The sequence below is a fragment of the Erinaceus europaeus genome, chromosome 16, assembly GCF_950295315.1.
Source record: "Erinaceus europaeus chromosome 16, mEriEur2.1, whole genome shotgun sequence".
Taxonomy (NCBI): Eukaryota; Metazoa; Chordata; class Mammalia; order Eulipotyphla; family Erinaceidae; genus Erinaceus; species Erinaceus europaeus.
Window position 1 is genome coordinate 16,770,941 of NC_080177.1, and position 515,329 is coordinate 17,286,269.

At 41.3% G+C, this 515,329-nt stretch overlaps 2 protein-coding genes, 1 long non-coding RNA gene and 2 pseudogenes across 5 annotated transcripts; 3 read left to right on the forward strand and 2 right to left on the reverse strand.

The window, feature by feature from the left end:
- The first annotated feature begins 28,332 nt into the window (after positions 1-28,332).
- LOC132533528 (uncharacterized) lies at positions 28,333-29,205 on the forward strand (annotated as a pseudogene).
- Positions 29,182-42,830, forward strand: DUT (deoxyuridine triphosphatase). Of its 2 annotated transcripts, XM_007517319.3 has the most exons (6): positions 29,182-29,370; positions 33,967-34,058; positions 35,720-35,764; positions 41,915-41,989; positions 42,139-42,209; positions 42,564-42,830. In XM_007517319.3, the coding sequence occupies exons 1-6, from the start codon at positions 29,216-29,218 to the stop codon at positions 42,618-42,620; spliced, it is 495 nt and encodes a 164-aa protein (XP_007517381.3). In that variant the 5' UTR covers positions 29,182-29,215; the 3' UTR covers positions 42,621-42,830. The 2 variants fall into 2 exon arrangements, with proteins under 2 accessions (XP_007517381.3, XP_060030598.1); XM_060174615.1 differs by lacking the exon at positions 35,720-35,764.
- On the forward strand, positions 35,865-36,007 carry LOC132533649 (small nucleolar RNA SNORA48; annotated as a pseudogene).
- Positions 42,831-127,394: 84,564 nt separating the features above from the next.
- Positions 127,395-128,467, reverse strand: LOC132533327 (uncharacterized). Its single transcript, XR_009545205.1, has 3 exons — positions 128,367-128,467; positions 127,758-127,829; positions 127,395-127,628 (listed from the first exon to the last, which is right to left on the reverse strand). It is a non-coding gene; the product is annotated as an uncharacterized LOC132533327 (long non-coding RNA).
- Positions 128,468-148,239: 19,772 nt separating this feature from the next.
- On the reverse strand, positions 148,240-427,194 carry FBN1 (fibrillin 1). 2 transcript variants are annotated; one of them, XM_060174616.1, is made up of 66 exons: positions 426,952-427,194; positions 426,048-426,376; positions 382,052-382,134; positions 378,979-379,077; positions 372,728-372,823; positions 368,885-368,980; positions 289,856-290,053; positions 285,494-285,619; positions 277,140-277,265; positions 269,076-269,234; positions 265,875-266,051; positions 264,798-264,938; positions 262,977-263,096; positions 260,336-260,461; positions 258,599-258,721; positions 255,899-256,021; positions 254,136-254,288; positions 247,704-247,757; positions 245,419-245,544; positions 244,272-244,397; positions 243,562-243,681; positions 242,968-243,105; positions 241,350-241,400; positions 239,619-239,744; positions 236,902-237,129; positions 235,046-235,171; positions 234,799-234,927; positions 233,869-233,994; positions 233,644-233,769; positions 231,588-231,710; positions 229,779-229,904; positions 228,010-228,135; positions 220,219-220,341; positions 219,946-220,068; positions 218,888-219,013; positions 216,656-216,778; positions 214,485-214,607; positions 213,976-214,140; positions 211,656-211,724; positions 211,435-211,560; positions 209,877-209,999; positions 209,070-209,228; positions 207,034-207,105; positions 203,748-203,873; positions 200,572-200,694; positions 194,185-194,310; positions 192,044-192,160; positions 190,865-190,993; positions 189,964-190,083; positions 188,411-188,536; positions 181,140-181,289; positions 180,689-180,754; positions 179,244-179,360; positions 175,542-175,661; positions 173,337-173,459; positions 170,348-170,479; positions 169,863-169,988; positions 169,079-169,285; positions 167,505-167,630; positions 167,153-167,275; positions 165,716-165,832; positions 165,170-165,298; positions 163,717-163,836; positions 156,476-156,707; positions 151,585-151,771; positions 148,240-149,561 (listed from the first exon to the last, which is right to left on the reverse strand). In XM_060174616.1, the coding sequence occupies exons 2-66, from the start codon at positions 426,209-426,211 to the stop codon at positions 149,172-149,174; spliced, it is 8,625 nt and encodes a 2,874-aa protein (XP_060030599.1). In that variant the 5' UTR covers positions 426,212-426,376; positions 426,952-427,194; the 3' UTR covers positions 148,240-149,171. The 2 variants fall into 2 exon arrangements, with proteins under 2 accessions (XP_060030599.1, XP_016041139.1); XM_016185653.2 differs by having other exon boundaries at positions 151,597-151,771; positions 426,952-427,192.
- Between the last annotated feature and the right edge of the window lie 88,135 nt (positions 427,195-515,329).

Below are 515,329 nucleotides of genomic sequence, written 5' to 3' on the forward strand. Positions count from 1 at the left end.
GTGAAGAAGCAACTACAGAAGTCAGACCTTCCACCTTCTGCACCCCATAAAGAATCACTGCTCTTGGCAGTCTCTACTCTTCCTGCAAATGCTGATGTAACCCAGATATGTAATTCTGGACAGGGTCTCCATAAGTCTCAGATTTGTATACTCAATCATTCATTCTCATGGTGTTTCTTCATGTCCTGCAAACACTCTTCAGGCTGGTGATGAGATTTCTGTTAAAACAATGACAAACTTCAAAACACAGCTAAAGCAAATTCATCCGAATTTTCTCACTTGCTTGTTACATCCCATCATGTAAGATATACCTCAAATTGACCAAAGAGACATAAAAATAGGAAAGGTCCATGTTGTTGCAAGGAGACTAAGGAAGGATGTCATCCACATAATAACATTTTTTAGAACTCATCAAAGCAGACATAGTTTGCAAGGAAAAGAGGATGGGGAATGGGGTCGGCATGAAAGGCCAGTGTGGGTCCAGCACTCCTAAGAAAAACATTGACACATCACAGAAAACAATTGCAAGAGACGCTGGAGGAAGTCCATTAATGCACTTCACAATTTGCAGGTGGAGGTAAGAAGCTGAAGAAGTGGAGTAGGTTCCTTTTTGCTGATACTGAGTGTTTTTAGAAATGACTCCTGTGGGGCTGGGGGGGGGGGGATTGATGCACCTGGTTAAGCACACATAGTGCTAAGTGCAAGAATCCAGTGAGCTGCTGCTCCCCACCCGCAGAGGGGAATGCTTCACAAGCAGTGAAGCAGGTCTGCAAGTGCCATTCTCTCTCCTTCTCAGTTTCTCTATATTCTATAAAAATAAAAATAAAAAAGTCTGCCAGGAGCAGTGGATTTGCAATGCAGGCACCAAGCCCCAGTGATAATCTTGGAGGCAAAAAAAAAAAAAACAGAAGAAGAGAGAAAGAGGGGGAGGGGGAGAGAAAAACAAAGAGGGGAGGGGGAGTGAGAAGGAAGGGGAGGGATGGGGAAGGGAAGGGGAGGAAGGGGAAAGGAAGGAGAAGGAGGAGAAAGGAAGGGGAGGGAGGAGAAAGGAGGGGGAGGGAGGAGAAAAAAGGGGAGGAGGAAAAGAAATGGGGCAGGGTGGGAGTGCACTGGTTAAGCACAAATAGGGAGAAGCGCAGGGACCCATGCAAGAATCTGGGTTTGAGCCCCTGGCTCCCAGTCTGCTGGAGGAGGGAGGGGGTCCACTGGGGGGGTTGCTCCACAAGCATTGAAGCAGGTCTGAGGGTGGGTGTCTATCCTTCTCTCTCCCTCTCTGTCTTCCCATCCCCTCTCAATTTTTCTCTGTCCTATCATTTAAGAAAGAAAGAAAAAAAGGAAAGAAGGAAGAGAGAAAAAGAGAGAAAGGAGAGAAAAATAAATGAAAAGACTTCTAGGGTGTTTACCAGGAAGCAGACATCATCATCATCAGTGTTATAGTGGGACATTTAGATATGGCCAAGAAAAGCACATGAATATTCAGATTCCTCATATAGCACAACACTGAATTGCTGGAGTTATTCATAATACTGAGTGGTGAACAGATAAGTCACTAAGTGAGGACTAGCCATACACACTATTTATTATTGGCACCAATAATTTGGCAAAGCGTCAGTTTGAGTGTAATTTTTTAAAATAGTCCAATTGCTTCTCCTAACAGAATCTAAAACACTGTGTGTCAATGTTGTATGCTTTACATTGGGTAGTTCTCCCCCGCCAAGAGAATGGCATCAGTCCTGTTAATTTCATGGGCCTGCTTGGCCCCGCCCTGAAGGAACCCCGCGAGAGTTCCAGAGTTGGAGAGTTCCTGAGTTCCAGAGTAAGAGAGGGTTCCTGAGTTCGAGAATAAGAGAGAGTGCTTGCGCCGCCGCAAAGAGACAGCGGAGTTCTGTTTGGTGATTAGTTTGTCTTAGTTTATGAATCGTTGTTCCTGAATAAAGAAATACAGCTTCCCTGCCCAGCCGTTGTCTCCACGTCTCTGTTACCCACCCGTGAAGCTAGCCCGCCCAGCAAGAGCCGTCCGAAATTTAACAACATGTCAATTTCAGTATATAAAAACCATAAAAATAGGGGGGGAAATCAACCAAAAGAGAAAAGTCAGAAAAAAAAACTCACTAGAAAAAAAAGAGAAATCATTTAATTCAGCACAATTGTACAATAAATGATCAAGCATACAAGAAATGAATTATAAATATAAGTGCTTTTTATTATTCTAAATGAAGAATCAAACATAATAAAAAGTAAATAAAGCCAAACTCAATTGTATTAACTATTCTAAATTTAATATCAAGAAGACGAACAACAAAGGAACAAACTACAGTATATAGAAACATTTAAATAAAAAATAGTGTGGGCAATATTAATTTCCAAGTTTAGAACTAAAAGAATTAGAAAAGACTGGAGAGTATCATTTTCATGTTTATAAAAATATATGTATGTGTAGGCATAACATAGCTATAATAATAATGGCACTTTATGTAAACAAATCAACCAGTACTGCTATAAACAATATGAGAATTGTTGGAAACAAAGGAAGGAATCACAGAAAGTCAATTTTCTTAGGAAACAATTCACCTATATCACTACCTCTGACAGACCAGATATAAGAAAATTCCAACCATATTTTTAAAAAATGAATTTAACAGGAACAATAGTGCTTACCCACAGAGAATACACCGTCATTTAAAATTCTACAGAAAGCTTATAAAATATTATGTATTAGATAACTCAATGAATTTCAAAGTGTAGAAATACTGCATATTACATTTTCATTGCAATACAATAAGAGTAACATTATTTTAAATAATGACATCAGAAAACCTTACAGGGGAAATTCTTTTGTATAACTCAGATAAATAACACAATTTTAGACTACTTAGGAAAAATGACATTGAGATATATCTACAACAAAACATAGTTTATGCTGATAATGCAGGACTTAAAGGTAGATTTCTGTCTGTAATATCAATTTATTAACAAATGTGACAGAAGAACCTCAATATTCTGTTCAAGAAGTTAAGAAAGGGTGCCAAGTGACCAAAGGACAGCATGAGGAAGGAATTAAGAAAGGAATGAAAAAGTTCAAGAGTGAGGTCAGTCTTCCCAGTTAATAGTGGAGGAGTCACCAACCCACCACCTAGTCTTCTAAAGAACTCATAGCCACAGACATAATGTGAGGATTATTTAAAGAATCTGCTTTAGGGACTGGACGGTAGTGCACATAGTACAAAGTGCAAAGATCCACACAAAAATCCTAGTTCAAGCCTCCGGCTCCCCACCTGCAGGGCGGAAGCTTCACAAGAGGTGAAGCAGGTCTGCAGGTGTCTATCTTTCTCTCATTCTCTCTGTCTTCCCCTCTTCTCTCAATTTCTCTCTGTCCTATCCAATAAAAAATGGAAAAAAATGGGTCCCAGGAGCAGTGGATTCTTAGTGCCAGCACCAAGCCCCAGCAATATTCCTGGAGAGAGAGAGAGAGAGGTTCCCTTTTGGTGTATTGCTCCAAAGTAAAAGACTCTGAGATGGGGAAGAGGGTTCAGGTCCTGGAACATGATGGCAGAGGAGGACCAAGAGGGGACTAAACTGTTATGTGGAAAACTAAGAAATATTACACACGTATAAACTACTGTATTTTTACAGTTGACTATAAACCATTAATCCCCTAAGAAAGAAAAGGAAAGAAAGAAAGGAAGGAAGGAAGGAAGGAAGGAAGGAAGGAAGGAAAGAAGGAAGAAAGAAAGAAAGAAAGAAAGAAAGAAAGAAAGAAAGAAAGAAAGAAAGAAAGAAAGGGGGAATCTGCCTTAGATGAGCTCACCAATATGTCCTGGAACATCACCTCTCTAGAGCCCTAACCCACTAGGGAGAGATAGAAACCGGCTGGGGGTGGTGGGCAGGCTGTGGTATGCCTGGTTGAGCACACATGTTACATGGCACAAGGGCCCGGGTTCGAGTCCCCAGTCCCCACCTGTAGGGGGGAAGCTTCACAAGTGGTGAAGAAGGGCTGCAGGTGTCTCTCTGTCTCTCTCCCTCTCTATCTCCCCCTTCCTTCTCGATTTCTGGCTGATTCTATCCAATAAGTAAAGGTAATTTAAAAAAGAAAAGAAAAGAAAAGAAAAGAAAAGAAAAGAAGAGAAAAGAAAAGAAAAGAAACCTGCTGGGGGTCTGGCCAACATCCATGTCCAGAAGGGAAGCAATTACAGAAACCGGAACTCCTTCCTTCTGCACTACATAAAGGATTTTGGTCTGTAATCCCAGAGGAGGGAAATGATAAAAGACAACCAAAGGGCTCTGAACCCTGATTCCTCTGAGATCAGAAGCATCTGTCACTGGAAATTTTGTTTGTTTGGTTTTTTTAATAAATTCTTTTTTAAATATTTATTTATTCCCTTGTGTTGCCCTTATTGTTTTATTGTTGTAGTTATTATTGTTGTTGTTATTGATGTTGTTGTTGTTGGATAGGACAAAGTGAAATGGAGAGAGGAAGGGAAGACCAAGAGGGGGAGAGAAAGACAGACACCTGCAGACCTGCTTCACCATTTGTGAAGCGACTCCCCTACAGGTGGAGAGCCCAGGGCTGGAACTGGGATCCTTACGCAGGTCCTTGCATTTTGCGCCACGTGCGCTTAACCCGCTGCACTACTGCCCAACTCCTTGGAAATCTTATGTTTATGTCATCACTGAAAGGAGAAGCAAATCTGGAAAACATCAGAGGAAGCCAGGTTCTGTTCTGCTTGTCTGAGAGATAAAAGGAAAGGAAGTGAAAGCAGGACCATAGTAGAGAATAACATTGCATGGGGGGAGGGGGGAGATAGGAAAAAAAAGACAGTCAACCCATATTAGTGACCTGGGGAGAACTACTGCAGTTTCCTCTGAAGAGGGGTGAGGACACAGAACTTTGGGGGTGGGAATGGTATGGAATTATACATCTATTACCTTAAAATTTTTTAAATCACTAATAAAAGTTGAAAAAGAAAGAATTTGCCTTTAAAGGTTGCCACAAGGAAACAAGGTCTTGTGAATTAATAGCTGAGAACAGTGTCTGCCTGAGCACCATATGGTAAATACTTACATAAGTGTTAAACATTATGTTTACAAAAAAAGACAAAAACAGAACTGCTAATACATTCAAGTGCTAGTGCTGAAAAAGAAATAAAACAGAATGTCAAAGGGTAAAATAGAAATATATAAACCAAAATAACAAGAGCCTATGGGAAGACTGTGGGGATGCATGTCCATAGAAACCCCAGGGTAGGGGAGTCGGGCATTTGCACAGCAGGTTAAGCACACATGGTACAAAGCGCAAAGACCAGCGTAAGGATCCCGGTTCAAGCCCCCGGCTCCCCACCTGCAGGGGAGTTGCTTCACAAGTGGTGAAGCAGGTTGCAGGTGTCTTTCTTTCTCTCCCCCTCTTTGTCTTCCCCTCCTCTCTTGATTTCTCTCTGTCCTACCCAACAACGACAATAACTACAACAATAAAACAACAAGGGCAACAAAAGGGAATAAATAAATATTTTTTTTTAAATTTTAAAAAAAAAGAAAGAAAGAAACTCCAGGCTGGGTAAGTGGTGCATCTGGTAAAGTGCACAAGAACTTAGGTTCAAGCCCCTAGTTCCCACATACAGAGGGAGTGGTGGAGAAGCTTCATAAGTGATGGAGCAGCCTAGGGCCTCTCCCCATCATGCACCTGTCGGGCAGCCCCCCTGCTCCATGCTGATTTGCTGATAGTATGGTCTATTTACATAATCATTATTTTGCCTGAGACAAGACAATGGGGTATTGGTTAATCCCACTGGTTAGAACCTTCGCAACAGCTGCTATGGAAGCTTTCTACCTTCGTGCTCTTTTCTCCACTCCCTCTCCTAACCATTTCCTTTTCCCACTTGCCACTTCCGGTTAAAGATATATATATATATATTAAGGCGTTGTCTCTGATCAATAAAGGCATTGCATTGCGTTCCCACTCTGCCATGAGTTCCTGGTTCCTTTCCCATGTCACTGAGTAAGCAGCAGCCCAGGTTGGCTCCGGTCGAGTTCTCTCCAACCCAGAGAGCACGTGCCCAGGAAGAAACACCTGCAACGCTAGCCTGGCATACACCAGGATCTGAAAGCCATCCCCAGTCCCCCCAGAGACTACTACTTCGGTGCAGTACACCAAACCCAGTCCAAGTTCTGCTTTGCGTTTCCCCTTTCTGTTCTTATTTCTCAGCTTCTGTCCATGTGTGAGATCATCCCATATTCATCCTTCTCTTTCTGGCTTATCTCCCTTATCATGATTCCTTCAAGCTCCATCCAAGATGAGGTGACAGAGATTTCATATTTTTTTTTACTGTATAAAATAATCGTCACTCTGGGAGTTGGGTGGTAGTGCAGCGGGTTAAGCGCAGGTGGCGCAAAGTGCAAGGAGTGTAAGGATTCTGGTTTGAGCCCTTGGCTTCCCACCTGTAGGGGAGTTGATTCACAAGCGGTGAAGTAGGTCTGCAGGTGTCTATCTTTCTCTCACCCTCTCTGTCTTCCCCTCCCCCATTTCTCTCTGTCCTATCCAACAACAACGACATCAATAACAACAATAAAACAACAAGGGCAACAAAAGGGAATAAATAAATATTTTAAAAAATCATCACTTTAAACAATATTTTAAAATTCAATCATTAAGTAAACTGCAAGCCTACCAGGCTTTCTTTGTTTATTTTTTATTTTACTAAAACAGCCTGCTTCTATTTTATTTTTGGCTTCTAGGGTTATCACTGGGGCTTGGTGCCTGTACCACGAATCCACTGCTCCTAGAGGTTATTTTTTTCCCTTTTGTTAGCCTTGTTGTTTATCGTTGTTGTGATTGTTATTGTTGTCATTGCTGTCGTTGTTGTTGCATAGGACAGAAGAGAAATGGAGAGAGGAGGGGAAGACAGAGAGGGAGAGAGAAAGATAGACACCTGCAGACCTGCTTCACTGCTTGTGAAGCATCCCCCTTGCAGGTGGGGAGCAGGGACTCGAACTGGGATCTTTAAGCCAATCCTTGCTCTTTGCATCATGTACACTTAATCCACTGCACTACTGCTTGACACCCCTGTATTTTATTTTTTATTGTCACCAAAATTATCCCTGAGAGTCAGTGATAGCACCACAAATTCATAGCTCCCAGGGGCTTTTTTTTCTTTTTATTTATTTTTTTCTATTTGATTTTGCTAGAAGAGAAATTTCTAAGGAAGGGGGATATAGAGAGGGAGAAAGATAGATTCCTGCAGACCTGCTTCAATATAATAAAGTATCCCCCTGCAGGTAGGGAGCAGAGGCTTGAACCCAGCTCCTTGCAGATGATAGTGTGTATGCTCAACTGAGTGCACCACTGCCCGACCACTTGTTTCATTTCATTTCATTTCATTTCATTTCATTTCATTTCATTTCATTTCATTTCATTGAGACACAGAGAAATCAGTAGGGTAGAGGTAGGTAGATATGGAGAGAGACACATACGTGCCTGCATCGTTGCTTCACTGCTCATAAAACTTCCTCCCTGCAGGTAGGGGTGGGGCCGTGAACTCTGGTCCTTATACATCTGCGCTCTGCCATATGTGTCACATGTCCAGGCCCTCTAATTATTAACTCATTTTGAAATAGATAAAATAAACCTTTATAAGTTGTAATTGTATGCTCACAAGCATATTTTATCATTGAATTCTATTGTACTTATTCAAGATAGAGAGCTAAAATACTAGTTTTTTAAAAGTCTGTTCCATGGGCCTGGGTGGTGGCACACCTGCTTGAGCACACATGTTACAGTGCACAAAGACCCAGGTTCAAGCCCCTGGTCCCTACCTGCAAGGGGAAAGCTTTATGACTGGTGAAGCATGGCTGCAGGTGTCTCTCTGTCTCTCTCCCTTCCTATCACCTCCTCTCACAATTTCTGGCAGTTTTTATCCAATAAATAAATAAAGATAAAAAGAAAGTTTATTCCAGTTCCCACCCATTGTGATTCCTACCCATGAGACCCTTGTTTGGGAAAAGAGAGAGTATTGTTTTTAATTTACTCCCTCAGTCCTTGCTGAAATTAAGGGTTGGACTACTATAATCTTCATAGGTTATGGGATTTTATTTCCTGAGCTGAATAAAGCACAGAGTTGACATTATCCACAATAGGAGGGGTAATTATAATAATGTGATTAAGTTTATGTGAAGTCATGCATTGCAAGTGCAGTGTGCTCTTCTGCCCTTTTAAACGCAAAATCCAAAGAGGATGTTGATTAATTTTCTATTGCTGAATAACAAATTATCAGAAACGGCTCAGTTTAAATCAGTACCCACTTATCACCTCACAGTCTCTGCATGTCTGCAGCACAGACAGGCTTTCCTGGACTCTCAGTGAGGGTTTCCCACCACAGCCAGGTGGGTGTCATTGGCGGACTGTGGGCTCATCTGAGACAAGAGACCTCTGCCACATGGTTACAGGTCAAATTAATTCCCTTTCAGCTGGCAGCTTGCTTCTTTAAGGCCAATATGAGAAAACATCTTGTCCATAGCCTCTCTTTTACAGGGATTTTTGTTTGGTTATGGCTTTGGTTTTAGTTGTACTTTTGTTTGCTTGTTTGTTTGTTTTGATCAGACCACCACTGTGGTCTGGCATATGTGGTGCGAGGGATTAAACCTGGGACCTCTAGCACACAAATCCCACATGCTACCACTGTGCTGTCTCCCTAGCCTTAGGCTCTTTTAACAGGTGATTCTAGCAACCAGGGAAATTGCTCAGTAGGTAAAACACAGCACTTTTGTGCCTAGGGTTCTGGGTTCAATTCCTGCCACTGCTCACGCTTGACAAGAACATACCCCGGTCTCTTTTTATTTCATAAGGTACATAAACAGGTCTTTAAAAATATATGGGCTAACAGGCTGGGGAAATAGCATAATAATTATGCAAAAGAATTTCATGACTAAGTCTTTGAGGTCTGAGGTTCAACCCCCAGCACCACCATAAGCCGGAACTGAGCAGTGCTCTGGTTCTCTCCTTATACCATTTTCTACATATCTCTCATTAAAATATGTAAATATATAATACAATTTTGCATAAAACCATAAAAATATGCCATGACTTTTCCAAACAACCATATAGATATGCATGCTAGCAAAATAGCTTACTTGAATAATGCAGTGTTTTGTTGTATGTTCAATCTAGGTTCAAACCTGGCCCTTACTGCATTGAAGGAAGCTGTAGTGCTATAGTGTCTTTCACTCTCTACCTCTCTCCTCTGTTTCTACCTAAAAAAAAAAAAAACAAATAAACAAATGTATATATATATACATATTAAAAGATTCACCTGATTAAATCAACCATGACTGACTACATCAGTCTCCCTTTTGATTAACGTCTACTCATTCGGGACTTCAGCTATCTAATCAAAATGGCTCCACCTTAATCAAACCTACAGTGCAATCTAGTCATTGGAATGTCATCCCATTATACTCACAGGTCCCGTCCAGATTCAAGGGGAGGCAGACACATGGGCCATGACTGCAAGGACCTATAAGGCTATATGAAAAACAGCCAGTGGAGAATCTAAATAAATGCCCACTAACAATGCACACTAAATCACACCATTTATTTTTCAAGAAATCTGAAACCATAAAAGTAAGTTGAGGCTGGAAAAGGCCTCAGAGATCTCCTCCTAAGAAAGTAGGGTTCTTAGTTTCAGTTCTGGTGACTAGGTTTCTCAGCCTGTTTGTCAGAATGTTAAAGGAACAGTAAAGAGCAGTAAATATCATCAGAGGTAACAAGGTGATATCAAAAACAGTTTTAAAAGGAAGTATGGGACAGGGATTATTTGCATAATGGTTATGCAAAGAGACTCATGCCAGAGGCTCCACAGTCCCAGGTTCAATCCCCATGCACCACCAGAAGTCAGAGCTGAGAAGTGCTCTGGACAAATAAAATAAAATAAAATAAAATAAAATAAAATAAAATAAAATAAAATAAAAGTGATGGGGGTCTGGCAGTGGCACACCTGGTTGAGCACACACATCATCATGGGCAAGGGCCAGGGTCCACGCCCTCAGTCCCCACGTGCAGGAGGGAAACCTCATAACAGGTGAAACAATGCTGCAAGTGTCTCTCTCTTTATCTCTCCCTCTCTATCTCCCCTCGTAGACACATTTTATAGGGAAGTGGGAGGCTTTGCCAATGTGTCACAATTGTACTATAAGCCATTAATCCTCCCCCTGCCCACAGTATGAGGAAAGAAATAGCAAAGAGAGAGAGAGGGAGGGAGCACTTTGGTTTCAGAAAGATACAATAATATTCCTTTTCTAATAAAATGGCTATAAACAGCAACAAAGGAAACTCAAGATTGAAAAATCACAGCAATCTGAGGTCTCCAATGTAACAAGATTGTACAAACTTCTACGGAGTCTGTGGACATGTTCACTTTGTTAGAGGAATGCCCAGTGTCAGAGAGGTGCAGCTTTGTTCTGTGTCATCTGGTTAAGAGACCAACAGCGTGCCCAGCTCCCCCCCGGGAAAGTTCTCCTTCATATGGGTGACATCAGGAGATGGCTAGGCTTCAGTTATCTGGAAAATTAATTTACGTGGGAAGACTCTTCGGTGAAGCTGAATGTGGGGCTGTGTAAGACTTTCAAAATGTGTGTGTTCTGGTTGGGGAGCGCATGTGAAGGGCTCAGAGGTGGAGAGTGAGATCCAAGTTAGGCATGTTATTGCTTCAGGGGAGGGGACATGCAATGACAGCTGGGGCAAGGGGGATTAGGTTTCTTTTGTCTGGAAGACCTCTCCACAGCAACGGGCTGCTTGGGTCCAAAGCGAATCAGCTGAATTTAGAGAAGGACCTCGGTCACTGCCAAGCTCTGTTCCCAAAACTGGTGGCTCCCCCCAAGCTTCTAGGTTCAGTTCATCTCTTTTTGGAAGTACAAGGAGTGAGAAAAAGAGATAGTAAGCACGCTGGCTTTTCTGTTTTCATTTCCAAAGAAAGTGTGTACTTGAACTTTCTGACTTTCCTGTCGCATATAAGGAAAGGGAAAAGTTTAGAGGCCTGCACTGAGGTTACTGAAAGCGACGAACTCTGGTTTCTTCGCAGAGCAGTGTTCTATAGTTTTTTTTTTTATTTTCACAAGCACATTTACAGAATAAATTCTATTTTCCAGTGTCCAAAATGGAGCACTTGACCTTCCTTCCCAGAGCAGCCCTTTTAGCATTCTCCCAAATTTTGGTAACCACCAAGTCAGTGGCTGCCATAAGTTTTGGAATCATCACAGACTTCTCTCCCTTATCTCTCATCTGCCAATCCTACTGGCTTCAGAGTGTATGCAGAATCTAAATCACTTCTCACCACCTCCATGTGACTTCTCTAGTTCAAGCTAACACCCACTTCTGTATGTCTCTAGGCCTGTGAGACCTCCAAGAGGGAGATTCCTGACTCTTCTGTTCATGTCACTATTTTTACCCTCATTTACTTCACCTCTAATAAAGTAATTTTTAGACACTTTGTCACAAGTTTATAGCCTACTGCTGTTGTTTCCTCTGATAATTCAACAAAAATGACCCAGGCTAGAAGACATAAAAATGCACTGTCTTATGGGGGAGTCGGGCGATAGCACAGCGGATTAAGCACACGTGGTGCAAAGTGCATGGAGCATAAGGTTCTCAGTTTGAGCCCCCGGCTCCCCACCTGCAGGGAGGTCACTTCACAGTAGGTGAAGCAGGTCTGCAGGTGTCTATCTTTCTCTCCCCCTCTCTGTCTTCTCCTCCTCTCTCCATTTCTTTCTGTCCTAACCAACAACGACAACAATAAAAAAGGGCAACAAAAGGGAATAAGTATAAAAAATAATTAAAGATTAAAAGAAAAAAGAGAAAGTACCTGATAGAATGACATTTGGACAGTGACAGGTTTAAGCACCCCCTTCAGAGTGTGTTCTGATCATTATCTGTGTAATGCATAACCACCTGTTATTGTGCCCGGACATTTTTTTACTCCTGATGCATGTTTTACTTAAAACAACATCTTCAATCTTCCTGGTTCCTTTTTGATGTAGTGCATAATTTTACAAAGAAATACTCCTGGAAGCTTGGGATGGGGGGGGCATACTTGACACTGTCCCAGCTCAGAATGTCCTGTGTGTGTCCCACCTGGCCTCTTCTCATCAACTGTATGGTGAGTGACTGAGGTTATTCTCTCTTTGCCCTGAGAGGCCTCAAATTTCAGGGCCCTGGCAACTGGCTGAGATTTTCTACATATAAAGTCACAATAATAAATTGGCAGAGCTGGGAAGATAGCTCAGCCCACTAGAGCACCAATTTATAGCCTGAGGCCCCAGAGGCGACAGCTTCAATCCCAAGCACCACCTAATGTCAGAGATGAGCAGTGCTCTGCTCTTCTCTCACACATATTGAAAAAAAAAAAAAAGATATCTGCTCAACAAATTGTTTGGCTTCGTATGTTAACTCTCTTTTCAATCACCAGGTTCCAGATGCCACCAGGATGCTGGCCAGGCTTCCCTGGACTGAAGACCCCACCATTGTGTCCTGGAGCTCAGCTTCCCCAGAGACACACTTTACTAGGGAAAGAGAGAGACAGGCTGGGAGTATGGACCGACCAGTCAACGCCCATATTCAGCGGGGAAGCAATTACAGAAGCCAGACCTTCTACCTTCTGCAACCCTCAATGACCCTGGGTCCATGCTCCCAGAGGGCTAGAGAATGGGAAAGCTATCATGGGAGGGGGTGGGTTATGGAGATTGGGTGGTGGGAATTGTGTGGAGTTGTACCCCTCCTACCTTATGGTTTTGTTCATTAATCCTTTCTTAAATAAAAAATTTAAAAAAAAAAGATATCTACCTAGGAGAGAAGCAAATGGAGACTTGGTTACAGAGAGAAGAAATGAAGATCATGTGAATGAAGCAGAGCAAGAGAGGAGGTGCTATACCCTGTTTTTGAAGACAGAAGGAGTGGGGGTGGGGCATAGCCAAGGGATTCCGTTCTAAATATGGAGGAAAATCAAGAAAACAAATTCACCCCTAAGAGCCTCCAGCAGCTGTATGGTCCTGCCAATACCTTGACTTTAGCCACGTAAGACTCTTTTTGGGAGTTGAGCGATAGCACAGCGGATAAGCGCAGGTAGTATAAAGCATAAGGACCGACATAAGGATCCTGGTTTGAGTCCCCGGCTCCCCACCTGTAGGGGGTTCATTTCACAAGCGGTGAAGCAGGTCTGCAGGTATCTATCTTTCTCTCCCCTCTCTGTCTTCCCCGCCTCTCTCCATTTCTCTCTGTCCTATCCAACAACAGCGACATCAATCATAAGGGCAACAAAAGGGAATAAATAAATAATAAATAAATATTAAAATATATGTAATTAAAAAAAAGAGAAAGCACAAAGGATTGAATGAATCATTAATTTTTTTTTAAAAAAAAAAGACTCTTTTTAGACATATGACCTCCAGAGTTATAAGACAATAATTTGTTTTCTCTTTTGGCAACATCAAGGTCTAATGCATATGCTATCCCACTGCTTTGAATGGACTTTTCTTTTTTCTTTTTTCATTTTTATTTCTGCAATAGAGAACTACTACAGCACTGTTTCACCATCTGTGGAACTTCCCCTCCAGTAACTTGGTGCCTATATTTGGTATAGAGGGACTCCAACAGGGGTCTTTCACATGTATAAGGCATGTGATCTACATAGGCAGCTCTGTCTGCCCCCCCCCAACCCTCATGGCCTTTTTAAAATAAAATTTCATTGTTTTAAGCCACTTATTAACTGTGATAATTTGTCACCACGACACACAGTGTTAAAGGGACAACCAAGTGTCAGCAAAGAAAAAAAAGCCTGTATCTCCATCATCCTTGGGCATATCTGCGTTAAAAAGTCAGGATACAGCTGACCTGGTCCTGCGGAAAGGCTGCACCAGAAGATTCTACACTCTCTGCAAGGAGATGTGACAGAAAAACATAAACAACCTAAGTGCAGGCCCCCTATTAACTTTCAAAAACACACAAAGAACAGTCCGTCCACAATGCCTGACCCCCCAGTCCCCAGAAGAACAGGTTCATAGGTGTTAACTGAAAACGGACAGACTTAGAATTTTAAGTGACTCGAGTAAAGAAACAAACTGAGGGCACTAGCCTAGGAACCACCTTCACAGAACTCTAAAAATCTGCTCCAGAGCCCTAGATCCCGACACAGAGAGTGTAGAACTGTACATACATGAGAGAGGTTACAAATCAGTATCTAAGGAATTCTGCAGAGTAGTTAACAGCAGGCAGGGATGTCCCCAGACTCCCTGTTATCTATACATTGAGGCAAGTAAGCAGTGTCATTTTGGTTTTCTTGTCCTAATCTGCACCTTTAGCTCATTCTTCCAGGAATCATGATCTGACAGGGGTGTGTGTGTGTGTGTGTGTGTGTGTGTGTGTGTGTGTGTGTGTGTGTGTGTGTGTGTGTGTGTGTTGAATGTGACTTGGGTGGGAGGGGTATGAAGACAGCTCACCTTGGAACTGCTTTGTTTCATGAAAGAAAAAAAAAAAAGTAAGATTCCAAAATTTGTCCTCTTCACTATCCAGGCCATCTGTGCCCCAACTCTTGGTTTGTATGCATGCTGTATTCGATTACTTTGGATTTGATAGTTACATCATTGAAGATGAATTTATTAATATGTCTCTTTGTACTTTATCTCTGTGTCGAGGAGTAGATAGAAAACAGAGAAGCTGGGGCTGGGTGGTGGCACACCTAGTTGACCACACGTTATGATGTTCAAGGACCTGGATTCAAACTCCCATCCCCACCTGTAGGGAGAAAACTTTGTGAGTGGTGAGACCTTGACCTCATTCTCCCTGATGATTCCAACCTTCTGGAATTTTCCACTGTCCATTGTCCAGACTTCAAAGCTAGCTTCAATATAAAGAGCTCAATGGTGAGATCTGGAGCAAAGAATGGTATAAAGAGGGTCTGGAGGAAAAGAGAAAATACTCCGTAGAAATAGTCAAGTTAGTCCAATTTACTAAGTAAGCTCCAAGTGTAGAGACTTGAATTTTCTACACAATTTCTAGAATACTCAATATCCCCTAGTCCAGGCTTACTGGCATAAAAGTACAGGCCATTAACCTTTTTTTTTTTTTGCCTCCAGGGTTATTCCTAGGGCTCGGTGCTTGCACCATGAATCCACTGCTTCTGGAGGCCATTTTTTTCCCTTTTGTTGCCCTTATTGTTGTAGCCTTGTTGTGGTTATAATTGTTGTTGTTGATGCTGTTCATTGTTGGATAGAACAGAGAGAAATGGGGAGAGTAGGGGAAGACAGAGATGAGGAGAGAAAGGCAGATACCTGCAGACCTGCTTCACTGCCTGTGAAGTGACTCCCCTGCAGGTGGGGAGCTGGGGGCCCGAACCAAGATCCTTAGACATGTCCTTGCGCTTTGCGTCATGTGCACTTAACCTGCTGCACTACCGCCCGACCCCCCATTAACTTTTTTCTATAATTTTTCTCTGAGCACTTACAACTGCTCTTTTGTCTCAAAGGCAATCAGAAAAGAAAAAAAAAGACATGGTTAGTATTAAAATACTTAGGAAGATTAATAGTCCTGGTGAAAATCCTCTTTCAGGAAAACTATAAACTCTGAGAAGATGTCGCCCTATAAAGGTGGATCATATGTATCTAGACTGGAGAGAACTGAGTCAAGCACCCTTGTGAATAAAGGTCTCAGAACAGCAGAATACTGGGTGGGTCACAGTTGAGCAAAACCACAGCAAGGTTCAGTCACCCATTTTCCTGCATGACTACCCACATTGAACCACTGTTTCAGTTTCTTCCTTCCTTCTTTTTTTTTCTTCCTGTTATTACTCTGGCATGTAATTCAATTTGCATTGCACATTTTCTTGCAGAAATCTGGAGTCTGAAATTTGGAGTCTGATGAATATAAACATCATAGACTTGGCCCGACTTTATTCTAATCCGCCTTTCTGTTTCCTAATTCAGGATTAACGTCCTGGGACACACAAAGGCAAAGATTTAACAGCAGGAGCAAGAGAGGGCACAGTGAGGGTAATGGCCAGGTTTGTTTACACAGACATAAATGAAAAGCATCACCTTTTTGTTCCTGTCTTTTTTTTTTTAATTTGGAGAAAATGTGTGCTATCAACAGAAAAAAAAAATTCTACAACCATTATCTAATGTCATGGAGGAAATCAGGTGTAGTAAAAGAGATTAGGAAATACAGAGATCAGCACTAATTCAGTATCTTCTTTTTTTTAAGAGTTTGCTGTTGTTTTATTTTACGAAATCTTACAACATTTAATTAATATTGAATGCATTTTTAATTAAAAACTAATCCAGAGAAGAAAGCAAAAATTGCATCCACTTCTTAGCACAGAATCATATTTAAGATTTTACGTGATGGGAGTTGGGCGGTAGCGCAGCGGGTTAAGCACAAGTAGCGCAAAGCGCAAGGACCAGCATAAGGATCCCAGTTCGAGCCCCTGGCTCCCCACCTGCAGGGGAGTCGCTTCACAGGCAGTGAAGCAGGTCTGCAGGTGTCTGTCTTTCTCTCCCCATCTCTGTCTTCCGCTCCTCTCTCCATTTCTCTCTGTTCTATCCAACAACGACAATATCAACAACAACAACAATAATAACTACAACAACAATGAAAAACAAGGACAACAAAAGGGAAAAATAAATAAATAAAATAAAAAGATTTTGCGTGACTCCATTTTTTTTTCCCTTTTCATTATTGGTGATTCTTCTTCTTCTTTCTCTAACTTAACTGAGCACATTTAAAGGACATTTTAACTTTTCATAATTAGCTCCCTATGTTCAGTTCTCCTCCAGGACACCCAAAAGAGACACACATGGTATATCTTTCTCTAAATGATCCTTAATTATCAATACATTCATTTTTAATTGATTTAACAATAACTGACAAGATTGTGGCGTAAGAATGGTACAATTCCATACAATTTAATTCCCACCACCAGAGTTCCATATTCCCTCCCCTCCATTAGAAGTTCCCTTCCTGTTTGTTTCTCTGGGAGTATGGACCAGAGTATCTCCTTTTTATTAATTTATTTTTTATTATCTTTGTTGGATAGAGACAGCCAGAAATCAAAAGGGAGGGGGGAGACAGAGAGAGAAAGAAAAAGAGAGAGAGAAGAGAAAGACACCTGCAGCACTACTTCACCTGCAGATGGGGACGTGGGTCTCTGTGCATGGTAACATGTCCACTTTATCAGGTGCGCTACCACCCGGCCCCTTGAGAGAGTTGATTCCCATATCTAAAGGCATCTTCAAAGTCACTGTGCTTTGTGACTATCAAGCTGTTCCTCTTAAAGGTAGCAGGACCCACAGAACTTCAGATGTTTTAGAAGGACTAGAAAGAGAGGTCAGGACTAATACTCAATATCTTCTACCTATTTCACTGTATTTCTATACAAAACTGGTTTTATGTAGCAGCAACTCAGCTAAATGGGACAGTCTACTGAATGCTTAAAAGTCAGTTCTAGAGGAAGAAGTTTATTGGTTATGCAAAAGACTTTCAAGCTTGAGTCTCTGTTGCCCCAGGTTCGGTCTCCAGCAGCACCATAAAACAGAGCTGAGCTATAGAAGACAGTAACAGCACTCAGGAACCTGTAAGTATGTTTTATAAAGTAAAGGGAACATTGCAAAGGGGATTAAGATAGCATTTTTTTAAAGGTCCAAAAGGATGAGAGAGGACCTAGTGGGGGTTGTATTGTTATATGGAAAACTGAGAAATGTTACGCATGTACCAACTATTGTATTTACTATAGAATGTAAAACATAAATTCCCCAATAAAGAAATTTTTAAAAAAAGATAGCTTTTTTTTCTTTTCAATAGAAAGGAAACACTGACAAAACCACAGGATAAGAGGGGTACAACTCCACACAATTCCCACCACCAGAACTCTGTATCCTATCCCCTCCCATGATAGCTTTCTTATTCTTTAACTCTCTGGGAGTATGGACCTAAGATCATTGTGGGATGCAGAAGGTGGAAGGTCTGGCTTCTATAATTGCTTCCCCGCTGAACATGGGCATTGACTGGTCGATCCATACTCCCAGCCTGCCTCTCTCTTTCCTTAGTGGGGTGGGGTTCTGGGGAATCAGAGTTCCTGGGCACATTGGTGGGGTTGTCTGTCCAGGGAAGTCTGGTTGGCATCATGCTAGCATCTGGAACCTGGTGGCTGAAAAGAGAGTTAACATACAAAGCCAAACCAAATGTTGACTAATCATGAACCTAAAGGCTGGAATAGTGCAGATGAAGAGTTGGGAGGGGGACTCCATTTTGTAGATAGCTAGTAGGCATATTTTAGTTACATTCCAAAGGGCCTGTGGCTATACTAGTTTTTTCGTTTGGTTGGTTGGTTGGGTTTTTTTTTTTTTTCTTTTTTTTCCCCTAATCCTAAAATCTGATATGCAAGTGGATCCAAGTTATTGTCTGGGGAGATGATGGATGATGTCATAGCTGGAAAAAGGACCAAGAATCTGGATCAGGGAAAAGAGTAGCTCCCAAATATGGGAAATGTGTTTAAATATTGTTGGCTGTAAACCCCATCTATTGATGTGATTTGGGGCCCCTATTCAGCTTAGGAGCCTATGTGACCTCTGCATCCCTGTAGATCCAAGCTCACATTCTGTGGTCGTGAGTAGGAACATTCCAAGCTACCCCAATATCAGGACCCATCTTCCTCAAGTGTAGCATAGAGTATGTTGCCCATCCTCCCTTTGGAGGATGGAACATTCTCTACCATTGTTGATCCAAGTTGAGGGCAAGGTCCTATGGGGGCCCACAAAGGGGTCTATTTTGTTGTTCCTGATAGAGATGACCAGTAACAATGAAGAGAGGGATTCAGCCTCATTACTCAGGTGAAACCTTTCTTTTCATAGGATTCTCTAATTCCAGTCCAGGTTGTTCACGCCCTAACAGAGTCCCAAAACCTAGATATAGATCAGGTCCCGTGATAGAGAGCATATGTTCATATGTATCCATAAATTAGGGCAAAATATATACCTGAAAGCAAAAGTACACAATAGTCTACAGTGAGTCAGTATAAAGTTCATAATGAAATAGTGTATACTTAGACCTAGATACCCTCCTCACCTACTTCCTATTATACTTCCCTCACTCACTCCAAAGCTAACCTTACCAAGGCAAGGACTGCAAAAGCTGAATAAGGCCAAGAGACTGGTATACTTTAACGATGACTCTTTAGTCACTATCAGGCCACCCCATCACCTGGGGCCCTAGTTGGGGAGTCTTGAGATTCCCAAACAGACATGATGGACCTAGACCTCGAATAAGATAGCTAATTTTGAGATGGGGAGATTATCCTGGATTGTTTGGGTGGGTCCAATCCTCAAGTACAGTTCTTAAATACAAAGGACCTTTTCCAACTGTGATCAGAGAGCCAGTTGATCAGCAGTGTAAGGACTCAAACCACTACTGCTGGATTTGAAGATGGAAGCCAGAGGTTGGTTACAGAGCAGAGTGAGCGGACTGAGGTCCTTGAGTCTGGAAAAGGAAAGGAAATAGATTTGCTTTTGGAATGTAGAGAAAAGATAACAGCTTCACCAACTCAATTATAGCCCAGTGAGAGTGTTGTTAAACTTCTGATCTGAACATCACATGATAATACACTTTTGGTGGTTAAACTACCAAAGTAATTTGCTGAGGTCCTTTGTTACAGCAGCAATACAATGGAAAACTTGACATCCTCTTCATCACCTCCAGCTGCGATCTGCAGAAAAGACAATCTCCAATTTCTCCTGCTTCTTTAGAATCTCAATCATTTAAGGAAACTCTTCCACTAGGTTCCTAGCAAATAACACTCTATGGATTTGACACCTTATTCAAGGGTGTACATGTAACAGCTTTTCCAAACGAAGCCTCTCTGTCTCTTCTATACCTGCCAAGAGGGGAGACAAAAGCTTTCTAGCCTATATTTTTCTTTTAATTATCATCGGGGTTTTGCTGAGGTTCAGCACTGCACTGTGAATCCACTGCTCCCGGAGGAACCACACACACACACACACACACACACACAGTTTGGATTTTCCCCTCCTATTTTATTGGATAGGACAGAGATAAACTGAGAGGAAAGGGGAAGCTAGAGAAGGAGAAAGATAGACAGACACCTGAAGACCTGCTTCACTGCTAATGAAGCATACCCTCTGTAGGTAGGGAAAGGGGTGGAGCTTGAACCTGCTCCTTGTACACAGTAATGTGTATGCTTAACCGGGTGTGCTACCCGGTGGCTACCCAGCCCCCTCACCTCTTAGTCATACTGATAGAATAAGTTGTATTTTCATTTGTGCTACCTAGTACTTCAAACTAGGTTTAATGAATCTCTCCCCTATGGAAAGATTTTGAATTTGTGTTATTGTATCCAAGCGCTGATCCACCATCCATGGAGTCCACTCTCTCCCTCTCTTACTCTCTTTGTCCTTCTCATGTGGTGTCAGGGGTCAAATTGGGTACCTGAAGCATGCAAGGCAGGTGCTCTACACTGAGTCCCCTCTCTAACCTTTAAAACAAGGTTTAGGGGCCAGTGGTGGCTCACCTGGTTGAGTGCATGTTACAAAGTGTAAAGACCCGGGTTCGAGCCCCCGGGGCCCCACTTGCAGGGGGAAAACTTTTCAAGTGGTGAAGCAGGCCTGCAGGTGTCTCCCTGTCCCTCTCCCTATCACCCCATCCCTCTCAATTTCTGGCTGTCTATATCCAGTAAACAAATAAATATTTAAAAAATAAATAAAATGTTTAAAGAATATGCTTCAGGGTAAGGGTAGATAGTATAATTGTGATGAAAACTCTCATGCCTGAGGCTCCAAGGTCCCAGGTTCAATCCCCCACACCACCATAAGCCAGAAATGATCAGTGCTCTGGTAAAAAAAAAAAAATGTATATATATCAGGAACAAAGTCAGGTCTGCTGTATGGCACAGCCCCAGGGGCTAATTGCAAATCAAAAAGTCCTGGACTAAATTTAAGTTATTTTTCCTTACATTGATAATTTGAAAACTTATTGGCTATTGAAAATACACAATATTACCTGAGGACAATGACAGAGGCAAGTCAGGCCTGCTGACTAGGGCTAATTGCAAAGCAAGGAGTCCTAAGACTAAACTGAAGCTATTTTTCCTTACATTGATCATTAAAAGACCTATTGGCTATAATTGGATATACACAAATAAAACCTGGGGATAATAAAAAGAGATCCCTGGGGGAAGTACACTGTGACAATTATGGCAGTGAGTGTGACAAGACCAAAAATGGCTTAAGAGCAGAAGCTGCTGTACCCATTGAAAAGCTTTCAGAAAAGGAGCTACTTAACACCACTACAGCTTCTCAATTAGCTGGACTCAGACCAAAAGCCAGAATTACGAGTGGCTTATAGTATGAGTGACAGACTGTGGTCTTCACCTAATTATATAAAGAGGCCCTATTGCTTATCCTCACCCACAAACCCCCTGATTCCACTTACAGGCATCCATGATGAATATAGAGGATGTGTAGTTAAATAGTTGATGTTAGGATATATGGGTAGAAGTTAGTAAACTTTCATATAGCTACAAGTTAGTGAACTTTCACATATGCAAAGGTTAACCAGAAGAGAACCCCCATGGTGTGTGCTTACTTTACAACAGATTTCTTTAGGTGGACAACTTACTATATTACCAAAAACTTGGTTTATGATCTAGTTAGACCCATCCAAGAATGGGTTAAGAAGTAAAGCTATTAGATTTAGTTCCAGGGACAAGTGTTTATTCATACAGAAGGTCAGAAAAGGGAGATGGTCAAAACACAAATGGTCTTTTTAAGGGAACTTTCAAGGGAAATTTTAGACTATCCCAGACCCAGGAAACTTTCAAGGGTAGATTTGGGCTACCCCAGACCCAAGAAACTTTCAAGGGGAGATCAGAATGCCCCAGACCTAGGGAATTGTCTAAGGAAAACATACCTATAATAATAATAATTTCGATATTAACCAAAACAATCATACATGATGTCATCTGTAACCTTGATGTTAATGAAAACAATCTTACATGATGTCAACTATATCTGGGCAAAAAGTGTTGTAAAAATAAAGGTCTGCAGAGAGACGGCAGAGGTGCTTCTCTCCTGCACCTAAAGCAGCTGATGCGTCACTTCATTCATCTCGCCAAATCCCCCTTTCCTTCAGGGACTCTTAATTACTTTCACTGGGGCTGGCTCCCAGCATATATATATATATATATATACACAGTGGCTGGTCAGTAGCGCATTAGGTTAAGAGTACATAGTACAAAGCCCAAAGACTGGTGCAAGGATACTGGTTCGAGACCCCAGCTCCCCACCTGCAGAGGGGTCGCTTCCAAAATGGTGAAGCAGGTCTGCAGGTGTCTGTCTTTCTCTCCCACTCTCTGTCTTCCCCTCCTCTCTTGATTTCTCTCTGTCCTGTCTAACAACAGCAGCAGCAACAACAATGGAAAAAAGATGGCTGAGCTATTTTGTTGACCTTCATCTATTCTTTTATTTTTATATATTTATTATTGGCTATAGACAGAAAAATTGAGAGGAGTGAGGGAAAGAGATAGGGAGACACATGTAGCTCTACTTCACCATTCATGAAACTTTCCTCCTGCAGGTGGGGACCAGGGGCTTGAAGCTGGGTCCTCGCACACTGTAGTGTGTGTGCTTAACCAGATGCACCATGGCCTGGCCCTCTCATCTATTCTTTTAGTCCCCTCAAAGTAACATTCATGTAAGCCAGAACAATTTACTCATTTTGTGTGTGTGTATTTAGGTTCATTTTGATATCCATGTCCTAGATTGTTGAAGAAGTTTTTCTGATCCCAGACTTCCTGATACCTGTATTAGAAATCTTACTGATTGGGGCCAATGCGCAAGGACCCAGGTTCGAGCGCCTGGTCCCCACCTGCATGGGGAAAGTTTCATAAGTAGTGAAGCAGTGCTGTAGGTGTCTCTCTGTCTCTCTCCCTCTCTATCACCCTCTTCCCTCTCAATTTCTGACTGTCTTTATGCAATAGATAAAGATTTTTTTTAAAAAAGAAATCTTACTGATTGTTACTTTTGCATCCATGATTGCAAAATATATATTCTCTGTCTGCCAGGTATATTCCTTTGCCTAATAATACCGTGAGGCCTGTTTTCCAGGCTCTGTTCCCTACAAGAGCCCTGCTCTACGGTGAAGTCTGAATATGTCAGAGATTTTTCTTGGCCTACAGGCTAGGGGTGCTATTGCCACATGTGACTCACCCATAACTCTGATGTCTGGCTCCTGCCCTGAGGGTCTACAGATTGTGCATGAGATAACTGAAATAAACTCAGTATCTTATGGCATCAAAAGAAAGTACCTGACATAATGACATTTGGACAGTGACAGTTTCAAGCACCTTTACTCTGATGTTTCCTCCACTTAGGGCGTACTGATCTTTCCCTGTGTGATGTATAGCCACCTGTTACGGTACCTTGACATGTTTTACCTAAACAACATCTTTAATCTTCCTGGTTCCTTTTTGATGTAGTGCATAATTTTACAAAGAAATACTCCTGGAAGTTTAGGATGGACAGACATACGTCTGACACTCTCCCAGCTCGGAATGTCTTGCGAGTGTGTGTCCCACTTGCCCTCTTTGGATCAACTGTGTGGAGACTGGAGACTGGTTGTAGATATTCTTTCTCCACTACGAGGCTCATCCAATCTCAGGGCTCAGGCAGCTGGCTAAGGCTCCCGACTAGATAAAAGAGATTCTGAAACTTGGTCTTCTCCAACCATAGGCAAAGCCTTTCCATGATCCCTAAACCTTTATCTACAAAGGAAGCAAGTTGATAACCCCAGTATCTCCCATCCAGAAAGAGTCTGCCTTCTCTAAGTTCCTAGTATACAGGATCCTGAGCACTGTGCAGCACAGTGGGAACTGTGGCACTGGAGAGCACACTAAGCAACATGTAATCATAGAGTTAGGTTTAGAGAACATTACTGCACATCCCAGGGACATGTCTCTCTCCTGTCCATGTACCACTTCCATGTACCCCTCACCCCCAACCTCAGCTTCTCTGAGAGTCAGTCTGTTTTAAATTCTTCTCTACATCTAGCTTCTTCCCAGAACCTATAGCTGAATCTCAGGCCACTTATCATTTCACTGACTACGGAGGGAATCTAGAATTTCCATTAATGCAAAGTCATCCTCTTAAGAAAGTGTCATATTCAGAGAGCACAGTCCCATTTTCTGCTCTATCCCCTTCATGATCTAAGATGTTGTTAACTTGGAGGTAACATCCTTTAGTGAAGGTTTAGGACAACACAAAGGGATTTTAATGCAAGTTAAAAATTAAAATTAAAACTAAAATTAAAATTTAAAAACTAGACATTAAATTGAGCTGCCAATAATGTTCAAGGAGGAGTGTAAAAAAAAAAATTAGGGAGTCAGGCAGTAGCACAGTGGGTTATGCCCACGTGGCACAAAGCACAGGGATGGGTGTGAGGATCCCGGTTCGAGCCCCTGGCTCCCCACCTGCAGAGGAGTCGCTTCACAAGAGGTAAAGCAGGTGTGTATCTTTCTCTCCTCACCCTGAACTTCTGTGTGTAACTCTGTCAATATCCTATAGAATTATAATTCCACTTCAGGGACTATATAGGTATAATTCATGAAGGAAATCATACTAACTCCAAAAGAGTACATTTTATTTATTTATTTATTTATTTATTTATTTATTTTGACCAGACCAATGCTCAGCTCTAGCTTATAATGGCGCTGGGGATTGCACCTGGAATTTTAGAACCTCAGATATGAAATTTATTTGCATAATAATGCTACTGTTTCCCTAACCCTAATGTCTTGATTACATTCCATGTGACCTTTCACAAATCATTTTCATGAAGTTTGTCTAGAAATAAAAGGGATAAAAAGTCTTGAAGTGGGAGTTGGGCGGTAGCACAGGTGGTGCAAAGTGCAAGGACCAGAGTAAGGATCCCGGTTCGAGCCCCAGGCTCCCTACCTGCAGGGGAGTCGCTTCACAGGCGGTGAAGCAGGTCTGCAGGTGTCTATCTTTCTCTCCCCTTCTCTGTCTTCCCCTCTTCTCTCCATTTCTCTCTGTCCTATCCAACAACAACGACACCAATAACAACAACAAGGACAACAAAAGGGAATGAATAAATATTAAAAAAAAAAGTCTTGAAATACCCTACTTGATTACCTCTTTCTTCCTTTCTTCCTTCTTACTCTCTCTCTCTTTTTTACCAAACCACTGATAGGCTCTGGCTTATGGTGGTGTGAGGGATTGAACCTGGGGACTTTGGTGCCTCAGGCATAAAAGTCTTTTTGCATAATACAATATATTCTATAGTGCAAAAATATATATTTTCTGTGCACACGCTAACAAAAGAAATAACTAAATCCTTTCTTGTGCTAGGTGTTACAATAAGCCAAATAAATAATTTTTACAACGCTTAAGTAAGTGTTTCAGATTCATAAGCGTTTATGATACTTATCAGTGTGAGAGATAGAAAGTATATAGAAGAGATGTTTACACAGTAATAGTGCATGGCTATTGAAAGATAAAGAGAGTGTTGTAAGAGATAGCAAAGCAGTTTATTACTGCTTAGTAGGAAGTTTCGTGAATGAAGTTTTTTGTTTGTTTAGATTTGAGCAGAAAGCCAGTACAATCACTACATTTTAGAATATATAGGAATCAAAGAATTCTCTCATGTGTCCTTCCTTAAAACATAACTAGAGAGTCTGGCTCTGCATTAAAAACAAAAACAAACAAACAAAAACTATAGGGGCCAGAAAGAGTTTTAAGTTAAGGAGTTTTATCTTTCAGTTGTGTGTGTGTTCAAGAACTCTTACTACTGTAACTTATATGTTCCCAAGTTACCTGCATTTATTTAAAAGATAATTACCAGATGGCTTAAGTCCTATGTGCAATATAAATAACTGAAACACATAGACTTACAAGACGAAGTAAAATACAAAACCAGTAGCCAATCTATAGCTACAATTTTGTAAAAGCTGTGATGGTTATGTTGGGGGGAAAGAGAGCGGACAGTGGGCACACAGATCTATGGTGGTGGGTAAGGTATAGAATTCTCCCTCTATTATATACCATTATTAAATCACCAAGAAAAAAAAAAACAGTAAAGTCCCAGGACTGAAGACCAGACTAGTAGGACTAATGAGTGGAAAAATGAGAAGACAGAAGAGTGGGGATGGGGTAGAAAGTTGTATGGAACTGAATTGATGTGTTGGTTTTTCCTTTAGTGTGTGATTGTTTGAGGGAGAAGGTCAATTGGAACATCTGAAAAAAAAACAAACAAACAAGCAATAGTCAAGTCAAAAAACACCACCACCACCAATAAAGGCAAATAAAAAAAAAAAAGAGGTAACTATTAACTTTGAATTAAAGTAATGGAAAATAATCATATCACATCACTGTACATAGACAAAAAATAAAGCTACTGGTTGAATATGATGTAAATGGGATAAGGATAAAAGATTTTGTACCTCAACTACCCTAATCTAAAGGTATAATGTATAACTTAGAATCAGGGAGGTAGTCAGGGAGGTAAATTCCACTGTGAAGCTTCCCCCTCCCACGGTGCTCTCATGTGGTGGCTTCGACTTCAAGATGGGTGGATAAGGAGGGTGAATAGAGCACTCTTGTTATTTTACTCTGAAACCAGTAACTAGTCAGAAATTAATAGTGATGCTAACCTTTGGCTAACACTTTGAACTCACACTATCCTGTATCAAATAGAATTCCACATAATATGAGAATAAAGATGCTTTCTTTTGTTATTATTATTCCAGTAATGCAACTGTTAAATATAATTATTAACCAGTAAGTCACTGTGTTCCACACCTTAAGCCTAAAGTGCAAACCCTCCAGATTAAGGAGAATAGTTCTAATTTCTTCGCAATGTAGTACTGTCCATTTGATATCTTGCATAAGAGTAGCAATAGTAATAATCAAAATAACACTAATTGGTGACTATATAAACACACACACACACACACACACATATATATATGGAGAGGGAAAGAAGAGGGGAGAGGGGAGGAAAGAGAAAGGGGAGGGAAATTACTCTGGCCTATGTGATACAGCCACCAAAATTCTGACTTCAAGCTTTTTTATTTTCCCTTTTGTTGCCCTTTTTTATTGTTGTAGTTATTATTGTTGTTATTTATATCGTCTTGTTAAGACAGGATAGAGAAATGGAAGGAGGAGGGGAAGACAGAAGGGGGAGAGAAAGATAAGACACCTACAAACCTGTTTCACCATCCGACTCCCTAGACTTCATACTTCTAAGTCCAATGCTCTAGCCTCTGCACCACCTCATGAACCACTGACTAGATTTAAACTACTAGTAATAATCACGTTATACAGATGTTTAAAAAGATGGCTAAGATGACAAGACTTGTAAATGTTATTATCATATACATTTTTAATATGCACAATAAATTATGTATGTATGTGTGTGCTTAACTTGGAAACTCATACAATTATTAGAGGGTGGAGGTAAACAGCATAATGGTTATGCAAAAGACTTGTGCCTGGGGCTAGATGCTGGCACACCTGGTTGAGCACAGGTTGGAAGGCACAAGAACCTGGGTTCCAGCCCCCAGTCCCCATTTGCAGGGGGAAAACTTTACAAGTGGTCAAAGCAGTGCTGGGGGTGTCTCTCCCTCTCTCTCTCTATATATATATATAAATATTCTCCCTTCCCTCTCAATTTCTGGCTGTCTCTATCAAATAAAAACAATAAAAATGTTTTTAAAGACTCGTGCCTGGGGGTCGGCGTTAGCTCAGCGGATTAAGCGCAGGTGGCCTAAGGATCCCACCTGCAAGGCGATCGCTTCACAAGCGGTGAAGCAGATCTGCAGGTGTCTTTCTCTCCCCCTCTGTCTTCTCCTCCTCTCTCCATTTCTCTCTGTCCTATCCAACAGCGACATCAATAACAACAACAATAATAATAACTAAAACAAGGGCAACAAAAGGGGGAGGCAAAAATTGTTTAAAAGATACAAAAAAAAAAAAAAAAGACTCGTGCGTGAGGCTCCTTAGTCCCAAATTCAATCCCTGCACCACCATAAACCAGTGCTCTGGTTAAAAAAGAGAGAAATACAATTGTTACACTGCAAAAAAAAAAAAAAAAGTGAGAAGTGCATACAATCTCCAAAAGCTGTATCTCTCCCGCAAGCAAGAATAGGTTCTTTGTGAGCTCTGCGTAGCGGGTTCCGACCCCGCAGCCTACGCAGCGCCGCGTGGGGGAGGCTCCGGGCTGCGTGACGCGGGTTCCGTTACTCCCGGCGGGGCCCTGGAGACAGGTGTCGCGGAGTCATGGCCGCGGGCGCCGCCGCCATAGGTAAATAAGCCGCAAAAAGCGCGGAAAACAGGGGACAGAGAAAAAAGCCGAAGGTCGACGGCAGAGGGGAGGCATCCGGAGCTCAGAGAGCGAGGCGCCGCCTCCTCCCCGCGCCCGCCCCGCTCCGAGGCCGCGCGACTGCTTCCGAGGTCAGCGCGCCGGGCCGCGCGTCTCCGGAGCGGACCCACCCCGGGCCCATGGCGGCCCTGTGCGCTCGCTGCCCCCGCCTGCCGCCCCCGCTCCGCTCGCCGTTTGGAGACGCGGTGTGCGCCGGGCTCAGGAGCGTTGCAGCGAGCCCGGCCCGGCAAGGCCCAGCCATCGGCCCTTTCCCGCGGGGCGCCGGGCTGCTCCTGGCCACCCGGCCGCATTGCAGCGCCCGCCGCCCCGGCGCCGGGAACGCGCAGCCCCGGGCTGCAAAGACGCGGGCAGGAGGCGGTAGGCGGGCGGAAGCGCCCCCTTGGGGCCTCGGGGGGCGTGGAGGGCTGCGGGGGCGAGACCATTGGGTCCCCGGATGGGGGGGACACAACTGCTTTTCGGTTGAGTGGGGACTCCCCAAAATGCACCCCCTGCACAAACACACACACGCTGCTCCGAGTCGGGGAATTGGAGCAGCCTCCGTGATTCACATCGCACAGCTGCTTTTCGGCCAGGATATTCCCCGTATCCTACCCTCCCCAGGATACCTGCCTTTCCCCCCGCCCCGGGCAGAGTTGGGCTCGACCGGCCCCTGGCGGGCTGCGTGGGGCGGGGAGGGCGCGAAACCGGGCGAATTTGGAAATTCGGCGCCAAAAGGCTGCGTCTGGCGGCGGTACTTACCCTGCGATTCGGTTGTTCCTTTTCTCTTCGCCCGGCTCTGCCATGCCCTGCTCGGAAGACAACCTCGCCACCTCTCCCAGCAAGCGCGCCCGGGCTGCGGAAGAGGGTCCCTCGCGGCTCCGCTTTGTCCGCCTCTCGGAGCACGCGACCGCCCCCACCAAGGGCTCCGCGCGCGCGGCCGGCTTCGACCTGTACAGGTGAGTGCGCGCCCCCGGGTACGGGGCCTGGACAGGTGAGTGCGCGCCCCCGGAACCCGGCCGGGGTCCCCCCCTTCCCAGCAGAGGCGACCAACCCCCCACGTGCAGAGCTTGCACCGTCTCTGCGGCTCATTTCTGCTCCTCTCCTGAGTCAAAGGCTCGGGTCATTCATTTTGCTGGTTACAGAAGCAAACCCTTTTAGCATGTACGAAGGTAGAGTAATCGTACCTTTTTTTAACTTATATTACACTTATTTATTGGCTAGAGACAGCCAGAAATCGAGAGGGTATGGGGAGAGAGACACCTGCAGCGCTGCTTCATCACTCGCAAAGCTTTCCTCCTGCAAGGTGGGGACCCGGGGCTCGAACCTGGGTCCTTGCTCATTGTTAACATGTGCGCTCAAGCAGGTGCGCCCCTCCCTCACCGCCCCCCTTTTTTTCTTACTCCCGCCTAGCTTTTTTGTGTTCCGTTTTTTGTTTGTTTTTAAAAACCAGATCACTGCTGAGCTCTGGCTTATGGTGGTACAGGGGATTGAACCTGGGACTTTGGAGCTTCAGGCTTGAGAGTCAGTTTGCATAACCATTATGCTATCTCCCCCGTCCTATGTTCCTTTTAGGCATGTCCATCAGTGAGGATTTGGGCAGAGTGTGGAACAGTCCATACAAGTCTATGAATGGCCTCCTAGGAGTTGTTCTGCATTATTAATTGCACCCTTTCTAGGTAGAAATTAGCCTTGAACCTGGTTCATTTAGAAGAAAAGCTTCCGGCTGGAGAGACAGCATAATGATTATGCAAAGACTTGCATGTTGAAGGCTCTGAGTTCGACCCCAGTACCACCATCAGGCAGAGTTTATCAGTGCTCTGGTGTTTGTGCCTCTTCATCTGTCTGTCTGTCTCCCTCTCTTTATAAGTAAATCTTTATTATTGGATAGAGAGCAAGAAATTGAGAGGGGATAGGGAGATAGACGCCTGTAGACCCGCTTCTCCTTATGAGTGGGGGGAAAAGGGAACTTGAACTTGGGTTCTTGTACTGTAACATGTGCGATCAACCAAGTGTGCCACCGCCTGGCCCCTGTCTTCTCATATCTCTGCCTTTCTTCCGTTAAAAATGAATACATTTGGGAGTCAGGCAGTATCGCAGCGGGTTAAGCGCAGGTAAACACAGCATAAGGATCCCGGTTTGAGCCCCAGCTCCCCACATGCAGGGGAGTCGCTTCACAAGCAGTGAAGCAGGTCAGCAGGTGCCTCTTTCTCTCCCCTCTCTGTCTTCCCCATATTTCCCCATTTCTCTGTCCTATCCAACAACAATGACATCAGTAACAATAAAACAAAGGCAACAAAGGGGAATAAATAAATTTTTAAATGAATACATTTAATTTTTAAAAGCCTCAGTGGACACCTTGCTGAGATGGGAGATAGCTAGGAGAGCTAGAAGCTGCTTCTGTCTTAAGGGCATGGTGACACTGCTTGTTCTCCAGAAAGATCCGAATGGGAAAAACAGGATGTTTGTACACTGCCACGCTTCTGCTGCTCAGCACTGTCTTATTTGAGTTTCACCAAGTCATCCCGATGAGAGCTACTACAAGTAAGAAGTTTGTGGGGGAACTGAGTTGCCTTAGGACTTTGAAATAAGAGGTGTTTTTTTTTTTAACCTCAAACTCAATAAAGATTTTTTTCTCCCTTGACTACTTTGCTCAGTTCTTAGAACAGGTGTAACGGATATTGGGAGGAAGGGGCATCCATTATGCAATGAAAACCTTGGGGTTGATTTTTTTTTTCCTCCAGGGTTATTGCTGGGCTCGGTGCCTGCACCATGAATCCACCGCTCCTGGAGGCCATTTTTCCCCCTTTTTGTTGCCCTAGTTGTTGTAGCCTCGTTGCGGTTATTATTGCCATCGTTGACGTTGCTTTGTTGTTGGTTAGGACAGAGAGAAATGGAGAGAGGAGGGGAAGACAGAGAGAGAGGGGAGAGAAAGACAGACACCCGCAGACCTGCTGCACCGCCCGTGAAGCGACTGCCCTGCAGGTGGGGAGCCGGGGGCTCGAACCGGGATCCTTACGCCGGTCCCTGCGCTTTGCGCCACTGCGCCACTGCCCGACCCCCCCTTGGGGTTGATTTTAAAAGCTATCAGGTAATGCTACTGGTCTAAATCGTCAGCACTTAAGCATAGGAGGAGGAGAAAAAGGAATGTGAGTAATAGTGATGTAGAAAAGGGAAAGTGAAGTATGGACAGTGATAGCAGAAAGAATATGTATGGATATATATATATATATATATATATATATATATATAACATTTATTCTGCTTTCAAAGGTGAGGTACATCGATGTAGTACAGTACTGCTCCGTTATCCCTGCAGGTCAGCTGGCTGCTCTCAGGTGGACCTGGGGCTTTTGAACTCAGCCTCGCATAGTTGAGACAGGTATTTTACCTCTGAGCAGCTGCGCCAGTCTTAAAGTCTCCAAAGCCACTAGCAGCCCTGCTCACTGTAAAATACATGTTGGGTGGTGGCTTGCCGCATCCCCGACAGTAGCATCATTTGCCGGGTGTGCCTCACACTGAATCATTCCTTCAGTGGCATCCATCCCCATGGCCTGTTCCCAGTGATCATCTCTCCCTCAAGTTCAAGACTTGGTTAACTTGGTAAACTGCCAAAATCAGAACAGAGGCAGCTCAAATCTACTTCTGTTCACCCCACCTTTTTCATATTCGATTCCCATGTTTCGCAGTCACCTAGAAGGTTGTTAAGAGTAAAAGAAGTTCAGTAGAGCAGTTAGCACTGTGCCGACACATAGTAAGAGTTGACATTGCCTTGACTGCTAGTCATCTTTTCTTCCTGGCTCTTTGTCGTCCTCTTTTCACATCACCTTAAGGAAGCATACTTTTTATTTTATTTTATTTATTTATTCCCTTTTGTTGCCCTTGTTGTTTTATTGTTGTAGTTATTATTGTTGTTGTCGTTGTTGGATAGGACAGAGAGAAATGGAGAGAGGAAGGGAAGACAGAGAGGAGGAGAGAAAGATAGACACCTGCAGACCTGCTTCACCGCCTGTGAAGCGACTCCCCTGCAGGTGGGGAGCCAGGGTTCGAACTGGGATCCTTATGCTGGTCCTTGTGCTTTGCGCCACCTGTGCTTAACCCGCTGCGCTACAGCCGACTCCCGGAAGCATACATTTTAAAAGCCTGCCTTTTGGGGACCAGGTGATAGGCGCACACATTACACTGTGCAGGGACACAGGTTCAAGTTCCCAGTCCCTTCTTGCAAGTGGTGGAATATTACTATAGGTGTGTATCTTTCTCCTTCTCTTATCTCCCTCTCAGTTGCCTTTCTGCCCCCTCCTGCAAGTCTATGCCTCCGTTGCTCAACATCTTTTTTTAATTATTTAATTTATTTATTCCCTTTTGTTGCTGTGGTTGTTTTATTGTAGTTATCATTGTTATTGATGTCACTGTTGTTGGATAGGACAGAGAGAAATGGAGAGAGGAGGGGAAGACAGAGAGGGAGAGACAGACACCTGCAGACCTACTTCATCACTTGTGAAGCGATTCCCCTGCAGGTGGGGAGCTGAGGTCTTGAACCGGGATCTTTAACGTAAGTCCTTCCACTTTGTACTTTGAGCCACATGCGCTTAACCCGCTGCGCTACCGCCCAACTACCCTGCTCAATATTTTCAACAGGTTTGAACACCTCTGTTTATTTCACACACACACACACGAATTGTCAAGAACTTTTTTGTTAATTTCCTTATTGGGGAATTAATGTTTACATTCAACAGTAAATACAATAGTTTGTAAATGCATAACATTTTTTCAGTTTTCCATGTAACACTACAACCCCCACTAGGACCTCTGTCATCCTTCTTGGACCTGTATTCTCCCCACCAACTCCACCCAGAGTCTTTTTACTTTGGTGTGATATGCCAATTCCAGTGCAGGTTCTACTTGTGTTTTCTCTTCTGATCTTATTTTTCAACTTCTGCCTGAGAGTGAGATCATCCCATATTCATCCTTCTGTTTCTGACTTACTTCACTTAAGAACTATTTTTAAAGCTCTCACCATTTTCACTTTTTCTTAGCTGAATTAGAAATGTAGTGTACCAACTCTTAGCAGAATGAAAGGTTGTGGGGCTGGGGGGCAGCTTGCTGGGTAGAGTGCACGTTACCATTTGAGGGGGCCCGGGTTCAAGTTCCAAGTCCTGACCTGAGAGGGAATCTCCGTGACTGGTGGAGCAGTGCTGTTGGTGGCTCTCCTTTCTCTCTGTCTCTTATCGAAAAGAAAAAGAGAAAATGGCTACCTGTGGAGCCACACAAAACAGGCACTGAAACACCATCATTAACATTAGTGGTAAAAGAAAAGGAATGTAAGATTGCCAGGCTTGTTTTATGAAACATTTCTTTGATCAGAGCTCTACTCTGGCTGTTATTAGTGGTACCTGGGACCTCTCACACAGAGGTCTTATATATTAATGCTGCAAGCTGCCTCCCCACCCCATGAAACATTATTTAAAGTAGTTCAATCTACTTGGTCACAAGGGAAGAAAACATAAACGTAGCTCTGTTAATGAATGCTGGCTATTTTCTTTCCATCTCTCTAGTGCATATGACTATACAGTGCCACCAATGGAGAAAGCCCTGGTGAAAACCGACATTCAGATAGCTCTTCCCTCTGGCTGTTATGGAAGAGTAGGTAAGTGATGCAAGACAGTTTTTCCTTTATGAAACGTTCCTTCGTCTTAGTTTCACCTGGTGTGTAAAAAAAAAAAAAGAAAGAAAGAAAGGAAAGGAATGCTGCTAGCTTGTACCCTAAGATAAAGAAGCACCACCTGGTAGCATGAACAATTATTTGAAACTTTTACTGTCTGCCTTTGTCTCTGCTTTTTTCCATTTTCTAATTACTTAAGCCATAGGAGGCTCACACTGGACCTGGAAGTTGTGCTCAGTATAGAGGGAAAGAGTGTGTGTGTGTGTGTGTGTGTGAGAGAGAGAGAGAGAGAGCTTTTTTTTTTTTAATAGTTATTTTTCCTTTTGCTACCTTTGTTTTTTATTGTAGTTATTATTGCTGCTACTATTGTCATCATTGTTGGATAGGACAGAGAGAAATGGAGAGAAGAGGGGAGAGAAAGATAGACACCTGCAGACCTGCTTCACTACCTGTGAAGCGACTCCCCTGCAGGTGGGGAGCTGGGGGCTCGAACCAGGATCCTTACGAGGGTCCTTGCGCCGGTCCTTTCACTTCGCTCCATGTACGCTTAACCCACTGCGCTACCACCTGACTCCTAGAGAACTATTTATTGATTGAAAACTAAAAAGACCAGAGCACTGCTCAGCTCTGGCTTATTTACTTATTTAATGTGCTAGGGGTTGAACCTGGGGAGTCCAGGCTTCAGGCATGAAAATCTGCTGCACAACAGTTGTGCTATCTTACCAGCTATAGATGATTTTCTCTTTCTCTCTCATATTATAATGACATCAAGGCTGAGAGAGACACCAGAGCGCTCTCATCTCTGGCTTATGGTGGTGCTAGGATTGAACCTGGGGCCTCAAGCATACTACCACTCTGCTCTAGCAAGTTGAGCTATTTCCTGGCCCCAGTCCTAGGTGGTTTTGTTTTTTTTTTTTTTTTTTTTATTTTTATTGGCTAGAGACAGCCAGAAATTGAGAGGAATGGGGTGATAGGGAGAGAGACAGAGAGATAGCTGCAGCCCTGCTTCAACACTCATGAAGCTTTCCCTCTGCAGGTGGGGACTGGAGGCTTGAACCTGGGTTCTTAGGTCCTGTAAGCTGTGTGCTCAACCAGGTGCACCCCCACTACCCAGCACCCCCAGGTGGGTTTTTAACTGGAGCTGTCTTCTTTCTCCAGTGTTACTGGCAGAGCCTCCTGCTTGGCTCCATTTGCTTGTGGTGACTCTGGGATGACGACCATGAGAACGGGTTGTGCTTGTTACCTACATTAGGAGATAAACAGACTTAGATAATGGCACTTGGCAGTTTACACGTTGGGAATGAAGCTGAGCACCCCTGCGCATCCCAGGATAAGTCAGTGCTCTTACTCAGTTCCCTCCTGGGTGCCCGCCCCTGCTGTGTTAAGTTTCAGGGACACTTCTTTCCTCTTCCACTTCTGAATGGGCTAAGACAGGACTAAAGTCTGACTAGGAGTAGGAGTCCTGGCTTCTCAGTTCTCTGCCACAGTGGGTCTCTTTCCTGCTCCTCTTCCCTGACTGTCTTGATCCTTCTTTCACCTTCCTTTCTGTCTTACAACATGCTCAGGTGTCCTCTTTTTTTTTTTTTTTTTTTTTTTCCTTTTTTCTTTTAAGGCTCTTCCTCAATCCTGTTTTGTTTGTTTTTTAGCTCCACGTTCTGGCTTGGCTGCAAAACACTTCATAGATGTAGGAGGTAATACCTTTTTAAATATTTCTAAGTATTTATCATTGTATGAGGGGTGAGGGTAGTAATCAAATGGCAAGTGCATTTTGGCTCTAGGAAAAGGAGTTGAAACCCCTGGCCATGGGCAGAGAGACACCTCACTGGTGGTGTTACTCTTATATCAGCCAGGGGCAGAGCAGATACAGGCCTTTGTTCATCCTAGCTTGATGCCTGAAATGGTGGCCAGAGCTGGTTCATGCTTGAGGTACATAAAGTTAAGGAAAGCCCGAGTTTTATTGTGTCTTACCGCTTTAGAGATAATTGTATATCGTCCCATGTACAGTGTGGTTCTGTCTAATCTTGAAGTGATCACTACATGAAATACACCCTATTTTCCTAATAAACTGTGTAGTTGGTAGGATTTTTGCCTTGCTCTGGGGATGATCTGCAGTTAATCCAAAAAGCACTTTTTGAAACTTTATTGTAAAGGAAGGAAAACCGTTTCTGTTACTATTTAAACAAGTGCTTTTTGTGTAAATTTTTTTATAATCAGTTATGGAAGCGCAAAGGGTTTTAGAAAATGCATGCTATCCTGTAGGGAAGAGCTTTCCTACCTTTATGAGTGGACTGTTGACGTTTGGCAGGAGAGAAAGCCTGGCATTCTCCTTTCAGAGTGTCACGCCCCACAAGTCCTGATGGCTCCTACTCCCTTGTCACTACACAGCCTACTCTCCGAATGAGTGCTTCTTTTTATATTTACTTATTTATTTTCCCCTTTTTGTTGCCCTTGTTTTGTTGTTGTTGTAGTTATTATTGTCATTGATGTCATTGTTAGATAGGACAGAGAGAAATGGAGAGAAGAGGGGGGAGAGAAAGATACCTGCAGGTCTGCTTCACCGCCTGTGAAGTGACTCCCCTGCAGGTGGGGAGCCCGGGGCTCAAACCGGAATCCTTAAGCTGGTCCTTGTGCTTTGCACCACGTGCACTTAACCCGCTGCGCTACCGCCCGACTCCCATGAGGGCTTCTTCATGAAACCCTTTTATAAGGGAGCCCCAGTCTCTTCTACTAGCCAGCCTGCCTTGCTGCCTCCCTGCCTGCCTGAAGTTCCCCAGCTTCAGATATCTTCATTTCTAGAGGTACAGACCCCCTTTACAGGGTCTCTATACCTTGACTATTGTCCCTACCAAAAATGAACAAGTTCTCTTCTGATAGGACATGTTAGCCCTGGCATAAGTGGGCTTACTAGATTTCTTATAACCTGCCTTTTTTTGGGGGGGTGTAAAAGTTACCTTTAAAAAGTACGTATCTTAATTTGATGGGACAGAGAGCAGATGGGGAAAAGATACCTGCAGCACCCCTTCTGTAGGTGGGGCCCAGGAGCTTGAACCTGGGTCCTTATGCATGGTAGCGTGTGTGTTCAACCAGGTGTGCCACTACCTGGGCCCAGAAGGTACCTTAATTGACAGGTTAGGAAAGTGGATCAGAGACTGAGTTCTAGTTGACAGTTAAAAACTGGAACCACACACACAACTGGAATCCATGTGGTCTCAGTTCTGGGATAACCTCATTGATTCTTTCTGCCAAGTTCATCTCTACCTGCACTGTGGGGTTAAACGGGTGAGGCCTGCCCCCCCCCCAGGCTGGCTCCCCTTTGAACTCCCCATGACTCCCCATGTTGTCGCTAGGTGGTGGTGTGGGTCTACACAAGAGTCCAGAAGCAGTTTTTAGGAACCAAAGAGATGCAAAAATTGACAACTCACTTAGGTCTGAGGTCGAGAAGTATGTGGACTCAGTTGTACTTGACTTTTTTAGATTGTTTACAAGGCTGCGTATATGGATACGTTGTAACTATGAGAATATGAAAGAGTGAGTGTATTTGAAGTCGGCTACAGAGCTAGAAAAGGAGCATGGACTTTTGTAACAGCTGAATTTGGGTCTCAGTTTTGTCAGTAACTTGTAATAAATATTAACTTTTCTGAGCCTGTACTTCGTCTTCCATAACTGCAAATCAGGTCATGCACCTCCGTAGGGGACAGTGAGTGATAACTGCTTGGTACCTACTGGGCCGTATAAATTTTCATTCCTGTCTCTTAGGGATTTCACAGATTTCTCTTTATGTGGAAACTTTTTTTCTGTTTCAACTTTGTTGCTCATTTGTGCTCTTAAAACAATCCTCTGAAACAAAACTCATGCAAAAGAAATGGAAAGTTAATTTGCCAGGTGGTTGGTATGGTGTTATTCATAAAAATCACATTGTGGTGTGTTCTTGGATGCCGAATATCTTAAAAATGTCTCTTAAGCACAAGTTTATCATAGTTGGCCACGGTTTTTATTTTAGAAAAGAGATGTTAGCAATCCCTGTCTGTAAATAGGGTCAAAGGGAAAAGTTGAGTTTGCAGGATTCTGTTCAGAATTCACATCTGGTAGGTCGGGGTAGTTTTCAGTAGAGGTTTCCAGCAAATGGCATGCCAAAGTCTTGACACAGTTAAAGCTTTGCCTGAAGTCAGTTAATCACTCTGCCAGTTCCAATGCATGAGTTTTCCAGTGATAACTTCAAAATACTTTCTGCTTTCTCATGAAGAGAAATATCCCTTACGTAGAAAAAGACTAAGTCTTGGGATCTTATTATACATCAAATCAGCTTTTGAGTAATGAATGATTTTGGAGCTATCAAATGTACTGTTAGCATTTGTGCTTAAATACAGTATGAATTAAGGACTGTTTTCCCCTGCTGTGTGTTTTAACTGACTTCAGTGGTTTTCATTAAAAGGCTTTTCACATTGCTGTAACACAAACATAAATTCTTGGTAGATTATTTCATTGTGCAGAATTCGAGACATCCAGTATGATAGCTCTATTATAATACCTCCTGTATTATATACTTGCTATACAGATAGCAAGATGAGTGAGTTTTTGTATGGTAGAAGCTAGCATAAAATACTTGGCAAATCATATTCAAAAGGGTTAAGTACTCAAACAGATAAGAACAAAATAGATAATAAAATAAGGAAACGTGCAAATATTCAATAAATGTGGTACAAACTCAACCTTATTAATCACCAGCAAAATGCCAAGAAAAACCATGAGATACCATTTTTCACTTGTCACATTGGTCAGAATTTTAAAAGCTTGCTACCATCTGATAGCAGCAAAGACTTTGATTTCTTCCTTTCTGTTTTGGATAGAGACATTGAGAGGGTTGGGAGAGAGAAGGAAAGCGATAGACACCTGCAGTCCTGCTTCACCATTCGTGAAGTTTTCCCCTTGCAGGTGGGGACTAAACCTGGGTCCTTGCGCACTGTAATGTGTGTGATTAACCAGGTGTGCCTGGTGACCTCTGGCAAGGACTTTGAAATAGATGTTCTTAAGCGTCACTAATAGAACTTTGAATTTCTACACCTTTGCAACGTTGCCTGTAAATCCCCTTTAAAATCTCAAATGTATACAACCCTTTCATCTAGGAAACTGCTTTTTAGCATCTATCTGACAATCAGAATCAGTAACAATAAATAATATCCAGACATGTAAACAGTGGCTCCAATAAAACAAAAATATGAATTCAGCCTGAATGTTGAGAGTAGCTGTAATAAAGAAACAGTGGCACTGTATTTCCATATCCTCAAACATCCATATATATATATATATTAGATTGCTAGGAAAAAAGAACTCAAAAGATACAGTATATCACTTCAGCATTGGCTACCCACAGGGCAGTAAGCAGCACATTGCTAGCTTTTACTTTACAGCTTCCATGCTGTTTAGGCCATTTGAAATTTCTCTTAGAATACAGAGACGGGGCACAGGCTGTAGCGCTGCGGGTTAAGTGCAGGTGGCAAAAAACTTAAGGACCGGGCAAGGATCCCAGTTCGAGCCCCAAGCTCCCCACCTGCAGGGTGAGGGGGTTGCTTCACAAGCGGTGAAGCAGGTCTGCAGGTGTCTCTCTTTCTCTCCCCCTCCTCTCTCCATTTCTCTCTGTCCTATCCAACAGCATCATCAGTATCAACAATGATGACAACAACAAGGGCAACAAAATGGGGAAAATGGCCTGCAGAACACTGGATTCGTAGTGCGGTATGGAGCCCCAGCAATAACCCTGGAGGAAAAAAAAAAAAGAAACAAAGATCTCAAATAAAAAAATGGCCAAAAAAGTTTAAAAGAAAACAGAGTTGAGAAGTCAGCCCACATTCCCCTTGTCTTCTTGGTTGGTGATCCTTAGCCCATATATCACAGTGTCCACCATGGAGATCACAGAACTTCCTCTGGCCGCTTATTTCAGCATGAAGTCGTGCATTCTACTGAGGGTGTTCTTCATTAAACCAGAGTTGTTCCTACAGTTAACGCGTTCTCCATATAGATATTAAAGCAGTTGGCTCCATCTTTGTATCCCATCAATAAATGCTAAGAACTAAATGAATGAGCACGTGGCCCAACACCAGACTTTGTTTTTTTGCCTCCACGGTTACCACTGGGGCACAGTGCCTGCACTACGAAACCACTGCTCCTAGCGACCATCTTTTTTTCCATTGTTGTTTTGTTGCTTTTACTTGTTTTTGGATCGGACAGACAAATTGAGAGGGGGAGAGAAAGATAGACACCTGCAGACCTGCTTCACTGCTTTCAAAACGACCCCCCCTGCAGGTGGGGCGCCCGGGGGGGGGGGGAGGCTTGAACCAGGATCCTTGCAGCAGTCCTTGTGCTTTGTGCTATGTGCATTTAACCTAGTGCACTACTGTCTGGCCCCCAGCTTTAGTCTTCTTGGTCAGTTTTGTTCTCTAACTAGAAAAGAAGACTTATTTCTCTCTCTAGGCATTCTGGGAACTACCTCTACTGCCTTTCAGACACATCTATACCCACTCTTCTCACCACCAAGCAATCTTTAATTCAAACTCTGTAAAATGTTATTTCAGAAACCTTTTTATACATGCTTAAATTCAGTTTCACTTGTCCTTGGTAAGCCATCCATAAAACACGAGGCTTTATTTTAACTTCTGAAATCCACTGGGGAAAAAATCTAAAACGTTGGTTTTTTTCCTGAGTATTTTCCCTCATTGGTGGAACTTTGTAAGTTTGCTTTTTTTTTTTCCCCCTGCATGAGAAAAGTGAATACTTGGCTTTGTTTTAAAAAAAAAGAAATCGTTTTTAGTTCATTAGTACCCATTGAGTTAAATTCTTGATTCTTTCTACTTCTGTGATAACTTTTTTTTTTCCCAAAAGGATTATTTCATCTGTTCTTATTGAGACAAACACACACATACACACACTCACATAAGAGAGATAGACACCGCACTGGCACGCATGATAGCAGGGAGTAAACCTGGAGCCTTGTATATATATGTAAGTCCAATATCTTGTCAACCGCAGGAGATGGGTTTTTAATATGGAACAGCATTGAATTAGGTCCACATGAGTCCAGTTCACCATTTTATAAACTTAGAGTAGAGAACTAACATGTATAAAAGAAGACAGACTGTGTGTGGAAGAGTGGAAGATAGTTGCTAATATAGTAGGAGGGAACTGCAAATTTCCCAAAATTCATTGTAATAGTTGCAGGGTTCTCCTCTGAAAACCCCTGGATGGTGAGTTATATCTCGATATCTTAAAAGGAAGCAAGAAAGCTTACTGCACGTGTGTGTTATCTGTGCTTGTGTTTATGGAGCATTTTAGATTCTTGGCCCAAAGATAAACGCTAACAAGTAGCTCACTGGGCCAAGGCAGGGCTCTGCCTCAAGTTTCTGTCTGTAGAGATTTGCTGGCCTTTTAGTAATCTGAAATAGAGGCTAATTTTACACAGTTCCAAAGGAGAGTGTTATTAAGCCTGTGTACTAATATCTTGTTAGAACTCACACTCTTAAAGGATAGTGGTTTGAATTCAAAGAGGAAGAATATACAGTGAAATATCCTCCATTTTTACGATAAATCGGGAATGTTGCTGTTTCACAATGTCAGCACAGGCTTTTTTTTTTTTTGTCAGCACAGGCTTATTGCAGGCCAACAGACTGACTAAATGAAATTAAATTGAAAGGAAAAAGAGGTGGGTGAGGGGGAATGCCCACTGGGGGACAGTGGATTCATGGTGCTGATACAGAGCCCCAGCGATAACCCTGATAACAATCTTGAAATATACCACTAAAGTTTGAGTATCATAAACTGAATTAATACTACTATCTTTTTTTTTCTAGCTGGTGTCATAGATGAAGATTATAGAGGAAATGTTGGTGTTGTACTATTTAATTTTGGCAAGGAAAAGTTTGAAGGTAGGTTAAGTATATACACTGACATAATGTGTTTTTTGAATATATTCTGAATATACATATACACTATCTCCTCTAATTCTCATTGAATAAGGCAAGGTGCTGAGACTTTATCAAGAAAGTATTAGTAATTTTTTATTACTATTTTGTAGTGAAAAAGGGTGATCGAATTGCACAACTCATTTGTGAACGGATTTTTTACCCAGAAATAGAAGAAGTTCAAGTAAGTATCAAAAGCTAAGTAGAAAATGGTGTAACATCTTAAATGAAGAAAACAAATTCACTTGAGCATCTACTCTTTACAACTTAGCACATAGAACTAACCCTCTAGTTTAAAAAAAAAAAAAACTAATTTCAAAAATTTTTGAAAGATTTTTCACAGCTATTATGACATAAATTGGGATAATAATTCATTAAAATGTATTAAAATTCTAATATTTTCACAACTGTGATATTTGAGCATTTTTTTTAATTCATAGAGTTGCTGTAAATTTAGTGTTCTGTCTATAGTATCCATTTTGACAACTAAAAGCAGAAATTAACAGTTTGACTCACTGCTACCTTCATGCCTTTTTAGGTTTTAGAAGACACTAAAAGGGGCTCAGGAGGTTTCGGTTCCACTGGGAAGAATTAAAGTTTACACCATGGATAGAATATGAGCACATGATTTCATTTGGTAGAGCATAGAATTTGCATGCTTGAAAGCTCTCTTTGGATAGTGCTCTGGCATTTCTTTTCCCTCATTCTCTTCTTATATCTTATGTGAAATAAATATTTTTTTAAGAAAAAAAGGAAAGTAATATGTACTTTTATATTTAAAAAATAAAGTTTTTGCTTAAAATGTTTTGGTGTTTTGTCAGCTTTACTGTCTTTGGCTTCTAAAGATAACTTGCTTCTCTTGCGAACATTCACAAGTTCTTCTTCTTCTAGCGTTTGCCCTTCTTCCGTAGCCAGTCAACAGCGTCAGGTTGAAAGCTGTCAGGAGCTGCTTGTTGCTGGCTTTGAAAGTGACTGGGATCCATGTGGATTCAGTCGGCTAGGAAGGATCGTCAGTTTCCCCAATGAATGGGTACTCACGGGATGCACCACGAGAAGGTCGATCCAATGCATTGACACATGTGGTTGTTATTGACATCTGTGATAGATGACCTAATACAAAATAGTACCTTCTAAACATCACATATTACTTACAGATCAAAAAACAAACTCTATTCCTCTTTTTCACAAATGTGAACACCCCTCAGTGACTTACTTTAATAGCTATGTAAATCATAGGTCATGTTTTGTTATGCTCTCATTTTACTGGAAGATAAATGATTTACAATACATTTGTTGGCACATGGGAACAATTTCTCATCTTTGATAGGGATCTACAAACCATTCTCACCCCCAGCTTAGGTCCATTACTACCATCATGCATCAGGATCCCAAAGCCTCCCTCTTCCCAGAATCCTTTCCTTTGGTGCTGCAGTACACCAAACCCAGTCACAACTTTACTTTGTATTTTCCCTTTCTGTCTTTGTTGCTTAAGTCCACCTCCAAGTGAGATCACCCAATATTCATTCTCATTTCATTATGTCTCACTTAAACATGATTTCTTCAAGCTCCGTTGAAGATGAGGTGAAGAAGGTATTGGATCTTAACTGAGTAGTATTCCATTGTGTATATATACCACAACTTTCCAGCCACTCATCTGTTGTTGGACACCTAGGTTGAGTCCAAGTTTGTGCTATGACAAATGGTGCTGCTATGAACACAGGCATACAAAGATCTCTTTGGAAGGGTGTGTTTGTTTCCTTAGGATACATCCCCAGGAGAAGAATTGCCAGATAGGTTCTTTTCTAGCCTCCTGAGAGTCCTCCAGACTGCTCTCCACAGGGGTTGGACCAATTTGTATTCCCACCAACAGTGTAAACGTGCCCACAACCTTTCTAACATTTTTATTACTGTTCGGTAATGTATGGCAGGCAGTCCTCACAGTATAGTGGCCTCTCCTTGTCTTTATTTGCATTTGTCTGTTGGTTCTTTGGATCTCATCTTTGGTGAACATTGTCCATATCCACACTCTATTTCTGAATGGGGGTCTTTTCATTTGTTTCTGAGTTTGGTAAACTATATATTCTGTTTATTAGCCTTTTGTCCAATATAGGGCACCTAAAGATCTCCCATTCTTTTTTTTTAATATTTATTTTCCCTTTTGTTGCCCTTGTTTTTTTATTGTTGTAATTATTATTGTTATCAATGTTGTTGCTGGATAGGACAGAGAAATGGAGAGAGGAGGGGAAGACAGGGAGAGAAAGATAGACACCTACAGACCTGCTTCACCGGCTGTGAAGTGACTCCTCTACAGATTGGGAGCCGGGGACTTGAACCGGGATTTTTCCGCAGGTCCTTGTGCTTTGCATCATGTGTGCTTAACCCGCTGCACTACTGCCTGACTCAAGATCTCCCTTTCTGTAAGGAGGATGTGGCTCCTTTTGCCATTCAAAGCTTTTTAGTATGTTGTCTTATATATATACACCATGCCCTTAATTTAATAATCTGAGTTCAAGACCAGACTTGTGCACCCAATAGAATGCACATGTTATAATAACCCTTCTTGGTTCAAGTCCCTGAACCCCACATGTAGCAAGGAAGCTTCAGGAGTGGTGAAACAGTGCTACAAGTATTTCTTCCTCTTCCTACCTCACCCTTTTCTCTGTCTCTTTCCAAAGTAAAGACAAAAATGTTTAAAGCTCTGTCCATTTAAAAAATAAATTCAATATAGTAGATAGTACTTCTTAACCGAGGAGACATTTTATTTTAACCTCATTTGGAAGATGCCAGGTTGGCTGGAGAGAAGTATGTTTGTAAAAGAAAATGTAGCTTGAGGAATCTCAGCTGCTTTCTCTGAATTTAATTCCATCATGTAAAATGTACTGGTTGTGTTTATATAGCTTCTCTCACTGAAGTAGCAATAATAGGCTTTGTTCAAGAAAATGGGCAATTTACTGGGGATGAAACAAATGTAATGAAGTATGCCTGAGCCGATACATAGGTTTTTCCATCCCAAATCCCTGAGAGTAGCTATAATCTAATCAGCCTGTCATTGCAGGGAGGGGTTGGTTCTGTGCATTAGCTCCACTCGCCTCTGTTAACACACACCTAGGTGGGTTTTCCTTTGTTTTCCAGGCCCCTTTGCACTCTGGCTTTTGGGTGTCTAGTCTTGGCAGTCAGCAAGCTAGTGTGAGGCTGGGGAGACTTCAGAGTAGCTGGCAGTTCTCTTGGCTTCCCATTTTCTATTTAATAGCAATTTTTTTTCCAGCTTTGGATCCCAATTCACTGTTGAGTCATAAAGTCAACCCTGTGGGTTGTGATTAGCATTAAGAATTAAGAGGAGGGAGTGAATTAAGAGCAGGTGGCGCATAATGCAAGGATCGGTGTAAGGATCCCAATCCTGGTTCGAGCCTCCGGCTTCCCACCTGCAGGGGAGTCGCCTCACAAGCAGTGAAACAGTTCTGCGAGTGTCTATCTTTCTCTCCCCCTCTCTGTCTTCCCCTCCTCTATTTCTCTCTGTCTTATCCAACAACGACGACATCTTCCCCTTCTCTATTCTCTGTCCTATCCAACAACAACAATGGCATCAAATAACAATAATAGCTATAACAATAAAACAACAAGGGCAACGAAAAGGAATAAAAAATATTTCATTAAGAGAATTAGAGGAATATGAAAATGGATATTGTGAAGGCTGGATTAGATATGTATGTTCTGGGTCATAGTATAAATAATTTATGTAGTCACTAACCTATCCTTTTTTAAAGTTTATTTTATTATCTTTATTTGGATAGACAAAGCCAGAAATTGATAGGGGAGGGAAGATAGGGAGAGAGAGACATCAGCAGCACTGCTTCACCACTTGTGAAGCTGCTCCTGCAGGTGAAAACTGGGGCCTTGAACCCTGCTCCTTAGGCATTGTAATGTTCATTCAACCATTTGCACCAGCACCCAGCCCTATAAACTCCTTTACTTTCTTTTTCTTTTTTTTAATATTTATTTATTCCCTTTTGTTGCCCTTGTTTTATTGTAGTTATTATTCTTGTTGTTACTGATGTTGTTGTTGGACAGGACAGAGAGAAATGGAGAGAGGAGGGCAAGACCGGGGGAGAGAAAGACAGACACCTGCAGACCTGCTTCACCGCCTGTGAAGCAACTCCAATGCAGGTGGCGAGCCGGGGATTCGAACCAGGATCCTTACGCTGGTCCTTGCGCTTCACGCCTCCTGTGCTTAACCTGCTGCTCTACCGCCCAATTCCCTAAACTGTCCTTTTCTATTAAATTAACCAGAATAGATTCTGGTGACTGAACCCTAAGCAATATATATACTAACAAGTGAGTAAGAACAAATAGTGTGGAATGACTATGAGCTAGAATGTTACACTATTCAGTTACCACTTAAAGTCTGATGTGTTCACATTTAGAAACTGCTCACCTGCTTTTCATGCTGTACCTGTAAAAGTAGATCAAACAACTGAACAATGAAAACTAGACTCAAAAATGTCTAGTCACATTTTCAAGGGATGGTTACTACTAATATTTAGGTCATTGTCTTCAAAGCCCATGCTTGTTTAGAAAACAACTACCTTCTGTCTTTTAAGTGGTAGTGAGTAATTTAGGCTGGAGGAGATGGTTAATGAAAGCTCTATAGTTCATGCCTGCAGTGTTTCCGTCTGGGGACCACACTGCATGGAGGATGCACAGTTCTAAAGCTACTCTGATACTTGAAGGCTTAGAACCATATCCACTGGGGAACAGTTGAATGGCCTGGGGATTTTGTTTGGAGAGGAAATGATGTGTGTGTTAGGAAATAGAAGAGATTCCTTTGATATGGTAGATGTTCTTGGGTTTTAAAAACTTACTAAGGAAGTTAGGCTTGTTTTGTGACTCAGGCCTAAAAAGTAGGGTCAGTGGATTTAATCTACAAAAACTGGAGGCATAAGGACAGACTTGGAATTTACCTAACATGGCAAATAGAATGAAAAACTGACAATGCCATAGGGAAACACAACAGTTTATTGAGTTTGGGATTATTAGAGGCTGATTTTTTTTTTACTAATTTTTATTAGTGATTTAATAATGATTAATAAGACTGTAAGATAACAGGGTTGTAATTATACCACACAGTTCCCACCACCGGAATTCTGTGTCCCATCCCCTCTGTTGGAAATTTCCTTATTCTTTATCCCTCTGTAAGTATAGACCAAAATTTTTTGGGGGTGCAGAAGGTGGGGGGGAGTTGGCTTCTATAATTCCTTCTCTGATGGACCTACATGTTTGTTGGCAGGTCAATCCATACCCCTAGCCTGTTTTTTTTTTTTTATTTTTACTTATAAAACAGAAATACTGACAAGACTATAGGATAAGAGGGGTATATTTCCACACAACACCCACCCCCACAGCTCCATATCCATTCTCCTCCCCTGATAGCTTTCCTATTCTTTATCCCTCTGAGAGTATGAACCGAGGATCATTATGGGGTTGCAGAAGGTGGAAGGTCTGGCTTCTGTAATTGCTTCTCTGCTGAACATGGACGTGGACAATTCGATCCATATTCCCAGCCTGTCTCTCTTTCCCTAGTGGGGCAGGTATCTGGGGAGGTGAGGTTCCAAGGCACATGATGGGGTCCTTTGCCCAGGGAAGTCAGGTTGGCATCATGATAGCATCTGGAACCTGGTGACTGAAAAAGAGTTAAGATATAAAGCAGAACAAATTGTTGATTAATTATGAACCTAAAGGCAAGAATATTGGAGGTAAAGATTTGGGATCTCCATTTTGGAAAAAGCTAGTAGGTCTATTTTAGATATATTTCAAGGGGTGCATGACTTTACTAGTTTTTGCCTGTGCCTGACATCTAATATTCAGTGACCTAAGCTATTGTCTGGGGAGATGGTGTCATAGTTGGAAAAAGGACCAGAAAGCTGCATCAGGGGAGGGAGTAGCTCCCAAATATGGGGAAAGTACATGAATATTGTTAACTATAAACCCCATCGATTTGATCTGGGGCCCATATGCAGCACAGAGCCTGTGTAGCCTATGCATCCCTGTAGGTCTGTGGTCACGAGTAGGAACACTCCAGGCTGCACTAACTTCAGGATCCATCATCCTCGGGTAGTAGGTAGAGTATGTTATCCAACCTCCCTTCAGAGAATGGAACATTCCTTACCACTGTTGATCCACATTGAGGGCCAGGTCCTATAGGGGCCCACAAAAGGGTCCATTATGTCAGTCTTTCCCTAGTGGAGTAGAACTCTGGAGAGGTGAGACTTTGGGACACACTGTCAGGTCTGTGGAGGCTGATTTCTATGTTCCTACTAAATTTGGATGTTTTTATAGTGTTGTGAAATACGACATTTAGAAAAATGTGTTGTCTGGACCGTACAACCAGTGGTCTGTCTGGACTGGCATTTAGGTGAAAGTCTGTGCTGGCAAGTTCTGGTTCCTCTGCTCATTACAGCTTCACTTTTTTTTTTTTTTTTTGCCTCCAGGGTTATTGCTAGGGCTTGGTCCCTGCACTACGAATCCACTCTTCCTGGAGGCTTTTTTCCCCCTTTTGTTGCCCTTGTTGATTATTGTTGTTATTAGTATAGTTACTGCTGTCATTGTTGTTGGATAGGACAGAGAGAAATCGAGAGAGGAGGGGAAGACAGAGAGGGGGAGAGAAAGATAGACACCTGCAGACCTGCTTCGCCACCTGTGAAGTAACTCCTCTGCAGGTGGGGAGCCGGGGGCTCGAACTGGGATCCTTATGCTGGTACTTGCGCTTTGTGCCATGTGCGCTTAAACCAATCGCTACCTCCCAGCCCCTTACAGCTTAGCTTTTATCCCTAGATGCAGCTGGCAGCTAGGGAAACCAGCAAGTGCTCCTTTATATTTTTAAATATTTTATTTTACTTTATTGAAAAAATACAGAGAGACAAGAACAGTGCTCAGCTCTGGCTTCTGGTGGTTCTGGGGATTGATCCTGGAACCTAGGAACCTCATGCATCAAAGCTTTTTTTTTTTTTAAATCAATTTATTTATTTAAGAAAGGAGACATTAACAAAATCATAGGATTGGGGGGGTACAACTCCACACAATTCCCACCACCCAATCTCCATATCCCATCCCCTCCCCAATAGCTTTCCCATTCTCTATCCCTCTGGGAGCATGGACCCAGGGTCATTGAGGGTTGCAGAAGGTGGGAGGTCTGGCTTCTGTAATTGCTTCCCTGCTGAACATGGGCGTTGACTGGTCGGTCCATACTCCCAGTCTGCCTCTCTCTTTCCCTAGAAGGATGAGTCTCTGGGAAAGCTGAGCTCCAGGACACATTGGTGGGGTCTTCAGTCCAGGGAAGCCTGGCCGGCATCCTGGTGGCATCTGGAACCTGGTGGCTGAAAAGAGAGTTAACATATAAAGCCAAACAAATTGTTGAGCAATCATGGACCCAAAGGTTGGAATAGTGGAGATAAAGTGTTGGGGGGTACTCACTGCAAACTCTAGTGTACTTCTGCTTTCAGGTATATATTTGCCCTAGTTTATGGATACTTGTGAACATATGCTCTATCTCCTGGAACCTGGTCTATATCTAGGTTTTGGGGCTTTGTTAGGAAGTGAACCACCTGGGATGGAATTAGGGAATACTATGAAAAGAAAGGTCTCACCTGAGTGATGAAGCTGAAGGGTTGTCATTCCACACCTGAAGTCTCTGGACACAGACTGAAGTGAAGCATGCTGGGGTGGCACTCGTTGCGGTGATTAGGTTGCAATCAGGGGATGCAAATTATTTGATAAGAATTGGGAGAAGCATACGGGGAAGTGGGCCCTACCCTAGGGTCCCAGAACTGGGGAAGTTTAGGCTCTATAGTGGAAATGTGAGATTCCTGCTGTCTTAGGGTTCGAGAAGACAATGGATAATTACTGTTATCATCACATTATTTGGTAATTGGGTTAGCTTTGAAAAGCCCCTTTGTTAGACATACAATCCATTTTTCCCATTTTCCAATTTTTCTCATATTAAATAGTGATTTATATTACTACAATTTAATAGGTGTGTACATAAACACCATTCCCATCACCAAAAGATTGTGTCCCATCCCACCTACCCCACCCACCCACCCCCACCCCCGCCGGCCCAGGAAGCCACATGGTCACCCTCCTGCTCACCACAGGGTTTTTACTTTGATGCCCTACTTTCAATTTAGTCAGATCCTGCCTTTAGTTTCCCTTTCTGATCTTTCTCAACTTCTGTTGATGAGTGGGATCATCCCATACTCATCTTTATCTTTCTGACTTAGCTCACTTAACATATTCCTTCTAGCTCTGTCCAAGATGGGTCAGAGAAGTTGAGTTCATTGTTCTTAGTAGCTGCATAGTATTCCATTGTGTATATATACCACAGCTTTCTCAGCCACTCATCTGTTGTTGGACACCTGGGTTGCTTCCAGGTTTTAGCTATTATGAATTGTGCTGCTATGAACATAGGAGTACACACATCTTTTTTGGTGGGTGTTATGGAGTCCTTGGGGTATAACCCCAGGAGAGGAATTACTGGGTCATATGGAAGGTCCATGTCTAGCCTTGTGAGAGTTCTCCAGGCAGCTCACCACAGAGGCTGGACCAATTTACATTCCCACCAGCAGTGCAAAAGGCTTTGTCCCCACAGCCTCTCCATCATTTGTTGCTGCTGTCCTTTTTGATGTATGCCATTCTCACAGGGGTGAGGTGGTATCTCAATATTATCTTAATTTGCATTTCTCTGACAATCAGCAACCTGGAGCAATTTTACATATGTTTGTTAGCCTTTTGGATCTCCTCTGGAGTGAATGTTCTGTTCATATCCTCTGCCCATTTATGGATGGGATCATTTGCTTTTTTGGTGTTAAGTTTGCTGAACTCTTTGTATATTCTGGTGATTAGTCTCTTGTCTGATGTATGGCATGTGAAGATCTTCTCCCATTCTGTGAGGGGTCTCTTTGTTTGTGTAATAGTTTCTTTGGCTGTGCAGAAGCTTTTCAATTTGATGTAGTCCCATTGGTTTGTTTCTGTTTTAGTCTTCCTTGCAACTGGGTTTGATTCATCAAAGATGTCCTTGAGGTGTAGGTGGGAAAGTGTTTTACCAATGTTTTCCTCTAATTATTTGATTGTTTCTGGTCTAACATCTTTAATCCATTTGGAGTTGATTTTTGTTTCTGGTGAGATAAAGTGGTTCAGTTTCATTCTTCTGCATGTTACAACCCAGTAACCCAGTTTTCCCAGCACCATTTACTGAAGAGAGTCTCCTTCTTCCATTTAATACTTTGGGCCCCCTTATCAACGATTAGATGTCCATAGGTGTGGAGATTTTTTGTCTTTTGCATAACCATTATTGCTGTTTCCCCAGCCTGAGCATCCTTTTATTTATTTATTTTAAAGAATTTATTTCTTTATTCATGAGAAAAATAGGCAAAGAGAGAAAGAACCAGACATCACTCTGGTATACGTACTGCCAGGGATTGAACTCAGGACCTCATGGTTGAGAATCCAGTGCTTTATCCACTGCACAACCTCCTGGGCCACCTGAATGTCCCTTTATAAAGACAAGTTTCCTCCCCACTGGAAAGGAAAACAAAACTCTCTTCACTGGTACCCAAACAGAAGCATTATTTTCACATATACAGCTACTCTGTATGGTTTTTCCAACTAACCGAAAGTTGAATAGCAATAACCATGCTTTAACACCTTAGTAACTGCCTGGAATAAACTGGAGAGCTTTCTTCTATAGTTCTTTCTTGCTGTGCTGTGTACACCAGAAGAGACCATCATGGAGATCAGACCCCACAAACTACCCTGTGGCTTCCTTGGTTAAATTACCAAAGAGTCACTCCACACAGGGAGCCACATACTAGTTAGTCCTGAGACAGCTGGCCTAGGTATCAAGGCCAAAGATTTGGGCTCCAGAGTCTTTTCTGGCCGGTGCTTTCTGCCATATGACCATCTCTATTGCACCTGGCTGGAGATATCACATAGTTATTCACTTTCCAGCACGGTGATGAATAACTATAGGGTTGACACATGCAGGCACCTAGAGTTTTGTATAAAACGTATGCTTGGTGGTCCTCCTGGGAGGTGGTGCAGTGGATAAAGCATTGTACTCTCAAGCATGAGGTCCTGAGTTCAATCCCCAGCAGCACATGTACCAGAGTGATGTCTGGTTCTCTCTCTCTCTCTCCCTATCTTCCTCATAAATTAATAAATAAATAAAATATTTTTTTTTAAAAGTGTGTGCCTATGGTTAAGGGGGCTTGTACATACTGGCATAATGGTATGAATATCGAGTCCAAGTTTACATAGCATTCTGAGCAAATGTTCTTTGACTACTGCCAAAGCATCTTGATCCAATTTCTGATTTGCCCTTTTTCTCTTGTATTTTCAAGGCTGGTAGTGGCTCCTGATAGGAGATCTTCTATTGTTTCTACCTGCCTCTGCTCCCCCAAATTCCTCTCTGGATCGCTCACCTCTACTGCATGTCATTAAGATAATGATGACAGACTGTTGGCCACAGGACAGGGAAGGTTGGAAATCACTGAGCAGATTGGGTGATATTATTAGTAATTTGCTATAGAGTATCTCTGCACACTGAGAAAGCTTGACATGTAAAACCCATGCTACTAAGAGGCATGTAATTTATCTTATAAAATATAATAGGGTGATCTTTAATTAGGCATTTAAAACTACTTAATCTTCTGTTCATTAATGTAAACTATGCTGCTTTGTACAATTAGCTTGGTCCTTCTGTTATTAAAGGGTCCAACTTGGACTATTGTACCCACAGGGAAGTTGAAGTCAGAGTAACACCAACACAGCGGAGGGGGTGGAGAGTTGTGACAGGAAGTCTTTTTAATGTTTTTTTTTTAATTTTAAAAAATATTTTATTTATTTATTTTTCCCTTTTGTTGCCCTTTTTTATTGTTGTTGTAGTTATTGTTGTTGTCATTGTTGTTGGATAGGACAGAGAGAAATAAAGAGAGGAGGGGAAGACAGAGAGGGGGAGAGTGTTGATATGCTTCTAAATTCTGCTTCTAAGACCCCTTCTGTTACATTGCTTGAGGCTGTGGTCTATTGACATAATCATTGTTTTCATTGGTTTAATCCCCACTGGTTCGGTGCTATTTTCCTTCTCCCCACCCCCTATCCTAAGTACTTCCTCTTCCTGACACTTCTGCCTCAGGAGACATAAAAGACAGGGCTTTATAATGAGGAAAGATTAGATTAGATTGTTGAACTACATCACTGCTCGTCAATAAAGATTGAACTGCGTTCCAGCTCAGCCATGAGTCCCTGGTCGTCTGTCTCCCGCCCGCGAAGCTAGACCAGCAAATGGCGCCCTGAAGAGGGACTGGCAGGAGAGAAAGATAAACACCTGCAGACCTGCTTTACCACTTGTGAAATGACTCCCCTATAGATGGGGAGCCCGGGGCTCGAACTGGGATCCTTACACTGGTCCTTGTGCTTTGCCACATGTGCTTAACCTGCTTGACTACCATCTTTTTTAATTTTTTTGTATATTATCTTTATTCATTGGACAGAGACAGCAAGAAACCGAGAGGAAGGGGGATATAGTGAGGGAGAGAAACAGAGAGACACCTGGAGCCCTGCTTTCCCCTTGCAGGTAGGGACAGGGGGCTTGAACTTGTGTATTCAACCAGGTGTACCACCACTGGGAACTGACAGGGGGGTTATTTAGTATTGGTTACACCAAGAACAGGAGAGTAACGCCTTTAAAACCCTTACTGGGGTGTTTTATAGGCTAGGAAATGAGGCAGGTCTTAAAGGAGAAAGAAAGAAGAACTTACTTCATTTTTCATAACCAGATTTGAAGTGAGCTGTAGCTACCAATAGAAAGAGTATCGTAGTACCAAGCTATACATGTAGCTGAGAAAAACTCTAGAGTAGCATCAGCATCCTAAGACATGGAGGAGAGGGGAGAAATTTTCCAAAGTGAAAACAAGATACCGGGGGTCCAATGGTAATGCAGCGGGTTAAGCGCAGGTGGTACAAAGCGCAAGGACTGGCATAAGGATCCCAGTTCAAGCCCCCGGTTCCCCACCCACAGGGGAGTCGCTTCACAGGCGGTGAAGCAGGTCTGCAAGTGTCTATCTTTCTCTCCCCCTGTCTTTCCCTCCTCTCTCCATTTCTCTCTGTCCTATCTAATGATGACAACAACAATAATAACTACAACAACTATAAAACAATAAGGGCAACAAAAGGGAAAATAAATAATAAAAAATTAAAAAGAAAAGAAAACAAGATACCATTAACTGAAAAGGCACATCTTTGTTTAGAAACGGGTTGTGCACATGGTATTTTGACTCTTACTAAAAAGAGAAGGAGAACCTTTCCTAGCTGCTGCTCACTTCAAATGAGAAAATGGGAACTCAAATTTTTAATGAATTTTTTTTTATTAATTCATGGCACCAGGCAGTGGCACAGCTGGTTGAGTGCACGTGTTCCAATGCACAAGGACTGGGGTTCAAGCCTCCAGCCCCCACCTGCAGGCAGAATGTTTTATAAGTAGTGAAGCAGGTCTGCAGGTATCTCTTGTTCTTTCTTTCTCTGTCTCTCTTGATGTCTCTCTGTCTCTACCCAATGATTAGTAAATCGAATTAAAAGATTTATTAATGAGAGAGAACCACAGCATCACTCTGACACGTGTGAGGCTGGGGATCAGATTCAGGACATAGTTTAAAGTCCAATACTTTATCCACTGAGCCCCACCATCCAGGAAACTTAGTGAAGAAATATCAACAAGAAGTATATTAATAATAATAATAATAATAATAATAATAATAATAATAATAGCAAGTTGAGAGCGCAGTGGGTTAAGCACAGGTGGTGGTGAAGCAAGTCTGCAGTTGTCTATCTTGCTGTCCCCCTCTCTGTCTTCCCCTCCTCTCCACATTTCTTTTTGTCCTATCCAGCAATGACAACTTAAATATCAACAACAATCACTACAACAATAAAACAACAAGGGCAGCAAAAGGGAATAAATAAATACTAAAAAATTTTTTAAAAAGAAAGTAAAAAAAATCAAGTTAAAAATGCTATCATGGCCGGGTAGTGTCACACCTTGTGGAGCACGTGTTACCATGTGCAAGGGCCCAGGTTTAAGTCCTCAGTTCCCACCTATAGGAGGGAAACTTCAGGAGCAGTGAAGCAGTGCTGCAAGTGTCTCTCCTTCTCTCTCCCTATCTCCGCCTTCCCTATCAGTTTCTCTCTTTTTCTATATAATAAGTAAGTATTAAAAATAAATTATCATCTTAACATGGTTAACTTAGGAGAAGTTTAAAGAGCCAAAAGATCAAAAGAAAATATTTATAAAAGTAAGATGAAAGAAAAGAATGAAGAGGTTGTTGTGAATTTGATCTTTATTTTATTTTTAATTTATCTTTCATTTTTATTAGTGATTTAATATTGATTTACAGAATTATAAAATAAAGGGGTATAACTCCATACTGTTCCCACCACCAGAGTTCTGTGTCCCCATCTCGCTCCAGCAGATATTAGAATAGTTCTCCCCAGGTCACAGATATGGGTTGATAATCTGTCTGTTTATCTATCTATCTATCTATCTACATCTGTACCTATCTATCTCTAGCTATCTATATTATTATTAATATTGTTGTTGTTTTGGCTTCCAGTGTTATCACTGGGGCTCAGTGCTGGCACCACAAATACACTGCTCCTGGCAACCATTTTTTCTTTTTTTTTTTTCCTCTCTCCATTTTTTTTTTCAATAGGACAGAGAGAAAAATCAAGAAGGGAGGGGTCAATAGAGAAGGAGAGAGAAAGAGAGACACCTGCAGAGGACCAGGCAGTAGCACAAAGGGTTAAACGCACATGGCGTGAAGCACAAGGACCAGCGTAAGGATCCTGGTTCGAGCCCCTGGCTCCCCACCTGTAGGGGGGTCGCTTCACAAGCGGTGAAGCAGGCCTGTCGGTGTCTCTCTTTCTCTCTTCCCCTCTCTGTCTTCCCCTCCTCTCTCGATTTCTCTCTATCCTATCCAACAACAATGACATCAATAACAATAATAATAACCACAACAATGGTAAAACAAGGACAACAAAGGGAAAATAAATGAATAAATAAATATGTTAAAAAGAGAGAGAGAGAAGCCTGCAGACCTGCTTCACCACTTGTGTAGTGTCCCTGCTGCAGATGGGGAGTGGGGGCACGAATTAAGGACTTTGCACATAGGACTATGTGTGCTTAACTAGGTTCCTCACTGCCAGGATATGTATATATGTGGGACTATGTGATAGCTTGGTAGAGCATAGGGGAGCTCTCCCATCCTTGGATGGAGGTCTTGATAGACACCCCACTTGTTAGTCTCTCTCGTCATAGAGGTGAGCCAAGAGGGAAAATGTCTCCCAGACTAAGCTTGCCTTGTTAGTCTCTCAAGCCCACAGAGACCTCACTGCCCCTCTCCATTAACTGCAGGCCACATGGCCGCCTACTTTAAGATTCATTTACTCAAAGTTCACCTAATCTTCTGATCGCAGAGGAGGACACACCATATCACACACTCCTAGCAGTGCCTTTTGATGTCCTCAATTTGCATCAAACCTTGCTTATCTTCTCTCTGTCTTGCCTTAACTGGTTCAACCCCTATTCTCCTCTCAAAAGCCTCTGGGTAATTAAATGCCTGCCTCGGGAGACTAATTATCTTGACCTTTATGTATCTGCATCAATTCTTGTCATACCAGCCCCCTACCATAGGGGCAAGCTGACCTTTAAGAAACCTGTAATTTCTGACATATTTGAATAATGTTCTTTGTTTGGTTTTCTATTTAAAACTCTTGCCCACCTGCTAATAAACGAGATTTGAGATTTGAGAGCACATCATTTCTCCCCGGTGTCTATACTTCGTGTTGTCCCTTGAGCGAGCGAGAGACAGCCGGTCGGTTGCCTTCCTGCTGGTGTCACCCCGCGTGAACGCCAACATATCTATACATCCCATTTTTTTAAAAGATAGATTAAAGCATTTTTATTTTTATAAAGATTTTATTTATTTATTAATGAGAAAGATAGGAGGAGAGAGAAAAAACCAGACATCACTCTGGTACATGCACAGTCAAGGATCGAATTCAGGACCTCATGCTTGACAGTCCAACGCCTTATCCACTGCGCCATCTCCTGGGCCACTTTTTTGCCCATTTTCATTAACTTTGATGGTTCACCTTTACTCCCGTTCTAAGTCACACCTATGCCTACTATTGCTGAGTGCCCTTCCTTTTTTCTTTTTCTCACTCAGATCAACAAAACCGCCTGACTCCCTGGCATTTTCCAGATTCACTTCCCTTTCAGTGATGGCAGAAAATAAAACAAAGATTCCTGGTGACAAAGGTTTCAGATCCCAGTAGAATTGGGGTTCAAGGCCCTCTAATCATCATCAGCTATTATTTCCCACGTGTAATAGAAGTTTTCTGATCCCAGACATCCTGATAGTTTTTATTAGAAATCCTACTGTTACTTTTGCTTCTGTACTTGAAAAATAGACGTGTTTTGTCTGCAAGGTCCATTCCTTTGAATATTGACACTATGAGGCTTGTCTTAATACAAAAATCCTACTCTAGGCTGAAGTCTGGATATGTCAGAGATTTTGCTTGGCCCACAGGCTAAAAGAGAAGGGTGGATTGCCACATGCCTCTCATCCATAACTCCGATGTCTAGCTCCTGCCCTAAGGGTCTGGAGACTGTGTACATGGGGTAACTGGAATAAACCCAATATCTTATGGCATCAAAAAGACTGTAACTGACATAATGACATGTGGACAGTGACCGTTTCAAGCACCCTTACCCTGATATCCCCACCCCCAGATTGTGTTCTGATCTTTATGTGCTGTATAAGCACCTGTTACTTGTGTCTTAACATTTACTCCTAAGTATATATTTTACTTATCTTTAATCTTCCTTGTTCCATTTTGTTGTAATGTTTAATTTTTATGAATAAATACTCCTAGGAGATTGGGATGGACAAGCACACACTTGACACTGTCCCAGTTTAGGATGTGTTATGTATCCCACCTGGCCTCTTCTGGTTAACTGTATGGCAGCTGGCTTATTCTCTCCCCACCCTGGGGAGCAACTAATCTCAAGGCCCTGGCATCTGGCTTAGGTCCTCTGCATCTGTGCCTTTTCATCCCCACCTCTGGGAGTTTGGACTAAAAATTTTTTTTAGGGTATAGAAGATGGGAGTTCTGGCATCTGTTACTGCTTCTCTGTTGGACATGGACTTTGGCAGGTCAATTGATACCCACATCCTGTTTTTATTTTTCCCTAGTGGGGTAGAGCTCTGGAGAGGTGAGGTTCCAGGACACACTGGCGAGGCCATCTGCCTAGGAAGTCAGGATGGAATCATAGTAGCATCTGGAATTTGGCAATGGAAAGAAAGTAAGATATAAAGCAGAACAAAATGTTTAATAAACGAGAACTAAGGGGGGTCAGGCAGTAGTGCAGGTAGCACATGGGTTAAGCACACATGGTGCCAAGTTCAAGGACCTGAGTAAGGTTTGAGCTCCCAGCTCTCTACCTGCGGGGGTGGGGGGTGTCACTTCACAAGTGGTGAAGCAGGTCTGCAGGTGTCTCTCTTTCTCTCCTCCTCTCTGTCTCCCTGCCAGGATAGCCTGAGGGTACTTCTTCCCGAGCTAGTGCTCTCTGGGCTGGAGAGAACTCAACTGGAGCCGATCTAGGCTGCTGCGTGGGAGAGGGATCAGGAACTCGTGCAGCACCAACTTCGCAGGAGATGCACTCTGGAACTCTCGGAGCCGGAAAGCAATTTCCAAGTGTCTTTAATCAGAAGAGCAGCTGTTTTTATACTCTCCAAGTAGGGTGGAAACAGGATGTGATATAGAGAGGGTGGAGAGAAAAGTGACTGGTGAAAATCAGAGTGTGACAAAGAAGGGATCAGTGTGTGACAAGGAGGGGGTGGAGCAGGAGAGAATCCTATCATAGAACCACCAATGCCCTGGAGTGCTTTATGTAAAAGTGATTTATGTAAATAGACCAAAGATTTGGATCAGTAAAATCCCTATATAGGCATATGGTTAAGCAGAAGCCAGGGGGAGATGGCAACTACCCAACATCTCCCCCTTTCTTTTTAACTTTTTGCCATAGTATCAGGAGTGCGGGGCACTTTGTGAGGCAGGGAGACTGATAAGAGGCACACCTTTTTTGGGGTTCTACTGTCCCTCCTTGCTCAACCTCTCCGTGGAGAGAGAGACTAACAGGATTGACACACCCCTCAGGCTCAAGCCCTTCCAAGCTCAACCATATCCTCACAATTCCCCAACATCTTCCTCTTACTTAATGGCCATATATAACTGGGTCAATGTCTGTAAAAGGCTTCATCTCTGTCAGGGGAATAGCAGTGTAGGGGTGAACGGAAACCTGTTGGGAAGAAAGCAGAATGATAGTGTGTAAGTGTCTTCAAAAATCACTAGCACAAGACAGGGAGGGATAAGTAAGAGTAGCAAGAGAGAGAGTGAGCCTGATGGGTGGAGGAGTGGGGGCCTGATAAGACGAGGGGCTAGAGGGGTGATCTGGCATTGCAAAATCCCGAGTCAGCTGGCGGTAAGTTCTATGAACTGCTACAGTCATTCTTCAAGAAGTCCAGCAGTATAAAAGGAGTGTCCAGCAAGTTCTATAGAAGCATCAGTCCAATGTCAACGGCCAGGAAATAAATGCCACACGTCTATCTTGATGGAGGAGGACGGCCACCGGAACTTTTCTTCTCTGTAGAGAGTGACCTGGAACCGCCAAAACATGATGGGCGAAACAGAAGCAGGAAGAGCAGACACCGATGGTTGAGAGAAAGGCAGTAGGAAAGTCTTGTCCTTTGGAGTCTGTGAATCAGGTTCTCCAGATCGTGTCAGGTCACATCATGGGTTTCGGGGGATGGCTGTAATTGTGGGTGATGTCAGAGGTCAGGGGTCCAAGATGGATTTCTGGGGATTCTATATGAGCAGATGCTTCTTTATGCGAAGGCTTGTCATAGCTGTAGTCAATTACTTATGAAAAAACTTTGTAACAAATTAGAAGTTTACTACAATTGATAACTCAATGATTATAACTGGTTTAGGTATCTTTATAATTTTGTGTAAAGGTCATCTTACGTGACCTCATGTAGCAGTCTTTATATAGCAAAGTTTTCATACCAAATTTAAGTTACATATATTGATTCTTAACTATTTTTACATTGGGTTTTTAAACAAACTCAGGTTACTAGAGTTAACACATTTTAGTGACAATTTTTTTTTTTTGGTACATTTACAATATCAGATTGATGCCAAATTTGTTGTGGATTAATTTCCACAAGATAGCTTACAGGACATTTTTGGGGGCCCTCCAAAAATGTCCTGTATAGAGAATTTGTATTTTAACTTAGGAGATGATGAATTGTCACATTGAATATTTAGAGTTTTACCTTAAACACTCAGTTACTTAAATGAATTGATTTTACCTCTTCTCGTAAAAATGTAACTTCGAAGTTACAATTTAACTGTCAAGTTAATGTTTACCAAACTTGAAACATGCATATTAAACATATAGTTTATAACACACAGGAGGAGAAAAACTTGTAAATAAGATATATCATTTCAAATGTGAATTTAGAACTACTGTCATAGTTGAACCATCTTTACTCACACAGTTTAAGACTAAACATTTCATATTGATATCAAGACTTAAAAAAGAAATCAAAAGGGGGAATGAACAATTTTTGGACTGTTTCTGGACGTCTCCAGAAACCATGGCTGCGTCCAGCCGTTTGATATAAAGTCAGTTAACTTTCAGAGTACTCTGAGCACAATGGGTCATACAAAAATTTTGGTCACTCAACTCACTCAATTTTTTTTTTCACTCACTCACTCACAAAACACAACTGGCCAGTCATAGCATAAGACATTCATTCGGGGGGGGGGGGAGAGTTCTGTGAATCAGATTTTTTTTTTTTGATTCTGCCATGCTGTATTATGGATCCTGGGGTGCATCCTGTAGCCAGTCTTCTTGCAGCCAGTCTTCTTGCAGTGTTTCTTGTTCTTCAGGGATATCAGCGCCATCATGTGGGTATTGCCGGACATGGCGGGCAGGAACCCAAACAGGCTTGGAGTAATTTTGTGGAAAAATACATGCGAAACCCCTCCCCATAGTCAACAGGGGGTCAGGTCCTTTCCAAATTTTATCAAGTGGGTCTTTCCATTTGACTTTAATAGCTGGGAGGGTGGGTGGTGTTTGCCAATGAAGAATTATAGGAGGTTGGTCTGAGTTTTTGTAAATATTAAAGAGATTTAATGTAGTTAAGGCTTTTGCCAGCTGGATATTAGGGGGGTACATTTCCCCTTTTTCTTTATTTAATTGAGCCTTAAGAGTTTGATGGGCCCTCTCAACAATGCCTTGTCCCTGTGGATTATACGGAATGCCTGTAGTATGAGTAATGTTCCAGAGGGAACAAAAATCTTTAAATTGTTTGCTGGTAAAAGCAGGTCCATTATCCGTTTTAAGTTGAAGAGGTAAGCCCATTACAACAAAACAGGAGAGCGTATGGCTTATAAGCTTTTTTGAGTTTTCTCCAGTTTGAGGTGTAGCCCACATAAACTTAGAGAAGGTATCAATTGAGACGAACACATATTTTTGTTTGCCAAAGTTAGGTATGTGGGTAACATCAATTTGCCAAAGAGCGTTGGCTTTTAAACCTCGAGGATTAACCCCTAGAGTCTGAATAGCAGGTGTTTTTATTAGACCTGCACAGGAGGAACATGTAGCAAGAATACGTTTTAACTGTGGCAGAGGAATATCAGGAAATCGAGCTCGAAGACCTTTAAGATTAACATGGGTTAGGGAATGAAAGTCAGCAGGATTAGAGACAGAGGCTAGGAGAATTCCTGTGGAGGCAAGGCGGTCAGCTGCAGCATTCCCTTCGGACAGGGGACCAGGAAGAGGGCTGTGGGAACGTAGGTGCTGAACATACAGTGGATGGGTTCGAGAACAGAGCATAGAGGCAATTTGAATTAAAAGAGGAGAAAGTGGGTTGTCATCAATTCTTACATAAGATCGAGCAAGCCATGGAAGTAAGTTAACAGTATACACACTGTCAGAAAAAAGGTTGAAGGATTCTGGTACAGCTTTTAATGCAAGGAAAACAGCATAAAGTTCTTTGTACTGAGGGGAATTATCAGGAAGTTCAGTAAAGAGAGGTTTGGGGTATTGCTGGTCTGGATAATATATAAGGGCAGCAGCTCCCTTTTTTCCACCATCAGTGAACACTGTAGGAGCAGAGGGGATGGGATCTCGAGAGAAAAGTTTAGGTACTAGTAGAGGCAACAGAGGTAAAGAAGCTATCAAATTATTAGAGGGAAAATGATTATCTAATTGTCCTGGAAAACCCATTAAACTTATGGCAAAACGAGAATGGTGGCGTATGAGCCATTCTGTATCAGTGAGAGAAAAGGGAAGAATGATTGAATCTGGTTCCCTTCCTAAGACCTGAACCGATCTGTTTCTTCCTTGGAGAACCATAAATGCTAAGGCATCAATCTCGGTAAGGAGTCTTGGAGCTCCACCTACTGGCGTATGAAGCCATTCGAGAACGCCATGTTTCTGCCACAATGCCCCCACTACCGTGGGGGTGGAGTTAAAGATTAGAAGATTTACTGGAGAGGAGGGGGAGAATCGAACGAGGTGCATGTCCTGGAGAGCCTGGTTAACTTTTTCCAGAGCCAAGGATGCTTCGGGGGTTAACATACGCTTTGAGGAGGGCTGTTTGTTTCCTTTTAACAGATCGAACAGTGGTTGCAGGCAGCTCGTAGGCAGATAAAGATACTGCCTAAGCCAATTCAAATTTCCAAGAAAACTTTGTAAAGAAGCAAGAGTGAGATTAGAAGGAAAAGTAACACAAGGTTTTAAAGGACGAATCTGCGTTAGGGAAATCTCTGAGCCTAAGAAAGATATTGGAGGGATTAGCTGTATCTTCTCAGGAGCTACATTAAGTCCACTTCTCTTTAAGGCAGGGATTAGAAAATCACGTAGGGCGGAGAGATCTGTATCTAATTCTCCCCATATTAACACGTCATCCATATAATGAAAAACCTTAAGGCCCTTATGAATATATGGAAAAAGGGCAGATTTAACAACCTCTTGACAAATAGTAGGACTATTAGCCATGCCCTGGGGCAGTACCACCCATTCAAATCTATCGGCAGGGCTGGCATTATTAATAGAAGGAACAGAGAAAGCAAAACGTTTACAATCTTGTGGGTGTAAGGGAATAGAGAAAAAACAATCCTGTATATCAATAGCTATGATTGGAATTCCTGTGGGAATTGCGGAAGCAAGAGGCAAACCCCTTTGGGGGGAGCCCCAAACCTGCATGGTTTTATTAACTGCACGAAGATCTTGGAGGAGGCGCCATTTTCCTGAGCGCTTTTTAATTACAAAGACTGGAGTATTCCATGGGCTCCGAGAATGACGAATGTGTCCCAAAGATAACTGCTCTTGGACGAGTTTTTTTAAAATTTCTAGCTTCTCCCTAGGCAAAGGCCACTGTTCCACCCAGACAGGCTCATTAGAAAGCCAATCTAAGTGGGGAGTTGTTACGAACAGTGGCAGTTAGTATTGGGGGTGCTGGTTGGGTCTAGCAGTCTCACAGGAGTGAGTGTGGTGTCCTGCAGAGGTGTCTGAGGATATCACTACATCTAAAGATTCCAGCAAGTCTCTTCCCAATAAATTGGTGCTTATATCAGCTATTAAAGGCTGAAAGCGTCCGGTAGTCCCTTCTGGATCTTCCCACACAAGGGAATCTCGTGTGCGGAATGCCTGAGTCAATCCTCCAACACCATGTAAGTGTGGTCCTGGGAGGAGTTCCCAACTCTGGGGAACCTCTGCTTGTCTTAATATTGTCTTATCTGCTCCCGTGTCAATCAAACACTTAAAAGGAATATTACCAATCTTTACTGTCATAGTTGGGTGACCCCTTTCTAAAACAGGGGTGGTCCATAAAATCTCAGGCTCTGAATTCGAGCTGTTCTCTTGCTCCAGCCGGTTATTTCTATGCTGGAAGTTCCCACATACCACGGGTTCCTCCTTCTGCTCACCCTCTGTTATTGTTACTTGGCGTGATGGGTATAGCGACGGATTGGGTCCCAAGCTGGGCTTCTGTTTGTGGAAGAAGGGCACAGCACCAAGCGGGCGACCTGCTTCCTTCCCTCTTGGGGGCGGGGCTAAGGGAAGCCCCATACCTCGTTTAAATCCCTGTTTACATTTGGCAGAGGCGTGCCGTTCCTATGGAACCTTGACCAACAATCTCTCCTCCAGTGAAATCCTTTCTGGCATCTGGGACAAGGCATTCGTGGTCTCTGATTCCCTGTCTGGAGGCGGGGTTGCCCTGATTGGAGGTGGGGTCGCCCTGACTGGAGGTGGGGTCGCCCTGACTGGAGGCGGGGTCGCGGTCTATTTTCTGGACATTGGTTACGCCAATGCCCTTGGCGACCGCACTGAAAGCAAGCTCCTTTTTGCTTATGTAAGGTAGCTGCATAGACCTGTAACATAGGTCCTTGAAAAGAGCTTGATCTGAGATCCTGTGTAGCTAGAATCCAAGTATCTGGGTGTTCGTTTTTAAGAGTGATACAGGCCTGTCGAAAATGCGGAAGCATTCCATCCCAGACTATGGATCGCAGAAGGAGAAAACGAGCGTCAGGATTATAAATCTTCCTTTCCAAACTCGACTGGACCCTGGCAATGAATTTAGCGAGGGATTCATCAGGTTCTTGTTGCAGGGAGAGAATGGGGGCTGAGGCTGCTCCCATGGGTGGTGTTAATCGCTCCCATGCTTTTAATGCACACAGGCGTACTTGATCAAAATACCCCGCTGGAAACTTGGCTTCCGCCTGTTGAATCCCTGTTTCTAATTGGCCTGTTCCAAACAATGCATCAAAATTACCCTCTGGCTGATTTTGAATATTTTTCCGCGATTGTTGTAAACATTCGTTTCGAAAGAATGCCTCCCATTGCAGGAAGAGGGGGCCTGGGAGCGTAGCACGAGTCACATCTCTCCAATCTTGAGGGGTATTAAGGTTCTGAAGCAGGCCTTGTAAAATGGACCTGGTCCATGGGGCATGAACACCGTCATCTTTGATAGCCTGGCGTAGTTCCTTCAGGTCTGTGGCGGAATATGGATACCAGGCCTGAGGTTTTTGTCTATTGGGGGCAACATTGACCGGAAATGTGTGGACTTGCTCTGATAAGTGTGTAGCGGTAGGAGGAGTCATCGAAGTGGAAGCTTCTGGACAAGTGGCCGAAGAAGTGGTTTTGGAGGCTACAGGAGAATTCGGACATGTGTCTATCAAAACAGGGTGGGGTGAAGAAGCAGCCGTGGAGGCAGCAGGAGGTTCCGGACACGTTTCTGCCAAAATGGGGGTGGCCGAAGAAGTGGCTGTGGAGTCCAAAGGAGAATTCGGACACGTGTCTGCCAAAATAGGGGCCTCAGGGCAAGATGCCAAAATAGGGGCCTCAGGGCAAGATGCAGAGGAATTAGGGTGGGTCAAGATCACGACAGGCCTTTGCTTCTTCTTGTTTTTAAGGTGCTGGTTAAGTTCTATGATTACTTCCTTTATCTCTTTGACCTCAGCCTCTAGGTCCTTAAGCCTTTTGAGAGGTTGACCTATATATCCCTTAAAAGCTGCTATGATGATCAACAGGATATAAGGTGAAGCCCCGAGAAAAATGTCCCAGATATATAAAAATTGTATACTGGAAAAAGAATGCAGGATTTGGAAAAGATTTTCCATGGTGGAAAGATCTCCGGAAAACAATAAAAAAGAAAAAAAAATCACAGTGCGTTAACACAATATTGCAGATACCCAAAAGGTGTGTACTTATCTAAGATGTCTTCTTGTAAATCTGCTGCTTACGGGTTCCTGTTCCGGGCGCCAGATGCCGGGATAGCCTGAGGGTACTTCTTCCCGAGCTAGTGCTCTCTGGGCTGGAGAGAACTCAACTGGAGCCGATCTAGGCTGCTGCGTGGGAGAGGGATCAGGAACTCGTGCAGCACCAACTTCGCAGGAGATGCACTCTGGAACTCTCGGAGCCGGAAAGCAATTTCCAAGTGTCTTTAATCAGAAGAGCAGCTGTTTTTATACTCTCCAAGTAGGGTGGAAACAGGATGTGATATAGAGAGGGTGGAGAGAAAAGTGACTGGTGAAAATCAGAGTGTGACAAAGAAGGGATCAGTGTGTGACAAGGAGGGGGTGGAGCAGGAGAGAATCCTATCATAGAACCACCAATGCCCTGGAGTGCTTTATGTAAGTGATTTATGTAAATAGACCAAAGATTTGGATCGGTAAAATCCCTATATAGGCATATGGTTAAGCAGAAGCCAGGGGGAGATGGCAACTACCCAACATCTCCCCTCCTCTCTCTATTTCCTCTCTTTTCTGTCCAACAACAACAGCAATAACAACAATAACAAGGGCAACAAAAATGGAAAAAATGGCCTTAAGAGCAGTGGATTCGTAGTGTAGGCACCAAGCCCCAGCAGATTCCTGGAGGAAAAACAAAACAAAACAAACAACACATACACAAACCCCAAAAAACAAGAACCAGAGAGTACAAATAGAGGAAATAAGAATAAGGACCTTAGGGTGGAAAGAAGCTAGGATGGCTATTTTATATATGTTCCTAAGGGCCCATGATTTTAGTAATCTTTACTTAGTCTTGATAGTTAACATGGTGGTGGACTAGAAAAATTGTCTGGGAAGATGGTGTCAGGGTTTAGAATAGAATTTGAATGCCAGATTAGGACAGAGAACAGCTCCTACACTTGAAAAAAATATATAAATACAATGAACTGTTTACCACATTGATCTGACACAAGGACCCCTATATATATTTTCATATTTAGCACTGGAGCTGAATTAAAAAATAAAATGAAAATGTTATCCTCTTATTAGCCACTTAACATGGTTAACTCCGGAGAATTTTAGAGATCCAAGAGATCAAAAGATGAAAGTGAGGTGAGAAGGCGAAAAAATGAAGTTATCATGAGTCTATTTGATGTTTATTTTATTCTAATTTTTATGAGCTACTAAAGTCTTGCTTGGCTCTAATATAGACCAACTGAGTGTTGATCCTGCATGCATGAACGGTCCTCTATTTATTCAGCCTTGTTGTTGATTCTTCTCTCTCCCTCTCCCTCTCCCTCTCCCTTTCTCTTTCCTCTCTCTCTCAGTTTCCACCAGGGTTGTAGCTGGGGCTTGTTGCCCACACTATGAATATACTACTCCTGGTGACAGAATCTTTTTTTTCTTTATTCGATAGGATAAGGAGAAACTGGAGCAGGAGATGAAAGAAAGAGAGAAACTTCGCCACTTATGAAGCTCCCCCTCCTTCCCCCCACCAAAGGGGCTTGGTCCTGTATCCTTATCTTATGCAGAGTAACGATGCTTTCAAACTGGCAAGCCACTGACCAGCTCCAGTGATAACTTTTTAAAAATGGATTTTGAATGTTTGTAATAAAATCTCTGGAGGGACTTATGTAAAAGTAATGCTTGTGTCTGGCTTTGGGATTAATTCTTGGCAGTTTTTCCCATTTGTATATCTGTGTTCTAACAATTAAAAAGAATGAAAGCTAGGCTACATGGTTAAGAAAAATTTCTAAGGCTTTATGATGTTGACTGTACTTAATATTTTGGTGCTATCTTTAATATTGAAAATATGTGGGAAGTGGGGACTACAAATTACAAGTTTTAAAGAAAAAAAACACATAAGTTGCTATGATTAAAAAGAAGAAGAAGAAAAGGAAACCGCTTTGAGAGTTTTAGACACAGCCTTAAATTTTGCTCAATAAAATACTGGCTTGTCAGAAAAGTTATGATGTACTTTTCTATGTTTTTTTTTCCATGCAAAAACATGTCATGGATTTTCCAACAACCCAAATAACTAAAATATCTCCAATTTCTTACCATAAAATAAGAATGTATGAGATAATTTCCAGGACGTCTTCCTCTGATGTTTTTTCTGCAATTTCAAGATGAGATGGCATGGCTGTGGCAAACTACTGCCACCTGGTGGTAGTTATCTAAACTGTAGAGGCTATATTTAAGGTAAAATCACCGCCTGTCACTTGTTCATGTTATACATACCTAATACCTCTGTATTGGGCAGGTGTTAACATCATCATTTAAGTTGAGTGAAGTATATGAGACATAAGTTGTTATATGGTAGCCACATGACCTTGACAACATCACTTACGCTGGAGTGTCTTCTCATCTGAAAGATGATATCAAGTCAACATTAGAACATCTGCCCATGGCAGACTATTTGGTCAGTTAACAGTAACAATTATCCTCAGTTATCATACAGTAGGGGGAGATATACACAGCAATCTGTGCAACAAATGACTTGCCTTGAAAAGATAATAAAAGGTGGATGGGGGTAGTTAGCATAATGGTTATGCAAAAGAATCTCAGGTTCAGTCCCCCACACCACCATATACCAGAGCTCTGGAAAAAAAAAATCCTACATAAGATAATAAAAGGAGCCAGTCAGTGGCACCCCCAGTTGAACGAACATTCATATCACCATGCTCTGGGACCCAGGTTCAAGTCTCGGCTCTCCATCTTCAGGGAAGAAACTTCACAAGTGGTGAAGCAGTACTGCAGGTATCTCTCTTTTTAGCTTTTTTTTTTTTTTTTTTAATAAGACAGAGAAATACAGACAGACAGAGATCAGAGTGCTACTCAGCTCTGGGTTATGGTGGTGCTAGGAACTGAACTCGGGGCTTCAGAGCCTCAGGCATGAGATTCTTTTGCATAACCATTATGCTATCTTCCCAGTCCTCTCTTTCTTTATCTCCCCCTTCCTCTCAATTTCTCTCTGTCTGGAGTACAAACAAACAGGCAGGAAATTGTTAGAACTTTTTAAAAAGCTAAGTTGCAGGTCTGCTTTCGAAGGCCCAAAATACCAGGAAGCAGTGGCAAGCTAGGCGAGTCTGGACCTTGAGAGCTTGTTTGGAGGTTCTAGCAGGGAAGCACAACTACTCTATACTCTCTGCCGAAGACCGGTGGGTCTCTATTCAAGGAAGGTCATCCATCCTCTTTGATCGAGCTTGTAGCTTCGGGAGGGACGCACGTGGAGAGGTGAGGGAGGAAGGGGACACCCGCCTAGTTAGCCAGACCAGCAGAATCAATCCTGGCAATGAATGGGGTGGCAGATGTCACAGCCTGATGGTCCTCACATCCAGACTTTGGACCACAAAGTAGCAGCATCACACCTGAACTTTGGGAGAGCTGGTGTTAATCTAGTGTCTGTGACAAGTATGTTAAGATCATCTCCAGAACTGCCAGAGTATAAAGAAAGATGAAAGAAAGATGGGTGAAAACTGAGTAGCAGCAAAACTGGGAATGTGAGTGAATCTTTTTTTTCTTTTTTAAATTTTTTAAGTATTTATTTATCTTGGATGGAGAGAGAGAGAAATTAAGAGGAAGGGGGTGAGAGACACCTGCAGTGCTGTTTCACTGGTGTGAAGCTTTCCTTTACAGATGGGGATGAGGGGCTTGAACCTGGGTCCTTCCATATGATGTGTAATGCATGCACTCAACCAGGTGTGCCACTGCCCAGCCCCTGAGGAATCTTTCATTTAAAACAAACAAAGTACTTATTCTCTTTTGTTGCTCTTGTTGTTTTATTATTGTAGTTATTATTGTTGTCATCATTGTTGGATAGGACAGAGAGAAATGGAGAAAGGAGGGGAAGACAAAGAAGGGGAGAAAAAGACAGACACCTGCAGAACTGCTTCAATGCTTGTGAAGTGACTCCCCTGCAGGTGGGAAGCCTGGGCTTGAACTGGGATCCTGACCCCGGTCCTTGCACTTTGTGCCACCTGTGCTTAACCTGCTGCACTACAGCCTGACTCCCCTGAGGAGTCTTTCTAAGATGATTTAAGACACTATCCAGATAATAAATGAATTCCCCCCCTAGTGGCTGGAGACACCCTTCAACGGGTAGAGATTAGTGTTCCTGAGGCTCCCCCTCCTCTTTCTACATCTTTTTGTCACTTGGGTTACCACTTGGGTTACCTCTGGAGCTCACTGCCAGCACAACTCCACTAATCCCAAAGGTTTTTCTTTTCTTTCTTTCTTTCTCTTCTTTTTTTCTCTTTTTTTCTTTTTGATAGAGGGTGAGAAATGGGGGAGAAGAGACAGAAAAGGAAAGACATTATAACACCACATATGAACTTTCTCCTTTACAGCTGCTCCCATGTAGTGACCTGGGCTTGAACCCAGGTCCTTGTGAATGGAATCATGTGTGCTTAGCTGGGCTTAGCTGCCTGTCACTCATACATAGCTCCTGATTCTGTCTCAACAAGCACTACAGTACTGCTATCTTCTCTCTCTTGAGATCTCTCTCTCTGGTGCACGGAAAAACTGTTAACCATGAAATAAATAATCCCCCCCCTTTGTTACCCTTGTTGTAGCCTTATTGTGGTTATTATTGTTGTTGGTGTTGTTCATTGTTGGATAGGAAAGAGAGAAATGGAGAGAAGAGGGGAAGACAGAGAGGGGGAGAGAAAGACAGACACCTGCAGACCTGCTTCACTGCCTGTGAAACGACCCCCCTGCAAGTGGGGAGCCGGGGGCCCCAACCGGCATCCTCATGCCGGTTCTAGAGCCCTGCGCCATGTGAGCTTAACCCACTGCGCTACCGCCCGACCCCCAAAATAAACACTTTTTAAAAAGTCCTTTAGAAAGTACACTGCAGCCTTGGAGGTGAAACTATGGCTAAAGCATTGAACTTAAGGGAGTTGGGTGGTAGCACAGTGGGTTAAGCACACGTGGCGCAAAGCGCAAGGACTGGTCTAAGGATCCCAGTTTGAGCCCCTGGCTCCCCACCTGCAGGGAAGTTGCTTCACAGGCAGTGAAGCACGTCTGCAGGTGTCTATCTCTCTCCCTCTCTCTGTCTTTCCCTCCTCTCTCCATTTCTCTCTGTCCTATCCAACAATGACGACATCAACAACAATAATAACTATAAAAACAACAAGGACAACAAAAGGGAATAAATAAAGTAAAATATTTTTTAAAAAGAGAACTTAAAAGCATGCGGTTTTGAGTTCAATACCTAATGTTACATATGGTACAATGACGCTTTTGTTCTCTCTCTCTTTCTCTCTCTCTCCCTCCCTGTCTGCCTGTCTCTCCTCTCATGTGAAACGGCCTCATATAAAATAAATAAAATAAACCTATAAAAATAAATGAACTGCCATCACTGGCACAGGGAGGCTAAAATGCACTTAGAGTTAGAAAAACAACCAAAGTTGGGAGTCAGGCGGTAGCACAGCAGGTTAAGTGCACGTGGCGTAAAGCACCAAGGACCAGCATATGGACCCCAGTTTGAGCCCGGGCTCCCCACCAAGTGGGTCCTTCTCAAGCGGTGCAGCACATCTCCAGGTGTCTTTCTCTCCCCCTCTGTGTCTTCCCCTCCTCTCTCCATATCTCAATGTCCTATCCAACAACGCCGACATCAATAACAACAATAATAACTACAATAGAACCAGGGCAACAAAAGGGAATACATAAAAAAATAGTTTAAAAAATAAATTTAAAAAAATCTAAACAAAAAAAAATATCACTTAGAAAAGAAAAACTACCAAGGCGGAGAGTAGACAGCATAGTAGTTATGCAAACAGACTCTCATGCCTGAGACTCCAACATCCCAGGTTCAATCCCCCGCACCACCATAAACCAGAACCGAACAGTGTTCTGGTAAAATAATAATAATAAATAAAATAATTAAAAAAAAAAAACAAAGCACAGTAGCTGCAGCTCCAGACTCTGAGGACAGTGTTAACCACTCAGGAGCATTTTAATGAGCATTAAACCAAACAGGCCTGGCCTTCTCACCACCCCACATTGCTCAGTGCATAAGAAAGAAACAAACTTTCTCTATTATTATTTTCTTTCTTTTTTTTTAAAGATCTTTTTTAAAAATATATATTTATTTTATTTATTTATTCCCTTTTGTTGCCCTTGTTGTTTTATTGTTGTAGTTACTATTGTTGTTGTCGTTGTTGGATAGGACAGAGAGAAATGGAGAGAGGAGGGGAAGACAGAGAGGAGGAGAGAAAGATAGACACCTGCAGACCTGCTTCACCGCCTGTGAAGCGACTCCCCTGCAGGTGGGGAGCCGGGGTTCGAACCGGGATCCTTATGCCGATCCTTGTGCTTTTCGCCACCTGCGCGTAACCCGCTGCGCTACAGCCCGACTCCCTCTATTATTATTTTCTAATGTGCCAGAGTCTGGAGGGGAAGTAGTATAACAAAGTACACGTCTGTGGGTCCATTCTCTTTGAGTGTTAGAAAGGGCATTAGGTGGAAAGGAACATCACAGCCTGAGTGTGACCTACTTTGAACCCGTTAAATTTACAGTGGCTTAGCTTTCAGTTGACATGAAATATATATATATATATATATGTTTTCCTGGCATCTTAGAGAAGCAGGCAATTTCAGAGGTGATGTTTTGACAAATAGTAGCATAGATCAGGATAAATGGCAGCAAGTTCTCATAAAATAGACTTGGACTAGAGCGAAAGCAAATAGTGATACAATTCCCTGCAGTTATGTGATTGGAATGGAGACGTTATATGGTTGGGAATGATAGGGGGACTTATATTAGAAAAAGACTAATGCTGTTTGGGGGTACTGTCAGCTGGAGAGTGTAAGATAAGTCCATGATATGTTTGAGTAATATGGTTCAGCAAAAAAAAAGGGGGGGAAGGGAGCCTGTTGACTGAGACTGTGTTCTATTATCATAAAAGAGATGAAATACTTTCTCACAGTCAGAAAAATCAATATGCAGCCCAAGAAGGGAAGCTGTTTGATGATAAGGTAATAAAAACTTCAAAGAATGACTTTTAAAAAAATGTTGCCTAATTCACTTCAGCCTAAACTGATCCCCATCCCCTTCTCACGCTGTCCGCCAGCCCTTTCCCTGGAATATGTGACCCAGTCTCCTTGGAGTCATTACCGACTTTCCTTGGAGTGGAAACTGTGTCAGACTCTAGGCATGAGTGGGAGGGAAATTGGGGCTGGCAGAAAGAGAGAGAGAGGAAGTGTTTTTTCACTTGAGAATCCGGAGTAAGTGCCGACATGGTTTCACATGGATCTGAGGACACCGGTATATTCAACCAATGTGGTGACATATTCCTTTACTGAGTCACTGGGTCTCTGAGTCCCTCTCCCTCTCCCTCTCTCTCTCTCTCTCTCTCTCTCTTTCGTCTTTTGCAAGTGATCCCAAAAGTCCCAGCTTCTTCCCTCTCCAGCCCCAACCCCGTGAATCTTTTTCCTTTCTTCCATCTGGGGAATGTTGATTACTTCACCCCCCCCCCACCCTCCTCCTACCCCCCTCCACACACATATTACATCCTGAACCCCCATTCACATGTATTCTGGATGGAAAAAAAAACCCTTTTCCTTGCATAACTTCACTTCCTCACTTCATAAGCACATCTTTTGCAGGGTTTGAACACTAACCTCAGTTGACTTCAGAGTGGCACTAAGCAGAGCCTGTGTTTCCTAGGCCAAAGTAGACAAAGTACAGTTCAAGGCTTAGTTCATGCCAGTTGATGCTGCGTGAGATAGGACAGGAGTTGGTTCCCTTCACCGAGTTTGAGAGCCAGCCTCTTCCCCTCTCCTGGAGTTCACAAGGGAACTTGCAGTACACTTGTACTAGGGCTGGGGCCGGGGCAGTGCCTCGCTTACGGAAATATAGCTGAGTAGCAGAGAAAAAGAGTTTTGATTTTAAATATAGTTTTATTCACACAAGACAATGTCTACATCGGACACCTTTTGTTTTGGAGTGGGGGAGATAAAAGATGACCCATTTGCCACATTTAACCTGTGCTTTCTCCCTAAGGCTTATTTGTGGGCATAGATACCATCTTTCAAACTGTTTTGTTCTGATCTAATTCCATGCTAACTTTTGTTTGGAGCAATTTATGTGCCTAAACTGGAATGCAGACAGTAGGAGGTAGAGGGAGAAACTTTCACAATGCTAAATACAGATTTTCTCCATGATCCCAAAGTAGAGCCTGAATAATCGAGGAAGCAACTGCCATTCATTTCAAGGGAAGATGATTTTTAGTGTTTCAGACCTCTATGTGCCTACCAAAACAGAGCAAACAGCTCAGAGAACCTCAGACAGCACTAACAGGTAGTAAAAGCAGCAACTATATACTACACCCACCACCTTCTAAAGCAGTTCTTGGAAAAGAAAGAGAGAAAGAAAGAAAGAGAGAAAGGAAGGAAGGAAGGAAGGAAGGAAGGGAGGGAGGAAGGAAGGGAGGAAGGAAGGAAACAGTTGCCAGTAGAGCAGGGCTTTATCTCTGTATTTACGACATCTAGAAGGTCTGCTGCAAAGGAAGCATTGAGCTAACCTTTCCGCTCTAGTCATAAAAATGAAAATCTTTTTTCATCTCCATTCTTTCGGGAATAAAGCTACTAATGTATCAATACACAGAGGCTTCCTGGAAACCTTTGAAAACTGGGGACTGGCTCTATCTTCCAGCTGCTGGGCTAGTTGTGTGAACAGTTAATAGTTGTGCTTAAACAGGGCGTTTGGTTAAGCTGGGGAGAATTCTTCCCAGGGTCCGAACTGGCTTTTTAGCTTTCTTAAAAATTTAGTTCATCCAGGGGGAGTCGGGCAGTGGGCAAAAGGTTAAGTGCACATAATACTAAGCACAAGGACCTGCTCATACAGAAGCCTGATCAAGAGGAAAAGTAGAGATAAGGAAATAGGGTTCCAACATGTGGTAGGAGGCTCATCAGAGGGACTGGTGCCAGAGCAGACTCCTGCATCTGGGACTCCAGAGACATTTGTCCTTTTAAACTTCAATCCTGCATATGTCAATCAGACACACAAACAGAACACACAAAAGCCCAGTTTACTCCATCTTCTGAACATACAGGGGACATTTTAATAATTTTTGTTGACCCCTCTGTGCTATGGCCTTCCCATCACACAGACTTCAACAGATCAACACGCTGCTTTAATGTCCATGGTGCTTCGGGTAGGGTGAGGTGGAGTGTGGGATTAGGGACAAACACGGTTGCATTTTTGCATTTGGGCCACAAATAAGACAGTAGGATGGAGCTTGATGCAGAACTTCAGTTAAGAATGGGTGGTGCTCTTAATAATTCTGGTTGCTTTTTTTTTAATTAATTTTTTTTTTACATTTATTTATTTTCCCTTTTGTTGCCCTTTTTTTTTTTTTTTAATTCTTGTGGTTACTATTGTTGTTATCGATTGCTGGGCTAGCTTTGCTGGAGAGAGAGAGACAAGGAACTTGTGGCAGTGTGGTAACACAATTCTTTATTGATGCGGATGCCCCAAGTCGGGTGTGAACAAAGCCGGTTTAGGCCACGTAGAGCTAACAAAATGGCCACCTCCTGCTATGCACGGCAGCCCTTCTCCAGGTCGGGATGCGGAAGAGAAAGAGAGGAAGAAAACAGAACAGCAGTGGGCTTTATAGGGTAAAAACCGGAAGTGGCAAGTCGGAAACGGAAATGGCTAGGAAAGGGGGTAGAGAGAGGCAAAAGGCATGCTGGGAAGGTGGAAGCATCCTTAGCAACTGTTGCGATGGTTTTAACTGAATTAGTAATACTCTAAGGGGATAATGTGGTGGGGATCTTTCAGGCAAAACAATGATTATGTAAATAGACCATAGTGTCAGCAATGGAGCATGAAGCAGAGCAGGGGGTTCTGGTTTTAAGGCCCTACAATTGATTTCGTCATTTTTAGATAGGACAGAGAGAAATGGAGAGAGGAGGGGAAGACAGAGAGGGGGAGAGAAAAAGAGAGACACCTGCAAACCTGCTCCACTGCTTGTGAAGCAATTTCCCTGCAGGTGGGGAGCCAGGGGCTTGAACCAGGATCCTTACTCCAGTTCTTGTGCTTGGTGCCACGTGAGCGTAACCTGCTGCACATTGACCGACTCCCTCTTAGTGGCTTTTTATTAAAATACAGAGTATCTCTAAAAGACTCTAAGGCTTGTGGACAGCCAGACAGCTGGCATTTAGGTTATAGTTGCACATTCCAAATTTCCTTTCCTTGAAAGGAAATAAAATCCTAAGTGTAAGCACCATATTTCAGTTTCATAGTCAATACGTTTCCTCTCTTGTCTCTTTCACAAATGCTGTCTTTAGACATCAGGGCAAAGCATTTATTCTCCACAAAGCCTTTCAGACACATGAAATCACTGGAGTGGCATTTTGTAAGCATTCTCAGGTCACAACTAAGTTTTCAACTGTTCTCAGTGTAGCCCAAGTTAAATCACTGTTCTTTAAGAGCTTGTGGCAAAACCAGCCAAGACTTATTCAAGGATGCGGAAAGTAGATTTAAACATGTGCTCCTTTCCCCCAAGTTTTCTCAAGGAAAAAATAGGGACCATAGTAGGGCTAAATAATAGATTTGACAAATCAGTATTGCTCTTTGAATTCATAGTCAGGCAGGAATTTCAGACTTGAACGGACATCCCTTAAGAACTAGCTACACAACTGATACATTGCCCAAATAAGTCTAACATTGCATAGATAGTAACTTTTTTTTTTTTTGAGTTATTTCCAGAATGCTCCATTTTGAGATGGCTATTCATGTGCTAATGACAAGAGAAAGGTTGCCTTTGAGAAAAGAAAATGGAAATGTTCCTTCCTGATAAAGGGTCTTTCAACCTTAGGAAGAGACAGTATCTTCACCTAGGAAACAAAAATTATTACCCATGTTAAAAACTATGTTGAGAATATTGCTGTATACAGGCCTTAGAAAATAATATCCAGGCATCCACTAGATGTCACTTGAGGTCTGCTTTCTTCCCTCTTTCTCATCTTTCTTTCTCTCTCTCATCTGTCTTTCTTTCTTTCTTTCTTTCTCTCTCTTTTGTATCAGATTTCTTTCTTTCCCTCCCAAAAGTTTATCTACAGTTGTGAATCAAGGATTCCCAGTGAGTCCAAACTGGCAGCAAACAAGATGCAGCAATCTCTGAGTGAAAGCAGGCAAAAGTCATTAAAGGAGAACAATGATTCTAACTTTCAATCAGGTTTGGGTGGCTGTAGGGTTTGCATAATCCCCCCTGGCATGTGTGAGAATGAAGAGAAGCCAGCAGCTTTGCCCTCCTGCTGTGTTGAAACAAAACATGGAAAATCGTAATGAACAGCTAGATTTTTCCTGTCTTCCATTTTCCTTTTTCTTCTTCCTCTCTCCTCCACTTATAAGCAAATACTGCTTAAAGAAGAAATGATTTTGCAGCATTTTTCAGACCCATTTTTCCTTCCTTCACATTTCTGCCCACATATTAAATCTATTTTAACTCCACTGTCACAGAGAAAAACATGAGAGGAAGGTAAATGGGGGAGATGCCTGAAAATTTCGCCAGGGCTCTCAGGGATTATCCACTTCCTGTACTTGCCAAACAAACAAACAAACAAAAAACTTAATCATCAGTTCCAGTGGGGACCATGCATCCTGGGGTTTTGCTTTGTGCAACAGCTATTTGTTTATTTATTTTTTAAAAAAACTGTCATTGTAGTTTGGCTTCAGGATGGTTAAATAAGTTTCAGTATTAAGTAAACTTCTCTGACCCTCCCTATTTCCTGTCTTGTCAAACCTTTCCTTGTAAGAATAACAGTGTTCTTTTATTTGGTAGTGTGCAGCATGATGTTTTTGGCTGGCTTAACATTTTTGACTTGCAAAAATGTGTGACCTCAAGTGTGAGCAAAGTGAATGCCTGCTTTAGTACCTCACAGGGTCCTGATCTTAAGAAGGTCCCTGTATAGACATGCTAGAATTAGGAGATAAGGCATCAGTCTGAACATCATAAGAAATAGGAATCCATTTCTTGCTAAGCTATGAAATCAGGAAACCAGTGGCTACTTGGTGACCATTTTGCTGCTGCTACACTTACAGAATCTCTCGATGTGACCTAGCTGTTTGTTCAAAGACTGTACTTTGGATTTACCGTGCTCTGTCTCAATAATTCTGAATTTTAAAAATACATTTTCAAGCCATCATGCAACCTGCGCCTGAAAACGGTACTGCAATTTCAGGTAAGGAAATAGAAGAAATAACTTCCTTGTCTCACCTTTATGTGTCCAGATTAAAATGGCTACCAAAGGGAGTCTATCACATAAGAAGCACCAGAATCAAAGTGTTTGATAAAAGTGGCTACTTGAGGGAGTCGGGCGGTAGCGCAGCGGGTTAAGCACACGTGGCACAAAGCCCAAGGACCAGCTTAAGGATCCTGGCTCGAGCCCCCAGCTCCCTAACTGCAGGGGAGTCGCTTTCACAGGCGGTGAAACAGGTCTGCAGGTGTCTTTCTCTCTCCCCCTCTGTCTTCCCCTCCTCTCTCCATTTCTCTCTGTCCTAACAATGACGACATCAACAGGTCAGCAGGAGTCTTTCTCTGACCCCTCTGTCTTCCCCTCCTATTTCCATTTCTCTCTATCCTATCTAACTACTACTACTAGCGTTTGCCCATCCTATCTAACAATGACGACAATAATAACTACAACAACAATAAAAAACAAGGGCAACAAAAGGGAAAATAAATAAATATATATTAAAAAGTTTTTTTACAAAGTGGCTACTTGATAGCACTTTCTCTGTTGTTTGTGCCTATCGCTTGTTTTTCGTAATATAGACACTACGAGAACAAAAATCATGCTGGATATATTTTGCTTTTAAAAATTGACAATAGCTACATATTTCAAGAAAAATATTGAAAACTAAATGGAGGGGGTTCGGGCAGTAGTGCAGCGAGTTAAGTGCACATGGCATGAAGCACAAGGACCAGCAAAAGGATCCTGGTTTGAGGCCCCGGCTCCCCACCTGCAGGGGAATCACTTCACGGGTGGTAAAGCAGGTCTTCCCCCCCCTCTCTGCCCTATCCAACAACAACAGCAATGGTAACAAAACAGTAACGACAACAACAAGGGCAACAAAATGGGAAAAATGGCCTCCAGGAGCAGCAGATTCCTAGTGCAGTCACTGAGCCCTAGCAGTAACCCTGGAGAAAAAAAAAAAAAAACCTAAATGGAGCAAGGAGAGGATAGATGAGGTGACTTGAAGACATCAGAGAACAAATTTTTAGAACCATACGGCAGCAACTTTGATAATTTTCTGAAGGTCTCAGCTAACAAAAAATATCCTAGATACCGGAAGTGGATGGAATTTGACTAAAAAAAAAAACCGGACTAGCATCTACCAATACTCTGTTTTTAACTTTAGCCAAGAAATATTGTTCTAATAAAGAGTCTGTGATAGACAGTAACAAAGAAAAAAATAGAAGACTGAAAAGGCATCATCTGGATTACTTTGTCTCGTAAGGTCTGAAACTCTCAGCTATAAAGTCAATTTAAGTTAGTCTTAAACTTTTCCTCTATTGTTCCTTGTCACTAGGTATTTCTTCTTTTCAGAGCTGCATTTGAAGAGATTTGAGTAGTATTATACAGCATTTATACCACACACATATGCTTTCCCATCCATGGTCCAAAAGCATTATTTTATTCTGCCTTCCTTTTATACAAATAAAAATAAAGTGCAGTAATACTATCAATAGAATTATCTTTACTTTTTAATGTTAGGCTGCAACAACACCAGTAATATCATAATACAGTGGAAAGTATTTTAAAAATTGAGTTTTAACTATTATTATTTTTTAAATCATTGGGCCAGTATGATGGCTCACTTAGATCGTGTGTGTGTGTGTGTGTGTGTGTGTGTGCATTGTCATGCGGTGTGACCCAGGTTTGAACCCAGCCCCAACTGCACTGGAGGAAACTTAGATGTTGTGATATTTTCCTGTCTCTCCATCCCTTTCTCTTTCTCTCTCTCTCTCTCTGTAAAAAAATATTGACTTATTGGGGCCAGGCAGTAGCATAGCAGGTTAATGGCACATGGCACAAAGCACAAGGACCGGCATAAGGATCCCAGTTTGAGCCCCCAGCTCTCTACCTGCAGGGGGGTTGCTTCACAGGAGGTGAATCAGGTCTGCAGGTGTCTTTCTGTCCCCCTCTCTGTCTTCCCCTCTTCTCTTGATTTCTCTCTGTCCTATCCAACAATAGCAGCAATGCAACAATAACAACAACAACAAAGCCAACAAAATGGGGAAAATGGCCTCTAGGAGCAGTGGATTCATAGTGTAGGCACTGAACCCCAGCGATAATCCTGGAGACAAAAAAAAAATGTTGACTTATAGCAGTGATGCTCCAGTGACAACAACAAAAATTCAAAGCATGTTTTCACTTTATCTTTCTTATGTTTTGATGGAACAGAGAGAGAAATTTAGAGGGGAGTGGAAGAGATAGATAGAGAGAGAGAGAGAGTTACTTTCAGCCTTGCTTTATCACTTGTGAAGCTTCTCTCCTGCAGGTGGGGATTGGGAGCTTGAACCCATTATCCATGGTAATGTGTATGCTCAACCAAGTGCACCAGCAGTTGGCCCCCTAAAGCATGGTTTAAGGAAACATGTTTCCAATTAAAAAAAAAAGTAGATGGCACAAAGTGCAAGGACCAGCGTAAGGATCCCGGTTCGAGCCCCCTGCCCACCTACCTCCAGGGGGAGTCGCTTCACAGGCGGTGAAGCTGGTCTTCAGGTGTCTGTCTTTCTCTCCCCCTCTGTCTTCCCCTCCTCTCTCCATTTCTGTCTGTCCTATCCAACAACGACAATATCAACAACAGCAATAATAACTACAACAATAATGAAAAACAAGGGCAACGAAAGGGAGAATAAATAAATAGGTATTGAAAAAAAGAAAAAAAAAACACCCAGAAGTTATTCACAGTTTCAGCTATGCTATGGGGATGAACTCTGAATTCTCTAGGTTTAGCCTTTAGATTATCAGTAACTAGTTGTGGACTTGGGCAAGTTAATTATCCCGCTAAATTGTTAACCCCTGGGGAAAATTCAATGCTTATATTACTTTCTCTTAATAAATCTGTGTTTAAAAACATTTCTTTTTGCAAAGTTTTCACTGACAGAAGCCTAAAACTTAGTCTCTGGTAAGATTTACTACCATAAACATGTCCCTACATACTTTGTATCATCTATAGTATCAATATTTGTCTTATGAGAACATTGTAAAGAATTGGGTGTGGGCCAGGCAGTGGTGCACCAGGTTAAGCACACATAGTACTAAGCACAAGGACCTGCACAAGGATCCAGGTTCAAGTCCCTAACTCCCCACCAGCAGGGAAGGATGCTTCAAAAGTGGTGAAGCAGTTCTGCAGGTGTCTATCTCTCTCCCTCTCTATCTTCTCCTCCCCTCTCAATATCTCTCTGTCTTATCTAATAAAATGGAAAAAAATGGCCACCAGGAGCAGTGGACATGTAGTGCTTCCACTGAGCCCAATGAGAACACTTGAAGTAAAAAAAAAAAAAAAAAAAAAAGAATTGAGTGTTTGGGGTTAAATTTTCTGAAGGTGAATCTTGATTTGCGAGTAACTCTACTTCTTTAGACAAAGAACCAATTAACTCATTTATTATACTTTTTTATGTTTGTGATAGAAGATCTAAAAATTGCTCTCTAAAATAGTTAATACTGACCTATATTTTACAAAACTGGTTATTAGATATTTTTCTTTTTAGGAAAACTGCAGGGGAGTCGGGCTGTAGCGCAGCGGGTTAAGCGCAGGTGGCGCAAAGCACAAGGACCGGTATAAGGATCCCGGTTCGAACCCCGGCTCCCCACCTGCAGGGGAGTCGCTTCACAGGCGGTGAAGCAGGTCTGCAGGTGTCTATCTTTCTCTCCCCCTCTCTGTCTTCCCCTCCTCTCTCCATTTCTCTCTGTCCTATCCAACAACGACAACAACAATAATAACTACAACAATAAAACAACAAGGGCAACAAAAGGGAATAAATAAATTAAATAAATATTTAAAAAAATTTAAATAAAAAGAAAATACAATAAAAAAAAAAGAAAACTGCAATAAGGTGTAGGATAAAGTAAAACATATTCAGTTGCCATTTGTCCTCTCCTTTACAAAAGTTAGCCTATCAGATTAGGACATGGTTCATCCAGCAGAGCATATGAGGGCTTGTGTTTGAGCCCCTGCACCATATCTGCACCATGAACAGGCCTAGAGGAAGCTCTACAAAAGAGGGTGTAGTGCAGTGTCCTCTCTTTCTCTCTCTTCTCTCTTCTTTTACTATCTGAAATAAAAAGCAATGAAAAGGCTGATAAGGAGCGGTGGAAATGTGCGTGTGAGAGACCCCAGTCACACGCACGCACACACGAACCCCTATAATATCCCCAGTCTTCTATTACATAATAAACTCAATTGACAAGTCGGGTGGTAGCGCAGTGGGGTAAGTGCACGTGGCACGAAGCACAAGGACCAGTGTAAGAAACCCGGTTTGAGCCCCAGGCTCCCCACCTGCAGGGAAGTCGCTTCATAGGCGGTGAAGCAGGTCTGCAGGTGTCTTATCTTTCTCTCCCCCTCTCTGTCTTCCTCTCCTCTCTCCATTTCTCTCTGTTCTATCCAGCAACAACAATAGCTATGACAGTAACAATAGCAGTAACAATAACTACAACAAGGGCAACGAAATGGGAAAAATAGCCTCCAGGAGCTGGTAGTGCAGGTACTGAGCCCAGTGATAACCCTGGAGGGAAAATAAATAAATAAACAAACAAACAAATAAAAATATATCTTAAGAAAAATAAGCTCGATTTATACTCACAGAATATGTCTTCATCACTTCTATATGTCCTTTTTTTTTTTTTTTGCCTCCAGGGTTATCGCTGGGATTTGGTACCTGCACTATGAATCCACTGCTCCTGGTGGCCATTTTTTTGGATAGGACAGAGAGAAATTGAAAAGGGAGGGGAGATCGAGAAGGAGAGAGAAAGACTTGCTTTACTGCTTATGAAGTGTCCTCCCTGAAGGTAAGAAGCCAGGGGCTTGAACCCCAATCCTTGCTCTGGTCCTTGATTTTAGGACTATGTGTGTGTGACCAGCTGTGCCGCCATCATCTGTCCTCTTCATATTTACAATTGCTTAGCAGTCTTAATTCAAGGAATTTAAGGGCATATGATTAACAAAAGCACTCTGAGTAAGAATGGAGTGATTTAAGTACTGTGACTCTGTGCTAATAGTTCAGCTTCAGCAAGAGTAACCACCAGATGTTCAGCGGTTGTACTCACAGCACAATGGCCAAAACAATGCGAAGAGAATAAAAACGAGAACATTCTGATGTCTTCACATAATCACTCAGTCTCTTTTGCACACATACACACAGCACAATTGTGTGTGTGCATTCTTTCACACTTGTTGGAATTATAAAAGCTTTCTTCTGTTTTCTTTCACTGCATGATCTTTTCCATCATCCATTGATTTGAGTTTGTTTTCAGGATCAGCATTAGTGATGGGGTTTGTTCTCTCCTTGGGGGGGGGGTTGTTATTCCTGTGTGTGTGGGGGGGGTGCCCTTCGAGAGATTCACGAGTGCTGGTAGCTCGTCGAAAGAGCAAAGCTGGCGTGATTTTCCATGCATTCGCACAAATTTACATCATCAGTGCCTTGTGTTTGTAGCTAAGAGCAGACTTCCCACTGCATATGAATGCAATGTGAAAAAAATGGAGAAATCATTTCAGTGTGGAGCTTAAGGCTTTATTCTCCGCATACTTACCTCTCATGCATAAGACAAACAGGATCTGTCTTAATCCACATGACCTCTACACAAGATGGGAACTACTCTCTCTCTCTCTTTTAATATAAATCACTCAATCTGAGAATCCAGCCATACATCTGACCTTTAGAACATAATCTTTTGTCTGTACTGCAATTTGGTATTCCATGGTTCCCCCCCACCCCACAGGCGTGAGTTAATTAGGGACTTTTGTAGGATTTCACTATTATTCTATTATCACCAGATACAGCCATAAGGCCTAAGGCTTTTGTTTCACCTTAGTAACCATGATGCTCATGCTAGTTACGAGAGCCAGGCCTTTCCCCACAAACTGTCTATCATGGAAAAGTTGCCTTTTGTCCCCAACTGTAGGGAGGAAGCTTCACAAGTCATGGAACAGTGCTGCAATCACCTCTCACTTATTATCAAGAGGAAAGGTGGCGGGGGGCGGGGGAGGATGACCTCTTGGAGCAGTGCAGGCACCAAGCCCCAGAGACAACCCTGCTGGCACAAAAAAAAAAAAGAAAGGAAAAGTAGGACCTTTAACATAACCCAGTTGGAGGGCCAGGGGGTGGACCAACCAGTAAAGCACACAAGTTACCATGTGTGGGGACCTGGGCTTGGACCCCCAGACCCCGCCTACAGGAGAAAGATTCACAAACCATGGAGCAGTGCTGCAGATCTCTCTCTCTCTTTACCTTTCCCATTCTATATCTCCCTGTCTCTATCATAGTTAAAGAAAAAAAATAGGAAAAAATAGCCACTGGAAGCAGTGGCCAAGGAGCAGGGATAACCCTCGTGGTAATACAAAAACAAACACAAAATTCATCACTTGGATAGTGGGCAGCTTTGCTTGACATGTATACAACCCAGGTTTGAACCTGGCCCCATCACACTGAAAGAAGCTTTGGTGCTGTGATCTCTTTCATTCTTTCCCTCTGTCTCTATTACATAAACAAGTAAAAGAAACAGCAGCGTAGCAGCAGCGTGTAGCCTACATGACAGTCTTAAGAGGATTTACTTGTAGTCGACAACACATTTGAGTTTCCTTCCTTGTTAAGTGCTTGGAGGACATTACAGTTGCTGCTTCTCCATATCTACACTTCCTCTCCCTGTGGTTCACGTAGTATCTCTATGCCGTAGGGAGGTTGAGTCCACCCCCTACTTCTATGGAGTCCATACCCTGGCTAACAACTGGTGCAAGTCTGTCTGGTCCAAGCAAGTATTGAATGAGATCTTTGCTGGGACTTGTCCTTAAAAATGATCATTCTTTCCAGGTGGACTTGAACAAAGGAGGTCAGATTGCCCCAGGAGAAAGTAGTCAACATCTTAAAAACAAGAGATGTGATAGCTCTAGGAAGGAAGATGGTGCCAGGGCAGATGACGGGATGCTTGGTGACAATCTTGGTGAAGCTTTTTTGGGTAAAATTCTACATCTGGAGATTTTTAATGAGTCAGTACATTTCCCTATTTATTGTTCAAAACCTTAGTTTCAGTGTTTTTTGTTTGTTTTAAAACTTTTTTATTGTCTTTTATTTAATTATTGGCTAGACAGTCAGAAATTGACAGAAATTGAGAGGGAAAGTGGTGAGAGAGAGAGAGAGAGAGAGAGGGGGGGGGGGGGGGGGGACCTGCAAGAGTGCTTCACCAGTTGCAAAGCTTCCACTCAGGTGGGGACAAGGGGTTCAAACTCTGGTCCTTGTGCATTGTAACATGTGGGCCCACCCCCCCATCCTTCTTTACCATTAGAATTTCTAGTTAATATAGTTGAGAAGATGCTTACAATCTTTATTTGGAATTAAAATGTGGCCTGCCTGAAATGAGTTACTTTATTTTATCAAAATGTCTTGACTTTCTTGAGGTTTTTTTTTAATTGCTCCCACTTGGTGCCAGACTAATTTATGTAAGTCACTTTAGAAGTTAATGATGCCAGGGCTGGGAGGTGGCCCCACCCAGTAAAACACACACTTTACAAAGCACAAAGACCCAGGTTTGAGCTCCTGACATCACATGGGAGCGCCCTCAGAAAGGAAGCTTCATGGGCGGTGGAGTGGTGCCACAGTTTGTCTCTTCTCTTTCTTTTTCCCTCCCTAAAATAAAATAAAATCAGAAGAAAATGAGCCTCAGTAGCATAACCCTTGTTGGCAAAAAGCAAAAGCCAAGATATAATGAACACATGACAGAATGTACTAAGGTTAAGTGCCCTGTTTAGTGGATTTTTAAAAAAAAAACTTTTTAAATATTTATTTATTTATTTTCCCTTTTATTGCCCTTGCTATTTTTTATTGCTGTTGTATGTTTAGTGAATTTTTGTATAGATATACATTCAATATCGAGATAGTGACTTAACTTGAGATAATGAATTATTGAGATCTGGAAATATCTCCATCCAGACTGAGATAGTAAATTATCTCCAGCCTTCACCAGGATTCCCTGTGCCCCACCCAGTAGATACCCTCCACCATCACACCATGAGGTAATGGATCACCCCCAGATAATCTTTCCTGTTCTTGAACTCCACTCGAGACTCCTAGGTGTGCTTGAAGAGGACATGGAAACTCTGTGCCTTTTCCCATATCTTGCTCTCTGTGTCTCTTCCATCTGACTGCTGAAATGTGTCCTTTGTGAGAAATTGGTGAGCTAGAGAATAAAACAGAAGCAAAAAAGGATAACTAGCATGTACTCCTTTTTTTCTAAAGCACTTATTTATTTATGGGTGCTTGATCATCTCTGTCTTCAGCATATACTCTCTCATATCTTTCTTTTTAAATTTTTTAATCTTTATTGCATAGAAATAGTTATAAATTGAGAGGGAAGGGGGAGATACAGAGGGCGAGAGACAGAGAGACACCTGCAGCCCTACTTTACCACTTATGAAGCTTCATCACAACAATTGGAGACCAGGGGCTTGAACCCAGGTCCTTATGTACTGTAACATGTAGGCTCAACCAGCTGTGCTAACACCCGGCTCCACTATCTGACTTTCTTTTGCTCTTCACTATGTTTGGTGGGGTCATTTTTTTTTTTTTTTTTTTTGTGGACCATCCTTTGGGATCTGTAATAGGATTATAGAATAATTTTATAATATCTCATTTGATTACTAGTATTTGGCATTCTCTGTTTCTGTGTATGTTTAAGAGAGACTAAGCACTGTTCTGTCATTTTATATAGTGTCAGTGATTAAACCCAAGAGTTCACTCATGCCAGGCATGCCATCCATCTACTGAGTCACTTTTCTGGCTCCTATTCCTTCACTCCTTGCTGTGGTACCTGTATGGCTGCAAACTACTTGGATGTTCTCAGTGACTGCTATGAACAGTTTGTGTCTGTCCTTTGTTGCTTACATGTTCATTTCTTTTAGATAGATCGACTAGGAGTGGCATTGCTGGGTCAGATTAGCCACTAGTCTTCTGAAAAATGTAGTGAGGGTATGTTGAATAGGTTAGGTATTGGATTAGGCTAGACTCTGCTACAGTGACAAATTCTGCATCCCAATGGTTTGATACATACTTTCTTTAGGCTCACACAAGTTGACTGGAGGTCAAGTGTTTCTTTGAGGCAACTGGTCTCTCTGTGGTGACTCAGCCAGCCAAACCGCTTCAACCTGGAGGCTCCACCATCTCAACTGGGGCCTTTTTAGAAAGCATGGACATCTCTCCCCAGTGGTGATGTCATGTTATTTCTGCCTCCAGCCACTCAATGAGAACACGAGGCAGTACCCTATTTGGAGAGCTTAGAGAAGAGCAATCGACTTCGTACTAGGAAGGAAAAGAGAAAGAAATGTCTGCGAGTATAGCTAACGTCAACTTCACACACCGGATAATATACCTTCATTCTTCTGTCATTTTGAGTAGGTATTCAAGTCTTACAAGAACTTTTTTATTTTCCTTGTTTTTTGTTTTGTTTGTTTTTTTATTTATGATTTTTAAAAATTTGATAGGACAGAGAAAAATTGAGATGAAAGGGGAGATAGGGAGAGAGACAGAGAGACACATACAGCACTGCTTCATCGTTTGAGAGGCTTTCCCCCTTAAGGAGAAGGGCTTGAACCAGGGTTCTTACACCCCGTAACATGTGAGCTCACTTAGTTCGTTACCACCCAGCCCCTTCTTTCTTAATTCTCATCTATTATTTTTTGAAAGCTTTTTCCTCCTCAACTTTATCTTCCAATTAAAAATTTTTTTTTCTAGTTTTACATTTATAATTCTCAAGTTATTTTAATTCATCTTTCATTGATCCTGCTGTTTGATTGATGCAGCAACTGCTTTTTTCTTCCCACATAATTTATTTACTTTGATACTCATTTGATTTACTTACTGATGAGAGAGAGAACCAGAACCGCTTTGGCACTTGTGGATCTAGAGCTTGAACTTGGGACTTTGCACATGCAGACTTGTGTCCACTGAACCACTTCCTCAGCCATTTTGCCTACACTTTACTAATTATTATTTCTCATTGACGTCTCATTGCATTTTAACATTACACTGGTTTCATGGGTTCATCATTGAAGATCAACCTATGGTGGTTATGGTATTAAAGAACTGTGAAATTATACCCCTAAAACATGCAATTTTGGGAAGCAGAGTTGCCTCAATAAAAACTTTTAAAAAGAATATCATGTGTGTCTCTTTTATTCTCCCTTCCACCTCCAACCCTCTGGCCTTCCCTTTCCCCTTCTGGTAACCACCAATTGTGTTCTTAGAGTTCAAAAGTTTATTACTGTTTTATTTAGTTCATTTGTTTGTCTGTTTTTCCCATAAGCAAAATATGACTGAAATGAGAGTATATACCTTTTTGAATTCCCTCACTGTATTTTCAGTAGGTTGGAGAGAAAGATTATATTAATGAATATTTTTTAATTTTCCATGTTTAATTTGACTCATAACTGCCTTATTTATTTATTTATTTAGTGGATAGAGACAGATAAATCAAGAGGAAAGGGCAAGATGGAGAGACACCTGTGGCACTGTATCACCTTTCTTGAAGTATTCCTTCTGCAGATGGGGGCCTGGGGTTGAATCTGGGTCCTTGCTCATAGAAGCATGCCCAGCTACCACCTGGTTCCACATAGTCTCATTCTTTCTCTTTTTCTTTCTCTCTTTTATTTCTCTCTTTCTTTCTGTCTCTTTCTGTCTTTCTCTCTCTCCCTTCCTTTTAATTTTTTTCCCTTTTGTTGCCCTTGTTGTTTATCATTGTTGTCATTATTGTTGTCATTGATGTCATTGTTGTTGGATAGGACAGAGAGAAATCGAGGACAGGAAGACAGAGAAAAGGAGAGAAAGATAAGACACCTGCAGACCTGCTTCACTGCCTGCAAAGCGACCCCCCTGCAGGTGTGGATCCCCGGGCTTGAACTGGGATCCTTATTCCAGCCCTTGCCCTTCGCACCATGTGTGCTTAACCCGCAGCGCTACCGCCTGGATTCCCCCCCCCCTTTTATTTTTACCAGAGTACTCAGCTCTGGCTTATGATGGTTCAGGCTATTGAAACTGGAACTTTGGAGCCTCAGGCATGAGAGTCCCTTTGCATAACCATTATGCTATCTACCCCCACCCAAATGCTATTTATTCCTGCCCCATAATTGCTTTCTGAAGCTAAATTATAATTATGTTCCTTCCCCTTCTAAAATCTGTTCATCAAGGGGGCTGGGCAGTTGTGCACCCAGCTAAACATACATCTGTGTGAAGGACCCATGCAAGAACCTGAGTTTGAACCCTCTGATTCCCACTTGCAGCAGGGACACTTCAAAAACCATGAAACAGATCTGCAGGTGTCTCTTTCTCTTTCTTCACCTTCCCTCTCAATTTCTCTCTGTACTATTGAATAAAATAGAAAAAAAATTTTAAAAAGCTCCTGGGAGCAGTGGATTTGTAGTGCTGGCACCAAGCCCCAATAATAATCCTGGTGGCAAAAAAAAAACAAAAACCCAAACAAACAACAACAACAACAACAAAAGATGGAGTAGATAGCATAATGGTTATACAGTTCAATCCCCCTGCACTACCATGAACCAGAGCTGGGTAGTGCTCTAGTAAAAAAAAAAAAAAAAAAGGCTGTTGATCAAAACAGCAATATATATTAATCTTTTTTCATCTCTTTTATATAGTTCTTTTTTTTATTATTTTCCTTTCATTTTCTAAACTCCTTAATGCTTTCAGAGATTCATTTACTTTTCTATTTATGAGTGAGAAGGAGAAAAAGAGCCAGAGTATCACTCTGGCACATGTGACAGGGCTCAAAATCAGGATCTCATGCTTGAGAACACAAAAGCCCACCTGCTGGGTGGGTGAGAATACAGGACTCTGGTGGTGGGTGTGGTGTGGGACTGTATACTGTAACCTTACCAACCTGTAACTAACTATTAGTCACAAATTTAAAAAAAGAAAAGAAAAGAAAAGAAAAGAAAAGAAAAACCCATCCAGTGTCTGAAACATTCATTCTCACTTCCCTATACATCAGTGTCTTTCTGCCTCTTGGGATCTACTTTTCTTCTTGTAAAAGCTACTCTTTTCACAATCCTGCAATACGTATGTGACCAATGAATGTTCAAGAGATTGCAAGGGACCTCTTGGGGGTTGTAAAATAAGGACACCTTTCGGGGTGTCTCCCTCCTTCTCCGACAGGGTGTACTACAGGGGAAAGGTAACGGGCTGGTTCTTTCTCGCTCACGACAGGGGTGACACGAAGTAAAAGACACCAGGGGACTCTTAGCGTGAATCTAGAATCTGAGTCCTTAGAGTCCCAGAATCCTAGAGTCCGTTTATTAGCAACGTGGACATGAGTTAAATAGAAAAGCAATGAAGTTAATTATTGTTGAAATATGACAGAAGTTACAGGTTTCTTAACAGTCAGCATGCCCCTAAGGTAGGGGGTTGGTATGACAGGAATTGATGAGATACAAGACAGTTATTTTCCATAACACAAGCAACTTAATTATCCAAAGGTATTTGAGAGAAGCATAGGGGTTAAACCCGTAGGGTGAGACAGAGAGAAGATGAATATCAAAAGGCCATATAGTTTGGCATTTCTCTTGTCTGGGGTCTGAGGTGTGTGATGAAGTGTATGATAAGGTGTGTTCTTCTGTGATCAGAAGGTGACTTTGAATGAGTGAATCTGCAGCCATGTGGCCTGCAGTTAATGGAGGGAAGTACTGGGGTATCTGTGGGCCTGAGAGTCAAGAAGGAAAGAACCAAGTCTGAGTTTCCCCCCTTATGCTCACCTCGGTTGAGAGAGACTTACCAAGAGGTTATCTTCTCAGACCTCCATCCAAAGATGGTGGTGGTTCTCCCTAAGCTCTATCAGGCTCACACATGTTCCCAACAGACACCGATGGTCAAAAACTCCACCTGAAATGTAGGACTTATAGGCTTTGGTTTCTGCCTTCCCTAGGCTTGCAGTATCCAGTCTAACTTCTCTCATCTTTCCCCAGTCAAGTATGTTCCCTTATAGAATAAGGTGATCTCACATACCACCATCATTATGTGGGAACGTGTTAATGAAATGTTTTAAACCTCAAAGTCCCTGGAGTATATCTTTAAGAAAGCTATGGACTTCCCTGTAGCTAATTGTTGATTAATCAATTAATTTATTAACTGTTAATTAGTTATTGACTAATTATTGATTAATTGTTGATAAATTGGTTGAGGTAAGTAAGGTCCATCCTTCAAAATTCCCAGAAAGCAGGGACACCACCTTTGGTGAAGACCTGACATGATGGCCCTACAGGCTGCTCACTTCTTAGGCTGGCTAGTCCAGTTGATAGTTTCCTCCTTTGGTAAATATCACCAGAGTTTTTCACAAGATGTGCCCTTTTCTTCTGGTCTTGTTTGCTCAATCCTGACCTCAAGTTGAGGTTCCACTCAAGTCCCACCCCACAGCTGTCTCACTTGGTAATCATGTCTCAAGGGTTTGTCTTGTGAAACATCCAGCTGAAGGAAAAGTCCCCAACAATTGCAGTCAGTAGACAGAGTCCTCAGTGTTTTATTGCTGAGACTTTTGGAGGAGAGAGTCTCCTAAAGATTAATCCCTCTCATGGCTCTTCTTCCTCTGCTCCTGAGTCTTTCCTAAAAGGTTAGAGACTGGACAAAGACATTTCTCCCTCAGAAAGTTCCTTTAGAGTATCAGTTCTGCACTCAGTCAGATGGGGGGGGGGGTTTGCTTATTTTTTTATATTTTATTCTCTTTATTTCCCTCATATCTAACCTTGGCAGAGTACTTAGATATTAGAAATTGTTGTCTGAGCTTCTATAAATTAGGACTGGCTGTGAGTCTCTGACAAGATAATGTATGTAAGGTCACTAGCACACTGCAGGAATCTCTTTTTGATATTTCTTGTTTCAGAAAAAAAATTGCATTTTTTTTCCTACTCACACTAAAAAATAGTATCAGTCTTTGAACCCTCTTGGAGTTGTATCCCTGACATTGCGTTGATACAAACATGGACAGAACCAAGGGTCTAGTAGTACTTTAATGGCTCTCCTCTTTCTCAACTCTCTCTCAAAATCCAGAATAAAAATTAGATACAGAGGTGATTCAACATAACACATATACAAGGTCCTGGGTTCATATCCCAGCTTTGCACAAAAAGTATAGAGATTTCAGTCTTTTTCTGTTATTAAATATCTTTCATTTTCATTTTGTTTTTCAGGGAATGTGTCTTTTTAGATTAAATAATAACTTTGACAGTTTAAACAAAAGATCATTAAGTTTTGTTACTCTCTCTCACATCCAGAATTTTTTTCCTTTTCTATTCACTTCTTTTTTTAAAAAAAATATATTTATTTATTATTTATTTATTTCCTTTTGTTGTCCTTGTTGTTTTATTGTTGTAGTTATTATTGTTGTTGTTTTTATTTAAGATGTCATCATTGTTGGATAGGACAGAGAGAAATGGCGAGAGGAGGGGAAGACAGAGAAGGGGAGAGAAAGACAGACACCTGCAGACATGCTTCACTGCCTGTGCAGTGACTGCCCGGCAGGTGGAGAGCTGGGGGTTCGAACCGGGATCCTTATACCGCTCCTTGTGTTTTGCGCCACGGTGCGCTTAACCTGCCTCGCTACTGCCTGACTCCCTTTATTTTCTCCTCCTCCTCCTTCTCATATTGTACTTCTCTTGGTGTGGGTCTATTAAATGTAGTTCCATCAGAGTTTATGAGCTCCTTCTTGAGGCATCTGTCTTCATGACAAGGAGAAGCAGCAGGAAGCCTAGAATGTCTTTTCATAGAGGCTGTGATGGTTTGAAAGGAGGAGAAACTGGTAGTGGTAGTAGGGAGGTATGTTGGTTAGGAAAGAAAGGTCACAGGAATTCAAAGGTAAAAAAGTAAGTGCCACAGACACGCAACACCTGGGATGTCACCAGGAACCCAAACCACTCGCTTAGGAGTGTTTTTTTTTTCTTTTCATCTCTTTCCTTCCCTTTCTCTATATCCATTCTGTTCACTTCTCACTCAGCACATGCTCCAAGATGCCTATTCCAGCCCCCATCTGTATATGATCTTCTTACAACAAAGAAGTCACTAGCTCAGTTTCCCAAGTGCACAGATTTCAAGAAGTGTAACAGGCAACTTTTCTGTTCTTACCAGACTATTGTCCACAGATGAACTCTCCTTAACCTGAGTTCTCTCTTTGTTCTCATTAGACACTGTCACAGAGAACAGCATCCACTGGAGCTCCATTGGCCTCCTGGGAATTTCCCCTTCCCTGTCTCCTCTCAAGAGACAGATCAGACTTCCCTGCTCCATACATGGTCTACTGAATTTAGCAATATCAACACTGAGATGCTGATTCTGAGTGAGAAAGCACAAACATGCATGTAGCATGTCTGCAAAAGATAAAACTTTATGACTTGAAGAGCTTCTGAAGATTTCCTCTAGTGAAAATTTAAATGCTTTGACAAAGTAGATTATCTTGCTGGTACTAAGAAAAAAAATTACAGGTGTGTGTGGGGTCTCCCTATGAAAGCCAACATTTTCAGAGAAGGCGAGATAAGCAGAGTGTATTTAACCCATGCTCATCCCCCTTTTTGGTGACAATCACTGCAAGTACCTCCACTCAGCCTCTCTTTCTTCCTTCCTTCCTTCCTTTTTTCTTTCTTTCTTTCTTTCTTTCTTTCTTTCTTTCTTTCTTTCTTTCTCTTTCTTTCTTTCTTTCTTTCTTCCTTTCTTTCTTTCTCCCTTCCTTCCTTTCTCTCTTCTTCTCTTTCTTTCTTTTATTAATGACTTAACATTGATTAACAAAGTTGTGATGTAATAGGGGTATAATTACGTACAGTTCTTACCGCTAGAGTTCTCGAGCCATCCCCTCCATTGGGAACTGTAATAGTTCTTCCAAGGTCACTAATATGGGTTGATTCTATAGATATCTATCAATATCAATATCAATATCAATATTTATGTCTTTCTCCCTTCCTTCCTTTCTTTCTTTCTTCCTGTCTCCATTTTTTTGATATTCCTGCCTTTACTTCCTTTCTAGTTTACCCATACACTCACTACTACTTCCAAGTGTCTTTCTTTTTTTTTTTTTCTTTCCTCTTCTCTCTCAAATAAATGAGATCATGCTTGGTTTCCTCTGCTGTTTTCCAGATTCACTTCCCTTTCATTGATGGTATAAAAGTAAGATTCCTGGTGACCAGTGCTTCAGGTCCTGGTGGAATGGGAATACAGAGTTCTCTGGTTTACTTGCCCTGTCAATTGCCCCTTTAAAAGTATGGATCAAAACATTTCTGGGGGTGTAGAAGGTGGGAATTCTGGTTTCTGTAATTGCTTCTCTGCTGGACATGTGCACTGGCAGAGCATCCACATCTCCAGCCTGTTTCTATTTTGCCCTAGTGGGTAGTCTATTTCTACCTTTCCTTCTGGAGAGGTGATGTTCTAGGAAGTATTGGTGAGGTCATCTGCCCAAGGAGGCCAAGTTAGAATCATAATATCATCTCCAACTTGGTGGCGGAAAGGCAGTAAGATACCCATCACTTTTTTGATGGACATGTGGGTTTTCTCCCACATTGTCATGCACTATTGTCATGTAGTAGTATATCAGGGACTTGAACCTGGGTCATGAACATGGCAAAGTTCATCCCAAATGAGCTATTTCACCAGCTGCTCCAATAACTCACCTTTTTAAAAAATTCTTATTTTATTTATAAAAAAGAAACACTGACAAAACCATAGGATAAGAGGGGCACAACTCCAAACAATTCCCACCACTAGAACTCTGTATCCCACCACCTCCCCTGATAGCTTTCCTATTCTTTAACCCTCTGGGAGTATGGACCCAAGGTCATTGTGGGATGCAGAAGGTGAAAGGTCTGGCTTTTATAATTGCTTTCCCGCTGAACATGGGCATTGGCAGGTTAATCCATACTCCCAGCCTGTCTCTCTCTTTCTTAGTAAGGTGGGGCTCTGGATAATCAGAGCTCCAGGACACATTGATGGGGTTCTCTCTACAGGGAAGTCTAGTTGGGAGTTTTTTATGTTATGCTTTGTCATAACATAAAAAAAAAATAACTAGGGTTTCACTGCTACAGGTCAACTTTTTCAGATAGATATAGAAAGACAGAGAGAAAAAGATCATAGCACCAACAACTTTATCCAGTGCTGTGAAATACAAAGAGGGTCAAACTCGAACCTGGGTCATACAGGCACACTACCCAAGTGAGCCATTTTGCCAACCAGGAAGTAATTTCAATTTCTGTGCTGTGAAGGCTCTTGTCTGATACTGCCTTTGGTAGGAGTTCATAATAAAATCACTGATGCCATTCCATTCATTGGTAATATGTAAAGAAAAAATTTAGATGCTTGTACAAAGGAAAAATTGCTTATTTTCCTTCATAGGAAAGCTGCTAGCATAGATTTCTGCAGTGAAACACAACACAACAATCTCACCTCTGGAAGCTCCTAAGATAAGGCTTCACAGGTTGTTTCTTTTTCTTTATTTAAAAAATTTTTTAATTACTTATTTACTATTGGATAGAAACAGAGAGAAATTAGAAGGAAGGGAGGGAGAGACACATATGGAGAAGAAGACCTGCAGCCTTGCTTCACCACTCATGAAACCTTCTTCCAGCAGGTGGGGACCAGGGGCTTGAATCAAGACCCTTGCACACTGTAGTGTGTGCATTTAAACAGGTGTGTCAACTGTCTGGCCCCCACAAGTTATTTCTTTAGTACACAGGCCATAAGGGAACCAGCTCACCTGGGAAGTATCATCTTCACACACCCCCATGTAGGCACCAACATGCTTGACAAGGGAAGTCCAAAGAAAATTAGATCAAGAAACTTTTATGAGTTCTTCTCCTCCTATCCCAGTTATCCCAGCAATGCTTTCTCTCCACTTCTTCCTTGTTTTACTAACCCCACTCCCACTTTTTTTTTTTTTTTTTTTTTTTTTTACCAGAGCACTGCTCAGCTCTGACTTATGGTGGTGCAGTGGACTGAACCTGGGACCTGACAGAGCCTCAAGCATAAGAGTCTATTTGCATAACCACTGTGCTATCTACCCCTGCCCTTTAACTTATCTTAGTAAGCCTAATTTCTCCAGCTTGGCTTGGAGGTAGCCTTTATGAATATGTTTCTTATTTCCTATCTTTCTATCTTTCTTTCTTTTTTCCTTCTGAGTTATTTCTGGGGCTTAATGCTGGCATTACAAATCCACTGCTCCTGATGGCCAGTTGTTTTCTTTTTTCCATTTTTATCAAACAGGACAGAGAGAAACTGAGAAGGGTAAGGGAGATAGAAAAGGAAAGAGAAAGATAGACACTTGCAGACCTGCTTCACCGCTTGTGAAATGACCCCCTGGGGAACCGGGGGCTTGAACCGGGATCTTTGTGCAGGCCTTGCATTCTGTCCTATGTGTGCTTAACCTGGTGCACCACCACCTGATCCCCACAATATCTGTTTCATGGAGCCAAACTCCCCATAAATAATCTGGACTCACTCTGAAAACATGGGAGCACAGGTTTGCAAAAGTTCAAACTGACTAGGCTGCAGCCACTAGCAGTCACATCCAGTTCCTCTTCTTTCTCCTCTTAAGTGTCTGCCAACAAATCCTCAGGTTGAATCTTGAAGAAGCTCTACTCTGCTTCTTCTCCTTTCCTTCCCACTTCCTGGAAGCCAGTTAAGGGCTCATGAGTAGACACTGGACACTTGGTTCTTATTATGGCCACAGAAACTGGGATTCACACCCATGTGAATTATTCCCCCACCCACCCATTTCCGCTAATTATACCGGAGGTATCACAGGAATCTTCCCCATCAGGCTAAATGGGCTCCTTTAGAAAAGCATTTAAGATGGTTTTAAAGGACATTTGCCATTGATGAGAGAGATTTATTTGAGCACATTTCAATTGGGTAACAATATCTCTCACTCAAAAGAACAGTACTTAGGGGCTGGGCAATAGTGCACTGGGTTAAACGCATATGGTGCAAAGTGCAATGTCTGGCTAGAGTCCCCAGACTCCCCGCCCAGCAGGGGGGTCACCTTACAAGCAGTGAAGCAGGTCTGCAGGTGTCTGTCTTCCCCTCCTCTCTCAATTTCTCTCTGTCCTGTCCAACAACAATGGAAAAAAAGATGGCCTCCAGGAGCAGTGGATTTGTAGTGTAGGTAGTGAGTGAAGGGTTATCCATTGATAACCCTGGTTGGCAAGAGAAAAAAAAAAGTATTTAAAACAAGTTAAATGACTAGTGGTAGCTAGCAAAAGGAATCACTGATGGCTTTTAGCAACTTCCCTCCTGAGCAAGAACCCTTTGAAAATAAATAGGTCAGCTTCATGCTGCTGTTGAAAAAATGTGTTAGCATTTTTAGTCCATTTTCTACAGAAAGTGTTTGACGAAAGGCACACCCAAATAGCACAAGACCAAGAGCTTGGGAACCTCAATCTGTTCCAGAGACCAGAGTTCCCACATAACTGCATAATGCTGTGCTATCAGATTACTGGCTTGCCACAACTGCCTAATGTAATAGTGAGTTCAGGGTGCTGCCTGGGTGGGGGTGGGACTGTTGAGGGAGGAGTAATTATCAAGGGGGTGATTTAGGTTGAGTGGTCGCAGTACTCTGGAATTAATGTGAACAACTCAGTGCTAGGCCCATGGTCCACCTCAATATTCAATGCCAGGCCAGAGATCTCCAGGATTAAATTTGCCAAAGCTGCCTCCTCTCCGAGGTAATATTGTATATCTGCTGTTATTTTGATGCTACCAGAGTCAAGGAAAGGATAGTGTTTAATTGCCCTGCTGCTCTTGTTTTTACCATCTTGATTTTATTTCTCAGAATACCTTTATTCCAGAATTCCCTTCATGATTTGCTATAAGATCTTAGACTTTTTTCCTTTTCAGTAGAAGTCCAAAAAAAAAAATTGTTTGTTGACTTTCTTGACAGGTTCAGATGGTGACAAAAACAACATGTGAATAAATGTTGCCATTTTTATATCACACTTCAACCATTCTTAATTCTTTCCCCAGCAACAAAACCTGACCGGAAATGAGCCAGGATTGTTAGTAGATTTGATGGAATTTAGCAAGCCTAACTGAGTGACAGGGCTGGATAGTCATTTGGCACGTTCACCGAAGTGACCACTGGAGCAGAATGCTCTGAAGACAAAGCACAATTCTGCTCCTGGTAGTTGGTGGCTGGTGGTTGGTGGTGTTTCTAGTTGAACTCACTGCATCATGTCTGTTGAGAGTGAAGTCCAACCTGCCCCACTAAAACTCAGGCAACTCTGGAGTAGGTAGCAGAAAAATCTGGAATTTGCTTTTCTACATTCTTTTTTTTTTTCAGTTTCTGTTCACACCACACACAGTCCTTGATGTGATCTATTACAGTTGTGATGGGCCACCTCTCCTGGCCCCAGATGACCTGTGGCCTCTGACCCTATGTCCTCATCCTGATCACAACCTCAGCTCCTAACCACTCTGGCTCAGTATAGGTCCTGGTTTATCTTTATGAGACTGTTATTGCTTTTTTTTTCCCCCTCCATGGTTATTGTTGGGGCTCAGTGCCTGCATTAGAATCCACTGCTCCTAAAGGCCATTTTTTTTTTGCCCATGTTGTTGCTATTATTGTTATTATTGCTATTGTTGTTTTTGGATAAGACAGCGAAATTGAGAGAGGAGGAGAAGACAGAGGGGGGAGAGAAAGACAGACATCTGTAGACCTGTTTCACCACCTGTGAAGCGACCCCCCCCCCCCACCGCAGATGGGTATCCAGGGGCTCAAACCAGGATCCTTATGTTGGTCTTTGTGCTTCGCGCCATGTGTGCTTAACCCTCTGTGCTACAGCACTGGTTCCTGTTATTGTTATTTTATTATTATTATTTTTTATCATTGCAGGGCCTTCTCTAGTCTAGGCTGACTTTCTCAGACAGAAAGACAGGGATAGAGGGAGAGGGGGAAAGACATCACAGTACCAAAGATTCCTCTACAAGGGTGGAGGCAGGGCTCAAACTGGGTAACACACGTGACAAAAGTAACACACAGGACAAAGCATTACCTAAGTGAGCTATCTTGCAAGCTATATTTACTGTGTTAAGAATTACGAGAGAGAGGGAGAGAGAGCTGGAACATCATTCTGATACATGTGGTGCTGGGGATTGAATTTAGGACCTCATGCTTGCAAGTCCTGTGCTTTTGTGTTGCATCACCTCTTTGGCTACACTGCTAAATTTTACCTTTAATTCACACCTTTAATTTTTAAATTTTACATTTGTAGAGGCAGCCAGAAATCAAAAGGAAGGGAGATATAGAGAGACAGAGAGACATCTGCTGCTCTGCTTCACCACTCGTGGAGCTTTCTCTCCTGCAAGTGGAGACTAGGACCTTGAACCTGGGTCCTTGAGCACTGTGACATGTGCACTAAACCAAGTGTGCCACAGCCCAGTCGCCTCACCACTGTTTACTATTTTTAATGACAGATTTCTTTTTTCCCCTAATTTTTTTATTAGCGATTCAATATTGATTTACAAAATTACATGTCAACAGGGGTATAATTCCACACAGTTCCCACCACCAGAGTTCTGAATCCCAAGTCCCTCTACTGCAAACCACCACGGTTCTCCCAAGGTTGCAGACATGGACTAATTGTCGTCTCTACAACTATCTGTCTACATTTGTATATAATTGTCCCTCTTTTTTTCCCCCTCCAAGCCAACCATAACCCTATTACTACATCCAAATATCTCTCCCCTTTTCATCTTCTCTCTGGGACCTGATAGCATAGGAGTTCAGAGCCCTCTTATCCTCTTCCTCCTATCACTTTTTCCCAACCGGGAGTATGGCTTGAAGATGTTTTTGGGGTGCAGAAGGTCGGAGTTCTGGCTTCTGTAATTGTTTCTCCACTGGATTCAGGCATTGGCAGGTTGATCCATAACCCCTAGCTGGTTTCTATCTTTCCCTAGTGGGGTAGGGTTCTGAAGACGTGAGGTTCCAGGACACACTGATGAGGTCGTCTGCCCAGAGAAGTCAGAGTGGAGTCATGGTAGGGTCTGCAACTTGGTGTCTGGAAGGTGGCAAGACATAAAGTGAGACAAAATGGTTAGTGGACAGGAACCAAAAAGTAAAAACAGAGCAGATGAGATTAGGGAATCTTAGGCTAGATGAAAGCTCACAAGTCCATTTTAGGCACGTTTCTAGAGGCCCACACTATGATAGTTTTTGCCTGAGTTTGATAGCTAGCATGTAGTTGGATAAAAACATTGAGAGAATGGTGTCTGAGCAGAGTAAAGGGCCAGAGTTGGATTATGGCAGAGAGTAGCTCCCATTCTTGAAAAAATTCTGTGGATAGAATTAACTACTTACCTCCAGACACCTGTTCCAGGGTATATATATATTTAGCACCAGAGCCTGTGCCACCTCTAAGTCCCTACTAGTCTGAGTTCTCAGCTCATGGTCACAGCTGGGAACATTGCAGGCTGCACTCATTTCAGAACCAATCTTCCTCAACTGGCAGGGCAGGATACCCAGCCTCCCTTCAGAGACTGGGGCATTCCCTACCCATAGTTGCTTTATGGTGAGGGCCAGGTCCTGAGAGGGCCCACAAGAGGGCTTGTATTGACATTCCTGATGGAAGTGATCAGTGCTGGTGCAGCAATGGATCCAGTAGAGGTTTAGGCTCATCATAGGTGTGTGGGAATCCAAGGATCTCTTGACGAGGACCCCAGATGGTGAGGTTGTTTGATATTGACCAAAAAGGCCATTATTAAGTGAGCCTGTTGATGGCAGATTCTTTGGCTGAAACTTAGCCAGGTATACTGGAGAACTGAAAGGGCAGAATGTTATATGTGTATAATGTTCTGTGACACTGATGTTCAAAGATTTTTTTTCCCCACAAGCAGCAGAATTTCTGTCTTACATGAGCTCCTCTGCAGATGTCCAGTAGCTCAGGCAGATGAACACAGCACCGCTGAGATGTTCCACCATGCTGTCATGTGAGCTCCGAGGAAGCTCAGTAAGTTCAGAGGCGCCTGGGAGCATGGACTGGAAATCACCCTCACCCAGGATTCTGAAAGGGAAGCGGAAGCCAAGCACTTGTGGCTCATCTCAACAGCTGGTTCACTCCATAATTATAGCTTTATTCCCATGACCTGCCTCTGAACCCGAGCTTTTTGGAGTCTATTCAGAGCAAAGCACAGGAGTGACCTATAGTGAAACAAGCTATCCATCCATTTACCCAATTTCTTCTCCAAGTTTTTCACCAATGTCTCACTGCTGCAAATTGTGTGAGCACTCCTCTCATCAAAAGATCTGGATTCTGATTTCAGTCCTGCTTCTTTCCAGGAACAGTGGATCATTAGGACTGCCTAGGGCCTGAGTTCTTCCCAGATTGATGGAGAGACTATCAACATCTGCTTTACCTGCTGTGAGGGTGAGAATCAAAATAAGTCAACAGGACAGAAGATCTGTAAAAACTACCTTCTGTGGACTTTCAAGTTACTGATACATATACCAGAGTGCTGGGGACCCATGACCTATTGCCAGAAATTTGATATGTGGCCAGATCATAACTATAACTCTAAACACTTTAATGTGCACAGGCATAGGAGGTAGGTTTTCATAGAAAAATTACCTCCTGCTTCTCTTTTTAAAAATTATTTATTGGGAGTCGGACGGTAGCGCAGCGGGTTAAGCACACATGGCGCAAAGCACAAGGACTGGCATAAGGATCCCGGTTCGAGCCCCCGGCTCCCCACTTGCAGGGGAGTCGCTTCACAGGTGGTGAAGCAGGTCTGCAGGTGTCTATCTTTCTCTCCCCTTCTCTGTCTTCCCCTCCTCTTTCCATTTCTCTCTGTCCTATCCAACAATGACAACATCAACAACAATAACTACAACAACAATAAAAACAACAAGGGCAACAGAAAATAAATAAATAAATATTAAATTATTTATTAGTGGATAGAGACAGAGAAATTGAGAGAAGAAGGAAGAGGAGAGAGGGAAAGAGAAAGGCACCTGCAGCCCTGCTTCATCACTCATGAAGCCTTCCCCCTGCAGGTGGGAACCAGGGGATTGAACCTGGGTCCTTGTGCACTGTAATGTGAGTGCTCAACCAGATGCACTACCACCACCACCACCCTGCTTGATTAGGGCCCCAGCTGATGGGGTGGCCTGATAGTGACTGAAGAGTCATCGTTAAAGTATGCCAGTCTCTTGCCCTTATTCAGCTTTTGCAGTCCTTGCTTTGATAAGGTTAGCTTTGGAATGAGTGAGAGAACTGTAATAGGAAGTAGGTGAGGAAGGTATCTTGGAATATAACTAAAATATGCCTACTAGCTATCTATAAAATGGAGGACCCCCAACTCTTCATCTGCACTATTTCAGCCTTTAGATCCATGACTGGTCAACAATTTGTTTGACTTTGCGTGTTAATTCTCTTTTCTTTTCTTTCTTTCTTTCTTTTTTTTGTTAACTCTCTTTTCAACCACCAAGTTGCAGATGCTAGCATGATACCGACCAGACTTCCTTGGACAGACAATACCACCAGTGTGTCCTGGAGCTCCCCTTCCTCAGAGCCCTTCCCCACTAGGGAAAGAGAGAGATAGGCTGGGAGTATGGATCGACCTGTCAATGTCCATGTAAGGAAAGAGAGAGACAGGCTGGGAGTATGGATCAACCTGTTAACGTCCATGTTCAGCGGGGAAGCAATTACAGAAGTCAGACCTTCAAGCTTCTGCACCCCACGATGACCTTGGGTCTATATTCCCAGAGGAAAGCTATCAGGGGAGGGGATAGGATATAGAGTTCTGGTGGTGGGAATTGTGTGAAGTTGTACCCCTCTTATCCTATGGTTTAGTCAATGTTTCCTTTTTTTTTAAATCACCTTTATTTACTTATTGGATAGAGACAGCCAGAAACCTAGAAGAAAGGGGGTGATAGGGAGGAGAGACAGAGAGACACCTGCAGCCCTGCTTCACCTCTCGCGAAGCTTTCCCTCTGCGGGTGGGGACAGGGGCTCGAATCTGGCTCCTTGCATGCTGTAACATGTGCGCTTAGCCAGGTGCGCCACCGCCCGGCCCACATGTTTCCTTTTTATAAATAAAAAAATTAAAAAAAAAAAAAAGAATAGGAAAACTATAAAGGGAGGGGATGGAATACAGAGTTCTGGTGGTGGTAATTGTATGGAGTTGTACCCCTCTTATCCTATGGTTTTGTCAGTGCTCCCTTTTTATAAATAAAAAAGAAAGAAAGAAAGAAAGAAAGAAAGAAAGAAAGAAAGGCACCTCTTCCCTAGAGAAGGAAAAGATTAAGGTAAAGAAAGTACAGAGTACTAGAGGAGAAGGGGGTGGAGGGGAAGGAGAGCCATATAATGGATCTCAGGAGTTGTCAATGATCTGACAGGCTCCACAGGGCAGCAGGTGAGCCATGTACAGCTGACAGGAATAGCTGGCTCTGCCTTTCATATTTTTGATGTTTCTTAACTTGCTGAGATTTTTTTTTTTTTAGAATTTACCTATTTATTAATGAGAAAGATAAGATAGGAGGAGAGAGAAAGAACCAGACATCACTCTGGTACATGTGCTGCTGGGAATTGAACTCGGGACCTCATGCTTGAGAATCCAATGCTTTATCCACTACGCCACCTCCCGGACCACAACTTGCTATGATTCTTGATGATTTCAAGGAGCAGGATAGACTGCAGGAGTCTTCTGGGTAAGCTTGTGAGTCCTGCCTGGAGTCTCTCCAGTCAGAGGTTGTGCTTTACAGATGGACCTTGAGATCCCTTGGCCGGACACTCCCTGCCTGTCGCCACCTGTGTGGTCCTCTCACCTTCTCCAGCGGCCAGTATCTGTCTTGCCCTGCCCTCTGGACACTGCCACCTCTCCTTGCTGGTTCTCAGATTTTTCCATTATTCTTTTCTTTCCACTCTGAGCTTCCAGAGCTCTCTTGTTTATATCTACTCCTCTGACCCTGTTCCTACTTTGAAATATCATGATGCTGTGATATAAACTTGAAGAAAACTGTCATCCTCCCACTGATCCTGCCCTCTTGAGTGAAGCTTCTGAATGCTCTGGTATCTCTCGTCATCATCTACACTTGAACTACTGCTTCTCTGGGGCCCACTGGCTTCAATAGCTTGTAGCTATAGAGTCCAGTGTGGTTTTCTCTGTTATGTTTTACTGGAGATGAACAGGAGGATGGAAGAACAATAGACAAAAATCTAGAAGGTGTTTTTTTTTCTAAATATTTTTTTTAAATTTTAGTATTATATTTATTTATTTATTGGATATAGATAGCCTGAAATCAAGAAGGAAGAGAGAGAGAGAGAGAAAGAGAGAGGGAGAGAGAGAGAGAGAGAGAGACCTGCAACACAGCTTCACCACTCACAAAGCTTTCTCCCTGCAGGTGGGAACTGGGGTCTCAAACCTAGGTCCTTGTGCACTGTAATATGTGTGCTCATCCAGGTGCACCACCACCCTGCCTTCTAGAAGATGTTTTAATGTCTGGCCTCTCTCATCTCAGGAAATCTGTAGCTCTGGGGGCTGGATTTTACCTATCTTTTGTATTTCTTTTCTTTCCTTCTTTTAATCATTTAAGACTTTTGTCTTTTTGATTTTTATTTTTTTTAATTTTATTTATTTAGTCACTTTTGTTGCCCTTGTTGTTTTATTGTTGTATTATTGTTGTTGTTGTTATTGATGTCGTTGTTGTTGGATAGGACAGAGAGAAATGGAGAGAGGAGGGGAAGACAGAGGAGGAGAGAAAGATAGACACCTGCAGACCTGCTTCACCACCTCTGAAGCCACTCCCCCTGCCAGGTGGGGAGCCGGGGGCTTGAACCGGAATTCTTATGCTGGTCCTTGTGCTTTGCACCACATGTGCTTAACCCAGTGCGCTACCGCCCAACTTCCTCTTTTTTATTTTTTATTGTCTTTATTTATATTTTAGATAGAAACAGCCAGAAATTGAGAGGAAAGGGGGTGATAGGGAAGGAGAGAGACAGAGGGGCACCTGCAGCCCTGCTTCACCACTTGCAAAGCTTTCCCTCTGCAGGTGGGGACTGGGGACTCAAACCTGGGTCCTTGTGCACTATAACGTGTGCTTAAGTAGTTGTGCTATTACTTGTCCCCCCCTACCTTTTGTATTTCTATCTCTTCAGATTATTCTCTTTCTCTCTTTTCTCTCCTCTTTCTTCCTTTCCTTCTTTTATTTGATAGGACAGAGAGAAATTGATAGGAAAGGAGGATAAAGAAGGAGAGACAGAGATACCAATGGAGAAAGAGAGAGATTCCTACAGCACTTTTTCACAGCTTGTGAAGCTTCCCTGCCTGCAGTTGGGGACTGGGGGCTTGAACCCAAGTTGCACACTAATGTGTGTGCTCAACCAGGCATGCCACCAACTGGCCCCCAGACTTTATTATTAATTTATATATAAAAGAATATTACTCTAAACTTTTTTCTCTATTTTTTCAAACCATGTTTATTACTCTTTTAGTATGTTTGGAATTGAAGTTATATCCCATTTTTATGTGTTTGCACCCATTCAGCACAGAGAGTGCTCAGAGGCTCAGGGGGTTTCTTTTTCTTACCACTGACGTGCACTCTTCCTTCCTTCTCCACATTCCTCCATTTTCCTTGGAATAAATTGACTGGGGTGGTAACTTCTGGCACTAGAATGTCATTCCTCAGAAAACAAACAGAGCCATTTCCACACAGAGCTTTTATGACCAAGTCGAAGAGCTGTGTATTACCAGGTCCAGAGCAGCTGGGGCCACATAGGGGGCAGGAAGCATGGTCCCCAGTGCCCTCACGCCAGGGCTGTCCTTTCCTGGATGATGACGTGAGGAAGGCTCTGTTTTCACAGATGGCCTCCTTGCAGCAGTGTGGAAGGAACACTGTAAACAGCTCTTTGCAACCTGTTCACCTCTGCTTTTCTGTAACAGAATCACCTGGCAGCTCTGCTCTTGACCTGGAGGGGAATACAGGAAACAGCTGGACTCTTTTGGCTCCCAGAGACCAATGAAAAGGGCCTTGGGGTAGGAGTGTGGGGCAAGTGTCTCACCCTGGCCAGTGAGTGCAGTACCCAGAAACCATGGAGGGACATCAGAGAGTCCACCACCCTCCCAGGCCTCTGAAGACCAGATGAGAGCACAGGCTATACATTTCCCTTTCATGTGTCTGTCTATGCTGTGGCAAGGACTGACAGTCCCCTATTCCATGCGGTGAAGCAATCAGGTGAACCATGGGTACTGGGAGAGCCTGGGGTTTCCAGGGGAGTAGGCAGAGGGCGAAAGGCACTTTTTACAACTCTGAAACAGTGCTTTAGTCACTAGGAGACTTGCAGCTCTAAAGTGGAATATTGCTCCCACAAATCCCTAACTTTCTCTAAGGGAAGTTCCTACTCCTGGTTCAATATTTCGCCAGCCACAGAGTGAGAAATGCAGAATTAAGTAGACTGCTTTTGCATCCTTCTAATTCATCACAAGTTTTCACAGGACTTGGTGTTGATGTGTACCTGTTGGCTAAGAGAACTTAGACCTCTGAAGACTCACACTTTATGTCAAATGACTTTGGGGCCTTGGTGGTTAAACCCATTCTCAGAAGAGAGGTGGAACAAGATATTTAAGAATCTAATTTTAAAAAATGTGAGGAAAACAACTACTGAGCACAGTAGTTGCTGTTGATGGACATGGAAGCTAGTTCCTCTTCTACCACTGAAGTTGGAGCTGCCCTTGTGTCTTAGTCTGTTCAGGCTGTGGTGACAGAATGCCATAGACTAGGAGGATAATAACCACCAAACATCCATCTCAAAATAGAGGCATCCAAGGTCAAGGAACTGACATAGCTAGTGTCTGGTGAAGACCCACTTCATGCTTCCTAGATGCCTCCTTCGTAGATACCATCTTTTTGCTAAACTGTCTCAAGACCATAGAGGCAAGGTAAGTCTCTGAGATGTCCTTTGTAAGAATGCTAATCTCATTTATGTGGGCTCTATCCTTGTAATCACATCCCTTCCCAAGGGACCCTTCCCTACAGTCAGTACACAAGGGATTAAACTTCAATATACGAATATGGGTAACACTCAGGCTAATGAGGCTGCTTCTACTTGCCATTCTGAGGCTGCCCTATGCCAGTGTTTGCTGCCCTGGTGTTGTGTGTTGGAGTACTGCGAAACCTAAAAGAGGAATGGCTTGACGCTGAAAAGTTATTTGACAAGATCCAACACCCATTCCTGATAAAGACACTTCAGAAACAGGAATAGAAAAATGCCTGGTCCACATATAAAAGAGCACAGGGGTCAGTCAGTGTATGGTATGGTAAGCCTACATAGAATATGGGGTACATATCGTCTTGATTTGGAATAATAAAGAAAAAAATAACTCCATCAAAGTGATTATCCTGTAGTGCCTCATACAATGTAGGTTCTCACAGCAATAAGATAGTACTATCATTACTACTGCTCCCGTTACTATAATTATGATCCCACTTCTTATAGAATAGCACTATGGTGTATATAGTGAAAGATTTCTTGGTGATTATATCAACCAGGATGCTTTGGAAGCAAGTAAACAAAGATCTACGCAACTCAAATAGCACGAATGACAAAAGAGCTTTTTTTTAAAAAAAATTTCTTTATTGGGGGATTAATGTTTTACATTCGACAGTAAATACAATAGTTTGTACGTGGGGCCAGGTGGTGGTGCACCTGGTTGAGCGCACATGTTACAGTGCGCGAGGACCCAGGTTCCAGCCCTTGGCCCCCACCTGCAGGGGGAAAGCTTCACAAGTGGTGAAGCAGTGTTGCAGAGGTCTCTCTGTCTCTCTCCCTATCACTCCCTTCCCTCTCAATTTCTGACTATCTCTCTCCAGTAAATAAATAAAGATTAAAAAATTTTAACAAACAAAGTTTGTACATGCATAATATTTCTCAGTTTTCCTCATAACAGTACAAACCCCATTAGGTCCTCTGTCATCCTTTTTGGACCTGTATTCTTCCCTCCACTCACCCCAGAGTCTTTTACTTTGGTGCAATACAACAAACAACTCTAGTTCAGGTTCTACTTGTGTTTTCTCTTCTGATCTTGCTTTTCAATTTCTGCCTGAGAATGAGATCATTCCATATTCACCCTTCTGTTTATGACTTATTTCACTTAACATGATATCTTCAAGCTCCATCCCAGATGGGCTGAAAACGGTGAAGTTACCGTTTTTAATAGCATTCCACTGTGTATATATTCTACAACTTGCTCAGCCACTCATCTGTTATTGGACACCTGGGTTGCTTCCAGGTTTTTGCTATTACAAATTGTGCTGCTAAGAACATAGGTATACACAAATCTTTTTGGATGGATGTGTTGTGTTCCTTAGGATATATTCCCAGGAGAGGAATTGCAGGATCATAGGGTAGGTCCATTTTTAGCCTTCTGAGAGTTCTCCAGACTGTTCTCCACAGCGGTTGGACCAATTTAAACTCCTACCAGCAGTGCGGGAGGGTACTTTTGACCCCACAAGCTCTCCAGCATTTGTTGCTGCTACCTTTTCTGACGTATGACATTCTCACAGGAGTGAAGTGGTATCTCATTGTTGTCTTTATTTGCATTTCTCTGACAATCAAAGACTTGGAGCATTTTTCCATGTGTTTCTCAGCCTTTTGGAGCTCTTCTGTGGTAAGTATTCTGTCCATGTCCTCTCCCCATTTGTGGATGAGGTTATTTGTTTTCTTGTTGTTGAGTTTGGCAAGCTTTTTATATATTTTGGTTATTAAAATCTTGCCTGATGTATGGCATGTAAAGATCTTCTCCCATTCTGTGTGGGGTCCCTTTGTTTGGTTATTGGTTTCTTTTGCTATGCAGAAACTTTTTAATTTGATGTAGTCCCATAGGTTTATACTTGCCTTAGTCTTCTTTGTAATTGGATTCATTTCATTGAAGATGACTTTAAAATTTATGTGGAAAAAGAGTTCTGCCAATCTTTTCCTCTACCTTATAGTTTCTGGTCTAACAACCAAGTCCTTGATCCACTTGGAATTTACTTATGTGTTTGGTGAAATATAGTGGTTCAGTTTCATTCTTCCGCAAGTTTCAACCCATTTTTTCCAACACCGTTTGTTGAAGAGACTCTGCTTCCCCCATTTAATAGTCTGGGCACCTTTGTCAAAGATTAGATGTCTATAGGTGTGGGGGGCCTACTACTGGGCTCTCAATTCTATCCCACTGGTCAGTGTGTCTATTCATGTTCCAGTACCAAGCAGTTTTGATGACAATGGACCTGTAATACAATTTGAGATCTGGGAGTGTGATGCCTCCAGTTCTGTTCTTTCTTCTCAAGATTGTTTTGGCAATTCTTGGTCTTTTCTAGTTCCAGATAAACATTTGTAGCATTTGGTCTATTCTCATAAAAAATGTGGTTGGGATCTTGATGGGGATAGCATTAAATTTGTATATGGCTCTGGATAGTATATTCATTTTAATGATGTTAATTCTTCCATCCCATGAATATGGAATATCTTTCCACTTCTTTGTGTCTTTTTCTATTTCCTTGAGTAGTGACTCATAATTTTCAGTATACAAGTCTTTTACTTCTTTGGTTATGTTTATTCCTAGATATCTTATTGTTTTTGTTGCTCTAGTAAAAGGAATTGATTTCTTAATTTCATGTTCTTCTAACTTAGTGTTTGCATAGAGGAATGCCACTGACTTTTTTTTCTCCTTTTGTTGTAGCCTTATTGTGGCTATTATTGTTGTCCTTCGTGGTTGGATAGGACAGAGAGGAATTGAGAGAGGAGGGGAAGACAGAGAGGGGGAGAGAAAGATAGACACCTGCAGACCAGCTTCCCCGCTTGTGAAGTGACTCCCCTGCAGGTGGGGAGCCGGGGGCTCCAACCGGGATCCTTACGCTGGTCCTTGCGCTTTGCACCACATGCACTTAACTTGCTGCGCTACTGCACGACCTCCGCTACTGACATTTGAATGTTAATTTTGTAGCCTGACACCTTACTGTATTGCCTGATGATTTCTAAAAGTTTCTTGCTGGATTCTCTAGGTGATTGGGTGGGTTCCCAAAGTTGTTCTAGTGCTGGCTTGTTGTGGTCCCAGGTGGTCTCCTTTGGCATATTCCTAGTTGACCCAGGAGAGGAGAGGAGAGAAACACAGCTGCTGCTGCTTCATAGTGCCATCTCCAGAAGTCTCTTATCTATCTATCTATCTATCTATCTATCTATCTATCTATCTATCTATCATCTATTTATTTATTTTTATCTCTACACGACCTTGAAATATCTAGAACTGGGGCCGGGCAGTTGTACACCCAGGAGAGCACACCTTACCATGCTATAGTAACTGGGTTCAAGTCCCCAGTCCTCATCTGTAGGCTAAGAATTTTATGAACAGTGTTCACTCACTATGAGTGGTGGAGCAGTACTGTAGCTCTTTCTCTTTTCTCTCCTTTATCAACCTCCCTAATTCTCTGTTTCTATTAGAGAGAGAGAAAGAGAGAGAGAGAGAGAGAGAGAAAGGAAGAAAAAAAGGAAGAAAGAAAGAGAGAGAGAAAGAAAGAAAGAAAGGTAGAGAAAGAGAGAGAGAAAGAGTGTTACTAGCGGGAGTCAGGTGGTAGCGCATTGGCACAAAGCGTAAGGACTGGCTTAAAGATCCCAGTTGGAGCCCCCAGCTCCCCACCTACAGGAAGCCACTTCACAAGCAGTGAAGCAGGTCTGCAGGTGTCTATCTTTCTCTCCCCTTCTCTGTCTTCCCCTCCTCTCTCCATTTCTCTCTGTCCTATCCAACAATGACAACATCAATAAAAACAACAATAATAACTACAAAAAAAGACAAAAACAAGGGCAACAAAAGGGAACAAACAAATAAATATTAAAAAAAGAAAGAAAGAGTGTTACTAGCAGTTATACCATTATCATGCAGGTACCATGCCTCAGTGATAACCAAGGAAACAAGGGGAAAAAAGTCTACAACTCTCTTTACTAGACATGGATATCACTGTAAGAATTAAGTATGGAGAGCTCAGAAAGCACATCATTATAAATATCTTTCCTCTCACTTCCTGTGTAAACATAGTCTTCTCAGTATCAAATCTGAGAGGTAGTTGGAGGAGTGAATGCCACTGTTTGATATAATCAAAAGCCAAAAAGAAAAAAATTATAACAGAACTTGCCATTAGAACAAAATGATTAAGACTAATTTTTTTTTTCTGAGTAAAACAAAAATAAGTCCTTCAAATGGACCTATACACTGATGATTAAATTGCAAAAGGAGACCCTGGCTGATGTGAGCATGAAGTGGGATATATGATTCTACTTATTAAAAAACACCTTATACATTGAATCAGGAATGTTTAGTTTCTACTGTAATGACAAAGAATCCCTAACTCTTGTTCATAATGCAACACAAATTGATGTTTTACTCAAGCAAAGTGTGTTGCAGGTGCAGGCACTGTGCCAGGACAGCTGTCCTCTCTGCTGGCTCAGCGTCCCAGCTTGATTCAATCCAGGACGCTTGCTAATTACCACATGTGTTGACATTTGCTGTGATGGGAAAGTAGAGAACCAGAACTTAAACACCTCATTTTGAATTTATTCACGGGCCCTCTCTTCATTTTTCATTGGCTGAAACAAGTCACATGACATTAGTTCATTCCAAAGACTGACCCATTACTAGTCTGTTACTTGATGACTAGAGTAAAATCATGGATTGATGACCAGAGGAATTATTAGTTAACCTATCAGACAAATCTTAATGGGAAGTAAATTCACCGAGTTCGAAATACTACAAGGCTGTTAGACACATGTCAGTAGGAGAATGCATTAATAGAAGTGACATCTCAGAGTTACTTCCCTGAACACTGGAGGTTGTGCTCATTTGAGGAACAGTACTTCAAGAAGTTTGTTGGAGGTATTTACAAAAAAAAAAAAATCAAAATGTAGGATAATTTAGAGCCATCTAAGTTTAGATGGAAGATGTATTCTGAAGAAAAAACAGTCATTTATTCATCGTCAAATATAAGAGTATTTGACTTGTAAAAGGCTGCGGGTGGTAATTTACAAGGAGAAAAAGTTCTTCTCCATTTAATAGTTGTTTATAGTCAGAACTATGTAGATTGCCTCAAGACAGGGAGTTCGTTTTGAAGGGTAAGGTCATGAGCAATGTCAAAATCTCTTCTTTGGCACAAACCCTGGAGGGGAAAAGGGGGAAGGGAGGGAGAGGCATGTTTTAAACAACATACAGTTCACTGAATTAGTTAACCCTTGAAGATGCTTTCAGTCTTGGGTCCAGGATGTAGCCCAGAGAGTAGAGAGCAGATCTCACCTTGCTGAAATTTGAACCTGGCACCATTTGGGATCACTATGAACGGAGTGGCTTCTGAGGTCTCTCTCCTTGTAGCCCCCTCTAGTTTACCCTGGAAGGTCACATGGCAGTATCATAGATGTGTGAGGCCCTAGGCCCGTTCTTGTTTATACATCAAAATATAGGATGCATTCAATTCCTGATGTGGTCATTGGTTGGTTCCTAAGCTGCCCACAGCTCCCCTCTGGATGACGGCAACAGGACCTTCCAAGCACTTGCCTGGACACAGATAAGCAAGATGAATAGGAAGGGGTGTGGTTCAGAGCCTTGGGGTACTGCCTTTTATCCAGAATTGCATTCACAAGGCAGCTCCAGAGAGCAAGCTGCGACAATAGGGTGTCTAGTTTCACCTGTGTTTCCACAGCTGAACTAAAGTAAACCAAATCTGAATTAAATGAAAAAAAGAAAGCAAAAAGTTCTTGTCTGGTGGAGCCTTTATTTCTACCATTTTATCTGTGAGTAAGTGAATTTTTATAGCCCAGTTGGCAACGCTCTCAAACTGGAATCTGAATTGCCTTGCCACATCTGGTTGTCCATCCTGTCAGTGCCTGTCCCAGCTGCCTGGTTCACCTACCCAGAATTTCCCATCCTCCTCTAAGGACCCGTCTCCTGCCATCCTCCTCATGACACACTCCTGCACATACATACTTCCCTTTCTTCCTGTCCCGAGTTGCACTCTCTCGATTACCATGACTGCAAATTGTTGACACTGGATTCATAGTAAAGTTTTTACTCCTCCGGGTCAATTCTCCCATGAACTAGTAAGTCACACTGGAGATCAAAGTGCACATCAAAATGGGAACCTTACACAAAGCAATTTTATGTTCTGTTGCCATTCCCTTCTTGCCAGTAATCACTCAGAGTTGCAAGCATAAGAGAATAAAAATATCCAGCCTCCTCCTTCAAACTTTACCCTCCCACACTCAATTTCTCAAGTTTCAGGGGAAAGACAACCACCAGACGTATCCCATGAGGATAGTTTCTAGACTAATACATGGCCTCAGTTACAGGATCCAGAACTGAAGGCATCTTTGGGTGGGTGATCGGGAGCTGGTTGTCTCCTGCTTTGTGTTGACCGTGTGTCCAGTGGCTCCACAGTATCACTTTGTTTTCTTCAGTGACTCAGACAAGTTTTGGGCTGGGCCATGGACTCAGTTCCCAGTGCGTGCATGTGAGCACAGCCTCAGCTGTGTGTGAGCCATTCCACAGGAACATCTGAGTTCAAAGCCCAGCTCCTGGGGGAGAAACTCTCTAGCTGAGTGAAGACGCAAAATGCACAGTGGCCTCTCTTAATTGCAACAGAATAGATTCTAGAATCAGACTGCCTGAAGTGGAAACTTCCATCTGTCTCTTACAAGTTGCATAATTTTTTTTAAATCATGTAACTTTTCTCACTTCCTCCCCCTCCTTTTTTCTCCTTTTTCTCTTCCTTCCTTCCTTCCTTCCTTCTTTCCTTTCTTCCTTCCTTCCTCTCTTCCTTCCTCTCTTTCTTCCTCTCTTTCTCTCTTTCTTCCTTCCTTCTTTTCCTCTTTCTCCTCCTTCTCCTAGGGCTCCTCATTTGTGTTGTCTTTCTATAAAAGTCAATTGTCAGTTGAAGGAAGGTGAGACAACTATATGGACTAAAAGATAGGAGCAAGGTGGGACTTGGCCAACAAATTATATGTGGTCTTAGGATCCTGAAACTCTTTAAAGAGTTAGTGTCTTTGCCCACTTCCACTGGAAACAGAGGGCAGCAATTCCATTGCTAAAAATATTAGGGTCAAATGATGTTGTTGGCAGTGTCATCTTAGAAACAAGGCTACCAAGGAAAGCAGCAGAAAGTGCCAGTACTATCTGGATGACCACAGGTAAACAGAGCAATCTCACCCACTACCTCTCTCTCTCTCTCTCTCCCTCCTATTTCTGTTCCCAAGACCTCTTGTTTGAGTGAATAAATTGCTAAGAACATATGAATTGGGGACCTATAGCTTGACTGGAAGAGCATCAGGCTTCCATGCCTGGGGTTCCTGTTTTGATCCCTAGTGCTGCATGTACTGTGACAGCATTCTGCTTTCTCTGTCTTCCTTTCTTATTCTCTCTGTCTTGTGAAATGCTCTCTCTCATATGCAATAAATAAAAACGTAAATCTTAAAAAAAAAAAAAAGTTGCTGAGGACTAGGAATGTTTGGCAAAAGTGTATCCCTCAGAGCAAGAGGAAATGAAATTTGGAGGAAAGGAGCTGAAGATGGAACAAGGTTGGAGCCTGAAGCCAGGTGTGGACGATTTCTCTGCAAATATGAGAATTCCTAATTAAAAGCTGGCTGCCTCACCAAACAGCTTGCACCCTGTGGGAAAGAAAGGGGTGAACTGTTGGGTAGATTGGGAGGTCTGATGCAATCACATTCCATCCAGCGTAAATCCTTTCTTGCGGGTAAATATTGTTCCGGGAAGATCATGCTCTGATCCTAATAAATGTCAACAGGCAAAGACATGGGGATATCACCTGGGATAATAAAAGGTCTTCTGATGACAATGGTTGGTGCAAACCAGGAAATAGAGCTGATTTCCCTCTGAAAGCTGGTCTGTCTGGTGAACTGGGCTTCCAGGTTGCTGTCAGAGATAAGTTATTTGCTGACTCATCACAAGTTTGGAGAATTTTCAATGTTCCACTATACACAGTTCTCTCTCTTTCCAGAATAATTTATTTATTTATTATTGGATAGAGATAGAGAGAAATTGAGAAGGGGAGATAGAGAGGGAAAGAGACAGACACCTGTAGCCCTGCTTCACCACTCTTAAAGCTTCCCCCCTGCAGGAGGGGAGCCCTTAAAGAAGTAATTTTAGGAAACATATGTGAACTATGTTTTCACTGTTTTATATTCTAATAAGAAAAGTTACTTGTTCCTGATTCCAGGACAGGAAGGAAGACAGTTTCTTGAACCCTTCTCAATGTAGACTTGAAAAAAGTATGAGCCGGTATGAGCTGTGGATAATTAGTGACCTAGTTTTTTGAGACCAACTATCGAAAAAAAAAAAACCGTCCTTTATGTGAGCCTTGCCAAATTTCAGTAATACTCTTCTTTCTGCCCTTCAAGTTTAGATTCTGTTTTTTGTCAATTTTTTCTGAAGCTCATTACCTGTGCAACAAGAAACATGAATTTTTTTAAAGTACCCCCTTCTGTTCACAGTGAGAAAGAAAATGACATCTATGAAATATCCAGGGGACCAGGCAGTGGTACAACTGGTTAAACGCTTACATTACAGTGCATGCACAAGGACCTGGGTTCAAGCCTCTGGTCCCCTCCTGCAGGGGGGAAGCTTTAAGAGTGGTGAAGCAGGGCTGCAGGGGTCTGTCTCTTTCCCTCTCTATCTCCCCCTCTCTTCTCAATTTCTCTCTATCTCTATCCAATAGTAAATAAATAAAAATATTGCTTAAAAAGAAATATTCATTTTTTAAAAGGTTTTATTTCTATTTAGACATGGATTTTGCTCTCCCTATCTGTAGCCCTGACTCTGACCAGAAAACTGATTGAATTCCAGGCCCTCCATTCCACACTAGTCTCTGTGAAGGGTTCCTGTCCCTAGGCTCTCCCTCAGTTGGTCACCAGGCCTCTGCTTGGACACCAGTGGTAGCTTTCTCTTCTGAGCCAATTTCCTGGGAACAGGTGGGTTCATTTTCAAAGAGAAGCAATAGCAACAGACAGGACACACAATCATTTGTTTATTCATTCCTTTGCTTACTCCTTTGACAGATATTTGCCTTCATGCTGGGTGGGCTTTGTGCTGACTCACTAGAGCAGAGATGCTCCCTACCCTTCTGGAGCTCCCAGTAGGGGAGGTCTCTATTCACTGGGTAGGAGCACTGCTCACTGATTATGCTGCTAACCATGGCGTGCAGGACAACAGCATGGGTGACAAAGGCTCACAACACAGACTAGGGGTCAGTTGGAAATTTTAAGACTTCATTTTTCTCCCATTGCCCAAATGAAACCTGGACAGGAAAAAAAAAACATAAGAATTAGAATTTTTGATAATTGCAACTCATTAGGAGAGACAAGAAGTGTCACAACAGCAGAATGGCTCTGCAAACAGACTCTCATTCCTGGGGTTCCAAAGTCCCAGGCTCAATTCTCTTCACCATCATAAACCAGAGCCAAGCAGTGCTTTGGTTAAAAAAAAAAGAAAAGGGGGGGGGGGCGTGGATCAGAAGGTAGCACAGCGGGTTAAGTGCACATGGTACTGAGCACAGGGACCCTGATAAAGATCCCAGTTCAAGCCCCTGGCTCCCCACCTGCAGGGGGGCTCACTTCACAAGCTGTGAAGCAGTTCTGCAGGTGTCTGTCTTTCTCTTCCCCATCTCTCTTGATTTCTCTCTGTCCTATCCAACAACAATAACAAGGGGGAAAAAAAGGGAAACAAAAATGGGAAAAATGGCCTTTAGGAGCAGTGGATCTGTAGTGCAGGCACCAAACCCCATCGATAACCCAGGAAGCAAGAAAAAAAAAAAAAGGTAATTTAAGAGATTCTTGCTCCTGCTGTGGGATGTATTCCTCCTGACTCTATTTATCTGTCTTTCCAATTTGAGTTGGCGCTGGGGTGGGGTATTGTTGCTTGCTCTGTAACCCAGTTCTTTCATGGATCAAATAAATGTTGATTTGAGTTTGTTCAGAAAAAAAAAAACAGTCACAAATGTGACTATTGATGCAATCTAGATTTCTAAAAATATTTATTTGATATTTACTTATTTTTGCCACCAGGGTTAGCTCTGGGGCTTGGTGCCTACATGCTGACTCCTCTACTCCCAGTGGCCACTTCCCCCATTTTCTTGCTTTTCTTACAGGGACAGTAATGGGAGGGGTAGAGGGAAAACACAGACATCTGCAGTACTATTTCGCTGCTTGTGAAGTTTCTCCTCTATAGGTGGGAGGGATTGAACCCAGGACCTTGAGCATAGTAACCTAGGGGATTTTTTACTTAGTTGCCAACTTCGGCTCCCCCCACCCCCGAATCTAGATGCTCTTGATAAAGAAATAGTTAAGTACATATAATATATTACATCAGGCAATTATATATACTGATAAAACAGACCCAGAAAATAATTTTTATTGATTTCAGAAAATTCTTAGGCTTGAATGCTAAGTGATATAATTTTTAAAATGTGGTTCTATTATGAATACAATTTGAAGAAATCTTTCTAGAGGAAAAATAGAAATTGAAGACTGGGGGTGTGGGCAGTGGCACACTAGGTTAAGTGCATATCCTATAAAGCACAAAGACCTGCCCAAGGATCCCAGTTCAAGCCCCCAGCTCCCCACCTGCAGAAGGTTCATTTCACAAGCAGTGAAATAGGTCTGCAGGTGTCTCTCTTTCTCTCCCCCTCTCTATCTTCCCCTCCTCTCTCATTTTCTCTCTATCCTATCCAATAAAAGTGAAAAAAAATAATGGCCGTCAGGAGCAGTGGATTCATAGTACAGCCCCAGTGATAATTATCCCTGGAGGCAAAAAAAAAAAAAAGGAAAGAAAGAAATTGAGGATCAAGAGACAATAAAGGACCCTCCAGTCACTGGAGGAAGACTTTTCCTTTGCTGCTTTTGCTACCCATGGCCCTTACTCTTCTCAGTGACAGAAAGCAAAAGCTTGGGGCAGGGTTAAAGCCTCTTGTTCAGCTCTCCAAGAACCCTCAGCTGGGTCCTTAAACAACTTCTACAGGCTCAGACCAAGGACACCTTCCCTCTTCACTTAAGCTGCACCCCACTCTCCACTGCCCCAACCTGGGCTTTGTACTAATTCTGATTCAAAATCTAGGACTCTCATGGAGTCCCAGTTCTGTTGATCACTGACATACTCATCAGTGAAGCTTTCTCACCCCTACCTCATCCATCTTCTACTTCTCTCAAGATGGGTTTCTGGTAATTTCTTCATCTGGTAACTGTGGTTCATATTTTAGGACACTGGGCTTTTAATAGGGGTCTCAATAGGTGCTAGTGGTGAGTTAAAGTCTAGTGTTGCTGGACTGGCCAGCCTCAGATCCCAGCTCCATTATTTATTAACTATGCACCCTAGGATAAGTTACTTCATCCCTCCTTCTCTCTTTTTTATAAATATTTATTTATTTATTCCCTCTTGTTGCCCTTGTTGTTTTATTGTTGTAGTTATTATTGTTGTCATTGTTGTTGGGTAGGACAGAGAGAAATGGATAAAGGGGGGGAAGACAGAGAGGGGGAGAGAAAAATAGACACCTGCAGATCTGCTTCACCACCTGTGAAGCGACTCCCCTGGGGGAGCCAGGGGCTTGAACCAGGATCTTTCTGCTAATCCTTGTGCTTTGTGCCCGCTGAGCTACTACCTGACTCCCTGATCCCTCCCTCTCTTAATAAACAGTTTTCTTGTCTGTAAAATAGTGATGGTGGTTAGGATAAACATGAGTTACTCCCCATCCATTTAATTGTATATGGCATATGGTGCTGGGCTAGCGTGAGGGTGTTTCTTCCCAGGTACATGCTCTCTGGGTTGGAGAGAACTCGATCTGAGCCAACCTGGGTTGCTGCTTACTCAGCGACACAGGAGAAGGACCAGGAACTCATGGCGGAGCAGGAACGCAAATCTTTTTTCATTCAGGAGCTCCAGAGTTGGGTGTGAGCACAGCAGGTTTAGGCCACATGGAGCTAACAAAATGGCCGCCTCCCACTATGCATGCCATCCCTTCTCCAGATCTTCTCCAGGTTGGGATGCGGAAGAGAAAGAGAGTGAAACCGAAACAGCAGCAGGCTTTATAGGGTAAAAACCGGAAATGGCAAGTCGGAAACGGAAATGGCTAGGAAAGGGGGTGGAGAGAGGCAAAAGGCATGCTGGGAAGGTGGAAGCCTCCTTAGCAACTGTTGTGATGGTTTAACTGAATTAGCAATACTCTGAGGGGATAACGTGGTGGGGATCTTTCAGGCAAAACAATGATTATGTAAGTAGACCATAGTGTCAGCAATGGAGCATGAAGCAGAGCAGGGGGGCTGGCTTTAAGACTCGACAATATGGTACATTCCCAATAAGTGGAAGTATTTATGGTTATTAAATTATCTGATCCATATAGAAAAACAACATAGCATGGACCAGCAAGATAATTCACCTGCAAAATGACATGGTCCTCACCACACTGGAGGAGGGGGAAGCTTCAGTTCTGTCATGTCTTTTGCACTCTCCCTCTATCTCTCCTTCTCTGTCTCTCCATAAGCTGGCTCAGAGTCGTGAGGTTCTGTAATGATAACATAAAAATCCATCACTCCAGCTGGGGCCCTAATTGGGGAGATTCCCAAACAGACTTGATGGTCCTAGAACTTGAATAAACCCTTCTCTCCATTGTTACCAGTCATTTCTATCAAGAACAACACAATACACCCCTTTGTAGGCCCCCATAGAACCTTGCCCTCAACTTGGATTAACAGTGGTAGAGAATGTTCCATCCTCTGAAGGGCGGATGGACAACATACTCTATGCTACACCTGAGGAAGATGGGTCATGATATTGGGGCCACTTGGAATGTTCCTACTTATGACCATAGAATGTGATCTCAGATCTAGAGGGATGCAGAGGTCACACAAGCTCTAAAGCTAATTATGGGCCCCAGATCACATCAAATCGATGGGGTTTACAGTCAACAATACTTCTACCCCTTTCCCATATTAGGGAGCTACTTCTCTTCCTAGATCCAGCTTTCTGGTCCTTTTTCCAGCCATGACATCATCTCCCCAGACAATAACTTGGACCCACTGGCATATCAAATTTCAGGCTCAGGGGAAAAGGAAAAAACAAACAAACAAACAAACAAAACCTAGTATAGCCACAGGCCCTTTGGAATATAACTAAAATATGCCTACTAGCTATCTACAAAATGGAGGACCCCCCAACTCCTCATCTGCACTGTTCTAGCTCTTAGGTCCATGACTGGTCAACAATTTGTTTGGCTTTGAATGTTAACTCTCTTGTCAACTACCAAGTGCCAGATGCTAGCATGATGCTGACCAGACTTCCCTGGACAGACAGCCCCACCAATGTGTCCAGGAGCTCTGCTTCCCCAGAGCCCTTCCCCACTAGGGAAAGAGAGAGACAGGCTGGGAGTATGGATCAACTTGTCAATGCCCATGTTCAGCAGGGAAGCAATTACAGAAGCTAGACCTTCAACCTTCTGCATCCCACAATGACCTTGGGTCCATACTCCCAGAGGGTTAAAGAATAGGAAAGCTATCAGGGGAGGTGGTGGGATACAGAGTTCTGGTGGTGGAAATTGTGTGGAGTTGTACCCCTCCTATCCTATGGTTTAGTCAATTTTTCCTTTTTATAAATAAAAAAAAAATTTTTTTTAAAAAAAGCAAATGATGAGGAAAAAAAATCCATCATTCACTGTCATGATCATGAAAGAGATATTATATTTTAAGCAAACTTCATAACAGTCTAGAGCAAGTAGGGGCCTGGTGGTGGCACACCTGGTTGAGTGCACACATTACAGTGCACAAGGACCCAGGTTCAAGCCCCTGGTCCCCACTTTCAGGGGAAAGCTTCACAAGTGGTGAGGTAGGGCTGCAGGTCTCTCTCTGTCTCTTTCTCTCTCTACCCCCTCCTCTCCTCTCAATTTATCTGTCTCTCTACAATAATAAATAAAGAGTATATTAAAAACAAAAAGTCTAGAGCAAGCAGATAGAATAAAAGAAAACTATTGTTATCAATAACAGGTGTTTTTTTTTATCATTGAACCATACCTGCACTTTCTCACTCTCCTCAAGTCAATATCCTTTCATGTTTGCTTTGGGAGAAATGAAGGCAGGGGTCTGTAAAAATGGAGAGAGGATTTACATTGCGTGCTTATGTCAGCATAGCGCATGGCAGATGCATCCTGCTAGAAAGTAAAAGCTTAGGTGGCAAAGGAGATGGTGACATATAAGCCCTTGGCCATCTGGGGGACCGTGTACAATTTCCAGACAGGCTGTTAGGCTCTCATGAAATAGAGCCTGATAAAATGGCCAACATAGTTCCAGATCCCACACATAGTCCCAGATCCCACACAAAGTTTATTCTGAGTTATGCTCCAGCACATGGGAGATAGCAGGGGTGGTGAGTCCACAGGCTGGCTCTCCACAGTCAAGGAGAGCTCTGACTTTACAGGGGCAGGAGCATGCAGGTGACACAAGATTCTGTAGGACTGTCCAGTCAGGAACCAGTTATTGCACATGTTGTTATTTTTGCACATGGTTTGCTGGTCTGCACAAGCATTCTTTACATGGCATGCCCAAAATGGACGTGCTTACCACCGCCACCCAGAAGGGTTAAGTCAGCTTGGTCACTTATGTTCTGGTGTGTGTGTTGGAGTGGGATGAGGATGAAGGGTGGGGGAGCGCCTTGGGCAAGTTGAAGTGAAGCTTATATGGTTATCAAACTCCCTACCTTAACCCACATGTGCTATCAATAGGTTTGAAGAGAGGAGATCAAGTCCTTTCCCTATTCTGTTTCAGGGTAACAAAAGCTTGGGGCTAGGACTCAAGCCTTTTGTACCCCACTCTAAGGGTCAGAAGTACACCATCTAAATCACTTAGTTGGTAGAGTTCCTCACTTCCTGTTATCATTCCTCTGCCCCAGGAAACATATCTCACTGTCACTTGTACTTTCTCTTCTCTGTCTCCACTCTCTGATTTCTTCACTAAATGTCACTTTTGGTCAAATGTTTTCCATCTGAACTTCTTGTTTGAAGCAGATATTGTTTCAGTATGATGGGTTGTTTCTGGGATAGAAAAGAGTGGTCAGAAGTATTATTTTCAGGTGAGATCAGATAAAAGCTCTCTCTCTCTCTCTCTCTCTCTCTTTCTCTCTCTCTTCTTTTTCATGAGTGTCTATCCAAAAAGCTTGGAATCCAGTACAAAGGGTTTTATGGCCAAAGATTATAGCCAAAGAAATTATCACTGAGTGTGAAGCCCAGAAATGACTTTAGAAGAGACAGAGGTTCATCTCTGGCAATAGGTGCCTATCAATTTTCTTACACACATCCTCTTGGGAAATGTTAACCCAGGCCTTTGGTCTAGTAAAGGTTCCAGGTCAGACCACAATCACATGTGCTAAAGCACCACAGCCCATGTGTGGCATGACATGTCCTGACTACTTACAAACTCCTGAGAAGTTTATCTCCTCCACGCAGATTCAGATGAGGGTTTCCTGCTTGGTCCACTTCATTTAACTTTTCCGAGGTCAAAGGATACACACACACACACACACACACACACACACACACACACACACAAATTTAGAAATATATTTTCTTACAGCAGAAGTAGCAATCTCCTTTTGACTTTACCTTGGATAGATATTTCAATCAAAAGTCCTTTCTTGAGATAGACTAGTGCTTTATTATGAATCAAGGTTTGAATTTAGATGCCAGTTCAGTTCTCCCAAGTGTTGACTGTGTGATCCTGAGCAATTTCCTCACCATATCTTCTCTCTTCTTTTGTGCAATGGAGTGAATAACAGCTAGGGAAAGGGATGGGAGGATTTATAATAAACAGTTAACGTACAAGTAATAAGGTGGGTGTGTCCCCAAACCCCTGTTAGTCATTGACAAGCAAGAGAGTTAGGGTATATGGAAAAGTGATTTCTTGGCTATTTCTTTCTCTTTCTTTTCTTTCTTTCTTTCTTTCTTTCTTTCTTTCTCTCTTTTATTTATAAAATGGAAACAACAACAAGACCATAAGATAAGAAGGGTACAATTCCACACAGTTCCTGTTGTTTTTGCTGGGCTGGCTTCATGGGTGGGTAACAGACAACCAGGGATTCATGGTTGAGCTGTAGGCAGTATCTCTTTATTCATGCAGGATGCAGCACAATCTAAGCTGAGCTAAGCTAAACTAAAATCTACTAACAATCTTGTCCTTATAAATATACTAGCCCAGTAGGGTGGGAACAGGATGCGACGCAGAGAGGGTAGAGAGAAAAGTGACTGGTGAAAATTAGGGTATGACAAGGAGAGGGGGCGGAGCAGGTGAGAATTCTATCAGTAAACCACCAATGCCCTGGAGGGAGTGTGGTGCTTTATGTAAATGTAAAAGTGATTTAAATAGACAGCTTTGAATGGGATCAAACCAATCCCTATATAGGCATACCGGTGCTTGGTTAAGCAGAAGCCAGGGGGAGCTGGCATACTACCCAACATCTCCCCCTTTCTTTTTAACTATTTGCCATAGTATCAGGAGTGCGGGGCACTTTGTGAGGCAGGGAGACTGATAAGAGGCACACCTTTTGGGGTTCTACTGTCCCTCCTTGCTCAACCTCTCCATAGAGAGAGAGACTAACAGGATTGACACACCCCTCAGGCTCAAGCCCTTCCAAGCTCAACTATATGCTCACAATTCCCCAACATCTCCCTCTTACTTAATGGCCATATATAACTGGGTCAATGTCTGTAAAAGGCTTCATCTCTGTCAGGGGAATAGCAGTGTAGGGGTGAACAGAAACCTATATCGTACAGGCATTTTCAAAAGAACTGGCATAAGACATGGAAAACAAAATAGGTGAACAGCAATAACCAGTGTGATGCCAAGGGGAACGTTTCTTGTCTCAAAGGGCAAGGCCTAGCAGGCAAAAGGGCATTTCTTGCCTCTGGGAGCGCTTCATGCCTCTGGGGGCATCTCTTGCCTCAAAGGGCATTTCCTACCTCTGTGGGCATAACCTAATAAGGAGGGGGAGTTTTCTACCTCTGGGAACAGAGCCTGCAGGCGAGGGGACATAGCCTATAAAGTCTCAAGGCAATTGGCTGAAGTTAGTCTTTGAGAAACACAGCAGTGTGTACCAGTAAGTCCGATGGAGGTGTCAGTCCAAAGTAGCTGACCACAGAAGAAAATGCCAAGGGATGAAACGCTGCATGTCTGTCTCAATGGGGAATGTCAGCCACCAGAATTCTGCTTTTCTGTAGATAGTGATCTTTGGAGTCTGTGAATCTGTTTCTTCAGGTCGTGCCAGGTCACCTCATTGGTTTCCGGGGGTGTGTTGTAGTCATTCCATCTTGTGGGTGATGTCAGAGAACAGGATCCAAATGGATTTCCAGGAATTCCATTTGAGTAGATGCTTTTTCATGTGAAGACTTGTCAGCTGAAATTCACTTACTTGTCAAACAAAACTTGTAGCAGATTAGAAATTTACTATAATTGATAACTCCATTATAATTGGAAGTCCTTTCTAGTATGATTTTAAGGTTGTTTAAACAGTTTAAACTCAATAAAATGTGGAAAGGTAAACAGAAGAACCACATTAGAAGCCTCAGGCATGAGAATAATTAACATAATCATTGCACTATCTGCCCCACCCATAACTCATACTGTTTCAGGATTAAACGTTTCAAATTTATGCCAAGATGTAAAAAAGAAATCAAAGGAGGGAAAAAACAATTTTTTGGATTATTTCTGGATGTCTCTAGAAATCATGGCTGCGTCTAGCTTTTTTTTTTAAGTCAATGTCAAACAAAAATTCAGTCATTCAAATCATTCTCTTATGAAACACAACTTGAACCAGATTATGCAGATCTGACCATGTAGTATCATGAGTCCCCGGAGGGTGTCCTAGTCCAAAAAGCTCTTCAAAATTCCATTTGGGGTGATTCTAACTGTTCCTGCAGGATTGCTTCAGGCACCCATTTTTAAAAGCGTCTTCCCATCGAAGAAAGAATCCAATCAGGAGAGTAGAACTAACCACGCATCTCCATTCTTGGGGATTGCCAGGGTACTCGAGAATGTTCCTCAAATTAAAGTAGTCCTTCTCCATGGGAAACATTCGAGAAGAAGTCCAGAAAGTCCCAGGGGAAATCCCCATGCATATCCCAAGGTCTACGATCACAGTCATAAAGAACCAAATTGTGGCCCGGAGCAAAATGTAGTCCTTCTCCTCGGGTAACATGGGAGAGGGAATCCAGAAAGTCCAAGGAGAAATCTCAGTGCATCTCCCAAGCTCTATGATTAGGGTCACAAGAAACCAAAGTTCCCGGTCAGGGAAACAAAGTGTGGCCCAGAGCAAAATGTTCCGGAGACAGAGTAACTGTCTCATGATGAAACAGTAGAGGCTTTGGCAAACCTCTTCGTAAGCAGAAGAGAAGACCATAGTGCATAGGTAGGCAAAGTCTTCACTTATCTGGGAGTTGCACAGGTCCGGTCCCACGTTGTAGGTGCCATTATGTTGTTTTCGCCGGGCTGGCTTCATGGGTGGGTAACAGACAACCAGGGACTCATGGTTGAGCTGTAGGCAGCATCTCTTTATTCATGCAGGACGCAGCACAATCTAAGCTGAGCTAAGCTAAACTAAAATCTACTAACAATCTTGTCCTTATAAATATACTAGCCCAGTAGGGTGGGAACAGGATGCGATGCAGAGAGGGTAGAGAGAAAAGTGACTGGTGAAAATTAGGGTATGACAAGGAGAGGGGGCGGAGCAGGTGAGAATTCTATTAGTAGACCACCAATGCCCTGGAGGGAGTGTGGTGCTTTATGTAAATGTAAAAGTGATTTAAATAGACAGCTTTGAATGGGATCAAACCAATCCCTATATAGGCATACCGGTGCTTGGTTAAGCAGAAGCCAGAGGGAGCTGGCATACTACCCAACAAGTTCCCACCACTGGAACTCCATAGCCCATTCCCTCCCCTGATAGCTTTCTTATCCTTTAACCCTCTGAGAGTATGGACCCAGGGCCATTATGGGGTGCAGAAGGTGGAAGGTCTGGCTTCTGTAATTGCTTCCCCACTGAACATGGGCATTGACAGGTTGATCCATACTCCCAGCCTGTCTCTCTCTTTCCCCAGTGGGGCTGGGATCTGGGGAAGTGGGGCTCCAGGACACAGGGTGGGGTCACCTCCCCTGAGAAGACCGATTGGCATCATGACATTATCTGGAACCTGGTGGCTGAAAAAGGGTTAAGACACATTACTTGGCTATTTCTAGAGTGAGTTTCACAGCTCTACAGAAAGTGTGGTAGGTCTTGCGAGTCTGGCGGTAGTGCAGTGGGTTAAGCACCAGGACTAGCAGAAAGATCCTAGTTCAAGCCCCCGGCTCCCCACCTGCAGGGGAGTCACTTCACAAGTGGTGAAGCAGGTCTACAGGTGTCTGTCTTTCTCTCTCCCTCTCTGTCTTCCCCTCCTCTCTCGATTTCTATCTGTCCTATCCAACAACAATGACATCAATAATAACAATACTAACTACAACAACAACAAAGCAACAAGGGCAACAAAAGAGAATAAATAAATATATATAAAAAAGAAAGTGTGGTAGGTTTCTACCCCATTAGGGAAATATAGAACAGGCTGAGTATATGAATTGACCTGCCAACATCCATGTCCTTCAGAGAAGCAATTACAGAAGCCAGAAATCCCACCTTCTGCACTCCATAAAGAATTTTGACCCATGCTCCCAGTGGGGGAAAAAATGTTAGGGCATGATGACCAGAGGGCTCTGAATTCCAATTCCATCAAGGCCCATAGAGAGAAGAGGAAAAAGGGAAGGACATTTGGAAGTAGTAATATGTGTAGGTGTGATTTGAAAAGGAAGAGAGGGCAGGACCTTAGGGGGGGGAAAGGCAAATATATATACATATAGATAGTTATGGAAATAATACTCAATCCATATCTGTAACCTTGGCAGAACTACTGCAGTTTCCAGTGGAGGGGCTGGGGATGCAGAAATTGGGTGGTGGGAATGGTGGAGAATTATACCCCTGTTATCCCATTATTCTGTAAATCAACATTAATCACTAATAAAAAATGGGGGAAAAAAGTGTGGTAGGTAGCTGAGTCAGAAGAAATGATTGTGTGAATTCAGAGCATGTGTATATGGCTAGATATGTGGAGAGAAAGCAAGCTTGGTGTTTGATGTGTATGGGTCTCTGAGCTGAGGTGACTGAGGACAGTGGACCAATCTTGCCTTCAGCACCTCAGACAATTTTTTAGTTGTCTGTCACATTCTGCCACCCAGAGTGCTTTGAGGAAAATAGCTGCTTGTAGGAGTCTCCCCCCGCCCACCAACCCCTAGAATGGGCATGGGTCTTCTCTGATGCCAGTCCGTGAATTTCACCAAGAGATCACTGGAGAGGTCAAGGTGGGGGTGTGGCATTTCAACCATGAGAACTGGCAGTGATAATCTCAAGAATGAGGCTCCTTCAACCTGAGCAGTTGCCACATTCATGGTACAGGATGGAAAACAGACAGAAAACTGTGGTCAGAGGGGCTGGCCCCTTTCAGCACACATTTTACCATACAGAAAAAACTCGGGTTTGAACCCCCACTAACATACCTGCACAGGGGAAGCTTCAGCAGGGGTCTTTCTTCTTCTCTCCCTCTCTATCTCCCCCTGTCCTCTCAATTTCTCTCTGTCCTAACAAAAAAGAAAGGAAAAAAAAATCAAAACATGGCTTCCTGGAGCAATGGATTCTTCATGGACCAAACCCAAACCTGGTGGGGAAAAAAGATAATAAACCCAGAGAGGGTTTTGGATTCAATGCTTTAATGTTTTTAGTGTTTTTGTTTGTTTGTTTATCTTTTCTTGACGGACCCTTGAACAAAAGGACTTTTTAGGGCTCTTGCTGGGATGGTGTATGCAGGCTCCGTGGCTTTTAAGGCTCCAGTTGGAGGTCTCATTTTGTATCCCACACTGGCAGGCAATTGGCCTGCTGGTGAAGTGATCAGCACACTGCCTGGCACAATTTCGGGCTTTGTAAGTGAGCCTCATTGTTATAAAGCACTTGTGCTTTTATATATTATAAAGCAGCCAGAGGGCAGAGCAGCACCTCTTGGCAGATGCAGATCTCAGAGGGGAAGGCGGTTGCTTAAGAGCCAGAGGAGAGAGGAATCATTCAGCAATGAACACACACCCACTGTCTTGTCTCCAGGCTCAGGGGCTGACCCACTTACCCAGCCCTTCTCCTGAATTCCCTCCTTCCAGCTGTTTCCACTGCCTGTGGGAAGCAGGTGGGGGTGGCCCAGAACTTGGCCAGATTGGGGAGCCTGGAATACTAGCTCATCTCCTCTGGCGTTCCCTGATGGCCAGGAGACTGTGAGAAACAGAAGGGCCAGGGAGTGGGGCACTCCAGTAATCAGGAAGACCTCCCCTCCCTTGGAATGCACGAGTGCCAGAGATGGACTTATCTGCCCCCCCCCAGACATGCCCACAGGACAATGCACTGCAAACTGGAAGCCACGCTGCTAAGAGCTTTCCAACATCTTGACCTAGGATTTAGTTGTGGGGCTTTTCAGACTAGTCCTTAAGGTTGATGAAGGGAAAAAGAGAGACCAAGGCATTGAGGTTTTACAGGGTCAGTTTGTTAGGGGCAAAGCAGCTCTCTGGGAAGGGAAGAAATAGGAGAGAAAGTGAAATGAATGAAATGAGAGTTGGGGGTGTCCTCAAGTTAGGTGTCTGCACTGAACAGAAACTGAGGACCTTATAAGGAGCTCTGTGAGGTTGGGGGTATGGATCAACCTGCCAACACCCATGTCCAGCCCAGCAGAGAAGCAGTTACAGAAGCCAGAACCTTCTGTAACTACCTTCTGCACTCCCAAAACAATCTTGATCCATACTCCCGTTGGGAGGAAGAGGATAAGAGGACAGTGAACTCCAGCTCCATCAGCACCAGGAGGGAGAGGAGGAAAAGGAGAGGGGCATTTGGATGTAGTAAAGATGTTGTGAGTGGAGGGGAAGAGAGGACTGTACCTGGAAGAAAAAAAGGGCAATTATGTACAAATGTGGACAGATGGAGAGACAATAGTTAGCCCATGTCTGCAATCTTAGGAGAACTGCAGTGGCTTACAGTGGGGAGACTGGAGATTCAGAACTCTGGTGGTAGAAATGGAATGGTGTGGAAGTATACCCTTGTTGACATGCAATTTTGTAAATCAATATTAAATTAGAGAGAGAGAGAGAGAGAGAGAGGGCAGTGATCTCTCTGGTCTAGGCTGAGGCTTCACAGGCTGTGCCCTATTCACCCAGTCAGCTCTTGACACAGTCCCTCTAATGGTTGTGTGGGGAGTTTTGTCCTTTGCACAACTGGGTGTGGGGCAGCCTCTGCAGCTTCATAAGTGTTTTCTGCCTGACTCACTGGACATCACGAGCGTGCTGTCTTCTGATGACATAGAAACCAAAGAATTCTTGGTTTTCTGCCTGGGGACCCTCTCTCTGCCTGTCATCACTGTCTTTCTGTCTCAAGTCCACAAGGTCCGATTTTAATTCTCTCAAAAGAGGATTCATGTTGCTGAAGTCACAGTGGGGCATTGGGGCCACATCAGCCAGTGAGTTTGCAAGTGTGACTCTTGAATCCACCCTCTTCCTCGCCCTTCCCTGCCCTGAGCCACCATCTTGTTGAAGCCTCTTGCCTGTACTCCTGGAAGGATTTCATTCTTCCTATCCTCCTTCCTCCTCCTCCTCTTCCTCCTCCTCTTCTCCCTCCTTCTTCTTTCATTTTATTTTTTTTAATTATTCTATTTTTTCCTTTTGTTGTCCTTGTTGTTTATCATTGTCATCGTTGTTATTGCTGTCACTGTTGTTGGATAAGACAGAGAGAAATCAGGAGGGGAAGGGAAGACAGAGAGGGAAGAAAAAGATAGACACCTGCAGACCTATTTCACCACCTGTGAAGTGACCCCTCTGCAGGTGGGGAGCCAAGGGCTTGAATTGGGATCCTTATGTTGGTCCTTGCACTTGGCGCCATGTGTGCTTAACCCACTGCACCAGCACCCAGCTCCCTTCTTTCATTTTATTTATTTAAGAAAAAGAAAGAGACACAGAGAGACAGAGACCAGAGCAGTGCTCAGTTCTAGTTTAGGGTAGTGCTGGAGATTGAACTTGGGACCTCAGAGCCTCAGGTATGAAAAGTCCTTTGCATAACTATTATGCTGCCTCTCCAGCCTGAGGAAGATTTTATTCTTTCCACTAAGGACTGAGACAGGGTTTCTGTCCTCCTGGCTAAATGCTGATGGACATGGGGAGCAGGGAGGACACTGAAGGTGGCCAGAGGCTTCCTAAACTGTTCCACCATGCTGTCTCTCAGCATCTCAGAAAACTCTTAGAGTCTTTCTGTGTCAACATTCCGAATTCCCCCACTGGATAGTGGCTCTAGGTAGACACTCTTGCCCCTAAGACTGTTCCTTTGGCACAGGACACATGCAAGCTAACGCTATTGTCCACTGCCTTTTCACGCACGTTCACATCCTTGTTCAGAACATGCTCCCCAAGGAAAAGCCCTATCTGGCAGCCACAAGTCCAGGAAGCTTTACTTACACCACAGATAGAAAGAGCCTTCCATTCCCTCCATTCTCTATCCCCCCGCCCCCAGCACATTTTAAGATGTGTGTTACAAGATTCAAACAGTGTACCATTCTTTTCAGTCCACCAAAAGCCCAACAATAATAGACAGGGAAGTGGGAAGGCCTGAAGTGATTTACCTCTCATTTGCTTGTCTGAAACCCACTCTTCCGGAGAGAACATTCAGCACCCTCATTCTCCGGGTAATCACCGAGTCCTCCAAGATGAAGTGTGGGCCTGAGATCTGTGGGATTATGTTTGGAGAAGCCTCTGAAGAAGGCTACTGTTGCACCAGCTGCAAAGCACTTCGCATTCCCTGTCTTTTTCTTTTTTCTTTCTTTTATTTGTTTCAGCCAATGCTGTAGCTTTATTCCTGCATGATATGATTCCAATGGTCTCAGCTCTCTCTCTCTCTCGTTTCTTTACATAGTGGGTAAGAGAAAGGAACAAAGAGACACAAAGAGGAGGCGAGGTACCACAACACTTGTTCGGCATGCCCATGAAGCTTCCCCATTGAGTGGTGCTCCCATATGGTGGCTGGGGATGCAAACTCAGGACCTCGTATTTGGTAAAATTCACCCTCACTGAGTGAACGCTCTCTGGAATACTGTCCTGTTTTTATTTTCCAGAAAACTGCCCTCTTCTGGCTGTTGAGCCTATGATAGATATGCCATAGTACATGCGATGCACATTAAACACAGGACTGGGAGGGTGGGGAGGGGGACCGGGAAGAGTTGGGAGACATGGGAGGGTTGGGGCATTTTACCTTCCCGGTTCTGCCTGTTCCATTCTGTTTTCCTCAACAAGAAATGTCTCCCTAAACCCTGTCAGTCTTTCAGTCTTTTCCTTTTCTCTCTCTCTCTCTCTCTCTATTGCTGGGGTTTAGTGCTGTCACTATGAATCCATTGTTCCTGGTGGCCATTCATTTTTTTCCATTATATTCGATAGGACAGAGAGAAATTGAGAGAGGAGGGAGAGACAGAGAGTAAGAGATGCACCTGTAAACCTGTTTCACTGCTTGTGAGGTGACCTCCCTTCCCTTAGGTGGGGAGCAGGGGCTCAAACCTAGTTCCTTGTACTTCGTACTATGTGTGCTTAACCCAGTGCATCACTGCCCAATCCCCAGTCCTGATCAGTCTTTTCACTCCATCTCATGCACTCTCTCTCTTCTCCTTTGTCATTGTATTTTTTTTAAATTTTTTATTTAAGAAAGGATTAATGAACAAAAACATAAGGTAGGAGGGGTACAACTCCACACAATTCCCACCACCCAATCCCCATAACCCACCCCCTCCCCTGATAGCTTTCCCATTCTCTATCCCTCTGGGAGCATGGACCCAGGGTCATTGAGGGTTGCAGAAGGTAGAAGGTCTGGCTTCTGTAATTGCTTCCCCGCTGAACATGGGCGTTGACTGGTCAGTCCATACTCCCAGTCTGCCTCTCTCTTTCCCTAGTAAGGTGTGTCTCTGGGGAAGCTGAGCTCCAGGACACATTGGTGGGGTCTTCAATCCAGGGAAGCCTGGCCAGCATCCTGGTGGCATCTGGAACCTAGTGATTGAAAAGAGAGTTAACATATGAAGCCAAACAATTTGTTGAGCAATCATGGATCCCAAGCTTGGAATAGTGGAGAGGAAGTGTTAGGGAGGTACTCCCTGCAAACTCTAGTGTACTTCTGCTTTCAGGTATATATTTTGCAGTAGTTTATGGATACGTGTGCACATAAGCTCTCTCTCACAGAAATTGGTGTATATCTAGGTTATGGGACTTTGTTAGAAAGTGAACTACCTGAGATGAAATTAGAGTGTACTATAAAAGGAAAGGTCTCGCCCGAGTAATGAAGCTGAAGGGTTGTCATTCCACACGTGAAGTCTCTGGATACAGTCTGAGGTGAAGCATGTTGAGGGTCATTGTATTTTTTTTAAATAAACATGTTTTATTTATTTTAGAGATAGAAAAAATTTGAGAGGGAAGAGGTAGAGGAAAGGGAGGGAGGTAGTGGGAGAGAGAGAGAGAGACAGAGAGAGTGAGAAACCTGTAGCACTGCTTCACTGCTCCTGAAGCTTCCCACCCCTGCAGGTGGGGACCATGGGCTTGAACCAGGGTTTTCACACCCTGTAATGTGTGCAGTTAACCAGATGTGCCACTGCCCAGCTCCTTCACCCTCTCCTTTGAACTGCCTTTAGGAACTTGAGATTCAGCACCTCATGTGGTTCAGAAGTTCAACTCTGGGTTCAGAAGAGGCTCAGGGCCTGTAGCAGAGAGAAGGAGCTGAGCTCCCAAGATGCTTGCTCTCTTTCCAGTGGGTCAAGTCATTTCTGGGACCCGATGCCCAGTCACCCCATCTCCCAGCCTCTCTGCTGAGGAGCTGCAACTAATCACAGTCACTGAAATACAGGAGACTTTTATCACTCTGGGGTGGGCTCTGTTGATGCCACATGTTACAAACTTTGGAATTCCCAGATGGAAGGGGCCAGGGTTCCTCAGCTACGACCTGAAGAGTAATCTCCCAGGACAACCCCACCAGCCAGGAATCTCTGCAGACTTTGGGCAAGAAACCAGCTCTTAGCACATTCAATCACTTAATGTTTGTTTTTTGTTTGTTTGTTTGTTTTTCTGACCAAAGAAGAGTTACATACATTTAGAACTGACTTCTGCCTCTTGCTAGATGTGAGATGATGGGAGGGTTATATCCCCTTCCTGGGCTTCTGTTTTCCCATTTGCTGAGAAAGGATCAGTAGGAATAAAGAAGGGGTCTGGGACATTGTAGGAACCAAATGTCTTCTGTAGTGTATGTGTGTGTGTGTGTGTCTTTGTGTGTGATGACACACCCCTATGCAGTGGCTTCGTGCTTGTCAATTTTGTCACTGGATTATACTTTCCTTGAGCAGTGGCTTAGCATGGCAGACAGTTCTGTATTCTCCTCACAAAGCCTAGCACCAAGCAGAGTAAAGACACTCAATAAGTACTTCCTAAGAGGTAAAAGCCATCTTATTGCTAGAAAAACTCACTTCCTTTGCTACATTTTTTTTGTCTTTCAATGTTATTTATTTTATTTGATATGACAAAGACAAATTTAGAGGGGATGGGGTTAGAGAGGAAGAGAAAGAGAGAGACACCAACAGCATTGCTTCACCACTCATGAAGCTTTCCAGATAGGGATGGAGGCTTGAATCCAGGCTCTTTTGTTTATTTATTTATGATTAACAAGTCCATTGGATAAGAGGGGTATAATTCCACACATTTCCCACCATTGGAGTTCTGCATTCCACACTCTCCACTGGAAGCTTTCCTATTCTTTATCCCTCCGGGAGCATGGACCCAGGATCGTTATGGGATGCAGAAGGTGGAAGGTTTGGCTTCTGTAATTGCTTCTCTGCTGAACATGAGCGTTGGCAGATGAATCCATTCTCCCAATCTGTTCCTCTCTTTCCCTGGTGAGGTGGGGCTAGGAGAGAAGGAGTTCTAGGACACACTGGTGAGGTTGTCTGCCCAGGGAATTCACACAGGCATTGTGGTAGCGTCTGCAACTTGGTGGCTGAAAAGCATTAAGATATAAAGCAGAACAAATTGATTAATAATCAGGAACCTAGAGGTAAAGATCGAGCAGATGAGATTTGGGGTCTCCATGTTGGGAGGATCTAGGAAATCTATTTTAGGTATGTTCCAAGAGGCCCATAACTTTACTAAGTTTTGATGACAGGTATCCCCTCCCTGGCCATCCTCCACCTACCCCATCAAACACTCCCTTTTTTCTCCTCCCGACACCTCTTTCCTTGACCAGGCCCTTGATTTCCCTGATTCGCCTTATTAAAATGTGCCTTTTGTGCGTGTGTATTGCTCAGTATGTGAGTAAATGGGTGTGTATCTATTTGGACAAAACTGCCTTTGTGATTTGTGACCAGATGGGGAAGGGAAGGGCCAATTCTTAAGCCTTTTGGAAATAAATAGTGAGGAAACCGTGCTGGAGATGACCTCGCCTCAATTTCTAAAGAGCTGGGGACAAGGGTTGTGTGGTAAGCTCTCTCAGTTGGAAGATGCCGCTAAGCCCTTCTGCCTGGGATGAAATATACAATTGCTGAGAATCAGCCGTGTCTCATATGATTGGTATGCAGAGTCTGGGAATTGGATTTTTTTTAAAGGAGGACACATATTTCAAGTGTAAGAGCAATGCAGAAATGACGGATTATCTGAAGTCACTTTAAAATAACACAGTTTAGCTTATCATTAAAAAAGTTAGACCCTATCTGCCACTTTTGAGAAAACAGTTGTAGTTGAAATCTCTTCTAAGTCCAACACTGTGTGTGTGTGTGTGTGCGCGCGCGCGCGCGCGTACGTGAGAGAGGAACTTTCCAATGTGTAGATTTTATTTTAAAAGGGTGTCCACACATATGCACATACTTCACCATTAGAAAAGGTAACAGCCACACCTGTAACCAAACATTTTTTTAAATATTTATTTATTCCCTTTTGTTGCCCTTGTTGTTTTATTGTTATAGTTATTGATGTCATCATTGTTGGATAGGACAGAGAGACATGGAGAGAGGAGGGGAAGACAAAGAGGGAGAAAGAAAGACACCTGCAGACCTGCTTCACCACCTGTGAAGCAACTCCCCTGCAGGTGGGGAGCCAGGGACTCAAACCGGGATCTGTATGCCGGTTCTTGTGCTTTGCGCCACGTGCTCTTAACCTGCTGCGCTACAGCCCGACTCCCTGTAACTAAACATTTAAGAGTTATTTTCCAGGTGAATTAGACAACCACATGCAGAAAAAAATGAAACTACACTACCACCTAACATGATGCACCAAAATTAACTCAGAATGGATAGAAGATCTGGCTATGAGACCTGAAACTCTAAAATACATAGAAGAATCCATCAGTGAAACATTTCAGGATCTTAACACTAAAGTTGTATTTGAAGATGCCATCCCATGGGTAAGGGAAACAAAAAAACATGTACCTTTTACTTTATGTTTTTGTGAGGAGAGAGACAGAGAGAGAAAACCAGAGCACCAGTCCAGCACATGTCAGGAATGGAACTCAGGACCCCCCCCACACACGTCCTGTCCTCCCACACAGAACCACCCACTGCCCTGGTTGCCCTCATCATCTTGAAATGTTGGGCTTTGAGATGCATTTTCTATGAGATAAGACCTGCTGTTGCGGAGTGGAATGTAGAGGCGTAGCTGCAGGATTCAGAAATGAAGTGTTAATCAGTCAGAGACCAGAGGACAGGACATGACTCAGTCCACAGGGATCAGACCAGGAGTGTTTTCTGCAGACTGGAGGCAGTTGCCAGGCATCAGGTGAGGCAGGCAAGACATCCTGCTCTAGTGACTTAGGGGACACAGTGACCCAGATAGATTTGATTTGAAAAATGCAAACTGTGTGTTGGCCACCTGGCTTGGAGCAGTCCGGGTGTCACATGAGTGCTGCTTAGAAATGAGGGCTCTCAGATCCCACCCTGGACCTGCAAACTCAGAATCTGCATTTTAATAAGATTCACAGTGGAAAACCATTACGGTCTGAGAGGCAGGAGGGTCAGCCAAACTGCATACCAGCATAGTGTCGCACTCAACCCAAGTTTGAGCCTGGTCCCCAACACATTGAAGGGGGTTTTGCTTCTAGCATCTCTCTCTCTCTCTCTCTCTCTCTCTCTCTCTCTCTTTCTCTCTCTCTCCCCCCCTCTCATCTCTCTCTCTCTCTCTGTCTCCATCTTTCTATCTGAAAAAGTTAGCCTGGAGCAGTGAAGCCCCAGTGATGACAAAACAAACACACACACACAGACAAAAACAAAGAGACCAAGAGTCTGGGAGATGACTCAGCAGATACAGCTCAGACCCTCCTCCCTGTAAGACCCTGGAGCAGATCCCCACATCACACATGGAAATGCCATAGACAGCATACAAGAAGCTCCATGGCTGGTGGAGTGGTCCTGTGGTGTCTCTCCTTTCTTTCTGCCTGTGTCTACTTCCTTCTCTCTCTCCCTGGATATTCATCTAAAAATTTGGGTCGAGGAGTTTGCTCTGCGGGTTCCTACATGCACAAGGCCCTTGCTTCCTGCCTTAGAAACAATCTGAGGAGTATTTCTAGAAGATTCCAAGATAGACTAGACTGGCATGAACTGCTCCATGCAGGCAAATGATTTCGTACCTTCAAGTAGATGTGGTTCACATATTGCTGAATTTATTGGTGTATTGCACCAAAGTAAAGAACTCTGGGGGCTGGGAGGGGGGCTTTCAGGTCCTGGTGCATGATGGTGGGAGAAGACCTAGGCTAGAGGTGAGAGTGTTTGGCAGAAAATTGAGAAATTTTACACACGTACCAACAAGTGCATTAAAACAGTGTACCAACTGTACCAACAAATACAATAATCCACTCTATTAAAAATAAAGTAAACCAATAATCCATCCTATTAGAAATATTGTTTATCTAGTGAGGATAGGAAGAAAGTGTTTTCTTTAAAATGTTGTTTTCTTATTAAAATGAATTTTTTAAAAATATTCTACAAGGTACTTTATTATAGGCATTGGATGAAATATAACATCTAAACTTATCTGGGATTATTTTTATTAATTATGGCTTTCCAGTCATCTGTAACTAGATTGTTCTTTCTGTTTTTTTTTAACCTTTATTTATTATTGGATAGAAATTGAGAGAAGGGAATCTGGCGGTAGTGCAGCAGGTTAAGCACATGTGGCACAAAGCACAAGGATCAGTGAAAGGATCCCGGCTCGAGCCCCTGGCTCCCCACCTGCAGGGGAATCGCTTCATAGGTGGTGAAGCAGGTCTGCAGGTGTCTATCTTTCCCTCCTTGCCTCTGTCTTCTCCTCTCTCTATTTCTCTCTGTCCTATCTAACAACGATGACAACAATAAAAAACAACAAGGGCAACAAAAGGGAAAATAAATGAATAAACATAAAAAAAATTTAAAAAGAAAGTGAGAGAAGAGGGGGAGATAGAGAGGAAGAGAAATAGGCAGGGGGTAGACATCATAATGGTCATGCAAAGAGACTCTCATGCCTGAGGCTCCAAAGTCTCAGGTTCAATCTCCCACACCACCATATGCCAGAGCTAAACAGTGTTCTGGGAAAATAAACAAATAATAAAATTAAAAAAATTTAAAAAAAGAAAGAAGGCGAGAAAGACTAAGGCTTCTCCCTTTGAAAGAGAGAGAGAGAGAGGAAGACAGACAAAGAGACACCTGCAGCACCGCTTTACCACTTGCAAAACTTTCCCTCTGCAGGTGGGGTCCTTACTCAACCAGGTACACCACCACCTGCTACCCATTATTCCTTTTCTTTCCTCCTTCCTTCCTTTCTTGCTTTCCTTTTCCTTTTTTTTTTTTTTTTCCCAGAGCACTGCTCAGCTTTGATTTATACTGGTGCAAAGGATCGAACCTGGGGCTTTGGAACCTCAGGCATGAGAGTCTCTTTAGATAACCATTATGCTGTCTACTCCCACCCTAGATTGTTCTTTATATATGAAGTACATGAGGATATAATTGAGCATTCACATTCAAATTTGCTTTAAAGCTCCCTTTTCGGACTCATATGAATAACAACATCCTCCTTTCCTATAGTTTGGGCTTTGTCTTTCATTTTTCTTTTGTGACTTTCTGATCCAGAAAACTTCTTGGAAGGCATATTAAAGATTCATATTTTAGGGGAGAGAAAAGCATGACCAGTTCCTGGTGATGGCATCATGTGGGAACTTCAGTATCTCAAGGTCAAGTTCCCAAGGTTGGAGGCAGGGCAATAGACTGGCTGGTGGGTTAGCCTCACATCCCACCATTTATCTTGTGCTTTTAGAAGAAACTGAGGATGGTTTCTTGACAAATAGAAACTTTGGGGTCAGGGAGACAACTCATCCTGTTAAAGCACCAATTTGTGTGTCTGAAGTCCCAGAGGCCATAGGTTCAATCCCTGATACTACTTTAGATCTGAGCAGAACTCTGGTCTTTCACTCTCTCTCTTCTCTTTCTGCCTTTTCAAATACATATTTTAACAAAAGAATTCATTTTTTTACACTTCAGAGGACTGCTTCAAAGAACTGATATTTTCTGTTTATTTAAAAATATTTTATTTATTTTATTTTAATGAGAAAGAGATACAGAGAGAAAGACACAGAAAAACCAGGGCACTGCTCAACTCTGACTTATGGTGGTGATGGTGATGGTGATTGAACCTGGATCTTGGAGCCTCAGCCAAGACAATCCTTTGTATAACCATTATACTATCTTCCCAGCCTATTTATTTAGGTTTTTTTTTCTTTTTTTTACCAGTGTAATGCTTCACTCTGGCTTATAGTGATGCTGGGAATTGAACTGGAGACTTTTGGTGGTGCCTCAGGCATTAAAATCTTTTCTTTTAAATATTTATTTAATTTATTTATTCCCTTTTGTTGCCCTTGTTGTTTTATTGTTGTAGCTATTATTGTTGTTGTCGTTGTTGGATAGGACAGAGAGAAATGGAGAGAGGAGGGGAAGACAGAGAGGAGGAGAGAAAGACACCTGCAGACCTGCTTCACTGCCTGTGAAGCAACTCCTCTGCAGGTGGGGAGCCGGGGTTTGAACCGGGATCCTTATGCCGGTCCTTGTGCTTTGCGCCACCTGCGCTTAACCCGCTGTGCTACAGCCCGACTCCCAAAATCTTTTTTTTTTTAAGACTTTATTTATTAATGAGAAACAGGTGGAGAGAGAAGGAGCCAGACATCACTCTGGTACATGTGCTGCCGAGGATTAGTTAAACTCAGGACCTCATGCTTGAGAGTCGGATGCTTTATCCACTGAGCCACCTCCCAGACCACGGAAATCTTTTTATATAAACATTGTGCTGTCTCTCCAGCTGCCATTTTCTAATTTTGTAAAGAGCCATCGGAGGAGACTTAAGTCTGATAAACCATATTCCAGATATGAATACTTGTAAGGATTTCTTTTTTACTTTTCTTTTTTTCAATTTGTTTTCCTTTTTGTTGCTCTTGTTGTTTTTCATTGTTGTTGTAGTTGTTATTGATGTTGTCATTGTTAGACAGGACAGAGAGAAATGGAGAGAGGAGGGGAAGACAGAAGGGGGAGAGAAAGACAGACACCTGAAGACCTGTTTCTCTGCTTGTGAAACAACTCCCCTGCAGGTGGGGAGCCGGGGGCTTGAACCAGGATCCTTTCACTGGTCCTTGTACTTCATACCACGTGTGCTTAACCTGCTGCGCTACTGCCCGGATCCCCTTGTAGGGATTTCTTTCAACATTTTGCTCAGAAAAGACTTCACACTGTAGATGTTGACTGCGTGGTCAAAGCCAAGCAGAGAAGCAGGAGCTGCAAAACTAGAGTGAAGGACAGTCAGAAAGCCGAGGAAGGAATCTTAGCAGCATCCCAGGGTCACACGCAACTGACAGTCCTTCATGGACATCATGCTCCAAACCCCAGTGAAGAGACACAGCTCACAGAGTCTGGCAAATGTTTGAGTCACTGTTTCTAAATGAAATCAGAGTCTCCTGTGGTCCAGAGGTGTCAGAGTGGGTGGGATGCTCACCTGACTCACCTATTGGGTTTTCCCATGGCCATAAAGAGAGCAGCACTTCACAACCTGTGCTGCAAGTTGAAATCACCTTTTAAAACTGGTAATGGCTGGGCCTGGCTGCCAGAGGTTCTGAACTGATAGTTTGGGGTGAAGCTGGATGATGCACATGATGTGAGCCTTTCAAATGTGCGGCACAGCCAATAACTCCTACTGTGAATTTTTTCCCCCTTGCCTTCAGGGTTATCTCTGGGGCTTGGTTCCTGCTCTATGAATCATCTGCTCCAGGAAGACCTTTTTTCCTTTTTGTTGCCCTTGTTATCATTGTTATTCTTATTGTTGTTATTGATGTCATTGTTGCTGGATAAGACAGAGAAAAATGGAGAGAGGAAGGGAATACAGAGAGGGAGAGAGAAAGATAGACACCTGCAGACCAGCTTCACTACTTGTGAAGCAGCTCCCTGCAGGTGGGGAGCCAGGGGCTTGAACCGGGATCCTTGCGTCAGTCCTTATGCTTCATGCCATGTGTGCTTAACCCACTGTGGTACCGCACAACCCCTACTGTGAATTCTTTATCGTGAAGACAGTGAGTGCACATATGTTTCTCCCTTTCCTGGAACACCTGGAAATGACATGGATCTTTTCTAACATCTTAGTGGTCAGAAGCTGTCACACTGTCCCAGCCTAATAGTAGAGGAAGTCAGGAAAAGCCATTATTTTTTAGAGAAAACAATAGGATGGGCAGCAGCCACTTCCTGCCAGATTCAGTTCTTATGAAAATGTTTATCATGGTGTTTGTATGACGTGGTGTTTGGAACACCCAGATATAAGAACTATGGGCTTAGAGTTTTTATCAACATTTAAAAAGTAACTTGAATATTTTGTTTGTCTGAGGTTTATAGAAGCCTTAAAATTCAAGAGAATCTTTCGCTTGATATTTATTAAGAGCTGGAGGGAATCTTTGAAAGAACCCAGGCTTTTGGGGTCTATTTTAAATATCAGCTGTTGGGGGCTGGGTGGGGGTGTATCTGGCTAAGTGCAGGTGTTACCATTCCCAAGGACCCAGATTTACGCTTCCAGTACTCAGCTGCAGGGGAGGAGGAAGAACAAATAGTTAAGTAGTGTTGCAGGTGTCTCTCTTTCTATCTTCCCTCTCAATTTTTCTTTGTCTTATCAAACAAATAAATGAATAAAGTTTTTGTTTTTTTTTAAATATCAGCTATCAGGGTAAATTTCATTGCAACTTAGGAATTTACCTCTAAAAGAGAACCCACCGTAGAAAAAAAATTACCATTTCCAGCAATCTGTGGGATTTACTAGATTGTGTGTGATTCAAAAAGAGCTCAATGTGAGGTCTGGTGGATGCCAAAGGTGAGCGTACTACATACATATTTGCTCCCTGTCTCCTAGGATGGTGGAAATTGAAGATTCCCCCTCCCACCTGACACTTCCTTCTGCAAAATCTAATGCTATCTCACTGAATAGACTACTGGCAGAGAACTATTTTTCTGTCCTGATTTGAAGTTCTCATAGGAGAGGAAACTGACTTTGCTTACTTTTGCACCTAGTGCTTTGTGCAATTGGTACAAAGTTAGTGCTCACAAAATGCTGAAAAAAAGTAAGAAAGAGTGAGAAAGGGGAGGAGAGGATAGAGAAGGAATAGGTTGCTTTTCTGCATGGTATTAGTTTTACTTGTATTTTTATTTCCTACAACCTCACTCATTGCTCCAATCAGGGCATTACGTGCTTCTGTGTGCCAGGTGCTGAGCTAGGCATGGAGTGATGGGGACAAAGCATACTGGGAGCCCTCAGAGGTCTGGCATGACTCAGGGAAGGAGACTGCAGGGCCAAGAGGAGCATTTCCTGAGAGTGGAGGAATGGGGGAGGTGGAAACTGAGCAGCAGATCAAGGCGTGGCCCTCTCTTTTCATGATCTTTTCTTGGCAGCTCCAAGGCCAGAGAGGCGACAAGACCTTGAATCACACATGTGCCATGTCAGTGTACAGGTTTTCATTTTCTTCCAGCTCCTTTTGTCGTGCACAGGCATTGAATATAAGCTCTGCCTTTATCCCCCTTGTTGTTGTTATTTTTGTTCTAAATTGGTAAGATGAGAATCTTTCCATAACTCCTTAACTGGCAAACAATTAGGAATATGATTGTCTGGAATAGAGGTGAAGATCAGAAGGACTTGTTCACAGGGCTTAAAAACATTTTTTTTCGGGGGGTGAGGTGATGGCGAACCCAGTTAAGTGCACACAGGGCTATGTGCAAGGATGTGTGCAAGGTTCCAACTCCAGCTCTCTTTTTCTCTCCCTCTTTGTCTCCTCCTCTTCTCTCAATTTCTCTCTGACCTATCAAATAAAATAGAAAAAAGAAAAAAATGGCTGCCAGGAGTGGTGGGTTTAGAGTGCTGGCACCAAGCCCCAACAATAACCCTGGAAGGCAAAAAAAAAAAAAAAAAAAAAAAGATGGGAAATGAACATAGGACCTTCCAGAGGCATTCTTCTTCTAGCGTTTGCCCTTCTTCCATAGCCAGTCAACAGCGTCAGGTTGAAAGCTGTCAGGAGCTGCTTGTTGCTGGCTTTGAAAGTGACTGGAATCCATGTGGATTCAGTCAGCTAGGAAGGATCATCAGTTTCCCCAGTGAATGGGTACTCACGGGATGCACCACGGGAAGGTCGATCCAATGCATCCAGAGGCATAATGCCACAGAACAGTTTCCTGGCCTAATCTTTCATTCCACATACTCAGGAAGGGAGAAAAGAGAGAGAAAGACAGGGAGGGGGCAGTCCAACATCACCTCACTCTCCATAGAGCTCCCCCACTGCCATCTAAGGTGACCTTGTATGGAAACGGGGTTCAAACTCTGGGCCTCAAGCACTGCAAAGTTTGCACTCTACTGGATGAGCTAGCTCCTAGCCCATAGATGCTTTTCAAACTGTGAAGTTCTATATAAAGATGTTAGGTTGAGAGATAAATCTGAGAGTGAAGTGATGCACACACACCCTGTGAGGATATAGCCAACATGTTATTATCAACCCCAGTGAGAAAGTCAAGGTCATAGACCTCATGGAGCTGCCTTGAACCAGGGAACTTAGAAAAGGGAAACAAGAGACAGCTTCCTGGCCTCAGCTGCCTGGCTACTTCAGGACTGGACCAAGTTGTCACAGGGAACTTAGGAGCAGACTATGCTGCAAGCAATTAATCCTTCCATTCTTCCTTCCTTCCTCTCAATAGTTATTTATTTCTGAGAGAGGGAGGGAGGGTGAGAGAGAGAGAGAGAGAGAGAGGGAAAGTCCATTTTTTTTCACTGTTCAGCTCTAACATCTAACACATGATGGTGCAGAGGGTTGAACTCAGGGCCTAGGCCATGTTAATTCTGTGACCTCATGATAAGCTGTCTCCCCAACTCTCAGAGAACTTTTTTTACTAGACAAGCCAGAGACGACCCAAACTGCCCCTGCGGCTACAGACAGACTATGACCCACATAGTCAACGACTGCCACCTCTCCAGATTCAAAGGAGGTCTCGAAACTTTACATCAGGCTCAACCTGACGTTGTTGACTGTCTACGGAAGAAGGGCAAACGCTAGAAGAAGAAACTAGACAAGAAAGATAAATAATGTAAGGTTAGAATGACAAAAACCAGTGTGTGCATGTGTGCATATGTGTGTGTATGCAAACCCCAAGACTGAGATCACCCACTTCTTGGATGGTGTCCTGGCTCCCAGGTCCTCCCAGGGATTCTGTGAGGGCCATGGTGGTGGGGGCACTGTGTTCAGGAACCATTTTCTCTGGGCTTAGGCTTCCTGTGACAATACCTGTCAACCAAAGGACAGATGTACAGGCTACAGTAGTCCTCTGTCCCCCAGGAGGAGCCGGCTCTTGGAGTCAGGTCACCCTGGAAAGCCTCTATGAATACACCCAGGTGGAACCCCCAATGTGACCCACAGTAGACAGGACCAGAGACGCCATGCTAATTTCACAGTTACAGAAATCCAGGGACACGCCCAGCAGTGCCTGTCATGCCTTTGGAACTCTCCATTTCCAGGTCCCATTAATCTTTCTGACAGCTCTGGTCACCTGAGCAGTGGAGCTGTGGGGACTCCTGCTTGTGTGGAGGTCCCAGGGCGGACATGGCCCTGGGGGATGGTTGACCTCCTTTTATCCATAGCTGATAGGAATGATGAGACCTGTGATCAACATCAGAGCATTCTCAGGTGTCTCCATTGCCATGAAAAGAAAATGCTGACTCATTTAGATATGAAGAAATGTTCCCCATGAAGAGTTGTTTACATTACAAGGAAAGAGACTTCTGATTTCTTTAGTGCCCAGCACATCTGCACAGAGCACTGCAGGCAGCTTTGGAAACCACCAAGGGAGGCAGCTGCCTTCTGTAGAAAATCTTTATTTTTGCGGTGCTGGGCTTGGAACTCAAGCTTCTAGAAATATTGTTGTGTATGTTGCTGTCTGGCTGACACTGTACCCAACCCATAAGGGATCGGAGACAGCACAGAGAAAGGGAATAGTTGCAGCATTTCCTTATGAAATGAAAATAGTCACAGGGATAAAAAAAAAAAATGAATCATATTCTGTGTGGAACAAAAGAGGCTAGAGTTGAACTCATGGGAAATTATACCCATTTATCTGCTCTGACTCAGTTTATTTAGAAAGGGTGTACCTGGGCTAGGGACATAGCACAGAGGCAGTTCACAGACCTGAGTGCGGGCAGTCAGTCCCAGGTTCATTCCTTGGCACCAGCAGTCAGAGCTAATGGTGCTCTGGTGAAAAAAAAAAAAAAAGATAAAAAGATGTAGAGGTCTAGGTGTCTCACTCAGTAGAGTATATACATTACCACATAGCATGCAGAAGAACCTGGATTTGAGCCCTGGTCACCTGCATGGGGGAAGCTTCATGAGCAATGGAGTGGTGCTGTGGTATCTCTCCTTCTCTCTTCATCTCTTTCCCTCTTTTTTATAACAAGAAAATAAGTTCTGTGCCTTTTATGAAATATGCTATTAAACAATTAGCTTAAATTAACTCATGATGTAATGACTGCTTTGTTTAAACAATACATGATTATTTTATGTTAACATTCATTTATGACTATAGTCCAATATCTAATCACATCAAGACCTAGAACAAAAAAAACATAAACAAGCCTATAGGCTTGATTTTTCTCTTTCTCCCTCTCTACAGTTCTCTCACTTCTCACCTTCTGTCTAGAAGAAAAAAATGGCCACAGGGAGCGGTTATGTTCTGCAGGCACTGCACTCTAGTGATAACCATGGTATAAACGATGATGATGATGATAATGATGATGATAAAGGATGTGTCCTCCACTGTCCAATGGTAATATGAAACTGACATTTGTTTCTAGAGGTTCCAGTTCAGGTTTGGGTCAAAGAGCTAGTATATGGAAGAGAGCTCACCTAATAGAGTACAAGACTTAGCAATTAAAATAACACCTACGATACTGGCCCTTTCTGCCAAATACACGTTGGGTGGCAAATACACAAGACCCTCATATTTATATAGACATTTGGGAGAATGTAAGACCCTTCCACTGAGATCCAGTCCCATAAGTGAATCCAGCCATCAACGCACATGGAAACTTGCAGCCTTCTTGCTTCTCTCTAACCCCGTATTAATCAGGACACTAAGAATCCTTTCCTAACACAATAAAGTTTAGGGCTACATTGGGATTCAAGACATTTCATGAAGTAAAGTGGCTTACTTTTTTTTTGGTCTTAATTAGTGATGAGGAAATAAATATGTCTTCTGACACATGTGAGTCTGAATCTTTCTCCCAGTAATAATCTTTTAGCATTTAAAAATAATAACCTTATTAGGTTTCACTTATATATGGAGTATAAGGAACTGAAACACATGAACTTGCAAAAAAAAAAAAAGTGACCAATTTTTTTTGAAGACTATGAGAACTATGGTGGTTACCACTGAGGTGTGTGTGTGTGTGTGTGTGTGTGTGTGTGTGTGTGTGTGTGTGTGTGTGAAAAAACTCTGGTGATGGGTGGGTGTGGAACTGTAACCCTGTAGTCTTGTAAACCATTATTAAATTACTACTAAAAAAATACAATGTCCTCAAGCTATTTAATAAGTAAGACTTCTAACAGCTCTAGAATTACAGTTCAGATTAGAATAACATACATTCTGTGGACAAATGTGACTGATTTTAGTCTCTGAGGGTTTATAGGTATATAGTTTTAAGTCTACTATCAACCTAATTGTTCTTTATTTTGGCTCATCTAATTTACAAACATGATTGCTGAAGTTGAACAGTATTTGTAATGACAATGTCCAAAGCATTTTTGGCTGAGTAAAGTGCTATTTGTTGAACAAAAATGTAGTTGTTTGTGCAAGTTTAAACATTTCACAAGGCCAGCTGAGTTCATTTCAACCCTACTTACAAAATATTTTTTTGGCAAAAGGAGTGGGCTGAGGAGGGGGAGACACCGTTTTCAAGCTTCTGAGAGATTTACAAAACCAAGTTCTCCAACCATTGAAAGTAAACTTGAAGGGTCACAGATAATCCAAAGGTACAGGTTTAAATCTAAAGATTGAAAAGGGTTAGGACAAGAGGAATATTTACAATGGGACAATGAGGAAAATGTTTTGTTATAGTCAGAAACATGGAAAACATGCTGTTGAAAATTGTTGGCTCTGAAATAAATAAAATCCAGACTGAGACTATTAAAAATATCAAAGTAATCAACTCTGTGCCAACTCTTATTTTCTTCTGTTGTTTGTTATAAAGAAAATCCATTATTGAATATCATGCAGTTCTGGTTAAATTATCAAAGACATTTTCCATTTGCAAGCTGTTGTTTCCCAAATGCTATATATTCTTCTCAGAGAAACCTAGTACATTTCTATCATAGTCTCATAGGCACAGTTGGGAGGAAATTCTGAGTCATATTTTAACTTTCAAATAGTCTTCAAATAGTCTTCCAACTCATCTCTACTGTGCACCTATCCTGAGCAAACTTACCTGGGTGGCAAAACAAGTGATACAAAACATATCTCAATCTGTGCATGGTCTACAAGGTGGGATCCTGGTCAATGAGGTTCCACTTTGACTAACCAACACCCTTTAGCAAGAGAGAGGGAGCTTGCCACATTGCAGAAAACCAGCAAGTAGTTCAATGATTAGGAAGGTGAGTCTTGAGCTGAACTTTCAGCCAACTGTCCCTGGTTCTGTCTACTGGGAGAACAATGGAACATAATCCCATCTTCTTCAGTCTAGCTCTGTATAAAGACTTTGAGAGGACTTTCCTGTGTCCTGTTTGGTTTCTACTCCCTTCATGCAGCAATTGAACTTCACCTTTATTTTGCTACCCTTTATTCTAGGAATGCTAAAAATGATTTCATACCCATTGATTGAGCTAATCTACACATACTCAATATTGCACTTAAACCGGAATTTTCAAATTATGACATTCAGAAAATAAGAGTTATTGCAGGCTGTTGGGTCTGACTTGGAATTATCCCTTAGTAATTAGACTAGCACTGACTAATAACAGATGTTCAGGGGGAGGGTAAAAGATTGGAGCACCTCAGGCTTGCCAACACTATGTGTATATTGGAGAAGAGAGAGCATGATAAATCTTTTATAATGAAATACTTGTGCTCAAAGACAACGACTGAACTTGATGTTTAAAGTACTTAACTCTAATAGTTTGGAAGTCACATGATTAATTAGGTCATGTTTTTGAAATGATGCTACAGCCCAAATGTTTTCTCAGTGAGAAATTACACTACTACCTTTAATGAATAAAACAAGGGACTGAGTCAGATATGACACACTTTCTCCCAGTGGTTTTACAGCCCTTCTAGCAGCCATAACTAACAGACCCAGAAACACTGACATTCAGGAGTGTTCATTTCAACTCCAGAATGCCCCTGCATCCCCCCTCCATGCAAGAACACAAAGCCAGGGGGGTAAACTAAAAAAAAGAAGAGACTGTTTTATTGTGACATTTATGACATGGACCCCTTGTTGACAGGATTGGCCAAGGGTAATCTTGGCATATTGCACAGATGTGATGAAGTCTGCAGTGGTGGTCCTCTGGGGCTGGGACTGATGACGGACCTTCCCAGACCTCCATGCGGGAGTAGGCCCATCACAGAAATCTCATTACCACTTTGTATAGACACTTAACAAGTCTTTGGTCTGAAGAAGCACCATTACAAACCCTCACAGTAAGGGCATTATTATCCTAGTGTATAAATGTTTCAATGATAAAAAAAAGAGCAGGATTACAGTATACACACACTTAATTTACATGTAATGTATTATATTCATATTTGAGAGAAGCTACCGAACTAACTTTGGTTGGTTTGACATTAATGAAATATTTGAACTGAATGCTGTAATTTGGTTTCTAAGTTGTGTACATATTACAGTGCATTTATAAATCTAGTTTGAGGATTTACTAGCACCAAATAGATATTATAAATGACCAACCTAGTACTGGTATTTGGAGAAGCAAAGTTGAAAATTTGGAAAAAAAAAAAAGAAATAGAAGAGTCCACCAATGGAAAGCACATTTCTGTACGTCTCCAAAAAGGGTGGCGTGTCACACGGTTGGCCAACCCCCAGGGAAACACATGTCCCAGTTTGCTGGAGTCAGCACATATGACAAGGTAGCTTGGCTACACGCATGAGAAGCCTGAGAAAGTGGTTGTTTTGCACTAGGGTAGTCACTGGTACCTTGCTTTGGCAATACAAGAATAGTGCTTGCATATAGACATTTAGTTGGTGAAAGTTGTACCTACAATATGAAGACTGATTGGGGAGAAAATTCAGTTCTACCTATCTATCTTTGTTTTTTGTTTGTTTGTTTGTTTGTTTTTAATTATTTGGTCTCTGGATGGTGAATTAATGAAGCAAGATCTGAATTTTCATCTTCAGATTATCACCCAGTTCACCACTGAGGTAGTCTTTGTCATATTTGTCTTCTAGCTGATTCAGTTCTTTCTTTTTGTAAAGTGGAGTGCTACTGATTTGTAATGAATAGGTTCCAGCCACTGGCTTCTTCTTTGTGAAGTGGAGGTAGCTGATCCCTTCCTTTTGGTTGATTTTAAAGAAGCCATTTTCATTTCCAGATTCAATCAAGTATCTGTTGTGATTCGTTAGGGTCGTAAGGGCTGGAAGGAGTTCTAGGATTCGGACCTTGTTACTGATGTGGGAAATATTGAAAGCAAATGTAGCTGTCTTCTCAATGTCCCAACTTGCCAGGCTCACGTTGGCTTCCATCTCAGACTGATCCTGGAAAAAGATACATAACAATGCATTAGATAAAATGCAAACAGTTCCACTGGTCCCAAATTCAAGATAAACTGACTTGATCTCACACAAATACAACTTTTTGTCCATATTGTGGTTACCAGGTTGAAACTAAATGTTCAGGTGTTTGACAAGAGTCTCAACTGGTAGAGCACAAACCATGCACTAGGACCTGGGTTCAAGCCCTGGGCCACTGTACGGGGGGCATGTATGAGGTAAGCTATAAAAATGGTGGGGTGGTACTGTTCTGTTTCTCTTTTCTCTCTGTGTCACATTTCCTCCCTGTCTTTCTCTTTCACCCTCTAGAGGAAAAAAAAAAAAAAGAAAGAAAGAGAGAAAGGAAGAGAGAGAGAAAGAAAGAAAGAAAGGAAGGAAGAAAGAAAAAGAAAGAAAGAAAAAGAAAGAAAGAAAGGAAGGAAGAAAGAAAGAAAGAGAGAGAGAGAGAGAGAGAAAATACATAAATGCATGTTTAGGGAGCCAGGCGGTGGTCTACCAGGTTAGGCACAGATAGTACTAAGTGCAAGGACCTGTGCAAAGGATTCTGGTTCAAGTCCCGGCTCCCTATGTGCAGAGAGGTTGTTTCACAAGTGGTGAAGCAGGTCTACAGTGTCTATCTTTCTCTCCTTCTCTATATCTCTCCTCCACTCTCTGTCCTGCCCAATAAAATGGAAAAAGTGGCCACCAGGAGCAGCAGATTCATAGTGCAGGCACTGAGCCTCAGTGATAACCCTGGAAGAAAAAAAAAAAAAAAAGCATGTTCATAAGACATTGTTTAAGGTAGGAAGGTAGGGGAGATAGCATAACGGTTATGCAAAAGACTCTCTTATGCCTGAAGCTCCATGGCCCTAGTTCAATCTCCAGTATTCCAGTAGTATCATAAGCCAGAGCTGAGAAGTACTCTGGTCTCTCTCTCTATTTCTCATTAAAATAAATTATTAAAAAAAAACATTGCTTAACTAAATAAGAACATGTTAAACTGGCATCTATTTAGAATCCTAAAATGAAATGTGAAGTTGAGGTCAAGTTGAGATAGCTAGTCGCTGGCAGTTTCTAACAGAGTGGGCCTCAGAGTATGGCCAACAGCAGCAGAAGCAGCACCTGGAAATCTATTAGAAATGCAAATTCTTGGTGCCACTTGAGACTCAGTAGGAAACCCTGTGTCTCCCTGAAATCCGTTCTAACAAGCCTTCCAGATGATTCCGATGCAACTCAAGCTGGAGAACCACTGTTTTCATAAAGTATTTTCTTTCCAAAGACTTATCTCATTTCCCAAACCACAGTAGACGCGTTGCAGCACGGATACTAAGAAGAAGCGGTCTATTTTAACTCTGTGCACTGACTGACGCAAAACCACCTCCTCAGAAGGACACACCTTGGAGCCTACTTCCTGACTCCAATGAGTTGCTAATATTCAACGCTTTTCACCTGGCTTCTTGCATGCCTCTCTGAGACCACATGTGCTGGATTCTCTGGGCCCTGAGCCAGAGCTCTGGGTGAATATCTGTGTATTTCTGAGTTGACTGAAAGGCCGCAGCAGCCGAAGGAAAAGAGAACCAGGCTGCTGGAGCTCCATGTTGATTTTGTCTAGAATCCAAGTTTGCTCATAGTGCACATGGCACTTTCAGTGGAGGAGCCTCTCGCCTGCAGAACTTGGCATCCTCGGGTAGGGAGCGCTATGTCACTTCACTGTCCTGCCCACTCGCTGTCCTGGATCTCAGACCCTGTCTTTTCAGCAGACTTTTTGGGTGGGTGTTTGACTTTCGTTCTGGCGAGACAGAGGAAATGAGCAAGTATGTGAAAGTCTTTGGATGGCCACTCCCTAAAAACAGCAAGAAACTCCAAAGAGCCCCACAGACTCTCATAAAATGTGGCCTAGAGCTCAGGGAATGTCTGGATTTTCTCCCCAGGGAGCTTTTTCACACTTTGGAGCATCCTCAGAGGAAACCACAGGAATCTGGAAGGCCACTCTGCAACAGGAGATGGGGGGTGGGGAGGGAGGAACTACCTTCTGACCCACCTCAAGGTTGGAGGCATCTGTTGCATTTGTGCTCCTCCGTTTCCTGCCCCTCTTGGGGTAGCCGTTGATCTTACACTCGTAACAAGCCTCTGGGGAGAGTGAGTTGTCATCCATTTCACTGCTGGCAGGTGGCTCTGGGCCTCCTCGGCCCATGCCCATTCCAGAGACACAGTGCCTGTGGGAAAGGGGATGTTTCTTCATTAGAATCAGGAGTTGAGGGAGGTGGTGGGACAGCTTTGGAAAGCTGGGGCCTGCCCGAGTGACATTAAGTCCTTTTGACTTGTGCACTGCACGATCAGCTGGTTCTGAAAAACACACAGAACTGTGTTTGCCTCTGACTCCAAGTTCCTCGATTTCATTGGTTGCTTCCTACTGCCCCTCAGGAAGACCAGAGTGCTCTGAACTCCCTCAGGACCCAGAGAGAAAGTGACCCGAAGAGGAAATAGAGAGGGACACGTAGATGTAGTAATTGGGTTATGTGTGACTTGGAAAGGAAGAGAAGATATAACCTTAAAAAATATGGGCGATTATACACACACAGAGACAGACAGTTGTAGAAATAATAGTTAACCCATATCTGCGACCTTAGGAAAACTAACTTATAATGGAGGGATCAGGGATTAAGAACTCAGGTGGTGGGAATGGTGTGGAGTTATAGCCAACCCCCCCTGTTGTCTTGTAATTTTGTAAATCATATTAAGTCACTCGTAAAAATAATAAAATTTAAAAAGGCCCTATTTTACTTACTTACTTGCCTTTTCATTTCCCAGGCTTAACATGGAAGTATTTTTCTGCACTTGCACTGAGAAGGGAACACAGAATAGATACCAGAGAGGAATGGAGAAGAGGGAGACTGTGGAACTAAGGAGTTAAAAGTCCCCTTTCTCTATGAAACAGGCTTCACTGTGTGGGACACATAGTCTAGTTCTTGTCCTCCTCTCATTTAACTGCTGCCACCAACCACCACCACCACTAACATTTCACCAACCACCCTCTAGCACTCTAGCTTCTGGGTAATCTCCCCTAATAATAATCTCCCCTGTTTGACCTCTCCAGTTGAAGCTCTGCAGAAGAGGAAGAAAGATCTATGTGATAAGTGGGTAAGAAATTCGGTAAGAAATCAGAAGATATGCAATATGTGAGACTCACAGATGAAAGCTTACCCAACTGTGGGAAATTGTTTCAAGTCATTGAAAACCACTGGGACCACTGGCTGTGACTCATGTGAGACTGGATAAACAAACCCATGCCCAAGAGAGAACCAATTGAGCTGTTTTTCTTTGCCTTTCAGTTATCAAAGCCAAGTTACGGAGGAGGGAGGCTTTCTTGTCTCACAAGTACCTTGTTTTGTTTCCCTGCTTACTATTTCAGAGGCAGCCTGGAATGAGTTTAACAGACTCTTCTTTCAAAATGTGCTGAAATATCTGACTGTCCCTAATAACATCTTTATTTGGGTGTAGGGTCCACTCCAGTGATTCACAGAGAGGCTGAAACTGTCTTAAACAGGGTAGATATCTGTTCAGGGGCTGTTATGTAGACCAAATTATTTCATTTTCTATAATGATTCACCCAATCTCTATAATCCATTTCCTTCTATTCCCTGATAAAAGTACAACATCCATGAGCAAACTATTCTTTTTTTTTCCAGCAATATATAGGTTACTGCTAGAACTCAATACATTTAAAAAAGATTACTAGTGATTTAACATTGATTTACAAAATTGTAAGATATTAGGGGGGTAAAATTCCATATGGTTCCCACCACCAGCATTCCGTGTCTCCATCCTGTCCACTGGGAACTGCAGTAGTTCTCCCAAAGTCACTGATATGGGCTAATTCTATAACCATCTACATCTCTTTTTTAAATTATTTATTTATTTTCCCTTTTGTTACCCTTGTTGTTTTTTTATTGTTGTTGTAGGTATTATTGTTGTTGTTATTGATGTCATTGTTGGATAGGACAGAGAGAAATGGAGAGAGGAGGGGAAGACAGAGAGGGGGAGAGAAAGATAGACACCTGCAGACCTGCTTCACCAACTGTGAAACGACTCCCTTGCAGGTGGGGATCCGGGGACTCAAACCGGCCTCCTCAAACCGGTCCTTGCGCTTTGCACCACCTGTGCTTAACCAGCTACGCTACCGCCCGATTCCCCTATTTTTTTTAATGGCCCTGCCTTCACTTCTTTTCTAAATCAGCCGCTACACCTGGTACTACATGTGGGTGTCTTTTTTTTTTTCTTTTCTCGCTCAGATTAGGGGCAACCGTGCCTGCTCCTCTGGTACTTTCCAGATTCAATTCCCTTTCTTGAAGGCACGAAAACAAGGTTCCTGGTGACAAAGGCTTTGAGTCCTGGTGGAATGGGAGTACAGAGCCCTCTGGTTTACTTCCCCTATCACTTACCCCTCTGGGAGTACGGGCAAGAATTCTTTTTTGGGGTGTAGAAGGTAGAAGTTCTGGCTTCTATAACCGCTCCTCTGCTGGACATGGGCATTGGCAGGCTGACCCATATCTTGAATTTTCTTTACTTTTCTTTTAGCTTGTTACATAATGTGTATATTAACAATAACATGAACGGTATGATAAACACCCATCCTGAGTGAGTATACATTCACATGAGGGTTATATTGTGAAAAGGCAAACCTTAAGTGTGCAGACTTTGGTCCTTTCTCAGAACTTCTTCCCAGTATTTTCTTATCCCTGAAACACCACTTACAAGAAGTGTGACTACAAAGTCCCACTGGCGTGAAGCCTGTTTGGAGTGTCACAATTTTTTTGCTGGGAAAATGGTTCTGGCATGAAACTTATAAAGAATGAGTCTACTGAGAGTCAGACACAAACATCTGGGAATTTGTATCCTGGTGCTGGCATTCTGTGTACTTCCCATGAAACATTCTACTTTCATGTTGATACAAGCCCACTATGAAACACTTAACATTTGTGTGGCCAGGAATCAAAAAGCTACTGAATTAGTAATCTGATATATATATAATATATGTGTGTGTGTGTGTGTGTGTGTGTGTGTGTGTAATTGTGTGCAGGTATAATTGAAGTCTGTATGTCCCTAAATAAAACTTAAGATATTTCATAAGAGAGCCAAAACTAGATGAGTAGTCCAAGTCCAGATTCATTCAGCAGGGAAAACAAGACCTAAACTTGAAATATTTGCCACTAAGCTTTTAAGTCACTGGGTAAAATTAAAAGACCTTCCCTGTCCCAATTCTTTACACACAATGAAGGGATATATTCTATCTGGAAATGACAATAATTATTTAAATTTTTAAAATATTTATCTATTTATTTTCCCTTTTGTTGCCCTTGTTTTTTTTATTGTTGTTGTAGCAATTGTTGTTATTGATGTTGTCATTGTTGAACAGAACAGAGAGAAATGGAGAGAGGAGGGGAAGACAGAGAGGGGGAAAGACAGACACCTGCAGACCAGCTTCACCGCCTGTGAAGCGACTCCCCTGCAGGTGCTGCAGGTGGGGAGCCTGGGGCTTGAACTGGGATCCTTAACACCAGTCCTTGTGCTTCACACCATGTGCTAGCTTAATCTGCTGCGGTACTGCCCTACTCCTGACAATAATTATCTTAACTCACAAAGTTAGTACTCTCTTGGTAAATTGTAGTTTAATTTTTAGTCTGAAGTAAAAAAAAAAAAAAAAAAAAAAACTTTAAGTAGGAAAGGATTTTTCCCTCCTGTGAAAAAATTTTTTTCTTTAAATTTTTTTTTTAATTATCTTCATTTATTGGACAGAGAGCCAGAAACTAAGAGGAGAGAGAAGATGATAGAGAGTGAGAGACAGAGAGCGATCTGCAACAGCACTTCACCACCACTAAAGCTTCCCCTATAGGTGGGGACCTAGGGCTTGAACCCTATTCTTTTTTTAAAAAATTTATTTATTTATTTTCCCTTTTGTTGCCCTTGTTGTCTTTTATTGTTGTTTTAGTTATTACTGTTGTTATGGATGTCGTCATTGTTAGGACAGAGAGAAATGGAGAGAGGAGGGGAAGACAGAGAGGGGGAAAGACAGACACCTGCAGACCTGCTTCACCGCCTGTGAAGCGACTCCCCTGCAGGTGGGGATCCAGGGGCTCAAACCAGGATCCTTATGCTGGTCCTTGCACTTTGTACCACATGCGCTTAACCCGCTGCACTACCGCCTGAGTCCCAGAACCCTAATCCTTATGCATTGTAACATGTGTGCTCAAGCCAGTATACCACCTCCCGGCTCCAAGACTTTTTCTTGATTTGTCTTAAGAGGAATTAGAGGTGAAAGCACTGTGAGTGTAGAACTCTGCCCATGGTAGAAGGAGAATAGAGGCGGATTTTCAACCTGTAGCTCGATGGACCAGCCGCTGACCTGAACTTTCTAAGACAGAATTCGCTTTCCACTAAGATGTGAAGTTCAAGAAAATGAGACAGACAAGCCATGATATTTACAGGCATGTTATTTACAAGGTAGCTTTGTGATTCTGTTTGGTGTTCTATGACTTTCCAGACATCTATGATATCTCCTTTAAAAATTTATTTTTATGACACCATAAAAACAAAATTCCTTGGGCAGAGGAGAGAGCATAATGGTTATACAAATGGCTTTGATGTCTGAGGCTCTAAGGTCCCAGGTTCAATCACCAGCACCACCATAAGCCAATGCTGATCAGAGTTCTGGTCTGCCTCTCTCTCTCTCTCTGTATCTCTCTTTATTAAAATAAATAATAAATAAAAAAGCTAAAATAAAATACTTTCAAACTTTTGGAGAACTAACAGGGATGAACTCTAGAAAATGGAAGGCCTAGAAAATGTTTGATTCTGCTCTACCAGGAACAAGTCATGTCAGTGAGAGTGTCTCTGGCCCTGGCCAGTCAGAGCCCACTTACCCTTGGCCTATTCGGAAGTAACCAGGTGGGCAGCCGCACAGGTAGCCGCCCTCAGTGTTGGAGCAGCCATAACTGCAGGGGGCCTGAGAGGAACCGCACTCGTTGATGTCTTGGCACCCTCCGCTGAACTGTTCAAACTGGAAGCCAGTGGGACACATGCACTTGTAGCTCCCCAGCGTGTTGTGACAGGAGGCTCCTCCGCAGATGTGAGCACTGAGGCATTCATTCTCATCTGCAGGGAAACCAGAAGACACACAGGTGTGAGCAAGGCCAGAGGGTGTAATTGAGGAGTGTGGGTTAGAAAGGCCACCCCACTAACAGCCAGCCAGCCCTGGGCCAGGTACTCAGGAAGGCAAAGGCTGGCAGGGGTGGCTGAGACAGCCTGAGGAGAGGAAGCAGGGGGACAGACAACAAGTGCATGTGGCCTCTTGCCATGGGGTGAGATTGTGGTCCAGGAGGTCAAAGGGACCGGGCGGAGCTTACTAGTGTGTGGCTCTCTGACCAGCAGATTCCAGTTCTCATCTGAAGCCAACGCTGGTATGTTCCATACCCCATGAGATCTTGTGAAGGGCGTGGGGCTTGTTTGGAGCTGCGGTTCAGGGCTCAGGGCTTAGAGGGGGTGGGAAGGAATCATGCAGATCTCTGCCCTTTTGCCTCCCAAGGGCCCAGCAACAGGACAACTCTCTACAAAGCAGAAATCACCCGTGTTCCCCGGGGGCGGCTGCTTTCTCAGCCAGTCCCCTTTCCTCAGGATATGCGGCCTGGCAAGGCCTGGCATCCTCCAGGAAGTGTCTGCCCCACTTGGACTTCCTTTTCAAAAATCTGCAGAAGCCCCCAGGTGCTTGTCCATGGGATGAATAGTGTATTCTGGTATGTCTGCTCCCATCTCTGAAAGGTTATCCCCCCACTCTTCTTCCCCCCCCCCCCCCCCCCATCTAATTGAGCCTCCTGCCCAGAGTGTCTGGGCCATGTCAAAGCTAAGTATGGCTGGAAGAGAGTCAGGGTGGACTTCACCAGCAATAACTGGGGAAAACTCACAAGAGAGACCAAAGCTGCGGGACCAGCTACTCACAGGGCTCTGCCAAGTCTGAGGGTAATGGGCAGAAAAATGAAAACGAAGTTAAAAAAAAAATAGCTTGAAGGGAGAAAGCCTGGAGTTTCTCCTCTCTTCTGATTTATATAGTTGAAGTCTTCAATATATTTTTCACAGACCTGCTGTGCAGGGCATGCTGGGAACTGGATGGTGAGACACTTCTCATTGTTGAAGCCCATTTTCAGGTACATATTCACAGGGATGCCCACAGACTGGCCCTCTCTCCTCACATGGTGACTGCCACAGATGGGTGTCTACTTTGGGCCACAGAAGATATCAGGTGGTCCAGTTAGTTCCCTTTAACCTTCTTAACAATCTTGAGAGAAAGGTCTTATGATCCCAGTTTTATGTGTGACAATGAAACTCAGAAAGCACCTCTGAGAGCCCCCAGCAGTAGCAGCACAAAGATGTGTGTCCAGGTCTGTGGTATCTGCTAAGCAAGGTGAAGGCCAGTGGACCTGCATTCAGATGAGCACAGGCTTCGATGTCACCTTGACACAGCTACTTCCATTCTCTTCACCTTATTTGCTACGAAAGCTTCATTTATTTTAATAATTTCTTTTAATTTGTTTTTACATTATTTCATTTTTCTTTAAATTGCCACCAGGGTTATCACTGGGGCTTGGTGCTGGGACTACAAACCCACCACTCTTGGTGGACATTGTTTCCTTTTTTTTCTTTTCCCTTCCCTTCCCTTCCCTTCCCTTCCCTTCCCTTCCCTTCCCTTCCCTTCCCTTCCCTTCTCTTTTCTTTTCTTTCTCATTTTCTTTCTTTTTTTTCTCCAGGGTTATCTCTGGGGCTTGGTGCCTGCATTATGAATCTACTACTCCTTCTGGTGGTCATCTTTTTCTATTGTTGTTGTTGTTAGGACAGAGAGAAATTGAGAGAGGAGAGGAAGACAGAGAGGAGGAGAGAAAGATAGACACCTGCAGACCTGCTTCATTGCTTATGAAACAACATCCCTGTAGGTGGGGAGCCAGTGGCTTGAACTGGGATCCTTGTACCAGTCCTTGTGCTTCGCACTATATACTTAACCCAGTGCACCACTGCCTGGTTCCCTCTTTTCTTTTCTTTTGTTATTATTAGATAGGATAGAGAGAAATTGAGAGAGAAGTGGAAGATAAATAGAGGAAGAGAAAGATAGACAACTGCAGACCCAGTTCGAGCCCCTGGCTCCCCACCTGCAGAGCAGTCGCTTCACAGGTGGTGAAGCAGGTCTGCAAGTGTCTATCTTCCTCTCCCCCTCTCTGTCTTCCCCTCCTCTCTCCATTTCTCTGTGTCCTATCCAACAACGACGACATCAATAGCAACAACAATAGTAAATACAACAATAAAACAACAAGGGCAACAAAAGGGAATGAAAAAATAAAAGTTTTTTTTAAAAAAAAAAGAAAATTAGCTAGATGGAAGCTGTAAGTTCATGGTGCAATATATTCTTGAATAAGCATTTGAGCTTCTAGGTTGATTTTTTTTTCCATCCTAGAGTTCTATATTTATTCCTTCAAGAGCCAACCTCTGATGTCTTTGGTTGAATTTACAATTGTAGAAGATGTATATCTGGTGTGTCAACTATGTTATTTCTTACAGCACTGGGAGCCAGAACCGCCAAGCCATTCATTATTCAAGGTCAACTACAGTCATATGGCCTGCCTGTTTGCTTTCTCTTTCCATGCCTTCACACCCTCCCCTCCTGTGCGTGGTCATAGGGAAATGTAGAAACGCAATAGCAGAGGGTCTGAGCTGCTTTGAGCTGCCTGCTATGGCTCAGTGCCTAGTGATAGGTCAATTGAGAGCTTTCATAGCCAAAGGTGCTCAAATACGCACCCAAGGTCATTTAGTCTCCAGGGTTCCCAGGACTGAAATAATTCACTGTGTCACTGCTTGTGCTCTATTTCCCTTACTTGAAACTAGAGATGAGGAGTGAATTAAAGACCAAAGGGGATCCTGGGCAGCAAAGAATGAATCAAAGAATGAGGCTGCTTTCTTTGGTAGGAAGACTGACCCTGGGCTGGAGGTCTTCTTCCTCTTCCATACCCTTCTCCAGACTCCCCATGAAGCTGGCCTGCCTGAGGCCAAGGCAGCCCCACCCCTCCCCCACCCTTGTCTCATGCCCAGGTTGGGCTCGGTGAGCTGTTTCCTGGAGGGACTCTGACAAAATCTCTGAAGTGTGTGTATGTGTGTGTGTGTAGAAAGAATTGTAAGCATAGAAAAACTATCGGGAGGGGATGGGATACGGAGATCTGGTGGTGGGGATTGTGTGGAGTTGTACCCCTCTTATCCTACGGCTTTGTTAATGCCTCCTTTTTAAAATAAATTTAAAAAATTAAAAAAAAGAACTTAGATTTATTCTCTTTTGTTCCAACAGGCAGAAATATTACTCTACACAGAAGTCAGAGGAAAACAAACTTCATTCTTTGTGAAAAGATTTTTCTTTTTTCTTTTTTCTTACCTATATTTATTTATTGGATAGAGACAGCCTGAAATCGAGAGGTGAGGGGGAGAGAGAAAAGAAAAGAGAGACAGAGAGATACTTGCAGCACTGCTTCACCAGTTGTGAAAGCTCCCCCAGCCCACGCAGGTGGGGACTCAAGGCTTGAACCAGGGTCTCTGTGCATTGTAACGTGTACACTCAACCAAGTGCGCCATTACCTAGCCTATGAAAAGATTTTTCTAAGAATTCAAGGTTTTACTACCTAGATGGAATTATGTTCGGAGAGAGTGAATGCCCTCAAAAGTGGTATTCAAGTCCAAGTTGAGCGAGTAGGGAGGAAGGCTGGAGAGGCACGTGCCAGGAGATTGATTAGATCACGTCTAAGTTCTCTTTCACTCTGAGCATCTCCCCAGGTTATAAATATCTCTTCCAACCACAAGCCTCCCCCTCCTTTTTTCATTCTTTCCTATTATAACTTATATATATATTTTTTTCTCCCTGAAAATCATATAAAGTTTAGATTAAACTTGCTTATCTGGATTGGAGAGGCAGGGCAGAACGGAGTATGGATTAAGATAAGAAACTGGTGGAGGCTCAGTGTCAAAGCTTGAAAATAGTCTGTTTACACACTCACCCTTTTTATCAATATGTAAACACTCCATTTTTTTAACATGCTTTGTACTTTTTCTGATACTTTTTTCCTTTGTTTTTTTTTTTAATTTTTCTTGCATTATCTTTATTTATTGGATAGACACAACCAGAAATTGAGAGGGAAGGGAGTGATAGAGAGGGAGAGAAACAGACAGACACCTATAGCACTGCTTCACCACTTGCAAAGCTACAGGTGGGAACTGGGGGCTCGAACCTGGGTCCCTGAGCACTGTAACATGTGTGCTCAATCAGGTGTGCCACCACCCAGCCCCGACATTTTTTTTTCATCCTGTCCACCCTGGAAAAAATAGCTCCATAAAGAATTCTTCCTTATGTGTATTTGTTTGGAGTAAAGTGAACATTGCAACACGGAACAAAACGACTCAGGAAGTAGCAAGTATTTTGCCTCTTGTCTGGGAGAGTAAGGAGGTAAGGAGGTCCACTGAGTTACAGCTGAGTGCCCAGCAGTGGGTTTATTTAGATCCTTCCTATTGAAGGACTCCTAAGTGCCCATCCAAGCTCACTTAGGCCCTGTGTTCCTAGAGCTGTAAGAATCGGAGCAGGCCACTGTACTGTGCACATACGGAAGGGCTCTGTATTTATCTACATAAATACATCACAGTTTCCTGTGATGGCGAGAGTAGGTCAGCGAGCACCACACTTGGCTTTATTCTTTCAGTTGGTGAGTGTTTTGTTCTCTTGATGTAAAGATAATTCCATTGAAATGGAATTAGAATCTTTGAAAAGCTCTTTTAAATAAAATGAAACCACCCCCACACTGTTCCATCAAAAGTGCTAGCATCAAACTTGCATAGCGAGTGTTAGCATGACTCCAAACATTATGAGAGACTTTTTCCACCAATTTTCTCTGGGTCAGAATGGGCCAACTTCAACTGAAAGAGGGGGGATTTGATTGTTCCTACAAAGCAATGAAATCAGTGGTCCCATATCTGCAAAACATCTAGCTTCTATGAGTGAACTCCTGATAGCTCAGGAGTGAGGTCTGAGTACTGAGGGAAGGCTGGACTAGGCAGTATGCCTGCTCTTAAAAGCTCTGTGGAAGCTATTCTGGTTCAAGGCCACCCTCCTCCTCATTCTTAAGGCTTATCAGGATGGTATGGGCTGGCATATTTCTCTTTTTTATTGATTTATTTTCATGATACAGAAAGAATATTGACCAGAGCATCACTCTAACACCTGTGATACCAGGGATCAAACTCAGAACCTCATGCTTTTAAGTCCAATACTCTAATCACTACACCAATCTCCCAGGCTATCTCCCAGGTATCTCTTGGGCATCAAAAATTCCCTGAACACTCACCGCTTCCTAATTCACTAATTCTGGAATGTCCAGCCAGCACAGAGGGAACTAGGACATGACCTGGCCATCTCTTACTAAAGTAAGAGGTGAAGGCATTTTTCTATCTTTCCTTCCAACTCTGATTTCATTAATGGAACCTACACAATAAAGGCAAACTGGTTCACACGCTGTGTACTGAATTAGTAAAGCTCACTATGGGAGCTGGATGAGCAGTGTTGGATAGTGGTGATTAACTAATTTAAAACCAGCCTGCACTCTTAACAAACAAAGGCTTATTATTATTATTATTATTATTATTTAAAACCAGGTACCTGGTCAGCAAATTGTGCAGCCTAAACTTCTCTAGTACCTGGGTCATCCTAGCCCACCTCGTTCAGTTCTGCAAAATGATGTCTTGCAAAGCATCAAGCCAGAGGAGAGAAACATAATTTTGTAAGGGGGAACACACCGAGTGTGACTTTGAGTAATGTGAAGCACTGCAAGGATAGTAAGTATGTGGGAAGCAGAAATACTCCACGGTTGGGTATTGGGACATCTGTGTGGCAGCTAGAACAGAGCACCAAGTACTATGCCTCAGTGGTGTGGTGTAGAATGAAAAAATAAGCGAGCATGACTGCAGGCAGGCAGCTCCAAGTGGAGAGCTCTGGCTTCTTGTTCCAGGTGTGGCATGGAGTAACAGGGTAGGAATAGCTTTCCTTTTCTTCCTGGTGTTCATCAGCTTTGTCTAGATGGCTCTGGGGGCTCTTTAAATACCATGTTTGCAATCTCTGATGTGCAAAAAGAGGTATTTTCTCAAGACAACATGGAAGCACCACCAACATAATTAAATGTGATGAGTCAGTGGGTCTTTGGCACTTAGATGTCTTCTAACCAAAAGTCAGCAAAGTAGCTGACACTTTTCAACCAGAAACAGGATGTTGTGGGGGCACCTGGTGTGAACAGAGCTTGAGAGTAGACTGATGACAAGTGACGCAGCTGAGAAGAACTGGGGGTGTTGGGAGTCAAGAAACTCTAGGGTCCTTTCATTTCATGTCAAAGTAGCTTTCATTGTCATTTTTTAAAAATTGATTTGCTATATTGCAAAAGCAATACCTACTGTAGGTTAGGTCATCTTAAAATAAGCACCTGTTGCTTCGACGATAAGTTTTACATTAAAAAAAGTATTTGGAGGGGGCAGGTGGTGGCACACCCAGTTAAGCACACATAGTACTAAGTACAAGGACCCACATAAGGATCTAGGTTCAAGCCTCCACTCCCCCACCACAGCAAAGAAGCTTCACGAGGCCATGAAGCAGGTCTACAGGTGTCTATCCTTCTTTCTCCCTCCCACTCCCCTCTTAATTTCTCTCTGTTCTAGTGAACAAGATAGAAGGAAAAAAAAAAAAAAGGCCGCTGGCAGCAGTGGATTCATAATAGTGGCACCGAGGCCCAGTGATAACCCTGTAGGCAAAAATAAAAAGAGAGAGAGAATTTTGATTCATAGGTGCTGATACCAAGTCATGTATATGTGTGCGTGTGTGTATGTGTGTGTGTGTGGGGGGGCTAGGATTCATGTATGTGTGATTCTGCTGCTGCTGTGCTAAATTTTTCATTTAGCTAGACAGAGAGACAACGTCATCACAGCACTGGAGTTTCCTCTGGTGCCCTTGTGCTACTCCCATGTGGTGTAGGGGCTTGAACCTGGGCTGTGCACATGTTTCTCTCTAGCCCATGACTTCATCTTTTAAGAAGGAAGGACTACTTGCCAACACACTGGTTCCACTGGTAGTGTTGGAGGTACCCCTGGGGGCAGCTGCATCTGTAGCCCCCGATGATGTTCTGGCAGCCATGCTGGCAACGGTGGTTCCCCTCACACTCGTCCACATCTGTAAAAGCAGAGTGTCATCTTCAAGCCACATCAACATTTGTCTCAGATAGTCTCTGAAGTAACATTCATACACACTTGAGAGTGAGAGGTGGACTGAGTCAGAAATATAATCTCTACAAAACTATCTATGATACCCAAATAAAAAATATATTATATATACAAAAATATATATTAAATATATATATTTTATACACACACACACACACACACACACACACACACACACACACACACACACACACACACACACACACACACACCCTGGAGCTTTTAAATCCAAGAAAGGGAACATTCAGAAATCCCTGGTAAAATCTACCGGTCAAAATGATGCGGGCACTAGGCAGCCTGTAGGATAGTTATGTGAATGGATTGTATTTGCTTATTTGTGGCAGAGTTATACACCAAAGATAGCGACATACAAAAATAAAAAAATATTAAAATTTCACTTTTTATTTATATCTTTAAATTTTTTAAAAATATATTTTTTATTCACTTAGGTTAGAGACAGAAATTAAGAAGGAAGGAGTATACGGAGAGAGAAAACACCTGCAACACTGTTTGACCATTAGTGAAGCTTCTCCTCTGCAGGTGGGGACTGGGAGGCTTGAACCTGGGTCCTTGAGCATGATTATGGATGAGTTCAAGCAGGTGTGCCATCACCCAGCTCTAAATTTTCTTTCTCTCTCTCTCATCATCATCATCATCATCATCATCATCATCATCATCATCATCATCATCACTGGGACTTCACCTCTCCAGGCCAAGTTTTTCAGGTAGAAAGTGATAAATAGAGGGAAAGACAGAACGGAAGTTTCCAATAATGCTACGGAGCTGGGCTTGAACATGGATCACACACACAAAAAGGCAGACACATTATCACATTATCAAGTGAGTTGTGCTAGCTCAGTTTAAATGTTTAATTATATATTATCAGGAGCAGTATTCACTATATCATTTGCATTGGGGAGTTCTTTTGTGATTCTGGATTCTATAATATGAAAATGAATCAAATTCTGGAGTTGAGCTTTTTTTTTTTTTTTGACTGAGCCATTCTCTATTAGATTAACTCATAATCAGCAGGCTTGATATGCCTGGGGTAGTCACATTTACAGTCATCATCAAACATGTGACGTGTGAGATGAAAAGTGATCCTCTAAAATACAAGACCTGTACGAAATAACGCAAATTATTTCCTGTCTTCATTTGGGTATCTCCTGTACACAATACTGAAACCTCAAAGAGGAGAGTAGGGAGGTGGTGAGAGTGATATAAACATGAATAACATAAACAAGACTCACTAACTGCTGGATCAAGCAGAAGGGCCTACCCACCTTCACAGCTGGCACCACTCTGATCGAGAGAGAATCCTCGCTGGCATTCACAGGTGAAGCTGCCAGGTGTATTCTGGCAAACACCCTTAGACCCACACAGGTTGATGTCAGAGGTGCACTCGTTGTTATCTAAAAGAAGACACAAGGGATGACAGAGGACCTAGTGGGAGTTGTATTGCTATATGGAAAACTGAGAAATGTTATGCATGTACAAACTATTGTATTTACTGTCAAGTGTAAAACATTAATTCCCCAATAAAGAAATTAAAACAAAAAACAACAAGTAAAAGAAGCCACAGGGAAGAAGGGTTTATAATGCCTGTAATTCTCGTTATGGAAGGATTGTTCTCTTCAAGTCATAAGGCCATGCATTTTCATGCACATGTGTGCACCCGTGCACGCTCATGCGTGCGCACACGTGCGCGCGCACACACACACACACACACACACACACACATTTTATAGTCTTAACAGCTGAGGGACTAGCAAACTGTCCCTTGGAGGAATATCTATATCCCAGGGAGGGTGTTTTCATTTTTTACTTACCAATACAGGCAGTATGGTGCTGGGTAAACCCAGGAGGGCATTTACACGTGAAGCCACCGATGGTGTTGACACACAGGAACTGGCAGTTGTGCTGCTTTGTTGCACACTCATCAAGATCTATAAGAAAGGGCAAGGTTGGCATTCAAGCTGAGTTGAAAGCACAGGTAACCAGGCAGCTTCCCTAGCTAGAAATCGGTTTTGATTTCTATATCCCAAAGGACCCCAGTCAGAACAGAGGCAGAGCAAACTACCAGGAGGATCCCAGGAGACAAGGGATTGAAAGATAAAGCATAGTCTCCACTTAGAACCCCCAAAAGTATCTCTTTGGGGGGAGATCCAAGGACAATGAAATTTCTTTACTTAAGTGGATTCAGGGCTTCCTCAATAAAGGAATTTCAAATAAATCACACAACTCCAAACAAATTATAAAATGGAGCAAAGGATCTGGATTTCTCAGGATTTTTCCAGAACATCAAGAAGAGCTACTAAAGTTGAATTAGAAAAGGGAATGTCGAGGTTGGGAAATCATTGGTTCCTTTGCTTCTTTTCTGCTTGCTGTTTCCAAGCTGCTCCAATGAGGCCGTCAAGCCATTCCTTCCAACCAAAGCTGGCTTCTTTGTTTAGAGATTCTCGCAGATACAACAGAATTGAGTAATGAGAAAGGAAGCAAAGGAAAGAAAGAACTCATTCTCATAAGTCAAAAGCACTCCAACAACTGCCTACAGTATTTATTCAACAGGATTTCCCACATCTCAAAATCCTTGACTACTACCTGGCCTCTTTCCTCACAGCAGAACCTTCCAGGCTTTTTTTTTTTTTTCAACTGGATTGCTAATTTAAAGACATGAAGGGATACAAAACAGATTGCAGCTTTTATTTAAGCTTTAATTCAAAATGGTGTGTCTTCTGGAACTTTCCAACACACCTTCCTCCATCCCACTCTTTTTCCTTCTTTCCCTCTCTCTTCTTCCTTCCTTCTAGCTTATTCCTTTCCTCTCTTAATACTTGTCCTTTCTTGAGAACTTTCCTCACTGCACACAGAACTGCACTTGAAGTCGTAAATCAACACCAGTTTCTGTTTTGAATAATATCTGCAGCGGATCCAAACTGTAAGGATTTCCCTATATATCTCCCACACTGGGATAATTAAGCACTTGACATCATCTTAAAATGGAGCCTCTCTTGTGCAGTTTCTAATGCCAGGGGTTGTTACTTCTTCTGCAGGTGGGCAGGCAATGAAGAAGGACGCTTCCAATGGTTGCTGCAGTCTCCAGGCCTCCAGTGTAGGAGACGGGCTGCTGAGAAGCAGTAACACCAAGGAAGCACTTCTTGCTTGTGGAGAGATGCTTCCGTTTGCCTATGGATTCCTCAAAGGTAGCAGGGGTGCAATGATAAGCGCTGGAGACAGGTGAGGGGTGACAGCACACTCTACTATACCTTTACAGCTCCTTCCATCATCCTGTAGAATGTAGCCTTTTGGGCATGAACACTGGTAACTCCCCTCTGTGTTTTTGCAGATAAAATTGCACGGCTTGGGGGCCTGATTGCACTCGTTCAGATCTAGAATCAAAGAGACACAGCTTGATTGCCCATCTATAGAAGACACCTAAATGTTCAGTCCTAACATGGCCTAGCAAAGAACTGTAGTTCAAAGGGAAGAAAAAGGTAACTAGTTTTTGATCACTGTCTTATGTGATCCTGTACATTACCATAGGCTGTTTAGGTTCTAAATTTGGAAAAAAAAGTTTCTTTGCCATAATCTAAAATTAGTCATAAGCAAAACACTTACCCACACAGGCAGTCCCAGTTATATCTGGAGTGTAGCCATTTTTACAGAGGCAGTGATAAGAGCCTTGGTCATTGACACACTCCCCATTTTGGCAGACATCATGAATAACCTTGCACTCATCAATATCTGTAATTTAAACAGACAGAAATTAAAATAAAGAAGATACTGCAAAATGGTCAACATTAATATAAGTAGGGGCCACTTCTATGTAAATATGAGCAAGCTATATTTATAACATGTAATATTATGGACCTAAGAAATTAAACCAAGGGGTGATGGCATCAATTTCATATGCCATGGTAACTCTACTGAAAGGCAAATTGCCCGGTTGAGCAGGTTCAAACCCCCAATCTTCACTTGCAGGGAAGCTTCACAAGCAGGGAAGCAACGCTATAGGTCTCTCTCTCTCCCTCTCTTCCTCCCCATTCCCTTTCAACTTCCCCACCTTTATATGTATGTATGTATGTATGTATGTATGTATGTAAAGAAAGGCTAATTACTATCTTTTTTATACTACAGAGTATAAACTAGTCTAGAAGAAGAAACATTCAGTATGACTTATCTTAAATTCTTGTCTCTCTCATCTGGATGCACAGAACAAATATATCATCCAGATATTTAGCTCCTTGCCACACTCAGACCCATGATTTCACCTTTGGCCATATTTTCCCAACATGAACACAAACCCTACTTAATCTCCTTCTTTCCTCTCTCACTACCAATCCCCTTCCAAGGAGCTCAAAGCCTCTTTCCTTCTCTTTAAGAAACTAGAAACAGGCAGTGACTGCTGAAAAACACAGGCCTGGAAATCTTCAGTGTTGCCTCAGACATTCAGATGGTTCAGAGCTGCCTCAGACGCACCACCTGTTCCAGTTACAGCAGCTTGTCCTCCTCCAGAGACCATTGGAACTGTTGACACTTTTTTCAAGCAGTATTTTTTAAAAATACTTATTTATTTATTCCCTTTTGTTGCCCTTGTTGTTTTATTGTTGTAGTTATTATTGTCGAGGTTGTTGTCGGATAGGATAGAGAGAAATGGAGAGAGGAGGGGAAGACAGACAGGGGAGAGAGAAAGATAGACACCTGCAGACCTGTTTCACCGCTTGTGAAGTGACTCCCCTGCAGGTGGGGAGCCAGGGGCTTGAACCTGGATCCTTATGCCGGTCCTTGCACTTTGTGCCACGTGCACTTAACCCGCTACGCTACCGCCCGACTCCCTCAAGCAGTAATTTTATGAGTTAAAATACATTGGGGAGAACTAGCTTAGTAAGGCAATGGCCATGTATTTCAAGGTTTATCTGAGAACGGATACTCCGAGCAGCCTTAAACTGGCTTATAGCAAACTTTTGTTTAAAGATGTGAGGGTCCTTTGTAATGCAAAGGGAGGGGACACAAGCACAGTGACAGAGAACATTGGTAATGGCTTCTTGAACGTGCAAAATACCATCTTGATGATTTCCTGTCAGTTTCACTATCCACTCAGAGTGCAGACTCCATAGTCTCACTGAGTTCTCCCCACAAGCATTTCTGGACCACCTGATACACTAGCTGCAAATCAGAGTAGAATGAGGTACCTGCTCCATTGGTCATAAATCCTCGTCCAAGTGGGCAGAGCTTTTTGAAGGCCACAGTACCCTGGAAAGGGCAGATCTCACACTGGGGACCCCAGCCTCTCCCTCCGTCACAGCAGCACTCAGACTTGGTGACTGGGTTCCTGTTGCTTGAGCCGATCTGACACATGTTTTGGAGGACTTCTGTGAAGCAGTACCCTTCTCGGTTGTCTGCAAGGGGCATCGTATTCAAAAGAGGATTTCAGGAAATGTTACGAGCACAAAGTATTGAGAATTTGGTCAGACAAAAAACCAAAATAAAATAAATCAACAAGGATGGAACACTTTACCCTGGATGAGAAGGAGCGAGAAGAGAAAGCTGGAAACAGCAGTAAGAGAGAAAGGATGATGCCTGAAGGGAACAAATAAGACAGGAAATTCAGCAAGCAGGCAGAAAGGCATTGGTCCAGACAAGGTTATACTCTCGGTTCTCCCAGACACCAGGGTGGCCACTCGCGCTGCTGCAGAGAAGCACAGGGAAGCTGATTCTGCTCACACCAAGGGCTGGAAAAGGCAGCCAAGAAAGAAATTCCAAAGTGATTCGGTGATGCGATTATAAAGGAAGAACTGAGCTGCAGGGTGATGCTAAACCCCATGGACAATCACAGTTATTAAGTCATCTTCAAAATATGACCATTTTTAACCCTTGTCCTAACTCTTGACACTTCCTATGATCTGAGCATGTCATCTGGTTCCACCTCTCCACACACCCCCACCTCGTAGAGGTCGGGGTTCAGGCAGGACTCACCGAGGCACTCATTCTGCTCAGGGCTGGCCGTGAAGCCATCGTTGCACTCACAGGTGAAGCTCCCCACAGTGTTGAGGCAGCGCCCGTTCTCACAGATGCCCGGCTTGGTCTGGCACTCGTTCTCATCTGCGTGGTTTAACAACAGGACGCAAAACAAGAGGCACCATTTTAACATGCTGTACAAGGGTGCATCTTCTCTCCCCTTGGACTTAAGGTCCCCTTCCCAGATCCATTCCCAGTCAGCAATTGCCAGTCCTGGGGTAAGAAAGGAGACCAAGACTCCCAGGGAGAGACGGACAAGGAATTCACAGGTAATCAAGAAGTATGTGTGGGGGGGGCGGTTTCTGGGGAAATTGTGACATGAGGGGAGAGAAGCAAAGTGGCTCTGGCCAAAACCGAGTGCCCAAGAGGACTAAGAACACAAATCCTATGTGCCGTCAGTCGCTTCTCCTTCACCACAGCTGCCTGGGTGGGGAGCCTCTCACCTATGCAGCCTTCTCCATCCGGCCTCCGCTGGTACCCCGGCCCACAGATGCACATGTACATGCCAATGAGGTTCTTGCACTGCATTTGCTTTTCAGCACAGTCATGTTTTCCCGCCTCGCACTCATCCTCATCTGGAAAGAGTGTGCAAGCATGGATTTGTCAAAGAAGCTGCAACCATTTCTTGCCATGTACACATAACATGATATTAAACAGCCAATATTCGCTAAGGCTATTTCAGTCTTTACCTATCTCCTCTTGCACCGTTGGGTACTGGCCTCCTAAGAATGAGGAGTCCCAGAGGGATAAAGAATAGGAAAGCTATCATGAGAGGGGATTGGATATGGAGTTCTGGTGGTGGGAACTGTGTGGAATTGTACCCCTCTTATCCTATGGTCTTGTCAATATTTACATTTTATAAATAATTAAAAAAAAAGAATGAGGAATCTTCTAAGCACCTTCGACTTTGACAAAATTACTCCTTTGATGGAAGAGTTATAGATATTTCTTGTTCAATAATATGCATGTAGCCAATGCTACAAAATTCACACTATTAAGATGATCACGATGGCACATTTTTATGCTTTATGTCTTTACTACAATAACAATTAATTTGGGGTGACAGAACAATGGCCTAGCAATTTGCATAAGACTTCCATGCTGGAAGCACTGAAGAGGTTCCAGGTTCAGTCCCCAGTACCAACATGAACCAGAGTTGAACAGTGCTTTGTTTGAAAAACAAGAAACAAAAACTGGGGGGGAAAGAAAAGGCTCCTGGGGGTTGGGCAGTGGTACATCGGGTTGACTGCACATATTACCACGTGTAAGGACCTGGATTTAAACCCTTGGTCCCCATGTGCAGGGGAGAAGCTTCACAGAGTGGTGAAGCAAGTCTGCAAGTGTCTATCTCTCTTCTTCTCTATCTTCCCCCTCCCCTCTCAATTTATCTCTGTCCTATCTGATAAAATAGAAAGAAAGGGAAAAAAGGGAGGGGGAACAGCCACCAGGAGTAGCGGATTGTTAGTGCTGGCACAGCAACAGTGATCATAGCTCTAGTGGTGGGGGGAAAAGAGAAAGAAAGAAAGGAAGAAAGAAAGAAAGAAAGAAAGAAAGGGAGGAAGAAAGAGAAAGGAAGAAAGGGAGAGAGAAAGAGCTCTTAAAGTAAGTGGTGATAACCTCCTCAAAAGCATGATTTCTAATTATTTTTGATATACTGAACTAAAGAGGTTCTATGTAGTTTTCATAATATAATGAAAATACTAGTAACAGCATTATGATCATAATATATTATGATACTAAACCAAACCTTTCGCTATAATTAAAATAACAATATATCACGATATATTTAAATGTAGTAGTGTTATTCGATTTGATATAAGAATGGTGACTGAAGAAAGCGTATTTTGATAAAAAGCATCCACAAATATATTACTCTGTACTTCTTCCCTCCTTCCTTCATTCCTTACTTTCTTTATTCCTTCCTTCTTTTCTTTCTTTCTTTTTTTTTTTGTAGGTATAAGTCTCCTTTACTACCTTCTATTTTATCACATTCCCCTCCTTTTTGATTTTTTTAAAGCCTTTCCTCTCTGCATGCTCTAAGTGGAGGAAATTTGGGCTTTCTCCTGCATGTAATGCAACATTCTCACTTGGGAAACCTCCCCACCTCTGAGATATATGTAAAGAGCAGGTGTCTGCTCTGTTAGCCCTTGGGAGGAAAAGGCAGAGCACTTGAAGGAAAACTCCAGGGTTGACCCAACTCTGTTTAAGAGCCTGGATCTAGTGCTTCAGCAATTATAGGTGCTCTACAAAGATTTTCATGCAAACTGTTTAACTAAATACAGTCCATATACTACCCCATTCTTAGAATGTACTATGCTAGGGGGTCGGGCGGTAGCGCAGTGGGTTAAGCGCACGTGGCGCAAAGCGCAAGGATGGGCAGAAGAATGTACTATGCTGAGTGAGGGAGACTTAAAAGAATGAATGAAAGTGATATTCTCCTGCTGTTGTGTTCTCAGTTCTCTCTCAGTCACAATCATACTGCATATGATTTCTAGATATGCCATAACCCCCCTTTATGTTGTTTATTGAATATAGAAAACACTTCTTTCTCCCACCAGGGTTATTGCTGGGGCTCAGTGCCTGCACTACAAATCTACTGCTCCCAGAGTCCATTTTTTCCATTTTGTTGCCGTTGTTGTTATTGTTGTTTTTATTGGATAGGAAAAAGAGAAATTGAGAGAGAAGAGGAAAACAGAGAGGACTAGAGAAAGACAGGTACCTACAGACCTGCTTCACTACTTGTAAAGTGATCCCCCCCTGCAGGTGGGGACCTGGGGCCTTATACTGGTCCTTGTGCTTCACGCCATTTTGTAGGTACAGTGAAATAAACAGGGTCTGTAGGAAAGCCCTTGACCCTGTCTGATGACGCATCACGTTAAACTTAAGAGGAGATATGTGTCCTAGAGCCCTGCTTCCTGAGTCCTGCCCCACTTAGGAAAGAGAGAGGCAGGCTGGGAGTATGGATTGACCTGGCAATGCCCATGTTCAGTGGGGAAGCAATTACAGAAGCCAGACCTTCCACCTTCTGCATCCCATAATGATCCTGGGTCCATACTCCCAGAGGGATAAAGAATAGGGAAACTATCAGGGTTGGGATGGGATACGGCGGAGTTCTGGTGGTGGGAATTGTGTGGAGTTGTCTCCCTTTTATCCTATGTTTTTTTTTTTGTCAGTGTTTCCTTTTTATAAATAAAATTTTTTAAAAAATGAAATAAAATTAAAAGAAAAAAAGAGGAGATATAACAATGCCAACCTTTTTCTTGTATCTGATTTTCAGCCCTCCTCTTTATAGTTCCCGTTATATTGTATTCTCAGAAAAGTCATGACACCTTTTTTTTTTCCTATGCAAAAGTGCATCATGACTTTTCCGACAGTCCAGTAGACACAGCTTGGACTCCCCAGTGTAAATAATCTTGAACATGAAAACCTCACCTTTGCACATCCTCCTGTCTTCTCTCAGAACATATCCAGCAGGACATTTGCATTCATATGACCCATATGTGTTTACACATCGGAAAGCACAGAGCAGAGGATTCTGGGCACATTCATTGATATCTGCAACAGAAGGAAGTAAGAAAATAATGGATCATGAACATCGACCAAAAAGAGAAACAGTCTTTGCAAAATGTTGAGATGCTCTCTTGTCATAAACATGAATGAATCAAGAAGTCTCTGTTTTTTAGGGAACTATAAAGTGAGTTGGCTATTTTATAATTGGTATAAGCATACGAAATTATGCTTTTGAAGTCTCAAATTGACCACCTGGCACTCTCTAAAGTCACAAGGAGTAGAGGATGATTATTTTTCCTCCAGGGTTATCGCTGGGGCTCGGTGCCTGCACTACAAATCCACTGCTCCTGGAGGCCATTTTTCCTATTTTGCTGCCCTTGTCGTTATTGTTGTTGTTGAACAGGACAGAGAGAAATTGACAGGAGGGGAAGACAGAGAGGGGGAGAGAAAGACAGACACCCGCAGACCTGCTTAACAGTTTGCAAAAGCAACCGCCCTGCAGGTGGGGAGCTGGGGGCTTGACCCGAGATCCTTATGTCGGTCCTTGTGCTTCACACCATGTGCACTTATCCCGCTGCGCTACCACCCAACCCCCAGGAATGATTTTTATTCCATTCAGCTGGAAACATTTTCCAAGTCAACTGTCACGTGGACAAGCAGACATCTCCACAATTTTAAGCACCTCTTCTTATAAAAACGGACACTACGGAATAGTAGTTTCCATGTTCCCAAATCACTTTATTGGGGGAGGGGAGATTAATACTTTACGGTACAGTTACTCATACATGGGTTATTTTTATACCCAGGTAAATGAAGTTCTGAATCCTACTTAGTTTACACTAAAGTCCATATGAGGTGAAAAGTCCTACACAGATAGATATAAATGTACTATTGCCACCAAGATAGAGTGTTCTATTCTAAATTTCTGTGCATTTCATAATCTGGAATCATCTGAATATGACATGGAAATCAGGGTAAAAGCAGCCATAGTGATGATTGTATTTCTCCCTCAGAGCAATTATACCGAGTAAATGCATGTATGAGACCTCAGCTCACAATTTGATCACAGCCTGTAAAGATTCACCGTCAACTTCAATAGTGGATATTGTTGGGTTATTGTTATAATGAAGAGTACATCTCAACAGCAACTCCATACTTCTCCTTCACCTCCCACTCACTTTCCTGACTAGTGGTTTTCAGTGTGCCAATCTATTAGAATCACCCAGAGGGCTGTTAGACCTCCCTCATAAAAGTTTCTGATTAAGAAATCTGGGGACGAGCAGGCTTGAAAATGTGCCTTTTAATAAGTTCCCAGGTGATGCTAATGTGTCTGATTCAGGGTCCACCCTTTGAAAACAACTGTTCAAGACACTCTCCATTTTGATTTTCTTTCTTTCTTCCTTTCTCTCTCTCTTTCTCTTTTTTAAACTTTATTTTATCTGATAGAACAGAGAGAAATTGAGAGATAGAGAGGGAGAGAAAGAGTTACCTGCAGCACTGATTCACCACTAGTGAAGCTTCCCCCCTGCTAGTAGGGGATGGGGGTTTGAATCTATGTCCCTGGGCATGGTAATGCATATAAGAAACCAGGTGTGCCACATCTGGCCCCTCATTTTGATTTTTTTTTTTCATTTTGATTTTCTTTAAGCATCTTTCCAGACACTATGACAGATACTCGTAGAGGATAGGCAACCTCTTTTGATGTGACTGTCCTGAGATGGTTTTACGATAGCGGTGGCGACTCAGTGTGCAGATGTTTCTAAGAATAGGGAAGAAGAAATAACAGAAAGAAAAAAAAAGAAAGGAGACCTGTGGGATAAAGAAACAAAGACAGGAGAAATAGAAAACAAGAAATAAGGCAGCAAACAAGAGCGGCATACCAGTAAGGAGGAGACACTAGCAAGAGCCATTTGTGACAAGCAGCATAACTCATGCCATAACTCATCCTTTTGCAGATACTCTCTACAAAGAGGACTAGAAATGATGGAATGACCCATATGTCCTTTATTCTCTCCACCCTTCATGGCATTTCATATTAAGAGCTATAATCAGCTGACTTTGGTCCCCACGATCAGAATATGTAACCAAAATGAGAACATATAACTATTAGGTATTGGGTAGGCTTACCTTCACAAGTCATCATTGGACCAGGTTCAAATCCCTCCTCACAGGTGCATTCAAAGCCTCCAATCACATTCTTGCAAGTCCCATTTCCACAAGGGTTGCCCACGGAACATTCATCAGTATCTGCAAGTGACCAGGTATGTATTGAAAATATGGTGAATTGAGGAACAGTGGGCTAGAACACAAGAGTACTTGTTCTATTCTCATGTTGTTTCCCAAGAAAGGAGTACATGTCTTATTACCACAGGTCTACAGCGGTGGAACTTTTTTGTTTATTTTTTCAAAGATTTGATTTATTGGATAGAGACAGAATTTGAGAGGGGAGGGAGGAGGTAGAGAGGGAGAGAAAGAGATAACTGTAGCAACTGCTTGTCACATGTGAAGCTTGAGGGGCAAGTAAGTGGAGACCAGGAGCTTGAACCTGAGTCCTTGAGTATGGTAACATGTGCTCTAATGCAGATATGTCACCATCCAGCCCCCAGCTGTAGCATTTGACTTGTTAAGTGACAGTGGCAATAACACTTGGCATAATAGTGTTAATAATATGGGAGAAGTTAAGACTTCTAGCCCTTACATAATTCTCTGTTATGAAGAAGTAGCTTTTCTACTTAGAATTAATACTCAAAGGGTTAAAATAAGTCTTCTCTTATAAGTCAAAAGCTGTGCTTATGTAAAGTTAGAAATACATCTCCAGTGTGCCTGACATTACATCATTCTCTAAGAAGTCTTAAACATGGTGGATTTTTTCCAGATATTAAATAGAAGACTAAACTTACGTAAAATAAGAGACCAGAGGTTAAGCAAAATTAATACACTAGATAAAATCAAGATTCAAGTAGGTTTAGTTGATTCTGCTGAAACCAGATGGTTTACATTAGGCAGAAGAAAGGCTAGAAAGAAATATATTTAGGGTATAGTCTCTCTCTGAAAAACCGTGGACAGTGAACAAGTCTTAGCAAAGATATATATGTATATTCCTCCTATCATCTCCACCCAGAATGCTGACTTAGTCTGACACACTCCAAGTGGAGAATAGCTTCCTTTGGGAAAGGAAAAATGTTGAGAACTAACACTATTTAAGTTACAAAGGATACAGAGAGTTAACTAGCTATCATCAAGATTTATTTCTTATGCTTAACTGTGTGTGTGTGTGTGTGTGTGTGTGTGTGTGTTTTCCACCACCTGGCATAACACTCGTGTATGATAATCTCAACTATCACCTTAATTGATTCAAGGAACTTGAATAGAATACTATCAACACTTCAAAACCCCAAAATACAAAAGGAATACTATAATACTATAATACAGTCTCTTTATAATGTATGTGGCTTGGCTTGGGCAAATCTATTTAGTGATCAGGACAGATGGACAGCAAGGTGGTCATTTTCATCCTAGTTTAAAATTTCTAACTTTCAGTTTGGATAAACCACACACATATATATATTTATAATATCCCAAAGGCTAAAGTTAAGTGCTTTATTGGTAAAAGAGCAATTAACATTACAAAAACCCTTGGAGCAACTACCATTCGATGAAAACCTATCATTTTGAATATTTTTTTAATTTTTTTAAATTTTGATAGGACAGAGAGAAATTAAAAGAGAAGGTGGAGACAGAGATAGACAAAGAGAGATGTCTACAGCAGTGCTTCACATTCAGGAAACTTCTCCCTGCAGATGGAAACCAGGGACTTGAACCTGGGCTCTTGCATATGGATGGTATTGTGTGTGCTCAAGCAGGAGCACCACCACCCAGTCCTCCCAGATCATTCTGAGTATATACACTCTTTTGAGAACTGCATATTCCTCTGGATAAACATCCCTGAGAGAAATTAATTTTCAGTTTTATTTTTCTAATCACAGAAAAGTTTCTCAGTGAAATTTCTTTCTTTTTTAAACATTTTTTATTGGGGAATTAATGTTTTACATTTGACAGTAAATACAATAGTTTACGGTTAACTTTTTGGGGTCATTTTAACTAATTTATTTACTTATTTATTTATTAGATAGAGACAGAGAGAAATTGAGAGGAAGGGGGGAGGAGAGGAAGGGAGAGAGATACCTGCAGACCTACTTTACTGCTCATGAAGCTCCCTCTCCGCTGGTGGGGACTGGGGGCTTGAACTCAGATCTTTAGTAATGTGTGTGCTTAACCAGATGCGCCAAGTCCCAGCCCCTTTGAACTTAGCTCTTTGCATATGGTAACACGTGTACTCACAACCTGGTGTCCTACCATCTGGCCTCCCTTTTCTCAACTTTGAAGTAAAGACAAGAGAAAGGTATGAAAGAGGGACCTTGGGTGAGGGTGCACATTTGTTCTGTCTATAGTAGCACTAGCTAAAGATTCCAAGGAATATATTGTCAAATCTCCTTTTGTCTGATAGGAAATGCCATTCTACTGTCTCTTTATGTTGAAAAAAAACCATAATAGCTTTGATCTTTCAGAGTGGCAATGATAATTTGCAGTTTTGTTTGTTTGTTTGTTTTTGTTTTGCTTCCAGGTTATTGCTGGGTGCCAGGTGCCAGCACTATGAATCCACTGCTCCGGGGGACCTTTTTTAAAATTTTTATTTATTTATTTTTATAGGACAGAGAGAAATTGAAAGGGGAGGGGGGATAGAGAAAGATATTGAAGCATCCCTGCCCCGCCCCCCTCCCCGAGAACCCAGACTCTTAAGTAGGCCCTTGTGCTTAGTACAAGTGCACCACCAGATAATTTGATAATTTAGTTCATCTGAAAAATAATACATTGCAAGGCTTAGAAAGGTTAAAGAACTTGTTTTAGCTCTCAAAGTCAGTGCTGCAGCTGAAATCCTCATGCCCTGACTGTATGGAAGGAACATTCGTACATGGAAAACTCAACATATATGCCGTTATTAATTCAAGTTGCACAGAATTGCTTTTGACTTCTTAGAAATAGACTAATAGATTTGATTTGGAGTTAGTGTGGATCAAGAGGCCAAAGGTCAGGCATAGGAGCCATTTGTTGACATTTGAATGAGGATTAAAACAAGAAGAATTTACACTGGGTGAATAACCTTTCATGTAACGCAATTCCATAATAAAATGCAGGGAAATTTTGTATCTTACATATTGAGAGAATAAATTATGACAACCAATATATATATATTAAATATCCACAAAGGCTTTCATTATAATGTTCTTTCTGCTGTCTTTTCAAACATGTCCACCATCTGGCCTGCTCATGGGATTAGAAGGTGCCTATGGAGATGAACTCTGGTGTCTTGGTTCACTGCAACAGCCACAGAAGCCCTGTTACAGTGCCTGGCCCATGGTGGAGACTTAGAAGCATTGCTAACACCTGAGAGAAAGGGTGAAATTTCTGTCCCATCTTGGTGTCTATACTTCCTAGTGTGGATACTGTGTAGCTTCGTTTCTAATCTGCAAAATTCCAATGGCCAAACCAAATTCTTTTCTTTCTTTTAACTTTAATTTTAACTTTTGCCTCCAGGGTTATTTCTGGGGCTTGGTGCCTGCACTACAAATCCACTGCTCCTGGAGGCCATTTTTTCCCCATTTTGTTGCCCTTGTTATTGTTGCCACTGATGCTGTTGGATAGGACAGACAGAAATCGAGAGGGGAGGGGAGATATAGAGGGGGAGAGAAAGATAGACACCTGCAGACCTGCTTCACCGCTTGTGAAGCGACCTCCTTGCAGGTGGGGCCAAATCAATTTCTTACTCACCTACACATTCATTCCCTTCCAGAATATAACCAAAGGGACACTCGCAGCGGTAGGAGCCATCTGTATTGATGCACTGGCCATGCTTGCAGACGTCAGGCTCTTTGCACTCATCCATGTCTTATTCAAAAGAGAAAAAGACAGTGAGGAACAAGACCTTTTTCATTGTCATTTTATTCTTATTATTTGTTCATTTTGGAAAGTGATAGAAAGAAATTGAGAGGGAGAGGTGAGATAGAGATTACAGCACTGCTTCAATACTCATGAGGCTTCTCCCCAGTAGGTGGGGAGTGGAGGCTCCAACCTGGTCCTTGCACACTGTAATGTAGGTGCTCTGCCAGGTGTGCCACTGACTGGCCCTCTGATTATTATGATACTAGAAAAACAAAACCAAAAAACCCCCACAAAATATATTATGATCACCTAAGTATCTAATCAATGAACTATCTAACATTATAATGTTACAATACAACATATAAGTCATAACTAAATGCAAAGACATAATAAAAAAACAGAGTTTAGAGACTTCTGGAGGTATGGCTACGGAGTAGGAATCCTTTCAGAGTGCTCTCCTGATAAATTAGAAAAAAACAAAACAATGAGAAATCATCTGAAAACTCAACAAAATACAGCCAGGTTTTCTTCAGAAATTCACTAAGCCATAGCCACCAAGTTGCAGATGCTACTATGAATTCATCCTGAACTCCCTGGGCAGATGAGTTCATCAAAGTATCCCAGAACCTCACCTCTCCAGAGCCCTGCCCCACTATGGAAAGACAAAAGCAGGCTGGGGGTGTGGACTGACCTGTCAACACCCATGTCAAGCTTAGAAGCAACTACAGAACTCAGATCTCCCATCTTCTGCTCCCCATAAGGAATTTTGGTCCATACTCCCAGAGGGGTAAATATCAGGAAAAGATGACCATAGGGCTCTGAACTCCAATACCATGTGATATAAGAGGAAAAAAAAAAAGAAAAAAGAAAAAGGAAGGACACTTGGAAGTAGTAGGTGTGATACAGAAAGGAAGAGAAGGCAGGACCATAGAAAAAAGGGGTAAATGTGTATATATATATATATATATATATGTAACAGTCAACCCATATCTGTGATCTTGGGAGCACTAGTGCAGTTTCCACTGAAGGGAATGGAGATACAGAGCTCTGGTGGTGGGAACGGTGTGGAATCATATCTCTACTAACTTCTAATTTTGTAAGTCAATATTAAATAAATAATAAAAAATAACATTCATTAAAAACTCTTCTGAAACCTGGCAAATTTGTAAAACAGTGTTAAATCACTAATAAAGAATAAAACTGAAAAAATAACAACAAAAAAGATGGAGTTTCACTGTTAGTGAAAGTGGTGGAAAAACTAGAACAGCGGGAGTAAAAAGTAAGGAGGAGGAGGATGGGTGAGAGACGCAGGACATCCAACACAGGCCACTCACCCACTGCTGAGTCATCAGGACCCACAATGATCCCACTTCCATAGGGACAGATCTGGCGGAAAGCCTCTGTGGGAAAGATGTACACTTGTTAACAGATAGCCAGTAGTGACTAAGTGACAGAGTCCATTCCAAACACAGTGCACCGGTCCAATTGCCACACGCTGCACACACATTGGAAAACAGTGGACAAGACCAAGCCCGAAATCAGAGAATGCGAATAAAATGCCCAGTGTCTCTGCCACTTGGAAGATGCCTAACAGAGTTCAGAAGAAAATAACTACCTTGCTTTTCAGAGAAAACCACTGTAATGAACTAATGAATTAAGACCGTTAGAACTTGAGACAGACTGACAGTCTTGTTTTCCTTGAAGGCCAACCACCCTCTCTCTCTCTCTTTCGTGCCCAGTTTGCACTTTGAATGGCTCAAAGAGAAACATTCGCGGCAAGCATACCATCAGGCTCAGTGGGGCAGAGCTCGCAGGGGTCCCCCCAACCTTCTCCTTTCAGGGCACAGCAGCATTCCTGTTTGGAGTGATTTCTGGATTGGGGTGATGAACACTTTCCCCCTTCAAACTTGGCGTAGCAGTAGCTCATCCGCAAATCTGCAATATCAATTCAAGAGATACTTCAGCTGCTTTCCTGCTACATCACTGTTTAATAGTGAATAATTAAAAAAAGAAAGCTGGTAAAGCCTATTTCCATTACTTTAGTAACATCCCTTAAATGACTGGAATAGTAACAGTTGAGATCTCATTTAAATTAAAAATATATTTTATTTACTTATTATTCAAAGGAGGTCTCGAAACTTTACATCAGGCTCAACCTGACGCTGTTGACTGGCTACGGAAGAAGGGCAAACGCTAGAAGAAGAAGAAGAAGATAGAGACAGAGAGAAATTGGGAAAGGAGGGATGATAGAGAGGGAGAAAGAGAGGCACCCTGCAGTCCTGCTTCACTACTTGTGAGGCTTTCCCCCTGCAGGTGGGGAGCAGGGCCCTCAAACCCATATCCTTACAGCTAGGTGCATCACTGCCTGGTAGCTTACAATTTTAATTAAACACTTTTTTTTTTTTCAGAGTTGGGGCCTTGTACATGTGGGATTCTAATGTTGCTGGGATAACTTTTTCATTCATATGAGAGAAAGAGAAAGGGTGGGAGAGAAAGAAGGAGAAGGGAAGGAGAAGGAGAGGAGACACCAGAGCTCTCCCAGTGCCGTGACACTCCCACGTGCTGAAGCTAGAATCAGGACCACATGCACAGTAAGCCATGTGTTCTACCTGGTGAGCTATTTCTCTGACCCTTTGTTTATTTATTTGAAAATAATATTTTGATTTATTTCATGAAACAGAAAGGAGGGAGAAACCAGATTGTTGCTCACCTCTGGCATTTGGGGGTGCTTGGAAATTGAACCAGGGATATCTGGTGTCATACAAGTCTGATGCAATATTGCCTGTGCATCTCCCTGACCTGGAGCTGAGATCTTTAAAGTCATCTCTATCTTTTTTTTTTAATTGGATAAAGACAAAGAAATGGAGAGAGGACGGAGAGATAGAGAGGGCCAAGACAGAGATACCTGCAGCCCTGCTTTACCACTCGTAAAGCTTTTCCCCTGCAGGCAGGGACCAGGGACTTGAACCCGGGTCCTTGAGCACTATGTGTGCCCTTAACCTAGTGTGCCACCACCCGCCCCATGAGTATCTCTATGTAGCTTTTACCATATTATTTTGATTTCAGCCAGTTTCCCAAAACAATCTGATGTGATGAATAAAATCTAGTTTTGCCACATTTCAAAACGCACTCATCAGTGACTCTAGGATGGGGACATGCAGAGTTACAACCACTCACAAGATTCTCTCTTAGATAGCTCTGTGTGCGTGTTTCAGGTAACACTCACTGAGTGCACATGCTAAGGAAGACCCCCCAGCTCTAGTACCTGTGGATGTCATAGTATGCCTTCTATTTTGTGTCCCACATGCATAAACACACATACACACAAAGATGCTTTTCAGCTCAACATAGGGAAAACAAAGAGGAAAACAGAAGGATGGATGGATGGATGGATGGATGGATGGATGGATGGATGGATGGGAGGGAAGATAAGTTTTTTTTTATTTCTTTAGTGAGGGATTAATGGTTTTCAGTCAACAGTAAAATACATCAGTTTGCATATGTGTAACATTTCCACATGACAATACAACCCCCACTAGGTCCTCCTCTGCCATCATGTTCCAGGACCTAAACCCTCCCCGCTACCCGAGTCTTTTACTTTGATGCAGGACACCAGGAAGATAAGTTTTTTTAAGAGTATATTTCACTGGAGCCAGGTGGTAGTACACCTGGTTAGTTCACATATTACAGTGCGCAAGGACCCAGGTTCAAGCCCCCTGGTGCCCACTTGCAGGGGTGAAACTTCATGAGCGGTGGAGCAGATCTGCAGGTGTCTCTGTCTCTTTCTCTCTATATTTACCCCTCCCTTCTCAATTGCTCTCTGTCTCTATCCAATAATAAATAAATAAAAATATAAAAAGAGTTTATTTCATTTAATATCAATTATTTATTAGTGATTCCAATGTGGATAATGGGATCTACTTCCTACAAAAGGATCTAACATTTGGATATAATTGTGGAAACTGATTTTCCCATTTCCTAGAGAATAAATTAGGTGACTTTTTTGTTGTTTGTTTTTCTTGTTTTGTTACCAGAGCACTGTTCAGCTCTGGCTTATGGTGGTGCAGGGGGTTGAACTGGGGACTTTGGAGCCTCAGGTATGAGAGTCCATTTGCGTAACCATTATGCTCTCTACTCTCCGTCCAAATTAGGTGACTTAAAAAGTGAGCTTGTCTAATAGCCTGGAGGATGTTTTTCCACAAACTTGACTTCCTACATTCTACAAATTCTTCTCAAGATACAGAGGCTAAACTCTGCAGGTGTTAAGGAATTATTTCATATCCACTTTGCCAAGTTCTTCTTTCTTCGTGTTTGACTAGATTTATTCTCACCTGCTATTACCTTTCAATCCCAAGTAGCACACCATTATAGCCAACCAGTATTCCTGTTACAATTTCACCAGTTTTCACTTTGTAACAAAGAGACAATATAAGGATAATTGATATTGCAAATATCACAGCAGAAAAAAATCACTCCATCCATCCATCCATCCATCCATCCATCCATCCATCCATCCATCCTTCCATCTTTCCATCCTTAATATCATCTGTCCATCCACCCACCTACCTACTCAGGCACTCTAGTAAATCAAATTCAGTTGACTTCCCTGACAAACTTCTTTAACTATTCATGGCTACCAACTCTTATGGCTAAGCTATCTCCTTTATTTCTACACCATTTCCACATCTGCTCTGATTAGGATCTAAGCGGCACCTTCACTGAACTACGCTTCTGAAGGTCAACAGCAATAAAAGACAGTTTTTGTCCTGTAATGTGTCTGCCATGTGAATGTTTACTTTGCTGTGAAGTTTCAAGACTGAACAGATGGCAGTTTCTTGGACTATGCTACTTGATTTGTTTTTCTCTTCAATTTCACTTTACAAGCAGTGTTTTCTGTTTGCTGATCCTGTTTTTATTATTTACATTTATAATTTAATGTCCTAATTTACTGCTAGCAAGAGTGTTTCAACAAATGTAATGAAACTAAGCTCTTTGTAGTCCAGCTTGCAAAGTTTCTTTTAAACCTAGATCCACACGTTTTAATGTTGATCTAGTAAAAGTATCATTCTTATGCTACCAGGGGAATGACTTAGCTGGTGGACTTAGAGAATATATTTCTGAGGCTCCTGGTTTAAATCTTAGCACTGCATGAATTGGAAAAGCAACCAGAGCGTGGTTTTTCTTTTTCATGTAAAACTCTATTTTTTCTTCAATATTATTATTTACAAAATTACATGCCATCAAACTATCCATTATGAAGCAATAAAATCTGTCGTTTAAGTTCGGGGGCACCAGCAGGCCGGTCTAGCTTTGCGGCGGTAGAGAGAGACAGAGACTCGGGGATACATGGCTGGGTTGAGAAGCTGCAGTTTAATCTTTATTCACGAGTGGGCAAATCACCACAGCATGTGCTTCCCAATCATTCTCCCTCCGTGGCTGCTGCTGGGACTCTGGACCTCCTTAGCATAGGGGGCGGGGAGAAAAAGGGGGCGAAACTAGCAAGGGCCAAACCAATTCTCCTGGCAGGGGGAGAGCGAGACCAAACTATTGTGAAGCATACAACAAAAATCAATCTTTAAATAATCTTCAATCTCTTCTCATCTTATCATGTACCAGTTCTATATCACAGTTCTATATAGCAGTTCTATCAATCCTATAAGAGTGCAGGACCACACCCCCCCCTCCAAAAAAATAATCTAGACATGACACGGAGGCTCAATACAAGAAATATAGAGTGAGCCTATGGGACAGACTCTTTAGTGAACTCGCTAAGTGAGAGAAACTCATCTACATCTGTGGCCTTTGGGAACTAGTATCTATCTGTTCACCTGAAACCCTGTATATTTGTTCCTTATAAACCCTTTTTCATCTATGAACTATCATAGGCTGACATGGATTGGGGGAAATTCTGTGGAATTTTTTCATTTCACGGGCAATGGAAGGCTGACTTCTAATTTGTCATTTTATAAGAAAAACCCACTTCTTCACTCCCTGCCTCCAACACCATCAAAGTTCTGTCAGAGATTTACATTTGTTTGCAGTGATTCTCTAGAATTTGGATGATAATCAACAGGGCCTTGCACTGGGAAAGTGAGCTACCCTAGCCCACATACCCTATATGGGGTTTGCAAGTATGTCAGCTTACTAGTCCAACCGTAAAGAGCCCTTGACGACCTCTACGGTTTCATCAGAACTACGGAAGTCATTTTCCTTGCTTGCATTTTTTTAATTCTGGCTCTGCCTCTTGGAGCTGAGCATGTGGCAGGGCTGCTCACAGCTGGGCTGATTCTTCCTGCAGTGTTAGCTTGCTCTGTGACAGGCCAGTGCAAATTGAATTAATAGCCTAAAGAGTTTTCCTCTGGCTGCCACATGGGCAGATTCACACCTGGTTTCTCACTGCTTTCTTTCCAGACTCAAACCAAGCCAAAGGAACACAAAAACAGGAGACTAGGAGTTAGAATGTATCTGGCTGGTCTAGGTCATTCCAACAAAATATCTGAATCAGCCAACACTCCACCCACAACCCCCAATCCATGTCAGCCTATGATAGTTCATAGATCCTTGTTATTGTTATTATATCCACTAACTTTACACTGTTCAATTGATCATCTGGATGTCATTATACAAGGTCATATCAGCAGAAAATTCTCAAATCAACCCGTGCACATGTTCATGGATTAGGCAACAAGATGATCAGGTGAACAATATAAAATTAATGGATATAATAACAATAACAAGAATCTATGAAAGGCCTAGTTTTGTCACACAGACAATAAGATTGGTGGATAAGTTATTGCTATTGCTTAAAATGAGGAAGTTGAACTTCCAAAAGATTAAACAATCTGCCCCTGGTTAAAATTGTCAGGGCTGTGGCCCCCAAACCAATGGTTTAAGTCTTGAATGATACCTATAACCCTTTTGTTTGGCAATGGGGAAGCACAGGGAGACACAAACAAAACAAAAATAACTATGAAGAAAACTCCCTGAAGAATAAACCATCAGGTCCTGGAACAGGATGGCAGAGGACCAAGTGGGGATTGTACTAGTATGTGGAAAACTGAGAACTGTTATGTATGTACAAACTATTGTATTTGCTGTTGACTGTAAAACATTAATCCTCCAATAAAAAAATTTAAAAAAGAATAAACCAAAGTAACAAAAGCTGGAGGTCAGATAATATGTGTATAATTTTTTTTTTCTGTCCTGGATTCATTAAACTAGTTTGTATAAGCAAACAGACATGTTTATTAAAATTGAAACTTTTTTGAGGTTTTTATAATATTGTATTATGTTTAAATTTAAGCTCCTATTTGAAATTTCTTATGAAAGTTTATAAGTATAATTAGGTCTGGAAAATGAACCACAATCAAGCAAGTATCCTGGTGAGTTCAAATATAATTATTTATTTTAAAAGAACTTCTTGGGCCAGATTGTGGCGTACATATATTATAATGTGCAAGGACAGGTTCAAGTCCCTAGTCCCCACATTTGGGGGAATCTTCATGAGTGGTGAAGCAGTGCTGCAGGTCTGGTCTCAGTCTCTCTCTCTCTCTCTTTCTATCTCTCTTATTCTCTTTCCATCCACTCTTCTCAATGTCTCTATGTCTTTACCCAAAATAAATGAATAAATAAGTGAATAAAGTATATTTAATACTGCTGATCTAAGGAATGGACACTATATCCTGGGAGCTTATGAGTTCTGTCTGTTCAGCTTATAAGTTCTGTTTGGGCCCTATTCATGTAAGTTCTCTCTCTAGAGTCAGAGTACACAGAGCAAACTCTCCCCCGACTTTGCTCCATACAGTGGCCCATCAGCATCTGTGTTTCGGGATGAAGATAGGCTGAAGTTCCTGGACAGTTGTACAAGCACCCACAACCTGATGGGGGAAGTTTCTACTCACTCACAGAGCTATGTGTGCTTAACCAGGTGCACCACCCTCTGGTCCCCTGAAAGTTTCTACCCTTAAAAGTGAACCTTCTGACTTAGTTCACTTAACATAATTCCTTCTAGCTCTGTCCAAGATGGGTCAGAGAAGGTGGGTTCATTGTTCTTGATAGCTGCATAGTATTCCATTGTGTATATATACCACAGCTTTCTCATCCACTCATCTGTTGTTGGGCACCTGGGTTGCTTCCAGGTTTTAGCTATTATGAATTGTGCTGCTATGAACATAGGAGTACACACCTCTTTTTGGTTGGGTGTTATGGAGTCCTTGGGGTATAACCCCAGGAGAGGAATTACTGGATCATATGGAAGGTCCATGTCTAGCCTTCTGAGAGTTTTCCAGACTGCTCTCCACAGAGGCTGGACCAATTTACATTCCCACCAGCAATGTAAAAGGGTTCCTCTGTCCCCACATCCTCTCCAGCATTTGTTGCTGCTGTCCTTTTTGATGTATGCCATTCTTACAGGAGTGAGGTGGTATCTTAGTGTTGTCCTAATTTGCATTTCTCTGACAATCAGTGACCTAGAGCAGTTTTTCATGTTTGTTAGCCTTTTGGATCTCCTCTGAGGTGAATGTTTTGTTCATATCCTCTGCCCATTTTTGGATGGGGTCAGGCTTCCCTGGATTGAAGACCCCACCAATGTGTCCTGGAGCTCAGCTTCCCCAGAGACACACCTTACTAGGGAAAGAGAGAGGCAGACTGAGAGTATGGACCGACCAGTCAACGCCCATGTTCAGCGGGGAAGCAATTACAGAAGCCAGACCTTCTACCTTCTGCAACCCTCAACGACCCTGGGTCCATGCTCCCAGAGGGCTAGAGAATGGGAAAGCTATCAGGGGAGGGGGTGGGTTATGGAGATTGGTTGGTGGGAATTGTGTGGAGTTGTACCCCTCCTACCTTATGTTTTTGTTCATTAATCCTTTCTTAAATAAAAAAAAAAAAAAAAAAGTGAACCTTCTGGCATATGGGAATCATTAGGCTGTTGGTTGAATGAAAACTCTCCATCTTCTCTTTCACAGAGCCTGAGCTTTGCCAGGTTTAAGAAATAAAACCACAACAAATAAACATAAGATAATGAAAGTCTTCAAACCTCCAAAGGCAAGACTTACCTTGGCACCTTCTCCCAGTGGAGGACAAGGAAAACCCTTCTGGACACAGGCATTTGAAGCTGCCTTCAGTGTTACTGCATGTTCCCAAGGCACAGATTTCTGGCTCTTCCACACACTCATCAATATCTAAAAGAATTACATGTCAAATCACGATGGAGATGCAAGATGTGGAAATGCAGATGGCAAGTAAATTTCAGCACTGTTCTCAGAGGGAAGATGATTTTCTGTATCATAATGCTGTGGTAAATATTCAAAAATAATTTTGATAGTTCTTGTCATAAAATTGTAATTACAAGTTCCTTCTAAAGGATGCAATGAACTTCTTCATCACTCCCTGTTATTAAGTTGCATTTAAATTGCATCCTGTTCCCTGTGGTTTAATGAATCTGATGTGTTGATAATTGAATTCCATTCCCAAGTTCCCTTAGCTTTGACATACAACATTTTCTTAAAAGAAAACTTTCTTTAAAAATGTTCATATATGTTATGTGGAAAACTGAGAAATGTTACGCATGTACAAACTATTGTATTTACTTTTGACTGTAAAAGATTAATCCCCCAATAAAGAAATTTAGAAAAATGTTCAAATATTCTTTTTAGTGTTGCTTCTCTCACTGTTATTGTTCTTATGCAATTCCATGAAAATGGGAATAGAGATAGCAGACTAGGTATATCTAATAATTACTAGGGGAGTGGTTTTGCATTCTATATATTTTCACTCTGTTCCTTTTAAGAATAATTTGTATTAATCACAGACTGAAGAAAGTCACTTTATTATATTACATATAATACTTATTTTCATTTATGCCTAATTCTAATGAAATGTTTCTACTTAGAGTATTTTTGCTTTATTATAATTTAAACTGTCATATAATAAAATTTGTTGATAAAGTTCTTACTAACTATAAATTAATGCATCCTAATTTAAGGCCAGATCATGAGTTAGAAGACTTCTTAAAATCCTTTCAACTTAATAATTTATAAAGTCCTGACAATTAATGACCTTCATTTAGTGCAAATAATAAAATACTGAGGAATTCAAGACTATAACATTTGCTGAGAATAATATTTGTAGTGAAAACGTACCACTTCCTAGATCAAAACAACAAAGATTTTAGAATGGGCATGTGATGTTGGGTTGTCAGGAAAGCCATGATGCATTTTCCTGTATTTTCAAATTTTCAGAATTGCTCCGTGACTTTTCTGACAACTCAATAGATAACAATTATAGCCACATTCACCCAGCCAGATCTTTTAATCTGTAACATGCACGTAATACAGGATTTCTTTTTACAAGCTGCAAAACAAAACAAAACAAAATTGGAAAAGAAGCTGGATCTTCTGACCACCTATCCAGACAGAGTAAATTAGCTTCACCAGAGACTGATATGAGAATTAGATTTTTCTGTCTCACCATCGAAATTTAAGTCACACCCTCTGCTCTCAACAAAGCACTCCAAAATGAAGACAGCATCACTCCTTCACAAAACTTGGGCTTTTATCTTGCCAGTGCAATAACTAACACTGCTCATTTCCAAGCACTGCTGTCCTACCTTCACACTTGTCATTCTGTAGACTGTATCCAGGTGGACAAATGCACCTGTAGGACCCATCCAAGTTTTGGCAGGTGCCTGGTGCACATTTTCCAGGATCCAGAGCACATTCATTGATGTCTGCAAAGCAAAGGGGAAAAAGAAAGGGACTGTTACCCTGGCCTGATTTCCATAAAACAACTAAAATTCACAGAAACTGGACTCAAATAAAAGAAAGTCATAATACTAAAGTCCACAGAACTCTCCCTTAGTGAGAAATCAACAACTAAATACAAGTAAGTTTTCAGAAGTGTGTAGTATAATCACCACATTATATTTGACCTACCACAAATCAAATACTACCTGAAAAACCAGAGCATGTAAAAAGTTATTGGGTATGAAAATCTGGGGGTATGCCCCCAAATTAAGTGGAAGTTTACTATAAAAATCTATTTTTGAAAAAAAAATACAAGAGAGGGAATTGTAGCCAGGGGCTACTTTTGCTGTTAAATTTAGTTTGAGCTATTCTCTGCAAGTACAATATCACAATTTTTAGAACATAAGAGGAGCAAATGGTGACACATATATACCTATATATAAATAGAAAGCAAATGCAGTATATTGTTTAATATAGTATGTTATTTATGATAAATAAAATGTATGTATATGTTTAGATTCATGTGCATAAGTATCGAGTAAAGTTATATTGGGTAATTCATTGTATACTATATGAATACATCAAATACTATATGCTAGACACATACTTTAGATACAAAGTCTGAAGGAAGAATTAGTCTAGTTCTACTGCGATTTTTGTTCCCATTCTAGGATTTCAGAAGGAAGGAATGAGACAGAGATAGTGTAGTTCTTGTGCTGGCCATTGGGAGTAGTCTATGGAGGATCATTTTGAGTAAACACTCACCCACACAGGTTCTTCCATCTGGAGCCACCTCATAACCTTCATTGCACTGACACTGGAAGGACCCCACTGTATTAATACACTGGCCATTTCTGCAAAGGTTCCCATTTCCAGTTGCACATTCATCAACATCTGTCAGATAAAAACAAATCCTTTGAAATACTACCCCCAACGCCCCCCCCCCAAAAAAAAAAGTCATAATGCCAGCAATGGAATATAAAGGGGAGAATTTATACTAAGATTTTCAATGGCCTCTCCTGGTTCAGTAAATTCCAGTGAAGATCAGTCTGGGGGCCAGAGGTAGTGCACCTGGCTAAGCACACACATTACAGTGCACAAGGACCCAGGTTCAAGCCCTTGGTCCCTACCTGCAAGGGGAAAACTTCACGAGTGAAGCAACGCTGCCTGTATTTCTCTGCCTCTCTATTCCTCTTCTCTCTAAATTTCTCTCTAGCCTATCAAATAAATAAATGAAGGATTTTATTTTTAAGGGAGATTAAAAAAAGACCCAGTTTCTAAAAACAGACCCGACTTTTAAGATCAATCAAAACCTAACAATACATGATTGTATTAGAGCTTGCTCATTTACTAGAATTTTACATCAGTATCGTCTTGATAATACTTTAGGTCTTATTTTAAACACTAAAGATGAGTTGTCAATATACAATATAATTTGGAGTTTTATTAAGGATTCTTGCAATTATAGGTATATATATATAACTAGCCACTGGCACCATACAAAATTAGGTTTATTACAAATAGCAAGTGCTATTATTGCTTACAAATAGCACATTTTGTATGGTTGATAGATTCAATTATTGATTTAAGAAAGACTACAGTGAAATATGTAGGCAAGTGGACTAACATCATTCCTGAATTAAGCAAGTTCAGTAGAAAGAATCACTTTTGTATGCCTCTAAAAACATTTTTTACTTGAAATGTATTTAGTTCACAGTATATAAATAAAATTATAGCTGCTAATGAACATTTTAATAAAAGTAATGCTCATCACTATATGTGACAGTTAACCAGCACAAAATATTAGATGAGTCGTTGAACCAGTTGTCATGCATTCAATAAGTTCTATTTTCAAAAGATAGCTAGTCAGCACACTAGGGACGATGTTGATTACAAAGGATGAATAAGAAGTTCTTTTGGGGTCTTGGCAATTTTCACACCCACCTATACAGTCGTTGTTATGAGAAAGAATGAAACCATGGTTGCAGCGGCAGTTGAAAGATCCAATTGTGTTTCGGCAAGTTCCATTTCCACAGGCATCTCTTTCACACTCATTTATATCTAGTAAGGACAGAGGTCAGAGAAAGACATGGTTACTGTTGGAAGAAGAGGTCATGTGGTCATCAACAGTTAGAGGGTATCTTGGTGTTTACAAAAATGTCACTGGTAGGCTATGAAATTCTGGATGTTGGGATTTACTCCTGCAGGAGTTAGTACCTCCCAAGATAACCAGCAAGAGAGCCTAAACCCTGGGAATGAATTGCTTTGTTGGTTGGCAGGAGAAAGAAGGCAAGCTAAGGACATGAGAACTGGACAAGAATTATTTTATTCTATTTACTTCTAGAATTCTCCACCCTTGCCACTTTTCTCAAATATTTTCAGTTGGAAATGGAAAATTCTGTGAGCATCTGGGTCTTGATTTGCTGCCACTATTGGCAAACTCTAGTCTTTAAGATTCTCACTCATTTACCCAAAAGGCAACGGATTACCTGATATTACCTCTAAGTAAGCAACAAAATAAATTAATCATTCTAATTCACCTAACACTATGGACATCTTCCCCACCCCCAGCATACCCCTAAAAATTCATGACTATGGCCTAAATGGTGACTCATCTCCCTCTTCTAAATTATTCTAAAGTGTGAATAGTTAATTTGTCCCTTCTCATACATTCTTGCATGATTATTTTTATTCATATTGGTCTATGTCTTTTCTCATGGACTACTTAGTGAAGTTATTTTGGTATGTTATGTATTTGCATCCTTGTATAGCAGCTAACATAATTTTTATACAGAGTCCATGTGTAATTTATTAATGAGGAAATAAAAAATTAGAATGAAAGAGAGTTGACAGTATTGGGTTGTGGGAGTGGGGCAGAAGGAGAGAGCAAAGGCACAGGGAAGTAGAGGGTGTAGAGAGTAACACCTCAGGTTAGCAAAATTGAGTGTCTAGAGTTAGGATTTCTGTCACATTTTATATGAAGATAAATTATCTGTCATCCTAAGTAAGGAAGCTATGGCTCACCCCACATTGATTTGAGGAAATGTTTCTGTGGTTTGAAGACTACATTCTGATAAGCCATTATGTTAGCAATTGAGAGCTTCTGCTTTGGCTCAATTTTCCTCAAGCTAGGGAAGTTCTATGGCAGAATGTTTCAGATAATTCAGATGGAGGAAGGATATAAGTTGGACAGGGTCTCCTGGTTGTACATGAGTTCACTCCCTAGTAATGAGGAAGGGAGGCTACACTTCTTCAGTTAAAGAAAACCAAACCAAACCAAACCAAAACAAACAAACAAAAATCAAACCAAAAGAAACTTTTTATCGGCTGTAAAGAAGACAAAAGTTTGTGGAAAAGCTCCCTAGTGAAGTAACACAATTATAGCCAAAGGCCAGTATTGTTTCATTGATTGATTTTTTTTTTTCTTTTCCCAGCTGTGGTACATTCACATTCATGAAATTCCCAAAAGACTTTTAATGAATGTTGTTTTACAGTAGAAAAAGAAAGGTGAGAAAGGAAGAAAATGATTGACTACACACATAAAGTTAATTCTAAATTAACATCCTGATTCAGAATTATAACCAAGGAAGAGACTGAAACTCCAGGAATCCTTTCCTTTATGAACATTTCTTTACTTTTTTTTTTTTTTTAAATCTTTGTGGGATCTGAAAATTTGGCTTTGAAGATCTGGTTCAAAGTACAAACCCTTATTTTAAAAACATTCTCATCCTCCACCACTCAGAAGCTGCTGCAATCTGTTCCAATAAGTATAACCCACAGAAATATCATGAAAGAACAATAGGCTATACAAAATTAGTACAATTAATTTTTGTCTTAACATCTTTTTCAGTTTACCCCTTGGTCAAACATTTTTCTGAACTGATGGGCAAATGAATATTAAAGAAAAGGCCTATTATAGTTAGATTGTTAGAGATTAAATACCAAAGGATATTAATGGTGCTCCTTTGCTTTTTATTTGCAAGTGGTAAAATTCGACTGCAAGTGGCAGCTTTCATATGCATTCAGATGCAAATTAATTTTATTTCAGGGTATGAGGAAAAATGAAATAATAATCACATACTCACCCAAACACATGGTTTGATCAGCATTTGTTTTAAAACCTGTATGGCAGATACAGTAAAAACTTCCAACTATGTCAATACATTGTCCATGGCTGCATATATTAGGAATTTCTTGGCATTCATTGCGATCTGCAGTAACAAAAAAAAAAAAAAGCGTCTTAAGCATCTCAGGTGGAAGCTTGGAAGACAAAACAAAAATGAATAACTTACTTCTCGGTATTAGTCTAAATACTGGTCAGGATGAATATTAGCTTAAACTAAGCCAGTGAAACAGATGTTGGCATCATTTGTATTTTTGCCTAGAAATTGGTTAAAACTTACCCTAATGTACTAAGTATGCTTAGAATACGTTAATAATATATGAAACAATGAGTAACAGCAGCAATCGACAAAAACTGTTTTGAAAGATGAGAAATCTTAGAAGTAGAATGGTGTAGGAATGTTTAAGCTCGGAGATAATTTATTTGATTATGTGCCTAAGTTGTGTTACAGACTGAAGTTGAGTGTAAGTCTTTCTACTCAAGATTTGGTGCTTCAAATCATGGATTCTTTAAGGCTTCCTCAGAAACTGATATCAAAGTCAAACAAATCTCATTGCTAAGATATGTTTTCTTGATGGAAAATATATATTGTCCCTTCTTTTATCTCATTGTTTTGTCTTGCTCCTAGGACCTTTTCCTCTATCGTAACCAAGAATTTGTGTCTACAGTGAGCACTTTCAGCACTTGACAATCCTAATGGTGTTTATTTTTCATTTAAATCCATTCAAAGGAAGGCTTCTACCAGCCTTTAAACTTTAAGTTACATTTATAACAAAGTAAATGTTATTATGGTTTTCTAATTATCTGAGGGGCAGACTTTGTTGCACAGACTCCACAAATGAAATAACTGTATGCCTATTTATGTTCCTCATTAAAAAAAATTTTTTAAGTGACCAAGAGTCTATGCTTAAGGCAAATGTAATTTGAAGAGCATTTTATTAACCTGATTTTCCTAATATCATGAAAGGAATCAAAAAGCTTAATGCTCCCTGGGTATAGGTGTTATGGAGAACAGCAGCACCCTGACCTCAAGTGGAAGAGCCAGTCTTACTGATAGCCTGTCGCAACTACAGAGACGACAACCAATGGGAATGGGCACTTGCTACAGAAAGCTGTCGGGCAGCCCCCCTGCTCCATCCTCCATTGCTGACACTATGGCCTATTTACATAATCATTGTTTTGCCTGAAAGATTCCCCACCCATTCCTTTGATCTATCTTCTTTCAACCTCAAGACCCGCCCAGCTTGAAGGGTACATACATACATCCCGCCAGTTAAAACCCTAGCAACATACATGCCGCCAGTTAAAACCCTAGCAACCGTTGCTATGGAAGCTTTCTACCTTCCCGCTCTTTCTTTTCTCCAACCCCTTTCCCAGCCATCTCCGTCCTGACTTGCCACTTCCGGTTTTACCCTATAAAGTCCACTTCTGTTCCTAGTTTCCCTCTCTTTTTTCTCCCTCGTCCAGACCTGGAGAAGGGCTGGAGTGCAGAGCAGGAGGCGGCCATTGCGGTTTGCAGCCATGTGGCTAAACCTGCTGAGCTCGCGTATGAATAAAGAATTGTATTACCACCCTGCCACGAGTTTCTGGTCTCTCTCCAGCGAAGCTAGCTCGGCAGAGAGCAGCCATGTTCGTGCCAGAAAAGAGCATGCCTCCTCACTTCATGTGCTCAGACTGTGCTTTTTATGACTGCCTCTTCCTACAGAACATTTATTTAGAGCTGATGAATCAGTGTACCACTTAGAAAGTCTCAAGTGAGGGGGTCAGGCGGTGGCGCACCGGGTAAAGCTCACACAGTACGAAGTGCAACCACCCGTGCAAGGATCCTGGTTTGAGCCCCCAACTTCCCATCTGCAGGGGTTGGGTCGCTTTGAAAGCGGTGAAGCAGGTCTGCAGGTCTCTATCTTTCTTTCTCACCTCTCTAGTTTACCTTCCCCTCTCAATTTCTCTCTGTCCTCCTCCCCTCTCAATTTCTCTTTGTCCTATCCAATAAAATGGCCGTCAGTAGCAGGGGATTCATAGTGCAGGCACCGAGCCCCAGTGCCTAGAGGCAAAAAAAAAAAAAAAATGAAGTGAAGCTGAATGTGTCGTTAAGGGGGAAAACTAGGATAGACCAATAGACCAACTAGGAGCACTGCTAGCGTTTTAACAAATGATGGTCACTCCTACTGGAGAAAATGGATTGAAAACTAGCAAGTTACTCCCTGGATGAGGCAGAGGAAATTGGCTTTTATTGCCAAGATCTGTGTAGGCAGCTGCTTTTTCAAAATGGCTACTAAAAGCCTTGGGCACCTTCAGGGAGTACTGGAATACTCGTGAACTAGGGGTAACTATTCTGAGTCCCAAAGAATTAAGTATCTTTTTAGAAAGGTCCCCAATTAAGAAGTTTTTTTTCTTTCATTGCCTATTTCATGATGAATTAAAAAAAATAAGAAAAAAAGAAGAAACATGGACTACTCTGAGGTTCTATTGGTGAAATAAGATGCTACAATTCCAGAGAATTTAGTTGTGAAGTTCACTTTATCTTGAGATGAAAGCTAAATTCTAGATCAGATGAGATCAGGCATGTTCAGGGTGGTGTGATTGTAGGGTCAAAGCTAGTTTTTAAAAAATATTTATTTATTGATTCCCTTTTGTTGCCCTTGTTTTATTGTTGTAGTTATTATTGGTGTTGTTGTTGTTGTTGTTGGAGAGGACAAAGATAAATGGAGAGAGGAGGGGAAGACAGAGAGGGGGAGAGAAAGATAGACACCTGCAGACCTGCTTCACCGCTTATGAAGCGACTTCCCTGCAGGTGAGGAGCTGAGGGCTCGAACCCGGATCCTTACTCCGGTCCTTGCTTTGTGCCACATGCGCTTAACCTGCTGTGCTACCGCCCAAATCCCCAAAGCTAGGTTTTTATATGTACCATGATTTGAACACTCAGGAGATGGTGTCTGAGGTTAGGATAAATGTTAAAACAGATTGTGTGTGTGTGTGTGTGTGTGTGTGTGTGTGTGTGTGTGTGTGTGTGTAGGGGTATGTTATATTGTCAATGGAGATAGAGGAAACCAAGAGGAAGTGGCTGGGAAGAACCTATGTACTGTATTTAGCTGAATAAGACGTTTCAATAAAGGGATCCATAAGCTCTAACTATACAACTACTGAGGCCAGCTCGCATCTTGGGTTTAGATACCTAAATGCTCCTCCCATTAGATGTTTCAGCAGTATGGCTGGCTTGAGCTTGAAATGAAGAATTTATGAATTCAAGTGAAAAATCTTTTTTTTTATTTTTTAATATTTATTTTCCCTTTAGTTGCCCTTTTTTAAATTGTTGTTGTAGTTATTATTGTTGTTGTTGATGATGTCGTTGTTGTTGGATAGGACAGAGAGAAATGGAGAGAGGAGGGGAAGACAGATGTGGGGAGAGACAGATAGACACCTGCAGACCCGCTTCACCGCCTGTGAAGTGACTCCCCTGCAGGTGGGGAGTTGGGGGCTCGAACTGGGATCCATAAGCCAGTCCTTGCACTTTGTGCCATATGCGCTTAATCTGCTGCGCTACCACCCGACTCCCTAAGTGAAAATCTTATGATGGAAAGAAAATTTTAATATTTTTCACCTTAAACACAGAGAGAAAGATTTTTTATAACATGTCTCAAAAATGCCACTCATAGATTAGCATTTAAAGATAAGCTAAAGATTTAATTTTATTAGTGATTTGATATTGATTTACAAAATTATGGGACGATAGGGGTGTAATTCCACACTGTTCCCACCACCAGAGTTCTGTGTCCACATCCCCTCCATTGAAATCTGCTGTAGTTCTCCCAAGGTCACAGATAATGGGCTGACCATTATATCTAGATCTTTCTATACTTATAGATATACATATTTGCATATTTATCTATGGTTCTTCCTTTCTAAGTCACACCTACTTTCACTACTACTACCAAATGTCCTTCCTGTTTTCTTCTTCAGTCTCTGGGTCCTGATGGTATTGGAGTTCAGAGCCAATCTAAAAAGACTTTTATAGTGAGCTGTAAATAATGACATTCCCAACCTTAAATTTTCAATGGTAGAGGCTATGTAGTTGCAAAATTCAAGTTCTTCTCTTCTGAAGATTTTGAGGAATGAGAGAAATTGAGCATTGGCTACAAACAGCCCTCACTCACAGCACTTATGGCTGGTGAGTTTTACTTATGTTAATAAACCACAAGAAAATGTGACAGGGTATAAACCCCAACAGGCCTTGGCTGGACATCTTGTCTTGATATATAAATAGCTCATCTCATTATTTGACTGAGTATAAAATGATACGTTTTAGATTATCAGCAGCTCTTTATTTTGATTGGATTTTTTTTTCACTGAGTATCAAAGAAATACAAATCAACAGCAAAATGCAAGGAAGTGGTTGGTGTCAATGCCAAGTTTCACTAGGGTATTGTAGCTTCTATCAGAGAAGGCCTCACTTTTCCTGTCCTGCTTTTCTAAATACATGAATAATAATGGCTCGGTTGACAAAATGCTAAACACTTGCACATGTTCTTTCAAAATCAACAAAATAAATCTTGATTCTCAAAATGAGTTTTTGTTCTGCTACTACACCCTCTTCCCACCAAGGCCTTATGAAACAATGCAAAATGCCCTGCACAGTGCAGTATATTTCCTACCACTTAATCTTTAGTAGGCAAGGAAATCCTAAGAAAATCTGCCCATGTTCCCTTCCGTTGTTTCATTCACAAAAGCATCAAGTATCCAGGCAACTGCCTGCGATATTAACCATAAGCAAAACAACAAATTCTTCCCAATTTTCTTGCTAAATATACAATGATTTATAATCACGTAAAGACGGACAGGAAAATCATGCTGAGGCACTGTGTTGCTCCCGGGCTAAATTCTCCACACCTGTGTTTTTATTTTGGTAGCACAGAGTAGACAGACATGTCACCAGAAACTGAATAACCTGACCCTTAATTTACATGAATAACACTTTCCTCCTAGTTGTTTTTTTTTAATATTTATTTATTAATGAGAAAGATAGGAGGAGAGAAAGAACCAGATATCACTCTGGTACATGGGTTCTAGAGATTGAACTCAGTACCACATGGTTGAGAATCCAATGCTTTATCCACTGCACCACCTCCCAGACCACCTAATTGTTTTTACCATACCCCAAACAAAAAGTGAACCCCCCAAATATAATTTCATTGGAACTGTAGGTAATTTGTTCCAAACTGTAGGCAGTGGCTGCTTGCTGCCCTCAGTGAGAAATCTCTCATCTAAGAAGGTGCTTAGGAGGTAGAGTGATGCTATTGGTTCTTTTCTACTAGACTTATTATGTAGGCTTGTTCTTCCTGGATCTTTCAAGAAAGCACCACACACATAGTCTCTCTCTCTCTCTCTCTCTCTGTATGCACACGTGTGTGCACACGCACACAAGCACACACACAAACATGAACTTATATGTATATTTGTGGGTGTATGTTTATAGTGGGATAACAAGAGAGAAATGAGAAAGTATATTCTCAATTTTCTTGTTTTACAAACATCATATCTACAAGTAGAAAATAGCTAAGTGTGCAGAGACTTTGGCATTTTTCCTACAACACTTCTTTTATTCCAGTTTAGCCCTTGAAAACTCCGCTGTTGGGCGGGGGTGGATAGCATAATGGTTAAGCAAAGAGACTCTCATGCTTGAAGCTCTGACGTCCCAAGTTCAATCCTCAGCACCACCATAAACCAGAGTTCTGGTAAAAAAAAAAAAGTAAAAACAAAAACCCCACAAACTCTGCTGTCTAGGCTACTGGCTAAAGTTATGGGATACATAATCAGTGGAATGCTATTTGACCACTAAAAAGTTGACATCGTGCCTTTCACGATGGAACTGGAGGTGATTATGCTAAGTGAAATAAATGACAGAGTGAAAGACGGCTACTGGATGACTTCATTCACATGCGGAATATAAATAATCAAAACAAATGAACTTGCAAGAATGGTAATAGCCAAACTGAGTCTTAGACACTGTGTGAACTATGGTGGATATGTGTGGTTATCAGAGGGACTGGGGAAGAAACAAGAGGAGATAGGTGGTGGCTCTCCTTGGTGTAATGGCACAGCATCTTTCCTGAAGGTGTGGTCTTACACACACATACTCAAGACATGCAGCTGAGTTAAACCCATACATTTTATAGTTCTTTGAACCATTATTAAATCAATCATGGTAAAAGACAAACAAACAAACTCAGCAACCTAAACCTTAACTCATGCACTCTTTCACCTAACCAATCTCAAAAGATATCCAGAAATCTGGAGCCTGGTGGAAATCACCCACCGGATGGACACAGCTCCAGTCAGAGTGAGTGCTTACCATTGCACTGCCCAGTGGAGGTGAAGCGGTAGCCAGGCTTGCAGTCGCAGCGGAAGCTGCCAGGGGTGTTGATACATTCCGCATTGCGCTGGCACACTGGACCATTCTGACACTCGTCGATATCTACAAGCAGAAGAGGATGCGGTTAGAAGGAAAGGAGAATCTGGGATCAAGGTGACAGGGCTTCCTGCCTCCAGTCAAACTTTTTTAGGGACTGGTACCATGATCAGACACTGGAAGCCAGGAAACTCATTTCCTAATGTTTTCACTTTACCAGTATTTTTCATCAGTGTGAGAACTTGATTTATGATCCACAGGTGGACTTGAATGATGCATGAGTCTAAAAATATCATGGAACTTTGTGGCAAGGGCCAGGACTTGACAAGTGTGTAGGTAGACTGGCAGCCTAGAAAGTTTGCGTTATTTGTTCAATGCCCAGCATCTTATATGTCAATCTGGTTGTTTTTGTTTGGAAAGCAGGGCTTCTTAAAACTTAATGTGCATACAAATAGCTTGTTATCTTTCTGAAAGGTGGCTTTTGACTCATCCTGTCTAGGGAAGGGCCTGTGAATCTACATGCCCATAAAGCTCCCAGGTGATGCTGCTGCTCTGACCATGCCTATAGCTGCAGGGCCAGACAGGGTAAATAAATTTCCCCTTGTCTCTGCCCTGATCAATCTTACTTGGTCAAATCCAGCAGAGGCAACTGCCTGTCACACAGATGAGAGTTGGCCCTCAAAGTCAGTTCTGAACTTTTACAGACAAGTTGGCTCAGCCAGAGAAGTTCCCACAAGGGGGCGGCAGATCCATCAACCTGTGTCTCCCAGGCATGTGTCTGTTTCCCTGGCAGATGGGACAAACTCAGGAACACTGACAATCAGCCAGCAGGAGTTACTGTCTTGCATGGGGTGGGTGTGCCCCTCTGTGCACCAGATGCAAGAGCAGACACAGACCTGGTTGGATTACAATGGGCCATGAACACAGCATCACCCCCCCCACTCCACTTCCTCTTCCCACCCCACATCTGCCCTGAGTTTAGCTAGAGGTGTGCAGACACTTGAGAGTGCAGCATGTGTCACTGGAAAAGCCAAATGGAGTGACAGTTCATGCATTTCTGTGATGCATCAGTGGCCTAGCATCTGAGCACACGCACACTTGGGGAGGGCAGATAGCAGGGCTACTCCTACGTCACATCTGGAATCCATTCCAGCCTCGGCACTGCGGAGGCATGCACTAACTCAAACTTCATTATCTGATTCTGAGAGCTGGGAGTGTGCTGGGAAGTGGCTGACCCTGGATTAAACATTCACTGGCTAGATGAATATCGTTTGAAAAGGAAACCAAAAGTTGGAGCACTTTCTGAGCTTGGCATCCACTGAATGCTAACCTGACAGCAAGGCACCTTCCACTGGGACCGCTGGAGGTCTCCTGTCTCCTGGGCGTAGCCTGCTCTTGGTCGACTAGGTGGGCACAGGTAGCCGGGACTTTTGCTTCTGGCCTAGGGCTGTCATTTCAGCCAAGGTTAAGTCCCAGAGGAGCACATCAGTTAAGAGCCACCAAAGGGATCTCTGAACGGAAGGGAAGAGGAGAGGCCACAAGATGGTGACAGGCCTCCTAAGACGTGTGAGAGGTGTGGAAACTGCTTTTAGGAAGGCAGCCAAGCTGGATACAGCGAGCCCAGGTACTGTGAGCTCCCTCCTCCTCCGAGTGATACTTCCTCTCCCAGAGTGCCATCCTCACTAACCTCCCAGAGCACAGGTCTGAAACAACTGTCTTCGGGAAGGCTCTGGATGTGCCTCTCCCAGCACCACCCTTCCACACAGCAGGCAGAGAGAGGGGCATGTACCATGTGCCAGCTGGGCCACATTAACAAAAAGCCAGTGAGCAGAGTGTTACAGCATGTGCTGAGGATGTTACCTTTAAAAAAAAATTTTTTTAAATATTTATTTATTTATTCCCTTTTGTTGCCCTTGTTGTTTTATTGTAGTTATTAATGGCTTGAACCGGGATCCTTACGCTGATCCTTCCGCTTTGTGCTACTGCCTGACTCCCGTGGATGTTACCTTTATTCAAGGTCTACAAGTTGCCCTCAGTTTAGGAGGAAAAGTTCTTTTAACATGAAAATGCTGACATATGTGTTTCTTTCTTTCTTTTTTAAGAATGATTTTTTAAAGACTGTATTTATTTATTTATTCATTTATTTATGAGAAAAATAGGAGAGAGAAAGAACCAGACATCACTCTGGTACATGTGCTGCTGGGGATTGAACTGAGGACCTCTTGGGTGAGAGTCCGATGCTTTATCCACTGTGCCACCTCCCGGACCACAACATATGTGTTTCTAATGCAAACACTAAGGGGTACTAACCCTTCCTGATATATACAAAACTTTTCCAGAGGCCCACAGTTGAAGTACTAAGTAAAAAATTATTCCAGCTATCCCTGGAGCACGTGATATATTTAATAACCAGTACTGTTTCTTCTGCTAAAATGTAAAAGAACACACTATCTCCCCCAGATGTAGGAAAAAGATGAAGTGCTGGGAGGAATGCACAGCATCGCAGTGCACACACATGGCACAGGGAGGCAGTTTGAAAATGAAAAAAGGACCATCTGCGTGCACGCCAACATTCTTCATATAAAATCGAATTTGGTGTTCTTGCCATTTGGAATTCTCTCATGCATTTGGAATATTTGCATTAACCTTGTTTTCACTTGGGAGTAGCAAAGGCTCTGTTTGGAAGCCAGCACTGATGCTGAGATTTGACTCAAGCTGACTGCCCACCACTCACTCTCACTTGCAAACAATGTAAAACAAAAGCAATCTCCTTGACACACCCAGGAAAGCGAGACTTTTTCTTATCAGCTGGGAAATCTAATTGTGCGTGTGTGCGCGTGCGTGCGTGTGCGTGTGGGGAAGGTTAAAGTGGCCAGGGAAGGTAGTTCCTGTTTTTCGTTACTATGAATCACTGGATTTTTTTTCCCTCTGTATGAAATTTCACGTTGTTCCACAATATGCCCTCCATTGTTTCTAGAGCCTGATGGATTTCTGAGACTTCAGTGTTGTGAAATTTGTCCAGTGTGTGTGGGTAAATATACTCCCTATTATAAATATATAAGTATGTAGCCTATGAATAGGTTCATTTCTGGGCAGGATACAATGACAACATCACTTACCTTCACAAACCAACAACTTGTCATTGTAGAAGAAGCCCACTGGACATTCACATCTGAAGCTGCCCACCATGTTGATACACACTCCATTTTCACAAACCCCAGGGATCTCCCGGCATTCATCAATATCTAGAAACAGAACAGCCGTATGTGAGCGACAGCATGACACGTGATCCCTTTGCAGGGTAAATCAGCTGCTTCTAAGTCAATGATCCATAGGTGGTCCAAAACCAAAGTGGAGTGAACAGGTACACAAGCATGTGTGTGTGTGGAGGTGGAGATAAAGGAAGTACAGCAAGTCAAAGAAGAGCACATTGAAATCAGCCAAACACTTTGCTGATGCTCACTGGATCAAGATTTAGAATCCATCTGTGGGTTTTATTTCAGAACAGCAACTTGTATAGGCAGGAGTCATCTTTGTGCTCACTGGGAACCAGACACCAGATGAACAGAATAAGAGACCACGGGATAAATGGCCTGACTACTGAGCATGTGAGATAGGTTTGGTGAGGAGGGGAAATGTGCGTTGATAAGTTGCAGTCAGAGAGCCCATGGTCCTAACTAATTCCGGCCTTTCAAACACACACTTCAAAGTCCCTTTCACTGGGAAGCAAGTGAGCCAGGTAGGGAACTGTAAGAGGGGCCTGAGAGAACTGTGAGGATAAAACCAGTATGAACGGGCTGTTGCAGTCAACTGACTTCCCAAGGTCAGGGACAGTGTGGCACTGCTATGCCACAGATCCTGAACATACTGCCTGGCAAATGCTAAGTGCAATTACATTTTTTTTATTTAGGAATCAGTATCTGGAAAAACAGTTGGTGGGCATTCAAACAAGAGCAAAGTCAGTGTGACAGAAGAATTAGGACCCACAATCAATAAGAGGCAGATGCAGAATCTGACTGAAGAAATCTAACAGGACATCCTGCCTTCCTTATGTTTACTTCATATCTTGGACTTAAGAAGCATCTCCAAACCAGTAGCAGAGTGGTTGTTACTCTGGAGCCTCCTTCCTCTAGTCCTTTGGCCAAGTTTCACAAAGCACTCTGGAAACCTTTACAGTGTACTAAGTTTCTATTACTATTGATTGCAGAGTTAAACTTTTGTGTCTATGTTACAGGTCTCTGCAGGGTACATTGATAGAAGTCATTGTAAGAAGATGACTGTAGACTTAAATGAAGCCTGCAAAAGCTGCTGTGATTTCTGAATCCACACTCTGAACCCAACCTGTTTTAAGGAACAAATGTGATAAACTACAGATTTAGTCTCAATCCTTTTAAAGGCTTTGCCTTTGTTCAAGGTAAATTGATGACTAGTGGAGAAAGAAAGAAAAATAAAACCTTAGACTCTCCAAGCACCCATTATTGTTTTCTATATAGGAAATTATTTTTTTATCTTTTTCACACATCACGTTGTTAAAAAGCTATGCTAAGTAATATAACAACTATTATCAGAAAACAAACCAAAAAAAAAAAAAAAACAATTCAGAGAGAAAAGTATCAATTCAGATGGCATTCTTGTAGGATGGATTAAGACATTAAATATAATAGTCACTTTCATTTGTTTTAAATGCAAGTGATGTATTATCAAGCTTAACAATAACAGGCTGGGTCAAATTTCTAGTCATTCTTAGGTATAAAATAGTAAAAGAATATATTAAAAATTATATTTTCTTTTCCTGTCTGGATTTTATTTGAACTTCAACTTGGAAAGTTTATATTTTAAGACAAGATTAATAAACTTGCTATAGTTTTAAACCCATACGAATGGACTATATATGCCAACAATCTTAAGACCTTTCAGAAGGAGAGTATAAAACTTAAATAAAACAAAGTCTCCAAGTCATCTAAATATTTTGTCATGGTGGAATTTGGTAACAATCAGTATAATGCTAGCTATCACATTTCCAGTCTTCAAGAGCTCGGGGCAAAGCAAGCTGTGAGTCAGGTCTGGAGTCTGGTCCCAGTTCTGTTATTAATTAGCTAGCTAGGTGACCTCGGCTGAGTCCCTTCCGCTCTCTGGTCCCCTGCACTATAAAACAACACATTTAGACAAGATGATGTTGGAGGTCTTTCTGGCTCTACTGGTAGACAACACTAATGCTATTTCAAGTCTTTGCTTATTGCCAATCTTGGAGGGCAGGCCTTGCTAGGGTACATGGTGGGTCTGTCCATGGAGAACCGTTCCTATTAAAGACCACTTATCTTCAGATCAGGGAATCTAAGGAGATGAAAAGATCTGTTTTGGGAAAGGGAAAAACAAAGCAGTCGGGGCCAGGTGTTTCATGCCAATGTCATTTAGCAGTTTTTCTTTCCAAACCATGAAGTTTCTTTGGACGTTGACTAGACTGTGGAGCCATATGGATTTGGCACTAAGGGAGCCAGGCTGATTGCTGGACCAGACCCTTGTTTTCTTAAACAAGGTCACTGGAAAGGCTGATGTGGATTTCAGTGCTCTTATTAGGAAGAAGGAGGAACGAAGCAAGTGGTGATGTTTGCTACTAGACATAACTGCTCAAACTTAGGAGGGGCATCTAAGGATACACATAAGTCTTACTGGGGGGGAAAACTCTGAGAATGCAATAGCTTTCCATCCACTTTAATATTATTTGGTTTTAAACCACAAAGGAATTGCCCCCATTGGCTGAATACTGTACAATATTTCTCTTACAGAAGCATCTTTGGTACTGGAGTGATTTCTGCTCCAGTTACCAGATGGGCCTCATATTGGAAACTTCTTCCTTCTTTTCTGCCTTCCTTCCTTTCTTTCTTTCTGTTTACTTTTTACTGCTGAAACTAAAGCAGATCACCTGTGAAGATCCCAGATGACATAAAAACGGATTCACTAAAAGGACTTTATGTGAGCATCCTACAATGAGGATTGGTGTGAACAGTCATATTAAACATACATCTTAGTCAGAAGGAAGGACTGGGCATTGTAGTGAAATCAAATGTCAACTGGCCCCACTCCCAGAATCTCTCTGTGTGGATGCCTAGGGTTGGTTTAACTAAGCTTGATTGTAATTTTGTGAAAAGCTTTCCAGTCCCCTTAATCGTAAGTAACAGAAGGCTGCTGCCAATTAGGTGGGGCTGCACAGGGTACTTGTACTATTTATTTCAAACTAAGAATCAATGTTTCAACAAGCCTCAATAGCATTGTCTAATGATTTTTCCTTTTAAGGATAAGAGACAGAGAGAAAGAGTGAGAGAAAGAGAAAATAGCAGGGTGTAGTTGCTTTCCTTAAAACAAAGACAAAACCAAAAGGTTTTAACAATGCTATCATCAACTCACCAACAGGTAAGCCAGTGTAAATATCAATGACGAAACCTGGTCTCTGACTTCCACAGAGTGTAGCAAATTCATCTGTATGGATTAAGCAAAGATGGGGTGGGAGAGTAGAGGTCAGCTAAGAGTAATGATCAGGCTGAAAAAACAAAATCTGTGTAAATATTCTTGAAATGAATGAATTTTTTTAGAATTAAAAATATAAAAAAAGTTAAAAACCTAATCTGACCACTTCATAGTCACTTATAACCTGGCCTTCAACACTGAAGGAAAAGTGACCAACTAAGAATTATTTCACAACTAATGAAAGGTATACTTGAATTTGGCTAGAATTCATTTTGAGGAAGAAGTGTTGTTTGTTATATTAGTGGTATGCAAATTCTTAAAACTCAGGATATTTCTGACAGTACAGTCTGCTGGGGGTAAGGGAGGGTCTCCAAAGTGCTTTCCAAGGGACCATGCAATCACCCATATGCACATATGAAGGAAACTAGGAGAACTTCTATCTTTGTGAAACCTCTAATTTTGTGTTTGTTATGATAAAAACAGTTCATGACAACCATATATATGTTTTTTCAATAAAACTGGAAATAAAAATATGCAGACATATACACACATGTCAAGTGTATGTAACCCCCAGATCTTTTTAAAATTTTTTTTTATTATTGGGTATGCATGATCAAAATATTTGAAGATAAATGTTCAAGATCAGGCCCAATAACTTTTATTATAGGGACAAGGGGTAAATGTTTTGGTTTTGCAGATTCGTGAGTCTCGGCTGAAATGACTCCGTTGTACTGTGAAAACATAGTAGGTCAGACAAAAGCTTCTGCTAGGTTGTAGCTTGCCAACCCTCTGTCTAGAGATACTTTGCAGAGTAGAGGTTATTCAAAAATTTTTAGTAGTGGTTATTACCTTCTTGGTGAATTAAACAATAAATGAACTGATAAATTTTACTGAAAATGAATTTTTTGATTCATGCACTATAAGGTAGCACCTGACAATAAACTTAATATTTTACACATCAGTGGAAGAATGGAGAAGGTACTGCAGAATATCCCAATCAATACCTTGCATGATGGTCACTTAATCTAAATTATTACATCTATATATGGTGACACATGATTTTTAAGTTTTTTTTTCCCCCTCCAGAGTTATTGCTGGGGCTTGGTGTCTACACTACAAATTCACTGCTCCTGGAGGCCATTTTTCCCATTTTGTTGCCCTTGTTATTGTTATCATTGCCATTTCTGTTGTTGTTGTTGTTGGATAGGACAGAGAGAAATAGAGAGAGGAGGGGAAGACAGGGTGGAGAGAAAGATAGATACCTGCAGACCTGCTTCAATGCCCATGAAGTGACCTCCCTACAGGTGGGGGGCCGGGGGCTCAAACCAGGATCCTTACATGGGTCCTTGGGCTTCACATCATGTGCGCCTAACCTGTTGTGCTAATGTCTGCACCCCGCCCACCCCACATGATTTATATGAGATATTTGATAGAGGAATACCACACCGATGACTTTCTTTCATCTGTCCAAGAATTTAATTTAGTTTGCTTTTATAAGCAAAAATCATCTTTCCCTACATGACTAGAAGGAGATTTTTCTCTTAGATCTCAATAAAAAGAAGAATTGAAATTTCCTTGAGTATTGATATCATAGTCACTGAGATCCCGAGACTTCTTGATCATGCTTCTCTTTCTGCATGAGTTGCTCGTAAGTTTGGGCAACATTATAGTTCATCTCTACAACCGTGTAGGCATTCTTAACTTAGAGGCTGATTATTTGCCTTGCACTGTGCTCTAAGTTTCTTACCCCTTGGTTTCTTTACCCAAATGCTCCCTATATTATATCTGCACTTTTGTGGGCTGCCTTAAATTTTGTTTCAACTGCTGTAAGGACCAGGATCACCTGTGAATTAAAAGATTTGCTTTTTGTGAATTCATTTGTTCTTGTGAAGACAAGAATCTCAGCTGAGGTTCATTTTCCCCAGGGAGGGCTAGGCCAGTTAGTGACCCCTGTTTTTGGTAATGGTGAATGTCACCTGTGCTTGGGATGGGACACTGTTCACAGGGCTTATTCCAGGCCCGACCAATGTTATAGGAACAACAGCACATTTTTTTGGTCATATTGAATAACAGTTCTCCATCACAGGTCTGGTTGTCAGCATAGTAGTTTCTGTAGCACAAACTTCTTCTCATATCTAGAAGAAAGGGGAGGTGGGGAGGATTAGTGATGGGGAATTCACAACATATTTCTAAAGGGGTATAAGGGCAGCAAGTTTATTCTGAAATCTACTGCAATTTGGCCATAATAAGAGCAGGGAGATCTTGCTCTTAAATAAGCTCTCATCTACCTTTGCTGCCACAAGAAACCAAACTTGGAGGAATGCACTCTGGTTATTTTGTGCTTCAGAACCAAATGCTCAGGAGTGGTCACTTTAGTAAACTTTACATGACTCTCCACCAGTCTCCTAGCAACAACCTTCCACTGGTTTTTGGCAATAATTTTCTCATTTCCAACTCATGATGTTTTAATACTGTAAGTCAGTCAGTGCTGAAAGTATAATTGTATGAAGATACACCCAAAAGTCAAACAAAAGGGGTACTATTAAACTTGGTATTTCCCAACACTACATTTTAAAGAGAACTTCTAAACGCCTACAAGAGATGGTGATAAAAGACCCAGCATAGAGTCCCAGGGGCATAGGCTCTCAGGAAGACAGAGACAGTACCATTTGGTTTCATGAGTAGCCTAATATCAAAGGGCTAACTGCTGTATTCACTATATCTTTTTTTTTCCTTTGCAGATATATCCCAAACATGCACTACTGAGAAAAGCTTAGACTTACCCATGCAATTATTTCCCCCATTCACTTGCATGTAGTCTGGAGGGCAAATACAGGTATAGTTGCCCACGGTGTTGTAACATGTCCCTGGACCACAGATTCCAGGAGTTTCACATTCATTCACATCTATAATCAAAGGAGAAAGCAGTATGTGAGTATGGAAAAGGTTACTCTTTGAAAGGGCCAGGCAGTGGTGTATCTGGTTAAGCATACACATTACAATGTGCAAAGACCCAGGTTTGAACCCCTGGTCACCCCCCGCAGGGAGAAAGCTTCACCAGTGGTGAAGCAGGATTGCAAATGTCTCTCAGTTTCTTTCCAGATCTCCTCCTCCCTTCTCAATTTCTCTCTGTCTTTATCCAATAAAAAAGAAAACAATAAGGATGTTGACAGTGAAGGAGAAAAGTCACAGGACACTCTGAAAACCAGCTAAGAGAAGCAGATGTTCATTAAAGTCTCTTATATGCGCTAATGTGTGTGTTTTCATAACAGAGTTTGAGAGAAAGAAGCTTTGCTTTCTGTCATGAGTTCCTAACTGATGAATCCGTAACACCCTCAAAGGTATATGGATCTGGAATTCAGAGCAATTATAATGCTCAAATATCCTTCATACATACAACAATGTGTTCTATAAATTCACAAAATATATGGAAGAATATGAGAGATCTCAGCATCTGACTTTATGATGACATAAGCAAGACCACAAGGAAGGAGGTATTTCATATCTCTTCTCCACTTTAAAACAGGGATTGAGTTTAATCTTTGTTAACTCCATGATGGGTCTGAGAGCTGTGGCAAGTATTCTATGATTCTCAATTAACACTTAATGAGGATGTTATTTTTTAAAATTTATTTCTAAAATAAAAAATAGAAAATACCAACAAAACCATAGGGTAGGATGTTATTTTTTGAGGTCACCTAATAAGCCTTATGGGAAGCTAGAAGACCATTTCATAGGCTGAATTCAAGTAGGTCTCTTCCCTAATCTGCTGTGTAACTCTATGTAAAAAGAAAAAAAAAATCTCTCTTTCTCACCCTGGTGAGTGAGTGGATCAAGTGCTCTGAAAGTAAAGACAGTGCACATTTTCTCCTCCCAGCAGCCCGTTTTCTCTATCACAGTGATCACTTACAAAGTCTTCTATGAGAATCTCAGCAAAATGCAATCAATGTACAGATTATAAGTGAAGAAGGACCAAAAGAGGTGCCCAGAATTCCCACACTGTAAAGGCTGCTAAAATAAGACCCACACTAACATGGTAGAAACAGTCCGCCTGAAAAAGATGGAAAATGCTTCCTAGACATAAATAGAATGATGGCCCAAGATGACAATGCACATTTATCTCAGGAAAAAAAAAAAAAAAAAGGTAGAGGGCCTATTGGAAACGGCATGGTGTCAGGATTCTTAGTGCGAGCTGACACTTGTGTGGCAAATTTACCGGCTACGTGCAGGTTTAGACCTATCACTATACTGCAAGATTCTCAGTTTTTCCCGTTAACTGTAATTCTGGTTTGGAGATAAGTTCTCAATATCTGAAAGAACTAATCATCGTCTACCATTTACCATCACACACGCGGGTATCTTCATTCAGGTAGTAGCCTGTGGGGCAGCGACACTGGAAACTGCCGAAGGTGTTGATACATTTCCCACCTTGACACAATCCAGGAAGCTCCTGGCACTCATCAATATCTATCCAAGTGAAAACAACACAAATTGTCAGCATTGTAAACCCAACCAAAGGAATTCAAAACATGTTCACTCGAAGGTAAAGGAAAGAGAATTACCTTCCAAAATAACAGTGATGGGATTTGGCCGAAAGCCTTCTCCTCCAGGACAAAGTATTTTGTACTCAGCTATTGAAAAGAAAAATTTAATTTAGTTCTTTTGAACCTGGAATTTCCAGAATTAGTTTCCTCCAGAGAACTATTGACACATCTGGCTGAAATCCTTAACAGTGGCCTCACCCATAATGAGAGAGTTAACATCCTTTTGTATCCTTGACATTTTCAGATGGTTTGTGTATGTGACAAATTTAAGGGTGTTGTCTTCAGGGCTTGAACTCTCCACTTAATCCCCTGGTCTCATGTTCTTGTGAAGGAATCATTCCCCATCTCCATCATGACTTATTTTTAAAGGCTCTCTTTATTGTTGTTTTTTGTTTTCATTTTTTAGAAAATGTATGTTTTATGCTTTGTCCAGCCTTCCTTTCTAGGAAGCACAGCTTTTCTTAACAACAAGAATCACTTTGTCTCCAAAACACTTTCTAAGGAGAACCTTAGGACAAGCTCTTTCTTCTTGATTTTTTTTTTCCTACTTTTCTCCTTAATCCCTAGATACCTTTCTTGCCTTTCTGTTTCTATAGATTATTCTTGTTTCCCAAGAGAACATTTTATAGGGTCTTTTGATTTCCCCAATTCTACCATTAAAGCATTTCACTCAAAAACATATGAACGAATATGTGAGTAAGAATGATCCTAGGATGTGAGGGTGATCTGGTTGTGACATCCGTCATCCCACTGATTGCCAGAATTGATTTGGCTGAGCTGGCTGGCTAGGTGGGTGTCCTCTTCCTCCCTCACCACTCCATGTACAACCTTCCTGAAGAGGATGACCTTCCCCAAACAGAGATAGTAGCTGCACTCCCTTGCTAGAACCTTCAAATCAGCTCTCAAGAATGATCCTAGTCTGTTGTATCATCTTAGGTTCTTCCATAATCATTAGTTTTCACATCTGATGATCCCTTTCTCCTGGATTTCTGAAATTCTACACACACATGCATAAACATATGCCTGCCTATTATTTCAGTTCTAGTTCCAACCTAGTCGGGGGTAGGGTGGACATCTACTACTATTCTAATCAATACTAATCAACAGAGATGCCTCCTCTACTTAAACATCTTGTTTTATTCCTTTCAAAATTGAGGAAATGATCTATCCTCTTCCTTCATCTTTTTTCTCATCTTTCCACAATCATTCACATGTTTAAGTGTCTTCTTTTTAATGCTACACCCATCCGTTAAGGCCTAGTTTTTTAAAAATGCACAGTTATCACCAGTCTCTGTCCATCAGAACTGACTTCCCTTTCTGGAGAGAAGGGAGAAGGTGCCTGCTCACCATTCACCCCTGTGCTGAGTGCTTTACATGTGTGATCTCACTTAATCCTCTCAGGCATTTTATGAATGAGGAAACTCAAGCTTGCTAAGTAATCTGACCAAAGTCACGTGGATGGCAAATGATAAGAGTTCTCACTAGAACCAGCTGTGCTTTTCTTCCCACTCATGACACTAGGTTGACTATTTCCACACATTCACTGAAGTCCAATATTGAATTATAGTTTTTATTTAGGGTGATATTTTGTCTACTAGATTATACTTATGGAAGGTAGGACTTAGACTGAATCATTGGCACACCCAAAGTGCACATTCTAGGTACCCAATGTACATGTTTAGAAAATGTGAATAAATGTCTAATTGGCAGGGAAAGAATCAGTATCTTTCCCAAGATGCTCTATAAGCAAAGGACCTTTCCCATTGATGACATGCCTGACTCAGAATCACAACAGGGGGCTTAGAAAAATGGGAACCCTTTAATTTTTTTTAGAAGATACTATTTATGTTCCTCAAAAATCATGTTCTAATGTTTTCTTTCAAGTAATATTATGAAAGTAGCATATATAATTAAGGGATTCTTTTTTATAATGCTTAGCTAATTGCTTATCTTCTGCCTAAGGACACTGCAGTCTCTCCTTGAACTTCTGGAACTAGCCAATAGAAGTCAAAAGGAGAGAAAAATTATTTTGTCCCTGGAAGTTAAGCACTTTAGCTTAGAAAATAATTAAGACAACACCATCTCCTTTTCATTCAGATAGCAGTGAGCTGTTACTTGTTCTATTTGACTTTTTCACTCTCAGTCAACGGGATCCTCTCTGACTTCCAGTCAGGAGTGGGCTCTTTCATGGGGCTATAAGAACTGATCATCCTTCCTTACTAAAGAACAGCCACTGCAGCTCCCTCCCAGTGTGGCTTCCTTTCTGTGATTCTAGAAAGGAGAAAAGACCCGAGGTGGAATAAGAATCATAAGCAGGAGGACATCGACATGGACTTACATGTGTTCACAGGGGGGCACAGCTCACAAGGAGTGCCCCAGGCTTTCCCCAGAGAACAACAGCAGGAAGCTTTGGAAACACCAACTCCAATTTCATTGCTACAAGCTGTGTCTCCATTGTCTCCTCGAGGTCTGATATCCAAATAGCAGTTTCCAGAGCGGGTATCTGTTTACCATACACAAACAAAACACTGTCAGGCAGATTCTTTCTACATGTGGGCTGGGAATTCAAACCCATTTCAGAAACTATCTCAAAACCAAAGTTGGACTAAGCAACTAATAGTGAATAAGAAACCAATATAAACATATACTGGGATACCTCAAAAGTTGAAACAAGATTGAGGAGAGAAACAAGGAGAGAAAGGGAAGTCATGAAGTGAAATTTAGACTGGGTGGGACAAGGTTTAAGTTTTTACATTATTTCCTTTTAAACCTTTGAAGTGGAGTGCCAATACTGTTTTAAAATTAACTGATAATAGGAATCCCCTGGGAGGTTTTGGGGTATCTTACCAACACAACCGACTCGAGTTGGATTCAGTTCAAAGTCAGGGGGACAGTCACAGGTGTAACTCCCTGGAGTGTTGATACAGTTCCCACTGATGCAAGTGGTTGGATCCAGACATTCATTAACATCTAAAACCAAACAGCAAATAGTACTTTTCACCTCTGCCAAGGTGTGGCAGACACCACCATCAAACAGTAGCAGCTCCCAGCTAGAAGTTCTGAGAGTTACAATGTATAATTGTGCCCAGAAATACAGCCATCCCCTTCTGAACTAAGACCCCTTGGGAAGAAAGTGTGTCATAGTCTTGGGTCCTTTTCCCCTGGAAAACACATTTAGGATTCAAAGTTGTCATCAGGAGAAAATGTGACTTTGGAACTAGGGGGAATATTCTAGTCAAGGTAACTGAAAAACACCACCATGACCTCGGTCAACTGAAAATGCAGACACACACAGGTTTTAAAAGAAAATATATTTAATATGTGTGGCTTGTTATTTCATCAAATTAGAGCAAGATGTACCAGGGAGCCCTCAGGAACAGGAGGCAACTTCTGAAATTTCCCTGGCGTGCCTGCCTCCTCTCAAGCCTGCTAAGTCTCTCCCCCATCACTGACAGGAGCCGTCAAAGATTTCCCCTTCAGTCTCTGTTCTGAAAGCACGTCCAGAATTCTAGATATTTAGGACATGGGTTTTGGCAAATCCCAAACTTCTCTAATTCTTTTGTCTGCTTTGAGTACTCATGAGATACACAAGAAGAAACTGATTCGGAGAAGAGAGGCTGGGGAGTAGAGATAGATAATTCCATTCTTCTGGGGGCCTCCCTGCCGGGATCTGCTAACCTGCCTGCAGATTTCATGGCAGAAAATTCTTTTGCTCAAACTGCACATGAACTAGGAGGGTCAGAATAGACTAATCGAAAGAAAAGTGGTTAGAAAAGTGGAGGACAGGGACACTGGGGGCCATAGTCCATCCTGATCTACACTAGAGGCCCAACTTGGAATCAAAATACTTTTCCAAGGGAATCAGGCGGTAGCACAGTGGATTAAGCGCAGGTGGCACAAAGTGCAAGGACCGATGTACATATACCAGTTCGAGCCCTCGGTTCCCCACCTACAGAGCAGTCGCTTCACAGGCGGTGAAGCAGGTCTGCAGGTGTCTAGCATTCTCTCACCCCTCTCTGTCTTCCCCTCCTCTCTCTCCATTTCTCTCTGTCCTATCTAACGACATCAATTACAACTACAACAATAAAACAACTAGGGCAAAAAAAGGGAATAAATAAATATTAAAAATATATACTTTTTTTGGAAAAAACCAAAAACCAAACCAAACAAACAAACAAAACCCCAGAAAAATGTGTGCTTGGGCCAGAACTGAACTGTTTCAGAAACATGAGAGCCACTGAGTCATGGCTTACTTAGGTGGCTGGCTGGAAAGATTAGTAATTTCCTGAAATCCTGAATTCATTCACAACAGAATGTATTTCGTCAGCCTCCTGAATACAGGAAAGGGAACGACAATGGGTTTTCAAAGTCTTAATTCGGTGCCAAGGTGAACCAAGTGATGGTTTAACAGGCATTTCTGACAGGTTTCCTCTGATCTAGAGAGGTCCTTGCTCTACAAGGGACTAGAAAGGGTTCCTGAGTTCCATGTACCATGTTCTCTGGCAACTGACATCCTGGAGATGTGAGGAGTGAGCATTCTAAGAGAGAAACACATCATCCCAAGGTCTCTTAAAGAAAATTCTCTGCAAGTGTATCCCAGGAGAAAAGAAATGGCAGGGCAAGCTTACAGTTGGAGCACAACTGGAACTTTCTTCTAGTTAGGAGCTTCATTCAAAAGCTATGATTTTCTTCAAGCACCTGTATCTCATTCCTTTATGTGCTCATCTCTCATCTGTTTCTGATCTAAGGAAATGTATTCCATGATTCCTAATGCTTCACACTTAGTATGTTTGACCTTGGCCTTTTCTGTCTATGTAGTTACTAGCCCACATTTGAAAAGCTGGTTGGTCTACCTGACAGATGGTCATCAAGAACAATTTGCATGTTCTATCCAAAGATCCTGCCTCTAATCTGTTTTATTTATGTGACCATAAATATCTTTCATGGTCTCTGTGAGGCCGTACACCTTTTCTCCTGGGACATCTGGGAGCAGATTTTGATGTGAATGGATGCCTTACCTGTGCAGTTCCCTCCACTTCTGTCCAGTTCATAGCCGACTTCACACTCACAACGGAACAGGCCAGGAAGATTGTGGCAAGTTCCAAAAACACAGATGTTTGGAAGGGAGCACTCATCGATATCTTAGAAAAGGATTTAAAAAAAAGGGGGGGGGTGTTTATTATCATTATTATTTTTGGCATCCAGGCTTTGCACCTGCAAGATCCCCCAACATTCCCACTAGATTCTTATTTTTAAAATTTCAGATCAAAAGAAAAAGAGAAAGAAGAGACAGACAGAGAGAAGGAAAGATACGATGACACTACTTGACCATTCATCAAGCTCTGACCCCAAGTACTCTTACATAGTAAAGTGTGAACTCTCTCTAGTGAGTTAACTCCTGGCTCCCCAAATCCTGTTATTTGTATTTGCCAAGGCAACGCCAAATGCTGTTAGGCAACTGATGTAATTATGAAAATGACGACTCCCTGACACACATATGTTCATATGTTTTTATCACTGTTGGAAAGCAGGACAATTGTAGGCTAAATTCTTTGGTTCTTATCTATACAGTGAATTTTTTTTTCTCGGGGGTCATAATTATTTCATAAGCACAAAGCAGGAAAAGCTTTCTACAATTAGTTGTCTAATCCTCAGTATCCCTTGTACTGTGGTGTGTGTTTGCTCTTGCTGCTAAACATTTCAGACTCTTTTTCCATTTCTCCATCCGTGCCTCATGCTAACATTCCACTTATGTCACTGACATAAGGGCACATTTTCAACCTTGAGATTGGCTTTAAATGGCCATGACCACTCTGCCAGCAGTGATTTATATTATGAATAAACAAACAAACAAACAAAACCTTCCCTCATGGCATTAAGTGAAGCAGGACTTTCACTGTGACTATTTATATTAGCAGAAGTGGCACACTACCTGTTTTCCTTGGATGTTTGGAGCAACAAAAGTAAACACGGTGTTAAGGCACATGGTCAAGAGCTGATCCATTTTTTGCCTTAGAGAAATTTTATATATGACTCTGCATATTTAACGTAAACTATATAAAGAACACCCAATGGTTCCATAACAAAGACAAGTATTTATGTAGAACTGTGTGAAGGAATTAGCAGACACGTCATAGCTAGAAGACTGATTTTGAATTAATGTCTTATTAATAAGCAGCAACTCTTAGTGAAGACATTCATCAGTCTTATTTTAACTTCCCTAGATCGTTATCATTTGTTTATTTCTACTAAAATCTTTTCCGTTTACTGTAGTCACTAATTCTTTTCAATTAGGGGTAATGTGCTTAAATTTGACAGGCGTGGATACAAAGAAGAATATTGTGTTTCCTAGTAGGATCTATCTTCAGTCACCAGTCTCCCAGGACTCGTCTTATCTGACCAAAACCTCCAGAAAGACAAAGCATTAAACTGAGGGGTGTGATGACATCTGGCAATGTTTCAAGGAGGATCCTTTGACTGAATCTGAATCTGGCAGAAACCATTTCATGTTCACATAAAAGAGTTAGAAGTCAAGTGAGACATAAGCAGGACATAATCTTATAAATACTCAGCTTCTTATTTAAAGTATTTATTTCTAGTAACCAAACCACTTTATAAGAATAGAACGACTAAATTTGCTTCTCCATATTTACTTATATTTAAAAAATTATTTATTATTACTTTAATTTGATAGGACAGAAAGAAATTGAGAGCAAATGAGAGACAGAAAGAGAGACACCTGCTGCACTCTTTAACTCTTTGTGAAGCTTCCCTCCCAACACACACACATACAGGTAGGGGCCAAGTTTAGGGTCAACCTGATCCTTGTGCATGGTAAAAAATATGCTCGCTTAACCAACTGCACCACCACCCAGCCCTACAACTCCATATTTAAAAAGATTCCTTCAAAGGGACATTCTCAGGGGACTGGTGTTTTGAGATCTTGCTCCCTACATTGGGGATAAGTGGGCTGCATAAGTTAACTACCCTTGCTTAGTTTCTCTCCCCTATGGCCAATGGGGGTACTCTTGCAGGCTATCTTGGCTGAAGTTGGCTGTGTAGCTTCAGGCCACAGAACTGAGTTTTTCTCTGCATAAAGAGAAATGATTGAGGGAGATATTTAGCCCTGCTCTGAACTGAAGTGACTGGCTCCAAAGTGAATCCAAAACACATCCCAAACCACCAGGAGTATTCAAACAACCTGATTTCATCCAGGCCTGCAAGGGTTGGGCAGCTTCCCCATCACTTACCTTCACAGGCTTTCCCATCAGCACTGGGCACGAAACCCATGTCGCATTCACAGCGGTATCCCCCTGGTGCATTCAGGCACTGACCGTTGCCACACAGATTCACATTCTCAGAGCACTCATCGATATCTAGTCAGACAGAAACACAAAACTTCACCAGCTTGGGCAAAAATAATTTCAAAGATGATAAAACCTTTGGTGGTTAAAATCATATTCTGTACAAATTGCCTATCCAGCCATAGCATCCTTGATAGTTAAATGCCAACTTAAAGCTCTGAGTATTAAGCACAGTTATGCTACCTGTCAACAGGAACCAGACCACAGAATCTTATTTACTGTGAATCCCTGACATAAACAATGTCGCCTATGTATTCATGTTCACGAGTGTGCAGAGCATGTCTATGCAGCCATGCTTCTAATCACTTCATGGTAATTCTACATTCTTTAAAGCTAAGGAAGTGTCATCAATAGATTATAAAACTGAGAGTGAGTAAATTCCTCACAAGGCCATTATGTAATTCTTACTTTACCCGTATGGTATGAGGATGATGACTAGAGAAGAAAAATAAATGCCTGGTCTAAAACATCTAATCCCTTTTCCTTACAGCGTTTCCTATAGCAAACTCACACTTGGGTTGGAGATAAAAACAAGTCACAAGAGTGAGAAATAGGAAAAAAATTAAAGTCTAAGGCTTATAAAAAGGAGCATGCTTTGTCTACAGGAAGTATTAGGTTGTCAAGTTATATTTTTATTATGTCAGAAAAGTCATGTTCTATTTTCCTATGCCTTCCTAAGCTAAGAAGAAAAAGGCATCATAAATTTTCTGACAGTCTAATAATAACAATATTATATATAGTAATACATATATCAACTATATATGTATTTAAATATCCAATATCTGTAAACACAGATTTGGTTTCTGAAGTCTCCCTATTTAATCTGACTTCAAAATTTTCACTCCATAAAGGTGCAGTTTCAAATAATTATATTTGTTGTTGTTGCGAGTTGTCTTCAGCAAAGAACTGGTTCAAGTTCTTCCCCACTCCCCACGGGAGCCTACCTGTACACGTGATGCCATCGCCTGTGTAGCCTTCCTTGCAGAGGCAGCGGTAAGAGCCCATGGTGTTCCTGCAGTCTGCATGTTGGCTGCACATGTGGGTCCCATTGGAGCATTCATCCAGATCTGAAGGGGAAAAAGTCACATTACTATGAAGAGAGTATGAAGTGACTTGAAAAGCCAGTGCTATAGAAATGCAGTTAATGTTTCTCTAGAGCACAAGCATCTTCACACTGGTAATGTATGCAGTCGATGAGAAAGAATTTTCCAACCTACCAGTGCATTTGATGCCATCTCCAATCCACCCAGGGCTGCAGCTGCATTTGAAGCTTCCTGCTGTGTTGGTACAGACGGCATGTCTGTCACAGTTGTGAGCTCCAATCTCGCATTCATTGATGTCTGCAGGAAGAGCCCATAGTTTAAAAATGTTTAGTACCTATGTCTTTTTGGTTTTTAAGTAACTGAGCAATGTTGAAAGACTGACTCAGTTTCACACTTGGCCCCAGTTTAGCATCCATATATGGACTCCTCATATATTAAACAGCTTTGAATTTCAATTTGCAGAGAAAGAACAGTATGATGCCACTTGCTATTATGTTTCATTATTTTTCTGTAAGTGTCCAGTCACTGCAAAAGAAAACGAACCTCTTTCCAGTTGAAGATCTTAAAAAAGTGAGCTGCCTAACTGTGCTTCAGTATCTTTACATGCGGCCATATGTTTCTCTTCTCATCATCCTTACTAAGTCAACTATAGGGTAGTGGTGCACAGAAAGTATTGCTTTCCTATAGTGATTGCTAGAGAATAAACGACCTTTTCTCTAGATTCTTAGAAGATATATTGGAGACCCAACTCCTTTTGCATATTTCATATAAAGCACAAATCATTCTAATGAAGATCTTTCAGTTAGTGTAGTACCAGATTAGGACCTTCAAATTCTCAAAAACAAATCTCTGATTTTCCAAAAATTCATTTCCAAATTTAGTCAGGATAGAGTCTATAATATAAGAATGTCATAGAAAAGAATGTAAAGTCAAATAAAAATATTTTCTTTCCTATGATAATGTGATTTATACTAAGAAATATATATTTGGTTTTTGTCCCAGTTTCCAGCACAGAGCTCCCTGAACCCTAAATATTTCCTAAGGGATGAGAGCTAGGAGGTGTATTTTGTTATGTTAATGAGGCAAGTTTTGGAAAGCATCTCAGATTGGGGGGGTGGGAAAGAGGGGGGGTTTGCTAGGGGAACCATCTGTGACTAGAAAAGTAGAACTCTTAAGTCCTATCTTGGCATCCAGAGAGTGGAGAAGGATTGGAAATTCAGTCAATCACCAATGGGCTAATGACTGGATCAATTCTGTCTAATAAACCTCCACAAAACTAAAAATCAAAGAACAGAATCAAAGACAGAAATCAAAGAACTTCCAGTTTGGTAAGCATGTTAAGATTTTTGAGAAGAGCTAGCAAATTGATCAAACCCAAGGTAAGAGTGGAGGGAATCTCTGAGTTGTGGAATTTATAACCAGGCAGTTATACAGGTAGCAATTTGGAACTGCAGTTGGTGACTCCAGAGTGAATAATCTTATGGGACTCCTTAGCCTAAGGAGTCTGACACTATCTCCAGGACAGTGGCAGAACTGAGTTGATTTGTAGGACAGTGAACTGGAATTGGCACTAGATTCATATTCCTTAAAATAAATCCACTGAGTGATATAAGCCAGGCACAGAAAGTCATAGTCAAATGTTCATGAAGAATAAGAACTCACAGATGTGGATACTGTGACTCCATGTGGAATCTAATATCGAACACACAATTAGGTCAAGAAAGACAATTTTACTATATGAAGAGTTGCAAGAATTTTCATTGGTCACTTGAATAGTGACCTGAAAAGAACTAGGTGCACAAGTTATGTTTAAGTTATCATTAAGAAGCCTCATGGACTTCCCAGGGCAGACGACCCCACCAATGTGTCCTGGAACACTGCTTCGCCAGAGCCCCACCCCACTAGAGAAAGAGAGAGGCAGGCTGGGAGTATGGATTGACCTGCCAATAACCATGTTCAGTGGGGAAGCAATTACAGAAGCCAGACCTTCAACCTTCTGCACCCCATAATGACCCTGTGTCCATACTCCCAGAGGGTTAAAGAATAGGAAAGCTATCAGGGGAGGGGATGGGATATGGAGTTCTGGTGGTGGGAATTGTGTGGAATTGTACCCCTCTTATCCCATAGTCTTCTCAGAGTTTGCATTTTATAAATAAAAATTATTTAAAAAAAAGAAAGCTAATGAAACAATCTGAAAGTGTCTGGTAACATGCTGTTTGCCATATTTCATGTGATGCTCTAAAATGGTCCTGGGATCTTTTTAAATTTTTTCTCCATTAACTTCTAGAATAAATGCAAAATAAAACAAAAGACTTTTCCTACAATAACATTTTTAATATCACTAATAACTATTAAATGAAAACATGCCTGGAGAATGTTCTCAAAGTTACCACTTATTGTATAGATAAATTTCAATGCAATTTTAGCAACCACATAAACCTATTGAATTATGATGGCAGGTCAAGGCAGGCATGTACCACACAGCTTTAGTCTCATGGCCGAGGGCTTTAACCCACTGAAAAACTGAGCAAGGCACATTCCAAGGAAATGAGGAAGGCCAGCCCAGGAAAACTAGTGGTAAGTAGGGATGAGAATTCAAGACAGTAAGTCTGACCTACTGGGCTCCCAAGCAAGGCCACTGGTCCAAGGACATGTCCTTCTACTTCAGATAATTTTGTCCTTTCAGAAGAAAGGACAAAAACACCACTTCTGCAGAGTTTTGCCTTAATTTGCTCCTTTATTTATTACAACTTTTGAGTTCAGTGCAGATCAGCTTTGACAGCCTACACATTGAAGTCTCCAGAGGTAACAGAAAGATATATACAAAATGGAATGCTACTCAGCTATTAAAAATAGTGGGGAAGCAATTAGAGAAGCCAGACCTTCCACCTTCTGGATCCCATGATGACCTTGGGTCCATACTCTCAGAGGGTTAAAGAATAGGATAGCTATCAAGGGAGGGGATGGGATATGGAGTTCTGGTGATGGGAATTGTGTTAATTTTATCACTCTTATCCTATGGTCTTGTCAGTGTTTCCATTTTTTTCTGTTTTTTTTTTAATTTAAGAAAGTATTAATTAACAAAACCATAGGGTAGGAGGGGTACAATTCCACACAATTCCCACCACCCATTCTCCATATCCCACCCCTTCCCCTGATAGCTTTCCCATTCTCTAGCCCTCTGGGAGCATGGACCCAGGGTCATTGTGGGTTGCAGAAGGTAGAAGGTCTGGCTTCTGTAATTGCTTCCCCGCTGAACATGGGCATTGACTGGTCGGTCCATACTCCCAGTCTGCCTCTCTCTCCCTAGTAGGGTGGGTCTCTGGGGAAGCGGAGCTCCAGGAATCTTAGAAATCACCAATGGAAAAAAATGGTGATTTCACTTTCTTCACCTCATCTTGGATGGAGCTTGAAGGAATCATGTTAAGTGAGATAAGCCAGAAAAAGAAGAATGAATATGGGATAATCTCACTCATAGACAGAAACTGAAAAATAAGAACAGAAGGGAAAACACAAAACAGAACTTGGACTGGTCTTTTACCAAAGTAAAAGACTCTGGGATTGATGGGGGTGGGGGATGGGAGCTCAGGTCCTGGAACATGATGGCAGAGGGGGACCTAGAGAAAGTGTTAGATTGTTATGTGGAAAGCAGAGAAATGTTACACATGTATTTTACTGTTGACTATAAAACATTAATCCACCAAAAAAAGAAGAAAAAAAAGAATTTTCTAAGAGTTAAGAACTTAGAACTCTACTTTCTAAATCTTCAGTTCCTCAGAGAAGGAAACAGAGGTTCCTTACTACCTGGAAACAGCAAGGCTCCAAGGTCAGTGAGGAGTAGAGCCAGTATCACCTAGACTTCATGTACCCTGCCTATTTCTTTGCATGCTTTCCCTCAGGCCACTGCAAAATGGTGTAGACTCCATTAGTCACATAAGGACTGTATGCTTAGTCTTGCTTATGGAGTTTTAAATTTCCTGGTGAATTTAAGTTATATAAATATTTACTCATCTTTTCCATCAACTGAGATTGTCAGAGCTGACCATACCTGGTAAGCCTTGTCATTCTCTAATCTATTTCTTTCCAACTACCTAGTGGCCAAAGATATCCTAATTTTTAGATCTTTCATACTTAACCTTGAAATTAAGTCACTATTCTTTAAAGGGAAGTCTCCTTTTATGTTGATATGGATTTCTTCTTAAAGAAAATATCTGTAGGGAGTCGGGCTGTAGCGCAGCGGGTTAAGCGCAGGTGGCGCAAAGCACAAGGACCGGCATAAGGATCCCGGTTCGAACCCCGGCTCCCCACCTGCAGGGGAGTCGCTTCACAGGCGGTGGGTGAAGCAGGTCTGCAGGTGTCTATCTTTCTCTCCTCCTCTCTGTCTTCCCCTCCTCTATCCATTTCTCTCTGTCCTATCCAACAACAATGAAAACAATAATAACTACAATAAAACAACAAGGGCAACAAAAGGGAATAAATAAATAAAATAAATATAAAAAAAGATTTAAAAAAAAAAGAAAATATTTGTAGTTCTAGAGCAACTTTTTTTTTCTTAAAAGAGCACTGCTCAGCTTTAGCTTATGGTGCTGCCATGAATGGAACTTGGAAACTCCAACCCCCAGACATGAAAGTCTGTTGTATAAACCACTGTGTTAACATCCCAGCTCTAAAGCAATGTTTTCAAGGTGATAAGAAATTATATCTACGAGAGATTGTGTGTCATGGGCTTTAAAATACTAGGAGAGGCTAACTTAGGAGCCAATATTCAGACCTCCATTTTCTGAATATTTGTAAAGCCATTATGTTACTACCTTACATCCTCACTATATAACAAATGAATTGGAAAAGACTTTGTCAGAAAGAGTAAAGGCATCTCTGAATGAAGGGTCTCTGCGTGTGTGTGTGCATTCGAACACACACATGCACAAGTTATTATTCATTAATCATTTCCATGGTAGACTTGGGTTTTCGATTTTACTTCATAATAAAAGTAAACAGAGGGGAAACTGAGCCATAAGAAAAACAAGCAAACAAAAATGCAGCATTCAAATTCTCCCTTCTTCAATGATGTGAAGGAAACACAGCCCAAGCTTGCCAAGAACATCTCTTTCTGTACAAATGTTCTCTTTCCCCCACAAGTTTGCTCCAGACAGAAAATTCCTTTTTAAGATTAAGAATAAGTACAAGCCAAGAAAAGCAAAGAAACTCAAATTTAGGGCTGACACTGCAACCTCCTCAACCCCACTAAAGCTCCCTCACAAAGACACAAAGATCCCACTCGCATGGCTCTCTTGCAAAGTGAGGGCCTGGTCTGAGCCAACCTCAGACACTGGTCTTGACTAAGGGCTTGTACTCTGAGCTACCAGGACCTTCTCGGACAGCCTGGATCATCCACACAAACACCTGCCTTTGCTCTATCTTGGCACCAATCACATGGCCCCTAGTCTGGCAGCAGCAACACACTGGAGGAGGCTCCTTGATTAGGGGAAGAGGACATTGGAGAGAATGGGAAAGCCAAACTTGATAGCTACTTGGACTTCTTAATTTGGAACCCTCTTTACTCTAAGATGATTCAACTAAACACTCAGAGAGTTTCCATAGACTAACAGCTAATGGAGAACAATTATCAGTGATAGCAACAACAACAACAAAATACTAGAAGGAAATGGGCAAAAATTCTCATTGGGAGATGGTGGGGTTTTTTTGTTGATTTGTTTTTTTTAAGAATATGATTCTCTCTCGTAGACTGAGACCCACCAGCAACCTCTATTAGGTAAAGAAGAAACAGATCATTTGAGAAATGGAATTTCCCAGGATTCTGCTATTTTACAGGGAACAATTCTGATTTTGATGGCATGCCTTCCTCACTAAACGACAAATCACAGGATGTGAGTTCTATTCTTCCTTCAAATTAGCTATGAAAGTCAGGGCTCATCAGGGATATCACCTTGCACAGCCAGGTTTGGCTGTTTCCAACCTGTTGTCTATTGAATGATTACAATTGTGCAGCATGAGCAGCAGAAACCTTGATGTGGGCTACAGAAAACTTGTCATCCAAGGACAGAAGAACTGTGTTTTAAGTTTCAAGCAAATGTGTACTCTCTCTCCATTAAATTGAACATTCCCCTCAGCCATAGCCAGGATCTGAATGAAGCTTAAGGAGAAAAAAGAAGCCCTGAATATGTGTGGGCTGGGAATGTAAGTCAGTGGGTGGATTCTGAACACTGCAAAAGTGACGGGGCGGATGGGGGGGGTAGTGGGGGTGGGTATGTTTATTTGTTAAAATGGAAACAATCCGTAATGACAAGGGAGTTGAAATATTTGGACAAAGCTGTAATGGAACCCAGAGGACTTTTTTTTTTCAGTACTCATGAAACAGGGTTCCTCCCTGTCAAACAGCACACATATTTTAAAATAATTCCTTTATAGAGTACTCATTTAAAAACAGCTTCATACAAACAGATGCAGATATAGGTATATTTCTCTTATCTATTATAGAAATATAGATCCAGATCTTTTCTTCGCTGATACTTGCTGTGTGGTTTGCTTGTCCCATTAGGCAAGATACATATCTTTATTTATATGAGTTGCCTGGAGCATTATAAACACTTGTCCTTAACATGACTATCACCAAGGTAACCTGATGGTTACTTAAAATTGTGAGTGACACTAATTTTAAACCAAAAGCAGACTAAAAGAGCCTTAGTTACACGGGATGAGGAAAAAAATTCTGGCTCAGAATTTAGAAAACTTGTTTTTAAGTATACCAAATTTGCTGCCAAACCTTGTTTGTGTAAGTCATTTCCAATCAAATTTGCTGCACTTGGTTGCTAATATTGGTATTAACAGAGGACTGCACTTTCTTCCTTCCAACCTTCCCTGCAGAGGTGCTTGCACAAGGGGTATACTTGCTTAACTAAGGAGTGCCCTGATGGTTTCTTCAACCTCATGAACCAGAAACAAATCCAGAATCCAACTCCTTTACATGGGAATTTCATATTGTTGTGCTACTATGACACCAAAGGGGACATGAAATTCAAGTCTTCTCCACATAGTGCTAGCTGGATTTCTGCAAATGAAAACTCACTAGGCTACAATTTAAAAGTATGAGGGCTATGTTGGCCCTTAGGAAAGGATGCTGGGCTTGGAGCTAAGAATGTACTTCACGATAAAACTAAACAGAGAGGAGACTAAGCCACAGGGAAAACAAGCAAAGCTTTTGGTTCTATTTCCTGTGGAGAATGCCACTGGGATTATGACAGGAACAGCACTGAATCTGTATATTGCTTTCGGTAATACTGTCATTTAAATGACGTTAATCTTTCCGATCTATGTTCATGATTAACTAATGACTGTTTTTCTTTTTTTATAAGTATTTATTTATTTATGGCATATGTGATGCCAGAAACTGAACTCAGGACTTCATGCTTGAGAATCCAACTCTGCTACCTCCACTAACCCATCTTCCAGGCGACCAGACTGATGCTCTTAATGTAAAACTTGTGTTGTTTCATCTGATAGTGAATGTATTAAAAACACATTAACCTAAGGAATTGGGAGACTGATGAAACAGATGAGTATTAGAATACATTTGAAAGTACATAACTTTAGTGAGATGTTACCATGAAAGCTATTGACAAGACCATAATGAAGGAATACGGATCTTTGATAATTTACATATTAACTATATTAATAAAGAACTATGATTTTTAACCTCATAAATAAATGACATATATAATTATATTCATATAAGTGATATATATATTTATATTTCTGTATGCCCTTTCATAGGCTAGACCTAATCTAAAATATAATAAATTTCAAAGAAGTGTGAGCTAAATTCAATGAAAACTATTATCCAAAAGGCAATTAAAATGCTAAGTCTGGAAACCATTATTAATCCCTAATTATGGTTGCCATCTCCTTATCGCTTCTTATTTCACTGTTCAGTTAAAAAGTTCATACCTGTGCAGCCAGTTTTTCCTTTCTTGCCAGAATAGCCCATATCGCAGTGACAGATAAATGAGCCCTTAGTGTTTTCACAGGTTCCACTCAGGCAGATGTTGGGATTCAGGTCGCATTCATTGATATCTGAAAAACACAGATATTGTTAATACACATGACTAGCTATTTTACTTCATTGAATACTTTCAACCCTGTGGCAAATAAATGAGAATAAGTAAAGTGCTTTCATTAGGCAAACATTTATCATGTTCACAGAGCAGGATTAACATTTGTTTTCTATATTGTAGACTGATCAAGTAGTCTGAATTTTTATCTAGGTAATAAGCAAGAAACTAAATAATCACATAAGTTGTTAATTTATTAAAAAGTACATTCTGTGGCAAGGTAAAAATCATAGTTCAGTCTACATGATGCCAAAAGTTTCTGAAATTTAAAAGAAAGGACAGAGGAACTAGTACTCTTAATGCAAAGGGTTATAAATTGAATTTCTTTCCAAAATTAAAAATTATGAGTTTTATAACATTTATTTTAATTTCTAGGATTTCATACTCAGTAAGGGTTTTAAATATATATATTTAAGGGGAGTCGGGCTGTAGCACAGCGAGTTAAGTGCAGGTGGCGCAAAGCACAAGGACCGGCATAAGGATCCTGGTTCGAACCCCGGCTCCCCACCTACAGGGGAGTCCCTTCACAGGCGGTGAAGCAGGTCTGCAGGTGTCTATCTTTCTCTCCTCTCTGTCTTCCCCTTCTCTCTCCATTTCTCTCTGTCCTATCCAACAACAACAATAATAACTACAACAATAAAAAAACAACAAGGGCAACAAAAGGGAATAAATAAATAAAATTAAAAAATATATATATTTAAATATATATACAATTTATATATATATATATATATATATACACAACTAGAAATTACTCTAGACTCTTCTATCTAAGATGAGTAACAGAGGCTCTGTTTATTCATCTACTTGAACTAAAAACAAAGTGGTAATATAGAAAATAAAAAGCAGTGATCCCTTAGAGAAAGAAAACAAATGAAGTGACTTCTACAAAGGCGATCAGTTATTGCTTGGGAGTATTTTAATGCCTTGGCTTAAGGGAAAGAATGACAAGTAGACTTAGGCAATATCTCTTGAATTGAGCACATGAAGGTCGATGTTCTGGAAGATCAATGTAGCCAGATTTCACAAGGCAGGTTGAAAACAGAGGAAGTCAGCTACAGAGAGTGAGCGAGTTCCAAAGAACTCTAAAAGGCCAAATTGGCCAATGAGTAGTAGTCAGTGCCTTTCACGGAAGGGAGCTGGCCAAAATACCACCCAAAAGAATTAGAGGGAACAATCATTAGAATTCACAGAAAGCCTGGAATCAGGCCAGTTCCCACCAGCCAAATTGAGAAATGTCATAATTTATAGGGAATTGGGTTGATTATTCAGAGTACCTCAGGAATGAAACAAAATTAGCCCTAAACTAACTGCTGTTTAAGGTTGAAAAAAGGTAAGACTTGGAATGGATATACCTGTTTTTAAATAATGCTAACTATGCTTCAGAACAAAACTCAAGAATATTCCTAGGAATAGAAAAATATCTGTTATTTAGTGAGGCAAAATTTATATAACATAATAATAACAGATAATAACAACAAAATTTCCATGACATCACAATGCTTGTGCAGAATCAGACAACATGAGAAGTCTTGTCTTCTTACTATGTGTGCTTAACCCAGCCCTCCACCGCCTGCCCCTAGAAGTCTTGTCTTCTTTGCTTACCTACACACGTCTTCATGTCTTCAGAGGCCATGAATCCATCATAACACAAGCACCTGTACTCTCCAGGGATGTTTGTACACTGACCACCATCACAGATATTAGGGTTATCTTCACACTCATCAATGTCTACAGAAAATAAAGAAAAAATGGCATGTTGTTAATTGGTTCTGTTATTTGGTGGTGAAAAAGTTAATTGATCCAAGTCAAACAAACAAACCCTACAATTAGCTTCCAAAGTCAAATGAAGCTTCACCTAGATTATCCTATGAATTTTTCCTCAAGTTATCCTGAGCGAAAATGGTTCTGTTCAGGGTTAAGGTCCACACCCAATTAGAAGCCCATTATAGGGGGCGGGTGTAGGAGAAGGGCTTTGGGTCCTGATGCATGAAAGTAGAAAAGGACCTATGCTGGGTGTCAATAGTGTTTTGCATACACCTACCATGGTGAGATAAAAAATTTTACTCACACATCAATAAATGGACTATAAGCCATTAGCACCCCCCCATGTCAATAAAAAAGCCCATTGTTTACTTAGAAATTTTATCTCTGCTGTGAACTTGTAATTCAAAATGATTATAAATGTTATTTTTCTAGTTATCAATTTTTTTAATAAATAGATTTTTTTCTTTCTTTCCTTTTGTTGCCCTTGTTGTTTTACTGTTGTAGTTATTATTGATGTTGTTGTTGTTGGATAGGACAGAAAGAAATGGAGAGAGGAAGGGAAGACAGAGAGAGGGAAAGACAGACACCTGCAGACCTACTTCACCACTTGTGAAGTGACTCCCCTGCAGGTTCTAGTTATCAATTTGTAATAGCTAAGGACTTTCATTTTCTATTCTGCTGATATTGTAAGATAAGTACTTTACATGCATTTTTAGTAAAAAAAAAAATTTCCAAACATTGAATTTTTGTAGTCAAATTTACAGGCAGGGCTTTTTTTTTTTTTTTTCCAGGGTTATTGCTGGGGCTCGGTGCCTACACTATGAATCCACTGCTCATGGAGGCTATTTTTTCCCCTGCTTGTTGCCCTTGTTGTTTTATCGCTGTTGTGATTATTATTATTATTGCTGTTATCATTGTTGGATAGGACAGAGAGAAATGGAGAGAGATGGGGAAGACAGAGAGGGGGAGAAAGATACCTGCAGATCTGCTTCATCGCTTGCGAAGCAACCCCCCTGCAGGTGGGGAGCTGGGAGCTAGAACTGGGATCCTTACGCGGGTCCATGTGCTTTGTGCCATGTGTATTTAACCCGCTGCACTACTGCCCAACCCCCAACAGATATGGCTTTTATGGGAGATGTTTCTAGGTCAGCTAGGATGATTCTGGTTCCTAAATAGGAATCTTCTTTTCAACTCAAGTCAAGATGAGAACTGTATCACTCACTTTGTTTCTCATCCCTAGCTGACTACATGGTTCTTCTAACCCAGGATGATACAAGAGGGAGTGGATTTGAGGACAGGAATCTCAAATTTCAGTGTGTAGCCAAATCATTCATGCAGCTTGTGAAAAAAGGTTACTGAAGGGGTTATCCCCTTTAGGGATATCTGATTCAGTTGGGCTGGGGTTGGGATGCTCTAATCTCAAAGTATGGGTCCTAGATTATTCTATAATAGAATCTGTTACTCAGAGTTTTGGGGAAAGAAGCTAAAGTTCAGGAGAGGTAGAGTATAGGATTTACAAGATAAGGCCCAGGTTTGATCCCCTGTACTGCATATTCCAGGGATGATCAGTGCTCTTTCTTCCCTCTTTCATAAGAATACAAGAATCGATCAGTCTTTGAAAAAGGAAGAAGGCTAAAACTTACTCACCAGTACATGACCTCTGGTCGGGCATTAGTGCGAATCCTGGCTGACAGCTACATTCATAGCTGCCTTCCGAGTTTGTACAGAAGGTTTCACAGCCACCATTCATTATGCTGCATTCATCAATGTCTAAGGAAACAATGAAAACAGTATCACCTTCCTCTGTATTTATGATCTTGTTTAGAATTTTCAGGCATGGATCATATAAACAAACAAACAAATCAACAAACCATCCTAGAGCCATTAGCAGTTACAACTTTGTTCTTTCTGAAAATATGAACGACACTTCTATGTGTTAGAGGTGAAAAATCTAATAGTGAATGAGACAGACATTACTCCTGCCTCCATGATACTTAACACTACAGTTCAGAGTTCAGTAGACAATAAAACAATGCATGTGGTGTCTCTGGCAATGTAGGAGAACAGAAGAGCCAGTTGGGCATGTGGATGAAATTTTCTGGGTCAGAGATTCAACTATAAATTTGACATTCACTTTGACTGGCAGAGGTTCCAATCCTTTTCAAGAACCTGTGTTGTCCTGGGTCTTGCTTTCAATTACCAGGCTAGGGAATGTCCCACCCATAGGCTTTCTATGGCTTGTGAAATCATCTAATCAGGCCCTGCCAAGGCGATGATCATTCTAGAAGATTTTTCATAGCACCATTAAGTGCTAATTTTTAAGGTGATAATTTTGCATGGCCCACAGATGATGTTATAAATATCCAAATGGCCCCTGGCAGAAGAAAAGGTTCCCCACCTCTGTTTTAGAAGAACATGGGGTGATTCATGGATCGGGTGCAAACCATGTGAGAGTTGGCACTTAGAACCCAAGTCAGGTAGTGACTAGCAGTTTGTACAAAGTTATACTTTGCCTTTGGTACCAGAAAGTCACAGGTTTTTTTTTTTTTGGTATCATTATTCCCAAGTGATCACACTGGCAAAGGGCTTATCAGAGAATGCATTTGTTCCACAACACCCCTCTGTAAGGTGTGCCAGACTGGATCTCTATTTCAGTGCAAGAGATGAACATATCATGGTCTCTGGCCCAGTCATTATTCTCTCAAATCTTCTAGCTGATTAGAACCACCTAAGGGCAGAGATTACACCCTGTTTTCTTTCTTTTCTGTTTTCTTTTTCTATTACCACCAAGGTTATTGCTCAATGCCAGCACTATGAATTCACCTCTCCCAGTGACCATGTTGTTGTTTTTTTTATTTCCTTTGTATTTTCTTTGACATGACAGAGAGAAATTAAGAGGGGACAGGGAAATAAAGAGGAATAAAGAAAGAGAGACACCTGTAGAGCTGCAGAGATGTTCATGAAGTGCCCCTCCCCAAGGTGAGGAGTAGGGGCTCTAAAATGGGTCCTTGTTCACTGTGACATGTGCACTTCACCGAGTATGCTACCGCCCAGCCCCTTTGTCTTTTCATCATGCTGCATTTCTTTCCGGTGGTTAGTAATCAGTTGCCAGTTCATTTTGCACATAAATAAAGAGAAGCTACCCTTCAATATTTAAGGCATTTCAATTCAAATGTATCATACTTGGAGTTTTGTTTTTTTCCTTCAGGGTTATCACTGGGGTTAGGTGCTGGTCCTATGAATCCATTGCTCCTGGTGGCTATTTTTTTCCCACTTTATTGACTAGACTAGAATTAAACTGAGAGAGGAAGGGAAGATAGAGAATGAGGGGGTAAGTTAGACACCGGCAGACCTGCTTTACCACTCATGAAGCTTCCATCCTGCAGGTGGGGAGCTGGGGCTCAAATCCAGATCCTTGTGTGGGTTCTTGTGCTTAGTGCTAAGTACACTTCACTGGGTACACCACCACCTAGGCCCCTCAACTTATATATATGTTAGTGTTAAAATATTTGACATTGTCCATTTAATTGATTTTCTGAAAAGACAAGAGAGGTAAGATCTAAAGACCATGATCCACTGAGAATTTTGCTTGCAGACAAGCAAGAAAGATACAGTGAAAGCAACTAAAGGTGGAAACAGGACTCTGACAGCATTGCTTTAGTGTTTTACGAAGAAGTCAAATAGAATCAAGCCAGGAACTTACCCACACAGAACAGCCTGTCTGGAGTTGAGTGGTAGCCGGGGTTGCAGGCACACTGATACTTCCCAATAAGGTTCACACAGCGGCCATTGGGGCAGAGGTTGGCACTTAGCTCACACTCATTGATGTCTGTGGAGAAGAGAAGAGCAAACATCCAGTTATGAGCTTTGGATATTGGCAGAGAGGCAGCCAACTGGTCAGCCCCAAGGAAGCGGTCTTCCCATTTACCTATGCAGGCTGAGATGTTGGGGGACAACTGATGACCCTGAGGACAATCACAGCGGTAGCTTCCTTCTGTGTTCAGGCAAACACCTCCTCGGCACAGGAGAGGGTCTCTCTGGCACTCATCGATATCTGTAAAACAGAAATGACCCATGTTGAAAATGAATAGTGGCAGCCTGCCTAGGTCCTCCTGTCTCTGCCAGTGCAACCCTTCACCTAACTGTTGTCACCCTCCCTATGAAAGGCAGATAGGCTCTAGCTTTTGGGGAGAATGGCTATCCCCTTCACTTAGAAATGCCTAGGAGGTGAGAGGCTATACTCTCCTTTCATGGGGCCAATGATTGAATACAATGACACGGGAATATAAAACCATAGCCTCGGAGCCTCAAAGTAGCACAACTGTCTGGTGCTATCTATACTCTGAAGTTCCCCTGTGGGGTCAGACAGAGGCTAAAATGCAGCTGAACTGTCTCCCTATTTTTCCTGTGTACGTTTGTCCTTTGTTTCCTCACAGCTGCTTCCTGAGAATGAGTCCTTAAGACAACTCTCATCTCAGCCTTGTTTCTAGGAAACCTGATCTAATGCAACCAGCTAAATCAGTCTTCTTTGCTAAAAAAAATTTTGCAAAGGCAGAAATTCCACTAATGCACCCCTCCTAAAACAAGCTGCATTCCAGTCGCTCTGTGGCCTTAAAATTTCTGTTATAGGTATTAAGCTGACTTCTAAGGGACACTCAACCGGTATCCAAGGCCACCCAGCTGCTGCCCAGAGTGAATTCCCTTATTGCTTCTGTGTGTCAGTCTCCCTCTGACACAAACTCATTCCAGACTCACTGGCCAGGAGGAAGGCAGGGAGGAAAAACCTTAGGTGATGAGTCACCGAGATCTCACAGAATCCCATTTCTTTCCTGTGCTGCTCAAAGGGTCATACACTTACCCATGCAGTTCTTCATCATCATGAATCCACTTTCATAGCCTTCATCACACTTGCATTCGAAGTCCCCTGGGGTGTTCACGCACTGGCCTCGGCCACAGAGGTCAGGAGATATGCGACATTCGTCAATGTCTGCACAAAATCAGCAGGTGGCAGAAAATAAGAGTCAGGATGTCTTTTATTTCTGTGCCAACAGGGTGAAGGCTAATGTTTCCAAGGGGGTCCCTCTAAAGCCAGCCCCCTCACTTACCTGTGCAGTTTCTTTCTTCAGCATCAAGAGCAAAGCCACTGTCACACCTGCACTTAAAGCTGCCGATGGTGTTTCTGCACTTGCCATGTGTACACAGGCTGGGGATCATCTTACACTCATTGATATCTTTTAAGAAAAAACAAAACAGAGAAAGAAATCATGAGCAACCAATTAAGCGACCTCAAGATTCACAATTATAAACACAGGAGGTAGGAAGGTCTTCACTTAAAGTTTTGGTAAGGCTTATATTAATGAATGGGTTAGAAATAAAGAGTTGGGGTGGGAGGAGTGTGTTTTGCAGGGATTTGAGAAATTATACCCATGTGTCAACAATTGCACTGTAAATAATTACAGTAGTTACATGGAAATAAATAAATAACCTGAGGGTTAACAATAAAGAAATGCAACTTTATAAACATTTAAAGCCTTTACAATATTTTCATTTTAGAAAGCATTGTTACACAAGCAAAGACTATCATCTGTACTCATAGAATCCAGCACAATGTCTGATATCTAACACATGCTTAATAACTGTATGTTGAATGCATAAATATCAGTGTCTACGTATAAAGCATGTAGGGGATTAGGGGAATATATTGCTTCACAATAGACAATTGAGTGTGCATTGTAATGTCATTCATTTACACATATATGCCAATATTACACCCTATTAAGGTTCCATTAATGTAACTACAAGAGCTTCTTGAACATTAGAAGAAAGAATAAAGAATATGGGATCTGAATTTCTGACAGAAGCTTCTCCAAAGAAAGACCTAAAGCTCAAAAAAATGAACACTTATTTCTACAAAATATTACCAGAGACAAAATAGGGAAATTAAATCTCAAGAACATCAAGTTCTTTTGCTGTGGATTGCCATCAGCTTTGGAAGCAAATGATCCAACTTGCCTTGACTTAACTTGAGACTTTTAAGGGAGTCATCTAGTGACTGTCTCTCTAGACAGAATAATTTTAACTACAAGAGTTCCTGGACTAAACATTCTATGAAAAAACAAAAGTCTATGCCTTTTCACATTAGGACAATTAAGAGATATTTATATACTCATTTCCCATTTTCATAAGCTGATTTAGTCATAAAGTATAATAATGAGGTCCAGACTTTCAAAATTCAAGCTTAGACACAATGGGCAACCAATACAAAGCTTTATACTGGGAACATAAGCTGGGGTTATGAATAGCTGGAATTCTGAGTAACCAATTATGATTTTCCATATACTGAAGTAATAAAACAAGTTCTGCATTTTTGTCCACACAGAGTTTAATCAATTTGGGAATTAGATTAAAATCTGAAACTTCTTGTTTTTACATGGCTTTTTGATTATAGCATAATAAACTGAAATAGTATTCAAAATATCATAAGCCACTAGATTGTATGCCACAGGAATGAACCACACTGTATTTGGACAAAGAGAATTTGCCCATGAGTTTCTGCATGATTCACCCTCCACTGTCCACACTCAGGTGACTTGGACACTTCATATTTTCAGATAAAAGGTCAGACTATGGCTTTAGCAGATGGCAAAATATTTCCAAAATTTCCCTTTCATTTACATGTTAAACTGTACTTTAACACTTAGTCATGGCTCGGTAGAAGCAAGGTGGCCACAGCAAGTCCAGAGATGCTCCACTGTGGTGTGAGCATCTTGCTACATTTAAGTCAGAAAGCAATAAATGGCTGTGAGAGAAGTGGGGAATGACCAACTGGCTCATAGTCACATAGTCACTGTAATGTTCAGTTGTTGTTGTTGTGTATGTGTGTGTGTGTGTGTGTGTGAGAAAGAGAGAGAGACAGAGAGAGAGAAAGAGAGAGAGCAATTTGCCACTGATATCACCATACCTTTGAAGAAAGGCTTCCCATTTGTGATTTCTTTTGTGGCAAATCCAGGTCCTCGGGGACAGAGTTCCTCATACTCAGGAGTGTTCCTCATGGGACACTCCTCACATTCCTGGCTGCCCCAGGCTGCCCCCACAGAGCAGCAGCAGGCGTCCATGCGGTGGCGTCCGACAACGGGAAGAGTGCATTCCTCATCATCATACCTCAGGTAGCAGGTTTCCAGGCGAATATCTGCCCAGGAGAACAGAAGGAAGCTGAGAAGAGCCAAACTGCCAACATTACTTTTGGCAAAGTTGAGCACACATAATCATTTTGTTATATTCTTAGTAACTGGAATGAATGTTTTCCTCAAAAGGAACCCCGGCTTTGTGGTGGGTATCCCTGCCTAGCAGACTGCTTGGCAGCACCTATCTCTTTGCACCTTCTATTTATGGAAAGATTCCCTTTGTCTCGAGGCATTTTCTGGTGATTCTACATAAGGAACCATATTCAAAAATCCCACCCACACTGCTTTTTTTGGGGGGAAAGTTTTCCTCACTGTGCAGACATGCCTGTCACCAGGGCCTACATTCCACAGTGTCCTGACATCCTTTCTCCAGCTCAAGGAAATTGCACATTTGGTTGTCAGGGGGCTTCGAGTGAGTTCCAGCAGCTTTGTCTCACATCTACTTCATCTCCTGAGAGATGGAATGACAAATTCCAAAGTGAAAAGGGAATGACTTCAGATTAGAGAGGATAATCAGCCAAGCATATAGTTCATTCACACCTTTTCTCAAATGTTCTTGAGAAGTATTACTTTCAAGCCAGTACAGGCTTTGGTGTCCATTCTCCTGGATGTACATGGGATACATCTAGCCTTAACCCCAAATTCATGGCTGTGTGGAAAAGAGTAGCTAGCTAGAGCAAGGCAAAAGAGGTCACAAGACCTGAAACTCAGTCTTATTTCCCAACTAAGAAGTCATTTGTCTTAAACAAATTATTAATCCTGAGCCTGAACTTCCATACCTATAAAATTACATTGTATTCACCTCTAAGGGAGGGGGAAAGGTGCTATAAAGTTTCAGTGAGATGGTTCATGTAAAAATTGTAAAGTTCAATTAAAACATAGGCATCAATATCCTCTCTCCTTTTTCATAATGTAGTCACTAACCATTAAGTTCCTGATCTTCCTTTAATATTAGAGTTCTCCAAAATCTTCTGAATGATTCAGGTTACCACTCCCAAGATGGATACTTTTGAATGAACCCTAACTTAAACATGCAAATATCTGCATATTAAAAGTCTGGAAAGCAGGTCTAGCTAACTGCTGATTTCTTCTAAAGATTAAAAGCTATGGGTCAGAATGACATTGCATTCACAGTCACAGAAGACTGTAGTCTCTGAACTCCAGTCTGGCTATTCCTTATGACTTACACAGTAAGTCCTAAGGTTCTATATTTAAAGGTTACTACTAATTTGTAATTGTAGCACGTCTTAATTATATGTCATTCTTTTAGGCACCTACTGAAGTCTTTCACTAAAACTTAGTACGATTTCCAGATTTGAGAACTTAGAAGACAGTAACTCAAGGGACATATTTCTGGTACTAAGAAGCCATAACATAAATGCCAGAATACATTTGCTAGGCCCTACACATCTGTCATTGTTTTAGGCACCTACTATGGCCTTTCACTAAAACCATGGGGCCTCAAACTTGCTGCCATTATGAGTCCACAGAACAGCTCTCTAACAGATTGTAATTCTGGAGGCCCAGGATGTGGTTCAGTGGTAGAACACTTGTATATGTGAGGTCCTGAATTTGATAACTAGCACCATGGACAGCACCAGAGATGACAATGGGAAGAACTCAATGAGCAGAATGAGTTTGTGTGTCTCTCCCTTTCTCCCCATTCCCACCAATATCTAAAAATAAAGAATGAAAAATTTGCTTAGGAATGTGACCATGCATGTACCAGATCATGGGCCTAGGTGCCATCATTGCATAAAATATAACAGTATTGAGGGATCTGTGTCTAGTCTCTTCCATATGATTGCCACTCAGGCTCTGGCAATTTGCATGAAGAATTCTACCATGACTGCCAGTGACAACAGCCCTGGACTCCCACAGTTTAACCTTTAGAGCTGACTTTTAATGGCAATGTCAGGGTATGCCCAACTTACATATGCTACAGTTTCCAATTAAGTAGATTTTTTTCTTTTTTAAAAATATTTTATTTATTTATTAATGAGAAGGATAGGATAGAAAGAAAGAACTAGACATCACTCTGGTACATGTACTGCCAGGTATTGAACTCAGGACCTCATGCTTGAGAGACCAACATTTTATCCACTGCACCACCTCCCAGACCACTTAAGTGGAATTTTCCTTCCCACTATTCATCTTGCACCCTATAATCCATGGTGTATGTGTGACAGATTTCAAAGCTCTAGAATAATAGCTTTGATGGTAGTGTTCAAAATAATTGTCACTTCCAGTTAAAAAAAACAACAAACCTACAGTTTCTCTTCACCAACATGTTCGCTACTCCGTTCATTAGGAATAAGCAAAGAGTTAAAGTCAAGGCTATTTGTCATGGAACTCATTATGGATCCTAATGCAAATATTAAGTGTGAGGTGTGTTTATGTGCATGAAACTACATATTGAGACCTATCTTTTTCATCGAGTTCTTAATACATTTTAAGAAATGATCAAAAGAAAAGTAATGAGCTCAGTATTTACCTAAGCAGATCCTCCCTGTGTTATCCAAAGTCATTCCAGTGGGACACTCACACTTAAATGATCCTTCAGAGTTAACACATACACCATTTTTACATACTCCTGGGAAGACTTGACATTCATTTATATCTATGAAGGAGAAAGAAAAGCATAAAGTTAGTGTATCTGTGTAGTATCATTCTACTTCACTCTACTCAGAGAGTCATAATTATTCTAACAACAGAAGGGTTCATTCTAAATCTAAGCTTTGCCTCCAAATAGCACGTATATAATTTCTAGGATGTCTGAATAGCAGGCAGAGAGAGTGTACTTCTTACTATAAATGTAAGATTCCCCTTGTTGTTTTTTTTTGTTTTTGTTTTTTTGAGTTAGACAGACATGAAGTTAATGTGATGTCTTGGGAGCATCTCTGAAGTTATGCCCACTTCAGATAAGTATTCCAGGGGCCATATATTTAGCTTTATGAAAGCAGTTGTCTGGGAGGAAGTGGAGAAACAGAAATTTCATCTTCAAAACTAACAAAGAAGATGTCTTTGAAGGGGAATATAGAAAAGAAGATTAACTGAGGAATGTGTGGATGCAGCCAAAAGAGACTCCAGGAAGGCTGAGAATTCTTCAAAAAGTATGTGAGTGGTTTAAACTAGCAATGGTTTGGTTTAAACTAGCAATGGTCTCCGATGTTGGACTAAGACTTAGCAGTCCCAGATTGAGCTGGGGAGAGTTGAAAGGTGTTCATGTTCATTCATTTATCATTAACCCAATCTCTCTTTAAGTTCTGGTCCTTCCCAGTTTCCTTAGTGGAGATCAGTTTGTTCTCTGTACTCAATTTGGAGAAATATTTGCCAACAAATGACTCCAAAGAAAGGCAGTTAATTGACTGTGCCAAAAAGGAAGGAGAGTGTTAAGTTAAGACACTCATTCTCTGCTTCTCTATTTAGAAGGAACTTCTAAGCCAAAGATGTTGACTAAAAATACTCTAAATCTAATTCCAAGAGAGATAAATTAGAGAAGGAGAAATGTACCTATTGGTAGGGTTTTTGCTGCTGTTATTGTTCTGGTCACTTATAAGCAAAATGTGCTACTGAGGTCATATAAGTTATTAACAGTGGGTCTGAAGCAGAGAAAGGCCAAAGGATGTAGTCATCATTTGGAAAGGGAAACCTTGGGTGGGGGTTGTAGTGTTCTTCTTTATTTAAGCAAGAAGAAAACTTCGTTTTATCCCACATATGGGACTAATTGCTGTTTTTAAAACTTTTCAGCTGCTGTGTCATGTCAGGTTGTGTTAGTCACCCTGACCTATGTCTATCTGAGACTCCATGAGAAAGAGCCAGCAAACTAGAAATAATCCACAAAGACTTTCAAAAATGAAACAATAAAACACGGCCTACTATATTAACCATGGTCGTGAAACAAAGAAAGAAAATTAGAGCAGGGTAAGGAAAATGTAAATTTTACACTCTCATTAAAAATTTCCTTCTTTCTCTCTTGGTTACAAAGCAGTATATTCTAAATCACTGTCAGTCCAAAAGATTTTCAGTCACTACCCTGTCATTTGTTCATGGTGATCTGAGACTGATAAAAACATATGCTTGTGAAATTACCATAAGTTAAGTTCTCTCTTTTCCTGCTGCATGTTTCACACTGTGAAGTTACATCATAGCTTATCTAACCCAAGCTAACACAAGCATGCTTCATGCACACAGAAATGTATGACTTATAAATAATCATAAATACCTTCACATTGTGTTCCTTTAATTCTTGAATAGCCTTTACCACATATGGGGTCTGTAAACAAAAGCAAATTTCAGATAACAGTATCCACACTGTGTATGGACATAGTTAGGACACAGTGTAGGCAACACAAAAAGAGATCCTGAAACATGAACTAGAATGTGCTATTAGGAATAAGCCGAGATAACACAGAGATTGCATGTATGAAGAACAATAAATTGTCTCCTTGATAAAACTGAATCTCTCAGATATTCCAAAAGATCTAAAATTACCCTAAAGATCTCACTAAGATGACAATAAAGAAATTGACTAGGGACCAGGCACACCTGGTTAAGCACTGCACTAGGATCAGTGTTCAAGCCCCTGGTCCCCACCTGCAGGGGGAAAGCTTCATGAGTGGTGGTGAAGTAGAGCTGCAGGTGTCCTTCCCTCTCAATCTTCCCCCTTCATAATTTCTCTCTTTCTCTATCCAATAATAAAACTAACTAACTAAATAAATAAATAAATAACAAAAAGAAAGAAATCATTTTTCTCCCTTAATCTCACTAAGGAGACAACCAAAGAGGAAATTTACTGGCATTCTCTCTTGCTAGCAGTCCTAAAAACAGCACCACAATATATGATTACTGATGTATGCATATAACAAACAAAGTCTAGAATTTGAAGACCGCATGCCCTGCAACATTCACACTGTTTAAGCTCATCTACTTATATATCCAAAAATTGAATCAACAAATAATTCATCAGCAAGGATCTCACACCACAGATTTGCAATAGATTTAGAGGTTTAATCACCAATACAGGCTCCTTTGCATCAATCAAGCTTTTGGGGGAGAAATCTATGCCTGTATTGAATTCAATCAATTAGAATGCCTGATCCAGGAAAGCAAGACCAGCTAACTATAGCCCACTAAGGTGATAGGAAATAATAAGTTAACCAGAGCACATAAAATAGATAATAACTTGGGTCATGGGCCCCTTGGAATATACATAAAATAGATCTACTAGATTTTTCCAAAATGGAGACACCCAACTCTTCATCTGCAGTATTCTTGCCTTTAGGTTCATGATTAGTCAACAATTTGTCCTGCTTTATATCTTAACTCTTTCTCAGTCACTAGGTTCCAGATGATGCCAACCAGACCTCCCGGAGCAGACAAACCCACCAACGTGTCCTGGAGCCCCGCTACCCCAGATGCCTGCCCCACTAGGGAAAGAGAGAGGCAGGCTGGGAGTATGGATTAACCGGTCAATACCCATGTTCAGCGGGGAAGCAATTACAGAAGCCAGACCTTCCACCTTCTGCACCCCATAATGATACTGAGTCCATACTACCAGAGGGATAAAAAATAGGAAAGCTTTCAAGGGAGGGGATGGGATATGAAGTTCTGGTGGTGGGAATTGTACTCCTCTTATCCTATGGTCTTGTCAATATTTCCATTTTATAAATAAAAATTAAAAAATTACTATCCATGACATGTCTCCCTTCATTTCCTACTCACTGGTGTCATCAGAATTCAATCTAAAATTCAAATTTGGACCGAAATGAATAAAGTATTGGGGTTACCCTTCCTAAGAAAAGTGACAGGTAGAATGGGGACAGGAGCCACCAAACTCTTACCGACTTGGCATAGGGTACACGGGCTCCCCCAGGCAGCACCGAGGGAGGAGCAACACTCGGACTTTAAGGTGGCTCCATTGATGTTGATCTCACACCGTCCATCAATGACAGTCTGCCAGCAGGTACCCTTGATGGTTTCTACAGAGGGAGAAATGATATTTAGTAGATGCTTAGTAGAACCTACACAAAAAATTTAAACACATGCATTTAAGTTACAAGAACTGAGTCATGAATCAAGGAATATGTTGTTTATTTAAAAAATTATTTTTTCACTTATTGGATAGAGACAGAAGGAAACAGATGAAAGGGAGGAGTAAAGAAGGAGAGAGAAAGAGAGACGCATGCAGCACTGCTTCATAATTCAGTCCCCTGCTGGTGGGGACTGAAGGTTTGAACCCTGACCCTTGTGAATGATAGCATGTACACTCAACTGAGAATATCACCCAGCCCCTAAAGGACGTTTCTTATTTTGTTCATCCATACTTGATCTCTCTTTTGTAGTGAAAGTGGATATTCACTATAGAAGCACTATATATAGATTCACTATAGAAGCATTGATAAACAAAGGGAAATCCTTCTCAGAAAAATAAATACCTATGCAGATGGTTTTTGTTGGATCCAAAGTACTTTCAGAAGAACATTCACAAATGAAAGAGCCCGGGCTGTTCTTGCAGACTCCATTAATGCAAGGATTTGACTCACATTCATCAATGTCTGCAACAAAAACAGGTCTACATTACTGCTAAAAGCTAGTCTTGAGCAAGAATAAGGACTTAAGTTTTGGCCTCAACTGCTACCACATATTTTTCATCAGATAGTAAGACTGGCCTAAAAAGATTTTTTCCAGTCTAGATAGAAAGGCAAAAATAGCATTTGAGAACATCTCTACAGTACAGAATCTAGGGCACAGGTTCACTCTTTTCATTTAGGAAATTTGGAGAATATGCTGGACTTTCTGAATTACTAACTCAAGGAGTACATGTGAAATATTTTATTCATCTACTAAATGGTTGGAAATAAAATGTCAGTTGAAGATGAAGGCAAAATGAAGACTTTTAAGTGGCATTTAAACATAAGATGATGGCAAATTAAATGATATTTTCCAGGTAATCCTAGTCAGTGTCTTAAAGTATATAATACGCCATTTAAAACTACAAAACTCTAAACTGAAGTGGAATACTCATCTAAAACACAAATTGCTCTCATTTATTTGCATGGTTTTCAAATAACATTCTGAAAGACAGCATAAGACCATAGAGAATAGTTTATAAAAAAAAGCTGGAAAGGAATCAAATATCATTTACCTTCACAAGTTTTTAAGTCAGGTTTGTATATAAATCCCTTGGGGCAGGTACAGACAAAACTTCCAGGTGTGTTTCTACACTGCCCATTGTCACAGAGTAGACTGTTCAATGCACATTCATTAATATCTGGAAAACCAATGAAAAAAAAAAAGATTCAGTCCCTTGCATTCAACTCCTTTGCTTCTTAAGATTGTGTATAATGATCTGACTAAATCAAGCTTAGAGGCAAAACTCCTGTAGTAGTGGATTTTTGCATAAATTACATAATATAAGGAAGAATGATTGGACATGATTATTTATTCTAGGCATCTACAAAGTCAAAAGTCAGCAGACACTATTCAATCCACTTATTTCTCTAGTAGGAAGAAAACCCCCGTTTTCTGGGCATCATTAATCATTATATAATTGCTTCACTGTATCAGAATCAAGAGGACTGGTTTTGTTTATCTAAAGACCTAGACAAATATTTAGAACGTATGGTCCATCTTTGATATGTGTCAGTTCCAGGATGAATGTTGCTTCCTTAGGATAATTTCAATGGGCTGTAGTGTTTATAATAGTCCAGAGAAACTTACAGTCAAGATTCTAAGAGCTGAGAAAACCTTTCGCTTTCAGCTGAACAACAGTTCTGTGTGATAAAGACTAGACAGTGTGTTTCAAAAATCCTACTCTAGACAACTAGTGAAAAATGAACAAAAAATAATGCTCCCTATTTTCCACCCAAATTATTTATTTAGTTGCTGAAAGATACTTCATTAAAAAGTGATAGAGCATTAACAGCGTGTTAGTTAAGCTACACAGTGGGCTTCTATTATTGAAAATAATCTAGATTTTCTTTGAATCTAGTCAGTGATGAGAAGAGTCATTTTTTTTTCTTGGTCAAAATATGGATGCCTTGGTGGCCACGTGATAATGACCCAGGATCTCTGCAATTATACATCAACAAAACTTCCCCTTTTTAAAGTGAATTTGACACATGGTCATTTACAAACTGCAGAAATTTGGCTCTACACGTTTATGCTCTGCTGACATTCTATGTAAAGCATCCATTTGTACAGTCCTTTCAGTTCCCAAGAGCTGTTTCCTCAAGCATCAACAACAAAAACAGTGCTTGAAATTTCTTAACAAAACAGGTGGAGCTCCTTACCAACACAGTTCTTTCCAGTTGAATCCACTTCATATCCTGAATTGCAAATACATTTGTAGGTCCCACGGAGATTTTCACAAATTCCATTTGGGCAAATGTCAGGATCTAATGCACATTCATTTATATCTGCACCACACACACACACAAATAAAGTTCAAAATCATCAGCACTCAAATAAATGGTCAAAAATAACGTTACTATAAAGATAGTGATGAGACTTTTTTTTAAGGTGAGCTGAAGCTTTTATTTTAAGCATCAAGTAAATAATTATTTAAAAAAACATTTTTTAAAGGACATCACACTAGTGAAAAAGCTTCCTGCCTTTTCCTCACCATAAGGTACCTGTATAAAATCTTTGCAACAGTCCCTATAAAGAATTTGGCATCTGAGCTAGAATTACAAGGTCACTAATCTTTAATACAGATCACCTGGACCCTCTTCTGGTATTAACAGCAAAATGGAAAAATGTATCACTGCAGAGCCAAGCCCCTACACTGGCCTCCCTCCCACTAGTCAATCGCTCTTCAATCTACCTTCCACACAACCAGCAAGGTACAGGTTTTAAACAAGGTGACTATGCCATTCTCGTGGCTCAAACATTTTTTTTCTATTTTCTTTTTTTTTGTTTGTTTTTGTTTTTTATTTTATTTAAGAAAGGATTAATTAACAAACCATAGGGTAGGAGGGGTACAACTCCACACAATTCCCACCACCCAATCTCCATAACCCACCCCCTCCCATGATAGCTTTCCCATTCTCTAGCCCTCTGGGAGCATGGACCCAGGGTCATTGTGGGTTGCAGAAGGTAGAAGGTCTGGCTTCTGTAATTGCTTCCCCGCTGAACATGGGTGTTGACTGGTCGGTCCATACTCCCAGTCTGCCTCTCTCTTTCCCTAGTAGGGTGGGTCTCTGGGGAAGCGGCTCAAACATTTTTATAAATTCACTAGTAGCCACACAATTACATCCAACTCTGGACTATATGGTCATTTACATTAAACATCCCATTCTTCTGTGGGCACAATGTGCCTTCTTCACTCTGTGCTGGGAATGTGCTGGCCATGCCCACTTGTCAGTGCAAAGCCCACGCAAGCACCCATGGAAAAGCCTCTGCTAGGCTGAGGCTGGCTTCCCCTCTTCCCCTCTTCCCCTCTTCCATGATCTTTCAGAGACAGAGAGCTCTAATCACCAGAGGGGTTGAAGAAGGCCACTCAGTGACTGTTAACACTCAAATTTTGGTGCCTGGATCCTCCATAAGTCATAGTTAACTACATTTCATTTTCTATGTCCCTCTCCCAATTGATGTACTCCTCACTAACTCCTTTTTCGTTATAGACTTCCTTACTCTCCATCCTCCTCCAAATATTCTCTCTCCCTCTTTATCCATAATGATGAAACCAGTCATGTTGAAGGAAACAACACTCAGCTCAGCCCACTTTTTCTCATAATAGACCCCAATCAAATCATTTAGTTCTCTGTTGATAAAACAGCTCCTTCCTCTACCCTTTATCTTGTAACCTGCTTTTACATTTGTTCCAATTTTGCCTATTAACTTTAACTTTTTATATTTATTTATTTACTTTGATAGGGCAGAAATTGAGAAGGTAGGGAGGGTAGACAAGGGGAGAGAAAGATAGACATCTACAGCACAGCTTCACAACTCATAAAGCACCCCCCACAGTGGGGTCTGGAGGCCTGAACCTGGATCTTTACACATGGTAATATATGTGCTCAACCAAGTACATCACCACCCAGACCCTAAGTTTAATTTTTTTCTGGCACTGATGTTTCTCTAATTGAGGTCCTAGAATAAGTATTTCATTCTCTTCTATGTTGGCTAATTGCTGTCACTGGTGTTAAATAAAAGATGCCTCCCTCCTGCTATCTTATAATGACTGCACACTTCATAATTAAGGAGTCATTCAAAATGTGAATGGATAACAGTTTATTGAGCCTATAGCTCAACATTTTACATCACAGCAGAAGACCCAGCGGAGGGCCAGACTGCTTGTTCTTAACAATGAGTAGCCATAGTCATTGTATCTCATCCAGGTTATCCGTCATCTACTCTGTGGGCGGGGGAGAAGGGCACTTACCCCTTTATCCATACCCACAGTCCCGACAAGTGTTCTGCCACTGGGACTAGGTGGCCAAGTCACACCATGCAATGATGATCAGAGAGTGGACCAGACACGTTTGGTATAAAGGGACCAACTGGAAACCCACAGGAAGGCCCCAAGTCTCCTCTGCACATGCTTAAGGTAGTAAATTTCCAAAGAAGTACTTACCACTGCCTGCTGATGTCATTCCTGGCCCACTACTGCAGAGTGCCTGATATTCCGCTGCAATATATTAACAGATAGGAAATGATTCCCTTGTTTGCCGAACAGGTTGATCCTACCCTAGGCTTTGCACACATCATTTCCTCCAAAGTGAGTGAAACTGAAATAAAGTGGTAACGGAAAAGGAGGCATCTCCCCAGGGAGTCACCATTGCACCAGGTTGCACATCACTGAGGGACTTTCTACAAAATAGGCACATTATAACAATTCCTTGTGGAAAGCACTTTCAGAAAAGGTGTTTTTCCTATAACTTGATTTTGTTCACCAGGGAACATTTTACACTTACAGTGAAATGGGCCTGTTAAAAATATGGTTTCTTAACTGTTAATAAAACTTTCTCCCACCATCTTGGGTATAATTTTGTTTCTCAGCAAAAGCTGTTTTTTTTTTTTCCTCCAGTAAAGTTCTTAATATTTTCCATTTCTCTCTGTAAATTCTCTAGACCCTGTTCACAAGAACAGTAGGGTATCTACATTTGCATCTCAGAGTATCGCTTAAATTAGTTGAGCAGGACACTAGTTTCATCATATGGTGACTCTTCGAGGAAACTATTGCATAATGCTCAAAACTGAGATCTCGAAGAGAGTGGGATATATGGAATGTTTTCATAAAGTTGATACAATATGTTATATAATCTAAGTGAACATAACAGTGAATGATGAGGGGGCCAGGCTTTGACACACTTGATTAAACACACACATTACAGTGCGCAAAGACCCAGTTTAAGCCCCTGGTTTCCACCTGCAGGGGGAAAGCTTCACAATCAGTGAAGCAATGCTTCAGAGGTCTCTTTTACCTCTCTCCTTCTCTGTCTCCCTTTCCCTCTTAATTTCTCTTTGTCTCTATTCAAAAATAAATATAAGTATTTTTTTTAAAGTGAATGATGAAGTTGGAGAATTAACTGAATCATAAGGAAAAAAAATCCTAACATACCTGTTCTCCAAGAGAAAAAAAAAAAAAAACCTAAAATATCTGTTCAGTTGACCACAGTTGTTGGAAACTGAAGTCTTAGGGTCAAATTCAAGTATTTGCTCTAAGTGGCAGAAGAACTCGATACTAAGGAATAAGTGTTGAAATTCCTTAAGTTTAAATAATTCTGAAAAGGTCTAAAAAGACAAAAAGGGCATAAATGGGAAGATGTCCCTCACTGTATGTGCTGAGAATCAAGGCTGGAAACAAAAAAAGAAAGACATCCTCCTATTCCCTCACATCAGCAAGTAATAAAACACCCAGGAACGACTGAAAGGAATCCAACAGGAACAACAAAATCAAGCTCATTTTGTGAAAAGTGCTTTTGTAATTAGTGTTAAATTATCTGATGCTTTGTCCAGATGCAGGTCAACCACTGCCATTATTTTTTTTTCCATTTGGGTAGGATCTGGGTCTAGACTACACTCTGCTTGTATAGCTATGAACTTCCCTCTTAGGACTGCTTTAGCTGTGTCCCAAATATTTTGATAGCTTGTGTCTTCATTTTCATTGAACTCTCGAAACATTTTGATTTCTTCCTTGATTTCCTCTTTGACCCAGAAGTTGTTAAGAAGTGTACTGTTGAGCTTCCACATTTTGGCACTGTTACTAATCTTTTGTTTATTATTAAGTGTTAGTTTAATTCCACTGTGGTCTGAGAAGATGCTTGGGATGATTTCAGTGCTCTTGAATAGGCTGATGCTGTCTTTGTGGCCTAACATATGGTCTATCCTTGAGAATGATCCATGTGGATTTGAGTAAAATGTGTATTCCAGTTTCTTGGGATGAATGACTCTGAAAATGTCCAATAGTTCTAGTTTATCTATCTCTTCATTTAGCTCCCTTATGTCTTTACTGATTTTCTTCCTGGATGATCTGTCAAGTTGAGATAGTGGGGTGTTGAAGTCCCCTACTATGATTGTGTTACTGTTAATATATTGCTGTAGCTCTTTTAGTAGAAGTTTGATGTATTTAGATGGCTTCTCATTGGGTGCATAGATATTAATAATTGTTAAGTCCTCTTGATTGACTGATCCTCTGAGCATTAAGTAGTGTCCATTCCTATCTTTTTTAATCTTATCTATTTTAAAGTCTATCATGTCAGATATGAGAATAGCTGTTCCTGCCCTTTTTTGTGGGCCATTGGCTTGAATGATAGTTTTCCATCCTTTCACTTTAAGTCTGTGTTTGTCTTGTTGCGTTAGGTGAGTTTCCTGTAGACAACATATTGTTGGGTTGTGTTTTCTGATCCATCTTCCTACTCTGTGTCTTTTAATAGGTGAATTCAGGCCATTCACATTTATTGATATCAAAGATTGAAGATATTTTAACGCCATTCTTGTAGAGTTTTAGAGTGTTTTGATATATGTCCTATTTGTGGTGGTCTGGTTGTTTATAGGAGACCTTTCAGAACTTCTTTCAGGGCAGGCTTGGTGATGGTTGCTTCCTTCAACTGTTGCTTGTCTGAGAAGGTTTTGATGCTTCCATCTAGTCTGAATGACAATCTAGCAGGATATAGTATTCTTGGCTGAAAGCCTTTCTCATTGAGCACTCGATAGATATCTTGCCATTCTCTTCTGGCCTGTAGTGTTTGTATGGAGAAGTCTGCTGCTAATCTTATGGGTTTTCCTTTGTAGGTGACTCTTTGTTTTTCTCTTGCAGCCTTGAGGATCCTTTCTTTATCCTTATTCCTTTCCAATCTAAGTATGACATGTCTTGGTGTCTTTAGGTCTGGGTTAATTCTGTTTGGGACCCTCTGGGCTTCTTGAATCTTTATGTCTTTGGTGTTGTCTAGACTAGAGAAATTTTCAGCTATTATGGCCTGGAGAACGCTTTCTTCCTCCCCTTCTCTTTCTTCCTCTGGTAAGCCAATAATGCGTATATTGTTTCTTTTGAAGTCATCCCATAGGACTCTGTTGTTGTTTTCAGCATCTCTTAATCTCTTTTTGAGATCTCTTACTTCTTCTTTAGTTGTCTCTAATTCATCCTCAATCTTGCTAATTCTGTCTTCAGCCTCATTGATTCTATTCTCTCTGCCCTCTACTGCTTTCTGGAGTTCATCTATTTTGTTGCCCTGCTCTGATACTGTTTTAGCTTGTTCAGCTAGTTGCCTTTTTAGCTCAGCAATTTCAGCTTTCAGCTCTCTAATAACCATGAGATAATTAGAATTTTCTTCCATATTCTCATTTGTTGTTCCTACATTTCTGATTACAATTTTTTCAAATTCTTTACTCACTCCTGTTATTATTTCCTTAGCTAATGTTTGGATGTTGAACTCGTTGTTTTGTGCTTCGCCCTCTGGAGGACTTTTAGCTGGACTCTTGTCCTGGTTCGAGTCTCCAATATTTTTTCTTGTTGTTTTAACCATTTTATATAAGTTAACAGTTTTTTCAATCCCTGAGTTGGAGTTCAGTGGTGTAAAAGCCTTTTTCTTTTCCCCTGTAGGCTATGGTAGCCTGAGGGCTTTTAAACTATCAATAGGCTTCTTGGCTTAATCAATGACTCCTGACCAAGAGATAAAGCAGGGTGTGGCAGAGATAATCCAGTGGTTATGCAAAGAGACTTTCACAGCCCTTCAGCTATGCCACCGAGGTATAGGTCTTCTCCTGAGTTTCCCCGTTAGATCTCTGTGCCCTGGTGTCCCTCCCTGTTGCTGCTCCAGATTCTGAGGGTAGTAGCAGTGGAGACTCAGAGTTGTACTTGGTGAGTCTCTGGGGAGTCCTTTCCTCCCTTCAGCTGTCCCCTTGTTGGTGGAGCAGACTGGAGGTGGTGTCTCCACTGACAAACTGTCGAACTGTTAGCAGTCACTTAATCTCTCCTTAGGCCCCTCTCTCCTCTCTGTCACCAGCCACGCGTGTTTGTACTCACGGGTGATTTACTGGGTTTCTGTGGTCATTCTAGTCCTGTCTTGTTTCGGTCCGGGTGGTCTCCTTTGGTATTCCTAGTTGATCCGGGAGAGGAGAGGAGAGGAGAGAAAGCGATCTGCTGCTCGTAGCTCCGCCTCCAGAAGTCGAATCCTAGACTACACTCTGCAATGTACTAAGATCAGCATTTTTTTGGGGGGGTGTCTCAGGGGCCAGCACTTTCCCTCTGTTAACTTCCATAAATTAGATACTGCATCCTGTTCACACGGCAGTGCTGTGGCTTGATGAAAGGATATGTACAATGTTCAAGCACTTAAAAAATGGCAGGTGTTGCTATGCTAACTCACCCTTGTGCCACAGAGACACTGTTTGAACATTTACATGTTGGTGAGTTTAACTAGGTGGTTTGTTTCTACATGAAGCACTGTCTCAGACGTCAGTGAGAAATAATTCATGTATATTATGCCTGACTTCCACAGCAAAATGATGAACTTTAACTGCTGCATCCTTGGAGATGTCCATTAAATTCACTAAGGATATTCCTTCTGTATGTTTTTAGTACCTTTACAAATCCCCACTCTCGGGCTGGGGAGCCAACATGGTGGTTATGCAAAAGACTTTCATGCCTGAGACTCCAAGGTCCCAGGTTCAATCCCTAGTACCACCATAAGCCAAAGCTGAGCAGTGCTTTGGTCTTTCTCTGTATCTTTCTCTCTTTATCTCTCATTCATTAACAAACAAACAAACAAACAAAAAGATAAAGAAGAAGAAATAAAATATTTTTTAAATAAAATAGAAATATCCATTTTTGTCTGAGATGAGTTGCCTATGTTCAAATCTGTCATAATTTGGCAATTTCATCTACCAACGAGGTAAAGAAATCAAACTGAACAAAACCTCTTCTTATGTGGATCTCTTCTGTTTAACTACATTGAAACAGAAACTAGTGGTGTCAAGCTTTGAATTTATCTGTCTTTAACCTTTACTTCTACAAATTATTAGTCCCCTTTGATCATCTTTTTATATGCCCACCTTATCTTCCTACATATGATAGGAATTCTTTGGAGAAGTACATAAGCCGATATATATATACAAATAAGAGGAATATGTCCACAAGGGTCCTAGATTTTAAGTTTTTTTTTTCTCTTTCACTCATTCAGTATGTGAACAAACCAGCTATATTCTTAAGCACTGTCTCTCATGATTTCCATTTATCTGATAGATTCAAAGAATGTAAAAATGTTTGAAAAGTTAGAGTAACATGCAAAACAAGGACACTAATAACATGCAACTATCAAGTTACACAAAAATGACTTTGCTGGATAAAAGTATGTTTATATACTATGCATTTAAGTACTATACATGCATATTTAACTGATTGGTTATAATATATAAAATGATAAATGTATATATTATGCATTAGATGTTATAGTCAGAAAATACTCATTTTTTAGTTGGAAACTTCATTTCATTTAGAGAAAGAATGTTCTCTAACTTCTTATAATATAAATTTTTAACTTTACTATTTCAAAACTAAAATTTCCAAAATGTTGACAATGTGAATTAATCTTTATCTACAGAAAAGAAACAAACTCTCTGAATCTTAAATGTATAATCCAACCAATCAGTGTTACATATTTTCAATATTAGGTCTCAATCTATTTTAGAACATTAGAAATCAATTGCCAAGCTGCCTTGAAATTATGTTCAGATGTTGATGGTCTACTGCTCAAATTTTAATAAATTATTTTCCCTTATTACTAGAAAAATTTTATAACTGGACAAGATTATCTAAGACAATTCATTTTGTAGATAAGTAAACTGAGACTCTCCTATATTATGTTACCTTATAATTACATTTGCTAATGTTAGTCATGTTAAGTCCTTTTGAAAGTAGATGAGGAAAAAATTCTAAATAAATAAAACCCCAGGAAGAATTAAATCCCCCCAATTAAGTAATTTGTCTGCCTGTGGCTGGAGAACAGAATTCTGACTCACTGGTCAGTTTTCTTTTCATGAGACTATGTCATTTCAAATTGAGAAAAATACTTTTTCCCTAGGGTTGAATAAAATCATTTAGGAAAAAGCACACCTACATTAACATGAGGGATGGGAATCAACTTCACAAAGTTCCTTATGGAAAAAAGTTGTAAATATTCAAGTAATCTGAAAATTATTTACTTTTACACCATGTGAAAGTATGCTTTTTTTTTTTTTATCACAGTTACTACAACAAGTCAAACACTATGAGACTCCTTTAGGAAACACAGCAAGGTAAATGGATTCCAGAGAGCATGAATGCTGTTGAAGTGGTAGGGTTCAACCAGGAGGCACAACTTTGGTGCCTCTTCTAAATGACTGTTAAGATGGGGTGAGTAATGTGTAATCAGACTCTGCCTCACTTCTGCCAAGACCCCAGAAAGGTACATGATGTACCTGCAGAGTATGGCGTAACTGTTCCCTGGGATTCTGTTAAGTGCAAAGATTGAAGATGGCAGCAGAAATCTGGCAGTATTGGGACATCTCCGTAACAACACATACATACCTGAATTCTGTGCAGGACAAGGCTGGCAAGGTTCCCCAAATGCATACTCAGTGCTGGCACAACAACATTCAGATTTTGTAACGGCACCAAACAAGGGTTTCACACACTGGCCTCTCTTGTATCCACCATAGCATGTGCTCCGCATGTGTGTGTCTAAACAGGAAGAAACATCTGTCATCACACTGTCACTTCAAACACATGAGAAGCCCCTAGGTCAGAGTTGAAGCTGGTTCTATTTATCCACCATCCTGCTTCTAACACAGAGACTGTCTCTAGTATTCAGGCTCAATAGCAAACAAAACAAAAGAAAATAAACCACACTCAGCTTCCAAGCACTGGAAAGCAAAGGCCAGATCTTCAGTTTTCTAGGAACTATAATGGTTAACATTGGGATTATATAGCTCATTCATTTTTCTCTTTCCCAGGCATATCCAGAGCAAGCACTTAATAAATGTTGAATGAATGATGGATGGCTGTTGACTCTCACACCCTGATAAATAAGATCTTTATTAGAACTGTGGTCTACCTCAAAATAAGCATGCAATTATTGAGTGTCTGAATTAGATGTGCTTTCAAAAAGGTGTGAGTTTAATCTATAAGAGGCTCATTATATAAACCTGTAAATGTTGATCAGCTAGGCAGTGTTTCTACCACCAGAGAAGGGCTTTCCAACTCTGCCCATCTTTTTCTTTTCAATGTTACAAGTTTACTAAATACCTGTCTTAAAAACAACTGGGGGGGGGGGGAGATGGGCACTTGCACATTCAGTAGAATGCATACATGAACATGTTCAAGGACATGAGTTCAAACCCTCAGCCCCCACCTGCAGAAAAACTTTCACAATCAATGAAGCAGTGCTGCAGGCTTCCCCCCCTTTCACTTTCTATTTCTCTTTGTCTCTCTATAAGAAAAAGAAATAAAGGGGGTCTGGCAGTAGCACAGCAGGTTAAGCACACATGGTGCAAAATGCAAGGACCTGCTTAAGGATCCCGGTTCAAGCCCCCAGCTCCCCATCTGCATTGGGTCGCTTCAGAGGCGGTGAAGCCTGCAGATGTCTATCTTTCTCTTTCCCTCTCTTTCTTCCCCTCCTCTCTCAATTTCTCTCTGTCCTATCCAACAACAATGACAGTAACAACAATAATAATAACAATAAGGATAAACAACAAGGGCAACAAAGGGGAACAGAAGAAAAAGAAATAATAATTGGGTTTATTTATAAAGTTCTTATAAAGCTATTATCAAGTAAATTTCCCAATTACACATATCCTCCTTTACTTTCTAGACTTCGGGTATTGAATTCTCTATGAAAATGATTACCATGAAATAATGAGCATATACAGGCTAATTTCAAACAGCATTATCAACAGAGGGCTGATAATGGGCTCAGCTATATGATGATGAAAGAAAGGAAAGGTGGGAATTTCTCTGGATTTCACTGATCACAGTTTATCTTTCTATTTCTTAAATTAATATCTGGTTCATGCAAAAGAAGAAGGAGGAAGATGAAAAAGAGAGGAGAAGGAGAAAGAAAAGGAGAAGGAGGAGGAGGAGGAGAAGGAGAAGGAGAAGAAGGAGAAGGAGAAGGAGAAGGAGAAGGAGAAGGAGAAGGAGAAGGAGAAGGAGAAGAAGAAGAAGGAACAACCCTGATGGCTAGCTCAGAAAATATTAACCATTCCATACTTACTATATAGGATGTACTTGCTACTGGTTGTTTTTACTGATTTACAGAGAGCAGGCATCTATTCAGTAAAAGTTCCTCTTACCCACACACACACGTCCATCCAGACCTACGGCCAGTCCGGGAAAACATTCGCATCTGTAGGAGCCATCAGTGTTGACACATCGCCCATTCATGCAGATTCCAGGTGTTTCACATTCATTGATATCTGTCATGGAGAAAATCACTTATTTAAAATGAAGTGACTTTGATCTAAAACGCTAGCACATTTACAATTCTGTCACAATGGGATGTTGTTTACAACTCCATGAAACTTATTTGTATATTCCTTTGAGAGCATGGGAGTAAAACTGAGAGGTGAACTATTTGCACTTACTTACTTTCCATAGAAAGCTATTTTAATAATAGTTTCCTAAGATATTTTTAAGTAAAAAAAAATCACAAAGGCAAAAACAGAATTGGAGGAAGGAAGAAAATTATGGCTAAGAGAAAAAAGGTCTTATGTAATGGTCTCCGTGACCTCGCAAGGCCATGAGCTCACATGGCAATTCATCCAGGACTGCAGAAACCTAGCTTGATAATAATCTGCCTCCTTGACCTGAGTAAGAAGTTTTGCCTTTAGCATCAAGACCCAATCTGGTGTTACCCACACTTTAGCCCTCTGGGAAAATAAGCAAACAACTACAGTCTCGATGGAACAATACAGAAAAGGAATAGAAATGAATATAGATGATTTTGATGAGCAACCTGGCCAGCAACAGCACTGTAAGCAACTGAAACCCAGCACAGAAAATCTTTCTTAAGCAATATTCATATTTTATAGTATGATGTGTATATATTTAGGGAGTTCTGATAAGAGACTTTATTGGATACAAACTGATAATAGTACATTCCCTCCTCCCCCCTTTTAATACGGGGAAGTAGAACTGATATCAAATTTGTGTTTGGGGCAACTATGTAATACGTAAACACAAGTCATTTTAAAATGCTACCTTTTATAATATAAAACTAGTGTATGTGACTGTTTCCTTTCTCCTGATCTTAAAAAGGCATATTGAGGGGGTGGCAGGCGGTGGTGCACTGGGTTAGGCACACATAGTGTGAAGTGCAAGGGTCCCAGTTAGAGCTCCCCCGGCTCCCCATATGCAGGAGGGTTGCTTTGCTTGTGGTGAAGCAGGTCTGCAGGTATCTGTCTTTCTTCCCCTTCTCTGTCTTCCCCTCCTCTCTCAATTTCTATCTGTCCTATCCAACAACAATAACAGCAACAACAACGGCAAAAATGGCTGCCATGAGCAGTGGATTCGTGGTGCAGGCACCAAGCTCCAGCTATAACCCTGAAGGCAAAGGGAGAAAAAAAAAAAAAAAGAAGGTATATTGAAGCTGAAACATCTCTGCATTTCACTTAGCTTGTTTTGTTTAACACAAAGTATAGTCAGTCTAAGATTCTATGTACAAATTTTCAGTTTAAAACTTCAGTTATATTTCAATATGTTACCACTAATCAGTTTGGTTATCCAGGCCAAACTGAGATCCATAGTAAAAGGATGGCAAAAAGTACAAAGAAAGCTTTTTTTTTTTTTTGCCTCCAGTGTTATTGTAGGGGCTCGGTGCCTGCACTACGAATCCACTGCTCCTGGAGGCCTTTTTTTCCCCTTTTGTTGCCCTTGTTGTTTATCATTGTTGTTATTGCTGCCCTTGTTGTTGGATAGGACAGAGAGAAATCGAGAGAGGAGGGGAAGACAGAGACAAAGAGAAAGACAGACACCTGCAGACCCTCTTCACTGCTTGTGAAGTGACCCCCCTGCAGGTGGGGAAATGGGGGCTCAAGCTGGGATCCATATGCCGGTCCCTGTGCTTTGTGCCATGTGCACTTAACCCGCTATGTTACTGCCCGGCCCCCAGTTCTTTTTTTTTTTTTTAATGGGGGTAGAAGTGTAACATAGATCCAGAGGGCACTGTTAAAAAAGAGAGGCTTCATCCCCACCTGCAGGGGAGTCGCTTCACAGGTGGTGAAGCAGGTCTGCAGGTGTCTATCTTTCTCTCCCCCTCTCTGTCTTCCCTTTCTCCCTCTATTTCTCTCTGTCCTATCCAACAACAAGAATGAGTACAACAATAAAACAACAAGGGTAACAAAAGGAAATAAATAAATTAATTAATTAATTAATAAAATGAGTGACTTCAACTTTCAGAAATCAACCAGGGTAGTCATGCTGTGCACCTGATTAGTTCAGCTGCAGAGACCAAGCGAGCATTGCTTACACATCTCTGAACCACCATTACTTTGGGAACTCAATCCAAATACTCAACACCAAAATAATCTCCCATATCAAGTGAAAAATGTTGGAAGAGAAGACATTTATAATGAAAGAGATTGCCTTGTTCTCTTTGTTCTACCCTTATTATTTTTAGTGTATATATTCTCATGCTCTCTAAACATTAAAAAAATAAAGAAAAGAAAAATAAAGAGGGGAGAGAGAGAGAGAGAGAGAGAGAGAGAGAAAGCATAGGTAAGAATATGGAGCATTCATCTTCTCCTTCATTCTGGCTAAAATTGCTCTAATGCTAAAATTGTAGTTTTCCAGGCTCCTTCAAGAATATCCCACAGGTCCTTTGTGAAATTCAAGAGTTTTCTGGGTGTAAATGATAAATGTTCTTCATGGCTACAGAACTAAAAGTATGGCTATTTGTAATAAAGATATACCAAGAAAGGATATGTACTTCTAAGCAATGTTGAGAGAAGAAAACAGAAGGTGAAGAACATGATTTAGAATTTTACAGAACAAACCTTTGCAATAACGTCCATCTGATGCCAGCTGGAATCCAGGTTTGCAGATACATTTAAAACTGCCATCTTCATTGATACACATTCCATTTAGACACATGTTCCTTATGCTGCATTCATCCATATCTAAAAAATAGAGAAAGATACATTTTTTTAGAACCAGAAGAGCAAGCCTACAAAAAAAGCCAACCTGAATGAATACAATTTCTTTTTTTCCCCCTCACATTTTGAATTTATAGCGTAAGGTGAATTTTCACTCAAATTACAGTCTACAAAGAGAAGAAGGGCCATAGGGAAAATGTATTTCACTCAGCAATTAACATGAACATGCAAAGTATAGGGCAAAACTTATTTCTGGCATATATATCTCCTAGTCCATGAAAATGTATATATAAATGAATATGCATGTATATATAAAATTCAATTATACAAAATTATATTTTATAAAATAACATATATATTGATTATACATAAACATTTGGCATATTAGAAGCTACCAGGGCTATTCATAGGAAGAGGAGTTACAAACTGAGATAAAGAGTGTTACCAATGTAATGATTACACATATTTCATAGATCCACATTTTCCTTTATTATACTAAACATGAAAGAAAAAGATACAAAAAGGACTGTTGATATTTCTTTAACTTCTTTCTGGTCCTCAAACCAAAGACATTATGCTTTTTTCTTTCCTTTTTAAAAGCCAGATTCTGTTCTAACTAAGAATTTTGGCATTAAGTCTTTGAATTAAATCACTGAGATTATTTTCTGCCAAAAAAATGTTTCTAAGAACGTTTTTGAAATTCTTTCAATGTATGAATAGATTCTTGGACTTTACCTAAGATGTTGGGATCAACTATAAAGACCATTCTTTTTTATTCATTTATTTTTTTGCTAAAGGTCTAGCAGTAAAAACTCATCAATAATAGTCATGTTTTCTAGTTAGTAAAAAAAAAAAAAGCAGAAAAAATAGCATGTTTAAAACAATCTATCTCAAAATGACAAGATTAACTCAAGAGGTAATATAAAAAAAAAAGACTGGCTTTGAACAGACAGTTCTTTTCTCAAACAAATTTTGCATTTTCTGATATTTGTATTTGCATTCTCCTTCTAGACACTTTAAACGAAAAGGCTGAAAAAGGGGTACTGAGTTAAGTATACATAATAAAAGACTGAAAAGTATATGAGAATAAGTGTATCTTAAACTTATATTTTTACAAATTCTAATTGTATAAAACTAGGAAGTAATGATTTAGGGAACAAAAGTCATCACCAGGGATCCTCAAAGGGCAAGAAATTTGTATATTTACAATGTTACTTGATTCACATAAATGTGAATTAAAGGTTATAATGTTCCTGAAAACTGAGCTTGCCTCACAAATAACAATACATGAAGTATACTTGAAACTTTCTTCTTTCAGCCAGTGTTAGAGTTGGCATTGTTCAAGACTTCAGATGTTGAGATTGCAAGGGAAGAAGGGGTTGATTCACTTGAGCTGCTATTTTTTTTTTCAAATTGATTTGTTAGGGGGAAATAATGATTTACAAAACAGTTGTTGTCACATAAGTATGGTTGCTTATCTCTCCAAGTGAGGTGTCTGTACAGCTCCTCCACCACATGCAGTCTTCCACCCACCCCCAATAGTGTACCTGGTCCTCCTCTGCCTCTCAGGTCCCTCCTGCTTCTGCAAGTTAGAGTCTTTAGTTCTGCTACACTAAACCAGAGCTATTGTGCTCTTACCTTCACAGTTCTTCCCATCTCGTGTAACATGAAATCCTGCGTTACACACACAATGGAAACTGCCATCCGTGTTGATGCAACGCCCATTGTTGCAAATACGGCCATTCTGCAAGCATTCATCGATGTCTAGAATCAAAGTTAAAAAGAAAGAAATAGCTTTACTTAGGGGACTTATAATTGTTATTATTTTAAAATTTTTTTGCTTTGTTTTGTATTTATTTATTTTTTTACATTTGCTAGGACAGAGAGAAAGTGAAAGGGGGAAGGAGAGACACCTGCCACTGTGTTTCATTGCTCCTGACACTTGCCCCATACAGGTGGGGATTGGGGATAGGGGGCCTGGACATGGGTCCTTGAGCATGGTAACGCATGCACTCTACCAAGTGTGCTACAGCCTGGCCCTGGAACTTATAATTATCTTATTTATTCCTCCCTGTATCACTAACTTCATGATCTTGAGTTTAAATGATTAAATACTATTCAACAGAAACTTGGTATCCAATAACTTTATTTAGGATTATTCATTAGTATTTGAGAGCTAGATGACAGAAAAATTCCCACATAGTATTATTAAAGCTAACTGTAATTTTTAGTAATAATCCTTATATCTCAACTCTGTAAACAAAATAGTCTGCATCAATTCCTACTAACAAGTCAGTGTATATATCTTATGTATATGGGACATCAATGCTTTTCAACATATGATAAAAAATTTGGATCTTAGCTAGATGTTTCACAACAAAAGAAAAAAAGTCTACCTTAAAAATTAGCTCAATTCCATTTGAAAACTATTAACCATATGACTTCAAATGTCCACCTTCCTTTGGTCAGTGCTGGACCAAGTGCACTTTTTTCTGATAAATCCTTTGTATCTTTCATATGAGTATTAATGAATAAAATATTAGCAATGTAAGATGATTGACCTTTTTTTCTATTGTGTTTAATATACCAAAGAAAACAAAAATTCTTAGTTCTTAGTTGTCATTAAAAATAACAGTTGTGGAGGTTGGGCAGTAGCGCAGAGGGTTAAGTGCACAGGGTGCGAAGCGCAAGGACCAGTGTAAGGATCCTGGTTCAAGCCCCCCCCCCCCCCCGGCTCCCCACCTGCAGGGGAGTCGCTTCACAGGCGGTGAAGCAGGTCTGCAGGTGTTTATCCTCTCTCCCTCTCTGTCTTCCCCTCCTCTCTTGATTTCTCTCTGTCCTATCCAACAACAGCGACAGCAATAACAGCAATAATAATAGCCACAACAACGAATAAAACAAGGACAACAAAAAGGAAAATAAATAAATAAATAAATATTTTTTTTTAAAAAATAACAATTGCTTGACAAAAGCTCCCATGAGTTCTCCTGGCTGAAGATAACAATTAAATCGCATGGAAAGCATGATCCCCAAGATCACCTGTTCCTCTCAGTTTCTAAGCTCCATACCTGGCTGGACATTAAGGAGGATGAACACAAGCTGCCCTGTCTGCATAGCACACATGTTTTGCCAGGACTTAGTCTCCAGAAGAAGGAGACCACAGGACTGAATACAATTCGGGGCGGAGCTGTCTAGGCAGAGCTGAGGCCCTGCATGCCTGGTTAGATGCCCCCAACACCCTCTGGATGACAAGAGAATGTCTCCATGGCTGTGCTGACCGTCTCTCCTACGTAGGCACAGTGTCTGTGGTTGACCCTCAGACGCACTTTCTTTCTGGGCAGATCCTGCCGTGGTTTCCACAGGAGTCACTGGACCAGCTGAAGCCGTCTGGGCTTTCCTTCTGTCTGATCTTTTTGCCAGCAACCTCTGATCATTTTCTCTCTCGTTTATTTCTTAATCCCTGCTCCAGTCTGACTTGCTGTACACTCCAGAAAAATAGTAAAAGCCACCTATTCTTGAGAAGATTTTTTTTTAAAAAAAGGACTCTATAATTTGGGGGTGGGGGTAAGAGGTGTGTCTGGGGATAATATAAACAAGGCAGAGAGTTCAGCTTTGTGTTTCCTCATTCATGTAGAATTATCACCCTGTGAGATAAAATGAAGGTTTTGCCATTCGAAGGTTTCACCCATGCTCTGTCTCTCCTGCCTTCCACACAGCCCCTCTGATGCCTCTCAGGCTCTGTAGACAGCTTTATTTATCATTCTGTGGCAAGCTTCATGAAATATGAGCCTGTAACTAACTACTCTTGTTTGAGATTAGTTTAGGACTCCTTGTTAAAGCAGTCAATGCTTGTGGTTTATAGGCAATCTTATCTCTAATAAATTAATTCAACTTCATGTTACCACATGTGTCTACACTGGCTGGTCTTTAGTGTGCTCAATAATGTCTTCATGTAAGGAGAAGTCGTCTAGACACTAGTCTCACTGTCTTTTTCTACTACTGTAAACTGCTTAGTACATTGTACATGCTAAATATTTTATTGTAAATATTTATTTATTATTAGATAGAGACATAGAGAAATTGAGAGGGGAGGGGAAGATAGAGAGGGAAGGACACAGAGAGACACCTGCAACCCTGCTTCACCACTTGTGAAGCTTTCCCCCTGCAGGAGGGGACCAGGGTCTTGAACCTGGGGGAGGACTATTTAAACTCCACCCAACTACCTGAAGCAAACCTCTCACTTAGCACACATTCCGCATGTTCCCAATGGCAGCCCTACCTCGGCATTCTGTCCGCGTGAGTGTACTCTGATATCCAGTTCGGCACTGACAGTAGTAAGAGCCCTGGGTATTCACACAGTCTCCACCAGCACAAGGGTTTTTCTCACATTCATCAACGTCTGTAAAACACAGTATATTTTAGTAAGAAATCAGAGAGCAATAACTCATAACACTAAGACCACTTTTCTGGTTTCCTTTACTGTTGAAAGACCATGCTTCTGAGAACTCAATAGCATAATGAAAGGATCTTTTTTCTTTCCACTATAATACCCCATGTCACCAGCCACTTGAAGACTGGTTGGGCAGTTCAAGTGTATTATCTTCCTGTGTTAATTTTCAGAGAGAAAGAGAGAGAGAGAGAGAGAGAGAAAATCCAAGTATATAGCAATACTATACCTTGAGCTAATAAACATTTTTTTCTTCCATCAGTATGGCCTGAGAGAAGCAGACAGACTCACACTTCCCAAGTGGCTTCTAGATATTAAGCTGAGTATCTCCTGAATGTATATTTTTATAATAAAAGGACCTAACTCCATGTATTAAGTACTGCTGAGTTCCACAAGGAATTTTGGAATAAAACTCGACACTGTAGTCCACTAAGGGGCAATTTCCAGCCACCAGAGTGTTTGCCACCACCCCTGTCCTGTCTCCAGATAGATAGGTCCTCTAGAACTATCACTTAGAGGTAAAGTGGTTTATATTCTTTTATTTGCAAAGATGAAGATGCTCAGACTTCTCAAGGATCCCCTACCTGTCCAAGGTCACCTGCTGCTGTCACAGGAGAAAGTCCAACCCCACAAGCTCTCCCCTGAGCAAGATTCTGCCTTTTGCACCCAGCTTTAGATGGCTGCTCAGGACTGAATGCTCAGGACTACCGAAGGGGCTTCCACATCACTGGGGAATCAGACTGCATGGGGAACTACAACTGCTTATGAAGTTATTTCTGCCTGCTTATGAAGGACAGAACTGGAATCTGTAACAGAACTGAGTGAGGAGTCTATTCTTGTTAAAAATTTAGATGGCGGCTGGGTGCTCAGAGCCAATATAATGAACTGATTACTCCTGTTACACTTCTACCCTTCATTAGCATAAATGGAAAATTAGCCAGAGTTTGTAAGTAAAAGGTGAAAACTGCATATTTGGAGGATATTTTCAATGCTTTAATTTAAAGGTAATGTTTTTGATAAGAGGTCATAAGCTGGAGTTAGCAGCAAAGATCTGAATGTATTATATTATGGAAATTAAAATAATAGTAGCAGAGAGATTAATAGCCTCCCCCAAATATGCTCAAACCCTAATTCCCAAGAATTTGCAGATATGTGACATGGTAGAGGCAAATTAAGGTTTAGATGAAATCAAGGTTGCTAATCTGTAGACTTTGAAATGGGGAGGGGAAGTTTCCTGGGTCCTATAAGTAAACAAAATATAATGATAAAAGTTCTTTAATGTGGAAGAAGGAGTTGAAAGAGAGAACCATAGTCAGAGTGAGATGAGAAGATATCTTTGAAGATGGAGAAAGGGGCCCTTAGATAAGGATAGCAGACTGTCTCTGGAAACCAGAAATAACAAAGTGGATTCTTGAAAAAAAAATTCTGTGATTAAAATTATTTATTTCCAGAGAGCCTCCAAAAGAACACAGCCCTGTGGGCATCTTGATTTTAGTCCAGTCACACTTGTGCTGGACCTCTACTCTGTACAACTATGAAATAACACATTTGTGTTCTTTGAAGCCACTAAGGCTATGTCAGTTTGTAATCTTAGCAGTAGAAGACCATTATAGTCACAGAAAAGGATCGACAATCTAGCCAATTATTACATACCAATGCACTCCCCACGGAGGTCCAGCTGGAATCCTTGGTTGCACTCACACCGGTAGCTCCCAGGAGTTGGAATGCAGCGTCCATTTTGACAGAGATAGCGAAACAGCTGACAGTAATCAGTGATGTTGACTGGCAGGACCCCTAGAAGAGTAACATGAAACCCCATTCAATGATTCGTTACTACTGTCTTTCATCCTCACTAAATCTCTCATCATGGACAAGATACTGAGTCATAGAGGCAGGAGGACACGCTCTGGGCACGAGGTAATTAGACCCAGTAGAGTAGGTTTCCAGTCCTTTTCAGGACCTCATGTGCCCCATGACCTGCAGCTGAAACAGAACTGCACCTCATCCAGTTTCACCTTCCCCTTCCTCTGCCTCATACTCAAGCCTTCATTGTGGGGAAACAACAAAGGCAACGAGTTACTACTCTTTCACTAATTGCAAAACTGCTTTGCATGATATCAAGCCCAGAGTTATCATTTTATGCTTCCTCTGTTCATGCACCTTGTGCATCAGATTTAACTCTTTCCCTTAATTTTTCCACAGTTGGGTCAAAAGATCAATAACCAGGAGTCGGGCAGTAGCGCAGTGGGTTAAGCGCACATGGCGCAAAGCGCAAGGGCTGGCATAAGGATCCTGGTTCGAGCCCCCGGCTCCCCACCTGCAGGGGAGTCACTTTACAGGCGGTGAAGCAGATCTGCAGGTGTCTATCTTTCTCTCCCCCTCTCTGTCTTCCCCTCCTCTCTCCATTTCTCTCTGTCCTATCCAACAACATCAATAATAACTACAAAAATAAAACAACAAGGGCAACAAAAGGAAAGAAAGAAAGAAAGAAAGAAAGAAAGAAAGAAAAAAGATCAATAACCAAAGATTATTCATCTCTCAATACAAGAAGCCTCACATTTCTCACTATCCAACAGGCAAACTGAGACACACGGATACAATGTTATGCAAACTAAAATTTTAATCTAAGAACTGGTAAATATTTAATGACTAGATCAACATTATCATCAACAACAAGTTAGCCTGACTAGCACAAGAAAAATAAATGGAAGGAAAACTTTAAATGCTTACTTGGTGGCTCCCGAGATGGATATATGTCCACTGGTGGTCGAGGGCCCGGAAGGTGAGGTCCAGGGGGAAAGCCAGGAGGAACAGGGTGGACTGGAGGAAGGGGGCCAAGGGGCGGGGGAGGATATCCTGGTCTCTCGGGAATTACCATAGGCACAGAGCACAGCTTGTTGAAATCCTCTGGAAAAACAAACAACAGCACATGTGCCAGAAGTCACCATTATACTCTAAAGCAATCTTTGAACAGAACTCATCTTCAGACCACAGAGGGCAATGGGAGAAAAGGAAAAAGATCAATTGGAGCAGTCATTCAGCCTCCCCAGAAAACCCCAGAGTGTGCAACACAAGTGCTTCCCCCAAACCTATGAAGTTTTGTCTGTATTACAATTTGCTTTGAGGAAAGATGAAATACCATTTTCTCTTGTTCAGTCCCATCTACTGATCTACTGATCGGGGGGGGGGGATCAGAAGAACACAGTCAGAGCTTGGATTGTATCATAAAAACAGTGGTCACTGGAAGTCTTTTAGCAGAACATTCTTGCTGGCTAGGGAGAATGTACTGGAGGGAGACGAGGCTGTTGCTGAAGGCCATGGGCAAGATCATGATGGCTGGACAAAAGGGCACAGGGAAAAAGTGGAAAACTTTGAATTATGTTTTAAAACTATGTACTTGGGGGCCAGGTGGTGGCACACCTGGTTGAGCACACATGTTACAATGCACAAGGACCTGGGTTCAAGCCACCAGTCCCCGCCTGCAGGGGGAAAGCTTTATGAGTGGTGAAGCAGTGTTACAGGTGTCTCTCTGTCTCTCTATATCACCCCCTTCCCTCTTGACTTCTCTCTATCTCTATCTAATAAATAAATAAAGGTAATACGAAAAAAGTTTTTTACAAAAGAAACATGAACCTGATCAAGGAGTATGTGTCAGAGTAGAGGGAACAGGATACGAAGAATGAAATCTAGTTTTCAGATTTCCCAGTGGGGTAGATACCATGTGCTGAGAGGCAAAAAAAACATGTGGTGGGGGCAGGGTTTGGTGGAAGAAGTCAGCTTCCATTTTGAGCGTATGAGTCTTGAAATAAGTCAGAGCAGTTGTATTATAGTTTGAAGCTCAGAGAAGTCTGGGCAGGTTATGAATTTTGGACCTATCAGTAAATGATTGCTAGGCAGAAAGCATGATGTCACAGGAGTGAATGAGCTCATCTCAGGAAGTAGAAAAGGGAAAGGGAAGGGAAGGGAGTACATGCACAGAGTACCAGAGCCCTATTTGTGAAAGACAATCAAGGGATGGAGAAGCAGAAGGATTACTGGGCTGGTGGGCCTGGGCTTAACACTGCTGCTGAGTGATCACCCGAGAGAGTGCTCCTGGTCTGAACCAGCTTCTCCCCTGTAAATGTACACACAGGCTAATACTGTACCCGAATATCTCTATAATCAAAAGTGTGATAAAAGCTATGGAAGCCTTCCAAAAACCATGTGGAATATGGGGCTATAATGGTGAAAGAGACCTCCCAAGAAGATACACGAGCAGGCAGGGGAACACAACGAAGCAGACTGGGTTTGCATCATGGCACTAGAGTAAACCCCGAGCACTGAGAAAGAAGGTGACAGCCCCAGGTGTGATTAACTCAGGACACTTCTGGTTCAAGTCATATCTGAGCATATCCTTCAAGAGAAGAGGAAGCGCTACAGGAAGGGGGTAGAGAGGAGAGGGCAAAGACCTGATTGAACTCCAGACAACAGGGGCTTGAACCTGAGTTCTTGTGCACAGTGATGTATGCCACTGCCTAAGTCTATGAAGCTTTCTTTTCTTTTTTTCTTTTCTTTTCTTCTCTTCTCTTTTCTTCTCTTCTCTTCTCTTGTATTCTCTTCTCTTTTCTATTCTTTTCTCTTTTTCCTCCAGGGTTATAGCTGGGACTCAGTGCCAGCAATATGAATCCACTGCTCCTAGTGGCCAGTCCCCCCCCCCTTTTATGCAATAGGACAGATAAATTGAGAGGGGAGAGGGAGTTAGAGAAGGAGAGAGAGAGATAAAGAGATAGAGAGAGAGAGAGAGAGGCCTGTTTCACCACTTGTGAAGCATCCCTGTTGCAAGTGGGGAGCAGGGGCTTGAACCCAGGTCCTTGCATGTGGTTATATGTGTGTTTATCCAGGTGCACCACTATCTGGCCCCTTGAAATTTTCTTTCCTTTTTTCTTTTCTTTTCTTTTCTTTTCTTTTCTTTTCTTTTCTTTTCTTTTCTTTTCTTTTCTTTCCTTCTCCCTCCAGGGTCATTGCCAGGGCTCAGTGCCTGCACTACGAATCCACTGCTCCTGGAGGCTGTTTTTCCCATTTTGTTGCCCTTGTTGTTGTGTTTGTTGTAGTTGTTATTGTTGTCATAGCTGTTGTTGTTGTTGGACAGGATAGAGAGAAATGGAGAGAGGAGGGGAAGACAGAAAGGGGGAGAGAAAGACAGACACCTGCAGACCTGCTTCACTGCTTCCTGTAGGTGGGGAGCTGGGGGCTCGAATGGGGATCCTCATGCTGGCCCTTGCGCTTTGCGCCACATATACTTAACCCGATGGAAATTTTATTTTCAAGAAATGGTTTGTACCACTTAGGTATTGCCTGATTTCATTCTGGGCAAATCTTTCTTGACATCTTTCTTTACATTTTTTCCAGACAAAAACTATTTTTAACTGAACTTAGATGAGTTTTGCTTTGGAAAATGTATGCAGACACTAGGGAGATCAGCTCGAAGGCTACCACAACATCCAGAATAAGCAAAATGGAACTTTCAACGACAGATAAAAGGGAGGGTGTGAAGAAGAAAGTCAATAGGGCTTGGCAACCAGGAAGAGGGATGTCAAATGTTAGGGAAACAGGAAATGGGCATCCAATACAACTCACCCAAAAGGCTCTGGGAGAGGTGAATTCTATTCTACTGAGAACCCAAGAATGGCACAAGAGCCAAAAGAAATAGATGAAAATAAGAGGCATCAAAGAGTTTCTGAGAAGGTTGCTAATCTGTGGCAGGAAAAACAAACAAACAAACAAAAACAAGTAGGTCCTGAGATGTTTGTAAATAGCTCTACTTGCTATCTGGGAGAAATTTCCCTGGAATCTTACTGATCTGGGTCAGTGCTAGTTCTGTGTCACACACATCGTTCCTGGGTTTGTGGGGGTTGAGCTGGTATACCCGCAGAGAGTCAGAAGTTATCTTACCTGTTGCTCTGATGGGACACATTTCAGGAGCGATAGTGGCCCCAGGTGACCAGCATCGGCCTGAGTCACAGCAGCACTGCATTTTAGTGATGGACTGTGGCAGCTGGTTAGAACAACGTCCATTTGCCAGAGTCTTATAACAGTACCCAGGGCGGACGTCTGTTGGAACAGAGACACACACATATCACTGAGGTCAGACTTCTAACAGCATTTCCTTCCCCAGCACCTCCATGATTTACACTTGGGGTCTGGCCATCTGAAATCACACTCCTGCCTCCTGGAACAGAAGCTACATGTAGCCCTCAGGAACAACGCTCAGTCAGAAATCCTGTCTCATACCTTTTGCCCCTGTGAGCTGGTGCCCTTGGCCAAGGTCCCACATTCCATCCTCAAGGTGGGAACAAATGATTACAACCTTATGTGCCATAGGAAAAGAGAGACCAAGGAAATCACTGGCAGTGACAGTTAATTAGCTATGAAGACATGTCTCTATGCTGAAGCAGGGCCTGGCCTGTGCTTGGTTTCAAATTACTTAACTCAAGCCACTTTAGACAAATATTGACATAAATCTATTTTAGAACAACAGTAAATCTGCACTATCATCTGTATTTCTTTTTTTAAATATTTATTTCCTTTTTGTTGCCCTTGTTTTTATAGTTATTGTTGTTGATGTCATTGTTGTTGGATAGGACAGAGAGAAATGGAGAGAGGAAGGGAAGACAGAGAGAGTGAGAGAAAGATAGACACCTGCAGACCTGCTTTACCACTTGTGAAGCGACTCCCCTGCAGGTGGGGTGCCGGGGGCTCGAACCGGGATCCTTACGCTGGTCCTTGCGCTTTGCGTCACATGTGCTTAACCCGCTGTGCTAATCGTCTGTATTTCTAAAAGATCTTTTAAATTTTTCTGCCTGGAATTGTGAGCTTTGGAATTTTTTTTTTTTGGGGGGGGGACTCAGTGTTGAGACTTCATTATTCTAGTAAGGCTTTTTTTTTTCTAGATGCAAAGAGATTGAGACAGAGAGACAGAAGGAAAGATACCACAGTGTCAAGTTTCCTCCAGGGGAGTGCGTTCGTGTACATAGAAAAGCAAATACACTATCCAGGTGAACTACCTTGTCCCCCAACTTAATCTAATAAAAGAATGAGCTACTTTGTGATCAGATCTGATTATTTATCAAAAATTCCTTTTGTCCTGTGGTCTTAGTAGGCTTGACATGGCACTAATTATTTAAAAGTCAAAGTGTACATGACTCCAAGTTATTAGTCCAATAGGATATAACAGTTCTTGAGGGTTCCCTCCATGCCCCCTTGGCAGAAAGGTCTCTTTCCAGGACAAAATGAGAGAAGAACTATTTTGACAGACAACTTTTATTGGGTTATATCATGTCTGTGATGAAGACACTGACATACTGAGGTACACCTCTGGACAAGCAAGGAAGAGCCTGTGACACAGAAGAGATGCCCAGCTCCTCGTGAGTCTGAGAGGAAACAGGAAGTAGAGGAGGCAGGTGCAGGAAGTACAGAAATACACCTTGATCCACCTGGCATATACTGAGTGGACCTCTCTTCAAGTAAAGTGCATCTCTGTGCAATTTGTATAAAATCAAGTTTTGAAAGAAATAATATTTAAATATTATTGTCATTTTTTTGTCATCACTGGGACTTCACTGCTCCAGAGTGATTTTTTTAGATAGAAAGACAAGAGAGACAGACAGACAGACACACAGAGAGAGAGAGACAGAGAGAGAGAACACAGCACTAAATCTTCCTTTGGTGTAGTAGGGGCCAGGCTCGAACCCGGGTCTAGTGTGTAACAGAGCAAGCATACCATCCAAGTAAACAAACTATCTTGCCAGCCCTTAACATGATCACCATTTAAAGTGATCTAAGAGAGGGGAAGAGTGGAGAAAAAGAGATATAGGCAGTAAATACATTTGCAATGTAAGGATGTACTTTACAGGGAAAAAAAAATCTGTCCTGGGTTTTCTTTTCTCTAAATATAACATTGAACATTAACTTTAACCAGAGAGGACCATACCCATATTTTCATCTACATCTTTTTTTGGGGGAGGCTATCAATAGAACCTCACACAAGTGTAATTTCACCACTCAAGGTTGTTTTCTAATTCTAATAGAAAAAGAAAGACAGATACACACACACACACACACACACACACACACACACACCACACACACACCACATCACAAGAGCACTGGTGCTTCCTTCAGTGCCACAGCTCCTCCCATGTGGTGCTGGGGCTTGAACCTGTGCCATGCACATGGCTGGGTATACAACCTACCCAGTAAGCTACCATTCCTCATATACATCATTCATTTATAATTAATTAATTTTGGATAGAGACAGAGAGAACTTGAGAGGGAAAGGGGAGATAGAGAGGAAGAGAGAGAGAAAGAGAGGGGGGGAGAGAGACTTGCAGAACTGTTTATACCACTTAAGAAGCTTTCCTCCCTGCAGATGTGGACCAAAGGCTTGAACCCGGGTCATTGTGCACTATAACGTGTGCACTTAACCAAGTGCACCACTGTCTGGCCCCAAATACATCATCCTTAAAAGGCAGCACTGTAAAATCTGGAGAGTTGCAATAGATTAGGAAGATGAAACAGAATAAAAAGCAAGCATGACTTAGAAACGTTTAAATGGTTAACATCAAATGAAGAAGGCTAAAACAAACCTTGAAAAACAGTAAAGGGAAGTTCCGGGTCAGCTTTAAAGGCCACAAGATTATTTCTGAAAAGTATCTTAAACCACCAGCAAGTATAAATGGGCTTTCCAGAAATTTTTTGTGGTCCCATTTCCTGTACCTCTGGTTAGATTAATAGTCTGCAAAGAGGCAGAACAAGTTTTATTCCTGCCCAACCCAGGGCAAATGGCTGGAGTGGGGAGGACACACAAGGGGTGCTCTGTGAAGTCATGGGTGGTGCCCTCCCCAAGAAGAAGGGAAGCAATGGAACTTTCCACATTCCAGTTTGCATTGCCTTGAAGCCACCAAAACTTTTTATCCTTGGGGGTTAGTCAATATTTGTGACACAGAAACCAAAGGTCATTAAGAAAAGGAAGAGATGAGGTGTTTAAAATTGGCTTGTGTCCTGGGTTTCAAATGAATTTGGTGGTCAAAACTAGTGTAAACACTTGACCAAAATTTGTATATATGTTTTTCCACAGGAGTTATCCTTCACAGTAAATCTGGGACCTGCAGCTGCCAGTGGCAAGCTCTTAAGAGACTAATACCTATTATTTTGCAAATTTGCTGTCATGCTACTTTATTGCTCAGCTTGTTGGCTCTCGTGTAAAATCAGCATATCAGAGAACTCTTAATGAAAACTGTGAGGGTTAGTGTTGATAAAAATGAGCAGTAGGGAGTCGGGCAGTGGCGCAGCAGGTTAAGTGCATGTGGCACAAAGCATTAAGGACCTGCGTAAGGATCCTGGTTTGAGCCCTCGGCTCCCCACCTGCAGGGGAGTCGCTTCACAAGCGGTGAAGCAGGTCTGCAGGTGTCTATCTTTCTCTCCCTCTCTCTGTTTTCCCCTCCTCTCTCCATTTCTCTCTGTCCTATCCAACAACGACGACATCAATAACCACAACAATGTTAAACAACAAGGGCAGCAAAAGGGAAAATAAATAAATATAAAAAAAGAGCAGTTGGGAGTCGGGTGGTAGTGTAACAAGTTAAGCGCATGTGGCGTAAAGCACAAGGACTGGCAAAAGGATCCTGGTTCAAGCCCCCAGCTCCCCACCTGCAGAAGAGTCGATTCACAGGCGGTGAAGCAGGTCTGCAGGTGTCTATCTTTCTCTCCCTTTCTCTGTCCTCCCCTCCTCTCTCCATTACTCTCTGTCCTATCCAACAAGGACGACATTAGTAACAACAACAATAACTATAACAACAATAAAAAGACAACAAGGACAATAAAAGGGAAAAAAATTTTTTTAATTAAAAAAAAGCAGTCATGGGGGCTGGGACAGTAGCTCACTAGGCTAAATGCACATAGTACAAAGCACAAGGACTAGCACAAAGATCCCAGTTTAAGTCCCCGGCTCCCCACCTGCAGGGTGGTCACTTCCCAGTCAGTGAAGCAGGTCTGCAGGTGTCTATCTTTCTGTCTCCCCCTCTCTGTCTTCCCCTCCTCTCTCCATTTCTCTCTGTCCTATCCAACAGCAATAACAATGGCAGCAACAACAACAGTGGAAAAATGGCCGCCAGGAGCAGTGGATTCATAGTGCAGGCACCGAGCTCCATCCATTACGCTGGACACAAAATAATAATAATAGGGAATTGGGCGGTAGTGCAGCGAGTTAAGTGCACGTGGCACAAAGCGCAAGGACCAGCATAAGGATTCTGGTTCAAGCCCCCGGCTCCCCACCTGCAGGGGAGTTGCTTCACAATCAGTAAAGCAGATCTGCAGGTGTCTATCTTTCTCTCCCCTTCTCTGTCGTCCCCTCCTCTCTCCATTTCTCTCTGTCCTATTTAACAACGACAACATCAATAACAACAACAATAATAACTACAACGACAATAATGAAAATGGCAACAAAGGGAAAAATAAACATTACAAAATAATAATAATATAAAAATAGTCACGTTGGAGTTGTGGGCATCCCCTGTTTCATAAATGGCACCTATAGGGGCCGGGAGGTGGTGCACCCAGTTAAGCACACTTAGTACAATGAGCACGATCCTGCACAAGGACCCAGGTTCGAGTCCTTGCTCCCCACCTGCTGCTAGAACACTATCTGTACAGTGAAGCAGCTCTGCAGGTGTCTGTCTGTCTCTCTCCCTCTAGTTTCTTAATTTTGCTGAAGGAAAGGGATTAACACATTCTGATTAGTTGTTTTTTTCTGTTCACAGTAAGCATGCCAGCACAATTTATATATATATATATATTTTTTTTTAAGTGAAAAGCTATAGGTTCATGAGTACAAGAAGACAAAAGCTGTGAAAGCCAGGGGCCATCTGGAGGAAGAGGCCTCTGGACACACAGGTTTTCATCAGGGAGCAGTGGTCCAGGAAGCAAGAAAGAACCAACCTGGGGCTAGATTTCTGTAGGAAGAGTGAGGGGTGGCTCTAGAATGATCTATGGAATAACCTAGGGCAGCTAAGCAGGAAGAATGTTCCTTCTGGAAGAGGGACAGGGAGGCAAAAGGAAACACACACACACACACACACACACACACACGTCTTGTCTGCCAAGACACCTGGCAGAAAAAGAGCCAGATACATTCCTTCTTGCTACCCTTCTGACTCACTTAGTCCTTATTCTCAGCACTCAGAAACCACAGAGAAGTAAGACAAATATATTACAGAATAAATAGGTGTTATACAGCTATCCTAGATGATTAAGAGGCCAATACTGCTACATTCAACCAGGAGCTAGGAGTCCAGGAGGTCCAAACCAGGTGCAGGACCTCTAAAACATTTTGCAAACTGAGGAGTCAGAGCACATTAATGTGAAGAAGAACACACTAGCATATACAGCCTGCATGGGAAAAGATAGAAACAGGCTGGGGTTATGGATCGACCTGCCAACAGCCATGTCCAACGGAGAAGCAATTACAGAAGCCAGACCTTCCACTTTCTGCACCCCATAAAGAATTTTGGTCTGGGGGCCAGGTGGTGGCACACCTGGTTGAGTGCACATGTTACAATGTACAAAGACCCAGGTTCAAGCCTCCAGTCCCCACCTGCAGCGGGAAAGCCTTATGAGTGATAAAGCAGGGCTGCAGGTGTCTCTGTCTCCCTCTCTATCTCCCCTTACCCTCTCAAATTCTGGCTGTCTCTATCTAATAAATAAATATAATTTAAAAAAAAAGAATTTTGGTCCATACTCCCAGAGGGATCAAGAATAGGAAAGCTCCTAATGGAGGGAATGGGACCGTGGAACTCTAGTGGAAGGGACTGTATGGAACTGAATTCCTGTTACATTATAATTCGGTTAATAATTTATTAAATTACTGATGATTTAAAAAAGAGAGCGATCCAAAGGAACAGTACAAGGCACATAAAGTAGTTCTGCAAGAGCTCTGAGGGCAAAGGGAAGGCTTAGGTTTCAGAGGCCTAAAAGCCTCTGGATATAGGATGTAGGCAGATCAGGAAAGAACCTTCCTTTCTCCCTCTCCCCTGCCCCACACTGAGCACATCCATGGAAATCATATGCTGGATGGGATCATCTGGGCAGAAGTAGGAGCAACATTATTTTCCATGGCCATTCTTTCATCGCAGTTCCAGTATTCATGGAGAGAGTCTGACAATTAGAGCAATCCAGCACCACTGCTACTTCTAAGGAAAACTCCAGATACACTTCCTTCCCTCTTCAGCTGTCCTTCTTCAAAATGTCAATTGTAAGAGACTGCTCTCAGTTTGTAGTCTGACTCAGTGAAAAGGAATTCAGAATTTCAAGTGCAATTCAATTTGAGTCTGAAATTCATAGCCTGTGGCGAGGATGTGAAACTGAGTGTCTTTGAAAATATGGGCCAAAAACAAACATCAAAAGACTGCATTTGTCTTTCTCCAAGAATATGTACGCAGCCTCCCCAAATGTGCTCTAACAATAAGGAATTACTCGTTTTTCCAGTCAACAACGCTTACTGTGTCTGTATTACATGAAAGGAGCAACTACTTCTCCTTGAATAGAATTTATAACTGGATCAGACCTATGAACACACACGCACACACACACACATTTTCCCTATGAGGTCTTTTATAAGAAGTTTATCCTCAGTGGGAGAGGACTTGCTTCTAGTTTAATCAATAAGGGACATTTTCAAAGGTACAAAATCTGAGTAGAACTGGAGAAAGGGACTTGAGTTGAAGAGAATATCTTGCATGCAGATTAAAGGCACAAAAGAACAAGGGCCAGGGGATAGTGCACAAGGTCCCAGGTTCAAGCCTCTGGTCCTCACCTGCAGAGGGAAAACTTGATGAGTGGTGAAAAAGAGCTGCAGGTTTCTCTCTCCCTATCTCCCCACCCATCTCAATTTCTCTCTGTCTTTACCCAATAATAAAGTAAAGTAAAAGAATCAAAGTGAAAAATAGCCTGTGGGAGATAAAGATCCATTTGCCAATGTAACTGAACAAGAGGAAATGAAAAACCATTGTTAAGAAACTCTAGTGGATATCCAACTTGTTAAGATAGAATTCATCTTGCTTGCTTGGTTGCACCAACAAAATAGCAAAGTGGGAAGGGGTCTGAGAGAACTGTCCCTTAGCTTTTAAACTACTCTGGAACATTAGTTTTATTCTGGAACGCTGAATTTTGAAGGACATCTTAGCAATCACACAATCCAGCAGCTGTCGAGTCATTTTTCTTTTTACAACAAAACAAATCCACAACAGGATCCCTTATTTCACATAGGAACCTATTGTCTACCCAATAAAAGCAGAGTTTTCTAAATTGGATTTAATTGGGGTGAAGGCGGGAAGGTTCAGAGAAGCTCTTCCCACTCAGCCTCCCCACTCCCAACTGCCCCAGTTCCTACACCAGCAGTCCTGGGGGGCTTTGCTGTACCTAGTGGCTCCATGAGACACAGAATGGTAAATTAAAAGAAAACCAAAAACAACTCTTAAGTTCAAGTGGAAAACTACCAGGGGTTTCTAAGCAAGAGGGTTATTTAGTCAAAGTACTATTTTAGGAAGATAAATCTGACATGATGGATTGTAGAGAAGCCAGGAAGCCGGAAACCAATTAAGAGATTATTGCAAAATTTCAGACCTAAATTAACAAACACAGGTTTCAGGAAAGGACTGAAAGTGGGGGTGAAAGGAGAACAGAGTCAAGAATGGCTTCAAAGTTTGTCGGCTACATACCTGCAAAGTATAGACCTGTGACACCCAAAGGAGTCCACCGCTCTTGGGTGGGCGGCAAAAATGCCAAAGCTGACCCATGGCATGCTTCTATTCTTTAAGAGATATTCAACTGTTTAAAAGATTGCTGTAAGTATTCATCTTACCTCTAGAAAAAATAGGGTCCCTTTCACAAAGCTGTTGAGAACAACGTTCGTAATGGAAGTGATATATAAAAAGCACGTGCAGTATTAATAAGCACACCTACCTATGCATCTGGTGCCATCAGAAGATGTGTAAAAACCAGGGGGGCATTTACAAAAGTAACTGCTGACTGTATTTGTACATTCACCTCCTTCGCAGATCCCAGGAATGGTGCTGCATTCATCAATATCTAGAAGAGGAAGAAGAGTTTCAGTATACAGAAAACACAGTATGAAACCCTGGTCATTACAGGGGCTTTGGGTGGGCCACAAATCAAACCACGTCCTCAGTTAGAACAACCTTTTCAGAATAAAAACTGCATGTAAAACAATCGATTCAAAGAGCAGGTGTTCTTCTCTCAACATAGGCTTATTCAAGGAATTAATCATGTTTAAGAGATTAGAATGGAATTAAAGAAATTACCCATTTAAAATCTAAAAGTCTGACCTGTTGTTTCACTGAGTAATTATAGTATGCTAATATTCCAAATGTCGTTTATCACCAATTTTTTTCCTGATCTCTGTATGTCATACACTGTATCAAGTGCCCCCCTGCTTTTCACTCTAAATCCATCATCTCTTGCATTTCAATTCCATTTTATTTTTCACAAAATAGATAAAGCCTGGAGAGCATACACATCACCATGCATGAAGAACAGGGTTCAAGCCCCTGGACTCCACCTGGTGAGGTGGGACAATGTTGCTATCTCTTCTTCTCTTCCTCTCTATTTCTTTCTGTCTCTACCAAGAAAAGAGAAGAGGAGGAGGGGAAGAGGAGAAAGAAAAAGGAGCAGGAGAAGGAGGAGAAGGAGTAAAATAAGGAGGAGGAGAGGGAGAGAGAAGAAGGAGGAGAAAAGAGGACAGAAGGGGGAGAAAGGGGGAGACAGGGGGGAAGAAGGGAGGAGAAAGGAAGAGGAAGGAAGGAAGGAAGGAAGGAAGGAAGGAAGGAAGGAAGGATGATGGATGGATGGAAAGAGAGGGAGGGAGGGATAGAAGGAGGAAGAGAGGCATCCTATATAGCAAAGACCATGAGGTCTTAGTGCTGACCAGGCTTGGCCCAATTGGTCTTCTCAAGATGATCCCAACTCTCTCTCCAATAGTTTTCTGTGGCTGGGTGAGTGAGCTGTGGTAGACACTGGCATGCCCATCATATTCCCTTTAGGGGAGGACTTGTCGGCTCATCACACAAGGTGCTCAGCTGTCTGGAGGAAAGTGTTCCCAGACGCTCACAACCAATGATCTGGTGGTCATCTTGCCCCAGGAGGGACAACTCTGAAAATCACTCCAAGTCCACAATTCCCTGTAAGGTCAATTAGAGCTATAGTTAGGGTCTGCCCTCATGTTCACAGAGCACTGGTCTCCTCTGCAGAAACAGTAAGAGACTCTTAAATGAATCTGACCTTTTCTTTCAAGGGGAACTTTACAACAGCCCTAGCTACACCCTTCTTCTTCTAGCGTTTGCCCTTCTTCTGTAGCCAGTCAACAGCGTCAGGTTGAGCCTGATGTAAAGTTTCGAGACCTCCTTTGAGTCTGGAGAGGTGGCAGTCGTTGACTATGTGGGTCATAGTCTGTCTGTAGCCGCAGGGGCAGTTCGGGTCTTCTCTGGCTCCCCAGCGATGGAACATAGCGGCGCACCGGCCATGGCCTGTTCGATAGCGATTGAGGAGGGCCCAATCATAACGTGCTAGGTCAAAGCCGGGTTGGCGCTTGCAGGGGTCTGTGATGAGGTGTTTGTTCTTTACCTCAGCTGACTGCCAACTCTGTTTCCAAGAGTCTGGAACAGAGAAGTTCAGTGTAGGCGTAGGGGACCAGATTGGGTGACGAGACGTCAAGCGTTGGACAGGGTGGGTGAAGATATCCGCGTATATTGGCAGGTCCAGTCGAGCGTAGACGTGGGAAATGAACTTAGATGATGCAGCATCCCGACGAATATCTGGCAGGGCGATGTTGCTAAGAACTGGCAGCCATGGAACCGGGGTGGAACGGATGGTTCCAGAAATTATCCTCATGGAGGAATATAATTTGGAATCGACCAAGTGGACATGGGGGCTACGGAACCATACTGGGGCACAGTATTCTGCAGTGGAATAGCATAATGCCAGAGATGATGATCGTAGTGTGGAAGCGCTCGCGCCCCATGAGGAGCTGGCCAGTCTTGCAATGATGTGATTCCTCGCGCCCACCTTTGCTGCAGTTTTTATGAGATGTTCGTGAAATGACAGAGTGCGATCAAGAGTAACGCCAAGATAGACTAGCTGGGCTTCATGCCGGATTCTTGTATCGCCAAGCTGCACATTAGGCTCACGTGAGGCCGAGGCATGGTGTAGATGGAAAACAGATGATACCGTTTTTGCAGTGCTAGGGATCAGTCGCCATTTTTTACAGTAATCATATATCAGAGACATGTCTTTCGTGTTTCCTCGAGGATGTCGAACTTGGATGCCTGAGTTGCACAGCAGATGTCATCGGCGTAGATGAACTTCCTTGAAGAAGCTACACCCTGATGATGGTCATCAGAAGGTTCAGTGTGAACCCAGGGCACAGGGTGGCTGCAGCATTTCAGTTCTAGAGGTAAACTATAGATTGACCCAAGCTTCCTGAGACTCCTACAATGGCCAGGCTATAATGTAACTCAGAAAGGCTGAAAGATTAAAAAATGAAAGTGTTCCTTTCCACTAATAAGTGTTCCTTCACTTACAAAGCAAAATCAAAGTGGACCAGATTCAAGTGTCTCCTGACTCAAGTTCACCTTATTCATCAAAACGGCAGTACTGAACCCCAACCCCGCCCCCCCTTTTTTTTTTGCTTCCAAGGTTATCTCTGGGGCTCGGTGCCTGCACTATGAATCCACAGTTCCTGGTGGCCATTTTTCCCATTTTGTTGCCTTTGTTGTTGTTGTTGGGTAGGATAGAGAGAAACTGAGAGAGGAGGGGAAGAAAGACAGAGACAGGGAGAGAAAGACAGACACCTGCAGACCTGCTCTACCACTAGTGAAGCGACCCCCCTGTAGGTGGGGAGCCGGAGGCTCAAACCAGGATCCTTACACCAGTCCTTGCGCTTTGCGCTATGTGCACTTAACCCGCTGCGCTACCGCCTGGTCCCCCAGTTTACCTTTTTACAAAGTAACCCCTCTCCATTTTTCTATGCTAGACTAGAGGCTAAACCAAACAATATTTCACTGCTTATACTAAAATGAATGCTAATATAAGCAGCATCGTCATCATGAAGTTGTATAATGGTAATGGTACAAATTCTATTCTTTGAGAGATTTCACTGGAGTTGGTGAGAGAGTCAGGCAGGGAAACAGTCAAGGACAGAGTCCAAGGTTCTAAGAACAAGCAGAACATTTCAAGGCACAGTCTAAGACAGTTCTTCAATCTCAATCCTCCTATATACACCAGTCATACTTCTCCACAAAAATCAATAAAACCCCAAACAATAAAGTGAAAGATCTTCATGTAAGGGTAGAGGAGGTGATTATTGCAACAGAGGTGTGTAGGAGAGCATGCTTTTCTCAAAGTGCCCTAAAAGTTGGCACCTGACTCCTCTAAGGCCCACCGAACGCCATGTGAGCAGATAGCATCTATTAGAAGAAAGTTTTCTTCCTGCTAGTGTGACAACTGCTAACATCCTCACTAAGACCATTTGTTTAATATCCAAAGAGGTCATTTAACTGGCAGCATATATGAGAAAGCATTATTTCAAAAGAGAGTTAGTTTCGATAGGATGAAGGAAACAAGGTTCCCATGCTGACTGGACTAGATTTGAACCTTTTAATTTAGACAATCCCACCAGTAATAATGTTGTATTGAGTGCGGTGCATTGTTTAAATGTTGAATGCCTGTCAACTCCTCACAATCTAACTGCAACTTTTAAGACCTGATTGCTATGACTCTGGTGCCCATGAATATAGCTCTTACAGATAAGCAGCTTTCCCAAAGCTGATATGAATAAAACCTGAAATAGATTTTAAAAAAAGAAAAAAAACAAGATTCAGAGCTCAGAGATACCTCAGTGGTAGAGCACAGGACTTGGCTGGCTGAGGACACAACTCAACTCACCTATGTAGTATATGCTGGAGCTGAGCAATGCACACATATTCTCTCTCTCTCTCTCTCTCTCTCTCTCTCTCTCTCTCCCTCTCTCTCTCTCTCTCTCTCTTACACACACACACACACACACACACCTTTTTTCAAAAGAACAAAGAGGTTCATTTATAAAATCATGCCAAACCCAGGTCTCCATCTGGCAGGGGCTGGGTGGGGGCAGGAGTAGGGTCTTCACTTGGGTGCACATCTCCAAAGGTCACAAAAAATATACCACAGCGTGCACCATCCCAGACCTCCAGATCAAAATGAAAATAGTCCAGGTCAGATTGCTGGACTTGTAGGAGCTGAACCACTCTGAACTCCCACAATGCCCACTCCTCAGTGGCCTACTTGTCAACATCATGGGTCTTTCTGCTTTCTTGAAGCAACCTGTTTTCTACTTTCCTGAAGTGACTTTGCTCCTCAGTGCCATCATCTCACAGCAGTGGTGGGTCAGGACTTCTGATTTCATGACCAGGCTGTGGTGACATTCCCCGATAATAAAAGGCCACAATGAAATGTTCGAATCAGATTCACCCTCTGAAACTCATTCAGATTGATTTATTATTTCTCGGGGATCTTACCACACTGTGTTTATCTCCTCTTAATTGAATTTCAGGGTATCTCCAGCCAAGAGAATTTGAGAATGTGGCCTTCTCAGCATTTTTGTACATCAGTCTTAGACTAGATGCCGGCCGTAAGAAGGAAATCAGTTTGGGGGGCCTGGTGGGGATGGTGGCTTGGCAGGAAAAGCTACTTCTCAGCTCTAGATACTAGGCACTGTTTCCTTGGGGTAGGAGGGAGAGCAGAACTCCAGGAAGGCGACTGCCCCTGGGTCGCTGCCTGTGGCCTTGCTGACTCTTGCTGTGAGCATGAGAAGGGACAGAAATGCCAGGTCCCTTCCTTCCTGGTTTGCTACCCTGCCCTTAGTTCTTCCTCTTACTATCTCACCTCCTCTGTAGTTTCCTTCCCTGGAAACTGTCCTGTCCTCGCTTCCTTCTACAGGAGGGAAGAAAGAATATGCACAGCATGCAGGTAGGACAGGCATCTTGGGGTCAATCAACTGTCTGAGAACTGGAAATTCCATTTAAGAGCTTAGATTTCTTGACCCTGCCTGACTAGATTAATAACAAACCACAAAAATGTTAACACAAATCATTACCTATATCACTGAGCCTGTGATATTAGGCACAATAAATGCAATGTGACTACAAAGTAAGCAAACTGACTCATCACATCAGGCAAGAAGGCCAGCCATACATACAGATTTTTAGTCTCATCGTGTATGCTGGCTTTCCTGGTCTTTATTCAAGCAGCACCAGCTGATGAAGCACACAAGAAAATAATGAGGAATGTGAACAGGGAGGCTGGATCACAGCACTGGAGAGAGGCCCCAGGTATCACTGTGTTCTGCTTCCTCATGAAAGTTAGACAACAGGCCTGAGGAATGGTGCACTTGGTTGAGTGCACACTCTAGCATGCGCAAGGACCCAGGCTCAAGTCCCGGAACCTACCTGCAAAACAGATAGTAGTGAAGCATAATGGCAGGTGTCTTTCTGTCTCAAGTGCTCCATCTACAGTTCTATCAGCTGAGCTACTGAAGGGTACCCTCCTTCTCTATCCCTGTTTCCCCTCCCTTCTTAATCTCTCTCTTTCCTATCAAATAAAAAAGAAAGAAAAAAAAGATAACCAGAAGGGAGAAGTGAATTCATTGTGCAGGCACCCAACCCCAGCAATAACCCTGGTGAAGTTAAGATGATTTTCCCCCCTACTTTTTAACTTTTCCATGCAAAAAGAGTAAAGGAAAAAGGGGGGGGGGAGGTTTGGCCAAAGTGTTTTGTTTGTTTGTTTGTCTGACTCTTGTACTGACTTTTAACATATAGCCAGAAAACAATATTTGTGGAAAAGGATTAAGTAATTCTCCACCTGAATTCTTGGTTCATTTGCTATACCACCAAACTAAGTTTCTTAACACTGACAACAAGGTTTTGAATCATTTTTCTTACAATCTGAGTGTTTGTGTCTTCTGTCCAGTTCCTATCCAGAGAAAGTACTCAGTTCTGACTGAGTTAACTTGCTGATATGAGAAAGAGGCCAGGAAGACAGGAAATGATGCTAGTCCTGGCTTAAAATAGCCTTAATTACAAAAAACAAAATAGACCATATTTTCCTTAAATCTTAAGCTGAATATATTAAGTTAGGAAAGTTTAGAAGTGTTACACAGTATACAATGTTGGTGTGAGTTTTGTATGTGATAAGCAGCAGTAGTTATTGTCATAAAAAGATGCATACTAAAATATCTGGTATTCATAGGTATTTACAATATTAGGAAAAAATGGTGTCCGATTAGAGATAATGGTTTGCTTTTAGAAAAGAAGACAATGAACTAGCATATAGCAATCACTAGGACTGAATTTTAGCACCATATGAATGGCCTCAAATAGGTCACTTTGTTTAACAAAGACATAGTCCCTTCATTTACAACATGAAAGGGAAGAACTAGGTAAATTCTGTGCCCCCCTTCAGTGTCAATGGTCTAAGTTTTGTTTTGTTTTTTAACTTAGATTCACAAACTTCTGGATGTAGCACAACGAAAAAGGGCATTCTCTGAAGGAGTGAGGCCTTGGATTAGATGTCCAGTAGTGTGAGCATATGTACCCACTCACACATAGTCACATAGAAACACACACACACACACTCACATAGAAACACACACACACATACACTCATCAACTTTACTATTCTTTGAAGATAACAATATTTTTAAGAAGTGCTAATTTCTCAGAAAGAATTAAGCACTTTTCACAATTATCTTAGATAGCTTCGTATAATATTTCAAGAATATATCTCTATAAACTCTATCATGGGGGGCCAGGCAGTAGTGCAGAGGGTTAAGCACACATGTTGCAAAGCACAAGAATTGACTCAAGCATCACGGTTTGAGCCCCCGGCTCCACAACTGCAGGGTGGTCACCTCTCAAGCAGTGAAGCAGGACTGCAGGTGTCTCTCTCTCTCTCCCACTCTCTCTCTCTCTCTCTCTCTCTCTGTCTTCCCCTCCTCTCTCCAGTTCTCTCTGTCTTATCCAACAACAGTAACAATAAGGACAATAAGGGCAACAAAAATGGGGAAAAATGGCCTCCAGAAGCAGTGGACTCATAATATAGGCACTGAGCCCCAGCAATAATCCTGGAGGCAAAAAGAAAGAAAAATTATATCATAATTAACTTACAAACAATGGAACCAGATAAAGAGAATTATATCAGAGTTGTATTGTTCAGCTTTATGGCAAGAAAAATGTTTCACTTCTTATATGAAATTTGTCATTTAAATCTGTCTTTCATGCATATGCTAATACCATGTTTAATCACAATGACTAATGACTCGAACTCAGAACAATAGTTAAGAATTTAGAATGAACTATTCCTGTTAGTGAGGATTAGGAGTATAAAATACAACATCAGTGGCTTTCTACCAAAGTACATGCACCTAAAAGGAACCTCATATCACAACAGTTAGTGGGTTAAGAGTGAAGAAAAAAAAATTCTCTGCTGAGCTTGGTAAGAGATACAGCATTGAAAATGCTGAAACATATTTGTCAGGTATAATATGTCTAAAAATACCTGTGCTCCTCAAGAAACAAAGTTCAATTTTACCTACTGCCTGGATGTTTCTGTCTTGCAAAACAAGTGGATTTATTATACTTGGAAGTCAGAGCTTTTTTTTTTTTTTTTTTTTTTGCAGATAGCAGTAGTGGCAAGTGTGAACATAATCTCTGAGCACATTTTTAGAAATCCAATCTATAAACTAAATCCATATACATAAATTCATCTAAAATTATTTTTAGTTTAACATTAGAATGTTTCCATTCCATAGGCAGAATAGAAAATTCTATCCTTGCACTAGGAGCACAAACATAATAAGAGCTGATAACCCCCACCAATATTTTAACTAGAAAACATCAGAAGATATGTCATTTTTGAATGATATATAATGATCAAATTTAAATTCATGTCTCTAGAACTATGCAAAAAACATGTGTCTTGAACATTTTAACCCAAATACTGGTTAAAAAATATTTCATGTTTTAATATTTAATTTGATTCAGATGGATATCTTATTTTGGGTCTATAAAAGTGGAAAAAGCTGCAGGGTTTTTCTGGTTCAATAGAAAAAAAGGCATATTATTCTTGGTAGGAATATTATATTTACACACTCACAGGAATGACAAAGACCAAAAAATTTAGGAACAATTTGCAAAAAAATAATTCATCACTGACTTGGGTTTTGCCTTCCCTTCCACCCCTTAACTGCAAAGCATGATATTTCTTACCTTCACATTTTTGTGACACTTCATTAAATTTGTGTCCAGCTGGGCATTTGCATTCAAAAGACCCAACAGTATTAATGCAATTTCCTCCTTGACAGAGCCCAGGGATGGCCTGGCATTCATCCACATCTGTCAGATTTTAGGGGAGAGAGAGAGAGAGGGAGAAAGGGAGACAGAGTCATACAAAATTCATTGCAAAAGAGAATGAAATACTTTTCCCACAATTATACAGCATGACCATAAGCATATCCTTATATCAGTCTTGTACACTTAACCCACTGCACTACCACCTAACCCCCCTGACCATAAGCATATCAATGAGTTATTTGTCCATCACTCTTTGGGGGGATATGATGCAAGAAACTATTTATTGCAAGTGCATAACATACAATAGATGATTGTATGTTATTATTAATATGTATGTTATTATTGGGGGCCAGGCTGTGGCATACCGGGTTAAGCGCACATAGTACAAAGTGTAAGGACCTGTGCAAGGATCCCGGTTTGAGCCCCCAGTTCCCTCCCTACCTTCAGGAGGGGGAGGTCACTTCACAAGCAGTGAAACAGGTCTGAAGGTGTCTGTCTTTCTCTCTGACTTTTTATTTTCCCCTCCCCTTTCAATTTTTCTCTGTCTTATCCAATAAAACAGAAATAAAAGATGAACTACTATAACTTGGTCAATAATGTTGAAAAGGAGGTCACAGGTATTCTTTACTTTTCTACCTTGCATCTTCCCTCATGTAGAGAATACTTGTAGTAATTTTGTGGGTTTCAATAGACAGGTTACAAAAAATACAGAGATGCAATGGCAAAGAGGTTGACAGTAAAAACCAGAGTCATTCAAGAATTACTTAGAATCAAAATGCAACACAAGTCTGTAACACAACTGTCTTTAAGAGTTGTATCTGCAGGGTAGTTAAAACAGAATTTGATTAAAAATCACTCAGACTACACAATACCATTAATACTTTTATACAAATGAACTGGAAAATGTTTCCCTTACATTTTGTTAAATTGTTTTTGCACAGTAAAAAATTAAGCAATCCAAGAAATGAGGTCTGAGACTGTGAGAGATTCGAGTCCCAGGTTTATCTCTATCTTGTTGCCGACTTAACCTCGCTGGCAGAACAACCAGCAGAGGGAACCTTAATCAGAGTAAATCAGCTTAAAACTCAGGACTTGAGTTAAAATGTTAAATCCTAGAAGATTCTGTCTCGCCCTGCCCTCTATCCTCTGACCTTCTAACTACCTCTTCATCTCAATCCTTTCCACACATATTGGATTTCTTGCCACTCCTCAAATGCATCAAGAAGCAACTGCCTCCAGGCTCTGTTGTGATGGCCCCTCTGCCTGGACTATTCTTCCTCCACACAGAGGCTTGGCTCATGACAGCCCATTCATCAAGTGTCTGCCCTAGTGGCACTGTGCTCTGACCTGTTGCTGGCTAGACAAACACCAACACTCAGTCCACGTCACTCACACCCTTTCTTACTCACTCATCCAACTGACCTAATAACCTAATAACTATCTGCTTGCTTTGCTTGTTATATAAATAGATTCTCTCCCATACAAGCTTCCAGAAAGCAGGTTCATTGTACATTCTGTTCACTTCTATATCCTTAGAAACTAAGAAACGATTTGTCAGCCTACATGTGAACACAGATAGGAACTTTCCAGGAACACAGTTAACCATTCCAGTTAGGAAATATTGTACATTACTTTCCTGCATCCATAGCACACAGAAGCCTGGTTTAATCAAGAACCCCCGAGGCATCAGTCAAATCTTCCTTCATCTACTCTCAGTCTCCACTTGGGAATCTGGAAGCCTAGTGTAGTCTTCAGTTTTAATCTTCATTGTGTGGAGCAAGAGAGTGATTGGCAGTTATAAATCTCCCTATTAAAATAATCTGTGTTAAGAAAAACTGGCATGGGATGGGAGGCAGTAGAGCACCTGGTTAGGTGCACACAGTACTAAACACAAGGACCCATGTAAAAATCTGGGTTTGAACCCCTGACTCCCCACCTTTAAGGGGGACATTTTACAAGTGGCGAAGCAGGTCTGCAGGTGTCAGTCTTTCTCTCCCCCTCTCTACTTTTCCCTCCTCTCTCAATTTATCTCTGTCCTATCCAATAAGATGGAAAAAAATGGCTGCCAGGAGCAGTGGATTCCTAGTGCTGGCACCAAGTCCCAGAGATAACCCAGAAGGAAAAAAGAAAGAAAGAAAGAAAGAAAGAAAGAAAGAAAGAAAGAAAGAAAGAAAGAAAGAAAGAAAGAAAGAAAAAAAACTGGCATGCAGAAAAAGGGTGCTAAAAGAATAAGAGCTTGTTTTGGTATAAAAATGTCACTGTTTTAAATGGAAGGCCTTGGACCACAAATGAATGACTATATGTAAAAGAAAATTAAATTACATAGTATGGCCAACCTCAATTTTGTCTTAAACCAGAATTTTCCATCCTCTTGATTATGCTAAACATGTTTATTACAGTGTTACTTGAAATTAAAATCATACATATAAGTACAACTAGAGGGTCTTGTTGACCATGGTCTTTAGCCAAGAAGAAATATATGTGCACATATTTTTACACATATAAGGATATTTCTCCACTGCCCACCAATTCAAAGGCTGAATATAGAATAAGTTCTTTTATAAACTCATTTGCCCGTAGTCCCTTACATCTGACCCAGGAACTAAAAACACCAGTAAGGAGAGAGAACCTCAAGCTGATAGGTTTGTTCTCAGGGGAAAAAAAAAAAAAAAGACGTGTCTGTTGAAGAGTAGTGTCAGGAAGGGACAGAAAACACTGCAAGAGTTCAGACTGAATGAAACTAAGAGTAAAGTTCCAGAGCAGCAGTCAGTTCTCCCCTTTCTCTCTTCATCCAGGCCATAAGGCTCTCAACATTGGGTCTTTTGGTCCCTGCCCGTGAGTCAATCCATGGGTATCCGTGTGACTTCAGAACATCAAGATTAAGAAATTCTTCAAAACAATTTGAAACTTTCTAAGTATGAAGCATCAATGAAGTCACCAAAGAAAACTCAGCTTACTTTTTTTTTTCTTTCTTCAAGTTTTGCCTTTTTTTTTTTTTATCTGTTTAGTCTATCAACTTACTTTTTTTTTTTTAACACAAAATCATGCCATCGACCCCCTGGCAGCAAGAAGTCTTGAAGTGACTTCTTATTGCTGCTGATATTCAGCAAGATACATTTAATATACAAAGTAGCTGTCCCGTACACAGAGATGGCAGCAATGAAGTCAATAGTACTTATCGAAACTGGAATTTATTGATGCAGAATTTAATGGAGACCCACACAACTGTGGGGCTCAGCAAAATTTCAGTGTGATTACATATCGTCCTCAGAATTAACACAAGAAGCACAACAAACTGTTATCTGTTGCCTTAGAAAAAGGATCCTCAGGCTGGGGAGATAGTGTAACAGTTATTTAAAAGACTTTCATGCCTAAGGTTCTGAGGTCCCAGGTTCAGTCCCCAGCAACACCATAAACTAGAGCTGAGCAGGGTTCTGATCTCTTTCTCTGTATCTTTTACTCTATCTCTCATTAAAATAAAATAAATAAAATATGAAAAAGAAAAGGCATCCTCTGGCTCTTCTGAAAACATTGTGACTTCCTACAAGAGCACTGAAGATGTCTGAAGGAAACAGATTCAGCCTGGGAGTTTTCAGTCCTATCAGTTTAGTGAGGACTGCCTCTGTTCACTTTCTCCTGTTTCCTGCCAGACATCCAGACAATAAAAGAATTTGTACAGCTGGAAGAACAGGAGTAAAAGCCAAAAGCAGAGTAAGTGCTTCTATGGGCGACCAGAGAAGAAGCAAGCAGGCAACATCTGGGGATATTTAAAATGGTGAAACAAATCCTAATTTATTTCTGACTTGTTAATAAAAAATTTAAAAAAAAGCAAAATGTAGTACGCAAAACGAAGAGAGGAACGGTTTTCTTCAGGTCAACTGAGTCCATCCTATGAGACAGGAAGAACTCCAGCAATTTCTGATGAAAGGAGAACAGAATTAAGAAAACAAAATAACTTGTTCAGACAGAAACTCCTCGTGGTGTTTCATAGGTCCTCATTATAATGTGCAGCATCGGTGTAAACAGAAAATCATACCACCCTGAAAACACCTCTGGGGTGGGAAGGGGGAACTGCTGGAAGGGGAAAACTCAGGGAGGCCAGATGTTCTCTCCAGAGAGTCGGGCTCTTGTGCCTGAGGTGGAGATCACGCCATCTTTGAAATCATTCAGTTATGTCTCTGACAGTGCTTTTCCATATGCTCCAGTCCCACTGGATGGAACCTGCTCTCCAGAGTGAATAAGATGCCTCCACTAATAACCCCATCAGCAGGGACTTACCTTGACAAGCTCCAGTGCGGATATTTGGAATGAAGCCCCTGCGACAGGGGTGGGGCTGGGCAGGACACATCTCGCACGGGTGTCCCCAGGCTCGGCCCACAGTAGCACAGCAGAGGGTTTTGGTGCAGACAATCCCACTGAGCTGTCCCTGGCACATCTGGTTGCTGACCACAGTAAAACATGGACCTGTCCGGTAATCTGCAAACAAAAAGTGAGGAGAACTTGAAAGTCCAGCAAAGAGGGAACCATCATGCAGAGGAACAGCTGCACTCCATCTGGCTTGAGTCCAATGTGGGAAAGGGTCTAAAGTGCTAGAGCCTCACAGCACTGACTCTGAGTGACGTCTGGAGTAGACCATTTGGCCTCTGAAATCCTCCTTAGTGGTACAGACAAAAGAAGGACAAAACACCAGTTCCTGTGCAAGCTGCAGCTGCTGTGTGCAGATCAGCTGAGCTAATTAATGGGACAGACTTTACAACTGTGCTGAGCTAGACAAATAGAGTATGTTCATCTACGCATTCCATTATTCAAGAAAAGTTATCAGTACCTTCTATGAATCGGTCCCTCTGCTGCTGCAAATATATTGGTGATTAAGTGATCACAACCCTGCCCTCAGGAAGCTCAAAGTCTACTGCTATTTGGATTGGAGAAAACAACAATAGATTTTTTTTTTTTAACTTGCCATGAGGCAAGTCATGGTACCTTTTTCCTAGAAGTCCCTTGAAAAAAGTAAGTGGTTATTATTTGGTTATTTTGGATTGAGTTCATTTTATTTCACACACACACACACACACACACACACAAAGGAATAAAAGTTACCAAAGAGAAAGACACCAGTTATTTACTCATATAAAGACTGTTTTAAACCAAAAAGGGTCAAGCTAAATTTGCGAGAAGTCTCAGCAGATAAAAGATCTCTCTCCCCCTCACCCCACCCCCCAATTTTTCCTCTGAAGGGAAAACAATCAATCAGAACTTAGCAGCAGCCAACAAGCAATTCACGCTAAGATATGTTCCAAGCGCAGAGGACCAAAGCCAGGCTATCATCATCTCCTCCCCCTCATCCCCAAAGGACAGATCAGGCCACAATGCCCCTTTCAGTTCTACAGTGGCCTGAACAGATAAGAAAGCTGGAATGTGGCAAGCCTTATGGGTGCCTATGCCACTCTGATGTCACATGCGTTCTCCTGTCATTCTTGGAAATGCACAGAAAGAGCGAGTATTTCCTGTGAGACTAGGGATGCACTAAATGACCCAGAAAGTTTCTTTTACCACTGAATTCCACAGCATTATGAAAATCACTGGGTGTGCCAATGAAACCACTGGGTGATTCTTTTTCTTTTTCTTTTTCTTTCTTTTTTTCTTCTTTCTAAGTGGCTCATAGGACACAAATAAATTGGACTGTCAAAAAAGTCATGGTGCATTTCACATAGAAAAACAGAAAAATACATCATGACTTTTCCAACAGCCCAATCATTTACAAAGGAGAACTCTTCAGTATAGTCCTGGCATAGGTGAAGGAGAAAGGGGTCCACAAGGCTGGACCATGGCAATGTTTGGACAGCAGCTGAACCAGGTCCACTGACAGAGGTATGCTGCTAGTTTCTGTGTCCTCTCCTACTTTCTTTCTGTTGCACACCCATTCCCACCTTCTATTTCAGTTCTGGTTTAATGACTCTGCACTAATATCCCAGCTGTCTTAATGCCCATTCTGGAAAATGAATCTTAAGAGAATCCAGAAAACAAAATGCCACTCAGTTAAGTTCATCAGGAATACAAAGCTCCGATGGTGACAGCAGCATTTAAGGGGGCTGGTTAAAATGTCTAGGTCCCATCTCACATCTCCCTCATGACATGACAGTACTTAAAACAATTCTGCTTGTGTGGATCGTTGATGGGTTAGGAAGCTTTTAGATCAGACTGCCTTGCTTTTTAACAATCATCTAAATTTTATTTATTTATTTATTTATTTGACAGAGACAGAGAGAAATCAAGAGGGAAAGGGAAGACAGAGACACCTGCAGCCTTACTTTAGCACTCATGAAGCTTCCCCCTGCAGGTGGGAGTCTGGGGGCTTGAACCCCAGACCTTTGCATATCATAACATATGCACTCAACCAAGTGCACCTCTGTCCAACCCCTATTTAATGCTTTTATTCTGTATTGCTAAAAAGCATAAGTATAGTGGACTCATGATTTCACAGATATGTGTACTATGATGGGAATGAATCAAAGATACACAGTGGAAAGAAGAAAATTAAATATGTACTGGTACAGATGATTGCAAACAAACAGGCCCAAAACTTTATATGTGGTATAGAAACTGCTAGTTATTTTCTCCATAAACAAATGTCAGGCCAGTAGTCCCCTCAAGCCTCTACTTGTGCAGACACTATCCATCCATCTCTACAGGTTAGACTCCAGACCCCTTCCTCAATTATTAGGTATCTTTTTCACTATGCTCATCCATTTTTAACTTACCTATTGCTTTTGATTTTTATTAAGTCAAATATTAGGTGCATTTTATTATTCCTTATACTATGCTAGTATCTACAGTATACAGTATCTACTTTTTTCCATAGATACTAAACTGAAACAAGAACACAAAAGTTAAATATTTTGTGTTACTGAATAAAATCTCTATTCTAATTTCACTTTGCTAATAGGGAAAAAAAATGTCATTCATCACCAGACTGGTTTACATAAAGTCACTATGGATAAAGTGTAATGCTTAAGTCATCTTCCCTTTGTAAACTAAGCTCTTCTCTGATCTAAGGTGTTATTCCATTTGAATATTTATTTTTTATTAGAAAATTATTATTCCAAGAAAACTAGAAAAAAGTAGCAATATATACATGAAGAAGCAAAATCCAAATGCAATTGCTCCCAAGGAAGCCCTTCATAAAACAATGGCTATGTTGTATTACATTGTATATGTGTGTGATTTTATTTTGTGGTCAGGGCTTTGTGCCTGCCAGATCTCATCACTCCTAGATAGTGGGTAAAAGACAGAGAAGGCGAGAAGGAGAATCAGCAGCAGGGTTCTTGCTTCACCACCTGTGAAGCTTCCTCTACATGGTGCTTCCTTGTGATGGCGGGGGCTTCAAATTCAAACGCCTGAGCATGGTAAAATGTGCACCTTATGTGGGTAAGCTATCGTGGGTCAACTAGGAATACCAAAGGAGACCACCTGGGACCACAACACTACGGGACTAGAATGACTTTGGGAACCCACCAAGTCACTGGTGAGTGCAAACACGTGTGGCTCGTGGACAGAGAGGAGCCCAAGGAGAGACTGAGTGGCTGGTAACAGTTCACTGGTATCAGCTGCGGCACCACCTCCAGTCTGTTTTACCAACAAAAAGACTGCTGAAAGGAGGAGAGGACTTCTCTAAGATTCACCAAATGCAACTGGGAGTCTCCACTGCAACTGCCCTCAGAGGCTGGAGCAGCAGGGGGAAGGCCCTGTGCTGACATCTGGGAACAGAGAACTGACCAGGAAACTCAGGAGAAGATCTACATCCTGGTGCCCTAGCGGTGGGGCTGTAAAGGGAGAGCCTTTCCACATTGTTCTCCGGATGAAAACATGGTGAATAATAGCCTCAGAATCTACAGACTATAAACAGGACTTGTTTAGGCACTCACAGGGCCCAACAGTGCTGCCCGGCTTGGAAGAGAAGCTGAATTGAGCCTAGAGTTTTGGATCCTTGGGGTGTGGCAGTCTCTTTGCATAACCGCTGTGATATCTCTCACCCACCCTGCTTTATCTCTTGGTCAGGAATGAGTGATTAAGCTAAGAAGCCTATTTATAGTTTAAAAGCCCTCAGGCTACCAAGCCTACAGTGTAGAAAAAGAACAAAAGAGGTTTTAAGAGCCATTGTTTTCCAACTCCAGGATTGAAATAATATTGAAACAACTGTTAATTTCCACAACTGTGAACCCTTTAAGTACCTTACTTAGATACAAGTCAATCCAGGCAAGAGTGATCAGTGATCTGAAAAGTATTGAGAGAGGGACCTCATAACAAACTCTATAGAATGGTTAAATCAACAAGTAGAAATATTGGAGAAATGAACTAGGAGAAAAGTCCAGCTAAAAGCCCCACCAAAGGTTGAAGTACAGAATAATGAGGTCAACATCCAAACGCTAGTTAAGGAAATAATCACAGGAGTGAGTAAAGAGTTTGAAAGAATTGTTATCAGAAATGAAGAAACAATAAATGAGACTCTGGAAGAAAACACTAATTATCTCAAGGTTATTAGAGAGCTGAAAGCTGAAATAGCTGAGCTAAGAACACAATTAGCTGAACAAACTGAAACAGTATCAGAATAGGGTAACAAAACAGATGAACTACGTGGGTGAGCTATCTCCAGGCACCCATGTTTTTTTTTTAAATTTTTTATCTTTATTTATTTACTTACAGGATAGAGACAGTCAGAAATTGAGAAGGAAGGGGGAGATAGGGAGACAGGCAAAGAGACACCTGCAGCCCTGCTTCACCACTTATAAAGCTTTCCTCCTGCAGGTGGAGACCAGAGGCTCAAACCTGGGTCCTTGTGCAATGTAACATGTGTGCTCAACCAGGTGTGACACCATCTGGCCCCCCATGTTTTATTTTATTTTTGTTTTTTTATGTTTTTTTTTAATATTTATTTTATTTATTTATTCCCTTTTGTTGCCCTTGTTGTTTTATTGTTGTAGTTATTATTGTTGTTGTCGTTGTTGGATAGGACAGAGAGAAATGGAGAGAGGAGGGGAAGACAGAGAGGAGGAGAGAAAGACAGACACCTGCAGACCTGCTTCACCACCTGTGAAGTGACTCCCCTGCAGGTGGGGAGCCAGGGTTCGAACCGGGATCCTTATGTCGGTCCTTGTGCTTTGCGCCACCTGCGCTTAACCCGCTGCGCTACAGCCCGACTCCCCATGTTTTATTTTTTAACCACAGATTATGAATTGTAAAATACACGCACTTAAAAACCCACTGTTTTTTCACTGAACAATACCAAAAGCATTTCCCTATGTAATTAAATATTATTCCAAGATAGGATTTTAATTGCTGCACAATTTTCCAATGTCATAATTTATTCAATTTATTAAATGTGTATCTTTTAAAGTGCTTCCAGTTATTCATTATTCTACACTATAATCAGTGAAAATTACTGATTAATTCTTTTTAGGATGAAAAATATTTAGTGTCCTACACCAATCATTGAGGCTTTTATGACAATATGTCTGAGACTAGCAAAATCACAGATTTAGGATCAGAGAGATAGTTCAGTGTGTTTGAACATGGCTCCCTTGCCTGGGGCCCCAGAGGAACCAAGTTCAATCTCTGGTACCACCAAAAGCCAGAGCTAAGCAGAACTCTGGTCTCTTTTCATCATAAAAATAAGTAAATTTCTAGAGACATATTTTCAATAAAAAATGCTGATCACAGAGGGAGAGGCATAATCTGGATGAAATAAAATTGGATCAAAAAATCTCTTGGAAGATAAATGCTGTATTAGCGTGGTTTTCAAATGTCATTCCGATTTGGCAGTAAATGCTTTTTGTCCTGCGCTTCATTTAAATTGCCAAAATTATGCTGTTTTTAGTCCAATATTCCAACCACAAGAAAAAAAATTCCCCACACTCCCAATTCTTCACTAATAATCCAATTATTTACAATTATTCCCATATCATGATATGAAGCTAAATTTACATATTCTTATTTGTTTGCTTATTTGTTTAAGAAGGTGCCTAATTCAATGCTCAGGGCAACATCTGACTTAATACTTCCACAAAAATCATTATGGCTAATGCAAATAAAATTGAGTATTAAAAATACTCCCTGTTTTTAAATTGCTCTACAATCACTTTTTTATAAGACCTCCATGAACTAGGACAATAACTCAAGCTTCATCAAAATTAAAATGTAATTTTAATTATTTTTAACTGGCTTACGCCAGTGTGGCTGGTTCATGGGAAATTCTGCCTCTCCGTGTTCCCATTCTGAGTGGTTAGGCTTATGGATCATTCTCCACTCCCAGTAGATTTGGCCCTCAGTCTGGGTCTGACCAATGTGTGTCAGTGCCTCCAACTCCAGGTTCCTTCCCAACTCCACATGCTGGGGCCTAGCAGCATTATTTATCTTTCATTTGTAATAGGTCTTCAGCCTCAGGCAAATGCAATGAATTCTTGACACTCCAGACCAGTCACTAAACCACAAACTGCAAGGAAGACACAAAGATGTAATTTGGGGTGCTAGACTCCAACTATTATTATTTTTTAAATTTATTTATTGGGGAATTAATATTTTACATTCAACAGTAAGTACAATAGTCTGTACATGCAACATAATATTTCCCAGTTTTCCATATAAGAATACAACCCCCACTAGGTCATCTGGCATGCTTTTTGGACCTGTATTCTCTCCCCCATCCACCCCAGAGTCTTTTACTTTGATACAATGCTCCAATTCCAGTTCAGGTTCTACTTGTGTTTTCTCTTCTGATCTTGTTTTTCAACTTCTGCCAGAAAGTAAGTTCATTCCATATTCATCCTTCTGTTTCTGATTTATTTCACTTAACATGATTTTTTCAACGTCCATCCAAGATCGGCTGAAAATGATGAAGTCACCATTTTTAATAGCTGAGTACTATTCCATTGTGTATATAGACCACAACTTTCTCAGCCACTCATACGTTGTTGGACACCTGGGTTGCTTCCAGGTTTTGGATATTACAAATTGTGCTTCTAAAAACATAATGTGTACACAGATCTGTTTGGATGGCTGTGTTGTGTTCCTCAGGATATATGCCCAGGAGAGCAATGGCAGGATCACAGGGTAGGTCCATTTCTAGCCTTCTGAGACTTCTCCTGACTATTCTCCACAGAGGTTAGACCAATTTACATTCCCACCAGCAATGCAGGAGGGTTCCTTTGACCCCACAACCTCTCCAGCATTTGCTGCTGCTACCTTTTCTGATGTATGACATTCTCACATGAGTGAAGTGGTATCTCATTGTTGTCTTTATTTGCATTTCTCTGACAATCAAAGACTTGGAGCATTTTTTCATGTGTTTCTCAGCCTTTTGTATCTCTCTTGTGGTGAATATTCTGTCCATGTCCTCTCCTCATCTCTGGATGGGGTTATTTGTTTTCTTGTTGTTGAGTTTGGCAAGCTATTTATATATTTTGGTTATCAAAATCTTGTCTGATGTATGGCATGTAAAGATCTCCCATTCTGTAAGGGGTCTCTTGGTTTGGGTAGTAGTTTCTTTTGCTGTGCAGAAGCTTTTTCATTTGATGTAGTCCCACAGGTTTATACTCGCCTTGGTCTTCTTTGTAATTGGATTCGTTTCATTGAAGATGTCTTTAAAGTTTATGCTGAAAAGAGTTCTGCCAATATTTTCCTCTAAGTATCTGATAGTTTCTGGTCTAACATCCAACTCCTTGATCCACTTGGAATTTACTTATGTATTTGGTAAAATATAGTGGTTCAGTTTCATTCTTCTGCATTTCAACCCATTGTTTCCAACACCATTTGTTGAAGAGACTCTGCTTCCTCATTTAATAGTCTGGGCACCTTTGTCAAAGATTAGATGTCCATAGGTGTGGGGGCTTACTTCTGGGCTCTCAATTCTATTCCACTGGCCAGTAGGTCTATTCATGTTCCAGTACCAAGCAGTTTTGATGACAATGGCCCTATAATATAATTTGAGATCTGGGAGTGTGATGCCTCGGGTTCTGTTCTTTCTTCTCAAGATTGTTTTGGCAATTCTAGGTCTTTTATGGATCCAGATAAACATTTGTAGCATTTGGTCTATTCTCATAAAAAAAATGTGATTGGGATCTTGATGGGGATAGCATTAAATATGTATATGGCTCTGGGTAGTATATTCATCTTGATAATGTTAATTCTTCCAACCCATGAAGATGGGATATCTTTCCACTTGTGTCTTTTTCAATTTCCTTGAGTAGTGACTCATAATTTTCAGTATACAAGTCTTTCACTTATTTGGTTAGGCTTATTCCTATATATTCTATTGTTTTTGTTGCTATAGTTAAAGGAATTGATTTCTGGATTTCATCTTCTTCTTAGTGTTTGCATAGAGGAATGCCACTGATTTTTGAATATTAATTTTGTAGCCTGACACCTTACTGTATTGCCTGATGACTTCCAAAAGCTTCTAGCTGGATTCTTTAGGTTTTTCTATATATACTATCATGTCATCTGCAAATAGGGAGAGTTTGACTTCTTCTCTTCCAATCTGTATCCCTTTAATTCCTTGCTCCTGCCTGATTGCTATGGCAAGAACTTCCAACACTATGTTGAATAGTAATAGTGATAGTGGGCATCCCTGTCTAGTATCTGATCTGAGGGGGAAATGCTTCCAGTTTTTCTACTATTGAGTATGATGTTGGCTATAGGTTTGCTATATAAAGACTCCACTATCTTGAGGAATTTTCCATCTATTCCCATTTTTTGTAGTGTTTTGATCATGAAGGGATGCTGTATTTTTTCAAAGGCTTTCTCTGCATCTACTGATATGACCACGTAGTTTTTGGTCTTGCTTTTATTGATGTGGTGGGTCATGTTGGTTGATTAATGTATATTAAACCAACCTTGCATTTCTGGGATAAACCCCACTTGGTCATGATGAACAATCTTTTTAATATACTGCTGTATCCAGTTGGCTAGAATTTTGTTCAATATTTTAGCATCTATGTTCATCAGAGATATTGGTCTGTAGTTTTCTATTTTTGGTTGTGTCCCTGTCTGCTTTTGGTATCAGAGTGACGCTGGATTCATAGAAGCTGGAAGGGAGTATTCCAGCATCTTCAATCTTCTGGATGACTTCTAAAAGTAGAGGTAGTAGTTCTTCTTTGAAGGTTTTGTATAATTCATTTGTAAAACCACCTGGTCCAGGACTTTTATTCTTGGGAAGGTTTTTGATAACTGTTTCAATTTCATTAGCTGTGATGGGCCTGTTCAGGTTATCTAGTTCCTCTTTATTTAATTTGGAAGTTCGTAGGTATCTAGGAACTTGTCTATTTCTTCCAGTTTCTCTAGCTTGGTGGCATATAATTGTTCATAGAAGCCTTGCATGATATGTTGAATTTCTGCGGTGTCCATTGTGATATCTCCTCTTTCATTTATGATCCAATTTATTTGGGTCTTCTCCTTTTTTTTTTTTTTTTTTTTTTGTTATGTGAGTCTGGCTAAAGGTTTCTTGATTTTGTTCACTCTCTTGAAGAACCACCATTTACTTTTGTTGATCTTTTGTATGGTTTTCTTATTTTCAATATTATTTATTTTTGCCCTAACATTAGTTATTTCTGTCCTTCTGGTTGCTTTAGAGTTCCTTTGTTCTTCTTCTAGGTCTTTAAGATGTGCAATCAAGCTGTTTATTTATTTGCTTTTTCTTGTTTCCTAATGTGTGCTTGTATGGCTATGAACTTCCCTTTCAGTACTACCTTAGCTGTGTCCCAAATTTTTGATAGCTTGAGTCTTCATTTTCATTGAAAATGATTGATTTCCTCTTTGACCCAGTAGTTGTTAAGATGTGTACTGTTGAGCTTCCACATTTTGGGACTATTACTAATCTTATGTTTATTGTGAAGTGTTAGTTTAATTCCTCTGTGGTCTGAGAAGATGCTTGGGATGATTTCAAGACTCCACTTATTTTTAATCCTTCTCTTCATAAAAATTAGAGGCAAAATAGATGTCAATATATAGATGACAGAGAGGGTCACAACATGATTATTCTTTCCAGGTAGGTTGCCCTGGGACTAACTAGGCTTCTAAGATGTGAAAATTCCATACAATCTTCCAAGGGTAGAGTTCAGAGTACTTTCAGTCTGAGGAAATTTTAAGAATTTCCTTGACCATAATCATTCTCATCCCATCTGCTACAACCTCTTCTTTCTCTAATCACTCTTTAGTCATTCTTAATGTTGGGATATAACTTAAATCACCTGGAGAGGTTTTCCAAAATAATGATGTCTGGGCCTTACCACTCCTCCCAAACTCCTCCCACACTCTCCTCCTTGGGTGTGACTCAGAAGATGAGGCACAGGGTCTGGGTGAGCATCCATATGTGGCAGAAGATCCCCAGTCATTTTGCCTGCTGGAGTGCTTACTGAGGAGTACTTGTGTTTCTTTGTTAATTGAAGGTGTTTGCTGATATTTACCTTAAAGTCTAGTCTTAGAAAAGGGGGAGGGGGGGACCATACAGCAGTATCACTGCTATTCAGGGTGGCCTGGTACTTTTTTCAGCAACCAGAATGGCACTTTTTTTCTCAACAAACATAATACTCATTTCTAGTCACGTTAACCGACTATGAAGACTTTGCCATGTTATTTATTAACTATACCATCCATAGGCTCAATAAGCCAAAGAACTAATAAAAATTCAAGCAGGCCACCACCTACCATCTACTGTTTTACAGTTAGTTAAGTGCAGATTCCAACTCTCTCCCACCCATTGTTACAATGCACACTTATTATATACAACATCTCACCCCACTGCCTCCCACTCACAGCTTCCTTGTCCAGGGCTGGAGTTGGGACCTGCATGGAATTCCAGACGGATTCAACAGCCAGAAGCCAATGAAAGCATTGATCAAATTTGTTATCAGTTGTACTGAAAGTTAACTCACAGTTTCCTCCTGACTTACACTGTCACAGAATCTCCAGATCACTCTGAAGGTTTCCCATGGCTCCTGATGATGACGACTAGAAAGTACTAAATATCACCCACGCATTTTATTCCCAATGAGTCAACCCTTAATCTTTATAAAATTTTATTTTCTTTCTTTATTATTGGATAGAGACGTACAGAAATTGAGAGGGATGGGCGAGATAGAGAAGGAGAGAGACACAGAGACATCTGAAGCCCTGCTTCACCACTCATGAAGCTTTCCCCCTGCAGGTGGGGACTGTGGGCTTAAACCTGGGTCCTTGTGCACTGTAGTGTGTGTGTGTGTGCTTAACCAGGTGCACCACCACCTGGCCCCTTCAACCCTTAATCTAGTCAAGCTTCTAGACCTAACTTTCAGTGGAAAGGACATATGGAGATAGAAGAACAAGATAAATGACTCTACAAAGAAATAATCAGAAAGTCTCGATATGTGATTGTTTAAGGCAACTGTTCTGAACTTCCCTAAAGCAGATGATTCCCCATCCCAAAAAAAGTAGGAGGTTTCTGCTATAGATTAAAAAGACATAATAACCAAACCTGAAATCAACATGGTTTCAAAAATAAACAATTGGGGAAATTTTATAAGGTATGAATAGTACATGATTTTGAGAAATTGTTTTTTTAGGTGTGATAACTAGATTATGGTGTTATAGGAGAATGCATTACTGTTTACATGCAAAGTGTCATGATGTATACAACTTACTTTTGATTATTCTTCCAACTTTAATGTGGCTTTTAATTTTTCATAATAAAAATTCTTGGGAATTCCTTTCAGGGCTAATTTTAATATGCAACAGTGCCCCTCCCATTATATTCAGATAATGTTATTTTTAACAAAAAAAATATCTTATTAACTTCCCAATATGTATTGCTTCTACCTAGTACTACATGCTAGATTAACTGTGATACATTGTATATTACAATATTTCTTAAAGATTATGAGTTTGGGCCAAAGTTTACTAAACCACATCATATAAAATATTTATTTTAAGCAACTGTGTCCAACTATGGTTTGCCACTAAATATCTTTTAAGCATTTTAGGTATAAGCATATGAATAAACACAAAATTACCTCTAGGTATTTTTTCCCCAACTTTTAAATATATACAACAGAAGGAATGCTATCCCAAGAAGAAACTGGAGGGGACTTTAGAGACTTGGTGCATGAGGGTGGATTAGGACCTAAATTGGGTGGGAGCAGAGGTGAGACTGTTTTGCAGACACCTAACACATGACAAATTGCACTCAAGTGTCCACAACTGTATTGTAATCCAATAATGTCCTAATAAAGTAGAGTTGAAGTATATGTACAAATATATCAAGCAAGACTAAAGAAACTAGGTGAATTTACTGTACATCTTTTAATCTCATATGCAGATTAAGAAATTATCCCCAACCTAGGCCATAGTTCTGTGAAAACCAATTATATCAAACAGCAGCAATTCAAGTACAGAAAATTGCTACCACATTGTATCATGTTCCATGATGAAGAAAACAGTAAGCAATCTTGTCCATGGAGGAGAATATCTCATTTCCAAATAATTGGTTACCTGGCATAATTTGTTCCCTTGTTGTAGGTCCTGTGTATCTTTATTGCTTTTCATTTCCTCCAAATTATCTGTACTATCTATACTAGAAAAAAAATGAACAAGGGTATACAGAAGTCAAATTCTGATTTGGGTAACATATTTACCATCAAGATAATAAAATCATAAAAGAGTGTCTTCATTTTTAATGGTCTTCAAATTCCACTCTGAAGAACCAGCTGATTCTGATTTATACATTTTTAGAATGATTTGTACAGATGCCACGTTAAACTGCAGCTTTACCACGGAGCATCAACCATTGAAGGGCAAGACAAACACAATAGCATTATATAACCATTTGATTGATTTGTTCGTCTGAATTGCCTCAAAGTCAGCAAGTATAAAATAGTCTCTACCATCTAAAAGCAATGATTCTTAAAAAAAAAAAAAAGAACAAACAGTCTTATAATTGATAAGATTAAACATGACAACATCCAGAGCTAATATATTCTTAGGCCAATTTGTAAATCTCAAAAGTTCCTCGTAATCTAATTTAACTTCCAAATATAAGTTCTACAAGCAGTAAATTAAATTCCTGAAAGATCTTAATAGAACTTTCAATAGGTAAAGCTAGAAAATCATTATTACAAATGAGATTTTCCCAATCAGAGGATAAAGGCTTTAAATAATAAAGGGGCAATAAAAAGAAATTGACTAAATGTTCGACTACAGTTACATTAATACGAGGCACCTGGAGGACGTAGTGGGGTTGAATTGTTATGTGGAAAGCTGGGAAATGTTATGCTTGTACAAGCGATTGTACTTTATTGTCAACTGTAAAGTATTAATCCCCCAGTCCCCAATAAAGAATTTTTTTAATTAGGCACCTTGATTAGTCAAATTCTTTTGGGGGCTGTTCTGTACCAGTGGTGGAGGAGGTAGTGAATAAATCAAACATGCTATTGTGATCAAGATATAAATGGGGATATCTAGCTTGGGGAGAGTTATCAGGGAAGACGTCTCTGAAGAGGTGATATCTGAACTGAAGTCTAATGGATGATAGCAAGCCAGTCATGCAAAGTAAGTGCCGTCATGCTTAAAAAAAGACACTGATTCTGAGCTGGAAGATGGCCTGGTATCTCTAGTGAAAAGAGAATGGTCACCGTGACCAGAGCTCAGAGAGCAAGAGGCAGGACAAGTCAAGTTTTGGATTATACAGCACATCCCAGACCACCCCCAAAGAGTTTGGATTGTGCTTTAAATTAAACAGGAACTGAAAACATGTGATGTTCTTAGTTCTTAGAGTGCTGCCCGGGGTGCTGGGGGGGAAGGGGGGAGGGCGTTCAAGAATGGAAATGGGAAGGGTTTGAGGTGAGGATGGTGGTGGTTTGATGAAAGTGGTGCACAGGAGTAGAGACAAGCCGGCAGGTGGGGGCGAACTGGAGTGTTAAACCAATAGCACATAAAGGTGAATGTAATGTGGAGGGTGAGGGAACATGAAGAGACAAGACTGACTCTTGAGTTTCTCACTGTGGAGGCTGGAGAGATGGCCAGTCAGTTACTGAAGTGGAGCATCTGAGGAAAGACTTGGTTCCCAACAACGAATAATCAGTACACACATTCTTAATAACGTCACAGTCAAGTGTAGGGAGGCCAGTTGATTCAGTGAGGCTGGTCTTGTATAAAAGAATATTATGTGGAGGATGAGTGGTGTTGCTCTGGGTCCAGTGCATATGCTACTGTGTGCAAGGGCCCAAGTTCAAGGCCTCAGACCCCACTTGCAGGGGGAATGTCACATGAATGGTGGAGCAGTGCTGCAGGTCTCTCTCTCTCTCTCTCTCTCTTTCCCCTTCTCCCCCCTCAATCTATCTCTGTTCTACCAAAAAGATAAAAAAATAAACTACAAAATAACAAAAGTATATTATTTGTAAATTACAATGCAATCAAAGCAAAACAAAGCCTGCATGTAAGCATATGTTGCCTTAGTTTGTGAATTTTGGTTTTATCATTCAACCTCTGATATCTTTTCTTTCTTTGTGAACATTTAGTCGTACCCTACTCAGATATTTATATATATAAATTTATGGTTGAAATTCTTACTTCAGACATACTCGGCCAATTCTCACAGAAACCTGAGCATTAAGTACACAATGGCTCAGACCAATAATATGTGACGGAATCCTGGCGTGGTGGGTGGGATTTCCTCCAGGGGCACTCCACTGCTGCTTCCATGAAATGACAGGGCAAGGGAATCCAAGCCCACTAGCATGCTAACTGCCAGCCCCAAGTTCACTCTACAGGAAACACATACATACCACATTCTTGTGATATGATCAATTCTCAGAGATCTGGTGAAAAACTTAAAAGGACAAAAGTTCAGCCATGTCACCATGATGAAGCAAAGCCCCATATAAATGTGAACTTTCCGTTCTATGGAGAAAGATGGCAGAGATGCACTGGTTGGGAACTGCTGTTTCTAAAACTGGCTTTTTACCAGCTTACTTATTCATATGAAATACATAGGTCGCTCATTTCTCTCTTTTTCCCTTCCTTTTTTTGTCAATGCTTCTGTCTTCTTCTTCTTCTTCTTCTTCTTCTACTACTACTACTACTACTACTACTACTACTACTACTACTACTACTTCTCCTCCTCCTCCTCCTTCTTCTTCTACTACTACTACTACTCCTTCTCCTTCTCCTTCTCCTTCTCCTTCTCCTTCTCCTTCTCCTTCTCCTTCTTCTTCTTCAATGAAAATAAATATATGCTGGATAGAGAGAAACTGAGAGGGAAGTGGGGGGGGATATGTAGCACTTTTTGTTTCCTCCTACATCATGTGTGGGACCTAGGGCTTGAATAGGGTTCCTATGTATTGTAACTTATGCATTCTGCCAGTGAAGCCACCAGCTCTACCAGATGAGCCTTCTCCCTCCATCCTCCCTTCCTCCTCTCTCATTCTCTCTTTTCTTACCATACATATATACCCACTGAGCTATGCTCATATAATAGCAAGTAGTTCTCAAGGTGACCCTCTTATTCTCAGGATTTTTCTTTGGAAGAAAATATCTGATGAATGAAAAAATTCCTGAAACTGCTTCCAGCTTGGCGTCTGGCACTGAATTCAACTGATGAAAGACAAGTTGGAAGAAAGTACAAGCATTACTCAGAACATGTGAGTGAGCTGTGCAGAAGGCAAGCACAGAGGCTGAGGGGATGGGAGAGGCAGCAATACCAGAACCCAGTCACAGAGATTCAATTAATCAACAAAAGATGAGAAGAGACAAGAGCTTCAGGCTCAGAAAACAAAATAGGGCAACAGACTAAATTTCTAAGAAACAAAAGACTAAAGGTCTTAGAACCCCAGAACCATGCTTTTTTCACTGTTATCTTAAGTCATTTTTAAATTAACTTATTTATGGGGCTTGGTGGTAGTGCAGTGGGTTAAGCACACATGGCGCCAAGCACAAGGACCGGCTTCAAGCCTCCAGATCCCCACCTGCAGGGGAGTCTCCTCACAAACAATGAAACAGGTCTGCAGGTGTCTATGTTTCTCTCCCCCTCTGTCTTCCCTTCCTCTCTCCATTTCTCTCTGTCTTATCCAACAACAATGACAGCAATAACAACAACGATAAACAATAAGGGCAACAAAAGGGGGGGGATAGCTTCTAGGAGCAGTGGGTTCATAGTGCAGGCACCAAACCCCAGTGATAACCCAGGAGGCAAAAAAAAAAAAAAAGCTTATTTATTTTTACCATTTTATTGGAGAGTTAATGGTTTACAGTACAGCTGTAGGCACATGGGTAAAATTTCTCATCTCATCCTGATAGGTGTTGGCAAAATATTCTCACCCCCAATTTAGGTCCTTTTCCACCTTCATGCAGCAAGACTCAGAAGTCCCCTCCTAGCCCCTTTTTCCCTACACTCCTTCCCCAGATCCTTTGCTTTAGTACAACACACCAACAGTCATCCATTTTTTTTAATATACCACATTGAATGGCACTGTGTCACCAACTAGTCAATCAACATGGTCTCTTGATAGTCCCACCACTAACATATAGGCATTCTGAAACATGCATGTGTTTTATCTTATTTTATCTTACTTTGAGCAATTGCACAGATAGTTACCATGCTCCCTGGAAGTAATAATTATGTCCCCAGATGCCCTGGGTAGATAATCAGAAGAACTAAGTATTAATTGTATCATACAAGAGGGCAGGCCAATCTAGTTGCAGCTAAGGTGAAGCCTTAGTAAAGCCGGTGGGAAAGTGGTGTACAACTCAGGAATGTCCATTCCATAGGACAAGAAAAAAAAGTCTCTAATTGCTCCTGAGACTATGAGGTCTACAGCTATTAAACTATAAGCTGCTTGAATACTGAAGGGGCACTGTGTTACTCTGTTCTCTTACTGCTTCCTAAAGATTTACATCAGCTTGGCCAGACACTGGGGTTCCATCTGACGCGGCTAGTTAGATACGTGCAGAAAGTGCATATGGTTAGAAAATAATCAGACAACATTCAAAGTGGTTTAACATGCCCCAAGAGGCAAGCCGAACACCACAATTTCCTCCAACTGTGGGAGGAAAAAACAACTTGAGCCAGATTTCGGTTCCCTGGATGTAAGAACAGGTCTACATTGTATCCCCCAGGATATTCATGAAGCATGTTAACAATAATTAAAATTGAATTTTCCAAACCTTGAAGGGTAAAAAGTCAGCAATATAATATCAGTGACCTTGGGGAATATTAGAATTCAATCCACATCTTATTCACCATTCTGGGGTTTAACTACAGATAGTCAAAATTCACAACTCCGTATAGTTATGATGATGAGGGAAAGAGATAATATGGGAACCACAGGATGTGCTACGGTTTTAAATACCGTAAGTTTATTTTTCAAAGTAGACGTTTCTCAAATGAGAGCAGATTTTAAAGAGGTGAACCATATGGATAAATAGGGGAAGGCATTCCAGGCAGAAGCGGGAATCTGCACAACACAGATGCAGAGGTAGAAATTTGCACAACACACTCCAGAACGAGGGTGGAATGTCAGCTAGCAGAGAGTTGTGGGATTCCAGGGCAAAGCCTTATCATCTTTTGTGAGCCCACCTTCTTTTTCTCAGAAAGGAATTAGCAGTTGCCAGAGGAGTAGTGTTATCAAATTTACATTTCAACTAAATGGCTCTCACTGCTCTGTTAAGAACACTAAAGGGGCTAGTGACATTAGCAAAAACAGAAACATGAAGGGAAGTTTGGAACTTCTTTTGTGTCATAGAGACTCCATCTTGACTCTAATTGCTATTTGAAATTTCTGGGTAAAAAGAAAGCAGCTGGATTCAACTCCCTACCTATCAGGGAATAAAGAAAAAATTCTATTTGTGATTTCTCCTTATCAGCAATTACAGATAGGAACTCCCAGAGAATATCTACTCAGTTCTTTCTTTTAGGTAATTAGGAAAGAACAGGAAGGCCATCCCGATGCTTATTGTATAAAAAGACCCTGCATTGTAACATCTCTCTCTCTCTCCCTCCTACATTGCAGCATCTCTCTCTTTTTCCTCCTCCTCCTTCTCCTCTTCCCTACTTCCTTCCTCCTTCCCTCTCTTAACCAAGTACTAGGAATGAACCCAGTACCATTTATGGTATTGCTGTGCAGCCTCTCTGGTCAAATTTTCATCCTATATTTTGAAAGACTAGGGTAAGAAAAGGAGAGACACGAAAGAACTACTCCACCATCCCCAGAGCCTTGGGAATGAGAAGCCATGCACTTTTCCCACTGAACTATCTCTCTAGCCTCCATTACAGCACTTTGTTTCCAGACTCAGAAGAAGCAATCCAAAGTCTCAACTATATGGCCTGCATTTAGCTAGACCGCACTCCTATGCTTAATCCTTTAAAATTCCATTATGCTCTTGCCCCTGAGGAACACATCTTGGGTTTGCCACTTGGTTATAGCTCTGGACCATAAACACTATTCTTAAGTAAATGCTTTCTTAACTAAAAGAAAAATCCAAAACTGTTACATGGACCAAGCATTCTCAAGCTCTACACGCAAGCAAATACCTTTTACCCAAACATACTGGGTCCCATTTCCAGCAGTAGTTTTGTTTTTCTTATATATTTTTAAAAGCATTTTATGTGTTTATTTATTGGGAGTCAGAAAAGAAAAAAGGAGAGAAAACTAGAGCACTGCTTTACGGTTCTTCTAAGCTTCTCCTCTGCAGGTGGTGACCAGAGGCTTAAACCCAGGTTCCTGCACATGGTAGCATGTGTGCTGAACTGGATGTGTCATGCCCAGCCCCCTCCAGCAGCTGTTCTTCAAAGGTAGTACTATTTCTAACTCTGACACCATCTCCCCAGACAATACCTTTGGCTCACCTGTATGTTTGCTGTTGAGCTCAGGCAAAAATTAGTAAAGTCATGGGCCCCTTGGAATATACCTAAAATAGACCTACTAGCTTTTTCCAAAATGGAGACCCCATATTTCATCTGCTATATTTTTACCTCTAGGTTCCTGATTATCAAACAATCTATTCTGCTTTATATCTTAATGCTTTCTCAGGCACAAAGTTACAGATGTTACCGTGATGCTAACCTGACTTCACTGGACAGATGACTTCACCTATACATCCAGGAACCCCACCTCTCTAGAGCCCTACTCCACTAGGAAAAGACAGAGACAGGATGGGTGTATGGATTGACTTGCCAATGCCCATGTTCAGCGGAGAAGCACAGAAGCCAGACCTCCCACCTTCTGTACCCCATGATGATCCTGTATCCATACTCCCAGAGTGATAAAGAATAGGAAAGAAAAAAGAAAAAAAAAGTGGTCTGGGAGATAGCACAGTGGACAAAGCATCGGACTCTCTAACATGAGGTTTACAGTCAACAATATTTATACACTTTTCCCATATTTGGGAGCTACTCTCTTCCCTCATGCAGCTTTCTATCCTTTTTTCTAGCTATGATATCATCTCCCCAGATAATAACTTGGGTCCACCTGCATATTACATGTCAAGCTTAGGTAAAAACTAATAAAGTCATGGGTCCTTTGGACTATACCTAAAATAGACCTACTAGCTATTTCCAAAAAGGAGACCCCAAATATTCATCTGCAATACTCCAGCCTTTAGGTTCTTGATTAGTCAACAATGTGTTTGGCTTTATATGTTAACTCTTTTGTTTTTCAGCCACCAGGTTCCAGATGCTACCATGTTGCCAACCGGACTTCCCTGAGCAGACGACCTCACCAATGTGTCCTGTAGCCCTGCTTCCCCAGAGCCCTGCACCACTAAGGAGAGAGAGAGGCAGTCTGGGAGTATGGATAGACCTGTCAACGCCCATATTCAGCAGGGAAGCAATTATAGAAGCCAGATCTTGCACCTTCTGCACCCCATAATGACCCTGGGTCCAAAATCCCAGAGGATTGAAGAATAGGAAAGCTATGAGAGGAGGGGATGGGAAACAGAATTCTGGGGGTGGAAATTGTGTGGAATTGTACTCCTCTTATCCTATGGTCTTGTCAGTGTTTCCATTTTATAAATAAAAAATAAAAGTGGGATCAGAGAGTACATTCAAGTGGCATCACACATACATGATGTCCTTCCTTTATTCCCCAGTGTCACATAAAAAAAGAGGATTGGCACTGACCCACATTTTATAGGTCCCCCTTTAATCTGTTCTGCAGAGCCAATAGATTTAACTCACCCCTTCCCCCTGGCTTTGCTATTTCTCCTAACCAATAAAGTGGCTTTACAAAACAAAGCAGTGACAAAGACCAGCATGTAGAACAAGTCCAAGTCTAGAACCACAAAGCCTTTGCCCTGAGCCAGTTGAAAGCGCACGCCATTAGCTGACCCTCCCTTGCCCTCCACAACCCCTTTTCTTTTGCTCCCTTCCTATTAAGAGGGAACATATGCTCATATCTGGTTCATGAGACACAAATTAGTCATCCAGGTTAGAGAGTCAATAAAATGTCTTCTCCTTCAGCATATCCGAATCATTCTAGTGTCCATTATTTTCATACTTTTTTCTTAAAGATGTGATGTCCAGAGTGCACCAGCCAACTTACAATCAGAAGGACAAAATGCTAAAACAGTACAAATGTTACAGCAAAATTGATGACATTTTTGATAACCTCTAAGTTATTTGTGACAAGTAAAATTAACCCGGGTTGGGGGAGGGCAGCGGTAACGCAATGGGTTAAGTGCACATAGTGTGAAACACAAGGACCAGCATGAAGATCCCAGTTCAAGCCCCTGGATACCCCACCTGCAGAGGGGTCACTTCACAAGCAGCGAAGCAGGTCTGCAGGTGTCTATCTTTCTCTCCTCCTCTCTGTCTTCCCCTCCTCTCATTTCTCTCTGTCCTATCCAACAACAACAACAAGGGCAAGAAAATGGGAAAAATGGCCTCCAGGAGCAGTGGATTCATAGTGAAGGCACCAAGCCCCAGAGATAAACCTGGAGGCAAATAAATAAATAAATAAATAAATAAATAAATAAATAACCCTGGGGGATGGGCAGTAAGGAACCCAATTGGGCGCGCACACACACCATGTGCAAGAACCTAGGTTCAAGCCCCTACCCCCTGCCCTTGCAAGGGAGATAATACTTGACAAGCTGTGAAGCAGGTCTACAGGTATCTCTCTTTCTCTCTGCCTGTCTGCCTCCCCATACCCTCTCAATTTTCCTTTATTCTATCTAATACAAATAGACAGGGGTGGAGGGAAGGCCAGTTGGAGTCATGGATGCATCGTGCACACAGAGCCTCAGCAATAACCCTGGTGGCAACACAAAGAAAAGAACGAAAAAGGAAAGAAAAGTTAACTCCTGTTTAAACCACTATGGTTGGGTTTTCTATTACTTAATTCAAATGTATTTTTAACTGAGACACCAAATATATAAATTTTGCTAGTATCTGACATATATATATATACATATATATATACATATATATGTATACTACACATGCACACAAACACACACACACACACACACACACACACACACATGTTAGGGGATCAAGAAAATTTCAGTCCTATAATCCTATAGTCCAAGATTGAATTATTGAAATTTTTATGTAACAAAAAAGCTGAGTGAAGCAGATCAAGTACATAAGTAAGCTTTGCCCACATTGAAAAAGAGAATTCTAGATATCATTCTTCTATGAACTCATATTCTAAAAATTCATTTAGTTTTCCTTTCTGGCAACTGCATAAGGTTTCCAGTGTTGGGACATGAGTGAATTCTGATAACATGTGTTAATACTCTGCCCTATGATGTACACTGATTTGTTTTATATCACCAACAGAAATGGTTGTACATATCACTATAATCATAAGCTGTACCACCAACTCTCATTTGTGAAAGTTTTTAAAAATCAGTATCTCTGTATGAATATCATGTCTCCCAAGTCCATTTTCTAAACAGCTGAGAATTTTTTTTTTAATTGGAGGGTTAATGGATTACAGTATAGTACAAGTACATGACTTTCAATATCTCATCTCCCTGTGATGGGTGTCTGCAAAACAGCCTCACTCCCAATTTCAGTCTTTTTCCATCATCATGCACCAAGGCCTCAGTGGCCCCACAGGTCCTTCCCTTCCTCTTCTTGCCCAGAATCATTTGTTTTGGTGCAATACACCAAATCCAGTCCAAGTCTGAGACATTCTTAAGGTGATGTGCTCATATACCACACTCAGCTAAAAGTCAAAGCCACTATCCTCCCCCTTGCCCAGGTTCCCAGATGTTGTATGTATTTGATTAGTTACCATAACAGTCATAAAAACATAAACAAATATAGTGGACATCTGGAATTAATGGAATTCTGGAGTTAGTTCAAAACAGTGGCTATTTTGAACTACATTGTCAATAACAATGTACTGAGAAGAAGGCATATACAGATATGAATACTGAAAAGAGTAACAGGCAGGTAGAGACTGGAAGGGCAAGGAAAGTTAACTGATGCATTTATATTAGCATGGGGATTGATGCAGACTTTATGAAGATAACAGAACTGATGTTTGATGCCAGCACTGTGCCGATGAAAACAATAAAAAGGTAAAATTTTAGCTTTGTGATGTAGTTTGGGCTCAAAAGGAGCAAAGAAGGTGATAAGCCTCTATCACACTTTATTTTCTTTCTCCTCTCTTCACTCTGGTGAGTAGTAGAGGAACTGTTTGCCTTTTTTTTTTTTTAAATCTCAGATGCTGTCGTTAATTTGAAAAGATATGTGCAGACCTTGGAAATTCTTCTAATGACAAGCCTGATTTGCTAGAAATACTTAGATTTTGAAGGCAGGAAATTCCATCATTATGAGCTGGTTGTGGTTCATATGCTTATATGTATATATTAAGGGCATTAGAATCTCTCCTTTTAGACCTGGAAAGAAACTTATAGAAGAAGGAAAAGAAAACAGACATGTATTCACAAGCAGTCTCACCTAGTTCTCACAGCAATGCTCAGGAGAGTCCCCTTCCCTGTTTTACAGAAGAGGGAAGTAAGGTTCTTTAACCTGCCCCATGCTGTGTAAAGATTAACTGGCAGAATGCAAATTCTCAAGTTATTGTTCTATGATCATAAAATGTATGCTTTCCCCACTATAGAGCTTTGCCTTTTACAAAAATATAATACAGTTTATACAAGGGTAATTGGCCAGGGTATTTATACAAGGGGAAATGTATATAAGGGTGAGAAGCAATTGTCTCAATGTGACAGAACAAATTGATGGCAGATGGACTTTGAATTTAGATCTTTCAGATCTTGACTCAGATCCTGTCTTGTTACTCATACATTTTTCCTTACGGTCAAGGAAACATTTATATAAGCATCAGTTTGCTTCTCCTATACTCCAAGTCTCAAGCTTCATTTAGTTCAGTATTTGTATGAAATGCAAACTATTCAAATTGTGTTTTTATAAACACATTCACCATGACAATAAGCAATCTTGGCACCAGTTGGGGGCTATCTAGCTCACTCAGTAAAGCACACAGTGTCCAAGGGCCTGGGATCAAGCCCCAAGCCACACATGGGAGCAGCTACAAAGGGACTACTTCACAAATGGTGGAGCAGTGCTGTGGTATTTCTCCTTCTCTCTCAGATTCTCCCTCCCTCTCTACCTCACCCTTAAGATAAAATTTAAAAAGAAAAAAAAAGCCCTAAAAAGAATGAGTCCACCAAGAGAGGTGAAATCATGCAGGTATGAAGCCTCAGCAGCAAGAGGATAGAAAAAAGGAAGAAATATGTGTTAAAATTTATTGGAACCTCACCTCCCCAGAGCCCACTAGGGAAAAGTAGAGACAGGATAGGTGTATGGACCAACCTGTCAGTACCCATGTCCAGCAGAGAAGCAATTACAGCAGCCAGATCTCCAAACTTCTGTGCCCCATACAGATAAGTGGTCTATATTTCCAGAGGGATAAAGAATGGGGAAGCTTCCAGTGGAGGGGGTGGGATATGGCATGCTGGTGGTGGGAGTTGTGTGAATTGTGCCCCTCTTATCCCACAATCTTGCTTATCAGTATCAAATCACTAATAATAATAATAATAATAATAAAAGAGATAGAGAAGCTGAAAAATAAGAAAGCAAACCAGAATTTGGACTGGCTTTGGTGTATTGCAACAAAGTAAAAGACTCTGGGGTGGGGGGATTCAGGTCCTAACACATGATGGCAGAGGAGGACCAAGAGTGGGTTGAATATAGGGAAAACATGTACAAACTACTATATCTTACTGTTGACTGTAAACCATTAATCCTAATAAAGAAAAAGAAATAAAAAACCAGAGTCATGGGTCAACTTAACTAGAAAAAAAAATCATGACACTGCTTGCTTAAGGTGGTACATGTACTAAAAACAGAAGGATACAAAGAAGACAAATGCGGCTCCTGCACAAAAATGGCAGCAAGTCCATGCTGCATTCCTTTTTTTTTTTTTAATAATACAATAAAATCAAACGTATGACAGAGGTAGATACCTCGGTGACGTCAAGTACGCGGTCAATGGGGAAGTCTAATAGGTCTTAACTTTGCTCTCTCGCTTATTCCTGGCAGTGTGCATTCTTCAATTAACGTTATAACCAATTTACACATGGCACATATTCTCTAAATGTATCGTATATGCTTTATAAAAGAACTATAAACATACAAGGCTAAATAGTCCGTAGACACACATCTACAGACTAAGAGATGGAAAGCATGTTACACACTTGTGTGAAAAAGAGCAAATTCCTTACTCTCCGGTCAGCAGTCTCCTGATCAGAAATAGAAAGAGTAGCAACGTGTAGTATTTGTAAGAATGATATTAAATAAAATCTATAAAATACTTTTAGTTATATGTCTAATGGTAGCTCCTTTTATTCTACGGCAACTATACTGGGGTTAGAAGAATTCTTTTGAGAGCTGGGCGGTAGCACAGTGGGTTATGTGTAGGTGGTGCAAAGTGCAAGGACCGCATGAGGATCCTGGTTCGAGCTCCTAGCTCCCCACCTGCAAGGAGGAGGCTTCACAAGTGGTGAAGCAGGTCTGCAGGTGTCTATCTTTCTCTCCTCCTCTCTGTTTTTCCCTCCTCTCTCCATTTCTCTCTGTGATATCCAACAATGACATCAACAACAATAATAACTACAACAATAAAACAACAACAAACAACAAGGGCAACAAAAGGGAATAAATAAATATTTAAAAAATAAAAAGAAATCTTTTTTTTTTTTTGCCTCTAAGGTTATCGCTGGGTCTGGGTGCCTACACTATGAATCCATTGCTCCTGGAGGTCATTTTTCCCATTTTGTTGCCTTTATTGTTACTATTAATGTTGTTGTTACTACTGTTGTTATCTTTTTAAAAAAATTATTTATTTATTATTGGATAGAGACAGAGTAAAATTAAGAGGAGACGGAAGATAAAGTGGGAGGGAGACAGAGAGACACCTGCAGTGCTGCTTCACCAGTTGTGAAGCTTCTCCCCTGCAGGTGGGGACCAGGGGCTTGAACGTGGGTCCTTGCACACTGTAGTAATGTGTGCTTAACCAGGTGTGCCACCACCTGGCCCCAGTTCCTTGTCTTTATATCTTCTACTTTGGCACTTAGACCATGCAGCCTTGTGGTACAGATGGTACTGTTGCTGAGGAGTTATTCTGATGCAGTCTCCGCCCCTAGGTTTTACTACAGCGCGAAACCCTAGCATTGCCCCCTTCAACCAATCCTGGCCCTACACGGCACCTCTGGTTGTCACCCAATAAAAAGCCCCCTCACCCCTCCCTCTCTCTCTCTGGGCTCTCAGCTCTCCCTCTCTGAGGTCTCGCTCCCTGCTCTCCCCCCCGCCCCCGCCATTGCCGGCTGGCTCCACGTGGTCTGAACCAACCCCCCCCATCCTATAATAAAGATTTGTGTACCCCTTTGCCCTGGACGTCCGCTCTCTTCTCCGCGGTGCAGCCCGACACCAGACCACCACAACAACATGGTACGTTCTCTAGAAGGAGGAAAGAGTTATCTTTTGTCTCTGAATTCTCCTCTTCCCTCCCCTGATGCCAGGAACAGAAGACACTCAATACAAAAGTTGGTTGAAGTAATCTGTTAAGTGTAAACTGCATGGAAGCTAGTCTTTGGGCTGTGCAGGACTACCAACAATTATACACATTCCCTGGATGAGCTCATGTGAAGTTAACTAATTCTCCAACTCAGCAGGCTCTCAGAACTGAATGTCCTCTGCTCATCTGCATGAAAAGATTGAAGCATGCTTTTGCCTTCTACACATCTACACTTCTATTAGCTCAAGTATCTCCCAAATAGAAGATTCTAAGCTAGAAGAGCAGTTTCAAGGTAATAGTATACCTCATTTCCAAAAACAAAACAAAAAACTTGTTTCTCAAAAACAATTATGCTGCACACCACCCCAGGAGAAAACATAGCATCTATAAATTTGATGTTTTTTCTCCCCCAAAGAAAATATCCATGCATTGTTCAACAGTTTAATGGGATCAGATTATGGGTGAGGATAATAAGCCTCAAAGGTCAGTGGTTCTCTTTTTATATCAGTTGAATCTTGGTGCAGTTTTAGAAGAGTCTTTATGACTCACCTTCAATTTCCATCCACTCACAGGATGAAACCACCATGTGGTTGGAAAGATGAAATTTAAAATCAAGCTTCAACCATGGCAGATTCGAAATCCAGCCAATACCAGCCAAAAAAGTGCTCGTGAGAAGAGGCTACGGTTTACAAAACAATCCTCTTTGATGAATTAAGTACAAGTGAATCAGAAACATATGGGTTAAATTCCCCTTGAAATACCCATGGATTTAAAATTAAGTGGAAAAGTGCTTGGCAAAGCATAAATTCCAACCATCTGAAATGCAGTTAGAGATCATTTTCTTTGAGACCTTAACAAGAGACATCCCCTGAGATCTCTTGCACCAAGTGCCAGGTACTTCCTGTGACAGGTATTTCTCACAGTGAAAATACTATGTGAGCTCAGGCTATGGACACACACTAATCTGAATTCTAGTCACATCATCAAAACTAGCCTCAGACTCTCAATTTTTCCTGTGTCAGACTCTTTATGGAGTTGTTACAGTTTGGGAAAAATATTTATGTATACAGTTTAACTTATTTTGGACAGAGAGAAACTGAAAAGAAGGGGAAACAGAGAGAGAGAGAGAGAGAGGCATTTGCAGCATTGTTTCACCACTTGTGAGGCTGCTCCCCTACAGGTGGGGACCAAGGCTTGAACACAGGTCCTTGTGTTGTATATTGTGTGCACTCAATCAGGTAAATAAAAAATTATATGCGAGAAATATACAATTATTCAAAGTACATACTCATAATCAGTCATTTCCCCCCCCTCCCTTAAATCATTATCCAGAGAGAGGCTGACACAGATGACTTAAGAAAAAAAAAATTAAACACATATTAAACATCTAAGAAAGGGTGTTGGGTGGTTGCACACTGGTTAAATTCATATAGTACTATGCACAAGGATCCACATAAGGACTTGGGTTCGAGCCCCAATACCCCACCTGCAGTGGGGACACTTCAGAAGCAGTGAAGCAGGTCTGCAGGTCTCTCTCTCTCTCTCTATCTATCTCTCTACCTCTATCTCTATCTCCCCTTTCCCTCTAAATTTCTTTCTGTGAAGCAGGTCTGCAGGTCTCCCCCCCTTCTCTTTCTCTCTCTCTCTATATATATCCTCTCCCTCTAAATTTCTTTCTATCCTATCCAATAAAATGGAAGTGGGGTAGGGGGGAAATGGCTTCCTGGAGCAATAACCCTGGAGGCAAATAAATAAATAAATAAAACCAAGAGAAAGAGATTAATAAACAATCACCTTTCCCAACTGATATAGACTGTCCTTTGTAGAATCTCCTTCTTTTTGGCTGATTATATTCATGATAAAAGGTTTTGGGTCCCTAAGTCCAAAGCTACAATAAAAACTAGTATAATTTTACATGTCAACTATGCTCCATTAAAAATCTACAACAGAGTAGGTCCATGTTTTAGGGGAAAAAAATCAGTGGTATGTGGATAGAAGAGTACAGGAAACCAAAATCTCCATTCACTCAAGAGTTTGTTACCAGTGTATGAATCACTTTGACTTTTAGCATCAGAAATGTCCTAGTTTTTCTTTGTAGGTAAAAAAAAAAAAAAAAAAAAAAAAAATTAGGTCAGGACAGGAAAACATCTTTCCCAAGGTTGCATGGTCACTGAAAAGCAGAGTCAGCACTTGAATTCAGATTTCCTGCCTCCTTCTCCAGTAATATTCTCACTAAATCATGTTAGAACTCTGGTCAGGAGCCAGAAAAACTCTGGTGCTAAGTAGAGGCCGGCTTCTCCTCCAGGGAAGCAGTGGAAGGAAGGGAGAACAGAATCTTTTTTTCACTCTGGAACATGTCAAAGAGGATATCAAGCAAGCTAGGTTCATTTCTTTATTTTATTTAGAAATGGTATTGATTTACCATTGGTTTGCAATACCATAGAAATTTTGAGAGTGCAGCTTCACCTCTTATGTGTACAAGTCTCACCTGCACCCTCCACTAAAGTTCCAGTGCTGTTCCCACTGTCAGGTTGACCCCCTTTGTCCAAAGAAAGTCGGGTTTAAACCAGGTCAGCTGGAAGGGTTTGTTGAAAGCACAGCTGAACAAGCTCCATTCAAGCCAGAATTCCGTCAATACGACGGGTGTGTCAAAGTCGAACAAATGAAGTTAAAGCTAGTGTTCACTGAGAAGGCTGGGCAAGATGGGTCCAGGTTGGGGAGAGGAAGAGGCAAAGAAAGGTCTGGTGCAGGTTGTAAGAACAGTAGGAGCTGACTACGGTTATCTCTATAGCTTCTCTCCTGCCTGGGGCTCCTTTAAGCAGATGTAGCTGTTTGCAGAAGATCCCTAAGATCCTGACCATTACTTGATGTTTGTATTTGCAAAATGCTCTGACACCATCTCCCCAGACAATGCCTTTAGCCCACCTACTCACATGTTAGCTGTCAGTCTCAGGCAAAAAACGAGCAAAGTCAAGGACCCCTTGGAATATACCTAAAGTAGACCCACTAGCTTTTTCCAAAATGGAGACCCCAAATCTCATCTGCTATATTCTTACCTTTAGGTTCAGACGTTGAATCCTCTCAGTTACATTCCATCACCATGTCCCACTTCGCTATGTAAGTTCTCTCTGTTTGATCTACACTGTTCTCTCTTTGAAGCCACAACCCTTTTCATACATTTCTGTGCATGTACCTTTGTTGTTTCCAACCATTTGTTATCCCAGAAGATATTCTTCCAATTGATCTAAACAAGGCACTTCTGGATAGAAAGCATTATAAATATGGGGCCAGGTGATGGCATACCTGGTTGAGAACACATGTTACAATGTGCAAGGACCCAGGCTCAAGCCCCTAGTCCCCACCTGCAGGGGGAAAGCTTCACAAGTGGTGAAGGAGTGCTGCAGCTGTCTCTTGGTTTCTCTCCCTCTCTGCCTCCCCCTTCCTCTTGATGCCTTGCTGTTTCTATCCAATAAGTAAACAAAAATCTTTAAAAGAATCATAAATACTTCAGTACCACTTTGAATGTCATTCTAGCATTATTACCATGAAACTTATACTCTTGATAGCATGGGAATTTCAATGGACAGAATTAAATTATTGAGATATAAGCCAAGCCAGGATACGAACCCCACACTAAGCAGTACTTCCTCATGTATGGTGAAGAGAAGCATAAATTAAGTAAGTCTTCTGACAGACCAGTCAAACAAAGCACAGCATTGTCGGGCTGAGCTTCACTGATGGGAGACAGACGACCAGGGACTCATGGCTGAGCTGTGTACAGTATCTCTTTATTCATGCTGGACGCAGCACAATCTATGCCGAGCTAAACTAAACTAAACTAAAGTAAAACTCACAATGCTGTCTTTATATATACTTGCCAATTAGGGTGTAAACAGGATGTGATGTAGAGAGGGTGGAGAGAAAAGTGACTGGTGAAAATCAGGGTGTGACAAGGAGAGAGGGCGGAGCAAAAAGACATCATGAACCAGTGGGGATTAAACCAATGCCATGCAGTGGTTATGTAAATAGGATACAGTGGTTATGTAAACAGAATACAGTGTTAAGCAGGGGGCATTAAACCAATGAGACAGAAGGGGTCTTAGAAGCATACCAACACATCATCACTGAACTAAAAAGTAAAGCCTCTTTCGGCACTCTGACAGCCAACTTTGGAAATTCAACACCTATCACGTTTGGTACAGTTATGAAAAGGCAAAAGAAAATCATGTAAAATGTTTGACTACAGTATATATTAATACAAAAACAGAGATATATCTTTACAAGCAGTCCTCATTTAGTGTTCTGCTCCTGGAACCAGGTCAGTATATGAACTGATCAATAAAAAGCAGTCATCCTTCCTAAGCAGTATTTTAGGGATAAGACACTGTACTGGTGATGGGTGCGTCATCCGCCTTGAGGTAGCTTAATATCACTTCTGGATCCCTTACATCATTTTAAATATATTTTAAATGTTTATTCAGTAGTATACTGTGTGCTGCACTACAATAAAGGAGATAAATTATATTATGGGACATACAATAAAGTAAAAAAAATAAACAGATGGAAAATGCTAGTCTGGTGTACTCTGGCCAATTCCCTTAACAAGACTGAAACTGAGAGGTGAAGCAAGATGAGATGCTTGAAGCCGAGTCATTATGCTGCTGTTTTCCACAACCAGGGAGCTCTTGCCCTTTACCACAATAGTAAGTGGTCAGTGAACAAGTAGGTCACTGAGGACTAGATGTGGCAGAAAGGCCTGTGGGGGGCCAGGGGTGGAAGACCTGGTTAAGTGCACAAGATACAGTGCAAAAGGACCCAGGTTCAAGCCCCTGGTCCCCACCTACAGCTTTACAAGTGATGATGTAGGGCTGCTAGTGTCTCTCTGTCTCTTTCTCATCTCAATTTCTCTCTGTCTCTATCCAACAATAAATAAATATTTTAAAAGTAAAAAAAAGAAAGACCTGTCTCAGAGAGAAGATTAAACAGAGGTTAACAGCGGGACTGACATAAAACTTGGACTGTTTTTCCAATGACTGGTATGCACAAAGCTACAGCAATGCCCCAAGCGAGGTGAAAGGAGCCACAAGTACTGAATAGTTCTGGCTCTCTTGCTCCAGCACCTCAGTGAGCCAGGGAGCTCTGCGTAAGTAGCCTTATATACACACTTGTAAAGAAAGGCCACTTGCCTGGTTTTCCATAAAGGACATTATTTTAGAGCTCCTCAAACCTAACACTGGGAACAAGAAGCGCTAGTTGTCTGAAATTCAGACAGATTAGGAAGCAGGTGGATAAAAACGCCTCCCCTCATATTCAACATCAGCCCCGAGGGTTTTGCTAAATGCAAAGAACAGAAACCAGGGTCTGCTTAGAATTAAATTTCACCTTAAGCTATTAGAAATTATGAATGTGGAGCACTAGAAAGGGGAGTGGAAGAACTGTGTACTGGGTGAAAGTCATTTTCTGGATATTATGTACATGTGCCTTGAACAACTTATTGGTTGGAACAGGCGGGATCCTTTCTTAACAAATTGTAGCCACAAATATATTATGTCTAAAGAATTCTGAGACCCCTTCGAAAGACAGCTTGATCCAATCCTCAAAGCTCCAGGCACTTCCAGCAAGGCAGAGAGCTCTCCAGGAAGTCTGGCGGGTGGAGGCTGGGTTCCCCCAGACTGAAATCCTAGAACACTCTCATTAGAGGAGTCTGACTGGAGTAAAAGGCCTGCCGAGGACACAGATCAAGGATAGGCAGGCAGAGTTCTGTGAGGAGCCAGTGCCTGAGCAAAGCACAGTTTTTATAATCCTCAGAAACTGCCAACCCAGACAATTTGTGAGCCTTGCCTGTGTCCATGTGAACTCAAAGAACAATGTAAACTTACCCTCACTTTCCAGAAAGACTGAAGAGATGCAAACACTTAGAACTGCCAAGAGGTGTCTACAGGACTCAAGAATAAACCCATTCTGGCAGAGGAAAAGACTGAAAGAGAGGGTGGCATAGAAGAAGATATGGATGAGAGTGGAAAGCCTTCATATCTAGTAGCAGAAAAATGGACACAATAGACTGAAGAGAAAGACTAAAACTCATTATCTACAAAACGCTTCTTTTCTGAAAAGCCAAGCTTATCAAGTCATTTAGTATGCCCACCAATGGCATTTAGTCATCTATAATTTATATGACTGTTTGTCTACCTCAACTTTGCATGTATGGCAGGCAAAATATGGTTCCAGTCACTATTCATGAAAAGCCAGGCTCACATAACAGCTCTGAGGCAAGACTGCAGGATTCCTGGGCTCTTCTTTACTCAAGACACACAAATGGACACTAAGTTGTCACTGTATCAAAACCAAGGAGGCACTGAGCACCGGTGGGGGTCAGGTAAATGTCCTCTACTAAACCCCAAAGACTCCACCAAAAAAAAAAATGCTGGAGATAATTAGTAAACTCAGTAAAGTAGCAGGATACATAATCAATATATATATAAATCTGTGGCATTTCTACATACAAACAAGGAGTCAGAGGATAGGAAAATATAAGATTCAATCCCATTTACAATCAAATCCAAAAAGATAAAATATTGGTATGAATCTCAAAAAAGAGGTACAAAACCTCTACAGGGAAAAAACTACTAATGGGTATTTGAACTAAAGTCATGTCAGTGTGTGTGTGTGTGTGTGTATGTGTGTGTGTGTGTGTGTGTGTGTGTGTGTACATAAATTGTTATATATACATACAGAAATACATGGTTCTGAATCTCAGTTCTTCAGCTTGACACATATGTACATGTATATGTATATGAAGTCATATTCTTTTTTTTAAAATTTATTTTCCCTTTTATTGCCCTTGTTGTTTTTCATTTTTGTTGTAGTTATTATTGTTGTTATTGATGTCGTCATTGTTGGATAGGACAGAAAGACATGGAGAGGGGAGGGGAAGACAGAGAGGGGGAGAGAAAGATAGACACCTGCAGACCTGCTTCACTGCCTGTGAAGAGACTCCCCTGCAGACGGGGAGCTGGGGTCTTGAACCGGGATCCTTACGCTGGTCCTTGTGCTTCACACCATGTGCGTTTAACCCGCTGCGCAACTGCCCAACTCCCATGAGGTCATATTCTTAAAAGTACGTATTCAAAGTTATATTTTGCAATACAGCAAAACTCTAAATGTAAAAATTCCTGCTTACAATAATTTCCGATCATCTAATATATAAACAATACTCTTTGAAAGTGTCACACTCATAAGGAAATATAAAGGGAATAAAAAAGAAAGAAAGACAAAATGCCACACAGTAATGGAGAATATTCCTTGTTCCTGGATTGTAAGAATACACATTATTAAAATGGCCATTCTACCAAAAGCAATCTACAGTTTCAAGATTTCAGTGTTATTTTTCAAGGAAATTGAACAGCTTGTATAAAGATATGTATGGAACCAGACACACACACACACACACACACACACACACAGGCATCATGACTGCAACTTTAGTTTATACTACAAAGCAATAGTAATTAAAGCAGTGTGGTACTGGAGTAAAAATAGACACTGGATCAGTGGAGCAGAATCAAGAACCCAGAAATGAGCCCATACATATACAGCCACCTAATATATGATAAAAGGGTCAAAATTATCCAATGGGGTATTTGGGTGGTAGCGGACTGGCATAAGGATCCTGGTTCGAGCCCCCAGCTCCCCACCTGCAGGGGAGTCACTTCACAAATGGTGAAGCAGGTCTGCAGGTGTCTTTCTTTCCCCGTCTTCCCCTCCTGTCTCCATTTCTTTCTGTCCTATCCAACAACGATGACATCAGTAACAACGATAATAATAACTACAATAATAAAATATTCAATGGGAGTAACAAAGTTCTATTCAACAGATAGTGCTAGGAAAATTGGACAGCCACATGTAGAGAAGTGAAACCAGACCATCACCTAACACCATACACCGTACACCAAATAAATCAAAATAGATCAAATATCTGTATATTAGAACAGAAACTCTAAAATGTATAGAATACAGTATCAGTGAAACTATATGGGAACTCCATGTCATAGTTATATTTGGAAACTTAACCCTACAGGCATGGGAAATGAAAACAAGAGTAACTAAATGGGATTACGTAAACCTAAAAAACTTGTGCACGTTGAAAGCAAACACAAGGATAACCAGGCAGCCCAGAAAGTCAGAGAAGGTATTTGCACATCATATGCCAGACAAGCAACTAATATCAATCATCTATACAGATTGATACGGATATACAAAAGAAGTAAAAATAACTCAATAAAAAAGTGGGCCATGAAACTAAACAGCTTTCTAAAAGATACACATGGCCCACAGACTCATGAAGAAATGCTGCACTTCACTTATCATTAAAGAAATGCAAATTAAAACTAGGCTAAGGTATATTACACTTGAAAGAATGACTTCCATCAATAAGTCAGGAAATGACAGGTGTTGGCAAGGTTGTAAACAAAAAGGGAACTCTGCTACATTGCTGGTGGGAATGTAAACTGGTACCACCCTTTGGAAGACAATCATTAAACAAATAAAAATGGAGTTATCTTATGAGCCAGTGACACCATTCTTAGGCATTTATCCAAAGGACACTGAGACACTAATCTGAAGGGACATATGCACCCCTATCTTCATAGCTGCATTAGTCACAATAACTAAAGAGTGGAAGCAGCTTAAATGCTCACGAGCAGATGAGTGGCCAGATAAATCTTGTTAGTGGTGGGGCTGATAGCATAATGGTTATGTAAAAAGACTCTGATGCCTGAGGATGCTGTAAAGTCTTAGGTGCAGTCCCCCACAGTACCACTAGCTAGAGCTGAACAGTGCTCAGGAAAGGGGGGGGAGAAGTTTTGTGAGATATATACTCTATAAACTACTACTCTCAAAAAAAATCGTGTCCTTTTGGGACAAAATGAATGAAATTGGAGGTGATTATGCCTCCTGAAATAAATAAAAGAGATGAAAAACAACTACCAGATGGTTTCACTCATTTGTATAATCTAGAGAAATGATACACATGGATTTAAAAAACAAACAAACAACAAAAAAAGCAAGCAAATTACTAAGACTTTGTGAGAACTATGGTGGTTATCTTTAGGAGGTGTGAGGGTAGGGACACGGAACTTTGGTGGTGGGTACAGTGTGGAACTTTGCCCTGTAACAAACTATTAATCACAAATAAAAATTTTTTTAGAATTCCTCTGCTGTGTACCCTTATCTGAAACCATCCTACATGCACTTTTTCAGACATAAATACAAGATAGGCATGATGTGAAAGTCCCACACCTAAAATGAATAAAATGTCTTGGTTAGTGACCTGGTTTTCCCATCTCCAAGACAGCTATTCAAGTCACTTGATATTTAAGTCTTACTTTCCTTATCTATAAAAGCAAATAACTTTTTTTTTCTCAGAGGGTTGTGGTAAGGATTAATGAGATAGCGTATATCTAAGCTTATCTGCTTGTGTTCAAAGTAGATTATTATTATTTATGAAGGGGATGAAAGATTCAAATGTTATTCTGTGGGAACTGGAATTCCCCCATCCTCTTGCTAGTTCCATGTAATGTCTATCCTGTATGATAAAAAAAAAAACTTCTAGTGTTAGAACCTGAACTGGAATTGGTGTATTGCACCAAAGTAAAAGAGTCTGGGGAGGTTGGGTGGGGAGAATACAGATCCAAGAAGGATGACAGAGGACCTAGTGGGGGTTGTATTGTTATATGGAAAACTGGGAAATGTTATACATGTACAAACTATTGTTTTTACTGTCGAATGTAAAACATTAATTCCCCAATAAAGAAATAAAAAAAAAACTTCTAGTGAATTTGTAATTTGCATTTGTGTTGTACTAGATGTGTAAGTATTTCTTGTCAGGATTATCACTGGGGCTCGGCACCTACACCAGGAATCCACTGCTCCTGGCAGCCACATTTTTTTTTTCTGAAAGAGAGAAATTGAGAGGAGGGAAAAAAAGAGAGGAGGAGATAAAGATAGACACTGCTTGTGAAGTGACCCACCCTGCATGTGGGGGCTCCAAATAGGATCTCGCACTTTGCACTATATGCACTTAACCTGGTGTGCTGTCACCCGGTCCCTGGCCTTTATTTTTTTAATTTTTTATTCTTTCTTTCTTTCTTTATGATTGGATAAAGACAGAAAAAAATTGAAAGGAGCAGAGGAGGAGAGAGCAAGACAGAGAGATACCTACAGCCATACTTCAACCACTCATGAAGTTTTCTCCCTGCAGGTGGGAACCAGGGACTTGAACCCAGGTCCTTGCGCACTGTAGTGTGTGTGCTTAACCAGGTGTGCCATCACCTGGCCTCCCTTGGTCTTTACATGAACATAGTCTTTACTATAATTATAATGTGAGCCCCTAATAATGACTTATTTATTTTAGATTTCTCTAAAAGACATTAATGAAGATCATGTAAGTCACAGACTTTAAACTCAAACATACTGTAGCTGGGCAGTGGAATACCCGGCTAAGCATATATGTTACCATGTGTAAGGACCTGGGTTCAAGCCCCTAATCCTCATGTGCCAAGGGGAAGCTTCACAAGCAATGGAGCAGAGTTACAGGTGTCCTTTTCATCTCCCTCTCTATTGCCCTTTCCCCTCTCAATTTCTCTCTGAAATTGCTTTTTTAAAAACACATTTAAAAAAGTAAAATAAAGTCAAACATATTAATTCTGGAAGAGTCCTTGAAAATTGTCTAATCCATGTTACTTCTTGCCACTATTAGAAGAATCCAGTAGTGGGGGCCTAGTGGCAGCGCACCGGGATAAGCGCACATGGCGCAAGCACAACTACCGGCACAAGGATCCTGGTTCTAGCCCCCAGATCCCACCTTCAAGGAGGGGTCTTGCCTCACAGGCAGTGAAATAGGTCAGCAGGTGTCTATTTTTCTCTCCTAATCTGTCTTCCCCTCCTCTCTTGATTTCTCCCTGTCCTATCACACAACAATAATGACAATAACAACAAAATGAAGAAAATGGCCTCCAGGAGCAGTGGATTCATAGTGCAGGCACTGAGCCCCAGCGATAACTCTGGAGGGAAAAGAAGAAGAAGCAAGAGGAGGAGGAGGGCGAGGGGGGAGGGGAGAGGGGGGAGAGAGAGGAAAAGAAGCATCCAGTCATATAAGTTAGACACCCCACCCCCTGTTTGACCCTTCCTAAAACACCTACTCTATCTGAGTTGTAATTTCCTCATCTGAACAATAGTAATGGTACCATACTTGCCTGCCCCTGGGACCGCTGTGAAGACTTAAAAAAAATAATGTAATCAGAAACAGCCGCAAATTGAAATCACAAAGTGTTCATCATTATTATTACAGGCTAAAATACTAAGTCTCAAGAGGGTTCAGTGATTTGCCCAAGGTCACCCAACACTCTGTGATGAGTGTTTTGTCAGGAAAGGTACTTTAAGATCATGAGTATATGTGCATAATCAGTGCATAATCACAGTGACTTATCTTTCCAAGCCAATTAGTGATTTCCTTTAAATTAGCTGATGTGAGCTAATGTTCCCTTCCTGGTCTTGACCTTTAGAAATGTTCATTACCTGCTGCAGCAGGGAGATCCAGTTTCCAGAATGCATAACCTATACAGAGTGATGACCTGCAAAGGTCCTACAATAGATGTCAATGCTTTCAACCATTTTTACCGTACAACTTGGATTAGGCAATCCATTCACAGAGTTCAAAACCTCAAGAAGCTGAAAAGACTCCTGCCACATTCCCCTCAGCCAGTTTCTCACACCAGTCTGTGATTATTTTAGGACCCTCAGCATTCATCCAGAAAGTTTCTTACATAGATACAAGTAGACGTGAAGGGGCCGGGCAGTGGTGCACCCTGTTAAGCACACATAGTATTAAATACAAAGACCCCGCACAAGAATCTGGGTTCCAGCTGCCAGCTCCCCACCAGCAAGGAGGACACTACACAAGTGGTAAAACAGGTCTGCAGGTGTGTTGATCTATCTATCTATCTATCTATCTACCTCTATCTCTATCTCTATCTCCCCCTCCTCTTTCAATTCCTCTCTGTCCTATCCAATAAAATGGGGGAAAAAATGGCTGCCTTGAACTGGATTCATAGTGTTGACACCGAGTCCCAGTGATAACCCTGGAGGCAAAAACAGAAAAAAACAAAAAACAAAAAAACAAGTAGACGTGAATATGTTAAATATCAAAGCAAACTTCATCAGACTCAATTACAATTAAAAAAAAATCAAAAAACACATTTAGCTTGTGAGATGTTAACAGCAATCCCCAACTGAGCCAAAGAACCAATAATCAAGTGAAAAATCTCCTATACAATGGAAAGATAGGCTTTATACTTGGGGATTTGCTTTCTAAACTAGAATAGTGTTGTTAGAACATCAAAGCTTACTTTATTTTTTATAAAATTGTAGTAATGTTTAACTTATCATAAGATCTCAGCGGTATGGTTTTACACTGGCATATGTTTTGGTGTAAGACTCAATGTATTCACCAACAAATATCCTTCCCTTTCCCTCTGATAACCAACAGTTTCCAGTCTATCAGATAGTCTATCAGATAGTTTGGTTTCTTCTTCTTCTTTCTGTTCTTTTTTCTTTTGCAAGTTCCTTTGCTTCAGTTATCTATACTCCACATATGAGCAAAGCCACTGAGTGATTGTCTTTTACACCTTATTTCACTGAGCAAAAACCCCTCCAGCTCCATCCATTCTGAGTTCCTACTTAGTGTCTTTCTACAACCAAACTACTCAGCAGAGTAAAATATGAAGACTGACTGGCTACTTGCAAGCCTAAGTCAACTGAATAAAGCTAGTGAATTCACTAACAAGACTCATGAAGATTCATCCACTTATTAATTATTTTAGCATCCCCAAAAGTAACTGATGGGCACCAAGACAGCCCACGTAGGAAGGTGCCTATTGTACCACGTACAGGACCCAGTTTTGAATCTGGTCCCCACTGCACTGGAGGAAGTTTTGGTACTATGATCTTGCGCTCTCTCCCTCTATCTTTCTGTTTGTTTCTGTGTCTATCTGAAAGACCATCAGCCAAAGCAATGAAGACCCAGAAATGATATACACACACATATACAGAGAAAGAGAGAGAGAAAGATGAAATAACTGAGAAGCATATTAAAATGCAAATTCCTGGTCTGAGCCACCAATAGTTCTGATTCCATCGAGGATCAAAAATCACATTTTAGGGAGTCGGGCAGTAGCGCAGCGGGTTAAGTGCACATGGGGCAAAGCGCAAGGACCAGCGTAAGGATCGCGGTTTGAGCCCCTGGTTCCTCACCTGCAAGGGAGTCGCTTCACAGGTGGTGAAGCAGGTCTCCAGGTGTCTATCTTTTCCTCCCCCTCCTCTCTCCACTTCTCTCTGTCCTATCCAACAATGACGACATCAATAACAATAATAACTACAACAATAAAACAACAAGGGCAACAAAAGGGAATAAATAAATAAATATTTTTTTAAAAAAAAGAATCACATTTTGACTGAGAAAGCCCAGCTACTTAGATGCAAGTGGTTAGAGGACTGGGAACTACTGGACTGAGAGAAGAATGGATTCAAGTCTGAACTCCCATCAATTAACTGTGTGACTTGCTTAGTAAGCTAGGTTCCCTGGACTGTCACAGCATCCTTTACCACAGACAGAGGCTGGGTCAGAGGTGGTAAGACATTTCCCCTACCACAGGTCCATGTTGTGGTGGTCTGACTTTTTATGGGAGGAGTCAAGGAGTGGACATTCATCACCATGCTACACAGCTCCAACCAACTATTTTTCCCCAGATGAAAAGAGATAGAAGCAGAAGGAGAGAAGGAATTACACCACAAGATCAAAGCCTTCTCTAGTGTGATGGAAGCCTGGTTCAAACAGGTTGTTTGCATGGCACAGCAAGAGCAATGTCCAGGTGAGTTAGTTTACTGGCTCAGTATCATGACACCTTAGGTAAATTTGATGAGCAGTAAGGCACACAAAAAAAGTGAGTCATTATGTGTTGGTCATTATGCCAGGTCCCCTGCATTGCTTGATGCTGTGGTCTATTTATATAATCATTGTTTTGCCTGAGACCCGCCCTGCCTGCAGGGTATTGGTTTAGTCCCCACTGGTTAGAGCTTTTGCAACAGTTGCTATGGAAGCTTGCTACCTTCAGCTCTTTCCTTCTCTCCACCCCCTCTCCTAGCCATTTCCTTTTCCGACCTGCCACTTCCGTTTCCAAGGATATTAAGGCACCTTCTCTGATCAATAAAGGCACTGCATTGCATTCCTGATCAGTCACGAATTCCAGAGTCTCTCTCTGGCGATGCTAGCCCGGTAACTGTGATGTATCTACTTCAGGAAACTTGGCATGATCTGCAAGAGCACACAACATAGTAGCCTGTGGCTCTTCATGACTTTCACAAATTTATATTAGCAAATAGTAAGCGAGATTGTATACTACAAATGGGGAACAGAGTCAACATCAGGAGGCTCTAAATGAAGCAGCCCTTCATGCCTAAGGATAAAAGCTATGTTCTTTGCCATCAGCAAAGGGAAATGTGCATGCCTTTAAGCAAGCTCAAGCCTTGGATTCATTAGAAACAGAAACACATTTTTTAAAACCAAAGTATTGTCATTTTCACGGATCAAGTTCTACTAATTTTAGTGATGGTGCTTGGTTGGTGATGGTCCAATAATAGATCACTAAAATACTGGCTTGTTGACTTGCAGACAAGCAAACAAGCTCCCTCCATAGTCTGAGGAAGCATCTTCACTACAAGTGGGGGATGGTCCCCAGTCTAATTCATAGGAGAAGCCCATACAAGACCTGTGCCCCACCTGTGTGTGTGTGTGTGGGGGGGGGGGTGTCATTTCACAAGTGGTGAAACAGGTCTGCAGGTGTCTATCTTTCTCTCTCCCTATTTTCCCCTCCCCTCTTAATTTCTCTCACTGTCCCATCCAAAGAAAGAAAGAAAGAAAAATGCCCACTGGAGCAGTGGATTCATAGTGTAAGCACCAAGCCCCAGTGATAGTCCTGGAGGCACCATAAAGAAGCATTTAAATTTTTCAATCGAATTTTTGTATTTGAAAAGCACTTTTTAAACAAGTGAATGCAGGCTCACTGGTTTATCCTTCCTTTAATAATGAATTATACTACATTATAGTTGGTTGTGCTTTTTAAATTTTTGACTTGTAATTTTGTGTATTTGTAGGGGCCAGGAGGTGACTCACCTAGTTGCATATGCATGTTACAATGCACAAGGACCTAGGTTCAAGCTCCCAGTTCCCAACAGCAGGGGGAAAGTTTTTTAAGTGGTGAAGCAGGGTTTCAGGTGTCTCTCTTTCTCTCTGTCTCCCCCTTCCCTCTCAATTTTTAGCTGTCTCTATTTAATAAAGATAATGAAAGTTTTTTTAAACAAATTATTTGTCTATTTGTAAATTTAGAGCTAGAACCATTACTAAACTAGTTGTGCACTTCTTGGCAGATACATGCTTTAGGAATGAGTGAAAGATAGAATGGATATGGGGGCCAGAACGTGCCTTATTCAGTAAAGCACACACATCAACATGAGCCCAGAGTCACCGCACAGGAGCACCTACAGGAGGGGGAGCTTCAGAAGTGGTGGAACAGTGCTTTGGTGCCTCTGCTTATCTCTCTGCCTCTCTCTCCCCCTCTCTCTTTCACTTAAGAAAGAGAGAGGGGATGAGAAAGGGGGAGATGGTAACCAGGTGCAGTTGAGTCCTGCACGAACTGAAGCCTAGAAATAAAGCTGGTGGGAATTAAAAAAAAAAATCACAGAACCAAGGAGCTTTTCTCTTCTGCTTTCGTTTTTCCTTGATGACTCAGTTTTATCATCAATACTTACTGAGAACCTACTGAATGCCAAGCGCTACTTTCAACACTAAAGATCAGCAGAAAATAGGCAACCACATCCTTCCTTCTGGAAGCTTACTTTCTAAAAAGCAAAGACATACGTTTTTTAGTATTATAAAAAATAGAATAAACTGATAAAGAGAGCCTAGAGAAAATTAGATAAGATAGTGAAAGATAACTGGCTAGAACTAGTAAATTAACAAATATGTCTCATGAAGATTCTTCCTTATAAAAGTGTATACATGGGAGGTCGGGCAGTGGTGCAGTGGGTTAAGCGCACATGATGTGAAGCCAAGGACCAGTGTAAGGATCCCAGTTCAAGCCCCCGGCTCCCTACTTGCAGGGGGTGTCGCTTCACGGGTAGTGAAGCAGGTCTGCAGGTGTCTATCTTTCTCTCCCCCCCTCTGTCTCCCTTCCTCTCTCTACTTCTCTCTGTCCTAACAGCGATGACAATAATAATAATAACAACAAGAGTAACAACAAGGGCAACAAAGGGAAAAAAATAGCCTCCAGGAGCAGTGGATTTGTAGTGTAGGCACCGAGCCCCAGCAATAACCCTGGAGGCAAAAAAAAAAAAGAGCATACATGTACATATGTATGTATGTATATATGTATGTGTTCAATAGTACTGGGATTGGGCTGTATGTGTGTGGGGGGAGTAACATCTATTATATCTGCTTCAAAAACTATTAGAAAATGAAAGGCCGCCCTCTGAACAACTCTTAGCTGCCAAATGACCTAAGTTCCATACACACATATATATATATATATTCATTTCCAAAATATATATTAAATAAAATACTTTCAAACCTTCTAATAATTAGGTGTCAAGCTATAATAAATGTTTTTATTTAGCCAGGTTTCTTCTGCCCTTTTACAACTGGACACCCCCAGTGGGACCCAGTATTCTGCCCTCACAGCTCTCACTCTCTAACATAAAGCTCTCCACATCCTTTCTGTCTTTGGTGTTCAGATATATGCATACCCTATAGCAGTTTTCCTCTACTCCTTAGGGAATGCTGCAAAAAATACAAAACTGGAAAGGTACGGGGGGGGGGGGAGGATGTTCAAAAGAATGCTCTAAAAAAAAAAGAGTATTGAAGATGAAGCCTGTTCTCTCTACTGAACTAGTTGTGTAAAAACAGCGGTCCGAATCTCCAAGGGCAAACGAGAAGGTACTGCGAGTGCTCCGTACTTCCCCTGTCCTCTTTCCCCAGCATCTGGATCCTTTTATAGGCTATATTGTTACAGTGGGTGGTCTGGAAATTTTAGGGAAGGCTGTAACATTTGGTATGGGAGGCAGGCATTCACAGAGCTCAAATGTGACGTTGTGGCTGCTTAACTGCAGGACAATAAACCTGTGATTAGCTGAAATTTGCTCTCCCATCATCCTCGCCATCACACAGACTTCAACACCACCCTAACTATGAAAGAATCCCCAGGGAAGGCTTTTTATTGTATAGGATTATTTGTTGGACAGCAACCCTTGTGACCAGATCAATAAAGCTGGGGAAGGAAGGCATTTGTGTGATACAAAGCCAGTAGGGCTTTATGCACACTTTATTGTGAGGTCAGAGCAAAAGCATTTAGGAGAGAATTGAGCTGAGGTTTCTTTAGTCAATGTCTTCATCTGGACTGCTTTAGATGATCGAACACAATTACCTTTCTTGAGGGTTTAGCTTTGTCTTCTGAAGAGCTATTTTAGTATCAAACTAATTTCATTTAGTTCATTAAGAGGTAATAAACCTCAGGTGCCCTTCAAATATTCACAAAGTATCTGTAATTGCAAAGCTATATAAATGTAAATATCAGCTTCTTACTCTCCTGCATGTAAATATATAAAATATAGAAAAGGTATAAATAAAGATGCATTCTCAGAAACATCTCAACTGCAGGGCAACTTGGAAAAGCACTGCCATATGAAATAGCAACTAGAGGAACTGGGGGCCAGGGCTCTGCCCATCACCACGGATGGCCACAAGCACATTCATTGTGACAAAGTTGCCTGTGTGCCAACTATTAGACCAAGCAGCTGACACACAATTTCAATTAATCCCAGGAGACAGGCATGATATTATTGCCAACTTTTAATGTGGGTATTATTAGAGGAGGACCATTATTAGTCCCCAATGAATGTACTTTGGGGAGACGATGAAGCTGAGTCTAAGCTCCGCCAGGTTGAGTCTCACCTGCCTCATTGCCTACGACTCTGCCTGATACACAGAAGATGCACCACATCGTGTAAATACAAAGCAAAGTTACCTTTCTCTAGAGAAAGATGGGCTAGAATTTCCCAGATTTTTTGTCGATTTTATATCTGTAGCCTAAAGATGTTATACATTATAAGGTAACATTCAATTATAACCTCTCACCCAGAAAGAACCACCATATTAACTCTGATCCATGTCCTTCCTGACGTTAATGGATGCATCTTAGCACATAAGACAAGAAACTATTAAGTCGATTAAAAATGAAAAGGTCTGGTAAGCTGACCCCATTATTACCGAGTGAATGAAAGGAAATCCACCAAATAAAATGTATTGCAGGCAATCCAAGAATAACAGTGAAATACAGTGAGTATATTATTTAAGTGATGGCCAGTGTGTTAAATGCAAAAAAAAAAAAAATTCTAACTTTCCACTAATCTTGTAAGCAAATATGAGTTCCTATGTATTTTGTAGACTTCAAACTCAATAAGGAAAACAACTGCTCACTGGTATATAAAACTGAAATAAAATAGTTTCACAATGTAAGACCACTGCAAAGTTAAATGCAACAGAATCAATACTATTTATCTTCAAAATATTTATACACATACATATTTCATTATACACATGCCTGCTCTTGAAATACAGAATAGCAACTGATGCATGATTTGCATCTGAGATTGAAAAATTATAACGTTTAATGGAGCAGCTACGTATCTTAAGTCTTTTGGAAGAACTGAAAGAGGAATATGAACTCTCCACACCCCATAGACCAGTTTTTTTTCTACCCGAAGAACATGTTATTCATGTACTCTGTACATTAGGTCAATTATTAGTCACTTTCCCTGGAAGCTGACCAAATGCCTCCACCCTTCATTGCAGAGTTTGCTGTGATCATTGTAGAAAGAATAGAAGAATGACACTAATATGTGTTGAAGATTGAGAATATGGCCCCTGGAGATTTTGATAACATATTTCTACGACTAATTTACCACCCTTTCCATTTGTTTTTAAGCAAAAGTAGCTCAGTTAAAATAACATAAAATATAAAGAAAAATGAGATCATCTTTAACTTGACTGAAATTGAAACCTTTCAGCTATTCAACTTCAGTTTCATAATATAAACACCTATTTCACTTGTTTCCTCACAGTTTAGGCAAGTTGATCATTTTTTAACTAGATTTCCAGCTATATGGTTAAACAAGACCTCCACCCATTCTTTAAAGACTTCAACATGGCAAAAAAAAAAAAAAAATCCTAGAATTTTGAGAGTAAACTTTCTGTATCACCAAAAAATTAACAAAGCATGTTACTATTATTTTTAATGTCACATTAAGAACTGCTTTATCCTAATACTTTGGTTCATGTTTTATTAGGTTTATATATTTTTAAAAGATGAAAATGTAGCTATAATTCTCCCTGGACAGATATTTAAAATCATGGATAGTGAGGCCTGGAGGGAATCTTCTAGCTGAAACTCTTCAAATTTGCAGACGAGCACTTGGAGGCCCAGAAAGGTTAGAGGCCAAGAAAAACAACGGATATCTAGAGAACTGTAACTATTAGGCAATCATCCAACCATCTCGAAAAGCCCAAAATATGTCCCAAAGAACTTTATGATAGGGTTATAAAAAATATCACATTTTTAACCAACTGCATTATACTTTCTGGCCTGAGTATGAAAAGCATGGCCTGTGAACCACCCGCCAGGAGCTTTACCTGGGGGCAAAGGCAAGAAAGTAGAACCTCAGGGCAAGCCCCAGACCCAGTGACTCACAGTCTGCATTTTAACAGACTCTCCAGATTGCTGGGCATATTAAAATGTGTGAAGCAGGAGTCGGGCGGTAGCGCAGTGGGTTAAGCGCAGGTGGCACAAAGCGCAAGGACCGGCGTAAGGATCCGGGTTCCAGCCCCCAGCTCCCCACCTGCAGGGGAGTCGGTTCACAGGCGGTGAAGCAGGTCTGCAGGTGTCTATCTTTCTCTCCCCCCGCTGTCTTCCCCTCCTCTCTCCATTTCTCTCTGTTCTATCCAATAACAACCACATCAATAACAACAACAATAATAACTACAACAACAATAAAAAAAAGACAACAAGGGCAACAAAAGGGAAAATAAATAAATAAATAATTTTTAAAAAAATGTGTGAAGCATAGGTGCTACTCAAAGATGGTGCCTAGATCTGGGGCATCAGTTTGTGTCCTCTGTGTGATGGGACCAGTACAGCAGTTAAGGTTAAAAAGGCCTTAACTGCAAAAGCTGAATAAGGGCAAGAGACTGACATACTTGAACAATGATTCTTTAGTCACTAGCAGGCCACCCCATCAGCTGGGGCCCTAGTTGGGGAGTCCTGAGATTCCCACACAGACATGATGGGCCTAGACCTCAAATAAATCCCTCTCTCCATTGTTACCGGTCATCTCTATCAGGAACAACACAACAGACTCCTTTGTGGGCCCCCATAGGACCTTGACCTCAACTTGGATCAACAACAGTAGAGAATATTCCATCCTCCGAAGGGAAGGTGGACAACATACTCTATGCTACACCTGAGAAAGATGGGTCGATATTGGGCAGCTTGGAACGTTCCTACTCATGATGACAGAATGTGAGCTCAGATCTACAGGAATGCAGAGGTTACATAGGCTCCTAAGCTGAATATGGGCCCCCGATCACATCAAATCGATGGGGTTACAATATTTATAGCCCTTTCCCATACTAGGGAGCTACTCTCTTCCCTGATTCAGCTTTCTGGTCCTTTTTCCAGCCATAACATCATCTCCCCCAGACAATAACTTGGATCCACCTGCATATCAGATTTCAGGCTGGGGGGAAAACAAAAAAAGAAAAACTAGTATAGCCACAAGCCCTTTTGAATATAACTAAAACATGCCTACTAGCTACCTACAAAATGGAGGACCCCTCCCCCAACTCTTCGCCTGCACTATTCCAGCTTTTAGGTTCATGATTAATCAACAATTTGTCTGGCTTTGTATGTTAACTCTCTTTTCAGCCACCAGGTTCCAGATGCTAGCATGATGCCAACCAGATTTCCCTGGACAGACAGCCCCACCAATGTGCCTTAGAGCTCCAATTCCCGAGAGCCCTTCCCTTCTAGGGAAAGAGAGAGACAGGCTGGGAGTTTGGATCCACCTGTCAATGTCCATGTTCAGCAGGGAAGCAATTACAGAAGCCTGACTTTCTACCTTCTCGCTATCTTTAATTTTGCAAACGAGGAAACTGGAGGCCAGGGAAGTAAACAAGATGCCCTTCATGGTGGTGGAGTGCCACTAGGTTCCAGATGCTAACATGATGCCAACCGGACTTCCCTGGGCAGTCAACCCCACCAATGTGTCCTGAAGCCCCACTTCCCCAGAGCCCTGCCCCACTAGGGAAAGAGAGAGACAGGTTGGGAATATGGATCAACCTGTCAACGTCCATGTTCAGAGAAGAAACAATTACAGAAGCCAGACCTTCAACCTTCTGCATCCCAAAATGGCCTTGGGTCCATACTCCCAGAGGGATAATGAATAGGAAAACTATCAGGGGAGGGGATGAGTTCTGGTGGTGGGAACTGTGTGGAGTTGTACCCCTCTTATCCTATGGTTTTTGTCAGTGTTGCCTTTTTATAAATAAAAATTAAAATTAAAAAAGAAATGTATTTTATGAATTTCACAGAATTGTTTTATATAAGCTGAATTTATTTTTATATTTAGAGTTTATATTTGTGTAGGTTTGTATACTTTTCTGACTGGTTTTAATGTATTTTTATAAGGTTGCTTATTCACAATGGATCAGAAATTATTTTTAAATGGAATTTCACCAAAGATAAACACTGTTCTATGCTGTCCTTCCTATCCCTTGTCAATGTTTCCATTTCATAAATAAAATTTTTTTAATAAAAAAGAAATGACCCCAATTGGCTTACTTCTCAACTTACTTTGTTAGTCAATATTACCTGATAGCAAAGTCAGACAAAGACATCACAAATAAACTACAAAGTAGTATCTCCTATTTATAGAGACAAAAAAACCTTGAACACAATATTAATAAACTGAATCCAACAAATTATCCATCAGGACCAAGTGAAATGTATCCCTGAAATGCTAAGTCTGCTTAACATCTGAAGGTCACTATGATACACCATATTAATAAGAATAAGGGACAAAATCATATGATCATCTCAACAGGTGCAGGAAATTCATGATAGAAGTCTAATGTAAACAAGTAATAATACTATCAAGAAAAAATTAAGAGTAACTTAATTAATGTGAACTCCTTCAGTCTAACACCAACATCATAAACAATAGTGGCCAAGAGCTCAAATTCAGGTCCTTGCACAGGGTAAAGAGTACATTCTCCCAAGTGAGCTATCTTCCAGATCACTCAAAAGCATAAATTTGGGGAGCTGGGTGGTAGCTCAGTGGGTCAAGCACAGGTGGCGCAAAGCGCAAGGACTGGCATAAGGATTCCAGTTTGAGCCCCTGACTCCCCACATGCGGGGGAGTCGCTTCACAAGTGGTGAAGCAGGTCTGCAGGTTTCTATCTTTCTCTCCTCCTCTCTGTCTTCCCCTCTTTCGATTTCTCTCTGTTCTAGCCAAGAATGACGACATCAATAAAACAACAAGAGCAACAAAAAGGAATAAATAAATAAATTCAAATAAATCATTTTTAAAAAGCATAAATTTTGTAGCGGTTTGAAGCAAAGAATTCTTGGCAAAATATCTGAGTGGGTATTTCATTAAGTAAGATATATAAAGACACATGCGAAATATATGTCTAGACTCAGTAGCTACTAATATATTGAACCCACACAAGACAGCATTTCATACCCATTGGAAGATGGATAAATCAAATGTAATGTAGGAACAATGCAATATTATTCAGCAATAAAAAGTAGCAAATTACTGATGTATAGTATCATGTGAAAATACTGTATATTAGGATTCAATTTACATGAATGGAACAAACAAACAAACAAAAAGCCAAGTCTATAGAGACAAAAAGGAAAACAGATTAGTGGTTGGTTGACTAAGATTGTGGGGAGGGGCAGGAGTTAATGTACAAATTAATGGAAGAGATTTTCTTTTGTTTGGGGAGGAGGGATAGAAATGTTCTAGAAGTGGGTACATAACTTTAAACTTACTGAAAAGTATAGAATTATACACTTTGAATGGATGAGTCTTATGCTGTGTCAACTGTAGATCTATAATACTTTTCAAAAATCAATTGACTCATCAATTTTTATATTCACCTAAAACATGTACCTATTGTCAATTAATATTTCCATATGATAAAGCCTATAAATCTGCAGTTAGCTATCCTACTTCCATCTTAGTTGTACGGGTTGCTACTCATTTATTCCTCCCTGCCCGCCAAACAACATCAACCTTTTCTTTTGAAGATTTATTTATTACACGAAAGTTCCAAATGAGACAGAGAAATACCAGAGCACCACCTTGGCACATATGGTACTGAGAATCGAATTTGGATCTTCAGGCATGAAAGTCTGGTGCTTTACTAGTTGAGCATAATCCCAGCCACTACTCCTATTGTTTGGTTTGTCTTTATTGACTGGATTGGGACACTTCATGTTTCTAATCACCTAGGAAAGGTAACATTCATTTCCTTTTTTAAATTTTTTACCTTTACTTATTTTATCTAATAGAACAGAGATAATTGACAGGGAGGAGGTGATAGAGAGGAAGAGAAAGACAGAGAGACACCTGCAGCACTGCTTCAGCACTCATGAAACTTTTCCCCTGTAAGTGGGGATTGGAGGTTTGAACCTGAGTCCTTGTGCATGATAATGCATGCACTTAACCAGGTGTGACACCACCCAGACCCCTAATTCATTTTCCAATTATATCTTCCTATATGTCTTTTTTTCTTTTTTTTTTCGTCAAAATGAACTTAAACATCTGTTTTGAATCTCTGCAATATAACTATTGGAGAGGTTCTGAGAAAAGGAAATAGAGGCAAGAAAGGAGATACTCTTCTAACTTGAGTCTTCAGGTAAAAAGGATACCCTTGTGAGACGCTTCACTCCTCTAGAGCTCACGTATTAAAATGTTTCCTTACAGACTATAGGCTGGCAAAATAATTCCCCTGGATAGCGTGCCTGCTTTGCTATGCAAGTTACCCAGGTTCAAGGCTGGTCCCTACCACACTGAAGGAAGCTTTGGTGCTATGGTATCTTTCCCTCTTTTTCCTCTTATTCCTCTCTCTCTTTCTCTCCGTATATATATATATATATATATATATATATATATATATATGAAAAAGTCATCTTGGAGTGGTGCAGACCTGGTGACAACAACAAAAATAATAATAATAGCAAAATGTTTTCTCATATGTGCTAAACACTTTGAGTGACAGGGGCTTCATGAAATGTAAACTCACTTACTCAAAAAGCTGTATTGCTCAGTGTCTTATTTTTAAGTTAATTCTTGATCAATTATTGAATCACTATACCCATATTTATTCCTTTAAACAAACCAAAAAAAATGTTGTTGCTATCAACAGAATTTCTGTTTATCCAGGAGTATTGGAGCTAGAAAAGAAAGCCTTTCAGCCAGCTCAGGAGGGTGAGCTGGCCTGAGTGTGCTGGCCAGGCCAGGCCAACTGGACTCTGCAGGCCAGGCTGCAGGAGACCTGAGTGGGTCCCAGGGGAAGGGAGACTGGAAGGGATGCTGTCTACAGATTAATGACTTTGTCCTAGACCTGCCAGAGCCCAAGGAAAATGGGTTTGTTGACTAATGCTGAGTATGAATTGTCTGCTGGAAGGCAGAAACCACAATTCTAAGAGAAAAGCCAAAGACCTAGCATGAAAAAGCCAGAGAACTATCAGAAAGCAAAAGCAAGGCGCCCTCCAGGAGCAAATGCCAGGTATCCATTGAGTCACAGAAGGATGGCAGAGGGATGGGAGGTATCTCTGTATCCAGCATTTTAACTCACCCACCAGCCTGACTTAAATAACACATCTACAAATGGACAATGAATTTTGGAATTTCTCTGCCCATGGCCATATTTGTCACGGACTTCACCAGGCATGGCTGAACTAAGGTTCATTAGTAGTGCATTACCTGATTGAAGCCCACAACAGATTGCAAATGAACCAAAGCTTCCGATGTGTTTAAAAAGCAAACCATTATAAAATAGAAAACAAATATAAAGCTACATATAAAATCTTTGGAAGCAAAACTCCAAGCTCAAAAGTAATAACACTAAATGACAGAAGGGTCAGGGAGGCCTACATACCAGACCGACGTGCCTGTAGCCCCAGCCATCATGGGTTCAGTATCGTAGTACTGCCACAAGCCAGAGCTGAGCTGCCCCTCTCTCTCTCTCTCTCTCTCTCTCTCTCTCTCAATCTCTCAACCTCTCTCAATCTCTTTTACTCTCTCATGACAATAAATAAAATCTTTAAAAAAACAATATAATAAGGACAAACATCCGCACATAGCATTATATAGAAATACCCACGGGGACAATATAAAGTAAAAATTGCTGGAACATCTTCAAAGTCCATAAGATAAATAAAGAAGAATTTAATTCATAAACACCCAATGCCTACTAGACGGATGAGCAAGAATTTATTTTCTTTTCATTTTTTTTTTAACCATTGCCAGGAAGGAGGTGAGACCTAAACTGATAGACACAGCCACACTGAAAATAGGTATTTCAGGCTTCTAGGTACCATAACCATGCCTTGATAATTTCACTTCATTACAAAGGTAGGATATGTACAAAAATGTTGCAGATGTTAACAAATAAAAATAACGGAAGCCAAGAGTAGACGCCAAAATGCTCAACTAAATGGGGACATAGGGTTATGCAAGTTGGCTAATGTTTAAGTCTACTTATTAGTATAAAAATATGTTCTTCATTTGGTGCTCTGATTGCAAAGTAAATTCTATGTTAAAAAAAAGCTAGAAGGAAGTAAATCAAGCAAAAGTGAACACTGATTAGATTAGTGGTAGGTTGTTTTTTGTTTGTTTGTGTTTTCCTATTTCTCTTCACTTTCCAAATACTCTTAAATGATCATATTAAATTTAGTTGTAGTTTCCCAAAGGACTATGGCCTTTTTTTCCCCAACTGCTTTGCACTTTCCTGACTATTAAAATACTTTTAATTTTGCGTATTATGAACACGTGTCACTTTGATATCAGGATATAATTTAAGTAAATAATTTCAAAAGGTCTTCAAGGAAAAAGTCTGATTCCAAATGAAAGAGTCTCACTGATAAAGCTACCAAATTCCTAGAAAGGTAATAGCATTTCCATAAAAAGACATTAAGAACAATTCATCGCTACATTTAATGAGGAAGGGGACTAGAGGAAGAAACTTCTAATTAAGTGAAGGAGCAGATTGTAAAATGTGTAAGATTTTAATAAAATTGCCCCCAAAAAGCTTCCAGTAAGAAATCTTAGGAAAAAAATGTTTCAACTAAACCAAAATTGAATTTGTTTGGGGGCTGGGAGACTGCTCACCTTGTAGTGTACACACTGCACCACACACAAGGGCTCAGGCTTAAGACCCAGCCCCCACATGGGAGCATCATGAAGGGTGCTCCCTCTTTATGAGTGGTGGGGAGAGAGAGAGAGAGAGAGAGAGAGAGTGTGTGTGTGTGTGTGTGGGGGGGGTGTCTCTCCTCTGTCTTCTCTTTTTTTCTTTTTTCTCATTTATTTCTCTATCTGATATTGAAAAGAAAAACAAAAAGTCCAAAGGGAGAAGTAGATCATGCTTACAACAAAACAAAATTTAAAAAAACCTCACAGAAAAAAAAAAAAAAACTAAGCAAAATAAAACAAAGAGCACTCAAACCACAGGAAGGCAAGAACTCCCAGGGTGCAGCACTGGGTCTATCTAAATTATCTTCTTCTGAGAGCGAGCGCAACAGAATCTGCTCTACATGGACCCTCCCATATAGTAAGAGATGAAAACCAACAGGACAAATACTACTTATAGCAATCAATGGAAAGAGGAATGGCAAAGGAACCGGGGGAGGGGGTATAGTTTTATTTGAGTTGTTTGGGCTTATTCTTTTCATTCAGAGGCAAAACTTACCAAAAAAAAAAAAAAAAAACTATCATCTATTAATTCTAGGTAAAGAGAGTTTACACACAGTTGTGATATTATTCTCTGCATTTCTCTACATTACAAAGTAAATAAATAAATAAATAAATAAATAAATAGGCAAATAGTACTAAAAGTAGTCAAAGTTGACCAATATTGGGGGGGGGGGGAGTGGAACTGCAGATCAAAGGGAGAATGGTTCCCACAAGGCCTAAAGGAGGCCTTCAGGGGAGAATCTATGACCATGGGCCAGAGCGTGAGAGACCTGCCTTTCAAAGTAAGAAGTTCAAATATCATTAGAAAACAGAAAGGCAATGAAGCTAAGAAGGTTTCATCAAGAATTGTTCATAGGAACGAAATCATTCAGGGGCTAGGTAGTAGCACACCTGGTTAAGCGCACATATTAGTGTGCAAGGACCCAGGTTCAAGCTCCTGGTCCCCACCTGCAGGGGGAAAGCTTCACAAGTGGTGAAGCAGGGCTGCAGGTGTCTCTCTGTCTCTTTCTCTCTTTCTCTCCCCCCTCCTCTCAATTTCTGTCTGTCTCTATCCAATAATAAAGAAAGAAAAAAAATTTTAATTTTTTATATATTTATTTCCCTCTTGTTGCCCTTGTTTTTTATTGTTGTTTAGTTATTATTGTTGTTGTTATTGAGGTCATCATTGTTAGATAAGACAGAGAGAAACAGAGAGAGATGGGGAAGACAGAGAGGGGGAGAGGAAGATAGAAACCTGCAGACCTGCTTCACCGTCTGTGAAATGACTCCCCTGCAAGTGGGGAGCCTGGGGCTCAAACCAGGATCTTTACTGTCTTTACAGCAGTCCTTGCACTTCGTGCCACGTGCACTTAACCCACTGTGCTACCACCTGACTCCTGAAAGAAAACATTTTTAAAAAATAAAAAAGGAATCATTCTTTGAGAGGCCTGTCAGTAGGGATTACCTCAAATAATTTCTGTAAGTTTGTATCTTGGCATCTATATTCATATGGACATGCTGTGAGTTAAGTGGCAACTGTGGCCAAGAATTCACAACACAAGTTATATGTTAGAATTTCGTATCTCTAGCTCATGTGATGAAGTGCATTTATCTCATGTGAATGACAAACAATCACATTTTTATAGCAAACACTATCACTTAGTCTATCCTAACAGAATCCAATAAATCATGAACAATAGAACTTACTTTGCAGTAAAAGCTAACAACCACAATGTTGATTCTTACAAAACTAAAGATTTTTTTTTTTTTTTTTACTGGGCTAAGTGAATGGGCAGCTAGGTATTAAATAAGCTTGAGCAAAACCAAAATCACAGTTAGAAGGAAAACAATTTCTATCATGCTCCTAAAAACATGGTTCACAATTATTATTCGTGGCCCAGAAAGAAGATCTTGGACTCTACTCAGTCCATTGAAGTCTGTCATACTTCCTTTAACCAGATGCCTGGCAAACAACTAAAGAAAACCTGAGACTTCAGAATGCAGTCTGATCCTGGTCTCTTGGGGAAGGCTTTGCCAGCAAGAAACCATAGGCAACACTCTCAAGTGCTCTTTTTCTGAAGAGTGGGGAGACAGGTCAGGACCTTGTGACATCCTGGAAGCTCTCCATGGTCTCTCATCTCCGCAGACACCCTTCAATTAGGGAAGACCTCAGCAGCCTGCTAACCTGTGCACCAAACACCCCTTAGTTCCTCTGCAGGTATCCTGTCGTCAGGCTGTAGAGCAGGGATCCTAGAACTGAGTGATCCTCACATTACCCTGATATTAAAATCACTATGCTTATTCATTCAAGTGACATTATTGAGCCTTGTTATAGCCGGAGAAAATAAGGTGTGGTGTGGCTTAAAAATTACAAAAGCGGGGGTCAGGCAGTAGGTAGCACAGTGGGTTAAGCACACGTGACGTGAAGCGCAAGAACCAGCCTTAAGGATCCCAGTTCGAGGTCCCGGCTCCCCACCTGTAGGGGAGTCTCTTCACAGACGGTGAAACAGGTCTACAGGTGTCTATCTTTCTCTCCCCCTCTCTGTCTTCCCCATCTCTCTCCATTTCTCTCTGTCCTATCCAACAAAGACATCAATAACAACAATAATAATAACTACAACAACAATAAAATATCAAGGGCAATAAAAGGAGAAAAAAATTACAAAAGCCCCTCTCTTGGGCATGTAGCTCAGATAAGGAGATGAGTATACAAGGAAAATGGCATGATAGGTATAGTTGTGAAAATGCTTGCAAGGTGTTTGGGAAATACTGAAGAAGTCATTCTTCTGAGGCAAGACAGGGATACATGAAGCTTTCTCAGCTGTCCAGCGGGAAGTAAAGCCCAAAAGGCCTGAGCTCCAGAATGAAAATAGTCTGGTGGCTCTTGAAAATAAATCATCACGTTTTTCTCAACACAGAAGAAATCTGCTAATGAACAGCTGTTTGGGGGCAGCAGGCGGCAATGCCCAGGTAAAGCTTCAGTGCACATAGTATGAAGCCCAAGGATCCATACAAGGATTCTGGTTGGAGTTCCTAACTCCCAACCCATGGGGGGGAGCACAGGGCAGGGGGAGGGGAGGGATCACAAGTGGTGAAGCAGGTCTGTAGGTGTCTAACTTTCTCCCTCTCTATCTTCCCATCCCCTCTCAATTTCTCTCTGTCCTATCCAACAAAACCAAAAAAATGGTCACAGGAGCAGTGGATTCGTAGTGCAGGCACCGAACCCCAGTGTCAACCCTAGAGGCAAAAAAAAAAAAAAAGAGCTATTTTTAAAGTATCCCTTATTTATCCACCCAGCAAAAAAAGTACTATCTACTTTGTGTGGGTAACATGTACAAATACATTTATAGCCTAAACACCCTCCATGCTTCTGGATGTTACATATATATGCAAAATGATGGAAAATATTCCAAGAACTGCTGATAAAATGAATAGGAAAGGGTGAGAGTACACAACAACTTCCATATAATGTCATAGAAAGATCAACTAGGAGTTTCCCATGTCCATTAAAATGAGCAAATATGGATGACAAGTCTGCTGTGTATAACATATAAAGACAGTAACATTAAACATGATCTATTATGTGTAAAGATAGTGCTATAGAAGGATATGTTAAATCAAATAACAGAACCACCACTTTACTCAACTACTAGGCATACGTAGAGATCAAACACAAAAACAAGGTCAAGAAGAGAACACTTGCAGATCAGAAACAGAAAGGGTTCATGTGTAAATAACATGGGAGGCAAGAGTGTTCTCTCAAATATTAGTCCTGCCAGTAACCACAGATAACAAAATTGGGCTAAAAGGGCCATTGTACTAACATAGGCCTTAGAGCTTTGCAGTCAGGTTCTAAGCAGCTAAAATGAAAGTTTTAGCACTTCAAATTATGTTCTAGTAGAAATGAAAAGGGCACTTTAGAGTTCTGATGAATTCTTAACCTGGGAAATAAATGTAATTTTATATAGATTACATTAGATGGGGCATATAGAAAGTTGGAAAACGAAAAGGTAAGATGGTCATAGTAAGTGATCTCTCTCTGTCTGAAGGGATGAAGTCTTAGTATATTTGACTCAATCATCAAAAACACCAAAATACCTGGTAAAGCCTCAACAGTTACTCTCTATTTTGTATCCCTCCAAACCTTATTTGCTCTGCTTGTCACTCACTGGGTTTCCAACCTTCTCTAATAATACTGTTTTGTTCTCCCGTGTCTTGTACATATTCCAAGTGTTTTTCTTAAACAATGCCTATACATAATTAATTTAAGTATAGGCATTGTTATGGTACTTATAATTTAAGTACCATAAGTTCATAACTTTACATTTCTAAAAAAAAAAAATGTTTTTAACCCTTCCTTAACCGTTCACTACAATTAAAAGGGCTTTTTTTCCCTTTGTGCTTATCATACCCGGTGTATGTGCCTGTCACAGCACTACCGCCCTGTACTCAACTCATTTATTTACTCATTCACTTCATCCTTGACATGACTGAATCTGTCCCAATAAATTGCAAACTCTAAAAGTGCAGAAATAACATTTATTGACTTCTGTTCCCCAGCACATCCTAATAATAACTGCTTTCTGGAAGGAAGGAAGAAAGAAGGGAAGAAGGTGGTAAGTAGAGACAAAGACTTAAAAAGAACAACAACAACACTGTGACGGGTACAGATACACCGATGGTTCACTCATTGAACAGATAGATCTCTGTTGAGCGTCACTATGTGGCAGATAGCTAACTACCCTGGTGGCTCAACACAACAGCTCTGCTACTGGGGAGAACAAGGAGTCAGTTCTGCCCTCACACAACTTTATAATGTAGAGAAAGGGGTAGATCCGAAATAAGCTCTGCAGTGTGCTGACTGGAAGAAGAAATGGGAGGAACCCTGAAGAAGGCAAAGGTGACATCTTAGAGGAAGGGGTTGCTGGAATATAAACAATTGTTTCTCATTCAGTGCCTCACCATCAGTTTCTATCATTTTTATTTTCCTCCTTATAAGGAATTTATGTTTTTCTTCTTCAGTATCCCTTCCAAGGGCAAGTCTTTAAAAACTCATAATTTTTAAGTAATTTTTAAGCCTCAGTATTTTTTTTTTCTGATGCCCAACATCAATTGGACTATAAATCTGTCATATACTACTACTAGTGTAGACCTCTCCAAGTTATAACCCATGTGGTCCAGCCAAGATACAGAGATTCTCAAAAATGCTTTCATCAAATCCCAGCTGGAATCTCTTAATTCATTATTTTTAGGTCTAGCCAGTACCTCTTATGAGCACTCAAAATACAGGAATAACTAGGTCACAAGCATGTTCTCAAGATTCTGAATCCTTAATTGTTAACAATTCTCCCAGGATAAAGGAATCTATGTACAAATTTATGTGAACCAAGGTTTCTCCTTTCTCAAGCCAACTAATATTTTCTATGTAACTTGAGTCAGGAACTCAGTTTTAAAAAAAAGTTATTTTAGGTTTGTGAAGCACTGATTAATTCCAAGGGAACATTCAAACATCTACCACTACTCTTTCCTGACCCATATAAACTAGCCCCCCACCTCCCTTCTATCCATTGTAATCCATTCTGGCATTTTCACAATAAGAATGCAATCAGGAAACAGATGAACTAGCCTCTTAAATAAACAAAGCGTGTTCTTTCTTGAATTAAGTGGTCCGAAGAATGTTCATTGCCCCTTCTCTGGCGAGTCTATAGGTCAACGGTGTGTGATTACTCAACAATGTGATTTTTAGCTTTTAAATTTCACAGGCTGGTGAGGCTCCATAATGTATGAACTAGTTAAGGGAAGTAAGGAAGCACACTAGCTTACACAGTATCATGAGCCTTTTACTAAGCCTTTCTCTTAAGGTCTGAAGTGGCATATACCACTAGAATTAGTACCAGTGTCCCATGGTGGAAGAAAATAACTAGTAGAGGGCAAGGTATGCTGACACCTATTTTTTTTGCTTTTTAATTTATTTATTGGAGGATTAATGGTTTACAGTCAGTAGTAAAACAGAATAGTTTGTACATGTGTAACATAAGTTTTCCACTTAACAATCCAACCCCCACTAGGTCCTCCTCCACCATCATGTTCTAGGACCTGAGTCTCTTACTTTGGTGCAACAACACTACTGACACCTATCTTGGACAGATAAGAAACCATACTGTGTCACAACAATGGCATTGTAAATCAACATTTCCTCAGTAAAGGTATTTTAATATGCTTAAAGTAGTATACTTATAGTCTACCTTTTCTCATATATATATATAAAAAAAAAAGCAGTCTTGGGTTGGCAGCAAATAATTGGTTGTGCCTTAACAATTCATATCAAAAGTAAACTGAGCTGTGACTATAGTTCTTAGCAAAGTCATTCTGAATCTGGGCCCTCAGGCTTGCAACTTCTATGCTCTAATTCATGAACTATCTCACTACCCGCACTCCTTGTGTTTTTATTATTTGCTTGTTTGCTTGATAGCTGACTGGCTTATTTATTTGGTCAGGGATGGGAGAAAAGAATTTAAAATTATTTGAATGGTAAGTACTAAAAAAAAAACCCTACATTTTTATTTATTTATTTTCCCTTTTGTTGCCCTTGTTTTTTATTGTTGTTGTAGTTGTTGTTGTTCTTGATGTCATCATTGTTAGATAGGAGAAAGAGAAATGGAGAGAGGAGGGGAAGACAGAGAGGGGGAGAGAAAAACAGACACCTGCAGACCTGCTTCACCACCTGTGAAATGACTCCCCTGCAGGAGGGGAGCTGGGGGCTTCAACCAGGATCCTTATGCTGGTCCTTGCACTTCGCGCCCCGTGTGCTTAATCCACTGCACTAGCGCCCGACTCCCAGAAAAACTACTTTTAAATAAAACATCCCAATCTTAGGAAATGGACCAAATTCACTGTTATCTCATCCATTAAAAGAGAAAAAAAATCAAGGAAGAAAATATAAATCTTCAATAAGAGGTAAAGAGCAGCTACCTCCATGTGCTGAAAAATTACATTCATACGGTGAATGACTAGAGTACTAAGAACAAGACAACATTTTTACTATTAATGGGTTTTTTTTTTTAGGTATGTGTGGAAACACCATAAATTGGTCCAACTAAAAGTAGTTGTGGTTTGGTGTAGTCTTTGTTAATGTTCTCTTCCTAGCTCTCCAGAGTGTTCTATGATTTAGTTTGAAATGGAAAATGTCAACTGCAAGAATCTACCTCTTACTTATTAGAACTTGTAGAGATTTTCAGTGACTGTGTACCTGTATGGTAAACATATGCTTTGAAAGGAGAGAGATGAGGGCAAAGGAAGGTGAAGGTCAGAGATTTTACAAAGTGCACCAAAAAGTCTTGCTGGGTATCATGATGAATGTATGAATGCAGTCATTATAGCAGAGAATTATGAGAAGTTATTCTTTACATGCTTATAATATAAAATTTCCTGACCAAGAGTTACTTCAAAATACCATATTAAATCATGGTAAGTGAGATAAGCCAGAAAGAGAAGGATGAATATGGGATGATCTCACATATAGACAAAAGTTGAAAAATAAGAACAGGAAAGAAGCACACAAAGCAGAACTTGGACTGGGTTTGGTGTATTGCACCAAAGTAAAGGACTCTGGGGGGAGAGAGTCCTGGTGCATGACAGTGGAGGAGGACCTAGGCTGTGGGGTAATGTAGGGAATTGTGAGGATACGATAGAGCATGGCGGGGACCCCCCCATTGAAAGATGGGCGCCTGAGGGGCACAACCATCCTATCAGTCTCTCTCTACTAAGTGGTTGAGCAAGGAAGGACATGGCCTCCAGGATCTGTCCCGCCTATTAGCCTCCCTGCCTCACAAGGACCCCGCATTCCCTGACACAACAGCCTGTTCCCTTGTTATCTATATATCATTGTTCTGCTTTATCAAACTAAGGCCCCCTCCCTTCTTCCTTATCCCTTCCGTTCCTTTGATCATACCTAATCCATCTTCTCTCTGCCCTCAGGACCCCCCTCTGGCTGCTGGTTACTGATAACCCTACTTCCTCATTCCTTTAACCGATTCTGACCCTCCCCCGACCCCTTGCCTCCCTACCATATATGGAATATACATGGTACTTCCTCCTACAACCCCTTAAAAGCCCTACTTTGCTGTTCAATAAACAGATCATTCATAAACACGGTCTCCGGGTCATCTTATGTCATGTCACTAGCAACGGACATTGAGAGAGTCCCATAAGGCTTTACCCTGACTGCCTCGGGTCACATTTTCCTGAGCACCCGCTCCTGGTGTGCAACAGGGCAGACACGCGAGGGAATCTGTGCCCGAGAGAGACCTCCCCACAAAGGCTGTCAGGGTAATAGTGTTTTTCAAAAAAATGAGAAATGTACAGATATATCAACAACTATATTTACTGTTAACTGTTAATCCCCCCAATAAAGAATACTATTTATTTTTCAGCCAAAAGATTCTCATAGATACACACACTGTGATACTATCAAACAAATAAAAACAGTCACCATATACACTCCATGGTGAAAAGAAAGCACAAAGTCTCCTATGCACCCCTATGCTCATAGCTGCATTACTCACAATAGCCAAACTGTAAAAGCAGCCAAAATGGACATCAACAGATGACTGGCTGAAGGAGTTCTGAGATATACACTCCATGGAATACTACTCTACAATCAAAAAGATGATGTTGTGTCCTTTGGAACAAAATGGATGGAACTGGAGGTGATTTTGCTTATCAAAAATAAATAAAGAGAGAAAAGACAACTACCAGGTGGTTTTCGTCATTTGTATAATCTAGAGAACTGATTCACATGCACTTGCATAAAGAAAAATAAACAGAAGCAAACAGTTTCTAAGACTCTGTGAGAACTATGGTGGTTATCTCTGAGAGGTCTGAGTGTGGGGACACAGAACTTTGGTGGTTGATGCATTATGGAACTATACTATATAATCTTACAACCTTGTAATCCACTATTAATGACAAAGAGGAAGAAAGAAAGAAAGAAGGAAAGAAAGAAAGAAAGGAAGGAAGGAAGGAAGGGAGGGAGAGAGGGAGGGAGGGAGGGAGGGAGGGAAGGAGGAAGGAAGGAAGGAAGGGAGAGAAAGAGAAAGAAAGAAAGAAAGAAAGAAAGAAAGAAAGAAAGAAAGAAAGCAGTCTTTTGAATCATTTGTTCTTGAAATATCTAACAAGTGTGACACCTGTATTTCTTGGAGCAGTGTGAAGCCTCTGTGCAAAGTTTACAGTTTCCTAGTAGTAAGAACTACCTATCACTGCACTTTGCATATCTGTTAGTCTCCTCAGCCTCTCTTTGGAAATGCAATATTAGATGCCTTCTGACATTAGCTTTTTGGGCTTTCAGAGATGCTTCCTACACCATTACCTACTACCTCAAGTGCACTCTACAAACTAGCTTCTGCAGGAGACTTGGCAAAAAAATGCTCAGCCTATAGGTGGCAAGAGACTGGATTTAGTCTTCCCATGCCTTTCCATGAGCAACTCTGGGAAGGCCTGGGAAAAAAAAAAAGAAAGGAAACCTATTTAGACCATTCCAATGACAAACTATGCCAAAAGCCACACACCCACATTTGAATTTCTTCTGAAAGCCAGATCTCCTTGTGACCAGATGTTTCTCAGGGGAAGAAAACTGATAGCATGTTAATCTATGTCACTTCAGGCTCCCCAAAGCAATCCATTTTAATTCTCTTCATTCTTATCCCCCTATTTTCAGCCACAGATTAGTTACAGTTGCTATTCTGTCTTACAACATTAAACCAAAACTAGTCATAATTTCAAAATCAAGCGTAGTAAGTTAGAGAGGTAGAGAGCTACCCACTGCACCGATGGATAAAACTGCAAATGCCGACAGAGGGACAGACAAGAATCACACCAACTCCAAATTGGTTTGAGCTTGCTGTCAGTGAGTCACAGAGACAGTCAGTTCAGACATAGTTACAGCAACTGTCTGGCAAATTATCTGGTTCATTCTGAACCCAGACCTTGCAAGGAGTGACTGACTGGATGTATGCCTGACCCATTCTATTACTGAACAAATAGTGACTAGGCATCTACTGTGTGTCTAGCACTATTCCAGGTACTATAACAAAACAGGCAAAACTTTCCATACTTCTGGAGCCCATAACTCTATAGAAGACTATTCCCCTACTCTAAGTTCTCAGTCATTTTTATAAGAATGAAACTCCAAATTTCTTGACATATGCATCAAGGAAACATGATGATAATAAGAGAAAGTCCAATTCTCAATGCTTCCCTGAACATTTAACTTCAATGCACCTGGTCTTACACTGACAGAAATTACACCAGACCAGAGCAACAGAGCAGCCATACATTCATTTGTAGACTCATTTGTACTTGCAGTGTGTGTTTTCACTATCTACAGGGGCCATGTTCTCTTCCTATACTATTCACAGCTCACTTCCAACTAAGCTCCTACACCCACCATTATATGCAGCACAACACAGGCAAAGGAAGTTTTGACGCTATGGTCTGTCTCTCTACCCCTCTGCTCTCTCTGTCTCTATGTGGGAAGACAAAACCCACTTGTGTCAGGCTTAATCAAGCCATGCATCATGCAGCATGATTTTATGTCTGGTGCTTAAGAGGACCACTGACAACACATGCTGTTTAATTTGCAAGATATTAGACACAGTGAGAATGTATCCTTCCAAAAGCCCACAAAACCACATGTGGTGTTATTAAAATGGCATGATCATACTGTATGTTGCTAGGTGGCTGCTGTTGTTGTCTGCGTAAACCATTACAAATATATCTAGTGACTGAAGTGGTGGCCATGACTTGTGCAAATAGCAAATGATTTATTGATACCAGAATTGCTATGATGACATCGACAGGCATTCCCCAGGGGACAGTGCTGCCTGATCCACACAAAAGCATGCATTATCTCAAAATGCTTGAAGCCTGAACAAACTGTTTCCATGCTTCATTTGCTTTATGCATTTTAAGGGCATCTGAGGTTCTAATTTAACCACTTTTCTACAGGAAATCTAGGGGTCAGAGTCCCTGTAGAAACAAGGATTAGAGGGGAAGCAGTATGACTAACAAATCCTTAGAACTCCTCTAAGGAGGGTTTTTTTTTTAATTGGATAGAGACAGAAAAGGAGAGAGAAGGGGGGATAGAGAGATGGAGAGAAAGAGACAACCACAGCACTGCTTCAATATGCATGTAGCTTTCCCCTCTACAGGTGGGGACCCCAGGGGCTTGAACCCAAGTCCTTGGGCACTGTGATGTGTGCATTTAATTAGGTGCACCTCCACCTGTTCCCTAAACTCCTCTAACTTTAAGGGCATCAGAAATCTACAAGAAGTCTTATACCTTAGCTGAGTCAGTATCAAGGGGCTGTTTGAGCAAATTCCTTGGGCAACCCAAGTCATCAGGCTTCTTTTTTTTTTAATTTATTTATAAAAAGGAAACAGTGACAAAACCATAGGATAAGAGGGGTACAACTCCACATCATCCCACCACCAGAACTCTGTATCCCATCCCCTCCCTTGATAGCTTTCCTATTCTTTATCCCTCTGGGAGTATGGACCCAAGGACATTGTGCAATGCAGAAGGGGGAAGGTCTGGCTTCTGTAATTGCTTCCCTGCTGAACATGGATGTCAATCCATACTCCCAGCCTGCCTCTCTCTTTTCCTAGTGGGGTGGGGCTCTGGGGAATCAGAGCTCCAGGAGACATTGGTGGGGTTGTCTGTCCAGGGAAGTCTGGTTGGCATCATGCTGGCATCTGGAATCTGGTGGCTGAAAAGAGAGTTAACATACAAAGCCAAACAAATTGTTGATTAATCATGAACCTTAAGGCTGGAATAGTGCAGATGAAGAGTTGGGGGTAGTGTCCATTTAGTATATAGCTAGTAGGCGTGCTTTAGTTATATTCCAAAGGGCCTGTGGCTATACTAGTTTTTCTTTTTCCCCCAAGCCTGAAATCTGATATGCAGGTGGATCCAAGTTATTGTCTGGGGAGATGATGTCATGGCTGGACAAAGGACCAGAAAGCTGGATCAGGGAAGAGAGTAGCTCCCAAATATGGGAAAGCTGTATAAATATTGTTGACTGTAAACAAGTCAGAAAGATAAAAATGAGTATGAGATGATCCCACTCATAAACAGAAGCTAAGAAAGAAGAACAGGACGGGAAACTCAAAGCAGGATTTGACTGAATTTGGACTAGGGCACCAAAGTAAAAACCCTGGGTTGAGGGTGAGGGTAGATGTTCTGCTTCACGGGGGGGGGGGGGGGGGGGGCAAGGGGGAGGATGGGATAGGACACAGTCTTTTGAGTGGTGGGAATGGTGTTTATGTACACTCCTATTAATTTGTAGTCATATAAATCACTATTTAATTAACATGAGAGGGGAAAAATTGATTGAATATCTCAAACATTTTAATGCACAGACCATAGGCTGAGTCTTCAATATGTTGACTCTTAAAAGCTTAGACCAGAAGGAACAGAAGCAACCAGTGGCACAACTATATATAAATAAAAATCAGGCTTCTAATGTGCCAGAGAATACTCTGCAGTGCTGTAAAGTATTATTCTTTCCCAGTGTGAGCATCATAACAACATAGCTCTTCTCTAGAGCTTCTGTGCACAATGCTTGTAAATCCTCTAGCTTTAATCCTTCTGAACTAATATTTCCAGTCATTTCCACCTATGGAAGAAAAATATGTGGCTTCTGTAAGTGAAATGATCTCTCCCCATACACCTAAGCTGACTCTGCCATATTTATAGACAGAATTTCCCAGATCCACTCACAAAGCTGAGGATATATTCCTAGAATAGCCATCCCAGGTTTCTACTAATGGCTAAGTTCTATTACCTCTCATTGATTTTAGAATGTCACATTTATAAAAATAACTAGGTATCTTTTGTATTTCACTGTAGCCCTTTTATGAAGAAATAAGCTCAATTCCACCTTCACTGATCTCTGTATGAGTCAGAAAAGTACACAAACTCTGTTAAAGACCTTTGGCTAATTGTTGCTAGAGCAATGTTTTGTAGGGCTGCTATCATCATTCCACTTAATCAGATTCTCCCTCCTTGAATACTGTTTGCACCAGTGGTGTTTTAGCCTTTGTTTTCACTATGGAAATTGAGTATGTATTAAAGAAATGCAGATGATATCCAAATAAGAATGGGGGACTCAATGTAGCGCTTAAGGGTTGGCTTCCTCAAACAGGACAATTCAAATTTCTATTAGACAGTTTTCAAAACCCAGTTTTATATTTTCATGAAGTATGCATGTCTCTGATTTTCTTAATATTTCCCTTAGTACAATGAGAAAATTCCAAACTGTTCCCCACTTTGGAAATCGGGCTTTTAAGTCACTACATGAAGAATGAATGGAATTTTACATTTCAAGGGCAAAGCCTTCATGTTTGTCTTTTAAAACTGACTAGTTTAAATTTAACAAACAAGTCGCTGGAATCCCTAAGAGAATATGAGCATTTCCACCAGGATTTAGGAAAGAAATGACCCCCTGGTGCCTATTTGTAAAAACATTTAAAATTTTTGTAACATTTGACCCCACGCCTTGAAGATTTCTCTTCTAGCCTGGCTGACTGTCCTTTATGAATTAAGTTCAACAAAGTCTCCTGTGAGAAGGCAGGCATGAGGATAAGGGCTCTCCAGTGCCAGAAATAAAAATTCATATTATATGAATTGCAGTCTTAGAACACACTTTATTTCCCAAGGAAATAAATAACCCAGTCTATTACTACTTATAGAGCTCTTCTAAAACAGTTCAGAGAGAAAGAATTGCTGCTGAGGGAATACAATGGGGAAAGCTGGAGTCCATTTTCTTTCATGAGTTCCAGAGTTCACTTCTCATGGATTTAGTTGTCAATATCTATTATTCATAATTCCGTATGAAATATAAATGCATTGGGAAGCATTGCTATTCAAAGTACCATTTTAATGTTGCATTATATATGTGTATATATATTCAACAATTAAATATTATCTCTCATCACCATCAAGATTCTGCAGTTAAATTCAGAACATCAACAAAGAGATGATAAATGTCTATTGACTTCAGAGTCCAGGACTTGGTACTCAATAGGAATGGAATATGTATTCTAGTTTTTACTCTTCGGTCTATGGAAAGCACCATTGCCTGACTGGGAAATGACACACAGAGCAGCACTTTATTATCCCTCAAGAAACAACTAGATTAGCCAGTTGTATAATGCACAGATCATGGGGTCTAACCAGTCTAATTTATTGTTTAAAGAAAAGGTTGTTTATGTATGTATGTTTGTAAGTAATGTCAAGTGTTTCATTTAATAGACAAATAGTTTATACTCAATAAAATACAATATATAATGATATATAACATATGGACAAATCTTTTTAAAGCATTTAGTCATTTATTTAATGAGAGACTAATAATGCGAGGGAAAGACTAAAGTACCCCTCAGTTTGGGCATACAAAGCATGAGGTGTCAGGAATTGAACTCACTGGGGTGGCGGTGGGGGGGCGGGGTTCAAGTCCTGGAACATGATGGCAGAGGAGGACCTAGTGGGGATTGTATTGTTATGTGGAAATGTTACACATGTACAAACTATTATATTTTTACTGTGGACTATAAACCATTAATCCTCCAATAAAGAAATTTTTTAAAAAATGAAGTGAACTCAGGGCCTCACACATGCAAGTCTTGCATTCTACCACCCCAACTATTTTTTTAAAATTTTTAATAAAAATAATTAAACTTAATTATTTTTTTCTATATTTTAATTTTATTTATTTATTGACTAGAGTCAGAGAGAAATTGAGAGGGATGGTAAAAATAAAAAGGGAGGGGGGAGAGAGATGGGAAGAGAAAGAGATACCTGTAGCACTACTGCATGGCTCCTGAAGCTTCCCTCCTGCAGGTGGAGGCTAGGGGTTTGAACTCAGGTCCTTCATACCATAACATGTGCACTCAAACAAGTGCACCACCACCTGGCCCCTAAACTTATTAAAAGACTTCACAACAGTCACAAAACAGGATTCAGATTCTTGAGGTACAAGTATTTCAGAAACACAAGAATCCATATATGTACAATGGAAATAGATTTTTCAATAAGGCAAATATGCTCCCCACTATCTTCTAGTAAGCATTAGAAGTCATTAGTACAAGTACCTAATCAAATTATTTCTACTTAGACCTAGATACCCTCCTCACCTACCTCCTACTGCACGTCCCTCAATCACTCCAAAGCTCACCTTGTCAGACAAAGTATGGACTACAAAAGCTGAATAAGGGCAAGAGGCTGGCACACTTTAATGATGACTCTTTAGTCACTACTAGGCAACCCCATCATGTGGGGCCCTCGTCAGGGAGTCCTGGGATTCCCACATAGACATGATGGGCCTAGAACTCTAACAGATCCCTCTCTCCACTGTCACTGATCATCTCCATCAGGAACAACATAATGGAAACCTCTGTGGGCCCCCATAGGACCTGGCCCTCAATGTGGATCAACAAGGGTGGGGAGTGTTCCAGTCTCTGAAAGCAGGTTGGACAACATACTCTCTATTACCCAAGGATGATTGGTCGTGAAATTGGTGCAGCCTGGAATGTTCCTAGCCGTGACCACAGAATGTGAACTCAGACCTTCAGGGATGCAGAGGTTATATAGGCTACTGTGCTGACTATGGGCCCCAGATCAAATCGATGGGTTTTATAGATAACGATACTCATATACATTTCCTATATTTGGGAGCTACTCTCCCCGATCCAGCTTTCTGGTCCTTTTTCCAACTATGACACCATTTCCCCAGACAATAACTTAGGGTACCTGCATATTAGATGTCAGGCTCAGGCAAAAACTAGTAGGGCCATGGGCCCCTTGGAATATACCTAAAATAGACCTAGTAGCTTTTTCCAAAACAGAGAGCCCAAATCTCCATCCACAATATTCCAGCCTTTAGGTTCATGATTAGTCAACAATTTGTTCTGTTTTATATCTTAGCTCTTTTTCAGCCACCAGGTTCCAGATGCTATCATGATGCCAACCTGACTTCACTAGGCAGACGACCCCACCAGTGTGTCCTGGAGCCCTACCTCCCAAGATCCCCACCCCACTAGGGAAAGAGAGAGGCAGTCTGAGAGCACTGATCGACCTGCCAACACCCATGCTCAGTGGGGAAGCAATTACAGAAGCCAGGCTTCCCACCTTCTGCACCCCATAATGATCCTGAGTCCATACTCCCAGAGGGATAAAAAATGGGAAAGCTATCAAGGGAGGGGATTGGATATGGAATTCTGGTGGTGGGAATTGTGGAGTTATGCCCATCTTACCCTATGGTATTGTCAATATTTCCATTTTGTAAGTAAAAATTTAAAAAAAAGAAGTCATCCATACGTATTCCCAATGAAAGGGGCCACTTCATCCAATTATTTTTAAATGTAATAAAATATAAACAATAATTCATTGAAAGAACAAAATACTAGAATAGCTGCTATAATTTTATTTTTTTTTAAATTTTCCCTCTAGGGTTATTCCTGGGACTTGGTGCCTGCACTACGAATTCACTACTTCTGGAGGCCATTTTTTTTCCTATTGTTGCTGCTGGAGGATAGGACAAAGAGAAATTGAGAGAGGAGAGGAAGACAGAAAGGGGGAGAGAAAGACAGACACCTGCAGACCTGCTTCACCACTTGTGAAGCGGCCCCCCTGCAGGTGGGGAGCTGAGAGCCAGAACAGGGATCCTTGCTCTGGTCCTTGTGCTTCACACAATGTTGGTGCACCACTACCGGGCCCCTATTTATTTTAATAAGAGATTTACAAAGATACACAAAAATAAATCAGAGTACCACTCAGCCCTGGCTTATGATAGTGCTGGAAACTGAACTGCTATGCTATATCCCCAGCTTATCATCATTATTGTTATTGTTGTTGTTGTTGTTTTGCTACCAGGGTTATGGCTGGAATTTGGTGCCTGTAAGAATCCACCATTCCCTATAGCTATTTTACCTTTTTTTCCCTTCTCTCTTTTATCTAATGAGACAAAGAGAAATAAAGAGGGGATGGGTAGATGGAGAGATAAGAAGAGAGAAACCTACATCATTTGTTCAGCTTTCCTCTACAGATGAGGACCAGGGGCTTGAACCCATATCTTTGTGCACAGCAATGTCTGTGCTCAACTGGGTACACCACCACTTAGTCTTATACCACTTAGACTGGTATAATCTTTAAAGTGAATAACATAATAATAATAATAATAATAATAATAAATAATAAATAAATAATAATCTTTAAAGTGAATAACAAAGATCACAAGTTTACCATCAGCATTGACCATCAAACAGATACGTGAGTGGGAAGCAGGAAGTTATATAGAATTTGGGGGTCAGGTGGTGGCACACCTGATTAAGCACACACACTACAGTGCATGAGGACCCAGGTTCAAGCCCATGGTCCCCAACTGCAAGGGGAAAGCTTCACCAATCTGTCTCTCTCTTTTTCCATCTCCCCCTCCCTTCTCAATTTCCCTCTGTCTCTATCCAACAATTACAAATAAATTAAATCAATAGTAAAAAAGATAGAAGAAGAATTTGATGGCTGTGCGTGGTAAAGTCAGTAAAGGATTTGAGATGGAAGAAGTCTTGGATCTGACAATGAAAGAGAGGAATTTAAATCTATAAAAGAAATCTTTTTCTCTAAAATTACCTCATAATCCTAATTCTGATAAGTAGCAGCCCAAAGGGCTAACTAGAACTGGGTGGCTGACTACCAAATCAAATACCAAATAACTTTCAAATCAGCCACTCAAAACCAAGAATTCATCACCAAATAATGGGACTGTCCAGGTACTAATTTAGAATATTTGAGAACCAAACACAAAGAATGAGTGGTTTTTCATGGTCAGACAAATCCTCTTAAGAATATAAAACTAGGGAGTCGGGTGGTAGCACAGTGGGTTAAGCGCAGGTGGCACAAAGCGCAAGGACTGGCCTAAGGATCCTGGTTTGAGCCCCCAAATCTCCACCTGCAGAGGAGTCACTTCACAAGCGGTGAAGCAGGTCTGCAGGTGTCTGTCTTTCTCTCTCCCTCTCTGTCTTCCCCTCCTCTCTTCATTTCTCTCTGTGAGATGACATCAATAACAATAATAGCTACAACAATAAAACAACAAGGGCAACAAAAGGAAATAAATAAATAAATATTTTTTAAAAAAGAAGAATATAAAAACAAAGGTGCTGGGTGGTGGTGCGCCTAATAGAGTGCACATATTACAGTGCACAAGAATCCAGGTTCAAGCCCCTGGTTCCCCACCTGCAAGTAAAAAACTTCATGAGTGGTGAAACAGTGTTGTAGGTGTTTCCTTCTCTATCTCCCCCTTCCTCCTCAATTTCTCTCTGTCTCTATTCAAAATAAATGTATATATCTTTTCAAGACCGTACATTAAAAAAATAGATACAAAAAAGTGAATTATTTCATGATGAAGTTTTTCCTAGAAAAAATTCCAAACATTGAGATGAATATACCTGATGAATATTCAGATAAGGATAATGTATGTATTTAAAATCTTCCTAGGACATGAAGATGTTGTCAGGGAGATATCAGATGATTTTCAAAATAATCAGATAGCACAGTGGTTATGCAAAGAGACTCTCATGCCTGGGGCTCCAAAGTCCCAGGTTCAAGCCCCTCCACCGCCATAAACCAGAGCTGAGCAGTGTTCTGGTAAATAAATAAGTATTTCACTTGAATAATCAGAATTCAGAAATAAGATGCTAAAGGTGTTAAAAAAAAAAAAAAAAAAAAGAAAGGGAAGAAGAATCTAAAAAAAAAATCAATGGTTTTTGAAGCACTGCGTTTAACTAAATAAAACAGCCAGACTTCCCTGGGCAAGAGGACCCGCCAATGTGTCCTGTAGTCCTGCTTCCCCAAAGCCCTGCCCGACTAGGGAAAGAGAGAGACAGGCTGGGAGTATGGATTGACCTGTCAATGCCAATGTTCAACAGGGAAGCAATTACAGAAGCCAGACCTTCCACCTTCTGTACCCCATAATGGTCCTGGGTCTATACTCCCAGAGGGATAAGGGATAGGAAAGCTATCAGGGCCGAGGGGATGGGCTATGGAGTTCTGGTGGTGGGAATTGTGTGGAGTTGTATCCCTCTTATCCTGTGGTTTTTGTCAGTGTTTCCTTATTATAAATAAAAATTTTTTTTAAAAGTTTCCCTTCTGGGGACCAGGTGGTGGCACACCAGGTTAAGTGTGCACATTACAATGTGCGAGGACAAGGTTCAAGCCCCTGGTCCCCATCTGTAGGTGGAAAGCTTCATAAGTGATGAAGCAGGACTGTAGGTGTGTCTCTGTCTCTTTCCCTCACCCCTCTCAATTTCTCTCTTTCTCTATTCAATAATAAACAAACAAATAAATAGATTTTTAAAATAATAAAAAAAAACTGCCATCTTCCTGCAGACTCCCAAGAGCTAATCTGCTAATACACCAGCACCTCTCCAAGAAGAGGATGTGCTATAGAATCTCCAACGTGCTATTGACCACAGTAACTTCATTTTCAAGCAACTCTCATGGGACTAATGTTCTACCAAAAGTACTTTGGCAACCATCTGAATCATGAAGTCACATATATTTGTCCAATATACATTCATAAACCAGTAACAACGTAAACTCTCCAGAGGCCAATACCTCTTAGAGAACATTAACAATGGGCAGTCTGAAGGACTTTCAATTGAGCATGTGAAATTGGTTAAGGGTCTCCAGACTGCTCTTCTTAGGTTGAAGCTAAAATATTTTTAAAAAATTAGCCAATCCACCAACTAATTTTTTTTATATTTATTTATTTATTTTCCCTTTTGTTGCCCTTGTTGTTTCTTATTGTTGTAGTTATCGATGTGGTTGTTGTTAGATAGGACAGAGAGAAATGGAGAGAGGAGGGGAAAACAAAGAGGGGGAGAGAAAGACAAACACCTGCAGACCCATTTCGCCACCTGTGAAGCGACTCCCTGGGGGCTCAAACCAGGATCCTTATGCTGGTCCTTGTGCTTCGCGCCACGTGTGCTTAACCCACTGCACTATCACCGACTCCAATCCACCCACTAATTTATAAGTATATGGGAGAATGTTTTAAATCCCATTACCTTGCCTCCTACAAATACTGTACTGAAGTACAGTTAAGGGAAATAGAAGACCCCACAGGGAGATTTTAGTACATCCTCCCTTGTTTGGACTTAAGCAAGCAGACATCATAGTTCTGCCACTGCTTTTACAGTAGGTATACAGCACCGAGGAAGTAGCACTTCTATGAATGGCTGCTCTCTCTTTCTCCCCTGGTCAATTGTAGGTTTGTACTCTCTCTTCCTTTCAATGACAGTACTTTTCTCTCATCTGTCTCTACATAGTAGAATCTTAGCCCTACTTACTTGATCGTAGAATTATTTCATATGTATATTTCTATCTTTTCATGGTGATGCTTCCAAGGCCCTGATAATAAGAACCTTATATTTTTGTTTATCTCGTTATCATGTATAGCTTAGGGCCAAGCATCTATGATATAATTTCTATAGTAGTTATAGCTAATTGACTTGCTATGCTATAGAAGAAATTTGTTTTTCCCTACCTGAAGGGGAGTTGCTTCACAAGTGGTGAAGCAGGTCTGTAGGTGTCTATCTTTCTCTCCCCCTCTCTGTCTTCCCCTCCTCTCTCCATTTCTCTCTGTCCTATCCAACAACAACGACATCAAATAATAACTACAACAATAAAACAACAAGGGCAACAAAAGGAAATAAATATTTTTTTTTAAAAAAGAGACTTTTTTTCATCATTTATGTTTGAGCAAAATTCCACTTAGATATCCCTAGAAATCAGATTTGTATCTGTGGCCCCTGATTCTGGGTTGTGTTTTTTTTTTCCAATTTGTTTGTTTTGAAATATAAATATGGAGTTTGATTTTTGCCCCCAGAGTTATTGCTGGGGTTCGGTGCCTGCACTATGAATCCACTGCTCCTGGAGGCCTTTTTTCCCATTTTGTTGTCCTTCTTGTCATTATTGTTATTGTTGTTAGATAGAACAGAGATAAATGGAGAGAGGAAGGGAAGACAGAGAGAGGAAGAGAAAGACATCTGCAGACCTGCTTCGCCACTTGTGAAGCTTTCCCTCTGCAGATGGGCTTGAACCCAGGTCCTTATGCTTGGTAGCATGTACACACAACCAGGTGCACCACCACCTGGCCCCTTTATATGGCTATTTTTTTATTATTTTATTTTATTTTTTATTTGCTGAGGTGGTACGTGTTGCATAAATTAGGTTGGGATCAGCAAATGCAGTATAATTTTGGTATGAATTGAGAGAGGCATGCAGGAAGTGAGCCCCACCTTAGAGGTTCCAGGACTGAAGGAAATATGGGCTTTATAAAGGAAGCAGGAGATTCCTGCTGTCTTAGGGTTTAAGAATTCAATAGATAGTTATTGCTATAATCAAATTATTTGGCAATTGAGTTAACTTTGAAAATCCTATTGTTAGGATTTGCTGTATCATACACGACATTACCATAATTTATATCCTTTGACATTATTTATATATAGCTGGGTCTTATAAATTAATGTCACTGATTACTTCTGTTCTCCCTGGCCTAAGCTTCTAGGAGAGTCAACATTTCAAAGAGCAAGTCATTACATACTCCCAGAGTGATAAAAAATAGGAAAGCTATCAGGGTAGGGAATGGGATAAAGAGATCTAGTGGTGGGAACTGTGTGGAGTTGTACCCCTCTTATCCTATGGTTTTGTTAATGTCTCCTTTTTTTAATTTTATTTTATTTTATTTTATTTTATTTATTTATTCCCTTTTGTTGCCCTTGTTGTTTTATTGTTGTAGTTATTATTGAAGTCGTTGTTGTTGGATAGGACAGAGAGAAATGGAGAGAGGAGGGGAAGACAGAGAGGGGGAGAGAAAGACAGACACCTGCAGACCTGCTTCAACGCCTGTGAAGCGACTCCCCTGCAGGTGGGGAGCCGGGGGTTCGAACCGGGATCCTGACGCCGGTCCTTGAGCTTAGCGCCACCTGCACTTAACCCGCTGCGCTACAGCCCGACTCCCAGTGTCTCCTTTTTTAAAAAAATGTTTTAAAAAAGAAATGACCAGTACCACCAAAAAAAAAAAAAAAAAGAAATGTATTAACAGTTTAAGACCACTGTGAAAATTCAGTCTGATAACATCTTTGAAGTTTTAAGTGCTTAGATTGAAGGAACATATACTCAGCCTATGACCTGTGTATTAAAAGGTTTGAGACATTCAATCAGGTTTTTGATATTAATCAAATAGTGATTCATGAGACCACAAGTTAATAGGAGTGTACATCAACACCATTCCCACCACCAAAGGACTATATCCCAACCGCCGTCCCCCCCCCACCTCCGCCTCACCCAGTGAAGCTGAACATCTACTCTCACCATCCACCCAGAGATTTTTACTTTGGTGCCCTACTTCAAACTCAGTCAGATCTTGCTTTGAGTTTCCCTCTCTGTTCTTCTTTCTCAATATATGGCTATTTTAAGATGAAACTGATATCAAATCTTACTCAAAATGTAACAATCATATTAAATTACTCCCTTTGATACTATGAAGAGGAAGTTACAATGGACATTGAAGTTAAAGCACCAAGACAATAGATGATACAGTTAAGTCACACTTGAGGCTGTGATGCAGACTTTTCAAAGGAGGTCATGGCACAATGGTCACAGGGCACAGTAGTTCCTCATGCATACCCAGCGTGCTGAAGTACGCCTTACTTAGGAAAACTGGAGGAGAGTGATGATGACATTTCCTGTGAGAGGCTTCCAGAATACTGCTCAGATCATTTGATATGTGTCCCCTGCAGTTTGGAAGACTCTGTGGACCAAGACTATCTCATTTATGGAAGCTAGCTGGTTAAATGTTCCACTAAGGTTCAAAAAAAAAAAAAAAAAAAAAAGCCTGTTACATTACTGAAGCTGGTTTGCAGTCCTGAATATTTATCTGGCATAAAATGCCTGAGTCTTTTTGCCAACATGTGGTGGGCTGCTGAGAGGGAAGACTGATATAATGCCGGCTTAGATTCTTTCTCCAGAGGCTGCCAGGAGCAGCAGCTAAGAGGTCTCACGTGACAGAAGGCACCCAGGAGCTGAAGGAGGAAATGGAAGCTCTCACAAACATGCACAGCTTCTCTCACTTTAAGGATCCCACGGGGAAGAAATTGGGAAACGAGGTCAGATATTTTTTTACCCAACAGCAGAGGAAAAACAAATCCACTGAGTGGACTGAGAGGACCAGCAAGTGGGAGACAAAAATCAAACTGCTTTCTGACTCTATCCTACAAGTCCTGTTCATTCAGACCAGGCATGTGCAGCTTCCAGAGACACGGTAACATATGTTCCCTACGTGCATACAGCTACTCAACCACAAAAACTGAATGTCTCTGTCTACAGATGTTATTTCCTGGAACTATTCTAGGAAAATCAAGTTTATTCTATGATCCACCGACAGCCAAATGTTGCAATACCACTTTAGAGGCATAGTGACATTTAGGACATCTTGTTATCTACACATTCCTATTGACTTTCCATTTCGACTAAATTCCAAAATTGAGGCTTACCAAGGGCTTCAGCATATTTTAGTAGCAATTGTTTTTACTTTTTACCTTTTACAGAAAATAAAACAAGTGCAGTTTACAGAGTGAGTTAGCCTATTATGCATTTACTCTGAGAACTTCAATAAAAGTCACCTAATGTTCAAAAGTATGTAAAAATTAGTATCAGAAAATGCAGCTCTGTAAAACCTCTTTGTAGGGCACTAGGCAGTAGCATACTAGGTTAAACACACCCAGTGTGAAGTACAAGGACCGACACAATAATCCTGGTTCGAGCCCCCAGGCTCCCCACCTGCAGGGGAGTCATTTCACAAGCAGTGAAGCAGGTCTGCAGGTGTCTGTCTTTCTCTTCCCCTCTCTGTCTCCCCTCCTCTCTCCATTTCTCTCTGTCCTATCCAGCAGCAACATCAACTACAACAGCAATGGAATAAAAAGATGGCCCCCAGGAGCAGCAACAACCCTGAAGGCTTATTAAATAAATAAATAAATAATTTTTTAAAAAAGAAAAACTTCTTTCTAAACTAGACTAGGAGCAGACAATCCACATCTTATCAAAGTCTTCCAGAAATTTTCCAGAAGAAGCAGCACAAGAAAATTAACTCTCAATCCCATGAAGCATTCTAGAGACAGCTGAAAGTTGTCTCGTTTTTTTTTCATGAGAGAAATATATCTAAAATGTACTACCCTGTTATTATATACTTGGACCATTGCACATAAGTCTTTTCCATTAGTTAGACACACTGAAGACACTCTTTTCTTGTTTCAGGATAGGTTTTTGAAATGCCTGCAAGGAAATCATTCTAAAAGATCTCTGGTGCAAAACCATCAGCTTTGAGTTATCAGGGCAACTATGTTATAAGGCCAAAAGTTTCTCTAATACCAATTATATAATGACTATGCCATAGAATGACAACAAGCTTGTCTGCCCTCTGTTCTCTCCTTCATTACTATGCAAAATTTTTTTAATTTCCAGTTGCACTTACACAAAAATTCCCTAAAGAAGGCAAGGACACTAAACAAAGATTTACTCCAATATTCATTGTTGTGTTTCACTGGGGGATCATGAATCATTGCCAGAATTTCATTTTATTCTACTCCGTACTTGCCCCCTAAAGTTCCTTTTTTTTTTTAGATCTATGAATTCAATAACTCTTCCCCTAGAGAGCTTTTGTAGAGATCTTTTACCTCATTCGTTACATTGACTCGAAGATATTTTATCTTTTTTGGTTCCACTGTGAATGAGACTTGTTCTTTTTAATGGTGTGCCTTCTAAGACAAGATGGCAAGAGAAAGTGTGGTCCTTTAGAGTCATGTTGGTAGTAACTATGGCAACAACAACTATCTTGTGTTTGTCAGTGCCCACAGTCACTGACCTCACTCAGTATATAACAACAAATGCTTTCATACTATAACACTGAATTCAGGCAATGATAAGGTTTACCCATTGCTTAAGGTCCAAGCAGAGAGAAATCAAGAAAAAGGAGAGGGGCAAGCACAAAACATAAACCTATAGATTGAAGTATAAGAGAAAGAACAATAATGAAACTTATGGTCTAGCAGAAAACACTAAGACATGCAATAATAGGTAAGACTGTAGCAGGAAGTAGCACTATTTGCTCAGCAAGGGCTAGGAAATAAGCAAGATGAAAACAAGCTGCATATATGAAGATGGGACAGCTGCTGCAAGGGGAGACTGTAAGAAAAGGTATCCACACTCAGTTTTTAAAGCACTGCTGTGCAAATGAGTCCCAAGTCTATACAATCTATACTTTCTTCCTCCAGATGCAGTAGTTTCATAATTACCTGCCCAATGGGCCTGCTAGTAAAAGAAAAAAAAAATTGAACATTTACTAGCTAAAAGCTTCAAAACTTCCTCATTTCTTCCCAGGAAGACCCTTACTTAGTTCTATCTGCTCTATTCTTGCCTTTAGGTTCCTGATTATTAAACAATTTGTTCTGCTTTGTATCTTAATGCTTTTCAGCCACCAAGTTGCAGATGCTATCTGATGTCAACCTGACACCCCTGGAGAGACGACCTTACCAGTGTGTCCTAGAATCCCACCTCTCCAGAGCTCTGCCCTAGTAGGGAAAGACAAAAAGAGGCTGGGGGTGTGGATCAAACTGACAATGTCCATGTTCAGCAGAAAAGCAATTACAGAAGCCAGATCTTCTACCGTCTGCACTACATAAAGAAATTTGGTCCATACACCCAGAGGGATAAAGAATAAATAGGTAAGCCTCCAATAGAGGAGATGGGACACGGAATTCTGGTGGTGGGAATTGTATGGAATTACCCTTTTTATCCCACAATCTTATCAATTATTATTAAATCACTAATAAAAATATTGCTTTATAATCTCTGCATCTGTTGAAGTGAATTGCTATGATTCATAACTCAAGCATTTCCATCACAAACCAAAATATAGGTTAGTAAAATGCATTTATTAGTTTATAGTAACCCAAATGCTGCCAGTACCAACCCAAAGGATAATCTACACTTGTTTAGTGCATAGGAAGTTACAGATGTATACAATGTCAAAGATCTCCTAGGGTTGACACTGCTTATCCTGAGAATAACCTGTAAGAGTGATTACAACAGTTTCTCAGAAAGGACTCTCTTCCTACAGTGAAGTGGAAGGCTGATGTTGTATAATGTTACAACCTGTAATTGGTCTTAACAGATCTTCGGGTATATTGTTTTTCTTCATCTAAATTTCCCCCTTTCCTTACAGAAGTTTTATTTATGTCCATTTCTTTAATTTACCAGGATAATAACAAGCTCTGTCTTCATGTTTTTGGAAAGGTCTCTTCTCATCTTGATGTCAGCTGGTACTTAAGAATATTCTTATTATTGAATCCTGTAAAGACTGACAAGAACTCCGGGCACAACATGCAATGACTGAAGGTCATTCATTCATTACCCTGTCAACCCAAGGTCCCAACGACAACGCAAAAAACTCCCTCAATGCTCAGCAAAACTCTGAAAGAAGCCACACAAGTCCAGTGTATGTTTAAATCAATAAGAACATTAGCCTCTGGGATATTTTTATACTAGTTTATTACTCAGAAAACGTACCTCTCTCGCACTGGGGTCCAGTAAATCCGTAAGTGCACGCACAGCGGTTTGGAGCCACACACCTGCCTCCATTGAGACAGCCACTTTCACATACAGCTGCAAAAAAAGGAGAGAGGAGCTCAGAGAGAGGTTTTACCTGGGAGCAGATGCCAGTGAAGGAACACTTACCAGCAGCCCCTTGAAAGGCCAACAGCAAAGAGATCTCAGTAAATCACAGCGCTATTACCCACAACTTTAAACATTTTCAACTTCTCCACTGTTCCTCACTCAACTCTGGGATGATACTGTCCCCTACTCTTGGTGTCATATTGACAATCTTGTTTTCAAGCAGCTGAGCAGTGCCTTCAGTTTCTGTATATGTAAATGATAGCTTAGAAAAGACTTCATGGAATGGGACCTATACCTTTGCAAATTGACTCCTTTGGAGAACAGTGTGTTTAGACACACAATCAGCTGTAAATAGCAAACCATGAATGTTGACTTGTGGTCATGTGTATACCACTATGAAGACCTGATTGAGTGCTATGGCAGAATCATGAGAACTACTCCATAAGCTATGACAAGAGATGCTTAAGGAGGGACATTTTTGCCAAAAGAGGGCAGGAAAAAAAAGGGACTAAAGCTAATGCCTTTAACAGTACTTCTCTATAATAAAAAAAAAAAAAAAGAAGTTCTTATAGGGGCCAGGTGGTGATACAGTTATAGAGAGCACCCATTAACATGCACAGAGTTCTGGGTTCAAGTCCCTGATCTCCAGCTGCAAGGGGGAAGCTTCACAATTGGGGAAGCAGTGCTGCAGATATCTCTCTGCTGTCCCTCTCCATCTCCCCTGCTTTCTCAATCTCTCTGTCTCTATCAAAAATAGTCACTATTCACTGAGAATGAAGGATTTATCATGCAGGCACTAAGCCACAAAGATAACTCTGATGGAAATACACATAAACAAACAAACAAAAAACATCCTGTAGCTCTTACACGTATGGTCTCTTCCTAGAGAATTTCATCCAAGAGTGGTGGGTTCTTTCCTGCCAAATCTACCAGTCCCACCTACCCTTCAAAGACAGCTCAAACCAGGTTCCTCCATGAAACTTCCCTAATATCTCCATTTAAATTGGTTCCTTCCTCCAAGATGCCCTGTTCACTTGGATCCTTGTGACAGTCAGGAAATTGAGCCCCTCAGTTCTTCTGTTCCACCTACTCTGAGAAGTTTAGTTGGTGGATAGTTGTAGCAATCTGCTACATTGTTCACACTGCTTACTGATACACTCATTAAGTACAATCAAGTCTGGAAAATAGATATTTTGTCCACTGTAGATCCTGTCTGTTGGAAAAGCTTTGCTCTGGACAGCTCATCAGCCTGTGACATTTTTGGAGCTGCAGTGAAATCTGAGACTCTGTCTACATATTCACCCTGCTTCCCCTTCTAGCACAGGTCTAAGACCTGCACTGTATTCTAAAGATGACTGCCTCGAACTGCTGCATTGCCTCGAAAATCTCATGTATATCTAATTCTGTCTTGGCATCATCAAAGGACTTGGAATGAGATAACCACAAATGGCCAAAAACTACAGCAGGAGTCTATCTCTCATCACAAAGCTAGAGAGAGAGAGAGAGAAGGAGAGGTCCAGGTCTACTCATTGCTGTGCTTTTCCTCAATTTATTTTATTTATTTTTATTAAATTTTTGCCTCCAGGGTTGTGGTTGGGGCTCAGTGACAGCACTACAAATCCACTGCTCCTGGTGGCCATATTTTTTCGTGTGTGTGTGTGTGTGTGTGTGTGTGTGTGTGTGTGTGTGTGAGAGAGAGAGAGAGAGAGAGAGAGAGAGAGACACAGAGAGAGAGAGGGAGAGAACAGATACCTGCAGACCTGCTTTACTGCTTGTGAAGCATCCTCCCTGTAGGTGGGAGTAGGGACTAGAACCCAGGTCTTTGCACATAGTACAATGCCTGCTTAACCAGGTGAGCCACTACCTGGCCCTCCTTTTACTCAGTTTATAGTCAATGAAGAATAAAGAGATTTGAAGCAGAAGGGAAATACTGATATTGCCTCAGTCAACCCCTTCATCTCACAGATTAGGAAACTGGAGTTTAGAAAAAGTGTTCTAGGCTAGTATTAGCTGAGCAGATGATGTAGCTAGGATTTGGTCTATACTCCCTCAGGGAGAATTAAAAGGAACAAGGAAAATATACAGAAGCACCTATTGATTCTCCTTCCAGAAAAGCCCAGAATTTCTCTAACCATAGCTGCAGTACTAGCCTTCCTACTGCCCATTTCTTCACCCTTCAATTCAACCTATACACCACAGTAACAGTCATCATCTCATTGCATGTCTTTGCAAGGGAAGTGTGTGGAACCAATTTCTCAGAGCATTAAATGCACGGGCTATGAAGCTAGATCATAGGAATTCAAATCCCAACTTTGCCAATAATTGCCTGCAAAGCCATCTCATCAATTAAAAGGGAAGAAAGATCTCCAACTCAGAGAATGCATATATTGTCATAGGTAAACCCATGTAAAGGTAAAATGTGCCTAGCACATAGCAAGCACAGCACACAGTAAGCATCTCAACAGGTACATCTGTTTGTTATTAGTGGGTAGTTCACTCTTATTTCTTAGCTCTTGAACGGGACATCATATACACAAAAGGACTCAAAAATATGGCCCAGGACTTCCATTCTGATGTCATTTCTAGTGCTTTGGGTATTACTGTACCATCTGACCATGAGTTCCATATTCTTTCTTTTTTTAGTATTTTATTTTAATGAGAGAGATACAGAGAAATACAGAGCAAAATACCAGAGCCCTGCTCAACTCTGGCTTATGGTAGTGCTGGGGGTTAAACCTGACACCTTGGAGCCTTAGACATGAAAGTCTTTTTGCATAACCACTACGCTATCTCCCCAGCTCAGTTCCATTTTCCGTAACACTTGAACACCTACTACCCTTCCAGACTCAACTCAGGTTCTCCCATACTGGGGAAGCTGCCCTGCCTCTCCTCTCTCTATGCTTCTGTTGTGGGCTTCACAAAATTCGGTTGCTGTTCTCATTACACTGCAATGTGCACATAGTCAAGGGCATCCTTTGAGCTTTGGGTTATTTATAGTAGCATTATTCATCATAGAAAATATATCTATAAGGGCAAATGCTATAAACAAGATTCTGCTTCCATGGCACTTTTTAGTTTATTTGCCTCAGAACACCATTTATTGTCTATCTATTCCCTATGTTTGGAATGAGTAGGAATTCTGCACTTTTCATCGTGATTGCAAATCAAAGGAGTGAAGAAACAGAGAAGTGATAGTGAATGAAAAGAAAACAAATCAAACAGCCTAATTCTATCAGAAGTTCTATCTGGAATTTAGCAGTGTGTTCAGTACATGATCTGTTTGTGTGTAAGGACTCCTGGACATCTACACAAGTGCCATGGCCTGAAACCAGCATGCCTAAGGACATGCGCTTGAGAGAAATGTCATGATAAACCATAAAGATGTCACGCTTAAAAAGTCAGGATTACGCTCAGAGGAATTTAAGGCATTACAAGTCTACTTTTGTCACAGCAAATGGGCACGCAGAGTGCTGGCAAGGTTCTCTATCTTTGTTTAGGCATTCATTTTTTTTTTGATAATATTGAAAGAAATGATAATATTTCACTGACTTACATGTTTGCCTTATGGGGTTTTCTATGTGTATTTTTGTTTTATTTCACAGTAACAGGTTATTATTGAAAATAATATGTCCTAGGAAACCAAAGAAAATCCATCAACACTTAGTCCGCATATCTACCCACTTATTTATCTATGCAAGCTGCCACCTAGGGTACTTAGCACTATGATGTACTTACGTTGCCCACAATGAGTCCCTATGTATCCTTTCTGGCAAAGACAGTGGTCATCACTGCAGCTGCCGCCATTCATGCAACGAATATTGCAGTGTTGAACTTGAAAAGAAAAACATAGATAATTTACTTTTGTAATTTAAGTGTATGGATTGCAACAGTTTATAGGAATTTATTTATATATAACAGTTTATAGGAATTTATTTATAGTCATAGTGATTTGAAGAAAAAATGAAATAAATGGTGGTCCGGGAGGTGGGGCAATGGATAAAGCACTGGACGCTCAAGCATGAGGTCCTGAGTTCGATCCCCAGCAGCACATGTACCAGAGTGATGTCTAGTTCTTTCTCTGTCTCTTCCTATCCCTCTCATTGATAAATAAATAAATTTTTTAAAAAGAAATTTAAAAAAGAGAAAATGAAATGGCTTATCAAAATGTATGTTTATAACATAATCATATAAAAATATACTATATAATATAACACTGGCCACTATATTACAGTTGTGTGTATAGTGTTATAGGTGTTTCTTTGATATTTACTTTATTGTCCTAAAAGACTTTCCTCATCTTATGACACTTCATCCTCTCTTCTGTAACTTTAGACTAACGACAGTCCCTTGAGTGACAGTAGAAGACAAGATTATGACAGCAATATTTTTTCTCTTAAAAGATCTAGAGCCCCAAGCAAGTAGCTATAAAAACAATCAAGAGTAATAAATTCCAATGAATTATACAAAGAAGAAATTCTGGAGGCAACCAAAAGGAAGAAGAAAATCCCTACAAGGTGCTGAGCGAAAAGACTGACAATAGAAATGGGTGGATTTGACTGAGAGTTGCTGTCTTAACATGTGACCACAAACCAAGTAAGACCTTGGGTGTTTGGGATGCACTCTATGTCACTGACAGAGGTGTGAGTCTCAGGGACCAGGCCAGATAGACTATGCATGAGCCTGCAGACTTAGAACTAAGATGATAAAATGATAAAATAAGAAACTAGAGAAAGTCACCTGTAGGCTTCATTATGAGAGAGAATGACAGGGCCACTCCCACATTCAGGCTGCTTCTCTTTTCAAAATTTAGATAGACTCATAACACTTTTGAAATTCCAGGCTGTCCTTTATTTCTCTAGAGGCAGAACTACCCTACTAAGAGAAGACTAAAAGTTTGACCACACTAATCATTAACATTAACATGACACAAGGGAACCAGGATGGAGTCATTGGAAGCTTGACTTACACCTGTCCTCCAAGCAGTGGCAGTAAATATTCAGTTGGGGGGGGGGGGTCTTAACAATTTTACATGAGAGGAGTATCCATTCCTATTGTTCAAGTATCAAAATCAGCTGCTTACTCCTGTTCTTACCCTCGGTCTTACTGGAGCAGTGGACAAATCTCCCAGGAGCAAAAAGCAAACTCTTCCCAGGACAGACCTTTCTCAGCAACCCTCGTAAGGCTTCTCAGCACAATATCAAAAAAATGACTGTTGACTTCAGGAGAAAGGGCCATTTTCCTCAGAGGCTACACAAACTTCCACATGACAGCAGGGAAAGGTAGAGGCCAGAATTCAGTATTTACTACAAGGAAGAGTTAAGTCAAGTTGAGAGGGAAACACCTGCCCCACACTTACAATGGCTTCTGTCTCTGCTGCATTAAGTGCTTCCTCCATTTCTCAAGTTTCACAAGCCTCTTCATCACGACTCTTCCAAGGCTCCTTTGTAGACCCATGATCAGTTCATTTATTCAACAAAAAATTTCCTCTCGCATACCATGTACATGTGTGTACAAAATGCCAGACTCTAGTTATGTTAATGTCTTCATGGGGTCTCTAAGCTGTCACTTTTCCCCCTGTCTCTTAACCTCCATCACCCAGCACATACACAGTTTTCATCAAATCTCAAAATCCTACCCATGTCCCAGATCCATCACAAATATCTCTTATGCCCTTTGATCTTAGCTGATATCCCCCACTGATGAGCCCTTTCCTTTGACTCTGGAGTATACTATACTTGCCTTTTGAGGTATATGTCAATTAACCTAAACTATCTTTAATTATTTTTTTCTAGCCTTAATTTGTCAAAGAACTTCTTGAGCTTATGAAGCAGCATGAAATTAATTATATCCCGAAGTTCCAAAAGCAGCACTTTTCAATTTGTAGGTGGTATGTAAAACTTTGCTGAGACAATTGCTATTTACTGGACTCATTCTTCCTGTAAATGAGACCAAAAGCTATGAGAAAGAGAGAGAGAGAGAGAAAGCGAGAGAGAGAGTGTGTCTGAGAAACTACCCATTGTTCAAAGCACTTATACAGGCTTTAGTCAACTGTTATTTAAAAAAAAAAAAATTTTATCTTTTTCCCCACATATTAAAACAGAAATAGCTCCATTCTTGGAGCATTGTATAAAATTCAAGCAACCCAGGAAGCCTGATTAAAACAAATTGTTATTTTAGGCTCCTGTGATTCTATGAAAATATCTCAGCCAAAATGCTTTTGAACTAAAAGTAAATAAAAAAAAAAAACGATTTGGTGGAAAACTTGGGAAATATTCTAAGTAGGTCAGGAAAAGGTATACAGTTGCTTTAAAATTTGAAGGTAAACTTAGTTCCATCATATCTTATAAAAACATTGACTATTGGGAAAAGCACAGGAAATGATGTCATCTGTCAAGCAGCATAGAAACTCAAGCCACAAACTGATTCCAATTAAAGTGGTCCATGCCAAGAGCTAATTTCCATTCCCACATGAGCAGTGTAGCCATTTAGCTACTTTGAGATGAAGAGAAATTTAACAGCAATTTAAACAGTGACTTTACATTACTTATTCAATTTGAGGAAAAGAATAAATTCTTCCTGGGAAGACCAATAAGTTTACATTTAAATGTAATATAGTAAAAACCTCCTGATATGAGTTTATATTTTCTTTACCTTTTTTTTTCAGATTGTGAATGAAAGAGGAGGTATCACAACAGAGACCACAGAAATTCAACATGAGAGGCTTCTATGAACAACTGTATGCCACTAAGCTAGAGAACCTGGAAGAAATGGATGATTTCCTAGATATCTATGAACTTCCAAAATTAAATAAAGGGGAACTAGATAGTATAAACAGGCCAATCACAGCCAACGAAATTGAAACAGTTATCAAAACCTTCCCAGGAATAAAAGTCCTGGACGAGATGGTTTTACAAATGAATTCTATAAAACTTTCAAGGAAGAGTTAATACCTCCACTTTTAAAAATCTTCCAGAAGATTGAAGACACAGGAATACTCCCTTTCACCTTTTATGAAGCCAACATCACTTTGATACCAAAAGCAGACAGGGAAATGAGAAAAAAAAACCAAAAAAGTAGAGAGCATATGTTCACACATATCCATAAACTACTGCAAAATATATACCTGAAAGCAGAAGTACAGTAGAGTTTGCAGTGAGTATCCCCCTAACACTTCCTCTCCACTATTCCAACCTTTGGGTCCATGACTGCTCAATAATTTGTTTGGCTTTGTATGTTAACTCTCTTTTCAGTCACCAGGTTCCAGATGTCATCAGGATGCTGGCCAGGCTTCCCTGGACTGAAGACCCCACCAATGTGTCCTGGAGCTCTGCTTCCCCAGAGACCCACCCTACTAGGGAAAGAGAGAGGCAGACTGGGAGTATGGACTGACCAGCCAACACCCATGTTCAGCGGGGAAGCAATTACAGAAGCCATACCTTCCACCTTCTACAACCCACAATGACCCTGGGTCCATGCTCCCAGAGGGATAGAGAATGGGAAAGCTATCAGGGGAGGGGATGGGATATGGAGACTGGGTGGTGGGAACTGTGTGGAGTTGTACCCCTCCTACCCTATGGTTTTGTTAATTTATCCTTTCTTAAATAAAAAAAAAAAAAACTACAGACCAATATCTCGGATGAACATAGATGCTAAAATACTGAATAAAATCCTAGCCAACCAGATACAGCAGTATATTAAAAAGATTGTTCATCATGACCAAGTTGGATTTATCCCAGGGATGCAAGGTCAGTTTAACATACATAAATCAATCAACATGATCCACCACATCAATAAATGCAAAACCAAAGACCACACAGTTATATCCATAGATGCAGAGAAAGCCTTTGACAAAATCCAACACCCCTTTATGATCAAAACACTACAAAAGATGGGAATAGATGGAAAATTCCTCAAGATAGTGGAATCCATATATAGCAACCTAAACCAACATCATACATATTCAGTAGTGAAAAACGGGAAGCATTTCCCCTTAGATTAGGTACTAGACAGGGATGCCCACTATCACCATTACTATTCAACATAGTGATGGAAGTTCTCGCCATAGCAATCAAGCATGAGCAAGGAATAAAATTAAGTTGCTTCTAGGGTCTTTAACCCTGCAGCACTTCTAGTCTGTGAAGCACCAGGCATGTCCCCGACCACAAAAAGCATACAAAGCTCTAAGAGTCACTCAGTTCCATCTACAAATGCTAAGATATGTGAAAGAACATCAAAAGGCCCTACAGCCAAAGACTACTTGCCCTGTCCTGTTGACTGGCTTAGGGAAACCTTGGTTAAATGTTAGGGCTTGCAGCAGATAAAGAACCCTGAACTCAGTGAAGTCTCTTCTACAACTATAAGTGAATGCATTTATTCTATGGCCCTTGTCTTTAAAGATTTGTCAGAAACAGAACACACTATAAGGAACGTGCACTTTCTCACTGGAAATGGGAAGTGGGGAAAGGAAGCTAAGGTTTGTGCCTTGGTGATAGTCATGAGGTTAAGTGGATATTTATATAGACAAGAAGTTGGCGGGAGTCGGGCTGTAGCGCAGCAGGTTAAGCGCAGGTGGCGCAAAGCACAAGGACCGGCATAAGGATCCCGGTTCGAACCCCAGCTCCCCACCTGCAGGGGAGTCGCTTCACAGGCGGTGAAGCAGGTCTGCAGGTGTCTCTCTTTCTCTCCTCCTCTCTGTCTTCCCCTCCTCTCTCCATTTCTCTCTGTCCTATCCAACAACAACAACAATAATAACTACAACAATAGAACAACAAGGGCAACAAAAGGGAATAAATTGTGGTCCAGGAGGTGGCACAGTGGCTAAGGCACTAGACTCTCAAGCATGAGGTCCTGAGTTCGATCCCTGGCAGCACATGTACCAGAGTGATGTCTGGTTCTTTCTCTCTCTCTCCCCTATCTTTCTCATTAATAAATAAATAAAAACTTTAAAAAAAAAAAAGGGAATAAATAAATAAAATAAATATAAAAAAAAGAAGTTAGACTACAAAAATGAGCAATAATGGCTCACCTTCTTCCCATTTTTCCCTTAATATACACACCGAGCACCCACACATTAGAAAGCAAAAGAGAGAACTCTGAAGGCCGAATGAGGGATTAATTATTTGGCATCACAGAATAAATGAAGTGGCAAAATTCTGAAAGGGAAAAGACATTGTGTTTTTGTTTGTTTGTTTGTTTTTATTTTTAAATATTTATTTTATTTATTTATTCCCTTTTGTTGCCCTTGTTGTTTTTTATTGTTGTAGTTATTATTGTTGTTGTCGTTGTTGGATAGGACAGAGAGAAATGGAGAGAGGAGGGGAAGACAGAGAGGAGGAGAGAAAGATAGACACCTGCAGACCTGCTTCACCGCCTGTGAAGCGACTCCCCTGCAGGTGGGGAGCCGGGTTCGAACCGGGATCCTTATGCCGGTCCTTGTGCTTTGCGCCACCTGCGCTTAACCCGCTGCGCTATAGCCCGACTCCCAGACATTGTGTTTTATGGTAAGTCATCCCCAGAAACTGCCAAAATGACCTTTTATATTTCCTTTTTGCAAATGCAGGGTTGTTTTTTTTTCAAGAAATTCTTTAATCAGATTCATATTTTAGTGCCACAAGGAAGAATGCCCAGTCTTCTAGGCTAAAATTGCCTATTAACCAATCATTTCATTGAACATCTCTAATGGTATTTACATTGGAGACAGAAAGATGGATAAAGTAATGGCTACACAGAAGGAGGTCGTGCTCTTTATATTAGTCATAGCAACTGTGTCCCATAGGTAATTACCATAAAAAGAGTATAGAAGGGAAATGGGAGACTAAATTGAGGAGAAATGTTCCAAGTATTTGGGGCAGAACAGAGAAGGCAGATGTCCTAGTGAAAAAGAGAGAGAAACATTGCAGGAGAGGGAAAAGCCAAGAGCAAATTTAGGAGAAAATAGGGTGTAACCACATTAAATGATATTATGCATAATGACATGTTATACTCACTGGATCTGGAGCCACAGGAAGGAGATATCTGACCAGATGGGCAAGTGCACATATTTGGCCTAGAGCAGAATCCATCCCCACAGGAATGCCGGCAAATGGCTGTGAATAAAAATCAGAGGCTTGTTAGCACATGGACTCAGGACAGTGATGATTTACAGGGACCTGGTCCACAAAAGGAAATGCAGGCTCCCAGGCTCCACATTAATTCAGCCATCCTGACCTCTGTGACTTCAACCGTCAAGCTGTTCATTTATAATACAAATCTGTTAGACTAAATAAACGGGAGGTGTAACCGGGTAACTCCCATGCCCATGGCAGTGGTGCTCAGTCTCTGCTTATTTCACAGTCATCTAGCAAAACTCCAAGATAGTCTATGAAAGGGAAGCAGAAATATACAAGCCCTGCATCTAAACACTCTTATATGTCTGCAGCTATTCTGTTTTTATTTTCATCTTAAAATTGACACAAAATGGCAGCAATATTTTTGGGAACCTAGTTTATCATGAAATGCTTAATGTTTAGTAATTTTTATAAAGATATCAAGTCCTACTCAGATTCATATCCTGCAGCTGAAAAATGTATGCTCTGTGGAGCAACTCTGATCCTCCATTTAGCCCTGCTGTAAATTATAATGATGGTCTGAGAGAAGTTTGGGAATGAATGCAATAGTACTGATTCTAGAGGCAGGAAACCATTCATCTTTCAGAAAAACATTAGCATTTTAATGCTGCCCAGAGACTAAAATCATACCACTGTCATATGCTTTGCTAGTGGCCAAGAGAGTATGTTTAAGTAGCAAGTGATTATTTTTATCGGCAGATTAAACATCCAGAGGCATGATCCTTTCTTCTTCAAGTTCCTGCATAACTCTGAAAGAGGCAAGTGAGATCTATGGTAAAAACAGTGCTCTTAAAGCCTACGGGGAGGTGTGTCCATAGCTGAGCGTCTGCCTTACTTGCATGGATGAGGCTCTGAGTGTAATTCACCACAAGTGGAGCTCCTTGGATGGTGGAGTACTACTTTGCACTCTCTCTCTCTTATTCTAAAAATTAAACGTTGGGAGCTGGGGTGGGGGGTGGCCTAGCAGTCAAGTGTATGTGTAACATCTTGAATTCATCCTTGCGCACTGCGTACAAAAGGAATGCACTTAATTGTTTTAAGAGCACACTTTGATAAGAAAGTGCAGTGAAATGTCAAAGCTTGGTGCATAGGCTGAAAACTATTAAGTAATAAGCCACTTGGGAGCCAGCAGGTGGCTCACCTGGTAGAGCTCAGGTTACTGTGCTCTAGGACATGAGGCTCAAGTCCTAGGCCACCATATGGAAATGCCCTCAGAGGGGGAAACTTTATGAGCAGTAGAGTTCTGCTGCAGTACATCTCCTTTTGCTGTCTCTCCCATTCTTTTAATTTCTATTATAAATAAATAAATAAAGGCAGAGAAAGGAGAGACAGCAATCACCAGTTTTCCACCACTCGTGAAGCTTCCCTCTGCAGGTGTCCCATATGATAGCTCAGAGTTCAAACACAGGGCCTTATGGATGGTAACATATGTGCGCTCCTGGATAAGTTGCCTGCAGTTCTCTTTTCTCTGTGTCTTTATATCCTTTTCTGTCTTTCTTTATATCTTGCTCTATATCTAGAGAAAAGAAAAATGGCTGCCAAAAGCAGAAGAATTGTGCAAGAACAGAGTCCCAGGATAAATCTCTCATAGAAGGAGGGATTAAGGAAGAGAGGGAGGGAAGATAGCAGTGGGCCATCAAGGGATCCTATAAGTACTTATTTAAATAGCTGAATGGCACTCCTCAGAGATTCTATAGACCAAGAGTTCTATTGTCAATTTCCTTGAGAACTTTCCAATACCAATGTACCCCTCATTTAGTAATAAAATCAAAGAACTGGGAAATAAATGAACTTATCTAAGAAAACACTGATTGAAGGGGGCCAGGCAGTGGCACACCAGGCTAAGTGCACAAAGTATGAAGTGTAAACCAGTGCAAGGATCCTGGTTCAAAACCATGATTACCCACCTCCAGGGGGGTCACTTCACAAGTGGTGAAGTCTATAGGTGTCTATCTCTCTCTCTCCCTCTCAAACTCCCCCTCCTTCCTTAATTTATCTCCAAAAAAATTACTATCCAAAAAGAAAAGAATACTTAAAAATGGGGGGGGGGCCACAGGAGCAGTGGATTTGTAGTGCAGGCACCAATAAACCTGCAGGCAAAAAGGAAGGAAGGAAGGAAAGAAGGAAGGAAGGAAGGAAGGAAAAAGAAAACACTGGTTGAAATTGTATATTCTTCTCCACAGATTACTCCAGGCAAGTGAGAAGGTGGACTAGTCCTTTCAGCTCAGAATCTTCCCCCCAACCTCAGTTATATTTGTGCAGCTTTCTGAAAGCTGCAAATCAATCAGTATGTGTCAGGATTGCAATGGTTCGTGAAGGACTGATGCCATAGTGGATCTGACTGAGTGTCTCCATGAAATAGCACTTTGGCAAGTGATTCATCACTCCGATTCTGTGGAAAATCTGAAGGATTGCCTCAGTAGAAGAGTCAACACAAGGATCCCTGTTGTCATCTGAGTTCTCCCCTAGTCTTCTCCCCACTTCATCTGACGTTTTTCTCTACTTCCTTTCCCTTTTGTCTGAAAGTTAGGTCAGCCTTTAGCTGTAGCCAACCAAATTCAAGATTTGGGTAAGTGTGGGGGTATTCAACAAAGCTAGAAATGCCATAATATTCATCCTTCTCAAGATGCCAGAGAAGAGATCACACAGTCTATGCCGCCATGTACTGCACATGTATTCACATGCAACCCTGATCGAAGTGTCCCTGTGGTTCTATTCCCTACATCCCAAAAATGTCCTGAAAGAAGTCACTGAATTAAAGTGTAACAGTGGTTTGACCAAGGCAAAAATATTTCTCAATTTGGATTCAGAGAAAGCAGGCAAATTTTAGATCTGTGCTCTGCTATAAACCATATAGTCAATGTCTGCAGTTACAAGATCCAAAAACTAAGAATCACCAGGCAGTCAAACTAACAGAAGAACATGATGAGTAACAGGTTGTCTATTTACTTACGGACAATACACTGATTTCCACCAGGTAAGGTTTTCCATCCAGGGCAACAGTAAGCATTATAACGTGATCCACAAACATTAGGTCTGGAAAAAAAAAAAATTCTGTCACAAGCATCTCACACTTTTAAATGTAGGAAAGAGTGATCGAATAAGAGAACAAGTCCTCATATTTAAAATTGGATGAATTTTTACACACAGAACAAGGTGAACTTAACTGGCTTAGTAGTTTGGGACCCTTTTGTGTATTGATACCAATAAGAATAACTTAATACGCCTCAACATACTACACACCAGAAAAAATAAGAAAACAGAAGTGTAAAATGCAATCTTTTCCATCAAAATTCACAGATATAAAAAAGTAATGGATCAATGTGAGTCTGGTTTTAACAATGAACTTTCTACCAATCTAGCTAAGAAAGATCATCATAAAATCTACTGCATTGAATTTGTATTTTTTTTCTCTACAGTCCAGCTCACCTCCAAAATGTTACTATATTCCTCTTTTCACCAGAATTATAGGAATGCAAACTCTGACATTAGTCAAAAAAAAAAAAAATCCAAAACATGTAAATATTTCTCTAGCCAAAGTTTGGAAACACAGCTGATAGTGGCATGTAAGAAAAAGAAAAACAATGTCACTCTGGATTTCTAGTTTACAGATAGTTCATCACATGTATTTGGAACAAATCCTCTACTCAGAATCCAGATGATCTGTAGTTAACAGAGAGATCATAGTGGGGATCCAGCTAATTCTGCATCAGAAACTAAGGTAAGGAACAAGCAACGATCTGAAAGAAACTATTCATTTTACTTTACCAAATCTAAGAGCCTAAATATTGATATTATTCTTTGCATAGATACTACTATTTGCATTTTTTAGGAGAGAGTGATTGCTGGGTCAAAAGAAAGATCCATTTCTAGAGTTCTGATGAATCTCCAGACTGTTTTCCATAGGGGTTGGACCAGCCTATACCAATCAAGGGGAGATGAGAGGTTGTGCCTATGTGTTAAAGACAATATTATAAACCATTTTGTAAACCAAACGTTTTGTGACAGATTTCACAGTGGAGATATTCCAAAGCTGGCTGACAGATAAGCATAAGACCTTAAAGCAAATTTCACAACAAAAGTGCATTATTTTGGAGTTCCTGTACATGACAAGCATATGTGGGGGCATACATTGCCACTATATCTCACCTAAACTCAATACTCCCACCACAGGAAGAATTAGGCACTAAGGTAAGATCTATGGTCTGTCCTGTACTTCTCTGAAGATCCCGAGAGAAAATGGTACACCGCACAAGAGAAAATACAGGCTAAAGACTGACTGATTCTAACTTCAGAAAGAGAAATAGGAATATACAGGACCCAGTGAATGAACACTAAGCCCATATTCAACAAACCCAGGGTTTCTCTAAGACTAGGCAAGAAACAATCAGATGAGAAATTTAACATGCAGATGCCTTTAGGATCGCTCCGAATCTTATTCCTCTATACACTGGAATGATGAGATTTATGGCTTGTCTATATCATGTGCATGTGTGAATATATATTCAATAAAATGATGGGAATGAATTTACAATATGAAAAGATAATGAAAATACAATGTAGTGTTCTCTTCTTCTGATCTTAATTTGCTACTCAGCAAAGAAAGTATATGACATTATGGAAGAAAGAACATCTATATTAAGAAATATGGGGGTGGGCTATGGAGCAGCAGCAGCTGTGTTTCTCTCCTCTCCTCTCCCAGGTAAACTAAGAAAACCAAAGGAGACCACCCGGGACCACAACAAGACAGAATCAGAACGACTTCAGGAACCCACCAAATCACCTGTGAGTGCAAACACCTGTGGATCATGGAGAGAGAGGAGCCTAGGCAGAGATTAAGTGGCTGGTAACAGTCCAGCAGTTTATCAGTTGAGACACCACCTCCATTCTGTTTAACCAACAAAAAGATGGCTGAAGGGAGGAGAGGACTCCCCTAAGACTCACGAAATAAAACTGTGAGTCTCTATTGCTACTACCCTCTGAATCTGGAGCAGTGGGGGGAGGCCCTGTGCTGACACCAGAGGACAGAGAACTAACCAGGAAACTCAGGAGAAGATCTATACCTCAGTGGCCTAGTGATGGGACTGTGAAAGTCTCTTTGCATAACCACTGGATTATTTTTGCCCCAGCCTGCTTTATCTCTTCGTCAGGAGTCAGTGATTAAGCTAAGAAGTCTACTTATAGTTTAAAAGCCCTCAGACTCCCATAACCTACAGAGAAGAAAACAAAAGAGGCTTTTAAGTCACTGAGCTCCAACTCAGGGATTAAAATAATACTGAAAAAACTGTCAATTTCCACAACTGTGAACCCTTTAATTACCTTACTTAGACACAAGTCAATCCAGGCAAGAGTGATCAGTAATTTGAAAAGTCCTGAGAGAGGGACCTCATAACATACTATATAAAATGGTTAAACCAACAAGAAGAAATATTAGAGAAATGAACAAGGACAGGAGTCCAGCTAAAAGCCCCCCAAAGGGTGAAGCACAAAATAATGAGGTCAACATCCAAACACTAGTTAAGGAAATAATCACAGGAGTGAGTAAAGAGTTTGAAGAATTGTCATCAGAAATGCAGAAAAAACCAATGAGACTCTGGAAGAAAACACTAATTATCTCAAGTTTATTAGAGAGCTGAAAGATAAGGTGAGCTAAGAACACAACTAGCTGAACAACCTAAAACAGTATCAGAACAGGGTAACAAAATAGATGAACTCCAGAAAACAGTAGAGGGGAGAGAGAATAGAATAAATGAAGCTGAGGACAGAATTAGCAAGATCGAGGACAAATTAAAGACAACTAAAGAAGAAGTAAGAGATCTCAAAAAAAGATTAAGAGATAATGAAACAAAAACAGAGACCTATGGGAAGACTTCCAAAGAAATAATATACACATTACTGGCTTACCAGAGGAAGAAAGAGAGGGAAGGGAAGAAAGTATCCTGCAGGACATAATAGCTGAGAACTTCTCTAGTCTAGACAACATCAAAGACATAAAGGTTCAAGAAGCCCAGAGGGTCCCAAAAAGAACCCAGAATCAAACACACCAAAACACATCCTATTTAGAATGGAAAGGAATAAGGATAAAGAAAGGATCCTGAAGGCCGCTGCAAGAGAAAAACAAAGGGTCACCTACAGAGGAAAACCCATAAGATTAGCAGCAGACTTCTCCACACAAACAATACAGACCAGAAGAGAATGGCAAGCTATCTCTCAAGTACTCAATGAGAAAGGCTTTCAACCAAGACTACTGTATCCTGCTAGACTGTCATTCAGACTAGATGGAGGCATCAAAACCTTCTCAGACAAGGAACAGTTGAAAGAATCAACTATCACCAAGCCTGCCATGAAAGAAGTTCTGAAAGGTCTCCTATAAACAGTCAGACCACCATAAATAGGCCATATATCAGAACACTCTAAAAATCTACAAGAAAGGCATTAAAATATCTTCAGACTTTGATATCAATAAATGTCAATGGCCTGAATTCACCTATTAAAAGACACAGAGTAGGAAGATGAATCAGAAAACACAATCCAACAATATGATGTCTACAGGAAACCAACCAAACACAAGACAAACACAGAATCAAAGTGAAAGGATGGAAAACTATCATACAAGCCAATGGCCCACAAAAAAGGGCAGGAACAGCTATTCTCATACCTGACATGATAGACTTTAAAATCAATAAAATTAAAAAAGATAGGAATGGACACTACTTAATGCTCAGTGGATCAGTCAGCCAAGAGGGCTTAACAATTATTAACATCTATTCTCTCAATGAGAAGCCATCTAAATACATCAAACATCTACTGAAAGAGCTACAGCAATATATTAACAGCAACACAGTCATAGTTGGGGATTTCAACACCCACTCTCTCAACTTGACAGATCATCCAGGCAGAAAATCCATATAAGGGAGCTAAATGAAGAGATAGATAAACTAGAACTATTGGACATTTTCAGAGTCATTCATCCCAAGAAACTGGAATACACATTTTACTCAAGTCCACATGGGTCATTCTCAAGGATAGACCATATGTTATGCCACAAAGACAGAAAAGATCAGCAAATTCAAGAGCACTGAAATCATCTCAAGCATCTTCTCAGACCACAGTGGAATTAAACTAACACAATAATCAACAAAAGATTAGTAATAGTCCCAAAATGTGGGAGCTCAACAATACACTACTTAACAACTACTGGGTCAAAAAGGAAATCAAATAAGAAATCAAAATGTTTCAAGAGTTCAATGAAAATGAAGACACAAGCTATCAAAATATTAGGGACACAGTTAAGGCAGTACTGAAAGGGAAGTTCATAGCCATACAAGCACACATTAGGTAACAAAAAAAGGATAAATAAATAACTTGATTGCACATATTAAAGACCTAGAAGAAGAAGAACAAAGGAACCCTAAAGCAACCAGAATGACAGAAATAACTAAAGTTAGGGCAGAAATAAATAATATTGAAAATAAGAAAACTATACAAAAGTTCAACAAAAGTAAATGGTGGTTCTTCAAAAGAGTGAAGAAAATCAAGAAACCTTTAGACATACAAAACAAAAAAGGGAGAAAACCCAAATAAATCACATTGTAAATGAAAGAAGATATCACAACAGACACCACAGAAATTCAGTATATCATGTGAGACTTCTATGAACAACTCTATACCACCAAGCTAGAGAACCTGAAAGAAATGGATGATTTCCTAGATACCTACGGACTTCCAAAATTAAGTAGAGAGGAACTGGATAACCTGAACAGGCCCATCACAGCTAATGAAATTGAAACAGTTATCAAAAACCTTCCCAAGAATAGAAGTCCTGGACCAGATGGTTTTACAAATGAATTATACAAAACCTTCAAAGAAGAACTAATACCTCTACTTTTAAAAGTGTTCCAGAAGATTGAAGACACTGGAATACTCCCTGCCAGCTTCTATGAATCCAACATCACTCTGATACCAAAAGCAGACAGGGATACAACCAAAAATAGAAAAACTACAGACCAATATCTCGGATGAACATAGATGCTAAAATATTGAACAAAATTCTAGCCAACAAGATACAGCAGTATATTAAAAAGATTGTTCATCATGACCAAGTGGGGTTTATCCCAGGTATGCAAGGTTGGTTTAATATACGTTAATCAATCAAAGTGATCCACCACATCAAAAAAAGCAAGACCAAAAACCACATGGTCCTATCAATAGATGCAGAGAAAGCCTTTGACAAAACACAGCATCCCTTTATGAACAAAACACTACAAAAAATGGGAATAGATGGAAAATTCCTCAAGATAGTGGAGTCTATATATAGCAAACCTACAGCCAATATCATACTCAATGGTGAAAAACTGGAAGCATTTCCCCTCAGATCAGATACTAGACAGGGATGCCCACTATCACTATTACTATTCAACATAATGTTGGAAGTTCTTGCCATAGCAATCAGGCAGGAGCAAGGAATTAAAGGGATACAGATTGGAAGAGAAGAAGTCAAACTCTCCCTATTTGCAGATGACATGATAGTATACATAGAAAAACCTAAGGAATCCAGCAAGAAGCTTTTGGAAGTCATCAGGCAATATATAGTAAGGTGTCAGGCTACAAAATTAACATTCAAAAATCAGTGACATTCCTCCATGCAAACACTAAGAAGATGAAATCCAGAAATCAATTCCTTTAACTATAGCAACAAAAACAATAGAATATATAGGAATAAGCCTAACCAAATAAGTGAAAAACTTGTATACTGAAAATTATGAGTCACTACTCCAGGAAATTGAAAAAGACACAAGTGGAAAGATATCCCATCTTCATGGGTTGGAAGAATTAACATTATCAAGATGAATATACTACCCAGAGCCATATACATATTTAATGCTATCCCCATCAAGATCCCAACCACATTTTTTTACGAGAATAGACCAAATGCTACAAATGTTTATCTGGATCCAGAAAAGACCTAGAATTGCCAAAACAATCTTGAGAAGAAAGAACAGAACTGGAGGCATCACACTCCCAGATCTCAAATTGTATTATAGGGCCATTGTCATCAAAACTGCTTGGTACTGGAACATAAATAGACAGTGGAATAGAATTGAGAGCCCAGAAGTAAGCCCCCCACACCTATGGACATCTAATCTTTGACAAAGGTGCCCAAACTATTAAATGAGGAAGCAGAGTCTCTTCAACAAATGGTGTTGGAAACAATGGGTTGAAATGCAGAAGAATGAAACTGAACCACTATATTTTACCAAATACAAAAGTAAATTCCAAGTGGATCAAGGACTTGGATGTTAGACCAGAAACTATCAGATACTTAAGAGGAAAATATTGGCAGAACTCTTTTCTGCATAAACTTTAAAGACACCTTCAGTGAAACAAATCCAATTACAAAAAAGACTAAGGCAAGCATAAACTTATGGGACTACATCAAATTAAAAAGCTTCTGCACAGCAAAAGAAACCACTACACAAAGAGACCCCTCACAGAATGGGTTAAGATCTTTACATAGCATACATCATACAAGAGTTTAATAACCAAAATATATAAAGATCTTGCCAAACTCAACAAGAAGAAAACAAATAACCCCATCCAAAAATGGGGAGAGGACATGGACAGAATATTCACCACAAAAGAGATACAAAGCCTAGCAGGATATATTATCCTTGGTTGAAACCCTTTTTCATTCAGGGCTCGATAGATATCTTGCCATTCTCTTCTGGCTTTTAGAGTTTGAGTGGAGAAGTCTGCAGATAATCTTTTGGGTTTTCCCCTGTATGTGACTTTTTGTTTCTCTCTTGCAGCCTTTTAGGATCCTTTCGTTATCCTTACTCCTTCTCATTGTGACTATGATGTGTCTTTGTGTCTTCAGGTCTGGGTTGCTCTGTTTGGAACTCTCTGGGCCTCTTGAATCTTGATGTCCTTTCTGTTATTTAGGTCTGGGAAGTTTTCTTCTATTATTTCCTCTAGAATGTTTCCTTCCCCTTCCTCTCTTTCTTCTTCTGGCAGGCCAATTATACGAATGTTACTTCTTTTGAGATCATCCCATATGTCTCTGTTGTTGTTTTCAGTGTCTCTCAATCTCTTTTTGAGCTCTTTCACCTCTTTCTTAGTTTTCTCTAACTCATCCTCTGTCTGACTAATTCTGTTTTCTGCTTCTGTTAGTCTGCTTTCCCTTCCCTCAGCTTCTTTCTTCATTACAGCTATTTCAGCTTTCAGTTCTCTAATTGCCTCAAGATAAGGCTTTCATTCAAACTAGATGGAGGGATCAAAACCTTCTTAGACAAACAACAGTTAAAGGAAGAAACCATCACCAAACTGGCCCTGAAAGAGGTTCTAAAAGACCTCTTATAAACAAGAACATCACTATAATACTTGCAATATATCAGAGCAAACAAAAATTTATTTTGAACAATGGCACTACAATACATTAAATCCATAATATCAATAAATGTCAATGGCTTAAACTCACCCATCAAAAGGCACAGAGTGGGGGGATGGATCAGAAAACATAACCCAACCCTATGCTGCTTGCAAGAATCCCATCTGTCACAACAAGATAAACACAGACTTAAAGTGAAAGGATGGAAAACTATCATACAGGCTAACGGACCACAAAAAAGGGCAGGAACAGCCATTCTCATCTCAGACACGATAGATTTTAAATTAAATAAAGTAATAAAAGATAGGCAAGGACATTACATAATTATTAGAGGACCAATCAGCCAAGAAGACTTAACAATTATTAACATCTATGCACCCAGTGAGGGACCATCTAAATACATCAAGCACTTACTGAAAGAATTTCAAAAATACATCAATAGTAAAAGAGATACAAAAGGCAGAGAAACATATGAAAAATGCTCCAAGTCTCTGATTGTCAGAGAAATGCAAATAAAGACAACAGTGAGATACCACTTCACTCCTGTGAGAATGTCATACATCAGAAAAGGTAACAGCAACAAATGCTGGAGAGGTTGTGTGGTTAAAGGAACCCACCTGCACTGCTGGTGGGAATGTAAATTGGCCCAACCTCTTTGAAAAATAGTCTGGGGAACTCTCAGAAGGCCAGATATGGACCTACCCTATGATCCTGCAATTCCTCTCCTGGGGATATTTCCTAAGGACGCCAACACACCCATCCAAAAATATCTGTGTACACATATGTTCTTAGCAGTACAATCTGTAACAGCCAAAACCAGGAAGCAACCCTGGTGTCCAACAATAGATGAGTGGCTAAGCTAGTTGTGGTATCTATACACAACGGAATAGTACTCAGCTATAAAAAAAAAAATGGTGACTTCACCATTTTCAGCCAATCTTCGCTGGACCTTGAAAATTCATGTTAAGTGAAATAAGTCAGAAACAGAAGGATGACTATGGGGTCATCCTCAGGCAGAAGTTGAAAAACAAGATCAGAAGATAAAATACAAGTAGAACTTGAACTGGAATTAGAGTACTGCACTAAAGTAAAAGACTCTGGGATAGGTTGGTAGGGGAGAATACAGGTCCAAAAAGGCTGACAGAGGACCTAGTGGGGATTGTATTCTTATATGGAAAATTGGGAAATGTTATGCATGTACAAACTATTGTATTTACTGTCAAATGTAAAACATTAATTCTCCAATAAAGAAATTAAAAAATATATATGGGGCCAGGAGGTAGCAGAGTGGTTAAGCACACATGGCACAAAGCACAAGAACTGCCATAAGGATCCCAGTTCTATTCCCTGGCTCCATACCTGAGCTCCACACCTGGGCTCCCCACCTGTAGGGGGTCACTTCACAAGCGGTGAAGCAGGTCTGCAGGTGTCTTATCTTTCTCTCCCCCTCTCTGTCTTTCCCTCCTCTCTTGATTTCTCTCTGTCCTACCCAACAACAACAGCAATAACAAAAGTAACAACAACAACAAAAGAAATCTAACTCAATTATTCTCAACCCTTTGTCCTTTCTATGAGAAAGTAGAGTCAAAAAAATTCAGAGTAATAGGAACTCCCAAGGTCGACTCAGAATCATAGAAAAGAGTGAGAAAAGATAGGGTGGGGATCTAGAGTCAGAAGTTCTAAGACTTTCCAACTCCATGAAAGTTTACTCGATCTAAAATGTCAATTCAGGCCAAAGTCAACCACCCTAAACCTTCTTCACCAACAGCCTATTACAACAACTCCACTGGATCTGATCCAGCCCCAAACCAAACCCTGGAAGAGCTTCAGAGACCTCTGTCTGAGCATTTGCAGGGTGTCTTGTGCTTAGGGTAATGCTGTCTTTCAAACAAAAATCAGGACATGTTGTCTGACAAGAATGACTGTATTTATAGAGTAACAACACACAGCACAGAGCAGAAGTTGAGTCCAGAATCAGTCATTTCAGTTCTACAAAGTAATATATTCAAAAGATTTTCCAAGGTATTTTTAAAAATCACATTAATATGGATATATTTTTTTTTTGCTTGGAATCAACGTACAAATTGCCAAGATAATATAACTTGCAATGCTTACCAAGCAAAATGTAAATATTTTAAAACTTGTCATGCAAAAAAATAAAGGTATAGGTATTATAAATAGGGAAACTGGATGAACAGAAGAAAATAGAAAACAATGAAGCAGTTCATTTAAGAAACAGGAGTGTACATAACAATTCCAACAAAGTTCTCTATTAATAGCACTTGTGGGGCAGAAGTAGACAGCATAATGGTTATGCAAAGAGACTCTCATTCCTGAGGCTTCAAAGTCCCAGGTTCAATCCTCCATACCACCATGAGCCAGATCTGATCAGTGCTCTAGTAAAAATAAATAAATAAATAACTATCACTTGTACATGAGGCACAGGAGGAAAATAAAAATCAGAAATGCAGTCTGTTCTACCTAGTGCACAGATACAAAAGTTTAATATTTAGACTACCTAGAAGTCAGACTGTAATTATTGTTCAAATTAGAGAAGAGGGATTAAAAGACATAGGTATCCTGCCAGGGAGAGAGCGTCATAGGCAGGATAGCAGGCTTTCATGTCTGTGGCAGAGGTGAACAGTGCTCTGGGGAAAAAAATGCATATAGACATAGATACACAGATATCTAAATGAGGTATATATCCACTTTTCATGGCAAGGAGCCCATGGGTATTATTTAAATCTAGACACAGAGGTATAAACATAGTAGACGGGGCCCTGGACATTACTGAGAACTCAAATAGAAAGGATGAAAACAGTGATGACGAAAAGTTCACTGTTTGCCTTAAAAATGAGAATCTGGAAAAGTGGAGAGTTGCTTTGCTTTTCCTTCAATGCCCGTTTATAACTGTTATTTAAACATGTGCTGTTATACTTTGATCATCTATTTAAAGCAGCAGTGCTGCAAGCATGAATATCTGATCTCTTCCCTAACCACCAGAGGCCATCTGCTACTTATTCCCGATTTTGTGTTACTGAGGAGAGACTGTTTAACCTGTTTAACAAGGCTGTAGTTGCCTCACGAGGAACAGTTTCACATATCCCCAAAATCAATGTTAGTGCACCTCACCCACCACCAAAATGGCATCTCCCTCCACAACAGGGTCAGCTGCCCTCTTTGAGCTCCCTCTCCCTTCATTAGAATGAAAGTGTCGCTTCATCCAGGAACAGTTTTCTTTCATTAGTTGTCACACGTTCATTTCTCGCACTTCTTAAAGTTGTACGTGATGCAGAGCCGTGATTCGGATTGCTTGTCCTTCTGTTGAGTTCATCCTTCACCATAATTAATAATATTATTTCATCTCAGTTGCTTCCACTAGCACACTCAAATGACTATTTTTTTAAATTATTTATTTATTATTGGATAGAGACACAGAGAAATTGAAAGTGGAGAGGGATATATATAGAGAAAGGGGGGGGGGGAACCTGCAGCCCTGCTGCACCATTCGTGAAGCTTTCCCCCTGCATGTGAGGATCAGGGGCTTGAACCCAGGTCCTCGTGCACTGTAGTGTGTGCACTTAAAGAGGTGTGCCACCACCCAGCCCCCATCTTTTAACCTTTTAAATTTATTTATTGGGTAGAGATAGCCAGAAATTGAGAGGAAGGGGAAGATAGAAGGGAGATAGAAAGGCACCTGCAGCACTGTTTCCTCTTGCAGGTGGGGACCAGGGACTTGAACCTGGGTCCTTGAGTATTGTAACTTGTGCTCAACCAGGTGTACCACCACCTGGCCCTCCAATGACTGTTATGATCTCATTGTAACTACAATAACTACTGCTCTGTTCTGTGGCTCAGTGTAAAGTATTAAAAAGATGTTGGACTTCTTCTTTGCTGATTTTTGTCTTAAGAAATGCAAGTTAACAGAACTTCCTCAAACAAGCTGGGTGGCATTTGTTCTACTTATAGAAAAAGAAAAACAGCTCTAATTTTAGAAATAAATGAATGTCTTATTTAAGTTGGAAGGCACTAAGACACATTAAGTCTAAAGGAGACATATTGGATTATTTCCATTGTAAAATATTTTATTCTAAGGTTTAAGTACAAGAAGCATTTGCAAAGGTAAATCTTTTATTTTATTTTATTTTTTAATATTCATTTATTAATTCCCTTTTGTTGCCCTTGTTGTCGTATTGTTGTAGTTATTATTGATGTTGTTCATTGTTGGATAGGACAGAGAGAAATGGAGAGAGGAGGGAAAGACAGAGGGGGAGAGAAAGATAGACACCTGCAGACCTGCTTCACTGCCTGTGAAGCGAATTCCCTGCAGGTCAGGTGGGGAGCCGGGTTGCTTGAACCGGGATCCTTACATCAGACCTTGTGCTTTGCACCACGTGCTTAACGTGCTGCGCTACCACCCAACTCCCAAAGGTAAATCTGTAATAAAGCTTCTATTTAGCACAACATTCATGCTACTTTCTTCTTTTTTCCCTTCATCACCATACCTACCAGCCCACCAACAAAATAAAGCCAGAGCAATGCATTAGAAATAAAGGGCATATTCAAAGGGAAGAGAACTTTATGTTTATGCTAATGCTAAGTGCTAAAGATACATTCCTTTTTTTTTTCCCTTCGGTGCTACTCCTCCCAGCGGCCTTTTCTCTTTCTTTCTTTCTTTCTTTCTTTCTTTCTTTCTTTCTTTCTTTCTTTCTTTCTTATTTACTTCTTTCTATTTTATTTAAAAGGACAGAGAGAAGTTTATAAGAGAGGTGGTCCAGGAGATGGTACAGTAAGCATTAGACTCTCAAGCATGAAGTCCTGAGTTCAATCCCTGGCAGCATGTGTACCAGAGTGATGTCTGCTTCTTTCTCTCTCTTCCTATCTTTTTCATTAATAAATAAATAACATCTTTAAAAGCAAAAAAAGAGAGAAAGAAAAGAGAGGAAAAAAGAAAGAAGGAAAGGAAGGAAAGAAAAATAGAGGCAGAGAGAAAGCGGAACACCTGCAGACCTGCTTCATGCCTCATAAAGCTTCCTCTCCTGCAGGTGGGGAGAGGGGGAAATTCTTGCATGTGGTAATGTGTGTGCTTAACTGGATGTGTCACTGCCTGGCCCCCTAAAGATACCTGTCTTTATCTGCAGTGTAGCACTTTGAGGTAAGTTCTATTACTGTTGTCTCTTACACTAAGGAAATGATGACTTTGGAAAGTGAAACTGCCCATAGACCCAGGGCTTGCAAGCAGAGGATGGGGATTTGAACTCAAGAATCCTCCACTCCAAAGCACATGCTCCTAACTCCTGTTAAGGCTGAGATGTAATTTTAGGGAACAAGCCAGTATTTCACCCAGTAGTATTCATGATGACCAAAAAGAAAGCAAATATTATTTTTTACCCATATTCTAAGATAGGAAAAACTGGTAAACACACTAATACTCTGCCTCACCATTGTATATTACATTTTTTTTAATTGCTAAGTCTTTGTCCGTAACTGACAACCCAACTCCAGTAAGTCCAGGGTGTGGTGGGGGGTTGGGAGTGGGGGGCAGGCTGGATATCTGGATCCAGTTCAGACACGGCACTCAGAGACTGCAGGGCTAGCTAAAGCCCCTCTCAATGGAGTAAACAGCTGGGCTCTACCACGTCTTTTTCTACACACATCATTGCAAGAATTGGCCTCTGTGCAAGAAGTCTGCACTGTGTTCACATTCCTTAGCAAGAACCCACTTCTGCAAGCCTGGCCTCTCCTGAGGCGCAATAGCCTTCCTGCTGCCTCTCCCAAGCTCAAACTTCTTTTCAGACATGACTGGAGTAATAAAGGCAAGTTCTGGGGAGCTCTTATTTCATACACATGAGCTTCTCAGCCCATGAAGTAAGTTCTGGAGCAAAGAGAGCATTAAGCATCAGGCAAAGGTCAGTCAGATCGGCCCTGCTCCAAGTAGTGCCTACTTTTTTAACCTGTGGTGGAGGTAGGGGGTAGACAGGAGTGTATAACTGAACTCCTGTGAGTCTAATGTCTGCACATCAAAATCATAAGGTGTTCCAAAAGGCATATTCCTCCACAAAATGAGAGGTGCCCATTGCCCATTTAATGCCACTCAAGATAATGGCTTAACATCCCACTGCACCAGTGCTTTAAAATAAGCATTTTCAACGTCAAAAACTATCATACACAAATAAACTACACATACTGTGGCCTGCCTGTCAAATTGTGATTAGTTTTTCAGCAATTTTAATCAAGATAAACAAAAGAAATGGATGAGGGCTACTAGGGACAAGAATTACCACAATACTATAAGTTGAGCACATGTCCCCAGCCCCTTACTTCTGTGTCTTTATGTTGGCCCTCTTCACCGAAGGCAGAAGTCATATCACCACGCAGTGATTTGAATACCACATGTGACTGTTCCAACCCATGTTCCAGTCACAACAACTCAGTCATGAAACTGCAAAGCATGGAATGCAAGTTCAGACTGGCAGGGATGCAGAGGTTACACAGGCTCCTGTGCGAAATATGAAAAGACATGGGCCTGACACCATGTCTGACACCATCTTCCTAGTCAATGCTCCTAAGTAAGAGTAAGTAAAAAAAAAATAATAATAAGAGTAATAAAAAAAATTTAAAAAGAAATGCACAAGAGGAACCTGGAGCATCTTGTGATGCAGAAAATCCTAACCCTTCGCAATGATGTGGTCAAACCAAGGAATGCAGAAGCCAATCAACGAGCTCCTAATAGCCTGTGCTAAAGCTCTCTGGGCAACAAAACAACATATGTAGTATTGACTTTTGGTTCAAATTATAAAATAAATGTCCATGAGTCCATACTTATAATTAAATGATTGAGTAGATAAATAGTTGAAATTTGGAATAAAAATCCCTCATGATGGAGAACTCCAAATAATTTATGTAGATACCCTGCATTTGAGGAAGTAGAACATAACACCTCAAGTGTGGAATGCACGTAATATCTTTCTTCCAAAGGAATCCCAAATTTCCTCAAAACTGTCAAAGTTATTAAAAAAAAAAAAAGGAGAACTCCCTGAAGGGGAGGAATGTAAGGGGAAGATGACCAGAGGGCTCTAGATCCCAATTCCATCAGGACCCAGAGAGGAAAGAAGAAAATAGGAAGGTAGGACGGACACTCAGTACTAGCAGTAGGTGTGGGGAGAGCAGGCAGGACCACGGGGGGGAGGGGAGGGAGGGCAAATATATGTAAGTATAGATAGACTGTTAGAGAAATAATAGTCAACCCATATCTGTGACCTTGGACTACTGCAGTTTTCAATGGAGGGAATGAGGACACAGAACTTGGGTAGTGGGAACAATGTGGAATTATACCCCTGAACACTTAAAAGGACATTAAATTAAAAACTAAGAAAATCTAAATAAATGGGTTTTCATTATAACAAAGTTCCACTACAGTTCCTTTTATTGTAATAAATATATGTTTAAGATGCTAGCAAAAAAGGAAGTTATACAAAGGGTAGACAGAAACTTTTTACATTATTCTTGTGAGGTTTTTTAATACTAACATTAAGTTTGTTAAGGCAAAATAATAACCATTACTGTAATATACTCATGCAATTACAAATCATTACATATAGAATTTTTTATCTCTGAAACCAACCCTCAGCAACTCTGATCCCAGACCAATAGCTCTTCAAGCTTATAAACAATGTCTGCTATGCCTTAAAAAAATAAATTATATATATTTTTTTTGGATTTTTTTTCTTTATTTATTTCCTTTTGTTGCCCTTGTTGTCTTGTTGTCGTAGTTATTATTGATGTTGTTACTGTTGTTAGATAGGACAGAGAGAAATGGCGAGAGGAAGGGAAGACAGAGAGGGGGAGAGAAAGATAGACACCTGCAGACCTGCTTCACCACTTGTGAAGTGATTCCCCTGCAGGTGGGGAGACGGGGACTTGAACCGGAATCCTTATGCCGGCCCTTGCGCTTAGCGCCACGTGCGCTTAACCCGCTGCGCTACCGCCCCACTCCCAAAAATAAATTATATTATGAAGCTTACAAGGTAACAATAAGTGTCTTAATGAGGACCAAATACAGTTAGTAAATATTAAAACCATCTCTTTGGCACCATAAGTAGGCCAGTGGTAAATGCCACCAGCACCTAAAACTGTTTAATAATGAGACCTCCCCCACACCTAATCTTTGATAAGGAGGCCCAAAGTATTAAATGGAGGAAGGAGGCTCTCTTCAATAATGGTGCTGGGAAAACTGGGTTGCAACATGCAGAAGAATGAAACTGAACCACTTTATTTCACCAGAAACAAAAATCTACTCCAAATGGATCAAAGACCTGGATGTTAGACCAGAAACTATCAAATACTTAGAGGAAAACATTGGTGGAACACTTTCCCACCTAAACCGCAAGGACATCTTTGATGATACAAACTCAACTGCAAGGAAGACTAAAGCAGAAACAAACCAATGGGACTACATCAAATTGAAAAGCTTCTGCACAGCCAAAGAAACTATGACACAAACAAAGAGATCACTTACAGAATGGGAGAAGAGCTTCACATGCCATACATCAGACAAGAGACTAATAACCAAAATATACAAAGAGCTCAGCAAACTTAGCACCAAAAAAGCAAATGACCCCATCCAAAAATGGGCAGAGGACATGAACAGAACATTCACTACAGAAGAGATCCCAAAGGCTAACAAACACATGAAAAATCGCTCCAAGTCACTGATTGTCAGAGAAATGCAAATAAAGACAATATAGAGATACCACCTTACCCCTGTGAGAATGGCATACATCAAAAAGGACAGCAGCAACAAATGCTGGATAGGCTGTGGGGACAGAGGAACCCTTCTGCACTGCTGGTGAGAATGTAAACTGGTCCAGCCTCTGTGGAGAGCAGTCTGGAGAACTCCCACAAGGCTAGACATGGGCCTTCCATGTAACCCAGTAATCCCTCTCCTAGGGATATGCCCCAATGAATCCATAATACCCACCAAAAAGAAACGTGTACACCTATGTTCATAGTAGCACAATTCATAATAGCTAAAACCTGGAAGTAATCCAGGTGCCCAAACAACAGATGAGTGGCTGAGAAAACTGTGGTAAATATATATACACACAATGGAATACTATGCAGCTATTAAGAACAATGAACCCACTTTCTCTGACCCATCTTGGATGGAGCTAGAAGGAATTATGTTAAGTGAGCTAAGTCAGAAAGATAAAGATAAGTATGGGATGATCCCAGTCATAAACAGAAGTTGAGAAAGAATAACAGAAAGGGAAACTCAAAGCAGGATTTGACTGAATTTGGAGTAGGGCACCAAAGTAAAAACCCTGGGTTGAGGGTGAGGGTGGATATTAAGCTTCACGGAGTGGGAGTGGGGGGGGAAGGAGGGGGGATGGGATGGGACACAGTCTTCTGGTGGTAGGAATGGTGTTTATGTACACTTCTATCAATTTGTCATATAAATCACTGTTTAATTAATATGAGAGGGGAAAAATTGATTGAATGTCTCAAACTTTTTATATCACATATTGAGTCTTTTTAATACATAGGCTGTCTTTGATATGTTGACTCTCTTAAAAGCTTAGACCCGGGAGAACAGAAGCAACCGGTGGCAGAGCTATATACAAATAATGTCAAAGGACATAAACTATGGTGATGTTGTGTATGATACAGCAAATCCTAACAAAGGGATATTTCAAAGTTAACCCAATTGCCAATTAATGTGATTATAACAATAACTATTGTCTTCTTAAATCCTAAGAGAGCAGGAACCTCCTGCTTCCTCTATAGAGCCTATATTTCCCCCAGTCCTGGAACCTCTAGGGTGGGGCTCACTTTCCTGCATGCTTCTCTCAATTCATACCAAATGATGTTGCATCCACCAATTCCAACCAAATCAATGCAACCAGTACTACCTCAGCATGCTTCACTTCAGACTGTGTCCAGATACGTCAGGCATGGAATGTCATACCCTTCACCCTCATAACTTGGGTGAGACCTTTCCTTTCATAGTATTCTCTAATTCCATTCCAGGAGGTTCACTTCCTAACAAAGCCCCAAAACCTAGGTATAGGCCAGGTCCCATAAGATAGAGCATATGTTCACATGTATTCATAAATTAGGGCAAAATATACCTGAAAGCAAAAATACACAATAATCTGCAGTGAGTCAGTATCAAGTTCATAATGAAATAGTGTCTACTTAGACTTAGATACCATCCTCACCTACTTCCTATTACAGTTCTCTCACTCACTCCATAGCTAACCTTATCAAAGCGAGGACTGCAAAAGCTGAATAAGGGCAAGAGACTGACATACTTTAACGATGACTCTTTAATTACTATCAGGCCACCCCGTCAGCTGGGGCCCTAATCGAGGAGTCCTGAGATTCCCAAACAGACATGATGGGCCTAGAGCTCGAATAAACCCCTCTCTCCATTGTTACTGGTCATCTCTATCAGGAACAACACAATATACCCTTTTGTGGGTCTATTGTGTTGTGGTCCCCATAGGACCTTGCCCTCAACTTGGACCAACAATGGTAGAGAATGTTCCATCCTCCAAAGGAAGGATGGACAATATACTCTATGCTACACCTGAGGAAGATGGGTCCTGATATTGGAGCAGCTTGGAACATTCCTACTTATGATCACAGAATGTGAGCTCAAATCTACAGGGATATAGAGGTCACATAGGCTCCTAAGCTGATTATGAGCCCCAGATCACATCAAATCGATGGGGTTTATAATCAGCAATATTTATACACCTTTCCCATATTTGGGAGCTACTCTCTTCCCTGATCCAGCTTTCTGGTCCTTCTGCCAGCGATGATATCATCTCCCCAGACAATAATTAGGATCCACCTGCATATCAGATTTCAGGCTCGGGGGGGTGGGGGGGGAAACCAAACAAAAACATTAGTATAGCCACAAGCCCTTCAGAATATAACTAAAATATGCCTAAATATGCCTATTAGCTATCTACAAAACAGAGACACCCCCCCCAACTCTTCACCTGCACTATTCCAGCCTTTAGGTCCATGATTGGTCAACAATCTGTTTGGCTTTGTATGTTAACTCTCTTTTCAGCCACCAGGTTCCAGATGCTAGCATGATGCCGACCAGACTTCCCTTGACAGAGGACCCCATCAATGTGTCCTGGAGCTCTAATTCCCCAGAGCCCCACCCCACTAGGGAAAGAGAGAGACAGACTGGGAGTATGGATCAACCTGTCAACGCCCATGTTCAGCAGGGAAGCAATTACAGAAGTCAGACCTTCCACCTTCTGCATCCCACAAGGACGTTGGGCCCATACTCCCAGAGGGATAAAGAATAGGAAAGCTATCAGGGGAGGGGATAGGATACAGAGTTCTGGTGGTGGGAACTGTGTGAAGTTGTACCCCTCTTATCCTATGTCAATGTTTCCTTTTTATAAATAATTTTTTAAATACTGAGACCTATTTATTATAAATTAATTCATCTAAAAGAAGAGTGTTTTATGCTTAGTTAGAAAGGCTATAAGTAGTTAAATGGTTTTGTGGCTTGGTTATTTTGCTAACTTACTATGATCCATACAGTTATCAATGTTTAAAATGCAAAATCAATGTAGACAAAGCACTCATATACAAATATCTGATTCCATTCTCTTCTTCTTCCTCAGAAAATCTCAATGCAATTCAACATGGGTTTTTAGTTCCTGAACTGGTGTGTATTTCTGTATTCTTTCTTTCTTTCTTTTCTTTTTTTTTTTTTTTTTTTTGGTGCTTGGCACTACAAATACACTGCTCCTGGCAGACATTTTTTTCCTTTCTTTTTTTTTTTTTTTTATTGGATAGGACAGAAAGAAATTGAGAGAGGAGGGGAAGCTGGAAGGAGAGAGAAAGATAGACACCTGCAGACCTGCTTCAGCACCTGTGAAGCTACCCGCCCCCACAGGCGGGGAGTTATGGACTCAAACTTGGATCTTTCCTTGAGCTTCATTCTATGTGCACTTAACCTGATGCACCACGGCCCAGCCTCCTGGTGTGTATTTCACTTGGGAAGCTTGCTGAAATTGAAAAAGACCTTAGATGGATCCAGCCAGATGAACTAGTTTTTTAAGACCATCATAACAAAGTTCATGGGTGACCTTGAATGGTTCTTCTAGAGGTGCTGCCTGTCCAAGTCTTGTCCTGTTGCAGAGTAGAAGAGCTCGCAGTCAGGCAGAACAGAGGAGGCACTGCATCAGCAGCATCTTCTGATCTGCACCCCAGACTGGGTTTGGGTGGGAATTCTGTGCAGCTCAAAACCAACAGCCCAAGAACTTAAGGCTCAGAGAATTAGGTCACCAAGTCAGGAACATGGACATGCAAAGTCAGAGTGTTAAGAATATAGAAAGCCTCAAAGGCAGCTCCCTGTACATAGGAAGTCATTGTAGAGTGGTGGTCTATTTAAATCTTGTTGGAAATCTCTTATAGTTGGAATGTGTGCTCTTCATTGCAAAGTGTGAAGAATTTTATTTTATTTATTTTATTATTTTATAATTTTTAATTATAAAATGGAAACAATGGCAAAACCATAGGATAAGAGGGGTACAATTCCCATCACCAGAACTTCGTATCCCATCCCTTTCCCTGACAGCTTTCCTATTCTTTAACCCTCTGGGAGTATGGGCCCAAGGGTCATTATGGGGTGCAGAAGGTGGAAGGTCTGGCTTCTGTAATTGCTTCCCCGCTGAATGTGGGCATTGACAGGTTGATCCATACTCCCAGCCTGACTCTCTCTTTCCCTAGTGGGGCAGAGCTCTGGGGAAGTGAAGCTCCAAGACACATTTATTTTATTTTTTATGCCACCAGGGTTATGTCTAGGATTTGATGACTCTTCTATTCCAAGGAACCATTTTCTTTCTATTTTGTTTCTGTTCAATAGAGATGAAAGTCTGAGAGAGAGAGAAAGAGAGACAGAGAGAGAGAGAGAGGAAGAAGAAGAAGAACGCAGATAGAGAGACGTCTGTAGCAGCACTGTTCTACCACCCATGAAGCTTCCCACCTGAAGGTAGAGCTTCATGCATGGAAATGTGAGTGCCACTACCCAACTGCAATACACAAAGAATTTTAAGTCACAGGGTTCACTTTCATGGGAAACTAGACACTGCATAAAGACACTTGAGCACTGGGTACTCTGTGCCTCTGGTACCTGGGATTAAGCAGCACACTGAAGTCTGCACAGAGCACTAACCACTCACGTGGCATCTGCTCCCCTCCCCCAAACTTCCAAAGGCAAGATTTTAACTAAGTTGTAAGTATAGTTTGTCCTGGACCAACTATTTATCCTTATAAAGATAAGGGGTTTCCTCAAAACAGAACACCATATCTGAGACCTGCAAGTCTGCTGCTCCTGGGAGAATCTGACCAGTGTGACACCATGGGCCCTGCTTCCAAGTGCATTCCCAAGACTTCACCCCTGAACTCAAGTAGGGTGACCTTGTTGTGAGGGTATTCCCTCCACTCACTCAAGCCCAAGATACCCTGTACTTTTCCAAAGAGATGACTGAAACACCAGTGAGTACTCTGAGGGCTATATTGGGGGGGGCTCTGAAATTCACTGTCCTCATCAGATCCCGTCTCTTCATCTCTTTAGAAACGAAGGGTTGAAAGCATGATTCTCATCACTTCCCAGAAATTCTCAAACCCAGGACTCTGTCCAAGGAGATAATATCTTCTAAATGTGCTGACAACCCCACGAAGACAGGAAAGCCAGCCAGCAGGGTCAGGTTTAGGGAAAAGAATGGGGTCCTTCAGGAACAGAGGGGACAAAGCTCGCCAACATTCAAGTTCTAAGTACTGTACTGGCAGTTATGGACTGACAAACAGGTAGGGTTCCAAAATGTCATTTCCATATTAGTTTCTGGAAATGGGAATGATTTTTTCAATAGAAACAAAGGTGGTTAGGTCCCCAGGCTAGTCAAATAGCAGTCTCTATCAACAAAATAGACTATTGCAGCCTGGTCTGGGAACCTGACCACAACCTAAAATGCTGTTTCTATGGGAAAGCACATTCCACGGCAGACAACCAGAAGAAATCTTGGCCCCTCAAGCCCATGGTTCCTGGAGTTATAACAAGCTGCCCAATGGACTGTGGGAACTTAAGCACAATAAATTAGGTCTCCTCCACACAGTCTTGCCAGGGAAGCCAGAATGGGGGCTTGCCCAGCCTCAGTGCCATCCCAGCCCCAGCACAAGACCACTGTGGTTGATAAGAAATATTATTCTGGGGCCTGGGCAGTAGTGCAGCAGGTTAAGCACATATGGCAAAAAGGACAAGGGCTGGTGTAAGGATCCTGGTTCGAGCCCCCGGCTCCCCATCTGAAGGGGGTCACTTCGCAAGCGGTGAAGCAGGTCTGCAGGTGTCTGTCTTTCTCTCCCTCTCTCTGTCTTCTCTTCCTCTCTCGATTTCTCTCTGTCCTGTCCAACAACAACAGCTATGACAACAATAACAATAATAACTACAAGGGCAAAGCCAGTACCCAGGACCGGTTCACACAAAGAGTTCAGTGAGTCCTTTACAGAAAGAGTGGCTTTCAAATGGCGTGAGGAAGCAGGTCAGTTTTGGACTCTCTATGGTGGCTTCAGTCTTGTACTCGAGATATCTGAGAATTTCAAAGCCCCTAGGACCAAAAATTGCCCTTTTTAATCCAGTGTGAGTTCCTCAAAGATAGAATGTTAGAACTTGGATTTCCAGCCCCAGAAGCTAGCACAATATTTGAATTTTAAACAGTAGTGAAAGGTCTAGGCTATCAGACATACTGCTAAATCAAGGCATAAGTTAGGGGCTGGGTGGTGGTATACTCAGTGGAGTGCATGTTACAATGCTTTAGGACTTCGGTTCAAGACCCTGGTACTTGCAGTAGGGTAGAGTTTTACAAGTTATGAAGCAGAGCTTCAGATATCGCTCCCCCCTCTCTATTTTTCTATGTCTTTGAGAAAAAATAGAGAGGAGGAAGGAAGAGAATGAGAAAAAAAAGTCATAAGCTAGGATTATTTCAGAGTTGTGAGTAGCTTGCTGAAAGGCAAATACATTTATAGAAGTTAAATAACAAAATTAAGGTTGAGTTAGGAAGCTATCAGAGTGAAAGTTCACAGGATTTGCATGTAAGAGGTCCTGGGTCCCATCCCCACCAGTAGTCACAGCTGAGCAGTGATTTGGTTAAAAGCATTGGAGAGAGAGAAAGAAAAGAAGGAGGAGGAGGAGGACAATGACAATAACAACAACAATAACAATGACAGTAGCCCAAGAAATGACATATTGAACTTAAAAGCATGAGGTCCAAAGTTGGATCCCTCACAGCACCTGTGCCAGAGCAATATTCTGGTGTCCTCCCCCTACCCCCTCATTAATAAATAAATAAACCGTTAAAAGTAAAGAGACTACAGAATGGAAACCTGTAGGGCCAGGGGATTTTTTTACCCAGCAGAGCACATGCTTTTCTGTGTATGAGGTTCTGGATTCAAACCTTAGCACCACACAGAAATCATCATGGACAGTGCCAGGGGAAACACCATAGACGGGGGAGCACCGCTGTGGTGTCTCTCCTCTCTGAATCTCTTCTCAAAAAGGATTTTTTTTTTAATGAGCAAAGAACTGAAAGTGGAAATAATGTATGTGAACAAGTCCCTGGGTTCCTTCCCTAGCTGTACATGCAAAAAAAAAAAAAAAAGATTAATTAGTATTAAAAACAGAAATATGTCAGTCACTAATTAAAATTCAAAAGAATTTATGAATAAAAATTCCAAGATTATCCATGTTCAGCAGGGAAGCAATTACAGAAGACAGACCTTCCACCTTCTGCACCCCATAATGACGCTGGGTCCATACTCCCAGAGTGATAAAGAATAGGAAAGCTATCGGGAGTCGGGCTGTAGCGCAGCGGGTTAAGCGCAGGTGGCACAAAGCACAAGGACCGGCATAAGGATCCCGGTTCGAACCCCGGCTCCCCACCTGCAGGGGAGTCGCTTCACAGGCGGTGAAGCAGGTCTGCAGGTGTCTGTCTTTCTCTCCTCCTCTCTGTCTTCCCCTCCTCTCTCCATTTCTCTCTGTCCTATCCAACAACGACAACGACAATAATAACTACAACAATAAAACAAGGGCAACAAAAGGGAATAAATAAATAAAATAAATTTAAAAAAAAAAAAAAAGAATAGGAAAGCTATCAGGGGAGGGGATGGGATATGGAGTTCTGGTGGTGGGAATTGTGTAAATTGTACCCCTCTTATCTTAAGGTTTTGTCACTATTTCCTTTTATAAATAAATTTTTTTAAATCATAGATTAGTAATAAATATTTTAATCGATGTTCAGAAAGACCTTTCCAAGTATACCCCCAAAACAATCTTCTTTGATATGAATTAATTTGTGCAAAATTTGTATGCCCTGGTTTTCATAGATCTATAAACACAAAATTTTCTAGGACATATCTTACACAGCATATTGGCAAAAAAGAGCAATGGTAAAAGGAATACATTTGAGGAATTACATTGCCTCTATAAATATAATTTCCAGAGGAAATATAATTCTGTTTCTGAAATAGCTTGTTAACTACCTTATCTTGTCTCTCTGTAAGAATTATCAAGTCAGCTCTTAACATGTTCAGATTTGGTGGAGTGGTGGGTGGGGAGGTTCAAAACACAGATAATTCAAAACCTACTCATTGCTTTCATTGGAATGTATTTTGTACATACACTTGAGCATGGGTGTGCCTGGCCTTTGAAAAGCAGCTTCAAGCAAAACTATGGGATCATGCAGGCAACTGCCTGACTGAACTTAGGTAGACAAAGAGGCTACATGAAGGCCAGCGTGACCCAAATGATGTTCAGAATCAAACCTCAGCTTCATGTCTCTGTGACTTAATCTGGAAGCTACTGGTACACTGACAATTACACATTACAACTCATTCTAACGCCAGCATAGCTCATCCCTGAAATCCAACCCAAAAGATTTCCCTCTTAGCCTGAGTGATGCCAGCACTGTCCTCTCAACATCTTTAGAGCTCTGGGAGAGATGTAACAACATTGGTATTTCAAGCTATAATTAGGCAGAGAGGGAGTTCAGTGACAGCACAAAACTTCAAGATGGTGACAAGCTCTGAGGCAGAGATGATGCTGCCCAAACAGAGCAAAACATGTCCTCCTTCTAATACCTAAAAGGCTTTCAAATCCCTGCAGCTCCCAGAGACAGAGTGTCTGTTCTAAAGCCTTAGGGGTTTGACATCAAACAATGGAAATACATCTTTCACTGACATGAAACTCACCTAGAAAATGCAACCGGCAAAGATGTACACATATGTTCACGCAATGCACACATATTTCCAGACGCACACCTTATGCCCCTCAAACAACTCAAACAGAAGCTACTTGCACAGTTCTTGTCACTGCATTTCTTTTTTATTATTGTTATTGTTGTTGGATAGGACAGAAAGAAATCGAGAGAGGAGGGGAAGACAGAGGGGGAGAGAAAGCTAGATACCTGAAGACCTGCTTCACCACCTGTCAAGCGACCCCCCTACAGGTGGGGAGCCAGGGGCTTGAACCGGGATCCTTACACTGGTCCTTGTGCTTTTCACCATGTGTGCTTAACCCGCTGTGCTACCACCGGGCCCAGACCTGAATTTCTTTAAGAGAGTCTAAATGGATTTAGATTTGGAACAGAATCTTTCACTAGAGTTGCTGAAGCTGTACTAATTCTCATTCCTTTTCATTCACATGGTTTTGTTGCTGTTGCCATTCTGTTTCCAATCCTATTTGTATATTGTTGACATACAATACTATGTAAGTCCAAGATATACACTTTAATGATTTGACTAACATATACTGTGAAATTATTACCACAAAAAATTTCATTAAAAATTCTTTTTTAAATTTAAAAAGCACTCCTGAGAAAACAATGCTAAGTGAGAATAAGAACATTCATTTCTGAACGTCAAAGAATCTCCAGATAACTTTTTCTTTCCTCTCAGTTCAAAATCTTGCCAAGTCTTCATAAGTCCTTTACCTGTAACTCTTTTTTTTTTCTAATTGGGTAGAGACAGAGAGAAATTGAGAGAGGAGGGGGAGATAGAGAGGGACAGAGACAGAGAGACACCTGCAGCCCTGCTTCACCACTTGTGAAGCTTTCCTCCTGCAGGTGGGGACTAGGGGCTTGAACCTGGGTCCTTGCACACAGTAATGTATGAGCTTAACCAGGTATGCCACTGCCTGGCCCCCACTTGTAACTCTTGACTACAAACCAAAGAGAGAGAGAGAGAGGTCAGAGCACTGTTTACGCGTATTTGGTTATATGGACTGAAGACTGAACTAAGCCTCACATATGCAAGACCTAAATTCTACTAAGTCATTTCCCTGGTTGTGATTATTTCCATCTTGACTCTTACAAAACTTTACAAGATTAAGGGGAGTGAATGGATCCTTATAGAATGATACATTTTCTTGTCTGTCCTTTTAAGTGCCAGGCTTCTTTCAGGTATAAATTTGATACCACTTTTGTAAACCTCATGTTTTTTCATAATCCTTAGTATTCAAGATTAAGTAATTCTTCCACAATTTTCAGCATCACAGGTCAGTTTAGACAGGGGAGGAAAAAGAAGACCTGGCAGTATTGTAGACACTGGTGGCTGTGAAGCATTGAGCCTAAGGCCAAAGGCAGATGTAAGGCTGGACCAGTGCTATTAAGTAAACAGAAAAGGACAGAATTCAAATATTCCCATTCTGTGACCCTAATGAGTTAATGGTGATCTGTGCTTGCTGGCATCACAGAAACAGAGTTTAGCACACTTGGTGTGCCTTCTAACAGAAGCACAAAGACCATTCACTTGCCAAAAAGTACTCTGAATAGAAGACTGAGAGTCTCTCTCTCTCTCTCTCTCTCTCTCTCTCTCTCTTTCTCTCTGTCTCTTTCTCACCAGAAAGTCACAGCAAATACAGGAAACAGAGGGACATGGTAAAATCCAACAATACAGGAATGACATCACTATACCAGAACTCCACGAACTGGCCAATGGTCCAGAATGAGATAAGGAGCTTAAGCTGGAATGCCAGTGATCGCATGGCTTCCTTCTTCCAGAAAGTCTTGCCACAAGCCAACTGTTTCTAAGACGTCTGAGAACTATGGTGGTTATCTTGGGGAGGTGGGAAAGTAAGGACACAGAACTCTGATGGTGGGTGTGGTATAGACCTATACCCTGTAATCTTACAATCTTGTAACCCCCTACTAATCACAAATAGAAAATGAGGGAAAAAAGAAAGTTTTAACACAAATAAAGTCTCTATCAGCTGATCTTTATCGTGTGCTCAGTGGCATGCTGATGAGATGTATATGTTCTCATATTCTCTATCAGGAACTGGCATTTTAAGTTATACTACAAGATATAGAGCAATTTCTTTAATAAATAACAGAAGAGAAACAAGCTACATGTTTGATAATATTTAAAAGATGGAACAACTAGGGTGGGGGGTATAGCATAATAGTTATGCAAAAAGATTTTCATGCCTGAGGCTCTCAAGTCCCAGGTTCAATCCCCCACACCGCCATAAGCCAGAGGTGAGCAGTGCTCTGGTAAAAAAAAAAAGAAGAAGAAGAAGAAGAAGAAGAAGAAGAAGAAGAAGAAGAAGAAGATGGAACAACTAATTGAAAACATTGACTTTATTTATTATTATTTTTTTAATCAGAGCATTGCTTATCTTTGGTTTATGGTAGTATTGGGGATTGAACCTGGGAACTCTAATGCTTCAGACAAGAAAAAATGTTGCATAGATTGATGTTCTAGTTTCTCAATCAACTTTATTTGAATCTTAAAAAAAAAAACCTTCAGAAATAATTAATCAAATCTATAACCTGAGCAGAGAAGTTTCTTCACTGGCTATTTGACAAATTAAAAAAAAAAAAAAAACTAGTGCTAAATAAAAATGTGATCATAGCATTCTGTTTATATTTCTTGAATGTTAGAAACTTTCAGAGAGACACACAAAAATGTACACAATAAATTTACATGATTTTTCAGGAAGTTGTTTCTAAATAATCCATGACTGGAGAGAGAAGAGGATAAAGGCAGACTGATCATTCAGTTGTTCTCTCTAGTTATGTGTATATCTGAAATTCTGGATAGTGGAAAGTTGAAAGATAACAACTTTGTAGCAGGTATCTGGCCTGGTTCACCCTGATAATCATACTCTCCTACATATCACCATGATACCTCACGCTTGCTTTCTGATTTCATTGCTTTGAAGAAACACTTTTATCTCTTATGCAATTCAACATTCTTGAGAGGGATGAGAACCTCCATTTGGAGACAATCCCAACATGTTTACTTTAAATAAGTGGCAGGAACTAACCAGTATTTCTATGAATCCCAAGTATGCAGCTACTAGATAAGGTTAATGTCCATTAAAAAAGGAATACCAGTGCCCATGCTCAGCGGGGAAGCAATTACAGAAGCCAGACCTTCCACCTTCTGCAACCCACAATGACCCTGGGTCCATACTCCCAGAGGGATAGAGAATGGGAAAGCTATCAGGGAAGGGGATGGGATATGGAGATCGAGTTGTGGGAATTGTGTGGAGCTATATCTCTCTTATCCTACGATTTTGTTAATGTCTCCTTTCTTAAGTAAAATTTTAAAAAAAGGAATACCAGAACAAATGGTTGCATTTGTGCAAATAATTAAGCAAGTCAACCCAGGGAATAAGTTCCTTTGGGTCTTATAATTGGTTTTTGACAAGATTCCTTTTCATAATGATACTTATCTTGGAGCAGGAGAGATAACATAATGGTTATGAAAAGAAAAAAAAAAAAAAAGACTTCTATGCCTAAAGATCTGAAGTACCAGAATCAAACCCCTGTACCATCATCAGCCAGAGATGAGCAGCGTTCTGGTAAAATAATAATAATAACAATAATAAAGAAAAGTAAATAAGGATATTTATCTCTCCTTGAGACAAACATCAACCTATGAGTCAACAAAAGATAAGTTTTAAACCAAAAGGTCCATAAAGAGCTGAAATTTGATTTTTCTGTTCACAAAGAGAAAATTTCTCCTAGTCATGGGAAACATGAAATGGAGGGAGGAAATTGTTTAGCAAGGAATCCCAATATATTTTCCAACATGTGAGGAGGAAGCAAAAGGAAAGATAGTGCTGCTCTACCATTAATGGTGCTTGTCCATGTTGCCTTCCTTGGTACTCCCATATGATGCACAATCTAGAACCCAGGTCCTCACACCTTGCAAGGCATGCACTCCATAAAGCGCACCATCTCCCAGCCAGTCCCTCAAAATCTCAAGTTCACATTTGCTTCCTATAACTGTGAAAATAATTAGCTCCCAGATGACAAAGTAGAGACCTTGGTATCCAGATACCTATGACTATCTAACTTTTTGTATTGACCATAAAAATCTAGCCTCTTTGCATGACTCCACATCCCAATTTTCCTTATCTGTAGAAAAATTACAGTCATCCTCATCACTATCGTGAAACATCTCAGGCATTGTACCCTAACCTTGAAATGTATTTATTGCTTCATTAAATCTGAGGACAATCTAGAAAGGTGAGTATTATAATCTTATTTTATAAGGAAGGAAACCAAGGCTCAGAAAAGTCAATCCACTTGCTTAAGGTCCCTTCCTCCTAGGTGGAAAAGCCAAAATTTGCCCTCAGGCATGTCTATGTTCCACTTCCAAGCCTCCCTGAAAACCTGGCCAATGGTTACTAGTGTTCACTGAAAAAGACTCCCTGGACCTTTCAAATATAATCCCACAAGCAATACCACTCTACCCAGCTACCCACAACCGGGCTCGAATAGGAAGTAGTGTGAGGTAATTATATGTATACCCCAGCCACTAGCTCTGGGATTTTATGACTGAACTGCCAAATCCCTCCTAGCCAACACTTCAGGAAATGTTCAGACACTTTCTCAGATTCCAGCTAAAACATGGACTATGTGGCCTTGGGGAATACAGCGCACACAGGGTGGTAATGGGATATAAAATTTGCAAACTTGAGGTCAGTGGCCCAAATGCTGGGGTGTGAAGCAACAGATGTCCACGACAGATTAAAAACTATTCATCTGCTTGAAGGCTGGATGGAAAGTCCTTCCTAGCAAAGCACTTGTCCACCCCACATTAGACCCACTGGTAAAGGGAGAGAAAGCTATTCCAAACGTAATGCAGTCTAGAGTCTTTGTAGAGACAATAACAATATCAACAGGCTGGATGCAGGATGTTCATTCTTAGAATTATGCATTAAGTCCAATTCAAACACAGTTAATTCCCAATTAATAGCTTTCACTCGAATGAAGAAAATGTTGGAACAAAATTATTGGTACAGATGATATCCCTTGGGCTTGATCCCATGGAATAACAAGAATTAAGGTTTTCTTTGTCTTCATTAACATGGTTACTACATGTTAATGAAGTAACATTAATTAAGTTACTAAGTACATAAATTAGTACATTAGGATCCAAGTACATAAATTAGTGATTTAGTCAACTGAACCAGCAATCGTGTAAGACAAGAGTTCAGAGAGACCAGGCAGTGGTGCACCAGGTTACGTGCACATACTACAAAGCACAAGGACGGGTGTAAGGTTCCAGTTCAAGCCCCCGGCTCCCCACCTGCAGGGGAGTCACTTCACAAGCAGTGAAGTAGGTCAGCAGGTGTCTATCTTTCTCTCCCCCTCTCTATCTTCCCGTCTATTTCTCTTTGTCAATAAAAAAAAGAGAGAGAGAAAATAGCCACCAGGAGCAGTGGAATCATAGCCCCAGCACTGAGCCCCAGCAATAACCCTAGAGGCAAAAGAAAGAAAGAGAGTGTGGGAAAGAATACCCTCCTTCTGACACCCAATTCTCTTCCTTCCTCCCTCCTCACTGATACCCTCACTAGCAACCTCATTTTTTTAGAAGCACGTCCCACTCAATGCCACCTGATCTGGAGGTTTCCATGGACAGCCAGGTAACACCGGAGAGTCACAACTCTGCATAGTCTCCCACCAGGATCAACTAGTAGGACATTGATTGCACTGCTTATGGTCAAGTCAAGGAGCACAGAAACATGACCATGCCCATATCATACAGGCAATGTGCTGATTGCACCACAGTTAAAAGCTTGCAGATAACAGTCATTCTCTCCAAGGTATAAAGTCAAACACTATCTCCCATCCAACCAACACACATCTACTTCAACCATCTCTTGCCATTGTAGGACTTGACCTTCGTATCTATGGAGTACAGAAAAAAAAAATAAGTACCTTGAATACTTTTAATGATCTTTCCTTATGCCTCAGTGTCAGCATTTTTAAATTTCTTAAGTCTGTTCCATTAATACTGTAATTTGTAAAATTTTTGCAATGATGGATGATTTGGCATTGGGAAAAGTTCTGAGTCATTATGTCACATGCAAAACACACACACATAAAAATAGAGTCTTTAAAATTATCCACCAAAGGTATAAATCTACTAGGGTCTAATTATACAGTCTTATAAATTAACAGTGAACAGGTTGGGAAATGGTAGATAATAAACCATTATCCATGGGGAGAGGGGATTACACTGAACTTTACACAGCACCATAGACACAGGTAAGAAATAACTAATAGATTAAGTTGCCTTTTCAAGGCATTCTTCTAAACATTTCCACAGGGATCATTGCTGACATCCCAAGTATCCATCTTTCTTTCATGCCCTAACTCTCCTGTAAATAACCTCTGAGCAGCCCAGGGTTGAGCCCTGGTAGCACACCATGAGGGAGCACTACAACACTGAGGAAGCTTCAGTGCTTTAGTGTCTCTCCTTCTCTCTCCTTCTATGTAAAAAAGTTAGCCCAGAATGGTAAACCTCAGCAATAGTAAGCATTAATAATAATAGAAGATAAAGATGAAAAATGGAAAGGAGAAGATGGTCATGAGAAGGAGAAAGTGGGAGGAGGGAAAGCAGAAGAAACAGAAAGAAAACAAAATGAATCAAAGGTCTCTCTCTGGAATGCAAGTCTAACAGAGATATTACTACACTTTGGTTCAACACCACGAATGTAACAGCCAGCATAATGTGTCCATAGGGCAGACATAAATTCTGTCTCCCAATAGCAACATTGTAAAATGGCTGTACTATATTTGGACTTTGATGTGTTTGGATACTTATATTTGAATGCAAGTATGACTGATGGTCTAGGAATTTACAACCCTTCAAAACACTGAATCAAATCACTTGTCTAATGGAGCAGGCTCTCCCTCTCCAGGCCTGCTTGCCGTCTGGAATACATCTTTGGCTGGGAATGGTGGAGATAGGGAATTTCCCTCTCTCCCTTCCGCTCTGAGGGGGCTGGATAAATAGACTTAGTGATTTTTTTTTTCTTTTAGAAAGCTGCTCACTTCATAAAGTGATAAAGTCATAAAAATCAAAGTACAGCTTGATATAGTATAGGACTGGGTCCACAGTCCAGACTTCACTGTTCTCCTCATCCAATTTTATTCTACTAATGATGTGGCTACCCCATTTATGGCAAAAAGCATAATAATAATAATAGAGCACAGCTTATTACAAATTCTGTCGGCAATTTGTTCTTACTTTTAATTATAATCTGACTCCAAAACAAATGTTGAGGTGAATTACATAAGATTTACAAAATTAGGCTATTGATAGAAGTTGCGAGTAAATGTTCATATAGTGGCAAGACGAAAACCACTAAATATCAAAATTAATAAACTCTTCACTAAATTCTTTCAATTTCTTAATTAAGAAAATGGGGGAAGGGAGTTACGCCTTTTGTAATTATTCTATTTGAATAAAATAAAATTGGCCAGTTTATTATGGACTACAATATTTTTTTTATTTCTTTATTGGGGAATTAATGTTTTACATTTGAAAGTAAATACAATAGTTTGTACATGTATAACATTTCCCAGTTTTCCATATAACAATACAACCCCCACTAGGTCCTCTGTCATCCTTTTTGGACCTGTACTCTCCCCTGCACCCACCCCAGAGTCTTTGACTTTGGTGCAATACACCAATATGGATTACAATCTTATTCCTGGGCTATGTGAGCTCTTTAAAAGCTGAACTATGAACAAGCTGAGAACGAGTAGTAAATATTATAAAGCATATTTAGTGCGGAATGAAGCAAATCAACTTAGAATTAAAACTTCAAAGGGGGTAAGGAGCTGGCTTACCCAACAGAGCACACACTTCACCTTCAAAAACTAGGGCCCAGGCTCAAGTACTCGACTATCACACTGGAACACTGCACAGGGAAAACTTCACAAGCAGTGCCAATAGTGCCCTCCTTGTCTCTCTATCTCTATCCTTTCTCTGTTTCTCATTCCATTAAAAAGAAAGAGAGAAAGAAAGAAGAGAAGAGAAGAGAAGAGAAGAAAAGAGAAGAGGAAAGAAGAGAAAGTCCATTGGAAATGGTTAACTCTTGTAGGTGCCAGGCCCAGCAACAACCATAGTGATAAAGATAGATAGATAGATAGATAGATAGACAGACAGACAGACAGACAGATAGATTAGATAGATAGAGACAGATAGTTTAAGACCAGGTCCAAATCTGGTAGAAATTACATTATACCATGCACAGGAACCCAGGTCCGAGCCAGGGTACCACATCCAGCACCATGGACAGCAATCGTGGGGCAGTGGGGAGCTCTAAAGATGGTAAAGTATTGTTGTGTTATCTCTCCTCTCTGTCCATCTCTCTCCTCCCTCTCTCTGACAAAAGAATAAAAATTAAAATAAAGGGAGGTCTAGGAAAATTGAAATTGTGCATGTGCAAGGCCCCAACACCTTAAAATAAAAAGGTGTGATGATACTGTAGGAGAGTCCATGAAGAAAGGTCCTGCAGATGGAGACATTCTGAGATGATATATAGAAAAAGTAAAAAAAAAAAAAAGGAACACAGTCAACTACAGAACTTCCAGCTAGGCCTCAGCGCTCCAAGTCAACCCTAGGTCTTTAAGTTAGCATATGGGTTTAAATCCTGTGACCAGCAGTCAAAAGGCTATTTTGTTCAACAGCCCTAGCAGACACTCACCCTGAGCAAGGACTCAGTTTCCTTATTTGAATGTACATTCAGTGGCTCTATTCCTGGGAGAAAACGTAAGCAGAAGACTATACAGGAGAGAGTTGCCAAACCTGCAAGGACCCCAGCACAGCCAGACAAGTGGCTCTTTGTGACCTTTAATATCCTTCTCTGCTCATCCACTTAGATAAACCATACCAAAGTAAACACAACTGAGGCATCAGTCCAGGATCATAGAACCAGTAACACATGTGAAGAAGTCATTTTGCTCAATCCAGCTCCAGCAGATACTGAGGAGCAAGACAAGGTCCCCCACCATGCCCTGTCCAAATTCCTGCTCTGCAGAACTATAAAAAAAATAATAAAATTGATGTTGTTCTAAGTCTCTAAGTATGGGGTAATTTGTTACATAGCAATAGGATAACCAAAACACAGATGAAAATAGTTTGTTTCATGGTAGTAGAGGAACTAGGAAGGATTTTGTTTCTCTTTCACTTCTTATTATTAATGGTGCTATGATATTTTTACATGGGTTTTTAAGATATATGGAGGTAGGAGACTTCCGGGGGCCTCCTCCACTTTACCTTCACAACCAAGTGGTCAAATCCTGCCCAGGTTACTTCCGAAACACCGCCTGAGTCGTGTCTTCATGCTTGTTCCCACTGGCACCGCTCAGTCCACTTTGGCCCTGTGTCCATGTTAGTCTTCCCAGCTTTCCTGATTCTAGTGTTCCCACTCTCAAAATCATACACCTTACACACCTTCACCATGGTGACAAAGATTGAACCAAGTTCCCATTTTTTTAATGCTCTAAATACTCACTATCCTTACTGTTCACGATAATCAGTTGTGTTGGATCCTTCAGTCCCTTTTCACCCCTGACCATGTACAGGCACACAAGATTGCATACTACACACCTCCAGGGGGCGCCACGTTCATAGGCTACCCCATGAGATCTGTCCCTTGGAACTGTACAATACAAACCTCATCCACCTATATTCAATGTTCCCTTGGTTCAAACACTCCATATTCTTTTCACTTCATACTTATTTTTTTTAATTGCCACCAGGGTTATTGAATCCACCACTGCCAGTGGCCATTTTTTTTTTCCTTTTTTTCATTCTTTATATCCTAGGACAGATAGAAATTGAGAGGGGCAAGGGAGAGAGAGAGACATATGGAGCACTTGCTTCAATGTTCATGAAGCTTCTCCCCTACAGATGGGGACTGGGGGTTTGAACCCAGGTACTTCATCCCTTTTTCACTCAAATTTTCCCTTTATTTCTCTCCTATACTTCCCAACCAATTTCTAACTTAAATAATTTACCTTACTCAAACAACCTGCCAGTCAAAATTGATCAGACATTTAAAAATTGCCTATAATCATTTAACACATGCCCTGTTTCCAGATATCCCAATATAATCAAAATAACAAGGACTCTGGCCTCAGGAAATTCTAATTCTTAATAGATAAGCACTTGTTTATCACATAGACAAGAGATCAGCTTATTTCATTTTTCTAGAGTCATATAGAAAATAATGGGGCTGTCTATGGCCAGGCCACCCTAAACACTCCCTATCTTGTTTGATCTCATAAGCTAAGCAGGGTCAGGCCTGGTTAGTACTTGGATGGGAGAAAATAATGGGGCTTGGCAGGGTCATAATTTAGTTGCAAGTAATCCTCTCTGTTACTATATAGTGAAAGCAGATATACATCAAGTGGGCAAGATTTTGCTTCAATGACACTTTTTCAAAATAGGCACTTCACCAATCCCTGATAGACTTCCACTGAGAAGTTGTTTTTTGTTTGTTTGTTTGTTTGTTTTATGTTTTTGGCTCCAGGGTTACTTCTTGGGCTAGGTGCCTGCACTACAAATCTACTGCTCCTAGAGGCCATTTTTGCCAATTTTGTTGCACTTGTCATCATTACTGTTAATGTTGCCATGGATGTTGTTGTTGTTGGACAGGAGAGAGAGAAAAACCAAGAGAGGAGGGGAGGCAGAGAGGAGGAGAGAAAGATAGACACCTGCAGCCCTGCTTCACTGCTTGTGAAGCGACCCCCTGCGGGTGGAGAGCCGGGGCTCGAACCAGAATCCTTATCCTTATGCTGGTCCTTGAGCTTTGTGCCACATGCGCTTAACCCGCTGCACTACTGCCCGACCCCCAAGTTTTTTGCTTTTTCTTTTTTATGATTAATCCCATTTCCATAAAGATGCTTCTGCCTTCAATAAATGTTGACTCTGTCCCTTGGTCCCTGGGAGCAATGGTGGAAGACTATGGGGAGGCAAAGATATCAAGAGTAAGAAAAAAGAAATAAACCTACCAGGTTGTAAGGTTTACTGTAATTAAGAAGCACCCAAATATATAGATTAATACACCAAGCCAGAAGCCACACCTCCCAACTCGACCTACATTAATTAATGTCCCAAAATAACTAAGAAATAATAACTTATTTCTCAATCCCTGTTTACTCATCTGTTAAATGGGCAGGAAGGTATAATCGAATTTCCCTCTTTAAGAAGTTACAAGTTATATGAAGCAATAAATGGAAAATACAATAATGATTGGGATAACAGTCATAGCCATTTTTTACTATTATTGCTGCAATTCAATGTAAAAATACATCAATTGAGTGGTGGTGCCCCTGGTTAAGCACACATATCACCAAGCGCAAGGACCTGGGTTCAAGCCCACGCTCCCCACCTGCAGGGGGTACACTTCACAAATGGTGAAGCAAGTCTGCAGGTGTCTATCTTTCTCTCTCCCTCTCTATCTCCTTACCCACCTCAATTTCTTTCTGTCCTGTCGAATAAAAAAGAAGAGAGAGAGAGAGAGAGAGAAATGGCTGCCAGGAACTGTGTATTCGTCATATAGGCACCAAGCCCCAGCAATAACCATGGAGGTAATTCTGAACTTGCAGGCATCAAAGTAAATAAAAGGAAACAAAAAAAAAAAAAATAAGTAACCCATCACGTTGTTCAATACTTAGGACACATATCAGTTTCGTCTGGAAAAAAAAAAAATCTCGGACAACTCTATTCTAAGATCAATTTCTCACACAGAACATGAAAGCAAGAGATTCTGAATGGCGTAAGTGATGTTTTCAACTCAGAACCATGGGCAATGCAGAAGGACGGTGTCTATTATGAGGTGCCACCTTCAATAAAACTTCTATGGAGGTGGCCAGGCAGTGCAGCACCTGGTTGAATGTACACATTACCATGTGCAAGGAACCAAGTTCAATCCCCTGGTCCCCTCCTGCAGAAGGAAAGTTTCACAAGAGGTGAAGTAGTGCTACATGTGTCTCTCTTCTTCTCTCTCAATTCCTCTGTCTCTATCTAGTAAATATTAAAAATGGCCACCAGGAATGATGGATTTATCCTGAAGGCACTGAACCCCAATAATAACCTTGGTGGGAAGAAAGGAAAGAAGGAAGGAATTAATTATAACTATAATACTAAAATACGTGTGTCATTCAAAGATCTTACCAGATCTGATATGCTGTGTCCTGTCTTTGAAGGAATATTTGGTTTAACAACCATTGCTATGTCAATAGTTTGAGAATTATGGACAAGTACGAAGGAATATCAGGTATTTCAAGTAGAATCTTACCAATGCCTTAGTCCAGAATTTTCATCTAATGGAATTAAAAACCAAAACCAAAATAAATAAAATTAACAGAGAAAGTTTAATATTAAGAATTTACCTTTAAAATTTAACCTTTGAGGGCCAGGTGGTGGCGCACCTGGTTGAGTGCACCTGTTATAATGCACAAGGACCCAGGTTCAAGTCTCCAGTCCCCAACCTGCAGGGGGAAACTTTGCTTGCGAGCGGTGAAGCAGTGTTGCAGGTGTCTCTCTTTCTCTCTCCCTCTCTATCAACCCCTTCCCTCTTGATTTATGGCTGTCTCTATCTAATAAACAAATAGAGATAATTTAAAAATAAATCAATAAAATTTAACCTTTGTGGGCTGGGGAGATAGTTCAGCCTGTTCGAATAAACCAACTTGCATACCTAAAGCCCCAGAAACCAAGGATTATCATTTCTGAACATCTCCTTATACCAGAGCTAAGCAGTTCTCTCCCTTTCTCTCTCTCTCTCTCTCTCTCCCTCTCTCTCTCCTTCCCCCCTTTCTCTCCTCTCCCTCTCCCTCTCATTTCCTTGTAATAAATAAATCTTTTTAAAAATAAATAAAATTTACCCTTTGCATAACTCAGCTCTCACAATTGATAAAGGAGTTAATATAAAGGGGTCAATTTCACCGATTCTGTGAGCATCAGACGTGTTATACGTCAGAGACTGAGAGCTGGGGCCCAGCAGCGGTACCTGTAGTTAAGTGCACCTATTACCACGTGTGAAGGACCTGGGTTCAAGCCCCTGGTCCTCACCTGCAGAAGGAAAGCTTCGAAAGTGGTGATGCAGTGCTGCAGGTCTTTCTCTTTCTCCCCTTACCTCTCAATTTTTTTTTTGTCCTATCAAATTAAATGAAATTTTTTAAAAAAATCTAAAAGAGAGTCACGTATGGTGCATAAATGTCATCTTACTGCCACCAATCACTCCTATACTTACACTGATACTTGTTTCGACTTAATACTGAGCCCCATGCCCTCTTCTACCTTTCATTAACTCCTTGCTCCCATAAAGCATCTAATCCTCAGATGAAATGCTAAGCCCCTACAGTTTCTGGGTCAGATACTGGCATTTCACAAACCTAATCTCATTTTATCAAGACTTCCTGGATTAATGAACTCTTTGAAATTCCATATAATGATAATATAGTGTCAAAAATGCTTAGGAGTCTTGTCTTTGATGCTCTTATATTTTAATAGGAAAGTCAAACTTAAGGATCTTGAAACATGGTGGGGTATCACAATGGTTATGCAAAAGGCTTTCATGTCAGAGGCCCCAAGCTTGCAGGTTCAATTCTCTACCCCATCATAAGCCAGAGCTGAACAGTGTTCTACTAAAATTAAATTAAATTAAATTTTTTTTTAATTTTTTTAATCTTGAAATACTAAACTCTCATATGTTTGCCTGATTCCTGATATGGTGCTGATCTGGTTATCTGAAAAATGGGAAGGGGGATCTAAAATGCTTGTCTAGCTCCCTGTGCTGGGCTAATTTCTAGGGGGAAAAAACCAAAAATTTCTGTTCTAAATTAAACACACAGAGAGAGAAAGAGAGACATACACATAGACACACAACCTCAAAAGTCAGGAAGATAGCTCACTAGGTAAGGTACCCACCTCAACATGTATGTGGCCCTCTCTGGAGACCACAACCCCTGGGGCAGCACTGGTGCTGTGGAGTTTCTATCTTTATGTAAAGAAAAAAGTAGCCCTGAAGCTGTTTAATGGCATGTGTTTAAGACTTCAGTTCATCAGAAAAAGAAAAAGAAAAAAATCCAAAGTCTATTTTACACATTAAAATTTCTAGCTGAGGAGGCCAGAAGGCAGCACAGTAGGTTAAGTACACAGGGGTTGAAGCACAAGGACCACGCAAGGATTTGGGTTTGAAGCCCCAGATCCCCGCCTGCAGGGGGATTGCTTCACAAGCGGTGAAACAGGTCTTTCTCCCCCCCTCTGTCTTCTCTTCCTCTCTCGATTTCTCTCTGTTCTATCCAACAACAAAAAAAGCAATAACAACAACAATAACAACAACAACAGGGGCAATAAAAATGGGGAAAATGGCCCCAGGAGTAGTAGATACCTAGTGCCGGCACTGAGCCCCAGCGATAACCATGAGGCAAGAAAAACAGTTCCAGCTGAAATTCCCAAATTGGCAGATTGATAACTTGGCTTAATCTAGGAAAAATAAATAAACAATTACTTGGAGATCCTCATAATTTCTTCACTATTTTTCTTATTAGAGCATGATATTATTAGCATGATATTATTTTTAAGTATATGTTATGCAAGACAAGAAACTATCATTTCAATAGTATTCAAAACAATTTAGGAGGGGTGTCTAATTTCTATCAGTTTTTATCTGATTATATGTGGTTCTATAGTTTAATTTATTCATGATAGCAACAACTTATTTCTGTAGGTCACTAGAACACTTCAAAGTTACCAAAAAGAAAAAAAAAATCATGTGAATATTTGTCTCCATCTTCTTATTTCAGATGTGGAATTGTTGGAATACATATATGGTATATCTCAGTAATTTCTCTTAATCTTTTCAATAAATCCAAGGATAAGTCATATCAAGAACCTTTCCCCCATAGTTAACTATTCACCCACTTGACTTCAGATGAAGACTTAATGTCTTCTTTGTTAGGTAAAATGGACTTTATAAAGTTCACAGAACTTTTTTGTGTTTCCTGGTAAAGTTCTTTATTTAAATAACACACTTCTGTATAATTAATCCATTGGAGTTTGCCATCATATAATCTGTCCTGTGTATGAACTGTTCCATGTGTGTTTTTCTGGTAACAAGACCTCCAGAAAAAAATAAACAAATAAAAAAAATCATGCACAAGGGCACAAATTGTGTGAAATACAGCCAGTCTCATACATGTCTAATAGAGGCAAGGAGGATAGAAGTCTTAATAGAGATTTTAAGGGAAGGGACTTCACTGAGGAAAAAAAGTTTAATCTTTACAGAAAACTGTAATATTTCCATATTTGGGATTTAGAGCAATAAAGCAATCAATCATAAAAGATGGTGGATAATTCCAGCTATTCAAGCAGAGTAGGTTTTTTTTCCCTCGTCTCCCACATTTTTTGCCTCATCAGAAGTTAAGAATTTAACTGAGCAAAAGTCCTATGAAGTGAAATTCAATCAATAAAGTCAAGATTTTATTATTTCTCATAGAGCCACTTCACACACATTAAGCAATTCTTAGGCAAGTGGGAATACAATCATACATTTATTAATTTAAAACTTTTTTGAAACTTGCAAAATTCTCATTTCATAACAGCAAAAAAAAAAAAAAAAGCACAATTTTTGCAGAGTGAATGGGGACCACACTCATTCTATTAAAAAAGAGAGTTCCTGTAAAACCAGAAATTGGCGATTTACTCTAAGAAAACATAGCTAAAGCTGGGAAGAAACTTGAGGATGCTTAAATTTCCACTGTGGAATAACTTCTGCTGCCCAGTGGGAAGGGGGAAAAAAAAATCACCTGCAACAGGATGGAAGGAGAATAGAAGCTGGAACTAAATTCCTGGTGACAAGGAAAAATAGGCAGTGAAGCAGGAAAATTGACAGGAGAAATATAGATACCTATTATCCCAGAAAAAACTACCAAAGCAAATAATCTAGTCACTTGTCACATCAGAGAAATAACAACAAAGGAGGATCTGTGGGAGAGAGCTGTACAGCAGACAGTAACGAGTGCAAAGCAACTTCTAACTGAATGAAATACTCTTGAGGTGCTAGAAGCTGCTGCCACCCACTGGGCACTGGGCAGACTTAGGGGCTACAAATCACTTTCACTTCATAAAGTCTGCATTTCCATCAAAATGGTAAACAGGTTTTCCAGTAGTCAAATAGGTGCATTTTGAAGCTGGTCATATTTTAGCTAGCAAAAATAGAGACGTTTTAAGGAATAACTGGAAAAAATGTAACACATAACTGCTCTTCCTGATGACTTCTCCAGCAGAGCATGGTTAAAAGACTTGTTCATGTGATACTGTAATAGCAATAAGGAGAGAGAAGACATTTCAATGTTAATCACGTTTAAAACCAGAACTAGTGCTGGCTTAAAATTGATGGGAAAGCCTTTGAGTCAACAATTCTCTTATCAATTTATAGCAGGCATAAATTAGCATGTGAATACACAAAAGCATGTAAAATGTTGGAAATACATACATGTAATATAGATATATACATATATATAATCTAAATAACCATCCTAATGAAACTGCCCCAGTCACATGGAGAATCTGGATGCCAAAAAAAATCCAGCATCAGTTCTATACTTGTATCAAATGTACTTGCAATATATAGGTTCCAGAGTTATTTAAGATGTATTTTCTAAAGGACAGAAGAAAAAAAAGCATAGGATGTATCTGTTCCATATAATCAAGTAAACTTGTGATCTAGAGTTACTTAAGTCATGTAAATATCCAATGTAAAAAAAAAAAGCATGATGTACATATGTGCATATGAGTTAACAAATGCCCTAAAGCTCTATAAAAGAGAGCAAAGTTCAGTACAGTGCTTTCACAGTGTATTCCATACACTAAAAAGTATACACACACAGGCATATATGTGTGTGTCATACATTCATTTACATATCATTTACATGTACTTAACTATGTAGTATTTTTTATGGATATGTAGTCATAAATATTCTGGAAAAATATAGAGAAGTTATTCCCTGAGAAGTTTCAGAAGGGAAATGCTTTAATATTTTCATTTTAAATGACTGCTTAACTTCCTAAATATATTAATAGACCATACATTAATATTATAGGGAAGGTAATTATTTCCAAAACTGGTTTATATATGTAAATTCTTATAGAAACATAAGCATTAGGAACATTCATAATTGCTATCCTATTAATACCATGATCCTTTAGGAAGGCTTTATGAATACTTGCAGATAATCTCTGCGTTAGTGACCTCATACTATGAGGAACATAGATACCTATCACATTTTAAAAAGTGTAAAACACAAGGGAAGTAAACGCTGCTGGATAAGAGTGTAGACATCCAGCTAAGGAAAAAAAAAGTGAAGCTTGGTTTCTGTCTTCATACTGAGACTCTGTCTGCTGAGGAAACACTGTGTGGTGACAGCTCCTAGAGAGGGGACAAGTATCTAGCCAAGGCTGTTGTCTCCACCACAGAATTAAACCCCCATTGCTTCTCTCTCTCTCCCAGCAGTGTCCCCAAGTTCAGACATTAAGGTTAAATTATAGTGGAAATATATTTTGAAGGGAAAAGGATGGTTAAATCAGATCCTTTGAAGAAGGTATGAAAATCAGTTTCAATGAAAAATAGGAAAGCTATCAAGGGAGGGGAATGGATACAGAGTTCTGGTGGTGGGAATTGTTTGGAATTATACCCCTCTTATCCTATGGTCTTGTAATATTTCCATTTTATAAATAAAAGGTTTTTTTTAATCAGTTTCAGTGATTCTGTTGAACTAACCACATGCACTATACACAGAGCAATACATGTTTCCTGCTGCCTATTCAAATTCAGGCTTACCAGGAGAAGCAAACTTCCTTTTCAACAGAGTTGGGATGCTGGGTATATTTTCCACAAAGACAATGGGACTAAATTAATCATAACTGTTTCCTAGGGTCAAAGAATCCTACATCTTTAACCAAGGCCTAAGTGCTTGGCTCTGAAAGTCACTTCTCCCCACTCTAGACCAGGACTCGAAAAGAGGCCCATGCAGTTTGCTGCACTTTTTCTTCCCGGAGCCTGGGACCTATAGACACGCTTACATATGTAGAATTAAAACAGACAATGAAAGAAAAGAATAAGTGCAATTTTCAGGTGCATAGTCAAGTTACTCTCTGATAACCCAGGATTCTATAATCAAGTTATAGAAATTATCAAAAAAAAAAGTGTGATAATGGTAATCACAAAAACTTAGTGGAAAACTTGTGTTATTCACTATATGGATCCGTTTACCAGGTTCCTCCAAGTAGAGAAATGGGTCATTTACAGTCTGTCTTGATTCTTCTATGAAAGATATATACGATTATTGTAAAACAGGTTTCTTGCTAGATCTGACAACATTCCGACCTGCCTTCAATTCAGGGACTCGACAATCCTTATAGTCAACTTGCCTAATTTATAAATTTCCAGCTGAAAGGCTTTCTGCAGTTGGGGTATGGGAAAACAGTGAAATGACCAACTGCACTCACAGAGCTCCCCATATATATAAAGCAGGTTAAAAACACCCACAAAAGCTCCACCACTGCAGGTTCAATTCGCTGTCCCTGTGGAATGAAGAAGCCCCTTACAACCTAGAAACACTTGCCCTGCTCAGCTCAGCGTAGACATCCGAAAGGCTGGTGTCACCCAGAAAGTTCAGCCCATAATTTGAACAGACAAAACTTTATGGAGAGCCAACCAGGAACTATGTGGCTCCACTAACTGTCACTGGAACCCCTTCCTTTTCTGGCTTCCTCAGAAATAGAACTCTGCAAAGATGCCCACAAGGAAGGAGTAAAGGAGAGAGGAGGGGAGAGGGAGGGAGGGAGGGAGAGAGAGAGAGAGAGACCTTTCCTCCCAAGCACAGCCTGAATCGGTATGTAGGGAAAGGAATGGACTTCTCTTCTCACAGTTGCAGCTCCTCCCCTTCTTCCTCCAAGCACCCTTCTGGCCTCCCAAAATCAGTCTCCGAAATGGCCCAAGATTCCTTCCAGGCACTCTCTCTCCCCTGGGGCAGAAGACCTTCCAAAAGTAGGCGCAAGGTGGTTCAGCCGCGAATGCAGGGAGGGCACCTAGAGGTGCCCCTCCCTCCCCGGGAGGTCCTGTCAAAGCCCAGATCCTGGTTCTGGATACTCTGGAGAAGCGGGGAAGGGGGGACCCCCCCACCCCGGAGAAAGAGCCGGCCCGCTCCATTACCCTTTCAGCGCGTCATGTCCCCCGCCGCCTCTTCTCTTGGCCCGGCTGGCTCTGGTCTCCTTCACGCTCCCAGCCTCCAAATTCCCATCCACCCCGTGGCTCGTGTAGGAGGCTAGGAAGACGGTAAATCCCAGGGCGACTTCCAGCAGCCCCCCTCGCCGCATGATGCTGGCCGAGCGGCCGCCGGCTCAGTCCACCGCCGCCGCTGCGCCCTGACGCGCACCGCGCCGCCCGCCGGGGTCCCGCTCTCTCTCCGCCGCCGGGGCCGGGGCCGAGCTCCTCTCCCGCCTCCTCCGGGCGCTGCTCCCACTCCAGGCGGCCCCCGCCAGCTGCAACAGACGGCCCGCCGCGGCGGGAAACACTCAGGCCGGGCTCCGGGGTGCTGCAGCCGCGCGCCCCCCGCCCAGCCCAGCCCAGCCCGCGCCGCCTGCGCGTGGCACAGTGGACTTGGAGTGAGGACCCTGCGCTGCGCAGCGGGCTGCAAAGCCCGGGCCCCCGAGGGCAGCGCCTGCAGCCCAACCCTCACGGGCCGTCCGGGCGCCGCCGCGTGCCCGTGTCCCCGCCATCTCCAGCCGCTTGTTTGCTGGTGGCACCCACGCGCGGGGCGCGCTCGGAACGCCCAGCCAGTGCTCGTCGCCCAGAAGCCGGCTGAAAGCCCGCCGCGCCGACCCCGGGCACCGCCACCGCCCCCCAAGCAGCGGCCCCGGAGCCCGGGCGGTCCGGGAAGCTGTCAGGCAGGCGAGCGCCAGCGCCAGCGCCAGCGTCAGCGGTGGACATCCCGGGACAACCCCTCACCCCAGTCCCGCTCCCAGCCCTTGGCGCGGCGCAAACGCGCCAGCCTCCTTGGCCGCAGCCTCAGCCCCAGTGGCCCACCGACCCCCGCCGGGACCCGGGCTACACCCACAGGAGAAGCGGCGGCTCCGGCTTCCCGCGCGGTGGCCGCTGTGGCTCGCTCCCGGCCGCGGCCGCCGCTGCCCGGTTCCGTGCGCAGCTGTCCCAGCTGTGGCCGCCGGTGGCACCCACAGTCTCTGCCGCGCCGCCCGCGGCCCCCTCCTTTCCCCACCTCTTCAAGTATCGTCTGCGCAGCGGTTTCTCGCGAGAGAAATACTTTAAAAAAAAAAAGAAAGAAAAGAAAGAAAAAGAAAATGACACCCCCTCCTATGTCCACCACCCCCCATCCCCACCCCACCCCTCGGCCCCATCCATCCTCCCTTTCCACTCCCCTTTGCCAGCCACCGCCCCGGCCGGCGCGGGGCCGCCCTCCCTCGCCCGCTGAGCTCAGTGGGAGGGAGGAAGCCCGGGGAGCGGGTCCCAGCCGGCCCTCCAGCTCGGGAGTGGGCAGAGGGGAGTAACGGTTCACCCCGCTGTGCAGCCCGGAGGGCCGGACCTGGGTGTAGCCTCCCCGTTATCCCTCCGGGCAGCTCGGAAAGCAGTGCCACCTGCCCGGAGAACACCCGCTGGAGCCACCCCGCGACTCAAGGGCGCAGGCACCCCGGGAGCTGGATCCCGGCTCCCCGCGGCTCTGCAGCACCGCCTCCCCGCGATCCGCCCGCAGGGCACCGCGCACAGAAGGCGCGAGGGCGCGGGCCGAGAGCACAGACACCCGGGGCTGAGAAGGAAACTGAAGTCCCAGCTCCAGAGTAGCCTGGGCATTCAGAGACCACTGCGGACTGTCAGCTCAAGGCACCCGGGCGGGGGGAGGGGGGCTGAACCTAGGATGTCAAAAAGTTGAATTTGATTCTAGCCCCCAGAGGCCTGTAACTCCTGGAAGTCAGGGTTTGGGATGCAGGCTTAAAGAGGTGAAACTTTTGCCCAACATGATGGTAGAGGAGGATCTAGAAGGTGGATCAGAATGTTTTACAAAAAAACAGAAATTTTACACATGTAGCAACTACTGTATTTGCTGTTTACTGTAAACCATTAATTCCCCCAATTAAAACATTAATGAATTTCTCCTGGACAACCTTATTTCAACACACACACACACACACACACACTCCAAGACAAGACAGGAATGGCACAGTGACTTTGGAAAGTATTCATAGCATCCTAGTATGGACAGTGTCCTTTGTTGCCTGCACCCTGTAATGACTTAAGAGAGCAGGATATAGCACCCAAATCCCTGGCCTTGGAACAGGACATCTCCCAGAAAATAATAATAATAATAATAATAAAAATCCCCGTGGGACAGCCACCAGCTAGCCAATCCCAAAGAAGAGCTCAGCACAATCAGGGAACCTCTGGTGGTGTCCTCTTGAAAGGGACTTTCCTTATTCACAAATATTCCTGTCCAGATGATAAGACCTAGGAACCTGGCTAAGTTAATCTATAATATATTTCCTGTTGCAAAATGGGGGTGAAAATGTGAACCACACTTGGCTATATAATGGCAAACGATGATTGCTTGAACTGCTAGGACATGGGAAATTGGAGATTAAAAAAAAACAACAGCAGTGAAGTCCATGCTGTAAGTGGATCTAAAGCCATGGTGCCTGTGCATGAACTTAAGCCCTGAACACACACACGAGGACATCTTCCTTCAAGATGCATTTACTGAACACTGTGTACATTTGGTCAGTGGTTAAGCCAGGTTGGTGAGCAAGGCAAAAATATTTTTTGCCTCCCACAGTAGGTAGGTAGCCTACAGGGAATGGCTGACTGAAAACTAAGAATGGTCCCATTGCTAAATGCCAAGAGAGAAAAAGTAGCCTTGGTTTGGCTGGAACAGGGGGTCCTGAGGTAGGTAGGGACTGATCAGAGGAGACTACCCTGAGGAAGAGATGTTTAAGTCCAAACACATGAGTAAATATTACTTAGGGGAATAATGGCTGCACAGTAGAGTGACCTGGGAACTTTTAAATTAAAAAATCATGTTAAGTGAGATAAGCCAAAAAGAGAAGGCTGTATACTGGATGATCTCACTCATAGTCAGAGCTTAAGAAACAAGGGCAGAAAAGGCCACAGAAGTAAAACTGGGACTGGTGGGTGGGGAAATAGCATAATGGTTATGCAAACAGAGCCTGAGGCTCCTAGGTTCCAGGTCCAATCCCCACACCACTATAGCTGAGCAGTGCACTGGTAAAAAACAAAACAAAACAAACAAACAAACAAAAAACTGGTTTAGTGTATTGCACCAAAGTAAAGGACTCTTGGAAGAAGGGCTGGGGAGGAGGGGAGGACTTTGGTGTGCTAATTTATGATAGTAGAAAGGATCTAAATTGGGGGTAAAATAGGTTTCTTTGGCACCTATCACAAGGAGATAAGAAATTGATTGTAGCCATGTGTCATCAACTATACAGTAAACCATTAACACCCCCACCCCAATAAAATAAAATGAGAAAAAAGGAAAAGAAAACAAACAAAAAAAATCAGGAATTAATCCCCCAGACTTTCCAATTTAGAAGGTCTGGAGTACAACTTTGGAAATATATATATGTGTGTGTGTGTGTGTGTGTGTGTGTGTGTGTGTGTGTGTGTGTGTGTGTGTGTGTGTGTATTAATAAAAGAAATACAGAAAGAAAAATACAGAGCACTGCTCAGTTCTGCCTTATGGTGATGCTGGGGATTGATTGAATCTGGGAGCTCAGAGCCTCAAGCACAAAAGCTGTTTGCATAACCATTATGCAAAACCACGACTGGGCTTTAAAAAGTTTCCCAGGTGGGAAAAGGTTAAGGGCTTCCTCAAGTTGGAGCTCAAGAGAAGCAGGATTCTCAGAAACCCCAGAAGGCCTTGACCTGCTTATCTGCTTTCTAGCTGTTCTCTACCATCTGGGGAATCTAGACATTGCCTATTTTTTTCTTTTTTTTAAGTGGGGAATTAATGGTTTACAGTAAATATAAGTTGTTGGTAAACTGCCTGTTTTTTCTAAACAGTCAGAGCATGTGAGTCACTCTGTTCTCTCAGTCGGAATCTGCTGCTCTCTGAGTGGCATGCTGGACAGAAGCAGCTGAACAGGACTTTTGCCCATGAATCACAAAGCAAAGCTTAGGGCCCTGCAGGTAACACCATCCTGCTTTTCTGGACATTTTCTGAGTTGCTTTCCATGTTTCACCTCTGAAGGAGAGATTTAGAGTAAATGTTTGCTTCTGGCCTTTGCCCTGTTATGTTTCCTCCCCTTCCTGCAGTAGAGGTCAGATTTTCTCCTTCCCATTGGGGAGCAGGGCTGGGTCATTGGTCAATTGGTTTAATGACTTAATCACATGGTAAAAGATATGCAGGAAGAAGGAGGAAAAATAAACAACAATTACTGATAGGGAACCCTTTTTTTTAAGTGTAAAGAACATGAGCCTGGGAGATAGTGTAAGGAGAGTGCACAGGACTTGTGCGTAAGAGGTCCTAGGTCTGATCCCTGCCACCACCAATAGACAGAGCTGAGAGGTGCTCTGGTAAAAACAAATAAATACATTATTAATTAACATGTATGTATGTAAGAAATATTCTCATAACCAGGGAGGTGGCTCAGTGGGTAGAGTATAGATTGCATGGGTGAGTGAGGTCCTGAGTTCAATCCCTGGTACCACATTATGTCAGAACAATGCTGTAGTCTCAGTCTGTCTCTGTCTCTCTCTGTCTCTGTCTCTCTCTATGTGTGCCTCTATAAGTAAATAAGTCCCTTTAGGGAAAAAATGTTCCCGTTGTCTACACAATCAACATACATTGGGTCAGCATGCTACCAATCACAAAATGTAGTAACAAATAAAGAAAATTGACATGTTTGCAATAAAATGGGGGGGCTTGCTGGCACACAAGAAAACTCTTTAAACTTATCAGAGCTTTTAACACTGTGCATTAACAAAATGAGTCGATGGGCCAGAATTCCCTTGTTCTTCCTCTTGATTTAAATAATAGTAATAATAGTAAGTGCTAGCCTCCCTAAGAGAATCTGTTCAAATTCTCCCATGTTCATAAGCAGGTTTATTTCATGCTGTTGCTCTGATTCAAATGGAATTACACTCATTAACTGAATCATTCCTTTAATAACATATTAGTGCTAACACATTGTTAGAGTACACCACTTCTGTGTCAAGCATGGGTTTGGACTCTGACAATTAGAATATTTATTGTATTGTACAGTGTAAGCTATATATTTTTCCCTATAATACTTATTCACCCTAGGTAGGTTACAGAACCTTAAGGACAGGTTACATCCAAGGAAACTTGGGTAGTGCCTTGAAACTGTTATAAAATGCTGATCTCTTGTTAACTGTTGGCTTGGTCAACTGAAATTGTCTGGTACTTTACCTTCAAGAGCACTCTCATCAGTTCATATGTGTCAGCAAGGATTCTTTGCCTAAATCAACATAACTAATAATGTAGGACCATTTGAATTATCAAATGACCACAGAAATCTTAGTTAAAAACCTAGACTTGAGGTAGACTGGAGTACCCATAAACTCATACGTGTTAGAGAAGGCTTTCCTTGAACTTTTATAATTTCAGAAGTCTTATGTATTTTGAAAGAAATATCTTAGTGATTTAAAATTTTTCTTTAGAAAATATTTTTGGAGCCAAGAGGTGGTGCATCTGGTTAAGCATACACACTACAGTGTGGAAGGACCAGGGGTCAAGCCCCTGGTCCCTACCTACAGGGCAGAAAGTTTCATTAGTGGTGGTGAAGTAGAGCTACAGGTGTTTCTCTGTCTCTCTTCCTCTCTATCTCCCCCTCCATTCTCAAATTTTCTCTGTCTCTATCCAATAATAAATAAATACAATTTTACTGAACCAAAGTAAAAGACTCTGGGGGTGGGGGAAGGATTCAGGTCCTGGAACATGATGGCAGAGGAGGACCTAGTGGAGGTTGTATTGTTATATGGAAATGTTATACATGTACAAACTATTGTATTTTACTGTCGACTGTAAACATTAATCCCCCAATAAAGAAATTTAAAATAAATAAATAAAAGTACACCACCTAATGCAACTATTTTACCTTTATCTGTTGTCCTCCAATCTGTGATCAGAGAGTTCATCTTACAAGTCGAAGCAAAGAGTGTGTGTGTGTGTGTGTGTGTGTGTGTGTGTGTGTGTGTGTGTGTGTAGTTTTGTGTTCACTGAACAGAGAGGAGAATTTGTTCAGCATTTCAGTATTAAACCTACACGTTTTACAGATGGGGTCTGTGGGTGAGGTTAGCCTGTCCATACTTTTGGCAGAAAGTATGAACAACTGTTAAATTATGTTATTCAAATAACTTTCATTACCTCAATCCCCCAAAGCAAACAGTTCCTCTCCACCCAAAACAAAAGCTCTGGTTCCCAGACTTCATTTAATTTGTATTTTCCATGAGTCCTGTGACCCACCCTGGTATTCCCTGTCATTTTTTTTTCTACCAGACATAACAGATACCAGCCCAACAGCAGAACAGAATAAAGAGAACGCCTGGACAGCAAAAGAGGACATAACACTGTGTCCATCACAAATGAAAAACACATTCTCTCTCAGCTCTACTAACCTATGTTTAGAAAACATGAGCTCTGTCTTCCAAAAAACAGAGTAGACCCTGGAGACGCCACCATCATGCTGTGCCTGCCCACGAGGATGTCACCTCTCTCAGAAGAGAAAGACAGTGCATGTAGCTGGGGCCAACAGACTTTCTGCAAAGTGACAGTAAATGTTTTAGGCTTTACTGGTTGAGAGGCAGAAGAAAGTACATTTCTGTGTGCATTTATTAACAACAACAACAACAAAATTTAACTTGTAGATGCTAAATTCATTTACTTTTCCACATCCCCCAAATATTCTCCTTTTGAAGTTTTTTCAACAATTAAAAAGTACAGTCAACATTTTTGGCTTGCAGACCATTCATAAGCAGACAGTGGTCACATTTGCCAACCCCTTAACATGTAAGAGAAAAGAAAGCATGGCAAAAATAGTTGGGGTTAAATCTACAAAATGGATGGCACCAACCCAGGAGTTCAGAGAGGAGAGAGGTGGGTGGAGTGGGTTGGTCCAGTCAGGAGGGCTTAATAGATGAGATGGGATTTGAGCAGTGCAATGAAGGGAGGGTAGGATTTGGCTGCACACAGCAGTCTGAGGAAAACATTCCAGGCGGAAGCGATGAGCATGAGGCAAAGGCACACAGGGAGGAAAGATCATGGGCCAAAGGAGACATATGAGGTGTTTCCCATCCTTCACTGTGACACACTTCTCACTCTCCAGGGTTTCTGGGACACACCCTGGGCCAGACATTTATGAAGTGGAGGGGTCTTGTGGGCTTGTGGGAGTCATCCTGTTAAATGACTACAATTAATCATAAGAGATGAATATTTATGAATATTCATCACCCAAAAGTTGTTGGAAACATTGAAACCTATCTGATCTGTAGTTTAAAAGTGATGGAGGGCAGACTAGGCTTTATTTTTCTTCATCAAGATACTTTCCAACTTTCAATTAATCGCTTATTTTACAACATTCTTACAGAGAAGTAGATATTTTTGTTCAGATCAGAATAATATTCTAATTCTACCAGGAAGTACCACATGCCCTAAAGCAAATCCCCATGGCCAGTCTGGAGGTCTTAAGCAGGTTTGAAGCAATAAGTACCTTTTTTTCTACATCTGTTTTTTGTTTTCAACCTGTATTTTCTCCAAGAAGTTAGTAACTAGTGGATATTAATAATTAGTAAATATCTCCAATAAGTGTTCCTGGCTCCCTTGATTGATTTCCATGACTTCACATTCAATTTGTAAAATGTTACAGACTCCCAGTTCTGTGTCCAACTCAGATCAGCCTCCCTCCTTATTTTTATCTCTGTGTGTGTGTCTGTCTGTCTCTCTCTTTCACTCTCTGTCTGTCTCTCTGTCTCTCTTTCTCTCTCTCTCATTCTTCCAGTGCTGATGTACAGGTCCCTGTGAGGTGTTCCACCTAGTCCTCCTCCCACAGGCATGAGGACAGCTCTAAGGTGGCCCTTGACGTGCCCCACTACTCTCTACCCCCACCCATGCTTAATCCTCTCTCTCTTGGAAAGTGGATTACACCTAGTGATTCACTTCTAGAAGATAATGTATGAAAGAGCTGTTGGGTCATCCTTTCCTATGTTACATTACAGAGACTCTGGGCGCCATCTTGTTTACCCTTTCTTATTTAACTCCTAGCTGACTGTTAGAAACCAACAGCTGCTTTGTGGTTAGCTAGTCTCTGAGATGCTCTGGTGGCCAGGAACTGAGGCAAATCTAGGCCACAGTGAGAGAGGCCCCAACGCTCTCCGTCCAAGAGCCTGGATATACTAAATCCTGCCAACAACCATGTGGAAGTGTTTGGAAGCCTTCAGCTGAGAAAGTAACAGGCATCCAACACTTTGACTGCAGTGCAAGAGACACTGAGGCACCTAACTAAGCAGTGCCTAGTTGGTGGCCCTCAGACACTACGAAATAATAAATATGTGGCGAGTGCAGCTGCTACATTGTGAAGTAATTTGTTCCACACAAATAGATAACTGATTTATCAGTCAACTCCCTAACATTTCCCTCAAGTCTTAATTTTTAATTGCTGCCAGGACCATGCACCTGACATTAGGTTTGTTAAAGTTCCTTCACATGTGTTTCTTACATCTACAAAGACTCGAGCCCATTTGTATTTTCCAGTCACAGTCGACATGACTTGGGAGGTTTAAAGTTTGCCCTCTGTGAGTTCCATCTGGAAATCAAGTCATTTGTGCAAACAGAACAGGCTGCCGCCTAATTTCTGCTCAATTCTGTGAGCAACGATATTTAATGACATCATACTGGCTATCTTTCCACAGATAATAAACCCCTGGGAAGTATCCAGAGTGATAGAATGGAGAAAGGGAGCATTTGGGGAACTCTACAAAAATTATTCTTATAGCTCGAAAATCAACCAAATAGACTGTATAGAAGGAATATGGAGCTAGAAGACAGAAAATGGGGGGTCCTGTTTTGGGTTTCTCTACAGATTTGCAGGTCACCTCACTTCCAGGGAATCTCAACTTCCTGTTCTAAATCTTCAGGTTAGATTTCAGTGGAAAGGAGAGTCACGAGTGAGTTGCTTCCAGATGAATTAAGGAGTGTGTGAAAATTCAGGTTCCTGTTGCTATTTACTCTCCTCATGCAGATTCAGCTGGTCGCAGATGGAGCCTAAGTATTTGTATTTATTTCTAAAGCAGCCAGTCCCATGAAGTATTATCTAGGTATGGAAGTTCTAATTTGATCTTCTTGAAGGGTATCTATAATCCTAGTGCTGTCATTGGCCAGGAGTTTACATTTATGTCATACAATAAGTAAATAAATAAAATCTTAAAGTATGCTGTTGTGCATGGCCATTTTTTCCACTCGATTTTCTTTCTAAATCCTCATCTATTTACTTGCACAGTCACTGTGACACATAAACCTCACTGAGAGACCCACTGCGGACCATCGTGGGTGCTCAAAGACCCAAGAACAACACAGACAAACAAAACATCATATTAACAGTGAGCTTCTTACATTCCTAGATTTGCTGAACATTTCATGGGATACTTAGAGATAAAATACATGGTCCTAAAAGAATTTATAGAGAAAAGAAAAAGAGAGAGGGGTCACCACGTAGAGTGCATGCCTTGCCATGCATGTGGCTTAGGTTCCAAGCCCAGCACTACATGGGAGAAGTAATGACACTGGGTAGAATGTTTATATCTCTCAATCTGAATCAAATTTAAACCTGGAGGCATGATAGTTCAGATAATTGAGGTCCTTGTCCACCAAAAAAAATGTAAAGAGAGTGTATAGGTGTGTTTGTGTAGCATCTGCCCTTCTTGTCCTCACTTGAAAACCTGTCTCAACACAATATCACATTGTGTTAGTTAGTCTTTTCAGGCTGCCATAACAAATTAATAAATTACCATTGTCTGGGGGTACTTATCTATAGATAATGATTTCTGACAGTTTTAGAGGTTAGAAGGTATAAGCCAATTTGGTTCCTGGTCTACAAAGGATAGTCTCTCTATATCCTCAGTGGCAGAAAGCTGGTAATCTCTCCCCCTTCCTTTCTGTCTAAAGCCACTAATTACATCATGAGTATCCCATGCTTATCTAACCCTAAATACTTCCAGAAGACCCCATCTCTAAATGCAGTGATACTGGAGGAAGGGCTAACCATGAGTTTGGGAGTCAGGACATAGCATACGTTAAAAAAAAGAAATGATCTGGGAGTCGGGTGGTAGCACAGTGGGTCAAACTTACATGGCGAGAAGCGCAAGGACCAGTGTAAGGATCCCAGTTCAAGCCCCGGCTCCCCACCTGTAGGGGAGTCCCTTCACAGGCAGTGAAGCAAGTCTGCAGGTGTCTATCTTTATCCCGCCCCCCGTCTTCCCCTCCTCTCTCCATTACTCTCTGTCCTATCCAACAATGACATCAATAACAACAACAATAATAACTACAAAAATAAAACAAGGGCAACAAAAGGGAATAAATAAATATTTTAAAAATTAAGAAAGAAATGATCTGAATTAAAATGAAAATACCTGGCACTCTTCATCGTGGTTAGGTGGGTAGATGGCATGCCTTGCATGTGTGAGGTCCCAGGATCAAGTCACAACACTACAGACAACTGGGCAGTGCTCTGTCTCTCTCTCTTTCTCATACAACAAATAAATCTCTTTTTCTTAAAGTAATATCTTTTATGTATGTCATAGGATAGAGAGAAATTAAGAGGGGCAGGAGAGATAGAAAGGGGGGAAAAAAGAGACACCTTCTTCTTCTAGCGTTTGCCCTTCTTCTGTAGCCAGTCAACAGCGTCAGGTTGAGCCTGATGTAAAGTTTCGAGACCTCCTTTGAATCTGGAGAGGTGGCAGTCGTTGACTATGTGGGTCATAGTCTGTCTGGAGCCGCAGGGGCAGTTCAGGTCACCTGCAGCACTGCTCCACTGCTTATGAAACTTCCGCAGTGCTTATAGGAACCAAGGGCTTGAACTCTAGTCCTTGTGGATGGTAATATGTGCCTTCAACTGGGTAGACCATGCACCAGCCCTGTAATGTAAGTCTTTACTTTAGGTCTCTTGAGGAACCATGAAGGGGAGAATATGTGACTATATATAGCAAGACTTATTCTGTTATGGAAGTTCCCACTCAGCCCCTATTTTCCCTTTCTCCAAATTTCTTAGCCACTTCACCTGCCCTTAACTGAATTCTTCTCACCACCCTCACTCCCAGGGTTCTTTAGCTCAGCCTGCCAGCCACAAGCCTTTTGTTAGGAAGAGTAAGTTCTCCTTCTCCTAGTTTCTCTTGCTTGTTCCTCAAAAGAAGAAGATCAGCCTGGGCTCTATCTTCAATTGAATGGAGACATAGGATCATAGTTATGTTTAATATGATATATTTTTCCCCTTTTGTTGCCCCTGTTGTTGTAGCCTCATTGTGGTTATTATTATTGCCATCGTTGACGTCGTTCGTTGTTGGATAGGACAGAGAGAAATGGAGAGAGGAGGGGAAGACAGAGAGGGGAAGAGAAAGACAGACACCTGCAGACCTGCTTCACTGCCTGTGAAGCGACTCCCCTGCAGGTGGGGAGCAGGGGGCTCAAACCAGAATCCCTACGCTGGTCCTTGCGCTTTGTGCCACATGCGTTCAACCCACTGCGCCACCGCCCGACCCCCTAATATGATATATTTTACATATTATTGGATAGAGACAGAGAGAAATTAACAGGGGAGGGAGAGATATGCAGGGACAGAGACAGAAAGACACCTACAGTCCTGCTTCACCATTCATGAAGATTCCCCCCTGCAGGTAGGGACCAGGGGCTTGAATCTGGGTCCTTGTACACTATAGTATGTGCACTTCGCCAGGTGTACCACCGCCTGGCCCCTATAATATGAAATTTTCTTTCAATTTGTGCATTAAGAAAACAGAACAGGCAATATATATGAAGATATCTAAGTAGATAGAGAATCAGAGTTCTCTGTATTCAGAAGAGAGAAACAGATTTCTATGTCAGAGAGGCCATGAGAAAAGAGGATTGGGTAAGCTGGGGGTTGAGAACTCAGGACATTGATAAGTGAACAGCAGAGTCTCTCCCACCCTCATTCCCAGCCCTCACCCCTACAGAAAGGTCTTGTAGAAGGGAAGGTCAAAGACAAGAAGTGCACAGCTTGTTTGGAAAATGGGCAAAGCCAAGTGGACTGTATAAAGGGAAAGAAAAGTAAAAGACAAGATTAGAAGTTGGGTTAGATTTGAAAGATCAAGACTGGGAAAATCCACTTCATGAAAGAATTTTTTGTCACTGTGCCTTATGGACTAAAAAAGACAGAGAAAGGGAGAGAGAGAGAGAGAGAGGAATCTGTTTAAGAAAGAAGCTTGATGCTACCCCTGGGCCTAGGAAATGAGTGTGTCCAGAGACAGGGCAGCATGTGTGAAATGTAACAGGGTGAGGAACGCAGGGCTGGCACGATAGCTCACTTGGTGCACTTGCTTTATCATGGGCAAGGTTCAGCTTTGAGCACAAGCCTGAAGCTTCAGTGCTGTGGTGTCTTTCTGTCTCTCTATTTATGTATCTGGGTTTTGTTGTTTGTTCGTTTTGTTCTGTTTTGCCACCAGGGTTATTACTGGGGCTCGGTGTCCACTGCTCCTGGTAACAATTCTTCCTTCCTTCTTCTTCATCTTCTTCTTCTTCTTCTTTTTTTTTCTTTTTGAGCATTCATCAGTTCTGGAATATGATGCAGGGAACTGAACCTGGGATTTCAGAGTCTCAGGCACAAGAGTCTATTTGGATAACGATTATGCTATCTGTCCTCTTTTTCTGGTTTTCCTTTCTTTCTCTCCTTCAGACAGATAGAAATTGAGAGGGGAAGAGGAGATAGAGAGAAAGTAAGAAAGTTGGGGCCAGGTGGTGGCGCACCTGGTTAAGCGCATGTATTCCAATGCACAAGGACCCAGGTTCAAGCCCCCAGTCCCCACCTGCAGGGGGAAAGCTTTATGAGCGGTGAAGCAGGTCTGCAGGTGTCTGTCTTTCTCTCCTCCTCTCTGTCTTCCCCTCCTCTCTCCATTTCTCTCTGTCCTATCCAACAATGATGACAACAATAATAACTACAACAATAAAACAACAAGGGCAACAAAAGGAAATAAATAAAATAAATATTAAAAAAAAAAGGTCAAGACAATTAGTCTCCATGATGCAGGCATTTTAATTATCCAAAGGCATTTGAGAGAAGCATAGGGTTAAACCAGTAAGAAGAGGTAGAGCAAGGTAAAATAAAGCTTGATGTAAATTGTAGATATCAAAGTGAACAAGGAAATAAGATTTGGGGCTTTTCACTGTCTGCTGTTGGGGGTGTATGATAGAGTGTGTTCTCCTTTATGATCAAAAGGTGAAGTGGATGTGTGAACTTTGCATGAACCCTAAAGCAGGCAGCCATTTGGCCTGCTGCTAGCAGGGGAAACTAAGTATAAGAGCCATGTAGGCTTTCTGTGAGCTTGAGAGACTAACAAGGAGAAACTGAGTCTGGGAGACTTTTCCCTCTTGGCTCATCTCTATAAGGAGAGAGGCTAACAAGTGGGGTGTCTTTCCAGACCTCCATCCAAGGATGAGAGAGCTTCCCTAAGCTCTACCAAGCTTTCACATAGTCCCACATTAGGACAGAGACTAGCTCCCTTTCTTGAAAAAAAAATGTGGGTAGAATTAGCTGTTTACCTTCATCCACCGATCCAGGGCCCATATATATATTTATATTTATGTTTATGTTTATGTTTATGTTTAACACCAGAGCCTGTGTAACCTCTAAGTTCCTATTGGTCTGATCTCACAGCTCATGGTCACAGCTGGGAACATTGCAGACTGCACTCATTTCAGGACCAGTCTTCCTCAAGTGTCAGGGCTGGATAGCCCTACTCTATGGTGAGGGCAAGGTCCTGAGAGGGCCTGTAAGAGGCCTTGTGATAACGTTCCTGATAGAAGTGGCCAGTGGTGGTGCAGAGTAGCTATGGTAGGGACTTCCCCATTCTCCAAAGGGAGGGGGGGAAATTGCATACAAAAGTAGAGTTACCAGACTTTCATCATATTTTTCTTTATGAACCCTAGAGGCAAGGAGAGAGTAGAATACCATATTCAAAGTTCTAAAGGAGAAGGAATTCCAGCCACAAATCTTGTATACTGCAAAATTATCCTTCAAGAATTAGGGAGAAATGAAGGTCTTCTCAAATAATCATAAACTAAAGTAATTTGCCACAATCAACCCCACCATACAAGAACTATAGAATGGAGTCCCACAAGAAAGGAGGAAGCAAAGGAATACATGTTCCAAGTGGGGTGAACAGCAGTAGACTAGAACTAATAACAATAAAAATAGGAAAGAACAATAGGGGAGGGAATTAAAGGTCAAAGCAGTTCTATTAAATATTTGTTAATCAAGATCAACTAAAAAAGACTTTTCTAGATAGATAATGATAGTTATTACACTTATGATAACCACAAAACAAAGCAGGGAACAGAGATTTTAGACTGTGGAAAACAATAGTGGTTACTGGGGGTGGGCACAGACTTTTGGTGTCAGGAAAGGTGTAAAATTTTAATCCTATTGATTTATATTCTCATAAATCACTATTACTGTGACATGTCAGAGGGGAAATAGATACAATACTTCAAGTTCTCTAACTGCCTAGCCCATAGCTCTAAGTACAATAATTTGTTTTAGCCTAAGTAATCAATACCTCAGATTTGTACTATCAAATTATGAAATTGGTCTTAAACTGTTCGAGAAGCTTTAAAAATATGTGTGTATATATAGCTTTTTAAACATCTAAGCCAACTACAATTTTAGGCCAGACAGATCAAGACCATTTGGCCCCATTAGTATCTAAAATACAAAGATGCTTAGATACCACTAAGGGGCACAAAGCAAAGTGAGGTCTAGTATATTACTATAGATGCTAATCATTGGATTAGCATAAAAAAGAAACCCCCAACTAACCTGGTTTTAATAATAATTAATTATTTCTATTCTAAGCTCTTTCTAAGACTATATGAAACCCCTTGCATTCTCTTTAAGATCCTCATTTCTCCTAGTCCTGGAACTAATAGGACTATGCCCATACTTCTTGATATTTCTTCTGATTCCTTACCACCATATCACCTATAGTGACCACAACCAAATCATTACTAGTGCTCCCATCCCACATTATACCACTACTGAATTCTTATGGTAGACTGCAACCAGAGATATGGAGCCTGAGATGTCAACCTCGCAATTCTTCAGACCTGGTAAGATCTTTCCTAATACATGGGACTACCTACATCCACTTCAGACAGCACACCATCTAACAAAGCTACAGATACTAGATACTAGGTAGCATATAGGGTGCTGGGCACAAGTGTACCTGTAGCTATAAGCTAGAGCCAATTATGTAACTCAAAGTAATAGTATTCAACAGTCCTTGATGATGAGACTTAGACCTAGTAAACCTGGAATCCTAGTTGTAGTGCCTAAAGAATGCATCATAAATTCTCTGATTGATTAGACTTAGACCAAATTAGCTTAGCAATCAATCTAACAGAAAGACCTAAAGAAGACAGATCCCCCCCAAAATTAATTCTGGTTGGGCTGAACAAATGACACTCAATGCTTTAACAACTGGGAGAAAGTCTGAGGTCATCAGACAAAGAGAGGACTACAAAAGTTGACCAATGATAGTGGAGAGAGGGATCTATTACAATTCTAGGCCCATCATATGTGTGTGGGAATCCCAGGATTCCCTGACTAGGACCCTGGGTGATAGGGTGGCCTGGTAGTAACCAAAATAGTCATCATTAAAGTATGCCAGTCTCTTGCCCTTATCCAGCTTTTGTAGTCCTTACTTTGTCTGACAAATCTAGCCTTGGAGTGACTGAGGGAAGTGAAATGGGAAGTAGGTGAAGAAAGTATCTGGGTCTAAGTAACAACTATCTGATTAAGTACTTATGATGTCTTTTTTTTTAGGTCTTTCTACTTCCTTGCTGTACTTATTGGGTCACTGCAAACTGTTGGGCACTTTTGCTTTAAGGTATAGATTCCTCCTGAATTATGGATACACGTATACATGTGCTCTATGTCTTGGGCTGTGGTCCATATCTAGGTGCTGTGGCTTTGTTAGGAAGTGTGTGCCACCTGAAATGAAATTAAGGAGTGCCATGAGCTAGTAATGGTCTCATCAGAGTACTATAGGATAGAAGGTTCCCTATTTTTTTTTTTTGTTTTTGCCTCCAGGGTTATCGATGGGGCTTGGTGCCAGCACTAAGAATCCACTGCTCTTGGAGGCCATTTTTCCCATTTTGTTGTCCTTGTTGTGGTTATTATTGTTATTGTTGTTATAACTGTTGTTGCTGTTGTTGTCTAGGACAGAGAGAAATCAAGGGGGGAGGAAGCCAGAGAGAGGAGGAGTGAAAGATAGACACCTGCAGACTTGCTTCACCACTTGCAAAGCAACACCTCTGCAGGTGGGGAGCTGGGGGCTTGAACCCGGATCCTTACACTGGTCCTTGCACCTTGTGCCATGTGCACTTAACTTGCTGTGCTACTGTCCAGCCCCCCGGTTCCCTATTCTTTATCCTTCTGGGAGTATGAGCCAAAATTCTTTATGGGGTGTAGAAGATAGAAGGTCTGGCTTTTGTAATAGTTTCTCTGCTGGATATGGACATTGCCAGGTTGACCCATACTCCCAGCCTGTCCCTTCTTTCCCCTCCCCTTCCCTCCCTTCTCTTCCCCTTTTTTACAAGAGCATTGCTGAGTTCTGATTTATGGTGGTGCCGGGGATTGAACCTGGGACTTCAGAGCCTCAGGCATGAGAGTCTCTTTGCATAACCACTATGCTATTTACCACCCACCCTATCCAGCCTGTTTCTATCTTTCCCTTGTGGGACAGGACTCTGGAGAAATGAGGTTCTGAGACAGGTAGGTGAGGTTGTTTTCCCAGGGAAGTCTGCATGGTGTCAAAGTAGTATCTGAAACTTGGTGGATGAAAGGCAGTAAGATGTAAAGAAGGACAAAAAGCTTAATAAACAGGAACCCAAAGGTAGGAATAGAGCAGATAAAATAAGAGCAGATGTGTGAAGAAGCTAGGCTCAGGCAAAAATTACAAAAGTCATGAGCTCCTTGAAACATACCTAAAATAGACTTCTTAGCTTCTTTCTGGGCTGTCTTGTGTTTGCAACTGCTCTCTGTTTTTTGTTGTGTCCTTGCCTTCAGTTCAGGAGGGAAAAAAAAAACCCTGAGTCAAAGACTGAAAAACCCTGAGTCAAAGACTGAGAGGTTTCAAATTTCTTTCTTCAAGCACTAGGAACAACCTTCACTGTTTGTTGTGCTTAAAGCAAAATGTCCAAAATGGCGCAGCTCTCCCGTGTCTCCATGTCTCCCGGAGCTCTGGTTTGACTGTATCGATCTTCCAACCTGTGCCCCTTTTTGCCCCAACCACATGCGAACTTTCACTTCAGGCTGCAGATCTTTCCGCTGTAGATTATGAGTTCAACTGGGTCTCTTGTTGTATTTATTTGTTGTTTTGGGGGGAGAGATGATCTGATCCCAGTTATTCCATGGCCACACCTCCTGGAAGTTCCCAACTCCACCACTCTCTGCAGCCGTTTTCTCCTGCCTCCCCACCCTGTACCTTTTGTTCCCTTTCCATTTTCCTTTTGATTGAGACAGAGAGAAACTGAAAGGGCAAAATAGAAGAGATACCTACAGTACTTGCTTCACTGCTTCTAAAGTTTACTCTTTCCGCTGGGGACTGAGGGCTTGAGCCCAAATGCTTGCACATGATCACATGTGCACTCTGCGGCATATACCACAGCCCGCCTCCTCCATCACTCTTATTCCCTGAGATCACACTCCCCAATAAAGTGATCATCTACCTGCAAGAGTCTGTCCCACACTGTGTTTTCTGGGGAGCCACAGCTGGTGTGTTGCCTTCATCTTCTTTGGGTTTTATTTATAATTCACAAATTCATGTTGTGTCATATCCACTCAGTTCTCATCATTTGCTCACTACTTTTTTTCTCAGCAGAAGGTGATTTTCCTGAGTGGTGTTTTTGACTCTTCCTCTACTGGTGTCTCACATTGCTCCCTTGGGGTGCACCTTCATTCCCTGTACTCTCTGTTGTCCTATCCCCTTCATTTGTTCCTTTGCATTCTGAAGTTCTCACACTGGCTTTTCATCTTTGGTTATTTTCATTACCAGCTCCAAAGCCTAGTGACTTTAAGACTTTATAGATACTTATTTTACATCTTTTTAAGTTTGATATTTCTTTTTTTTAATTTTTTTATTATCTTTTATTTATTTACTGGATAGAGACCATCAAACTGAGAGGGAAGTGGGTGATAGAGAGAGACAGAGACACCTGCAGCACTGCTTCACCACTTCTAACGTTTTCCTCCTGCAGGTGGGGGCCAAGGGCTCAAACCTGCATCCTTCTGCATTGTAATATGTTCTCTCAACTAGTTGCGCCACCACCCAGCCCCCTAAAGTTTGATATTTTTAATTAAACTACACATTGCCCTCTGGCTGATAATCTAACTTTGAGATGTGGAAAGAATATAAAAGAAAAAAAAAGTCTACAAGCCTGGGAAAACCAAGAGAAGGGTGAAATCTGTGGAGAAACGGGTATGGCCATGACTGCAGAACAAGGTAGAGAAGACGTTACTTTTTTTTTTAATTTTTATTTATTTATTCCCTTTTGTTGCCCTTGTTGTTTTATTGTAGTTGTTGTTGTTATTGATGTCGTCATTGTTGGATAGGACAGAGAGAAATGGAAAAAGGAGGAGAAGACAGAAAGGGGGAGAGAAAGATAGACAACTGCAGACCTGCTTCACCGCCTGTGAAGCGACTCCCCTGCAGGTGGGGAGCTGGGGGCTCGAACTGGGATCCTTACACCGGTCCTTGCACTTCGCGCCATCTGCGCTTAACCCGCTGTGCTACCGCCCAACTCCCGTTACTGTGTTTTAAGAACAGGCCCAGCTTTGCTTTCTACACTTTTCCCCTGAGATAGCACTCTGAGGTGTACCATTTGGACATCCCTATCCTCTTATGTGTGCCCTTACCCGGCAGGTTGCCTTTTTGTGGTTCCTTCTCACCTCCTAAGCCATATTTGATACTCACTGGAATTCAGTTCCATTTATGCCACAATATTTTGGGTGGGGCCACAGGGATATGATTTATTCCCAGTTCCACCCTCTTTCAGGAATGGCCTTGGCCATGAGCAGGCAGTGTCTTTATTTCATAGCTGGGTAAATCTGGTTCAAAGAGAAGTAATTTATCCAATATCAGGAAGCTGGGAGTGAGGGTGGGGAATGGTATAGAACTTTCTAATAGTCTCCTATTTGGAGAAATAATCTAACACACTATTGAAATTAGGTGTTTATGAAAATTAAAAAAAATTAATTGGAGCTGACTTTTGGTGAAGTTCTCAGAGTTTACCTTTAGTGTGTCCAGTCTTGCATCTCTGTGGTCTTTTCCTACCTTCCTCTCTTTTTATCTCCACTTCTGTCTTTCTGTGTTTTCTCAATAAAGGATTGCTTATCATTATGGTTGAATCTATGCTTCCTAAACTGAAAAAAATTTTTTTTATTATTTATTTCCCTTTTGTTGCCCTTTTTATTGTTGTTGTAGTTATTATTCTTGTTGTTATTGATGTCATCTTTGTTAGGACAGAGAGAAATGGAGAGAGGAGAGGAAGACAGAGAGGGGGAGAGAAACATAGACACCTGCAGACCTGCTTCACCACCTGTGAAGTGACTCCTCTGCAGGTGAGGAGCCAGGACTCGAATTGAGATCTTTACACTGGACATTGTGCTTTGCACCACTTAAACTACTGCGCTACTGCCCAGCCCCCTGAAAATATTTTTTTAATTTATTCCCTTTTGTTGACCTTGTTGTTTTTTTATTGTTGTAGTTATTATTGTTGTTGTCGTCGTTGTTGGATAGGACAGAGAGAAATGGAGAGAGGAGGGGAAGACAGAGAGGAGGAGAGAAAGATAGACACCTGCAGACCTGCTTCACCGCCTGTGAAGCGACTCCCCTGCAGGTGGGGAGCCGGGGTTCGAACCGGGATCCTTATGCCGGTCCTTGTGCTTTGCGCCACCTGCGCTTAACCCGCTGAGCTACAGCCCGACTCCCCTGAAAATATTTTTTAAGGTTTAAAGAATATTAGTTCTTAGGGCCAGGTAGTAGCACACCTGGTTGACTGCACATGTGACCATGCACAAGGAGCAGGGTTCAAGTACCTGATCTCCACCTGCAGGGGGAATGCTTCATGAACAGTGAAACAGTGCTATAGGTATTTCTCTTTCTCTCTCCTCTATCTTCCCTTTCGATCTTAATTTCTTTCTGTCTCTATCAAATAAATAAAACACTAAAAAAAATCTTACCTCTCTCTATGAATTCCAAATCAGTGAACCCTGAATTATTAAACCTGGGTTCTCCAAAAGCTGGACTAAAGATATGGAGAACTGAAGTGAGCAGTGGGAAAGAGAAGGCTGGAAAACATTTCCCTTCCTGACCTTTGCAGCTCACCAAATCAACTTCACTTCTCCTGTTGCTAGGATGGGCTTCACAGGATGTATCACACAAGGACCATCAGGAATCCTTCCCCATACTAGCTTAGGCTTACATACTTTCCTTAGAATCATGTAACTTTTTATTAGTGATTTAACATTTATTTACAAAATTATAAACAATGGGGGGATAATTCCCCACCAGCAGAGTTCTGTGTCCCCATTCCCTCCACTGGAAATTGTAATAGTTCTCCCAAGATCGTACATATGGGTTGGCTATTACTTCTATAACTATATATAAAAGAACAAAGAACATTTTTCATTATAAAGGGGGTGGGATCCTTATACTGGTCCTTGTGATTTGCGCCACCTGTGCTTAACCCACTGCGCTACTGCCCGACTCCCATGACTTTTTTTTTTTTAACCACAAGGACTTTGATGGAACTTCTTGCCACTGCTTCCAGCAAACACTTTCTTTTTTAAGAAAGAGAGAGAGAGTGAAAAAGAGACAGAGATACTACAACACACAACACCTTTCCATGTCACTGCTTATAAAACTTCCACTTTGCATGGTGCCACCATGTGGTGGTCATGAACTTAAAGTCATGTTCTCATACATGGTAAAGTGTGGGTTCCCCTGGTCTTTCATTTAGTGACAAATTTTACCAATATATCTCTAGAGTCTTTCATAATATAGACGTAGATAAAATATATAACATATGTTATATACACAATCGCCTTAACATGTAATGTAGGTTTATGGAACTATAGATATTCGTGAATTTACTTATAGCTCCATATGTGTCTTTCCCTCTATTTCTATATATCTCTTAATGGTGTTGTACCTGATGATCTCTTTGAAACAGATCAGACATTTTTTTGTAATCCTTTTTTTAAAAAGAATGTGCTCAACAGGAAAAAAAATCTAAAGAATTAGACAAGGTGAATGTATCTTAAACTGTTGTAACAAATAGCCTTGAAATTATTTTAGAATCAGTATTAGACCTATTTGGTTTTTACCTGAATTAGGAAAGAGTAGAAGCAAGGAAACCAATTATGAGCTGATTGGAGTGATTTGGATAAGGGTAGTGGCACCTGGACAAGAGTGACAGTAATAGAGCTGGAGAGAAGAAGATTATCACGGGCTGGGTGATGGTACCCCAGGTTAAGCGCACATAGTACAAAGTGGAAGGATCCACTAAGGATCCCAGTTACAACCCCCAGATCCTCACTTGCAAGGAGGTCAAAAAACAGGCCACCAGGAGCAGTGGATTTGTAGTGCAGGCACCAAGCCCCACCAATAATCCTGGAGGCAAAAAAGAATAGAAGAAGAAGGAGGAGGAGGAGGAAAAGGAGGAGGAGGAGGAGGAGGAGAAGAAGGAGAAGGAGAAGAAGGAGAAGGAGATGAAGAAGAAGAAGGAAGAGGAGGAAGAGGAGGAGGAGGAGGAGGAGGAGGAGAAGGTGAAGGAGGAGAAAGAGGAGAAGGAGGAGAAGGAGGAGAAGAAGGAGAGTATCAAGGAGTTTTGAGAGATAGAACCAGTGGAATGTGCTGATGGACTGGCTATGTGTGTCCAGGGAAGCATGCCAAGGATGAATTCCACAATACAAAGATCTACAGATGAACACTTTTTATCTGCTTCAGATATAGATAATCATTGAAACTGATTCTTGGGCACATGGGTTTCACTTGACTCCTCTGTCACTTTTCTTTATGCTGCAAGTTGTCCATAATCAATGTCTTAGGGTGCCTATGTACCTTTTTCCAGTCACTTCAATTGCAGAAATCAAGCTTTAAGAAGCAATCAAATACAGATTTTCATGTAAGGATGGTCACAGCAGAACTATTAACAACACTAGGAATAATGTCTGATTAACAAAAGGGTAGCAGTCAAATATATTGTGAGCTAATCATAGGACTATAGCATATGATATAATTTTCCTATTAAGATTCATTTCATTGCTGATTTGAGGAAATAGTAACAATATAATGACCATTTATTTGTTTGTTAGTTTATTTTTGTCTCCAGGGTTATCACTGGGACTGGAGCCTGCACTATGAATTCACTGCTCCTTGAGGCCTTCCCCTCAACCCGCCCCCATTTTGTTGCCCTTATTGCCCTTGTTGTCATTACTGGTTTGTTGTTGGATAGGACAGAGAGACATTGAGAGAAGACTAGAAGACAGAGAAGGGGAGAGAAAGATACCCGCAGACCTGTTTCACTGCTTATGAAGCAATCCCCCTGCAGGTGGGGAGCCAGGGGGCTCGAACCAGGATCCTTGATGCCTGTTCTTAGGCTTTGCACCATGTGCACTTAACCCACTATGCTACCACCCACCCCCTTTATAATGACCATTTTTAAACAGAAAACAAGGCTCATATATGAAATTTGCAGTTTAATATAGTACATATGTATAATCATCATATATAGCTATATCGTTTATAAATTACATGTCTGCAATATTTTAAAAGATTTTATACATTTGAAAACTACCAGAAGAAAATACACATCAAAATATAATAATTGAAGTGAGGGAACCATAGATGTTTATTTCATTTTTCCCACTTATATTATGTGTAATTTACCACAAATGCATTTCAAAGAAACAAACATTATTTTAAAAGGGAAGGGAAATAATGATTTGTCTTAACTCTCTCAAACATAGTTGTTAAAAACCACAACTGAGGGGCAAGGTGGTAGCACACTGGGTTAGGCACACACAGCAGGAAGCACAAGAACCTGCGCAAGGATCCCGGTTTGAGCCCCCGGCTCCCCACCTGCAGAGGGGATCATTTCACAGCAGTGAAGCAGGTCTGCAGGTGTCTATCTTTCTCTCCCCCTCTATGTCTTCCCTCCTCTCTCAGTTTCTCTCTGTCCTATTCAATAACAGCAACAAAAATGGAAAAGATGGCCGCCAGGAACAGTCGATTTGTAGTGCAGGCACCTAACACCAGAAATAACCCTGGAAGCAAATACACACACACACACACACACACACATCTGGATTTTTTCTTTTCATTCTAAAATGATGAATTGACTATTTATTATTCACAAAACACTATTCCATCAGAGTTCTATGTCATTTACTAGGGAAAAAAGTAAATCATACTTCAAGAAAGTGAAGATAAAATTGTAAAGAGCATAAAGAAAGAAATTCAGTGTCTTTCTAGAATGATAATATGTTCAGTTCGGGAGAATTCAAATTCACTATTGTTAATAACAATTTCCCACCCATTTCCTTTTTGCTGCTGTCTCAAAATGGTCCCAAGGCCACAGGGAAAAAAAGACTTCAAATGTCCCACTCCCATGCATTCTAACCTGATGATGAAAACTAGGAGAAACATATCATCCAGTGACAGTTGCTACAAAAATGCATCAGCATCACTCGCTAAACCCTGGGAGGCAGAAGGAGACCCTTTCTGGGAAAAAAAAAAAATGGGAAAAATGAGTAACCCTTACAAGAATTTGTCATAAAAGTACTGCAATTACAATCCAAGCTGGCAAGATCACTTCATTTTCCTTTCTGTTCTTGTCTTCTGTGAAGATTCAGGGTTTCTTCCACTCTCATACTTAGGGGGTTTTTTTAGCAGCCTTGACAGGGTGAATATGGAGACATCCAACCAACCACCTTGGGGGAGATATCTAGTGACCCCAGATCCACAGCCACTAATTCTTGAAGGGTGTCAAGTACTAGAGGGATCTTCAGACAAAAAGAAAATCCTTCATATGAGGGTTTTGCTTCAAGAAGCATAAAGTCTTAGATTGCTTTTGTTTTTGTTTTGTTTTAGTAGGAATGTGTGAGGGCCTCCAAGGAATAAACTTCTCATTCTTATAACTTTTTAAAAATATGACAAGTACTTTTGTGATGCTTACTGCCATTTCTTTTGTGCTGGGGCAGGCAAAGGACTTAAATCTGTTCTTGACAGTGTCCCTATCCTGTCCAGCCCACCCTCCCCGCACGCCCCTCCCCGGGTGTTCTTTTAGACTCTGATGCAGAAGGGAAAAGTTGAGGGCGTGTGTCAAAAGAAGAGGGGAATAGGCAGGGAATGGAAGACCATGTCTGCAAGACTTTGTATCTTCAGTGAGGAAGAGACAAGTAGGAAGTCCTGGGCCAGAGCTCATGCTTTCTTTATTTTATTATTATTATTATTATTATCTTTATTTACTGATTGGATAGAGACAGTCAGAAATTGAGAGAGAAGGGAGGGATAGAGAGGGTATGGGATAGAGAGACACCTGCAACACAGCTTCACCACTTGTGAAGATTTCCCCCTGCAGGTGGGGACTGAGGGCTCGAACCTGGGTCCTTGTGCATTGTAAAATGTGTGCTCAACCAAGTGCGCCACCATCTGGCCCCAGCTCATGCTTTCTTAATCAGCATTCTGCAGAGACAACCAGCTAGCACTGAGAGGACAATGGAGGCCAAGATTCAACATGCACTCTTCTTCTGTGTTCTCCCAAGTTCTGGGTGATTATCTTCCTCTCAGACAGTACAGACTCCACATGGCTAGAAACCTCCAAATGTTCCTGAGATCTGTGTAGGAAATTAACTCAACTTGGTCAGGGGGGCTAGATAGCATAATGGTTCTTCTAGCATTTGCCCTTCTTCCGTAGCCAGTCAAGAGCATCAGGTTGAGCCTGATGTAAAGTTTTGAGACCTCCCTTGAATCTGGAGAGGTGGCAGTCGTTGACTATGTGGGTCATAGTCTGTCTGTAGCCGCAGGGGCAGTTCGGGTCATCTCTGGCTCCCCAGCGATGGAACATAGCGGTGCACTGGCCATGGCCTGTTCGATAGCCATTGAGGAGGGCCCAATCATAACGTGCTAGGTCAAAGCCGGGTTGACGCTCGCAGGGGTCTGTGATGAGGTGTTTGTTCTTTACCTCAGCTGACTGCCAACTCTGTTTCCAAGAGTCTGGAACAGAGAAGTTCAGTGTAGGCGTAGGGGACCAGATTGGGTGACGAGACGTCAAGCGTCAGACAGGGTGGGCGAAGATATCCGCGTATATTGGCAGGTCCGGTCGAGCGTAGATGTGGGAAATGAACTTAGATGATGCCGCATCCCGACGAATATCTGGCGGGGCGATGTTGCTAAGAACTGGCAGCCATGGAATCGGGGTGGAACGGATGGTTCCAGAAATTATCCTCATGGAGGAGTATAATTTGGAATCGACCAAGTGGTCATGGGGGCTACGGAACCATACTGGGGCACAGTATTCTGCAGTGGAATAGCATAATGCCAGAGATGATGATCGTAGTGTGGAAGCGCTTGCGCCCCATGAGGAGCTGGCCAGTCTTGCAATGATGTTATTCCTTGCACCCACCTTTGCTGCAGTTTTTATGAGATGTTCGTGAAATGACAGGGTGCGATTGAGAGTAACGCCAAGATAGACTGGCTGGGCTTCATGCCGGATTCTCGTATCGTCAAGCTGCACATTAAGCTCACGTGAGGCCGAGGCATGGTGTAGATGGAAAACAGATGATACCGTTTTTGCAGTGCTAGGGATTAGTCGCCATTTTTTACAGTAATCAGATATCAGAGACATGTCTTTCGTGAGTGTTTCCTCGAGGATGTCAAACTTGGATGCCTGAGTTGCACAGCAGATGTCATCGGCATAGATGAACTTCCTTGAAGAAGTTTCTGGGAGGTCATTGATGTAAATATTAAATAGCGAAGGAGCCAGAACAGAGCCCTGGGGGAGGCCACTGGAGACAAGTCTCCATCTGCTAGACTTGTCACCCAGATGCACCCGGAATCTTCTGTTTTGGAGAAGAAACGGTTATGCAAATAGACTCTCAAGCCGGAGGCTCTGAAGTCCCAAGTTTAGTTCTCCGAACCACCATAAACCAGAGTTGAGCAGTGCTTTGGTTAACTGAGCCCAGCAATAACCCTGGAGGAAAAAAAAAAAAGAAAATTTCTCTCATAAAGAAAAAAAAATAGTAAGTGTGGTCTGGGAGGGTGGCACAATGGATAAAGTGTTAGACTCTCAATTATGAAGTCCTAAGTTCAGTCCCCAGCAGCACATGTACCAGAGTGATGTCTGGTTCTTTCTCTCTCCTATCCCTCTCATTAATAAATAAATAAAATATTTAAAAAAAAACGAGAAGAAGAAAGAAAGAAAGAATGGAAGGAAGGAAGAAAGAAAGAAAGAAAGAAAGGGAGGAAGGGAGGAAGGAAGGAAGGGAAAAAAGAAAGGAAGAAGAGAAATAAAGAAAAAAGAAATTAAAAAAGAGATTAGAAAAAAGAAATTAAATCTTAAATCAACTCTCTGACAGTTTTCAACACCTATGAACACACCTGAATTTAAAAGGTAGACATTGCATTGCCATGAGGTAGTAAAGACTACAGTCTTTTCATTTGGAAGGATCTACAGTGGATTCAAATGGCAACTGACCCAAATGTAGTTAATTCACAGCTCACAAACTTATTCTATATAAAAAAGGAGTTTCTGTTTATGTTATTTCTAAAAGCTGTTCCAAAGCTATTTTAAAAAGCAAAAAATACACTTGAAAGAGATCCAGACTAAATGTACAGATAACCAAAGAACAGCAAACTAAGATTAATTACAACAGGGTTTTTCAAACATCTAGACTGACTTCTGTTTTTTTTTTGATGTTTGTATGTTCAGGGAAGAGAACTAGAAACAGTCTGTAAAATAAATTAATTGGGGTTGGATGGCTTTGATATCTAGTGGAACATTCATGATGTATTTTATGTATCTTGCATGTGACACATGATGATTACGGCATATGAGGTAATGTCATATAATACATGGTGTGCATGAATTAAGATAGAAATATGCAGTGCATAGTCATTTGGTACACAGATTTTTGACAGTCAATTTATATTCTGAAAGGAACAGGTTTGTAGCTCACTGAGTCTGAAGTTGTATATACTGCCAAAATATAAACAACCATGTTCTTGTTTCTTCTAGGCAAATTATTTTTTCATGTTGACAGACAGTAAGTGACTTTTCTTCTATATAAGTAATTGTAAAATCCTAGCTCTTTGACTGGTATATAGCCTTTCTGGAAGATAAGTGAACTTCTTGTGTAGTTTATTTAAGTTATTCTCATAAGAAGGGTTCTTATTTAATTAGTGTTTCCAAATGTTATAAAAGAGGTGACCAGGGACACAAAAATAAACACTAAAATTTACCTCAAGTTTCATAATGTATCTTGGTGCATAAATATTCTTTTTTTATTTCTTTATTGGGGAATTAATGTTTTACATTCGATAGTAAATACAATCGTTTGTACATGCATAACATTTCCCAGTTTTCCATATAACAATACAACCTCCACTAGGTCCTCCATCATCCTTCTTGGATCTGTATTCTCCCCACCCACCCACCCCGGAGTCTTTTACTTTGGTGCAAAACGCCACATAAATAGAGATTCTTAAAGATAGAATAAACATGGGCCCAGCCATGGCATTCCTAGTTAAGTACATACATTACCTTGTACAAGAACTTGGGTTTTAGCCACCTGCAGGGGCAATAATTCATGAGCAATGAAGCAGGTCTGCAAGTGTTTCACTTTCTCCCTCTCTCTATCCCCCTCCCCATTCAATTTCTATCTGTCCTATCTTTAAAAAAAAAAAAATGGCCACCAGGAGTGGTAGATTCATAGTGCAGACACCAAGCCCCATTGATAACCCTGGTGATAAAATATATATATGACTTTTACTTATCTTTCACATAGAGGAGTTTTAGAGAGACAGTGAAGTACAATAGCACCCTATTTCAAGGGAAAATGTGAGGTGGGGTGGAATGGACCTATAGTCAACCAAACAGTTTAGGTATAAAAGTTTAGATGCAAATCTACACAGTGTCGTATGGTATCGTGGAGCATGGCACAGTGTACTTAGGTATAGTATAGTGTGGCAGTGTGCAGTGTGGTATAGGATGCTGTAGTATGGTATTGTGTTCTTTGTTACAGTGTTGTGTGGCATTGTGTAGTATCCAGTGTGATGTGGTACTATGTTGCATACAATAATACCACATATATGTTACCGTACGGTATGTAATCCCTGGCCCAAGGAGTCTATGATTCATTTGGGGAGATGTGACTAGTATGTGAAACAATGGCTCCACCATTAACAACTAATGTGTAACTGCTAAACACTTTGGTTAAACTCTAGGCCTGTGGAAGTTCACAGAGGAAGTTTTCCATTGGTCATTGAAGACTCCATCAATGAGATGACGCTTAAGTTAATCTCCAAAAATTAGTGTATGGTTTATGTTAGAACAAGGGAAGAAGAAAAGACTGTCCAGGCTGAGACAAAAAAAAAATTATGAACATAAACAGGATGTTCATTGCATCTTGGGAACACTGAGAGGTCCATCTAACTAGGGACAGAGAGTATGTACCAGTATGGAAAATGCTGGTGGGCCAGCAATGGTGGGCGGAGGGGGTCAATTGTTAAGATTTCAGAAACCCAAAGGGATTTAGCAGAACAAGAATAGTAACTGGTGAAAAGAAAGCAAGGCTTAAGGCCCCTTAGCCTGGTGTTCACTTGCGAGATGGATTGAAACAAAGGGGAGGCAGATAGATCTCAGACTGAACTGAAGAGAAAGAAGGTCAGGCAGTGACAACAGACAGAAACAGATGAAAGAAGGGCATGATCTGAAAGAAGTTAGAAGATTAACTGAGTGTCAGATACATGTGACACGACTGAAGACAAGCTTCCAACCTGGGAAAAGCAAAAGAAGAAAAATAACTCATGTTGATGGTGGATGACAGAGATCGCTAAGCCACAATGGATAGCGGGTTGTGCAGTTCACTTATAGATATATTGGGTTTTTGTGGGGACATCCAAGAGAAAAGAGTCTTGAAACTCTATCCATTAGCCAAAGGTTTAAAGGTCTCCATTTTTGGCATTCAGAAGTCCGGAGTGGGAGTTGAAGTTATGATAATCAAGCTGTGGCAGCTGAGGCCCTCTAATCAATATAGACTTAAAATCACTGTGGTAAATTATACTTTCGTTCCTCACAGTCACCGCAGATGTGAGTAGAGGAGTGAATGAAGACAAAGTGTGTGAGACTCTGAGTACTGCTTAAAATGTCATCAAAAAGACTTGTCAGGTGGCCAAGAAGATTCTCTCAAGAGTTGAAATCATTTAAGATCCTTATAGAATAGCCACCTATTGTGTAAATAGAAGTTAAGCTCTTCATTTTTATTCTTTGAGTTTTGATTGATTCTAACATATGTTTTTCCCCCTGTTAAATAAAGTTCTTTTTTGTTAGTGATTTAATATTGTTTTACAAAATTGCAAGATAGCAGTAGCTGGGCAGTGGCACATGAGGTTAAGCACACATAGTATGAAGCATAAGGACCCATGCAAGGATCCCAGTTCGAGCCCCCAGCTCCCCACTTGCAGGGGACTCACTTCACAAGCACTGAAGCAGGTCTGCAGGTGTCTATCTTTCTCTCCCCCTCTCTATCTTCCCCTTCCCTCTCAATCTCTCTGTCCTAGCAAAATAAATAAATAAATAAATAAATAAATAAATAAATAAATAAATAAATAAAACTGGCTGTAGGAGCAGTGGAATTGTAGTGTAGACACTGAGCACCAGCGATAGCCATGGAGGCAGAAAAAAAAAATTACAAGATAACAGAGGTACAATTCCACACTGTTCCCACCACCAAAGTTCTGTGTCCCCATTCTCTCCATTAGATACTGCAGTGGTTTTCCCAAGGTCAAAAATATAGGTTGACAATTATTTCTATACCTATCCTATCTATCTATTTATCTATCTATCTATCTATACTTTTGCCCGTTTTTTCCTGTGGTCCTGCCTTCTCTTCCTTTCTAAGTCACACCTACACCTATCACTACTTCTGAATATCTTTTCATCTTCTCTCTCAGAGTCCTGATGGAATTGTGCGTTAGAACCCTCTAGTTCTCTCCATTTTTTTCATTCACCCATCGCAAGTTCTAGGATAATGCCTGGTATAGAGCAGGCACTCAAGAAATATGTGTTGACTAAATAAATAAATGAATGAATGAAATTGTCAGGAGGGTGAGGCATGGTGGAATTAATGTCTTATCATTAAAAGCTACACAGGCCCTTGGACAGCAAATTATATTTATAAATGAAGCGAAAGGTAAGGTAGAGTCATCCTTAGATCTGGGGCCAGTGTTCTGGAGGCTGGTTCTTTATCAGGGCTGGAGAAGCTCCCTGTGTTTAAAGTCATTGCCTTTATTGGCTCTGCTGTTAGAGATAACAAACAGTCTATGTGAAGAAGGCCCAGTATGGCCGGGGTGAGCTCATACTTAGTAAAATTCCCTGAAGCATGCATAGTCACTGTTTAATTTCAGGCCAATATCTGTAGCCAACACTGCTCCTCCCAGCCATGAGCTTCAGATTAGATCCACTGGGACGCTGCCATCCCAGAAAACACGGTGTTCCAAGCCCACATATTTTCTTCGTGTGTGATGCAGAGGTCTTCCTGAAAAAAGTGAGGTTTTACCTACAACAGGGGGGGTCCTTTATTCCTCAGCCTGAGGGAGGTTTACACGCTTGATCTTGCTGGGTGGTTCCCTATGAGTTAAATTTAATAAACTGAGGCTGTCTTTAGTCAGTCTTTGGCCTCTCTGGATTGAGATGACTAAACAATTATGATTTCTCACTCCCTGCTGATTTGATGGGTGGTGTTTCTGCCAGAAAGGGACAAAATCGGTCCAGCAGATACTCTTCCCATCAGAAATCCTGTCTGCTGGCTAAAGAGAAGACTCAAGGTGACTTTCAAGACTATAAGAGATCTTTGAGATTCTCTGATCCAGGGCCCTAAAATCATGCAAACAGGGGTTGGATTCATGTAGAGAATGGAGAATGCGAGTCACTAGGCCTGTGCTCAACTTGACACCTAGGAGTCACTAACAAAGCATATCCATGCACTGGCTAAGCTCCTGAACCATGTCAATCTCCTCATTTCACAGATGAGGCAATGGAGGAGTGAGAACATATGTGGCAATAAAGATGGTACCAGAAATCATGAGACCTGAAATTCTAGACCCAAGTCTGCACATGTCAAATAGTCTTGGGTTAAAGTCAACTTCCTGAAATCTCTTTCCTTGTCTACAAAATCAAGAATTTCCTTCTCACCTTTCCTGGGCTCTGAAATTATAGGACTTCTGACTAGTTAGTGACAGATCTCTAACTGGAGTGCAGGTCTGTTAGGGGAATGTTTTCCTGAAGTTAACAGGTCACCATGGCAAAGCAGAAAGAAGAAACAGCAGAAACACCTGGACAGTGTTGTTTGCTTCTTAGGACATTTGCTTACACCTTGAGCAAGCTGTTGAAACTCAAGCCAGGAGTGAGCCTTGGAGCCTTTTCTTTCCTACTCAAGTGTCTCAAACACTCATATACCTCAGGGTATTCTGAAGATTGGGTTCTCACCCATACTCCCAGTGGGGGAGAAATGATAGGGGAAGGTGACCAAAGGACTCTGAACTCCAACTCCATCAGGACCCAGAGAAGAGAAAAAAAAGAGAGACATTTGCATATATTAATAGGTGTATGTGTGACTTGGAAAGGAAAAGAAGATGGGTTTTTGGGAGGGCAAAGTGGAAAGATACATAAAATATAGAGATAGTCGTAGAAATAATGGTTAACCCATATCTGCTATCTTAGGAGAACTGTGGTAGTTTACAATGGAAGGACTGGAGATGCAGAATTCTGGTGGTGGGAACAGTGTGGAGTTGTAGCCCTGTTACCTTGTAATTTTGTAAATCAATATTAAATCACTAATAAAAAATTTTTTTAAGATGGGTTTCTCAGAGAATCTGATGATGTCTACTTCTACCTTTTGAGCACAGGTCAACCAACACCAAAATGGGGGATCCAACTAGAAAGAGACAATCTCCTTGCTTTGCTTTATGGTTTCCTTTTGAAGAGAGCATTCTCCTCCCTGCTGGGTGGCAGAGAAATAAAAGAGCTACAGACAAGCTCATGTTCCGTGCCAACATAAATCCTCATATCAGAAGCCTCACTTCCACTATCTGATCTTTTAAAAATAATAAGTTATTTTATTAGTTATTTAGTAATAATTGACAAGATTGTGGTATGAGGGATACAATTCCCACCACCAGAGTTCCATATCCCATCCCCTCTATTGGAAGTTTCCCTATTTTTTAATCCCTCTGGAAGCAGGGACCCAGGACCATTATGGGGAGCAGAAGGTAGAAGGTCTGGCTTCTGTAATTTCTTCTCCACTAGACTTGGACACTGACAGGTTGATCCATATCTCCAGCCTGTTCCTATCTTTCCCTAGTGGGGTAGGGCTCTGGAAAGGTGGGGTTCCAGGACACATTGGTGAGGTCATCTGCCCAGGGAAATCAGGTTGAAGTTAAGGTAGCATCTGCAACTTGGTGGCTAAAAAAGCATTAAGATATAAAGCAGAACAAATTATTTAGTAATTAGGAACCTAAAGGTGAGAATATAGCAGATGAGATTTGGAATCTTCATGGTGAAAGAAGCCCAAAAGACTATTTTAGCTATATTTCAATGGACCCGTGACTTTATTAATTTTTTTGCTTGGCCTGGACAGCTAATTGTGCAGATAGGATAAAAGTATTGTCTAGGAGGATTATGTCTGATAAAGCAAGGACTACAAAAGCTAGATAAGGGCAAGACACTGGTACACTCATTAGATGGCCCTTTTGGTCTCTACCAAGCCACTCTATCATCTGGGGCCCTAGTCAGAGAATTCTGGGATACCCACACAGATATATGATGGACCTAGACCTCTAACAGATCCCTCTCTACACCATCACTGGTCATTGCCATCAGGAACAACATAATAAACTCTCTTGTGGGACCTTGCCCTCAGTGTAGAATAACAGTGGTAGAAACTGCCCCACTCTCCAAAGGGAGGCTTAGTTCACATATTATTCTACTTGAGGTACACTGGTTCTGAAATGAGTGCATCTTAGAATGTTCCTAGCTATGACCACAGAATGTGAGCTCAGTCCTACAGGAATGCAGAGGTTGCACGGGTTCCTGTGCTAACTACAAAAAGACATGGGCCCTGGGACAGATCGACAGGATTTACAGTTAACCACTGTCTGATCTTGACCTTGCCCCACACACAGGATCCAGGCAAATTTGAGAACAGGAATGTGTTACTACTCTAAGTTGTGTCAGTATGTTTATCTTTGACTCCTGCCTCCCTTCCCAATCTTGCTCAAGGTAATTCTCCTCTGAACTAGCTTCCTAGTTTGCCAGGATCATCCTGTTCCCTAAACAAATACACCCCATGTCACAACTACATGTTTCTGTTCCCTCCACCTTGAATGTTTCCCCCTACACGCACTGCCATGGAACCTCTCCCTTCAAATCTCATTTCTCATGTCAAGAGGAGAGGATTACCTATTAAAGTGACCCACACAACCATCGCATTTCTTAGTTTTAGTGTGTGTGTGTGTGTGTGTGTGTGTGTGTGTGTGTGTGTGTGTGTGTGTGGTGGCAGTGGCTCTTAGTAGTAGATGACCTTGTTCATTTGTTTTTTCCTCTGCAACATCCCCTTCAGGTGTGAGTTCAATAAAACCAAAGACTCGGCCTGTTGCACTACCGTATTCCTAGTGCACTGAACAGTGCTTGGTTCATAGTGAGGGAAAAATAAGTATTTGACAGAAAAATAAATGACTGCTCAAGATTCCATAAGTAGTTAGTGGAGGAGTGGGGCCAGGTGGAGTGGCACACTTGGTTGAGCACATATGTTAAAATGTGCAAGGACCCAGGTTTGAGCCCCCAGTCCTGAGCTATGGGGGGAAGCTTTGCGAGTAGTGAAGCAGTATTGCAGGTCTCTCTCTTTCTCTCTCCCTTTCTTTTTTTTAAAGTTTTCATTTATTTATTCCTTTTGTTGCCTTTGTTGTTTTATTGTTGTAGTTATTATTGTTATTGATGTTGTTGTTGGATAGGACAGAGAGAAATGGAGAGAGGAAGGGAAGATAGAGAAGGAGAGAGAAAGATAGATATCTGCAGACCTGCTTCACCTCTTGTGAAGCGACTCCCCTGCAGGTGGGGAGCCGGGGGCTCAAACTGGGATCCTTATGCTGGTTCTTGCACTTCGTGCCATGTGCGCTTAACCAGCTGTGCTACCACCCAACTCCCTCTCTCTCCCTTTCTATCACTCCCTTCCCTCTCAATTTCTAACTATCTCTATCCAATAAATAATAAAGATAGTAATAAGATATTAATGATAATATTAATTAGTAGAGTCATATATTCTACCAAGGTTATACAATATTTAGCTCTTCTCCCTAAACTCAGAACAGTGATTGTGAGTCAGTAGTTGGAGTGGCAGCTGGTCTGGGCTTAAGCATAAAGTGGGTGTGAAGAGTCAGTGAGTTGAATTCTAGACCACCACCTAACACCTTGCACCAAAATTAACTCAAAATGGATCAAATATATGGATATTAGACCTCAAACTATAAGATACATAAAAGAATACATTGGTGAAACATTCCAGAATCTTGACACTAGTATTTGAAAACTCCACCCCATGGGCAAAGGAAACACAACCAAAAATGAATAAATGGGACTACATCAAATTAAAAAGCTTTTACACATCAACAGAAAATTCCATAAGGATAAACAAGAAACCCAGCGAATGCAAAAAGATATTTGCACATTACAATTCAGACAGTTTGATATCAAACATCTACAAAAAACTAATACATCTCAGTCCCCAAAAAGAAAAAAGAACAACCCCCCCAAAAAAGTGGGCAGAAGATATGAGTAGATGACGCTGTAAAGAAAAGATATACCGACATATGCAGAAATGCTCCAATTCACTCATCATCAGGGAAATGAAAGTCAAAACCACATTGGGATCCTACCTCACACTTGTGAGGATAGGGTCCATCAATAAAACAGGAGAAGATAAGTGTTGGAGAGGATGTGGAGAGAGAAACTACTATTATACTGCTTCTGGGAATGCACACTGGTACAACCACTATGAGAACAGTATGGAGAATCCTTAAACAAACATGAATGGAAAAGTCATGTGATTCAGTAATTCCACTCCTCGGGATATACCAAAAAGATATAATAACACTGATCTAAGGGATATATGCACCCCCATGTTCACAAAGGCTTTATTCACAATAACAAATCCCTGGAAACAACCAAAATGCCCTTCAACAAATAACTAGAAGAAAAAAGTTATGGGACATATACTCAACAAAGTATTATGCAGCAATAAAAGAAAAGATGATATTGTGTCCTTTGGGATGAAGTGGATGGAATTGGAGACTAATATGCTTAGTGAAGCAAGTAAGGAGGTGAAGACAACTACAAAATGGCCTCATTCCTATGCGGAACATGGAGCACTGAGTAAAAGAATGTGAAAAAGCAAAATGTCGACCGATATCTGAGACTGTGGGAGAACTATAGTGGTTTTCTATGGGGGTGGGGACACAGACCTTTGGTGACAGGAGTGGTGAAAAATATGAAGAAGTGGGGGCCGAGTATAAGGATCCAGGTTTGAGCCCCCGGCTCTCCATCTGTGTGTGTGTGGGGGGGTCGTTTTATAAGCAGGGAAACAAGTCTACAGGTGTCTATCTTTCTCTCTCCCTCTCTGTTTCCCTTCCTCTCTCAATTTCTCTCTCTCCTATTCAGCAGCAACCACAACAATAACAACAAGGATAAAAACAGTAAGGGCAACAAAAGGGAAAGAAGGAGCGGTGGATTCCTAGTGTAGGCACTGAGCCCCAGCAATACCCTGGAGGCAAAAAAAAAGGAAAGAAAGAAAGAAAGGAAGAAAGAAAGGAAGAAAGAAAGAAAAGGAAAATATGAAGAAGTAAAAAAAAATTTTTTTAAAAAGAATAAATCAGTTTTGGTTTACTGCATGCCAACCAGATTCCTTTACACAGAGAAATTATAAAACACTGGTTGAGTTGTGGAAGGATTATCCCAGAAGGTTATTCTGTTTGGCCACTGCATCAACTATTGAAAAACTGAATAGTGAACCTTCATATTATCTTTATCTTACAAGCTACATATGTTCTCAGTGCACCTTAGAAATTCCGCTAATGATTTACACTCAGGGTATATTCACGTTTTCGAACCTACCGAGTCCCTGTATGGCCATCTTTTCAGAGTACAATTTAGCCTACAGTTATAACTCCCACTGGGGTGAGTAGATTATTTTCAGCCAATTACTTGGTTTAAATACACCACTATTGCCATTATTTCATAGCTCATGTGCCTAAAATAATACATGACACATTTTTAAATGTATCTTAAGACCTATTTTTAAGTTTTATTATCTAGGAATTAATAAAAACCTACTTATTAAATCTTGCCACCCAGGATATCTAGGTCAAAACTAACTTAGTATGACAAGAAGTTTGGAGCCAGATAGCAGAAGGAAAAGCAACCTTATGTGTTATCATAGACCTTGTAGGTGGCCCAAGATCAAATTAAATGAAGCAACAGTGAGTGCAAAACCCCCAAATGATTTCAGAGCTGACCAGTACAGACACTTAGAATACACAGTTCCCTAGGTCATATCAATGGGGTTAACAGCTAGTGGTATTTATATACTTTCTTCATATTTGGAAGCTATCAACTACCCTAATTCAGCTTTCTAGTTCTATTCTCAACTCTGACATGGTCTTCCAAGAAAATACTTTTAGTCCACCTGTATGTTAGCTATCAGGCTCAGGCAAGAATTACTAAAGTCATGGGCCACATGGAACATGCCTAAAATAGACTTTCTAGCTTCTTCCCACATGAAGATATCTAATTTAATTTGCTCTGTTCCTACCTGTAGGTTCCTGATTATTGAACATTTGCTCTATATCTTACTACCATTCAGCCACCAAGTTGCAGACATTACTATGACATCATCCTTACTTCCTTGGGCAGATGACTTCACCAATATGTCCCAGAATCTCACCTCTCCATAGCCCTAACCCAATAAGGAAAGATATAAATAGGCTGGGGTATGAACTGACCTATCAACATCCATATCCAGCAGAGAAGGAATTACAGAAGCCAGACATTCTGCTTTCTGCATCCCATAAAGAATGTTGGTCTATACTCCCAGAGGGACAAAAAATAGGAAGCTTCCAATAGAGGGGATGGGACAAGGAACCCTGGTGGTAGGAATTGTGTAGAATTGCACCTTTGTTATCTTGTTAATCATTATTAAATCATTAATTTAAAAAAAGGATACACTGTTCCTTAAACTCTCTAGAGACACAGCAATGAGTCAGACTTTACTAGGGAAACATCAGGAAACCAGAAAGGGTTAAAAAGTAGCCTAGCCAAGAGACTGGCATATTTTAACGACTCTTTAGTCACTATCAGGCCACTCCATCAGCTGGGGCCCTTATCGGAGAGTTGTGAGATTCCCAAACAGACTTGATGGGCCTAGAACTCGAATAAATCCCTCCCTCCATTGTTACCAGAAATTTCTATCAGGAACAACAAAATAGACCCCTTTGTGGGCTCCCATAGGACCTTGCCCTCAACTTGGAGCAACAATGGTAGAGAATGTTCCATCCTCCGAAGGGAGGCTGGACAACATACTCTATGCTACACCTGAGGAAGATGGGTCGATACTGGGGCAGCACTGAATGTTCCTACTCATGACCATAGAATGTGAGTTCACATCTAGAGGAATGTAGAGGTCACACAGGTTCCTAAGCTAATTATGGGCCCCAGATCACATCAAATCCATGGGGTTCACAGTCAACAATATTTATACCCCTTTCCCATATTAGGGAGCTGCTCTCTTCCCTGATCCAGCTTTCTGGTCCTTTTTCCAGCCATGATATCATCTCCCCAGACAATAACTTGGATCCACTGGCATATCATATTTCAGGCTCAGGGGCAAAACTAAAAAGGAAAAAAAAAAACTATTTAGCAAATGTAAGTGTGGCATTTTGAGTAAATGGATAAAAATAAACTGCTAAAAAATAAGTGTTTGAATACTTAGGATATGTATGTATATACATACATATCCTAAGTATTCAAACACTAATTTATATATATGGAGGGGAGGGCAGGGATGCAGTGTGAGAGAGACCGCAACACTGAAGCTTCCTTCAATGTGGTGGGAGGCTAGATTCAAAACTGAATCACACACAAGGCAAAGCAGCAAAGTATCCAAGTCAGCTTTTTCACTGGCCTGCTTCTGTGTTCTCTATACATCTACCCACAGCTCACAAGGCCATCAGTGTATTTGTTTATTGTTCTGGAGCATATTAGCTTTTTTTTTTTGCCTTTTTTAAAAAAAATCTTTATTGGGGAAATTAATGTTTTACATTTGACAGTAAATACAATAGTTTCTACATGCATAACATTTACATATTAGCTTTTGTCTTTAATATTTTTCTCTTTAATAATAAGTAAAAAGCTAAGTACTCTTTGTTTGACAAGGCCTAAAACTCCCCTTGTTTCCTAACTAAAGTTTCATCCATTAATATGATGGCAATAAAATGTGTATTTTAAATTATATGCACTTCCTTACATGTAGTTTTGCTTATGGAACAACAAAAAAAAAACCCTGTATTTAAAAAAAAAACAAACTAGTATAGCCACAGGCCCTTTGAGATTTAACTAAAATATGACTACTAACTATCTACAAAATGGAGGACCCCCCCAACTCTTCATCTGCACTATTCCAGCCTGTAGATCCATGATTGGCCCACAATTTGTTTGGCTTTGTATGTTAACTCTCTTGTCAACCACCAGGTTCCAGATGTTAGCATGATGCTGATCAGACTTCCCTGGACAGACAACCCCACCAATATGTCCTGGAGCTCCGATTCCCCCCAGAGCCCTTCCCCAATAGGGAAAGAGAGAGGCAGGCTGGGAGTATGGATCGACCTGTTCAGCAGGGAAGCAATTACAGAAGCCAGACTTTCAACTTTCTGCATCCCACAATGACCTTGGGTCCATACTACTGAAGGGATAAAGAATAGGAAAGCTATCAGGGGAGGGGATGGGATACGAAGTTCTGGTGGTGGAAATTGTGCGAAGTTGTACCCCTCTTATCCTATGGTGCTCGGAAATTATGCCGATGCAGTCACATCTGCCATGTTGTCTCCTCAGGCTACTGCTAGTTCCCGCGAGAGTTGGGATATTCTCGGAGTGCCTGTTCTGCCATGTTATGCCCTCAGGACATTGTCTATATCCCTGCGATATCTGGAGTGCTTTGGTCACTCCTCCCCCCTCCCATTCTCACCCTGGAGTGCTATGGTTACTCCTCCCCCTTCCCATTCTCGAGAAAGCTACTCCTATAAAAGCCCTTCATCTTCCGCACCTCGCTCTCTTGCCAGCGCTTCACTCGGTGTTCAGACGCAGGAAAGGTTACTGCGTGAGGCGGCCATTTTCGCTACCTCCACGTGGCCCAACCTGCTTCTCTAGCACCCAACTCTGAGGTGCCAGCGCAAATAAAGATTTGTGTTTCCTCTTCGCTCCGGACCCCCTCTCTCTTCTCCGCGGCCCGTGCACAACAACATCTGGCTCAACAACACTATGGCTTTGTCAATGTTTCCTTTTTATAAATAAAAAAATTTTGAAAAGCAGCCTACTGGGCAGGGGGGAGAATACAGGTCCAAAAATGATGACAGAGGACCAAGTGGGAATTGTATTGTTATATGGAAAACTGGGAAATGTTATGCGTGTACAAACTACTGTATTTACTGTCAAATGTAAAACATTAATTCCCCAATAAAGAAATTTAAAAAAAAAGTAGCCTACCGGGGCCAGGCAATGGCACACCTGGTTAAGTGCACACACCACTGTGCGCAAGGACCCAGGTTCAAGCCCTGGGTCCCCATCTGCAGGGGAAAAGCTTCAAAAGTGATGAAGTAGAGCTGCAAGTGTCTCTCTGTCTCTCTTCCTCTCTACCTCCCTCTCCCCTCTCTGCCTCTATCCAATTTCTCTCTGTCTCTATCCAATAATTAGTAAATAATAATAATAATGATGATGATAATAATAATAATAATAAAGAAGTAGACTCCCAAGAGCTGGGCAGTGGCACACCTGACTAAGAACACATATACTCAAGGACCTGGGTTTGAGCTCCTCTTTCCCTCTCCTGCCCTCCCCACCAATAGCAGGGGCACTTTATGACAGTGAAGCAGGTCTGCAGGTGTTTCTCTTTGTCTTACCCTCTCTATCTCCCCCTCCTCTCTCAATTTCTCTGTCCTATCCAATATAATAGAAGAAAAATAAGAAAGTGGCTTGAAGTGATAACCCCGGTGGCAATAATTTTTTTAAATGAAAGAAAGAGAGAAATAAGGGAAGAAAGAAGGAAGAAATGGAGGAAAGAGAGAAAGAGAGAAAGAAAGAAAGAAAGAAAGAAAGAAAGAAAGAAAGAAAGTCACCAAGGTACAGTGTTCAGGATCCATGTTGGTGTGCTTCTAAATTCTGCTTATAAGACCTTCTGTTTTGATCATCACATTAGGATTATGTGATGATTATGTAAATAGACCACATCACTTGTATTACTTACGATGTGGTCTATTTACATAATCACTGTTTTACCTGGGTCCTGCCCTGCCTGCAGGATATTGGTTTCATCCCTACTGGTTAGATGGAAGCTATGTTCTGTTCATGCTCTTTTTTTGCTCTGCCCCCTCTCCTAGTCATTTCCTTTCCCTTACCACTTCCCGTGAAGAGATGCATAAAAGGTGATGTATCTGATTAATAAACGAGATACTGCTTCCCAGCTAAGCCATGAGTCCCTGGTCATCTCTCTACCACCCATGAAGCTAGCCCAGCCCGGCATATGGCGCCCTGAACAGGGAATGGCATATGGCGCCCAACCAACATGGGACCTAACAGTCAGAGATAAGTCAGAGAGACTGGACTCACAACTCCACTCATCCTTCTCTCCATTATGAAAGGCAGCAGAAATGCAGGGAATAACACAAACACAAGAAAATCATGGGGGTGTGTCCCAGGCTAGAGACACCATGGTATTAACACACACACATGCACATATGGAAATGACTGCTGAGAATCTGCACACTTGTCTTCCCCAACATCTTCACCCCCCAAGCTGAGTAAGAATGGTGCTCAAACCAGCCAGCATGCCTACCCTGTGGGATGTGACCCTTTGGAATCAAGGATACAATGATAAAAGGTTGGGCTATTCTCTATCTCAGTGCAGAAATTCAGTTTAGAATTTGTAAGGCTTAGCTATATTGTGGGGTAGGAGCAATTAATTTAGTGAATTCTCAAGTAATAAAAAAGAGATGACAGACTTAAGTGATTAAGAAAAATATTTAAATTTGTGTATAATTTCTTCTTTTTTTTTTTTCACCAGGGCACTGCTCAGTTCTGGCATATGGTGGTGCAGGAAACTGAACCTGGGACGCCTAGTGCTTCAGGTATGAACCTCTTTTGCATAACCATCATGCTATCTCCCTCACTCTTTATTTAATTTCTCTGAAAAATAATGTTTATTTATTCAGTTAATTTGGATAGAAACAGATACGAATTCAGAGGGAAAGAGGAGGCAGAGAAGGAGAGAGACACCTGCAGCCCTAATTCACTGCTTGTGAAATTTCTCTCCTGCAGGTGGGAACCAGAGGCTTGAACCCAGGCCCTTGCACACTGTAATGTGTGCATTTTACCAGGTGTGACATTGCCTAGCCCCTTAATAATATTTAGAGGAAATTGGGTTTCCATCTTGTATTTTTAATTAATATGTATAGAGCACATAATTTTTATAAGATTATTCAAGAAGGAAAAGTGCTCCAGATATGTTCATAATTCTAAGATAGTTTGTATGGTTCTTTGATGCTAGTTAATTCACACAAATAAATCAATAAGATAATAGTGGGTTAATTCTCACTAGGTTAGTAGGTGAAATCATTCCCTAAAGCTATGGAAATAATTTAAGTGAACAGTTTTCCATACCCACGTTTTAACAAATATGATTTTTTCTAACAAGTATTTTTAGTCTAATTTCCATAATCCTTGAAGAATAAATCCAAATTATTTTTGCAAAAAGTTTATACACAACTCAATTTTATGATAGGATGATTTATGATTTTTTAATGATAGGATATTAATTTATTTTATTTTATTTTATTTTTTTTACCAGAACACTGCTTAGCTCTGGTTTATGGTGGTGCCGGGGAAGGGGGGAACTGAACCTCGGACTTCAAAGCATCAGGTGTAAGAGTCTCTTAGCATGACCATTATGCTTCCTCCTCCACCCAAGATATTAATTTAAATTTATTAATATATATTTGTTCTTTTCTCTGTGTCTAATAACAAGCCCAGTGCTTTCATTAAGACATATTTTGAGCAGTTTTAGGCTCACAGGAAAACTTAAGGAGGTCAGGGGACATAGTGTAAGGGTTATGCAAACAGACTCTCATGCCTGAGGCTCCCAAATTTCAGGTCCCAGGCAGTACTCTGGTTAAAAAAAGAAAGAAAAAAGTGGGAGTCGAGCGGTAGCGCAGGGTTAAGCGCACGTGGTACAAAACGCAGGCACCAGCTAAGGATCCCGGTCTGAGCCCCCCCCCCCCCCCCCCCGCCACGTTCCCACCTGCAGGACAGTCGCTTCACAGATGGTGAAGCAGGTCTGCAGGTGTCTGTCTTTCTCTCCCCCTCTATGTCTTCCCCTCCTCTCTCCATGTCTCTCTATCCTATTCAACAACGACAACATCAATAACTACAACAATAAAACAAGGGCAACAAAAGGGGATAAATAAATATTAAGAAAAGAAACAAAGAAAGAAAGAAAGAAAGAAAGAAAGAAAGAAAGAAAGAAAGAAAGAAAGAAAGAAAGAAAAAGAGAGAGGAAGAGAGAGAACAACACTACTCCGCTACTCATGAAGCTTCCCTTTTGCATGGTGCTTCCGCATATGGTGGTCAGGGGCTCAAAGCCTGGTCCTTAAAATATGGCAGATTGTGCACTCTATGAGATAAGCCATCTCCCAGCCTCCAAACTAACTTATGGATTAAATGAACATAGTTAATAGATTTGATTTCTGGATTTTTAAATCATAATTGTTGATAATTACATTATTAGTTTAAGTTTTTTATGCCTTGCCAGATCCTATGATCCATATACTTATATCTAGAAACAGCTTTACTTTTTGTTTCTATAAAAGTAAAAGGATCTGTGGGAGTCGGGCGTAGTACAGCGGATTAAGCGCATATGGCACAAATCTCAAGGACCAGCGTAAGGATACCCGTTTGAGCCCCCAGCTCCCCCACCTGCAGGGGAGTCGCTTCACAGGCAGCGAAGCAGGTCTGCAGGTGTCTATCTTTCTCTCCCCCTCTTTGTCTTCCCCTCCTCTCTCCATTTCTCTCTGTCCTATCCAACACCGATGACAACAATAGTTACTACAACAATAAAAAGAAACAACAAGGGCAACAAAAGGGAATAAATAAACAGAAAAAAGACAGAAAGAAAGAAAGAAAGGAGAAAGGAAGGAAGGAAGGAAAGAAGAAAGAAAAAAAGAATAGCTGAAGGGAAGATACTGAGATTTCGCTTATGCTAGAAAGCTGGATCAGGGAAGAGAGTAGCTCCCAAATATGGGAAAGGGGTATAAATAGGCTTTTAAGCTGAATATGGGCCCCAGATCAGATCAGATCGATGGGGTTTACAGCCAACAATATGTTACACTTTTTAATGGCTGAGTGATATCTGATTGAACATATATCCCACAGCTGTTTTTTTTCTTGTTTTTTTAAATTAGTGATTTAGTAAAACTACAAGATGACAGGGGTATAGTTAGTTATCACTCAGGTGGGGAGTCGGGCGGTAGCGCAGCAGGTTAAGCACACATGGCGCAAAGTGCAAGGACTGCAGCAGGTTAAGCACACATGGCGCAAAGTGCATAAGGATCCCGGATCGAGCCCTCGGATCTTCACCTGCACGGGAGTCACATCACAAGCAGTGAAGCAGGTCTGCAGGTGTCCATCTTTCTCTTTCCCTCTGCCTTCCCCTCCTCTCTTCATTTCTCTCTGTCCTATCCAACAACGATGACATCAATAGCTACAACAATAAGACAAGGGCAACAAAAGGGAATAAATAAATATTTAAAATAAAAATAAAGTTATCACTCAGGTGAGACCTTTCCTTTCATAGTATTTTCTAATTCCATTCCATTTCTTAAACTGTCCCACAAATGATTAAAAATTTATTGATAAAACATTTTGAACAGTTATATTAAAATAACTTTAACAGGTAGTTTTATTATCCATTTTTATTAGACATCTTCAAGGGAAACCACAAAGTCACATTAAAATTCAAGAAGTCTGAAAACACACCCAAAACTAGCATAGCAACCTGCAACCTTGTTTGTGCTGTGTTTGTGAATGAAGCAATCACTAATCATGTCAGGACTGAGCTTGAAGATAAGATAATAAAGGTCATTATACAACCAATATCCTGGCTTATTAGGAGAGATGAAGACATTCTTAGGATAGATCGAATAATTAGAATAGGGAGCCTGGGGCTTGAAGGATGGGATTCTTGATTAAGAACACAGAAATTGGAAATATGTCAAGTGGTTGGTGACTGGAAGAAAGTCTTGAAGATTTAAAAACAAATCATAAGATAAAAGATTCTGAATCTATAGAGAAATGAATCTATCCAGAAATGAAGAAGTAGCATCTAGCTTCTTGCTCCAAAATATTTGAGTCTTCCCAGGTGTTGGCAGTTAATAGAATCCTGCACTCCAGCCCAAGGTGGAAAAGACACATCTGGGGCCGTTGCTACAGACTCTCTGCTGAGAGGAATGGAAGATGCCAGAGAAAGCACACAGATGGTGACCATTAAAAGTCATCAGTATAAGTACTTAATCAAATAGTTTCTACTTAAACCTAGATTCCCCCCTCACCTACCTCCTATTGCATGTTCCTCAATCACTCCAAAGCTAACCTTGTCAGACAAAGTAAGGACTACAAAAGCTGAATAAGGGCAAGAGGCTGGCATACTTTAACAATGACTCTTTAGTCATTACCAGGCCACCCCATCATCTGGAGCCCTAGTTGGGGAGTCCTGGGATTCCCACACAGACATGATGGGCCTAGACCTCTAACAGGTCACTCTCTCCACTGTCACTGGTCATCTCCATCAAGAACAACATAATGGACCCCTCTGCAGGCCCCCATAGGACCTGGCCATCAATGTGGATCAATAATGTAGGGAATGCCCCATTCTCCGAAGGGAAGTTAGATAGCATATTCTGCCTATCACCTGAAGATGATGGGTCCTGAAATTAGTGTAGCCTGGAATGTTCCTAGCCATGACCACAGAATGTGAGTTCAGACCTACAGGGATGCTGACTATGGACCCCAGATCAAATCAATGGGGTTTATAGTTAACAATACTTATATACTTTTCCTATATTTGGGAGCTACTCTCTTCCTTGATCCAGCTTTCTTTCTTTTTTTTTTTTGATCCAGCTTTCTGATCCTTTATCCAACTATGATACCATCCTCCCAGTTAATAGCTTAGGTCACCTGCATATTAGATGTCAGGCACAGGCAAAAACTAGTATAGTCATGGGTCCTTTAGAATATACCTAAAATAGACCTACTAGCTTTTTCCAAAATGGAGACCCCAAATTGCCATCCACAATATTCTTGTCTTTAGGTTCATGATTAGTCAACAATTTGCTCTGATTTATATCTTAACTCTTTTTCAGCCACCAGGTTCCAGATGCTACCATGATGCCAACTGGGACATCCCAGGGCAGACAACCACACCAGTGTGTCCTGGAGCCCCACCTCCCCAGATCCTTGCCCCACTAGGGAAAGCTATCAGGGGAGGAAATGGGATATGGAGTTCTGGTGGTGGGAATTGTGTGGAATCGTACCCCTCTTATCCTATGTTTTTTGTCAGTGTTTCCTTTTTATAAATAAAAATTTTAAAAAGTGGAACATATACTTTCTGATATCAAATGAATGGAACTCCAGGCGATTGTGCTAAAAGAAATAAGTAAGGAAAAGAAAGGTATTTGCCAGATGATCTCATGCATGGGTGGAATATACCTAAATCAATCAAACCTGAAATACAACAAAATCCACTTTGGGCCTAGTAAACACTATGGAAGCTTTCAGAGAAGATGGGGAAAGGGTGGGGAGGATAGGTGGAGGAGGATATTTTGGGTGACGGCAGTGGAATGTTGTTGGTGCACATACACAGGTATAAAACTATCCTTCCTCAAATTATATCATATTGTAAAGCAAGGTTGTTGGTTGTTTTTTTTTTTTTTTACAAATAAATAAAGACATACAATATTGTGTAATAGGAACCATAGTGAATAAGAGTCTAGTGGGAGGTTTGTGTTTATCTGACTGAAGATGGGAAGTGTTTAACATCTGAGAACATTGTTGGTGCCATCAGCTTCAGATTCCTCTAGAGTCCATGTTTATGTCTCCCTAGTTGTTTGTCAGTTTTGCCCCCCAATGCAGAATCTCAGTTTTTTGTCTTTTTTTTTTTTTTTTTTTTTGCTTCCAGGGTTATCATGGGGGCTTGGTGCAAGCACTACAAATCCACTGCTCCTGGAGGCTATTTTTCCCATTTCGTTGCCCTCGTTGCTGCCCTTGTTGTGGTTGTTATTGTTATTGTTGTTATAGCCATTGTTGCTATTGGACAGGATGGAGAAAAATGGAGAGAGGAGGGGAAGACAGAAAGGGGGAGAGAAAGATAGACACCTGCAGACCTGCTTCACTGCTTGCGAAGCGATCCCCTTGCAGTTGGGCAGCTGGGCACTCGAACCAGGATCCTTGCTCTGGTCCTTTGTGCCAGCCATGTGTGCTTAACCCGCTGTGCTACTGCCCAGCCCCCTGCAGAATCTCAGTCTTACAGTTATCCCAGTTGTAATGCACTGGAGTCCCATAGGAATAGGTGACCAGGTGGTTAAACTGTCATTTGGTGGGTCTGTCTGTGTCTCTGGATTTGTAAATCTACTTCAGTGTTTCTTATCCCTCCATCTCTGTCAGGGGAGGCAGGAAGGACAGACAAGGCCAACATCCAAGAAATGTCCTTCCTCCAGGTGAGTTAAGAAAGACCTTGGTGACCTGGAGAGTATCCTTTCATGCTGGAGAAAACTTCCTCAAACTTCACAATAGTTGCTTATCTCATCACCCTGCCATAGTTAGAAGGAAAGCTTCTTAGCTCTTCAATCTGATAGTTTGCTAACATTATTAGAGACAAAATCGAAAAATGTAATGATTATCCACCCACCCCCCCTCCCTAGATTTCATAAACTCAGAGGTGTCCACTCTCAAGCTGGTCTACTTTCAGTTGCTAACTATGTTATCAAAGTCACCAACTCAGCATTCAAGCAAGCCTATGATTCCACTAGCCTTTCTCCACAGGAGCAAATCTCAGCTGTGACTTTGGGTTTACCTTGCTCTCCAGGTTTCAGGGTGAGGAGTTGCCTTGCAACCTCATTTATCTTGCAGGGCCAAGAATTGATGCTGACATTCAGCCTGTTTTAACTTTTTCCTATTGCAAAGCAGGAGTGACAACTTCCAAGCTCTTCATGTCAGAGCTAACATTGGAAATAAGAGTTGCATTTTAATAAGGACATCAGACATTCCAAGAGATTCCAACTAAAGAAATACCAGACATTTTAGAGCACCCTTCCTCACATTGAGAACAATTAACAAATACTTGAGACATTCGATATAAATAGCTCTTCATTCCTACTCATTAAATCAAAGTCCCTATGGACCATTGCTAAGCAGACTTGATTCAATGTCTTTGTAACAAGTTCCTTAAATATCCTGCAGTTCAAACTTTCCACTCATTCAGGATTGTCTTTTCCACAATTTGTTTTCATTTAATGATGACATAGTGTAGATTTAACTGAAAAGATGTATGTGCATGATTACAGCTCTGCTAAAGTTAATACATCTGGATGCTGGAAGGGAATTCAGAGAAACAGATTAGTTCTTGCTGTAGCATTTTTTATAGTTAAAAAAATAGAAGCACATACAGACTGGCAGTAGAAATTAAACACACAAGAACACACAAACTCAAGAGCTAGTCAGATGGTCAAGTCAAAGAATTATTAATCTGATATCATCCTCATAAACATCTCAATGCCTTAGACAGATGGTTTTCCAATTAGGATTACGCAAATTTAAGGTCTTTCTTTGTCCACTAAGCCACGATGTGAAATTACACATCTGTATATTCCTTTTAGTCCTTCTTAAATATAGGAAAATTAGGGGAATTGGGCAGTAGCATAACGGTTAAGCGCAGGTGGTGCAAAGCACAAGGACGGGCATGCGGATCCCAGTTCAAGCCCCCAGCTCCTACCTGCAGGGAGGTGGCTTAGCAAGCTGTGACACAGGTCTGCAAGTGTCTATCTTTCTCTTCCCTCTCTATCCCCTCCTCTCTCAATTTCTCCCTGTCCTACCCAGTAACAGCAACAACAATGGGGGGGGGGGGGATGGCCTCCTGGAGCAGTGGATTCATAGTGCAAGCACCCAGCCCCAGCATTAATCCTGGGGGGAAAAAAATTACATTGTCAAGAACTCCAGTTTGGAAAATCTAGTGTTAGAAAAGGTGCTCTGAAGGACAATTCACCTGATCTTTGATTGTGCAAAATAAATAAATAAATAAATAAATAAACCAGGTAGAACTTTAACACTGAAAATCAAAAAGTAAATGTTCAGATTAACAAGACTCTGTTGGTGGAAACACAATCTTTCAGTGAATTTAACACACATTTCACATTTCCTGGGGCACAGAGAAAATAGTTGGAGACTGAAAACATGTACTTGGCTCTCCAAGCCAGGAGAGACATCAAGCAAGAGAGACATCATAAGCAAAGCAGGACAACAGAAAAACATTGTGGCAACCCAGTGAGACTGTGAAGGATTTTTTCAGTTTTTCTGTAAACAGAAGATAAAACTACCATTGCTTCTGATAAAATATATGTTTTAAAGTGCTTGTTTCCAGAAAAGAAAGATTTCTGAGTTAGACGTGGTCATTTTAAAAGCCTACAAGATCAGATTCACATTCTTGAAGTAAATCAGTGGACATTAATCAAATAAATATCTGATAACTGAGGGAAGTTTAAAAGAAAAAGAAAAAAAACCCAACTGATCTTTTCAATCTAAGTCTTATAGGCATCTTCACTGACATAAGTCCAATTGCAAGGAAGACAAAAACAAAAATAAACCAATGGTACTACATCTAATTGAAAAGGTTCTGCACAGCAAAAGAAATCACCACCCAAACAAAAAGAATCCTTACAAAATGGAAGATCTTTACATGCCCTACATCAGGCAAAAGGTTAATAACCAAAACATAGTAAGAGCTCACCAAACTTAGCAACAACAACAAAAAAAATGACCCTATCCAGAAGTGGGGAAATGATATGAAAGGAATATTCACCAAAGAGATCCAGAAGACCAACAGACACATGAAAAAATGCTCCAAGTCACTGACTGTTAGAGAAATGCAAATAAAGACAATAATGAGATAACACTTCACTTCTGTGAGAATGTCATACATCAGAAAAGATAACAGCAACAAATGCTGGAGAGGTTGTGGGGACAAAGTAACCCTCCTGCACTGCTGGTGGGAATGTAAATTGGTTTGAACTCCTGTAGAGAGCAGACTGGAGAATTCTCAGAAGGCTAGAAGTGGATCTCCCTTCTGACTCAGCAATTCTTCTGTTGGGGATATATTCTAAATATTCAAATAAACCCATCCAAAAAAAAAAAAATCTGTGTATACCTAGGTTCATAGCAGCACAATTTGTAATAGCCAGGAGGAGTGCCGGGATAGCCTGAGGGTACTTCTTCCCGAGCTAGTGCTCTCTGGGTTGGTGAGAACTCAACTGGAGCCAATCTAGGCTGCTGCGTGGCAGAGGGATCAGGAACTCGCACCGCACTAACTTCACAGGAGATACACTCTGGAATTCTCGGAGCCAGAAAGCAGTCTCCAAGTGTCTTTAATCAGAAGAGCAGCTGTTTTTATACTCTCCAAGTAGGGTGGAAACAGGATGTGATATAGAGAGGGTGGAGCGAAAAGTGACTGGTGGAAGATCAGGGTGTGACAAGGAGAGGATCAGGGTGTGACAAGGAGAGGGGGTGGAGCAGTTGAGAATTCTACCACTAAACCACCAATGCCCTGGAGGGAGTGTGGTGCTTTATGTAAATGTAAAAGTGATTTATGTAAATAGACCAAAGCTTTGAATGGGATTAAATCTATCCCTATATAGGCATATGGTTAAGCAGAAGCCAGGGGGAGCTGGCATACTATACAACAAGGAGGAAGAGGAGGAAGAGGAGGAGGAAGCAACCCATATCCAACAACAGATGAGTGGCTAAGAACATTGTGGTATATATACATAATAGAATACTACTCAGCTGTTAAGAATGATGAATTTCACTTTTTTTTTTTAACCTCATCTTGAATGGAGCTTGAAAGAATCATGTTAAGTGAGATAATCCAGAAAGAGAATAAATTTGGGATGATCCTCATTCAAGGGCAGAAATTCAGAAATAAGAACAGAAAGTGGCAACACAAAGTAGAACTTTGACTGGGTTTGGTGTACTGCACCAAAACAAAGGTCTCTGGTAGTTGGGAAGGGGGCTTTTCATGTCCTGGTGTTTGATGGTGGAGAAAGGCTCAGGCTGGGGGTGACTATTTTTTTTGCAGGAAACTGAGAACACATGTACCAACAACTGTATTTACTGTAAGCCATTAATCTACCCAATTAAAAAACTACAGAGAAAGAGTAAGAAAAAAGATAATAGTAAAGGGATGAGAGGGCCAGGTGACGGTACACCCAGTTAAGCGCACACAGCACCAAGTGCAAGGACTCTCACAAGGAACAGGGTTCAAGCCCTACCTCTCCATCTACAGCAGGGACACTTTATGAGAGGTGAAGCAGGCATGCATATGTCTATCTTTTTCTCTCCCTCTCTACCTCCCCTTGTTCTCTTAATTTCTCTCTGTCCTATCAAAAAAAAAAATGGGAAAGGAAAAATAAAAGGGAAAACGACTGGCAGGAGTGGTGAATTCATAGTGCCATCACTAAACCCCAGGGACTGGAGGCAAAAAAAAAAAAAGGGGGGGGTAGAATCTAAAGTAAGAGGATTTCTTACTTTAGATTTGCCCTTAAGGGATAAAGAGAACATAAGAATATTCACTGAATAGATTCAAATGCATACAGGAATAAAATATATTAAAATGGGAACAAAGAGGTGAAGGGACAAATAATTATTCCATAAACTGGAATGGGGGCTGGGTGGTGGAGCACCTGGTTGAGCACACATGTCACAATGCACAAGGACCCAGGTTCGAGCCCCTCATCCCCACCTGCAGGGGGAAAGTTTTACAAGTAGTGAAGTAGTGTTTCAGGTGTCTATTTCTCCCTCCCTCTCTCTCTATCACCCCCTTCCTTCTTGACTTCTGGCTGTCTCTATCCAATAAATAAGTAAAGATGATTTTAGAAATTATTTTTAAAAGAAAAATTTTAAAATAAGTAAATAAACTAAAATGCATCTCTTGGAATACATTTGGGAGAAAATAACCTTGATTCTTATGTATGTATAATTTGGGATGATTCAAAGTGAAATGAGGGTCCTGGGTGGTCACACACCTGGCTGGGTGCACCCATTATCATGTACAAGGAGCTGGCTTCACACTCTCAGTGAAGCCTGCAGACGGAAAGCTTCCCCTGCAGACAGAAAGCTTCCCAAAAATGTGAAACAGAGCTGCAGAGGGCTCTCTTTCTCTCCCCTTCTATTATCTCCCTCTCCCTTCTCAATTTCTGTCTGTCCTATAAAATTAAAAAAAAAAAATGAACAAACAAGTAAATTAAAAATAAATGCCTAAAAAAGTGGAATAAAATATGTATTCAGATTACATGTGATTGGGGTAGATATAAACGGATGTGATTAGAAGAGTAAAAAAAAAAAAATTCAAACATCTTCCAGCTGCTTATATAATGCTACAAAGTACTGTCACTCCAATTAAAAAAAAAATCATTCAGGTAAAACAGAAGTTATGTAACTGTCTCACAAATAGGAAGCTTAGTGGGACTCAGCAGGCTGAGTACAGGACTTACCTGCATGAGGTCCCAGGTTTGATGCTCAGGAGTAGAGTTGTGCTCTGGCCCCTCTCTCCATTATGAAATAAATAAGTTTATTTTTCAAATGTAAAATCTAGCTATCTAGGGGGCCAGATGGTTGTTCACCTGGTTAAGCACTCACATTACAGTGACCCAGGTTCAGGCCCCTGATCTCCAGCTGCAGGGAGAGAGCTTCACAAGTGGTAATGCAGGGTTACAGGTATCTCTCTCTCTCTCTCTCTCTCTCTCTTTGTCTCTCCTCTGAATTTCTCTCTATCTCTAGCCAATGATAAACCCAAATTAAAAATAAAAAGATCTAGCTATCTATAGCATAGGACTTGTAATCTAAAAGTAACTTGGAATCAAGCTTAAGGAATGAACCAATTTACAAACAGACCATAATTATTAATAGATATGGGCTTCTATAAAGGGAGACTTAACATAGCTATTTGTTTGTTTTATCTTCTAATTTTAAGAGCAGAACACGTTCAATTTTAAAACCTAGAACACCACACAGAACTTTCACAAATAGAAAAAAAATCATCTTTAAGGCTAGCAACCAAAATTAACTACTGCCATAATTCCAGAGAATATTTTTTTACAAATAGGTCCATCTTGTGCATTAAAAAACAACCTTAGAATATAGCTACTGTTCTTCTCTTAGTAATATGAATATATACCCATGTCAATTTTTTTCTCTGTGCCACACTTTAAGGTTTATATATTATTCTACTAAATAGTCCCTAAGTTGTATAGTCAATATGCTCTCAACAGGCTTTCCCTCTGAATTCTGTTATTTTAAGTAATTTGCAATAATCTGAGGAAACACATCATAGTTCATATTTCTATCTTTTAATATCCCTGGCAGCTAAAAAAATACATAATTAATTAAAAATTTAAAATATGGTCCCTGAGTCCAAAAAGAGTCTTCATACTTTCTTACTTAAAGAAAAATTATCTCTTTTTTAATTTACTGGATAGAAGCAACCAGAAATTGAGAGGGAAGGGGGTGACAGAGAGGGAGAGGCAGAGAGACAGACACCTGAGCATAGCTTAACCACTCGTAAAGCTTTCTCTCAGCAGGTAGGGGCTGGGGGCTCGAACCTGGGTCTTTGCACATTGTAACATGCGCTCAACCAGGTGCACTACCATCTGGCCCCAAAGAAAAATTCTTTAAAAAATATTCAGTACAGAGTGATAGCAAGCTTATATTCCTCTAACATTTTTACTTTAACAATATAATATTTAATGACACTTTAAAAATTTTTTTTAATTTTATTTGTAAAAAGGAAACACTCGCAAAACCACAGGATAAGAGGGGTACAACTCTACACAATTCCCACCACCAGAACTCTGTATCCCATCCCCTCCCTTGATAGTTTTCTAATTTTCTTTTTTTTTAAATTTTTTATTTAAGAAAGGATTAATGAACAAAAACATAAGTGTTTTCTAATTTTCTATAAGTTTATTTTAATTGTGAAATGTTGCTAACACAAAAACACAAGCATAAGCTTAAATGCATAGTTTGGTGAGGTGTTCTAAAATGAACAGCCCTTAGGAAAAAGAATCGGAACATGACTAATCATCGAGAAGTACACACACATCCTGTCTAATTGATAGTCTACTTCCTCACCAACAGAGTTTTTACTTTTTAATTAAATGGTGGTTTATCTGCAACAAGTTGTGCTAAGCATTTCCGGCATTATGGGACCTTTAGTCAAGACCCAGCAGGTGGCAATTACACTAGTAAAGTCCCCCCCAGCTAATCTCACAGCCCACACCCACAGCTGCCTCACTGTAGCCCCTCAATTCCACCCCTTTTTTAACCTCAGCAGATGCACTAGTGGGACACTGTCACCCTCCAACTACCCATCAGTGAGTGCTGTCGACTCTTCCTTTCTTTATCTTTTTAAAAATTTTTATCTTCATTATTTATTGCATAGAGACAGAGAAATTGAGAAGGGGAGAGGGAGATAGAAAGGGAGAGAGACAGAGACACCTGCAGCCTTGCTTCACCACTTGTGAAGCTTTCCCCCTGCAGGTGGGGACCAGGCACCTGACCCTGGTTCTTTGCACACTGTAATATGTGGGCTTAACCAGGTGTGCCACTGCCTGGCCCCAACTCTTCCTTTCTTATCAGACTTTAAGATTATAAAACAGTAACTACAACTACTCTTTTCCATTCATCCTTCTGCCTTCTATCTCTGAAAAAATTCAGCCTGGAATAGTTTTCCTTGGGCTTGTATGCTTTCCATTGTCTTTATTCTCAATCATGTCTCCCTCACCCCACAGCAAGGCCTTTATAATTGCTAGTCAGTTATCTAAAAAGTGCTACCTTGGAGATTTACAAGGATCTCTGCCTTGGTTTTGTTTGTTTGTTTTTTCATGTCCTCTGTTCAAATGTCATATTATAAAAACTTTCCCCGAATGCCCTAGAAAAACATTACATGTGCCCCTAATTGTCAAGATGTCACAGTCTTCCAGTACTGTTTTACTGCACTTCTATTGATTTTATGTGTAATTTCAAATTCAGATGTATTTGTCTTTATCCTCCAAAGAGAATGGCCTGTGGTCAGAGCAGAGACCTGACACATTTGCTTAACAAACAAGCAGGTGGAATAAGCAGACATGCTTATGCACTCCGGCTTTGAGAGTAAAAGCACAAGCTTCCAAATGATTGTGATCTGAAGGGGAAGTTTTCCTTGGCTGTACACACAGGCTTTTTGCAATTACTGTACATGAATATGGAATCTTGTGTCACAGGTCATCAACCACAGGAAAGATTTAAATAAATCTCAGGCCACAAAGAAGTGAAGAGCGATAATTAAGGGCTAGAAGAAGGATTAGACAATTAGTCACCACACGCTCTGCTGGAGCGGTTGAGTTCACAGACCCAGCAGTGAAGTCCTCTCTGCTTTGTTCCGACACACCAGCTTGAAAGAGTCTTTTTCTCTCTCCCTCTCTCCCTTTCTTTCCCTCTTTCTCTCTCTCTCTCTGTCTGTCTGGCCTATAAGTATGGAGGCAACCTTTCATATTTTTCTTTCATTTTATTTGATAGGACAGAGAGAAACTGAGAAAAGAGGGGGGAAAATAGAGAGGAAGAAAGAAAGACACCTGCAGACCTGCGTCATTGCTTGTGAAGCCCCCTCTGCCCCTGCAATTGGGGAGCGGGGGCCTCAAACCTGGGGAGGGAAGGGAAGGGAAGGGAAGGGAAGGGAAGGGAAGGGAAGGGAAGGGAAGGGAAGGGAAGGGAAGGGAAGGGAAGGGAAGGGAAAGGAAGGGACAGGCTGGGAGTATGGGTCAACCTGGTAATGTCCATATCCAGCAGAGAAACTATTACTAAAGCCAGACCTTCTATCTTCTGCACCCCATAAAGAATTTTGGCTCATACTCCCAGAAGGATAAAGAATAGGGAACCGGGGGGCTGGACAGTAGCACAGCAGGTTAAGTGCACATGGCACAAAGTGCAAGGACCAGTGTAAGGATCCGGGTTCAAGCCCCCAGCTCCCCACCTGCAGAGGTGTTGCTTTGCAAGTGGTGAAGCAAAGTCTGCAGGTGTCTATCTTTCACTCCTCCTCTCTCTGGCTTCCTCCCCCCTTGATTTCTCTCTGTCCTAGACAACAACAGCAACAACAGTTATAACAACAATAACAATAATAACCACAACAAGGACAACAAAATAGGAAAAATAGCCTCCAAGAGCAGTGGATTCTTAGTGCTGGCACCAAGCCCCATCGATAACCCTGGAGGCAAAAACAAAAACAAAAAAAAGATAGGGAACCTTCTATCCTACAGTACTCTGATGAGACCATTACTAGCTCATGGCACTCCTTAATTTCATTTCAGGTGGCACACACTTCCTAACAAAGCTACAGCACCTAGATATGGACCACAGCCCAAGACATAGAGCACATGTATACGTGTATCCATAATTCAGGAGGAATCTATACCTTAAAGCAAAAGTGCCCAACAGTTTGCAGTGACCCAATAAGTACAGCAAGCAAGTAGAAAGACCTAAAAAAAGACATCATAAGTACTTAATCAGATAGTTGTTACTTAGACCCAGATACTTTCTTCACCTACTTCCCATTTCACTTCCCTCAGTCACTCCAAGGCTAGATTTGTCAGACAAAGTAAGGACTACAAAAGCTGGATAAGGGCAAGAGACTGGCATACTTTAATGATGACTATTTTGGTTACTACCAGGCCACCCTATCACCCAGGGTCCTAGTCAGGGAATCCTGGGATTCCCACACACATATGATGGGCCTAGAATTGTAATAGATCCCTCTCTCCATTATCACTGGTCATTTCCATCAGGAACAACATAATGGACCCCTTTTTTGGCCTCTACAAGACCTTGCCCTAAATGTGGATCAATAATGGCAGGGACTGCCCAGTCTCTGAAGGGAGGTTGGGTCAACATACTCTACCACTCAAGGAAGACTGGTTCTGAAATGAGTGCAGCCTAGAATGCTCCTAGCTATGAACACAGAATGTGAGCTCAGACCTACAGGGATGCAGAGGTTACACAGGCTCCTGCACAGAATATAGGCCCCAGATCAATAGTTAGTGGTATTTATATACTTTTCCCATATTTGGGAGCTATTCTTTTCCCTGACGCAGCTTTCTAGTCCTATCTCCAACTCTGACACCATCTCCCCAGACAATACTTTTGGTTCACCTGCATGTTAACTGTTGGGCTCAGACAAAAGTCAGTAAAATCATGGGCCCCTTAGAATATAACTAAAATAGGCCTACTAGCTTTTTTAAAAATGGACACCCCAAATCTCATCTGCTCTGTTTTTACCTATATATTCCTGATTACTATTTTTTAATATTTATTATTTTTTCTCTTTTTTAAATATTTTTATTTATAAAAAGGAAACATTGACAAAACCATAGAATAAGAGGGGTACAGCTTCACACAATTCCCACCACCAGACCTCTGTATCCCATCCCCTCCACTGATAGCTTTCCTATTCTTTATCCCTCTGGGAGTATGGACGCAAGGTCATTGTGGGATGCAGAAGGTTGAAGGTCTGGCTTCTGTAATTGCTTCCTCGCTTAACATGGACACAGGTCGATCCATACTCCCAGCCTGTCTCTCTCTTTCCCTAGTGGGGAAGGGCTGTGTGGAAGCAAAGATCCAAGTCACATTGGTGGGGTTGTCTGTCCAGGGAAGTATGGTCGCATCCTGCTAGGATCTGGAACCTGGTGGCTAAAAAGATAGTTAATATACAAACAAACTATGGAACAGTCATGGACCTAAAGGCTGTAATAGTGCAGATGAAGTGTTGGGGAGTCCTCCATTTTGTAGATACCTAGTGGGCATATTTTAGTTATATTTCAAAGGACCTGTAGCTATACTAGTGTTTTTGTTTGTTTGTTTTTGCCTGAGCCTGAAATCTGATATGCAGGTGTATCCTAATTATTGTATGGGGATATGATGTCATGGCTGGAAAAAGGACCAGAAAGCTGGATCAGGGAAGAGAGCAGCTCCCTAATATGGGAAAGGGGTATAAATATTACTGTAAATCCCATTGATTTGATGTGATCTGGGGCCCATAATTAGCTTAGGAGCCTATGTGACCTCTACATCCTTCTAGATCTGAGCTCACATTCTGTCGTCATGAATAGGAACATTCCATGCTGCCCCAGTGTCGACCCATCTTCCTCAGGTGTAGCATAGAGTATGTTGTCCAGCCTCCCTTCAGAGGATGGAACATTCTCTACCATTGTTGATCCAGGTTGAGGGCAAGATCCTATGGAAGCCCACAAAGGGGTCTATTTTGCTGTTCCTGTTAGAAATGACTGGTAACGCAATACAGCAAGGTGTCAGGCTACAAAATCAATGTACAAAAATCAGTGGCATTTCTCTATGCAAACACTAAATCTGAAGAAGAAGACACCCAGAAATCACTCCCATTCACTGTTGAAGCAAAATCAATAAAATACCTAGGAGTAAAGCTTACCAAAGAAGTGAAAGACTTGTATACTGAAAACTATGAGTCACTATTCAGGGAAACAGAAACTGATACCAAGAAATGGAAAGACATCCCATTCTCATGGATTAGAATAATAAATATCATCAAAATGAATATTCTCTGCAGAGCTATATACAAATTTAATGCGATACCTATCAAAGTTCCACCAAGCTTCTTTAAGAGAATAGAACAAAAACTACAATCATTTATCTAGAATCAGAAAACACCTAGTATTGCCAAAAACATCTTGAAGAAAAGAAACAGAAATGGAGGCATCACACTCCCAGATCTCAAACTATATTATAAGGCCATGATCATCAAAACAGCTTGGTACTGGAACAAAAATAGGCACACAGACCAGTGGAACAGAATTGAAATCCCAGAACTAAACCCCCACACCTATGGACATCTAATCTTTGATAAGGGGGCCCAAAGTATTAAATGGAAGAAGGAGGTTCTCTTGAATAAATAGTGCTGGGAAAACTGGGTTGTAACATGCAGAAGAATGAAATTGAACCACCTTATCTCACCAGAAACAAAAATCAACTCCAAATGGATCAAATACCTGGATGTTAGACTGCAAACTATCAAATACCTAGAGGAAAACATTGGTGAAACACTTTCCCACCTAAACCTCAAGGACATCTTTGATGAAACAAACTCAATTGCAAGGAAGAGTAAAGCAGAAACAAACCATCGGGACTACATCAAATTGAAAAGCTTCTGCACAGCCAAAGAAACTATCATACAAAGAGACCTCTCACAGAATGGGAGAAGATCTTCACATGCCATAGATCAGACAAGAGACTAATATCTAAAATATACAAAGAGCTCAGCAAACTTAGCACCAAAAAAGCAAATGACCCCATCCAAAAATGGGCAGAGGATATGAAGAAGACATTCACTCCAGAGGAGATCCAAAAGGCTAACAAACATATGAAAAACTGCTCCAGGTCACTGATTGTCAGAGAAATGCAAATTAAGACAATATTGAGATACCACCTCACTCCTGTGAGAATGGCATACATCAAAAAGGACAGCAGCAGGGAGTCGGGAGGTAGCGCAGTGGGTTAAGTGCAGGTGGCGCAAAGCGCAAGGACCGGTGTAAGGATCCGGGTTCCAGCCCCTGGCTCCCCACCTGCAGGGGAGTCGCTTCACAGGCGGTGAAGCAGGTCTGCAGGTGTCTATCTTTCTCTCCCCCCTCTGTCTTCCCCTCCTCTCTCCATTTCTCTCTGTCCTATCCAATAACAACCACATCAATAACAACAACAATAACTACAACAACAATAAAAAAAGACAACAAGGGCAACAAAAGGGAAAATAAATAAATAAAAATAAAAAAAAAAGGACAGCAGCAACAAATGCTAGAGAGGCTGTGGGGACAGAGGAACACTTCTGCACTGCTGGTGGGAATGAAAACTGATCCAGCCTCCCTGGAGAGCAGTCTGGAGAACTCTCACAAGGCTAGACATAGACCTTCCATATGATCCAGTAATTCCTCTCCTGGGGATATACCCCAAGGATTCCATAATGCCCAATCAAAAAGATATGTGTACACCTATGTTCATAGCAGCACAATTCATAATAGCTAAAACCTGGAAGCAGCCCAGGTGCCCAACAACAGATGAGTGGCAGAGAAAGCTGTGGTACATATATACACAATCGAATACTACGCAACTATTAAGAACAATGAACGCACCTTATCTGACCCATCTTGGATGGAGCTAGAAGGAATTATGTTAAGTGAGCTAAGTCAGAAAGACAAAGATGAGTATGGGATGATCCTACTCATCAACAGAAGGTGAGAAAGAAGAACAGAAAAGGAAACTAAAACAGGATCTGATTAAATTGAGAGTAGGGCACCAAAGTAAAAACCCTATGGTGAGGGGGAGGGTGGACATTTGGCTTCCTAGGGCGGCAGGGGGAGGGGTGGGGTTGCGTGGGTGGGACTGGACACAGTCTTTTGGTGGTGGGAATAGTGTTTATGTACACTCCTATTAAAGTGTAGTCATATAAACCACTATTCAATTAATATGAGAGGGGAAAAATTGATCATATGTCTCAAGGTTTTCAAAACACAGACTGAGTCTTTTTAATACATAGGCTGAGTCTTTGATATGTTGATTCTCTCAAAAGCCTAGACCAGGGAGAACAGAAGCAACCGCTGGCACTGCTATATACAAGATGCTGGATATTATACAGCAAATCCTAACAAAGGGACTTTTCAAAGTTAACCAAATTACCAAATAATGTGATGATAACAATAACTATCCATAGTCTTCTTGAACCCTAAGACAGCAGGAACCTCACATTTCCACTCTAGAGACCATATTTCCCCCAGTCCTGGAACCTTAGGGTGGGGCCCACTTTCCTGCATGCTTCTCCCAATTCATATCAAATAATATTTCATCTACCGATCACAACCTAATCAACACAACGAGTGCCACCCCAGCATGCTTCACTTCAGACTGTGTCCAGAGACCTCAGGTGTTGCTGAGGACTTATTTTGATGCAGTCTCTGCCCCCAGGTTTTTCTATGCCCCGCTAAATCCTAGAGTGCCCCTTTTCAACCAATCTTGGCTCCGCCCCCAGGTTTTTCTATACCCCGCTAAATCTTAGAGTGCCCCCTTTCAACCAATCTTGGCTCCGCCCCCAGGTTTTTCTATGTCTAGCTAAATCCTAGAGTGCCCCCTTTCAACCAATCCTGGCCCTACACGTCACCCCTGGTTGTCGCCCAATAAAAAGCCCCCTCACCCCTCCCCTCTCTCTCTCTGGGCTCTCGGCTCTCCCTCTCTGAGGTCTCGCTCCCTGCTCTCCCCCCGTGGTCGGCCATTGCTGGCTGGCTCCACGTGGTCTGAACCAAACCTCCCCCCCCATCCTATAATAAAGATTTGTGTACCCCTTTGCTCTGGACGTCCGCTCTCTTCTCCGCGGTACAGCCCGACACCAGACCACCTCAACAACACTCAGGTGTGGAATGACAACCCTTCAGCTTCATCACTCAGGTGAAACCTTTCATAGTATTCTCTAATTCCATTCCAGGTGGTCCACTTCCCAATAAATTTCCCAAACCTAGATATAGACCAGGTCCCCTGAGATAGAGCATATGTTAACACGTGTCCATAAACCAGGGAAAAATATATACCTGAAAGCAGAAGTACACAAGAGTCTACAGAGATTACCCCCCCAACACTTTATCTGCACTATTCCAGCCTTTAAATTCATGATTGTTCAATAATTTGTTTGGCTTTGTATGTTAACTCTCTTTTCAGCCACCAGCTTCTGGATGCCAGCATGATACCGACCAGACTTCCCTGGACTGATGACCCCACCAATGTGTCCTGGAGCTCCGCTTCTCCAGAGACCCATCCTACTAGGGAAAGAGAAAGGCAGACTGGGAGTATGGATCAACCAGTCAATGCCCATGTTCAGCGGGGAAGCAATTACAGAAGCCAGACCTTCCACCTTCTGCAACCCACAACGATCCTGTGTCCATACTCCCAGAGGGATAGAGAATGGGACAACTATCAGGGGAGGGGATGGGATATGGAGATTGGGTGGTGGGAATTGTGTGGAGTTGTACCCTCCTTACCTATAGTTTTGTTAATGTCTCCTTTCTTAAATAAATTAAAAAAAGAAAAGAAAAGAAATGACTGGTAACAATGGAGAGAGGGATTTATTTGAGTTCTAGGCCCATCAAGTCTGTTTGGGAGTCTCAGGACTCCCCGATTAGGGCCCCAGCTGATGGAATGGCCTGATAGTGACTAAAAAGTCATCATTAAAGTATGCCAGTCTCTTGCCTTTATTCAGCTTTTGCAGTTCTTGCTTTGATAAGGTTAGTTTTGGAGTGAGTGAGACAACTGTAATAGGAAGTAGGTGAGGAGGGTATCTAAGTCTAAGTGGACACTATTTCATTATGAACTTGATACTGACTCATTACAGACTATTGTGTATTTTTGCTTTCAGGTATATGTTTTGCCTTAATTTATGGATGCATGTGAACATATGCTCTATCTTACAGGACCTGGCCTATATCTAGGTTTTGGGGCTTTGTTAGGAAGTGAACTTCCTGGAATGGAATTAGAGAATACTATGAAAGGAAAGGTCTCACCAGAGTGATGAGGGTGAAGGGTTGGCAATCCATGCCTGACGTCTCTGTACACAGTCTGAGGTGAAGCATGCTGAGATGGTACTCGCTGCATTGATTAGGTTGGAATAGGTGATACAATATCATTTGGCCTGACTTGAGAAAAGCATGCAGGGAAGAGAGCCCCACCCCAGAAGTTACAGGATTGGTAGAAACATAGGCTCTATAGAGGAAGCGGGAGATTCCTGTTGTCTTAGGGTTTAAGAAGACAATAGATAGTTATTGCAATAATCACATTGTTTGGGTTAACTTTGAAAAATCCCTGTTAGGATTTGCTGTATCATACACACCCTCACCATATTTTATGTCCTTTGATATTGTTTGCATATAGTTATGCCACCAGTTGCTTTTGTTCTCCCTGGACTAAGCTTTTAAGAGAGTCAACATATCAAAGACTCAACCTATGTATTAAAAAGACTCAGTCTGTGCTTTTAAAAAGTTTGAGACATTTAATCAATTTTTCCCCACTCATATTAGTTAGTGATTTATATGACTACAAATTGATAGGAGTGTACATAAACACCATTCCCACCACCAAAAGACTGTGTCCCACCCCCTCCTCCCTAGTCCACCACCCCATGAAGCTGAACATCAGATTCCTGATTATTAAATAAACTGTTTTGCTTTATATCTTAATGCTTTTTCAGCCACCAAGCTGCATATGCTACTATGATGCCAACCTGACTTCCCTGGGCAGATGACTTCAACAATGTACCCTGGAACCCCATCTCTCCAGAGCCCTGCCCCACTAGAGAAAAAGAAAGACAGGCTGGGAATATGGATGGACCTACCTATACCCATGTTCAGCAGAGAAGAAATTACCAGAAGCCAGACCTTCCACCCTCTGTACCCCATAATCACCCTGGGTCCATGCTCCCAGAGGGATAAAGAATAGGAAAGCTTTCAAAGGAGGGGATGAGATATGGAATTCTGATGATGGGAATTTTGTGGAATTGTGCCCTTATTATCCTATGGTCAATATTTTTTATTTCACATATAAATTAAAAAATAATAAAAAAAGAATAGGGAATTTCCGATGGAAGATATGGGATACAGAACTCTAGTGGTGGGAACTGTACGGAATTATTTCTATGTTATCTTACACTCTTATTAGTCATTATTAAATCACTAGTAAAAAATTGGAAAAAAAAAAAAACCAACTACGATGCCAATGTAGCAGAAAGCAACACACACACAGAACTTGGCCTCCCTTCTGGAAGCTGGAGTCTAATGAAGAGTGTAGAGACTGTGTGTGTGGTGGGAGTACAATGAGTGAATTACGGAGTTTTCTGCAATACACAGGAGAGGTACCACACCCAGATGTCAAATACCAGAAAATTGAGGGAATTACACTAAAGGGAGTGTTTTTCATGCTTTTGGACTATGACCTACACGAAGTAATACAACTGAGAGGACAACATGACACATATAGTCAGACAGAATCAAAAGACATTTCATGAGACAATGGTTGATTTTTCTTAATTCTCTTTCACCATATGTTCCTTACCGGTAAATGACAACTATTAATATATTGATTTTAATGGCCCTTTAATGGAAGGTAACTTGCTATTTGCCAAATACTGATCTAAAATGAGCCCGAATGGGGCTGGGTCGTGGCACACATGTTGACCACACATGTTACCATGCACAGGGACTGGGGTTCAAGCCCCCATTTCCCACCTGCAAGGGGACAGGAGTGCCAAGGAGGAGAAGCTTCACAAGTGATGAAACATTGCTACAAGGGTCTCTCTTTCTCTCCATTATCTCCACCTTCCACCTTAGTTTCTCTCTATCTCTATCCAATAAATTAATAAATCAATAAAAATATATTTTAAAATGAGCACTGAAGATAGTGTCAATTAGCTACGGGATAAAATAGATTAACAGTAATAAATGCATATGCACGTGATCCAGGTTACGGCCTGATCACCCACAATTCTGGGGGCACACTGTGAAGTCTTTTCTCTGTCTCTTTCTAGCTGAAAACAAAGCCAGCCCAAACCAGTAAAGTTCTGGAAGTGACTAAAGAAATATGTAAATAATAGTAAGCACATATTAAAGACAAAAAAAAAAAAAGACCACTAATGAACAAAGTCCCTGAAGTGAATACATATTCATCCATATTTACCTGTAACTATGATTGCCACCAAATAACAAGCAGTTTCCATTTATGCTTCTTCTTAATGTGCCTTCCCGCACCACAGAGACTGAGAAGTATAAACTACATTGCCCAGGCTTCCTTACTTCCAGGTCCAACATTTGAAATAGGTTCTTGTAAAGCAGTTGCAATCTCATGGTTAGAAAGTTGGGGTTCAGTAAGACACAAATTATTCTAGAGTTTAGATTGTTCCAGCTCAAAATGAGGTTTTTAAATCATGGCATCTCCATAACAGTGGACAAGCACTTTTTTTTCCCTCCTATATCCTCAATGGGTTTGACTGTTGAGAGGTACTAGTGTCCTATCCTGACTTTTTGATTATGACAACAATAACAAATTCTTAAACCTAATGGTGGTTTCTAATAGCTTCTCCCTCACTGAGTACCAATACTTCCTAGAACCTCATTTCTCTAGAGCCACTGACTAGGGGTATAGATTGACCTGCCAGTGCCCATGTCCAGTAGAGAAACAATTACAGAAGCCATAATTCCCACATTCTGCACCCCAAAAAGAATTTAGTCCATATTTCTAGAAGGGTAAACAATAGGGGAAGTAAACAAGAGGGCTCTGTACCCCATTTCCACCAGGACCTGAAGCATTTGTCACCAGGAGTCTTGTTTTTATAGCATCAGTGAAAGGGAAGCAAATCTGGAAAACACCAGAGGAAGCCAGGCAGTTTCCTTATCTGAGAAAAAAAAGAGAAGAAAGACACTTGTAAGGGAGTCGAGCTGTAGCGCAGCGGGTTAAGCGCAGGTGGCACAAAGCACAAGGACCGGCATAAGGATCCCGGTTCAAACCCCGGCTCCCCACCTGCAGGGGAGTCACTTCACAGGTGGTGAAGCAGGTCTGCAGGTGTCTATCTTTCTCTCCTCCTCTCTGTCTTCCCCTCCCCTCTCCATTTCTCTCTGTCCTATCCAACAACGACAACAACAATAATAACTACAACAATAAAACAAGGGCAACAAAAGGGAATAAAAAAAAAAGAAAGAAAGACACTTGGAAGTAGTAACAGGTGTAGGGATGAGGTAGAAAGGAAGAGAAGGCAGCACCATTAGAAAAATGTGAAAATATTGTATATTGCACCAAAGTAAAAGACCCTGGGGCAGGGGGGAGTGTCCAGGTCCTGGAACATGATGGTGGAGGAAGAGGTAGGTGGAGAGTTAGAGTGTTATGCAGAAAATTGAGAAATGTTAAACATGGACCAACTACTGTATTTTACTGTTGACTGTAAAGCATTAATCCCCCCAATAAAGAAAAACATACATATGTTCAATAAAATAAAGAAAAAATGAGGGTATATGTATATTTATTTATAGGATCAACCAATATCAGTGACCTTGAGAGAACTACTGCAGTTTCTAATAGAAGGGACAAGGATACAGAATTCTAGTGGTGGGAACTAGATACTTATCTTATAATTTTGTAAATCAATAATAGATGGCTAATAAAAAAGAAAGAAAGAAAGAAGGAATGAGGAAAGAAAGAAAGAAAGAAAGAAAGAAAGAAAGAAAGAAAGAAAGAAAGAAAGAAAGGTAAAGAGAGAGATAAAGAAAAAAGGACCTACAAAATCTGGCGGAAGGATACACAGATACATTAAAAGCGTCCACAGAGGTTGAAGAGGTACTCAGAGGGCAGAGTTCTCCACAGGGTGACCGCTGTTACTCTCACTAAAGCCTGCAGAGGCAATGAGCAGCCAACGTCACAAGTTATAGGTCACTCCCTTACACTATCATGCGGATTGTGATTATACATAGTAAAAACATTATAGAAGCTGAAACTATAGTTAAAATAGGTGTGTTTTCAGGAGTGCCATCCTATATGTGATTTTTAAAATCATTTTACTGAGAGTCAGTGGTTTATAGTACATTTGTTCACACATGTGTAAAACTTACCTGGCAGGGCTGTGTAAGGGGCACACAGTAGGAAACGCAAGGACTAAGGATCCGGTTGGAGCCCCCGGCTCCCCACCTGCAAGGAGGAAGGTCACTTTACAAGTAGTAAAGCAGGTCTGCAGGTGTCTTTCTCCCTCTCCCCACCCACCCCCAATTTCTCTCTCCTAGCCAATAAAATGAAAAAAATGGCTGCCAGGAACAGTGAATTCCTAGTGGATTCTGCACGGAGCCCCAACGATAACCCTGGAGGCAAAAAAATCAAAACAAAAAACCTCTCATCTGTCCATGATAGGTGACTGCAAAATTGCTTCACCTCCAACGTAGGTTCTTTTTATCATCATGCACTAGGACCTCAAAGCCTCCCTCCCCCCCCAACCCCTCTCTCTGCCCTCCTTCCCCACAGTCCTTTGCTTTGGTGCAATATACCAAACTAGTCTCAGTTTTACTTTGTGTCATATATGTAATTATAATTAAAAACTAGATTTAGCTCTTTGGACTAGATTCCTGTCACTGATATAGAATTTCATTATAGTGTGGAGTTCTTTTTTTTTTTTTTTTTCCTTTTGTTTTCATAGACATGAAGTAAGAAAAAAAAAAAAAGTTAAAAAAAAAAAAGATAGCTACAGTTATTGAAGGATTTTGGTATCCTACCATATGATAGGATAAGGCCACGTTAGTTTCAAACCCCAGAGCCAGAGAGACAGTTCACCAAGTGGGACAGATGCATCAGTATGCACATGGCCCTGATTTGAGCCCCAGAACCTCATGGAAGATGCAATGGCACCAGAGGGAGCTCTGGTGCTGTGGTATCTGTCCCTCTAGCTTTCTGTCTCTCTTTGGAAGAAAAAACTTCAACTTACCAAATCTATACACCACTAGGCCCCCTGGTGGCTTCTTCTATAACTGTACAAAGAAGCAATTCTTAAAAAAAAAAAAAAAATTCACAAGAGGATTTATGATGTTGTTCCTGAAGGAGATGACCAGTGACAGTGGTGAGAGGGATCTGTTAGAGGTCTAGGCCCATCATATCTGTGTGGGAATCCCAAGATTCTTTGACTAGGGCCCCAGATGATGACTGGCCTGGTAGTAACCAAAAGGGCCATCATTAAAGTGTGCTAGTCTCTTGCCCTTTTTCCAGTTTTTGTAGTCCTTACTTCAGGTGACACAGTTGGATAGAAAGTAGGTGAGGAGGGTACCTAGGTTTAAGTAGAAACTATTTGATTAAATGCTTATGGTGTCTTTTTTAGGTCTTTATACTTGCTTGCTGCACTGAGTCACTGCAAACTACTGTGTACTTTTACTTTACTTTACTTTATTTTCCCTTAACTTATGGCTACATGTGCACATGTGCCCTATCTCTTGGGCCTTGGTCTATAACTAGGTTCTGTAGCTTTGTTAGGAGGTGCACCACCCAAAATGGAATTACGGAGTCCTATGAGCTAGGAAAGGTCTCACCAGAGTAATGGAGCTGAAGGGTTGACAGCCCACACCTGGCGTCTCCAGACACAGTTCAAAGTGAAACATGTTGAGGTGTTACTGGTTGCATTGATTTGGTTGAGATTAGAAGATGCAGTATCAAATGGTATGAATCTATAGAAACCTGAAGGAAAATGGACCAAGCCCCAGTGGTTCCAGAACTGGGAGAAATATAGGGCAGGTTCCCTGTTGTCTTAGAGTTTAAGAAGGCAATATATAGTTATTATTATAACTGTTTTTTGGGAATCTGATTTACTTTGAAAATTCCATGGTTAGGATCTACTGTATTATACAAGACCTTACCATGATTTATGTCATTTAATGCTATCTACAAATAACTATATCTTACATACTGACAAGACCAGTTGCTTCTGACCTCCCTGGTCTAAGAACAACAGTGGTAAGGTCTGCCCCACTCTCTTAAGGGAAATTGGGTCAACATAATCTGCCACTTGTCCTGAAATAAGCTCACCCTAGAATGTTCCTAGATATGACCATGGAATGTAAGCTTGGACCTACAGGGATGCAGAAGTGTTGAATATGAATAGACATGGGCCCCAGATCAAATCAACAGTGTTTATAATTAATGATATTTATATACTTTTCCCATATTTGGGAGCTACTCTCTGCCCTGGTCCATATTTCTAGTCCCATTTCCAACTCTGACACCATCTCCTCAGACAAAACCTTTAGCCCAACTGTATGTTAGCAGTCGGGCCTCAGGCAAAAGTTAGTAAAGTCATGGCCTTCTTAGAATATACCTAAAATAGACTTCCTAGCTTTTTCCAAAATGGAGACCTCACATCTCATCTGCTCTATTCTTACCTATAGATTCTTGATTATTAAATATACTGTTCTGCTTTGTATCTTGTTTTTTTGGCCACCAAGTTGCAGATGCTTCCATGATGCCAACCTGACATTCCTGGGTAGACAACCTCACCAATATGTCCTGGAACCTCACCTACCCAGAGCCCTACCCACTAGGGAAAGATAGAGACAGGCTGGGAGTATGGGTTGACCTGCCAATGCCCATGTCCAGCGGAGAAGCAATTATAGAAACCAGACCTCCCACCTTCTATACCCCATAATGATCCTGGGTCCATGCTTCCAGAGGGATAAAGAATAGGGAAACTTCCAATGGAGGGAATGAGATATGGAACTCTGGTAGTGAGAATTCTGTGGAATTGTACCCCTCTTATCCTACAATCTTATCAGTCATTATTAAATCAATAAAAAAAATCAAAAACAAGGAAAGAAAGGGAGGAAGGAAGGAAGGAAGGAAGGAAGAAAAAAAGAAAGGGAAAAGATCTGAATAGTTTTACTTTTACTTTTTGTTGACCTGTTTCAGATTCCAAGGAGATCTACTGCTATACAACAGTTTCCAAAGTGATTTTCCATCTTCAAATAATCAGACTGATAATCATCATTTGCCCCATTATCGACCATTTACTACTTTCCTTCTCCTAAAATTTTATTTTCAGAAAATTAGCAAATATGGATAGAATGTGTGGTTTACAACCTTCCAGAAGTTAAAAGAAAAAAAGTGTTTTATTGATGATAAAAAATACATAATGCATTTGGGTGGGGGTAGGTAGTATAATGGTTATGCAAAAAGACTCTCATGCCTAATGCTCCAAAGTCCCAGGTTCAGTCCCCTGCACCAGCATAAACCAGAGCTGAGCGGTGTTCTTGTAAAAATAAAAATTAAACTAATAATAATAATAATGCATTATTTTCTAATGAAAATTCACACCCTGTCTTTTGCTGAGAAATATATAAGTAGTAAAAATAACAAGTGATCAGATTAATTTATGACAAGACTCTAATTTGAACATGATAGAGTTGTTTGAATTTACATATTAGATTATCCTTGCCACCACTGGTAATAACACTAGAAAGTGTTAGCAGGTGGCTGGTTTGGAGACAGTTACTTAGTTGTTACTGCCTGTCTACTGTCATTATTTGGGAAACATTATAGCTTTTTCCCCAGGCAGTTGACATGACAGAACTCTCTTCCAGGCCCCTCTATGACTGTTACACTCATTGTTACTTACTGGCAAAATTGCTCTCTTTCTTAAGTGATGAAAATCATGATCCTATGTGCTAGGGATGGGTGAGGATAGGATGGAATGGGATAATATTCAAGGTGTCATTTGATTTATACAAATCCTTAAGAGACTTTGCCCTCTATACGAAAATCCACCCAGAGAAAAAGAATAAACAATACAACTCCAAGGCATACATTCAAAGGAAATGTAAACACTAATTCACAGGGACATATGTACCCCTACGTTCATAGCTGCCAGTATTCACAATAGTCAAGGAGTGGATGCAACTTAAACGCCCCTCAACTGATGGCTGGATAGAGAGGTTATAGGATATATATCCAGGCCACGGTGGGAAGTTGTCACAAACATAAAGCAAATGAAAACTCCCACCTTATTCCCCATAAACCTATGAACAGTACCTTTCAATTCCAATGACTAAACAATCCCTCTCAGCCTATTCTAAGAGGCAAATCCAATTATCGCAGTCTGATTTCTATCAGCCAAGACACCGATAAGAGTATTTTCAATTTGGGGACATAGCCTTGTTTTTCCACTTTGTGTATTTTCCAGTGTTGCTAACCAACAAGTTGGAAACCACCTAATGGGGTTTTGAGATCATTAAATCCAAGGCTTTACTATTATGAGACTAGCGTGAATTTCATTTTTTCTAACTCACTGACTATTAAGTGGAAAATATGCTGAGGCCCAGAGTCCCCAAATTACTATCTTTATTTCCCATTTACTCTCATTTCAACCAGAGGTCATTCTCATTAAAAAGCCTCTGGGGTCTTTGATGACTCTAAGTTTTATATTCGCTGAGAGCTCCTTGGCCCTTTTGTGTGGCTGCGTGAGTGCCAGTCATCCAGCTGCTATCAATTAACATTCCATCAATTTCTCTGTCAGTTTGGTTTAGGCCTGACTGAGTCACAGGTACAGTCTACTTGGCAACATCTTGAATCCACAATGTGCTCACCATAAGAGAGTCAGACTCTTTAGTGAAGCTGCATCCAAAACCAAAAGCATTTGTTGAGCATGTATTATGTAGAAGGTGCCACAAATTTCTCTCATTCAATTATGAGAGAAATAAATATAAATATAAATAAATTATGATTATATAAGTTATGAGAGAAATTATATCAATTATGAGAGAAATAAATATAAATTTCTCTCATTCAATTATTCAATTATGACTAGGCCTCATAATTAGTAATGGGCAAATTAATTTCCCAGGATTAGATTACTAAATCATTATACTGTATTAGAACAGAAATAACCATTTTGTCAAAGAATGATTTGAATGATGAGGAAAATGGAAGAAAGGAGAGAGAAGGGCAAGAAAGATAACTAAGAAAAGACATAAAAGTAAAGAGACAAAACAGATAAAGTTTTTTTTCACTTGAAAATAAAACTTGAGTAAAATGATAAAAAGGCAATAATGAAAAGGAATAGAAAACCCAGTAAATGTAACAAACAAGAAAGGAGGAGAAAGAGAAGGTAAATTGAGAGATCAAGAAATTGGTGGCACACTGGGTTAAGCACACATGGTATGAAGCACAAGAAACTACTCAAGGAACCCGGTTCGAACTAGCCCCCACCCCAATCCCCACCTGCAGGGGGTTGCTTCACAAGTGGTGAAGCAGGTGTGCAGGTGTCTGTCTTTCTCTCCTCCTCTCTACCTTCCTCCTCCCCTCTCAATTTCTCTCAGTCCTATCCAATTAAAAAAAAAAAAAATGGAAAAAGTGGCCACCAGTAGCAATGGATTCGTAGTGCCGGCACAGAGCCCCAGCAATAACCCTGGAGCCAGAAAGGGAGAGAGAGAGAGAGAGGAATCAAGCATTTCTATTTCCTTCAATATACTCATTTAAATAGAAGTTTTCTGCTGATAGAATACTCTTTTTAAAGTGAAAGCCTAATATTGCTTTATTTATTTTTTATAGCAATAGATTCTGTATTTCTCTTTTTTTCCTGGTTCTTTTTTATTTTATATTACAGAATTACATGTTGCCAGGGGTTTGAATCCATACCATTCCCACCACCAGAGCTCTGAATTTTCACTCTCCCCACTGCGACCCACCACAGTTCCCCTGAAGTTGTAGACATGGGCCGACCATCTTCTCTACAACTATCTGCCCACATTTATACATAGTTGTCCCCCCCCTTTTTTTTTCTAATTCAATCCTCTCTTCCACTCCAAGCTACTCATGACAACATAACTACCTGCATATGTCCCTCTCATTTTCCTTCTCTCTCTCTAGGTGCTGATAGAGCTGGAGTTCAGAGTCCTCTTACCTCCATGCTGTCACTTCTGCCCCACTGGGAGTATGGATCAAGGTTGTTTTTGAGCAGCAGAAGGTAGGAGTTCTGGCTTCTGTAATTGCTTCTCTGATGAACATGGGCATTGACAGGTCGATCCATACCCCCAGCCTGTTTCTATCTTTCGCTAGTGGACCAGAGCTCTGGAGATGCGAGGATCCCTGCAGGACACATTAGTGAGGTCGTCTGCCCAGAGAGGTCGGGGTGGAGTCATGGTAGCATCTGTAACCTGGTATCTGGAAGGTGGCATGACCTAAGTTGAGACACAATGGTTAATGAACAGGAACCTGTTGGTATGCTTCTAAATTCTGCTTCTAAGACTCCTTCTGTTTTATTGGTTTAATCCCCCCTGTCATTTCACCAACATCTCATAAAAACTGCAGCAAAGGTGGGCGCGAGGAATCACATCATTGCAAGACTGGCCAGCTCCTCATGGGGCGCAAGCGCTTCCACACTACGATCATCATCTCTGGCATTATGCTATTCCACTGCAGAATACTGTGCCCCAGTATGGTTCCGTAGCCCCCATGTCCACTTGGTCGATTCCAAATTATACTCCTCCATGAGGATAATTTCTGGAACCATCCGTTCCACCCCGGTTCCATGGCTGCCAGTTCTTAGCAACATCGCCCCGCCAGATATTCGTCGGGATGCAGCATCATCTAAGTTCATTTCCCACGTCTACGCTCGACCGGACCTGCCAATATACGCGGATATCTTCGCCCACCCTGTCCAACGCTTGACGTCTCATCACCCAATCTGGTCCCCTACGCCTACACTGAACTTCTCTGTTCCAGACTCTTGGAAACAGAGTTGGCAGTCAGCTGCGGTAAAGAACAAACACCTCATCACAGACCCCTGCAAGCGTCAACCCGGCTCTGACCTAGCACGTTATGATTGGGCCCTCCTCAATCGCTATCGAACAGGCCATGGCCGGTGCGCCGCTATGTTCCATCGCTGGGGAGCCAGAGACGACCCGAACTGCCCCTGCGGCTCCAGACAGACTATGACCCACATAGTCAACGACTGCCACCTCTCCAGATTCAAAGGAGGTCTCAAAACTTTACATCAGGCTCAACCTGATGCTGTTGACTGGCTACGGAAGAAGGGCAAACACTAGAAGAAGAAGAATCCCCCGTTTAACAATCTATTCTATTTACATAACCACTGTTAACTAAGCACCGCCCTGCCTCCAGGGCTTTGTTTTAATCCTCATTGTTTTGCACGCTTTTTCCTTCTCCCCACCCCCTATCCTACATACATCCTCTTCGGACCTGACACTTCCGCCTCAGGATATATAAGGACAGGATTGTGATTAGAGATAGCTTAGATTGCGCTGCGTTCCACATGAATAAAGAATGAACTGCGTACCACTCAGCTGTGAGGTCATCTCTCTACCGCCCGTGAAGCTAGCCCAGTCCGGCAGGAACCAAAATGTAGGGTTAGAGCAGATCAGATTATGGATTTTAGGGTAGAAGAAAGCTAGGAGAACCATTTTAGGCATGTTTCTGGGGGCACACAACTATGGTAGTTTTGCTTGAGTTTGGTAGCTAGCCTGAAGTTGAATAAGAATATTGTCTGAGAGCATGGTGTCAGAATAGAGAAAAGGGACTAGAAAGTTGGACTAGGGCAGGGAGCAGCTCCTGTTATTGAAAAACAAAATTCTGTGGCCAAAATTAACTATTTACCTCCATCCACCTGCTCCAGGGCATGTATATATTTAACACCAGAGTCTGTGTCACCTCTAAGTCCCTATTAGTCTAAGCTTATAGCTCATGGTCACAGCTGGGAACAATGCAGGCTGCACCTATTTCAAGACCAGTCTTTTTCTAGTGGCAGGGATGGATACCTCCAGCCTCCCTTTGGAGACTGGGGTTATCCCTACCGTCATTGCTTTATGGTGAGGACAAGGACCTGGGAGGGCCCACAAGATGCCGTTCCTTATGGAAGCGACCAGTGGTAATGGAGAGAAGGACACTTTAGAGGGTCTACTGATAAAATACTCTTTATAATAGTGGATGAATTAGATACACACACACACACACACACACACACACAGATAATAAGCCATTCTTCTTCTAGCGTTTGCCCTTCTTCCGTAGCCAGTCAACAGTGTCAGGTTGAGCCTGATGTCTGCTTGTTGCTGGCTTTGAAAGTGACTGGGATCCATGTGGATTCAGTCGGCTAGGAAGGATCGTCAGTTTCCCCAATAAATGGGTACTCACGGGATGCACCACGAGAAGGTCGATCCAATGAATAAGCCATTAGATGAATAAATAGTTGACATGGCGAAAAAGTTAGAAAAATCCTCCAGAGGCCTCAAATCATAAGACAACTTCTCACAGAGGACAAGAGCTAAAGGCAAAGATTATACTATAAGCATTTGTCAATCCCTGATGGTACTTGGAAAAAGAGGACTTAAGAAGAAAAAATTCCGTTTCACACATGGTGGGTCATATCAGAGACCTCTGGAAAGTCAAACTCTCAGTGAGCAAATGAGACAGTGGAGACACAAAGGGTCATAGAGGTAAATATGTATTTTTTAAGTTGCCAATTTCTGATTTACCTCAAGCAGCAGGAAGTAAAGGTTCTCACCTGAACCTTCTAACCAAAATAAAGATAGGGAGTTGAATTTTATGCATTTCTTTTTTTGCTTTTTTTTACTCAGTGTTTTTTTATTTTTATTTATAAAATGGAAATACTGACAAGACCATAGGATAAAAGGGGTATAATTCCACACAATTCCCACTCATAATGTTTTTATGTTGTTAAGCCCCCCAGACAACCTGAGAAACACAGATCTTTACAGAGCAACACACCTTAATTAAACCCAGATTTCAGTGAATTCCTAAGGATAAGGTTACAAAGCACTTGAACTCTCATTAAAAAAACATCACTAAGCTCTCAATAAAATAATATAATCACCGAATTTATAAAGAAACAAAACAAGGCCAGGTGGCAGTGCACCTAATTGAGCGCACACATTACAATGTGTAAGGATCCCTGTTCAAGCCCCCAGTCCCCACCTACAAGGGAGAAGTTTCACGAGTGGTGAAGCAGTGCTACAGAGGTCTCTTTCTTCTTATTTCCCCCTATCCTCTCAATTTCTCTCTGTCTCTAGCCAAAATAAGTAGAATAAAATAAAATATTTTAAAAAGAAATAATTCAGAGGCAATAATCAATTGTCTTCAGAATTACACCTGCTAACCTTATACTCGGCAAAAGCTATATAAAATAACTTGTTTAATATGCTTAAATTTAAAAATGAAGGCTATCAAAAGTATGGTAAGAAACATAAACTAGCAGTCTTTTCTTTTCTTTGAAAACCATATAAAATGTTTAGAAACTGAAATCAGAAATTTACAATAGGTTATAAAGCAGATTAGACACAACTGAAAAGAGGCTTTGTGAAGGGAATCATAGAGCTAAAGGAATTAACTGCGGTTCAAAAGATAACAGAAACAATATATGAAACGGCAGTCAAGAGTCACTGAGCTGGGATTGAGAAGTTTGAAGTACACCTAATTATAGTCTGAGATGAAGTTAAATGCCAGAGGCACTTCTTCTAGCGTTTGCCCAGTTAATGGCTTAATAGCGTAGCCAGTTAATGGCTTTGAAAGTGACTGGGATCCATGTGGATTCAGTCAGCTAGGAAGGATCGTCAGTTTCCCCAATGAATGGGTACTCACGGGATGCACCACGGGAAGGTCGATCCAATGCATCCCCCAGAGGCACTAATTTAAAGAGACTATAACTGAGACTTTCCATAATTTATTAAACTCAAGAATCTTCAGATTTAGGACCTCCAGTGACTCCTGAGCATAATAATTACAAATAAATCTCAACCCAGATGCACTGCAGTGAGCAAAACTATAGAATAGGAAGTTGAAAATAAATTATCATGTAGACCAGGTGGTGGTGCAACTGGTTAAGGACATGCACTGCAGTGCTCAAGGGCCCGGGTTCAAGTCCCTGGTTCCCATCTGCAGGGAGAAAGCTTCACAAGTGGTGAAGGTGTCTCTCTGCCTCTCTGTCTCTCTTCTCCCTCTCAATTTCTCTCTGTCTTTATCCAATAACTAAATGAATACCAAAAAAAAAAAAAAGAACTAAATTGTCATCTCAAAAGCACCCCATCCACTCCCCCAGCAAAATAAAAACAGTTATCAGGGTGGGGGCGGGGCAGGCGGTAGTGCACTGGGTTAAGTGCACATATTAAGAAGCACAAGGACCCACTTAAGGATCTGGGTTCGAGCCCCCTATTCCCCACCTGCAAAGGGAAAGCTTTGTGAGTGGTGAAGCAGAGCTGCAGGTCTCTCTCTCTCTCTCTCTCTCTCTCTCTCTTTCTCTATCACCCCCTTCCCTCTGGAATTCTGGCATTCTCTATCCAACAAATAAAGATAATAAAAATTTTTGAAGGATATATCACTATACCACGTGAAGTACCCAGATAAATCTATTTATCAGCCCTCCCATCCTTCATTGCAGAATCATCATGTGTATTTCATCCTACAGAGATTAAACTCATAAGTGTATAAGACAGTGTTAAGATGTTCTCCTTAAAACTATCATATATTTCAAAGAAATATAAAAGGATATTTACCAGTTCTGATATTCTTATTTCTTTCATTAAAAAAAATTCCAGGGTCGGGCAACAGCACATCAGGTTAAGTGCACACAGTGAGAAGCGCAAAGACCCTGCAAGGATCCAGGTTCCAGGCCCCGGCTCCCCACCTGCAGCAGGGGCTGCTTCACAAATGATGAAGCACGTCTACAGGTGTCCATCTTTATCCCCACCCCCCAATTTCTCTCTGTCCTACCCAACAACAACAATGGAAAAGATGGCCACCAGGAGCAGTAGTTTCATAATGCTAGCATGGAGTCCCAGGATAAACCTGGAAGCAAAACAAACAAACAAATTCCACTAGACTATAATTCCCCCTTCAGCCCAAAGAATTGTTTTTCCTTTACTTTAGTGTAGCTTTACAAAAAAGAAGTCCTCTGAATTTCCTTAGTTTTTTTTTTTTAATCTGAAAATGTTTGTTTGCCTTCATTTTAAGGAGATTACAGAATTTAATACAGACTTTGTGGATAATTAAATTTGGTGCTGATAATTATCTTTATTTCCTTCTTCTTTTGTCACCAGGGTGAATGCACAATGAATTCACTTGTCCTAATGACTATTATTTTCCTCTTTTCCTTCTTTGATAGAGACATAGCAAAATAAAGGGGTCAAACAGGGGAGAGAAAAAGGGAGACACCTGACACATTACTCTACTACCCATTGAGGACCAAGAGCTTAACCCTGGGAATTCCTGCATGGCACAACTATCTTTCTTGAAGTTCTCTAAGGGTTTTTTTAAATTTTCTTTTATTGTTCAAACCATTGTTTCTCAATCTATGGTGTAGTATTTCTTTCTGGCCGCTTTGATTTTTTTTTCCCCCTTTACTCTTAGTTTCCAATAGTTTGATTATGCTCTACTTTAGTATTTGCTGTTTCAAAAACTATAAATTCAAAATTTGTAAAAAAAAAAAAAAAATCAGTCCCCACACCTGTGGACATCTAATCTTTGATAAGGGGGCCCAAAGTATTAGAAGGAAGAAAGAGGCTCTCTTCAATAAATGGTGCTGGGAAAACTGGGTTGTAACATGTAGAAGAATGAAACTGAACCACTTTATCTCACCAGAAACAAAAATCAACTCCAAATGGATCAAAGACCTGGATGTTAGACCAGAAACAATCAAATACTTAGAGGAAAACATTGGTAAAACACTTTCCCACCTACACCTCAAGGACATCTTTGATTAAATAAACACAATTGCAAGAAAGACTAAAGCAGAAACAAACCAATGGGACTACATCAAATTGAAAAGCTTCTGTACATCCAAAGAAACTATTAAACAAACAGAGAGACCCCTCACAGAATGGGAGAAGATCTTCACATGCCATACATCAGACAAGAGACTAATCACCAAAATATAGAAAGAGCTCAGCAAACTTAGCACCAAAAAAGCAAATGACCCCATCCAAAAATGGGCAGAGGATATGAACAAAACATTCACCTCAGAGGAGATCCAAAAGGCTAACAAACATATGAAAAACTGCTCCAGGTCACTGATTGTCAGAGAAATGCAAATTAAGACAATATTGAAATACCACCTCACTCCTGTAAGAATGGCATACATCAAAAAGGACAGCAGCAACAAATGCTGGAGAGGCTGTGGGGACAGAGGAACCCTTTTGCATTGCTGGTGGGAATGTAAATTGGTCCAGCCTCTGTGGAGAGCAGTCTGGAAAACTCTCACAAGGCTAGACATGGACCTTCCATATGATCCAGTAATTCCTCTCCTGGGGTTATACCCCAAGGACTCCATAACACCCAACCAAAAAGAGGTGTGTACTCCTATGTTCATAGCAGCACAATTCATAATAGCTAAAACCTGGAAGCAGCCCAGGTGCCCAACAACAGATGATTGGCAGAGAAAGCTGTGGTATATATACACAATAGAATACTATACAGCTATCAAGAACAATGAACCCACCTTCTCTGATCCATCTTGGACAGAGCTAGAAGGAATTATGTTAAGTGAGCTAAGTCAGAAAGATAAAGACGAGTATGGAATGATCCCACTCATCAACAGAAGTTGAGAAAGAAGATTTGAAAGGGAAACTAAAAGCAGGATCTGACTAAATTGAAAGTAGGGCCCCAAAGTAAAAACCCTGTGGTGAGGGGTAGACATGTGGCTTCCTGGGCCGGTGGGTGGGATGGGACACAGTCTTTTGGTGGTGGGAATGGTGTTTATGTACACTCCTAGTAAAGTGTAGTCATATAAATCACTAGTTAATTAATATGAGAGGGGAAAAATTAATTGTATGTCTCAAAGTTTTTACAACACAGACTGAGTCCTCTTAATATATAGGCTGTATATTTGATATGTGGACTCTCTCAAAAGCCTAGACCAAGTAGATCAGAGACAACCAGTGGCACAGCTATTTACAAGATAATAGGTACTATACAGCAAACCCTAACAAAAGGACTTTTCAACGTTAACCCAATTACAAAATAATGTGATGATAACATTTACTATTCATTGTCTTTTTGAACCCTAAGACAGTAGGAACCTCACATCTCCACTAAAGAGACTATATTTACCCCAGTCCTGGAACCTTAGGATAGGGCCCACTTTCCCACATGCCTCTCCCAATCCATATCAAATAATATTGCATCAGCCGATCACAACCTAATCAACGCAACAATTGCTACCTCAACATGCTTCAGCTCAGACTGTGTCCAGAAACTTCACGTGTGGAATGACAACCCTTCAACTTCATTACTCGGGTGAGACCTTTCCTTTCATAATATTCTCTAATTCCATCCCAGGTGGTTCACTTTCTAACAAAGTCCCAAAACCTAGATATAGACCAGGTTCTGTGAGAGAGAGCATATGTGCACACGTATCCATAAACAAGTGCAAAATATATACTTGAAAGCAGAAGTACACTAGAGTTTGCAGTGAGCACCCCCCCCCCAACACTTCCTCTCCAGTATTCCAAGCTTTGGGTCCATGATTGCTCAACAATTTGTTTGGCTTCCTATGTTAACTCTCTTTTCAGCCACCAGGTTCCAGATGCCATCAGGATGCCGGCCAGGCTTCCCTGGACTGAAGACCCCACCAATGTGTCCTGGAGCTCTGCTTCCCCAGAGACCCACCCTACTAGGGAAAGAGAGAGGCAGACTGGGAGTATGGACCGACCAGTCAATGCCCATGTTCACAGAAGCCAGACCTTCCACCTTCTGCAACCCACAATGACCCTGGGGCCATGCTCCCAGAGGGATAGAGAATGGGAAAGCTATCAGGGGAGGGGATGGGATATGGAGATTGGGTGGTGGGAATTGTGTGGAATTGTACCCCTCCTACCCTATGGTTTTGTTAATTTATCCTTTCTTAAATAAAAAATAAATTAAAAAAATCAGGACTGTTGGGAGTCGGGCAGTAGCGCAGCGGGTTAAGCGCACGTGGTGCAAAGCGCAAGGACCGCTGTAAGGATCCCGGTTCGAGCCCCCAGCTCCCCACCTGCAGGGGAGTCGCTTCATAGGCAGTGAAGCAGGTCTGCAGGTGTCTATCTTTCTCTCTCCCTCTCTGTCTTCCCCTCCTCTCTCCATTTCTCTCTGTCCTATCCAACAACGATGACATCAATGATAACAACAAGGGCAACAAGAGGGAATAAATACATATTAAAATTAAAAAAAATAATAAAAAAATAAGGACTGTTATGACAGCCTTTTTCATATATATATATATATATATATATATAATTTTCATTTATTTATTTATTTTATTTTTTGCCTCCAGGGTTATCGCTGGAGCTCAGTGCCAGCACTGTGAATTCACTGCTCCTGGAAGCTATTTTTCCCATTTTGTTGCTCTTGTTGTTGCCTTTGCTGTGGTTGCTATTGTTTTTGTTGTTATAGCTGTTGTTGTGAATGCTTACCCACCCCTTCCTTGTGTAAATCCCTCTCCTCCTAAGTTCCCATAGATCATAAAACATTTATTGAATTTGATTTCCAGTGTCCTCCAAAGTACAATTCTGTTCTTATTTCCTAAGTATCTCAGGGGGACAGATGTAGGCTTTCTGTGTTACTCAAAGCCACAGCTCTAGACATTCAATATTCCTATATGTATAAGGCCTACTAGGAACCAAATGCATGATCTTGAATGAGTCATTTCCCCTTTCTGGGCTTAGTTTCTTCACCTGCAAAATGAGGTGAACTAGCAGAACTTAATCATTGACATGTACAGAATATGAACACACTTCCGTTGTCCTATACCATCCTTGGGGTATCGCGTGCTACATAAAAATCCACTAGAGGGGAGTAAAACATTAGATGAGAACATACCACAACTCAGCTTGGCTATCTTATGTAAATTGTATTTTCAGCAGTTGTGCAATGTCTATTATTCCCACATATTAATCACACATAACTGCTTTAAAATACAAAGATGTGAGGGAGTCTCAATATTCCCTGTGAATATTGTTCTGTGGAATAAATTCCCAAGCTTGGGGCTAGTGTGTCTTTGTACTTTTTATGGCCACTCTTCAATAAAACAGGAATGGTTCTTTAGAGCATTCATGTCCATTCCATTTTCTAGTTCTCTTTTCATTTTCAACTAAATTAGTGACCAAAAAATTCCTTAATCCTTCATTTAAAAGACATGTTTCATTCCAAACAACTAATTTTTACAGAGCAGCAGGAGCAAACCCCAACATTTAAAGAGACCCTAAGAACCTTGCCCAAGTTCCCAATTCTTTGACTACAGAAGTCTGAAGGGAAGAATGTTTTGAGGGCCAGGGTGCCCTCATAGTAAGATGATCTGAGGACCCGAGGACTACTGTTTTAATACTTTAAAGAAATATCTTTTTCAGCACCACCATAAGTTGTGTCTGTGCAGTGCTTTGGTGGGGAGTGGGGAGAGAAGAAATATTTTAATATGACTGATTCATCTTCTTTCTGAGTAAAGTTTTAAAAGTTATGAGTCTCTGGTTCTTATTCTCAATGAGTGTTTTCAGGGAAGGGAAAGAGGGACAGAGAAAGAAGGAAGGTGGTATCTTATTGGGGCTCCCTTGGAGAATCAGCCAAGAATCCACTCACACACTTTCTCTTTGATTTGTTTCTACAAGTCTTCTTAATTTCTTGATTTCCTAGTAGCGGTGACATTGGATTCAGTCATTTGGAAGAATCCTAGATCAGTGTGTTGACATCTGGTGACCTCTAGTTATTTATTTAACCTTTCCCTGAACCATAATAAATTAAATAGGACTCTCGGGCCACAAGGGACAGAAATCTAATTCAAATGATGCTAAGGTCTAAAATATTATCAGCTCTGCCTCTCCACCACCACCTTCTAATGTCTGTGCCTTTCATTCTAAGGTAAACTCCTTCTTTCTTTCATTAGGTCAATGGAGGCAGGACTCAAATTTGACATCAGCCAGAAAGATAGACTGCTGTTTTTCACAACAATGACACATAAAATTCTAGAAAGACTTTGGCTATTCTCCCTTGAGTCTTTGGCCCATCCCTGTCCACGTCTCTGTCATACACCTATCTTTGAGATCAGGAAGAGAAGACTAAGAATAAAGTTACTAAATAAAATCTGGCATGCCCCACTAACTTTTGACTTGCAGGTGAACAAATAACTTTCTTTTTTAAATATTTTATTTATTTATTAATGAGAATGATAGGAGGAGAGAGAGAAAGAACCAGACATCACACCAGTACATGTTGAACTCGGGACCTCATGCTTGAGAGTTCAGTGATTTATCCACTACGCCATCTCCCAGATCACAACAAATACCTTTCTAGTTTGAATCTCAAGTGATATTTAGACAATTCTGACACCAAAAACAGTATTCTTTGTCTGTCATCCAAATTTAAACCCTCATCATCTCATTCAGTGTTGGAGACATCATCACATGATGTGGATATGAGCAAATCCGGGAAAGAAACTCACATGCCCTCAGACCCATTTCTGTATGAAGCATAGATAACCAATGGTTCATACCACACTCACACACAGACATGTCTGGCATCACCACCTCTAACAGAAACCCTTTATCCCTTATCCTTTACACAGTGCTAGAGAGATTTGTGAGGTGTGCTGACTTACACCACTGCTTTGTGTGGATTTTACATATGGTGTCAGGAATGAACCCAGGATCTTGCACATGTGCAGTGCCCACTGAGCAGTTAATTTAATGGGCCTCACTGATGATGTTCACCAGGCCTATAAACACCCATTCCCACGTCCTCTGTGGGAAAAAGAGAAACCCAGAAAAGAGAAACTTGACATACAGAGTCAAGTTTTCTTGACTAGTTTTAGTGAGGGCTCTGGAACCAAGGAATGCATTGTCTTGCCCATAATGCAGGACACCAGGCATCTATGTGTAAGTTGTCCATCTTGGTTAAGAAATCAAAACTGTGCCCACAGCAGAGGAGGCAGTGTATATGGGAAACTTCACAGAGGGGCTCTCTTTCTCTGTTTATCCTCCCATAGAACGCCACATGATGGGTTTGGGCATAAACAATTATCTGTGGCCTCCAGAATCAAAGTAGCAAAAGGGAACACCAACTTATTTTGTATGTTAAAAAAAATAACAGACGTTTCATGTGATTAAAAAGCACTGAATCTAAATGACAGTGAGATTTGCCAGCTGGACTCACTGAGGAAAGAGCTCTTGGAGGTGAAGCAGCTCTGAGTATTACAAAAAACAACTAGTACGTGTTGTAGGCTCAATGGAATTTGCTTAATCAGTTGCACATTTGTCATTGTAGGTCAGTTCACTGGATGCCAGGAAACATAACTTCTTCATTATATAATCAAATATTTGCCCTTGCTGGAATACAAGCACTGAAGAATGTCAGTTACTGCCATTTCCCAGAGCCTGTCTCTGGCCAGCCAGGTATTGGGACTTGAGTCCCTACTATCAGGAACACTGGGCAAGGGGGTCCGGTATTGGACTTGGGCTTCGCCACCACTTACCTTTGCTTCTTCTCTCTGAGGCTGTTGGGTCCATTCCTCCCCAAGGTGTCCACTCTGAGCAGGGCAAGGACAGTAGCTGCTTGCTTATGTACTTTCACAGAGGTGGGATGTCAGAAGACGCTTTTTTTTTTTTTTTTTAATGCAGGCTTTCATTGTTTGGTCACAGAATTTTGCCAGCTACAGAAACAAATTAGCACTCTGAGAAATTCATGTCATAGTTGAACTATGATGATGATGATTGATTTGTGCTCCTTGCCCTACCTGTATGTGTGTGGCTCAAGACTATTAAAAACTTCTTCCCAGAATTTTTTTTTTCTTCCGTCTATTATGGAAGCCTCTTTGGTTAGTGGCACATATTTTGATCTTGAGCAAGTTTAGAAATTTCTAAATGTTCACGTGTGTACGTGTGTGTGTGTGTGGAGGAGGCCAAAGACATGCAAATAGTCTGATTTCCTCCAGCCACTAGCTAAGTTGGAGTTGTGAGAAAAGTTGAGGAAAGGCTAGTGTGTACTGACTGTATTTGAGCTGATTGACACAGACCTCATCTGAGGTGGGGAGGGTGTTTTCATAAGGAAGTATGGCAACTTCTCACCATTTATATGCTTAGTAAACCAGCTGGTTTGGAGGCCTCTAATTGATGCAATACCATCTACATGTATTTGGGGAAAACTATCAGTGTTATTAATACTTTAAAAACAATTTTTTATACCAGATTACTGTTCAGCTCTGGCTTTTGGTAGTGTAGGGGACAGAACCTGAAACTTTGGAGCTTCAGGCTTGAAAGTCTCTTTGCATAACTATTGTGCTACCTACCCCTACCCCACCTTGCAGCATCTCCAAGGCCACTCTGATCATATACTGAGTCAGCCCTTCTTTCCTTGCATGACCCCCTTCACCTCTTTCAACCTCCTTTCCCATCTGTAAACAGGATAATGAGACCTGTCTTGAAAGGCTGATCAAAGAATTAGGACAAAAACATACGTACAGATCAATATGATGGCTGGTTTATTATAAGCAACCCCCCACAATTCTATTGTGTTTGCATATAGATCAAACTTGAAGAAACTGCATAGGGAGGCACTTCAAAAAGCATAAGCTTGATTCAAACAGAAGAAACTTGAATCCCCAGTAAGGTAAGAAACCATGCATATGGCAGTGCCTGAGCAGTCAAGAATCAGTTAACTGTTTAATGAGGAATTATGTCTTGGGGACTTCGTTGAGTAGATTGTGAGATTGTGCCATATTTTAAGAAATCTTCAGAACAAAATCTTGGCAGCCAGCAATCCCGTGAACATCTACAGCACGTCTATAATCATGAATGAAGTGAGCCGGCCTTATGTTCTTTACAAATGAACTACATTTGTAGGGCTCCGGAGGTCAAAGTATAGGAAGCAGGATTTGGTCGAGTACATTATGTACAAAACACGATTAAGGAAGTTGTGAAACTAAATTTGTTGAGAGGAAATAAAACTCTCTAGACAAGAACTATGCCTGAACCCAAACACGATAATAAAAAGGCACATTTGAGGGGGTTCTATTCAATTACTCATCAAACAGCATTTTTTTAAGAGCACAAGATTTAATTTGATCTCAGAGTTTCCAAATTATTGCTGTATTTTATGAAAGAGACCTTCCATTTATGCTACTTGTAAAAATAAAGAAGTTTCTCTCAAGGGGGGAGGGCATAGGTTTAAATGCAAGTTGCTTGGAGGAGCAGTGCTTAACAATGGTTTTGACTTTGAAATTTCTCTTTAGTGATATGTATCATTTTGATTTTTTTTTCTTTTGTCTCCAGGGTGATTGCTGGGGCTTGGTGCCTGCACTACAAATCCACTGCTCCATTTTTTCCCCATTGTTGTTGTTATCATTGTTGGATAGGACAGAGAAAATTTGAGAGAAGAAAGGAAGATAGAGAGGGGGAGGAAAAGATAGATACCTGCAGACCTGCTTCACTGCTTCTGAAGTGACCTTCCCCCCCACCCCCGCAGGTGCAGAGCCGGGGGCTCAAATAGGGACCCTTGCACCCATCTTTACACTTGTACTATGTGCACTTAACCTGGTGTGCTACTGCCTGGCCCCCTTCATTCTGATTTCTAAGTGAATTCCTCCTTTAGTGTACAAGAGGGAAACAACAACAACAAAAAAAAAAGGTGGTTAAGATTATAAAAGCAATTTTTAAGGGGATGGCATATTGACATCTAAAACACTGTCTTTTATGCAGTGTTACCATCTCAGTGTAATCTATTCTCGACACTCCCTGTAAAATTGTCATAGACCCCCTCCACCACCACCAGCAGCATCACCACCTCCACCAGCAACACCACCACTATCACCACTCCTTTGACCCCTTGCCTGGTCTTCTTCCATAGCACTTATAGACTGAAACACCCTTGCATTATACTTACTGTCTCTCTGGATTAGAATGTAACAGCGGAAGTGTAGAAACTCATCTGTTTTTGATAACTGCTGCATTGCCCTGCAACATTTAACAAGCAATTGTTAAACCTCACAAAAGTCTGTTGACTGGATGACCAATGACCAAATACTTTACATAATGGAAGAAGGTGAACAAAATAAGCTATAACACGCTGTGACAATTGGAGCAATTTGAATGTAGGTTGCATATCCATATATTACTATAGAATCTCCTAAATATGGTGATTACATTTATGTGAAAAATGTTTTTGTATTAGGTTGTGGGTATTGAAATAATTTAAGAATGATTATGTTTTCTGCAACTAATTTTCACAGTTAAGGAAAAAAATAAATGTAGAAATACACTAAATGGTTAGTAAAGGTAAAAAAAATTTTCACCATAAATACTGCAGTTAGGGGGAATAGGGGTTCTGGTGGTGGCGCACCTGGTTGAGTGCACAAGCTACAATGCACAAGGATCCAAGTTGGAGCCCTTGGCCCTCACCTGCAGGGTGGGAAAGCTTCACAAGTGGTGAAGCAGTGCTGCAGGTGTCTCTCTGTCTGTCTCTATCTTTCTCTAGCTCTCCACTCCTCTCTTGATTTGTCTCCACTCAAATAAATAAATAAACTATTTCTAATTTTTTTAAAGTTAGGGGAAATAAAAGTTACTTAGAAGAGAAACTGAACCCCAGCACCTAGCTGAACAAATAAAAATAAGGAGACTTCTAGAGGTGTGAAGGGGTCAGTGATTCCCCCCAGTCCCACCCTAAAAAAAACGAAACTGATGAAGAAAGTCAAAAATATGTGTTTTAAGGTTCTGGAAATGAGCTAAAAGTCAATTTTGAAATTCCTGAATTTTGGAAGATTAGTGGACTGTGAGGCATTCTTGCCTTCAGCTCCTTCCTTTCTCCTCCCAGCTGGCTGCTGACTGGCTGTGGTGATGCTGACAGGTGGGCACAGCAGTGAAAACCAGCGACTTCTCCCCCACGCTGGGCTGACTTGCTCTGGAGCGCCCAATGGTACTGCTAATAAAAGCAGTTAAGTGGGGCCATACAACCAGGATAGGCCTACACTCCTGCAATTGTGGAGACTGGCAGACCAGCTGAAAAATGAAGAGGGAGAAAGTCTGCAGATAATGAGGCAAATGAGGTAACGCCATGGACCTGAGTCAGATGGGGGGTGTACTTGCTACAGGGGAGACCTCGGGAGGCCCTCACTCTCCACTCCATGCTGGGCCGACCAGAGGATTGCGCATGGGCAAGGGAGAGCTGGCAAAGCTTGGGGGCGAAGAGAGTGAGGGGAGACTAAGAAATGGTCTGAACCTGAAATGTGTACCCCGAGACTGGCAATACTTTGATGGCTCTTTTTTGGTCACTACCAGGCCACCCCCATCATCCAGGGCCATCAGTCAGGGAGTCCTTGGGTTTCCACATAGACATGTTGGGCCTAGACTCCCACCATTCCTTTCTCCATTGTCACTGGTCATCTCCATCAGGAACAACAAAGTGGACCCTCTTGTGGGCCTCTACAGGACCTTGTCCTCAATGTGGGTTAACATAGGTAGGGACTGCCCCATTCTCCAAAGGGAGGTTGGGTCAACATACTTTGCCACTCAAGGAAGACTGTTCCTGAAATGAGTGCAGCCTAGAATGCTAGCTATGACCACAGAATGTGAGCTCAGACCAACAGGGATGCAGAGGTTACACAGGCTCCTGTACAGAATATAGGCCCCAGATCAAATCAGTGGGGTTTACAGTTAACAATATTTATATACTTTTCCCATATTTGGGAGCTACTCTTTTCCCTAATCCAGCTTTCTAGTCCTATTTCCAACTCTGACACCATATCCCCAGACAATACCTTTAGCCCACCTGCATGTTAGCAGTTGGGTTCAGACAAAAGTTAGTAAAGTCATGGGCCCTTGGAATATACCTAAAATAGACCTATTCCTTTTTCCAAAATGGAGACCCCAAATCTCATCTGTTCTATTCTTACCTATAGATTCCTGATTATTAAACAAACTGTTCTGCTTTATATCTTAATACTTTCTCAGCTTTTCTCAAGTTGCAGTTGCTACCATGATGCCAACCTGACTTCACTGGACAGATGACCTCACCAATGTATCCTGGAACCCCAACTCCCCAGAGCCTTGCCCCACTAGGGAAAGATAGAAATAGTCTGGAAGTATGGATGGACCTGCCCATGCCCATGTCCAGAGGAGAAGCAATTACAGCAGCCAGACCTTCAACCTTCTGCAACCCATAATGAACCTGGGTCCACGCTCCCAGAGGGATAAAGAATAAGAAAGCTTTCAAGGAAGGGGATGGGATATGGAACTCTGGTGGTGGAAATTGTGTGGAATTGTACCTATCTTATCCTATGATCTTGTTGATCATTACTAAATCAATAAAAAATATTTAAAAACATTTATGTTAAGGTAAAAAAAAATATGTGCACCCCAACACACCCAACAGGTACATCAGCAGAGGGCGGGAGAGCTCTTGACACCAGGTTTTTGAGCAGTCTCCCACTAATCACTGGAAGATCATAAATTGATACCAATGCAGCTTAAAGTATACACAATGAAAGCCTGTGAAATATCTTGGCCAGAACTTGAAGGTGTTATGTTCAGTAAAACAAGCCAGAAAGAGAAAGACCGATACTGAATGATCTCACAAGAATAAAGACCTATAAGAGAAAAACATAAGGGGAAACTCAGACTGAGTGAGGTGTATTGTGCCAAAGCAAAGGACCCTGGGAAAGGAGGGAAAAGGACAGGATGAAGGAACACTGGGGTCATGGTGTGTCTCCGAGACACCAATCAAG

Excerpts from the sequence above, each read along its gene's own strand:
- DUT (XM_007517319.3), top strand. The coding sequence starts at position 29,216 with ATGCCCTGCTCGGAAGACAACCTCGCCACCTCTCCCAGCAAGCGCGCC. Across the intron at positions 34,059-35,719 it reads TGGCTGTTATGGAAGAGTAG|CTCCACGTTCTGGCTTGGCT; the intron begins GTAAGTGATGCA and ends TTTGTTTTTTAG. Across the intron at positions 42,210-42,563 it reads CAGAAATAGAAGAAGTTCAA|GTTTTAGAAGACACTAAAAG; the intron begins GTAAGTATCAAA and ends ATGCCTTTTTAG.
- FBN1 (XM_060174616.1), bottom strand. The coding sequence starts at position 426,211 with ATGCGGCGAGGGGGGCTGCTGGAAGTCGCCCTGGGATTTACCGTCTTC. Across the intron at positions 228,136-229,778 it reads AGACATGAAGACGTGTGTAG|ATATCAATGAATGCGACCTG; the intron begins GTAAGCAAAGAA and ends TGTGTTTTTCAG. Across the intron at positions 192,161-194,184 it reads TGATCAAACCATGTGTTTGG|ATATAAATGAGTGTGAAAGA; the intron begins GTGAGTATGTGA and ends TGTCCTTACTAG.